This window comes from Nomascus leucogenys, chromosome 7b, assembly GCF_006542625.1.
Source record: "Nomascus leucogenys isolate Asia chromosome 7b, Asia_NLE_v1, whole genome shotgun sequence".
Taxonomy (NCBI): Eukaryota; Metazoa; Chordata; class Mammalia; order Primates; family Hylobatidae; genus Nomascus; species Nomascus leucogenys.
The window spans coordinates 32,085,691-32,662,406 of NC_044387.1; the positions used below are offsets into that span (position 1 = coordinate 32,085,691).

The following is a 576,716-nucleotide window of genomic DNA, read 5'->3' on the forward strand; positions in this document are numbered from 1 at the left end:
TATTTATATGTGCCTATATGCCTTTTCATCTATGTTTCTTGCACTATAATGTTCCTTCAGTTTTCTCAATCTAATGAATTCCTACATTATTCTCAAGACTCAGAATAAAAGATGTCCCAGAACAAATGTTGTCTCCCAGCCTGAGTTAAAATTTCCATCCTCTGAATGCCAGAATCATTTTTATATGACTAGGAGATGTGTATGTCAGACTCAAAGTGAAATCTTTTAAAACTCATATCCATGAGAGTCACACAGTCAATCATGTATGTTTTAAGAAACATTGAAGAAATAAACTTTCATATATTTCTGTTGCACAGCCCTGGGTAGGAATCACTGCTCTAATATAATATCTGTAAATATAAGCTATTTTTTAAGTCTTTCTTTTCCACCATACAGTTAGGTCACAGAAGTGAAAGACCTGCTTCTGCTTTTATTTATTCCTCAAACCCAGCATGATGTTCTATTTTATTTAATAAATGAATAAATAGAAGCTAATTTCAACTCTTAATAAAGCAATAGCTTAGATACAAAGTTATCATTACATAATTAAGAAGAAAATCACCAAGGCCAAGATAAGTGACTAGAAACAGCAGTGGTTGGAGAGTCTCACCAAGAAGAATGAAAATGGCAAGTAAATCCTGCACTGGCAACTGAAGTATCCAGTTTCTCTCAATAGGATTGACTAGGCAGTTGGTGCAACCCACAGAGAATGAGGAAAAGCAGGGTGGAGCAATGGCTCACTTGGGAGCCACACAGGGGAGAGGAGAGCTACCACCCCCAGCCAAGGGAGGCAGTGAGTGATTGTGCTACCCTGCCGGGGAAACCATGCTTTTTCCATGGATCTGTGCAACCCGCAGATCAGGAGATCCCCCTCATGAGCCCATGCCACCAAGGCCTTGGGCCCCAAGCACAGAGCTGTGCAGATTCTCAGTGGCCGCTCAGCTGGAGTCTGCCTAAGACAACCAAATTCCCAGAGGGAAAGGTGGCCATCATCACTGGCTTCCAGCTGCCTAAGACAACTGAGCTTCCTAGGGAAGTGGCAGCCGCCATCACTGTGGCTGCCTACTGCCTAAGACTACTGAGCTCCTGAAGGGAGGGGTGGCAGCCATCACTGCCGCTCCAATCTGCTGTTTTTCCCTTGCCAGTGCTGAAGAGAGTAGGCAGTTTGGACACAGGAGGAATTTCCCACTGTGCAGCACAGTGGCTGTGGCAGATCATGGCCAGACTGCCTCTTTAGGCTGGACCCCAACCCATCCCTCCTCACTGGGTGGGGTCTCCCTGCCTGAATTTCAGAAACTCCAGCCAAGGGTTTAGGGATACAACTCTGATCTCCCCGGGACTGAGCCCCCGGGGGAAAGGGTGGCCACAGTCACCATGAATCAGCAGACTTAGTCTTTCTCCGGGCTGGCTCTGAGGAATCTGAGCAGTCCAGAAGAGTGAGATTCCTGCCAGCGCAGCACGCCCCCTCTGCCAAGGGGCAGCTAGAGTGCTTCATTACACAGGTCTGGGATCCCATGCCTCCTGCCTGGGTGACAGCCCCCAGCAGGGATCACCAGACACTTTATACAGGAGTGTTCCCACTGGCATCAGGTCGGTGCTCCTATGAAACAGAGATCACAGAGGAAGGAGCAGGCAGCCATCTTTGCTATTCTGCAGCCTCCACTGGTGACACCTCCAGGTGCAGGAGGGACCCAGGCAAGTAGGGTCTGTAGTGGACACACAGTAAATCACAGTAGCCCTGTGGAAAAGGCCCCTGACTATTAAAAAGAAAAACAAAGAAACAGAAAGCAACAACAACACCAGCATTAACAAGCAAGACCCCACAAAAACCCCATCCAAAGATCAACAGCCTCAAAGATCAAAGCTAGATAAACTCACAAAGATGAGAAAGAATCAATGAAAAAACCTTGAAAAGTCAACAAGCCAGGGTGCCTCTTTTCCACCAAATGATTGCAAAACCTTTCCAGCAAGGGCACAGAACTGGGTGGAGGCTAAGATGAATGAAGTGACAGAAGTAGGCTTCAGAAGGAGCTGTTAACCAGAGTAACCAGTTTAGAGAGGAACATAAATGACCTGATGGAGCTGAAAAACACAACAGGAGAACTTCACAATGCAACCAAAAGTATCAATAACCAAATAGACCAAGCAGAGGAAAGAATTTCAGAGCTTGAAGACTATCTGGCTAAAATAAAACAGGCAGACAAGATTAGAGGAAAAAAAGAATGAAAAGGAATGAACAAAACCTCCAAGAACTATGTGATTATGTAAAAAGACTAAACCTATGACTGACTGGGGTACCTGAAAAAAAACAGGGAGAAAGGAACCAAGTCAGAAAACATACTTAAGGATATCATCCAGGAGAACTTCCCCAACCTAACAAGATGACCAACATTCAAATTCAGGAAATAAGAGAACCCCAGTAAGATACTCCGTGAGAAGATCAACCTCAATACAAATAATCATCAGATTCTCCAAGGTCAAAATGAATAAAAAAAAATGTTAACAGCAACCAGAAAGAAAGTCCAGGTCACCTACAGAGGAAAGCCTATCAGACTAACAGTGACCTTCTCAGCAGAAACCCTACAAGCCAGAAGAGATTGGGGGACAATAGTCAACATTCTTGAAGAAAAGAATTTCCAACCCAGAAATTCATATCTGGCCAAACTAATAAATGAAAAGGAATGAAGGATAAATAAAGTGAAGGATAAATAAAATCCTTTCCAGACAAGCAAATGCTGAGGCACCAGGCCTGCCTTGCAAGAGCTCCTGAAGGACAAACTAAATATGGAAAGGAAAAACCATTAGCAACCACTGCAAAAACTTACTGAAGCACAAAAACCAATGATGCTATAAACATCAATAAATTTGCAAAATAACCAGCTAGCATTATCATGACAGGATCAAATTCACACATAACAATACTAACCTTAAATATAAATGGACTAAATGCCCTAATTAAAAGATACAGAATGGCAAGCCAGACAAAGAGTCAAGACGAATCATTGTGCTGTATTCAAGAGACCCATCTCACATGCAAAAACACACCTAAGCTCAAAATAAAGGGATGGAGGAAAATCTACCAAGCAAATGGAAAGCAGAAAAAAAGCAGGGGTGACAAACCTAGTTTCTGAAAAAACAGTTTAAACAAAGATCCAAAAAGACAAAAAAAATGCATTCCATAATAGTAAAAGGATCAATTCAACAAAAAGAGCTAAATATCCTAAATAGATATGCACCCAATAAAGGAGCACCCAACTACATACAAGTTCTTAGAGACCTACAAAGAGAATTAGATTCCCACACAATAATAGTGGGAGACTTTAACACCTCATCGTCAATATTAGGTCATCAAGACAGAAGATCAACAAGGATATTCAGGACTTGGACTCAGCTCTGGATCAAGTGGATCTGATAAATATCTACAGAACTCTTCACCCAAAAACAACAGAATATACATTATTCTCAGTGCCACATGGCACTTACTCTAAAATCAATCACACAACTGGAAGTAAAAAACTCCTCAGCAAATGCAAAATAACCGAAATCATAACAAACAATTTCTCAGACCACAAAATAACCAAATTAGAACCCAAGACTAAGAAACTCACTCAAAAACTTCACAACTTCATGGAAATTGAACAACCTGCTCCTGAATGACTCTTGGGTAAATAAACAAATTAAGGTAGAGATCAAGAAGTTCTTTGAAACCAATGAGAACAAAGAGACAACAGACCAGAATCTCTGGGACACAGCTAAGGCAGTGTTAAGAGGAAAATTTACAGCAATAAATGCCCACATCAAAAAGGTAGAAAGATCTTAAATTGATACCCTAACATCAAAAATACAAGAACTAGAGAACTAAGAGCAAAAAAAACCACAAAACTAACAGAAGAGAAGAAATAACCAAGATTAGAGCAGAACTGAAAGAGATAGAGACATGAAAAACCCTTCAAGAAATCAATGAATTCAGGAGCTTGTTTTTGAAAATATTAATAAAATAGATAGACCACTAGCTAGACTAATAAAGGAGAAAAGAGAGAAGAAGGAAATAGACACAATACAAAATGATAAAGGGTTTATCACCACTGACCCCACAGAAACACAAACAACAATCACAGAATACTATAAAAACATCTATGCAAATAAACTAGAAAATCTAGAAGAAATGGATAAATTCCTGGACATATACACCCTCCTAAGACTGAACCAGAAAGAAGTTGAATCCCTGAATAGACCAGTAACAAGTTCTGAAATTGAGGCAGTAATAAATAGCCTACCAACCAAAAACAGGCCAGGACCAGACGGATATACAGCTGAATTCTACCAGAGGTACAAAGAGGAGTTGGTATCATTTCATCTGCAAATATTCTGAACTATTGAAATGGAAGGACTTTTCCATAACTCATTTTATGAGGCCAGCATAATCCTGATACCAAAACCTGGCAGTGATACAAAAAAAAAAGAAAACTTCAGATCAATATTCCTGATGAACATCAATGCCAAAATCTTCAATAAGATACTGGCAAACCAAATCTAGCAGCACATCAAAAAGCTTATCTACCATGATCAAGTTGGTCTCATACCCAGGATGCAATGCTGGTTCAACATACACAAATCAATAAATGTAATTCATCACATAAACAGAACTAAAGACAAAAACCACATGATTACCTCAATAGACACAGAAAAGGCCTTCAATAAAGTTCAACATCATTTCATGTTAAAAAACTCTCAATAAACTAGGTATTGAAGGAACGTGCCTAAAAATCATAAGAACCATTTATGAAAAACCCACAGCCAGTAGCATACTGAATGGGCAAAAGCTCAAAGCATTCCCCTTCAAAACCAGCACAAGGCAAGTATGCGCTCTCTCACCATTCCTACCCAACACAGTATTGGAAGTTCTGGCCAGGGCAATCGGGCAAGAGAAAGAAAGAAAGTGTATCCGGATAAGAAGAGAGAAAGTCAAACTGTCTCTGTTTGCAGATGGCATAATCCTGTATCTAGAAAACTCCATCGTCTCAGCCCAAAAGCTTCTAAAGCTGTTAAGCAACTTCAGTAGTCTCTGGATACAAAATCTTTGTGCAAAAGTCACAAGCATTCCTATACGCCAATAATAGGCAAGCAGAGAGCCAAATCACGAACTCCTATTCACAATTGCTATAAACAGAATAAAATACCTAGGAATACAGGTAACAAGGGAAGTGAAGGACCTCTTCAAGGAGAAATACTGCTGAAGGAAATTATAGAGGACACAAACAAATGGAAACACATTCCACGTTCATGGATAGGAAGATTCAATATCGCGAAAATGGCCATACCGCCCAAAGTAAACTATAAATTTATAAATGCAATGCTATTCCCATTAAACTACCATGGACATGCTTCAAAAGTTAGAAAAAAAACTACTTTAAAATTCATATGGAACCATGAAACAGCCCATATAGCCAAGGCAATCCTAAACAAAAAGAAGGGGGCATCACGCTACCTGACTTCAAGGCTCCAGTAACGAAAACAGCATGGTACTGGTACAAAAACGGACACATAGACCTATGGAACAGAATAGAGATCTCAGAAATGAGATTGTGCATCTACAACCATCTGATCTTTGACAAACCTGACAAAAACAAACAGTTGGGAAAGGATTACCTATTTAATAAATGGCACTGGGAAAACTGGCTAGCCATATGCAGACATTTGAAACTGGAGCTCTTCTGTAGTATAAAAATTAACTCAAGATGCATTAAAGACTTAAATGTAATATCCAAAACTATAAAAACCCTAGAAGAAAATCTAGGCAATACCATTCAGGACATAGGCACGGGAAAAGATTTCAGGATGAAAACATCAAAAGCAAATGCAACAAAAGCAAAAATTGACAAATAGGATCTGATTAAACTGAAGAGCTTCTGCACAGCAAAAGAAACTATCATCAGAGTGAACAGACAACCTAAGAATTGGAGAATACTTTTGCAATCTATCCCATCTGACAAAGATCTAATATCCAGAATCTACAAGGAACTGAAACAAATTTTCGAGAAAAAAACAACCCCATTAAAAAGTGGGCAAAGGACACGAACAGACACTTCTTAAAAGAAGACATTTATGTGGCCAGCAAACATAAGAAAAAATGCTTAACATTACTGATCATTAGAGAAATGCAAATGAAAACCACAGTGAGATACTATATCATGCCAGTCAGAATGGCGATTATTAAAAAGTCAAGAAACAACAGATGCTGGCAAGGCTCTGAAGAAATAGGAACCCTTTACACTGTTGGTGGGAATGTAAATTAGTTCAACCATTTTGGAAGACAGTGTGGCAACTTCTCAAAGACCTAGAACCAGACATACTATTTGACTCAGCAATCTCATTACTGAATATGTACACAAAGGAATATAAATCATTCTTTTATAAAGATACATGCACATGTATGGTCATTGCAGCACTATTCACAATAGCCAAGACATGGAATCAATCCAAATGCCCACTAATGATATAGACTGCATAAAGAAAATGTGGTACATATACACCATGGAATACTAGGCAGCCATGAAAACTAATGAGATCATGTCCTTTGCAGGGACATGGATGGAGCTGGAAGCCATTATCCTCAGCAAACTAACGCAGGAACAGAAAATGAAACACCACATGTTCTCACTTTTAAGTAGGAACTAAACAATAAGAACACGTGGACACATGGAGGGGGACAACACACTGGGGCCTGTCTTGGGTGAGGCAGAGGGAGAGCATCAGGATGTCTTGGGTGAGGCAGAGGGAGAGCATCAGTATTAAGTGCATGCGTGTGGCACTTAATACCTAGGTGATGGGTTGATAGGTGCAGCAAACCACCATGGCGCATGTCTACCTGTGTAACAAGCCTGCATGTCCTGCACATGTATCCTGGAACTTAAAATAAAATTAAATAAAATGTAAAAAAAGAAGAAGAAAATCTGTAGCCTTTCCAATATTACATACTCAGTTCAAAACACATAAATGGAGACTTTTATCCCAATATGACAAATAAAATTTGAAATTTGCAAATTACTTTTCAAAAGTCAATTTGGCTTTAATTAACGTAAGAGATCATTAACTGCCCAGTCCTGTATTCAAGGCTACTATTGACAGGTGTTACTGTTGGCCCTGTTTAATGACTATAGCATGGCAGAGAGTAAGACCACACAGGCTGAGGATAAAAATCGATGTCATTGTCCAAGAAGTCATCACAAAATGAGGTCCTCTGAATAGATTTTTACTTTTTGAAACTTTTTAAATATCACAAGCCAATGAATTTAATGGCTTTCCCTTTTCCTCCTCTTTTTCTTGACTCCTGAGAGGAGTTGCATCAGCTCTTCTGTAGTATTGGCTGTATTCAGTGTGTAAAGAAGAATTAGCAACATAAATGAGTGCATTTTTTGTCATCTCTTTATCTTAAAGACTGAAATTTGAGCAACTGGTAAATTTCTTATTTATCAATTGGTATTCATTTATGAAAGTAACCAGCTCCACATGGATCAGCATGGAATTCCAGAAACCAAAGGAGAATCAGAGATATCAAAGAATAAGGAGAAAAGAGAGTCAAATTACCTAGGCAAAGCCAACGTAAAATCAGTTCTGCTAAGGAGATCTGGTAAAAGATTTTAGCAATACTCTAGTAATAGAATAATTGATAATAAATGCCTGTACTATTTTGTAGCTTTATCTAGTATGTATAAGAAGCATATTATGAGAAGTAGAGTTGTGACAGGGCTTTGATTTTTTTTAAGAACCAAGAAAAATATTACATTTCTCCTTTTAAAAATAAAGACATAAATTTCCTTTTAGGACATTTGTTTCTTTGTTTGTTTTGCTTGAGGAATTAAATGACTTATCTATATTCAGGCTTGTGGTAGAATGATATGGGAATATCAAAGCTTCCTGGAGAAGTTATTCCATGGCCAGAAGAAAGGTCTCCAGTAGAGAAATTACTTGGATTCATAAAACATGTAACCCTTCCAGAAAATAATCTGAAAACACATACACACACACAAACACACACCCCCCAAATGACTTCCCAATATCTATAGAATGATGCCTCAAATCATGATTTGCAAAAGTATGAAGGAGCGACCCATACAAGCTGCACAAATCTGGGTTAAATATTTATTTATGCTTATTAATTATGTGGTAAGCCACAAACATTTTATTCCACAAGGTACATACACAAACACATACACACACACACACACACCCCAAATGACTTCCCAATATCTATAAAATGATGCCTCAAATCATGATTTGGAAAAGTATGAAGGAGCAACCCATACAAGCTGCACAAATCTGGGTTAAATATTTATTTATGCTTATTAATTATGTGGTAAGCCACAAACATTTTATTCCACAAGGTACATACACACGTGGTCAACTAAGTCTTTGGTTGTTTTCATAAAGTCTTGATTTAATAGTTCTTCTTTCATAAGATTAAGGGAACTCAACTGACAATTGCTATCTTTTTTCCTAGTGACTAGAGTAGGTAATCCAGTTAGGCAGAAACACCGGATAAAATCTAAAAATGCTCGTGGCAACTAAGGTGTCACACATAGAGGGCTATCATTCTAGGTTAATATGAACAACCTCAGGAGATGGAAAAAGTGTAAGGCATTTTCTAATCACATAACACGACAGAACCACGTCACCCAGAGATGGCATATTCCAGCTAATCCACAACATCCTTGGATGTATCACTGAAGACAATGAAGCAAAATGAGGAGTTGAATAACCAACCAGTAAAGCCTTAATTTTAAGCAACTTTGTTTTTGCCCAATGATGAGAATGAAATAAACAATATCAAAATAATTTCCTTTGCTTTGTTTTCCTACTCTTTGATTATACAGCCTTGTAATGAATTCTTCTTATATTACTATTAAGTTTTATCATCATAACAAATTATGAGTTCTTCAAAGTTAATAATTGTGTATTTTACGTCTCATGCATCACAGCAACACCATTCCTCTATCAGTCATAATTTAATTATTTGGCAATAATTTCTGATTTTTAGAAGCATATGTATTTTTGTAAGTCACAAAAATCAACAGAAAGAGAAATAAATTAAGAAGGCCACTTTCTGTTTCTGCTGGAGAGAAATAAATTGCCTTGTGAATTGGGTCTCAAAATAAATATGCTTTTAAAGTAACTTGTATCCTTTCCTAAAGGCATAAATTTGTTTGGATGTACTAAAAACTTTTAAGAATGATTTGTTCTGTTATTCCAGTTATGTTGATATGTACAGTGAAAGCTCAAGTCATGTGGCATAACTGAGCTTAGACATGCAAGGGGTGGCCTCAAGCCTTCCCACTTGCCAAATTGCATTTCACTCTAAGATGTTGCTTAATATTTCAAGGTAATTGGCTTCATTTTATTTTTGTTTGATTTGAAAAGCTAAACACTGGTTATTAACAATTTAGTAACTTATTTGTCCAAAGTTTTTAAGGCAAATAAATGAATACATAAACACAAATGTGCAATGCTAAAACTCACTTAAGAAATTTTCTCTGGTGACAACATAGTAAACAGAAAATCAATAGGCATGCATTGCAGATGGTAAGGTTAAGGTAGATGGGCTCCTACAGGATGCGGGACGTGACATTGAATGGCAGTTCAGTATGGAAAGGAGACATCATAGAAAAAGAGAGAAGGAAAATGGTAACCAGAAAGGGAAACATCTTTACCCTGTGATGAGATTGGCAAGGTTTTTGCCGGGCTTTCAGAGTTGCCAATAAAAATGAAGTATTTGACCCCATGGGAAAACAGTAAGTCATTTAGGGAGAGATATGTTACAAAAGCCTGAAGAGAACTACTTCCTTCTACAAGCTGTAACAGAACCACCTACCAACCCTTCCAGCCATCGTAAAGGTAACAATATGATGGTTAATTTCATTTGTCAGCTTGATTGGGGTAAGGGAGCACCAGATAACTGGTGAAACATTATTTCTAAGTGTTTCTGTAAGAATATTTCCAGAAGAGACAGCATTAGGATCAGTAGACTGAGTAAAGACCTACCCTCACCCATGTAGGTGAGCACTATTCAATCCATGGAGGGGCCAAATAGAACAAAAAGACAGAGGAAGGGTAAATTTCCTCTCTCTCTTCTTTAGCTGAGGCATTCATCTTTTCATACCCCCCAGCATTGGATCTCTGATATAGGAACCCCTCAAAGCAAAGAAAGGGCAAATGTGACAATTCCTTAAAATGAACAGCTTGAGGAAAATCAGGCTATTATACATTTTCATGGTTGTAAAATAGTGCAGCCACTATGGAATACAGTATCGGGCTTCCTCAAAAATTAAAAATAGAGCTACCATATTATCCAGCAATCTCACTTCTGTGTGTATATTCAAAGGATTGAAATCAAGATCTGTAAGAGATACTGGCATTTCCATGGTTATTCTATTTTGAAATTGCATTGTTGTAATTTGCTGTACAGGTTAGCCAATTCAGAAATAATGTCAAACAAAAAGAATCCTATAGACTACACATATTTCAAAGAGAGATTTAATAGACATGACAAAGATTGGCTTTTAGTCTGACTCATAAAAGAATTTATTAGAAGTTATCCTTTCCAAGGTTATTCTGAAAGTGACATTTTAAAATTATTAAATTGAATAATTTAATAGAAACTCAAAATTTAAAGTTCAATAAGCTGCTAACCACCCTTTCATCTCAAACATAGTGTTGTAGCAGTATTTTATCTCTATATTTTATTGAGAAAACAATAAATATTAAGATAGTATTCTGTATATACACCAACAATTATTATCGTTCCTTCTTACTTTAAGTCTAGAAAATAATACATCTGTTTAATATCATGGCTCCTCTGGAATTCTCATTGAAAATTTATTTAACAGAGTATTCCAAGAACATCTTTTGTGTTCGCTTACTGTGTAATTTTAAATCCACTGTAAACAATGGAAGGTTAGTGTTTTCCTCCCCTAGTTGTTATTCTTTCTAATAAATCAAGAAGCAGAAACATCTTAAATGATATGTTTGTATATCAGACATTTAGTTTATCAATTATTTCTTCCCCTAGTCATTTCCAGAAATAAACTGGATATTGACACAGACATGATACATTTTTTGTCAGCAATTTTACTGGTAATTTGCACATGTGCTTAATTGTACAGCATGTACTGAATGTTGTTGCTATTTTTGTCATGGTTTCTTTGTTGAAAAGTAGGATCTGTTTTTTGTGAGGTCTAACCATTCATACCAATTAACTAAAGAAACTTCTTTGCTTGAATTTTGCCTAATATTTCAGTACTTTTACATTGCCTTAATTATTCACAGTTTTTCTCAATTGTACTACCAACTGGTTGCTCCTTTTAAAAGATTAGATCAGGCCGGACGCTGTGGCTTATGCCTGTAATCCCAGCACTTTGGGAGGCTGAAGAGGGTGGATCACAAGATCAGGAGTTTGAGACTAGCCTGGCCAATATGGAGAAACCCTGTCAATCAGGCCGGGCGCTGTGGCTCATGCCTGTAATCCCAGCACTTTGGGAGGCTGAAGAGGGTGGATCACAAGGTCAGGAGTTTGAGACTAGCCTGGCCAATGTGGAGAAACCCTGTCTGTACTAAAAATACAAAAATTAGCCGGGCATGGTGGTGAGCGCCTGTACTCCCAGCTACTCGGGAGGCTGAGGCAAGGGAGTCGCGTGAACCTGGGAGGCAGAGGTTGCAGTGAGCCAAGATCGTGCCACTGCACTCCAGCCTGGGTGACAGAGTGAGACTCTGTCTCAAAAAAAAAAAAAAAAAAAAAAAAAAAAAAAAAAAAAAAAAAGATTAGATCAAAATATAGTAGACAACCTTTTAGCATGGTCTTACCAGAATCAAAATGGTCTACAAACTAATATTCACTCATATCATTTATATAGCATCCAAAGTGAGAGAAATAAAATATGATTTTCTTCTAACCTTTCTTGTAAGATTTCACAGTTGTTTACAACTTTCTTTCCCTGAAGGTTTAGTGTATACTTTTATATTATCTAAGAAAATTCTATGTGTTTTGACTATTATATGACTTGTATATATTCATATATAATCACTCTTTAGATTTTAGCACTACCTACTTTAATATAACACAATTCTGTTAAAAGTCCTCTTCAAAATTATTAAACTGTTAAATGATGTATAAAGCTACATTTATAAACTCATGCAAATTAGTAACACTGTAGCTTTATACCAGTGACATTCATATTGTATTTTATGCACAACCTTCCCAGTAATGATGGATATACAATTAATCAAACATATTTTGAATAAATTGTTGTATACCAAAAGTAAGGGTATTGATGTGTGTAAGCTTGGTGATTAACCAAGGGATGACTGAAAGCCTGTGCACTTCATTGTACCTCCTGCTTTCCAGGTTGTTTTATGAGAAGCTACCTGGACACCACACAACATTTACTTGAAAAGCCATTTCCAGCACAGTGACATTAGAGGTGGCCTGTACACTAAAAGATAGAACAGCAATGCAGTGAGTGTTTTGTTGAGTTGTAGGATACACTTTCTCCAGTTGCAAATCAGATTCTGGCACCAGTGGTTTTTCTCAATGCCTGTAAGAGAAGGAATTATATTCTTCTTTGAAAAATAAAGTGTATCTTTCCACTTAAAAAAAATCGCATCATAGAAATTTAAAATGTCTACAAGTAAATGCTACCCTGAAGGAATGAGAAGATTAAAACCAAAATACCAAACATGAGTGTATGTAGAAGGGAAAACTCATAAATGCTTCACAGCAAACCACCATTTAAGGAGACGCTGAGAGTGTTAATTCCTCTTCAAAGGGAAGAGATTTCCAAACAGTTAGAATCATGGAAATAAAGGCTAACCCTAAATATCTCTTCATTTAACTCATTGTGAAAATAAAATTAGGATGTTGAATTTAGCTATTAACCAAAGAAATCCTATTTGAAAATCAGACTTAGAACCAAAGTATCTGTCTTCTGAACAGCAACAACAAAGAGACATAAAATAACTACAACTTTAAATGTTTTAAATATGTTTTCTCCAAATGTTTTATGGAATATCTCCAGGTTTTTGTTGCATTGAAGCAAACAAAATTTACTTGTTGTTAACATAAAAACGTGCCTGTGTTGGAAATTTAAATATGCATTATACATTATTGTTATTACAACATTATTGACAGGTATATCTTTCAATTTAATTATTGTTGCATTAAGATCATAATATAACATTTTAGTTAATTTCCTGTATGATTTTAAATACATAATTTTTAAAAAAACATTTTTATCTTTTTTATTCAGTGATAATGAAAATGTAACATAAAACAACCAAAAAGAAGAAGAATAACATGCAGAATGCACACAGTGTGAACATTGTAAGCAAACTTTGGCTTATTTGAAGTACAATTTTATTGTACAAACACAAAACAATAAAGGCAATTGATTTTATAAGATATTTTAAACAAGCATTTTGAGCTCTTTACTATACGTAGTGGTTATTGCAAAGCAATTTACGGAATTGACTTTTTTTCTTTAAATAACCTTACAATTAGGTACGACTGCTGTGCCTGTTTTGTTTAAAGTCCTATGAGGACAACCAGACTCAGTCTGCATGGAGCTAGATATATAATGTTATTTGTTAAATCAATGCTACGAGTGTAAAATTTGCTTGGCTAATATGATGGTTAACAATTATTAGATAGAAGTGGTGTAATTTAAAGGCTTTCCAGTGAGCAAAACAGTATTTATTATTCACCATAATGTGTTCTGTTTTCTCTTCTAGCTTCTTTGTTCTGATTTTTTATGCTTTCTCCTTTAGACCTTATAATAAATATACTCTGAGATCACAGATAATTATTTAATTGAACATTTCTGCTCTGACTCATACTCTACCAAGAGTGGAAGCAAAGGATGAAGATAGGGTTGATTGACTTGCCTCCAAAAAGAAAAAAGAAGGGAAATGAAATATAAACATAGCCATTCAAAACATTGTGGATTTATGTACTTTTGAAATCCGGGAAAGAGATGAATTCCATACAGCATCCCTGGACAGTGTTTGCCAGTGATTTGTACAAGGCTCAGATATGAAATACTTCTCTTTAGGTGGCAGGACTTGACTAGAAACATTATATCTGCCAACTCTCAATTATCCATAGACTATTATTAAGTTTGAAAATTAAACAGGCCTGTATCTTGCCCTTCTTTTTGTTTTCTTTTGTTTTTCTTAATGCTTTGGCAATTTCACTGCCCCAAGTTTTCCACTAAAAGATCTACCTAGAAAAGTACAAAGAAAAAATTAATCACTTCGAATCCTGTTAATGGACCATGTAAAAATATTTCATTAGAGAAAAAAATTAACTCATATAACACCCGCAGATTTCCTAGGAAAATCTTGTCATATTCTGAGGAGCACAGTTTATTTAAAAAATCTTCCGTTTAGGGGCCCTGAAATTGTTTTTAGACTCAAAATGCCAGCCAATATTAAGTAAGTGAGAGTGCATAATATTTACTGCCTGGTGGAAGTAAATGTAGTCTTGCAAGTGTAGACCATATATGTTATAATCTAGCAGACATTTTACTTGGAATATTTTATTTTTTCCCAGTTCAACAGGAGAATTTGGCAGCAATAAAGAGTTTTATGTGTATGTTACTTTCCAGAAATTTGGCAAAGGTACTATCACAATGAAATTTCCATTGCTTAGAAACTTTACAGCATGTTTTCCAAAAGAACACAATGTTTAGAAATAAAATATATAGTTCAGTATTTTATTAAAGTGACTCAAGTGAAACTGTTTTCTTCTATTGCCTGAAGGGCTATATATGAAGAAACTAGATTATAACTTCATGCTTTATTTTTCTAACTAAAAAAATACTCTTCTTTCCTCTTCTCACAAAGGTTCAAGAGGGACCACTCTAACAGTGTTTTCACAAGAAGCCCCTCCAATTCCTACCATTCCCATGGTATTTTTAGGTTAGCTGTAACCTGAGGCCTATCATATAAAGAAGGAAAAAAGTCTAGTCCATGATAGTTTACCCAAATGAACAATCAAGAGACCTGTGCCATTTCTCATTTCAATCCAAATGTTTGGCACCATAAAAACACAGACATAATCTTAGAATAGGTGACATAACTCTCCCCCAAAAAACCCTTTCCAATCTCTGTTAATGAAGAGCAAATGAAAAAAGATGCTTGGGCGATTTTTACTGTTTATGTCTGACTTTCTCTGACAAATATTTATAATGTGCTCGGATTTAAGACAATAACCAAAATATTGCTAATTTTGACTCAACACTATAGATATGTTTCTATGATGTAGAAATTGTTTCATTTTCTTCTTCTTCTTTAAACTTTTTATATAAACCTATTTTTAATGGATTTTTCTCTAGTTGATATGGTTTTTTTTTTTTTTAAATCTCCTATGTGCCTCAAAATATGTTAAGCATTGTGATGACATTAAAATCTAGTTGCGGGTCAAATAAGCTACATCCTAAATAAAAATCACCTGAAAATAATGTAAAATATACATAATCTAGTCAGAATACACAGGAACTTGAAAAGGGAAAGATCTTGCTAGAAGTTAAAAAGAACACTTTTTAATGAATAATCCTAATAAGGTTCATTATTATGTCCCCACACAGCACGTGACACTTGGTAAGTATTCAAAAAAGATTTATTGAATGAGTAAAGCAGTTTGGGGACTGGATAATATGATCTACATAATGTATCATATATACTAGAACTTGAATATAAGGATTATATGATGAGGCATTTTATCACCCACAGCTATATGGGGATTGCCTTCTGCTGATAAAGACACTAGATTCCAGATCAATATCAGAGACATCTTCTAGGACCATTCTGATGACAAATCCTGGCCAATCAGAAGGACTAATGGGCATGAGCACAGGATTTCAGAAGTTCAAACAATGTCTCAGGTTAATGTCCTGTCTTAGGACCCTTGAAGAATTTTAAGGATGACACAGATGGACTGATTCGAGAGCAGAAAAAAGCAGCATGTCTAGCATTCAGTATATAAAGTTCCGTGACATTACAACAATATATATTTCTCAACTTTTTTTTCTTTTTAACACATTATTTTCTCTTTTTCTTTCCTATCCTGTTTCCATATTTTTCCCACCACCCCCCATCTCACTTAACAAGTAAAACCAGTATTTAAAATTCTAGAATTTGAAAACAACTTCTCTGACAGTAAAGTGAATGATACTTAGAAAAGTATAATCAAGGCTTTTTTGTTCTGGCCTAACTGAAGATAAGAAAAACATTCCATGCAGTAAAAGTAGTTTTGTCGGCTCAAAGTTTGGGGAATGACATTTATCCAAAGGCCAAATGTCCCATCTTCAGAGCAGAGGCATCATACAGCTATGGCCTCATCACAGAACGCAGACCATCTGGAAAAGTGGCCACTCACCACACCCTTTAGGCCTTCCCTGACAGAGAGAGAGCACGCATAATGCTGGATTGCTGTTTCACAGCTGCTGGCTCCAGATATTCTCCAATGGAATTCTTTAATTAGTTGGCTCTCTCTAGCCTATTCCCCATGGAGGATGAAACAAACAAACAAAAAAGATGCAAAAGGCTAGCACCTGCAGGCTTCCTGTGCTAAGACTGAATAGAACATAGGCACTGAAGGAGTCCTCAAAGCAAATGAGGATGAAATAATGCAGCCAGGAAGCTTAACAGAGTCTGCCAATAGGAAGAGTTTCCAGTGGCTTAAGTGTTTGGACAGTTAAATCATGACTGAGGAAATATTAGAATAAAATGTGTATTTAACTCCCACTGCAGGGTTGACCTGACACACCAAAAACTGTCTTGTGTTGAGGAGAGCAGAGTAGAAGTAATTCTATCAGGTCAGTTTGGGTAATTTTAATTTTCTCTTTGAACAATTATCTTCAGACAAGTGACTTGCTCTACCACAATTAAACTGAACTTAAATTCCCTGTAATCCCAGCACTTTGAGAGGCCAAGGTAGGCAGATCACCTGAGGTCAGGAGTTCAGGACCAGCCTGGCCAACATGGTGAAACCCCGTCTCTACTAAATGTACAAAATCAGCCAGGTGTGGTGGCACACACCTGTAATCCCAGCTACTTGGGAGGCTGAGGCAGGAGAATCGCTTGAACGGGGGAGGCAGAGGTTGTGGTGAGCCGAGATCGCACCACTGCACTCTGGCCTGGGTGACAGAGGGAGACTCCATCTCAAAAAAAAAAAAAAAAAAAATTGTGGTTGAATATTAGATTTATCTTTATTTTTGACGAATTATCCACTTGAGGCCAGGAGTTTGAGACCAGCCTGGGCAACATAGCGAGACCCATCGTTGCAAAAAATTTAAAAATTATCCAAGCATCGCGATGTTCACTGTGGTCCCAGCTACTCAGGAGGCTGAGGTGGGAGGATCACTTGAGCCTGAGAGGTTGGGGCTGCAGTGAGCTGAGGTCATGCTACTGCACTCCAGCCTGGGTGACACAGTGAGACCCTGTTTAAAAAAATACACACACACAAACACACATACATATATATACCTAATCTCCATTAGTAGTAGCAGTAGTAGTAGAAAATTTTTAAAATTTCTGTTATAGGATGTCAGAAAATATTCATTATGATGTTAATTTCATTATTTAACAATATAGGTTTATAGCCAACTACATTTAATAAATAACACAATTTTTTAAAAATGAGAAATATTTAAAGAGTATAAAAATAATTTCATAAAATATTAAAATATACATATGCACAGAGATTCTAAGATTGTAATTTTTGAGAAGCCCCCAAAAGTTTGGAGCCTTTTAGATTTTTATAGTATATTCTATTTTTGTCTTACACGTACTTCTTGTTGAAATTATACAAAAATTTGTTCTTTGTTTTTACAAACACTGGCTGGTGAATCATATGGTGATATACTGGGATTTGAATATTACCTTATTTTTTTCTGTTCTTCTGATAAGTACTCTAACAAGTAGTAAAGTGGTCAAATGTAAAACACTTAGACAAAGAAGAAAATTCTGGAAAAGGAACACCCTGGGTCATTTATTTCTGAATAACTGGGGGTTGGTGCATGTTCATTCCATTTTCTGAATGGTCTACAGGGACTCTTTTGTCTTTGGGTACACTAAGCCTACTGTTTGAAATACTCTCTAGTTTTAGGGAAACTCCACTGGTTAAATAAAAATACAAGCTGATTTCTCAGTTCATATAACAAAACTAATGTGTGCTGTCCCAGGTTCAGGTGTTCTGGGTTTTTAAAAAATATGCAGTAAATTTGATAATTAACTTTTGGATAAGAAAGCATGCAGGATATAGAACACACTTCAGGAAGAAAAAAAGGACGTGTTGTGTTAGCTGAATGGGAAGGCTGCCCAGAACACGTCCCCTGCTATAAGATTAGTTTGGGAATTAGGGATTTACAGTGCTCACCCCCATCTAGAGGAGACTTGGCAATATTCCCCAGGACTGCAAAGATAAATTGGTGGGAGTGAAAGAAATAAGTAAAGGCCAGGAGCTGCTGGAAAGCAAGCTTTCCTGTCACTAAGCCGTGATGTTGTAAAGAGTTCTGAAGTCAACTTTGAGATCCTAGCCTGGGCAGAGAAAGACAGTTTGTACATGGTAACAGCAACAACTGGCCAGTTCTGTCTCCACATGGTCAGCCTGAGAAACATACTATAAAGCTCCACTACCGAAGAGGAAGTGGATCGTACCTAAGTGATGGTGGGGTCATCCACTCAGCTTCTTGCCCAAGATCTCCATGGCGTATCGTCTCACATAGTGTCCTGCATCCGGCAGAGTCTTGAGAATAAGTCTAGATGATGGTGATGATGAGAATGAATACAGATGGTGAAATCTGGAATGGTTTAGTTGTCAATATTTTAATGTAGCCAACATAGATAATTTATTGTTGCTCACCTTTCTTTCTTCCTTCTTCCACTATTTTCAGTTCTCTCCATTCATGCCTTCTTTCTTTTCCTCCACTTCTCTTTTTCCTTCCTGCCCTTCCTAATCTATCTCTTTCCCTCTCCCACCTCCTATAGCCTAGAAAAGGTCCAGCCAGCCAAAACAGCCTGGATTTCCTCAAGCCAAAGGCATTCTTTTTGTAGTGCTTCTCTCGGAAATATAAGAAAAGGAAAAGAAAACAAAAATACAGACTCAAACTCCCATAGTTGCCAGTTTGATCCTGGCTCTCCTGACTGCCAGCCTCCTCAGTTTGCTGTTTCTCACCACTCAGAAACATAGATTTCAGGCTTCTGGGATTTCTCTTCTTCTTCTTCTTTATTTCCTAATATCATAGCTGAAATGTAAAGGAAATTTGTGTATTGTCAAGCAATAAATGTAGGGATCATATCTGCTTATACTGAAAAGTACGCCATGCTGATGAAGGAAAAATCTATTAAATACTTTTTAAATGTTCAGTGCAAAGATTTCTATGAAGATTTTTTTTTAATTTTCCAGGTAACATCATTTGTGTGGAAGTAGCTTATGTTGAAGTAATTGTTGATCACAATAGACTTTTTTTTATCGCAATAGACTTTTAAAAGTATTATCTTTGGTACATTTAAGTCAGGTGTTTCTCTGGCTCAAGAATTAAACTACCTTGTAACAAAATGTATATAATGTCAGCCTGGGATTGAGACCTGGACTCTGGTCATCTTCCTTCAATCACCTCAGTATGTAATTTCAGTGAGTTTTGAACCCCATAACCTGTCAGTACTAAATGTCAGAGAAGGCACAGACAGGCCTCATACACTGACACCTGGAATAGACCCAATGGCCCAATGACAAATAGGACTGGATTTGTGTGACTATGGCACAGCATGAATTTCCTTAGATGCAAGCAAGAGGAAATTATGAGAGCTGATGTGCACTCCCCCAACTCCTACCACTAAAAACAGGATAAAAGGCAGATCTGTGTTAAAATATCTCATCTTCAGCTCTTCACCCCATATAGGGTTGCCAGATAAAAGATAGGCTCTCCAGATATATTTGAATTTTATATAAACAATGATGGATTTTTAGTATACTTTGTCCCATGCAATATTTGGGCCATACTTATGCTAAAAATGTTATTTATTGGAAAATCAAATTTAGCTTGACATCTTGTATTTTTTTCTTTACTAAATCTGGCTATCCCACAACTCTCTCAACTATTCCGTTATCCTACTTTGCCTTCTTTGCACTTATCATACTGTCTGGTATAACGGTTTATTCAGTTTTTACTAGGTTATTGTCTGTATTCCAGCACTGAAATATTAGCTCTGTGGAAGTGAAAATGTTTCCATTTTATCTCTTGCTGGAACTCTAGCACCCAGAACAGTGCTCAGCACATAGTAGCTGCTCAATAAATGTTGAATGAATTTATTGAATGAATGAATGAATGAAACATCTATATCAAAACCATGTTGCTTGTCCATCAATTCTGCAAAAAGTTCATATGGATGATTATTTCTACAATATTTATTGTTTACCCTTACTTTTTATTTCTTTTTTTTCTAATCAGATTGCAACATTTTCAAAGATATGAATGATGCTAACATTTACATATTGTGTACTTACTATGTGCCACCATTCTGAGTCATGCACACTTAATACTCACAAAAACCTTATGAAATAAGTACAATTTTTACTCCCACTTTGGCAATTAGAAAAATGAAGCTGAGCATATAATTGTGTTAAAAATAAGCCTATTATGAAGCAAGTCTTGAGACCTCATTTAAAACTGTTTATGTGTTAAAATATTTTCTGAGTGTGTATTTTATGTTGTTATATCTTATAGTAATGGTAACTTAGCAAACACATAAATAATATTCTTGTTTTTTATGAGAATGTGTTTTTTACAAATCCTGGCAAAAAATAAGAAAGAAAAATTACCAGCAAACAAATAAGTTAATCTTTGCTAAAAAATTAAAAACAATTTATTATTACATTTTTCAGAGATGAAATTATATGGATTTTAAAATTAATTTTTATGCACAGGTTTTAATTAATTAACATAGTATTAAAGAATATGCTTTCCCGAGAGTTTTCATTCTGGGTTTCACTAGTGCAATTCTACATACATTCAGAGAGAATGAGAAGAGAGGGCGGCCGTTATGTTTTCTTGTGTTATTCGATCTCTTATAGGCTTCCGTCCAAACCAAGCAACTAAAATGAAACACAGCTTCCTTTCCCAAGAGGGTTTCACTTGTTCCTTTCCTTGCCTCATTCCCTCTACCTCTTGCCTTTCCTCCTGTGCTTTTTGGACTTTCCTCCTCTTTCCTTCCACCCACAGGCACTTTTGAAATGGCCTCCGATGGGAAGGTGAGATCAGAAATACGTCTGTGGAACCCTCTACATGAGGATCTGGCAAGCATTCAACACAAACGCAATTAGAGGGCTTACCCTTGCATGAAATATTTGCTTTCCTGATAGTCACCAACTTTAAACTTTAGGAATGCCAGGGCATAGTGTTTCTGTATCAGAACTGGAATCCTCTACTTCGCTTTCTTCAGCTATTGTTTTTGAAGTTTGCATATCGTATTAAAGTCCCACCAAACAATAAACAGGAAAGCATGATTTTATTAAAATCCTCTTGAGACAACTGCATCTGCCCTGGCTATTCTTTGACCAGGGTCTGAGAGGTTGCAGCATGCACACTCACCCAGAGGTACCTGAGAGCATTGTTCACGTATTCAATGAATATTGAATGCTAGAGTGAATCTACACTGGGCTCAGATCAGCATAAATCTCCACAACTCACCTTCAATGGTGGACACAGGCAACTAATCAGGAAATTACAAAATCATCCATAAAAGAACCTGATCTTCTATATACCTCCTTCTTGCAAAATTGCCACAAACAAAGGAAGACTAAATAGGAATATTTGTTTTACTTTGAGCAAGATGAAAATATTTCAAAGGCACACATTTGCTCAACTCATTGATTTTTACAAAGAAATATCTATATACACCATATATTATATAGTTAAGTATTTAAGTTCTGAAACCTGAAAAAAAAAATGTAACTTTTTTTTTCTTTCACCCTAAATAAGTTAAAAATGACTGTAGTGTTATATAGTCATTGAGGTCAGTCAACATTTTTTATTCTGTTTGGAACCTAATTGTTTTAGTCTATTCCTGCTGCTATAACAAAATACCACAGACCGGGTACTTTCTAAACAGTAGAAATGTATTTCTCACAGATAAGAAGGCTGAGAAGTCCAAGATCAAGGTGCCAACAGATGTGGTGTCTGGTGAGGGCTGCTATCTCTGTGTCAAGGTGGTGCTTTGTTGCTGTGTCTGCACATGGTGGAAGAGCAAAAGTGAATGCACTCATTTTCTGATGCCCTTTAATGAAGGCCCTAATCCCATCTCAGGATCTGCTCTCATGACTTTATCACTTCCTACAGGCTCTACCTCTTAACACTATTACATTAGTAATTAAATTTTAACACATAAATGCTGGAGAATACATTCAGATTATAGCACTAGTCTATAAGTAGATAAGTAGATGGTGCACAATAAATAATAATAATTTTTTTTTCAAGATGGAATCTCTCTCTGTCACCCAGGTTGGAATGCAGTGGTGTGATACTGTAACATCCGCCTCCCAGGTTCAAGCAGTTCTCCTGCCTCAACCTCCTGAATAGCTGAGATTACAGGTACCCGCCACCATGCCCAGCTAACTTTTTTGTATTTTTAGTAGAGATGGGGTTTCACATGTTGGCCAGGCTGGTCTTGAACTCCCAACCTTCAGTGATCTGCCCATCTTGGCCTCCTAAAATGTTGGGATTACAGACATGAACCACTGCACCTGGCCCACAATAAATAATTATTAAAATGACATTCTAATCATAAAGTATGTAATGCAAAGATATGTTATACAGTATTAAAGTATATGTAGAAGTCATTGATCTTCTTCAAAATAAAGAATAAAGCAACTTTTATTGAATGTTCAGGATGTGCCAAACATATTCTAAGGATTCTGCAAACATTAAGTCATCTAGTCTTTAGATAACGCTGTGAGATAAGGAAACACTTTACGGATGAAAATACTGAGGCTTGGAGAGATTAATATAATTGCCCCAGATTACACCTAATAAGGAGTCTATATTAATTACTTGTAGCTGCTGTAACAAATTAACACAAACTTGATGGATTACAGAAACAGAAATTTATTTTCTTCAATTATTGGAGGCCCAGAGTCTGAAAACACTATCGCTGTGCCAAAATCAAGGGGTGACAGGGCCGCCCTATCTCCAGAGGCTCTAGGAGAGATTCCGATGCCTGCCTCTTCCAGTTTTTGATGGTTGCTAGTATTTTTTGGTTTGTGGACACATTACTCTCATCTTCAAGGCCAGCATCTTCAAATTTCTCATTACTTAATTGAAAGGGTTTGGCTGTGTCCCCATCCAAATCTCATTTTGAACTGTAGTTCCAATAATCCCCAGATGTCATGGGAGGGACCTGGTGGGAGGTAATTAGATCATGGAGGCAGTTTCCGCATGCTGTTCTCACGATAGCGAGTGAGTTCTCAGAAGACCTGATGGTTTTATAAGGGGCTTTCCCCTTGGCTTGGCACTCATTCTTCTTCTGCTTTCTGCCACATGTGAAGAAGGACATATTTGCTTTCCTTTCTGCCATGATTGAAAGTTTTCTGAGGCCTCCTCAGCCATGCTGAACTGTGAGTCAATTAAACCTCTTTCCTTTATAAATTGCCCAGTCTCCAGTATCTCTTCATTAGCAGCACCAGAACAGACTAATACATTTATCTTCATAGCACCTTCTCTGCGATGTGTGTGTCTAATCTCTCTCTGTGTGTCTCTTATAAAGACACTCTTGATGGCCTACATTAGTTTGTTAAGGTAGCCATAACAAAATACCAAACTTGGTAGTTTAGACAACTGATATTTATTTTCTCAGTTCTGGAGGCTGGAAGTCCAAGCTCAAGGTGTGGAAATGTTTGGTTTCTTCTGAGGTCTCTCTTCTTGGCTTGCAGAAGGCTGTCTTCTTGCTGTATCCTCACAAGATCTTTCCTCTGCCTAAACCCATCCCTGGTGTCTCTTTATGTGTGCTAATCTTCTCTTCTTATAAGGACACTAGTTATATTAGGTTAGGTGCCAACCCAACAGCCTCATTTAAACTTAGTTATCTTTTTAAAGGCCTTCTGTCCAAATACAGTCATAATCTGAAGGACAAAGATTAGGATTTTACCATATGAATCTGGGGGAACACAATTCAGCCTATAAAAGCACCTGATAGGATAATCCAGAATAATCCCCTCATCTCAACAGCCTTAATTTAATCACCTCTGTGAAAACTTTATAAGGTAACTTCACTGGTTTCCAGGGATTAGGACCTTCTATCTTTTGAGGGCCATCACTCAACTCAACACAGGGTAAACCTAGGATTAAACAGGCAGTCTGTGTCTCGGGCCTCTGACATTTACCACAATAATATACCTCATCTGCAGTATGTAACTTTTGTCTAGCTACAAAGAAAACACTATAGACAAAAATGTTAACGAAATGCTAGACTATGATAAAACACAGGCTAGACTAAAATAAAAATACATATATATGTATATATATACATATATTTTGTGTGTGTGTGTGTGTGTATGTGTGTGTACTGGACATTTTAAGGAAGGGAGAGAGAAAATGAAACTGGTGTTTTTGGAGGGATAATTGTCCTGTGGTTTGGAGTCTGGTGTAAATAGACACCTGAGATTGGAGTCTAGGATGGCGAGTAGGAAACTATTACAGAAGTTTATTCACAAAATGGTAAGGGCCTGAGCCAGGGTAATGGTGAGAGGAGAGGAAAGCTTGGGCAGGAGAAATGAAAGAAATGCCAAAACCTGTGACTGAGTGGGTCAGAAGGACAACAGAGACAGGAAAATGTTCACCACTTCAACAACATTTATAAGCACCATCTGGATGTCCTCCATTGTTTGGATCCAAATATGGAGAGTTAAATCACATTTCTTAACTTCAAAAAGTACATAGTGTAACGAAAAATGAGAGCAAATAAACAAATGCTTAAAATAGGGTGTGATGAGAGCTCCATGCAGGAACACAGTATAAAAGCACTGCATGGAATGGGTGTGTACATCAGGAAAGGGGTTTTATGTTAGGTTCTTCCAGAAGCCAATTCAAAGATTTCATTTCAAGTAAAAGGTGAGATGAATAAATACAACTAGACTAATCGGGAATTGAGTAGGGGGAGAGAGGGAAGCCAATGAAGGATTAATTTTCAAGCAAGTTATCAGTGTGGGTAACTGGAGCTCAGTCAGTCCTGCCAGGGAGCTCTGGGGGAAGCCAGTGCAGGACATATTCAGAATTATCTCACCCAGGGGTGAGAGAGCTAGGAGATTTCTATATGAGAGTCACAATGAAAAACTAGAAAACATAGTGGTAATTGTCATAGAGATGCTATAGGATCTGGCTAAAGAACAAAACTCATCTTTCACATTTAAGTCTTAATTTAGTAGCCCTAATTAAGATTTCAGTAATGGGGAAATGTTTCTATTTTATATCACCAGAGAAGAAAAAGATTTGGTTAATACTTAGAATGCATCAGCAACATTCAATCGAATAATTACATATTGATGTAATACAGAGTATCCACCTCTCAGCATGAAGCATGTATGTGTTTTTTTCTAGTTCCTTAAGATGCTCCATACACGGGATCTGCACTTGCCACCTTCCATAGTTTGGGATTCTAATTCTTACAAATGAATTGACTGTGCAAATAAGGCATCATATCTCTGTGTTAACATTCATTTCTCTTTTACTGCATTTCTTTAAAGGTTTCATAGAAATCTTTTTTTTTTTAACAAAGGACTATTCCACAATATGACAACTACAGATTTAAACTGGATTTCTATAGTCATAGGAATAAAAGAAAATCCACTGAGCTTATAGAGACAGCTCTTGATTTCCACCTGAGCTTGTTTTCCTTGCAGCAGCCTAGATTATAAATCACTCAGAACTTCCCTGCATAGGTGCCTCCCTTCACCGTGACTTCCCACTCCCTTACACTGTGTGCACTCAGTGCCTTATCAAACTCTTAGAGTGCTAACCCATCAGGGATCTTATCACCTGCAGTTTTTATGGACTGTTCAATAATGAAAATAGAGAGGAGTTTGAACTCCTTGACATGGAAACCTTCAAGAAGCTATGGAATGTGGTCACTGGTATTTCTGGTATCTTTAAATGTCAAGAGAGCAGAATTTCTCTTGTCAGTTGTCACAGCAAGGCTAACAATTAAAGCCATCTGCTCTTCATTTCACTCCCCAAGGGCTTCTTTCATTTTTCATCAACTTCCTGTTGTTGACAGCACAGTTCCTCCCAGTTTCTCTCTGAAACTGTGAGGTCACCACCAGGCTCAGGCCATTCTGTGAACTGCTGATTTGGTTCCAAACCCCAGAATGCCCTTTGGCCCAGGAGCTCCAGCCTCCAGTAACTGGGACCCCAGGCATATCCAGATGGGGAAGAATGTCAGCCTTTCCCTAAGCAATGCAATGAGGGCAGTGGGGATGCACATGCCAGAACCTGCATCATGGCAGATCCGGCTTGGCTTGGGACCTTTTTCTTTAAGAAAAAAACAGAAAGAAAGGAAAATAAGAAATAGGGAAAGAATAAAGGAAGAAAGGGAAAGAGGGAGGGAGGGAGGAAGAAAGGAAAGGAGGGAGGGAGGAAGAAGGGAAAAATGCATAGGAAGAAAACAGAGAAAACAAAGGAAGAAAACAGGGAAGGAAATGGAAAGGAAGGGAAGAGGGAAGGGAAAAAAAGGAAAGGGAAGGGAAGAGGTAAAAAAGGAAAGAGGGAAGGAAAGACATAAGGGAAGTAAAGAAGGAAGAGAAGGGAAGGAAAGAAGGGAGGGAAGGGGAGGGGAGGAGAGGGAAAGGAAGGGAAGGGAAGGGAACTGAGAAATCTCAAAGGTGAACTAACTATAATGATTCAGACCAATGATTTTGCTTATTAATGTACTCAAAGGAGATCTTTGTTGTTGTTTCTGTGAAACTGCCACAAAATGATAAGAAAAGTAGAAAAGTAATCCCATTACTGAGAAGAAAAACATGTTACAGTTCTGGGGATAGAGTTGTTTTTCTGCCTGATATCCAAGGTCATTAGATATGATTGATATACTTATAAAACTTGTGAATTCATAATATAACATTTAAATAGACTCATTTTTCAACCCAATCCAGAAAAAAAAAAGTTTCTAGAAATTCTATTGGAATAAAGATCATGTATAGCTAGGGAAATAGTCTTTATTTCAAACAGAAATTCTAAAATACCTTATCACAGTTGTTAATAAAATTTTCAGTTTTATTTTTACATTTATAACCAAAGCTAACAAATACATGCTAATGAATAATTCTGTAGCTCTGTAGATAGCAGAACCAAACAAGTCATTTCAGGGCCCCACACATGTAGTATTTGCCTGGCACGGGTAGAGTTTCATTTATTTTGGAGTAGCAAATTAGTCACTAGAGAGATGCACGAACTTAGGTCCCTAATGTACAGTTTAGTAACTTGCTGCTGTAGTCTTTCATAATGTAATGCCTCATGTGAAGCACTCAGTAGTTAGCCTGCTTGGCTCATTAAGAATAGAGTTGTAGTAAACATCCTTCATGTAATCGTCCCTGGATACCTCTGAGCTTATAAAGCCACAGTGCCAACACCATGTGTGAGTTTTAAGTTCATGTCAAATCACGTCTGCTCTATACATTTTTTTGGAAAGCACAGAGTGTCTAAAATCACAAACGTCAATGAGGCTTCCAAACAGCTTCTGTACTGTGGGGACATGCAGAATGGTGAGAGGCTTGAACAATGCTGTTCCCAAAGAATCATCAAGCTGTAATTCCTTTGAATGTTCTCTTTCAGAAGCTAGATCAAAGTTATTAAAATTTGTTTTCTAGATCCTTCTTCAGCACATATCAAACAAATATCAGTCTAATAAGGAATAAAATTTTCTTCAGCATGTCTGGAGACACACTTTTGAGTAAACTACCTCACTAGGGACACAGCACCATAGCAACCTTGGGCTCAAACTTAAGCTATGTAGCTATTTGTGTTGATAGATCTGTTTTTCTCACCTTCTGTTTCTGACAAAATGACAAAATAGTCTGGCCTCTTCCCTAAGATCTAACCTTAGGAAAGTCAGAAATGCAAGCAAGAGGTTAATGAATTATGAAAATAAATGAAAAAAGAAAAGAAAAAGACAACTCTGGTGGGTGCCAGCAGTGTGGCATAAAATGGGAGCGGGCATTTGCATAAAGGAGAAAACAACACTCACATATCAAGAATACCAAAAAATAAAATCTAAAGGGCCTTGCATAGAAAATGATGATAGCTGGCCTTGAAATGATGAGTGTGATTAACTTACCTCTCTGCACTTAAGGGCCAAAGAAAGTTAAACTAAAAATAAGAAAGAGTCCAAGATGAACGATGGAGCCCATGTTTACCTAAGTTTACTCCTAGTATCAAGTGAAAGTAGAAAAATAAGAGTAAAATAACATTAGTGTTAGAAAACAGGAAGGGATTTATTAGTGAAATTTATGGAAGTTATGAATCAAATGGAATCAAATTAATAATTAAAAAAACAACACCTAGAATAAAGATCTTGTGATCAACAGAAACTTCCAGAGAGAAAGAGCATCATAATTTTTTCTATTTCAGTCCTGTAAGGAAATTCCAAATGCAAACAAGCAGAGACTGGAAATGGGTGAAGGCCATGGGGCTGTTGGTTCCATAATATAATGATTTCTCTACCAACATCAACAAATGTGAAACATCCAGCCACCATGTCAACTTCAAGAAAAGAAAGATTTCAAAGTAGAGTGGGAGAACCACCATGAAGATTCTCAGCATAAGGCCAGTGAGAAAAGTAGCAATATTATCTAGGCTACTGTTATGGATTAAGTGTTTTTTTAAAAAAATAAAAACAGAAAAAAGCTCTGCAGAGCAGTAAAATTATCTGAACTTGTTTTATCTCCAGGATAAACCCTTTTCTATTTCTCAATTGAAAGGGTCATCACATAGTCATCTCGTTTCCTGCTTGTGCAGTGCAAACTCGGGTTCGCCTGTCTGTACATCCCTACCTCCACTCAATGGCTGGGGGAAATCCACATGAGGATTCATGTACCTAGAGCGAGAGGACTGCCATCACACCCTGATATGGTCAAAGTCAAGGCATCAATCAATCTATCAATCTATGTCTTTAGAATGTCACAAGACACAATCTATCTAGCAGGAGAACATTAATGAGTTTTAACACACTAAGCAACAACTGATAATAATATGTAAGAATGGTTAGATTCATGTAAAACAAAACTTATCAATGGATGCTGAAGTGACAGTAAAATGTAGTATTTATTCCTCATCACAGACCCATAGTAAGCTAGCATGAAACAGACTTTTAGCAGGTCAATTTTCTGGTTTTTTTTCAAAGTATTGCTATGTTTATTATGGTATAGAGTAGTATTTTATATATTACTTCATTTTATAGTGAAACATTGATGTACAACTCTAGAGAAACCACTGCACAGATAGCTCCAACATAAATTAGAAAATATTTTCTCTGTAGAAAATAATAAAAATTATAACATTTACCAAGCTAGCCCAACAAGTTCATTTAACTTTCAATGAGTAGTTATCAAAAACTGGCATAAAATATTATACTGAAGAATGAAATGGTAAGGACACTTATTTTACTGTGTTAGTCTGGTTTTACTGACTAAATGAAGGCACATATTATGTCTTCTTATTGATTAATTATTGTATTTCTACTGTATTCCCACTAACAGTACATCTCTAATACATAGTAGGTGTGCTAAATATATTTGTTAAATGAATGAGAAAATAGAAAAATTTGTGAATGAATAAATTTGCTACTTATTGTTGCTTCCAGAAGGAAGTTTAAATATCACATGAATGCTGATCTAAGCTAGTTAATGTAAAAACTGAGCAACAACTGCTGGATATGCATAGCTTTCTTTTTGTATACTTTTTTCCACTTATGGCCAGAAAGGTGAGTTCACCATATTGCCAAAATCATTTTTTCCTTTATGCTCAAAGTTAGTTTGCTGATTAAGAATGCAGAAAACAAAGAGGAGCAGGAAGAAGCTTAATCCTCTCAGCTCTCCCACTGCCTCCTGATGCCTGATGGGCCTGATCCTAGATCCTCAGACTAATTATGATAATCATTACACCACAGTAAAACTCTTAAATTTCCATATTCCCAAGAGTTGCTGGGGCTACAAGCAGTGGAGCCTCCATAAGACTGTGCTTTCCGTGGCCAATCTGGGGACTCAAAACACTTCCTCAAGAATCAAGATGGGCTGCAGCATTTAATAAATTATTATTATCCTTTCACACTGCCTACATTTGAAATACCTACTTCTCCTTGCCTTCATTACAAACATTTTTTATTCTCATGAAATATTTTTCACTCAGCAAAATTTTCTCTAGCTGGTTTTTCTGTGGCAGAGGCCAATCACCAAGACAGATTTTAGAAAGAGGAGGAGACCGTTCCAAGATGGCCAAATAGGAACAGCTCCGGTCTGCAGCTCCCAGCATGATCGACTCAGAAAATGGGTGTATTCTGCATTTCCAACTGAGGTACTGGTTCATCTCATTGAGACTGGTTAGACAGTGGGTGCAGCCCACAGAGGGTGAGCCAAAGCAGGGCAGGGTGTCAACTCACCGGGGAAGCACAAGGGGACAGGGGATTTCCCTCTCCTAGCAAAGGGAAGCTGTGACTGACTAGGCAATACCATTCAGGACATAGGCATGGGCAAGGACTTCATGACTAAAACACCAAAAGCAATAGCAACAAAAGCCAAAATAGACAAATGGGAGCTAATTAAACTAAAGAGCTTCTGCACAGCAAAAGAAACTACCATCAGAGTGAACAGGCAACCTACAGAATGGGAGAAAATTTTTGCAATCTACCCATCTGACAAAGGGCTAATATCCAGAATCTACAAAGAACTTAAACAAATTTACAAGAAAAAAACAAACAACCCCATCAAAAAGTGGGCAAAGGGTATGAACAGACACTTCTCAAAAGAAGACATTTATGCAGCCAACAGACACATGAAAAAATGCTCATCATCACTAGCCATCAGAGAAATGCAAATCAAAACCACAATGAGATACCATCTCACACCAGTTAGAATGGCAATCATTAAAAAGTCAGGAAACAACAGGTGCTGGAGAGGATGTGGAGAAATAGGAACAGTTTTACACTGTTGGTGGGACTGTAAACTAGTTCAACCATTGTGGAAGTCAGTGTGGCGATTCCTTAGGGATCTAGAACTAGAAATACCATTTGACCCAGCCATCCCATTACTGGGTATATACCCAAAGGACTATAAATCATGCTGCTATAAAGACACATGCACACATATGTTTATTGCAGCACTATTCACAATAGCAAAGACTTGGAACCAACCCAAATGTCCAACAACAATAGACTGGATTAAGAAAATATGACACATATACACCATGGAATACTAGACAGCCATAAAAAAGAATGAGTTCATGTCCTTTGCAGGGACATGGATGAAGCTGGAAACCATCATTCTCAGCAAACTATCACAAGGACAGAAAACCAAACACCACATATTCTTACTCATGGGTGGGAATCGAACAATGAGAACACTTGGACACGGGGCATGGAACATCACACATTGGGGCCTGTCTGGGGGTGGGGGCCTGGGAGAGGGATAGCATTAGGAGAAATACCTAATGTAAATGACGAGTTGATGGGTTCAGCAAACCAACATGGCACATGTATACATATGTAACAAACCTGCACGTTGTGCACGTGTACCCTAGAACTTAAAGTATAATAACAAAAAAAAAAAAGAAAAGAAAAAGAAGAAAGAGGAGGGGCCCAGGAGTGAAAAAGAAAAATGGAAAGAAAATAAAGGGTCTTCCCTTTAATATTAAGCTCTAACTCTCATTAGAGTCATCTTGTAAAATTTCTTTTAGTCCCTGGAAACATAGATCAGCAGTTATTTTAATAGATTATCTAAATCGTACCACCGCCTCCAAGAAGAATAAAATCTAAATCACACTGGAATAAAATCTAAATCTAATAGCTCAGCCTATTCTTAAAATTGTCCAAAGAAAGATATTCCACAATTTTCTTCTCCAAATTCATATAAATAAATTTTTTGCTATTATGTTACATTCTATTCTTTCTTTATTTCTTTTTATTTCTTTCTTTCTTTCTTTCTTTGCTATTTTTTTTTTTCTTTTTCTCCACTTGTGCTAGTCTGCTCAGGCTGTCATAACAAAATCCCACAGACGAAGTGGCTTAAAGAACAGAAATTGATCTTCCTATTGGATTAGGACTACACCCTTAATTACCTCTTCAGTCTCTCTGTCTCCAAATATAGTCATATTGTGGGGCAGGAATTCAACTCATGGATTTTGGGGAGCACAATTTAGTTCTTAACACCTCTGTAGTCAGACAAATCTGGATTCAAATTCCTACTAGCTAAGTGACTTCAGGCAAGTTATTAAATTCCATCAGTTGTGGTTTTCTAATCTACAAAATAGAAACAACGAAACTGAACTTTTAGAGGTCCTTGTAACAATTAAATAAGATGAATTGTAGCACCCCAAAATTTAGCTAAAAATATATTGAATATCTCAAAAGTATAATGACTTCCTTCAGTCTTTTTCAGTCAATATAACAAAAATTCATTTCCCATTTCTTGAAAAAGATGCTTTTCTAATAGGTTCATGTTTTCTTTCATTGATTCAACAGTTATTAGTTGCTTCCTTATCATGTGCCAGGCACTATGCTAGGTACAGTCTATACAGTGCTACCTGAAAAATTTCTGCGCTCATGCAGCTTACAGATTAAATGGGGGAATTGACATGCAACTAATGAACAAGCCTATCATATGTAATATGTTGCCGGATAGGAGCAATTTTAGAAAAGGTTGGTTTATTGTGTCTGAAAGGACATGAATATATGAGGAATGGAGGAGAGGGAAAACCTCATTTTTAATTGCCCTTATTTTTCCTCCCTAGACTTTCTTAGATTGTTTGTAATTCATCCAGGTTTTAGAAAATAAAACCCATACCAAAGGTTAAAATACTTCAGGTATCAGTTAAAATAAGTAAAATGAAAAATTCTAAAGTCCCAGGATTTTTATAACTCATACATCTGAACTAAAGAGGGAGAGCTCTTGTTGCCCACTGAGTAATCGACTCACAGACAGACCAGATTTTCAAACAGATTATTATTCAATGACTTAAATCAAAGAACACTAAGCCTAAAATAGGTATGTACTTCAAGAATCTTCTCATGTCAGAGAAAAGACTACAATGACCTAATAATACAAATAATATGGTGGCCAACAATACAAATATTTAAACCATAGTATGTAATTTTAATTTCAAAAATTCTGTGTGCATTGCAGAAGTATCCATCTCTAAATAAGTGATACATGCAGCATTTATTTAAGAAGATCTTTTAAAGTCCATACAAACACAAGCATTCCTTATTTTATTGTGCTTTGATTTATGAAGCTTTTAGATATGTGTTTTACAAAGGTTTGTGAGAACCCTGGATCAAGCAAGTCTGTTGGCAACATTGTCCAACAGCATGTGCTCACTTTCTGTCTCTGTCACATTTTGATAAGTCTCACAATATTTTAGACATTTTCATTATTATTATTGCTATTATGGTAATCTGTGATCAGTAATCTTTGATGTTACTATTGTAATTGTATTGGGGTGCCACAAACAATCATACATATAAGATGGCAAACTTGATTGATCAATGTTATGGGTGCCCTGACTGCTCCTCTAACTGGCCATTACTCCATCTCTTTCCTTCTCTTTGGGCATTCCTATTCCCTGAGACACAACATTATTGAAATTAGGCCAGGGAATGTGCCTACAAAGGCCTCTAAGTATTCAAGTGAAAAGAAGAGCTACTCATCTCCCACTTTAGACTGAAAGCTAGAAATTGTTAAGCTTAGTGAGGAAGGCATGTTGAAAGGTGAGATGGGGTAAAAGCTGGGCCTCTTGCACCAAACAGCCAAGTTATGAATGCGAAGGGAAAGATCTTGAAGGAAATTAAAATTGCTATTGCCATGAGCATACAAATAATAAGAAAGCAAAACAGGCTTATTGCTGACACAAAGTATAAGCGGCTTGAATAGAAGATCGCACCAGCCACAACTTTCCCTTAAACCAAGGCCTAATCCAGAGCAAGGCTGTAACTCTCTTCAATTCTATGAAGGCTGAGAGAGATGAAAAATCTGCAGAAGAAAAGTTGAAAGGTAGCAGAGTTTGGTTCATGAGGTTTAATGAAAGAAGCCATCTCCATAACATAAAGATGCAAGATGAAGCAAGTGCTGATGCAGAAACTGCAGCAAGTTATCCAGAAGATCTAGATAAGATCACTGGTGAAGGTGGCTACAGTAAACAACAGATTTTCAGTGTAGACAAAACAGCTTTCTATTGGAAGAAGATGCCATCTAGGATTTTCATAGCTAGAGAGGAGAAGTCAGTGACGGGCTTCAAAGCTTCTAATGACTCTCTTGTTAGGGGTTAATGCAACTGGCCACTTTATGTTGAAACTAATGCTCATTTACCATTTGGAAAATCCTAGGGCCCTTAAGAGTTATACTTAATCTACTCTGCTTGTACTCTATATATAGAATAACAAAGCCTTGCTGACAGCACATCTGTTTACAGTGTAGTTAGCTGAATATTTTAAGCCCGCTATTGAAAACCACTGTTCAGAAATATTCCTTTTAAAATATCACCACTCACTGATCATGTACCTGGCCACCCAAGATCTCCAGTGAAAATGTACAAGGATAATTAATGTTGTTTTTATGCTTACTAATAACATTTATTTTGCAGCCTATAAATCAAGGAACAATTTCAACTTTCAAGTCTTGTGATTGAAGAAATATATTTTGTAAGGCTATAGCTGCCATAGATAGGTATTCCTCTGATGCATTTGGGCAATGTAAATAGAAAACCTTGTGGAAAAGATTCACGATTCTAGATTCCAATTAAGTACACTCATGATTTACGGGAGGAGGTCAAAATATACACATTCACAGGAGCTTAGAAGAAGTTTTTTCCAACCCTCATGGGTGACTTTGAGGGATTCAAGACTTCAGTGGAGGAAGTAACTGAAGAAGAGATGGAAATGGAAAGAGAACTAGAACTAGAAGTGGAGCCTGAAGATATAACTGAATTGCTATAATGTAATAAACTTGAACAGATGAAGGGTTGCTTCTTATGGATGAGCAAATAACATAGTTTCTTGAGATGGAATCCACTACTGGTGAAGATGCAGTGAACTTTGTTGAAATGACAACAAAGGATTTAGACTATTACATCAACTTAATTGATAAAGCAGTGGTGGGGTTTGAGAGGATTGACTCCAATTTTGAAAGAACTTTTACTGTGGGTAAAATGCTATCAAACAGTGTCACATGCTTCAGAGAAATATTTCATGAAAGGAAGAGTCAATCAATGCAGCAAACTTCATTGTTGTCTTATTTTAAGAAATGGCCACAGCCACCCAAACTTCAGCAACCATCACCTTACCTTAATCAGTCAGCAGCCATAAACATGGAGGCAAAACCCTCCACCAGCAGAAATCTTGCTGAAGGCTAAGATTACTGTTAGCATTTTTAGTAATATTACATTATGTACATTGTTTTTTAGACATAATGCTATTACACACTTAAGAGACTACAGTGTAGTGTAAACATAACTTTTATATGCCCTGTGAAACCAAAAAGTTCATGTGATTCTTTTATTGTGATAATGGTCTGGAGCCATATCCACAGTATGCCTGTATTCTTAGTACAGAACACTTGCTATCTTCTGGATGACCTAACTTAAAAGTAGTCCAAAGTCAAGATAGGACGTTTCAAAAAAAAAAAAAAAAGGAAAAGAGAAAAATCACATTAAAAGATGTAATTGCAACAGCACATTCAATATAATAAGGCTATTTTCAACTGCCTTGTAATATCCATAGTAACCTTGCATATTGATGAAGGGTAAGCTAACATAATTGTTGTAAAGATGATATGTTACTGTTTTTATCCCTTCAATTTTCAATCTATATAGGAAAGTGTTGGAGAGTTTGAGGAGATACGGATGTTACAGTTTATTTAATATGGCTCCTCTCAATTTAGAGTTAAGAATGTTGAGTCCTAGAAATATAAGTGACCCCCATGCCTTGGAACTTAGACCTTCACATGCCAGAAAAAGTTCCTTCCTCCCTCTGTTCAAAAGTCCTCTCATTTCCCACCCAAGGATTAGACATGTGCTGTGATAATTCCCACTGAAATATTTATCATTTTGCCCAGCGGTTCTTACTGAAATTCAAATAATGTATAATTGAATATTAATAAGTACATTTTCCAAGGTGTAGGCATGTATTATCTTTATGTTTATTGTATAGCAATATAGATGAACACAATTTATGCTAATAAAATCTTACACATATGATAATACAAGTACGTTTTGACCAGTTGCTGGAGAGTTTGAAGTAAGTAGAAAGATAACTCTTTCAGAGAAAAACAAGAAAAATATTTGAGGTTAAAACAAAGTTATATTGTGAAAATCTTAAAAATCACTGAAAGTAAAATAATCATACATCTTCTGGATAATGCATGCAATTTAAGATAATAACACAGATTGCTTGAAAATAAAATTAAAATTATGAAATATTTATAATGATGTATTCATCATTTTTCACTCAAGAGTATTATTATCACTTAGTTATTAACATTTTAATGATTGAACAGGTTTAATAAAATTATACCAAAATGTATTAAATCATTTCTCTATTACTGGACTTTAAGATTTTTTCCAGTGTTTTTCTACACTTAGACAAATTTCCATACTTAAGTAAAACTGCAAAAATATTATAGCTTTTTTGATTTTTTTTAAATTACAGAAGAAAAACTTCAACTGAAGGAAAAATTTAAGACATTAATGAAAGTATTTAAATTGTATGTATCCCCAGAATCCAAAGTAATTACTATTACTATCTTGGCATATGACCTTCAAATATTGTATGCATGCACATATGCATATACATACATATATAGTGTACATGTATACATATATGTCTATACACACATATATAACATGATTATAAGAATGTTTTAGATTTTTTGATGGTTTGTACCATAAAACAATGTCTCTAAGTTAAACAGAATTCTAAGAAATAAATTTTGCACTTCTTAATCATTTCCAGTGTGACACTTCTGTCACAAACACAGGATTTTTTAAATTACAAATTAAAATATTTGTATTATTAGATGGTTGTAGCCTATTCTATAATCTTTGAAAAGACTCTTACAAAAGATGCATATTTAGCTGATAGACTTTTTAAGTTTAAACTGACAAATAAAAATGCATTCAAACATCTGTACACAATGTTTTTAATACTCTATTATACACACTGTTTTGTCCTATGCTCTTCTTACTTAGTTCTTTATGCTCAATATTTTGCATATAATTTCTACAAATTATATTACTAGAATTCAATGGCCATGTGATCATCTGTTCAACCAGAGTCCTAAATTAGATCTCTAAGCATTATTTACTATTATGAATCCTTCTGGGTGAGTGTCCTTCAATTTAAATATTGTCCATATTCTTGATGGAATTATCAATATCTCATTAAGTTTTTTGCATGTACATGAATATTCATGACTACTTTCCTTGTTTAATATATTTATCTTTTTAATGAAACATTAACATTTGTTTATGAGTAGCATTCCTCTAAATAGCCACAATACTTATGCAATTACCAAGTAAAAAATTATGGATATAACAAGTTGGATTTTCCTATTGTTTGCAAAACTACTTAATCAAATTCTTCAAAAGTGTAATGGCAGGATCTCAACTCACTGCAACCTCCACCTCCTAGGTTCAAGCAATTCTCCTGCCTCAGCCTCCAAAGTAGTTGGTATTACAGGTGTGTGCCACCACGCTCAGCTAATTTTGTATTTTTTTTTTTTTTTTTTAGTAGAGATGGAGTTTCTCCATGTTCATCAGGCTGGTCTCGAACTCCTGACCTCAAGTGATCCACCCACTTCCCAATGTGCTAGGATTACAGGCATGAGCCACCGCGCCCAGCCAGCATCTTGTTTTATATGTAAGTCTCCAGTGCTACCTCATGGGATTTCTAAGTCCTTGTCTTTCAAATAGATTTTAATTTTATGAAGCTTGAGATTCCCACAGTGTTGCTAGAACTTCTAATTTTTGTATGGCTGGCATCAGCTAACCCATTGTTCTGCCCTTATACTGTTTTGGCCTGATCTGTTAACATTATTGCAAACTTATTCATGCCCTAACAGTACCTCATCATCATTTTCCACAATTAACTGTGATATTAGCTGCAGGATTTTTATAGACACTATTTGTCAAATCAAGAAGGCTGCCTTTTAATGTTGGATTCTGAGAGTTTCTATTATAAATGAATAATGAATTGCATCAAATTATTTAGTCATTTAATAAGATTGCTATGTGGTTTTTCTTTTTAATTCTGTTAATATATTGTTCAATTTTCAATGTTATATAAATCTTTTATTCATAAGATAAAACCAGTGTCATGCTGGAGTCACCTTGTACCAATTCATGAAAGCTGATTATTAAATTTGCGGGAATTCTGCTAGCCAGTTTTTAAATACAGACTATTAAATTTTTAATTATATAAAATTATAATTAAAGAGATCATATTAAAAATGAAATAATTAAATATTCAAAACCCATCATTTCCTAAATATTTTATTACATTTTACTATTACCTCTGCTCTTGAGCATATCACCTGTGCTCTACCTCTATTTTATCTGTCTTGTGGAAATACTGTGCAATAGCATACTATCCATTTTTTCCCTATTCTAGCTCAATGATGTCACATTGATAGCTTAAACTCTTATGCTGCAAGTATTTGCACCATGAAAATAAGCAAATGCTACAAATCAAGGGTAGATTTATTGTTTTGTTGATTGTCTATACTTAAGAAAGTGAGGAAGAAAAACCTGATAATGTAGTGTAAACATAAGTGTGTTTTGCCCATTGTCATTACATTGTAAATACTACAAAAATTGATTAAATCACCTTAAAGTTATATATTAAATTATAGTTACATTATTAAATTATAAATTATATAAATTTATAATTAAAGATATAATATTGAAAATGAACTAAATCTTCAAAATTCACTTTCTAATTATTAGCAAAGTATTACTACACTATACTATCTTCAAAATTGTGTTTTATTTAATAATTACATCAATCCTGTGAATTACATTTACTGTTTTCCTCCATTTTATTTATTAATAAGAAAATTGAGGATTAGGAAGCAAGATAATTGATTTGCCCAAGCAGTAGTAGCCCAAGCAGTACTAGCTACTAATCAAATGACCTAGTAAGTGATAGAAGTCCTTACGGCATCATTTGATTAATAGTCCACTGCTATATACCTACTAACAATATTGGGATAAGGATTACTTAAGATGCGGTATATAAAGCAGAGTGTCTGATACAAAGCTTGCAGCAAAATACATGGCTGCTTTTGTTTTGTTGATAGTAACTCTGCCTTTAGCATGTACAAAAGATAATTTTTTTCTCAGAAAATTATGGAGGTAAAGACTTCCCTTATTTTATCACACAATTATGAACAGAATTTTTATCTACAAGAATGTAAGATGATACATTTTGAAGTGGTGCAGGATATGAAACAATTTTTTATTTTGTATGACTAATATATTCATTTTAAGAAAGCATCCCTAACATCTACCCACGAAATGCCACATTTAGTTTAGCCTTTTACTTAAATCAGTACGTTTCAACCCTGTCATGCCCAATGCTTCTACTTTTTATAAAAAATACTTGATAATACTTTTTTATCCTGAGATTAACTTTCTAGATAACATAATCTATCTTCACAAATACATTTCAATGTAATCTATAATGTAAAGATGAAAGTCTGTGTTATTGATTTCCATATGATCATGACTACACTGTAAGACATAATGAAACAGTCAAATACCTATTTCTATGCTTGGAATATCATGAAAGTGACAGAAGTAGAGACTAAAGAAGTACCAGCAAGTTAAATATACAAGGAGCATTAATATCAGTGATGTGATTTTCTGACATGATAACCTACTCTTGGTAAAGACCCAAACCCAATCATCTCTTAATGTACATGGTAGTTGCACTTTTGGATAACACAATGCATATTAAAACCACTCAAAAATATTTGAAATTATTTTTAACCCAGGGTTAGATATTAGGCTCAGATAATTCTAAACAGGTTTTTCAAACACATGAATATAGGAGGAAACATTTCAAAAGTCATGAGGAATCTGGGACAATCTTTTGTTGTGCAGGATGGCCCTGTGCATTACAAGACATCTAGCAATCCAGATTAATATCTTGTAATGGCTATTCATTGACTTCATGATAAATTCCTATGGGCCAAGCTAAAAATCAGAGGAGAGGATGATGAGAATGGATCATGGATCTGGTGGCATAAAACTAATATTCTTTGACATAGTTGCCTCTTTGGCTACCCAGACAGACATTCATATTTTACCCATTCATGGAACATATCCACTCCATGCCCAAGATGCAACCCTGAAGTCTATCCAATACTGTGTCCAGCTCCAATTCTAGGATCTCTGGAGTTGCTTCTAATGGTTTGATTATTTATAAACTAAAATGCAAGGTGTTTTCCTTCAATGTACCCAATACAAAACAGTACAGAAAAAACAAAATGATGTTAATAAAGCTACTTCCTCAATTTGATAAAGAAATAAATATCAGGATGGTGCAAAAGTAATTACAGTTTTGCCTAATAGAAAGCATACAATAGTCTCTGATCCATAGCAATTATCAAATTTTGCTAAGCAGGAAAAGTAAAGACTGCACACCCTAATGGTGAAAGAAACATCTTAGACCATCTGAGAGCCCTGTTACTTTTTGTGGAAAGGCTGTCTATGGCAGATAGGCTGTAAAGCTGTCCCAGTGATCCCTGCCTCTTAGTGGTCACACCATTTTATGATCCTCTTCCTTTGAATGTGGGAAGGATCTGCAGCTTGCTTCTAGCCAAAAGGATAGGTATAGCAAATGTGATGGAATAATGTCACCTCTATGATTACAGTATATTTTATAAGCTCCACTTTTTTTTAGCAAAGGTGTCCTCTCTCTCTCTTGCAAGCTGTCATGAAATGGCCATGTTGAAGAAACCCATATGTCAAAGAATTGTAAGCAGCCTCTAGGAGATGAAGGCAGACCCTAGCAATAACTAAAAAACTGTCAGTCCTGCAGCCATAGAGAAATAAATTCTGCCAACAACCTGAGGGAGATCAGAAACAGATTCATTCCAAGTCAAATCTACAGATGAGAATGCAGCCCAGCCTACAACTTGATTGTGGCCCAGTTAAGCCATCCATGGTCTCCTGACCCAAAGAAAACGTGTGCTAATGAATGTTTTTTGCTTAAGCCATTAAGTTTGCAGTATTTTGTTAAAAAGCACTGAAAACTAATATACTCTCCTTTTCGATTGTCCCTGAGACTGAGCCTCCTGGCTCTGCCCTAAGGAAGATTCTTGCTTGTCCACATCTGAGGCATGCATTAAGTAACCTGGGCATATGACTGCTGCTCATTTCTTGAAGCCTACCTGCTGCAGCTGTAAATTAAAGCCCAGCTACTCCTCATCAGGCTCCAGGATTGTTTTCATTTTATTATTATTATTATATTTTTTCTGAATGATTTGTTTGGGGGGTTGTTTTTGAGAGGGGCACTAAAATTGTCTCCAAAATGCAGTACATTTCTTGTTCAATTGCTTCAAGTCAGTTTCATGTTTAAATACTCACAGCCAAGGATCTTTCTAGAAACAGATTTAAAGCATAAAGGCACTTGTCTTTTACTTAATGGACTCTGTCCTCTCATTCTGCCAGCTGCTCAGTGTACTGACTGCTGACTTAAGACTTTCTGAAACAATGGTTTTGAGTGAGGAGGCAACACAGTTAATTTCATCTCTCCCCATAAATTGCTTACTGCCTACTTTTATTTCTTCAGTTTTATAGTCATCATTTGTAATTGCTTCAACTTAGGATACAAAAACAGCTGGGTTTTTCAACCTTGTAAGAATTCAAATTATAGGACACTTGGGCAATTTAGATAGCAGGCCAGAGTCAGATAGTGCCCCAGCAAAATCACATTTCCTGCTACTTAAGAGTCAATTAAAAGTTAAATGAGGTCATAAGGGTGGTGTCTTAATCCTGTGACTGTTGTTCTTATAAAAAGAGGAAGAGACACAAGGGATGCACATGCATAGAGGAAAGGCCATGTGAGGACACAGTGAGATGGTGGCCATTTGCAAGTCAAGGAGCAAGACCTCAAAAGAAACCAAACTTGCCGACACCTTGATCTTGGACTTCCACCCTCTAAAACTGTGAAAAAATATATTTCCATTGTCTAAGCCACCCAGTCTGTGGTATTTTGTTGTGGCAACCTCAGCAAACTAAGACATCCACCAAAATAAAAAATAAAAAATAAATTTGGATTTAGTAAGAAAAAATTGGTTGGCAGGGTAAACTTCTTGAAAAATGGGCTCCCAGTTTTAGGGTTTAGATTCTCTGTCTTGTCATCACTCTTCACTTTGAATAAAAGTTTTGACACTTATCATTACACAGATGACCTATGGCATAAAAATGTGGTTATCAGAAAATTATTTGTGTCTAATTAAAATAATTAACTTATATTAAACTAGCCTTCATCACAATTTCTCATAATTTTTAAAGCCTTGGCTATTATTGAAAGCAAAGCTGTGCCACCATTTAAACTGCTGTAACAAAGGGAGAGCAGATGGGTAGAAAATGTTTTTTCTGGTTGCCAGTGGCAATGGGAAACTGTCTGGCTGTGCCCTGTGTGTCCTGCCCAGCAGGTGGCCTGCCTAAGGCCTCTTCTCTTCCAGACATTCTGTTTTCAAAGAGAGCAATCCTGTTTTGCAAAAGGCCCCAAACTAGCAGAATTAGTCTCCTTTGATGCACCTATTTCCTCTGGGTTATATTTACCTAAGAAATTTTATGCACAGAAAGAAAAGAATGAAAAGGATATTCAGCTAGAGACAGGAATGAGATTTGTGTTGTCACTTCCTTTTAAGTACCTTGAAAACAAGGCTGAATGAAGAAGGATTATAGGGCAGTGAAATACTGTTTAAAATATTCCATGTCCGAATAGCATGAGACATTTATCATGAAAGTAACAGTGAGCCAAAGAAACACTCCTTCACTGAATGCAGCTTTACTCACCCTTAATTCCTCATCAGATATATTGCTGTGAACAGTCTTCTAATAAATGATGTTGTCATGGTCATAAACCTTTTTACCATTGCTGACTTGGATGTTCCGTGCATTAGTGTAAAAATTATTTGTCACTAGAATTTTATTGTTAACATTTTTAGTAATTTTTTAGAAATAAGTCATTGTAGTTTAGTCATCTATTTTGAATTTCTATTACGATCAATTTAGTTTTTACAGTCTAAACTCTGAACATGTTGATTTTATTCATTAGGTCCAGAAAAAAATACTATTTTTGTTATAATATTCTAACTTGCAGAGTCATGTCTGCAAGTTAGGATAAGTTATGGGTATTATTTGGATTAATTAGATTATTAGTTAACAGAAAAAAGAGGAAAGAAGCAGTGTGGTTTGTAATTCTTTTTTTTTTTTAAGTGAGAACTAGAGTTAAAAAAGTTAAATTCTAGTCCCAATACAATTAGTACTGATTATATGACATTAGAGACGTCACTTTACCTCCTTGAATGTTCTTCACTGTCCACCGACAAACTTCTAAGATTGTAGTGTGAATCTGTAAAAACTTATTTTTAGTGTTTTCCACGTAGGAGAAAGATCCAATAAAATGCTTGTTGGTGGAATGAGGTCTATGCTGTCAAGGAGCAGGTGGGAGAGGCCTCCACCTTGGTTCAAGAAAATGAGGCTGCCTGAGAATTTGGTGGGGCAGAGTCACTAAAATGCTTCTGCATGCACAACCAAGGAATCTTTCCAGAGGGAATTCTTCCTATGAAAGGAGAGAATGAGGCATCTGAGCTAGGGTGAATCATCTCTCATGTGTCACAGGAGGCAGGTTCTAAGTATATCCTGACTCTCCCATGACCTTACATCTAAATCCTAATAAAACAATGGGCTATGTGTGAAAAACTGATCAACAAACAAGCAAACAAAAAAAAAACCATAAGAAATTCTTGTAAAATATTTGGAGATTAAATGGTGGTTTCAGTGAAATAGGTACAACATATTTTCAATTATGGAGAAGGAGGCATTTTCCCCAACTCTGCATAGAAAGTATCACAGTGTCAATGCATGGATAGCTCTGGCAATAAGTGGGGGCTTAGTGCACCCAAAGTTCTGCTTCCCCAGTAGCAGCAATGGAGGTGAGACTCAGCCCCATGAGAACACAGTTCCCTCAGCACAGACATCAAGTTCTCATGGTGGACCCTGACAGCATTGACACCCTCAGACCAGTTTAGACTCACAAACAAAACACTTCAGGCAAGTGGACATAGAAATAGCACTGGTAGTAGAATATGCTATATAATGTAGTTTCTCAAGTGTTTATTAATTCAGAGTATCAGAGAATCAGGCCAGGCAGGGGGTTTGGTGAGGCGTATTCTACCTCAATAGAGCAAGCATGTTTGATATTTCTGTTTCTCAACTTTATTCTATGGAGCATTTATTTCCCACAAGATATTATTAGGTGCTCTATAAGGAAAATAAAAGTTCTGAATTCACAATACACATTAGCATATGTCAACTCTAAGATGTTTGAGGTAAAGAAACTTGTTCAAGTCAGTTTGTCACAGTGATTACTAAAATTACTTCTCAATGGACTGCTCCCTTCCCCCCCCCTTTTAAAACCGGTTTTATTATCATCTTACGGAAGAAGAATGTTTTGGGGGAAACAAAGCTTGGGAACCATTCCTCAGGAATAATTCCTTCTGGAGGGAGGGCTGAGCTAGCACTGCATCTCTGAAGAAAATAGAACGATTTCCCAAATTGACAGAGAGAAATGGGTGCAATGCATTCATTGCCCACTAGCAAGCATCAAGTGTGGCTTATCTGGCAGGTACGGATTTTGCCATGTTTGAAGTGAGTAAGGAAGAAAGTACTCATCAAGAACTTACAAATAAAACTGAAAGAAAGGAAAAGGAAATCATCCTGAGATAAGTAAGAAGCATAAATAATTATTTACTTCAGGATAAGGAAAGTATTCTAAGAAAATGACATTTTCAAAATAATTTGAGCCAGCAACCTCTGTAAAACAAGAATACTAACTTTTAGAGAATACTAATAGGGTGAGTTTAACAGGAGTATACATTAAATAAGAAAGGACTCAAGAAAATAAAAATAAAATAGGAGAATTACAATACACAATGAAGGTAGTGAAGAGCAAAATGAATACAACTGAAAATAAAATCATTGAATTTGAAGGCAAGTTTGAGAAACTTCCCCAGCATGTTAGGAAAGATGAGGTGAAAAAGGTTGAAATAGATGATAAACCTAAATGGCAAAAGAATGGAGAGAAAATTGAGAATTATAGCTATTCCTGAGTGGAGAAATGAGAATAATTTGAACAGAAGAAATAAAAAAAATGAAGGAAAGCTTATCTGAATGAAAAAACATAGCCTTTTAATATGTGCTCTTACCAGGCATCCTGAATTATCTCATTTAATTTCTTAAATAGTCCTCTGAGCTAGTATGTATTAGTCCATTTAGAGAGGAGAAAACTGAGCCTTAGAATGGTTAAGTACTTGTTAAACCGTTCCTAGGATTATATGACAGAAAACAATATGTCCTTAATGACTATATACTATTTTATGCATGTATATTGAAAGAGCTTTCCATGGACTCTAGAAATAAATATTTACACCTAGAAATAGGCCAAATTTTTGTATTATTACACATAAAAGTATTAAAAGCATCCAGGCAGAGTTAGTTAACTGATTATAAAGTAAAAATATCAAGCTGTCTAAGACATCTTCTATAAAACACAAAATACTGACCAGGCACAGTGGTTCACACCTGTAATCCCAGCATTTTCGGAGGCCAAGGCAGGCGGATCACCTGAGGTCGGGAATTCAAGACCAGCCTGACCAATATGGAGAAACCCAGTCTCTAGTAAAAATACAAAATTTGCTGGGCGTGGTGGCACATGCCTGTAATATCAGCTATTCGGGAGGCTGAGGCGGGAGAATCGCTTGGACCCAGCAGGCAGAGGTTGCGGTGAACCAAGATCGTGCCATTGCATTCCAGCCTGGGCAACGAGAGTGAAACTCCGTCCCCCGCCCCCCCCCCACAAAGAAAACCACACACACAATACTGAAAAACAAATGGATGGAGCAATGACTACCTAGTCATAAAACATATGGCACAGATGGTCTTTCAAAATATGAGGACCTAGAGATGAATAAAAATTAAGAACTGAAGGATGTGGATGATATAATTTAATTGAAAACAGTTAACCATACTGTTAAAACTAAACAACTGTAAATCTAGCTACAAAACTAAAGGCAAAGTTTTTAAAAAGTTAAAGAAAATACATAATTCCAAATTTAATAGTTTAGTGTATTCATCTGAATTTAAAATAGTAATATTTTTCATATTACATGAAAGAAAGTCTAACATTAATTTTTTACAACACAGATTCTTCAAAGGTTATAGAGAGTGGTTAAAAATGCAAGCTAGAGAGAGATTTATTAAGCAAAGGCAAAGGTTATAATAGCAATTCAGACAAAAGTGATTTCAAGGTAAAAAAAGAACTCATTAAAAAGAAAAAAAGCGTTATCTAATATTGATAAGAAATAACAGCTATGAAACTTTATTAGCAAGATAATATTTTATAGGGACATACAAAGTCAAAACTGTTAAAACATGAATATATCTACTAATATTGTGATGGGAACTTTGACATATATTTAAATACTTTTATGACCTACATAGGCCCAAAATAAATGAAAATATAGATCTCTTTATAATCTAATTAAGATAGTTTAATAATAGATATGCATAGGATTTAGTACATTCCAAATTGAGTAAACTATTTACTGAGGTCCTATGGTATATTTACAAATGTTATTTTGTCATAAAAGATCTCAATTAATGCTTAAATGTTGAAAATATATATACTACATTTTCAAGTAATACTGAAAAAAATAAAAAAGTTAAACATAAAATATCCACAACAACAACACAAGAGCCAACATACATAGACTGGAAAATAGTCCCTAACTTACTTTTGTGCCAGTGAGGTACATAAAATTGCAGCTAAAGAACATTTACACACTCGGGTTAGAGTACTACCTATCAAACCTATGGGTTGCCCTGAAGCCATGGGCAGAGAAGAAATCCTAACTGTAAATGTGTTGGCCATTAAAGAAGGCTTTGAACAGGCAACTATAATCCTATTTTTGAACTGCTCTTACTCCCTCCTCCTCCTTGACTAGGTCATTTTTCATCATTATAACTAATTCCTTAGCATAGGTTAGATTTCTGCTCAAATGTCATTTTCTCAAGGAAGCCTGTCCTACTGAAATGTGATAGTTCCCTTGACCCCTGCAAAGGAGTTGGCTCATGTACTCAGCTCAAAGCTCCCAACACCTTTTGGGAGGGGGAGCATGCAGGTGAGCAGGTGCAGAGGCCAGGATGAGCACTTCTGGCAGGAGAACTCTGTGCAGCCCCATGGCAGCACCTTGGGGTTGTCAGGGACCCCTGGAACCCCAGAGAGTATGTGTTATAGTGTGTTCTTTTAGCTTTGCCATCCACGGATGGCTTAAGTGTTAACTCAGTGGAGGGTCACTGTGACAACCTCTTGAACCCACACTCAGGTCTTCGTCTGCCATCCAGGATGAATCAGGTCATGCAAAGAAGTTGAAGGGTGGTAAATGTGGAAGATTTTATTGAGTGGTGGAAGTGGCTCTCAGTGGGATGGGGAGCTGGAAAGAGGATGGATTGAGAAGGTGGTCTTTCATGGACTTTGGCCATCCCTGGCCAATCTCTTCTCCAAGGTCCCACCATCAAGCCATCCCTCTGAATTCAACCTGCTTCTCTCCAATATCCAGCTGCTGCTTCTCTCCTTCTTGATCATTCTGCCGCTCTGCTGGTGGGGACTGGGGTTTTTATGGGTACAGGATCAGGGGTGGGATGGGTCAGGGGTGGTTTTGGAAAAGGCAACTTTTGAGCAGGAAAAAAAGAATGTACATTCTCACTTTGGGCCATGAGTCCAGGCTTGACGGTGTGGCCCTCGCCAGGGACCTCCCTCTTCTGCCCACTATTTCCCTGCCTCCTGTCCATATCATTACCTCCCAAACCATATCAGTTCCTAATTTTATATATTTTCATACTATTATTTGTAATATATTTTATTTATTTTGATTCCTGATATATTAAGTAAAAGTAAGTTGCTATTTAAAAATGAGCAGGGAAAAAGGAATTGATGGAAATTAAAACTACACTTGCCAAGCCTTAAAAGTAAAAACAAGAGCTAGAAGATATTATTTGAGAAACTCCCTTCCAACAAAGGAAAAAAGACAAGACAGAAACACAAACATAAGACAATTCAACTCAGAAGACCCAAAAGCTAACAATTTAGTCTTCCTGAAAGAGGGAAAATAAAAAAATTTGGAAGAAGTGGTTTGACAAAAGAAAAAATATAATGAAATTTTCCAAAACTGAAGAGGATAACCAGTCTTACACTAAAACTTTTAGATGTTTACCTCTGAGGAAGGAAGCTTGAGTGAGGGGAAAATATTAGTTTTTACTTGTACCCTTTTGTACAGTTTGATATTTTTAGTCCACAAACAGGATTAAATTTTAAAGTTGATTTTATATAAATTTGAAAACAATATGAATGGGAACATTAAAGATGAGCTGAAGAATTATGTACACATGTTTTCTTTTCTTTTTTCTTTTTATATTTCCAAAGATAGTACTTGGAAACGTCTGCCCCATTCTCCTGCCTCCAATCCAAACCCTAGTGATTCCCCTGAGTTAGGAGAATCCCCAGAGCGGCCACAGCAGGAAGGATCTGGAGGAAAGGGTTGGGACAAGGATGAGGCAAGTGGGGGAACTCCCTTGGATACAAAAGTTAAGTGGTGCCACAAATCTCAGTAAGCAGGATAAACAATATTTTAATGCAATATTTTAAAAAATCAAAATTAATGAAAAATCCATGATGAAAAAAATAATAAAATTTTGAAATGAAGGAATGATCACTATTATTGAATATTATTTTTTGCCTCAGTTTCCAGAATGGTTCAGTACACTCCAGCTAATGCACATGAGCAAATTTCAGAATCCATTGTATTCTTTCCCCTTCTTGGGAGCAGCCAAAGCAGACTTGAGGTGAGGATCAGAACAGAGTGTATCCTGGAAAAAGATGCTCTGAGGGGAACTATGTTCCCATGAAAAGAAGAGGGCATGCTGTTTCTCATGAGAATTGTTTTTTTTTTTTTTAAAGAATCAGCCCTTATCTCTGCCTCCACAGATTCTTTCACTAGGAGTCTGGGTGGGTTGATTGAGGCCAGGAGAGTGCCAGCACTTGAAGTTGTGGTGAACAAGGAACACAGAGACATCCTCAAGGGACCTCAACAGGATACTGACTACTTCTTGACCAATACATCACCTTCCCCAGTAGAAAAGACTGACACCTTTACCACTATCCACAAGGTGGCTGCCTCTTCTGCTTCCAGGACTAAGCCCAATGAATAGGTACAGAATAACTGTAATGACCCTAAAGGGACAAAGTACTTAGCAAAAGGAAGAACAAGCACCAGACCCAGAATAGGCATCTCACAGTGAAACAGCACTGTTAGAGGAAACAGAAGACAAGGGGCCCATGAAATAATAACAAAAATACAGAAGTTCATGGTAGCACATGCATACACACACACATACACAACTTTTCTAAACTTAAAAAAAAAGATTATTTTTAAATTAAAAAGAAATGGTGTATCGAAGAGGAAGGAATTACAATGAAACTGAATGATCAGGTAGTTCAAAGGTCTGGTAATATAGAATAAGAAATATAAATAAATGGCAAACATACCAAAAACATATTAGAATTGTAGGACAGATTCAAGAGGGCGTGGAGACTATTGATAAATACCCACAACTGGTATGATTGACAGAAAGATAAGGCACAGAAGCCAAAACTGCTTGGGTAAATCAAACAAGTTGTTTCCATCTAAAGTGTTCAGAAAAAAGGCAGAAGAATTCAAATACGCAGCAGCAAGATCAATTACACTCTCCAAAGGAGGTGCAAATCTTCTGGCCTCTAAGGTCTACAGAGTTGCAGTTAATAGCCTCCAAGTAAATCACATTCATTGTCCAAGATCATACCTGTCCCCTTTTAAGTCGGTCTTATGTGTACATAAGCCTAGAACATTCCAGGATGGTATATTGTCTGGAAAACTGCTGGGGAACTCTCACCTAGGCCAAGTGTATGTCATCAGTCTTGAGGTATACAATGCACAATATGATTGCTAGGGCACAATAAAGAGCTCGTCACGCATCAGGTGCAAGCTCCACAGCCTAACACAGCTTGATTCAATTACCTTCTTCCTATAGGGCCTATCTTGCAAGAGACCTAAAATAGGAATATAGGAGTTCCAGAAGAAGCAAAAATGACAGATGTTGGAGAGGAAATCATTGAAAATATAACATTTTAAAGTTCCTTTGAGCAGCCTGTTAAAATAAAAACTTTAGACAAATTGAATTTAAGAATTTACTTGAGCAAAGAACAATTCATGATTCAAGCACTGCTCAGAACCAAGAGAGCTTCAGAGAGCTCCAACAAAGAACATAGGCAGGCAGTATTTATAGACAGACAAAGGAAGTGACGTAAAGAAACAGACAGATTGGTTATAGCTCCATGTTTGTCTTATTTGGGCATGGTGTGATGAGGCATTTGTCTGATATGGACATGATCTAAGCAGCTGGTAGCCTATCATTGGCTGAAGCTCAGCTGCTGTGATTGGCTGGGACTAAACTATTTGTTATAAGAATATACTCAAGTTAGGTTGCAGTTTGTTTGCATGCTAGGTTAGGTTGCAGGTTACATTACAAAAGCAGCTTTAGGCCAAATTTAGTTATTTAACAAGAGGGATGACTTGAATTTTCAAATTAGAAAGGCTCACTAAGTTCCAGGAAGGTCTCTGGAAAAAAAGACACATGTTAATATTGCATATATCCTGATAAAACCCTGAATTCCAAGGAAACATCGTAATACCCCTCCAAACATAAAGAAGTGGTTATTTACAAAGGAATACAGAAAATAACATTTCACATTGACCTTATCTGCAATACAGGAAATAAGAAGAGAATTGAACATTTGGCAGCATGGAAAAAAAAAAGATATATATCTATATCCAAGGATTCAAAAATGTTTTTAAAAGAGTATACCTCACTGGAGATAATTGCTAGATAAAGGATTCTAACCAAAAAAAAATAATAATAAGTAGAACAGAAACCTCAATAAAGGAGAAAATAAGATGAGAAATTATTGAGAGCACAGATTTTGAAATTAGGGACAACCACATTTAACTAATTTGGGGCCACTGGGATATAAACAAATGAAATGTGTTCAACTTTTCTCTTAACTCTTTTTCGAGAAATGAGTTTGCCCTGGGCTTCATCTTTCACTCTGCTAGATGACTATAAAATGGGAAAAATTAGAGAAACTTTGAAAGTCTTATGTTGAGGATAAGAGAGTTGCTTCATAAGCCATAAGCTAATCACATCTGGACTATTACTTGAAAGATAACTAAACTATACTGTTTGATTCTCTGTATTTAAGGTCTCCTTGAAACAGCAGCTTAGCTCAACTAATATACTATGTTGAAGCATATAAAATTGCTGGTGTTCAATGTGTTAACCTTGGCAAAATGGCAATTTAAATTTCTGTATGGTAAACTTGAAAAGCTCCTGTATCTGTTCTGGTCTCACTGTTTTCCTCAAGGAGACTTTGAATGAGGCCCTACAGCATGAGGCCCTACGTTATTCTTTCAATACAGGAGGATTTCTTTGTAAACAAGAAGTGAGTAAACAAAAATCATGGTGGGAAGGAGAAATAACACAGTCGATTATATTCCGTCAGAGGGTATGAGGAGAGTGGGGCTTTGAATATTCAGAGGACTTTGTTTTCTCATATTTGCTTCAAAAATAGGAGAAATTTTTTGCAGATATCTTTGTGTTGTCTGTTCTTTCTTCTTGTACTGCTCTTGTGGTTTTTTTTCCCTTTGTATGCTTTGATTATTTTTTCAAGGTGTTGGGGGTTACTTATTTGTAACAAATTTTGAAGCCTAAGGTTAAGGCAGATTCCTCCAAAAAACATTCACGTTTGTTTCTTCCAGGTACGTGGAAATACTACCAATCATTTAAATAATTAAGGAATTGCTTAAAATTAAATCACAGTTTACACTGCATGATTAATACAGATAGTATTAATTGTTGTTATGAATCCATGAGACAGCTGGCAGTGGTTACAACATCTAAGGAAGTTGTTTTTTTCCTCTCGCTTGGCTCAGGGTTGAGGCCAATTTCTTTGCACTCTTTTGGGGTGAGAGGGATAGAGATAGTTTAATTCCTGTTCACCTTTATCCTGAGGATATAGCTTTTTGCTACTTCAGCTTTCAGGGAAGAGCTGCTACTTGACTCCTCACCCTGGGCAGACCCCGAGCCTTGACTTCAGAACTTTATGGTCTGGTGGAGACCTCAAAACTAAGGTCAAGTTTACCGAGTTCAACAAAGGCTTTCAGGATAAAAGTGGCTTCAGTAATTGCCTTACTGCTCCAGGTTCCCGCTTTTTGTTAGAAGTTGTCCAGTGAAGCCTTTTAATGTTCCCAGTTATTTGGTGCTTTCAATAATTTTTTGAAAACTTTTACCCAGTGTTTTTTATTTGTTTCCAATGGGAATGTTGATTCAGATAACCTAATCAGCTATATTAGCAGAAATAAAAGTCATCAGTAAATGTAAAATAATTATTTTCAACTATTACATTTGCAAAAGTATTGTGGAAGTTAGAGATGGATGTCTCTGGCATATTGATGTTTACACCACTTCACCTGACCATGCCCCTCATTACTTTATTTATATCATCTGATTGACATGGAGACTCATGAGCCAACTTGAACATGTCCACAAGGTTCAAATAGTATTTTTGAAATTAAAATTCCTGGGTAAGCACTCCATGGTTCTTGATTTCCAGACATTTTATTGGATACTCGAACACCTCTACTCTACATCCAGACATTTCTTTGTTTCATATCAAACCAAACCTCCAAAATTTGTCTCAAATACATTCTGATTGATGACTGAAATCTTTCAAAGACAGGAACTTGAAAAAACGTACAAGGTAATTATAACAAGAAGAACAATAAAATGAGTACACATCTCAAACTATAAGTACAAAGGAATGTGGATCCTGGTCTCAAAAATATGTAGTACAAAGTTAAAATATTAGTCAAAGATCAGGAATGCAAAACAATCTCATTGTTTCTGTGAGTACAATGTGAAAGTTATAGTCTTTGCATAGCCTTTTTCTTTCCTTTTTCATTAGTTCTTACTTTGAGAGAATGTACAAAAGAAATTCTTTGTTCATGATGTCTACTTCATGAACTGTTAAGAGCATTGGCATCACAGCAGCAAAATGTACTGTAAAACATTCCTTTGTATTTTACATAGTTCCATGGGAAGGAACTTATGCAAATTATAGTCACAGACAAAACATATCCTGGTGACATCATGATTTCAGTGAAAACTTTCCAACACTTAAAAAAAAATTGTTTTTTTCCATCATTACCATCCCCACCAGTGGCAACAGGCACATCCAGCTGTTGTTTGTGCAGAAAGAAGGCTGCTGAAGCCCCGCCCTATTTTTGCTGGTCTCATCCTTCAGCATATTTTCAGAATGCTAAAATTATTTCCTCATGTTATGACCAAGGCTGGAATTCTTTGTTCTATAACTTCTTTCTGATTAAGATTTTTCAAGAAGTTATTAAGAATAATAGACAAATAATTCAGAGCAAATATTAAGGAATACACATATCCTTGCTTGCCATCCTGACAAAATACTAATCAGTTGCAAGCTGTTATAACAATGAATACATAATTAAAATCATAAGCCAAATAAATTAAAGCCAATAAGCATTTCATCATAATAACCTAGATCAAATTCAAAACAAGATTTTTAACTGATTTTGGGAGGAAAACCAAAAATGTCATACTTCCTAGCTTCATCATTGTGGTTTTAAGCAGAAATTATTTTGGCCAGGCAGGTTAAGTATAGTGAATGCAATTATTCTTTTCTTCTTAGAGGAAAATATTGGCACCAGTGCCATCATTATTATAGTGCCTAGTAACAAAATCTTGACCACTTCTGCCAAAAATACTGAAGAGAGGTAATGGAAATGCAGAAAAGTGTTTTCTGAATATATATAGGGCTGGTATTTGGCACTATACCCTCCAGGCACAGAAAGTTTCTGAGATCCCTAAAGCAAGAGCCACAGGTGCCTAATATAGTGTTGGGTAATATTGTTTTACAATATATCTTGTCACATGGATAAATCATTCACCCTTAATTTGAATATGTAGGATTATTGGAGAAAAGGATCGCTATGTTATCTCATAGTAATCTTTTTGCATAGCCAAAATCTCTATCTGAAAAAAAACATGAGTCTGATGCCAAAATATATTTTTCACTAGACATGTATTATATAGCAATTAATCGGGCTAAAATTCAGAAGGTGAATTTCTTTCCAAGTCTCTTAATTTACTAATTTCTTTAAATAACCATCACAGTGATAACTTAGTAACAATGTGTTGAAGCTGAGTTAGAAGATGACTGGCAGAAATACTAAAATATAAAATAAATAAAAGCAAGGCTTAATCCCTGGTGTTCCTTTGGGCCTTGGGTCAATTTTCTTAACTTTTATTTGGTTTCTTTTTCTGTAAAATTAGAGAATTAGACTTAATAAGGTGGCTTTCCAATTCTTTTGGAACAACCACCCTTCAAAGTGCCCTGACGGAAATGCTCCAACAGCAGAGCTGCTGTGGTTGAAGGGGAATGGCTATCAAAGCCCCACTGTGGGCCCTGCTTCCCTGCGGTAGCTGCTGCTGATGCTCCGGAGCACAGTTTGATAAACAATGTGCTAGGCAACAAAAAGACTCTGGACCCATTTATAATTTTACAAGCAGAAAATAAGTAAGGAAGGGAGGGGGGAAGTAGAGAAATTAAAGAAAAAAGATGTCTAATTAGTGCTTATCTCAAAGTTTAAAATGCTTTCTTAAATTTACTCATTCCAATATTTTGAAACAATGGTTGAAATTTTTTCAGTGCCATTTTTTCCAAGTTATTTTCTCATAAAATAGAGCTGGAAAGCTTTTATTTTCTTTGTGCTGTAAGTATTTTCATTATATCTATCCCAAGGAGGCAGTTGTGGTAACACTACTTGGTGCGAGCCAACATCTTTTTCTCCCTTTTTCTTTCTAGCAAAGCTGATTTTTTTCAACACGGTTATGTGCCCAGTTCAAACTAATCACTTCCCCAGGCACTGCAGCACGTTGAGATAGTCTCGAGACAGATTTCTGGCCAATCAGATGAAAGCAGAAGACTACTAGATGAAGTTTCTGGAGAGCTATTGTTTGCTTAATTTTTAAAAAGACTCTTTTTTGTTGTTGTTGTTAATTTGTTGAGTGAATTGTTGGCATAAATCCTTTGCCCTTCATCCTTCCTACTTATTTCTGCATGGACTATGGGCATGATTCCAGAAGCAGAAGAAAATGTTTATTTGCATATACAACATACATACATAGGGGTGTATATTTGCATATACAACATACATGGGGTGCTCAATGATGAGTAACTTAGAAGGGTGGTTAGAATTAGGGGTTTATGTACCTAACCTAGTAGGAAAAAGGAGGGAAAGGCTTCTATGGTTTCTTTAGTTAAGACAAATGGGTTTTTTATATTTTACTGATTTAGATTTGCTTCCTGGCATCACTATTGCTTTTATATACACCATCATTATAACACATACAATATTGCTTTTGAGCCAAAAAAGGAAGTAGGAATTTATCGCTAGCAGCTTTGAAAAACTGGGTAAGAAAATGGAAGAGTTAGGGAAAGAGACAGGGTGTTCTCTCTCTCTTATCCACTTGACATTGGCTTCCTTGGAAAGAAAGTAAAGATATAGAAAGTCAATAACTGACTCTGAAAAGCAACCATGGGATTTCTGGACAATGCTTTTACAAACTAGGGCAGTGAGTTCCTAGTTAGGAATCATAAGCATCTCATAGGACCTATGAAGATCATGTTGGACTGAGGAATCTTCAACCTACCTGAACTCAAAGCTTTAAATTAAATTTAAAAAGAAAGAAGTTAACTTATAGATGTGAAGTAAAGTAAGTAAAGTGAATAAAGTGAAGGACATATAATAATTCTCAAAAGAAAATAGTATGAAATAATACAAAATAACTTTATGTGTTTTTGTTGATATACCAATGTAAAGTCTATTGATAAGAAGAAAAAAAACCTTGATATTTTAATGTAAAGTATTAAATACAATGAATTTGGTGATAAGAAACAGATCATATTTCTCTAAAATGTTTAGAGACTAGAATATTTTTCTGAAAGACTATACTTTTTTTAAATAAACAAATTGGATTGAAAGAGTAGAAAGAAATACTCTATGTCTAGAAAACATACAACTGAGTGGATATCCGCACCATAGAAAACATTTGGGTGATAATTTTTTAAAGTGAAAGTTTTATTAGCATATATCCTGTCCAATCAGATTGACAACTATGGATAATGCAGAATTTTCACAGAGACAAGATAATTCAGGAACTTAAATACTGAAACCTCTGCCAAAAGTCTCATTCTGCTCTCAGGAATGCATGAGATATACTTAATGTTGTTGATGTTTTCAGTATAAAGATACTCAGAAACTCACCTGATACCAAGTCAACCATAAGAAAATCTGGTGAATTATTTCCAGTTTTTTAATATTACTGATACAGACAGGAGGCAAGGAAACACTAGGTAGAGAGGGTGGTTCCCCAGCAAAGCCCCCACCCTCAAGCCTGGAAACTGTGGCCCTAAATTAGAACAGTTATCCCTGTTTTCGTGCCCAAATGTTGCTTTTTTCATAATCACCCTGGCCCATCATGCCCCTGCGTCCTGTACCCACAGAAACCCCAAAGTCCACTGGCAGAGGAGCAGAGCTCTGCGGTAGAGGAGAGAAGGGAAGAAACACCTGAATGTTGAAGAGGCAGCTGGACTGCTGGAGAGGAGTTTGACTGGGGACAGCTGAACTACACGGGAGGATAATCTTCCCACTCCATCCCTTTTCCAGCTCCCCATCCTGCTGAGAGCCACCTCTACACTCAATAAAACCTCCACATTCACCGTCCTTTAAGTCCATGTCACCTGATTCTTCCCGGATGCCAGACAGGGACCCCGGTACCAAGAGGGATGAGTGTAAAAGACTGTCACCCGGACTCTCTGCTGAGCTGGTTAACACTTAGCCATCTGCAGATGGCAACTGCTAAAAGAGCATTAATTGTAACTCATGTCCTCTGCTGTAATCATGGGATTATATATATTGTAATACATATTCTCTCTCTATATATATATATACTATATATCACAATATATATTCATACTCTGCTCTTTCATGTAATTTGCTACATGTTTTACCTAGTAAATAGAAACAGCGAATAGATGCGTACATAGCAATATGGGTAAATATTTAAACAATGTGTAATAAAAAAACAGATATTTAATATGCTATTTATAAAATGTAGATAAAATATAACAACTCATTTACATAAATTAAAAATACTCAGAAAGGAGCACACATTTTATAAAAATACATAGAATCAAAAATGTACATTACATAAAATTGAATGTTAAGACAAATGGTTTTTATATTTGTAGTGCATGTAGTGGGGACACTATGAAAATGGAAGTGGAATACAGGAATAAAAAGGAATAAACTTTCAGTAAAGTGAGAAAATCAATGATAGTATGGAATAAACAGGGTAATTAACTTAACCCTTTGTATCTAAGATCCGAGAACACTCTGTTAATGATTTTTAATAAATATAGTTTAACAAATCATGATTTTAATAATCATGATTTTTATAATACTGTTTTTAAGGTGGTATAATATTAAACTAAATGGTTGTGACATAAATTCTTTAACCTTGTTCTACTGCTGAATATATACTTGGTTTACTGTTTTTATCTATATAAGTTGTGCTACTATGAACACTTTTTTATGAACATATATTTTTCCCATATTTTGGATGGTTACTTTTTGATATATTATCCACAATAAAACTAACTGGTTGAAAGCATATGACATCATTACCACTCTTTGTATAAATTCAAAAAGATTGCTTGAATTTACAATGCCAAAAGCAACCAACAGAAATGCCAATTTCTACATACCCTAAGGAGCAGTAGGTCATATTACCTCTATCTATCTGGCTATCTTTATATTCTTTATCTATCCATATTTCTGCCCATTTGAAAGGCAAAAATGTTGTCTCACTGTTGTTCTGCTTCTTTGTTAATCTAATCAATGTCTATGGACTATCTACTAGTTTCCAAATTTATTCTTAGTATGAAGTTGCATTTATTTGAGTATAAGATTATACATGGTCCACATTTTTTTTACTAACTTCATTTCCTCCTTTGAATCAAACAACATTTTTACTTTTTTTGTTGACAGTTACTATGAATGTGGGTTTACTCTGACTAATGAAATAAAGTCATGGTCATCTTGAAGGAAAACTCATTATGTGATCTTATGTGATCTTAGCATCAATAAATAAGAAAGGAAATGGAAATTCAGCATGGTTCCATGCATCTTATTGCTATCTGTACCCACAAGGATTACAGCAGTTCTGAATATAAAATACATCCTCAACATATATGTCATTTGCTTTAGTTGTAACCCTCTTTGATCCACTTTTCCCTGTTCTGAGCCTTATTTTCTTATTCATATAATGTGGATAAAAATAATGCCTGTCTCAAGCGGAAGCATCAAGGACAAAATGGGAATATTCATTTTATCACCTAAACTGCATTTCAGGAATGCGAGGGATGAATAGCAGGAAGTTGTGTTCATATTTTTATTCTCAATGCCTGAATACATGATGGTATCTGAAAGCCTTGCCAGTTTTCTCACTGGATTTTTTAATTGAATAAAATAATCTACATGATGGAAGAGTAGGCATTTCCTGGAGTGAATTTTAAAAAAATGAATTTGGTAAACATTTTTATTTTCCCAGAATTTGGTCTCATACAAAAAACAGACGTCCTACACTGTATCAAAAGGGATAAAAAGAACAACAGGTAACACCATGAATTACTGGAAATGACAGATAAGTCTGTAGCAGGCACCTGACAATGGTAATTTGAAACAGTAAAAGACTAAGCATTAATTTAAATTGTTTCCATGAAGTAAGTCTTCCATAAGCCTACATAATTCATATTGATCCTGCTTGATCATTTTGTATTATGCTTTTATTGTGGGATTTCACATGCTAGTATTTTGTTAAGAATTTTGTGAAATAAATCAGTCTACAATTTTCCTTTCTTGCAATGTTTTTGTCAAGTATCGCAGTTACACTGCCTTCACAAGATGAGTTGGAAAGTGTGATTCCCTTTTCCATTTTTTTGAAAAAAAATTTGTGTGATTGGTATAATATCTTCTTAGACTTGAGGTAATTTACTATGAAAATGATGTAGGCCTAGAATTTTCTTGGTGTAAAGTTTTCTGAAAGAAATTCAACATTTCTTTTTTCTTTTCTTTTTTTGAGACAGAGTTTTGCTCCTGTCGCCCAAGCTGGAGTGCAATGGCATGATCTCGGCTCACTGCAACCTCCACCTCCTGGGTTCAGGGAATACTCCTGCCTCACCCTCCTGAGTAGCTGGGATTACAGGTGTGCGCCACCATGCCCAGCTAATTTTTTGTATTTTTAGTAGAGATGAGGTTTTGCCAGTTTGGCCAGGATTGTCTCAAACTCCTGACCTCAGGTGACCTGCCCACCTCAGCCTCCCAGAGCGCTGGGATTACAGGCATGAGCCACCGCGCCTGGCTGAAATTCAACATTTCTGATATATAAGGCATTTGAATTTTGTGTTTCACTGGGTATCAGATTTGGTAAGTTGTGTGTTTCAATGAATTTGATCATTTCATCTATGTTGGCAGAGTCATACACATAAAACTGTTCAAAATATCTCTTCAAAATCCTTTTGATTTTTCTAAGATCTAGAGTAATATCTCATCTTTCATCCCTGATATTAGATTTTTGTGATTTATTTCTTCTTATCTTCATCTGTCTTGCTAAAGTTTATAAATTTTATTAACCTTTTCAAAAGCCGCCTCTTGGTTTTGCAAACATTTTCAATCATGTCTGTTTTCTACTTCTTTTATTTCTGCTGTTATCATTATTACTTCTATCTATTAGGTTTAACTTTCTCACCTTTTGCTAATTTCTTAAAAATTCTTATGATTATCTTAGTATAATTACAATGGCTTATTAGAGTAGAAAATTAGATCATTAATCTTAAGGCTTCCTTTGCTTCTGATAAAATCATTTAAAGCTATAAATATCCTTCTAAGTACCATGTTAACTGCATACCACAAATTTTGATATGCTGTTTTTTTATCAGCCTTCAGTTCAAAATTCTTTCTAATTTCTTAGTGATTTCTTCACTTATTCATTGGTTATTCAGAAGCTGATTTGTTAATTTTCAAATGTTAGAACTTTTCTACATATCTTATTGATGTAAAACTTAATTTTTTATGGTCACAGAGGGTAATTACTCGTACTATCTAGTCCTTTGAAATTCACTGAGACTTGTTTTGTGGTCCAGCATAATCTATCCTGGTTCATAGTTCATGTGCACTTCAAAAGAATGTATATTCTGCACTTGTATGGGGGGCTCAATAAGTGTCTGTGAGGTAAAAAATGGTTGACAGTATTATTTATATTTTCACTTCTCTTGCTTTATTCTTAATTTTACTATCCATTACTTGGAGATATGTGTTAATATCGCAAAATATGATTATGGATTTTTCTATGTCTTCTTTTTTATCTATCAGTTGTTTTATCTATCAGTTGTTGTTTCATGTATCTTAAAACTATTTTATGCACATTCACATTTAAATGAAGTCATTTTAATGCTGTCACTATTGTTACTTATAGCATATATCTATTTAGTTTTATTATAAGTAGTATTTGCAAAGTATAGCATTTTTTATCCTTTTTTCTTTCAAGTTATTTGTGCCTTTTTAGTTAAAAATGTATCTTTTGGAAACAGCATATTTACCGTGGTCTTACTGTTTTATACAGATTAACGCTTTGCCTTTTTATTGAAAAATTTTTGTCCATTTACATTTAATGAACTGATTGCTGTGGTTGAATTTAGGCCTGCTATTTTTTCTTTATGTTTTTTCTTATTTTTTAAATCTGTTATTGTTGTTGCTTATTCATTTCTCTTTTCCTAACTTATTTTGGATTAATCAATTACTTTTTGAATTCTATTTTGATTTCTTTTTTGACTTTTCAATATATCTCTGCATTTTTGGCAGATGCTCTAAAAATTACAATGCCTATTTTGAAGTACTAACAATATATGTAGAGTACTACTTTATATAAAATATATAGGAATCTTTAACAATGTAATTCAGTTTCTACCCCATATTCTCTATGCTTTCTTGATATATACATGCATATGTAGATAATATATATGTGTGTGTGTGTGTGTGCATGTGTATGTGTATAAGCCCCAGTCTACTGGGTTTTAATTTTTTTAATATGATCACATTTGTTATTAAAAGTTGTTCCCTAGCATAAATAGTATATATTTTAATGTTTCTATGTATTTATGTGTTTACTTGATGTGCAGTGGATAACATCCATTATCAATAGCTTTATTTGGGGTTACAATTATGTAAGAAATTGTCACTTTTTACTTTACATGCTTATATTGTTTGCATATTTAATAAAAACCATCACAGGTCCTTAAAAAGTACATAAATAAATAAATAAATAAACAGTTGTTCTCAACCGGCGCCAATTTTGCCCTCTGGGAGAAATTTGGCAATCTCTAGAAACATTTTTGATTGGAGGGGGTGGGGTGCTGCTGACAACTAATGGGTAGAGGCCAAGAGTGCTGCCAAAAATCTTAGGATGTATAGGACAGTCCCCCAAACAAAGAATTATCTTCTGCAAAATGTCTGTATTGACAAAACAATGAAATTTAAACATATAGGTCTTAGTCCAGTTTACTTATTTACAGCTAATTAAGGACATTTGTTAAACATGTTCAAAGTTCCAAAGTCCCTCCAGATACAACATTTGTATTCAAACCTAAAGAGCTAAACTCTCTAAGCTCATTTGAAGTACTTATTAGCTGATGATGAGTCACTGAGTTTGTTAAGTGAATTAATCATGTTGTGTGATTCCACATGAGGGATTTAAAGGCCACTGGAAAAAAGTCAGAGCTCCAAACAAGGGAGTCCCCACCACCAGCTGTTTTCTTTTCCCTTTGTTTCTCCTGGCATGCAAATACCATCAAAGTAATTATTGTTGGGTTATCTTTGTTTAGAAGTATGAGAGAAAGAGGTTAAAAAATAATTCAAGTACAATTATATTTGCCTATTAAATGAATCCTAATAATTCAAATCCCTTCAGACAAAATTACCACACATTTCTTAAAGTACAATGTCTGGTTTCCATTTTCAAAGGATCTTTTCAAGCTTTATAAAACACACTGTTAAAATGATAATAAAGCCAACTTTGGCAAAGAACACAGAATTTCAAGCTACACTTGGGTGTGAATCTCAGTATTCACCACTTCCTAAATTTGTGATTACTGTCCTCCCATACCTCCAAGTCTCATTACTATAGTTTTTTAATCCGTAAAATATAGGTAATACTGATCTCAGGTGGTTGAGAAACACTTTGCACCAAATCGAACACAAATAAGGTGTTTAGCTAATCCAAAGCTTTATTCTATCTTTAGAAACTGATGTGTCAACTCTGTGACGGCCTCTGTGGATGAGGAATATATCCCCAGTAAATTGGCATCTGTGCTGAGCTATCTACTACAGGTGACAACATTTGTGCCCCTGGAGACACAGATGCAGTCTGTCACAGATCACTCATTTTAATTATGCCTACAGTGAGTAAGGGAAATAAATGGTGGCTGCAACACTCTTACTATCTTCCCAGGGAAATGCAGTGATTTCATCTTGGAAAAGACTGGTTTAGTAACCTTCAGTGAGTGAACTCTTTATCCAGAAGTCTTTGAGGCCTGCAGCTCACAAATCTGATTTGCTCAAGAAAGTCCTGGCTTACTGGGTATTCTGAAACCCATGAAAAAAGAAAGGTCCAGACAATACACCAACTATTTTACAGGACAGCCTCAAAATTGCGAGCAATACTAAAGTCACTTTTATACCACCCTTAAAGATTTACTAGAGAGGCCTCCTCCAGTCCTCCGAGAACAATCAAATCAAAACACACTCATGCGTGTGCACACACGCAGACACACACACACACAGAGAGATACTCTTAACAAATGGCATATCTTCCACCTTATGCATTGACTGCCACAGCTGCTCTCCCGACAGGGTATTCAATCATGCAAATGTCTTCTGTTTGAAGGCTGTTTCCACTTCCAGTCAGGCACGTTGTTTTCAGCACATCTGACAAAATAGGCCAGATCTGCACAGCAACTTTTGAGAGGAAGTGCAACAAAAGACATCCAGCTGTGCTGAATTAAAAGGTCTTCATTCATCACCTTCCATCAGTCAAAAAGCAAAAGGAGGCTGACGTTATTTGTAAGAAATTTAAGGGTGTTATTATTCACCTGTAATTAAAAAGAATGGTTTGATTTGGCTTGTAGCCTAGAGAAGTATGAATGCTTTTATTTTGCCAGGTTATGAATTTTTCCAAGTACTGAATAGGTCTGAGAATGAGGCAATAAGATGGAGGGACTTTGTAAAGTAGAATTTTCCTCAACCTGTATTCACTTGCATTTTGTTTGTTTTTTAATTGACTGTTTCTTTATCTTTGCTTTTCTGCTTTAGAGAAGTATTCCCAGAAAATAAAAATCGTATGGAATTTTGAGTCTATCAACACGAAAAAATCGATGCTAAATAAAGGTTTTGGATTTTCCAAAAAGACAAAATCTGAGAAAATGTATTACAGATGAAGTTGCTTTCTCCAGATATGCTACATATTCAGAAACAGTAGGGAGATAATGGTTTTTGTGGTATAAAGTAAAAAAAATATATATGCATGGCAAGCATAGTAGAGAGAGATAATTTTTAAATATTTTTATGTATCTGAAGTTCTGGAAGATGAATATAACAATTTGCCAAGAGATTTTTAAAATGAATTCTCTTTCAGCCCTTCTTTTTATTCCAGGAAGAGTTTAGGACAACTTGAAGACACATTAAAACACAATGTTAATATTAACTGGATGAGAAAAACAGAACAAAAGGAAAAGCAAAGAAGAAAACATAAGATGAAGCTAAGATTGAGGCATACAAACCAAACATATATCAATGTATTACTAGAGCTAAGCTACACATGTGGCCCTGAGTTTTCTAGCAGCCAATTCAAAGAGGGAGCTGAGATTAGTTATGTGATGCGTAATGCCCACAAAGTTAAAACAGAAGAGGCACATGTATTATTTGGGTATGTAAATGAGCATGGTCTCATAGGTCTGGAATTTGTTAGCAAACATGTTTTCTAAAAATATGTGCTGGGAAAGTAATCAATTTTCTGTAACAATTATAAGCATTCATGTGTTTTTCTGACACCAATAAGAATAAAAACAAAAAAATTCCTTCAGTGTTGCCAAAATTGTTATTGCAGGCTAATAGAGAGTATGTGCATTCCATGCAGGTCTTGGTCAATGTCTTCATCTGTTTGGGCCGCTATGCTAATACCATGGACTAACTGGCTCATAAACAACAAAAAATTTATTTCTCACAGTTTTGGAGGCTGCCAAGTCCAAGATCAAGCCACCAGCAGTTTCGGTGTCTGGTGAGAGATCACTTCCTGGTTCATAGATGGATGGCCATCTTTTCACTGTGTCCTCACATGGTGGAAGGAGCCAGGGAGCTGTCTTCACTAATTTTATATAAAGGCACTAGCTCTATTCATAGGGCTTTGCCCTCATGACCTAAGCACATCCAAAGACCTCATTTCCTCATACCATCACATTGGGAATTAGGATTTAACATATGAATTGGGGTAGGGGGCAGGGACACAAACATTCAGTCTATAGCAGCCAGTATGAGCAGCACCAAAGAGCAGTTTCAGGTAAAGGGCTAGGAGCCCTGAGATCTTGGTTTTATTATATCTCATTGCATTCAGTAGTACACTGAAGTGCAGGAAGGGAAGGAATGGAGGGCACTGAAATTTAAGCTGCTTGGATGCCCTATATAATATTTGGTATTCTGAAAACACTTTACACTTGCCAGTAAGTGAATCCAGATGGTATTCAAATAAGTTTAGCCAATATGATTATCTTGACTTGCTGATGTGGAAAGCCAGGACCTGACTGATTTGCCCAAGGCCTTTCAATTCCTAAGGAGCCACCATATAGCTTTCACCATTTCCTGTACATCCAGTAGGCCAAAGAGAGTCCTGGAAGAAAACACAGACTTTCATATTTCTTGTTCTTGACTTGGCTCAGCAGATCATAGACGCTTCTAAACAAAGGGAAAAATGTCTATCATCGTAACTTGGCTGGTCCCTTTTTCAATGATTTCCTGCAAAGCAACCCATAGCAAATTTTTCAGATCTACTGCTTAATTCGTTTAGGTCCATTTTTATTAGTACTCAAGTTATTTTCCTGAATAATTACAAAGAAAACCTTTCCCCCTTACTCATCAGAAAGAGAGCTATATAAGAATAGCTGGAACCCAGAAAAGAAAATATACAATTTCAAGTTTGCATGGGTGTATTCTCATTTCTAAACAATACAAAAAAAAATTGTTAAATTTTGCTATTTTCAGGATGGACATTGTACATTTATTCTCTGGGGCAATTTTTCCAAACTTTCCTGCTGAGGAAAATTACCTCATCTTCCCTATTTGTTTCAAAAAGTAGATTCCCCAGCCCCACTCAGACTTGCTGAATCAGAATCTTTTAAGAAGGTAAAGGCCTGTTCAGGGAAATTATGTCAACAAAGACTCTGGACCCTGGTCGAGATTCAATTCAAATCTCACTTCTGCCACCTATGAGCTGTGTGAATTTGGCCAAGAGATACAGGCTTACCCTCCCTGTATCTCTATTTCTTCATATGTGAAATGAAAATCTAGCCCCTTGAGGAACCCAAATTTAAAGACAGATTAGTAAATCAAAGTTCAGCAAAGGAAATCAAAGAGGAGTCAAAGATGATCTTTGAATCAGTCTATTTCTTTTATATATATATATATACTTTAAGTTATAGGGTACATGTGCACAACATGCAGGTTTGTTACATACGTATACATGTGCCATGTTGGTGTGCTGCACCCGTTAACTCTTCATTTACATTAGGTATATCTCCTAATGCTAACGCTCCCCCTCCCCCCACTCCACGACAGGCCCCGGTGTGTGATGTTCCCCTTCCTGTGTCCAAGTGTGGAAAGACTGCCTCTTCAAGTGGGTCCTTGACCCCTGAGTAGCATAACTGGGAGGCACGCCCCAGTAGGGACGGACTGACAGCCCACATGGCTGGGTACCCCTGTGAGACGAAGCTTCCAGAGGAACAATCAGGCAGCAACATTTGCTGTTCAGCAATATTTGCTGTTCTGAAGCCTCCGCTGCTGATACCCAGGCAAACAGGATCTGGAGTGGACCTCTGGCAAACTTCAACAGACCTGCAGCTGAGGGTCCTAACTGTTAGAAGGAAAACTAACAAACAGAAAGGACATCCACACCAAAACCCCATCTGTACTTCACCATCATCAAAGACCAAAGACAGATAAAACCACAAAGATGGGGAAAAAACAAAGCAGAAAAGCTGAAAATTGTAAAAATCAGAGCACCTCTTCCCCCTCCAAAGTAACGCAGCTCCTCGCCAACAACAGAACAAACCTGGACAAAGAATGACTTTGATGAGTTGACAGAAGAAGGCTTCAGATGATCAAACTTCTCCAAGCTAAAGGAGGAAGTTCGAACCCATCGCAAAGAAGCTAAAAACCTTGAAAAAAGATTAGACAAATGGCTAACTAGAATAATCAGTGTAGAGAAGTCCTTAAATGACCTGATGGAACTGAAAACCATGGCACGAGAATCAATCTATTTCTAAAGAACTGAATGATGTTGAGAAAAGTCACCTGACTTCCCAAGGTTCTACTTTCTGTTAGATTCATTCAAACTCTACAATTGGTGAGAATGAGAATAATTTTCAGAACAAGGATGCATTCTCATACTTTTAGATATTAGATGAAAGTGAACATCAATCCAAATCACCTTAAAATTTGAGTACAATTTAGAAAGAATAAATTACAAATATGTCATTTTATTATTATACGCTATTCATCCTTCCAAATATTTCTGATTTTAAATCCAAACATACACATAACAATGAGACTTTATAAAATGTTTTAAGTAATGCATCTTTAAATAGCTTACCAAATTGCAGAAAAGGCATCCATTCATTTCTTATGAAAAGAATTTTCTACTCAAATTAACTGCAAAATTATCTTAAGAAAAACCTTCTCAGAAATGACGTGCTCAAGAAGACACAGGCAGGATCTTGATCTTGACTAATCAGTGGAAACATTGGGAAATATATATTAGAATGAATAACAGAGCCAAAATGCATAAATAATGACTACATTTGTTAATTACTCCACTGAAACTGGTTGCTGACAAGCCAGATGGCACAGGTCATTAGTGCCTTTTGGCTCTGGCATCCCCGCCAAAGAAACCCAGGACCGGAATAGCACTGCTATTGTTAGAGCCCCTCAAAGCACAATACACTAAAAAGCCCTCCTCATTGCTGGGGAACAATGCCTTAAAATTCTTTTGTTATTCTGCAATGCTTCAAAATTTGTTAAGTCTTGTCCTCTTTTACCCTAAGGGACTTTGGAGACCTAATTAAGTTATTGTTTGCAGACATGGGATAAAGTCAGTCACATCACAAAAGAAACAACACAGTTCCAAATGTTAATACACACTTCCCTGTAAACTGTAAATCAAGACTCAAGCCATAACTGGAAAGAGCAATGTAACTGTAGGTCTCTTTCTAAAAGGGGACACAGTAATAATATTAAAAGAACAAGGATAGGAAGAATCAATATTGTGAAAATGGCCATACTGCCCAAGGTAATTTATAGATTCAATGTCATCCCCCTCAAGCTACCAATGACTTTCTTCACAGAATTGGAAAAAACTACTTTAAAGTTCATATGGAACTAAAAAAGAGCCCACATTGCCAAGTCAATCCTAAGACAAAAGAACAAAGCTGGAGGCATCACGCTACCTGACTTCAAACTATACTAAAAGGCTACAGTAACCAAAATAGCATGGTACTGGTACAAAAACAGACACATGGGCCAATGGAACAGAATAGAGCCCTCAGAAATAATGTCACACATCTACAACTATCTGATCTTTGACAAACCTGACAAAAACAAGAAATGGGGAAAGGATTCCCTATTTAATAAGTGGTGCTGGGAAAACTGGCTAGCCATATGTAGAAAGCTGAAACTGGATCCCTTCCTTACACCTTATACAAAAATTAATTCAAGATGGATTAAAGACTCAAATGTTAGACCTAAAACCATAAAAACCCTAGAAGAAAACCTAGGCAATACCATTCAGGACATAGGCATGGGCAAGGACTTCATGACTAAAACACCAAAAGCAATGGCAACAAAAGCCAAAGTTGACAAATGGGATCTAATTAAACTAAAGAGCTTCTGCACAGCAAAAGAAACTACCGTAAGAGTGAACAGGCAACCTAGAGAATGGCCCCTTTGCAGTCTACTCATCTGACAAAGGGTTAATAGCCAGAATCTACAATGAACTCAAACAAGTTTACAAGAAAAAAACAAACAACCCCATCAAAAAGTGGGTGAAGGATATGAACAGACACTTCTCAAAAGAAGACATTTATGCAGCCAACAGACACATGAAAAAATGGTCATCATCACTAGCCATCAGAGAAATGCAAATCAAAACCACAATGAGATACCATCTCTCACCAGTTAGAATGGCAATCGTTAAAAAGTCAGGAAACAACAGGTGCTGGAGAGGATGTGGAGAAATAGGAACACTTTGACACTGTTGGCGGGACTGTAAACTAGTTCAAGCATTGTGGAAGTCAGTGTGGTGATTTCTCAGGGATCTAGAACTAGAAATACCATTTGACCCAACCATCCCATTACTGGGTATATACCCAAAGGACTATAAATCATGCTGCTACAAAGACACATGCACACGTATGTTTATTGTGGCACTATTCACAATAGTAAAGACTTGGAACCAACCCAAATGTCCATCAATGATAGACTGGATTAAGAAAATGTGGCACATATACACCATGGAATACTATGCAGCCATAAAAAATGATGAGTTCATGTCCTTTGTAGGGACATGGATGAAGCTGGAAACCATTCTCAGCAAACTATCGCAAGGACAAACAACCAAACACTGCATGTTCTCACTCATAGGTGGGAATTGAACAATGAGAACACTTGAACACAGGAAGGGGAACATCACACCCTGGGGCCTGTTGTGGGGTGGGGGGGGGGGAGGGATAGCATTAGGAGATACACCTAATGTAAATGACGAGTTAATGGGTGCAGCACACCAACATGGCACATGTATATGTATGTAACTAACCTGCACGTTGTGCACATGTACCCTAGAACTTAAAGTATAACAAAAAAAACAAAAGAAAAAAATTACAATAAAAAAGATGTAAATGAAAAAAAAAGAAGAACAAGGATTTATAAGCTATTAATTGTATTATGCAATGTGTTCACCAAACTCTGATGCTTTTGTTTAAAGTATAAAAACAGCTGATGCTTTTACATAATTATTAATAAACTATAAGAAAGTTAAATACTAAGGGTAAATCTCGAGAGTAGGGCATTCCATCTTTCTGAAGCCTCTCCCTAATGTCCAGCCCCATTGCTTCGGATGTCCTCCAGAACTTATGGTGGCTGGTAAAGATGTTGCTGCTAAGAAGCTCTAAAATTGATCAAATCACTTCAGTAACAAAATCATAGTCAAGATTTTATTAACAATCAATGAAAGAAACAGGAGCCTTGATTGTATTGGTCAAAAAAGATATTAATAAAGTTTTAATAACTTATTAATCAAGTTTGCCAGTTTTATTTGAAGGAAGTCATCATTTGTGTCATGAAATATCTCATGTCGTGGTTAAAGTTTATATCATGAACCAGTCTGGAGCAACGTGGAATCTTACAGTAGGAAGTGATACATGGATCAGCAAAGGCCTCAAAAATTCCGGGGTATGCTTTTCCCATTTTCTTTCTTGGCTCCAAAGACAGAGAAGGCAATGGTAAACAGTGTTTCCTTCCCAGAGTTGACACTAAGAGTGCCCTGAAGATGTGCCCAAAAACATGGCAAACACAGCCAATGGTGGCTCTGTCGCTTAGTGTCTGTGCATAACAATTCTCTGTATGAAGCCGATGACTGCTCATGGACAGCCACATAGGTAGCATTTGAAAACAAGCTTACATCTTGGCTAAGGTCTATAAGCTCCTTGCCCACTTTCTAAGCCTGTCCTAGCCCTCTCAGTTTTAGGTGCTGAAGCTTTTAAGACCCACCTTTAATAAGTCTTGCTTTTTTGCTTAAGGCTCACTGCCACTACAGAAATTGATACTTGCCTATAATCATTACCATAAACTGCAATGATCTGTCTAGGTGAAAATCCCACAAGGCTTATGCCTAAATCCTAAAGCCGCATGCAAACCCAGAGACATTCTACCACATAGGTCATAACACGCCGGCAAGTTAAAGGTACGAATCCACCTACTAAAATCCATGGTTGAAAGTCCTGACCCCACCCCCGAGTTTCTTCATGCATATTTTTCTCTAAAATTATATGCTCTGTCTTCTAATTAACAAGATTCTCAATAAATGAACCAAATATCTCAAGATGAGCATGAAGGGACCTAATAAATATTACCCTTCTCAACCACATAGGTTCTGTACCAATTGGAAAATTAGACAAAAATCAGCAAACGGACACTCAAACTAATAATTTATAAATGTTAAGTTGGAAAAGATGGCTTTTTGAGATAGAACTAGCTCTGAACTTTTTGCTTTGGTCTTGAAAAAGTTACCCAAAGAAGATTTTGAATTTGCAAACACTTACCCAGGTCATTGCCTCTCTCTGGACCTGGTGGAGAGAGGAGAAACAAGAGACCCAATCCCCATTCATGAGAATCTGATAGATTAGTCCAATCCAACTGAGAAGCAATATTACAATGTCAGATGCACCTAATGGCAGATTATTAAAGACAGGCGGTTCCTTTTACCTCCCTTGCAGTAGTAAGGGATTGAGAGTAGTAGCTAAGGGACTAGGAGTGCTTCACCAATGTGCGTCCCTCCAAACAGATAGAAACATTAGGCATCAGAGTTAAGCATTTCGATCTAAACACTTAAGACCATCAAAAAGTATTTCTTTGCTTCTTATAAGGAATTAGTTGTGTAACTATTATATTTTTGTTTTTTCCAGAGCTTTGGAAAAGCTTCAAGCTAAGTATATTTATTCAACTATAGTAGTTTTCTCTGCTGTAGCTATTTGCACTTAAATACAAAGAACATATCAAATAAAATAGCGATTCCTTTGTTTTATAAAATTTAAGCTTTCCACATTTCAATGAATTCTAAGACTTGCTTTACTCTAAGTCATCAGTTTAATGTGATTTGCAATGATGACACATTTCGGAACAACACTTTAGTGGCATAGGTATCCCAGCAATACAAAAACAGCCCACTGATTTTACAAAACTACTGTTGTCAAATCCTAAAAATAGATAGATGCACATGTTTTTTGAAGTTTAGCCTTCGTATTGTCATAAATCAGGGCTATAGGTAAAGGGAAAGTTGGAAGAAATGATCAGTAGTTTTGAGTTAAAAGCTAAATCAGTTTCACAAGTGTTTTTCTCAGTAAAGTTTCTTTGGAGATTATAAGAAAATCACAGGTGAATTAAAGATATAAAACTCCTTGCTCTTTCATTGCAGGACTAGTTTTTTTTTTCACACCATTAAGTTCATTCCTTTCTGAAAATGGCTCAAAATTATTTTTTTAAAATCAGTGATTTTTCCAAACAGAGGTGATGGACAGGAAATTATCTTTAAATAAGTATACTCTATTTAGTGCTCTGTGTTGGTTAAATGTCAGTGTGGGGAACAATATTTAGTCTTTCCAAAATTCTTCACAGTTTGATCCACTGACACGATAGTTTTCTTAATTTCCTGACCAACGGCATTGTATGCAATTTTTGTACATGGCCAACAGCTGGTGCCTTTAACCCAGCAGATGTTTTTGTGTCTGAATTGTAATCGCTGTATAGGCAGAGTCCAGAATTTTGTTTTCTTTCACACTCTTCTCTCATATGCAGAAACTTCATTTAGAAGACAAAAGGAATGTGCATAAAAACACACCACAGGGTGTGGACGGGTTTAATAGATGCAGTCCCCAGCGTATAAAGAGCCTAAATCTTTCCCAGTACAGTGGGATTACACAACATCCACTGAGGTCATTTGAAATGGTTCCTAAAAGACCAAAGCCCACAGCCAATGGAACCACAAAATCATAGAACACCAAACTTAGATGGGACCAGTACAGTGTGTATCAAAGCTGAGTAATGGGTGTTTTTAAAGAAAAAAAATGACTTAAGCTTAGCCTCCCTCCATGTTGATTTAAACTGCTTTTGTCATAGTGTTACTTAAATATGTACAACCATAAAACAAGATGCAAGCTTCTCATGCCTCTAGTTTTCATTCTTCCTGGTGATGGCAGAGACTCTGGTGTCATGACACCTTTGTGTGGTCCCACCTCCACTGCTCACGAGCCATGTCACCTCAGACACGTTACTAAGTTTTCAAATGCTTCATCAATAATAGCAGAACCCCACCTTACACATCATGCAAGTATATGAAATATATATATAATAATACATACCACATAACACTTAGTAAATGACAGCTATTGTTCTCTTATTATTTGTTTTCAAAACCAAATAACCACCAAAATTCAAAGTTTACTTAATTTAATGTGATGCATGTGATTTAAATGAAAATATAGGTATGGAGCATTTTTGAATGGAATAACCAGCCCTCATATGTAGTTGAAACTCTTCCTGTTAGCAGTTTTAAAACCAATTTTAATAAAAGTGTGTTTTTGTGTTTTTTTTAGAAGTCTCACTCTTGTCCCCCAGGCTGGAGTGCAATGGCACAATCTCGGTTCACTGCATCCTCCGCCTCCCAGGTTCAAGCTATTCTCCTACCTCAGCCTCCTGAGTAGCTGGGATTACAGGTGCCCACCACCACGCCCAGCTAATTTTGTATTTTTAGTAGAAACAGGGTTTCACCATGTTGGCCAGGCTGGTCTTGAACTCCAGACTTCAGGTGATCTGCCCACCTCGGCCTCCCAAAGTGCTGGGATTACAGGTGTAAACCACTGCACCTGGCCAAAAGTGACATTCTTAAGTTGTCTTAATCACTTCAAGGTAAGGTAAATATTGCAACATTACTGAAATCCATAAGTGCATAACTAGCTTAACCACTTCTGCACTGATGAGGAAAATTACACACTGCCGATTTAGTGTTAATATCACAACCAAAGAAAATTGAAGTTGTTATCAACAACAAAAAGGAATCCACTCAAGATTCACCCATGCCAATAGCACAACTGCTATGAAACGGATGTTTCTGAGGTAGTGGACCTGAATTACCTGCTATAGACTTAAGTTTTCCACCTTTTTACTCTATTTGAACTACTTTAAAATATTAATTTCCAATGAAGAATACATCTTTCCACCTTCACTTGGAAGCTAAAATTTTTTTGAGTGTTTGGATGAACAAGAATACATTTATATTCATTTTTAAGTGAATGCTCTTAAATGAAAAAGCAAACAGTAGAAATTCCTAGAGAAAGTCTTCAGAAAATTTCAGCACAGTAAACTTAATATTTGCATGCAGTATTTTTAAAATATTGTATATTTCATCACACAATGTATTTTTATGATCTGCATTTATGTGTTCTCTGCCAGTTTAGTTGGCTGATGATGACAATGGTTATCGTTTTCTAATTTCCTGCTCCATACATTTTACCCAAAATTGGGCATCTCAGTTTTAATGGTGGTGGTTGGAGAAAAGGTGTTGGTGAAAGGTGATGCACAAAAAGCAAACAAAGAGAGAAGTGAATAATGGAAAGGGATGGGAGAAATTATTAGTGAGCCACCATTCCCAGAGGTTATAACTTCTAGTTAGAACAAAGCATTTTTGTGAATGGAACATTCACTTCATTTTGTATGAAAAAGCCCTGAAAAGAAAGTTTAATAAAATATTTTTAAAAGAAACACGATGCAACGATATTTTCCCTAAAAAGTCATCAAATATTCTGAGGTTTTTGAAAGAGTAGTCTAAAGAAAGAAAACTATTTTACAAGGAGAACTCACAGAGAATAGAAATTTTAAAGCTCATCTCCCTTTTTCATTCAAAAGGAAAACTCAGTGCTCTGAAGTTGGGCAAGTTCAACCTGATGACACAACTTTCCTCTCTCAATAATACTGATATTAAGAGCTAACTAAATTTTTAAAATACATCTTTTGTTTTCATTTTGAACAATTTACAGCAATCATAATTCAATCATAATTGTGTGATATTACTCGCCGTAATTCTTATTGATATTTTGTTTAAAAGACTGCCTTTAATAGATTTGTCAATAAGATTTTAATAGTATGAGACTATCTGTCAATGAGTTCAGTATCTGTGACCTTATAAAATCACAAAGAAGTTTCAGAGCATCTGATACTCAGTTCCCTTTCTAAATGTAAAATGCTTGTATTGTGTGAAAGGCTGAAAAATCTGCACATCACAAAAAGAAATAGCGGTTTGATAACTTTGTGATGTGTCCTAAAATAACCAGGTTGGCTTTCTATGGGTGATAAAGAAAACGTTTTTACCTACCACAAAAGTGAGAACTACATATTTTTAAATAAATACCCATATCTGTGTCTAACATTGCTTCAGCTAAATTTTATTAGATAGTAAACTATTCACTTATCCTAATCACAGCAACTGACTGATATGATCCTAGATCTATAAGAAATAGATTTCAGAAGACCAAATTTTCTCTTTTATTTCTATGTGATCTAAAATTAACTTAATATAAACACAAAGCCTGTTCTTGAATTCAGGTAAATAAAGCATCCCTTACATTTTCAGAAGTTTCCATCATGTCAAGTAGTTGTATTACAATGTTCACATTTACAAGCGAATGTTTTTAATAACAACAGTGGATCATATGCATCAAGGATCCTCACATCAAATCTTTTCCACAATGAAATCTTTCCCTAGCTACTTAAACACATATATTGTTCACATTTCAAATGCATTTTCCAAATTCCCAATCACTAATATTTACATCTAGTTTATTTAATGCTCTCTAAGAATACAAAAAAAGAAAAAACCCTGTATTTAGGACAATGAATTGCAACATGTAAAAGGTGAATCTGAAAATAAATCTTTGAAAGAAAAGCTTCTTAGGCTAAAGGAATTGATGTTTATAAAATGGACTGTTAACTAGATAGAGTTAAATGTGAATTATTGAAACAGCAATGAGAGGAGACAGAGCTTATACTTTGCGGCTCTTCATGTAATGTGAGCATGTGTGTGTGTGTGTGTGTATACACATTTAGGTATCAATCATACTTATTTCATAGACTTCTCTCTCTTTTGCTCATGGTATCAGTTAGCATTTGCTGAGTAACAAACCACTCCACAATATAATGTAGTTAGGCAACGACCATTTATTTAGCTCAAAATGCAGGAGGTCAGCAGTTTGGGCTGTTTTCAGCCTGGCAGGCCTTCTGATATGGTCTGTGATGGCTGTTCTCAGCAAAGCTCTTTCAGGGGTCTTGGCTAGCATAGCTGTACCAGTGAAAGCTTTTCTCCACATGGTTTCTCATTCTCCAGCAGGCCAGCCTGGTTGTTCACAGAGTGCTGTTTTAAGCTCAGTGAGGGAGATCCCCAGTGTGCAGATGCTTTTCAGGCCTCAATCTTCTGCTGTCCCGTTGACCAAAGCTGGTCACAAGGCCAGCCCCCACTCAATAGGGCAATGAAAGACTTCACCTCTAACTAAGAGGACCTGCAAATATTGTCACCATTTTGCCATCCACCACATCCACAATATTTTCCCATCTCTGTTCTTCCCATTTTCTGCCTAAATGTCTATCAGATTCATCCACTTCTCCCTCCAGGGTGACTTCCTAGAAGAAGCTTTCATGGTCTCCCATTATGCTACTGCAACAGTCTTCTAACAGGATTTCCCTCAACCATGCTTACTGCCTTACGAGAAGGCACCCAGGCAATTTTTTAAAAGCATAGATAGTACTAAAACCTTTCGATTGGCTTTCGGTTATTTAAAGATAAAAACCCAGTCCTTACTATGACCTATAAGGCTCTCCATGATCTAGAGTATACACTTCAAACATAGCTTGTGGCATCCCATAATGATGAGTGAGAACATGTACAATAACACAAGGGTGCATGGCCAGAGACCTGGCCTAGTCTGAAGGTATTCTAAGAAAGGAGATTTGGTCTGAGGTTTAAAAGATCTAAAGAGGTACCTGCAATGAGTTGGAAAAAGGGAATGAGTATTTACAAATCAACGTTTGTAATTTCATAATTATTTTTACGATTATATCAGTTTTCCTCACCATGAAATCCTTTGTGCCTATCAAAGTGACTGAAAAGTGGCTTCCTCCAATAAGAAATTTTAAGACAAAAGAACCTTGGATACCCAAGCACACTAAAATTTTAGACTTATATGAACCCTCCCACATTTCAGAATCAACTTCATTAATGTTTGAAACCATTATATTTAATACATATGGTATGTTTCTGGACTTCATGTAAATAATAAGGAAATCTGGATTCTAGGACTAATTCAGGCATTACCTGTCTGTTAAACATTCTTGGTCTCAGTTTTCTCATTGGAAAAGTGAGAAAGTCTGTGGACATAGTATTTAAAGTTCCTTCTAATTTTTTAAAATATTATGTGATTCCACAATTCTGAGACTCAAAAGAAGCAGAAAGTTTTAGCACAGCGATAGCCTCCTATTGTAAGTGAACACACTATCCATTTATTTTTCTTAATTTGATTTACATATATAATGTGTCTTCAGTTTAAATAGCCAAAGGATATAATTATATATAAAAATTAAATTGCTCAAAATGTTAAAATGTAGTGACTTTTAATAATTCAGACAAATGAAAAAATAAAGCATAGAATAGGAAATAGATTAAACATGTAATATGTAAACAATGGAATATAATAGAATTAATCTTATCCCAGTAATAGACTAATTGCCTTAAATTTGTGAACTATTTAGATGCCTCAACATTGAGAAACATGCTGAATTTCCACAAGTTTTAACACATGGGACCTACTTATGAAGCATCTGGAAAATCCCAAAATCAAAACATGCATTTCAACAGGACAATTTCAAAAGAGTATAACCTAGAGGCTATGTCCTCCAAGCTGAGTATAGCAGGAAACAGTTGGGCCTCCACATGTCAGGGCAAAATTTTTGCAGCATTTCTCAAAAGGGCATTTAAAAAGAGAAAAGCAAATAGACAACACAGCAGTAGGTATGTTTTAATATGGGACAGGTTTTGCGTGAACAAAAACAACATATGAGATTCTGAAGTAATTCTACAGTGAATCAAATATGGGATTTTGAGCTTCTTAATATACAAAGTAATGCATTTTATTTTCCTAATTTTCTGAGGCTTCTGAGGTAAGTTCCAGTTTATTTAGGAATGTACCTGACGTAGGGTATTAGAAAAGTGGTGTTCAACTTCACTTATATCATGTGACCTTAATTTCTCAATCTGCAGTGAAAATGGAAACAAGTGTTAAAAGAATAAACTCTGGAGGTTTACCATCTAGGCTTTAATTCTAAATCCCCTTCAGAAAAATGTCTTAAATAACTTTGGGTTTGATAAATTAAGTGTCATGTATTTCGTAGCATACCTACTAAAGAATAAAAAGTTATGAATTTCAACTAGAGGATAGAAGAATATGCAATGACAAGAATTAACACAAACACAAAAAAGGGCAGACAAAAATAAGAAAAAAGCAATAGAGAACAGGTCTTACAAATAGAGCAAAAATGTTAGTAGAATATATCAAAAATTACATTAAATATAAATGGGCCATATGTTGTAATTAAAAGGCACAGGTAGATGAAAATGCAAACACCCAACAAACACTTTTTATTAATAATGCATATAAAAATAAGAATACAGAGATTATAAATTTTAAAATTGGAAATAGATTTACTTCATAAATATTAACACTTTCTCCTTAAAAATAGAATTTAGTTATAGCAATATCAAAGAAAGAGAGATGTTACAGCAAAAAGTATTATTGTATTTCAACAGAGTCTTTTCAAAATGAATAAAGATGAAATAGACAACAGACCACCAATTACTTTTATTTTTAAATTTTTAATGTATTTCGTAAAGTAGCAAATATTGATAAAACCAGAAGGATAAAAATATACATAAAACATCAGAGTCAGAGATTTTCCTCTACAAGGATATAATAGAAGGAAAAAACTATAAAGATGTAAAAAACTTGAATAGCATAAAGATGTAAAAAACTTGAATAGCACAATTTAAAAATTGACCTAGCAGACTTCTATAAACTACTCCATTCAACAACTACAGAATTCATGTTCTTTTACAATGTGCATATTTATAAAAACTTACTATATCCTGGACTAAAAAGTAAGTTAACAATTTTTAAAGAAGTTAAATCACATAGACCATTTTCTATGACTAGAAATTAGAAATCAATTTAAGAAACTGGAAATATTCTGTAAGTTTGGAAATTAAGAAATTTCTCTAATGATCAGTAATGTTAACCATTTTTTCACATGTTTGTTGGCCACATAAATTTCTTCTTTAAAGAAGGGTCTGTTCATGTCCTTTGCCTACTTTTTAATGGGGTTGTTTGTTTTTTCTTGAAAATTTGTTTAAGTTTCTTGTAGATCCCAGATATTAGATCTTTGTCAGATGGATAGATTGCAAAATTCTTTTCCTATTCTTAGGTTGTCTGTTCACTCTGATGATAGTTTCTTTTGCTGTGCAGAAGCTCTTCAGTTTAACTAGATCCCATTTGTCAATTTTTGCTTTTGTTGCATTTGCTTTTGACGTTTTTGTCATGAAATCCATTCCCGTGCCTAGGTCCTGAATGGTATTGCCTAGATTTTCTTCTGGGGTTTTTATAGTTTTGGGTTTTACATTTAAGTTTTTAATCCATCTTGAGTTAATTTTTGTGTAAAGTTTAAGGGAGGGGCCCAGTTTCAATTTTCTGCATATGGCTAGCCAGTTTTCCCAGCACCATTTATTAAATAGGGAATCCTTTCTCCATTGCTTGTTTTTGTCAGGTTTGTCAAAGATCAGATGGTTGTAGATGTGTAGCCTTATTTCTGAGATCTCTATTCTGTTCCATTGGCCCATGTGTCTGTTTTTGTACCAGTACCATGGTGTTTTGGTTACTGAAGACTTGTGGTACAGTTTGAAGTCAGGTAGCATGATGCCTTCAGCTTTGTTCTTTTTGCTTAGGATTGCCTTGGCTATATGACCTCTATTTTGGTTCCATATAAATTTTTTTTTTTTTGAGACAAAGTCTCACTCTGTCACCCAGGATGGGGTGCAATGGTGCAATCTCGGCTCACTGCAAACTCCACCTCCCAGGTTCAAGCTATTCTCCTGCCTTAGCCTCCTGAGTAGCTGGGATTACAGGCACCCACCACCATGCCCAGCTAATTTTTGTATTTTTAGTAGAGACAGAGTTTCACCGTGTTGGCCAGGCTGGTCTTGAACTCCTGACCTCAGGTGATCATCCTGCCTCGGCCTTCCAAAGTGCTGGGATTACAGGTGTGAGCCACTGTGCCTGGCCCCATATTAATTTTAAAGTAATTTTTTTCTAATTTGTGAAGAATGTCAATGGTAGTTTAATGGGAATAGCATTGAATCTATAAAGCACTTTGGGCAGTATGGCCATTTTCACGATATTGATTCTTCCTGTCCATGGTCATGGAATGTGTTTCCATTTGTTTGTGTCCTCCCTGATTTCCTTCAGCAGTGGTTTGTAGTTCTCCTCAAAGCTGTCCTTCACTTCCCTTGTTAGCTGTAGGTATGTTATTCTCTTTGTAGCAACTGTGAATAGAAGTCGATTCATGATTTCGCTCTCTGCTTGTCTATTGTTGGTGTATATGAATGGTTATGATTTTTGCACACTGATTTTATATCCTGACTTTGCTGCAGATGCTTATCAGCTTAAGAAGCTCTCGGCTGAGACGATGAGGTTTTCTAGATATAGGGTCATGTCACCTACAAACAGAAACAGTTTGACTTTCTCTCTTCCTATTTGAATACGATTTCTTTCTTTCTCCTGACTGATTGCCCTGGCCAGAACTTCCAATACTATGTTGAACAGGAGCGGTGCCAGATTTCAAGAGGAATGCTTCCAGCTTTTGTTCATTTAGCATGATATTGGCTGTGGGTTTGTCATAAATGGCTCTTACTGTTTTGAGGTATGTTCCATCAATACTGAGTTTATTGAGAGTTTTTAACATGAAGGGATGTTGAATTTTATTGAAGGCCTTTTCTCCGCCTATTGAGATAATCATGTAGCTTCTGTCTTTAGTTCTGTTTATGTAACGAATTATTTTCATTGATTTGCATATGTTGAACCAGCCTTGCACCCCAGGATTGATGGGTGGTGGTGATCACGGTGGATAAGCTTTTTGATGTGCTGCTGGATTTGGTTTCCCAGTTTTTTATTGGGGAATTTTGCATTGATGTTCATCAGGGATGTTGGTCTGAAGTTTTCTTTTTTTGATGTATCTCTGCCAGGTTTTGGTATCAGATGATGCTAGCTTCATAAAATGAGTTAGGGAGAAGTCCCTTCTTTTCAATTGTTTGGAATAGTCACAGAAGAAATGGTACCAACTCCTCTTTGCACCTTTGATAGAATTCAACTGTAAATCCGTCTCATCCTGGGCTTTTTTTGGTTCGTAGGCTATTTATTACTGCCTCAATTTCAGAACTTGTTATTGATCTATTCAGGGATTCAACTTCTTTCTGTTTCAGTCTTGGGAGGGTGTATGTGTACAGGAATTTATCCATTTCTTGTAGATTTTCTACTTCATTTGCAAAGAGTTTTTTATAGTATTCTCTGATGGTTGTTTGTATTTCTGTGGGGTCAGTGGTGATATTTCCTTTAACATACTGTATTATGTCTATTTGATTCTTCTCTCTTTTCTTCTTTATTAGTCTAGCTAATGGTCATTTTATTTTATTTTATTTTTTCAAAAAAAACCCCGGATTCATTGATTTTTTTTTGAAAGGAGTTTTTGTGTCTCTATCTCCTTCAATTTCATTCTGTTCTTTGTTATTTCTTGTCTTCTACTAGCTTTATTGTTTGCTTGCTTTTGGCTCTCTAGTTCTTTTAGTTGTGATGTTAGGGTGCTGATTTGAGATATTTCTAGCTCTTCGATGTAGGCATTTAGTACTCTTAATTTCCCTCTTAACACTGCTTCAGCTGTGTCTCAGAGATTCTGGTACTGTCTCTTTGTTCTCATTGGTTTCCAAGAACTTCTTGATTTCAATTAGTGAAATTCACTATATTAATATATTTAAGAGAAAATATTATATTATCATCTCATGAATGCAGAACATACATTTGATAATATTTAACATTCACTTTTAGAAACTTAACATAATATGTAGTATTTGTGATAAACATAAAGATAATTTACTTTAATGAGGAAAAATTGAAGTGTTGCTTTTGTGATCAGAAAGATGACTGAAACAAAAATGTATGTTTTATCCAAGATTTTACATATGCATTACATAATAAATGATGAAAAAATATACCAGCCATAGACTAGATGAAAGTATTTGTGGCCAGCGCAGTGACTCACGCCTGTAATCCCAGCACTTCGGGAGGCTGGGGCAGGCGGCTTACGAGGTCAGGAGATCAAGACCATCCTGGATAATATGGTGAAACCCCGTCTCTACTAAAAATACAAAAAAATTAGCCAAACATGGTGGCAGGCCCCTGTAGTCCCAGCTACTTGGGAGGCTGAGGCAGGAGAATCACTTGAACCTGGGAGGCAGAGGTTGCAGTGAGCCAAGATTGTGCCACTGCACTCCAGACTGGGCGACAGAGTGAGACTCCATCTCAAAAAAAAAGTATTTGCAATGACTGTAACAAACAAATGAATATTAACTAGAATATAGAGAGCTCTTCTACCTGAGTAAGGAAATGACAATCAATAGAAAAATAGGCTGAGAACATAAACAGACAAGTCACAAAATAGGTAAACTAAATGGTTAAAAACATGTAAAGGTTTTCAACCTCAGCAATAATCAAAGAAATTCCAATTAACATAATGACAGCATAGTATTCCCATTTCCATTAAATGAGAAAAAATATATCTTACTTTCTAAAGGCAAAAAAAAAAACCAGTGACCTATAGCAAACATGGTAAAAAGTTAGTATCTTTTAAACTTGGAGGTATATATTGAATGCTTATGTATTTCGAGGTATATATGTTGGATGCTATTATATTTTGTCTTATTTCCTGGGTTTGAAATGATTCCTAGTCTGAAATTTAAAACTATCTCAATATAACCTTACAAAATGTTTTGTTATTTGAGGTGAGAGAGACTTAATTGTGACTCTATATTCACTATATGTGTAAACTTTTACAAATTTTATACCTTCTCTAAACCTTCATTTTCTCATTTATTGAATTGGATACATATCTGTCTTATACGATTATTTGTAAGCATTAAAAAGAAATTAAAATGCTAACAGTGGCAGGCCCCAAGAGGAATTATCTGTCAAAAAGCGACATTCTACAAATATTTTTCCTTTATTTTTCATAAAAAATTATTGAAAGCAGATTATTTTGCATGCCCCCTCAATTTTTAGCATCTCTTCATTTCATCATCCACAAAATGGAGTGATAATATTTTATTCATCCACACTAAGTAGCTGTGTGAACCTGCTATGAGAACTGCCTTTGGCTGCTCATTTCATTCAGAGTAGAAGTGATGCAGGGTTTTTCTCAGCCCCTTTTCTGGACTCCCAGCAAGGGTGCCCTGCCTACTTGGCCCATCATAATCAGCCTCTTCAGGAGGAAGCACATGAGAGAGTGAGTGTGAGATTCGGCTGGCCACTCAGCTGACACAGGAGCAAACTCCAAGGAGGGCCTGTAGCCAGACCAGGCATTTTGTCTTGAGGGGAACACAGTGGCACTCAGGCAAGGGTGCCTGTGACCCCAAAGCCCCAAAGGGGGTGTTAGTCTGCTGATTAGCTCTTTTAGTTCCACTGTCTACAGCCCAATGAACATGTTAGCAGCTCAGTCAGCCCCGACCCTGTTGTGTGAGGTGGCTGCCCTCCACCAGCAAAGGCAAAGGGCCAGTGTGACAGCCTTTCTGAGTACTCATACTTGGTAGGTCCCAAGCTCTTGTCCAGCATCCAAGAAGAATGAGGTCACACTTGATTACTGAAGAATGGTGAGGGCAGATAATTTTGTTGAGTGATGAGAACAGCTCTCAGCAGAGAGGGGAGCTGGAAAGGGGATGGGAGAGGCAGGTCATCTTCCCCTGAAGTCAGGAGGTCTCTTCCCTGAAGTCAGGCCATCTCCTTCCCATCAGACCATCACCACTCTACCAACTGAGTCTGGGTCTTTACAGGCACAAGGTGGGGGCAGGGGTGGGCCATAGGTAATATTGGAAAAGGCAACATTCAACTGGTTAAAAGGTGTTATTCAGAAAGAACCAATCGGGAGAGAGCGAGTAAACAGGAATAGAAGTTCTCACTCTGGTCTGCGGGTTTCAGGATGTTTTGGGCTTGAAAGTGGGGTTTCACCAGGGACCTGCCCCTGTCTGCCTGGGATTTCTCTGCCTTCTGCCTGTGTTAGAAGCAGGTCCTCAGAATGGCTGACAAGTCCCTCCCTCTCCCTGAGCTGCCCTCTCCTCCACACTGTTAATCTGCCAACCTCTTCTCCTCCTCCTCCTCTCTGCCCTTGGTCCCAGCCACACTGGCCTTCTTGCTGCCCTTTGTACATTTCAGGCAAGTTGTTACTTAAAACTATTTCACTGCTGTTATCTCTGCCTACAACACTTCTCAAACTATCCACATGGCCAACCCTCTCACCTCTTTCAAGTCTTTGCTCAAATGCCAACTTTTCAAGTACACTTATCCAAATCAGCCTATTCAAATTACAACACTGCCCACCCAGCTATTCACTGTTTTGATTCCGCTTACATGCTCTGCTTAATGTTTTCTCCACAGCACCTATCACCCTCTAACAGACTGTATGACTTGCTTATTTATTATGTTTATTGTTTATAGTCATCCTTTCCATGCTACTACATAACCTCAATAAAAGCTGAGGCTTTTGTTTTCCCAATAATGTACTTCATGTAACCTGAACACTTCCTGACACATGAGAGGCACTTGATAAATATTTGTTGAATGAATAAATATATGTGAAAAGCATATTCTTTGGGGGAAAAAAAAACCTGACCTTAGAGCTTTAAGCAATTTGAACTTTTATTGGACAAATAAATATCTCTTGTCTGTCTTTATGATTTATGGAATTGCAGATAATTTTGTAAATAGAAATACAAAAAAATTCACAGAAAGTTCCTACAAATACACACCATCAACATATATAATTCTTTAATTTGAATCTAACTACAAAAATAACACTTGTGGAAGAAGATGAAGTATTCTTAAGGCACTGTGATATTTGCCAGTAAGTAGTCCTGTCAGAATCCTACGCTATCAAGAACAGAGAAAAGTGGTTTGGGTGTGTATAAGAAAAGATGTAAATAACATGTCAAGTGACAAATCCTCAAAATACTGTCCCAAGTTTCCAAAAATAATTGTTACCTGATAAGTCCCAGATTTGTAGTTGATGAGTAATTGACTCCATCTGTCAAAGGTGTTTGAACCAGAGCAACTCCATCTTGAATAGGTGCTGAGTAAAATAAGACTGAGACTTACTGGACTGCATTTCCAGGAGGTTAGACATTCTAAGTCGCAGGATGAGATAGGAAGTCAGCACAAAATACAGATTGTAAAAACCTTGCCTATAAGACAGATTGCAGTAAAGAAGCCGGCCAAAACACACCAAAACCAAGATGGCGGCAAAAGTAACCTCTGGTCGTTCTCACTGCTCATTATATGCTAATTACAATGCGTTAGCATGCTAAAAGACACTCCCAGCAGTGCCATGACAGTTTACAAATGCCATGGCAATGTCAGGAAGTTACCTTGTATGGTCTAAAAAGGGGAGAAACCCTCAGTTCTGGGAATTGCCCACCCCTGTCCCCGAACACCCATGAATAATCCACCCTTTGTTTAGCATATAATCAAGAAATAACTATAAGTATCCTTTGTCCAGGAGCCCAAGCTGCTGCTCTGCCTATGGAGTAGCCATTCTTTTATTCCTTCACTTTGTTAATAAACTTTCTTTCACTTTACTCTATGGACTCTCTTCGATTCTTTCTTGCAGGAGATTCAAGAACCCTCTCTTGGGGTCTGAAATGGGACCCCTTTCTGGTAACATCTTAAAATTATATTTCCAAAAGATTTTCTGGATAATTGCTGCAACAAGTAATTGGAATTGTATTCTATAACCATCCAGTGGGAAAAATGCACTCACAGATGTTTATTTGTTTGCCAGAGTGTTGTACCCTTTTTTGTTTGTTCAATTGACTTAAAATATATATAGCTACTTTGCATGTCAAATTACATTATAAAATGTCAGTATAAAAATAAATTTAAATAGGACAGTCTACTATAATTTCAAACAAGTGTTTGAATCCCATGCCAAGCTTGAAGTGAGGACAAAGCTGTAAACGATTACTTGGTCTCATCACTTGCAGTGTGGCAGGGAGTGCCCAAGCCATCCCCAGCACACATGTGGTCACTCAGGCACCACTCTGCTGTTTCCTGCTTTTTCTGTGATCCAGCAAAAGTCCAAGCATCTTGATCTTATTCATTTATCCTGCTTCTACCCGCTATGACAATTAAAGATGGCCTCGTGGTTGAATCAGAAGATTTTCCAGCCAACAAAGTACACATCGTTGAGGCAATTTGTCCAGAAAACTTTTTGTCTGAGGTATGTGTTTTCTAGGTTCAGGCATCCGAGAAGGACACTGATAATGTGGAATCAAAGCAAACTGTAACACAGTGGGCATAAATTTAGAAAGAATTGACTGACTATAAGGCTCTAATTTGGCTATGGTTTTCCATTCCACATGGTTCTCTGTAAATAGACTTAATGAAAATTAAGTATCCCACTAACTGATATAGAGAGAGAAAAAGGAAGCAAAAAAGATGTTTCTTTCGACGTTCAGTACGTTTACAATCTTGTTTGAGAGAAATTACATGAGCACTTATATTTTTAAGAAGACAACATCTGATTATCCCTAATTTCTAAATAAATCACAGAGGTAGTCCACAGGAAGATACACCAAAATGGACTAGCATGTTTTGTGAAGGAGCTAGATTGGAAAGGAGGTAGCAGAAAACAAGCTATTCCACTGCCGGTGTTGGAGGGAAGACAAGCATGCATTAGCCGTACCTCAACATAAAGGAATGTAGCATCCTGCCAGCAGTTCTTTGTTTTATATTGTGTATGCACTTATATGCAAATTTCAGGTGGCTCTTCTCCATAGTAAACTGACCTCATCTCGCCTATCTCTCATCAAATGTCTTTAATGTCTGCTACTCAACTATCTCATGATTAGCACCTTCCAGTCCTGCATCCTCCCCACACCTTTTTTAAGCCCTATCTAGGCCCCACAATTAGAAATATTAGTGCACTTTACTACTCATGAAAACCAGTTTAGCACACTGGTTTTTCTCATAAAATAGAAAACATAAAGTCACTATAACAATGGGTTTCATCTTACCAGCTTATCAAGGAGCCAAGGAAGAGACAGCCGGTGTGGTGGTGAACTCCCTGGTTGCTTAACCCAGTAAGTCATACTCTCTGGGTTCAGAATGCTGGGTGTACCATTTCCTGGAGCTCTGACACTGAGCAAATTTCCGAACCTCAATGTGCTCATTTATAAAGTGGAGGTAATAATGGTACCTCACAAGGTAATCGTGAAGATTTAATTGGTTAACACCTCTAAAATGCTTTGAGCAGGGCCCTATCTAAGCAGTTGCAGTACTTCTATTAATAATTTTATTACTGAGTGAACTGAGAAAAGAGTCATATGGCTTACTTAAAACATCAACCTCCTTCCATAGAAACATTTTCAGTTTTTAAAATTTATAATGTCAGTTTAATTTGTCAAAACTAAGTACTTTAACATAAATCTTCAGCCCATGCCAGCCAAGGGAGAATTCGGGGATACCTTAAGGCCACTGAAAAACCAAACAGCACCCTCAAACTATAGGTCTGCCATACTTGAAGGCTGGAACTCTGGTCACTGCCTCCAGGCCTGGCCACTGCTGAAGGCAGAATGTGCTCAGAGGTTATAGGGATCTCCAAAGCCATTAGACTATTGAGAATTTGAAGATTTTCTTTTCACTGTCTCTAAAACACTGGGAGTTAACAGAATGTTTTTGGACCTCTCCTTGCTGCCTAAAATGGAAAGCCCACTGAAGACTGGAGACTTATTTCCATGGCAGTTTATCATTCAGACACGCATGTCATAAGCAACTGTAGCTCCAGCAAAGCATTATGCAGAGGCTGTGACAGAGACTGCTAGCTGGCCACCAAATATATCTACTTTTCTTTCCCAGCATGCATTAGTTGCTGAGAAGCAGCCTCTTCCCCTCCCCCAGGAAGGAGCATTTTCCAAGACCACTTACATCTGGGTAGAGACATGAGACTAAATCCTGGAGAATGGAAAGTGGGCAGAAGTGATATTTTAAAAATATTTTCCCATGAGATTTCCACTCTTCCTCTATTCCCATCAGCAGACTGGATTTCGAGGCTGAGTGATCTTGGACGCTGAGTGTTTCATAAAACTGGGCCCCTATGAGCTGCAGAAAGTAGAGCCCCAGCTGCCACTTCAGCTCGATATGAGTGAGAAATAAATTTACATTATGTTAAGCCACAAGGAATTTGGGGTTTATTTGTTTTAGCATCTAGCATTACATTGTTGTTAAAGGAGGGGTATAACTTAGAGAACAGACTTTGCCCAGTAGCAATGATGCCCAAAGCACAGGCATAACTTGACATTCACCACAGCCATAAAAAACAATAGACATGTAGATATCTCATTAGACAGTACAATGAGAAAATCTCAGACTACTATAAAATGTTACCAAGAAGTCTAGTTTCATTGTCTTCCGAAGCTACAAATTTTGCAACTGTACATGAATTTAAGCATTTTCCAGACCATTGAGGTTCAGATATGTTTTGAATAAACATTCAATTGCCTGGGTACTTATTTAAAAACAAAATAAATCTCCATCCTTTTAAAGGCCTTTATATGACTAATAACTATTATCATAGTGGTTATTGGATGAAATAATCTGTAACTAGAGGAGTATGAAGCAGTAGCTATACAATTTCTTAGCACAGGGTGAAGTTTTTTGGGTCTTCCCTAGGCCAATTTCTCATTGTAATTATTTCTAAATCATTACCTTATGGCAGCTTTCACCACAACAGAAACCCAATTCTGTATGACATTTAAAAGAGATATAGAAGAGTACCTGCCAAAAATAATTATCATGGCCAAGAAAGAGTGAATGTCTGACTTTAGTCAAAGAAAATGTTTATGTAAAGGAAAAATGTCTGTAAGAACTTAATAGATTTAGTGCCATTATAAAGAATTATTACACAAGATTGATGTCTGTAAATTCTAGTAAAAACCATGGAGTCCACCTTCCTTAGTAGATCCTGTCTCCAAATAAATGCTTAGTAAAAAGGCAAATCCCTTGAAAGGAAGAATTTTACTGTCCTCCTGCTAAATCAGTTTTATGGGCCATTTGCTTAACTTGTCCTGTGTCTTGTCAGGTGTGTCTTATGTTTACCATACTTGTCAGCATTTGTTCTCACCTTTCACTCAGTTGTACCTTTTAATGCATTGACAGATTCCTTCATCAAATTTAATGGGCTCTTTCAGACAAAGGAATAATTAACTAATCAGATCTTATTTGCAATAATCCTAAGAAACCAGTTTCCCTGGGGGTTCCCCAGACTGTTAAAAGCATGCTCCAGGCCTATAAATGAGGGTGGTGCCTACATCAAGGGGTATTTGTCATGCCCGTGAAGTGGAGGCTTTCACACAGGGGTGAACTTTCATCGAAAATTTTCACTTCAAGTTTTTCGTCTCCTTATCTTTTCCTTGTTATTTTTAACTAATACAAATTGCTTGGTGTAAATACTCAAAAATTTAATTTTAATGTAAAGTTAGAAAAAGGGTAGCATTCTTACAAATATTTTGTCAATGTGTACATTGAGAAACATTTCAAACATAAAGCTCTGTGATATATTATTTCTAGAGCATGAGAAGAGCTCCAATTTTCTGACAATAAAATACAGAATCAGACCTTCACCACTGTGTTGAGTGACCATTTGTTTTAAACTCCTTCACTCTGCTAACAACCTACCAAATGCATTTTAGAGGAATTACACCCTTTCACTGACTCTCCATTCATAGAATTCACATATAATTGATATCAGCCAATTTCAAAGATGACCAATCAAAGTACTATATCTCTCTAGTGATAAAAATTGGTTAAGACAGCACTTCCCAATCTTATCCTTAGCATGGTCCACATAAAAATTGATATTAATTAGAATGTCACATGAAGCTGCTGATGGCCAGAGGTGGCTAGTCAGGGGACTCTGGCTACCTCAGGCTCTACTTGTCCGCTCTGAAGGCTGAAGATATTCTATACTCAGCACAGATACAACTGATTCAAGCCATTTCAGTATTATTGCAATACTCCAGTGTGCTTGGTCACAGCAATAAAAGTAGTAGGTTAAGGCAGATGTTGACAAGACAAATAAGACTGATTCAAGATCATGAGATTCAATTCCAGTTTGGATTAGAGAGAAAGCTAGAATCCATTTTCTTAAACATTTGCTGGACTAACAATGTGAGCCTGGCAAAGCCTGGGCTCCTCTGTGGGGCCTAAAGATAGTGACTTTATGTGAATGCATTAGTGCCTCACAGAAAAGGAGGCATACCCCTGAATGTTTCATTTATATGAGCCAATAAATGCCATTTTGTACTTAAGCCGCTTTCTGTGATACACAATTGTAGTTGTAACTGATAAATGTCTACATGGATCACATTATTCTGAAATATCTGTTCAGCTGTTTTCTCCTCATCTGCACTATAAATTTGCTAAGGATAGGAGCTACGTAATTAGCCAAATTTATATGCCCAGCGAAGTACATAGGCCATATGATGAGGTGGTACTCCATGAAGATATACGATTGTAAAACTGAATTTACAAATGTGTATTTTAATTAAGAACTATGAATGTAATAGAATCAAATTTTGGCCTGTTTATCCCATAGATTTCTGAGCAACTTTATAAACAAAGCCTTAAGTATTTCAATGTCTTAGAATATAGCATATGAGAGGAAAAGATAAAGAGTTAAATGACTTCACTTAAAAATTAGATTATGGAATTTATTATTTGGTCATTCAAAGCTGCAAACTTCCTCACCCAAATCAAATGGCCTCAAGGTTGAAGTAAACAAACAATATCAACAAAAATGCTAAAACTCCTGCTTTTCAATTCTGTTCTCTGGTATTTTTTTTTATTCTATCCTCTCTCCATAAATCATGCAATCTAATTGCTCTTCCTCTTCTTTTTTCTTCCCTGTCCCATAAGAGAAGTCAATTATTAATTCTAAAACTTGAAAATGGTGGGCCTTAGGTCATGATGACCAAAACCAACCAACACACAAACAAGCTGGGTGTATTGATTTTCAGATCTTCCTTTTAGCAAATTTCTATTACTGATTAATAGTAAAATTATAGTTAAGTTTGCTCTGGCAACTTTAAAGTTTATTCAAAGGGAAATTTGGATAAATTAGTGTTGACTTTCTTCCACAAATGATATATTAAAGCTCAAGTAAGAATTTGGGAACTGGAGTTACACTGGAAGATTCATAGTGTTTTGAGCAAAACAGGATTTTACTTAAAGTGATTTCACTATACTGGTTGAACAGCAGACTAAAGGTGAAAAGGAGAAAGAGAAATGATAATTTTTCAATGTTTCTCTCTACATGGCCCATAAACCAAGCCCCATGACTTTCCCCTTAGAACTATATGAGACATTCCCTGAATTATCTTGGGGTGGTATCCACTGGAAAACTGTTTAAAACCCTTAAGCTTCAGCTCTTTAGTAAAGGGATCTAAGATTGTAGTGGGCACAGAGGGGAGGCAACCCAGTTTAAACAGGACAATCTTTAAAATGCTCAGGATGCAGTTGCATTGGGAAATTTAGAATTGGAGTGAAGGATGTTATGCTACAATAAAGTGAAAGATGAAGAGAAGATGTTTAAGGAGTCATTAGATCCTTAAGGCCCTAGATGCCTTTTCCTGCTTCATGACTTTAGGTGGCTACTTTTTTCTGCATCCTTGAAGAAATCCTAATGTCTGAAGAAGGTAAAAGGGATATTGTCTGGACAAAAGGATTCCAGGCACAGTTAAACAACTGAGTACCTAATGAAAATAGGAAATTATGTGACATGTATGCCATCATTAGCCCTTCCTGATCACCCTGAAATGAAGTCAAGGTTGTCAATCTCATCCACATGTCAACGCTTCCAATCACTTGTTACTCCCTCATCCTTAATCATTAGCAGAGATCCCAGAATTGTCATCTGAGAAAATCTTCTTCCATATAAAATAGAGACTAAACAAACCAAAAAGAATAAAAGAAATGTGGAAGAAATAGAAACTATGCAGAGACATTTTTAAAGGTAGTTATTAAAAGAAAGCTATCAACAGAAGATAAGAAAACAAATTGCAGCCCTGAAGCCAGATGGGCATCCTCCAAGAAAAGAAATATGTCAAGAACAAAAAGTAGCTCTTAAAATGTAAAAAAAAAAAGAAAGAAAAAAATTAAATATTTAAAAATAAGATATTTAAAGGAAACAAAATAAATACAATAAAATAAAAGATGTTTTAAAATGTAAAAGTAAATTTAAAAGCATATAAAACATAAAGTTATGGAAATTATCCTAGAATATAGAACAAAAGAACACATAGATTAAGAGAGAAAGGTAAGAAACTTGGAAGTCCATTCTAGGAGATTCACCATCAGAATAATAGGAATTTCAAAGAGGAAAAAGAAATATAGAAAATGAGGTGATAGGAGGGAGAAAATTATTAATAAAATAATTCAAGATAGTATTACAAGATTGAAGGACATGAGTTTCTAAAATGGAAGGGTATACTTAGTTCCCAACACAATGTCAAGAGTAGATCCACAGCAAAGCACATTAATGTAAAATTTCATAAACATGCATAGAGGGGATTTTAATAGCTTCTACAGAAAAATGAAAAAACAAACTAACCAACAAAGAGAAAAGCTGGTTACATGTAAATTGCTGGGAATCAGAGTTGCTTTCATTCACTAACATCACCACAAGAAATTAACAAAACGATATAAAAATGCCTTCAAAACACAGAAGGAAACTTATTTCCAACCTAGATTCCTATACTCACACAAAATGCCAGTCAAATAGAAGATTAGAATAAACACATTTTAGATATAAATTACCTTTGAAGAGTTGTCTCTCACCTCTCTCTCCCCAGAAGCACCTGTGGGGTGCTCTAACAAAACAAGGAGCTTGACCACAAAATAGAATAGATGAGAGATAGAAAATATGGGTCTAACACAAGAAGAGAGAGAAAGGAAGGGAATTCCCTTGACTGTGAAGGGAGCAACAAGTCTGGATTGCACGGCAAGACCTCTTTGCTTTTCATACGTGCCAACATTCAGGAACAGTGAGAGCAGATGGAGACCTCATTGTTATTGATGCAATTAATATTGGTGATAGCTTATGACTGAGACTACAAAGTAGGAGAATAAAAAAGAATGTTCCTAACATGAATGATTGCAGCGATGTTTGATATCTTTCTGACAACTTGACAAAACCTTTTGATCTCCATAGACTGCAACAGAGAATACACAAATCTTCCCATTGAAGGAAATTCTCTTATATAGCATATGTCATCAAAGGTAAGAGCTTTTCATTTTAATTTGCAATTTATATTTGCAATTTATTCCAAGGATAAATTTGGGAATCTAACTAATTACCTATACATACAGCTGAGTCACCAAATGGCTACATTCTCAAAACAGAGCAAATGAAAACCAAACCCACCATGCAGAGAGATAGCAGGAAAACTGGCTGGTCTCAAACTTGACATTGACACTACTTGGAGAGAAAAAGAATCTCCCTCAAGAATTTGAAGTACAAACCATTACTCACATGGGTTTGTGGCATGAATTTACCTTATCAATGAGGCTCAAAAAAACAACAGATTTTTAACCTAGATAATTTAATTTAGAGAGTGCCCAAGCAGATAATTTAATCAAGAATAATCTCAGGTTGGTAGTATTTCTAGTGACTGACAAAAGCAAATGCAAATCCCCTCAAGGAGAACTCAAGTCTAAGAACTCTTGATTGTAAGGTGCATCCAAATTTCACAGCTGTTGAAAAAGGAAAAAATAAGCTCCCTAGAATCCATGATACATGATATGTAAGTGTTTGTAAAGGCATAGAATATATCTGAAAGCAGGCATAGAAAACTGGTGAACGGCTACATCTGGTAAGAGACATCAGTTTACTTTGGCAAGGGGTATATGGAGATTTACTCTTCCCTATTCCCCCCTTTATTCATTGTGTATGCTGCTGTAACAAATTACCACAAACTTTGGGGTTCAAAGCAACACAGGCTTATTACCTTAAATTTCTGGAGGTCAGAAGTCTGACAAGGGTCTCCCTGAACTAAGATCAAGGTGTCACGAGGGCTCCATATCTTCCTGAAGGCTTTAAGGGAAAATCCGTCTCCTTGCCTTTTTCAGCTTCTAAAGACCACCCATATATCTTGTGGCCCCTTTCCTTCATCTTTAAAACCGGAAGATCATGTCTCTCTGACTTTGCATCTATTCTCACATCTCTCTGTAACTGCAGCCAGGAAGTGTTCTCCAATTTAAGGATTTGTGTGATTAGATCAGTCCACCAAATAATCCAGGATAATCTCTCCATTCCAGGGATCTTAACTTTAATAAGCATCTGCCAAGTACTTGCAAGGTCCTTTTTCCATGTGATGTGACATACTCACAAGTTCTAGGAATTAGAATATTGACAGCTTTGGCTGAGATGGGGGAAAGGGACATTAGTCTGCCCCTATTCTATTGTCTTCTTTGATTTTATAATATGCGGTGCATTATCTATTCAAGAACTGAAAAAATTAAAATACATTCTCTAAAAGGGAAATTACAAATGCCCCGATCTTGCATCTCCAGTTCTAAGATTTTATATATATATTAAAAATGTGAAAAATGAATGGGGTATGCATAAAATTATTCACTGAAAAATTTTAATATCAGAAGATTGAAAAGATCCTAACCATACATCAAGAGAATGATGAAATAAATTGAGTCCACATACAAAATGGAATCCTATGCAGCCATTTAAAAAGAAGAAACACATTATGTGCTCATATGGAACAATCTTTACGGTTAATTGTTAAGAAAAAAAGGCAAGATGCAGGAACTCTTTGGGGGTGTGTGTGTGCATGCATGAACAGGTGCACACACATAAAATGTGTGTATTTATTCGCTCAATTATGTAGCCATAAATTACTGCTGAAAGGATACACAGGAAATTGATAACAGTAGTTTCTTCTGGAAGGGAAAAAACAGATCCAGAAGAACGTTATATGAAAAGGGTTCTTTACTATACGTCATTTTGTAATTTTGTATCTTTCAGATTTTAAGCCATTTATTCAAATTTCTTATTTAAAATATTAAGTCAAATTTTTTAAAAACACATAACACTCAGGTTAGTGTTTAAAACAAAATCCAACTACTAATTACTTAAAATACTCAGACCTTAAAAATATACACAAATAGTTACCAATAAAAGTATAGTATTGTATTTATGAGGTAAAAAGTAAGGAAACCAAGGAGTAGTAAATTAAACAAGGTAAAAATTCAAGACCAAGTTTAATAATCAAGAATAAAAGACCGTTATTTCACATTGTTAAATGGTATAATCCTCAAGGAAACTGTGGATGGAGAAACAATGTATTGAGTAACAAAACATTGTATGTGTGAACTTTTGGAATGCATAGGTCTTTATCCATGAAACAAAAAGTGTTTGAAAATAAGAAAAAATTGACATTAAGACCATGGCTGAGACAGGTTTAAAGACCTAAAGCACTGTCTAGCAAGTAAATAAGTTGAATATAAACTTGTTTTTGTAATAAATTGATAAGATTTGTTACACATACAAACACAATTCCAAGAATATTTTCATTCTCTAAACTTGGAAAAAATCTGTCTAATATAATTTACTTGACCAACTATAATATTGCATAACTGAGAATATTTTGTAACTCTTAACAATTAAGGAGAATTGTGGTGGACCTGACATCCCTGAGACAGCCACCAACTATATTGAAGTAGGAATATTCAATGGACAACTAGATCTATTGACTTGCTAATTACCCCTTTCTTGTTCTCTAGTTTTATAACACAGTAAATTCCAGTTTGAACCTCAGAAAAATGGAAAAATATTATATGTAGGTAACTTCAGGGCAACCCATAAATGTTAATACCATAAATATGAGTATGCCAAGAATCTGATGAATAATAAAAATGTTATGCAACAGAGAGCAAATAAATGTAGAGGACAGAAAAGAACCCTCAAATAAATGACCTAAAATGAAATATGTCCAGGCTTCCTCCTCTTGACACAATGGCTTAAAGATAAAACCAAACTAAAACATAAGAAAGTAAAAACACTTTTATAAAATTTAAGTAGACAGGGCTTAGCTAATCTTAGATACAAAGTCACAGTTTTAAAATGTTTCATGATTAAATGAGAAAGAATGGCCATAAGTAAATTAGCATTAACTTTAGAATTTTTTTTTTTTTTTTACTTTGAGACAGAGTCTTCGCTCTGTGGCCAAGGCAGGAGTGCAGTGGCACAATCTCGGCTCACTGCAACCTGCGCCTCCCGGGTTCACACCATTCTCCTGCCTCAGCCTCCCGAGTAGCTGGGACTACAGGTGCCTGCCACCATGCCCGGCTAATTTTTTTGTATTTTTAGTAGAGACGGGGTTTCACCGTGTTAGCCAGGATGGTCTCGATCTCCTGACTTCGTGATCCGCCCACCTCAGCCTCCCAAAGTGCCGGGATTATAGGCGTGAGCCACCGCGCCTTGCCCAACTTTAGGAATTTTATAAGCAACAATGAGCAATCTTCAGAGAAGAACAGAAATAGTAAAATTAAAGGAAATACTGACAAATTAGAAAGCAGAAATACATAAAAATCCAAAATGTTAATTCTTAAAACTAAGCTAATAAAATGCATATGCTGACAAATCGAGTGAAAAAAGGAAAAACCAAATAAATCTGAAAATAAAAAATATGTGCATATATTTATATTATCAAATTAGAATGAATAGACTATGCATATAATATTTATATTTTCACACTCTAATATACAGAATACTGACACAAGATTCTTCCCATGCCGCTTCACTAGCCAGAAATCTCCACAGCCAGCAGTGCCCTGCCTGAACCTCGCTGGGCCCCAGGCTCACCACTGGGCTCACTCCACCCACTCAGGCCAGTAGGCTGCACTCCACTGGCACTACCACCTTGGATTCCACACCTGCCACGGCTCTGTGCTGATCTGGGCATGCTGGAACTGTCCTCTGCCTTGGGCACCAGCATCTGGACAAAGAGAATGTGGTGGCACCCCACCCAGAGATGCCAGCAACCATGGAGCCCCAAGGGGTGTTACGGCTCCCGCCCAGGGAGTCCCGAGACCTGTGCCCCCAAGGACTGTTGTAGCTCTCTCTCCTTTGTGCCGCCTTCAGTGCAGCAAACAGGGCAGGGACAGAGTGTTACAGCTCATTTGCGTTACAGCTCACATTTGCTTCCACCACCTACAGAGCAGCCAATGGGTGTGGGGGCGGGGGCATGTTACAGCTTCTTCATTCCTGCAGGCTTTGGCAAATGGGGGACGTGTCACAGCTTATTTGTTCCTGCCACCCTCTCTGGCCAGCGGCTCCAGGACTGACCTGGCTCTGCCCTCTGCTGCTTCCCATCATGTGAGGCAGCAGCCCAGTGCTGGCAGAAGGTGGGAGGGCTATAGTGTTACAGCTCCTTTCACGCCTGCCATTTGGCAGGTCCCGGGTTCTTGTCCCATGTCAAAGAAGAATGAGGTTATGCGGACACCAGAGAGTGAGCAAGGTGAAGAACGGCTTTATTGAGCAATAGAACAACTCTCGACGTGAGAGGGGACCCAAAGTGGGCAGTCCTCTATGTGAGAGGGGACCCAAAGTGGGCAGTCCTCTATGTGAGAGGGGGCCCAAAGGCAGGTAGTCTCCACTTGTGGTTGAGTCCAGTGTTTTTATGGGTTCAGAATGGGGGAATGCATGCTGATTGGCCCATGGGTGGGCCTGGAAAAAGCACCATTCAATTGGCTAACCAGCATTAAGTTCTCACTGTAGTCATGAACTCTACCTGGAACTGGCAGCCCGGTTTTCAGGCTTCAGGTTGTCTTTGGCTTGAAGGTGGGGTTTCACTGAGGACTCGCCCTTGTCTGCCTAGGAATTTGTCTGTCTCCTGCCGCTATCAATACTGTGATAGTCACCATGAAGATACAGGCTGGGAAGATATCTTTCTGCTTATTTAGGAAAATAATGTGCATACATATGAAACATAATACTTCAAGTTATTATTAAAGCAATATGTATGTATTGCAGTAGTCAATAGTATGTAAGTTAGGAAAAGACAGAGAAATGTCCCTTGGTGTGATCAGGGAAAGTATCACAGTTTACAGCCACAAATGAACTGGAACTTGAAGTAAAGGGAAAGTGAGGAGGTACCAAAATACCAAGGATTCTAAAGCTTTTATTCTTCCCCCTCTGAGCCGGCTCAAGGGCCAAGAGTTAAAGGAAAGACATAAAAGTTTTACCCCTTCCTTAGCCAGCCTCTGTTTGAGGTTTCAGACAAGGATTCTTTTGAATTTCTCCTCCGGCCTCTCTTTTCCACTCTGAATCATATATGGAATACAGATCATTGTCAAGAAGAGAAAATAGCTGGTATTCCCACCCACTCCCTCATGTCACATGACATAAACATTCAAACACTGGATTAGAAAAACTTATTGGGGAAAGAAGTTGAGAAAGAAAGTTATTGGTGTATCTGAATTTAGAAGTATGAACTTAATCCAAACCTAATAATTCAGGAATTCTATTAAGTGTTCTTAAAAGTCTATTGTGTGTCCAATCATGTGGACAAAAGCTTACTAGACTAAGTCCTGAGATTCATGCCAAAAGTAATGCATGCAAGACATCCATCAAATCTTGAGTACCTCTTATAGTGCAGACAAAATCCTAATAGCTTTTCATATATTATCTCATTTAATTTTCAAGAAAATGTTTGAGTTCATTTGATAATTGAGAAAATGTATATTGGGATACATTGAAATAATTTACCTGAATTTACAAAAGAAAACAGAGCTAGAGATTTTAACCCAGTCCTGTTTAAGTCCAAATACCACATTTTTCCTTCTTGAATCAATCTCATATTTATTGTCATTTTTAATGTGTGTTGCTTTTTCCATCTGTCTTCTCTTTCTCCTTTTTTATCTAGAGGAGCTTGTAATTTTCTTATTTATTTTTTAATTCTATAGACCTTAATTTGGGTGCCTGGTCTCAAGATCACAATTTTATCTCTCAGCTGTCACCAAGGTTTATCTCAAATCAGAAAAGCAGAGACAGATGTTGGAAGGCTTCTGTGCATTGCATACCAGCTATTTCCTCAGGGAAATAATTATTGAGTACCTTTGTAATGCATTTCACATCTGTTTATAAATGTAAAATTGCAATTATTTTTGTTTTTAAATGACTTTTGTCCAACAAAGGATGTGTTTTATTCTGTTTTTCCTTTCTTGAGTTTGAATGACCACATCCTTCAAGAAACCAATGTAGAATTATGCCTCAACCTTCATTTCCAAGTTTAAGGCCAACCTCTATGCCTTTTCTTCAACACTACAGAAAAGGTAATGTGTTCCCCACAAATCCTCAAACCATCTCTACATAGAGAGTATCCAGAATAAAGGATGAATGATAGATGAATAGGACAGATGGATGGATGGATGGATGGATGGATGGATGGATGGATGGACTGAAAAACAGATGGATGGATGGATGGATGGATTCAGTATGCATTCACAAACTAATTTTGACTATTATCAAAAATGAGGTTATTAATAATAATTTGGCAGCTTCGCATATTGAGTTTCAATACAGAAAATATTATAAATTTTCTTCTCATTTAAGTCTGGAAAATATATGGATTTATTAATATAGTGTAATAAATAACACAGAAGCAAGATACATGATATATTGAACCATAGGTTCAATTTTCAGTGTGGCATGCCCATGAAAAATTTTTACTATAGTAAGTAACCTTAGTAACAAAGTAAAATTAAATATTTAGATGCGACTACAAGTAATTTTGGCTTTATAACAATCTCTCTCCTATTTGGAATAAATGTTTCCTCCTTTAAGGTAGAGACAAGAATCTCATTTTCAAGGATTGCTTTGAAACTGTTTCCTCAACAGCTTGGTACAGGTGTTAACAGGAAAGGTGGGAGCAATTCTGTACTGAACAAGGGAGGATGTAACAGGACTCCTGGTAAAATATGGTCTTGATCCAGAGGCAGGAAAGAACAGATGAATCATCAAAACCATGGGAGAGAAAATTGGGTATTGCTCATTAAGTTGCTGAAAGTGACATCATGATATAGCCCAGTCTGTAATGCTAAAGTATTCGCAGCTATCTCTTTGTAAAATATTTAGTTTTTTAAAGAGTATTGGTAGTTTAATTCCAGCTAAAGTCAGCAAGTGATGTTATGAATTTCCATTCATTTGGGGCAACAACTGAAAGTAATTGAAGTTTTAGAAAAAACATATGCAATTGTGAAATGGTACATCAGGGAATTAGACATGTAAAACAATGTTAACTATATTTAGAGTGGTGTTCTGAGGAAGCTGGGATGAAGAAGATTCTATTTGTTTCAAAATAGATGTTTATATTTTTGTAGTGTATTGAAGTAAAAACAATGGAAATCAATATAACATGTCTAACAAATGCAGGAGTGACATTATAATTAATGAACCTCCTGAAACTGGCAGTATTTGACTATTTTTACCTACAAAAATGACAATTTCGATAGTATCCTAATATATCCTGCAGTAGATTTTACAAATTTAGAAAATGACAGGCATACCCACTTCTAAAATTATACATCTTGTTATTTCAATTTTTTGTGGAAATTGTGTATCATCACTCCCATACCCAGCATCCAGGGTGGCACTAGATAGGGATAAATCTGTCATTCTAAGGTAAGATATGATAAAAGTTACAGTCATTTTACTAACTTAGAAATAAAAACTTGTTAAAGGGGAGAAAGAAGCAAGAAAATCAGAGGAAATGATGCTCTGAAAAATAACTGCATCTTAAATATATACATATTTTAATAAATATAGGCAAGCAAGCACTCATGAGTGATACCGATTTTAAGGGAAACCCAAAAGGAAGCCAAAGACTTTGAAACAGTTGAGGACACAGGATGAAACCTAAATGTCATGTGCCGTGATTCCTTTCAAACTGTTCTCTGCTTATTCTTAGGGGAGATTGGGGCTTGTTATTGAAAGCTATTATTTTTTTATAAGCCCCATGAAGTTCAAATAAAGTAGAGTTCAAGAAATAGCCTGAAAGACAGACGTAGGTACTTATTTCCCAGTTTTGTTCAGGTAGAAGAGCACCTGCATGCTGTGAGCCATTTTACAGAACACCATGAAATGTGGAATTATTAAACCAAATAATTATTAAACTCAAATAAACTAAATGTATGCCTGTGCCAAATCAAATACTGCAGTATATTTGGGTGTAAGAAAATGTTTTTAAGTTATTAAAAAAAAGAAAAATTAAAAAAAATAGGTCCATTTTATATATTTTCTCTTCAAAAATTGCCATCATTTGACTTTCATGGTAAAATAACTTGACCTGGTTTATGTAACACTTGAGTTTTATGGCAACTGAATTTCAAAATCACTATTCCAAACTATTCCACCTCTTTCAAAGGATTGTGTGAAAATATAAAATAATAATTTGCTTAAAGAAAACAAAAAAAATTGATGTCCTATCTTTAATTTCCTGTCGAAATTTTATTTAGGGTTTTGCAATTTTTGTTTTAATTGGAAAGAAAGATCCTCCCCCTTTCAACAAGAATTGAGTTCTAAACAAATATTAGTCATCACAGAGGTAGTTTGATAGCTAACTCTAAGACATAAAAAAGGGGTCCTTCGGATATATCTCTCCCCTTTATAAACTTTAAATTGGATAGGAAGGTTTATTTTAACTTAGAAGTTCCATATCATTTTCTCCTTTCTTCCTTTCCTAATTTATAACCCTACTCTGTAAAGCTGGCTGCTCAACTGGCTATTTTTAATTTGAAAGAAACTAAACAAAAGCCCTTACAGTGCTGCTCAAATATCTAATATATTAAACAAAAGTCTACTGACACAGAAAAATGACCAAACAACTACTAATGATTTTCCTATAATTTCCGTATTTTTATCCAATTTTTCCTAAAGTATCGCCAAATTCCAGGGGATGTTTTGGTTTTCTCACTCTGGACATTAGAGCCGTTCCTAGTGTGCAGCTGCCGCTCATTTGCAGCAGGGGTGTCCGTAAAGCCTAGCAGACCCTGCGCATGGGCACTCCTCCTCTCTGAATTTTCTTAAACAGGTTTAATCTGTATATGAAAAAGAAGCCCACCTAAGGTGGTTTTTATTGAACAGAATGGTAGCAGCTTAAAATGGAAATGAAATAGTGTTCAAGTGGGAAATTATATGAGACATGTATAGATAACACTTAATTAAAATTATCTCCTTACTTCTGTCCAACAGAGGCTTGCTGTTAGCTGACAAAGAGAACAGCCTGCCCCGTAAGTCTAATCTAATATACAGCAAACGAAAATAATATTCTCATATTTTAAGGTCAGAAAACAATCACACTGCAAAGTCTTGAAATGAACAACGAGGTATCTTGATTTGGAAGACACAAATATCACTCATCTTTCTAATTAAGAACTTTCAGGATTAACAAGGCTCTTGCCTTGAAGCTAACCCTGATCTTTCCTTACTTCAAATCTCTTTCTTACGTGCCATGCCTAAATGTTTGCTATTCTGCTATTCTAATTTAGAACATTAAATGCTTCTCTGTATAGATAAGGGTCTGGATTTAAATGTGCCATACAGAAAAAACAATCCTCTTATTGTTACCTGAGTATGGACTGACACTCTCTGTACATTGTTTTGACTATATTGCTGTTAGGCTACATCACTATTTTCAATACATTGGACTGTAATGGAGAAGAGAGAGTGCAGACAAATCAAGACTGTAGGCATAATACTGCTTCCCAGCTCAGCCTGCCCTCCCTCCAGCCCCCAGCCTCTGCCCCAGCCCTTGTAATTCAGCAGTTAACACAGAATCACATTAATAGTGTCTTGGGCTATGGCAGCTAAGGCTTTTATGACCTATGTTTGCAAGTCTGTGGATTGTAGTCATGTTAATGGTAAACACTTGGTGCCCTCAGAGAAATTTCTCATTAATAAAACCTACAAAGCACAGTACTGTTTCTTTGAAGTTGCTGCTAAACATGTAATATTAGCTTGTGAAGCATTAGATGAGGAAATGAGCTTGATAAGGGCTCCTGCGGTAATAGCTCTAAATTTATTATTTCCTTCCCAAAATAAACTTGCCAGGCAGCCCTGTGGGCTTACTTCCGAAGACTTGCTCTACCCAGGAATTTTATCACAAGGAAATGAATAGCAAAAACCCAGACAAATATGATAAGGCACATTCACAAGATATTAATACAGTTATGAGATTCAACCTTTTCTTAATGAAACTAAGATATCTTGAGAATGGCCATGAGTTAGATATTCATTAATTGCATCCCAAACAAGAGGGAAGAAAGAACAGTGTCTTTTAATGTTATTATATTACATAGTCAAGCATAGAAAATTCCAAGTTAAGCAGAAAAGAAAGCAAATGCAAACCTGTGTGCATTGTGATGTGAACATTTTCACATTTATAAGTCCGATATAAAAACTTATGTAAAGAACAATTTTTCAAAAGATATCCAAAGAACACACCCTTGAATTCAATAATACTTTATTTGTGTGTCATTCATCTGCATCTTCTGTTTGAAACTAGAGGCAAAAAGTTGCATTTTCTGTGGATAATCAGTTATTAAAACTATTAAGATCTTTTGGCAAAGTGTCTACATCAAAAAATATTTATTTAAAATAAAAAAGAAGCTGATTCAGGAAAAGCATTTTCAGCATTCCTTGGACTTCTTCAATTGGTATTAGCCACACACAAAAAAGAAAGAATTTGGAACTGGGAATTCTTGTGGTTTGGATTTCAATGAAGAAGAGACCCCTTTTTACTTAGAATGACTATGTGACAAGGATAGCTCTGTTTAAACACATTGTTGCTGCAATTGTTTTCAGATTAATTTATAAATATTGACTTTTATAATTTGGAATGGTCAATTTTCCACCTAAATTTGTAGTTCTTCCCGCATTCATTCTGGTCCAAAATTGAATCCAATTTTTTCTTAGGACATTTAAAGAAAATTTTTAATCTAATGAAAGAACAGAGTTAAGACCACGGGAATTATTGTCATTCTCTTTTCTTTTCAGAAAATACAATTAGGAGTCTGGAAACATAATTTTTATTGTAGAAAGCATGTTTAAATAAAGTAAACCTGGATCTCAAATGCCACAATTCCCATTTACAAGACTGACAATTGCCATGGCTTTCCCTTTGCATACTACCTTTGAAGAAGAAATAAGAAGTCAAAGCCATGGTTTTGTTGCACTGTATATTTTTTTAATTCCTTCTGTAGACCTTAAAACATATAGGTGGCCAAGGTGGTAGATATAAAATACTTTTATTCAATTAGTATGTACTTCTATAAATGTATATGCAAAGAATCTTTTTGCCTTTTTACTTTCTAGTGACATAGTTATACCTAAACGACAACTAAAAAGAAAAAAACACTGCTCTTCAAAGAGTTTCCTGTCTCTGAAGCAAGTTAGATAAACTAGACAGGTAGATACCTATATACTTACATACATACACACACATTCATAGTACATACATACGTACATACATAGGTGATAAATAGATAGATACATAGATGGGTTACAATACTAAGGAGATAAATTTAAGCACAGAAGAGATTAGGTAGAAAATTTAAACAAATCACCTGGGAATGCTATGGACTAAATTTTTTGTCCCCCACCCCCAAAATCAAATGTTGAAGCCAAATCCCTAATGTGATGATATTTTGAGGCAAGGCCTTTGGTCATGAGGATGGAGCCATCATGAATGGGATTAGTGTCCTTATAAGAAGAGACGTGCGAGAGCTTGCTTCTTCCCTCTCTGCTCTCCACCAGGTGAAACACAATGAGAAGATAGCTGTCTCTAAACTGAGAATCCAACCAGGCTGGTACCCTGATCTCAGAATTCCCAGCCTCTAGAACTGTGGGAAATAAATTTCTGGTGTTTAAGTCACTCAGTCTGTAGTATTTTTATTAGAGAAGCCCAAACTGAATAAGACAAGGAAGGTCTCACTGAGAAAATGACATTTTTTAAACAAGATGAAAGAGCTGAGGGAGGTAGGATGAAGACACCCAGGGGAAGAGCATTTCAGGAGGGAAAGCAGAAGTGCAAAGACTCCACAGAGAGCATGTGCCTGTGTGTGTCAGGAGTGAGGAGGCTGGAAATGCTTGAGCAGCCCATGGGTGAAATGAGGCACCTGATCCCTTAAGAGCTTCTTCTCTGGCTGAGGTCGAATGCCACTGGACGTCTTTGAATAAAGAAGTGACATGGTCAAAATTATATTGTTAGAGGCCATCCCCTAATGGTACTTGGTACCACATGCAGACAATCTTAAACAAGGCCAAAAATCACCACTATCATTGTTTCAAGACAGAAAGAAAAATCGTCATTATCATATGTTGCTCCTGCAACATATGTGTCTCTTCTTTACCTTCCAAATTATCCTCAATAGGAAGATAAGGGGCAGAGAAAAAGAAAAACACCCAGTGGCTGTTAGAAAAAGTTGGGGGTTAGAATGGCATTCATGCACAGCTGCAATGCATTTTTCAAGTGTGAAAATTGCACAAAGGCAAAAATGACTATGTCAAATGTAATTGCTTTGCATTCTGTTTCCTAGGTTTAAAGAATCTATAAATTCGTATTCAGATCTTAAGCTTACATTTGGAAAGTGACTAGAATGCTTGGCTTTACAGAAATTTGGTAGCCTCTTAAACTGATACAGAATGCAATTAACAAGGCTATTTCAGATCAAAATCTTTTACCCAATAGGCCATGTGTCATGGACATATTCAGCTACTCTGTTCACTACAATATTAATTATTAAGTGATGAGCTACCCAAATCTCAAGAAATGAGATTTGAATGTCTATTATTAAAGCTTACAATGATCTTATCACCCTTGCTAAGGTTTATTCAAGTTAAATATGGGAATATGTGACTGAAAATTCCACAAAACTGTCTCTTATTGTGAAGCCTTTCCCAACCATTGCCTTGGTCCTGCAGTGTATGAAATTATTTCTTCAAGTGCTGAACCTCATTCTCCACATACGAATTCCCAGTGTTTGGCCCTACAAATATCCAGCATCTTCAAAGAGTAAGGTTGACAATACCACTGTGTAGGAACAGGGATCTCTCAAGGGAGTGAAAAGGGGCCACTTGCACAAGTGCCCTGGAACTTTGGGCAGATGGCAATGGGCACTAAAACATTGCATTAATGAGCAATTGCTTCTTTCAGAAAGATATCCCTAGTTACTGTGTCTGCCCAATGGGCAAACCTTTGACAGCCTTGTTACGCAATCAGCGTATTGTACCTAATGTGGCCTGAGTGTCAACTTGTTAGCAATATTCTGCTGACCCTTCCAAAGATAGATGAGGGGATAGAAAGAGAGAAAGAAAGAGAAGGAGAGAAAAACCGAGAGGGAATGAAAGAGGGAGAGGGACATACTAAAAAGTTTTTTTTTTTTAATTTGGGGAAAAATAGCCTTTTAATAATCCCAGTCAATTAGCATCAGTATACAAATTATTGGTTTAGTTTCAGAATAAGTTGGTTATCTTAAGAAAGTCAATAAATAAAACATTTCTTGCTGCAGAATTAGTCTTTTTATAATTAGGGTCACCGTAAGCCAAGAGTGAAGTCCATGACTGTGTCTTTTACGAGTCTTCCATATCTTCTGGCAACTCCTACATTGGGTATCCACTTCCCAGGTTCCTTGATCTTGTTTGAATGAGAAGCCCGTAGCTGACAGATAACTCATAAGTTCTCTTGCTTTGCTAACCTAGTTGTGTATAACTTCTTCTCTAGCCTGTTTCACAATTTAGCTATTTTATTTAATTTATTCAGTTCAGGCCTCCCATGCTTTCAAATTAATCTCATAAATTAGTCTGTGCTAATGGATTGGGATTATGGCTAAAAGATTCTCAGTATCTTTATGTAAAAAAGAAAAGCAGAATTTTTGAATTATTATTTTTCTTTTTCCATAAGTTATTGGGGTACAGGTGGTATTTGTAAGTTCTTTAGTGGTGATTTGTGAGATTTTGATGCACCCATCACCTGAGCAGTATAGACTGCACCATATTTGTAGTCTTTCATCCCTCGCCCCCCTCCCCCCAACCTTCCCCCAGAGTCTCCAAAGTCCATTGTATCATTCTTATGCCTGTGTGTCCTCATAGCTTAGCTCCCACTTATTAGTGAGAACATACAATGTTTGGTTTTCCATTCCTGAGTTACTTAGAATAATAATCTCCAATCTCATTTAAGTCACTGCAAATGCTGTTAATTCATTCCTTTTTATGGCTGAGTAGTAGTCCATCGTATATATATACCAGTTTCTTTATCCACTCGTTGATTGATGGGCATTTAGGTTGGTTCCACAATTTTGCAATTGTGAATTGTGCTTCTATAAACATGTGTGTGCAAGTATCTTTTTTGTATAATGACTTCTTTTCCTCTGGGTACATACCCAGTAGTGGGATTGCTGGATCGAATGGTAGTTCTACTTTAAGTTCTGTAAAGAATCTCCATATTGTTTTCTATAGTGGCTGTACTAGTTTACATTCCTAACAGCAGTGTAGAAGTGTTCGCTGATCACCGCATCCACACCAACATCTACTGTTTTTTGATTTTTTGATTATGGCCATTCTTACAGTAGTAAGATGGTATCACATTATGGTTTTGATTTGCATTTCCCTGATCATTAATGACGTTGAGCATTTTTTCATATGTTGGTTGGCCAGTTGTATATTTTATTTTGAGAATTGTCTATTCATGTCCTTAGCCCACTCTATCTACCTATCATAATGGTTTCAACCCAACTAGGCCAACAGATATTTTATAATTCTGCATTTACTGTTTGGAAATTAAATCTGTAGGTAACATAAACTACCTATGCATGTGATTTCAAAAAGGCAATGCAATGTATTAACTATAATATAAAGAAAATAAGAAGAGTCATTTATATAAAACTAAACATTTCTCTATGTAAAGCTCTGTACTCTAGAAGACATAGTGAAGTAGTCAGATGTTTGCCCTTCTGTGTGGAATCATGGTGACTAGAGCATCTGTAAGTGTAGACTATTATGAGAAGTGCTGCTGGTAAACTCATTCTTCAAAATGGTGAGCAACTTAAGTAGAGTTCATACAAAGCAGAATTCAATGTTTCCTTGATTTATGCAATGGTTGTTACCTCAGGCACACTCAAGTGTGACTCCCAATTACTTTTAGCTCTTTACAATCCCCTCCCCTTGAGGGTAGATGAAACCTGTGACTTGCTTCTAACCAATAGACTATGACAAACTTGATGAGATATCAATCCAGTGATTATTGCACAACAGGTGGCAAAAATGAAGGGATTTAATACATGCCATTAGGGTTTCTCAAAGTTGATTTTGAGTTCATTAAGAAAGATATGATCTTGACTTGACCTGGCTTCATCAGGCCAGCCCTTTAAACAAGAGTCTAGAGAACAGAGAGACTGGAAACAGAGTTATCTCTACTGCTGGCCTTGAAGAAGCAAGTTGCTATGAGTTCTACAGCTGCAAGGATATGAATTCCACCACCAACCACGTGAACTAAGAAGAGAACCTAATCTTTAGATGAGGCCATATCTCTGGTCAACATCTTAATAACAGGTACGTGAGACCTTGAGCAGAGGACTCAGCTAAGTGTGTCCAAACTGGTGGCCTATGACCCATAGAAACTGTGAGATAATAAATACATGTTTTATTAAGCTGCTAAGTGCATAGTGATTTGTTACACAACAATAGAAAATAAGCAGTTACATTTTTCAAATAGTGAAAAAATAAAGCATACAAAACTCACTTCATGTATACATATGCAAAACACAGGTCGAGGTTCACATGATTCCAATGCTTTCACCTGTAATAATATCCAATGTTAGTCAGAACACGTGAGAATTCTTCCTTGTACAGACTATCCCTCTCACTGCAAGATGTCTGGCATCTCTGGACCCTAACCACTAACTGCCTGTAGCATCCCACCAATCACTATGTCAAAAGAAAAAAAGATTCTAAAACATTTCAAATTCCCACTGTGGAGGCTCTATTTCGTTAGGTAAGACTCAATGGGAGACAAAGATATTGAAAAGTCTTTATTACTGGAGCCAAAGTTCTGATTCTAAGATTTAAGCAAAGTTCTTCAATTTGGGGATGAGGGGAGATTAATAACAACTTTCAGAAACTGATAAACAGCATGAGATCCATTTCCCTAGAGGGTAAAATGGACAGAAAAAAACAACATCAAAATTTAGGTAAAATTGTAGGGTGTAGTGGATTTCCTGAAGGACGTTATGGTTCCTTATGAATGCGTACTTCTTACTCTGAGGGTGACAACATCAGAGATGACTGAAGAAGGTAAGGCAATTTTTCCCAAATGGTAAGCAATTCGGGAAAGTTTTTTTTTTTTTTTTTTAAAGTGAAGGACTTTAGAGTTTGTGTTCTTCAAACACTGTCTTCTAGGTTATTAAATCAGCTAGCCAGACACCAGATAATAAGACATCCTCTTTCTTGTTCGTTTGTTGCCCAAGAATGATCTGAGAAACTGAGGAAGCTTGAGTAGATTCTTGAAGATAACAAAAGAGTAATTACAATCATCTCAGTTTTACCAAACATTTAATTAAAAACAGTTATAGAAAAACATGTGTTTCTTATCCTTCAGTTGTTTTATAATCAGCAAGGAAAATGAGAAAGTAGCAACTCAGAAAATTAAGAGAGCAAGGACATTTTAAAGAAAGTATTCTAAGGTGCAAAGGAAAATCTTGGGTGCATAAAATGGAAAACAAAGATAAAACAATAAAAATCAACATTATTAACATTTTTAGGGACTTTCTGTTTCCATGGTCTATGACTGTTTTGTTGAATGTATATCCCTAATTTTTTCCTCATTTAAATGATCTGATTTTGACTGCCATTATATTGTTTGACCTTTTTATAAATCAATGACATTTTCTGCCAGAAGTATTGCAATTTTTCCCCAAAAAACTACCAGTTGTGTTTACTTGGTTGATGATTCTTTTCACCAGACAGAAGTTTATTTTGTTTGGATGGATGGTTTGCTTTGGTTCTCATAGACACTTTCTCAATTCTGAGTTTAGGTCACTTGAGAAGTCCTTTCTTGGTCTAAAATAATAAATAAAGTTACTATTATTTTTTCCTAGAATTTATGTGGGGTTTTTTTTAATGTTTAAATATTTGGTGTAAGGAGCGAGATAAAGACCCAAGTTTACTTAATTTTGTTCTAAATATTTAGTCACTTTGTTATAAATTAAATCTTCGTGTGTTTGGGACTGTACCTAGATTGTGTTCTGTTGCTGTCTATTTATTCATAAGGACTAAAGAATTTTAATTTTTGTTGCTTTATTACATATATTTCCAGAAACACTAAGGCTAGTTCCTCATTATTAATTTTCTTTTTCAGGATTCCTCAGAATATTATTTTATGTTAATTCCTCCAGAGAGTTTTATATTATATTGTTAGTAGAAATAAAACAGATTCATTATTTTAGTGAATCTGTTATTTTAATAATTGATATCATATTGGATTTCCAGATCAATTTAGGTACGTTGATATCTTCACAATACTGATTCTTCCTTTCCAAGAATGTAGAGTATCTTTGTATTTTCTTCAGTCATCCTTTATGTTCCTCAGAAATGTTTTTACTCTTTCTTTATGTAGGTATTACACACCTTTTATGAAGTATATTTCTAGATATTTTGTGTGTGGAATTGGAATTGTGAAGAAAAAATTCTTTTCATTTATGTTTTCTAATAAGCTATTGTTTATATATGGAAAAAAATTTCCTTATTAAAATTTTTAAAAAGAGCTGTGACTCTGAATTTTCCCAGCATCTAATTTTTTTCTAACTTTTTTTTTTAAGTTTCAGGAGTACATATGCAGGTTGACTCTATAGATAAATTACATGTTGTGTAGGTTTGGTGTACATATTATTTTGTAAACCAGGTGATACTCATGGTATCCAACAGGTAGTGTTTTGATCCTAAACCTCCTCTCACCCTCCACACTCAAGTCTCTTTGTAGTCTCTAAGAACTTGTTTTATAAATCTAGGTGCTCCTGTATTGGGTGCATATATATTTAAGATAGTTAAATGTTGTTGAATTGGAATATTTACCATGATGTAATGCCCTTCTTTGTCTTTTTTTTATTGTTGTTGGTTTAAAGCCTGTTTTGTCTAAAATTAAAATAGCAACTCCTTGATTTTTGTTTTGTTTTGTTTTCCGTTTGCTTGTTAGATTTTTCTTCATTTCTTTACTTTGAACCTATGGGTGTCACTACATGTGAGATACGTGTCTTGAAGACTGCATGGCATGGGGTCATGTTTCTTTATCCAACTTGCCACTCTGTGCCATTTATTTGCAGCATTTAGCCCATTTACCTTCAAGGTTAATATTGATACTGCAGATTTGATTCTGTCATCATGATGTTACCTGGTTATTATGCAGACTTGATTGTGCAGTTGCTTTATAATGTCAACGGTATAGGTGCCTAATTGTGTTTTTGTGGAGACCAATAATGGTCTTTCATTTCCATGTTTAGCACTCCATTAAGGATCTCTTGTAAAATAGGTCTGGTGGTAACGAATTCCTTAGCATTTACTTGTCTGAAAAGAATTTTACTTCTCTTTCTCTTATAAAGCTTAGTTTGACTGGATATTAATTATTAGTTGGAGTTTCTTTTGTTTAAGCGTGCTAAATATAGGCTTTAATCTCTTTTGGCTTGTATGATTTATGCTAAAAGGTCCATTGTTAGTCTGATGGGCTTCCCTTTGTAGGTGACCTGCCCCTTCTCTCTAGCTGCCTTTAACACTTTCTTCTTTCATTTTGACCTTGGAGAATCTGATGACTGTGTGTCTTGAGGTTGGTCATCTTATATAGTATCTCACACGGGTGGGTTCTCTGCACTTCCTGTATTTGAATGTTGGCCTCGCTAGTGAGGTGGGGGAAATTTTCATTGATATCCTCAAATATGTTTTTCAAGTTGCTTGCTTTCTCTCCCTCTTTCAGGGATACCAGTGAGTCTTAGATTTGCTTTTCTACATAGTCTCATATTTCTCAGAGAGGTTGTTCATTCTTTTTTATTTTTTCTTTATTTTTGTCTGACTGATTTAGTTCAGAGAAGCAGGCTTTGAGCTCTGAGAATCGTTCCACAGCTTGGTGTGTTCTGCTGTTAATATTTGCAAATTGTATTATGAAATTCTTGTAGTGTGTTTCCAGCTCTATCACATCAGTTTGATTCTTTCTTAAAATTGCTATTTTGTCTTTCAGCTCCTATATCATTTTATTGTAGTCTTTAGATTCTTTGGATTGGGTTTCAACTTTCTCCTAAGTCTTAATGATCTCCATTCATATCCATATTCTGAATTCTGTCATTCCAGCCATTTTAGCTGGGTTAAGAACCACTGCTAGGAAACTAGTGTGGTAATTTGCACGAAAGAAGACACTCTAGCTTTTTGAGTTTCCAGAGTTCTTGCACTCATTCATTCTCGTCTGTGTAGGCTAATGGTCCTTCAACTGTGGAGTAATTTTTGTATGGTCTTTGTTGACTTTGCTTCTGGATGTTTTTAGAAGGACAAGGTTTTGTGCTGGAACTTTATTTGTAGCTGAATTCTTGTCCTTGGCTTCATGGGATAAGGGAATAATATTAGCAAAGTAATTTGGGGGCTGAGTTTTTGGCTGTGATCCAGTAAATGGTGCTTAGATGCACCAGCCAATAGGTAAGCTGCTGCTCAGCCACTCGGCTCCTCTGTATTTCCTCATGTTTGTAAGCCATGCTCCCTCTCAGTGCTCTGAGAGTGTGGCCTCCTCTCCCACTCTGCCGGCTGCAGATTTTGGCTTGGCATTCCTGGGCTACACATCACAGTCCTAAGGTAAGCTCAGGTTTTATGTTCCCTTCCTAGCTTACAGGCAGAGAAGAAGGAAACTTGGCAGTGTCAATGGCAGAGGGCCTTTCACTTATCTCCTGGTGTTCCACCCCAGAGAAATGCAGTGCCACCACCAATCAGATCAATCAGCCTTGGGTGGAGTGACTACACTGTGGCCCAAGCTATAGTACCCTGCCTGGTGACAAGCAGGGGAGGTGGGGGCTTACAGGGAAGACAGATTGGTCTCTTCTCCTTAGGATGGCTGTGGTGAGATGGAGGTGTGAGTAAAGCAATCAGAGTATTTGCTCCTTCCCCAGCCCAAGGGCAGCAAGGGCAGTACCAGCACAGTGGCAGTGGCAGTGGCAGTGGCAGACAGGCCTTCACTTGCCTCCGTGAGATCCACCCAAGAAACACAGAGCTGCTGTCAATGGGAATGTTCAGCTAGAGGCTGTGGAGTGGCTGCACTCCTGACCCAAGCTGGGGGCCCTGCCTGATGAAGAGTAGGGACTCAGAGACTCACAGGGAAGAGAGACTGAACCCCTCTGTGTATGGCGGCTGTGGCATGCTGGAGGCACAAGTAAAGATCTCAGGCTCTTTATTCTTTCCCCAGTTTAGGTCAGCAAGGGTAGAACTGCGGCAGTAGTAGTGACAGAGGGGCTATCAGTTGTCTCTGGAAGCTCTACTCCAAGGAAATACAGAGCCACTACCAGTGAGAATGCTCAGTCGGGGGTGAAGTGGCTGCTCTGCAGTTCTGATCTGGGGGCCCTATCTGGTGAAGAGTAGTGGGTGGGGGTTCACAGAGAAGAGGGCCTGGACTTCTCTCTGTATGGTGGCTGGGGTGTGCTGGAGGTAGCAGTGACAAGACCAAGCCCTTTGTTCTTTCCCCAGCCTGTGAGTGGTGAGGATGGTACCACTGCAGCTGCAATGGCTGAGGGGCTGTGGTTTGTCTCTGGGATTTCCTCCCCAAAGAAACACAGAACTGCCACCAACTCAAGTGTTCAGGATGGGATAGGGTGGTTGTGCTGAGGGCCTGCTCACTGAGGGGCAGGGACCTATGTGGAAAACAGTTTGACCACTTTTCTGTAAGGCAGCTGCTCTGTGCTGGGGGCCTGAATTAGTCCTTAATCACTTCAGTCCCTCCAGAGCCTGAGGGCAGTAGGGGCAGGAGATGCAGAGCAGCATAACTGACAGGTCTGCCCGCTCCCTCTGGGAGCTTCACCCCCGGAAAGTGCCAGGTTGCTACCAGCCAGTGAGCTCAGGCAGGGCTGACCTGGCCACGCTAGAGTCCTAGGCCCTTGTCCAGTGAGGTGCAGTGCAGGTGAGGCCTGCAGTCAATTCACTCCTCAGTCCTGTGGATTCAGCCCCTATCCTGGAAGTATGCAAGGGACTTTGGCCTCCCCCATTGCCGAAGCTGCAGGTGCTGGTGCCGAGTACCTAGGGATCCAAGGCCCCTGAGATTCCTCATGTGCCTGAGCAGCAGCTCTGCCCAGACTCTAAGTAGCTCTCTGTCAGTGTGGAGGCCCCAGTGGGTGACATCATGGGGGAATCTCCTGAGACTATGGTTACAAAGGTCTGTGGTGGAAGTTGTGTCCGGGGCAGGGAGGGGGGTCTCACTCACTCAGAGTTTCCCCACAGTGGGGAGTCTTCCCCTGACGCCATGCCAGTCCCAGTTGGGTGGCTGTCGTGACTCACTCTTCTTTGTTCTCCGTAGATTGCCTTACTTCCTTTAAGAATCCCAATGTGTCCACCTGGAACATCCAGTTGGGGAGCTAGCGTTTATGCACTACTCTCTCCTCTCCATGAGAGCAGTGCACACTAGCCACTTCTAGTCAGCTACCTTGGCCCCCTCTCCCCTAATTTTTTAAATTCATTCTTTTAGATTTTCTGGGTTAACAATCTAATCTTAGAATCTGGACTTCATGCATGTATATCTTACATCTTATACTCTTTTTTTCTTCTGCTTTTTTCTAATTGTATTGCCAAGTATCATTACACAAGTTAAAATATGCTCTTTAGTGAATGAACACTAAGCAAAATGTTAGCTTTCCTTTGAGGCAAAACTGTTCTTAGTATGTTAAAACCATGTCCATCCACTCTTATTATATTACATTTAAATTGGGTTGTCAATAAGCTAATATTTACTAATAAATGTTAAAAATGATACTTTTTACATCTACTGAAATGTTTCCTTTCGCTTCTGTTCTATTGATATGATATACTATAAGTTGTAAACACTTGCTGTGGAAACAGTTGTGTTTTAATAATATACATGTGAAGTTTAAATGAGAATATTTTAATTACTTGTCATTTAATAATCATTATGTTCTACCATAAAGCTAATTCATGAAAATGTCAGTTATAAAGTCGGCCAACACAGGCAGCTTCAGCATTGTGTACTCATCTGAGTGTAAGTTCAAACAGCCCAGAACCTTCCATGTCACTTTCAGCTACTTGTTTGTGTCTCCAATTCCTTGGCTGCATATTTCCTTGTCTCAATAGCGGATTGAAAAGAAATAATAATTAGTGAAGTGAAAATGAAAAAAAAAACTTTGAATTACTTCAATTATGTCATTCCATGTGAACACTTAGTATTTTTGTGTTTAAAAATTAAAACGCCAAAACTGATATTTGTTAGTACAAATGAAAAAAATTTTTACTGAATTTTAATGTCTTTCCACTTTATTCATTTTAATTGTTATGTGTTTGCTTTTTTAACAACTTTATTGAGGTACAATTTGCACAGCAAAAGAATCATCCATTTTAAGAATACAGTGATTTTTCACAAATTTAGAGTTGTGAAACCATCACCACAACCTAGTTTTAGAGCATTTCCACCAGCCCTAAAAGGTCTCTTGTGCCTTTCTTCAATCAATCTTCATTCCTACCCCCAACCAGGGGTAATCACTGATCTGCATTCCAACTCTACAGATTTGCCTTTTTTGGACTTTTCAAGTAAGGGGAATTATATACTATGTAATATTTTGCATCTGACTTCTTTCACTTAGCATGATGTTTTTGAGGTTTATCCATCATATGGATAAACTATGTCTTATTGCCAAATAATATTGCACATATAGATATACCACATTTGTTAATTCCTTTACCAATTGATGGGCATTAAACTGTTTTCACTTTTTGGCTATTAGTAAAAATGCTGCCATGAAGATTGGTGCACAAGTCTTTGAATGGACATATGTTTTCATCTATTCTTGCACAAATACCTCGTAGTGAAATTGCTGTGTCAGATGGTAAATTTATGGTTAACTTTTTAAGAAACTATCTTGTTTTTAAAATAATAAACAAATCATAATAATAAAATGTTACATCAGGGCTATGACCTAGTTGCCTAAATTTTAGCCTTTATAGATATTTTGCTTCTCTTATAATTCACTTATTAATTACCAATTATACAGATGACTTATTATATCAGACTGTAACCAAAAGTTCAGAGTTTCAACTGCTGTGTAGCTATCAAAATTATTGAATTAATTGTACTTTGTTCTTTTTATACCATTCTAATTACTTTGTTTATTTATTTTTCCTTCTATTTTTTCTTTTTTCATTCTTGTTTTATTTATTTTTGTTTTAATTGGTTTGTTTTAAATTTGTTTTATATTTCTGAGCTATATGATTATACATATAAAGCATAATTTAAAAATCTATCCATTACTATTATTTATTTCATTTTATGAAATTTACTAAAATAATTTTCTAGAATAGAGGGAAGATATTTAAAAATTATTTACTTCAGGTGTCAAATACATTAGGTATACCAATAAAATTTGATAACTAAAAGAGACCAACAGCCCTTTAAGTAATTATTTGGTGATCAAAAGTAATTTGTCTCAAGGTGCCTCTTCTACTCTGCACAGACATTGAGCACTGCCAATTTCTTTTAATAAAAAAAAAATAGAGAACTGTTAGGAGTCACACCAAACATTTTCATGGAGGAAAAAACAGCATATTATTTAAAAATGGGAGAAAAAAAATAGTGTGTGAGAAGAAATGTAAGATTAACTAGGATTTGGTAGAAGTCGCTGCCCAGTCACTAGGAGTGTGGTCAGGCAGCATATAGCTCCCCAAGTTGGTCCCAAATGACCATCTTCAACTGTAGAGATCTAGTTAAGATCACAGCCATGTGGGAGTGGTCACTGTGGTGACTGAGCAAGGCAGGAATATCAAGACCTGATTTTCAGCCCTGCAGAGGACAAAAACTCAACAATTTGAGCCCAAAATGGGACCCTGGCTCTGTATGTCAGTACTCATTCCAGAGCACCCTGCCATTTTGGTGCATCACAGCTGTACTTCCTTTGCCCCATCCCACCTCTGCCACCTTCCTTTCACAGTAATTGATCCAGAGACACCGGAATCTGAACTAAACAGGGTGTGTGAGTGTAAGTGGGAGCAGCACTACACAAAAATGACTGGACACTGCCTTGCTGTAGCAGTTAGCAGAAAATGGAGACATTTAGGTTAAATTCAAGGATGGTCATGTTGAAAGACCTAACATACAGTCTGATTTAATAGTAGAGATGAGTGATACTTTTTGCCGTAGTCTAGATCTCTCTGAATTTGATCTTTACAACAAGTATAGTTACTTTGTTTAACTGAAGAATCTTACAAAATCTCTGCTTTTTCAATAATTGTTAAAGTTTATTGCCTACTGCAGTGGGTCAGATGCAATCCTTGGTTACTGGACTTTCTCCGTTTTCTTTAGCCTCTGTTGGAAAGTTGGGAATTGTTCATAGGAAGTTTTTATGAGCCAGACCTGTAAATAACAATATCACTTCTATTCACATTATATTCCTAAGAAATCAATCACATGACCACAGGCAGAGGAAACAAAAATATAGGTTAGCTGAATATCTAAGAGGGAGATGAAGTGAGATTTGTGAGCAGCTGGCTAGTCTCTTTCAAGGATATCAAGCAAATAAAATCCTTGGACCATGCTGACAATTTTCCCCCAAAGCAGCAGATATCTTCTTTAGAAGAGCAGGAAGCAGGACAAGTAGTAAGCCAGCGAGATTTGGGACATTTGCTTTTGAAGGGTTCAAGGCACAAAACAAAACCCCAAAGAATCTCTTCTTTGAAAACATGAACAGCTGGCACAGGAAGATACTGTCACACTGGATCTGCTTACCTGCAGGGCAAGTTTGCCAAATAAGCCATGCAGGGATGAAGCTCTGATTTGGGTCTGGCTCACTCCACACTCCCATCAGGTTGTTGGGCTTCTGCGAAAGCACCTAATCTTCTCACCTGTGATCTTCAAAGAGGAAGCCTCATCGCTATTTAGACAGATGAATTAGGAAAAAAAAAAATCTATGAATCTTTTTTAAATGAAGAATTCAAGGCAAAAAAGAATAAAGTTTTAAAAGTAAGATTTACAAAAAAATTTTATTAAGCAAGAAGCACAGAAAGAATTACTTTTGAAAATGACTTACCAGAGAAAATATTTTAAAACATATTGTATTGGTTACTTATTGCTACTTAACAAATCACTCCAATAAGTGTAAACTTTTCTTACTGCTCATGCATCTTTGAATCTACTAGAATCTTATTGACATAGGCTGGGCTCAACTGGGAAGCTCTTTCTGTCACTGCATGTCTATTAATTACCTAGGGTGGCTCTGCTGACCAGCAGGCTACCCACGGTTTTATTATTTCCATGATCTGCCAGAAAGAAAAGAAAACAAGCAAGAACATGTGAGGTCTTCAAGGCTTGCACTTAGAATACAAACTGTGACTTTTGCTCATGTGTCATCAGCCAAAGCAAGTCACATAGCCAAGCCCAGAGACAAGATGAAATGAGTACATGCCATCTGTGATGACGAGGCCATAGCAAGGGAACAGATGCAAGAAGAGGTGAAGAAATGAGGAAAATAAAACAATAAACCACAATTTATTTTAACAAAATTTAAGTAACAACTTCAAAACAAAAGACAGACATGATAAAGAGATTGTCTTCTTTCTTTTTTCATCAGGGTACAACCAGATGTAGGTGTTTTACAATTTATATGTAACCTCTTTAAATCTTTGGACTCAGTTCAAAAATTCATTTCTATCAGTGTGTCTTTTCAGTGTGAGATCAGTAAGTTCAAAGTGATAAGAAAAAAGAAGAATGGGCAAACAGGAAAAAATTTAAAAGGAGCTGAACATGAAAAAATCCTATAATTATAAATTTTACAAAATCACTTTAAAATTAATTTTAACAATACAGAGAAAATCTATTAATATAGAAGATTGAGTCAGACATCTGGTGACCCACCTTGACACACTTTGCCAGGTTCTGGAAGAAAGAAAATAGAACAGCAACGCAGAAAGTATTAAATTGGAAGACAGCACACAGAGATCCAAATTTGATGAATAATTCTGAAAAACAGGACAGAAAATATACTGAAATAAAGTATTAATAGAAAAAAATTTGAATTGAATCTAAAGATTTAAAGAAGTTACATCTGAAGAGTAAAAATCAACCCAGATATACCCTGTTGAGAAGTGAAAGACAACCAGCCTAAAGGTGGGAAAAAATGAATGCAACCTAGCACGAGAGAACAATTACACTGAGGCAGGACCTCTTCTGCACCACACCAAATGCCAGAACATGGGGAAAACGGCTACAAATGCAACAGGGGAACAATTTTAAGCCAGATGCTCTATGTTCACCGAAGTTTTGTTTCATGTGTAACAGTAACTGAAAGAATATTATCTATTTATTTATCCTGGAAAAAAAATCAAGAAAGTATTCTATTAAGGTTTATTTGTACATATAAAAGGGGAAATTATGGCATAAGAACAGTAGAAGTGAATCTCAGAAAATATGTAAATATAGCATTGAGTATAAGAAATTGTTTAACAATATTGTATCGGAAAGTACATTTTAACACTATTTGAAAGAAAAGTAAATTAATCCTCACATAGTAATAAAATAATACTTTAAGAAGCTGGGTAAAAAATTGTAGATTGTATATTTTAAAAGAATATGACGGGAAAGAACAAAATAAGTTTATGACACAAAATTGTAACTCATGAATCTTCAAGCTGAATGATAATAAAATACAGGATCATGTAATCAAAAACTAATTTTTTCAAAAAAACAAAAACAACAGTAGAAGGATACTTTCATAGCTCTCTGTCCCTGTTATATCAAGCAAAAAAAAAAAAATGAAGAAAGATATGGGTAGTGAATCAGTTAGAATGCCTTGGCCAATAATAGAAAACAGAATTCAAAAGTTTAAAAATTGGGGAAAATATTTATTTCCTTTTTCCTTTTTTTATTTTTAATGTTTTTGGTCTTTAATAAGAGGAAGTTGGAAGAAAGGCTGTGCCTTTGTGATATCAGAAAAGACCTACATATCTTTAATCATCTGCTCTGTTATTTTCCCTATGACTAACTCCCTTCCTGGTTTTAAGATTGAAATCATACTCTTCATCCACACATGCAGACATGGCAATGTCCTGGGGAAGGAAATGGGTAATTAACTCCTTATTTCTCTCCCTGTGTGTCTCTGTCTCTCTCTCTCTCTCTCTCTGAAAGAAAAAATATTTTATACTCAATATCTCTCCAGCAGATTTCCCCTGGATTTATGTTGGTCACTCCATCAGCAGAAACAATTTACTATTAAACAATAATCAATTAGGTAAGCATTCTGCTAATGAAGATTGAAAAATAAGCTTAAGGAAAGCTAAAAACGAGTAAGTATGAAGTAAGAAAATATTAATTTTTGAAACAATAGAATTAATAAATAATTTTCATAGATATTTTGCTAGAAATTAAACCAATAACAGGCAAACTTTTAGTGTAATAAATAATGTATAAATATACAAAATTAGAAATAAAGGTGGAGATATTACCACGGTTTTAGAGCATTTTTTTAAAAAAAAAAAGACACTTAGCAAAATACATAAAATGAACATACAGGAAAAAAATACAGCTTTCTATTTTATTAACAACTGCCAGTCAAAAAGCACAAGGGCAAAATGTTCCAGAGCAACGAGAACTCTCAGAAACTTCAGTGAAAAGTGAAAAAGGATGCAGTCACTTTGGAAATCTGGGAATCTATACTGAAACTAAGCATATGCGTCCCTAGCAATTCCACTCCTATGTACATACCTGACAGAAATTTACACACCAACAAACATGAAAAAGTATGTTTATAGTAACATTATTTAAATAATCCCAAACTGAAAACAACTCAAATGCCACCTACTATAGAATACATAAATAAATTGTGTTTTATATATAAAATGGAATTCTACACAACAATGAATAAACTATAGCTAAACCCAACAATGAATCAAAAATACAATGTTGAACAAAATAATCTAGACACAGAAAAGTGAAGTTCCAAATAAGGCATAGCTAGTTTACAGTGGCAAACATCAGACTACTGGTTATCCCCAAGGGGATTAATGACAGCTGGAGGGCCTAGGAGAGGTATCTGGGGATACCAGTAATATTCTGTGTATTCATTACATGAGTATGTTTATTTCATAGAAATCAATTGAGCTGTACATTTATTATTTGGCACATTTCCCTACATATGTTATACTTCAATAAAAAGTTTACTTAAAATTTTTTTCCAACAGCTTGGTCTCAAAATCTTCCGCAACTTGCTAGGTATATTGCTCTGGGCAGGATATATAACATATCCAAGCCTCAATTTCCCCATCTATGTATCAGAAATAATAATTTTTCCCTCTTCATGCAGTTGTTGTGAGGGTTAGATAAAATTATTCATGCTTTGGGAGGCCCAGGCGGGTGGATTGCCTGAGGTCAGGAGTTCGAGACCAGCCTGGCCAACACGGTGAAACCCCATCTCTACTAAAAATACAAAAAAAGTAGCTGGGTGTGGTGGTGGGCGCCTGTAATCCCAGCTACTCAGGAGGCTGAGGCAGGAGAATCGCTTGAACCCAGGAGGTGGAGGTTGCAGTGAGCCAAATTGCACTGCAGCACACCAGCCTGGGCAACAGAATGAGACTCTGTCTCAAAAAAAAAAAAAAAAAAAAGACCTACATGACCTGAATAGATTCAAAAATGATATGTTTATAGGTAATATAAAATCATGCTTATAAATAGATTCAGGAACAGATAGGAAGGCTTAGGATTTTACAAATGTAAATACTTTCTGTTATTAAATAACACACTGAATATAATTTTAATAAAAATTCCAAGTGGTCTTTTCCTTGGACAGAAAACAAAACTATTCTCAAGTTCATTGAAATGACTGGTGATGACCAACCAATGGTTGAGAGTAAATGGTACTCAGGGCAAGAGTTGTATTTGTAATAATTTCCCTTTTGTGCAGTGCCTAGCCCAATTTCTCATAAGTAATTGTCCAAGAGAAAAAGAAAAAAGGACGTGAAGATATAGTTGTAACTTGTAAGATCACATGATTATTCCTCATGCCGGAGTTCAGATAAGCCAGAAACGATTTTGAGATAAGCATTTGAAAATCTGGCCTTCCAAAAATAAAGAACAGATTTTTACAAAATACAAGGGCTAAAAGGCCACTTGTGTATACTCCTAATATGTATAACTAACCATCATTAACAAGATTTTTATAATAATTTCTTATGTCGAGAAAATTTGTTTCCAAATGTAATAATAATTAATAATAATGAAAACTTAGAGCATCTTAAATGTTCAATTATAGGGGATTGACTGAAATGAATTTTGTAATCATTATAATTTACTATTATTAAATACATTGTTTAAGACTCAGCATTACTCACAAGTTTTAAATATTTAATGATATGAAAACTTTGCTGACACATTGCTAAATAAATAAAAGTAGGAAGCCCTATGTAAAAAAATATACATTGTGTAAATCTATGAAAAGATAGATAGAAGCCAAGAAAAGCTATAGCAAAATCCTTAAAAGTAATTATTTGTGTGTGGTGGAAGTCTAAGTACATTTTTATTTGTTCTTTTCTGTTTTCTGCATTGAGTATGTATTGCTTTATTAATTAGAAAATTGTGAAAATGCTCTTTTTCTAAAGAAAGAACAAAAATCTAGGAAAATCACAGAACAACATTAGATGCTAGTCAGATTTATGTTCACTGTGAAGTCTAGTCTTGCTCCTTTTTAGCATGCTTTATCTCGTCAAGTCCATTTAACTTGTAAGTTTTTGTAAATGGAAAGTGGCAATATTATTAAATTATTTCCTACCTAAGGATAGAATAAACAAGCAGAGTCATACATATTAAACTATCCAAAAGGAGGCCAAGTGAGTCAAAAGGGGTGTAAGATATTAGAACTGCAAGGAAAAATAGTTATAAAAACCTACCAAGGCTGGTTCTTGCCTGAATTAGGTGTTTTGCATGAGATAATACCTAAAACCAGTAGCAGAACTGCAATAAACCTCTCACAGCACTAGCAACAATGAACATTTAAATGTGTGATGTTTAAAAATAGTAATGCAATTACAACTTCTTTTTGAAAGTCATTTCCTTTTATTATTATTTACTTATTAATATGCACTCTGTCAACCATTCACTCAACAAGTCTTTACTAAGTGTTTAATATGTGTCCTGCTTTAGGTTGCATGTTGGGGCTGCAATAATGAGTGAGTCAGCATTCAAAAAACTCCCCAGTGGTTGTTCAGTGCAGTGATGGAGAACCACACGTTCCTGAATGTTCTCCTACATCCTAGTGTAAATCACAATTGCTTATGCCACAGCCCCATGGAACAACACAAAGAAAACAAGCAGACAGGTGGTAGGAGCCAGGTGGGGAGGGTAATTTTGTCCATCATCTGGCTTCCATTTAGGAAAAAATTTAAACATGGCATATTAACTTTAATCTTGACCTTCAAGATCTCCAAAATCTGGTTGTCTCATTTATTTGATATCTGCTATCCAATTCTTGTTTTCTGGGATAAGTGAGGTCCACACTAAGCCCTAAGACATGTCTTCAGTATGAAATTGGTGTTTACTAGTATTAACATTTTTATTCTAAAATCAAATATCAAAAATTCTTAACATCATTTCCTGCATTCTTTTTTCCATAATGCTTTACTAAGTCTTCAAAAGAATATTCTTTTTTGGCTTTTTTTTAAATTTAGGGAAGTTATGAGAGGACATTGTGTTTTCATTGTTAATTCTTATTTTGTAACTAGTAGGAAAATATATATTGTATTCAGCTGTAATCATTGTGAATTTACCCATTTCAAAAAGTCTTCACAGAATGAACTACTTAAAATTATGAAATTGTATTAATTAGCATAATAATATTCTACTAAATATATTTCTCTACCATCTCCTATGTGTCTCTCTCAACACACATGATTGCTACCACCAAAGTAATGTAAGGACAACAAAAAAAGTATTACTTGGCTTTCTAAAATGACTATAAATCTCACATTTCCTCAATATCTGCCATTCACTGGAGAATTTTAAGAATAAATACAATAGTGAATAGAAGTGGTGAGAAGAGACATCCTGATCTCTTTCTAATCCATGGGAAAAGAATTTTACTATTTCAATATTAAGCATGAAGTTAGCTTTATTTTTTTCACAGATGCCCTTTATTCAAGTGTAGGAAACTCTTTTAGCTCCTTTCCTTGTTTGCTGAGCATTTTCATAGTAAAATTTTCAAAGGTTTTTTCTGCTCATAGCGCATGGAACAGTGACAAGCCTTCCCTGCTAAAATCTGCTCATATTGCACATTCTTGAGCTAAATAAATGATTGTGTTTTAAGCTACTAGGATTAGAGTGGTTGATTATGCAGCAGAAGATAATTGGAAGGCTTGGGTACCTAAAAGTGGGTGCTATCATAATAAAAACCTAAAATAGGTATCCTTAGCTTTGGGATAAGCTGTGTGAAGATAGGAGCTTAGTGCAGTAGAAGCAAGTTTGGTATGTTGCAGCTACCAAATAAAGCTCAGTGTGGCTGTCGCAGAGTGAATGAGGGGAATGAAGTAGGAGACGGTGCTGGAGGGATAACCCAGTGCTAGATCAGGCACGGTATTTGAGGCAAAGTAGAGTTAGATTCTATTCTTCTCACAATAGAAAGCCATAGAAGGATTTCCCATTAAGATGAGAACTGATGTGATCTAACTGAAGTTTTGAAAAGACACTATTTAAAAAGCTGCTATGTAAATAACAAGCTATAAGAGTAGAAGAGGGGAGACTAATTAGAAGGCAGTTTTATGTAGTCCAGGTACGAGATGATCAAGTTTTGGACTAAAGTGTTTATGGCGGAGAATATGTGAACTGGTAAATTTCTTTCAGGGATGTTAATAAGCTTTCCTATGTTCCCTGGGTTACTCTTCTATTACTCAGGATTTTCTTTAGAAATGTTCAAATAAGTAACGCCTTTAAGACCTCAGTAATTGACAGTCATGCCTCCATTTTCTTTTCCTGACAGAAAGTTCATGACCAAATTTGTGGCTTAACCTGAGGAAGTTCCAGCATGTATATCTGTAATTACTTTTCCTATTTCTCTAATTTATTTCTTATTTCTGTAATTGTTTTTCAGGCCTGATTTCTTATTTTACTTTATACTGCCCGTATTTTTAAAGCTGCCTCAAGCTCTGTTTGGAGTAAGATAATATAAAAAATGTAGTGGCTCACGCCTGTAATCCCAGCACTTTGGGGGGCAGAGGCGGGTGGATCACGAGGTCAGGAGATCGAGACCATCCTGGCTAACACGATGAAACCCCGTCTCTACTAAAAATACAAAAAAATTAGCCGGGCGCGGTGGCGGGCACCTGTAGTCCCAGCTACTCGAGAGGCTGAGGCAGGAGAATGGCATGAACCCGGGAGGTGGAGCTTGCAGTGAGCCGAGATCGCGCCACTGCACTCCAGCCTGGGCGACACAACGAGACTCCGTCTCAAAAAAAAAAAAAAAAAAAAATGTATAAATACGGTGGCGGGCACCTGTAGTCCCAGCTACTCGGGAAGCTGAGACAGGAGAATGGCGTGAACCCGGGAGACGGAGCTTGCAGTGAGCCGAGATAGCGCCACTGCAGTCCGGCCTGGGCGAAAGAGCGAGACTCAGTCTCAAAAAAAAAAAAAAAAAACCTGTAAATATATCATGATAAAATCTCTCCATAAATTAAATATAGAAGGAATGTGCCTCAACACAATAAAGGCCATATGTAACAAACCCACAGTTAATATCATACTCAACAGTTAAAAGTTGAAAACTTTTCGTCTGAGATCAGGAACAAGACAATGCCACTTTTATTCAATATAATATTCTAAGTCCTAGCCAGAGCAATTAGGCAACAGAAGGAAATAAAAAACATCCAAACTGGTAAGAAATAAGTTAAATTGTTCCTGTTTGCACATGGCATGATCTTATACACAGAAAACCTATATATAGGTTTTCTATATATAAGAAAACCCTAAAGACTCCACCAAAAAACTGCTAGAATTAAAAAATGAATTCAGTAAACCTTTACTACTTATCAGAGAAATACAAATTAAAACCATAATGAGATATTACCTTACACTTGTTAGAATGGCTATTATCAAAAGGAGGAAAGATAACAAGAGTTGGTGAGGATGTGGGGAAAAGGAAATACTTTCACACTGTTGATAGGTATATGAATTAAGAAAGTCATTACATAAAACAGTATGGAGGTTCCTCAAAAAATTACTTGATCCAGCAATCTTATATACATATATATCCAAAGGAAATGAAATTAGTATTTCAAAGATATATCTACACTCCCATATTCACTGCAGCATTATCACAATAGCCAAGATATGGAATCAACCGAAGTGTCCATCAACAGATAATTAGATAAGGGAAATATAGTATATATACACAGTGGAATACCATTTAATCTAAAAAAAAAAAAAAAGAAGAAGAAGAAAATCCTGTCATTTCAACAACATGGGTGAACCTGGAAGACATTATGCCAAGTGAAATAAGCCAGGCACAGAAAGACAAATACACATGATCTCACTTATCTGTATGCTACGGTTTGAATATGTCCTTCAAAAGGCATGTGCTGGAAGCTTAATCCCCCAGTGCAACAATGTTTGGCAGTGGGGCCTAATAAGAAGTCTTTAGATAATGAAGGCTACATTCTCATGAATGGATTAAAACCAATTATAAAAGGGCTTGGGGCTGTAAATTTAATCTCTGGCTGTCTCTCTCTCACTCTCTTTGTCTTTCTTCCATGGATGATGCAGCAAGAAGTCCTTCACCAGATTCAGCCCCTCGATTCTGAACTTTCTAGCCTGCAGGATCATGAGCCAAATAAACTTCTCTTGTTTATAAATTTCCCAGTGTGCAGTATTCTATCATAGTAAGAAAATGTGGAATCAAACCAGGCCAAGTGCAGTGGCTCACACCTGTAATCTCAGCACTTTGGGAGGCCAAGACAGGAGGATGACTTGAACCTAGGAGATTGAGACCAGCCTGGGCAACATGGCAAAACCCCATCTGTATGAAAAAAAAAAAAATTTAAAGCCAAATGTGGTGGCATGCACCTGTAATCTCAGCTACTCGAAGGCTGAAAGGGAAGGATCACCTGAGGACAGGAGGTCAAGGCTGCAGTGAGCTTAGATCGCACCACTTGCTTCAGTCTCAGTGACAGAGTGAGACCCTGTCTCAAAATAGAATAAAATTAAATTAAAATTAAAAAGTGTATTTTGTAGGAAGAGAGTAGAATGGTGGTTACCAGAGTTTGGGGGAGGGGGGAGATGGGCAGATGCTAGTCAAAGAATACAAAGTTTGTTAGATAGGAGGAATAAGTTTAAGAGATACATCGTACAACATGATAACTGCAGTTAGTAACAATGCATTGTATTCTAAAGAATTGCTGAAAGATTTGGTGTTCTTATCACAAAAAATGACAATTATGTGCGGTAATGCACATGTTAATTAGCTCTAGCAGTCATTTCACAATGAATACATATTTCAAAACGTGGTACGCAATAAATATATACAATCTTTACTTTTCAATTAAAACTAGATTAATTAATTATTTAAAATATACAAATATAGGCCTGGTACAGAGGCTCATGCTCATAATCCCAGCACTTTGGGAGGCTGAGGCAGGCAGATCTCAGGAGTTTGAGACCAGCCTGGGCAACACGATAAAACCCTGTTTCTATTAAAAATAATAACAATAAAAGAAATATAAAAAAATGAAATATATGAATATATGTATCAAGTAACCTGAGTCTAGACACCAAGATTGTTTTAATCTTTGGAAAGGGCTGATGGAAGAGAGACTGGACTCAGCTTGGTGTGGGCTAACCTGGACACAATTATTTGCCACCTGTGGTTTTTATTAGACCAGCTAACTCAAAAACATCGTAGTCCTACTGCAAGGTTGCCTTATAAGAAGCAGAAAGGCACAGCATGTTTCCTTCAGTGGGATGAGGTTCCTACAACTATCCCAGATACATACCCTCAACCCAAAGGAAGGCCTATCGATATAAGAGAATGAAATTCCTGTTGTCAAAAATCCTGGAAAGATATCAATCTTATGACAGAAAATGAAGATCTAAGCAGCAAATCTTACACTGAAAAAGAACTTAAAATAGTTTGGCCTATAGACAGTTGAAATAGTCTCAGATATGGGAGGTGAGCAGCCCTTCTCACCTACCGTACAGGAGACAGTGTGGTAGCACTCCTGTATGGGAGACAGTGTCACAGGGAGACAGTGTGGTTAGCAAGACATGGTTCTGAGCCTGGCCAATAGCTGTGAGTAACGCTCTTGATGTAGCTTCTTTCCATTATTCCTTAACCTTCCATAAACCCTGTTAAAAATTACAACTGGTCTCAATGTGTGGGAAATTACAGAAAACGGTACTATCCCAAGGGATAGCAATGTTTCTTTCTCCAAGATCAAGGTGGTGATCACTCTGGTGACTAGTGATGCAAGACAGCTTTCCAAGAAAAATGCCAGATTCACAAGTGGGAATAGTCTTCTCCCTAAAACACAGCAAGGCAAGATGCAGAAGCAGAGCAGGCTGGGAGTTTGTTTTTGAGCACAGATTAAGGCACAACCTGAGGAATTCTCATATCTACCCAGGGAATGTTTTGTGGGTATTAACATCTGACAACAAAGCTGGTATGTATGTGAGTAATACTAACTCATATGAGACACAAAGAAGAAAGATAAGAGGGAAGGAGAGGAGGTGGCAAGGAGGAAGAAGAGGAGGGGAGAGAGAAAGAAAAGTGTCTATCTTTACCAACCTTCTCCACGCTTTGTAATCTTTCCTCTCGTTTGTGAATGTTTCTCTGTGTTTTCTTTCCTGTCTTCAAATGAATGCCAGCCTGGATATTTCAGAATGAAATATGACTTACTCTGCAGTCAGGTTTACCACCCTGCTCTTTCAATTTATAAGTGAGAAACACAGAACTATTTAGAATGGGATGACATGATCACTACACCCTAAGGTCATTATCCTTTTTTGAAGAGGCAGTTTTTGATATGAACAAGTTTGTAAAGCAAAACACAGATACTTTCATCTGCCAGATCCAATGTAGTAATTTAATAGCCATGATATTATTTAAATAAATAAAGTCTGTAGAAATACCATTATAAAGCCATTAGTTTCAGCATTTACGTAGAAAGTAACATTGACTTTGACAGAAACAATGATCTGGGATTTGTTTGAAAATTATTTTGTTCTCATTCCTGGGAAAAAGTTTTGCTCAGTGCCTATGATAAGCGATAAGAAAGGCATACAGAGCACTGATAATTTACTAGTTATTCCACAAGTGTACCGTGCTTATTTCTGTGTAGAGACGTATGGTTATATTTTTCCTTCTCTTCTGGACAGACCCTTTTCTTTAAAGGAAACCTCATGTCCCAGCACTTCCATGACTAGATTCTTTCTAAATACTTCAACCTTAGTTGAGCTTTTTCTGTTCTGAACACCATACAATACTTAGATCATACCATAGAGAATTTAATTATATACGCTTTCATGCTGTGTTTATTGTTCATATGAGTTTGTTATCACTTCCCTCACTGTTATTAAATGGCCTGTAATGGCAATGCTCAGTTCTTAACAAGTCTTCATTAACCTATGTGGAGCATAAGCTTATATGCTATTATGAAAATTAAGTGCTATTTTTAAATATGCATATATGTATGTATGTATATTTAATCTAGAATTCCAAGGCATCTATTTCATTGTTAAAATTTTTGAAAGGCTGCCATAGGCAACAACATAATCGGTCACTGGATCAGCACCACTTCCCAAAACAACAGTAGTGATAATAATGACAGCCACCATTTATTGAGAGCCCATTATGTTGCATACTGCTCTGGTGCCTCATACAGATTAGCTCATTCTGTTCTCACAACAACCCATGAGTTGGTTACTATTATTATTTTTGTTATTAGTCACATCTACTTGGAAATTCATATCATAACCGGGTAGGTTTTTAATTAATTTATAATGATAAGTAACTGCAACATGAACTGGAATACCTCAATGTCTATACAGCATCCTCTTTCTCTAGGCAGAGAGCAACATAACCTGACCTGACCTTCCTAAATGGAAAGCCAGAAAATGACAAGTGACTATCATCAAATCAAAACAAAGACAGTTCGAAAATCTAACACTAAATAGCAACAGGGAAGATGCTGTGAGATATCTAACTCACAGTAGAGAAAGTTTTGCCAATGAGAGTAGAATATTCAAAGTCCTTTTCTATATTCCCGTTTTATCTCCACATTAGGGGTATCTTTCCCATTCAATATTTATTATCAATCAATAATTTATGAGGAGTGGGTAATGAATAGAAAAAGAAAGATAAATGGCCCTATGTAATATTTAAAATAAAAAGTAACGCAAAGCAACATTTTTAAAATTGAAATAGCATTATAGAAAAAGATAGTATCAAGATGCTGATGCTAAACTGAATATGTTCAGAAAAAAAGTATAAAGAAGTATTACTAACCCTTTCTCACACGGCAGAGCACGGCATAGCATAGAGAAAAGCAAGCAAACAAGCACACAAACCACAAGGCGTGGCATATTAATTAAAAGCATGGAGCCTTAAAGCTAGGCTGCTTCGGTTCAAACTGCAGCTCCGTCACTGGCTAGCTACATGACCTGGTACAAGTTACTTAACTTCTCTGGGCCTCTGTTTCCTCATTTATAAAATGGCAATGATTATAGTGCCTCCTTTTTGCATTGCTATGGGAATTCAATGTATATGTTTTTAGAACAATACCTGGAACAGAGTAAGCTACCTATTATTTAAATTGTCTCACCTTTTTAAAATTTAGCCAGATTTTTATTTTTAAAAAATTTTATCATACCTATCAACCTCCTATTATGAAAATCACAAGGATTCTAGGCTTTTTAAGAATAATGTGTATTATGAGTTAGAGCCAAATTATTTCCCACAGAAGTACATTTCTCAACTTATGATAGAAACAAATAAGAGAGTGTAGTCTAACATAGGCACAGTCAGTTTACACATATCTTTTTTTCAGTAACTCCTCTAATAACAAACATGGATTTAACCTAGAGCAAGAAGCAACTAAGTCACTGTGGTGTCATGTGATGGTTCCCAAATGTGAAATCGTTAGGCTGATGCCAATCCAGAAGTTTTCCCCTGTGCATATACAAATAAGAATTATTTCTTATTTGGAATCTTAAGGACGATGTAATGAGTTTTCATAAGGCTAAACACATTCAATTATATTAGTATATAAACAAATTAAAAAATAAGTATATTCAGGGCCAGGCACAGTGGCTCCCGCCTGTAATCCCAGCACTTTGGAAGGCCGAGGCGGGTGGATCACCTGAGGTCAGAAGTTCGAGACCAGCCTGGCCAACTTGGTGAAACCCAGTCTCTACAAAAATCAGCCCTGTGTGGTGGCAGACACCTGTAGTCCCAGCTACTCAGGAGGCTGAGGCACAAGAATCACTTGAATCTGGGAGGTGGAGGTTGCAGTGAGCTGAGATCATACCACCGCACTCCAGCCAGGGCAACAAAGTGAGAGTCTCAAAACAAACAAACAAACAAAACTAATTATATTCATTTTATTCTGAGGTTATATGTGTTGCTTTTTAGAAATATCCCGACTCAGGCCTATAAATGATTCCAACATTGGAAATTATAAAGACCTTTGGAATAGAAAATTATGGGAACAAAACAAGGGGCAAGTACAATAGAAAGGGCATATGGTTTGGTCATCATACAAGGCTGGGTTCAAATCCCAACTCTATTTCTTACTTTTGGGATAATCTTGGATTAATAATTTAATAGCTTTGATCATTAATTTTATAAATCTAGCTTGTTAGTGACTACCTCAGAGTTTTTGTGAGGATTATGTGAAATTGCATTTTAAATGCACTTAACGTAAGTCTGTCATAGTATCCACTTCACCAACCAAGGCTATTATGTTCTAGTCTTGGTTGGGTGAAAGCAGTAGTAGCAAAGACAGTAGTGTAAACAGTCATGCTGTTTTTACTATTGTTGTGGGAAAAAGGCAAAACCTTTTTATTGCCAGTCACATGTAGAATTCCAGAAACAAAAACTGCATATAGCAAACTTTCTCAGTAATGCACTTCTCTTTGTCTGTTGGTGCTATGGCCAATCACTGCTGCACACAAGAATGCATCGTGACTTCTGATTAACTCTTTCCCAATCAATTGAACTCCTATCAGGAGATTAAGCTAACTCATATGTGATTAAGCTAAAACATATGTGAGGTTGATTTCTGCTCTCAGTGCAGTTTTAAACTGTTAAACCCATACCAGCTGTTTCTATAAACCAGCAATTCTAATCATCCAGTATTGCTCCTCAAGGAACGTTAGATTATAGAAGAAACGTGATCAACCAACACAAATTTTACATTTTCAGCAGATTTATTTCGATTTCTAATCCAAACTCAATCCCAGCTTCTTCCCTGACAAGGAAGGGAAGGAGATTTAAAGTAAAGAAAATTGAGCTTGGAGAGTTTAACAGATGAAGATTGTACGCTGACAACCCCAAACCATCTCCTTTGTTCTAGTTATATCCAATAAAACTCCGCAAAATGATTGCCCCATCATCTCTATCATTTAAACAATTTTTGAAACCATCTGCCCCTCAGTTCAAAACATAAACATGATGGAAAATCAAGAAAATACCTTACAACTTATAAATTCCTTGAGATGTGTTACAAAGAAAAAGTAATTTATTCGATTCTAGAGAGGAAAACGATAATGTATACTGTATTGTAAGACTTCCTCCAAACATAATAATCCTAAGACTTAGATAACACTTACTATATCAGAGCACTTGTTTTCAAGACCATCACATGTGTTAATGTATTTAAAATACACGATAGGGGCCAGGTGCGGTGGCTTACACCTGTAATCCCAGCACTTTGGGAGGCTGAGGCGGGTGGATCACCTGAGAACAAGAGTTTGAGACCAGCCTGGCCAACATGGTGAAACCCCATCTCTACTAAAAATACAAAAAAAAAATTAGCCAGGCATGGTGGCAGGCGCCTGTAATCCCAGCTACTGGGGAGGCTGAGGCAGGAGAATCACTTGAACCCAGGAGGCGAAGGTTGCAGTGAGCCGAGATCTTGACACTGTACTCCAGCCTGGGTGACAGGAGTGAAACTCTGTCTCAAAAAAAATAAAAATAAAAATAAAGTACACAATAAATCTAAGAAACAGGGGATATTACTATACCTACTTTTCAGGTGAGAAAACTGACTCACAGGAAGATAAGTATCTTGAGATGCTAAGTGTCAAAGCCAAGATTTAAATCCCAGTTTGTCTCCTTGACTGCTCACTGTTTACTTTATAATGATTTGAAAATAACAAAGTCAGGAATGCCATTCAGAGACGATTTTAATATAAAAGATATCCAAGTGTTTATAAATCTGATTTTTTTATATCAACAAGGTGGCTAAGACTATCACAGGATGATCAGTCACACCAACACATGTTGCAAATAAAACCACTCTTTAATAAAGTAATTTGAACCCATCTTCTTAAAATTTCAACTTTTCCTCTTATTCTTTCTTTTCCTTTCACTCTATTCTTTCTAGACTTTTACAAAGGGGTCTTCAAGGATTTGTTTCAAATCTCTTCTATGTTCCTACTCTTAATTATCTTCTTGGATTTGGTGATTTTCAATTTCTGTTGATGTAACTGTTGTGTTCTTTTCTTCTGAATATTTTATTAGTTGACTCATTTCAGTTTATTTCTTAGTTTTTTCTATGTTTTTTTTTTCAATTTTCTCCCTCTCACAAACTGCTTGGTTAACTTCCTTTTACTGATGAATATTAGAATATTTAAATGAGTAATCTGGGTCATCATTCCTGAAAATGCAGACATTAAAAGAGGAAAAGATACTCTATTTGCCACTTTCCTTCTTCACTCCAACCCCAGTTGCAGCCCTTACCCCAATTAAGAAATGCTTGGATTAGAGATTCATCTAGCTTTTGAAGTGCAAATAATGGAAAAAATAAATATTTTCTGTATTTGCATCATTAACTACCATGTTAGCCTGAATATTTGATGATATCTGGCTAATACATGCACTTGACTCAGTTTTAAAATACCCAAGTTAAATATATGCAATATTCAAGGAAAAATTAATCAAGAGAAGTTTTCAATTCCAAAGTAGGGGCCACATCTCTAATATGATCACATGAAGATGGACATGACTCAGTGATGAAATGCCAGATCTTTCCTTATAATATAAAGTGACATTGTGCAAAAGCATTCACTGATTTTCATCTGTTGAATTCATTACCTTACATAATGGCCTTTCCAGGTAAATCTGCAGAGGGACCTAAAATTGCATAAATTTGCTCACCAAGTTGTAAATGTGCCAGAATAGCTGTTTTTTAGGTATCTGAGTTGATCCAAAAGCTGAATGCTCACTTTTGATAGTAAGTAATAAAATATCACCTGATATCATCCAGGAGTTCTCTTTACATACTTCCAATGCAAGCAGGTAAAATATTTAATCCTTTCTCCAAATATGCTCATCTGCAATCAGCCTAGATAAAAATAAAGCTTAGTGATAACCATATTTTAAAGCAAAACTAAGTTCACTGACAGGTTTTAAGCCATTGCTAGCTACCAAGTGGAATGCTGATCCTGTGATTTCTTTTTTAATACTTAGAAGCAATTTGGGGAAAGGGAGAACAAAACAAAACAATATGGTTAATTGATCCATCAGTATGATTACTGGCAAAAGAAGAAAACAAGTCTTCCTAAGTCATGTTATTAGGGGAAAAAATGGTTCACGATTACATAACTGCGAGTGAGGGAACCAAGAAGAGATTTGAATCATGTGACTTAGTACATTGCTTTTTTCAACCCTCATTCCACTAAATAACTGGTTTTTATACCTAAGTACTGCTATGTTTTAGGCATTATAAAATCACAAAGTTGAATGGTAAAAACTGTTATAACTAGAAATTATGAAATGGACAACTATTTGTTACAAATACTACTTACGCAAAAGAAATTCTAAAGAGATCTAAATTAGCCTGTTATTTGTTTGCTTATTTATTACTGAATAAATAAGAGCACTATCTCTTTTCTTTTTTAAGTTTAACAAATTTTAAGGAAAATGTGAGAACTGGAAATATACTGTAAGTTTCATTGATAATCTTATCAAAGTGGATTTCGGGGCAGTTTCTTGTGGGAAGTTTTGTGGTGCTTAGATTAGACTGAACAAACCATCAAAAAGGTTTTTTTATTGATGTGTCACTTAGCTGTAGCTCCTTATGAACTAATATGAAACGCTTGTAGCAAGTATTTGATCACAACTTCCTGAATTAAAAAAATTATTTTACTTTAAATACAACTTTTTTTATCGTTTCTGTTGTACAATTGGTTGTTCATTCTTTTTTAATTTCTTAAACGTGTATTGATTTCATCCTAAACATCAAGTAACATTACACAACACTACATAACTACATTTGCATGTAATCCCTCCTAATGACTCGGTTGAACTGCTTACTTTAATAAAAACAGGTTTAAAAGCATTAAGAGTGATAAAATTGTGCCCAGAATTGGTGGGTTCTTGGTCTCACTGACTTCAAGAATGAAGCCATGGACCCTCGCGGTGAGTGCTACAGTTCTTAAAGGTGGCGTGTCCAGAGTTTGTTCCTTCTGATGTTCGGAAGTGTTCGGAGTTTCTTCCTTCTGGTGGGGTTCATGGTCTCGCCGGCTCAGGAGTGAAGCTGCGGACCTTTGTGGTGGGTGTTACAGCTCTTAAGGTGGCGCGTTTGGAGTTGTTCGTTCCTCCCAGTGAGTTCGTGGTCTCGCTGGCTTCAAGAGTGAAGCTGCAGACCTTCGCGGTGAGTGTTACAGCTCATAAAGGCAGTGTGGACCCAAAGAGGAAGCAGCAGCAAGATTTACTGCAAAGAGTGAAAGAACAAACCTTCCACAGTGTGGAAAGGGACTCCAGCAGGTTGCCACTGCTGGCTCGGACAGTCTGCTTTATTCTCTTATCTGGCCCCACCCACATCCTGCTGATTGGTAGAGCCCAGTGGTCTGTTTTGACTGGGCACTGATTGGTGCATTTACAATCCCTGAGCTAGACACAAAGGTTCTCCACGTCCCCACCAGATTAGCTACATACAGAGTGTCCACACAAAGGTTCTCCAAGTCCCCACCAGAGTAGCTAGATACAGAGTGTCGATTGGTGCATTCACAAACCCTGAGCTAGACACAGGGTTCTAATTGGTGTGTTTACAAACCTTGAGCTAGACACAGAGTGCCGATTGGTGTATTTACAATCCCTGAGCTAGACATAAAGGTTCTCCACATCCCCACCAGACTCAGGAGCTTAGCTGGCTTCACCCAGTGGATCCCGCACCGGGGCTCCAGGTGGAGCTGCCTGCGCGCCCTCACTCCTCAGCCCTTGGGTGGTTGATGGGACTGGGTGCCATGGAGCAGGGGGCGGCGCTCGTCGGGGAGGCTCAGGCCACACAGGAGCCCACGGAGTGGGGGGAGGCTCAGGCATGGTGGGCTGCAGGTCCAGAGCCCTGCCGCGCGGGGAGGCAGCTAAGGCCGGGCGAGAAATCCAGCGCAGGGCCAGCGGGCCGGCACTGCTGGGGGACCCAGTACACCCTCTGCAACTGCTGGCCCAGGTGCTAAGCCCCTCATTGCCCGGGGCTAGCAGGGCCGGCAGGCCGCTCCGAGTGCGGGGCCGCAGAGCCCACACCCACCCAGAGTTCGTGCTGGCCCGCAAGCACCGCAGGCTGCCCGGGTTCCCGCCCACGCCTCTCCCTCCACACCTCCCAGCAAGCTGAGGGAGCGGGCTCCGGCCTCGGCCAGCCCAGGAAGGGGCTCCCACAGTGCAGCGGCGGGCTAAAGGGCTCCTCAAGTGCCGCCAAAGTGGGAGCCCAGGCAGAGGAGGCACCGAGAGTGAGCAAGGGCTGTGAGGACTGCCAGCATGCTGTCACCTCTCAAAATGATAAATTCACAAAAGGGCACCAACTTAATTGATACTTAACTAGATTATATCTAAGAATGGAAAATAATATTTAAATATTTTTGTTTCGTGGGTTTGTGCTATGTTTAACACAGTATTATCTACGCAAATTTTCTTTCAGAATGGCAGTAAGAAAAGAGTGCACATTATCCAAGTAAATGAGTAAATCCTAGTTAACCACCTTCAAAATAAATTTAAAATGTCATTTAAATTGAAAGTCAAATGTAATTTAATAAAGACTTATCAAGACATCATTGAAGATACACACTAGGGAGTTTATAGAAAAATGGCTTATGAAAAAAGGAGTTATAATAAGCCACCCATGTACTTTGATGATTATGTTTCAGGACTGGAATTGCAGTTGGAAATTAATTCATTTCACCAATGTTTGTTGTGCACCATCTCTCCTTCAGACACTGCCAGGCCCTTGGTCTACAATGGTGAATGGAATCTGGAATGGTGCATTACACAAGTAAATTCAGGCCTGCACTCAATAGAAAAATGGCATAAGAAACATTTAAAATTAAGTGCAGTAGAGCTAAAGTCAAGAAAGAGAAAATATTTGGTTAGCAAGAATCAACCTTTTGTGGAGGAGGGAGCACTAAAATTGGGATTTGAAAGATGGTTACAATTTCAACAGACAAAGAGACGAGGGCTTTCTCCAAAAAAAGTTAGCTGCAGAGGCAAAAGGGAAGAACTCAAGAGGCATGCAAGACGTTGCATGGGAACGTTTCTAGTTGTGATATTGTATGAGTATAGACTCTTACTATCTTTTGTACCCCTCAGGTGAGATTATGGGTTGAACATACTAATTATGGGTTGAGTGTAGTAATGAGTAGTACTACATTACAAATTCTATGTAGTAATTATGAAATTTTGGAAGGTCTTTTATTTCTTCTTCCTAAAAAATTATTATTTTCCATCTAGTTATTTTCCATCTCCACAAACATTAGCAAGAACCAGCTCCATTCTTACCCTGCTCCAATTCATTTTCCATACAGCAACAGCGAATGATCCTTTTTAAATGCAAAGATGACCATCTCACTCTTCTACTTAATATTCATCACTCTTTTCTCATTTTATAGTTCCTGAAATAAAATAAAATAATACAAAGTTTTACCTGACTTTGGGCCTCTGAGAAAGTTCTTCCCTCTACCTAAATTTTCACAATAAATTCATCTAACTCGTTATGATTTATCATCAAGTATCAGCTAAGTATCAGTTTCTCAAATATTTTTTCCCTGACTCACCTAATCCAAATGAGCTTTTCTTTTTTTTTTTTTTTTTGGTGAGATGGAGTCTCGCTCTGTCCCCCAGGCTGGAGTGCAGTGGCGCGATCTCGGCTCACTGCAAGCTCTGCCTCCCGAGTTCACGCCATTCTCCTGCCCCAGCCTCCTGAGTAGCTGGGACTACAGACACCCTCCACCTTGCCCGGCTAATTTTTTTTGTATTTTTAGTAGAGACAGGGTTTCACCGTGTTAGCCAGGATGGTCTCGATCTCCTGACCTCGTGATCCGCCCGCCTCAGCCTCCCAAAGTGCTGGGACAAATGAGCTTTTCTTTTTCTTCTCTCTGGTTGGACTCTGTCCTTTCCTTTCACTTTAGTGACCACAGTTTGGAACAGTATATTAACTTACATGTTTACTCATGTAATGATTCTCATTACCCATCCCCACCCGTCCTGTCAGCTAGACTAGAAGCTCCATTAGAGAATGCTGGGTTCCATTCACCATTGCAGACCCCTATCTAGCATAGTGTCTGAAGGGAAAGTGGTACACAACCAACATTAGCAGAATGAATTAATTTACAACTGAAATTCACATCCTCAAATAAAATCTTAACAATACATGATTTATTTTTAAAGAGTGGCTTATTATGGCTCCTGTTTTCGTTGAAATCTAATTCAGGATTATAAATTTACAATAAAAGGAAGAAAATATTTCTTGAGCATCAAATTCCTCATCAAAGTAAACCTTACTTGTAGATTTGATTAGTGATGCTTTTTCTGTATTGAGTTTTACTTTCCCAAGCATCAGGACATTCAGCAGGATGTCTTTATAGTCATAACAGTACATTTCCTTCTTCAGACCTGGAAAGTCATAAAAAATAAACACATCCACAAAAAACAAAATGCTATACCATTATAAAAGTTGACCTTCTGCTTAGTGCTTAGCCTTACAACCACAGAATACTAAAGCAATAGAGGCCAGGGTGAAATGAAGATGAAAGTAGAAGGAGAAGGTTGAATGCTCAAATTCTATTTCAGGTAGTTTTTACTCATACTGAATTATGGAAACTGAATAACTGAACAGGAAGATAGCTAGAAATCATATAGTATGGCAGACTAAATTTTCCAAAACGGCAGCAAAAATATGTCCTATCTCACATTCTCATTTATGACATGCTCTCCACCCTTATCAAAAAGTGTTGTTCTGTGAATCCCCTCCTTGAATACGGGTGGGCTTATGACTCATTTGCAACCAACAGAAGCTGCATGACTTCCAAGGCTAGGTCAGAAAGAGCAGTGAAGCTTCTAACTTGTCAGTTGGAGCACTTGCACTAGGAGTGCTGAGCTACCATGTACTCTGAGGCTGCCACACTGTCAGTAGGCCAAGCCACATGGCAAGACCAAATGTAGGCACTGCTTTTGACAACCTTGGTTTTTGAGTTCTCCTTGCCCAGGAACCAGATATTTGAATGAAGGAGCCTTCAGATGATTCTAGCCTCTAGTCCTCAAGGTAGCCCTCGTGATCTGCCCACCTCAGCCTCCAAAGTGCTGGGATTACAGGTATGAGCCACCATGCCCGGCCTTAACTTGTTTTATTAACACCATAAAGCAGAAAATAATTACTCTTGTCCCCTCAAAGCAACTCAGTCACTTCCAGTTTGACACCAGATACATGTTGAGTCTGTGCTCAGTTAATTTAGGATTTATATTCAGTCAGTTCAATGATCCATGTTCAAATCCATTGCTGTTAAGATTGCCTGTCCCTCCCTCCTCATCCTCAGGCTGATGTCTGGATTCATGGGGCATTTATATAACAGCCTGGGGAGGATGAAGCTGGGAGCTTCTCCTAGTCAGTTTCCAGCCTGGTTTTGACCTGGTCCATTCACTGCCAGGATTCCTGGGCTGGTCTCAGCTTCCGCCCTGCCTGACCCCAGAAGATCAACCTGATAGATCAGATTGAAGGGCTGGCTTGGGCAAGGATTTGGCCCTTTAGCCTCTGAGTTTCTAAGGCCATCCCTGGAGAATGGGCTGTGGAGCCATTGGTGGGATTCATGACCAGGCTGTGGGCTTGTTTCAGGTATTATTTTTAAGTATTGAGATACATGGTAAGTGAGTTTTCACTTGTACTTCATAAATGGTGAGAGCAGGCATGAGAAGAAAAAAATAAAATGTGTTCTTTTTTATGAGTATCTTGGCTATTTTCAGCCCTTGCTCTCATCTCATCTGTTCTAGCCTCACTGCTCTAGTGCCTCCTGGTTGTTTTTTGTTTTTTCACTTCATTCTTGCTTTCTCGATATTTTTCTTTTTGTGCCAATACAGACACGTTTCTTTTATAAAATTGTATTTTAAAATATTTTATCTAGGCTTATTTATACATTATGCGTTGGAAGAGTCATTCAGTATCTAGCCATCACTCCAGAAACAGTAGGTCACTGTCCTAAGTATTATAATAAACATTATAATAACTTCATCATTTCAAAGGCGCTCAAAAATACTCATTCTAATCAGAATTATATCAGATATCTATTGCTGCCTAGCAATACATAATACAAACCCAAAATACAATGGGTTAAAACTATAGCTGTGCACTCTTTCACAGGATTCTGTGGTTTGGCTGAGTGGCCCATCTGCAGGCTCATCCAGGCTCACCTGAGAAACTTCATTCATTTGGGGGGTCTACTAGTGCAACTTAATCCTGGGTACCCCAATTTGCAGTGTTTCTTGGGCCACATATCATTGGCCAAAGAAAGTCTAAGGCCAGCCCCTATTCAGCAGAGTAGAGAAATACTCTCCACCTTTTGAGAGAAGAGCCTTACAAAGTGCCATGGATAGAGTAAAACATAAATCACATTTAGCAAATAAAAATACAGGAAACATGGTTACATCTGAATTTTAGAAAAAAATAGAAACTTTTTGAGTGTAAATATATCTCAAATATTGCATAGGGCATATATATAATTTTTAAAAATTCACTCTTTATCTAACTCCAAATTTAACTGGCTGTCCTGTATTTTACCTTGAATCTCTAGTGGCTTGTTTATTATTATTATCAAGCTGGTTTACCACACATTGGCTTTTAACCTGTCCATAAAACAGTCATAGCTTGATTTAGGAAACCTCAATCAATAAGTATGCACCAATTCATTTATATTTATTCTCATCCTCACATCTCTTCCTAGTACTTTGAGAGAATAAAGAACTATTCAATCATAGAGTGTTGGTTTCATTATTGCTGTGGAAAATGGATATTTTCAGGGATTCTCCCGGTTTATATCTGAGGATATTGTCTCTTGGATCTCACCTTCCAGGCTACAAGACACAACTGTTCAGACGTCACTCATGAATGGAAAACCATAGTGCCACTGACACAGCAGAGCTCAGAAGTCCATCAAACAAAAAACTTAAAATGGAGCAGAGCAGCCTCCTAGGAACACATAATAGATTTTATGATTTTTTTTTTCCTTTTTTTTTTTGTTTTTTTTTTTTTTGTTTTTTTAGATGTAGTCTCACTCTGTCACACAGGCTGGAGAGCAGTGGCATGATCTCAGCTCACTGCAATCTCCACCTCCTGGGTTAAAGCAATCCTCCTGCCTCAGCCTCCCAAGTAGCCGGGATTACAGGTGCCCACCATGATGCCTGGCTAATTTTTTGTATTTTTAGTAGAGACGGGGCTTCACCATATTGGCCAGGCTGGTCTTGAACTCCTGACCTCAGGTGATCCACCTGCCTCGGCCTCCCAAAGTGCTGGGATTACAGGTGTGAGCCACCACACCCAGACCAATTTTATGATATTTCTAAAGAAACCTTGTTCTGGCAAGAAGAGTACTAATATTTATTTGTATCTCTAATTTATGTACCTCTGATTTTTAGTCATGGTATTACTGAATTTCCTCCGGGTGCACATCTGTGCAACTAGGCTTGGAATACCTAAGACTTTTTTCCTTAAGGAATACTATTTAATAGATGAGAAAAACATGATGAACAGAAATACAAATACAGTATATAAAGACAAGAGCAGATAAATCATTTTTCCAAAAGCCAAAGAAAAAGAGCGGCTAATATCCAAAAAAGCTTTAGTTGAGTAGGAAGACCATAAACTGAGATTTAATGGCAGGGATGATGTGACAGGCTGAGCAGGGAGAAGAAAACTGTGGCAGAGATAACTGTTTTTTCTCCAGGATCCAGTCTCCCCTCTTCCCTTAGTTATAAAACTCTCAGGCTTAGCTGGGTATGTGGCCACCTGGAGTCAAGACTACACTTCCTAGACTCCATTTCTGCCAGGGATGGGCCTGTGCTTAAGTTTTAGCTGATAGAATGTAAATGAAAACATTGTGTGCCATTTTCTAGAAATGTCCTTAGTGAGAGAGGCCTGCCTTTTCTCCACCCTTCCTACCCCTTGCTGGCTGGAATGCTGACAAAGGGGCAAGAGCAAGAAGAGCTTTCTTGAAATTTGGGATAGAAATTATGTGCTGAGGGTGGTGGAGCAGCCAGACCAAAGGAGCCTTAGTCTCTGACACCACGCAGTGCCATCCGCACCTGAAATAAGTACCCTCAGATTTCATTTCCATAACAGAGAAAGGAATGCCTATCCTGTTGAAGCCCTGCTTTGGGGACTTTCTACCAAGTGAAATAGCATCTACTCATAACAGACATGTAACTTAATGGCAAAATCAACTGCTTAATAGAAAATCAAAACTATGGATACCAAAATATATTTCCAAAGACGTGATCATGTAATGCAGTTAGAAGCTTGTTATTCCCTAGGGCCATTCAGGCAGGTTTCCAATTGAAGACCTGGGAGATGGGGAAAATATTTGAGACCAACTCTGAATGAACCTGTCAATGAAGAGATTTCTTTTCAAGAAGAGGTCATAGGGTTAAAAAAGAAAAATAAGGATCATTTCCATGAAATAGCTCCAGCCAACTCCTACCAAATCAGACTGAAAATAACTACAAGTCAAAGTTGCAATGAAATTAATGTAACTTCTAGCCATTTTCTCTTTGCCCTTAAATACTGCTGTAATTGAGTTGTAGAGTAAGTCAGCAAAACATCTACCATGGCACAGCATTTTCTTGAATATCAGTCTGCACAATGATAAGATAATTAAATTGCTGTGTTATTATCAAACATAATTTCCAGGAAATTTAACTTCTTTCTTTTCCAACTGACAAAGCCCCAAATAAAAAATTGAGCATTACTTAGTAATTTGAAAAAAAATCCATTTTCTCCAAACACAATTAATTTTCAGAAATTTCTATTACCATTATTAAGCCATTAATAGGCACTTCCTAATGATTCTATAAAGTACAGAATAGTCATTTCTCACTTAATCTTTTTATTCTTTTCATTAATTGCCTTTAAAGTTGCGTCAGTCTATTAGACTGGTATTTTAAACTTTTTATTTTTATTTTTATTTATTTATTTTTTATTTAAGCTTCATGCTTTTTTTTGAGATTTTCTTTTTTTATTATTATTATACTTTAGGTTTTAGGGTACATGTGCACAATGTGCGGGTTTGTTACATATGTATCCATGTGCCATGTGGTTTGCTGCACCCATTAACTCGTCATTTAGCATTAGGTATATCTCCTCATGCTGTCCCTCCCCCCTCCCCCCAACTTTTAGATAGCATCTTTTTTCTTCTTCTTCTTTAAATTTTACCCATACATTTCCACAAGGCATTTGGGAACTTTCAGTTCAACAACACGCTTTATGTTATGGATTTTATATTCAAGAAAGGTATATAAATATGTAGCCAATCTTGGAAACCTTTTAGGTGTGAGTGACGGCTGCTCAGGCAAACCATGGAGCAAGATTGGAAGTAACAATGGTCTTCACACATCCTCCCATAGGCAGTGAACACGGTTGGCCACATTGACTCTATTATGACTGAGACGGTGGCAAATTTTACTTGGTTCCCCAGAATCAGTGAAAAGAGATTTTTAAAACACTTACATAAGAGAAATCTACTGTGGGTGTTTGATTCAAATATTCCTATCTTAATATGTAGTATGGTATTAAAATCTGTTTGGCGCAATTTTTTTCAAAAAGAGAAAAGGCAAAATATTAAATAAAATAGACAAGGGACCCTAAAGCTCAATTCTTTTATAGTCTTTATATATTCATTGATATAATATCTTCTAGCTCAGCCACAATCTGTAATACAGCATCTCTGCTCTTTATTTCACCATTTCAACTCACTCAAATCACTCTTGTGTAAGGACGTTGATAATGACTTCATCAAGAAATCCACCAGAAATGTATCAGTCCTTGTTTAACATGACCTTTTTATCTTTTTATTCTTTTCATTAATTGCTTTTAAAGTTGTATCAATCTATTAGACTGGTATTTTAAACTGTTTAGATGGTGTCTCTTTTTTTCTTTAAATTTTACCTGTATCTTTCCACAAGGAATTTCACAGGCATGAAATGACGTCCTCTGACAATGATGACTTCTCCCTACTTCCAGAAAAATCTCTTAATTCTTGGCCTCCATAGCCCTAATTTCTCTTGGTTTTCCTCTTACCTCTCTGAGCAATTCTTCTAAGTCTGCTTTGCTGGCCTTCTCTTGTAATAGGCTCTGAAGTGCCAATGTTCCCCAGGGTCTTAATCATGGCATTTCTTGCATTGCACAGTTCTATGGTTCGAGTACTACTCATATATTAGAGGTTCCCAATTCTATAATATTATCAGTCTCAGAACTCTCTTCCAAGATTCATGCCTTTACTGCTTGTATTATTCTGAACTTTTTTTCACCTGAACACCCCCTGAAGAAACAAACCTTTACAAACTTCTTTTATTTTGTAAATCTCTTATGTCCCTCATCCCACCTTTATCCAACCACAAATCCTATATAGTCTACATGCTAAATATCCTTCGTGTCCATCTATCATTTGTAATCTCCATTCCCACTGTCCCTTATTCAGCAGTCATCTGTACGATTGCAAAAATCCAAAGAGAAACAAGCAAACAAGAACTTTCTAAATGATCTTCCTGCTTTTAATTTCATCACATTTCCATTGTACTACTGCTTATGTGATTTTTCTAATATATGTAACATAGCCACTTTCCTGTTCTACATCTTAAAGTGGCTTTTCTTTCCTTAAGTCAATACCCACATCCTTAGCAGGTTATAGGAAGCCATTCATGCTCTGAGCACCTTCATTTCTGGGCTCTTCTGCCACCCTCCACACACTCACTTCAGCAACCTTGAACACTGATGTTTACTATGTGTGCTGCAAACTTTCTTTCCTCTGTGCCTTTGGACATGCTGATCTCACCGACTCCAAAATTCTTCCCCTCTTTTTCTGCCAGGAAAATTTCTCTTTTAAGACTCACCCAAAAAATTTCTCCATGGCTAGGTCAGCCTCTTTTCCTAAGCCATAATAGATGCTCTCTTTCTCAGCTTCCTTTTGCATTTTGTACATGCTTCCATTACAGCAATTTATATCACAGCTTGTATGCATTTCTTTGTATATACTTTGTATAGCCTTTTTTTGTATATCCTTCCTGAAGAAAGGAATCATATCTTATTCATTTTTATGACAAATACCAGGCACAGTGCCTAGTGCTCAAAAGATGTTTTTTATATTAATATTAAGCAGAGAAAGAGGATATGCATGTGAAAGATATATGGTCCCTGATTTCAAAGAAATAACATTACAATCTAAAGATTTATAGTGGAAAAAATATAAAATAGATTTGCTTATATTCCACCAGAGAGTAAAATTAGAAAAATCTACAAAGAAAAAAATTACTCAATAAAATAACATACTCTCTAATCTTTGGAGTTACCTAAATAGCAAGCAGGAAGGATCAAGAGTTAGTGAGCTTCTGATTACTAGATTCAGGCTAAAATAAGATGGCTTAATGTCTTCAACCAGAATGTGGTCTCTATTCAACACTGGTATTGGATGAGGATTTAGACCTCTACAAGTCCTACGTGCCTGATGTCATTCTATGAAAAGGCAGACAATTAAGTGATTCTCAAATAATTTTTTTAGTAAATGAGATTATTTGGTATCTCTGCCTCAACTCTGTAATTTAAAATATTAAATTTGAATTAATTACAGTGTATTAATAGTAAGAGTTCACTAAAATTTTATAATTCCACAATATTCTGGGAATGTACAACTAGAGACATTATTTTGGATTTATTTGGTAGTAGCAGGGAACAATAATTAATACCTCCTTTCCCCTACCTGAGATTGGATACGTAGTAAAGATGAACATAGGAGTCTGATAAATTAAGGTCAAGTATTACCTTTGTTATCAATAAAAATGAACAGCTTTAGGTTACTGATAAAGCCACATTCTTCTGCAGGCCTAATAATATACCCTACATTGAAAATACCAATTGCCTTAGTTGCTTTTGTGCTGCTCGAGCAGAATACCATGCACTGGGTAATTTATAAAGAACAGAACTGTATTTTATTTTATTTATTTATTTATTTATTTTGAGACAGAGTCTCGCTCTGTCGCCCAGGCTGGAGTGCAATGGCCTCTTCTTGGCTCACTGCAACCTCTGCTTCCTGGGTTCAAGCAATTCTCCTGCTTTGGCCTCCCAAATAGCTGGGATACAGGCACCTGCCACCACACCCGGCTAATTTTTTGTATTTTTAGTAGAGATGGGGTTTCACCATGTTGGCCAGGATGGTCTTGAACTCCTGACCTCATGATCTGCCCACCTCGGCCTCCCAAAGTGCTGGTATTACAGGTGTCAGCCACCACACCAGGCCCCTAGAACTGTATTTTCACAGTTCTAGAGGCTGCAAAGTCCAAGATCTAGATGCCAGTATCTGATTAGGGTTTCCTTGCTGCATCCTAACACAGCAGAAGAAGGAAGAGCAAGAGAGAGACAAACTCTATGTCGTCACATGGCAGAAAAGCTGGAGAGATATAACTCATTCCCTCAAGACCTTTTTATAGCAGCATTAGTCCCTTCCACCTATAAACCTCCCATCAGACCCTACCCTGTTGCATTGGCAATTAAGTTTCCAACACAATAATTTGAGAGGACACATTCAATCCATAGCACCTACTCATCTAAAGATGCTGGTTTCCTCTGTTGAGAATGCCAGAAGGTAAAGGTCAGAGCCAAAGAAATTTGGGGAGGATCCAGAAAACCTTGAGCCAACCATACCTTTTTTCTTCCCCCATTTTCAATGGTCAGTGGAAGGAGAGTGAGTGAGTGGGTGGAAAGAAGTTAGAAATGCTCCTCTTATTAATTCTTCTGGAGAGTTAAGAAGACTTTTCCTTTTCTATAGGGACGCATGAAGAATAAGGAAGTGTTCTAACATACTTTTAAGAGCAATGTCAAATTAGCCGGGCATGGTGGCGGGCGCCTGTAGTCCCAGCTACTCGGGAGGCTGAGGCAGGAGAATGGCATGAACCCAGGAGGCAGAGCTTGCAGTGAGCCGAGACTGCACCACTGCACTCCAGCCTGGGCGACAGAGCAAGACTCCATCTCAAAAAAAAAAAAAAAAAAAAAAAAAAAAGAGCAATGTCATCTTTCAGTAGCTTCCAAGTCTACAATTGACCTTACATATTAAAAACATAATCTTCTTTGAATAATCTTCTTTGATATTTTGAAAGATCAAAAATTTAGCAGCTATACTAAAAACTAACCTGTTTCTTTAGAATAACCTGTTTCACTATTTACTTATGCACTCATGCATTCAAAAAACATTTATTAAATGCCTATCATTTTCCTGGTTCTTTTATGCTAGTGATCAAAGAAAAATAAGCCACCAGCAATGTCCTTAAAGAGCTCTAGCTGGAGAAATGGCCAATTAACTAATAATAATAATAATAGTAATAAAATGTAATACACAGTATAATGGAGAAAGGAATATTATACCATGAACCCAAAGGGGAAGGGGCAATTAATTACTAGAAGAAAGAAAAAGAAACATTGTAATAAAAATAACAAAAACATATTGTCCTGATGTAGGCTTTGAAAAATGAATAGGAGTTCACTAGGAGAAAATGAGTGGGAACGAAGCTATCCCTTAAAAAAGAAGCCCATGGGCAAAGGCGCAAAGGTCTGAATATGCAGCATTTCAGAAATCATTAAACTAAAAGGAAAGCACATTTGATATATGTAAAATATTTTCACATTTAACTTAAAGTTTATTAAAGCAGGGAAACTTTTGCGTAGTTTAATAAAATTACAAAGATCTAGAGGTGAGGCATTTTGAACTAGTTAATAACCAAATGATTTAGGGAATTATTCATTAATCATTAACAAATACCTCCTGCATCCCTCATCTTTGGTTGAGTTCCAACAGTAATATCTCAGAGGTCTTGGCACTTGAAATCTGAACTTAAGCATTTATGTCTACACTATAAGGACCAAAAATATTTTGCTTCTGGGTCATTAAAATTTTTAGAATAATAAGCCCTTCCTTAGCAGCCTTTCTATTTGGTAGAACGCCATGCAGGAATGTGTTCCGTATCTGAATTCATAGGGGAAATAAAGTGGTGCTCTTGTTAGGGAAATCCATTTCCTCCAAAAGGACAAGGTATGACAAAGACTGTTTTTCCAACTTGATGTAAATTTCATAACATCAGCAGCATGCCGTGCAAACTGCCAAATGGAAAGGCTCCCACACGCCCCATCCACATAATACATGGACTCAGGGGGGGCAGAAATTACATTTACTTTAGGAACTATACATCCTCCACACAGCCTCAAAGATCTGCACTGCTGAACCCACTCCTGTCTGTTGAAGTCTTTGTCTTTATTAAATGCTTTCTTTCAGGATGGCTAAAATGATGAGAGGTTTTTTGCTTGCTTTTCTTCCTCTTTTCCTGTCTCTTTCCCTTTACAGATACAGCCCCAGTGACTGAAAAACCTGACCTGCAAATCTGACCGTTCAACTTATCTAGGACAATCTCTAAGTACAAGGTCAACATTATCTCAGCCTGCATCCTGTGTAATTATAGTATTTGGCTGGCATTGCTGAATAGGGGCTGATATCCATCAGGTTTTAGTTAATCTTCCTTGAGTAATCACAGCTGGTTGGCCGGAAGAAAATGATTATGAAATAAAGTTGTTGTGTCTCAATAATAAAGATTACTGATATGCAGGGCAAGCTCTATCTAAGGTTAACCTTTCTCTACATATGAAGGCTCCGTATAACTGAGGAACGAGAAATTGTTTCTGAAAGTCTGCTTTGCTTCAGATTTTAACTTCTCCTTTCTTTTCACTTTTACTAAATCCCTCACCAGTCCTGAATTTTCATTACACTCCACTGAAACAAATATACTAATCCTTTGGAAGTTTTTCAAACAGATCCAACTAGCAGTTTAATGGACATGAGATCAGCTTCCTTCAAGTCTTTGAGTAGAATCTCATGTTGTTTTATTAAGAACCCTTTTATTGTGCTAATCTTGAGGCTATGAGTTATTCACACTATAGACAGAATGATGATGAATCTGCATGGTGATATTAGAGAGTATGTCAAGCGATATTGTAATGGTGCAAGCTGTATATTCAGATCATAAAACAGACTTACACAATTGGAGAAAACACTCCATCACTGTCTATGCAATATGAACAATCCAGCATACATCCAATCCAATAATTTTTACCCCTTCGTATAATAAGAGATGATCACAAAAGATTTATCTAGCAACTGTAAAAAGGCACAGATGGTGGTATGGTGGTTAATAACACAGATTCTGTAGTCATAGCTAGCTTTGCCTCTCACCAGCTGTTTGACTTTGGGTGAATTACTTAACCTCTCTATTGACTTAGTTTCCTCAACCTTAAAATAGAGATTATAATAATAGTAGCTGTCTCATGTGTGCATCATGAGGATTAAATGAGTTAACATATCCAGGATGCTCAGAACAGTTATTGGCATTTAAAAAGCATAGCAAGTGTTCACTCTTGATAACATTAAAACATATAAAGAAACAGGATTGGCTGGATCCTAACGTTGTTGGATAGGCAGTAAGTACAACTTGCAAGATCTTTAGCTCTAAATTATTGTTTGATACTTGACTTCAAGCTATTAACATTTAACCAGAGACTCATAAATAAAATGAACTATGGTTAAACTCATCACGTTAATGCGTCTACTCATGAGAAAATAAGAACGCACATAAAAATAGTATACCACGGATTTTGTCTGGAAGGGTAAGATGAGAGCAAGAGGACAAGGGAAGATGATTTGCTTGAGGCTGATGGTTCTGGGCACGGTGGCTCCCAGACTCCTCCTTATTTCACTGCTGTCATTGCCCTTACAGCACATGACTGGGATGACCACGGAAGTTCCTCCTACAAAGAAATACATTTCAGTGTCTGAGTTTCCAAGCACATATTGGCATCCATGCCTTGGCTATTGCACTGACTCTTCTTTCTTCCTAATTACATCCCTAATGTAAATACATCCAGCAATAATCCTTAATTACATCCTCTTAATTACACACCGACTGCAAATGCATGCCAACTCTCCTTTGTCATCATTGAAGTCAATTGGTTAATACTAAACCAAACAAATACGTAGACACACAAGAAAGCCATCAGTGGGCGGTTTTGAATAGAAAGATAAACTGAGAAATATGTATTTTTCATTTTTATTTTTAAAGCCGAAGCAAGTTTATTAGGAAAGTAAAGGAATAAAAGAATGGCTACTCCATAGGCAGAGCAGCCCCAAGGGCTGCTGGTTGCCCATTTTTATGGTGATCTCTTGATTATATGCTAAACAGGGGTGGATTATTTGTGCCTCCCATTTTTGAACCATATAGGTAACTTCCTGACATTGCCATGGCATTTGCAAATTGTCATGGTACTGGTGGGAGTGTAGCAGTAAGGGCGACCAGAGGACACTCTCATTGCCATCTTGGTTTGGGTAGGTTTTAGCTGGCCTCTTTACTGCAACTTGTTTTATCAGCAAGGTCTTTATGACCTGTATCTTGTGCTGACCTCCTATTTCATCCTGTGACTTAGGGTGTCTTAGCCTCCTGGAAATGCAGCCCAGCAGGTCTCAGCCCTATTTTACTCAGCCCCTATTCAAAATGGAGTTGCTCTGTTTCACATGCCTCTGACATTTCCCCCTCCCTTGTATAAGAGAACCCTTAATCCTAGGGGTTGCAGAGGGACGACGATCAGTCTTCTGTAACTTCTTCAGGCTGAATAGGGGTGAAGTTATACCTGCCTAACTATTGGGTCGCTTGTATTTAGCATAGAGAGGAGTTCCGTCAGAAAGCATTGGTATGGTGAGGGCCACTCATAACTCTTGAATTCCAACAAATGGTGATATCTGGAAGATTAATAACTATTTAAGAAAACATTGAGTAAGCTTATTCTGTATTCCTACACAAAGATTACAACAGCAATAGGAGTATGTATTTTTAATAATTCCTCTTAATTTCAGTTTTAATAAAATTTTAGAAATTGCTTCTTAATCATATTACATTTCTTTCATTTTTATGAATCTTATCTGGATTTTTAAAACACAACACAGAGAAGAGCTTCAAGATAGAGTCTAGAGGTCCATTGTGTGTTTGTTTATAAAGTTTCAGATCATCATCCATACATTTCATTGATCTTGCAATATCTTCTTTTATTTGGCTGAGGATCATACATAAAAAGTCAAAACATGTCAAACACATAGATCTTCTTTAAGCACAGAAGAATTGACAATCCATTTGAGAGTCATTAGGGTGTATTTTATAATCTAACATGAATTATACCTGTCTATTTTCACCACAATAAATCTGCATGGCTCTTACTAATGTCAAGGAAATGTATTAATGTGTCTTAACGGAATGAAAATTTAAGAATAATAAGCATTTTTAAAAGTAACACCACTGTCAATTGAAAGACAAACTTTTTTAAGTTAAAGTTTGATTATTTGAGGGATAAAGTGACTGTATTTTGGTTCTGGAGAACAGGCTATTCTCCAGACATCATCTTTTTAGGATGATGGTTGTATTTTGGTTGTTGAGAAGAGGCTATTCTCCAGGCATCATCTTTTTAGGAATTTATAATGGGAAGATTCTAAAATCTTTTTTTGCTCCCAAATTCTGTCTCTAGATGTAAGGAAAAGATTATATAAAGTTAAAGTTTATATATATGAAGATTATATAAAATTAAACTTCAGAAAAATAGTAAAAAGTCGAACTATGTTAAACAAATCATTATGAAAATAGAACCTTCATAAGCTAATCACTTTCTAGATTTTTTTAAGCAAAGATTTGTTTTGCTTTGCTTTTAAATAATTTTCAGTGCTGCTTGTGTTTCCATTCCTATAGTGAGCTTCCTAACATCTGTTTTCCATTTTTTTTTAATTTCCACACATGACCTTTGGCCTATTCTCTGTGTTTGGGAAAAAACAGGAATTAAAGTTGACATTATCTCTATGCCTTCTCCAAACTGCATAAATTCACATTTGTAGCCTGTCTTATATCTAAGCACAGGCTTTCTGACCACAAAATCAATTTATCTATTGTTTAGGAGGAAGTTTCATAATGTTCAGAATAAAGACCTGTAACCCCACAGTCTGGGGTTCTGGGGTGCTGCCAGGGCTTCAGGGCACGAGAATATTTGTTCTAGATCTGTGGCCACTGTGGAAAATGTATCTGGCCTAACCCAGTGTTCTAGAAAATCCCCGAATCACGGCACAACATGAAGTTCTTCTCATAATTATAGCATTTAGTCTCTCACATGAGACTGAAGAATGTGATACTAATATAGTATGAAAATTATATTGTATGTATATTTTAAGCATTAGACAAATAAGCAGGTACTTAAAAATCCTGTATAAGAAGTAAAATTATTCACCAAAAGTAATGATGAGATAAAGAATTTAATATTATACTATTGCACACTACACATTAGAACACAGAAATCCTGAGCTGTACAGAACAAATATTCCAAATAAGTGAGTGAAATAGGTAAGAGATTGGCCAAAGGAGCCTCTCTTTTTTTAGTGATGCTGGATATAATCTATACTTTCATATGTTCTTTCTTTTAATTGTTATAATTTACATACCAAAAGTACACAGATCTTACATATATAGCTTGATGAATGTTTCCATAGGTATATACCTGTGTTCCATGCCTTCTTAAACAGAATGTGCATTTAAACATTATAGTTTTCCTGATGGCCTCAGAAACTATTGTGCTAAAAATATAATATTGACTTCAAGGTCTAATGATATGACTGGAATCCCTTACCCCTATATTTAAAGTCAATTGGGCTTTATTTTACTTTGGTTCTTTTGTTTTCCTACAGATGTCTGCCTTCTTTATTGTTTTAGTTTTCTTTACATCCCTGGGCCTAACATGGGGTCAAATAAAATGTTCAACAAATGTTTACAATAACAAATTGGATATCAGATGTCCATCCTTGTGGATATGGTTTGTAGAGTGAGAGTGAGTAATATTGAGTATTTTGTTATAAATAGATAAGTATTAGTAAGGTTAATGAGCTTTATAATGTAAAATATCTTGTAAACCTAAACTGAGGTAAGGCTTGGTGCATTAATGTTTTCTAAGGCCTGCTAATTTAGAAATTACTTACACTACTGATTAAGACTTTGGATACACAACAGTGCCAGAAGGGTCCAGTCATTCAGAACCTAATGGAGACATCAAGATGATTGGTCAAGAATGACTAACATCACATTACAGAATAAGACAAGTCTCATAAAAGACTGTTCAACAAACAGCCTGTTTCCACAGTGTGGAGGACATATATGAGCTCTGTTTTCTCTATTTGAAAGCTTCGGAGACATTAAGACTTCCTAAAGCTTCTCCACTATGTTCAGAAATGGCAAATAATTATATTGCAAAACTGAAGAGTTTCTTTGATTTTTACAACAAATATGCTCAACTGAGATGGGTTGGAAGGAAGACACCCTAAGGATCCCCCTATTTCACCCTCACCTTCACTCCAGTATGTACTGGCTGCTCATGTGAATGTGATGGAGGCAGTCACTAAGGAAAGAGAATTATCCTGTTACCTAAGACAGGCGATTGCAGTTGAAGAACATGCTCCACGCTCACTCCAGCCCTGTCTCAACCTGCAAACAGAGTTAACACAAATCACAACTTTTCTACTCCTTTTGGCATTAGCAACTCGTTTTACAAGTTTTCTTTAAAGAGTGAATTGCTTCCCATTTATCTATATAAAATGCTTTTATACATATTTTGCTACATTTTTTAATCACAATGTATTACCCTGGAAAGAACACTACCTGATAGGACAGAATACAAAATGTTCTGGGACAAAGGTGGGACAAAAACAAAAGGATGGACCTTATAGTTTCTTTTATTTCCATTATTCTAGGATAATTATTATTAGTTATCTATTTGTTAAGTTGCCTGGGTTTCTAAACCTTTTTCCCAAATGTTCTTATACAGTTCTTTAAAGTACCAACTTTTTAGACATCTATTAACTCTTTTTAATTCCATAAAGAACAATGATAACCAAAATATTTTCTATGATATATAGAAGTATATAATTAAATCAGAAACCTTATCAAAGGCTGGCTATTTCTGTTCACCATCAGACTTGATAACTAGGAATTTATCTTTCGTTGACCTTGTATTTTTTTTCTTATGTGTCATAAGTGTGATTATCAAGGTAGTAAAAGAACATCTTTTCATCACACCAGAACTGTAAAATATGAGATCTATTTATCTGGCTAGCCATTTGGACAATTCTTTATATAAATGTGATCAAATCCACTTTCATATTCCATACATATGACCATTCCCTCTTCCTTTCTGAGTTTGTTTCTTTTTGAACATGGTTTATCCTCCACTGCAAAGTTTATGTATCTAGTGTTTCTTAAAAAAAAAAAAATAGTCCTGTCATAGTGCAGGCATATTTGTTTTCTCCTCTTTCTGAAAATAAGAAAGCAGGTAAGCTGTCAATTCTCTGAACACCTAAGGCACTATTCTTAATGATTTCCCAATAGTAAGCACTACTAACTATTGCTAAGCCCAGTTTATGCTCCTCCCAAATCTTCCCATTCTCATACACAAGATGATTTGTGGTGCTATTGAATCAGTCCACACAACTTGGACAAGAAGCACAGGACAAGTGCAAGAGACAGCGGGGTTTAGAAGTTCTATGACTTGATTTGTCTGTCTTTCCACTCTCCAGCTAAGACTCCAGAGCCTCCCCTGATTCCTACCTCCCCCAATGCTCTCAAAGTAAGGTGAGAGGAAAAAGCCATGGGGACTGCTGGCAGTCATCCTCACTATTTCCAAGGTAAGAGCCATATTTGCAGCCCCTTATTTTGAATTCTACAGAAATCAGCTTGAGCTACAGTGACCCTAAATAAGGTTAAGCTTTCTATTTTTCAAATGAAAGAGCTAGCTGTAAATTCTAGATTTTAGAATTATAAATGTGAGGCCTATTATTAAGGTTCTTATACTCCAAAAAAAAAAGCTGTGTCTAATCTATAACTTAATAATGATGTCTCTACATATGTGCACTGTATTTGGTGATGAGTGTCATTTATCAGAAGTGGGGATATGTCTGTGTGCATGCCGCATCATTAATTTTCCATGGGTCAATGTATTCCTTCCTATTTCCCATATCATCTCTTAATGAAAAGTGCTTAAATGACATTTAAATAGCAGAATTTACATTATTACCATTATTAAATAAGCCTAAACTTTTCTTCATCTTTTGTAATTATCAGTTGGAATAAAGTCTCCATTAAAACATTCTTCCTTCCCTACTGCCTAAACCTTGATTTATTTAATAGAAGCTGGCAACATCAAAGTGTAACTAATGAACTATAAGACAATTTTAACACCTTCATGGGCTAATTGCTAAATGGCTTTTATTTAATTCTCCAAGGACTGATCTCTGAGGAAATTATAACCTGGTGACAACATGAACAGAAAACTTAATGTTAAGCCTTTATTGTAACAGACTAGCAAATACTGGTCGCTTGGCTGGTCCTAGCAAATCTGAATCAAATTAATACTTATCCAGTTCAATTATAACGTTTGTCTAAAAACTGCTTTATTGGTATGAAATTGAATGGTTTAACAGTATTTTTCCAGCCAAAAGAAAAATGGTTTATTATATCAGCCATTAATCAATTCTTTAAGAAAACTACTAAGTGGAGATTGACTTTCAGAAAATTTTGGCTTATTTAATAGTTTTTTTGTAATTGAAGAGAGGCTAACATAATATTGACTTCTGCATTAGGATAGAAAACCTTGCTAAGATAAGTAAATATTAATAATGTTTCCACATTCCTTTTTTTAAAGGCAAGGTCTTACTCTGTTGCCCAGGCTTAAATGCAGTGGTGATATCATGGTTTACTGCAGCCTTGAATTCCTGGGATTAAGCAATCCTCCCTCCTCAGCCTCAAGAGTAGCTGAGACTGCAGGCATGCACCACCATGCCTGGCTAATACTTTTTTTTTTTTTTTTTTGGTAGATACAGGGTCTCTCTCTGTTATCCAGGATGGTCTTCTCATTCCTAAAATACAAATTGAGAAGAAAAGGAACTTCTAAATGAATGTATGGGATCAATGAACTAAGCTCAGCTAACAAAAGCTGACTCCTAACCTTTCAGAAATGGGCTGCACCTCACACTAACCAAAGATTCTTTAAACAAGAAATCTGGCTTCACCTATATAGATATGATTCAAGAGAATATTAGCTGATTGTCTATGATAGGAAAAATCCATCTCTCAGACCATCTCCAACCACCCAATCATGTATTAGTGGTGTTTTTGAAAAATAATTGAAGTAGCCCAATCTCTAATTTTTAGTTCAAAATTTTATCAAAAGCTACATTTTTCTGAAGGAGTTAAGTAGACAACAGCCTCTGTATTAGTCCATTTTTACAGTGCTGATAAAGACATATATGAGACTCAAAGACAATTAGATTTAATGGACATACAGTTTCACATGGCTGGGGAGGCCTCACAATCATGGTGGAAGGCAAGGTGGAGCAAGTCACATCTTACGTGGATGGCAGCTGGCAAAGTGAGAGCTTGTGCAGGGAAACTCTCATTTTTTAAAACCATCTGATCTTGTGAGATTCATTCACTATCACGAGAACAGCACAGGAAAGACCTGCCCTCATAATTCATCACCTCCCACTGGGTTTCTCCCATGACAGGTGGGAACTTTGGAAATTACAATTCAACATGAAATTTGGGTGGGGACACAGCCACGCCATTATCAGCCTCCTTGATCTAATATTACACTGAAAATATAATGGTCTAGTGGTTGGTTTTTTAATATTTAAAACTTGAACAAAAGCCAAATATAGGTTTTAAATTACTTTTACTTCTCTTACAATTATCATAATATGTGATTATTCAAGTTTGCAAGTTGATTTCACCTCTCTGTATGTTACATGTGTAACAAATGTTTACAGCTATAATTTGTCCTTGCACATAGATGATTGTATTCACCAAGGTATTGACATAACCAAATAATGTACTTCAATTTCAGACTATAAACAGAATGCACAGTTCACAGCGCCTGGAAAAGTTTGCATATCTACTGAGAGTCTATCAGACAGCCTGAAGTACTGGAAAATTCTCAAAATATCCTCCTCAGTTCTATGGGAGCTGTATGGCAAAAGTGAGGTTCATCAAGGAAGCAAGAATCCCTAAACATACTCAACAGAAGGGGCACACTGAACACACTCAACTTATTTACACCTGTGGAGGATTGCCTTTTGTGGGATTCTTATTCTAACCACTTTACTGAGGTATTATTACCATACACAAAGCTGTACATATTTAATGTACACAATGAGTTTGGAGATAAGTACAGACCCATGAAACCATTACCACAATCTGCCATAAACCTATCCATCACCTCCAAAAATTTATTCTTGCCTTCGTATTTATTATAATTTTGTGTGTGCATGGTAAGAATGCTTAATATAGGATCTATCTTCTTAGCATATTTTCAAGTATACAATACATTATTGTTACAGTAGATCTCTAGTATCTTGTATAACTAAAACTTTGTACCTCCTGTTTCTGCCTTATCCCACCCCTTGGAAACCATTATTCCACTCTCTGCTTCTTTTAGTTTGACTCTTTTAGATTCATCACATAAGTAGTTTAGTATTTGTTTATCTGTGCGTGGCTTCCCTCACTTAGTATTATGTCCTCCAGGTTCGTCCACGTTGTCACAAATGGCAGGATTTTCTTCTTTTTTAAGGTCGAATTAATATTCCTGTGTGTGTTTGTATGACCTTTTCTGTATCCATTCATCTCTGGATGAACATTTAATTGCTTCTATATCTTGGCTATTGTGAATAATGCTGCCATGAATATGCGAGTGTAGATATCTTTTTGACATATTGATTTTATTTCCTTTGAATATAGACTCAGAAGTGGGATTGCCAGATCATACGATAGTTCTGCTTTTAATGTTAAGGCACCTTCATACTGTTTCCTATAGTGGCTACACCAATCTATATTCCCACTAACAGTGTGCAAGGGGGGAAAAAGAAATGTACAAATATCATAAATATCTTAACCCATTTGGGGTGCTATAACAAAATACCATAAACTGAGTGGCTTACAAACAGTAGAAAGTATTAGGTCTCACAGATCTTGGAGCTAGGCAGTCCAAGATGAAGGTGTTGGTGGATTCAGTGTCTAGCGAGGGCCCACTTTCTGGTTCATAAAGGGTGCCTTCTTACTGGGTTCTTAAATGGTGGAAGGGGCAAAGGGTCTCTCTTGGGCCTCTTATACAAGAGCACTAATTCCATTCATAAGGATTCTTCCCCTATGATCTAATCACCTCCCAAAGGCCCTACCTCATAACACCATCATCTTGGGGATCAAGATTTCAACATATGAATTTTGGGGATAGGGGAACATAAAACATTCAGACCCTAACAATAATGTCAAAGAGTAAGTCAGTAAAGCATGTTAAAAACAGGTTGAGGCCGGGCAGTGGCTCACGCCTGTAATTCCAGCACTTTGGGAGGCCGAGGTGGGAAGATAACCTGAGGTCAGAGTTCGAGACCAGGCTGGCCAAAATGGTGAAACTCCATCTCTACTAAAAATACAAAAATTAGTCAGGCATGGTGGTGGGCACCTGTAGTCCCACCTACTCGGGAGGCTGAAGCAGGAGAAGTGCTTGAACCTGGGACGCAGAGGTTGCAGTGAGCTGAGATCATGCCACTGCACTCCAACCTGGGTGACAGAGTGAGGAAAAAACAAAAAAACAGGTTGAATAGATGGAATTTATGGTATTTTTAATATTTTTTTTAATGAAACAAATGAGAGTTTTAATTTAGGTAGAAAATGATGGAAAGACCAAACAAATGTTAAATATTTATAAGACACAGCTTATGCTACCTCAAATTTACAGCTAAGGTGTCTTGGATGCAGCCACCAACTCATTCCCCAGATGTGCTCTGCTTGCAAAATTCAGGCAAAGGCTATAGCTGCAGAGAGAACTACAGCTGTGGCCAGGCCATGGCTGGCATCTTGCCCCTGCATCTCTCATAGAGCAAATGTTGGCTTAAGGCCCCTCTCACCTGCCCAGCCTCGCTGCTTCACTTTCTGAATTACTTTCCTATTGCTGCCATAACAAATTGCCACAAACATAGTGGCTTAAAACACAGACTTATCTTTTATAGGTTAGAAGTCTGGCATAAATTTCACTGGACAAAGATCAAGATGTCAGCTGAGCTGCACTTTTTTCTGGCGGCTTGATGGGGACAATCCACTTCCTTGCTTTTTCCAGCCTCTAGAGGCCACCCACATTCCTTAGCTGGTGGACATCTTCCTTCATCTTCAACAGCAGCAGCATCACATTCTTTTGACTCTCCATCCATCCTCATATTTCTATCTGACTGGAGCCCAGGAAATATTGTCCAATTTTTAAGAACTTGTGTGATCAGATTAGGTCCATCTGGATAATCTAGGAAAACCCCCCTCCTAAGGTCCTTAACATAATCACATCTGCAAAATCCCTTTAGCCATGTAAGAAAGCTGAGATAGGGTGGCCAGAGAAGATCTCTTTAAAGTGACATTTGCATAGACACTGACTCAGGGAATCACCAATATTCCCAGATTCTGAGGATTAAAGTGTGAGCCATTTCTAGGGCCATTATTCTGGCTACCACACCTTCACTCTGATTCTTGTAGCCACATTGTCAGCAGGAAAATCCCGAGCATGTACAAATGGCATAATTTAGGACTTGACTTCTGTGCCACTTGCTCCATCTTCCAAGTATGTCTGTCTACTCAGTCTCTTTACCCTTGCTATTGCTGTATGTTTATGATTTATTTAATAAATTCACTATCCAAGCATCTTTATTTGGTCTGACAGTCATTCTGTTTCATGAGCTCTGGATTACCTGCCTGGTAGCACACCTGGAAGCTACCATTGAATTAAGGTAATTCCCCAAAGATTTCAGTCTTGGTTGGTCCCTATACAGAACCTCTGTATTAGTCAGGGTTCACTAGAAGGACAGAGCTAATAGGATAGATGTATATATAAAGGGGGGTTTACTAAGGAGTATTGATTCACACAATCACAAGGTGAAGTCCCACAACAGGCCATCTGCAAGCTGAGGAGCAAGGAAGCCAGTCCGAGTCCCAAACCTCAAAAGGGAAGCCAACAGTGTGCCACCTTCAGTCTTGGTCAAAGGTCCAAGAGTCCAAAAGCTGAAGAACTTGGAGTGTGATGTTCGAGGGCCAGAAGCATCCAGCATGGGAGAAAGATATAGGCTGGAAGACTAAGCCAGTCTAGTCCTTCCACGTTCCCCTGCTTGCTTTCATCCTAGCCACGCTGGCAGCTGATTAGATGGTGCCCATACAGATTGAGGGTGGGTCTCCCTCTTGCAGCCCACTGACTCAAATGTTAATCTCCTTTGGCAACATGCTCACAGACACACCCAAGAATACGTTGCATCCCTCAATCCAATCAAGTTGACATTCAGTATTAACCATCACAGCTTCCTACTCCTGACAAACTCATATATAAAAAACGTGGTTAATTGCAAATGAAAACATTAATAATTAGTTATTTATTTTTCCTGCAATAAAACACGTCTATTTCTGACGTGTTTTAAAATAGAATAAAAGATTAAATTGATCAGAAAAAAAACTTAAGACTTATTTTAAAAAGCTGGATGCTGTATTCATTTTAGGCACCCATTATTTGGCTATCTACATTAATTCAACAAACATTTACTTGATGCCTATTATAGGAAAAGCATTGCACTAGATAGCTTAAGCCTTGCTTTTGGAAAATAAAAACTGAAACTGCGATTGTAGCATACAATGTCTTGCACGGAGGCTCCTGCCAAGCTCTACAGCTTGTCACATCAGGCTTCCCCTTCCTCAACCATAGCAGTCTTCTTTCTGTTGTGCAAACACCCCAAGTTATTTCCATTCTTAAGGTCTTTGCTGTTGCTAATCTTTCAGAATGCTCTTTTCAGATGCTTTTCTAGGTTGACTATTCCCTTTGTTGGTGTCCATTCAAATGTCATTTCAGAGGCCTTCTCTGTCCCCCCCATCCAAGGGGCCACCCCACCCCACCCCTGCAGTGCTCCATGGCGTCTCTCTTCCATAGCACCTATCACGACTTGCAATTACCTTGTTTTCCCATTCACTTCAGGTTTCGCTCTCTCTTTTTTTGTTTCCATATACTAGAATGCAAACTCCACAAGATAGGGATTTTTGTCAGCGTTTCTCACCACTGTATCACCAGCACACAGCACTCATGTTTTGCACATTTTAGAACTAAATATGAATAGCTAAATGAATGACTGAATGAACAGATGAATGAGTATAAAGGTGAATGAGATATGTATTCTGATAACATCACAGAATTCATCATTCCACTGAGAGATGGCATATGTAACAAAACTAAAAATTGTCGAGTATTTAATAGTATATATCTGTGGTTCCCAAACTGTGTTCCAAGTTATGCTACATTTTTTTATGATGCCACACCTTTGTGGAGCTGGATTTTCTATGGTTGCTGCAATAAAAGCAAGTAAAATGCAATAATAAGTGTGGAATAGGAAATTAAGCTGTCAGTGTCCAATCTGGTTCCAAGGTTTGAGAAATTGCTGCTCAACAAATAATTCTAGTTATGAAAACTTAAACTTTTGAGTAGTCACATTTTAAAAAGTAAAAAGAAGCAGGTAAAAAAATTAATAATTTCAACTTTTTAGATTCAGAGGGTAAATATGCAGGTTTGTTACCCAGGTGTATTTCATGATGTGAGGTTTGGGTACCATTGATCCCATCAACCAAGTACTGATCATAGTACCCTACGGCTTTTCAACCCTTGTCCCTCTCCCTCCCTACCCCTTCCAGTAGTCCCCAGTGTCTACTATTGCCATTTTTATGTCCATGAGTATCCATTGTTTAAGTTCCACTTATAAGTGAGAATATGCTGTGTTTGGTTTTCTGTTTCTGCATTAATTCACTTAGAATAAGGCTTCCAACTGCATTCATGTTGCTTCAAAGGACATGATTTCATTCTTTTTTATGGTTGTGTAGTATTCCACAGCATACATGTATATATATGTGTATATATATATACGCACACATATGTGTGTGTGTGTCACATTTCTTTTCTTTATCCAATATATATATCCATATATATATGGATATATTCCTTTTCTTTATCCAATATATATATCCATATATATGTGTGTATATATATATATATACACACACACACATACGTGTGTGTGTGTGTGTCACATTTCTTTTCTTTATCCAATCCACCATTGATGGGCATTATTATTACTCAAATTAGTTTCCTGGAGAATTTGGGGTTAGGAGTTTTTAAGGATAATTTGATGGGTCGGGGGCTCATGAGTCAGGAATGCTGATGGTTGGGTCAGAGATGAAATCATAGGGCATCGAAGCTGTCTTCTGCTGAGTCAGTTCCTGGGTGAAGGCCACAAGATCAGATGAGCCAGTTTATTCATCTGCGTGATGCCAGCTGATCCGTCCAGTGCAGGGTCTGCAAAATATTTTAAGCAGCGATCTTAGGTTTTACAATAGTGATGTTATCCCCAGGAGCTATTTGAGGAGGTTTAGAATTTTGCAGCCTCCAGCTGCGTGACTCCTAAACCATAATTTCTAATCTTGTGGCTAATTTTTTAGTCCTGCAAAGGCAGGCTAGTCCCCAGGCAGGAAAGGGGTTTGTTTTGGGAAAGGCTGTTTTCATCTTTGTTTCAAAGCTAAACTATATAAACTAAGTTCCTCCCAAAGTTAGTTTGGCCTATGCCAAGGACAGCTTGGAGCTTAGAAGCAAGTCGGGGTTGGTTAGGCAAGATCTCTTTCATTGTAATAATTTTTTGTTATGATTTTTGCAAAGGTGGTTTCAATCCCATGTCTTTGCTTTTGATAATAGGGCTTCAATGAACATTCGAGTGCATGTGCCCTTTTCATAGAACGATTTATTTTCTTTTGCATATAAACTCCATAATGGGATTGCTGGGTTGAATGATCATTCTGGTTTATGTTCTTTCAGAAATCTACAAACTGCTTTCCACAGTGGCTGAACTAATTTACATTCCCATCAACAGTGTGTAAGCATTCCCCTTCTCTGCAGGCTCAGAAGCATCTGTTGCTTTTTGACGTTTTAATAATCACCATTTTGACTGGTGTGACATGGTATCTCATTGTGGTTTTCATTAGTATTTCTCTGATGATTAGTGAGATTGAGCATTTTTTAATATTCTTCTTTAGAGAAGTGTCTGTTCATGTCTTTTGCTCATTTTTAAATGGAGTTATTTGTTTTTTGCCTGTTCAGTTGTAAAAATTCCTTATAGGGACCTTTGCCAGATGCATAATTTGCAAATATTTTCTCCCATTCTGTAGGTTGTCTGTTTACTCTGTTGATCATTTCTTTTGCTAAGCAGAAGATCTTTAGTTTAATTAGGTCCTACTTGTCAATTTTTTTGTTGTTGCTGCAATTGCTTTTGAGGACTTAGTCATAAATTCTTTCTTAAGGCCAATGTGCAGAATGGTATTTTCTAGGTTTTCTTCTAGGATTCTTATAGTTTGAGGTCTTACATCTAAATCTTTAATCCATCTTCAGTTAACTTTTCTATATGGTGAAATGTAGGGGTCCAGTTTCATTCTTCTACATATGGCTAGCCAGCTGTCCCTGTACCACACATTGAATAGGGGCTACTTTCCCCCAATAAAAGCAGGTAAAATTAATATTAATAATCTATTTAATTGAATCCAGTATATCCAAATACTACCACTTCCACATCTAATCAATACAAAAATATTAAATGCTGTTTTAAATATTGTCTAAGTGAAAATATTTAAATCTTTAATTCAGACCAACTATGCTTCAGGCATTCAACAGCTGCACCTAGCCAGCAGCTACTGTATTTGACAGTGCTGGCCTAGAGCCATAAAATAGACAAGCAGGAGGCCTGGCCAACCACAAAATTCTTATCTACTATTTATTTTTAATCTTAAGAAGAAAAAAGTTAGCCAAATCTTATTGCAAATAACCAATAATCGAGCACAATTTGAAAGAGTAGCTAAGATAAAATACTGTCTATGTTTATTACAAAATAGTCTGTAAATGATTTCATACCTGTTTATCTTATGTAAGGATATTATTTTATTGAGATGATTTGTTTAAAGCACTTACACAGTACCTGGTATGAAGTACATTTTTGATAAGGATTGAGTATCCTTATTAATACCAATGAGAACATATCAGTTTATCAATATCCATGAGTGTGACTAAGAAGAAAAAAGCATAAGAGTACAAAGTACCCATCCATTATTTTTTAGGTGCTTTCTGGAAAAAAATAAAAAGCCAAATAATTACAAGAGAATGAACTTGGAAAACCAATACAGAATGTGAGTGATAAATTAAGCATTTCTTAGGCATTTAAAAAACTTCCAAGTTTCCAAGCATTATTATTTTTATTTGGTTCTGAGTATTTCAAATATGAGCCAAAAAATATCTTTACTGTTTGGATCAAGACTACTCAGTGTTTCAACTAGGAATGTTTAGGAATTTGCTCTTATACCTCCCTCATTTTTTGTTCACTTCAAGGCAAAAAAGAAAAGAAAAGAAAATTCTGTGCCAATGTTTTATTTCTACATTTTCTATTAGAAAGTCCTTTCCATTACCCCATCCATCTTCTCTCCCACTTAGGCAAGAATGTGGCAAATGTGGCCATAGCTACCCTGGTTAAAGTAGAGTAAGCATTCCCTTCAAGCGTGAATAATGCTAACCTTTGTAAGGATGTATTTAACCTCTTAAAAATCCTGCGAGTTTCTGAAATATTCATTGTACTGAAATCAATAAATCACTGAAATCCCCACTGGGAGAGAAACTTCCTGAGGTCTCAAAGGCCAAGCCAGAGTGGAACTAGTAAACATCAGTTTCTCACAGACATGCAATTAGAACATCTGTTTGTGTCTTCTATGCCTATTAAGATGTTTACTCTGTTAATTGTAGGCATAACATGGGTATCCATCAGTATTTTTGTTTTCACTCCCACCATAGGAATTCAATAACAGAGTTCTAACCCTGGCCAGCTACCTTGCTGGTCAATTTGCCACTTGTCTATTTAAAGAGAAAATAAGAAATGGCACTTTGTCATGAGCAAATGATGGGTGGTGAAAGGCAATCGTGAGAAAAATTGTGAAGGTTGTGGTACGAACAAATCTATTTCACCACTGTGATATTTAAATGGTTCTGAAGTTTCATGATTGGGTTGATTATGTCAAAAACAGCTACCTCTGGGATTGAGGGGTAGATCTGGCGGCTCTACAAGCATTTTTAAATGCTAAGTTCATTAGCCTTTCCAGCTGTGCTGTTAATTTTCCAGCTTGAGTTTTTCTACTTGAATGGGTAGCAATCTTCTGCAGTTTTCTTCTGTCTTAGACTGTTTAGGGAAACAGAAAGTAGAGACTGAATTGCTTGAAATAGAGTTACTTTACATTTTCAAATATGCTTTAGTAAATTATCTATATTTTAAAATCATACTAGATAAATATAACAACCACGAATCCATAAATTAAACTGCCTAAAAATTTTGAAGTATTGTCAAAATTTAGCTATGCTGTATAGGTCAAAGATTGTATTCTAATGATATTGTGACCCTTAAAGACTATCTAAGCACACAATATTTGGATTTCAGCTATCGGTTTATAATATTGTTAAATGCATAAAAAATAAGTATTTAACATAATCATTACTTGGTATTTATACAACAACCTTACCTTGTTCCTATTCACAAAATTGATTATGTAATAGTAAGCATGTACATAAAATCATAAAAAGAATACTTGACATTTAAGTTATACAAATTTATCTTCATCAAATAATCTTTTAAACATTTTAATAAAGAATAAAAACATAGTATTAATTTCATCTTCATCTCTATTTAATATTTTTGACAATTAGGAATAATGACAATGGCCATGAAAATCACAGTCAAGTGGAAGTAAAATGATGGAAATTTTTTTTTTTTTTGAGACAAGGTCTCGCTCTGTCACCCAGGCTGGAGTGCAGTGGCATGATCTCAGCTCACTGCAACCTCCACCTCCCAGGTCAAGGGATTCTCATACCTCAGCCTCTGGAGTAGCTGGGATTACAGGTGCACGCCACCATGCCTGGCTAATTTTTTTGTATTTTTAGTAGAGACGTGGTTTTACCAAGTTGGCCAGGCTGGTCATGAACTCCTGACCTCAAGTGATCCATTTGCCTTCGCCTCCCAAAGTGATGGGATTACAGGCATATCAACTAGCTTGCCCACTGTGTTCAACACAGTCTTCGAAATGAACCTCTGATTAAGAAGGGTATGTCTATGCCACCAATCCTTTAAAAGAAGAAGTTTAAAAAAAATGCTCACTTGAAATTGAATTTCTTCCACTGCTTAAGTCCTTTAAAAGAATAAATTAAAAAAAAAAAAGGCTCACCTGAAATTGAATTTCTTCCACTGCTTAAGTTGAAATTTCTGAACTTCCTCAAAGGTAAGCACAACCAAAGTAAAAATTCATTTCCTAAACATTCTGCCTAAAAATATTATTTTTCAAACATTCAGAAAAACTCTCTTGCCTCCCTCCTAAAACCTTCAAAACTACACATTGCTAAAGTTTGATGGAGATATTTTATGTCAATGACTGTGAATGAGATATTCTCTACATTGAAACGATATTACTGCAGGATTTTAACAGTTTATACAATGCCTGGGGCTGTTCACGGCTAAGAGGTGTCATTTTAATAAGGTCCATGGAATCCTACCTTTTCTAAGTATAACCAGGACTATAACTTCATTGGGGATTGAATCCATGCTAGGCGGATTTCTACATTTCCCTGTTGTCCTTATCTCAATCACAGACGGGGATGAAAGAAAGCATACATTCGCATATATTGGTTAACGGCAATATAATTGTTAATGGCATTCAACAATTTTGAAAACAGAAAAGGAATACTTCCAGTCTATGATTTTAATATTCATACTCTTAGCCACTATGCCCAACAGCCTCTTCATAATAAAAAAATTCAACACCTATTTTAAATTACTACTAAAAAACATTTTTATTGGAACTATAACCAGAAAAAAACAAGATGTTTCTAAATGAGGGATCCATTTCTAGAATGAAGTGAAAAAACTTTCACAAAATTTTTTGCTTTTCTTTAAAACTTGGCGTGTGAGTTTTAAGAAAAAATACATTCAGTGTTTATTAAAAAGCATATAATTTGGATTTATGTTAAATCAGTATGCATATTTTTATATGTTTCTGGGGGTATAAATCAAACTTATTGGAGTAGATTTTCTTGATGTAAACCTACAAGTAAAACTACATCCCTCAGAGAACACACCAGATTACACAGCTGTGCGACTGAATTATGCATTACAAGGCTGAGTCAATTTATCATGAAAACTGGCCAGATTTCCTGAGGGCTAATCCAGTATGGTTTTGATAACTAAAATATAAGATAAAACATGTCATAATTCAAGCTGTTATAATCTAGAATTAACCAAAACTCAGCAGTTTTGAAAGCATTAATTAATATAATGATCACTAAATCAAAGTTGAGCACCAAGGTAATAATTTATTAAAAGGGTCACAAAATTTCTGAAACTGTCTTTAACATATATGGGGCTAAGTTCTATGAAATTCACCAGTCATCAAAAAACAGAATAGGAACAGGAGTAAAGAGGGTGTTACTTATTCTTTAGGCATTGTGCTCCTTACACAGCAAGCAGCTAGATCCAGTGTCTTTAATCACAAAATAATAAAATATCAGAATTGGGAGGGAGAAACGAAGTCTAGTCACAGACATAATTAAGAAAAACCACGTAGTATTTTAAAGTTTTTGGGTAAATTCGATGATCACCCACAAGGAGAAGTTCAAATCAAAATGCACATTTCTAGGTGAAATTTTCTCTGTATTTTTTAATGTCCTAGAACAGTATGTACACCTGTAGTGCAAGGCAACTTGGACACACGATTGTCATAGCACTTCTGCTGTTTCCCTTCTGTCGAACAACAAAATGCTCCGTTTACTTTCCAGGCTCCTGAATTTTACCAAAGTACCCTAAGGACAAATATCTATGAAGTCTGCGCAAAAGTAATTGTGGCTTTTGCCATTAATGGGAGTAGAAAGGCAGGTAGGCTCCAATTAAAAATAAAAATGGATGTGTAATAAAATTATCTAGAGTTTGAACAAAATGATGAGATGAAATGGTGGTGGCCAGCTCTAGTATTTGTCCAACCCCCGTGCTGAAGTATGTGGAGTAGAATGATTTAAGATTACAAATCAACTAAAAGAAATCACTGCTACTTATTCTAACTGGATTGTATTTTCTAGAATTCTGGAAAGTAACCTGTATTCTCCCAGTGTGTTGATGCTAGGTCAGACACTGTTTGACAAAACTGGTAATGGGTGTCTGTACTGAGTCTTCCAAACTCATTTGCCTCCTCTTGTAGCCTAAACATAACTCAGTCACAAGTATTTAACTAGAAAGAATTAAGTATCCAGGTGATTGTGTGTCCCTTCTCCATGGCTTCTGTATCCTGATCCCCTTTCTTTTGTTTATATGCTGTAATGCCATATTACCACGATGAAGTATACTGCTGTACAACTAAAAGGGCTTCCCCTTAGGGGGTCAAAGTACACACCCTGACCTTACAATTAGCTCCCTGAATTCACTGAACCTAAAGGACGACCAGGGCCATTTTCCTTTGGTCAAAAGTAGCAGTTATACATATATATATAATATCTAATAGTGTCCTGCAGAATTACAGAAAAGGAGAAAAGGCAAAAGACTGGCCCTTTCCATGAATATGATATGGCAGAAAGAATATAAGAGATACTCTTTATTTATTATGACAATTTACACTTTGGAATAAGATTTAGTCTGCCTTTTTTATTACTTTTCATCTTCCCTGTGAAGCATAAATCCTTATTTAGTATAAACTATGGTCACTTATTACCATCTCACATTTTTTATGGATTCAGGTCTTTTTAAGGAATACTTCATAACAAGGCCATAGCCGGAAAAAAACAGTCATTATTTATTGTACACTAAAACTTGCATGTTTAAAAACAGTTATCAAATACTGAATTTTATTCAGACAAAAATTGTCACTGAGAGGTTTCGTTTACAGTTGAAGAGGTATGCCTATTTAAAAGATAAAGACAATACAAAAAATTTCTAAGTCTTTAATTACAGGTTGTTCATACCTTGCTAATCATTCTCAAGCTTCGTTTCTGCACCAGAAAGCCATACTGGGTTACTAACTTTCTGCCAGCATGAAGAAAGTGGCAGGTTAAGGCAACCAATTTTATCACAAGTGCTTTCTCTATCTAGATTCCTCTCTGACTCTTGAGAGAATTCCTTAGATAATTCAAATAGAAATGCTTTTACTGGTTAATTTTTATCATGCTTTGTTAGGGAAAAGTTTTATAAAGGTAAAATATGACTGAAGGATGCCAAAATATTAATTATTTAAGCTATTACTGTGGCAATCATTAGTTCCAATTTTCTGAAAAAGTCTCAATTTTAAGCAGACCGTTCTGTGTTTCCCATAAAGACGGTCATAATGTTTTACAACATATATCCCAATTTTGGATTCAGAACAGTCAGACAATCTCCCACTTGCCAATAGTGTTGAAAGCTTCTGTATTACAGTGCCAGAAACAAAGGTAACTTTCTAAATGACTATACTTTATGGACACATGCTCGCATGCCCTTTAAAAAGATACTTTAAGTAACTGTTAAAGTTCATTGTAAGAGGAAAAGATTCCCTATAGTAGTTTTACAATCCATCAGCTCTTCAAACTGAACGAGGTTTGTGTTGTCAAATGGTATTTTCATGGAATCCCATCAAAGAAAATTCAGTTGTTGCGGAAAGCAATACGGGTAATTCATTTGGCCACCCTCGACTTTGCAAGGCAGTCTGAATCAAAGCTACCAGCACCAAAGCCTCAACAACAGTGCTTGAGCACAAGGGTGAAGAAAAGCCTGTGAATGTCTGTGAGGCTTTCTCAGTCATTCCACAGTCATCAAACGGAGACTGAATGGCTGAAGGAGCCACATGCTTCATTTCCCTAGGGGCATACGGGTGCCCTGCTTCAGAGGAACTCAGTGCATTGCTGAGGTGACCTCTGGTTAGGAACAGTCAACCATGCAAACCCTGAGAAGTGCGGGGAAAACAAGGACTGTCATCTAAATGATGATGATGATGTAAAGATCACCACAAACACCCTCTCAACACCCACTCAAGGACCCCTCCCAGAAACCTCCAGCAGCCCAAAGTGGACCCATGTCGAAAGTCACTGGGTGACTCCAACCCTGAACCATAAGTTTAATTTATGCTAGAGTAATAAAGTTTTTTCCTTAAAGAAATTACATATATAGGTTTATGTGTGTGTATATCCATATAAGTATGTCTGTCTCACTCAATGTTCCTCAGATTCTATTTCATTATAAAATAATTCACTCTCAAGGTACTACTTTAAAATCTTTTTCTATTACTATGTAATCATCATGACTACTCAATAGAATCAGATTCTATGCATAACTGAGAACTGATCCACAGGAAATAACAGAAAATTCTCATATCTGGTTACACACTTCAAATTGCCTTATTTTATTTTGTGTTTTATTTTTATTTGTGTAGCATAAATCAATAGAATTTTCATTTTCTACTTGTCCACACAAAAACAGGAAAACTAAAAGGATAGTCTCTCTGTTTGCCTTTGCATAGATTCGTACATGAAAACCGGATAGAACAAAACAAGGGTATGGTAGTCAGTGAGTTCAGAGGTTCATATCTGATCAAACCTTTCACCTCACTGTTTCCTTTCCTTCTCTGAGTATTTATTTTAACTCAGAGTTTTAGTCTTTGGCCTTCAGTGCCAGAAATATTCTTACATGTTCAGATAAGGCACTTTCATCCAGTTCCAAAAATGTTGAGGGTGGGGGTCAGATTTGAATCCCCACTTACCCTGAGGCAAATATCTCTCATTGGACAAATACTTGGAATGTCTTGACTGACGTCCCTGCAGCTGACAAGAGGCTATTTGCGGTCTTGCTTTTACCTCCACCGTTTCCCTTTTCTGAATTTACACAGCAGCAAAGACAATAAATTGTGTCTAGGTTCTTCCCATTCCCTCTAAAGCCAGGCTGAGGACAGCAGGGCTTGCCCATGTTTTCAGCTTGACCCTACCTGTGTTAGGCTCTGGCTGCCCGACCATGTCAGCATTCCAGGATCATGAGAGAAGGCCGCGTTTACAACCCAACAGGAAGAGGAGTAAGCCAGGCATTGACATCACCTGACAGATGCGTTTCTCAAGTGGGAAATGTTATTCAAGGTTTTTTCATGGAAATCACTGACAGAGAAAAGGAATAAAGAAAAAACGAGAGGGAGAGAGAAAGTCAGTGCCACGATGGGCATGTTTTGCACCCTATAAAAAAGGAATTAAAATGACTCAACCTCACCTCCCTTTCTCTACACTCCCCCGCCCCTCCTCATTCATCCTTTATGTCTGGAAGTAAATGTTTCTGAAATACTATAGCTACCGGCAGAGCAGCAACACATAATAACATGGTAGCAACACATAAAACTGTCAGTCTTCAAGGAAAATAGATGGTTAGGTTGAGGGGGTAAATGGACTAAATCAATTTGAACATGCATGTTAAGGACTGTGAAAGGGCAGAGTTTAGAGCTGCTAGGCTGGAAAACATTTGTCTCTGTCTTCTTGTATTTCCACAGCACGGGGCAGAATCCACCCACAGGCTTCTCCCTTGGCTCCAGTCTGACTCTGTGGCTGATTAATGGCAGCTGGAGGTGTCCAGTAATTTCCTCACCTAATAATAAACTACAACCCAAAATGGAGGTTCCCCTCAGGCCCACATTTAACATACCTATACTTACAACCAGGAGGCAGCCAATTACACTGTCTCTGTGCCCACTACTTAGAAAGTACATGCTCCAGCAAGGCTGAGGCAATTTTGTTTACCATGGGGATCCAATTCCTGTCTATACCAGACAGATTGCTTCTTTTACACAATGAACACACGTTAAGTAAGCTCATTTCAGAGACCAAAACCACTTAGAAAAATTTTCTAGCAGTTCCACAAGATCCATTTCTAAGTAATTCATTCTTTTCCCAAAAATCCAGAGGGAAAAAAGTGTCAAATGACAGACTTGGTCTTAAGCCTTTTTGGAACTTAAATTTTAAATTGTTGTTACCAAAATGTCAGGTTGTAATTGCAAAGCCTGAAGCCTAAGCAATCACTCTAATTCCCTGCTTCCTGAGGCATCCAATAAAGCTGTTTGTATTTGGGCAGTTCTTCCTCACAGATTCGTTTGGCAATGAGAATTGGTATATGCCACATACTATAAGGCGATTATGTGGATTAACTTTGTGATATTAATTAAGTGGTTATCCTTAACATTTGTATTTATAGTAACTAACAAAATTAATTATAAGCTAGGGAATAAAACATATACAGAAAAATACAGAAACGTACATGCATGCCTGCACACATACGTGAGTTCCCCATGAGTAGTAGCAGAGCAGAGATGTGGGTTAGTGGAGAGACTACACAGACCTGGATTCAGATCACATTTCTGCTGCTGAATTGCTTAACTTCATGAAAGCAACTTAGCCTCTATTTACTTCCTTTTTTTTTTTTTTTTTTTTTTTTTTGAGATGGAGTCCTGCTCTGTCACCCAGGCTGGAGTGCAGTGGCATCATCTCGGCTCACTGCAACCTCCTCCTCCCGGGTTCAAGTGATTCTCCTGTCTTAGCCTCCCAAGTAGCTGGGATCACAGGTGTGTGGCACCACATCCAGCTAATTTTTGTATTTTTAGTAGAGATGGGGTTTCATCATGTTGGCCAGGCTGGTCTCAAGCTCCTAACCTCATGTGATCCACCCACTTCGGCCTCCCAAAGTACTGGGATTAGACATGAGCCACCATGCCTGGCTGCCTCTATGTACTTCTGTTTCCTCACTGATAAAATGAGAATCATATTTATCAGGAATAATGTATTTAAAGTACCCAGTGCACCATCTGGCACAAAGTAGGCAACTTACAATTAGTTTCACATGTTAGAGGTGCAATCTAAAATTATTATTGTTTAATCATGATAAAATATGCATAACATAACATTTACTTTTTGAACCATTTTTAAGTGTACCATTCAGTGGCATTAAGTACATTCACATTGTTGTGCAATCATCACCACCACTGAACTATTTTCATCTTGCACAACAGAAACTCTGTACCCACTAAACAATAGTTTCCTATTCACCCCTTCCCCCAGGCCCTGGCAACCACCATCTACTTTCTGTTGCTATGAATTTGATTACTCTAGGTACCTCATATAAGTGGAATCATAGAGTATTTTTCTCCTTTCATGATGGGCTTATTTCACTTTGCATAATGTCAAGTTTCATCCATGTTGTGGCATGTGTCAGAATTTTCTCTCTTTTCAAGGCTGAGTAATATTCCATTGTGTGTACAAACCACATTTGGTATATTCATTCAACCTTCAATGGACACTTGGGTTGCTTCCACCTTTTTGCTGTTGTGAAAAATGCTGCTATGAATATTGATGTAGAGTATCTCTTTAAATTCCTGCTTTTATTTCATTTAGGTATATGCCCGGAAATGAAATTGCTAGATCATATAAAATCATTTTATTTGGTTATATAATTCCATATTATAATTAATGAAGTAATCATCCCATTCCTTTGGTATCAAAGAGAAAAGGGGACAGTAGGAAATATTCCTAAAGAATCTTTCTTCTTCATTGCCAGAAACAGAGAAAAATTGTTTTTTCTGATTTTTCAGAGGACATCAGAATAATTCAATGGAAGCTACATAGAAAGGAGAGAAATGAAACCATTTGGCACTGGCACTGCAGATACACCCAGAACCTATAATGATGAAAATCCTATTTAAATTATCATCTTTCTATATTTATAAGAAAATTATATAAGGATTCTAGCCTGGGACATCTTTGGTCCCTACTCAGAAATGAAGCTGTTACACAGAAGGTGTTTCTTATTATTCCCACATGTAAAGGCCTAGAGTCTGTGGTCTTTAGGCATAGGAAAAAGCTCTATGATAAACTCCTAAGCGAGATGAGAAGACAGCACAGAGGACAGACCTACCCATAGAAAAAAATAAGTGTAATGTCATAAATATTTTTAAGTAAAGAAAAATATATGAATTTTGTTGAATTGCTGTAACATTTTACGTTACAATGAAGAATATGTTGTAAGGAAGTACCCTCACATCCTGGCTGAGGATGACCAGAAAACTGATGGCAAAGATGGGTAAATTATATGAAGAACGGTAAAGAAAAGGAGAACAGAATAAAGGGATAAAGGAATTGTGAAAAAATCAAAGAGGAAAAGTGATAGGGCAAATTGAAGATAGAAGATAAAAAATTAAAATTTTGGAATATACGTATTAGACTTCTGCCAGAAGATCCGAAAATAGGCATGGCCAAGCAAAGGGAAGACAGATCTGGGACGTTGCCACTTGGTGACAGAAAGAGTCATGGAATCACCTTTTGTTACTGTGTTGATTCAGAGACCAAACAGAAGAACTTACTTGAACTAATGGCAACTGATGGCAAACATTAGCAAATCTTATTATTTTACATTACTAAGCCTGTGCCATCACCTATTTTGGCAGCTGTAGGATTGTTTCTAGACTATATTCAGCTAACTAGATGCAACCTTTTGTAGATATCATGGAAGGAAAGAAGGTATGAGTATTAGGTCATTCTTGCATTGCTATAAAGAAATGCCTGTGGCTGGGTAATTTATAAAGAAAAGAGATTTAACTGGCTCATCGTTCTGCAGGCCTTACAGGAAGTATGGTGCTGGCATCTGCTTGGCTTCTAGCGAGGTCTAAGGAAGCTTACAGTCATGGCAGAAGGCACAGCAGGGGGCCAGCACGTCACATGGTGAAAGCAAGAGCAAGTGAGAGAAAGAGTGAAGGGGGAGGTGCCACACACTTCTTACAACTAGATCTCCCGAGAACTCACGCACTATCACGAAAATAGGACCAAGCCATGAGGGATCCTCTCCCATGACCCAAACACCTCCCACCCGGCCCCACTTCCAGCACTGGGGATTACAATTCAACATGGGATTTGGGAGGGACAAATATCCAAACTACATCAGTTTGTGTGTCATTTTTAATAGAAAAGGTTTAAGTCTTCTTAAGGAGACCATAAACTCCCCAAAGACTGGGAACCTTTAGACAATTAAAGAAATTATGGGGCTCTGGGCCATGCAGCAGGACCTACATCAGAGATGACTTGAGTGTACTCTAGACTGAAATGGAGAATCCAGGTTGGGAAATTTACGTGTATATTGGAATTTGAGCACATCCTGATGCAGTCACCCCAGCATTGCGATGAGGTCTTATCTTTCCCTATAGCTCACATTGAGATATTTTCCAGGCTAGCCCATTGCTTGGGCGATCCTGTTCGTGGTCTGTTGCTCCCTGACCACATCATTACTGTCATGTGTTGCTTAAGCCACAGGAATATGTTCTAAGAAATACGTCACTCAGTGATTTTGTTCTTGTGTGAACATCGTAGAGTGTACTTACAAAAATCTGATGGTACAGCCTACTACCCACCTAGGCTATACCATACAGCCTATTGCTCCTAGGCTACAAACCTGTATGGCACGTTGCTGTACTGAACACTGTAGGCAATTGTAACATAATGGTAAGCATCTGTGTGTCTAAACATGTCTAAGCATAGAAAAGGTTATGTGCAACACTATGATGTTATGATGCCTACACCATCAATAGGTGATAGGAATTTTTCAGCTCCATTATAATCTTAAGAAACCACCATCATATATGTGGTCCATCATTAACTTAAACACTGGATTGCAGCACATACTATATTCATGCACTCTCATCTTCTCAAATTGGATCCTTGCAGGCAAACAATTGCTACTTTTTTCTATTCCTGTACCACTTCTCTCTTTTTGTCATCATAAACTAACCTACTATTCTTAAAAGCCTAAGTCCAATACCCCACACATGCCTAAATTTGTCAGAAAACTTGCAGAGTTTTTAGTTTGTTTTTATTTCTTTAGTAGAAATCTAATATTGCTACCTGTGAAATAAGATTGAAAAGCAGCCCAGTGAAAGAGAGTGAAAATCCTTAACAGATCTCTACTAAAAATAAAAGGATAGAAAATGAAAAGACATTTGAAAATATAGACATGAACAACCTAGGTTGCCCTCATAACTAAACAATAATACCAGAAAGCAGTTAGTGCTCCATAACAGTGCTTGCCATTGTGCCATCCTTAGACTTACAGGATATACTTCATCCTCTTTTCTACTTGGCCTGAAAGATGCTATTTATTAAAACAAATGAGAAAAAAGAATAAAATCTGCAGAGAAAAATAATCTTCCAGAAATCAATGCCTATTAAAATGATAGGGCTGGTAAAACACATGCAAACGTCTTAGCTTTACTGCTGGTCAAGTCTGTAAGCAAAACTTTTATGAAAACTGGAAAGAAAGTTCAAAGACTTAAGCCACTAACGGGATGTGAGTTCTTGGCATGTGCTTCTTCAAAGTGGTGAGTCTTGTGTAGACACAGCCACTGAGGGATGCTCTCTACTGCCTCTCTGATCATTACCTGGTGATGTTACAATGACCACAAATGACCTCTTGGCTTCTTCACACCAAATTTCCATCTCATCACTATTTCCAGTTCATGTAACAAGCAGATCCCTCTCCTTACCAAAACTCAAGACACTTCTACCCCATTCCTGACAGCTCAGCTACAGCACTGCAGCTGAATATTTAGCGTTCAGCATTATATCTGAGTATTCAGAGATTTAAGAAATGTTTGTGGAATACTTCCTATGTAGCAGGCAGTGTGCTAGGTACTAGGGCGAGCAAAATGAATACACAAGCAATGATAAATAGAATAATAAAGGAAAAAGAGACATTACACAAAGAGAACCACATCAACCACCACCGAGGCAGAGGTAAATGCCCTTTAAGTATGGGGATTGACCTGATCAGAAAGTCGGGGGAGGTCTCCCAGCCATTGACTATTGAGTAGAGATCCAGAATAGATGGTGAGGAGAACAAGGATGGTACATGGTAAGAATTTAGGGTACAGAGGTGACATTTTGGCAGAAAAAAATTATTATACGCACAAAGTCCTGTGGCTGAAAAAGGCATGACTTCCCCATGGGCTTCCAAAAAACATTAGTATAGCTGGAGGCCAGAGAGCAATCCAGGAGGCAACTAAGGAGGAATTTGAGGCTTGGGAGATGTGCAGAACTTAGACAAGTCAGAATTGTGTCAAACATGTTAAGGATTTTCATCTTTCCCTTGAGCCTACTAGAAGGCCTTGGAAATGCCAGTGAGGGAATTGTATAACAAAGTACCTATAGAGACAGGGTCTCTGTAGGTGAAGTGATGGACAATTGAGATAGCATGCTACACTTAAGATGCCTTGAGAAATCTGTGAAGTGTATTGGAGACTAGTAAACTAAGGTCCAGAAAAACGACAACTTGAAATAAGAAAATCTGAGTTCAAATCCTTTCCTTCTAGTTTCTAGCACTTTGACCTTGGGATAATTCATTAACTTCTCTTACTCATTACTTCAGCTTCCTCACCTGCCCTTGTAGCTGTGAGTTTCCAACAAGATCATCTATTTGATAGCAGCTTGCAAGCAATAATACTGTTGGAATGTAAAGTAGCAATGATTGCTGTAAACATTATAGCAATAGTTGTTGTAGTAGTAGTCATATTAAAAACTTCTATGAGACAGTATCTTCTGTGATAACAAGCAACCCCCAAATCTCAGAGCTAAGGATGACGAGCAGTTTTTTCCCCCTCCTGTTGAATGAGGACTACTGCTGGCTGCAGCTCTGCTGCAGACTGTGGGTTGGCAGAGCCTGCTCCCTGAGTCTTCTCATCCCAGGCTCCACGCTAAAGGAGCAGCATCCACTTTGTAGACGCTGCTCTCGTGGCAGGGGCCACAAGGAAAAGTACTGCTCGGAGGTGGCATATCTCTTGGTTTAAGCAGGTCACAAGGCCAAGCCTGAAATCAACAGCATAAGAATGCATTGTCTTCTCAGGGGTAAGGAGTGAACAAATAATTTAGAACAATAATACAATCTACCATAAATATTTGTGTGTAAGTATGTCTGAAACTCCCTTAAACTAAGAAAAAAAGAGTAGACATTCCATATTGTAATCATTCTGATTAGGGGAGATAATTATGTGGCAGAGACTCGCCATCCGTATAATTTTTGCTTGACCTACAACAAAAAATTTTAAGAGTGAAATTTATTTTAACTATTAGATGCATTCTTAATCTTTCATAAATTAAATCATAGAAGAAATGATTTTTTAAATAAATCATCCTATACTCTTTTGTAAAGCAAATAAACTTGCAAAGTGAAAATAATCACCCCAATCTATCACTTTAGTATATTGCACATGAATCCAAAAGATACATGCAGTATGCTTTCAAAAAATACTAACAAAACCAGGTAGAATATCATCAGGCCTGCTAACTGCCAGGAAACTCAGTACAATGAGGGCGACTGATAGGCTAGCACTAGCAATTCACTGAACAAGGGGAAAATATGAAGTGATCTTCTGCTCACCAAGCCAGAAGCCCTGGTGCAAGGCTATGTCTGCTCAGAGGAAGGGGCAACGTGCTCCAAAGTGCACAAATGTGTCATTTAGTCCTAGATGAAGTTTCATCACATTTATAAGGTTTCTCTCCTACATGAACTCTCCAATATTTGTGAATGCCTAATGTTTAGGAATTTTGTACATTGAATATTTGTAGCAGTTTTCCTCGTGAGCTATCTCTGACTGTTATCTTATGATTTTTAATTATAAAGTCTCCTAAATTCGCAAAGACCAAAATATTTCTCTTTCTCAGTACCTCTCACATATGGATTTCAAAAACAAAAATAAAAACTGCTCTGGACTCAAAATCTTCTATGTACTGTTTCTCCCCACACTGGGAAAATCTGCCTACACAATCCTCTTCCCTTAAGACTGAGATTCATTTGAGATTTTTGGGTTTTGATATGTTTCTATTTTTAGTGGGATTTGACTCCTTGGGAATGAATGCCACAATGGACTTTTCCCTCAGAGAACTATCTTGAGTACCTACAATTCCCAGGACCTGTGTACTCATAAAATCTTGGTATTTTAAATTCTGGGCCTTCTCCTCAAAGTTATACAAAGTTTCACATCTAGAAGTCTGTGTGAAGTGTTCCTATCCTCAATAGTGTGACTACCCTGATGGTCTAGGGCTCAGGACCATCATAAATGTTTCATGTAGCTCTCTATCAAATATCCAAAAGGCCAATCCTTTCCAGTATGAAAGTTCATCTCCTAAATGGGAGATCACCTTCCAATGGTGATCCAATGGTCTCTCCCCAAACTACTGTGTAAACGCTTCTTATTAGAAGTATTTGAGCGGTTCAGGGAGGTGAACAAGAACACATCCACATATTGGGAGACTGGCGCACACCAGCTCCACAGGGACAGACGCCCCCCATGCTCAGGACTTTTCCAGACCTCACCCTATGTATCGCTTTATCTGGCTGTTCATCCTTTACAATAAACTCTTCAATGCAAAAGTCAACAATTCTATATTGACTGGAGCAGGCTACCCTCAGATTCTGAGGCCTGGTGTAAAGCTTACATTGTCTGCTGTGGTAGAAAGGAAGAGCATTGATACTGGAGGTCACAAACTGGTGCTTGCCCTAGAGGCAGAGACTTAATCCAGCTGAAAGTAGCCTCTGAGAATGGATATCAGAAGATTTGGCCTTAATATATTTCCATTGTGACCAGCAGGCTTTTGCCCCCATAAGAAGGTGTTCAAAACAAAAGATGACCCAAACAAGAGCTGTTTTTTAAATATTTAGACAGTTACTCATTAGCTGGTTTTTAGTTGAATTGGTTATCTATCTAGTTACCAGTGCTGCAATTGTGTAGTCACCTATACATTATTTAAATGTATTTAACTGTTAAATGTGCTATCCACCAGTTATAAAATAAACCCTTATGAAAACTGCACGATTGTGTCCATGTTTGTTTTTATGTTCCTTTAAGCATTGAATATTGCCATTGAATGAGATTAATCAGTCCATGTTTTAAGTTGAAGTTAAAAATTTTTTGTTAAATTCAACCATCATTATAATTACTTTTTGTATTCCAGAACATGAAAAATTATGAATAAAACAAATATACATCTTGTAAAAAGAAGTATTTGAGTTTCTCTAGAGCTCTCCACTCCCCCAGAAGTACAGTATGCTAAACTCTGAGAATTCAACTACCATTAAGAAAGGGAGCACCCAAAAAAGAAGAGAAAAACCTAAGACATATAGTGATTAAAGCAAAAGAAATTGTGACAGATTAATCTTCTGGTACTGTGGAATTGAATATCGTAGCCACTTTTAGAATCCTTTTATATCTTTTCTTCTGCCAAAGATATGATCCCTTAAGAGAACATGCTTTAACGTATAGATATGCTGCAATAATAAGAAATATCTTTATGTCTCTTCCTTGTGAAGATACCACCTAAGATAACAATAATTCCTGATATATCTGTATAACAGTCCTCTTTGAAATAAATTTTTCTTGATTGATAAGCCATTAGAGAAGATAATATGCTACTCCATTAAGTAAAATTATATATGATGTTTATTGAGTTTTAAAATAAATATTAAATATGTTTACTTTTGGATAAGATATTACATATTAATTACACTATAACAAATATGGAGTTGATAGTTCTAGTGTATTTAGATAAGATATTCTATAAAATTAGTCAAAGTAAATACATAAAGATACATGGAGCATTTATTTTAAGGTTCTGGGGTACATGTGCTGAACGTGCAGGTTTGTTACATAGGTATACATGCGCCATGGTGGTTTGCTGCACCTATCAACCTGCCATCTAGGTAAGCTCACCACCCTTTCTTTTTCTTTTTTTTTTTTTTTGTTTTGAGACAAAGTTTTGCTCTTGTTGCCCAGGCTGGAGTGCAATGGCACACTCTCGGCTGACTGCAACCTCTGCCTCCTGGGTTCAAGTGATTCTCCTGCCTCAGCCTCCCAAGTAGCTGGGATTATAGGCATCCGCCACCACGCCTGGCTAATTTTGTATTTTTAGTAGAGACGGGGTTTCTCCATGTTGGTCAGGCTGGTCTTGAACTCCCGACCACAGGTGATCTGCCCGCCTCGGCCTCCTAAAGTGCTGGGATTATAGGTGTGAGCCACCACATCCAACCCCCACCCTTTCTTTTAAGAGCACAGGCAGGTCTCTCATTCTAGTGTAGTGAACTTAATGAGAGCCTAGAGTGAATGAAACGGTGATGCCCCTCTTGATGTGGAGTTACATGGTAGATATCATGCAGCCAGTTTTCTCACTCCTGGATGAATTTTCATGACATTCTCTATTGAGTTGTATGGATCTAATAGAAAAATCTGTGGGTCTTATGGCTAAATATTTTTTCATTGCCCCTCTCATGTTTTCTGCTTGTTTTACAAAAATACCCTGACAATTTTCAGATAAAAGCTTTTTAACAAATTCAAAATGTCATCATCTCTGATACTTGTACAATCAACTTAAACCCAGAATAGAGCCTACAACTTAACATCTCAGCAAAAGAGAACAGGTGAAAAAAGAAAGCAAAACTGTAGAACAAAAAGATGTAAAAAAAAAAAAAAAAAAAAAAAAAAAAAAAAAGACAAATAAGGCACAGAACTATATTAGAAAAACACTTTCTACTTTAATCACACAATGGTGTCCAGCCTCACCTTGTCGATCCCCTGCTTTTCCTATTTCTTCCTTGTTAGTAAGAGTCACTCTATTGACCAACAAAATTAGCACACAGTGACCACCTCTGGTGCATGTTGAATACTTGATTTAGGGCTATTACACTTGTACCAAAGAGCTCAAAGCAGATTTAAATTTCCATAAATCTATTTGCTAGACATGTAGGTAAAAAACTTATTTGAGCAACACAGGTAGTTTTTATTTAAGTTGGCCTTTAGTGTTCTTTTTTAATAATTTTCATTACAAGAGGCATAAAACCAGCAAATTTAGAACAATTCCACTCAATAAAAAGAAAGTCAAATTTGACATTCCAGTGTTAATGCCTAAACAACAACAATTTTAAAATTTCCCAAATCATGAGTGATTGGGTGCATTCACTTATTATGAGATCCAATTAACCTTCTGAGGCTTAGGGGCAAATGATCTTGCTAGAATGTATCAGGAAAGGGAATTGCAAAAATTGCACTGCTTGCACCTGTGGTCTTTAATAACTTAGGGAGCAAGTTGATTTCTCAGACATTAGTGCAAAATGTCTATTCCATCTTTTCAATGAAATCCTGATCTTTTCCCTGATATATATTTCAACTCCATTACCACCTTGAGACACAGGTACAAGATGCCCATTTTATGATATTGCAGTGTGGCAAGGGTAACTATACAGCAGGTTAAGGTACTCAAAGAAGTGATAAACAGGACACGAAGCTCAAAAAAACCTCTGAGCTAGTTTTCAGGATGAAGGAGCCCCTTTTAGAGAGGACTGTCTCCATTCTGGAGATACAGACTGGAACATTCATTTTACGTAAAACTATTTGTAATATAAAACATGGTCTGACTAAGCCACAGTATTGTGTCTGCTGGAATGTGAGCTATTATATACTTGGTAATATTTAAACACAGACACAAGAATAACTTACCAAGTTTCCTGTTCTATATGCTTAATAAGCGTTAGATGCTTTATTTTGAAAGTTAGGCAAATTCGAGTTTTTAAAAATATGAATTCAGTAAACTCAGCAGCATAAGTTAGTACACTATTGATTAAAAATATATATATAACAATTAATACAACTCAGTGTACACAGCACATGTTCTTCCATAATCTGACCCTGCCTAGCACTGTAAACTTCATCCCAGACTTCACTTCCAGCCAGCTTAGTTCAGTCCGCTCTGCCTCCCCACCACACTTCCTATCCCAAGTTGTTCCAGCCCGGCCTAACTGCATCAATTGCAGCTTCAGGAACTCTCTTTCTAAACTCTCTTTCATGCTGAAATCCATATAAACTGATTCCTTCATCTCTAATCCCTCACTTACCCTCCATTCTACAAATTTATTCCCACAATCTTTCCTTTGACTAATTGTTCTTTACCCCTCCAAAATATACACAGGACCCCAAACTGCCAAGAATGCATGTGGCAATACAGTAAACATGTTTTTAGCCTCAGATGGCACTCTTTTATTCTGCTTTACTTTACAGGTTTTGGCTTGGCACAGATCTTTATTTGAGTAAATTAACAAATAAATGATCTTGCCCACTGGTAGAAAAATTCATTAAACTCCCAAGATCCCTTCTAGTACATTTTATTTCACAGTAAATATTCTACATTGAGTATCATGTTGATATTCTAGTATCCAATTTTACCATCTAGGTTATGTTTCATTTCCAATTAATTCTCTAATTTCCTGGCTTATGGTATATTTGACTTGTTGCTTAAGCAAAGAATAATGAAAGTCACCATCCTCCTACATCATAAGATTGATACAATCATGTTAATCAAAATTCTGAGAGAAACTATAATTTAAAAATCATGTATATCTTCATGCTTTTGTTTTCAATAAGTTGACAAATTTAAGAAAGCACTAGAAAATGATAAGCAATAAAAAATATAAAAAATATGAGTCTTTTATTCTGACTTTATCCTTACAATGCTTGTTATCTAGTAGCAATATTAAATATATTATTGTTCTTTTATATTAGGTTTGCTAACAACAATAATATATTTTTCCTCACTAAAAAAAAAAAAAATATGCTTCTGGTTTAAACGCCATCCTTAGGAGTACAAGCTTGAAAGCTGTGCAACCAGTAGTGTATTTTAAATGTAAGGGAGCAAATATTGTTTGTGTCAACCTCAAAGAAAAGAATGTACTCATTACGTTCAAAACTTTAACTTACTACAATAATGAAACTGGTTTCAAAAAAATTGAACTTTTTAATAACCAATAACCTTTTTTCACACAAACTTTTTACACCTCTAAGCATGCTATAATTTCTAAGCACTATTCCTCTTCGCTTCGATTATGTGTTCCCATGCTAAAAAGCAAAATAACAAAGTTTAAAAAAAATAAAAAAAAAAAAAGGAAAGGGCCTTTTCCTCACTGCCAGGACCCAAGCTTATCTCAGCAGACTCCTATTTTTAACCAGATTGCAAATGGTATCCGTGATCAAAGGCCCGGAGCCCGGGAGGAACTTAGGCAAACAGCACGCAGCAGAATGCTTCCTGATGATCTGTAAGCAGGAAAGGACTTTTGACATGAAAGACAGCTTAAACAGCACAAGAATAGCAATAAACCAGCTGTAAAATGGTTGCCCTTGAACGAAAGCAAATTGTTCCAAATAATTTTTCCCTTTTTTGCAGCCTCTGGATGTCCCGCTGGGGCATTTAAACAGCCACATGCTCAGTGTACAAAAGCTTCTCTAAGTGGGAAAATACAGTGTACTAATGTGTTTAGAATAAGGAACCGAACACATCCAAAGTTCAGATTTGATGGTTCCTTTTCCTTTTGTTGGAGAATGAGTTCATTAATGCCAGGCTTGTTTTGGATACTAACTAAGCTTCCAGTCAGTAATGTTGAAGGGTAATTTATTGGCTTAGAAATACTCAATTAACCATTGAAGTGTCTGTTAATTTAAAAAGTAAACGGATTGTTGAGCCTTTACATAGGACTATTCATGCAACTGGAATGTATATTTACCTAAAGATTAAGAAGTACAATGCCTACTTTTCTTTGTTATTTTCTATTAAACAACTTATACTATAGAAATGCCATAAATACTATGAAGTTTATATATATCTTTCCCACTATAAGTCATGAGAATAATATAATACTTAATGTTGACATAATTACAAGACACTTCTATATGTGCAGTTTTATTTAATTCACACAAAAGCTCTTAAATCTAGTGTTACCCAACACCATCCTTTGAATAAATACATAAGATACAATGTTCTCTCTCAATGATATTTATTCTAATCAATTATATTAATTCTATATTTAAAATAGTAGCTTAAAAGGAAACCTTTTACTACTTCATTATTTACAAAATCATGGTAAATATATTGAGTAATTTAGAAACCAATATGCTTATATTAAGAAGTATATTTTATTCCACAAAAGAAAAATACCTTTAAATAATTTGGCAATTCACTAATAAATGTTAGGCAGAGAGATTTATTTAAAAGTCAGACAACTGAAAAACCTTTAGAGTTACTTAGATACATATATGCATTGCTTAATAGAAATATGTTGCTTTAATATTAAATTTAAATAAACTATTTATTAATCAAAGCATACAAAATACATTTAGGGTTATTTAAACTACATAATCAATAGACTATGATACCAAGATCTTATTTTCCTATAATAAATTATCATTCTAATTTTATTGACTAAGTCTATATTTCCTAATTTGCCTAAAATGTATAAATTCACTCACAACTTTATGGTCTCAATTAGAATAAACATCCCAACAAAACCACGTGTAACCACTGTATAACCAGGGAAGCAAACTCTGCCTAAATCCCAAAAATCACTTTGAAAAATTATTGTTTTAAATGCAAACAAGAATAGAAAAGGGAAATTTTCTAAAGTAATCCTCAGCTTAACAATAGTTGTGTTTGGAAGCACCTAACTAGAGACTTCTGATGAGGTCAATTATTATATATTAAATTTCTAAGTGCTTTTCTGTGAAAGTAATCAAGTTATCAAAATGAATTCCTCTTTCAATCATAGAAAAGTGGTACTCTCCTGATCAATATTTATTTATATAATGTCATGCAAACCTATAACATTTACTAGTAAGAATACAGTACATATTAAAATCAAATCCCTTTTTCCCCCAGAGATTTATTTCATGTTATACTTTGTTTTACTTTTATCATAACGAATATGGGCACAATGAGTATACAAAGCCTTTCTGTGCTTGGTCAGGGAACCAGCTAAAGTACTGGCTCAATGGCTCTGATTTTAAACCATGTTTTACTTAAGACTAATTTTTCATCAGTGTTAGAGGTTAATAACACTGTTATTTCCTCTATTACCTGGATTTAATAAAAGCAGTGGGGCATAACATTCTGTAAAGCCAGGCAATAAGAGGAAATAACACAAAAGTTAACCTCTAACATAAATGTAATGGTAATTGCTCCAGTCTAGTTTTAAAATTGATGCCTTTGGTAGTCTCCCACATGGCCAAAAAAAAGCTCTCTCCTCAGTGTCCTAGCAACTACCAAGATCCAAGGTCAAGGGCAAATTATGCCATCAATTTGTATGCTTAACAACATTTGTGCACCATATCATCCTTAAATATAGAAGCACATTGTATTAGGAATAAAACATGGCAATAAAGCAGTGAAGCTGCAATTATAAATCAGCTAAAGTGAAAGTACATGTTGAAAATGTTAACAAAGATTGTTGCAATACGGAAAAGTTGATTCACCTTCTTACACGTAAAATATAAAATCAAGTTACACAATAAGGTAGATAAATCTCCTAATTAAATACTGAAGAAAGAGAAGCATGCAAAACAGCTTCATCTATATCTAAGCAGGACGTATGAAATTTTCACTTTTTCATTTATATCCAATACTTGTAAAAATTCATTGTGGTTATTTTATATACGTATGTAGTGATTATTTATTTCTATTTAATAAGCATATTTTTAATGTTTTGGCAGATAGAATTAACGTCTCTTGCATTACATGTCAACTTTGTCTTGCATAGCACCAAGTCATGTCAGCAGCCTCTTTGGAAACTAAAGCCAGCAAGTTAAGATTAATTTCTGCTAATTATCTCAGACCCTCAGACCATACTGTTCACACACTAGGAACCAAATTTCCAGACTCAATTTTTGCAAATCTGCTAGGCCCCTCAACATTTGTCGGTGTACCAAACCAAAAATGTTCCAAGCTTTCCTCTTTTCAAATACCACCACTCTTATTACACATTTCAACCATTTACTTCCTGTCATCTTTTCATATTCAGTTTACAAAAGCAAAACCGTACCTTCACACTGTTAATGATTCAGAGTTTGTTAGAATCTTTTCTTAATAATTAAGTTCCTCATGTGCATGGATCTTGTCACTCATTTCTTATATTCTTTAAAGGTCTTCTAAAATGGGTACTTGGTGGGCACCCAAAACATATTAACTTATTAGTATTCATGCCGCAATAGAAACAGGAAGGAAAGATCTTTGTTTAATCTGATTTAGCACAGCCCTACCATATGGCTTTCATCGGGTATCAGAAATCCAACTTTTGATCAGCCTCCTGTCACATAGATTGTGAATGTCAAAACCTAAGCACTTATCTTGTCTTCTGACAACTATCAAGTAGAAGAGGAACTTCAGTGGTAACTTACTCTTTAAAAAATAAAAATTAATTTACACGGCAAATGTACATTACCACGACATGATGACAATGTCGTCTAAAAAATACATACCAGCTTTGTCTTTGAAAAGCTCAAAATCTTTATCACCTCATAAAACATGGGGACCAAAAATCTTCAGACAGGCCGAGGGGAAGTTTCGGAAAGAGAAGTTTAATATTTGACTGATGAGAAGGATCGCCAGTGGCCCACAGCCATGAACAAGGTCACTAAAATAGACAGAAAAATCTCCTCAGGTGTGGTCTCTTTGTTGTGTATTTACACTGGCTCCCGTGTTGAAAGGAGGCCTCTATGGTCCTGAAAACCACCAAAAACCCCTGGCTGAGTGAAGCTATAAACACAGTGTGTGATGATAACCTCTGCTGCACTCCATGTGTCCCAAAATCTGCTAAGACCTTCACTTCAGTCTGCAACAAGGTAGAATAATATTTGAGGTCAATAAATTGGGGACAGGGTGCAGGGACTGATGAGAGAAGCTCAGGGGTAGAAAAGGAGGCAAGGGAGCACAGTTCCTTGTTTAAGGAAAGTGGTAGGACCACTTACCACCTATATTATCTAAAGCTCATTACATAATCCCTCAAAGCTCCCTCACTCATAGAACTAATATTAAAACTATCTAATGCACAAAGTACATAAAATAATCTAAGCAAAGCAGTGACTGGTACCCAGTAATTATTCTCATGCATTAAATGCATTCTAAAAGCCAAGATTATGATGCAAAATGTAAATCTGAGGTGGACTTCAGTTCCAGAGACTCAAGCTCTTCTGAATCTTTCTAAATCAAGTAATTTATTCTTGAATTCTTCATTTGGACAATTATGGATTCATGTACTCACATTATAAGATATTAATATTTATAGACAGCCTCAAAAGACAAAAGTCATACCTGTCACTGCTAAGAAAATGCTACTTTACTTAATAAGCTGTCAATAATTACATCTGGAGAAGGAATAAAAAATGACAGTTTCCTCTTAGAAATTATTACTAGAGAGAAATTCAAACTTTTTTGTTACAAATATTCAATTCTGTGTTTGTATTTGACAACAAAATAAAACTAGCTCAAAATTTTAAAAGACAAATAATAGATAGTCTGTATCCCTGAGGAGTTCAGAGTCTAATGGAAAAAATGTATGCATAAATCATAACCGATGAGTGCTACAATAAAGGCGTTTGAAAGCTTCTGAAGTACAGAATCTGAGGGATGAGGAGGAATTCATAGTAAAAGTGAAGTATACCCTGGGCCTAGAAGAATGACTTGGGCCAGAGTTTAAAAATATTTTTCTTCGTTACTTGAATGGACATCTTTTTTGCATGCAGATTCTAAGAATATAACCATATATATAGCTGACTGCCCCCCAGAAACAAGCATCACTTGAATGATAGAGGAAAATTTCCCCATACATTACACCACTGTCATGGCTATCTGGGTGTCCAAAAGAAATTTCCAAGGATAAGATTACTGCCTTGTGGCCTCCACAAAATTTAAAAACTATTTAGAGCAAGAATCATTTCTTATTCAGCTTTCTATTCTTTAGCACATAAAACAAAAATTGTTGTAAACCACATGAAGAATTGGCCTCTTGGTCAGAGACTAGAATTCCCTTAGTTTTGTGGCATGTCCTCTGGGGCCAGAAGTGAATCCTCTCCAATCAGAACTATGTCTGGCTTTTGGAGAACCAATTCTTATTTTAGGAAGACTTCTCCTATGGGATCAAGGTATCCCACCAACAAATTAGGAGCTTTTTAGAGTAGTCCTCACACTTTGCTGGTCCTTCATTTCTGTAAAGTTTATTAATTTTAAGAAACTCAGGACCTTTCCCAAAATTAACATTCATTTTACTAATGCCCTAAGAAGAGAAGTTGATGGCTGCTGTCATTATATTATTTAAATTCGGTTAAGTGCTAAATCCAATGTTACATGAACATATTAATCTTTACTTCTCAAGCTACAGAAATCAAGAAGCATTGATATATCTCAAGGTGTTATTGAGAAGATCACAGCCAAGAGACAAGACCAACCTAGGTGGCCCATAATCAGGGTGTAATTGGGAAATTATCTAACTAAAACAGCATAAGAGGTAATTTTAGAGAAAGTACTTGTATTAGTCCATTCTCGCACTGCTATAAAGAAATACCTGAGACTGAGTAATTTATAAAGAATAAAGGTTTAATTGACTCATGGTTCCATAGGATGTACAGGACGCATGGCTGGAAAGGCCTCAGGAAACTTACAATCACGGCGGAAGGCAAAGAGGAAGCCAACATGTCTCACGTGGCAGCAGCAGGACGAAAAGGGATGAAGGGGAAGGCGCTACACACTTTTAAGCAACCAGATTTCATGATAACTCACTCACTATCATGAGAATAGCACCAAAGGGGAAATCCACCCCCATGATCCAGTCACCTCCCACCAGGCCCCACGTCCAACACTGGAATTAAAATTTGACAGGAGATTTGGGTGGGGACACAGACTCAAACCATATCAGTAGTCATCAACGGACTTCGTGCTATGTTTTCAGCATAAGAGCTTGTCTAAGCCTGGGAAACCTCTAGTTCAGAAAGATTAAAATCATTCCATGGCTCACTCAGTGTTTTAAGCATTTGGCTACAGGCTTAGAAATCTGCTCGAGGACCTCAAGCCTAAAGCAGTTCTTATCTTTAAACAAGGTGAGAAGGATTTTTGCAGCCTAGGACAGTCTGCATCAGAGCCCAGTCTTTCTAAACCTCTGTCTTCCAGGCTGGTTGGCAATCAACTAGAGCTCAAAGGAAATAGAATAAAGGTACTTAGGGTTCCCTAATTAAGGCTCCTAATAACAGAAATCATTTATAATCATTGTTTTAAAAAGAAAGGGGCAATGGGAGACTAAAGATAAAGCAGGACATTTCCACAAGTCTTCCATAACCAAAACTTGGATCAGCTCTAGACAGAAGCCTTGGCATGTACTAATATTCTGATTTACAAATAGAATTTTACTGCAAGGGCCTAAGATCAATTACTCTTACTGTAATGTGTGAAAAATTTAGTCATATATAAATATTACTCACAAGCAACATTTGGGAATCAATGATTTACTAGGAAAAATTAGAAAGGATATTTTCCAATGAATTTAGAACTTAAAAGTAAAATTAAGGCCTGATATGGTGGCTTATGCCTGTAATCCCAGCACTCTGGGAGGCCAAGGCAGTAGATCACGAGGTCAAGAGTTCGAGACCAACCTGATCAACATGGGGAAACCCCATCTCTACTAAAAATACAAAAATTAGCTGGGTGTGGTGGCACACGCCTGTAATCCCAGCTAGTCAGGAGGCTGAGGCAGAAGAATCACTTGAACCCAGGAGGCAGAGGTTGCAGTGAGCTGAGATCGCACCACTGCACCCAGCCCATGTGACAGAGAGAGACTCCATCTCAAAAAATTTAAAAAAAAGCAAAATTAATTTTTCTAAGTCCAGAGAGGTTAAACTCTTTATATTTATTATGGGTAGGGAACAGAGATGGTCTTTTATTTTCTACCTTTGATTCATTTGAAAAGCTAAATGTTTAGCAGTAGTTCAGCTGTCATTATAAATACATCTACCCAATAAGACCACGGAAAACTGCTGCTGCCACTGGGTAGGGTCTTCTAAACTGAAATGTAAAGAAAACGGAAAATTAATTCTGATAAATATTGCTAATAAAACAATAGTAGCTCATCTTGATGCCGCTGTGCTAGGATTTCATTGCTCCCCAGCCAAAGCAGGTAAACGATCCCAGAGCAAGGACCTCTGTGAGTCAATTCTAGGAACAGAAGAATGCACAGCCACAAAATATTATTGTGATATCTTAAATTTGTATGATTCTTTAAGAAACAAAAATAACCAAAATAAAGTTTTCTTATCAATGATTTCTAATAATCCTCTCAATAACACCATGTAGCAGAGAGATCAATTATTTTACAGATGAGAAATAAAAAGCAGACTTGAATAACTTGTCCAAAGTTCCAAGACCTAATAAGTAAAAGTTTTAGAACTAAAACTCAATGCCTTCCAACATGAGGATGAAGAAATCTTTCTGTTACAGCAAACTGCATTCATTTTGTCCATATTCTTAAGTCCATTCGCAAGTGAACTGTTTTGTCTTCTCCATGCAGTGTTTCATGGAATTCCTCTATTGTTCAAAACAAATGTATTAAAAAAATTGGTTAAAACAAAATAGAATAAACCTGAAAGATTCTTCACCTGCCTTTGTTACAGGTGGAAACCAAGAAGACAAAAACAGCCACAGGCCTTATTTCTGCTACTAGTAGTTGATTATTGGTGTTTTACATCCTTGATGGCCATATTTGATTTTTTTAAGAGACAGAAAATAAACAAAAGCTGTATGTGCTGTTTCCTCTGTTTGCAAGAACTGTGACTTTTGACTCTTATAAATCTACTCAAAGCTGAAGTCTGCAGATTGGGTGTTTCAGGAATGTTCAAAATATAGCTTGAGATTTATAGAGCTGCAAACTTTTCTTCGCTTTTCTTGGTCCATCTTATTTGATAAAACTTAACTGGTAAACAAAGTGGCTGCACATCCTCTACAAAACATCCATTAGGTTATCTTGCTTTATACCAAACTAGAGTTTGTTTGCACAAAGAATTAATGAGAGGGGTTACTGAAGGACTTCAGTCTTTTCTTTCATTTCACTCAGAAAAATTCTTTGCAATACCAGTTCCGATGAATGCAAATAAAAGTAATTGATATTCTAACGTATAACATGCTCTTAGAGAGTCTAGCTCCACTGTTAGAAAAGGATATTTCTTTCAAAAAGTCTTTTAAGGGCTTGATATTATAGCAGCTGAAATTTCTATTAGTGTTTATTGAAATCATGGTGCTTCAACTAGAACTGAGCTAGAACTAGAAATTTAAAAAGGTAATCTCCTTAAGTAGTATTTCAGCCTTGCTATTTAAAATGTGGCCCTACAATGATCACTGCATATCTTTCATCATGAATGCCGTCATTGAAATTCAAATTGGTTAGAATTAATATAATACATTTCTGTGTCTATAAACATTTCAAGTTAAAGAAAAGCCTCTGTAAATATAACACTTCAGTATATATTTTAAGAATTATCCTTGGACCAGAATATTGACTGGTATTGTATTAAAATGGGGAATTGACATGAAAATCCTATGTCATAAAACGATGTGCTGGTTATCTCATGGTAAAGTCCTTAAAAGAGTTGGGGAATTTGAAGAAGAGTTACATGTTTTTCTTCCACACACACAAAAAAAACAGCTGTTCCAAATTTCTGACCTTTTCTGTAATGAAAAATGCCTGCTTAGCAGTATTTAAACACACACCCATCCTTAATATGTCCCAATGTAAAAGAGGCATTTTTAATAAGAAGTGAGAAAATGATTGTTTTGGAAAATAATTCCTGCTATCAAGACAGGATTTTGAAAACAGATGTTTGGCAATGTTTTCATCATTATGCAACTTTGTTACTGAAAACAATTTTGCTATGTCAATTATAAAACACTCATTTACATACTTTGAAAATTAAACGTTATATATCTCATAGAAACATATAATATGTTGAATTTGTTAATATCTTAGAAGTTTTGCATCTATGCTTATAATGAAATTAGCCCATAATTTTTGTTCTTGTACTCTCTCTCTGATTTTGGTGAGTTAGCAAACTTCTCTATTCTTCAATTTTTGAAAGAGTACCCAAAATAGATGTTATCTATTTTTTGAGGGTTCAGTAAAACTGGTAAACAAACATATCTCATTTTGTGTCCATTTTGTGGGTAGGCTCTATACTACCAACTAAGTGATTATGATGGTTTTAGATTAATTCATGGTTTGTTTTTAATTTCTTCTTCTATCAATTTTGGTAGTGTACACTTTTTTAGAAAGTTGGTCAATTCACCCTGGTATTTGTATAAAAGTCCCTTATGGAACTTGACATTGAGTTTTAATATCTCTGTTCTACATACAGTCACGTTGCGGTTTTAAAAATTTACATTTTTTATTGCCTTCTTTTTTCTTGACCAGTTTTGTCAGATAAATGTCTTTATTAAAACAAAAATAGGTTTTAACTGCACACAGTGGCTCATGCCTGTAATTCCAACACTTTGGGAGGCCAGGATGGGAAGATTACTTGAGGCTAGGAGTTGGAGACCAGCCTGGGCAACATAGCAAGACCCTGTCTCTACAAAAAAAAAAAAAAAAATTAGCCAGGCATGTTGGGATGCCTGTAGTCCCAGCTACTCAGAAGGTTGAGGCAGGAGGATTGCTTGAGCCCGAGAGTCCGAGGCTGTAGTGAGCTATGACAGTGCCCCTGCACTCCAGCCTGGGTGACAGAGGAAGGTCCTGTCTAAAAAAGAAAAACAAAGAAAGAAATAATGAAATTGAAATAAAATAAAATGAAATGAAATAAACGAAATGAAGTGAAATGAAAAAGGGATTTTACATCTACAAAATTTATGTTTCCTTGTTTTAGACTTAATTAATTTTTGTTCCATCTTCACGATTTTCCTCTGCCTACTATCTTGGAGTTTACTTTGCTTTCCTCCTTTTAAGTTTTGGCGCTGACCTTTAGAACATTAATTTTCAGTGTATCTTCTACACTATTATAATGAACTTAGGAAAAAACTCGTGTTTTAAAACATTTTAATTGCCTTTCACAAGTTTTGATATGTAGTATTTCATTGCTATTTCATTCTTTCATTTTGATTTCGTCACAATGTAGTGATTTAAAGCACAGTATCTGGAATCAAATTATCTGGACTGTGAATCTTAGCTCCATCATTCATTAGATCTGTGATTTAGTTTCCCCATCAGCAAAATAATAACAAAAGAAGTAGAACTTACCTCTAGGGTTTTATGAGGTATATGTGATGCACATATCACAGTACATGACCCATAGTAAGCAACTATTGAAATTGGCTGCCATTATCCTCAATGTCATTCTTATAAACATCATCATTATTAAATCCATGGAATATTTTGGAAAGTGTTGCTTTAAAATTCAAAACATATGAGTTTGGTGGTCTATTTTAAAATATGGTTATGTATCTTATTTCCTGTGATCAGACAACATCATATGGCTTCACTGACATTTGTTAAGATGTGTTTTGTGACCTGGTATGCGGTCAAATTTTCTAAAAGTTTCAAGAGTGTGTGAAAAACAATCTCTAACTTGTCTAATTGTTGGATAAAGTATTATAAATATATATACATTAGACCAGTATTAATTGTGTTATTCCATTTGTCTGTATATGAAACGAAAGTTGAATGCTTGATCTACCAATACGTCCCAGAGTTGTGTTGCAATCTTCTATGTAGATTTGTTTATTTTTTGTTGAACTTATTTCAATTTTGACTCATGTGTTTGAGGGTATGCTTTTAGTTACATACAGATTCAAGACTGCTACATCTTCTTGGAAAATAGCAGATTTATCATCATAAAATAACTTCAGTAAAATTTTTTTGGTTTCAAATCAATTTCGCTTATATTAACATAGTATTTTTCTGATACATTTTCCATTTACTTACTTTTAACCTTTCTATGTCATTGTTCTGCTCTGTTTCCTACAAAAAAGTACATACATTTTTTTAAAACAATAAAAATCTCTGTATTTTGATCTATGTTTAATCAGTTTGCATTTGTTGAGATAGTTTTATATATTTGTATTCCTCTCTTCCATTTTGTGTTGCATTGTGCTTTTTATTTTCTTCTTATTTCCTAGCTTCTCATGAATTAATTGAATTATCTTTATTCTGTATTTTCAATAATGAATGTTCTTTTAGTGAAGATCCTTATTTTTTCGTTTTTGTTTTTTTAATTTTGGACATATGTATTTAATTATCTACTAAATCATCCAAATGGAAATCTGTTGTAAATGAATGGAAACAAGGGTCATAAATTTAGGAGAGAGGCAAGTTTTTTAGGCCAGCATTTTTTGTTTAAACCAGTTTAACTTTAGACATTTACCAAATTGGACCATTTATTGTAATATTCAAAATATAACTTTTTGCCAAAATAAACAAAACAATTTTATCAAAATTGGTTTCCAGAAATTTTCCAAATAATTTTTTAACCTGGTTAAAATTTTCTTACGTTTCTTTAAATTTCAAAGTATTTTGGCAAACTTAGTCAAAATACTACATCTTTGTTTTAGAGATAATAGTTTATAAAAATTCATGGACCAGAGAGAGTAACCTAAATTGATGTTCATAAGAATTCCCTGCTCTCAGCCCTAATGGTTTACACCTTCCCTTTAGAATGTGTAAGTATCATAAAATTAAGTTGTGATTATCAAAGATATTTTGTATAAAAATTTACGAATTAAACATGTGTGACTTTTTCCCCTTTATTCTCTCTCACTTTTGCAGCACCTAGATGCAGAATTCATGAAGCCCTAGAGATGGTGAGGCCATGAGATAGAAAGACCTTGGTCCCTGACACTGTGTAGCAGGAGCTGCCCACTGCCTAGGATATCTGACCATCTTTAATATGAGCAAGAAATTAACTTGTATTGTGTTAAGCTATTGAAATTGTGAAGACTAGTTGTTTTAGTAGCTAGCATTAACTTAATACAACTCTGTATTTACTTTTAATTCACTCTGATGATCTATGTTCCTTTAATTAATCTATATAAACCACATAGTGACTAATGATATAGTTGAATTAATATCTACCATGTTTTAATTATTCTAATTATTGCATTTGTTCTTTGTTTCTTTATATTATATGGTTCTATTTATCTTCCTCTCTTAGCTTATCAATTATATTTCTTTAAAAATATTTCTAGTAGTTGGCTTAGATTTTCAAGTACACATTTTAAATTAATTTAATTTCACCTTCAAATAACTCTATACTGCTTCACGGGTAATACAAGTACCTTATAATACACTAGTCCCTATTCCCATCCCATTTGCATTGCTATTATTCACTTCACTTACCTATATACTATAACTCCATACTTTGTTACAATTATTGCTCTTAAGAGTTATCTTTTAATGCAATTGAAAATGAGAAAAGTAAAAGATTTAATTTTACTTTGATTCATTACTTCTTCAACACACTTCCTTTCTTCATGTAAACCCTAGTGATACAGACAGGAGGCAGGGAAATACTGGGTAGAAGAAAGTGGTCCCTGGTGAGGGCCACACCCTCAAGCCTCCACCTGCAGCTTAAAGTGCGAGCATGCATTCCTGTTTTCCAGCCTAAAGGTTGCCTTTTCCAAATCCACCCTGACCTGCCCCAGCCCCCATCCTGTACCCACAAAAACCCCAGGCCCTACCAGCAGAGTGGCGTAGCAGAGAAGGAGAGAAGAGAACCAGCAGCTGGACATCAGAGAGAAGCAGCTTGGCTTCAGAGGGACAGCTTGATAGCAGGACACCCAAATTCCAGGGGAGGACCACCTTCCCACTCCATCCCCTTTCCAGTCCCCCTTCCCACTGAGAGCCACTTTCATTGGCAATAAAATCCTCTGCATTCACTACCCTCCAATTTGTTCACATGACTTGTGACCTCATTCCTCCTGGACACCAGACAGGACTTGGATACAATGCAAGAGGCTGTCACATTTACCCTCCACTGAGCTGTTTAACACTTAAGCATCCATGGTTGGCAAAGCAAAAAGAGCACACTGTAATACACACCCTGTGGGGCTCTGGGAGTCACAGGCAACCCCTAGACGCCGCTGTGGGCCACAGGGAGTTCTGCTCCTGCCAGTTCCCCACAAGTGCTCATCCTGGCCACTGCATCCACTCACCTGCATGTTCCCCCTTCCATTAGGGGTTGAGAGCTACAAGCTGAGTAAATGAGCCACCCCCTTCACAAGTCCCGTGAAGGGGTCGAGGGAACAATCTCATTTCACTAGTTTCTGAACTGTATCATTTTTCTTCTTCCTAAATAACTTCTTTTAACATTTATTTCAGGGCAGATTTGTTGGTGATCAGGTCCCTCAGTTTTTGTCTGGGAAACTCTTTATTTCTCTTTTACTTCTGAAGAATAATTTCACTGGATATAGAATTCTAGGTGGGGGTTGTTTTTCTTTCAAACTTTAAATATTTTCCTCCACTCTCTTCTTACGTGGTTTCTGATAAGAAAACCACTATAATTCTTATCCCTTCTTTATCTACAAATAAGATGTATTATTTTTCCTCTGGCTTCTTTCAAGATTTCTTTGTCTTTGCTTTTCTGTTGCTTGAATATAATATGCTTAGGTATACTTTCATGGTGTTTTTTGTTGTTGTTTTGTTCATTTGTTTATTGTTTGTTTTTTCTCTTTTTTGGTGTTTTCTGGGCTTTCTGGAACTGTGCTGCATGTCTGTGATTAATTTTGGAAAGTTCTCAGCCATCGTTATGTCAAATATTTATTTTGCTGTGTTCCCTTTTCTCCTTCCGGTATTCCAATTATGCATAATTTATACTTATTACAGTTGCCCCACAGTCCTTGGGTATTCTGATTTTTTCTCTTCCTTCCTCCCTCCCTCCCTCCTTTCTTTCTTTCTTTCTTTTTTCTTTCTTTCTTTCTTTTTTCTTTCTTTCTTTCTTTCCTTTTTTTCTTTCCCTTTCAGTTTGGAAAGTTCTTGTTAGCCTATTTTCAATCTCACTAGTTTTTTCCTCTGGCATGCCCACTGTACTGATAAATAGAGTCTTCATTTCTGTCTTTGATTTCTAGCACTTATTTTATTTTTTTTTCATTTTTTATTTTTGTTGTTTTTATCTCTCAGATTACATTGCCCATCTGTTCTTGCATGTTGCCTATTCTTTCCATTAGGACCTTTAACATGTTAATCATAGTCATCTTAAGTTTCCTGTCTGATAATTCCAACATCTGTGATATATCAAGGTCTGAGTCTGATTCTTACTTTCTCCTTTCAGATTGTGTTTTTTCTTGACCTCTTGCATGCTTTATAATTATTTAAAACCCAGACATGCTGTATTAATATTTGCTGTAACTGTAGGTGCCACAGGACTCAAATTTCTCTAGTGTCCTTGTTTTTATCTTCATTGTTGACTTTGGGCTTCCTTAAGACTCTTCTTCAGAGACTCTGCATTTTACAGTTCTTTCCATTGTAATACACTGTTGTTATACGGAACCCCTGTTGGTGTGATGCTAAGATATGGGGAAAGTCAGGCATTCTATAATTTTACACATAACTCTGTGTGCTTAGTGGTCCTGTGCCTCTGGGCTGTGACCTTCACAAGTACTTCTTCAGTGGTATAATATTTCCCCCTCGGGTGAGACCTGAAGGCTAGAGGTAACTGGATTGAGAATACCCTTCCCCCAGCTCGGATATACTCTAGTCAACTTTTTTCTCCTCCAGCATAGGTCTTTGTTATGGAGAACTGTCTTGGAGTATCTAGCAAGAATTACTCTTTTGCCCCACATGACAGAGCCACAAGAGAATCTTGGATCTTCACTGTGAGAATCCACTGAAGTTCCTGCAGTAAAAGCTCATAAAAGCAAGAGGGCCCCATAAAATTGCAACCCCCACAAGTTTTTCACTCTCCTCCAGTTCACACTTAGCCTCCAGCATTTCCTCAAGATTACCATTTAGGTGTTCTTACTGGATTATAATGCCAGCAGCTTCTGCTACAGGTAAGCAGACCTCAGCTATGACTCTGGATTCACCTGTCTTTCTGAAATTTAGGGTGGAAATTTGCCTTGCAATGTCTATTCTCTGATGGATTCAAGAAAAATCATTGGTTCACAACTTGATTAGCTTTTTCTTGTGAAGACAGACATAACAACTTCCAAGCTCTTTATATGCTAAAGCTGAAACTGGAAGTCCTATTTTTAGTTTTTTATTCAATTGATAATTCTTCCTACGGCAAGGACTGACTCCTCTTATTCATTACCTATGTGTCAGTCTCACATGTTTTTAATATGTCATGAAGTAAGAATATATACGAGTCCTTCTCTCTTGATGTGGGATAAAATTGCCTACAGAAGTTAAACATTTGGGAATTTTCTTAAAAACAAAAGAATCTGGCACAGTGGCTCATACCTGTAATCTGAGCACTTTGGGAGGCCAAGGCAGGAAGATCACTTGAGGACAGGAGTTCAAGACCAGCCTGGGCAACATGGCAAAACCTTGTTTCTAGAAAAAAATGGAAAAAAAAAAATTAGCTGGGAATGGTGGCATGTGCCTGTAATCCCAGCTACTCAGAAGGCTAACGTGGGAGGATCACTGAGATCACATCACTGCACTCCAGCCTGGGCAACAGAGCAAGACACTCCCTGTTTCAAATCGAAAACAATAACAAAGGCTGTATCTAGAAAGCAAGAGTGACCAGAAACAAAGCACTTGGCCCTGAAAGCCACAAAAGAGGAACATTGTCCTTTTTAAAAATTATTTCTAAGCTTAAGATCTTAATAGGCTGATTTATGAGAGCACAAGTGGAAGCAAGGACAGGGATTGGGTTTCTTCAAGCATATTCCTTGTGCCCTTATATGCTCCCCATGCTGCATTGCCTGAGAGCTAAGAGTGTGTCTTCCAAATGTTAACGGCATGTCTCTGTAATACTTCATTATGTGCCAAGGCAGCCATCCTCTCCCGCAAAGTAGCAGTGTCTGGGAGCAAGTAATCATTTTGAAATAATAAAGGCTATTTCTTTTATTGACATTTAAAGTGCATGAGAACATTTATGACCAAACTCATATATAATTCTAACCAACAGTATGTGGCATTAATTATCAATACTGCTCCAGGGAAGGATATGTTTATAACATCATAAAGCAGATCTTTCTTTTAAGTCAAAGATATTCATATTTGGAGGGGAATTATTGTGTCATTTAATTTGATCTGCTTTCTAGGGACATCTTTCTGCAATTGTCAATTTCTTTCTCTACAGTTGGCATTTTATTAATATTTTATTAATAAAATTATATTCTATACTATGCTGGTAGAAAGTTGTGTTTAACACTGTAAAGTATCACAATTTAGGCACTACTTGACAAGAATTGGCAGTCTGAATTACATTTCATTTGAAAACAAATATGACATAGTAACCAAAAAAGAATATAACTTAGAATAGTCACTATTCCCTCAAGTAAGATATGATGACCAAGTAACTAACTATGTGAGCTGGCATGCCTACAAAGCCAATATAATACTACACTACTACTAATAATAAAATGATATTTTCAGCCCTACACTGCAATGAAAAATCATTGTCTTCTTATTTTCACAACAGGTTTTAATTGGATATTTTTGTTAAGAACCAGAGAATCCCTATAATGGTTGTACAGAATGAAGTCATCCATAGAGTCCTTTCCAGATTAAAAATTCAATGGTCCTATATTTATAGATAAGGTGAATAAGGAATCTACTGTGGAATGATCCACCCTAGAATTCTCAGTCCTTAAAGTAGAATCAATTACTGAACTAGAAACCTTAAGCACCAAAGCTTTGCAAGTTTAAAATGTAAAAAGGGATTTTTTATGTCTTATTATTATTATTATTATTATTATTATTATACTTTAAGTTTTAGGGTACATGTGCACAATGTGCAGGTTTGTTACATATGTATCCATGTGCCATGTTGGTGTGCTGCACCCATTAACTCGTCATTTAGCGTTAGGTATATCTCCTAATGCTGTCCCTCTGCCCTCCCCCCACCCCACAATAGTCCCCGGAGTGTGATGTTCCCCTTCCTGTGTCCATGAGTTCTCATTGTTCAATTCCCACCTATGAGTGAGAACATGCAGTGTTTGGTTTTTTGTCCTTGCGATAGTTTACTGAGAATGATGGTTTCCAGTTTCATCCATGTCCCTACAAAGGACATGAACTCATCATTTTTTATGGCTGCATAGTATTCCATGGTGTATATGTGCCACATTTTCTTAATCCAGTCTATCGTTGTTGGACATTTGGGTTGGTTCCAAGTCTTTGCTATTGTGAACAGTGCCTCAATAAACATACGTGTTCATGTGTCTTTATAGCAGCATGATTTATAGTCTTTTGGGTATATACCCAGTCACGGGATGGCTGGGTCAAATGGTATTTCTAGTTCTAGATCCCTGAGGAATCGCCACACTGACTTCCACAATGGTTGAACTAGTTTACAGTCCCACCAACAGTGTCAAAGTGTTCCTATTTCTCCACATCCTCTCCAGCACCTGTTGTTTCCTGACTTTTTAATGATGGCCATTCTAACTGGTGTGAGATGGTATCTCACTGTGGTTTTGATTTGCATTTCTCCGATGGCCAGTGATGATGAGCATTTTTTCATGTGTTTTTTGGCTGCATAAATGTCTTCTTTTGAGAAGTGTCTGTTCATGTCCTTCGCCCACTTTTTGATGGGGTTGTTTGTTTTTTTCTTATAAATTTGTTTGAGTTCATTGTAGATTCTGGATATTAGCCCTTTGTCAGATGAGTAGGTTGTGAAAATTTTCTCCCATTCTGTAGGTTGCCTGTTCACTCTGATGGTAGTTTCTTTTGCTGTGCAGAAGCTCTTTAGTTTAATTAGATCCCATTTGTCAATTTTGGCTTTTGTTGCCATTGCTTTTGGTGTTTTAGACATGAAGTCCTTGCCCATGCCTATGTCCTGAATGGTATTGCCTAGGTTTTCTTCTAGGGTTTTTATGGTTTTAGGTCTAACATGTAAGTCTTTAATCCATCTTGAATTAATTTTTGTATAAGGTGTAAGGAAGGGATCCAGTTTCAGCTTTCTACACATGGCTAGCCAGTTTTCCCAGCACCATTTATTAAATAGGGAATCCTTATCCCATTGCTTGTTTTTGTCAGGTTTGTCAAAGATGAGATAGTTGTAGATATGTGGCATTATTTCTGAGGGCTCTGTTCTGTTGCATTGATCTATGTCTCTGTTTTGGTACCAGTACCATGCTGTTTTGGTTACTGTAGCCTTGTAGTATAGTTTGAAGTCAGGTAGCGTGATGCCTCCAGCTTTGTTCTTGTGGCTTAGAATTGACTTGGCGATGCGGGCTCTTTTTTGGTTCCATATGAACTTTAAAGTAGTTTTTTCCAATTCTGTGAAGGAAGTCATTGGTAGCTTGATGGGGATGGCATTGAATCTGTAAATTACCTTGGGCAGTATGGCCATTTTCACGATATTGATTCTTCCTACCCATGAGCATGGAATGTTCTTCCATTTGTTTGTATCCTCTTTTATTTCATTGAGCAGTGGTTTGTAGCTCCCCTTGAAGAGGTCCTTCACGTCCCTTGTAAGTTGGATTCCTAGGTATTTTATTCTCTTTGAAGCAATTGTGAATGGGAGTTCACTCATGATTTGGCTCTCTGTTTGTCTGTGATTGGTGTACAAGAATGCTTGTGATTTTTGTACGTCGATTTTGTATCCTGAGACTTTGCTGAAGTTGCTTATCAGCTTAAGGAGATTTTGGGCTGAGACAATGGGGTTTTCTAGATATACAATCATGTCATCTGCAAACAGGGACAATTTGACTTCCTCTTTTCCAAATTGAATACCCTTTATTTCCTTCTCCTGCCCGATTGCCCTGGCCAGAACTTCCAACACTATGTTGAATAGGAGTGGTGAATTCTCAGTCCTTAAAGTAGAATCAATTACTGAACTATAAACCTTAAGCACCAAAGCTTTGCAAGTTTAAAATGTAAAAAGGGGTTTTAAAGCATTACTTCACTTCATTAAGATAAGCCCAGTAGAAAATGAATAGGAAGATGTTAGAATTGGCAGAGAAGGAGTTTTTCCTGTCACATATTTTTTGAGTTCTTGTCCCAATGCTTCCATTTACTAATGATGTTTCCTAGACCAAGTCTCTGAACTTCCTGAAACTTAGAAAAAAACCTCCCCATTTCCTCATCTGTAAGTGGATTTAACAGTACCTCCACGTGAGCAGTGGCAAGGATTATGTGAGGTAACATGTCACAAAGTTTCAGTACACTGTACAGCATGAAGCAAACCTTTGATAAATATTTCAGTGCTCAGACCCATCTCTTTTTTCTTCCTCTCCTTTTAATCCAATGAATAAACATATTTTCCACAAATGTTTAAGAAATTGGTATAAAATTCCCCTTAGGGACTGCATTTATTTAGAAATGCTCAGATTTATAACTATTTTGTTTATTGTTCCAGGGAACACAGTCGAGATTAGCCATGATCCCAGATTCATGATTATAATTTAATAAAGGAAGCAATGCAGACGCACATCCCATTTACAAAAATGAGAGCTATAATGATTACAAAAGTGATGAGTAAATGAAAGGATCCGGAATTATTAATATGTCAATGGTTTGGAGGTCATTGGATGTTAATTAGAGAAACTGTCCTGAAAGAAGTGGGTCTTATACTATAATTTGAGAAGAAAAGGGATCTGATGAAACAGAGGGAAGCTGTTCTCTAGAGCAAACATTTGGGTTGACAGGGAGTTATCAAGGGCAAGTGGAACACAACTCTTAATTTGGGCATACCCCACCCAGACAGGTGGCTAAGACCCTCATACTACCTAGTGATCACCCAGAATAGTCACGTAGTTACTGCCTGAGTCTTCCCTGAGCCAGAAGTTATCCATGCTATGTGGGCTTTTTTATTTTCCTCACATCTCTCCATTCCATGCAAATGTACCTTTCCTGTATTTAAGTACAGCAATATCCTCTTCTTCATTTTTGAAGTAGAGTGGGCTCATCTAAAATGATAATATTTACTAATATGAATGTCTTTACCAAGTACAAATCTATATTATCCAAAAACAAGCTGTAAAAAAATTTTAATAAGCTTTCCTGGAGCTATCCTAGAATCCAATAATCAGAAAAAAATCAATTTGTAAACAAAAATGAAAATTTAAAATTGACAGTTTTCCTTTATAAATATGAACTAGCTTATACTTGAGAGATAAAATAAAGATGGTAAGATAATTGCACATATATTTATTTTCAATATTAATTTAATCTGAAATTCTATTAGCATTTACTTAGATAATGAAATACTTAACTGGAAAAAAATCTTACCTTTACAGATAGCATATAACAACTTACTACATGAAAAATTCAAATCACAGATGGTATAAAACAATCAAATGCAAAACAATTTTCCTTGAATTTCCAGACTGCTTCAGAAACACAAATAGAGGTTAATTTCTGTGCTCAAACATCATGCTTGAAACTGTCTACAACTATTATCATGAAGCAGCATTATCTCAAAGCATTACCTAAAAACAATATGCTTGAAAAACCATCTACAGCTATTTCCTATCCGAGAAAAACAAAGAGCACGTACTACATAAGGCAGCAAAATGTCAGAAGTTAAAATTGAAAAAAGAGTACATGTGCATTTTTCTCTTTGACATTTTTTTAAATATTAGGATGTTTATTCTTACTTTTAAAAGATAGATGCAAACCTCACTGAATTTAGTATTTTCATTACAAACATCTAGCAGCTTTCAGTAAACCGTTAAATTATAACTCTTATTCACGCTTACATTGATAAGCAATCACACACAGCAAGCAAACTCAAACAAGAGGTAGGAGACTCACAATGACCCCTAGGCAGTAAATATATTTGCTCTCTAATTAACATCTGAAGACTTCTAATTTGTTATAAATTCATATCTGCATTTTACATCCCAGCTTTAGCAAATGTAAGTCAGAGATGTATGAGGATGTGACAAAAGCCACCTCCTGAGGCCACTGCTAAATCTAAGATCATCATCCTCTCGCCTTTGAAGGTTGGAAATGGGGAGACTCCATCACAAACACTTTTCTTCTGTGAGCTTAATCGATGCCACCTGTCCATCTAATACATTTCAGGAAATGACAGCCCTGCTGGGTGGATACTGAGCCATTGTGACTTTATATTTCTGGCTGGAGAAGTTTTGTTTGGATTTTTTTATAAACCTGTTAACCCTTGCCAGATTTTACAGTCCTGCAGCACTGAATATAAACTATGGATTTTGAAATTGGTAGTGGAAAGTGTTGTTGGTGGGCCCACTGTGGATCAAAAGTCTTGCATGTATGTGTTTCCTTTGACCTAGAAACTCTAGGTCTGGAAATACAAAGGAAAGAATGGAGAATAAATATATAATATGTGGATCTTCATTGCAGAATGATTTACAAAGGGAAATATTGATCTCAAATAACGTGTTTAAAAGTTACATCAAAGTAAAATGTTCTAAAATACAAGATGAATAGACTATTTTGCAGTCCCAATAAAAGTAATATTCTTAACATATTCATTCACATTGAAAATATTCATGCAATAGTTAGATGAAAAAGTGAGGTACAAAATGGTAGGTTAAATGTGATCTCATTTTTATTGCAAAGAATATGTGTGTGTGTGTGTGTGTGTATATATATATATACATGTATATGTACAATGCCAATCCCCAGAGAGAACTACTGTTTTATACATACATATACATATACATACATACACTAAACTAATAAAAGTAAAATTAAATTACATTTGACCCATTTAAATTAATATAAATATATATGTCATATCATGAAAAAAACATCAGATTTAGAGGAAAGAAAAATATGTTCATATATGACATTCTTGCTAAATTTCTGGGTGATCTTTAACAAGTAACAATTATAGTTACCATATTCATAAAATAAAATTAGAGGAGTAGATGATATCTGAAAGACCTTTCAGTTCTAATATTCTATCAGCAACCAGGAAATCCTTAATTTGGCTTAGAGCTTTGACTTCCTTCAACCATGGAAGACCCCACACCAGTTTCAGCAATGGTGTACCAGTTCCCCTGGACAGAGACTATGTCTTGCAAAAATATTTACTCTTTAAATAAGTCTTCATCACATAATAGCAGCTCAATAAATACTTGGAAATAAATCATTCTCCTAGCTATATTCATATTTTCCTGAGCTTAGAAAAACTGTCCCAAGAGATTTTTTAAGTTTTATTGACTCATTGCAAATAGTAATGACTAATCCAGTGTAAGATCTAGTACTAAGGTAAAAGCAAACTATAGCAAGACAGTAAGCCATTCCATGTTCTCGCCACATGAAAGAATGTGGCCTCCAAAAGCCACTGAACACCATAGTTCTTATGTTCTGTTAAAGCTGTACGTCTTCCATATTGGCTCTATTTGATTCATGTTTTTGGTTTTGCCCTTTCTTTGTTCTTCAGAGGAACACAGAATTGTTTTGGTAGCTTAATCAGCAGAGGAACATAGAATTGTTTTGGTAGCTTAATCAGCTTCAGAAGAAGCCAGAATAAGTGTACTGGTTAAAATGTTCAGTCAGCACATCTGTCAGCATGTTTCAAGTGAAACGCGAAAGACTATATGGCTGCAGTCATAGCTTTAGGAGCCAGCAAGCCAAATGGGTAGCTAGAGAACCCCAAGGTAGAAAAGCAATAGGCAAACAGGAAACCCCACAGCAGATAACTTCCCAGCTGACCAGGAACAGGGCAAAGTCGAAATGGTAAGGGAAGATTACCGGCACTAAACTGATGTTAATCTCATTCTTTATAATTCCTCTATTATTGTTTTTATTTAATTTGGGGTTGCTGAATGTAAAATATGGCTTACATTAATCAAATTAATGAAAACTTTCAATTTTCTAGTTACCATGTAGTGCTTAATACATTGAAAATGTGAAGTAAAACTTAAAATATTTATTTAACTAACATTATATTTACTTTTGAAAATAATTTCCAGGAAAGAGATCAACTACTAAAATAAATGCAGCTATTTTAAGTAGAAAGATACATCCATAAGGAGAAAAAAATGTGAGTGAAGGCATTGTAAACACTGCAAATGTTTTCCAAGACTTTTAGTATAAGAATGTGAGTTCAGCTCATGGATGCCTTTGATACATCACACTATTATCATAATGGACTTTAGTTTGAAAACCTTTTGTGGCTTAAGCATAAACAGTTATGTAAGTCAAATCAGAAATGTCCAAAAATAATCTTAGCTATGTGTAGAGCCTCCAAATATTGTATGTGTGTAAGTACAAGATACAATTTCTTTTTCTTTTGGTACGCTATTATTTATAAACTCATGTAAATATTTATAATTGTGACTACACAAAAAATACATAATAATGTCTCTAATAAATGCCTCCTTTTGAGAAACAGGCTATGGTGGTTACATTACATTATATACATTTGAATCTGTTATATGGCATACATAAGAATATAAAATGTCAGGAAGTAAATGAACTTCCTAAGAAATCACCTTTAAAATATATTTGATCTAAGATGCACGCAATTTGAAGAATACTACTGATCCATCAATCTAGTTATAATGCTTCCTCTTCCACGAACATCTCAATTCACCATCTGGAAGTAATCTCTTCCTCCTCCAAGCTCCCTCAAAATTTTATTTTCATTTCCTCTCTCCATGTTCTCACTATCATGTTATGTACCGCTATGATTAATTTGGAAAAATCTACTTTTTGCTAGACTGTAAACTCCTTGAGGGAAAATGATGCAACTTGAAAATATTTGTAAATTCCATCCACGCACATCCATTTCTTACTATCTCTTAATAAGTGTTGATTGAATGAATTCATACATTTTTCTTCCTAGACAGCTCTAAGCCAGAGGAGTAATAAACTTTATAGCTTTTATTTGTTTTGATTTTGTCTCAGGATGAAATGCTTTGGAGATCCCAAATCCAGTAAAAGACTCCAAATAGAGCTGACAAAAGGTATCCAATTTTCACTGAGTTATCTGGAGAGGGGCATTTCTACCTGGCCCCAAGAGGTGTCTTGCAGTTCTCAGCCATTTCCATGTATGACTTGTCACTAGTGCACATTTTATCATCAAAAAGAAATTCCATTCCTGTGAAAAACCTGGAAGATACAGCCATGACCAATCAACAAAAGGGGACAAGAAGTTTGGAGTAAAATGCAATGATAAAGTAGGGCCATGGTTTCATTGAGGCCTGGTCTGCTGAAGAGTGGACAGCCATATTGGTACCCAAGTTAGATGTCAGTAGAGCACAGTAGAAAGAGTACTTACTGGACTGGGGGTGGAGCCTGGATCCCAGCTCTTATTTGCCATTTGGTTTTTTTTTTTTTGAGACAGAGTCTCGCTCTTTTGCCCAGGCCAGAGTGCAGTAGTGCTATCTAGGCTCACTGCAAGCTCTGCCTCCTGGGTTCACGCCATTCTCCTGCCTCAGCCTCCCGAGTAGCTGGGACTACAGGCGCCTGCCACCGCTCCTGGCTAATTTTTTGTATTTTTAGTAGAGACAGGGTTTCACCGTGTTAGCCAGGATGGTCTCGTTAGCCAGGATGGTCTCAATCTCCTGACCTTGTGATCCACATGCCTTGGCCTCCCAAAGTGCTGGGATTACAGGCGTGAGCCACCACGCCTGGCCGCCACTTGGTAATTCTTGACTAAGGTAAGACCAATTAACATCACTTGGCCTTGGAGTATTCTAAGTCTTTTATTTTATAAATTGAAGAGGTTAAACTCAATGTGCTCTGATGTTCCTATAAACTTCTATGATCAGAAATCAAATATTTCGTAAGCCTCTTCGTAACTATTCAAATCTAAACAGTATTTTTAGGATTTTCTTAAGCATGGTATCTGAGTCTGAAACACATGGTAATAAGAGCCATAGTAATAGTGATAATAATGATGATAATAAAATAGCTGTCATTTATTTATCTGCGAATATTCATAAGGGCCTAGCTTGCATCAGGTGCTGTTCTGGGCAATGAGGGCACAGGAGAGAAGGACACATACCTGAGTTTGGGGAGTTTATATTCTAGTTTAGGGAGACGACATTTAACAAGTGTAATACAGCATGTCTAATTGTGATAAGGACTCAAAGATAAACAGTACAAGGATTGGCAATGAAGAGCGCTGAAAGGCATTTCAGAGCATTCTTTAAAATACTTATTAGGAGCCATGAATTTTACAGGGATTCTCTCATTTCATCCTAACAATAATCTTATAAAAAAATTATTATCTTATACCTACTGTACAGATGAAAGAAATGGGCTCAGAGACATCAATGAAATGGCTCAGGGTCACACAGATCGTTAAGTAGTGAAACTCCAGAGCCCAAATCCTAACCATTATGTACATTAGGTACTGCTTTCCACCAAATGATACAGTACAAGTCTCTAACGATCTCATAAACCAATATAAACACACAGATTCTGTACACTCAGAACTCCTTTTCTTTCCTGCTGTGTTTATCACATAAAACCTATTGAAAGTGTTAACATTATTAGGAGGAAGCATCCTGACACATATGATTTTTTCCTAAATCAGTGCATCTTGGGCAAAGTTTGAAAAGCAGCACATAATAACCACAATTAAAAGACCAAAACTTAACGACAGAGAAAAATAATTACAAAGACTTCATGGCATGTTCCTCAACTGTACTAGGTTGGTGAAATATTCTATACAGATGGACCCTAGGATACTAAAATTTTATTTGTGCATTAGTCCTGTTCAAGGAAATACAAATCACATTTCAATGCAATAAAGTAATTAACACCAGAGACTGTAATAGAATCAAATTTCACATAGAGCAGGGACACACAAGGGTAACATAGTGAAATGGTTAAATGCATGGATTCAGTACTCAAATACCTGTTCCAGCTTGCTCTGTCACTAACTCTACCTTCTTAAAAGCCTACTACCTTCTCTGAATGCTGGTTTTCTTATCATTATGATAGTAATAGTAATAGTATCAATCTTATATATTTTGTGAGAATTAAAAGAGTTAATGCATGTTAAAGGCTTAGCTCAGTACCATCAAACAGGAAATGTACAATAAATGTTATTTATTACTGTTATTATCATGAATGGATGTGCCACCTTGAGCAAAGGGGATTTGAATACGCAGAGAAGTAAAAGGTCTGACACTTAACAGTATACCTGATGTTATTTTTCCAAGAACCTATCTACACATGAGTGTTGAAGGAACCACTACTCCCCCTTCCCAAATTGCTGCCTCGGGAATATATTTAGAAACTAATTGTTAACAGTAGCAGCATATCCAAACAAAAAGGGCAATGACATAACTTTGACTCCTTTCTGTACATTTATATAAATAATTCAACTAATGAGTGTCTTACAAGAAGAAAGAATGAAAATGACGCCACTGGTATGTAAAAATATTCACATCAACTCAGCCCCTTTTGTTAACTCACAATAGCTACTGATTATCTGATTATTCCATCTCATCTGTGTTTGGATGACTTCAAGGCACTTCCCAGCAAGTAAACTCATAATATTAAAGCAATGTTCTTTCCCAATTTATACCAGATTTCATCCCGTCATATCAACAGCCCATATAGCCAAAGAAAGGGCTTTCTTACACATGGTTTCCATGGTGTTTATGCCTTTCTATCCTAAACAGACAGAGGCATTAAGCAATGCATGTCAATCCCATTATGAGACTGTGAAATGGGCAGAAGTTTTGTTACACACTCATGCAATCACACACATTGCGAACATCCTGTTTATTTGGCTCATCCTCTGATGATTGGCTGTGGTATATCAGCACATTACTGACAGCTGGGAATTTCTCCAGTGGAACATGCCTTTCCTATGACAAACATCCAAAGAGCAATGGGAACATGTGTCTGCCCACTGTGTCCATACAAAGCAGCCCGGTTTCTCCAAATGCAGAGCATATTGGGTGCTTGGATTTTCTCAGAACACCACCGACAGGCCCCTGGTGACCTTTAGGGGCCATATGAGATAATACATTCTTAGACCCCTATTTCCGGACTGCTCTGGGCAAGGTCAGGATGGCAAATGTCCCACTTCCACAATATCAGATGTTACGGTAATTCCTTTTAGCTAATGCGTAAGAGCAAAGGAATGCCTTCAAACCTCATCTAGGCCCTGTGGAATCTGTTGAAAATGCATGACAGCTGTGGGCTTTGGCGAGGTTGTCTGTGAATGTATGAGATTTGGAAACCATTCAAAGCTAGAAATAACTGTACAACTCATAACGCTTCCCCACTGCTCGCTCTCTCTCTCTCTCTTCCTCCACCCCCCCATCCCCCCCGTCATTCTCTCTCTTCCCATCACTCATTTCTCATGCACTGTATCTGGGTCACAATCTCATCCTCCTGACTCAAATGCATCATCACTGCTGGGAACTGTGGATAACATCCTCCACACAAAAAGATGGGAAAAGAAGAAAGAGGCAGGGGTGGCGGTGGGGGCAACAGAAGGATTTTAATAAGGCACAAGAACAGGAAATTGAGAAAGATCTTTTTTTTCAGTATCCAACTGGGAGTTGAGAAGCAGCAGCAAACTCACACTTATTTAAAGGCCCATCTGCAGATAGAATCATCCTCGGGTGCTCGAATGATGTGTAAAGGCACTTGGTTTTCTAAACCTGAATAATACTTTGAAAGGCTATGGCTATTTATACTTCACTTTTGAAACTTTTATGTGTATTTTATGCACCTCACAATTAACTCTCACAGCAAAAGGGTTTGTGAGTGACATTTTTGAGAAAAGTAGGATAATTAGGAAAAGGAACTGAGAGAAAAGCGGTCAAGCTCAAAAGCCGGCTTTTTATTGATATGACTAATACCCAACTACACTATTGATTCTGACCTCAGAATTGCTACTCTTGAAATTTCGACTTAAATATAATCTCAAGATTCAAAGACTCAGCAACCTGATTCATAAACGATGTGACATCCTGGTAATCACTGGCTTTTTTTCCTGTAACTTCTGCTACTTCTACATAGATTTAACATACTACCTCTTGGCACAATCAGGTTGTTCAGCAGTTTTTACTTTCTAGTTAACCCCAGGTTTTTTACATGGTGGCTGTGGGTCAGTCATTGACCGTAATGACTTTTCAGCAGTCTAAACTAAGAGGCACATTATCCACAGTTTATCCAAGATAACTCCCCAGGATGGAGCTTTACAGCTAATGAATTATTTTGGCAGTTAATATTATCCCACTGATACCCTAAAATGAAACAAAAACACATAGATAACATTAAAACAACTAATTTAGAACATGGGAAACTATGTAAAGAAGGAAAAAAAACCTTCCTATACAGAATTTTGCTGCATGCTGTCATGAATTTCATTAGCTACTTGGATCTAATTGAGTGTTGAGAAGCAAAGGAAAAACAGGTCTGCCATCCATACACTAACAGTTACAGCATCTAATGCAAAGGAGAGATCCCCATAGAAACTCACAGAGAAGGCCACAGATGCTCCCTCAGGGGCATTCACTCTTACATTTAGATCATTTCTAATTAGCTGTGTTATCTGGATTCCCAGGCCACGATGAATTAAAAACTGCACTAGAGGAAGACAGGGATCTAGAAGAGGGGAGCATGCTGGCAACAGGCAGGGGCACAGCTGGTCACCTCACAGCAAGAGAAAAGAGCAGCACGATTGTCAGGGTATTTAGGAAAGAGGCCCCAGAACATTAAAATATCACACAGAACAATAATGGATGTGTCTAATGTTGACGTTGGGTCAGCAGGGAGAAGATGCATTCTGTATAAGAATCCAGGGGAACTATACAATATGTTTTAGGTATATTTATATCAAAACAATTTAAGTTATAAATTTTGGTACTTCAAAGGAGTTGATTTCCTTTATGTCTAAAACGAAAATACATGAAATACTTCTTTGTCTCCAAATAACAGATTTTATTAAATCACTGTATTTAAATACAGAAGACTTATACATAAAATTTAATATCAGTGTCTCTTTTTTTTTTTTGCTCAGACTCCACAAGATACACATTGCATGCCATTGTCTTTAATTAAACACGTCCTAAATAACTTCAAGAGTATCCTACCACAGCCAGGCATGGTGGCTCACATCTGTAATCCCAGCACTTTGGGAAGCCGAGGTGTGCGGATCACTTGAGGTCAGGAGTTTGAGACCAGCCTGTCCAACATGGCGAAATCCCGTCTCTACTAAAAATACAAAAAATCAGCTGGGTGTGGTGGCGTGCACCTGTAATCCCAGCTACTCAGAAGGCTGAGGCAGGAGAATTGTTTGAACCTGGGAGGTGGAGGTTGCAATGCGCTGAGATCAAGCCATTGCACTCCAGCCTGGGTGACAGAGCGAGACCCTGTCTCAAAAAAAAAAAAAAAAAAAAAGAATATCCTATCACAAACAGAAATCTAAAAAATTGTGAAAGTATCACTCTATACACATACACACACACACACACACACACATGTACACCACACCAACGACATGAACACTGCAGGAGTGTACCTTCAATGTCAGTTTCACAAAGGGAAGGGGAATGAATTAGTCAAGCAGAGTGAGGTGATGAGCATTTCACATGAAGGACATTCACAGGCAGATTCAGGAAGGAGGTAGAAATGCTTAGGAACTGGCTTGTCTAGATGAAAGGCTAGGTGCTTGTCCTCCTGTCTCATCATGCCTTCCCTCTTCTCAGCTTCTCAGTGCTCACTCTTCCTGGCACTGACATTCTCATGCCTTGTCATAACATCAAGGCAATATACTAACCTGGCTCTCATTCTGTAGCTATGACTCCACCTACTGCTAAGCTCCTTTTATAAATTCTACAATGGACACCTTTGGTCCATTGTAGAATTGACACCATTGTAGAATGGACACCAGTTGTCTACCAGCACCACATCCCCTTATTCTGATAACTGCCCTTTACCCTATCGCTTTAGTTTCCTAAGACTGCCACAGTAAATGACCACAAACTGGGTGATTTATTACAGCAAAAATTAATTCTCTCTCAGTTCTAGAGGCTGGAAGCCAGAAATCAAGGTGTCAGCAGAGCCATGCATCCTCTGAACCTGTAGAGGAAAATCCTTCCCTGCTTCTTTCAGCTTCTAATGTCCCCCCCCAGCATTCCTTGGCTCCTGTCAGCATAACCCCAGGCTCTGCCTCCATCTTTGAATGGCCTTCTCTTCTGTGTGTCTGTGTGTCCTCTCTTCTTATAAGGATGCCAGCCACTGGATTTAGCACCCACCGAAAACCCAGTATGACTCATCTCAAAGTTCTTAACTAATTGCATCAGCAAGACTCTATTTCTAATTAAAGTCACATTCTGAGATCCAAGGTAGACATAAATTTGCAGGGGACACTTCAGCCTACCACACCTATCCACATAGTTACCACAAAATCAACCACATTTTACAGCACAATTCTATACCTCGGCTATGCATAAATATTTCATCCATAGACTTCAGTGGAAACAAATTGATCTGCACTCAACAGCCATTCTTCTCCTCTTCTTCCCTAGTTGGGTAGATACCTACCTCCAAATTTAGCTGGTAAAAGATCCAGATACTTGCTTTCCCAAGCTCCTTGCAGTCAGAAGTGATCTGGCTTCATGGGACTCAGTCCAACCACTAAAACAAAAAAGGAAATTCAACAGAGACTTTATTTACCAGGAAGTTTAGAGGCCAACACTCGTAATGACTCCAGTCAAAGCCCTGTGCCCCATTTTTAATTTTAATATTTTTCTGGTTTTCTTAAAGAAGATCCCAAAATTGTATTAGGTTCAGATCCCATTAACCCTGAAATGCAGTTATTTCTCTCCAAATAAAAAGAGAATGTCACACAAGGAGAGTTATTTTTCCTGCCTCTTTTCTGCTTCATATGCTACCAGAAGGATATGGTTATGACAACAATAGCATTAATGCTTCCACCCACAGAATGCTAAAATAATCCTAGATAATCTGCCCCTTGACATCATTTAGCTCTGACCAACTCTAGAACCCCCCCGCTAGACTTCTTGTTATGTAAGAAAAATACACAATAAGAGATTATTCATGTTTTTTGTTGTGCAGCAAAAAGCATCCTAATACTATTGGTATGTCTTGAACTAAGCAGGGACAATTAGTACCTCATCCTGATTTTTGGACTCAAGAGCCAAAGAGTCATGCCAATGCGTCTCTGTTGACTGAAATCATAAGCTATAAAATTTTGGAAATTTTGGTTACCTGAGTTCTTGCCACATGGAAAAAAACTCTTTAGAAAGAGATAAGAATGAACTTGACATACGGAGAAAAGAAGCATGGCTAAGAGACAGGGAAAGAAGCTTGATGCTGGGGTTTGGTTCCTGATACTATAAAAGATATTGACCTTTCTCCAATCATGGTTGTCCCATTCTTTCATAGCTTAGTGTTCCATTAAAATCGCCTCTTTTGCTTAAATCAATTCAAGTGGGATTTTGTTCACTCGTAAGTTAGACAATAATAAAACTTCTTTTTCTTCTCCCAGATGTTACCATTCTCTAACTGTCCTTTTCTTCTTTTATTTTTCTTTGCCTTATTCCAAGGAGCCTGAATCCTATCCAATGACTTCAAATGTCCTTGCGATTAAAAAGAAGCTTTGCAGTCAGATACACCTGGGTTCACTTCCTGGCTCTGTTAGCAAGTAACTATCTCAAAGCCTTGTTTATATCATCTCAAAGAGAAGGATTGTGGTAACAGCAACCTCATGTGGTTCTAAGGACTAAATGAGCTGGTACGTGTAAAATATTCAATAGAATCATTGACACATAGGAAACACTTATGAAATGTATTGATTATCACCACAGAGGCAAATATCATTATTATAATTTCTGAACCACAATGCAAAAATCATTCACTAATCCTAATCTCTGCCTTGCCCTCTAATCCTGTATCTCTTATTTCCTTCTGAACTTTCCCATTAGTATTTCCTAATTTCCTCTTAAACTAAACTGATTCTTCTTACTCTTCTTCCTTCCCTCACTCCTCTCCCGCCCACACTGCAATTCACATTTGCCATTTGGTGGTGGTGGTTGTTAATTACCCTGTCACAGAGATGTATAAAACTTATTCTTAAGTTTAAGAAAACAAGGATTATGAATTACAGTTATTTGCATTTTTGTACTTAGTTTAGTTCAATATTTTTTTTTAAATAACGCTGTATAATCATGAATCTATTGTGCACAGATGGTGGTTGAAAAAACAAATATCTTTTGTACTCATAAAATATTACTTTTTTTCTATGAGGAGATATGAACATATGGGCAAAGTATTATAGTATTTCTCACATTTTTCCAGGCATTACAAAAAAAATGCAGTGTTTAGAGATTTCAGAACTATAGATCACTCCTAGTCCAAGTAAAGTTTCCTTCAGAAAGTATTACCTTTGGGCCTGTGTAAGAATATCCTCCTTTGGGCCTCACGCTTTAGAGAGTGCCACACATTATGAACATACTAACCCAAATTTAAAACAGAATACGTGGATATATCATCACCTGGGGTCCAGCAAGCAGAGCCCAATCTGTGGTTTTAAATGCAGGTTCTCGTCAAACCTCCTTCAAGTCCCAAATAATCAACTCTTCAAACCTCTTGTCATTTGTCCCCAGAACAAAAGATGACTGCATGAGAATGGTATAAAATGGCATGAGGCCAGCTGCTGCTGACTTCAGAGATGATACTACTTTGTTATATGGGAAAGATGTGAGCAGCAGAAGAGTTAGGTAAGAGAAAACACAAATTAATTAACTTGTACAGTTCTTCTTTTTAGTGTGGGTGCAAAGGATTCTTCATAATGAAGCATCTTTCCCAGCTGTTGCTGAGCTGTTCTTCTCCATAGGTTCCAGGTGTGGCATGTGGACACATTCATACTTTATTAAATTACTACGTTTGCAATAGGTGCACAAGGAAGCTGAGCAACAGTCCGCAATATTAAACATTTAAAATTTTTAAGAGCTAAACAACACAGAATAGCAAAATATGCTCAAAAATACACATAGTAATCTTGGATACTTTGCCAACTTCTAGACAAATAAACACCATAGCCTCACACATTTTTAAAATTTTGAAATTATATAGCTATCAGAGTTTTTAGCTAAACTTGTATCTTTTAAATATTTATACTAATAATATGTAGACTTCATTCATACTTCAATCCTAGGCCTCGCAACCTTGCAAGTGTTAAGAGTAAGTCTATCTATTAAGGCACTTTGTGGATTCAAGACAACTTTGAAATACAGGGACCAGTTGGAAGTTAGGACTGGCAATACTTAAGGAGGGACCACCAAGGAAGAGAAAGGTACAAAGCTGGCATGCCCAGGCTATACTAGAATATGGGGTCCATGAGACCATGAAATGTGTCTGGTTTTTGTTTTGCTTGTTTTGATGGCTCTTTGGAGGCTAGAATAGTGTCTGGCACATAGTAGACACTCAAAAACACTCACTGATTGAAGGATTAATGAATGACAGCAAGAGTCAAATTTTTGACTAGAGCATACACTACATAGAAGAACAGTGGGAAATAAGGCTTACAGGAGCAGATGATGGGCATCAGAAGAGAGTACAGATGACTTTTTTAAATTTATCAGTAAGTGGAGCAAGATTTTGTGATAGATGTTGACAGGCATTATCTCCCCTCTATCCTCTCTTCAAGATGAGGTCAACTTTGTTCTGAGGCATGGAAATCTTCGTGGAAAGGAGTAAAGAGGTTACTGGGAAAAAAAGAAAGGAGAGAAAAGTTGTTTGAAGGATCTTCAGGAGACTTTTCAGACAAGTTTAGGTGTGCCTCTTGAGGTTTTATTTGCATAAGGGCTCAACACACTCCTCGTGAGAATAGCTAGAAACTCTTTAGAAATAATTGTGAGCTCTAGGACTGAGATGTCTAGACAAAGGGGAGGGATAGAAGTCACCTCCTCACCTCTTGGGGAGTTTCCATAAAACAGAAGAAACTCATCTTGTATGTTACAGAGCTGTGTCCTTGTCCAGAGAAAGTGGTCAACACAAGGATCACAAGGGAGCATAACATGGAGTGCAGTATTGCCTGGATTAATTCACTGTTCCCTCTGAGTCAGTCCTTGAGGGAAATTTGCTAAGTTCCTCATAATAGAAAAGCATTAAAAAGAAATAAAAGAGTGATTCAAATTAAAGAGTCAAAACATTAAAGACAAAGGGAAAAAATAAGAGAAGTTTCTCTACAGAACCTATCAAAAGATTGCAATGCAGCATAGAAGCCTGTTAGTGCAAAACTCTTTAAAATTCTGAGAACAGAAAAAGAGAGCAAATTACATGAAAGATTCACTTCTCCCAAATAGTCTAAGTTAATTGTTCCAGTTTTAAAGTTCTCTCCTCAGCCAAGTTTCTGTAGAATTTCCACTTTTAGTTCATAAATATTTTTCTTGCTAAAATTGAGGCTTCAGTATATGCCTCTTGACCTGGGTTCACATTTTATAGCCGAAAAAATATATGAAACCTCTAAGGATATCATAGCCAAATTGTTGAATTTTAGTTGGTTTAGGTCAGAGGGAAGAATCCATAGAGCTTTATGTACTTTCTACCTGAAATAAAGAAAGACCCAAGTTTGCCTAAAACTCGGCCAAAACCCACCAATTTATCTGGGGCCAAAGTTCTCAGTTAATCTGGCACAAATATGGAGTTTTTAATGATACCTGACACCAGGTGAATTTTTTTAAATGATTTTAAGACTAACATTCATAAGGCTATAGAAAACAAAAATTTTCCATTGACCAAATATTCATTTAAAAGTTAAGAATAGAAAATAAAGTTTCTTAGAGTAAGCTATCACACAATACAATTATTTTTTATTTTAAACTGGTGGTTTTCCCAAAGTAGGCAGATAATAATTTCATGCTTTCATGTGGCTGAAGTCTCTCAGTTAAGACTTTGTCTGAAACATAAAATCAAAGTTCAAATACTCCTCTCCTAGTTAGTGATTCTTTCCACCCAAATTGCATAAGCCAAGGTCAACAAGAATAAAATGTATGAGTGAATGGAGATTTTGAAACAACAAATTATTTGTACTGTGGTTATGATTAAGATATAAAATAGGGAAGGAAAATTAAATTCTACAAACTTGCTTTATGAAAGCTGACAGTTTGTTAAAACCCAGAAAATAGAAATTCCAATTGGAACACAACTTTTCTTAGTTCTAAAGCATTAGTCAACTGTTAAGAAGTAAAGTCTGACTTTCTCTAATGAGGAGAAAAGTGAAAGATAAATTTAAGCCAGGTTATCTTCCTCCCAAGGTATATTTTTGATATTTCCACTGGGGATTAAATGAACAAATCTAGCGAGCTATTTCTATGTTCCCAATACATCTACCAGAGAAGACATGAATTTTATCCTTTAAAGTTAATAACTTAGGTGAACCAACCAAGCATAAGAAAGATAGCTGAGGAATACCAGAACACAAAATAAATTATAATTCACATGCTAGATTTGTTTAAACGTAAAGAAAGTTGTAGGCTAAATTTTAAGAACAAGTAGGTTTTGAGTGAGAGACCGATCTAATAACCTTTAGTAAATGCCTGTTATTGACAGACACTGAGTGAGGTTGTGCATAGTTTGTGCTCTTTGAGAAAAAGATTGATGGAGGATACAGATATATACAGAAGGAGACAGCCAGTGAAATTCAGGAGGCAACAGAATAAGAGTATGTTCACTGTGCAGTGAGAGCAGCCGAGAAAGCACCAGACTCAGCCTGGAATTGGGGAAACCGGGGATGGGGGCAGGGGAAGCCTGCTTGAAGGAAGATTGGACACTAGACACACAAAAGGAGGGGGAAGCTGTACTAGGCAGAGAAACTGTATGGTCAACAAAATCAACAAGCTGTAAAGTCTGTGGGTTAGGGATTGGAGACGGATCAAGAAATAAACAGAAATACTTATCAAGAAACACTGGGAGGTAAGCATAGAGAGCTGAACTGGGGCTGGATATGGCAGTATAGTGGGTTGAATGGTAGTCCCCAAAAAGATATAAATATATCCTAATTCCCAGAACTTCTGAATGTTAGCTATTTGGGGAAAGAATTTTTGCAGATGTAACTAAATTAAAGATCTTGAGATTTACCGATCATCCTTGATTGTCTGGGTGGACCTACATGCCATGACAGATGTCATAAGAGTAAGGCAGAAGGATGCTTGTCAGACAGGGAGGAGAAAACACAGAAGAGAAGGAGACACAGTGCAGATGGATGCAGAAACTAGAATTTTGCCTCCACAAGTTAAGTAATACTAATAGCTCTCGGAAGCTAAAAGAGGAAAAAAAAAAAAAATTTCTTCCTTAGAGCCCACGGAGGGAGTATGGTATTACCAAGAACTTGATTTCTTGATTTTGGACTTCTGTCCTCCAGAACTGTGAAAGAATAAGTTTCCATTTTTCCACTGTATTAAGAAACCAAGTTTGTGACAGTTCGTTATGGCAGTCCTGAAAATCTAGCACAGATTGTCTGGAGTTTCACATTGAATCCTGGCTTGCCCTGGTGGGCAATGGCTTTATTTTGTTTTGGAGCTGGGTTAAAAGTGAAATATAAGGCCAAGCACAGTGGCTCATGCCTGTAATCCCAGCATTTTGGAAGGCCAAGGTGGGCGGATCACCAGAGGTCAGGAGTTCGAGACCAGCCTGGCCAACATAATGAAACCTCTTCTCCACTAAAAATACAAAAATTAGCTGGGTATGGTGGCAGGTGCCTATAACCCCAGCTAATCAGGAGGCTGAGGCAGCAGAATCACTTGAGCCTGGGAGGCGGAGGTTGCACTGAGCAGAGATCGTGCCACTGCACTCCATCAAACCTGGGCAACAGAGTGAGACTCCATCTCAAAAAAAAAAAAAAGTGAAATACAAGATTGATAGCAAGTTGGGTCAGAGATTATAGGAGAGTTAACCTGTTAACAGGTGCTGTGATCTGAACATTTGTCTCCTCAAAATTTATTTATTGAAATCCTAACCCCAAAGGCAGTGGAATCAGGATGTGGGACCTTTTGGTAGGTGATAAAGTCACAAGAGTGGAGCTCTCATGATTGGATTAGTGCTCTTATAAAAGAGACCTCCAAAAGCTAGCTAGCCCCATCCACCATGTGAGGGCACAGCTAGGCACTGTCTATGAGGAATGGGTTTTTACCAGACACTAATCTGTCAGCACCTTAGTCTTGGACTTCCCAGCCTCCAGAACTGTAAAAATGAATGTTTGTTGTTTACAAGCCACCTAGTTTACTAGTATTTGTTACAGCAGCCTAAATGGATTAATGCAGTAAGAATTCAAGAAAGTGGTCACTTGTTGTCAAACATAATTTTCAAAATCTTAAGACAATGTAATTCTCATGTAGATGCATAGTCAAAGTTTTATTGAATTTGTTAAGGGAATCAGCAAGAAGTAAAGGGCATTATTTTGCTGGTCATTATACTAAAACATACTGACCCATGTATATAGAGTCAGTGAAAGAAAAGAAGAAATCTGGAATGGGCTTGCTAAATTAGAATAACAACAACAACAAAAAACCGAGTATTGTCTGATAGGGCCAGAGACATGAACTTTGAGGTGATCTTTTTTACTGGGCTGAAACCATTTGCATTACTACCACAACAATAAACACATGCACCCTCTTGGCTTTCTGCAAGTTAAGATCTGTGCTTACAAAGCTATAAAATGTTGCCATGGATAACAATAAATAGCAAGTCAAGGAAAGTTACATTCTTAAGACAGAAGACCTTTAGGTGAGCTTGTTAGACAATGCCATCACTTAACAATGTAAGTCACACAGTTATCTTTTCCCATACTTCCCAAGTTTTGGATAATAACATTTTCTTATTATTTGGCACTGAAGTTGAGTCAAAAGTAGAGGAAAAAGCATATATTTTAGAGACCCTGCTAAGAAAGCATTTATAAGACTAATATCTATCTCATTGTTAAGAGAATTAAATAAGTTATTACATGCAAAGCCCTTGGAAGAGCACCTTCTCCAATATTCCCTGTCATTCTCTTACATTATCCTGATATAATTTGCTTGGAAAGTCTTCTAGGAAAATATATTTTTAGCAAAGTACATTCATATTCCTATATTCAATAATATCTGAGTAACTACTATGTCTATAATGTTACATGATAATTTTCTTCAAGGATTTTTATATTATTGCTAAGACTTGAAACTGTTAAAGGTTTAACACATGAAATAATAAAAGAATACAATATTGTATAATCAATGTTAACCACATTTAGTTAAAGATCAAAATATATGATTCTCTTCTTACATAGCTCTGAAATGTACAGTTTCTCAGAGTATTTTGCACGTACTTGGGGAAGTTAATGAAACATGATTACAAAGCTAACAGGATACTAGATTTCATAGATAACCAGAAAGGAGAATTGTGATTTTTCTCCTCTTGAGAATATAGTAAGGACAAAATTAGCCCTCAAAACAGACTTAGTAAGAAGATGAAATTCCTTGGAAATATGATACAAACAGAAGACTTTGTTGGCAGTTGATGAAAAAATGTGTTCATTGATATTTTTTGTTAAATAAAACAGTTTGGTGCTTTTAAAAGGAGCTATTAAATATAATAGCAACTTCTATTTTAGTGGCTACACAGATGAAAACTTTATGCCAACTTATCTAATTAAACTTTAATTTTAACATTGGAATTTATCCAGTACTATACATACAATGTGACAGACATAAGAAACTTGTTTCCAGGATGATACTTCTTACCCACAAATTCAATGAAAGTACTTACATTTAGTTCCCACAGTACCTGGTTCATGACTAGTATAGCATTTATGGTATTGTATTACAATTTTTCTCACTGCCTCCTGCAATAGAATGGTAGCTCTTCAAAGATGGGAACTATGTCGTTCTCATCACAAAATTTATAACATAGTGCCTGACCCACCCTAGATTCTCAATTAATACATTTTAAATTGTAAAGGAATGAAATACTTCCAATTAATAAATAAATGAAAGATTTGGAGGCATCTTCCCACAAAATGAGGTTAAGGTAGGTGTGCTAATACTGTATATATAATGATACCTCTAATGGTGACTTATTTTACTTTGTCCCATGGCTGTATAAAAGATCCTTCAAAAGAAAATATCATTCGGAGTTTATAATCCAAGCAACTGGTCATTTTCACAGATATCTCTATCTCATATCATGCATATTTATTTACTATAAATAGAATATGTTATAATATGCTTAGATATATAATACATATTAATATATTATAAAAATATGTTAGTTAAAAGAGTGACAGATTTTATTAACTTAATTAACTACTGTGTAAGAATGAATTCTGGCCCTTGCTCCTGGCTTTCAGGAGGTGATCTCTACACCCTTGGAACTTCTGCGCGGTAAGAGTGTATTTGTTATTCATAACGAACCCTCAAGCACACCCGAACAGTTTATGCTAATGAGATGATTTATGGTGAACCCCTTGGTGTCGACCCAACTTCCAGGGAGGGAGGAGAGCTGAAAACATAGCAATGGTTCAATCAATTATCCCACATAATGAAGCTCCCATGAAAACTTCAGATACTGAAGATCAAGTGAGGCTCCCTCCTGGGCAGTACTCGTTGAGTATTGTCTCACATAGTAGCCTAGAGGAGGTAATGCCATCCAGGATTCCAGGGGGAGACAACCAGAAACTTTGCCTCCCAGAATTTGCCCAGTGTGTTTCTTTCTTTGGCCAGTTCTAATTTGCTTCCTTTCAACAGAAAACTAATCACAAATATAGCACTTTCCTGAGTTCTGTGAGTCATAATAGCAGGTTATCAAAACTGAGTGTGGTTTTGGGAAGTCTCTGAACTTGCAATTGCTGTCCAAAGGTGAGGGAAGTCTTGTGGGGACTGTTCCCTCTGATGTTACAATTTGGCAAACTCCTTACAACTGCTTAGAGGAGATAGTATTTATGTTTCATTTCTCTTTTGCACTTTTATAGAGAAGAAAACTATCATAATGGGAGATCTAAGGAAGCTCAAAAGCAAATAAGAGAAACAGGTGGATGAAGAAGGGGAGCCCAGAAGAAAACAGACCATCAAGAAGTTTTAGAGTTAAGAAAAAGAAAAAGTGCTGCTCAATCTTTGCCATATTGTTTGAATATTTGTCAAATTGTGTGAGTAATAGAATATGGAGAGAAATTAGTCATGTCCATAATTTGGTAAGCCTGAGAGCAGGAGGGCAAACAGAGGTACACTAGGGAATTAGGAGTTATCTAGATCTAGTTAGTATCCTCATATCATCTAAGAGTCCACAGAACTCAATGTGGAAGAATGAATGTGCCCACTTGAAATGAATAAAATATTCTTTTCGCAACAAAATGAATGATTTTGGATAAGTCATTCTTCCTGCCTCACAAAAGGAAGTGATGAACATCCTTAATAATCAAAGGTATTGCCACTGAAAATGGAAATCCTTTTACTGTAAGTCCTTTTGAAAGAAAGGATCATATTCTTTTTTTTTTTTTTTTTGAGACGGAGTCTTCCTCTGCTGCCAGGGCTGCAGCGCAGTGGGGTGATCTCAGCTCACGGCAACCTCCGCCTCCCGGGTTCAAGCGATTCTCCTGCCTCAGCCCCCTGAGTAGCTGGGACTACAGGTGCGCCACCACGCCCAGCTAATTTTTGTAGTTTTAGTAGAGATGGGGTTTCACCATGTTGACCAAGATGGTCTCAATCTTTTGACCTCGTGATCTGCCTTCCTCAGCCTCCCAAAGTGCTGGGATTACAGGTGTGAGCCACCACGCCCAGCCAAGGAGGACCATATTCTACACATTGTTTTATATCATATTGTCTATCTTGTTTGAGTCTCCTACATTTTTTCTTTATGAATGATTTAAAAGACACCAATCAAACCCATAGTTCTAGGGCACATGAGAATGTAATGTTCAATATGTGCTTGAAGAACAACCATTCAGGGACTGTCAATCAGGACTCCAAACTAAGATATTTAAAGAGTAGCCAACAGTCAGGATGGGTAAGTCAAATTTGAGGGACTACAGAATTCAAGGAAAAGTCAGGAATGTGGGGAATCTTAACTAATCAAGAATTTAGGGAGGGACTTAGGGAGTCAATTAATCAGGCAGCTCAAAGCAGAACTATACAGCTACTGGGATATGTCGGAGGGTCATATATGCTTATCGCCATTCTATAAGGAGGCTGTCCTATTCAATGAAATTTTCTTAGAATTTGGGAAAATTTAGCACCTATTTTCCAAAAGCAGAAAAAAGGACAGAGTGCCTCTGTAACAATGTATGTCTACACAGACATGACCAGGGATTTATGGAGGGTTCAGTAAGTGTTGCAGTAAACAAAGTCTAGCATGAAAAGTGAAAGCCACTGGCTGTTTTTTGTTCAAAGTGGAGCCCTAAGGAATGGTATAGCACAATAAAAAATTTTGTTGTTTAATCAGGAAAAATTCAAATCCCTTAACACAGGATCAGCATACAATAGAAACTCAAATGAGGGACTCCTTATGACAAAATGAAGGGAAAACAGGTAATTCAAACTAAAATAATTAAAGGAGACAATACAAATTTAAGGAAATTTAAGTCTGCTAACTATATAAAAAATATATAATACTTTTTGAATATGCTGTTCCCTCTACAAAGAATGCAGTTCTCCAACACATTTGCCTCTTCGTCCAATTAACTCATCCACCAAATGTCAGCTCCAGTGCCTTTGTTTTCCCAAGAGAAGGTTTATCTTGTCCCCAGTGAGTTTCCTTTATTTTATATTCTCATACAACTTTGCTTTTTCTTTTATCTCTTATATTTCAATTTTCAGCTACATAAGCATTTATATAATACCTTTCTCCACCACAAGACTGTAGGTAATATATCTATCTTTATTCACTATTTTAACCCTATCACTAGAATATAGCTTTTCTCTTGCTAGCAGTTCAAACATATGGCTTGAGTGCATAAATGGATGAATAAATGAATATCATCACCAACAGAAGCCATTAGTATACTTTTAACTCCAATTAAAATAAGCAGAATACAATGTGTTTGATCAGATTAACACGTAGAAAAAAATCTGAGGGAAATGAAGGACAAATACAGAATACTACTGAAATTTCCCCTTTCAGAAATTAAAAAAAAATAATAATTGGACTGGTGACTGCCCTTTCTTTGGACAATGTCTCCTCTAAACCCAGTTACTGACATCAGACCACATAATGAAGTAAAACTGTACAGTAATTTATCTGTGCCAATGGAGGATGCTTTTGAAAACAGTCTTAGTCATGTTCCCAGTACATTCAGCAGTGTTATTCGCTTCTGAAGCTCCCAGTTGTAACTATGGTGAGGAGAGCTGGAGAAGAACTTGGTGAAAATGATTATAAAGCAGAGAAACAGATACCATGATGAAAGCTTAAAGGAATCAGGATTATTTCATTCCCAGAAAAAAGCCAGCAGATTAAATAATGGAATCATATGGGGGGTGAGCAGCTGTTCTACATTCCCAACAAACATAGGTAAGGGAAGAAGGACTCAAGCTCAGCATCAAGAAATCCTCCTCCAGGCCAACATACCCTCCATCGTACTGACACGTGGAGCAGTTAATCCTCCCATTAACTCGTTATTTAGCATTAGGTGTATCTCCTAATGCTGTCCCTCCCCCCTCCCCCCACCCCACAACAGTCCCCGGAGTGTGATGTTCCCCTTCCTGTGTCCATGAGTTCTCATTGTTCAATTCCCACCTATGAGAGAGAACATGCGGTGTTTGGTTTTTTGTCCTTGCGATAGTTTAGTGAGAATGATGTTTTCCAGTTTCATCCATGTCCCTACAAAGGACACGAACTCATCATTTTTTATGGCTGCATAGTATTCCATGGTGTATATGTGCCACATTTTCTTAATCCAGTCTATCGTTGTTGGACATTTGGGTTGGTTCCAACTCTTTGCTATTGTAAATAGTGCCGCAATAAACATATGTGTGCATGTGTCTTTATAGCAGCATGATTTATAGTCCTTTGGGTATATACCCAGTAATGGGATGGCTGGGTCAAATGGTATTTCTAGTTCGAGATCCCTGAGGAATCGCCACACTGACTTCCACAATGGTTGTTAACTGCTCCCCACTTTTCCAATGCTCCAGCCCTCTTCTATCTCTTTCCTCATGGCTTTCCTTACAAGTTCTTCTTGTAAAAAAAATCTCTATGAATACAAAAGTTTGTGAAAACTCTCCGAAGCCACCACTCATCCTCTACAGCAATTATTTTAATCCATTGTCTCTGAAATATTTTTAAAGCATTTGATTAAGAAGCCTCAAAATGGTGTCAGATTTCCTTAATGTCTTAAGTCAAAAACAAAAATATATCAGTGTAGATGAAACACATATATAATTTTCCATAATATTGGGATACACACTCAGGAAGACAAGATTTTTAAGGGAACACATGCCTGGTTGTGTTGTTGTGTATTGGCTCAAATCTAAATTCCTCTTCCTGCCTTTTTAAGCTCGTCGTCAGTAGCAGTCCTGATTGGAAGCAGGTGAGTGAAGATGGTAAAGATTAGGTTGCAACATTCCTTTCAGATTTAGAATAACATCTCCTTGAAATAACATTGGGTCATCAGTTTTTATTGAGCTGCATAAGCTCACCAACTTATTGCATAAACTTTATTCCCAGCCCTGGGCTTCTTTTCCCTTTGCTGATACTGGCAAGTATCTATATGAGTACAGAAAAGTTGAAAGTGAAGGGGGATAGATGATATTCAGATCATCCTATCTGACTTCAGTATTTGTAGCCACTGATAATCCCAGTTAGGAAGCAAACCAAATGATTGTTTTCCTTTACTGACTCACCACCCCAAACTGCACCTAAAAACTAGCGATTTCGGGCCTTATTCACAAAAGAGTGCTTAATATGTTGTGTTCAATTTCAGGTCCTGGGATCCATCGTTAAGTTTTTCCTCTACATCTTTGTCAAGTTGTATAGACAGGGATAACATATCTTGACATAACTGCCCACTTCAAGCATAACAAATGGTGATGTCTTTTCCCAGGAAACCATACCCATTTACTCAACAAATCCAGTGACACAATGATGAACAAGACCAAAGTTCAATGTATTTTTTACAGGTTCCTCTTTTTTATTCTCATTGGCTCAATGAAAACAGTGACAAATATTATAAAAAGTCACATATATTTTCAACAAAATAATTGAAAAGATTCCCAGTTCTAACTTTAGTTACAAATTCTCTTTAGGTACCCTGACCATTTCTTCCCCCATGTTACCTGACCAAATTAAGGTAGGAAACAAATCTAGCAGAAATGTGTCTGGTGGAAGCCAATTACTAAAAAGTGTTCCCTAAATGAAAAAAAAAAAAGTCTTTAACAAGTTTCTTGTATAGAAAGAGAAAAGACTAATAAAAAGATGCTATTTTGCTAGTGAGGGTCAATTATAACTGCTACCACTAAATGCAGATTATCAGGAGCTCTCTGGCTCTTACAATTTACTTACACCTACATGAGTTTTTTTCTTATTAAATATTACTAATCTGATACTCAATCAGAAATAGAATTACTGTTAATTTAAAACTCATAAATCTTAAAGCCTAGTATAAAAATTTATACAAAGTCCAATAGCTTATATTACAGGAACTCAAGTAAATTTATTTTCACATCAATAAATAAACAACAAATAAAACAATAAAGCTAGCAGATGGTCAAAACCTTAACCACTTTTATCTAGAAAATTTAGAAATGAAACTTTTTTAGCAGGCTCACAATTCTTCATTAGGACAACTAGCTAGCGGCATGCTCTCAAAAGCCTAAGAATGATCTATGTTTTGAATTGCAGTTGTGTGTGCGCTTCTGTTTGATATGCGTGCGTGTTTTCTATGAAGAGCATAGGTTTTATTCATTTCCACGAGTACAATTAATTTTTGGAAACGTGTAATAATATCTATCTAGGCACTGAAAAGTTAGCATCCAAAGGCAAAAATATGAAAAAACAATTAAGAAGGGATTATAATAAGACCTGATTTACAACCTTAAGTGCACTATTCAAATATTCTAATAAGCCACATACTTCCTTTTTGTGATTCATTCTCATCATGTAGAACTGAAGAAAAGTTATGAATAACAAAAGCACCTACCATCACTCACATGAAAATAGACAATGGAAAAAAATAATCTAAGTGACCTTGGGGCTCAGTACTAACAAAAAATGTTATTTCGTGTGACCACTTTTTTTTTTAGCATTTTCCTCTAGAATCAATGAATGTCAGGCTACCACGGTGTTTCATCTTTGGGGCTGCATTTTTAGGCCAGATTTGGGGCGAAGGGGGAAGTGACTAGGTCAGAGTCCAACTAGAAAGAATTTGTGCTATGCCTCCAAGTTTCTAATTGTATAAATATTCACATTTCCAAACTGGATGTAATAATTAGTGTGTTCTACTTCAAGAAAACCCATATTTCATATTGGACATTACCCATGGTAATACGGAATAGAAGTGCATTTCTGTGTTTTGCTACACATGCTTTTCATTTAGTGTCTAAAAATGATAGCCAACTGATAGGCAACCAACAAAAGCAAGTTGGCAGGAAAAGACCTTGGAAGTCTAATATCATTTTTAATAAGTATTTTTACCAAAATGGATTAAATTTAAACAGATCAGGGAATCTCTCCTCAAAGCCACATAGGAAAGTTTCACTTGAGCTTGTGATCATCAAAGTGACCCCTTATCCACGAACCAGGGTATTAAATGTAGAAAAATGCAACTGCCTCTTGGGCTAAATTAAATCCACTTTCCTATTGTGACGGGTCTAAAAGGAATCCTACAAATAAACGGCTATGATTCCATAATATCTCGTTGGTTCTCTATATTTTTCCTCATTCTTATTATTGTCTCCCCAGTCTGTCCCCCTCTACATCCACAGTAAAATTATACAAGTGGGAGACATCATGTCACCTCATACTTCTGAATAAAATGAAGCTAAACTGCAGAATTAGGGAGCTGAAATGGAAGAAATGGGACTTTTTTCCAAGTAAGATAGCTTTCTCTTATTCTATTTTAATCTGTCAAATGCCCAAAAAAGGTGCTGGACACGTCCTACATTGTCACTAATCCTGCTTGTCACTAATAAGCTTGTGATATAAATAGCAGAGACAGCATCAAAAACCAGGTCTCTCAGACTTCAAAGCCCATGTTTTTTCCACCATATTAAAGTTCCTTTCTTCAGGGCCCATATTGGAACTCCAAAAGGGTACAGGGTTGCAATGTTCAGCTAAACTGAGTAAGCAAAACAGTTTTGCTCAGTCCACAGAGCCAAAAGCAGAAGACAATTTCTTGCATATTTGAAGCATATATCTCTTAAAGTTCTGTTGTCCTCAACACAAATACAATTCAATGATTTTATGGCATAGGATTGTCCCACCACACAGATAATAGAAGACAATAGGCCTTAAAGATCATATTGAAAGATTGCCTGTGGTTGCAGTTATATACATAAAAGAAAAGCAGAAATTTTAATGTGGAGAGGACAGAGCAGGTACACAAGTAGCCCCAGGTGAGGCCTTTGCTTCAGGCATCCATCTCAAATGGCAGCCTAAGATTGAAGAAGGATACAGTGTCACCTTTACCCATGCAAGGACCTAAAGGATGTCAGCCGAAAGTGCAAAATGCCAGTTTTATGCTACGCCATCTCAAAATCAGGTGTGTCCATAAGGTCAGATCTACCTTTATTTTAACATGAACCATAGGTAGCTCTGTTTATGTTTCTGTCCCCCCAGAGCACAAAGATTTCTCCCTGTGCTCAAGGTGGGCCACTTAACACTCAATTTACCTACCTTAATAGACCAAATGAATGATTCTTGCATTTTAACAAGTCCTCTTAATAGACAAAGAGTTTTTATATCTCTTATTGAGCAGAACTCAGTTACTATTATTTCCTTAACACAAGAACATTATTGCAATTTTTGCTAAAAACATTATTTGCAAAAGAAATTAATACTAAAGGCAACCCTTCAGTTTGGTTTATGACAAGCTAGGAAAATGAGTATATTTTAATACCATTTAATAAAGTGGACTTGTAAATACAGCAAATTAGCCTGATGTGATTATTGAAACTTATTAATGAAATTCTCCAGGAACTAGGCCTTGATGATAATAATATACAAAATAATCCAAAAAATGAAGTCATTCTTGGGTTGTTTTATAGTGCCTTTACAAACTAGACACAGTCTTTAATAACAACATTAATATGTTCTGAGGATTTGCCACACAAATACAGACATTATTATCAGATAAACACATAATGAGAGATATTTGGAGCTGTAGTACTCTCAACTGGACAAGAATCTGTTGTCAATGTTTTATAACTGATAATACAGACCAGTAAAGGTTTGGCCATGAATTTGTTCCAGCTACTCACATTATTGGCCTCATAGATAGAAAATATCCCTATGAGAATAAGCCAAACACCAAAAGATGGCATATGTTTAAAACTCCATAATATAATATGGCTTTGGGAATATTTTTGTTGGACATTATTACATAAATATTTTCAATATTTATGAATTCAAATTTCTCTCAAGAAATTTTTTTAAAGATTAAAAAGTTCTCAAATGACTATGAAAACTAACATAATTTCTGCTGCTTCCAATTTCAACAGCCAGGTTCACAAACTTCATCTGATTTTCAACCACTAATTTCCTAGGTTTAAAGAAAAAGTCCTTATAATAGCTAAGGTGTCCAATAAAGCCACTGTTTAGAGGACTGGTTAGATAATTACTCCAAGCTCCATTAAGAAATGCCCCATTCCCAACACATATCTAGCAGCACACCTGTATTGTCTGCACAGCCTGGCCTCCTGTCATCTCCATGTGAGTGTTTCCAACCCCATGTGTCTTTTGGGTCTCCTCCATTCATAGAGGGACACAAGTGGAAACATTTTGATGTATGTTAATTGATGTTTGTCCAAACATTATGAAGTAATAATCCACGAAAGCCACAGAAGCTTTTACAAAGCAAAGTAAAGGGAACAATCAAAGTTTTGGGTGGATTACAAGTCCACACCCGGGCAAAGCAGACTTATAGCATTTCATCCTTCCACAATGATACTATAAATGAAGCAAAGAAATGTTTGTTCTCTTATAATCCCTCTATTATGTGGTCTTGTATGTCGTCTCACGCAATTGGTGCTGTTTTACACTGCAAGCTTGCCATGGGGCGGGGCATGGTACAGGGCTGTCGGCTAGATCCACACTATAAACGGAGGGGACTTGAGGGTCTGGGACGTCTCTGTTAAGTGAATCTCTGAAGTAGAAGGAAGAGACTCATAAATCCAAAGGAACAAAAAGGTTTAAAAAGCTGAAGTGAAAGTGAGCCAAATGCACTCTCAAGCAAAACCAGGAACAACTCTAAGTTGTCGCTCAGTGGAATACTCTAATGTTTGCTTCTGTTTGGCAAAAATAAAAATAAAGAGCCCCCATATATATAAAATGGTATCCTAAGCCTCTCCTTCAGATTATACAAAGAATAAGTTTTAGCTGTCTATAAATGAGGAACGAGCAGACTATAATCATGAGCAAAATTGGTAAAATTTGCTGTGTAATCATTTCAGCTGCAGTTTATTTGAACACTAAGAAAGGACACAAATTGACTCACTCCTATTGTGGTTCCTTGTTTACATAAAACAAGACCTTAAAGCATTAGCAACTTTCTATGTTCACTTAATTTCTTGGAATTATGTAAATATAAAAAAAAAGAGTGTCGTGTGTGTGTGTGTGTGTGTGTGTGTGTGTGTGTGTTGCATATGCCCCTTCTGCCTGGCAGAAAGCCAACTTTACTATTCATTGTCATTATACAAAGCTAACAGTCATGTCTGATTTGAGACAGACAATAGGGAGTCAACATATTAATAGCGTAAATATCATTGATATAGGAAGTATTTAATCTGCCCTTTTGCCACAACATTGAAAAAATGTGTAGAGACATTTTTCAAAGGTTGTTTAGAAGTCACCTATGTTATGTTATAGAGGATTAGGGTTTATGACAATAAATTGAGCACTATGTACACTGAAAATAGAAAATAACTATCTGTTAAATTATTGAGTAGACATCAGGAAGACATAATAGTGTGTTTGTGTGTGTGTGTGTGTGTGTGTGTGTGTGTTTTCTATTCAGTTAAGTCCAAAATAGCTAAAGCAGAGGAAATTTTAGGAAAATTTTTCCAGTGTAAGAATGAATGAGAAGCATCAACATGTATGTTATCTACAGTCTTTATCTCTGTTAATTTAAAAAAAAACTCAAAAAGGAGATTTTAATTTGTCACTGATTGGCAAAGGGATTAGCTGTTCTTGGGTCCAGTGACTGGGGAAGAAGTCATGGGGTCGTGTTGCTTTGCCAGAGACTATGGTGTGATAATTTTTCCTTTAAAAGGATGTGAGTAGGGCAGGCAATGAAACGAATCTATAAAGACATTATCAAGAAAAAGTTTGAAGAAAAAATGACAGAAATGTTTACTCATAAATTTGGGGCTGAAATGACCAACTTTCCAGGAAATGCACACTGTTTCTGGGAAGGAGCAGTTTTCTACCCAGATATACACTTGATAATTTGGAGGAGGAGAAGGATGGTCCCAACAATTGAAACACACATGAAGTGAACTGCATTCAAATGTCACCTAGAAAGACTCTTACATATAAAAGGGCAGTAGTCAATAAGCCTTCCTCTTCACCAAACCAGCAGTCCACGTATGGAAGGCAGCCTGACCCCGAAAGCCATGCGGTATAATTGATACGGAAACTGGCCCGGCCTGGCAAATGTTACCATAACCACTACTGGTTTGTTTGGTAAAGGCTGAGCATTTTTTCTAATATTTTTTTGAAGTCAGAAACTTCTTTGGCTGTGGAGCCTACCCAGCTTTACCATCAATTTTATACCTGAGCAAGAGTTAAGGGAGGACGTGGGGGAGATTAAAGCATTATTACAAAGGAAAAGGGAGTTCTCATTGCCTTAAGCTCAAATTCTAGCACAGCATATAAAGCTAGTCTACCATCACTTCTCTCCATTCTTGTACACGCATTCTGTGCTTTACACACATCAGAAGTCAATTTATTCCTCCAGCGTGCCATGTGCATTTCATAAGTCCATGCATTTGCGCATACGGTTCACTCTGCCTCATTTGCCCTTTGCTCCCTTTCCAGCTAGTGAATTCCTGTTCACCTCTCAAAGCACCAAATCAAATGTTATTTCCTTTATCTATTGTTTCACCGTTTTCCAGGTACTTTTTTTTTTTTCGGGAGATGCAGTCTTGCTCTTGTTGCCCAGGCTGGAGTGCAATGGTGCCATCTCAGCTCACTGCAACCTGTGCCTCCTGGGTTCTAGCGATTCTCCTACCTCAGCCTCCTGAGTAGATGGAACTACAGGCACATGCCAGCGTGCTAGGCTAATTTTTGCATTTTTAGTAGAGATGGGGTTTCACCATGTTGGCCAGGCTGGTCTGGAACTCCTGATCTCAGGTGATCCGCTGCCTCGGCTGAGGCTTACAGGTGCTGAGATTACAGGTGTGAGCCACCACGCCCTATCTCCAGGTACTTTTAACATTCTTTTAGCATTGCACTTTTTACCTTACACCACACAGTTATTTATTTGGGTACATTCATCTCTGAGACACAGAGCACCTGAAGACCAGGACTTTTTCTTATTTACCTTTATGTTGCTAGCATATAACAAGAGATCAGTAAGTGTTGGTTTTATAAAAGAAAAAGAAGGTGCAATTTAGAGAGTTCAGAAAAATATTTATAATAAAAATTATTAATAGAGAAAGGATTTCATACAAACTTGAACATCTACCAAATACCCCCATCTCTTAATAGAACATGTCTAAGTTTCTCAACAGAAGGAAGGAGAATATTTGTTTTAAAAAGTTGGAATGGCAAAGGCACAGTTTTTAAAAAGAGAGAGACAGAAAAAAGGCAAGAGCATCATAACACTATACAGGAGGATACTCCTTCATTCACATAAGAGTGTTGACCAAAGGATCCCTAAGGACAGACTTTGTCATCAAAAGAAGGGCATAAAGGTTAAATGTGAGGGGAAAAAGTGGGGAAGCCTCATGATGAGGTTGGGAGTGACTGCAGAAACAGCACCATAAGACTTCTAAGAGAAAACAGCAGGTGCATCAACAGAAAAGGGCAAGGATGAGACTGAATCAAAACAAACACCTGTATGGTAGCATGATTTTCACGGCCACAATACAGAGTAGGAGTTAACAATATTGAGACTGAAGTCTGACCCTCTAGGTTTAAGATGGTCACCTCCCTCATTCAGTGACTATGTGAACTTAGGAAAATTACTTATCCTCTATACTACTTACATTTAAAAACTGGGGACAATTATAGCATTTACCACATTGATTGCTAAGAGGATAATGAGGAAGAGTTTGGAAGGATTTAGAAAACTGCCTGTCAAAAGGCATCTTGAGAATCTTCCTCCTGGTGGACTTGTCCTGGCAAAGTGTATGCTGTGCATGTTACAGCATCATAGTCTTAGGAGCTCAAGACAAAGATTCACAACTACAGAGTAGCCCCTCCTTTAAACAAACCAACCAGGATGTGATACCCAGTGAATCCATCTGAACATACACTGATTTTCTTTTGCGTGGAAAACATAGAAAAAGTAAGTGAAGCCACAGGGACAGTTTGATTCCTACACTATGGAACAAAGGAAATCAAACTCTTCAGTAGACCTGGATAGGGAATATCACAGGTGATGGCACTCCCATGGCTCTACCATTCTTAAATTGATACCACAAAATCAGCAGTCAAGTATACAGGACAGACATAGGCTTTGAAACAAAATAGACCTTGACTTAAATCCAGCCTCTAACAGTTACTATAAGAATGAACCTCAGAGGGGCCTGAGCCTTGTAAAAGATACCATTCCTAGGAAACTGACCTTTGATTCACCCAGTCCCACAACAAGCACTCAAAAATACGCTGAGGTTATTTTGTACCAGTGACTTGCAGATGGTCACATAGATTAAAAAAAAAAAAAAAGAGCTCCTGGCACAATGTGTAGCATGCATTGAGTGCACCTGTACCTCCATCTGGGAGTCAGCTAAACTGCCTTCTACTTTGTGTAATTGGTACCATAAGCTTCCACATCCTTTGTGATTAAAGAAACTTCACATCCTTTCACTTATGTCTTTGGTGCCTCTCCATCAATCATTTCACTATTCTGTGATTGCACTACTATGACAAGCCCACATTATCTATATGACGTAGACAAATTGCTTAAACTTCTGAGTCCCAGTCCCTCATCTGCAGTACCTGGTATGTAATAGCAGTTTAACAAATGATAGCAATGATTAAAACATGATTTTTCAATAATCTCTCAACTGCAACATCTTTTATCTTTGTTTATACTCTTTCTTACTTCATATGCTTAATCATTCACCAAATCACATCAATTCAAGATATTTATTCTATGAGCCTTCTTCTTCATTTCCATAAGTTTAGAAAACACTATATACTATACCCCTCACCTTCTTGGAAATTTACAAACCACGCTGCTATTTAAAGACTAATAATTCCTGAAGAAAATAAACGTGACTTTATTTAACTCAATGTCTGCCAAATGATTGCCTCTAGAACTGTTTTTTGGCTCCCTCATAGTGCATATCTTCATATCTTTCAAAATTGATGTTCCATGGGACACGATTTGAAAAAACCGGGCGCACATACTGAAGCCAAAACTGCCTAGTCTGAAACCCAATAGTCTTTGCCTCAACCCTCTAATCTGAGCAAAACCTCCATTATTGCATCATCTTATCTGTTTTCCTTCATAAAATCTCTGCCAAGCTTATTTATTGTTTTCTGAATAGATTCTGTAATTCCTACATTCAACTTTTTCTACCCAGCCCCTCACCCTTTGCCCGCCCCCCATAGCCAATCTGGAATGCTAATACCCCTCTTCTCACCCACTCAAATCCTATCTGTCCCCTGAGACTCAGCTAAACGTAACCTTCATTGGGGTCTGAAGGGCCTTCTTTAACTGTACCTGTAGAACAATTAATTTGACTTTTAAATATTTATTTTGTTATTTAAAACATGAGCATTTTGATATATTTTATCTCTTTAACTAGATTAACTCCTCCATCACATCTCCATATCTTCATTTACCTTACAGCATCTGACACAGTACCAAACACATAACATTAACTCCAAAACTATCTGTGGATTTGCTTTAAGGAAATTGTCTTCTCTCTAATAATGTAAATAGGTATGAAGGAGCTTTTGCTACTGCATGGAACCACATACTTTTAGCATCTGTGGTGGCTGCAGTAAGTTAGACAACACAAATATTCAAAAGCCGGATTGAAAAGCTTTGAAAAGAAATTAAGTTATTCTGAAACTTTAAGCTCTTCCATTAAAAACTAAGAGCAAAACATAAGCCACGAAAAATTTGACCTAAAAAAAGATTCAGGATAATTAAGGCAGTTTTTAACTTAGCTCTACAATGATAAATAATGATCCCAAATATTGATGTTTAGTGAGGACAGTAACAATATATTTCTAAATAATTTTATTTATTTAAATTTAATTCATTCTTATCTTGATTTAGGTATAAAACAAAGTAGTCAAAAGTTACAGTCTTTATATTTATACTGTAATTCTCATTTTAAAAATCTGCCTGTATTTTTTTTACAAAAGAAATCTGCAGTATTTCTTTCCCATAAGAAATACTGCCTACTACCAGTGTCACTCATGTTTTTCTCACCAAACATGCAAAATTCTAGGATTTTAGATCTATGTAGGAATTCTAACCAATGATCTTAGCCCAAGCTATTTAGTCACCCAGATGAAAACAGTTCTGTGTTTCTGTGTCTGTTTTCTCACTCCACTGCATGTGGGAAATTCATACAAACCTAGGGCAAGTCCAGTTAGCATACTGTTTTTATGTCGTTGTGTGTTTATAAACGAGTAATTCTAAAAGTAGATATTACATGTGTGGGAAAGTATGATGAGCTCAAAATGAAAATGAAATTTATTACTATTCAGAGATTTGGGAGAAAAGTCAAAGATAAAAGAGACAGGATAAAGTGGCAAGTCACTGCAGATTAAAGGTCAGTATTCTCATAGAAAACATTAAACAGTGCAGTTTTGTATGAAATTAAGAGGGTTTCTGTTCTGATTTTGATTAATTTTAGCTTAGAAATAGGAAGTTTCTGCTGTTATTTTAGCTAACTTTTTTCAAATGTGTTTCTTCATCATGTAACTATTTAAAATGTTTCACTGAAAATTAATACAATAAAAGAAAGAAAAATTCATTCAGAACTTCATTAACAAAGAAAGCTTGTAAATGGTCTTTCTTCCAGAAGAAAAAAGGTTGAATACTGTCCCTAACAGAACAAAATATTGTACAGAAATCTACAAGTGGTGCTTGCATATAATGTATATGACATATTACACAAAACAATTTTCATATCATACATTTGGGATGATTCATTCATAGAATAAACTTGTATTGGATATATTATTTATGAAATATACTGTTTGTAGAACACATGGTCTTAAACATGGTAGAGGACCTCGGTTTAACAGCAGTTGTGGCCAACAGAGAAAGCAGGGAATCCTACAAAATAATGCAGACATACATTAAATATTTTGTTCTAACTCAAAACATACAAATGTACACTCAGTTGCATATCTTTTAATGTTGGGCCAAAGTATTTTTTTTAGTTTAAAATAAGATAAAGGAATCCATCCTTTATCTTTCTAGCATGAACTATACTCAGAATGCAATGTTTAAGATTTCCATTTGCACTGTTTAAAGACAAGACTTAAATATATTTGAGAGGCAATCCAAGTATATACCTTTCCTAGATGCTTATAATTTTTTACAATATTTTACAGTTTGTCTTGGTCTCAACTAATTCAGCAGCAATTTTGTTAGTGTCTGTCTTTAGTGAGCCTTCAAAGCAACACTTTTTTTGTTTTGCACTTATATCCCATTAATTTCTCTAATTAGATTATATAATTTCAAAAGAAAAATATATCTGGACTAGGTCTTTCTCTAAAGATACTGTCAAAATTGACCTTAGTCTTATAGAATGGCATTATCAGGCAAAAATACGATTTTTTTCCATGTCTACTCAGCCTTCATATAGATAGAAAATCTCTCTCACATCTCACATTTCTTCCTTCTATAACTATAACATTTCTGGTACACTGGTGAATGTTTAGTAAATAGCTGTTGACTGAAGGAGGGAATACAAGTGATTATCTAATCATTACTATACATGCATGAAACTGTGTATTGCTAACCCTTTTAGTAGGCAGCGTGGTATAATAAAAAGATCATGGATATTGTGGTCAAACAGACCATAGTGAAGATGCCGGTGTTTGTGACTTCTGGCAAATTATGTAACCTCTCAACGTCTTGATCTTTCACCTATGTAATGGAATGGAGCCAATAATATCAATCTCAAGGAGTTACTATGAAGATTAAATAACATAATATATTGAAATAGTGCCCCAGATGTGTTCTCTAGGAAGCAAACTCTGAAATGGAGTTAGAATGTGGAGTGTTTATTAGAGAGTGCTCTTAGGGTCAGCACCAGTGAAAGGTTAAGGAAGGAAACAGGATTAGTCAGACGGAAAATTGAGCTTTGATGCAAGCCTGATGACAGCCATAACTGACCCCACAGGGATCTTCAGAACTAAAATGGGCCATCAAAATTTTCTCCTTAGGCCAAAATAGCTAACCTTTCATATTTACTCCTTGATCAGTCACTGGATCTGGGCCACACTCCAAAGCGTTTGACCTTCAGGCAAGGTGGCTCACGTAGCTGAGAAAATTCCTATGAACAGCTCTTCCAGTGGCTGGGCAACAAACCTTAGTGGATGGGGGTCTGGGCATCCAATTTTCTTATGCATCACACAGGGTGTGGCAAATGATATCAGAAAAGCAAAGTTCCCTTACCTCTTGCCTTCCCAGCATCAATCCCCTCTCACACTAGCCAGAGTACCCACTTGTTTTGGGTCTTTTCCCAAGACACTAACTATGTCCCCATACCCTCCTTCTCTTCTGGGAGAAGTTTCTACCTCTTGGCCTTTTAGCATTGGAAGCACCACACCCTGGCAATTTACTATTTTCCCTATCTCAGCTAAACATGAACTTTCTCCCTTTGCATTCACCAGTTATTGAAAGCACTTATAACTTTTCTTGGATGCAAGGTTAGTTACAAGTGTATTTCTTTTACATATTTGTTCATCCAAATGATCTTAATTTCTCTATTTGCATACTTTCAAGGGTCCTGGAGAGCAGTACTGCATCTAACACTTTATAGCATTTTAAAATTTTGATGTATGCACCAAGAGGCAGGCACCACCACTTCAGCCCTCATCAAACATCCAATACATGCTTTTTGAAGTCCTAGGAAACTTCTACAACTCCTATAGCAGCAGCTTCTAACCAGAGTTCATATTGCTGCAGTTTAGAAGACTGGAGAATAACTTGAGCCCTTCTGAACTAAAAATTTTTCTGATAAGTAAATTGTGGAGTTCTGTGAGCTCAGAATATATCAGTGATTCTAAAAGTCAAGCAGAGATTCTGGCTAAGGGTGCCTAGGGCCTGTTGCCACCTCAGATATGGGTGAGCTGCTCACCTCATAAATGAAGCCTCTTGCCCTGGACCTCCTCCCCTTATATGCATGGTACTTTCTCTAATGTCCTCACCCTAACCTGTAATCTCCTTTATTGACTTAATTTTGGAGGTTCCGAGGGGTACTTGTTTTGTAATCAAAAATTAACTAAAGGAATGAAACAAGGATCAGGAAACCCTTCAGAATAATCAGATGATAGAAATATTTCTGAAAATTTGCCTTATTCTCCTAAAATTGAGATTATGCTATCCTTAGCTTTGTGGCAAAATAAAAATAATAACCCGATCAAAGTAATCAATGACTATACTATTTCTGAAAGCAGTCCAGCATGCAGCCATATAAGGGATAGTTTGAGTCTTTCCACTGATAGTAATAACATGACATCATCCTCCTGTAGAATGGACACTTTGGTGGGGGAAAGAGAGCTCTGTTTTGTGTTACTTATAGCCAATGTGCTGTTAGGACCAAGTTAGGTGTTTTCGACAATGTAATTAAGCACTGAATTTAATCCTAGTTGTCACTGTGTGTGTGTGCATTTCCCACAGTAGCTGCTGTTAAAACATCTGAAAATCCCTGGAGGAGGAATGGGAGAAAAAAAGAGGAAGAGGGAAAGGAAGGTGTTGGGAAGAGAAAGGGAAAGGGGGAAGAAGAGGAAGGAAGACAGAGGAGAGAAGAATGATGTGGAGAGGGGAGGAAGAGAAGGAAAACAGTCTCAGAGGAAACCAGAAACGGAATGGAAACTCTAAAGGTGGCCAAACCCTGGAGAAGTTGTCTGCATGTGCACATACCTGTTCGTGTGTGCATGCTGCTGTTCATGTTCCTCAGCTGTCCCATACGGAGCAAGGAGAAGTGTGTAAGGAGAATGAATATGTAATGAATTCTCATGGGTTCTCTTTGTGTGCCATGCATTTTATGTACCACGAGCTCTTGGCACTTACCCTCTGCACACACAACAACCCAGTGAAATAAACATTATTGTTATCTCCAATTTACAAGTGAGGAAACTGGGACTCAGATGGGTAAGTAACTCGCCCAAGGTCATAGAAATAGCAGATGGTGAGTTAGGATACAAATCCAGTTCTTTTTGGCTCAAAAATCTTTGCTTCCAATAGAAGAATGTTTAATTTTCATAATTAAATTTCATAATCTGTCTTGTCAGTCATTGTGTTTTATATTCTTGGCCATGAAATGGAGTATGTGGCAGCAAAAGTTAGTCATGTGGAGCTGTTATTGGATTAAGTTCTTGACACAATGACAGCTGCACCCAGGACAGTACTGTTGTAGAATACTGTTCCTCTTCTTAGATATTGAATGTGTTGTGGTTGGTTATGTCTGAGGATGTTAGGAGTGTAATAGAAAGGGACAATCAAGCCTCTCATTAAAAAAAAATATTAAGAGCTCTTAACATGAGATCTATGCTCATAACAGATTTTTTTTTTTTTTGAGATGGAGTCTTGCTCTGTCGCCCAGGTTGGAGTGCAGTGGCACAATCTCAGCTCACTACAAACTTCGCCTCCTGGGTTCAAGCGATTCTCCTGCCTCAGTCTCCCAAGTAGCTAGGATTACAGGCGCCTGCCACCACGACCAGCTGATTTTTGTATTTTTAGTAGAGATGGGGTTTCTCCCTGTTGTCAGGCTGGTCTCGAACTCCTGATCTGAAATAATCCATCCACCTCGGCCTCCCAAAGTGTTGGGATTACAGGAGTGAGCCACCATGCCCAGCCTATAACAGATTTTTAAGTATACAAAATTTTGTCTATAGGCACAATGTTGTAAAGTAGATTGCTAGAACTTATTCATCTTGCGTAAGTGAAATTGCATACCAACCGATTAGTAACCCCCCATTCTTCCCTACCCCCCATTCTCTGGCAACCATGATTCTATTATTTGCTTCCATGAGTTTGACTGTTTTAAATACCCCATATATGTTGAATCATGCAATATTTGTCCTTCTGTGACTGGTTTATTTCACTAAAAATAATTTCCTCAAGTTTCATCTATGTTGGTGCATAGTGAAGGATTTCTTTCTTTTTAAGGCGGAATAATATTCCTTTGTATGTGTATACTACAACTTTTTAATTCATTTATCTGTTCATGGAACTTTAGATTGTTTCTACATCTTGACTATTGCAAAAAGTACTGAAATTAACGTGAAAGTACTGATGTTTCTTCAAGATCCTGAATTCAATTCCTTTGGATAAATACCCAGAAGTGAGATTGTTGGATCACAGGGTCGTTCTATTAATAATTTTTAAGGAACCCCCAAATTGTTTTCCACAGGGACCCTACCATTTTGTATTCCCACTAATAATGTGCAGTTTCTCCAAATTATCACCAACATTTGTTGTCTTTTGGGTTTTTTTCAATAAACAAACAAGAGAATCTAACAAATATAAGGTGATATCACACCGTGGTTTTGATTTGAATTTTCCTGTACATGAAACATTCTCCAGGACAGCTCACATGTTAGCTTATAAAATAAGTCTTAACAAATTTAAGAAGACTGAAATCATACTGATTGTCTTCTCTGACTACAATAGAATAAAACTAGAAATCAAGAAAAGAATGAAAACTAAAAAATTAAAAAATATGAGGAAATTAAACACACACCTCTGAGCAACCAATGGTTAAAAGAAATCAAAAGAGAAATTAGAAAACATCTAGAGACAAAAAAGATAACACAACATACCAAACTTATGGGATTCAGCAAAAGCAATACTAAGAGGAAAGTGTATGGCAATAAACACCTACATTAAAAAATAAGGTCTCAAATAAAGAACCTAACATTATACCTCTGGGAACTAGGAAAAGAGGGTCAAAGTCAACCCAAAGTTAGAAGAAGGAAGAAAAGAAAGATGATTGTAGCAAAAAATTTTGAAAATAGAGAATAAATAAGCAAGTTTTAAAATCAACAAAAGTTGAATTTTTTGAGGAAAGAATGAAAAACTTTTAGCTTATAAAATAAGTCTTAACAAATTTAAGAAGACTCAAATCACACTGATTATCTTCTCTAATATAAATCTTTATATTAGACTTATAAAATTAATATTAGAAATAAAAAAGGAATCATTGCAACTGATTTCATAGAAATAAGATTATAAAGGACTACTGTGAACAATTATATGCCAACAAACTGGATAACAAGAAATGGATAAATTCCTAGAAACATACAACTTACCAAGACTAAATCATGCAGAAATAGAAATCTGAAAAGATCTGTGACTAGTAAGCAGATTGAATTAGTCATTAAAAACCTCCCATCCAAAAAAAAAAAAAAAAGCCCAAGACCAGATGACATTCTTGGTAAATTCTATCAAATACATAAAGAATTAATTACAATCCTTAAAACTCTTCGAAAAAAATTAAAGAGGAAGGAATACCTCCAAATTCATTTTACAAGGCCAGCATTACCTTGATACTAAAGCCAGACAAAGACACCACAAAAAAAGAATACAGGCCAATCTCTCTAATAAAAATAGATGAAAAAATCTTCAATAAAACACTAGCAAACCAAATTCAATGGCACATTAAAAGGATTATACACTCTAACCCATGAGAATTGCTCCTGAGATGCAAAGATTGTTTCATATGCGAAAACCAATTAATATTATATACCACATTAAGAGAATGAAGGATAAAATCCACATTATCATCTCAATAAATGCAGAAGAAACATTAGACAAAATTGCACACCTTTTTGTTATAAAAACCTTCAACTGGGTAGGAATAAAGGGAAATTACTTCAACATAATAAAGACCACATACAAAAAAAGTCACAGCTAATATTTTACTCAATGGTAAAAACTGAAAGCATTTCCTCTAAGATTAGGAACAAGGCAAGGATATCCACGGTTGCCACTTCTCTTCAACATAGTACTAGAACTCCTAGCCAGAGCAATTACACAAGAGACTTAAATAGACATTTCTCCGAAGAAGAAACACAAATAGCCAACAGATACATGAAAAAATGTTCAACATCACTAGTCATCAGAGAAATGCAAACCTAAACCACGCTGAGATATTGCCTTCCATTTTATAATTACATGATAATCAAAGGGCCCCACAATGTGAACCAAAGGCAGTATCAAGGGTAAGTCAACGACCAGAAGACCTAAGCCAACACAACTTGAACAAACTTTGTTAAAAAACAAAATTAAGAAGGAAAGTATAACATTGAGAGGGAAAAGCTTATGCCTACAGGAAAAATAGAAACAGGAAATATGCAAAAGAAAACTGTTGACAAAAAGAATAAAATACCTAAAAATACAGCTAACTAGGGAGGTGACAATCTCTACTCCTTGTAGAGATCTTCAAACCACTACAAACCACTGCTTAAATAAATCAGAGATAACAAGAACAAATGGAAAAACATTCCATGCTTTTTAATAAGAAGAATCAATATCATTAAAATGGCCATACTGCCCAAAGCAATTCATAGATTCAGTGCTGTCCCCCATTAAACTACCATGGACATTTTTCACAGAACTAGAGAAAACTATTTAAAATTCGTATGGAACCAAAAAAGAGCCTGAATAGCCAAGGCATTCCTAAGCAAAAAGAACAAAGCTGGAGGCATCATGCTACCTGACTTCAAGCCATACTACAGAATTACAGTAATCAAAACAGCAAGGTACTGGTACAAAAATAGAAACACAGACCAATGGAACAGAATAGAGAACCCAAAAATAAGACTGCACACCTACAATTATCTGATCTTTGACAAACCTGACAAAAACAAGCAATGGGGAAAGGATTACATATTCAATAAATGGTGTTGTGATAACTGGCTAGCCATATCCAGAAGACTGAAACTGGACCCCTTCCTTACACCATATGTAAAAATTCACTCAAGATGTATTAAAGACTTAAATGTAAAAACAAAAACTATAAAAACCCTGGAAGACAACCTAGGCAATACCACTCAGGACATAGGCACAGGCAAAAATTTCATGACGAAGACATCAAAAGCAATCGCAACAAAAGCAAAAATTGACAAGTGGGATCTAATTAAACTAAAGGGCTTCTGCACAGCAAAAGAAACTATCAAACTATCAAAAGAGTAAACAGATAGCCTACAAAATGGGAGAAAAATTTTGCAATCTATGCATCCAACAAAGGTCTAATATCTAGCATCTATAAAGGACTTAAACAAATTTACAAGAAAAAAAAATGAAACACATGAAAAAGTGGGCAAAGGACACAAACATATACTTTTCAAAAGAAGGCATGCATGTGGCCAACAATCACGTGAAAAAATGCTCAATATCGCTGATCATTAGAGAAATGCAAATCAAAATCACAATGAGATACCATCACAACCAGTTACAATGATTATCATTAAAAAGGCAAAAAATAACAGATACTGGCAAGGTTGTGGAGAAAAAGGAACACTTATACACTGTTGGTGTATTAGTTTAACCATTGAGGAAGACAGTGTGATGATTCCTCAAAGACCTAAAGACAGAAATACCATTCGACCCAGCAATCCCATTACTGGGGTCCACAGCTGGGAGACCTGAAGACAGACCACATCAGAGGACTCTTTGTAGATATTCTCCAGCACTGGCCCAGAACCGGGTAGCCCCACTGAGTGGCTAGACCCAAAAGATTAATAATAATCACTGCAGTCTGGCTTGCAGGAAGCTGCATCCCTAGGGGAAGGGGAAGTGCACCATATCAAGGGATCACCCCATGAGACAAAAAAATCTGAAAAGCAGCCCTTGAGTTCCAGACTTTTCCACTGAAATAGTCTACCCAAATGAGAAGGAATCAAAAAGTAATTCTGGTAATATGACAAAACAAGGTTCTATAACACCCCCAAAAGACCACACTAGCTTCCCAAAAGTGGCTTCAAAATAAGAAGAAATCTCTGAATTGCCAGATAAGGAATTCAGAGGTTGATTATTAAGTTACTCAAGGAGATGCCAGAGAAAGGTGAAAACCAACTTAAAGAAATTTAAAAACAATATACGACATGGATGAAAAATGCTCCAGAGGAACAGATATCATAAAGAGAAAACAATCACAACCTCTGGAAATGAAAAACACACCTAGAGAAATACAAAATGCACTGGAAAGTTCCAACAATAGAATCAAACAAAGGAAGAAAGAACTTCAGAGCTCAAAGACAAGGCTTTCAAATTAATCTAATCAGACAAAGACCAAGAAAGAAAAATTTAAAAAATGAAAAAAGCCTCCAAGAAATGTGGGATTGGGTTAATCCTCCAAACATAAGAATAATTGTGTTCCTGAGCAAGAAGAGATATCTAAAAGTTTGGAAGACATATTTGAGGGAATACTTGAGGAAAACTTCCCTGGCCTCACTAGAAATCTAGACATCCAAATACAAGAAGCTCAAAGAACACCTGGGAAATTTATCACAAAAAGATCATCACCCAGGCACATAGTCATCAGGTTATCTACAGTCAAGATGAAGGAAAGGCTCTTAAGAGCTGTGAGGCAAAAGAATCAGGTAACCTCTAAAGGAAAACCTATCACATTAACATCAGATTTCTCAGCAGAAACCCTACAGTCCAGAAGGGATTAGGGTCCTATCTTCAGCCTTCTCAAGTGAAATAATTGCCAGCCAAGAATTGTGTCTTCAGCAAAACTAAACTTCACAAATGAAGGAGAGATAATGTCTATTTCAGACAAACAGATGCTGAGAGAATTCACCACTACCAAGCCAGCACTACAAGAAATGCTAAATGGAGTTCTAAATCTTGAAACAAAACCTAAAACACACCAAAATAGAACCTCCTTAAAGCATAAATCTCACAGGGCCTATAAAACAAAAGAATGAAAAAAAAAAGGTATTCTATTCAGGCAACAACTAGCACAATGAATAAAACAGTATCTCACATCTGAATACTAACATTGAATGTAAATGGCCTAAATACTCCACTTAAAAGATACAGAATGGCAGAATAAATAACAAGCCACCAACCGAGTATCTGCCGTCTTCAAGAGACTCACCTAATGCATAAGGACTCACATAAACTTAAGGTAAAAGGGTAGAAAAAGATACTCCATGCAATGGAAATCAAAAGCAAGTAGGAGTATATATCAGGCAAAACAGACTTTAAAGCAACAACAGTTTAAAAAAACAAAGAGGGACATTGTATAATGATAAAAGGATCAGCCTAGCAGGAAAATGTCACAATCTTAAATATATATACACCTAACACAAGAGCTCCAAAATTTATAAAACAATTATTACAAGAACTAAGAAATGAGATAGACAGCAACACAGTAATAGTGGAGGACTTCAGTACTCCACTGACAGCACTAGACAGGTCATCAAGAGAGAAAGTCAACAAAGAAACTGTGGACTTAAACTATACCATAGAACAAATGGACTTAACAGATATTTGGAGAACATTCTACCCAATAACTGCAGAATATATATTCTTTTCATCAGCACATGGAATATTCTCTATGATATATGATAGGCCACAAAATAAGTCTCAATAAATTTAAGAAAATTGAAATTATATCAAGTACCCTCTTAGACCACAGTGGAATAAAATTGGAAATTAATTCCAGAAGGAACCCTCAGAACTATTCAAGTAGATGGAAATTAAATAATATGCTCCTGAATGATCTTTGGGTCAACCGTGAAATCAAGATAGAAATTAAATAATTCATTGAGTTTAACAATCATAGTGACATGACTTATCAAAACCTCTGTGACACAGCAAAAGTGTTACTAAGAGGAAAGTTCATAGCATTAAATGCCTACATCAAAAAGTCTGAAAGAGTGCAAATAGACAATCTAAGGTCACAACTTAAGGAACTAGGGAAAGAAGAACAAACCAAAACTAAAATTAACAGAAAAAAAAAATAACAAAGATCAGAGCAGAATTAAATAAAATTTAAAAAATATATAAAATATAAATAAAACAAAAGGCTCATTTTTTGAAAAGATAAATAAAATTGATAGTACACTAGCAAGATTAACCAAGAAAAGATACAAATAAGTTGAATTAGAAATGAAACAGGAGATACTACAACTGATACCACAGAAATATAAAAGATCATTCGAGCCTACTATGAACACCTTAACACACACAAACTAGAAAATTTACAGGGGATGGATACATTCCTGGAAATATACACCCTTTTAGATTAAATCAGGAAGAAACAGAAACTCTGATAGACCAATAACAAGTAGTGACATTGAAACAGAAATTTTTTAAATGCCAACAAAAAAAAAAGTCCAGGACCGATGGATTCACAGCTGAATTCTATAAGGCATTCAGAGAAGAATTGGTACCAATCTAACTGAAACTATCCCAAAAGATAGGGAAAGAAAGAATCCTCCCTATATCATTATATGAAGCCAGTATCATCATAATACCAACAGCAGGAAAGAACATCACCAAAAACGAAAACTACAGACCAATATCTCTGATGAATATAGATGCAAACATTCTCAACAAAATACTAGCCAACCAAATCCAACAGCATATCAAAAAGATATGCTGATCAAGTGGGCTTCATGCCAGGGATGCAGGGATGGTTTAACATACACAAGCCAATAAATGTAATACATCACAAAAACAAAATTAAAAACAAAAATCATATGATCATCTCAATAGATCAGAAAAAGCATTTGACAAAATCCAACATCCCTTTATGATTAAAACCCTCAGAAGAATTAGCATAGAAGGGACATACCTCAATGTATTAAAAACCAACTGGCCGGGTGCGGTGGCTCATGTCTGTAATCCCAGCACTTTGGGAGGCCAAGGCAGGTGAATCACCAGGTCAGGAGATCAAGACCATCCTGGCTAACACGGTGAAACCCCGTCTCTACTAAAAATATAAAAACAAAATTAGCCAGGCATGGTGGTGGGCGCCTGTAGTCCCAGCTACTAGGGAGACTGAGGTGGAAGAATGGCGTGAATCCGGGAGGCGGAGCTTGCAGTAAGCCGAGATCGTGCCGCTGCCCTCCAGCCTGGGTGACAGAGCAAGACTCCATCTCAAAAAAAAAAAAAAAAAAAAAATCTATGACAAACACACAGCCAACATAATACTGAACAGGGAAAAGTTGAAAGCATTCCCCATGAGAACTGGAACAAGACAAGGATGCCTGCTTTTGCCTCCTCTATTCAACATAGCACTGGACGGTCTAGCCAGAGCAATCAGACAGAAATGAACTAAAGAGCATCCAAATCAATAAAGAGGAAGTTAAACTGTCACTGTTTGCTGATGATATGATTGTATAACTAGAAAACCCTAAAGACTCATCCAAAAAGCTCCTCGATGTGAGAAATGAATTCAGTAAAGTTTCAGGATACAAAATCAATGTACACAAATCAGTAGTACTGCTCTACACCAAAAACGACCAAGCTGAGAAGCAAATAAAGAACTCAAAACCTTTTACAACAGCTGCAAAAATACAATAAAACACTTAGGAATATACCTAACCAAGAAGGTGAAAGATCTCTACAAGGAAGACTAAAAAACACTGCTGAAAGAAATCATAGATGACACAAACAAATGGAAACACATCCCATGCTCATGGGTGGGTAGAATCAATATTGTCATAGATGTCATTAAAAATGACCATGCTGTCAAAAGCAAGCTACAAATTCAATACAATTCCCAACAAAATACCACCATCATTCTTCATAGAACTAGAAAAAGTTATCCTAAAATTCATATGGAACCAAAAAAAGAGCCTGCATAGCCAAAGCAAGACTAAGCAAAAAGAACAAATCTGGAGGCATCACAGTATCCAACATCAAACTATACTACAAGGCTATAGTTACCAAAACAGCATGATACTGGTATAAAAATAGGCATGTAGACCAATGTAACAGAATAGAGAACCCAGAAATAATGCCAAATACTTACAGCCAACTGATCTTTGACAAAGCAAACAAAAACATAAAGCGGAGAAAGGACGCCCTATTCAACAAATGGTGCTGAGATAATTGGCAAGCCACATGGAGAGGAATGAAGCTGGATCTTCATCTCTTACCTTATGTAAAAATCAGCCCAAGATGGATCAAAAACTTAAATCAAAGACCTGAAATTATAAAAATTCTAGAAGATGACATCAGAAAAACTCTTCTACACATTGGCTTAGGCAGAGTTCATGACGAAGAACCTGAAAGCAATTGTAACAAAAACAAATAGATGGGACCTAATTAAATGAAAAAGCTTCTGCACAGCAAAAGAAATAATCAGCAGAGTAAACAGACAAGCCACAGAGTGGTAGAAAATGTTGGTAAACTATGCATCTAAGTACTAATATCCAGAATCTACAAGGAATGCAAACAGATCAGCAAGAAAAAAATAATAATCCTATCAAAAGTGGGCAACGAATATTAACAGACAATTCTTAAAAGAAGATATCCCAACAGCCAACAAACATACGAAAAAATGCTCATTATGACTAATTATCAGGGAAATGCAAATCAAAAACACAATGAGATACCACCTTACTCCTGCAAGAATGACCATAAGTTAAAAATCAAAAAATAACAGATGTTGGTGTGAATGTGGTGTAAAGGGGACACTTTTACACTGGTGGTTGGAATGTAAACTAGTATAGCCATTATGGAGAACAGTGTGGATATTCCTTAAACAAGTAAAAGTGGAACTACTATTTGATCCACAAATCCCATTACTGGGTATCTCCCAGGGGAAAAGAAGTCATTATATGAAAAAGCCAATTGCACACGTATGTTTATAGCAGCACAATTCGCAATTGCAAAAATATGGAACCATCCTAATGCCCATCAACCAACCAGTGGATAAAGAAAATGTGGTATATACGTACCATGTAATACTACTCAGCCATAAAAAGGAATGAAATAATGGCATTTGCAGCAACCTGGATGTAGACCATTATTCTAAGTGAAGTAACTCGGGAATGGAAAACCAAACATCGTATGTTCTCAATTATAAGCGGGAGCTAAGCTATGAGAATGCAAAGACATAAGAATGATACAGTGGACTTTGGGAACTCAGGGGGAAGGGTGGAAGGGGGGTGAGAGATAAAAGACTATACATTAGGTACAGTGGACACCGCTCAGGTGACGGGTGCACCAAAATCTCAGAAATCACCACTAAAGAACTTTACCATGCATCCAAAAACCACCTGTTCCCCCAAAACCATTGAAATAAAAATAAAACTTTAAAAAATTCATTCTAGGATTATGTAATTATAGATTTATAGAGAAGGCTAGACATTTAATGAACTTAAAATAATTAGGAAATAAAAAAAGTTTTTTTAAAAATCTATTTGAAGTGGAAAACAATGATTTATAATAATTCCATGCCCATTAACTGCACCAGATCTACTAAGGTCAAGAATTCCAGCTACACAATGGTCAAAATATTTTTTTAATGTTTTTTGTCTTCCAAAAGTTTCTAGGAACAATATTCCTTTTCAATTATTCAAGTCACACTGGTGCCATTGAACTCAAACCAGTGTAAACACATAAATTTGAAAATTAATCTCTCTGTCTTTTCAAAATAGGGTACTGCACTGGTCTAGAAAGTAAGAAATTTCTGGAATTCCCAACTTGCAAGCAGGTATAAACCCTGAGAAATATTTTCTTCCTTGCTAAACCAGAAGAGATCCACCTGAAAAGAAATAATGTTTCCTTAGTTGTTTGTTTGTTTGTTTTGTTTTGTTTTAATTATGCTGTTGCAGTTGGGTCACCACCAATGGAATGTGCATTCTGAGCTTGTCATCAGTGATGTTATTCATCTGTACCAGGACTAACTACTCCAACCTGGCTGCCTATATACCCTAATCCCCACTGGGCCAGCCAAACCTCACTCTCATTCTCCACTGAACTGTCCTTTGTCCCTTGCACGTTGTTTATTCTCTGAAATGTCATATACTCCAAAATATCTTTCCTCATTTTCTCCAGTTCTTAAACTCTTAGTCTCATCCTATGCTTCTCTCAACCCCTCTCTCCTATCAGCAATTTCCTGTTTTGAACAAACCAACTAGCTAAACTAATTTAATCTAAGAGCTAATATTTTAAATTGACTATTAATACAAATTACTTCATGAACTGATACAGCTTAAGGAATTATGGGAGTATAAGGGCTATCCCAATACCATTCTACATACCCTCTAGACCAAGTCCAGTCATTCCCCTGTCACCATCAGTTCCTCCCCCTGGCCAACAGCAAATATTTAGGAGGTTAGCTAAGACACAGAATGTAGTCAACTCTATGGGTCAGAGATTAATTGTTGGTATTGTTATTAGACCTGGCATCGGGTCTTATGCTTCAGTTCCTTGCTACACAAGTTTGGTGCACAGACCAGCAGCATCAGCATCTCCTGGGAGCTTGTTAGATGTGCAGAATATCTGAGTGCCACCTCAGATCCATTAAATCTCCAAGGATTTGCAGATGCAGTAAAGTTTGAGAAGCTGCTGTAATTTACAAAGCTAAACATCCCTAGCAAGTTTTTAGCACATACTATGTGGTTTCACTAAATGTGTAAGCTGATATCCTGCTCTTTTTATTAGTAAGAAACATGGGGATATCTTCAGAGCACCTCTGGTCCTATCTGGTCCATATGAAGTAATGGAAGAAGAATGTTCTGGCAGCAGAAACAATGGAGGCTGGAGGCAAGCTTTGCTCTGTTACCCTCATCTGTTGGCAGCTGCTTTCAGACTGCAAAAGTGAACTTCCTGGTTTCAACCTTCACATCGTGTTATAGCCATTAACAGCAGAACGATATCTGGACTCCACATAGGCACAGTATCAACACCTTGGCTATGCATTATGATACAAACACAAAACCAAACCTAAGGGATGTTCCATATAATTGCTCCAAATGAAAAAAATGCCCAGGCACAATTCTTTACTGGGCATTTCTATTACAAAGCTGTATAGAAAGATCTTTTTCTCCATAGCAACTGTCCGATTATTTTTTCATGTTTATTTTATACTTTGGGATGTAAAAAAGAGGATAGAGGTGGAGAATGAATGTATTGGTGATACCTATAAGCCAGCCATATCACCTAGAATGAAAGAATTGTGACAATTGATAAGTAATCAAATTAAGTATCCTGTTTGGTTCATGTCCACAGGAATGCAATTCATTAAATTCTAGTGGTTATGTAGCTCCATGAAAGCTGGTGCCATGCCATTAGCCAGGGTTCTAGCCTTCTGGCTCATATTTAGTAACAAAGAAAGAGAATTTCTGTGATTCCAACAGCAAAACCTAGTGGAAAAATTGCAAGTTTTCTGCCTAAAACTCTCCAGGCAACCTAAATACAGAATAGCATGCAGTATGTATTTCTGCATGATTTTTAAAGACCAGAAAAGGTGTCATGATGGAGTTATAAGGGAGAGCAAGAGAGATTTAAAATTATAACAACACTCAACCATTGTGTTAGACGATGTGGCAATTCCTCAAGGGTCTAGAACCAGAAATACTATTTGACCTAGCAATCCCATTACTGGGTATATATCCAAATGATTATAAATCATTCTACTATAAAGACACATGCACACATATGTTTACTGCAGTACTATTTACAATAGCAAAGACTTGGAACCAACCCAAATGCCCATGAATAATAGACTGGATAGAGAAAATGTGGCACATATACACCATGGAATACTATGCAGCCATAAAAAAGAATGAGTTCATGTCCTTTGCAGGGACATGGATGAAGCTGGAAGCCATCATTCTCAGCAAACTAACACAGGAACAGAAAACCAAACACAGCATGTTCTCACTCATAAGTAGGAGTTGAACAATGAGAACACATGGACACAGGGAGGGGAACATCACACACCGGGGCTCGTCAGGGGGTGGGGGGCAAGGGGAGGGGGAGCATTAGGACAAATATCTAATGCATGCGGGGCTTAAAACCTACATGGCGGGTTTATAGGTGCAGCAAACCACCATGGCACACGTATACCTATGTAACAAACCTGCATGTTCAGCACATGTATCCCAGAACTTAAAGTAAAATAAAATAAAATAAAATGAAAAATTATAACAAAACACATTGTAGTCCAGCAAAAATAGTAGCCTGGTCAAGGCCACATCATAATAAAATATCTTTCCATCATCCCCCATGTATTGAGCACCTTTTTTTCCTCTGGGTTTTCTCATTCAAAATGTGAATATTATATGTGGGATTTTTTCATAAATTTCCATGTTGGCTTTTCCCCACTGGTTTTGGTGGCCTCATTAAATTAAGAGAAAACAACTGTGGGAAAGAAATAAGAATGTGTATCAACTTTCAACCTGTACATGTATCTATCAACCCATGCCTAAGTATCTACAGCTAACAATATCAAGAAAGGTGCACAGAAAAAAAATCAGACACCAGAGCCCATCAAAACTTGGTATATATAATGTTTGGTTTTCATAAAAATTTGTCTTTCTAATTGCCCTAACTCTAGCCCATAGTTACTTTTTCTATAGCTCTTATACTGGAATACATACCTTAGGTTACTATATGTGTTAAGACATTCGCTGGGCAAGAATTACGTCTTTTAAATTTTTCCTACTGTGTAAGTTAAGAGTTTGGTAAAGTGTACACAAAAGCAGTCAATGAGCACTCATTTTTGAAAGATGCATGAAATTCTCATAATTTTTTGAGGCATGAATTTAAAAGGAAGTTCTTTATATGAAGACAGAGGGTTAAGAGTATGTAAAGGAGTAGAAATGCTATTGCTCAATGAACAGTATGACCAGCCCATCTAATTTAACTGTATTTATTTGTATAAAGGATACTGAAAGCAAATTCTTGGCCTGAGTTGCTTGAGGTCCTGGACCTTCAGGGCACTCATCAAGAGAGAAGAACTTGTCCTGCCCCTTATCCTTGTTGGCTTCGACCTAATCAGGGAAGGTGCTGACCCTCTCACTAGGCTTGCAGGCAAATTTCCACCTGTACTCATCATACACACTTGTCCACTACTCTGAAAATATGGAAAGAGATAGAGACAGAGAGAAAAAGAGAGCAGTAGACAGAGGGAATAGCCACTACCTCCCACACTACTTACCAGTTTAGTTTAAGAGACTTAGCTCAAGCTGTACTACCTTTATTAATGCCATCAAGAAATTTCTATCTCAAGCCGCCTTTATCTTCATAGCTTTTTCCTTAACTACACTATCATTTTTTTGTTTTATTACGCATGCCAGTTGGGCTTAGTTTATTTAGGCTTCTCAGGAAAATGTACACTACAATACCACAGAAGACACTGAACTTCCTAGTAAGTGCTGTTCAATTCTGATGCTTCATTTTTCCTAATAAGCTGTCTTATTCAGTTGCAAGAAAGGCAGTGGGTAGGGTAAACAATCTTTAACCACTTCTCTGAATTTTGAAAATGATTTTAAATTATTCCCTGCTAATTTGGGGAAAAAAATTTAAGTAAAGTACTAAAGAACTTCTAAAACTCACCCAGCAGTGAATTTTCAAAATAAGAGAATCACAGAGCCATTACCAACTTCACAGTAGATGTGTATAAGTTCTTCCCAGAAGGTTGACTACCTCTGGCATTGCTAAATCAGGAGGGGACAGCCCACCATTCTCCCTTTGGCAGCAAGCACCTACACACAGTCATCAGTACAAAAAAAGAAAAAATGAAAACATCCTCTGTTTTGCCAAAAGATTGTCTCAGTGTCTCCTCCATCCAGGGACCCCTACATCTTCTTGAGTCCAGGCCCCGCCTGTTTTAATTCCTTAGTACTGGAGAATTCTTGCTAGTGTATAGCTTTTTCTAGGGACTTGACCTTTTCCTTTCTAACTAATGACACCCAACACCACCTTACTCTATGAATTCAGTGTCCTTCCTTTAGTCTGTCTAAAGCCAAACATACCCTCCAAGCCCTTTCTGCCAATTCATCCTCTTTGTTCTTTTTGTCTTAATCATTCCTGCTCTCCTGCTGCCCCAGAGCGTTGGCATGCCATGAATTTGCACTCTATGAGAACTAGCTCTTCCCACACAAAAGACATTGTATGCTTTTCAGAATCAATCAGACACAAATTATTTAAAGAATCCATGTAAATACACACTCCAATATTAATGGAAAATTGGTGTCACTGCTAAGACTTCTCCAAAGACAAATTTGTAGTGAAAAGCTGTAAAAGGTGAGAATGAATGAAAAAGTTTTTACTATATTAGGCTCATCTGGCCACAGAGAGTTTGAAACTCAGCTGTGAAACAGGCCATCAGGTAGTGAACACTCCACTTTCTTTTCAAGTCCATTTCTGTGGCCACCAATGACCACATAATGCCTACAGAAGGTTAACCCGCGTCACTGACTGAGATTGGCACCGAGCCCATTGTCTGCTCCACTTGCAAATACCTTCTTAAACCACCTTATATGAGCAGTTCTGTTCTCAGGCTACTCTAGCACAGCTGTGGCCAGCTGCACTCAGCCTTCAGCCCAGCCATGGATTATATACCAGATGATTCCTGTCCATTGAAAATACTGGAAACAACAAGGAATACATCACACTGCCGAGAAATTGGATCCACCCAGAGAGACCAAAGGAAAGCTATGACATTTGAGGAACAGGCAAACATTTCTCCTGCAAGCATTTACTAAAGCAGGTATGTTAGGAGGAAAGTAATCCATCAGATTCCCGGACACACATTTATTTTCTGGTTCCTTTGTTTTTAATTTTGTTTCTTTCTGGTTGAGTTCAGGAGGTGGGGGGAGTTTAGCAGAAGGAAAAACTCCTCATACTTTACCCAGTATGTTTTCTTTTCTTCTCTGTCGAAGACTATAAAAACAAGTTTGGATACTCCACTGGAATGCTGTCATAGTTCTGAATTTGGAAACTGATATTACCACGTCCGTAAAGGACAAAGAATGGAGGCTCCAAATGGTGTAATGAGTAACGCTTTTTAAAACTCAGAAAACTGATCAACATCTGAGAACTAACTTGATCCAGCCAACTATTTCTGGGTATAAGAAGAGACAATGATAATTAGAATTGCTGCTTGTAGATAGGTAGTTTAAACTACACACAGTAGCTGGATGTCTTCAAGGTAAAAGCAACTGAAGAGCATTAGTGTTCAAGTATCATTAACCTCTCCAAAACGTTTCTTGGCAAAGGGTTCTGATGGCCTTCACTGAGTTTCTGTCATTCTTCCCCTCCTTCTGTTCTATGTCTTCCCACACTCAGTGAGTGGAACATTTGGATCATTTTTAAATTGTGTGAGGGAAGAGACCAAGAAAAAAAAAATTGAAGAACAGGGCAAATCTCTAGTAGTAATAAATATTTAACTAGAAAAATGCCTAAGAATAAATATCATCTATATAGGCATATACAAGACTGTGGCACTCCTCTTTTGTTCACATGTAGGATCTTAGAAAAAATAACCCCAATATTTTACTATGAAAGATTATGGGTACCTCTGTTTTGATTCACTTTTTTCCAACATACCTGACTTTAAAGTTTTCCTTTTCAAAGAGCTAAGTGAACTCCTGCATCTTGTCTCCCTTCTTGCTAATTATTTAAAGAGATGATTCCAACGCCATGTTTGAAAATGTAAGAACCTTTTATTACTGAGGGTCAATATTCAGAGCATGGCAACACAGTTTATTTCATGATACTTCTTAAAATTCTTTTCCCAGTGACAAATCTGGCCCTTTCACAGAGGCAGGATCAGTGAGTTTCTGGAAGGAAAACGCCTTGGGTTTGCCAAGAGTTTTCCCTACTAGGCTGATGACAACTCCTAAAACTACGGAGAGGAAAATGCTCTGCAGGTCAGGCAGCAGGAGTTGAGGTCCCAACTGTGTCTCAAGTTGAAAGACTGAGTCAGGCACACAGCTTCCAGGTGCCTGAGGAATCTGAATTGTTTTGCAACATTAAAGTCATTGTGACTGAGGAGAACTGGTCATGCTGAAATGATGATACTGTTTCTGTGGAATTTTTGTGATGCCCAAAGCAAGTTGAAAATCCATTTGCCATTCCTTTTTTTCCTAATTCCATTCTTCACCTGCAATGTGTCTCACGGCATTAGAAAGTGTTTTTGCAACTCAGAAACAAATCGGAAAGAATAGGTTTCATTGAAAACATGCTCAGACTGGATTTAAAATTATAGACTTGTAAGACTTGGGACAGAGAGAAGAGTGAAATTTATCTGTGGCAGAAACTGTAATAGTTGTCACTAATTATTTTTTCATTTTCTATAGTAATAGAATCCCTGAACTTTAGTTGGGTATTTGAAATACTCTTATTTCCTAGCCATTTTGCACCTAGTTGTGACTATTTGTCTAAATTCTGGATGCAAATTGAAGTAATACATGCAACCTATGCCAAATAACCTTAAAGGGAGAGAGTAGGCTCATCATCTTTCTTCTTCCTGCCACCTGGAAAGTGATGTGATGGCTAGAGCTGAAGCAGCCTTCTTGGACCTTGATGTTATCTTAAAAATAGAGGCCTTATGTAGTAAAACCCCAAGCCAGGAAGCACCTAGATCCTTGAGGCTTTGCTCCACAAAGCCTTGATCACTTGCATTGTATTTCTTTCCTCCAGGAATACAATAAGAGAGAAATAAGTGATCCCATTTTAAATTTTAGTGTTACTTGCAACCAGCTCTTCTCCTAATATATCATCCAACACATTTTTTACATTGCCTTTGTTTGAAATGTTTCCAGATGTGGTTTGTTTTTGTTTTTGTTTTTCCAACTATCTCCAAAGCTTTTAACTTAAAAAAAATCTACAGCTGCTACTGATATTAAAGCTTCCTGCATGTTTATTTCCAGGCAGAAGAAAACTAGGAAGTTTTTTCCTCTCCCTTATTTTGCCATTTACTCTCCTACCACATCTTATTTCACTTCTCTCACCCAGTGCATAGCCCCCTGGAGGTTTCAGCAACTTACAGAATGAATTTTTCAACAAACAGTTACAACATGTACAAAAATGAAGTGTTTATAAAGCTTGAGAGATCTTCGGAAACACTTTTTTAAGGAAGGTCATTTTAGTATAGCAAAGTCTCTGATCAGTTAAGAGATAGGCACTAATAATACCTTCTACAATCAAATTCCCAGCCTCCAAACTTACTAAGAACTTTGTAAGGAAAAAAAATCAACCTAAATGCCTTTACCAAAACTACCCCCAAAATGTTCACTACTGTGAGAAGATACTACTGTGAAAAGTTATTGATGATCAAATAGTTTGTTATTTATGTGCATCACACACACATACACATACACACACACACACACACACACACACACACACACAAGAATGCAAGTTTTAAAAGATCAGGAATAGTGTCTGGCACATGTATTTATTTAATAACTATTTGTAGAATGAATCAATGCAAAGCTTCCTGGGCTGCTATTTTTACTCATCTGCTTATGTTTTTTTATCCTCCTTTTAAATCAGGATTAAGACAAGGGAGGAGAATAAGAAAGACTCAGAGGACAGGCATCAGGATAATTAAAGTAGAGAGGGCCACCTAATAAAGTGAGGATCTTCCATATTCTCCATTCAAAGGAACTCTATCAGACAGGAAAATAGGCTGTCTCTCTCTAGAATCTCACACCCAGTTAGCAGCATTTGATTATTCTAGAAAAACTGTGCTTTAGTATTGTCAGGCACTTGCTCTAAACCCTCCATACTCGGCAATCAGCCCACCACAGTACCATTATTTAATGGCAGAATAGTTGAAAGGAGTTTGGGTTTTAAAGTCAGGAAAAACTGGGTTCAAAGTTCCTTTAAGACTAGTTGAATAAGTGACTTTACCCCTCTTTTTTTTTTCCTGTTAAACAGGGATGTTAACATTAAGTACCTCACTGAATTATTGAAGGAATTAAATAAAACACTAGTATACTATCTGGCTAGTATGCAAGTGTACAAATGGTGATGTTTATGGTAATGGTTACAAGTTCTCATGGTAGGTGGTCACAGGGCCCATCTGGGACCTCATTGGCTGAGGTCCTTGCATAGATAAATAAGCATGCATCAGGCCAACTCTCCAGGCCTGTGTTTCTCATCTGACAACTAAGTGCTTAGACCAGGTCATTTCTAGGAACTTTCTGTTCAACTTTAAAGTTCGATTGGTGTGTTATGGATTCTTAAAATAATTGAGAAAAAAAAACATTAAACACATTTTTTTTATTAATCAGAATTTAGGGGAAATAACACATTTGTGTTGCGTATTTCTCACTTGTGACTCACTTGTTGGATAGCTTTTTCCAGTTTAAGTATGTTAAACTTCATACTCACATTTATCAAATCATTGGGAATCCTGTGATTCATATAACAGGAGGATTGAGAAAATCATTAAACAAATGCCAAAAGAATTCACGCAAAAGAATTGAGTTTGCTGTCTCACTTTTATGATTCCATGATTCTTGGAAATAGTTTTATAAATTTAACATATAATGCAATTCTATTTTGTGAAAATCATTTTTACCTAAAATTTCTCACTATCTTTGTCAAACATATGAATCTATGAGCTGCATTAAATAAGTATATACACTGAGATGTTAATACATTTTTCTCTTAGGCAAAGTATAGGATTTGCTAAAGACTTGTACATTAAGTTGGGATATTAATGGAAGGACAGACAGTGAACTGGATACATTTTGATTAAACTATGGCATATAGGAGGCTAAGTGACTTTTCTATCATCTATGCCAGGAAACATATCTACTAGGTTATTTTATTTTCTCCTTTGAAATATGCAGCATCCAACTTGCCCCCCATTAAAAATGACTGAAATAGCATGGCCCACTTCTTGAAGAAGTCATAAATAAAACCCAAATCTCTGGAGTCTGTTGTCCTTGAAATACATAAAGCCTGAATGCTCAGAAGAAGTGGAAAAAAATAGTTCTGAAACTCTTGGACAAATAAGAAGAGCCACTCTAAGCAGGGACTAAATTGGATTGGAACGTATGTTTGGATTATTCAGCCAAAGTACATAATCAAGTATAACAAAACAAAAGCTTGATACCAAACTTGCGGGGAAATTTGTTTTGTCATCCTGTAATCTTCTCCACTTTAAGCAAATCTTCCCCACCCAAAAGCAAATATCTTATCATACACCATGTTACTGGTCTTGGTCCACTGCACTGACTATAAAGGTAAGGAATCAGCCCACTATTCAGAGAAAATCCTGATTACATAAATTTAGTTTTCCAGTGGAGAAATTAGTCAATTTAAATGTATTTTACCTAAGTACATATCTACTAAATACTATATAATGTACTTGTCAAATTATTAGAAATCAGTAAGTCATGTTTCTATATGTTCAACACTGAGCCAGACACATGGAAAGACATAAAAGACAGCCCCCGTCATCATGATTACTGCCTAACTAATTAAGCAGTTGCTAATATTTGGAAACCTCAAGTCAAAAAGCTTAATAAAAATGCAATGATTTAATATGTCTACCAATTCCAATTCTCAAGTTCAGTTGATTCAAATATATAATTCTGAAACTAATTCATACGTTTGGAAGGAATCCAAGCCTTATTGTCACCACTCAAAATTTCTACCCACATATAGAAGAAGTTTTTCTTCTCCTAGAATCACTTCTTCCTGGAAGTAGTTTCCCCTTTAAGTTAAAACTGGATCTTTATCTTCAGCCCTACTTTTCAAATCCCCCTCTTGATCTAGCTCTTGCCTCTCCCAACCTTCTGGTACATCCCTTAAGACCTTCCTCCTCCCAAAGATCAGACTCTAGTGTCAAGGCAAAATTCTAACATCTTTAATAGTATAGGCCAACATTACAAAGTACATAGGCAAATGTAATTTATAACTTAGAAATTCATACACATTTCTTTTACATACACATGCATACGCCTGTTTTCAAAATGCCAGACTTCAACATAGTATTGGGAGTTCTGGCCAGGACAATGAGGCAAGAGAAAGAAATAAAGCGTATTCAAATAGGAAGGCAGGAAGTCAAATTGTCTCTGTTTGCAGACGACATGATTGTATATTTAGAAAACCCCATTGTCTCAGCCCAAAATCTTCTTAAGCTGATAAGCAACTTCAGCAAAGTCTCAGGATACAAAATCAATGTGCAAAAATCACAAGCATTCCTATACACCAATAATAGAGAGCCAAATCATAAGTGAACTCCCATTCACAATTGCTACTAAGAGAATAAAATGCCTAGGAATACAACTTACAAGGGATGTGAAGGACCTCTTCAAGGAGAACTACAAACCACTGCTCAAGGAAATAAAAGAGGATACAAACAAATGGAAAACATTCCAAGCTCATGGATAGGAAGAATCAATATTGTAAAAATGCCCGTACTGCCCAAGGTAATTTATAGATTCAATGCTATTCCCATTAAGCTACTATTGACTTTCTTCACAGAACTAGAAAAAACTACTTTAAATTTCATATAGAAGCAAAAAGAGCCCATATAGCCAAGACAATCCTAAGCCAAAAGAACAAAGCTGGAGGCATCACACTACCTGACTTCAAACTATACAAGGCTATACTCTCTCAGAAGAGAGTGACTATAATATGCTTGATCTCCCCAAAGGAGACAACATGGAAAAGGACTTCAGTTGTACCAGGAGGAATTTAATTTAGAAAGCAAGATTTCCTGACATTGTGATTGAAGGTTCAAATAGGTTACAAAAATTGTTATGAAATCTCTTCTTAGAGGTCTCAAAAATATAACATTAACAGTTTTGAAATAAGATCTTGAATAGCAAATGTTGATTGTTTTGATTAATCCTTTTTGAGAGAGAATAGTTGATCAATGGCTCTGGTAGCTAAGGGACTGGCAATGCAAAAACCAAAACAGCATGATACTGGTACCAAAACAGATATATAGACCAATGGAACAGAACCGAGGCCTCAGAAATAATACCGCACATCTACAACCATCTGATCTTCAACAAACCTGACAAAAACAAGCAATGGGGAAAGGATTCCCTATTTAATAAATGGTGCTGGGAAAACTTGCTAGCCATATGCAGAAAACTGAAACTGGGCCCTTTCTTAAACCTTATACAAAAATTAACTCAAAGTGGATTAAATACTTAAGTGTAAAACCTAAAACCATAAAAACCCTAAAAGAAAACCTAGGCAATACCATTCAGGACATAAGCATGGGCAAAGACTTCATGACTAAAAAACCAAAAGCAATTGCAACAAAAGCCAAAATTGACAAATGGGATCTAATCAAACTAAAGAGCTCCTGCACAGCAAAAGAAACTATCATCAGAGTGAACAGGCAACCTACAGAATGGTAGAAAATTTTTGCAATCCATCCATCTGACAAAGGGCTAATATCCAGAATCTACAAAGAACTCAAACAAATTTATAAGAAAAAAACAAATAACCCCATCAAAAAGTGAGTGAAGGATATGAATAGACACTTCTCAAAAGAAGACATTTATGTGGCCAACAACATATGAGAAAAAGCTCATCATCATTGGTCATTAGGGAAATGCAAATCAAAACTAAATTGCGATACCATCTCACACTAGTTAGAATGGCGATCATTAAAAAGTCAGGAAACAACAGATGCTGGTGATGCTGTGAAGAAATAGGAATGCTTTTACACTGTTGGTGGGAGTGTAAATTAGTTCAACCATTGTGGAAGACAGTGTGGCGATTCCTCAAGGATCTAGAACCAGATATACCATTTGACCCAGCAATCCCATTACTGGGTATATACGCAAAGGATTATATACCATTTTACTATAAAGACACATGCATACGTATGTTTATTGCAGCACTATTCACAATAGCAAAGACTTGGAACCAACCCAAATGCACATCAATAATAGACTGAATAAAGAAAATGTGGCATATATATACCACGAAATACTATGCAGCCATAAAAAAGAATGAGTTCATGTCCTTTGCAGGGACATGGATGAAGCTGAAAACCATCATTCTCAGCAAACTGACACAGGAACAGAAAACCAAACATCACATATTCTCACTCGTAAGTGGGAGTTGAACAACGAGAACACATGGACACAGGGAGGGGAACATCACACATCAGGGCCTGTCACAGGGTGGGGGGCAAGGAGAGGGAGAGCATTAGGACAAATACCTAATGTATGCAGGACTTAAAACCTAGATGACGGATTGATGGGTGCAGCAAACCACCATGGCACATGTATACCTGTGCAACAAACCTACACGTTCTGCACATGTATCCTAGCACTTAAAATATAATTTTAAAGAAAAGAATTTTTTAAACTAAAGCTTCTAACATGAGTTGGTTCCTCTCCCTTGTGGAAAGCATAGGCTTGGTAGTCAATGCTTTGCAGTAGTGAGTTCACCACCACAGACAATAAATCCCATCTGTAGTGAGGGACAAAAAAAGGTGTCATTCTAGGAGAAATACAGAGGTAAAAGAGAGAAAGTTGGGCCTAAGGCAAATTACTGTTGCTGGTTGTCCATAAAGCTTGGCTGCATCCCTCTCTCTTAATGCTTGCTTTGTTCAGAACATCACTGGATTCTATGAGCCAATAAATTCCCTATTTTTCTTAAACTAGTTGAAGTGGGGTCTCAGTCACATGCAATTCAAAGAATTCTAACTCATATAATTGCCCTCATTTTTTTCATACACCTAGTCCCCTTTCACCAATTGCAAGCTTCTTGGATACAGGTGTATTAGGCTGTTCTTGCATTGCTATAAAAAATTCCTGAGACTGGGTAATTTATAAAGAAAACAGGTTTAGTTGGCTCATGGTTCTGCAGGCTTTAGAGGAAGCATGGTGGTAGCATCTCCTCAGCTTCTAGGGAGGCCACAGGAAGCTTACAATTATGGTGGAAGGCAAAGGGGAAGCAGGCACATAGTGAGAACAGGAACAAGCAAGAGAGAGATTGGGGTGGGGGTGCCACACACTTTTAAATGAGCAGATCTTACAAGAACTCACTATTCCAAAGACAGCAGCAAGCCATGAGGGATCTGCCCCCATGATCCAAACACCTCCCACGAGGCCCCAACTCCAGCATTGGGGATTACAATTCAACATGAGATTTGGGTGGGGGCAAATATCCAAACTATATCAACAGGGGACATTTTTTACTTATGAACAGTCCTTAACATGATTTGTGGCAGAGAGTGGCCATGTAAATAAATAAGTGATAGAACGAATGAGTTGAGTGAATATGCCATGAATTAATGAATCTAGAATAATAACTCATTATTAAATTCAGCAGCAACAAATATCTCTACCCTACGACTGGTGTATTGTCACCAACAAGTCCTAAGGTAACGAATTTAAACACGTAGTCAATCTAAAATGGGAGATGTAATAGAAAACATATACAAAGATAAACATATAAACAAAATTAGCCATGGAAATAGCTACTTATCCTGTTTATTACTGATTAAATAACAGTTTATATTAGGTAAAGGAAAAATCAATACCCTTCTAAACTTACCACAATTTTAAACCTAGGGACCATCATGAAACCAAAGCTTATATTAACAAAAATTCCCTCTCTCTTTTTCTGTTTTTATAGGTATTTAAGTTTAATAATATCTACATTTTCACACAGATCTTTATAGATGCAAGAGTTATAATACCAATGAAAGCTTTAAATATGATACAAATGACCCTGTAAAGACATTTCATAAACTCATTCATTTAAAAAAGTAACAAAATGTTTCTAACACAAGGATACATTTTAAAGAGAATAAATGGGTGTTTGAATGAAAATAGCATGGTTGATTTATGTTCTTTTTCCACCAAAAAAATACAACTGGAGGTAAGAGTAAGCAGAGGTTCTCAATGCTGCAAGATGGCTAGCAGTATATAAACCATCCACACCGAGCTATTCATCCCTTCAGTTCAATTTAAGAGAAAAATAAATAGGATTTTAGGCCTCCAACCTTTACAAGGACATACAGTGCTCTGAGAGTTCCACTTGGCTTCTGTCTTTGTCCAAATTATCTTACATTCCAGAATTCTAGAATCAGCCCACACCAGATGGATTTTTCAAGTTTATTTAGGTCTAAACTTGAAGCCCACAGGAAGTATTTTGAGCAGCTCCAGGGTTTAAGATGTGGAAAGGCTCTCTAGGGCTTACAAACAACCACTTTGTGTCAAATTAGCTCAATGTAGTTGGCAAGAGACTGACCGTGCAGCTGCATGGAGTTGCATTGCCAGTCCCTTAGCTACCAGAGCCATTGACCAACTATTCTCTCTCAAAAAGGATTAATCAAAAGCATCAACATTTGTTCTTTAAGGTCATATTTCAAAACTGTTAATGTTATATTTTTGAGACCTCTGAGATTTCATAACAATTTTTGTAACCTGTTTAAACATTCAATCACAATGTCAGGAATTCTTGCTTTCTAAATTCCTCCTGGTACAACTGAGGTCCTTTTCCATGTTGTCCCCTTTGGCCTTTGGGGAGATCAAGCATATTATAGTCAGTGTCTTCTGAGAAGATGTATCCCTCATAGCTGAAGGTAGTCATCCTACTTAATATCTCCAAGGTCTTATTTTATGATCATGTCACCATCTGTGTGATTCTCCTCAGAATCATTTCCAAATTCTTCTTTGTAAACCACGAAGTCTTACACTGGAAGTAGTACTCAACATCACTTCATAATCTCCCTTTAGCAGGGGTAGTTGATGCATAATTTAGCTGTAAAATCTTCAACAACTACTCTGCCTTCAACATATATATCCTCATAGTACCACATTCACAGTCCCTGTAATTTCACAGAGGAGTGTCCAGAAAAATGCCATCTACACTCACCATTTCCTCTCCCTACCTTTCTCCTCAACTCAGGAAAATCTGGTTTTTGCTCAAATAATTAAAATTGTTTTTGCCAAGATGTGAGTTGACAAATCTAATGAACATTTTTTCTTCACATCTCAATAGACTTCTTGGCAGTTTTTGACTCCCTTGCTGTCTTCTGTCTTGGTAGGATCACTTTTCCTCTACCTCTCAGGAAGCACCTTCAAAGTTTTCTTCAAGGCTCCTTCTTTCTCTGCCTTTTAAATGTTGATTATCCCCAAGGTTCCTGTCCAGGAACTAACACTCTCTCCTCTCTCTCTCTCTCTCTCCTGTCTCATCACATCTGCTGTTCCTTACTCTCAAAACTTTAGCTACACCTACATAGCAGTATGTGTTAGAGCAATGTCTTCTGCTTAGATCTTTCTCATAAGTTTCAGTTCCCTTTGTGCAATGCCTGCCAGAAATTGCACCCGCATGAACACAAACTCTTCAAACTTAAGATATTCAAATCGCCATCCCTCATAAGGCTACAATCATTCTACATTTTCTATGTAGTGAATGCCACAGCATTTACCCAGAGTCTCCACCTAGAAACCTAAGAGTCATTCTTGCCTATTCATTCATTCATTCATTTACTAAACAACTCTATCTTTGCATCTCCCCAATCCCTGAACTGTACAATGTACTTGGAATAGAATAGAAAGGAAAGCAACAAAGTCCCTACCCTTATAGAGTTTACAGATTAGTGACAGAACAGAGATTAAATAAATTACAAGCTCACACTCACCAGCCCCCTTCTAAACTAGGCCACAGTTCAGTTCCCTGGGATTCCCAACCAATGGACCCAAGGCTTGGCCCTCCTGAGAAATAATCAAGACGGATATATTTGCAGAGCGAGAATGGAGTTTTAAGCACAGGTTAGTAAGTTCACCGACATGGTGTGATGCCTATCATGGTGTGGAAAAGAGTTGGGATTGGAAGAGAAGAAGGAGAACAAGAATAGGCTATGGGCCAGCGGCCAGATGTCCCTGTGCTTCCACTTTCCTGAAAGGAACTTCAAGGATTCCAAGGATTTAAAATTCAAATATGCTTTCCCAGTCATTATAAAGGTATATTTGCCAAAGTAGAAGGAAACAATAGATTTTACTTAAGCTTTTATGAGTTTGGCTTATAATTTTTAAGTATTTAGAAATACACTATATGAACTTCCATTCATACTTTTGCCCCACAAATATTAGGGGCAGCCCTGAAATGTATTTGGTAATACTGAAAAAGATAAAAGAGAGATAAAGAGAGAGAACCACAAATATACAACATTAAGAATGAGAAGTGGATGACATTACTACATATACAATAGAAATTAAAGAAGGAATACCAAGAAAAGCCTATCATTTGGAAAAAATGGACAATTTTATTTTAAAAAACACAAAAAATACAAAAATTGCCTTATGTAAAAAGAGAAAATTTAAATAGTCCTATAACATTAAAGAAATTGAGCAAAACAGTAAGTAAAAAATTATCATGAGGGAAAAATAACATCACTGAGATCAGATAATTTTACAGGTAAATTCTACCAAAACATTCAAGAAACAGATAATTCAAATTTTATACACACTGTTTGAGAAAATATAAAAGGACAAAAACTTTCATCTCATTTTGATGCCAAAACTGAAGAAGGACAGTGTAAGTAAGGAACATTGAAAGCTAATCTCAGACATGAATACTGATGCAAAATGCTGAATCAAATATTAAACAAGCCAAATCCAGAAATTAATAAAAATAATATGCTATACCAAATTTAGTGTACCCCAGAACTGCTAGAATGATTTTCACTAGAAATTCTATCAATAAAATGAATTACTTTAACAAATTTAAGGAGGAAAAAGGTGTGACCATCTCAATAGAAAGAGAAAAAGCATCAATAAAATTCAAATCTGATTCATAATAAAAACTAATAAAGGAAAGATATTTCCTTAAAGAGATGATGAATACCTTAAAGAAAAAAAGAAGAAAAGGAAACTTCAACAAAAGTTATTTAATGGTGAAACATTAAAAGTATTCCGTTAAAATCAGGAACAAGTAAAGGAAGAAATAAAAGGTTAATTTCTAGAAGTGGAATAACTGAGATACAGGAAATTAGTATTTTAATTTAATAGATAATACAAAAGCACTCTTCCAAAAGGTGTTGATTTTACAACTCTAGTAACCATTTCCCCATACCTTTACTGGCATTGAATATTATTCATCTTTTTAATTACTGCCAATCTGTTAAGAAAACAAATTTTATTTTTGCTTTGTGAAGATTCTGTTTATGTCATTTGTAGAGTCTCACTTAATATTTTAGGTTGTTGCAGCTTACCATTGTTACTGAATATTGAGGGAGAGGAGGATGAGAAAGGATGCCAATAGTCTTAACTGAGCTTAATGGCATCAGTAAAAAATGAAAATGATCTCTGTGAAAACTTGGCCAAAAGGGCATTATAAATCTGTGTACTATAACAATGTTATCTGCACCAGAAGTTGAGTCAGGAAATCAATATGTGTGCCTCATGCCTTATTTCAGCCACCATATCCTTTCAGAGGCTTCATGGCAGGCAAGCAACATAATGAGAGAATTCTGGTGTTCTCAACCATGGCAACTTTCACAGCCACGGGTGAAGGCCTCTCCCCTAAGATCTCAGACTTGGAGATGCCTCTGTCAAGCAACGGCTCTCGGGTGAACATGTATGATACAACTTCTATTATCGCAAGTCTGGAACTGCATTCACCAACATATGCACATCCAATGCTACCAGAATCTATGAAAACTCAGTGACAAAAATATCAGAGAGTCAAATTCCCCCAGGTTTTTGTTTTAACTTCTTTCTTGCAGAAAAGACCACTTTTCTGGACGAATGCTGTTTCACAGAAACCCATTTTTCAGTCTACAAACATAGTTTCTGGATAATAATTTGCAATAAACCTTTCACTCAAATCACCAAGAACAGGAGGTCTGAAATATACTTTGGAGTTGCGTGACTTTTGAAACCCACCTCAGCAGCCCTGAAGCTGTTATTTGTTGCTCTTTTTCAGAGATAACCTCAGTCCTTCCTCACTGAGAATATTAGGGTTAAGATTTAAGAATACAGATAAAGTCTTTGAATTAGATAGCTCTGGATTAAACATCAGTTCCTCCACTTAAAGGCTGTGTGACCTTAGGTGAGTTCCTCTAAGCCTCCATTTCCTCCTCAGTTTTCTGTTTTTGTTTTGTTTTGTTTTGTTTTGTTTTGTTTTGTTGTTTTGAGACGGAGTCTCACTCTATCACCCAGGCTGGAGTGCAGTGGCGCTATCTTGGCTCACTGCAACCTCCACCTCCCGGGTTCAAGCAATTCTCCTGCATCAGCCTCCCAAATAGCTGAGACTACAGGCGCCTGCCACCACGCCCGGCTAATTTTTATTGTATTTTTAGTAAAGACTGGGTTTCCCTATGTTGGCCAGGCTGGTCTTGAACTCCTGACCTCATGATCCGACCCCCTCGGCCTCCCAAAATGCTGGGATTACAGGTGTGAGCCATCGCGCCAGGCCTCCTCCTCTGTTTTATGAAGACAGTATAGCCCTGCATTGAATAATTGTGAAGATCAAATGCGACAATGTAGTTAAATCATACCTTTAATAAGTGCTCAATAAATGATAGCTATCATCACCATTATTTCTCTCAAAGAACGCCCTTTCTAGATTCCCCAGTCCCTCTCGCTTGTCTTCAGTTCTCTCACCTCCTCAAAGAGCTATCCAGCCCAGCCTTGGATTGGCTAAGTCACTCACAAGTCCAGAGCGCAATTCACAGCTGTGTCCATACTGCGCCCTCTAGTGTCACTTTAGGGACTATGTGACTCTGGAAGCGCAGTTACCTCCAGGATTACGCCAGGGGTGTAAGTTTCTCTCACTATGTCAGGTGCGTGCCCTCCACTCCCAACGTCACTCCACAGCTTGATAATGGTGGTGCTCACAGAGCACTGACATTCATTTAGGTCTGGGTGAGGCTCACATTCCATAAGGTGGGATAGAAGGAACCATCAGTCCCTTCTAACAGGGAGCTTTCAAGCTCCCGAAACCAGGAGACTCATTCAACACATTCATCTTCATATGTCCACCTGGGACCATTGGGCACATAGATGTAAATTTTATCTGGAAATAGCCCTGAGTGCCCCCATGCGTGTGTAGAGCCAGGGAAACACACCTACTGGGAGGTCATACTCACCACCCCCCTTCTAAACCAGGCCACAGTTTAGAACCCCTTGGTTATATAATATGGATAACGGATGTCTAATAAATGCTTTTAATGGCTTGAGATTGTATCTGCTCTTGAGCCTGTGTGTTCAAAGGTAGTAAAACCAAAACACTGGTGAAATGGTAGAAGAATAATAATAAATTTGTTGACACAAAATTCCAGCACAGATTTTCAATTGCTCATCTCTGTTCAATATGAAGAGAAATGAGAGCTAACACCTATTCAGCACTTGCTGCATGTTAGGTACTGTTCTAAAAGTTTTACCTATATTAGCTCATTTAATACCCAGAACAACATTACAAGGCATTTATTTTTCCCATGTTTTAGATGAGAAAACTGAGGCACAAAATGGTTAGTAAGTGGCCCAATATTGAACGTTTACCAAATGGCAGATCTGGGTGAGTAACAAATGGCATTAAGAAAAACCACAAAATTACAACTTTAGAAAGTTTATCAGAGGGAAAGAAGGAAGGAACAAAGGAATGAAGAAAGGAATGAAGGAAGAAAAGAAGTAAGGAAGGAAAGAAGGAAGAGAGAAGAAAGAAAGAAATTAAGAAAAATGACATGTGATATATTTTAACACAAAGCAGACTCCCATCAATGTAACCAGATGATGTCAGCAGGATGGTGAAAGGACTCAACATAAAGAAAGGACCGTTGAAGCTGTTGAAACAATCCAATCAGCTACTTCTTGACATTCAGACAGTGGTCCAATCTGAGTGGAAGAACCACTATGAACTCTTGCTTTGGGTAACACTTGCTAAGACCAAGCCATGCCTCCTGACATAAGACTCTAAACCATACTTTCTACTAGAAAATATAAGAAATATAGTAGCTCTCCCTAAGGGGCTATTTCACCATTCATAAAGATGATAACTCGGATAGATATCTATGTTAATCATGCTTTGAGAAGTTAATAAGATGTTACATTTGTTGAAAGGTAATTTAAACAGACTAAGACACCAACCTGAAATGTGCTCAAAAAGGTGATCATGTGCCCTTAAACAGACCTTCATCTACACTGTAAGCCATGTAGGTATCCATTTTATGTGTCTCCTAATCTTCCATTATCAAATTATTTATTCTTAGCATATTATAAGCAATAGTAGCAGAGGATCGTTGGCTTGGTACTAACTGTGGTTTTCAACTCTTGTCCTGAACTGAATCTGCAGCAGCAGAATTTTCCTTGGCTCTTACAGGTTATAGGAAATGGTGCATTCCTGGTTCTCTTTGAAGTAAAGTTCCTACTAATCCTCTTCTCAGATGCAGAGATCCCCAAACAACCTCAAAACCTACTCTAATAGGGCCCTGTGTAATCCAAGGCCACTAGCATTTGCCAGCCCACTCACACCACCTCACCATCTCTTCCCAGCAGGAGGTTTCATAGCACAGATAACCCTGACCTACTTAAAGAACTCTAAGCTCCTATAGTACAAATACATGCATAAACATATACCAGATGCATAGATCAAATTTAAGAATAATAGATTATGGAAATGGAACTGTCAACATGACCTTCACAATCACATTTTTTCATCCTCCCATGTGGTGTCCACCTGTGGTGCATTGTCAGTGGGTTTGGTTGAAGCTCAGTAGGTTCTCACTGTCAAAGTTGGCTTTGTGCCTATGGGACTTTTTTTTTTTTTCGCTTTGTTTTCAGCGATGAGGGTGCCCATAGAACTAAAAATTATCTAAGATAAATGGTTCACCTTTACAATTTGTCTGTGGCCAGGCGCCGTGGCTCACGCCTGTAATCCCAGCACTTTGGGAGGCTGAGGCGAGCAGATCACGAGATCAGGAGATTGAGACCATCCTGGCTAACACAGTGAAACCCCGTCTCTACTAAAAATACAAAAAACTAGCTGGGCGCGGTGGCGGGCACCTGTAGTCCCAGCTACTCGGGAGGCTGAGGAGGGAGAACGGCGTGAACCCGGGAGGCGGAGCTTGCAGTGAGCCGAGATTGCACCACTGCACTCCAGTCTGGGCAACAGAGGGAGACTCTGTCTCAAAAAAAAAAAAAAAAAATTGTCTGTAAAGGAAAACTGTTTTAATATTCTCATTAGAAAGACTTCAGTTGTCCTTGTTCTTTTACCATTAACAACATAATAAAAATTACATCAGGAAACTACAGAAGCCCGTTATTTTATTCTTAAAACTACTCTTCCAAATGAAAATGATTCCTATAAAACATGCACTAAACTTTTCTAAATAAAGACTCAAAAATTTAAAAGCATATAGATAGAACAAAGAAGTAGAGATATTAAACCAAGCAATAAGAACCTCAGTCAAGGCTGGGCACAGTGGCTCACGCCTGTAATCCCAATACTTTGAGAGGCTGAGGCGGACAGATCACCTGAGGTCCAGAGTTCGAGACCAGCCTGGCCAACATGGTGAAACACTGTCTCTACTAAAACTACAAAAATTAGCCAGATGTGGTGGTGCACCCCCATAATCCCAGCTACTCGGGAGGCTGAGGCAGGAGAATCACTTGAACCCAGTAGGCAGAGGTTGCAGTGAGCCGAGATCGCACCACTGCATTCCAGCCTCGGTGACAGAGCAAGATTCTGTCTAAAAAAAAAAAAAAACCTGAGTTAATACCCAAGTTCATCTTGGACAAAAAAATAAATTACCCTGGTAGCAATCAATCATCCTGTGTCTTTACTTACAAGTTTGGGAAGCAATTCTAAGAACTTACATACATGAAGAAGATTCCAAACAGCTTTGTACGTTTGGTGCCTCTCAGAGACAAATTCTTAGCTTGCATTTACTCATTAAAAAAGAAAAACTTCAGGCCAGGTGTGGTGGCTCACGCCTGTAATCCCAGCACTTTGGGAGGCCAAGGTTGGCAGATCACTTGAGCCCAATGCTGGGATGGGCAGCAGGTGCTTGGAGCCAGAAAGCAAGTAATAAAACACATCCAAGTGGAAAAAAAGTGTTCAGTATCACTCAGTGATGCCCAAAAGCACTTCAAAGCAAAGCATCTATGAGGTGATTATGAGTGTCTATGCATGGAACCAAGAAGAATAATGAAACGAGGTTAATGTTGGAAAGCAAAATGACAGTAAATCTGAGAGAGAGTGGAGTTTTGCCCACCCATGGCCATGCTGTTTCCTTTTTCTAAAATGCTCTCCTTTCTCTTTCTCATCTCTCACCTGTTTAACATGAAGACTCATCACGTATGTCAATACTTCTGAGAAATTTCCCAAACTCTCTTGGCTGAGTTGAATATGCACTGCCTTAATATTCTGCTTATTTTTATACCCATTTACCTGCTGTTGTAATTGTCAATATGACTTCTCTAAGTACCTGTAGAAAGCAGGATATCCCTAGTGCATGACACAGTACCTAGCACAAAAACAATGCCTGATGATGGCTGTGGAATGTGCACCAAGAGTGATATTATCAAGAGGAAATCTGGATACAAGTCAAAAGACCTGGCTTTTCATCTATGTTCTGCCACTATATGACTTTGGGCAAGTCATTTCTTTTCTCTGTGCCTGAGTTTTCTCATCTTTAGAATGAGGAATTAATATTATTATTTTTTTGAGACACGGTCTCTCCCTGTCACCCAGGCCGGAGTGCAGTGGCATGATCTCAGCACACTGCAACCTCTGCCTCAGGGTTCAAGTGATTCTCCTGCCTCAGCCTCCCTAGTAGCTGGGATTATAGGCACCTGCCACCACGCCTGGCTAACTTTTGTATTTTTAGTAGAGACAGGGTTTCACCGTGTTGGCCAGGCTGGTCTCGAACTCCTGACCTCAAGTGATCTGCCTGCCTCGGCCTCCCAAAGTGCTGGGATTACAGGTGTGAGCCACCTCACCCTGCCAAAATTATCTTTAAAGTTATTTAAAACTGTAACATTCTATGATTCTATAGTGAAGTTTTCTTCTCTACTTTTCATCTTGAATTCAAAAGTATTTCTTATCCCGAGTTGATCCATTGTAACACCCTTTCTTAACATCCATTACACCCGGATTCATGACCAGTAAAGGAGCCAATGTTTGCTGTTCTATTTTTAGACACTTTTTATCATAACTATACAAAACTGTGAAGGTAGTATTAATTTCATGATCTCCACAGACACCTGTAAGCAAGAAAATATAGGTGAGTTTCATATTCTCATTTACCATTCTTGGTTAAAAAATTATGTCATATCACAAACTTCTCATATGCAAATATGCAAGCACAAAGAGACCATTGTCACTGTATTCAGAAGAAATCTACCATGGAGTTTAGTTATGAAAACCCACATGCTTAAAACGATTCTTATCTCTAGTGAGCAATGCTTTGCAATCCTCATTCTAATTCTTTTTCTTGTTCTTTGTCTTTCCTCAGGCCATCTTCCAAGACTCTCAGTGCAGAAGTACCCTTTCTTCAACTCACTGCTGATATGTCCTTTCCAAAATACAGATAGAAACACAAATATCGTATTCAAATACTTTTCCCTTTATAGCTTTCAAATTTATAACCTTAGAACAAGAAAGGACAATATAGTTTTTGGAGTCACAATTGTTCTGGTGAGTCAGTGAAGTCACCATCACTTTTCAGTTGCATACATTTAAAAAAAAAAAATATGGCTTGCTGAGAATGGTTTGGGCGGGGGGAGGGATAGCATTAGGAGATATACATAATGCTAAATGACGAGGTAATGGGTGCAGCACACCAACATGGCACATGTATACACATGTAACAAACCTGCACGTTGTGCACATGTACCCTAAAACTTAAAGTATGAGAATAATAAAATAAAATAAAATAATAAAATAAAAAATATGGCTAAGTAATTGTTTACATTTTTCTGTAACCCCTAAACCGTGTAATCCTGAGCAAGAAACTTCACCTCCCTGAGTCAAATGTGAAATTGGAGAATTTGAATCAATAATACTTGAGGAATCTTTCCTTTTTAAAAATTCTATACTTTTTTTTAACTTTTATTTTAGCTTCAGGGCTACATGTGCAGGTTTGTTATATAGGTAAATTGTGCGTCATGGGGGTTTGGTGTACAGATTATTTCATCACCCAGGTAATAAGCCCAGTACCCAATAGGTCGTTTTCCAGTCCTCACCCTCCTCACACCCTCTGCCCTCAAGTAGGCCCAGGTATCTGTTGTTCTCTTCTTTATGTCCATGTGTACTCAATGTTTAGCTTCCACTTATAAGTGAGAACATGTGGTGTCTGGTTTTCTGTTCCTGTGTTAGTTCGCTTAGGATGATGACTTCCAGTTCCATCCATGTTGCTGTGAAGGATATGTCTTTTCATGGCTGTGTAGTATTCCATGGTGTATATGTACCACATAAAAGTCTATAAATATATTACCATCTCTTTGCGTGCAAAGAGATAATTTGGAAAAAAAACTGATAATAAAAATGATCATTATAAAATTAGGACTGCTTGCCATAAAAAGGAACAAGATCATGTCCTTTGCAGGAAAATGGATGGAGCTGGAAGCCATTATCTTCAGCAAACTGAAACATGAACAGAAAACCAAACACCGCATGTTCTCACTTCTAAGTAGGAGCTGAACAATGAGAACACATGGACACAGGGAGGGGAACAACACACACTGGGGCCTGTCAGGTGGCAGAGGAGAGAGAGTATCAGGATAAATAGCTAATATTATATGTGGGGCTTAATACATAGGTGATGGGGTTGACAGGTGCAGCAGACCACCATGGCACACATTTACTTTTGTAACAAACCAGCACCTCCTGCACGTTTCCCAGAACTTAAAGTAAAACAAAATTAAATTTAAAAAAATAAAAATAAAATAAAATAAAATTAGGACTGCTCAAATCAATCCATTCATGTAATATTTATCATAACAATCATGTCTATTCTCCACATAAGGCCACATGAACACAGACCTTTACAAAGATTCTCAGAGTATCCCAAAGTTTATGGAGAATAAGACACCATTATTTTTTTTAGAAGTTCTAAGTCCTGAAGTTACCAAGACAGTCTGTCAAATCAGTCTTTTTCCTGACAAATATAAAAATCTCACCTGGGCTAATTACTCAAATTCCTCCTTAAATAAAAGTAAAGAATCACTTACTATTATCCCAGTTTACAATCTTTTAAAATTAACCCCATGATTTCATAAAAGTTTTGGTTTTATTTTATTCTCATCATCACATTGTACTTTTGAAATAAGTAGTGCTTTGGCACTGATTTTTGAGATGAGACTGTAACAGCTGAAAAAAATTTAAAACTTGTGAAAAATGATCCAGCAATATAGAGGCAGACCCAGACTACCCTAGAAAGTTAGTAAAGCAAAAGGAGAAAAGGTTATTTTTTTATCTCAATACCATTTAGAAAAAAAATCCTTCTCATAATTGAATTTGATTGCTTTTATTCTTGCCTTCTCCTAAACGTTATATCCCACATCTTTTTACACTAAACTTGGACTCTACTCAATGAACTAGCATTCTACAATTAGCCTGGGAACCTGAGATGTTTATGATTAAAACTCAGAAAAATCAGCACAAAAGGCACATACCTCAATGTAATAAAAGCCATCTATGACAAACCTACTGCCAATATAATACTGAATGGAGAAAAGTTGAAAGCATTCCCTCTGAGAACTGGAACAAGACAAGGACGCCCACTCTCACCACTCCTCTTCAACATAGTACTGGAAGTCCTGCCAGAGCAATCAGACAAGAGAAAGAAATACAGGGCATCCAAATTGGTAAAGAGGAACTCAAACTGTCGCTGTTTGCTGATGGTATGATTGTTTACCTAGAAAACCCTAAAGACTCTTCCAGAAATCTCCTAAAACTGATAAAAGAATTCAGCAAAGTTTCCAGATACAAAATCAATGTACACAAAACAGTAGCTCTTCTATACATCAACAGCAACTAAGCTGATAATAAAATCAAGAACTCAAGCCCTTTTACAATAGTTGCAAAAAAAAAATACTTAGAAATATACCTAACCAAGGAGGTGAAAGACCTCTACAAGGAAAACTACAAGACACTGCTGAAAGAAATTATAGACCACACAAAAGATGGAAACACATCCCATGCTCATGGATGGGTAGAATCATTATTGTGAAAATGACCATACTGACAAAAGCAATCTACAAATCTACAAATTAAATGCAATTCCCATCAAAATACCACCATCGTTCTTCAAAGAACTAGAAAAAACAATTCTAAAATTCATATAGAACCAAAAAGAGCCCACACAGCCAAAGCAAGACTAAGCAAAAACAATAAATCTGGAGGTGTAACATTACCTGATTTCAAACTATAGTATAAGGCCATAGCCACCAAAATAGCATGGTACTGGTATAAAAATAGGCACACAGACCAATGGAACAGAATAGAGAACCCAGAAATAAAGCCAAATACTTAGAGCCAACTGATCTTTGACAAAGCAAACAAAAACATAAGGTGGGGAAAGCACACCCTTTTCAACAAATGGTGCTAGGATAATTGGCTAGCCATATGTAGAAGGATGAAATTGGATCCTCATCTCTCACCTTATACAAAAATCAACTCAAGATGGATTAAGGACTTAAATCTAAGATCTGAAACTATAAAAATTCTAGAAGATAATATTGGAAAAACTCTTCTAGACATTGGCTTAGGCAAGGATTTCATGACCAAGAACCCAAAAGCAAATGCAATAAAAACAAAGATAAATAGCTGGGACTTAATTAAACTAAAGAGTTTTTGCATGGCAAAAGAAACTATCAGCAGAGTAAACAGACAACCCACAGAGCAGGAGAAAATCTTCACAATCTGTACATCTGACAAAGAACTAATATCCAGAATCTATAAATAACTCAAACAAATCAGCAAGAAAAAAAACAAAACAAAAGAACAACAATCCCATTAAAAAAAAGGTATAAAAAACAAACACACAAGCAAACAAAAAAAGCTTAGGAATATACCTAACAAAGGAGGTGAAAGACCTCAAGGAAAACTACAAAACACTGCTGAAAGAAATCACAGACATGGGCTGGGCGCGGTGGCTCACGCTTGTAGTCCCAGCACTTTGGGAGGCCGAGGCGGGCAGATCACAAGGTCAGGAGATGGAGACCACGGTGAAACCCCGTCTCTACTAAAAATACAAAAAAAAAAAAATTAGCCGGGCGTGGTGGCAGGCGCCTGTAGTCCCAGCTACTCAGAGAGGTTGAGGCAGGAGAATGGCGTGAACCCGGGAGGCGGAGCTTGCAGTGAGCCGAGATTGCGCCACTGCACTCCAGCCTGGGCGACAGAGCAAGACTCCATCTCAAAAAAAAAAAAAAAAAAAAAAAAACAAATCATAGACATGAACAGACAATTCTCAAAAGAAGATATACAAATGGCCAACAAGCATATGAAAAAATGTTCATCACTAGTAATCAGGGAAATGCAAACCAAAACCACAATGTGATACCACCTTACTCCTGCAAGAATGGCCAAAATCAATAAATAGTAGATGTTGGCATGGATGCAGTGATCAGGAAACACTTCTACACTGCTGGTGGGAATGTAAACTAGTATAACCATTATGGAAAACAGTGTGGCGATTCCTTAAAAAACTAAAAGTAGAACTACCATTTGATCCAGCAATCCCACTACTGGGTATCTATCCAGAAGAAAAGAAGTCATTATACAAAAAAAAAAAAAAAAACAATTTTACATGCATATTTACAGCAGCACAATTCACAATTGCAAAAACATGGAACCAACCCAAACGCCCATCAATCAACGAGTGGATAAAGAAACTGTGGTGTGTGTGTGTCTGTGTGTGTATATATGGAATACTACTTAGCCATAAGAAGGAATGAATTAATGGCACTTGCAGCAACCTAGATGAGACTGAACACTATTATTCTAAGTGAAGTAACTCAGGAATGGAAAAACAAACATTGTCTGTTCTCACTCATAAGTGGAAGCTAAGCTATGAAGATGCAAAGACATAAGAATAACACAGTGGACTTTGGGGACTCAGGGGGAAAGGGTGGGAAGAGGGTGAGGGATAAAAGACTACAGATAGAGTGCAGTGTATACTGTTCGGGTGATGGGTGCACCAAAAATCTCACAAATCACCACTAAGGAATTTACTCATGTAACCAAACACCACCTGTCCACCAATAACCTATGGAAATTAAAACAATGTTTTAAAGCATACTTTCTCAGTTTGACAGTGTGGCATAAAGATAAAATGTTCATTTAGGACTTGATGTATTTTTGACTAAAAGTAATAACATAATTTAAATTTTTAAAGAAAATATATTTTTAAGTGCTCAATTTTTCCCATTTTTTTAAAATTGAGATAAAATTTACATACAGTGAAATGCACATATCTTGAATATGCAATTCAATGAGTCTAGAGAAATATATATACCCAAATAAGACCACCCAAATCAGGATATTAATTATTCCCCTCTTTCCCAAAAGTGTTCTTGTGCCCCCCATCCAGTCAATCTGTATTCCACATAGGTAAAAACTGTCCTGATTCTGATCACCATAGAATAGATTTACCAGGCTGGGCTGGGAATTTCCTATAAATGGAATCTAAATATATACATAAATCTATGATGTTGTATGCACTAGTAGTTTTTTATATTGCTGAGTAACATACTATTGTATGACTATGCCATAACTTGTATATTATGAATAAAGCTGCTATAGCATCTTTATTGACAAATTTTGGGGACAAATATTCATTTCTCTTGCATAAATATTTATTAGTGGAATTGCTGTGTCTTAGGCAGATATATGTTTACCTTTACAAGAAGTTGCCAAATAATTGTACAAAGTGATTGTACCCTCTTATATATCCTCCAGGGTTAGAGTTCCAATTACTTCACATCCTTGCAAACATTTGGTGTTGTTTTAAATTGTGTCTATTCTACAGGAAATAAAATGTCATATCATTTTGATATCTCACTGTGGTTTTATTTACATTTTCCTATTGACTTGATCTTGAGCAATATTTGAACATTCATACATCTGTTAAAAAGTTACTGTTCGAGTCTTTTGGACATTTTTAATTGAATTTTCTCTTTATTATTATTTTATAAACATCAATTCCAAATCCATTGTAAAATATATTTATTGACAATCAGTCTGTCACTTTACCTCATTTTCTTATGATGTTTTTTGATGAACAGAAATTTTTAATATTGTTATACTTATTATATTTTCTCTTTCGGTTACTGCTTTGTAGAACTCTAAAAATCTTGTGTGGGCACTAATACTGAAGATATTCTCCAGTGTGTTTCTCTATGAAGTTTATAATTTTAACTTTTATAGTTCTGTCTATGATCCATATTGAATAAATGCTTATGCCTGATATAAGGTAAAGTTCTGTTTTATTTTTCCCCGTATGTTTTTAGTGCTGCTTTAATTTTTAAAAACATATTCTCCAATTGTTTACAACAATTATAAACAATTGTTATTGATATTTTTAATATCTGGCAATCCTGATAAGTTTACTTTTCAGTTCTAGTAGTGATTTTGTAGGTGTCTTAGAATTTCTGTGTAAAAACTTGCTGCCTGTAAGTAGACAGTTTTATTTCTTCCTTTCTTATTTGTTTGTCATCTTCTTGCATTTTTGCAAGCTAGGACTTCTAAAACAATGTTAAATAGAAGTGCACACAGCAAACTTCTTAGTCTTTTCTAAATCTTTGGGGAGAAGCTTTCAAAATGTAAGTATGATGTTAAGTAAGATATTTCCTAAAGGCTTGTCACAAATTGAGCAAGTTCCCTCCTATTCTAAGTTCATGAGAAATTTTATCATAATAGGGTGTTGAATTTCAATTTTTTCAATATCTCAATTCCTAAAATAGGTATAGGGCTACTTAGCTTTTCTATTTCTCTTTCTCAACTCAGTTTGGTATTTATTATTTTTCAAGGAATTTGTCCATTTCACCTTAGTTCTTGAATTGGCAAGCATAAATTATTTCAAATATCCTTTTACTGTTCTTTCACTATCTACAAAATCTGCATTTATATATGCTTTAATTCTGATACTGTATTCGTTCTTTCTTAATCAGTCTTGCTGGGGGTTTGTATTAGTTTCTCATTGCTGTTATAACCAAATGCCACAATCATGGTGTTTAAAACAACAGAAATTTATTCTCTAAGTTCTAGAAGCCATAAGTCCAAAAAGAGTCTTAAGGTCTAAAATCCAAAGTCAGTATGGCTGGCTTCTTCTGGAGGCTTCAACGGAGAATCTATTCCTTGCCTCTTCCAGTTTCTGGCGGGTGCTGACATTCCTTGCTTCTGGCCACATATAGCAATCTCTGCTTTCCTTATCACACTTCCTTCTCCTCTTCTGTCATCAAATATCCCTCCGCCTCTCACTTTTAAGAACAACTGTGGTTACATTCGGGACCCACTCAGATTATCTAGGATAATCTCCATATCGAAAGACCCTTAATTTAATCATACCTGTCAAGTCCCTTTTGCTATTCTGTTATATATATATATATATATATATATTTTTTTTTTTTTTTTTTTTTTTTTTTGAGAAGGAGTCTTGCTCTGTCACCCAGGCTGGAGTGCAGTGGAGTGATCTTAACTCACTGCAAGCTCTGCCTCCCAGGTTCATGCCATTCTCCTGCCTCAGCCTCCCAAGTAGCTGGGACTACAGGCGCCCACCACCACGCCTGGCTAATTTTTTGTATGTTCAGTAGAGACGGGGTTTCACCATGTTAGCCAGGATGGTCTCGATCTCCTCATCTCGTGATCCACCCGCCTCGGCCTCCCAAAGTGCTGGGATTACAGGTGTGAGCCACTGCGCCTGGCCTCTGTTCTATATTTTATTGATTGCTAATGTTATCTTTTTATTTCCTTCCTTTTAATTACTTTGGCTTTGATTTGCTCTTCTTCTTTCAGCTTAAAGTAAAGCAGGGCTCATTGATTGTAAACATTTTTTTCTTTGCTAATATTAAAGTTATCAATTTGCCTCCATACAATATTTATCTCTATCCCCAAACATTTTGATGTGCATTCATTAGTTAACCACATTCTCTAATTTAGCTTGTGACTTCTTCAACCCATGAGTTATATAGAAGTGTTTTTCTTTAATTTTCAACTATTCATGGATTTTTCTGATTATATTGTTGTTATTGATTCCAGTTTAATTCCATTGTGATCAGAGAACTATCAAAGATTGAGAGGGGCTTGAGAATTTACTTCACTAAGCTAATAAGTTAACCTGACACAAATTTACTGATGCTGGCAGAAGACACAAGACTCCTAGATCAGAAATGAAGGACAATTACTCACAACAATAATAGTAGCAAGAGTATTAGCATTTGTGCTTGTTCCCTAAAACCTAATTCCCCAATAGTGATGTAAAGAAGACCAGGTGATATGCTTGCACATGCAGTCGGTTGTGATACAGAAGAAAAACTTCAAATTTAGGGATTTTGAATCTTACATAATCAACTGGAAGTCTATCTGGCCTTTGCACCAGAAGTCACTAGGACTCCATTCACTTATTTTTCAGTAATTTTTCCCTGTGTTCTTCATAATGGATAAGTTCTATTAATCTGTATGCAAGTTCAGTGACTCTTCTGCTGTCTTCAATCTACTGTTAAGCCTAGCCATTGAATATTTCTTTTCAGTTATTGCACTTCTTTATTTTAGAATTTATATTTGCTTCTTTTTTGTAGGTTTCATTCCTCTCCTGAGAATCCCCATTTGCTTTCTCATTGTGAACATGCTTTTCTTTAAGTCTTTGAACATATAAAGCTATTTTAAAGTCCTCATCTACTTATTTCAACATTTATGTCAAGTCCATCTATTTCTGTAATCTGCCTTTTCCCATGACTACAGGTTGTATATTCCTGTTTGTTCACATGTATAAACATTTTTATTGCATATGATAGTGAGAATAATACATTTAAGAGACACTTGATTCTGTTATATATTCTGAAGAGTGTTGATTTTTGTTCTAGCATGCAGTTTAATTACTGGTTGATCAACTTGATTTTGAAGAGGCTTTTTAAAATAGAACTTCCATAGATGTGGGGAGTTTGTTAGTGCATGTCTTTTTAAATTTAGCCTTCTTACTAGGGAAAATTCTCTAGTCTTAGAACTTTGTCTTTACTTCTAAAGTGTGGCCCTTTTGGGGTTTCAGTAGAAAGCCCAAGGTACTAAGGCACATATCAAGCCCTTCCAAATAAGCAGGACTCTAAACTACCTTCTCTTTGGTGCGAGTCTGTTCAAATGTCTCTTCAGCTCCTTCAGCCTTTCCACTGTTGTTTTCTACTGGAATCCTTGAAGCCTCTCTGTGCATATCAAGATCAAGTATCAGCCAAGGATTTGAGAGACTTTATTCATAGAATTTAGTGCTCCCTCCTTCATAAGATTTCCCCTTTAAATTTCTAATCACTCTTGCAGTCCCAAACCCTATACCCTTATACATCAAGTCTATAAGATGGAGCTTTCTCCTCGAGTACTAGTTGTCCCAGACAATACTCCATAGATTGGGTTATCCACTCAGCAAAAAAAAACATTATAAAAATGTAAATCTCACCCAGCAAACTGCCTGTCTTTCAAGGGATAAATTCCTTTCAGTTTCTGCTTGCTTTGGGTAACTCTCCAGTGTCTTCAAATAATAATGGTTTGTTTCCTTTCGTATATTTTGCAGAGTCTATGATTGTTATCTCTAGAAGAGTTAGTCTGACACGAACTACTCTGCCATCACAGGGACAGGAACTTAACTCCACTGTTACTTAGAACACCAAAAAAGTAATTATAAATGAATTTGCATTACAAAAAGTGGAAATAAAGGATGATCCAAGGAAAAGGAAATTTCCTATCTGCCATCTACAAAATGGGTGAAACAACCCAATATAACCTACTTTGCAGGAGACAGGATTAACAGTATAACTAAAACTATATTATTTATTTCATTATAAATCAATGTGGAAACAAAAACAGTGGGAAGGTAAAATTGTTAACACTGGGACTAGCTAAATCTCACTTGGAATTCTGCATCCTTATTTAAGTCAGGTTTTCTACCTTGACTCTGTGAATCTTTCCTTAATAGTTATAAACAAAACTGGAATTATACTGTGTGTGTGCACAGGCATGTGTGTGTGTGTGTATTCTCATGCAAAATTGTGAAAAGAACACAGCATCCATCTTTGTGGTGGAAGGGAATCTAACCACCTTCATTTTAGCTTACAATTACATGTAAAAATAAGCATGATTTTTAATCTATTTCCAAACATGTGGGGGCAGAAAACTAAAATATATTTTGAGAAATAACAATGCAGCTATTGAAGCTAACAGTACAGTCAGAAAAAAAAAATACCTTAGGTAAATTGAGACATTTCCAAAGCTAAGAGTACTTCATGTTGAAGAGGAGCCTACAATCTAAAGTTTTTGTTTCCATGAAGAACATACATGAGCCTGTAGTAAAATGTGCAAATATTCTAAACTCTTTGGAACCTGCCCTCATCACAATGACTACCTCCCAAAAAAACCCATGATGCCCTAATACCCAAGACCTGAGGCAGCAATCTCTGTCACAGTGACAATTCCCTAGAGCAATGCTTTTCAAAATATAACATGTATAAGAATCATTACCAAAAGATCTTCTTAAAATGCAGTTTTATTTGTGAATGAGGCTATAGATTTTGTATTTCTAACAAGCTCCCAGGTAGTACTGCTAATCCACACTCTACACTTAGAGGAGCAAAAGTGTAGAATTCGGATGGATAATTACTTATGATAAGTTCAAACTAACATCATGCCTTATTTTCCAGGAATGTCACCTATCTGAATAGAGTAGATATTGGCTAGGACTAGGTTGAGGAAAGTCAGATAACTTGTAAGCAAAATTTGAGGAGGCACTCACTCTGAGGTATTGACCCTGCACTTGTGTGACCCTGAGAGTGAGTACTTCCTTATATTTTGCACCCTGGGCACCTCTCTGGCCTGACCTTAATCTTGACCCTGGTGACAGTTAAGACAAGAATAATAATGAATCTGGGAATTAATACTTCAAGAATAAAGAAACACACGGAATAGGAGAAAGAAATGTGACATAACTTTCATCCACTCTAAATTATATTGGTTATAACTCTTCCTTGACCCCTGCAGTGCCTGAGACCATGTGAAAGGAAGGAGTCAACCTACTCACCCAGAATGCTAAGAAGAACATCACAGTAGTGGAATATTGCAGAAGATACCAAAAATTTCCAATTTTTATTAGTGGCACAGAATTTACACTTCAGCCATTAAATATTTCATACAAACTGAAGGAATTTTTCACTGTGCTTTTGAATGACAATATGCTAGTTTTATAAGTGACTAAAATCAAACAAATTCAAGAAAAAGCAATAATTAAGAACTTTGTTTAATTTACTTGAGGGTTATGAATTTTGCTATTTAAAAAATGTATCTATAAGAGTATAATAATACGGAAAAGGGACATAATGCAAAATTAAGTTTTAAAATGTATGATACAGGCTGTGGCTCACTCCTATAATCCCAGCACTTTGGGAGTCCAAGACGGTGGATCACTGCAGGTTAGGAGTTCAAGACCAGCCTAGCCAACATGGTGAAATTCCGGCTCCACTAAAAAAAAATACACAAAATTAGCCAGGTGTGGTGGAGTATGCTTGTAATCCCAGCCACTCGGGAGGCTGAGGCAGGAGAATCACTTGAACCTGAGAGGCAAAGGTTGCAGTGAGCCAAGATCGTGCCACTCCACTCCAGCTTGAGTGACAGAATGAGACTCCATCTCAGAAAAAATAAGTAAATAATAAAATGAAATATTTCGAAATATTACAACTATTTGAAATATTACAACTACTTTTTGAAAAATTATACATAGAAAAAATTTGAAATATTACAACTACTTTTTGAAAAATTATACATAGAAAAAAATCACCAAAATAACATTTAAATTTTGGCCAATGGTTTCCTTTAGGTTTAAAAAAAAAAAAAAAAAAACTATGGTTGATTCTTTTTTTCCCCTCCATCCCCTTTTCTAATAAGCATGTGTGATTTTTTTTAGCTGAAATATTTATGTGTTATCAAGATGAATCACATCCAAGTTTTACTCATAAAGAAACTTAATCAGCAGAGAGTTTAACAATGCACTTGTCAATTATCATAAATTTTTTGAAAGCCAGTTCTTACGTTAAATTTATAGAGTTGAGCATCAACTAAAACAATCATTACCCTTGACAAAATTCTAATCGATGATGAAAATTGTTATGCAAAGTTAAAGAGAAACCTTGTCACCTTTAGTGTTCATAAAATCCAGGGAAAAAAAACATAAGGCATATTCAGGTTACTGTCCTAGACTTCAAAAAAGTGGATATTTTCTTTTTTTTTTTTAATTTTAAAACATACATGATTCTACAACCTGGTACCCTGAGAAACAAAGGTGGCTCAAGAGGGTTAGGAGTGGTCAAAATGGCCCTGGTGCCTGAAGGCAGTAAGTTCAAGCTATAATGGGGCTGAACAGTCTGTGGGAAACAAGACCTAACTCAATCTTAGAGGATGACAAAGTAAAATTTTCAAAAAGCTAAACCAGGATTCTCATATAATTATGTGAGTTGGTGTCAAAGTCTTATTTAGCTCATTAATGAGGGAACCAGTAAGAGATAAAGCTGGCTCAAAGGTCATTTGAAGAATTGGGAATTCCTGGACACCTCTAAAAGATGAATTTAGAATATGACTGTTAGTTAGATACAAAACTGATTAATGTCCCAGAAAGCAATAAAATTATAATCTTTGGGTTATCATTTATACTACAGTTACCATGTAACTTCTTGATGTCTAAACTTTAATCAACTAGTAAAGAACAAAATTAACACAAGTGCAATCTTCTAAAGAAGTAAATAATCCATGAATGATACAGACAAATAATGCCATTGATATCACCTCTGTTTTGCCTTATTTCTATGTGTTGAAAAATTTTTCTTAGAAGGGGTAAGAAAGGTTTTCCCAATAAGATGATGTTTAAACTAAGATTAGAAGACAAGCAAGCAGTCTAAAAGGGCAGGCAAGAGCATTCCTGGGTGAGGGACGTGCATGTTCACCAAAGGAAAGGAAATGGATGTATAACTAGGAACAATTATAAGGACCCAGAAACTTGTAAAATAGCATTAAGGGCCAGATGCAGTGGCTCACACCTGTAATCCCAACACTGTGGGAAGCCAAGGTGGGAGAATCACTTGAAGCCAGGAGTTTGAGACCAGCCTGGGCAACAAAGCGATACCCCATCTCTATTTTAACAAACAAACAAAAAATTTAACTAGCCAAGCACCATGCTGGGTGCCTGCAGTCCCAGCTACTACAGAGGCTGAGCTGAGAGGGTCCTTGGAGCCCAAGAGTTCGAGAGTGCAGTGAGCTAGGATTGCGCCACTACACTCCAGCCTGGGTGGCAGAGCAAGCCCCTGTCGGTTAAAAAAAAAAAAAAGAAAAAAAAAAGTGTAAAGAAGGCTAATTAAAGTCTGATTTTCTTGCCAGCAGTCTTGCTCCTTCCAGTTCATTCTTCAGACTCCAGCCAGTGTGATCTTTCTAAAGAGCTCATTGAAAATCTGATCCTTTCAGCCATCAGCCTACAATACTCCACTGTCTCCCCTTTGCCTACTGAAGAGCCATACTCCTTAGATTGGCTCTCCATTCAGACGCTTCCTAACCTACCTTGCTAACTTCCTGTGATGCAGCCTTGCTAAGTCATTTACAGTTTCCTGCCACTGTCCTGCACTCCTTTCTACTCCTTGACTGACTTTCTCACTGTCTGCCTAAATCAGTAATTCACAGCCCTGGCTGCACATCAAAATGACTTGAAAACTATGAAAAATTACGGCTGCCCAGCTCCCAGCTGCAGATCAATTAAATCAGAATTTCTGAAGATGGATTTCTAGCTTCAATTTAATAAAGCTGCACAGGTTATTTTAACGTGCAGCCAAAGTTAAAACGTAATGATATCAAAGGAAAAGTAGAAAAGACACTGGCTTATTCCAATTCCTTCTTCTCAAAGCTCTCCTTAAACATCATACTCTCCATGAAGCTCTCCCCGAATTCCTACTCCCACTTCTGCATATTAGTCATCTCATTCTCAGTCCTCCTGAAGCACTTGGAACATATCTCCTCTGTATTACATCAGATTTTCACCGTGGAACTAATAGTTTAATGATAAGTGATAAAATTCCTCAAACACAATCCTTAAACAAACAGTTTAATCAAATGAGTACATCAGAATTCTGAAACCAAAACAGAGCACTTTAAAACCACCAATACTGTCTTTTTAGCTTTTTGACAAAAAAAAACCACATTGAAAGAAAAGTTTCTATGTCATATGTGCACAGCTTGCTGAATTTTTAGAAACTAAACACAACCCTGTAAAGTAGCCCTCAAACCTCACCAGTATCACAAAAATCTCTACCACTCCTGCACTTTCTTCCCCATGACTGTTCATCCTAACATACTGTGAGCCTGACTTCTAACATGGTAGATTGATTTTACCTTTTTCCTACTACTTTATAAAAGGAACCATCCAGTATGTAGTCTTCTGTAGGTTTCTTCATTCAGCATTATGAGACTCACTTACATTGTTGCATGTATTGTAGACCATTCACGGTTATCGTTATATAGTAACCCATTATTTGAAGACAATACAATTTACTTATCCATTCTACTGTTGATGAACACTGCTTATTTTCCAATTTTTTGGCTATTATCAAAGGACTGCAGTGATATTCTAGCACATATCTTTTGATCATATGAATGAATTTTTGCTGGGTATATACCTAACAGGAGAATTACCTAGTTATAGGATATGCATATGCTCCCCTTTAGTAGATACTGCTAAACCAGTTTGTAACAAATTTTTCCTTTGATCTGTCCTGTATAAGAGGGCCAGTTCCCTCACCAATACTTGATAGTTTCCATCATTTTTATGTAGCCATTTTGGTGGTATCCCACTGTGGTTTTAGTTTACAGAATTGTTTAAGTTTAATACGATTGAGCACCTTTTCATATGTTTATTATACACTTGATTGTCTCTTTTGTGAAGTTTTTGCCCACTCTCCTATTGGGTTGTTGTTGATTTTTCTTACTAATTGTGAAATTTGCTAACATATTATGGAGATAAGTCCTTTGTTAGATATGTGTACTGCAAGTACATTTTCTACTCTATAATTCAGTCTTTTGAGAAACAGAAGGTCCTGCTTTTATTTACTCTATTGTATCACTATTTTCTTGCATGTGAGGGTATCTGATTCCTATTTTAACAAGTTTGCCTACTCCAAAGTCAGAAAGATGTTCATCTATGTTTATTCTAAATGTTTTGTAATTTTGTCTTTCACATTTAGATCTACGGTCCATCTGGAATTGACTTTTGTGTACATGATATGTTTTTTGCCATGTGGCTATCTGATAAATGCAGCACTATTTACTAAACAGTTAATCCTTTCCCCTCTATACTTCTATCATAAGCCATTTGACCATATATGTGTAGGTCTGTCTCTGGACTTCCCATCTTGTTCTAATGGTCAGTTTGTCTACTCTTATGCCAATGTCATATTCTCTCAATTACTTACTATATCTTTAAAATAAATCTTGACATTAGGTAGCTTTATTCTGCTTTAAGTTTGTCCTGGTTATTCTTAGCCCTTTGTCTTTTCATGTAAATTTTAGAATCAGCTTATCAAATTTAATTTCCTTTAAAAATCTGCTGGAATTATTATTTTTATTACATTGACTTTATCAGTTAATCTGGAAAGAATTGAAATATTAGCAGTATTGAATCTTCCAATCCATGAACATGGTATTTACTTAGGTCTTCTTTAATTGTTCCCAACAATATTTTAAAGTTTTAGATGTAATGATATTGTATATCTTTTATCATACTTGTTTCCAGTCTTTTGTGTTTCTTACTATCACAGTAGATGATATTTCTATCTAAGGTCCCCAAGAGCATCTTTAGGTTTGATGATTTGCTAGGTGGACCCAAAGGACCCAGCATATGGTCATATTCATGAATATGATTTAGAGCTACAAACAGATACAAAGCAATATCAACAAAAGGAAAGGGAGCATTGGGTGAAGTCTAGATTACACCAAGTACACGCTTCAAAAAGTTCTCTCCTAGGAGAATCTCACAGGATAAGCTTAATTCCCCAGCAATAAGTTGTGATATATAGAATGTTGTCTACCAGGAAAACTCACTGGAGATTCAGTGCCCACTGTACCAAAATTCCAGACTCCCGGAAGGAAACAGATGTTCAAAATATACCACATTGTTTGCACACAGTATAGATACAGTGAAAAACTCTTATCAGCTGGGGTCATGAGAACCCTCTAGAAATCCAAGTTCCCATATGCTAGCTAAGGGCCAACCTTGCAAGTAGGCCATTCTAGAGATAAGCATTCACAGGTGCTCTATATTAACTATATTCTGAACAGTATCTTTTAAAATTTTTATTAACTATTCATTTTTTACCAGCATATATGAATACAATGGATTTTTATACATTGATACTATATCCAGTGAATTTGTTAAATTCAGTTATAATAGTGTACATGTAGATTCTTTTAGATTTTCTAAGTATACATCATGTAGCCATTGACTTTCTTTCAATATAAATTTGTGAACTCTTTCCCCACATTGAAACAGAAGAATGTAACGATTTCATTAAGCTACAATTTTCTATCCCTTATCATGTAAACATGGTGTGAAATATAGTTTAAAAAAAAGAGTTAAATACTTCCTTCCTCTTCCAAACTTACAAAACCAAAAAAGATAGAGAGCTTTAGACATTCACAAATTTTAAAAAAGCAAGAAGGTCTACTTATAGTCTTTGGAATACACACCATTTAGCCTTATGAATCAGAGACACTATGGAGAACAATTCGTTAGGTATCAATATATGGTATTTTTAATTTGGTTTGCAATTGGAGATAAAATTATCTCCTCCTAACACAGGTTATGGAGCTCTGCTCTAGGCAAGAATGGAATGGTAAGCCATTATTTTCCTATATCTTTTATTAACCTTTACAATCATTTTATTCTTTCTTTGTAAATTTTTCTTTACAAGAAGGGTAGGCTTTATTAACATTTACTAGTTCAGACTACCTTATGCAAGTGACATAAACCTACATAGTTTCAGCAAAAGAAAATTTTGTTATAAAAAAAATTTTTGTAGAACCTGTGAATACAATGGAGTCTGTGGCTTAAGAACAACCAAAACCCTCATAACTCTCTAGCCACCCCCATTGCCTATCTATATAATTTTGCTTTCTTCTCTCTCACACTCTACAAAGTGCTTTCTCTAGCTCTCTGCTACACATCACTAAAAATCTGACCTCAAAAAACTGTTGAGCTCTAGTATTTTAGAGCATCAGACATTATAAGGACACTCATTTCCTCGGTCTCCCAAATCAGAAAAGATTACAAACAGTATATGCCATGTCTAACGGAGTTTATCCTTTGATAGGTAGCTATAATGATGATGATGATGGTGATGATGATGATGATGATGATGACAGTTGTTAGATTGGAAACTTGCAGCTTTATGTAATAATTTACAAATCTCAAGGGCCAAATTTAATTGCCAGCACTCTGATCACAAGTATCAGAACCAGGTCCCATCTCCTCACTACTCCAAGCACTGATGGGAGAAGAGGGTCCTTTACATGATCAGACTGGACCCCACTGGTTTAAGAACCAAGCATGGCCAATCCTAGATGTGATAGACCTCAGGATCCACACCTTGCTGGGCATGGACAAAGACCAACAAAACTTCCTTGCAATTCTGTCTCAGCAGAACCTTCACTATCTAACCTTTTTCTGACATCTAGTCATTGCCATTTCCTAGCCTGCATCTGTTGATTTCGTTAGTGATGCTATAAGAGGACCTTTCTATGATTTTTCCTACTTCAGCTAAGCCCACTTCAGGAGCCCATAGACATAGGAGCCACACTGAGAAAACTATTCTCTTTTTACATACTTTGCGGTAGTCATCAGCAGATTACTTTTTCTCCCAAGTCCTCCCATTTCTGATATTAAATTTCTGAGGCCTGTACCCTTTCTCCGGTTTTTTTTTTTTTTTTTTTTTTTTTTTTTTTTAGGCAGAGTCTCACTCTGTTGCCAGGCTGGAGTCTAGTGGCAGAATCTCAGCTCACTGCAACCTCCACCTCTCGGGTTCAAGCGATTCTCCTGCCTCAGCTTCCCAAATACTTGGGACTACAGGCACGCACCACCACACCCAGCTAATTTTTGTATTTTTAGTAGAGACGGGGTTTCACCATGTTGGCCAGCATAGTCTCGATCTCTTGACCTCGTGATCTGCCCACCTCGGCCTCCCAAAGTGCTGGGATTACAGGCGTGAGCCACCGTGCCCAGCCTCCAATTACCTAAGTCTCAAGCCTGCAGCCATCTATCCATGTCTGCTGGACTACAGGCTGCTGCCTACATAAGGCCAACCCAGTCTCTACAGTGCTTTTTACAATAACCCACCATGAATTGCAGATGGAGCCCCAGCTCCTTCCGTTGAGAGCAATGAGATGAGGAGAGAAAGAGGGCAATCTCTCAACAAGTCAAACATTACAGAGCTTTGAGAATGTTAAGAGGTCCAGCCTGCACTAACACATTGTAGTTTATTTTTTGCCTCATTCTGTCTACCTCAGACCTTCAACTCCTCACTTTTCACATATCTGGAGGCTAATCCCATGTGAGAAACACTTAGGAAAACAAGTGTGACAACTCTGCCTGACTCCCAGAAAGAAAGCTCTCTCTGAAGGGGCCCTTCGGTTGTTTTCCCAGGTGAGATGTTTAAGACTTGATCCCTGTTGTCTGAATTCCTTTCTCACCACACCCAAGGTCATTTTAATGAAAATTCCAAAGTCCAAGCCAAGAGGATAGAGTTGCTCTTAATCCTTCAGCAGTGCGTCATTTGATCCCTAGACCCGCTGGGGTGATTATTGTGTGTCTGCAGAGCAGGGCTAAGCAGGCAGGAGGAGGAAGTTGCTGCCCCTGCAGGAGGCCTGTTTCCTGGCCCTTGTTTCTGTGCTGGTGCTGCTGCTACCTCCCAAGCCCTCCCACCACCCTTTCTCCCTATCATCTCAAGATAATGCTGATGCTTATGGCTGTTCTTCACCTTTTGGGGAAGTTCACTAATTCATTAACATTTTGTTAATATGATTCATTGTATTGGCAAAGTTGAATCAGCAAGTTATTTAATTCCTGGTTTTTTTTGCATGCTCAGAAGAGCTAAGGTTGTGTGTGGAACGTGCAATTACACTTCTTGACACCTTTACATCTATGACTTAGCATTTCATCACAAGGTTTAAACATTGTGTTGTAAAAGGAAATGGAAAATGTAAGAAACAACTTGAGTGCTTTAAAAAATATTCTTTAATTTGTTTTTATTTTCTCTCTAACTTCCTGAGTGATGAGAGAATGAAAGGGCTGACGACCAAATGTCTGGGATGTTTTGGGACCTCTCTGTCCCCTGGGCCAGATATGGGAACATTCTCCAGTGCTGCAAAGACTAATCATCAGGCTCTCTTGCTCCTCACTAATGACCAGGCAGAGCAGCAGCTCCTGCTTCCTGTCACGCTGAACTCTGGAGGCCACTGATTGCGGCCCGGCCAACCTGCCGCCAACCTTCAGCAAACCTGCCAAAGACATCTGTTTCGATATTTCCTTGCCTCTTGAGATTAAAGGGGTACATCCTTCCCCACACTGTCTGAAGAGAACAGAGGGGTACTCTCTGCTTCAGGGTGTGAAATGGACTCCTTTCTTTTCAGACCCTGGAGGCAAACATGTCTAGGGAATAGCACACTGACAGAAGAGACTTTACTTCTATTAAAATACTCAGGCTTAAAAAGACCGGAAGCTTTAAGAGAGTTTTGGAAACGGAAACTGTAAGTAAAGACAAGATTTGAGGCATGACCATCATAAATAATGTCTCTAACATGCTCATTTCTTTTTCACCAAATATAAGAGTGCTTAGGAAATATAAAAATGAATCTGATTATTTTTTTCATAGGAATGATACCACATCAACTTTTAGTCCCTACACCTATACCTCTTTCTCCTCCCCTTAACATCCAGAATTTTCTCTCACAGGCTCTGTTCAGCTCTACCAGGGAGACAGGAAGAGATTAGGTGATGATCTGCTGCTGAAACAGCTCCCATAGCCTGGTGGCATGTAGTTCCCCTTCTGTTCCTCATGACTGGCTCTAGGGTGCGTCCCTGGATTTTGACTCTCAAAAGGCATGGTTATACAGAATAGGAGTCTACGTCAAGCTGCTATGGATGATGTGTTTCAACTTCTTGATTTATTAAGATGTATTCCTAACTTCCTTAAGAAAAAAGTGAGAAATTTTAGCTATTATTCTAATTCCTTGAAAAGAAAAGAAAGAAGAAAAACAATGTATTATTTAGAAGGCCTACCAAGAGCCCAAAAGCTCATTATCCCAAAAGACACTCTATAAACTTCACTGCCTATCCCTGGCCTGGATCTGCACATGTGCACAAACAGACATGCAGAACAGTGAAGTCACTTCAACTATAGCACTGCTACTTTTTCAGGAAAGCCAAAATAATCCTCTTCATATAATTGTGGCACCACACATAACCTCATAAATAATACCAATAAAATGTTTTAACATTCCTACAGTTTTCAAATCCCACATTAACTCATAGGGTCCTCCAAAAACCCTGTGAGATATGATTTTACTTTCCTCTTTTTACAGAGAGGGACCTGAGGTTCAAGAAGGTACAGAAAATAAGAAAATGCAGCAGGGACAAGAACCCAGGGCTTCTGACTCTGAATCCACAGTCAGATTCTAGTCTTGCATCTGTGATTACTCAATGGCCTTGTATACACTGGATATTGAATCTAAGTCTTCGATTCCTTTATTGCAAAAAGGATGAGAAGGAGAAGGAAGTAGAGAAAGGTTGAACCAGTTGATATTTAAAGTCTCTTAGTTTCCACAGTTCCATAAATCCAAAAGCCTTTTTAGGATACTTGAGTGGCCATGGCCTCTTCTCCGATTTCTTGAGAGTAATCAATAAGGGCTTTTAGCCTCTTCTTTGTGTAAGGGAGAAGTCAACTGAAGTTACAATGACCTTGAGATTTCCATCAAATCAGCAAATGCACATCTAATGAGAAGGCTGTTGCTCTTCTCAAAATCTCTGCAGATCTGTGTGGCATACGCCCTACAGTCTACATCAAGTTTTCTGTACCCATTGAAATCTAGACTTTCACCTTAAGCAGCTGTTATTTTCACTCTTCCAATGATGACTCTGATGTACCTGTGTCCCCTCTTTCAATTCCTCTACCCTCTACGAATGACACTCAATGAAGGCATTGGAGTATCTATTTAGCAGATTATACTGCGTTTTTTCAACAAGGGAGGTGGCATCAGAGCCCTTTACATTAATATTCATTTTGACACTTCTTCTTCTTCTTAAAAGTACTCTGCCACCCCAGCCCACATGGCTTTCTCATTGGCTGGCACGTCTCTAGAAACGCTTTGCCTGCTGTCCTGCTGCTCATACCTTCCAGCACCACCATATGCAGGGGAGGAGGGAATGGAAGCCTAACCTTTTTCGTTCAAAGGCAATAACAAGGAAGCTTTCTAAATAAAAAGCCATCATCTCCAGCCATAGGAGCTTTCCTCCTCTAGGGGCAGAAATAGCTGTAATCAGTTGTGTTTTAAAATAGATTCTTTTTGTTCCTTATAGCGACACTGATGTCAGCTAATGTGATACAGCAGAAAGAGCACCGAGTCTGTAGCTCAGGCCTCCTTTTGCATCTAGAGCTCAGTTTATTTAACTGAAGTAGAAGGGGCTTGGAAAAGAAATGGATTTCTAACTTTTTTATGGAGGGGAGCTTCTTACTAATTCCTACTAAACGTGGGACTGTTCGAGAGGGAAGAAAAGAATGCACTGCTGCTCCTAGCTACTGATGACAGCACAGCGATTGAGAGCAAGGAAAGGAGGAAGCAGAGGAGCCCCACCAGCTCAGCCGAAAGAAGCCTGGCAGTGTGATGTGCTGATCAAAGTCTGAGAGCCTGGTCCTAATCCTAGCTCTGGGTTACACATACCAATACTGATTGTAATCAAATTGCCTAACCTATTGTGTAAAAATATGTAATTTCTGCCCCATCTGTCTCACAAGGTTCATATGTGACTAAAAAGGAGTAACGTATATAAAACCATATAAAATGTTACTTAAAAATATATAACATTTAAGGCTGGGCACGGTAGCCAACGCCTGTAATCCCAGCACTTTGGGAGGCCAAGGCAGGAGGATGGCTTAAATGCAGGAGTTCAAAACCAGCTTGGGCAACATATTGAGACCCTGTCTCTATTATTAAAAAAAAGAAGAAGAAATATATATATGTGTAACATTTACTCTTAGCTGGCAATCTCTCCCACTTAAACGGCCAGCAACATCAAGAAGCCATCCAGTGTAAATCATTCCCCCACTGTAGATTTCTATTAAATGGATCACCAATCCTACTTACCAGGATTGTCTTATGTCAGTTTTATGTCAATTTTCTAAAACACAGCATCTTGGAAGATGCAGGTAATCCTATGTAATGCCTGTGGTGGATATCTGATTGCAATTGTCATTTCGTATTGACATGCTGGCACAGGTTGGCTGTGTCTGGATCACATTTGAGAGATATGTTTTCATGAAAATCATATGAGGGGGAAGAGGAGGAAACATATTCTTCCTCCCCTATATTTTCTTTTCAAAAGCCACAAAATGTGGAGTACTTTAATATTATTGTTACTATTTTTATTATTATGTTTATCATTATTATTGTGATGTACAGATTATTTTCCACTCGGGCCATTTGCCTAGATATTATGAAGCCTCATCCTTTAAAATCAAGAGACAGTCTTCCTTTAGCTAGAACTGCCATCTTCCAGTGATCCATCAAAATGGGAAACATAAAGGGGAAGAGGAGACACACCCCATATATGTTCTTTTGACCTTTTAGGAAACATGGAGTTGTTCCTTTGGCCACATGCATGTGAAACAGTTAAAAAAAAAAAAGGTGATATTGTAGACATCCGGGGAATGGCTACTGTTCAAAGAGGAATGCCCCACAAATGTTGCCATAGCAAACCTGGAAGAGTCTAGAATGTTACCCAGAATGCTGCTGGCATTGTTGTGAACAGGCAACGAAGGGCAAGATTCTTGCCAAGAGAATTAATGTGTGTACTGAGCCCATTAGGCACTCTAGGATCCAAGATAGTTTCCTGAAACACGTGAAGGAAAATGATCAGAAAGAGAAGGAAGCCAAAGAGAAAAGTCCCTGGGTTCAACTGAAGTGCCAGCGTGCTCCACCCAGAGAAGCACACTGCGTGAGAACCAATGGGAAGGAGCCTGGGGTGCTGGAACCTCTTCCTTATGTCATAATAGGTATATAAAAAAAGAGACCTCTGGACTGAAAAAAAATCAAGAGAAGATTTACAATGTATGGAAATAACTGTAATTTATCATATTAATTTGGGCTACCAGTAGCATCGTTTAGAGATTGTGCAGATTGAGTTCACAAATATCACAGCTTTGGAAGATCAAGAAGTGGTTTTGAACATATAGATTCCAGGGAAAAAAAGTAATAATAAGATTAAGGTTCAAATCTGCAGTTAAATTAGGAAAATAAATAATTTTTACACAGTAATTTATTTTGTCCAAGTTCAAGGAAAGATAAATATTTTTAATTACATTGCACTTTAGCATTATTTGTTTCTCTTTTTAAACATAGATTCCGTGGGCTTTTTGCCAGAATTATAACATTTCTACAAAGGATAAAAGAATAAAGTCACCCAGCAAGAGGTAACCACTGCGTGACATCATAAACTGAAAGAAGGGCACTTGAACCCATAGGGCTTATGTTACCGCAAACAACTTTTGATGGTTTCACCTGGTATCACCTTTTTCTTGTTCCTTTTCAGGAACCCTGGTTTCTAGAGCTTGCCTTATGGAGTGGGGGGTTAGAATCAGGAACTGCACTGACCACAGAGGATCGGGCAACATCGACTGTGTGCCAACTGTTTGCTAACTGAAAGTTCAGAGGGAGGCAGTTTGGCCCCTCCTTGGACCTCTGGCTGAGAGAAGGGATGTACACGGAGCGGCACCAACACACCCAGGCAGACGCTCACATTATGAAACATAAATGCACAGTGAACAAAGAGTGTTGCAAATCACTCAGCTTGGCTAGCTGCTGCCAAAGCAACTCAGTACTCCTCATGAAGCCTGCTCTGCATTCCAGAAAACAAAAAAAATTAGAGACCTGATAAGATAACCAGGTAATTAATGAAGCAATTTCCCCTTCCTGCTCACATGCCTGTATTTATTTTTTAATATAAATTATCATCATCTTAAGCAATAAGTACACTATCTTCCTGTAACCTTTAAGAACTCAGCCAAATGGAGCAGAACAAACAGTTCACGTCTTGGTGTCTATTTTGTTTCAGTTTTTAAGCTTACACCCACACACACAAAATCTTGTAAATATATTCAGCCTTTTTGGTTTTTTGGGTTGGTCTTTGTTTTGCTTTGGCTTTTTTTTTACTTTATTTTTACAGGACTGGTTTTGTTCTTTTAGTTTTATAGTCTGCTTTTTCCTAGGTTATATAAAATGGACACTTTTCAATGGTAGCAAATATTCATTTCCTCCAGTGAATTTTTAAATAATTTCAGCAGCAAGATTATTTTTTCAACAACATTGTATGTGGATTCCAGTATATACAAACTAGACCTGTGCAGGCCCATCTCTTCCCTTGATACATAAACTTCCCAGGAAAGACAGCAGAACACAGGTCAAAAAATACTTCCCCTGCATCATTTCTCATGAACACATGGTATTACAGGTTCCCTGCTGTTCAATTAAAGATATTCTTGTACATTTTTTTAACCTTGCTAGGTAAATCATTCAAACAGCCAGAAGGGAAATAGTCTTAGAATTCTGTATTGGGCAAAACCATTAATGACTAGCTGGTAAGGGTCATGAATGATGCAAAAACATTTGCTCTGCCAATCTGTTCCATTCTGGACTCTGTGTTAAACTAATTTTCACAATTTGAGATTCTGGACCTTGTCAGAGAATTCACATATGCCAAATTGTTATGTAATCATTGAAATTACAAGGCTTTTGAAGCACTAAAGAGATAAATAGAACAGTTTGAGGGGTTTTTGGCCTGATTAAGGCAATCCATCTTTTGAATTACTTCTACAGCCATGCAAAGCATGATTTCTCATTGAAATTGTTACTCAGAATATTATCTCCAATGGCAGCCTGGCCTTCATCCTGACCATGGTTTCATTTGAAAATAATGTGCATTATAAAGGACAGTGGGTCTCCTACAGAGCATTTTAGTTTAAGGGTCTAACTGATTATGACCAAGTTCCACTGGCGCTCCAAATCGTAAAGATAGTGCTATGTTCTATAGAGAGTTTCTTGATAGAATTTGTGTATATCTCAATAGGCTAAAACTTCAGAAGATTTCTGCCACACTAGATTGAGAGAAGCTGATGGACAGGAACATGGAATCCTTGTGTTCTAATAGACAGTTAACTTGTGGTAGGTAGAATTTGCTGGACAGCTTTAAAATATGAACAAACATGCTGCCCGTCCTTTATGGGCAGAACCTCTACCATTTTTTCCCCAGAAAAAACAGATGTGTGTGTGTGTGTGTGTGTGTGTGCAGACAAATGCTTTTAGCAATAAATGTCTTATTCCTTCATATCCTCTTTGCCCCTTTTATGAAAAAGAATTATGTTAGACTTTAGCTGATATTTACTTCCATTTCTAATCAAAGTGCATGTATTCAGCATATTTATATCTACATTAGACTGTAAAAGTAAAAAAAAAATGCAATCATCCATGTATATAGTTTTGAATACAACAGTGACAGAAGTATTCAGTGAACTATCAGTCAAACAAGAAAATTTTGACAGACCAGCAACTATTATGAGAAAATGTAAGAAGGGTTAAGAAATCAAGCGAGAAAATTAGATGATAGAGATGAGAAAAGGAAAAAATAAATGAAAGCAGGTGAAAATGTGAAAAGCAAGGAAGAAATAAAAATGTTCTTTAGAAGCAAAGCCTTGAGCAGAATTTTAAAGCATGGACACTAGTGTCAATTATTTAAAAATTGTTTCACCTTTGTCCCAATTTCTTCTAGGAAATGCATCCCACCTATATCATAAGGCTATTCCCAGGGGTACATGAGGAAATGCCAGTACAGCATTTAGCTCAGTAGTCAATGTGAAGTACATGCTTAGTATATGTTAGCTATATATATTAACATATATAACATTAAGTATAATTAACATTAAGGTTACCTTAATTACCTCTGTGCAAACATGGTTTAGATGTCCCAGCATTCTAGGAAAAGCATCTAAGTCTTTTTCCAAAGTTTTCACTCTTCCCTGATTCCTTTGCCTCTCTTTCCTACTGTTTAATATCTAAAAAGTCTTTCACAAAACAAAACATCTCACTTTGCACAAGCACTCATGTTAGGGAAATAATCCAGTCCTTCCTTAAAAGTGGTTGCCATCTTAAAATTGAAATTTTGCTCTGTATTTCAATCTGATTTTTTTTTTTTAGTAAGAGAAAGTTCTGAGGACAAAAGCCATATACTCTTCTTTTCTGTCCATCACAGTAACCAATTCAAAACTGTTCATAAAGCAGATAATCAATACATATGATTTAATGAATAATGTGCCTACTAAAGACAGAACAAGAAGCAGAGGTTAATTTTAAAAGTCTATCAGATTTCAGACTCCTAATGAGAATTCCTTGAGTCTTCTGGGTTTCACCTTTTTCACTGTAATTGAAATGCCAAGCACAAACTGAGCAGTCTGCTAACAATCTGAAAAGAAAATATATTATAATGATTGTACAGGGAAACTTGGAAGCGATTTTCTCCAGGGTTGGGGGTTTAAACAAACAGGAAGCCCTGTTTAGGATTTGTCTTCATCATCTTTCATCACAAGTCAGCCTGACTTCCTGATGAAGAAATGTGGAACTGCTTTCAGATTCTCAACCAGATTGGACAGAAATGCCAACTTTAAATGCAACTTTAAATTCAGAAGCTACTTCTGAACACCCGCATTTCCGTCAGACCACAGGTCTCTAAGTAAAATTTTGTCTCTTAATTTCTATAAGCAGTGGGCAGAAAATGGGCCTTTATTCTAACCCCACAGTTAAAGGATCACATTTTTTTCTACGACTGAGCATCCAGAGGGTGTGAGGAACAAACCATATAATCAAGAAGAATAAATTAATAATCATGGACTCCTTAAAGTGTTTTCTTCTCAGCATTAGCAGATAGATTCTGTAGATACTTGAAAAAATATTACTTATGAAATGAAACTTTAAAGACTCTCTATTAAAATCTTATAGTGATTTCAGAATAGAAAGTACAAAATACCTCACAATTTGTCTCTAGTCCATGTATCTAAAATATACTTTTCAAAATTAGCAATTTCTTGTTAAACTTCAAATTTCATAAAGCTGTTTTGTTTAAACTATCATTATTAAAAGAACAAATATAGCAATTTTCAGGTTTAAGTAAAACTTGAGGATTTTTTAATTCAAATAGATAATTTTCTACAAAAAGCTCTAGATAAATTGATGATGATTCTACATACCTAAAGAAGATGATGCCAAAATTTGAAGATACAAATTGAAATGACTAATATTTTATCTAATATTAAGTAGAAAAATACAAAATCAGGACTCTTACTACTCTCAAAATTATGCTGAACTATACAATATTTTTAACAATATATGCCACACTGTGCAATAGAACTAAATACATATGTGTGTGTGTGTATATATCTATATATACACACACACACACACATATGTGTATATATATACACACACATATATATATATATTCCTCATGCCTCAGTGAGATTTTGAACCCTTTGGTCATCATCTTCCCATCCTCTGTAATGTCACTTTGTACCCCATAAATTTATACAATTACAAATTAACAATTTATAATGAAAAATAAAAAAATTAAAATTATGTTGACTTATCAATTCTCACCATAGACATTTATCTACTGGGGCTAGATGTATTTTTCACCTTTTGAATTTTCAAAACCTTTTCTCACTGGTGTTTCCCAATATGATTTATTTCAAGTCTCCATTCTTATAATATTCTTGAAAATGTTGGATTAACATAAGAAAGGAAGAGCTTTTATAATACAGAGAAGGAAATTAAGAGCAGATTCATCAAATATGATTTTTATCAGACTAACAACAATACACGTCTGCAATTTAAATATATCTTGACTCAGTTGAATTCTAGAAGGCATTGTTTAATGTCAAAGGCCAGAGGAAGACACTCTAGGCAACTACCACATCACAAATATTCCAGATGTTTCTTGAACACACAGTTCCCTCCCCACTATCATCCTGTGACGACCACCATTCAGTCTTTTGTACTATTATTCTAAATTGCATGTTGAATGTTTATGTTAAAAAAAAGAAAGAGGAAAATAAACTTGAACGAAAACATACTTTGTTTTCTGTCCAAGAAAATAAAATGTGCATTTGTTGACAAACACATGAATGAATTTCCTTAGAATGATGTAACCCCTTCAAAAAAAATCACAGAAGTCATCGCCATGGGTGGTAGGATGCTGAGTTTCCCACAGGAAGCAGCATAGGTAATTCCTTGTTTGTTTTTGTACTGAGAGGCATTCTATTATGTGCCTACAGGTTTCTTCTATGAGAAAATCTGCTGATGGGCCATTACGTTTCAGGCATTTTGTAGGTATTTGTCTCATGTGTTTAGAAAGTCCATTATCTTAATATGTGTTCTGTAGAAGAAATGAGTAAATGGGAAATACATGTGGTTGGCAAACGAGCTATACTATGACATAAGAAAAAAAATCTACAAAAAATGTAAACATATGAATTCCACCTTTTAAAATATAGTCCCTTCTGGAATAAGACTGCAAATTGGAGAAGAGCTAAATTATCTGTCCAGTTAAGTTGTCTGAAAGAAATTTAAAGTCAGGCCACTATCAGGCAAGCCCCATGAAAGGAAGTAAGAATTCCTTCGTAACTGCCTTCATCCCCATGGATCCCAGTGAGGTCAATTTAAGAGTTCTACAGATAACCCTGGCTGGTGTACACTGAACCACATAGCATGATGGTGGGGATACAGAAATGAATAATATGTGGTCCCTGCTGTCACAGAATTTATTCCATCAGAAAAAAACAGACCCATAAACAGGCCATTCCAAAGTAACAGGGTCTATAATGACAGAGCTATTCCCAGCTAGCAGTTGAGTCCAAAGGAAAGGAGGGTACTTAGCTCAGTAGGAAGAAGGCAAAAGCCTCATGGAAGGCTTCCCAGAGGAGACAAGCTCTGTGCTGAGCTTAGAAGAATAGATTGGAGACTTCGAGTCGGCAAGGTAAAGATGGGCAGACAAACATTACACAAGAAGCACCGACACATACATTCAAAGCAGGATGTGATATGCCGGGCACTGAAAGACAGTATCACCAGGGTACAAATTTTAAAGTAGGAAGACAATGCTGCAAGAGCGCAGATCTTAGGGAATATGTGTACCACGTTCAGGAGCTTGGATATTATCCAGTGGGTATTGGGAAGCACCTGGAAAACAGAACTCCTCCAATTCCTTCATGTCTCTCCCTTGTCATCAGCACATAGGACAGCAGGGAAGTTACCCCCATTGGAAACAGGGGAGTGGAGGAGCAGGACCAGCCCGTTCTTTCTCCCCACCCCGCTGCCATCCTGAATTACTGTGAATTCTCCCTGTGCGGCCCCATTGGATTGAACACAGAGTATCTGGGACACAGAACAGAAGGGTAATAAGCTTCACAAAGAAGCAATATTAGAAAAAGATGTTAATTCTAATGCATGGCATGGGAAAAAAAAATCAATAGCTAGAAATCAGAGAAGGAAGGTGAAGCATGAGCAAAGGAGATGGCACATGTAGAGGTGTGGGAAAATACATGCAAGGATGAGAGCCGAATATCCAGGAACACACTGGAAAGCGTGTAAATCATTGCTAGAGAGTATGCCTAGGTTTGTTTCACATGTGAAACAGTGTTTTGATGCTCAAATAAGTTATTCCTATACATATTCTAGAAGGTATATGATGGTATCTATTCTAAAATCTTCACATGGAAATCAGTCCCTACTTCATGTCATGGTCTATATTCACATAACAAATGAAATTAACCAGAAAAAAATATATATTGGAAATACTGAGTGAGAAAGTTGATCTGAGAGAGAAAAAAAAACATAGGAAGAAGGAAGGCTGGACAAAGGAGAAGAGACATAAACAACTACAGCGATAACAGTAATTATAGAATGCTTACTATGTGCTACTATGGGCAGCTAAGGGCCTTCAGTGCATCTCATTTAATTCTCAACAGACTGACTATTATTTTCCCCATGTTACAAGTGAGGAAACTGAAACTTAGAGGGTTTGAGCAGTAGAGATGCTAAACTGAGGCCATGCAGGTAGTAAATGGCAGGACTGGAACTGGAATCCAGGCAGTCAGAATCCAAACCCCCTAAGTGGGAAGAGATTGCCCTAGTAAAGACAATAACTCCAGGTTTTAACAATGCATTTAGTGAGGCAATACACGTAAAAAATAAACAAAACCCCAACAACAAAAACAGACTTCCTTGTGCAGAAATGTCGTGAAAAAAGAAGAAACTAGGCTGGAGGTGGTGGCTCACGCCTGTAATCCCAACACTTTCGGAGGCCGAGGCAGGCGGATCACTTGAGGTCAGGAGTTCAAGACCAGCCTGGCCAACATGGTGAAACCCCATCTCTACTAAAAATACAAAAAGTAGCTGGGCATGGTGGCGGGCACCTGTAATCCCAGCTACTCGGGACGCTGAGGCAGGAGAATTGCTTGAACCTGGGAGGCGGAGGTTGCTGTGAGCTGAGATTGCACCACTGCACTCCAGCCTGGGTGACAGAACGAGACTCTGTCTCAAAACAAACAAACAAACAAACAAACAAACAAAACTAGTTTGTCTCCAGAATGTCTGTGATAAAAAATTAACATCTGTACTCTTTTTCCAGCATGCTCCAAGTATAGACCATTATGAGGCAAAGTAATTTGTTACTACTAACGAAGAATCTTGGATTATAAATGAAAATTCTGTAGGCAAAAAACAATGTCACACATCTAGAAAGAAACTATGAACAATATGCCTTACTTGATATGCATACACATATTCTCCTAAGGGGAAAAAAAAATTGCCATGCATGTAAGTCCTGGCTACAAAAGAAAGAGATTTGCCTAAAGTTTTGACAGTGGAAGCGAAAAAAATCACTTTAGAAAAGGTCTCTTGTCAGCAAAATAAATTTCTAATTAGCTGTATCTTTCAATTAGCTAAATAAAGAGAGCAACTAATTACTCTGACCAGGAGTTTCTTTATTCAATATTTCTTAGTTATTACTAATAACCTTGAGAGCTTCATGATTCTGAATGTTTCTTCATATTCGGGTAGAGTTAATCTGACTATTGGGTCTGATTGCTCTGTAAAAGGACACTGTCCTGAAAATTGTTATATTCCATAAACTACAGGTTAGTTCAAACATATAGTAATGCCAGCTTCAAGAAGACAGTCCATAAAGTCATCATTTTATACCTCTAATTTCTATATTAATCTTTTTAAAAATAGTGCCTTTATCATGATTATTAATACTTACTGGTGGCTGATGACATCTTTAAATGATCAACGCAGACTTACATTCCAAACATCCTAAAATTCATTGATTCAGCAAATTTGTATCAAATGTCTAACAGGTCAATGAACTATAGAGGAAGTTTTAGTGATAAGTAAGACAGAGAGTTGGAAACCAAGGGCCTTACAATTTAGTCAGCATCTCTTTTTATCTAATAACTCCCATAATCAAAACATAAATACTTAACTCACAGGCTAATCTTCCCCAATACCTCTAAGCAAAGTTTATCTCTCCTAAGGGGCGATCTTTGTTCTATTTTCTGCATATCTTAACCATATTAAGAAACCCAGCCCATTTAGTAAGACTTCTATTTCTATGTCAATGGTGAATATGATGCCTGAAATTTTTACTTATTCTTTCTAAATGCAGCAAAGTTCTAAAAGTTCTTGTGGAGGAAGAAAACCAACTACAGAAATTATTTACTTTTTTAAAATTTTAAATATGACATCTTCAAGTCATACTTTCCACGATAAAACATTTCCACTTGCTGACGTGATCCCTTCTAGCTGAAATGACACAATCATTTCAACCCACTGAATTTAAAATTGAAATGCCTCTTTCTTCTTTCAGAAAGAGCCACCCTATGATTAAAACTTCCCACAGTTGCTTTTAAAGTGCTTAACGTTTAAAAAAAAAAAAGTTTTTCTCTATTTTTATTGGAAATTACCCTCCCTAGACAAACACTGTGGCTGGCTCTATGAGTGGCTTTGCAACAGTAGCCTTGCCCTCCCTCCATTCCCTGACTCTTTCTAGGAGTGCAAATGGACAGCTAGTGGCCTTTGAGGATTTTCTATCTTGTACCACCGCCTCCCTCCAAACACTGGTTCCTTTCCCCTTTCCAGAGGCAGCTTCCCTCACATTGCTGAACAGCACAAAATGTCCTCTCAATCTGGTACTAGTTGCTATAGGAAATTGAGTTTTCAGATGATGCAACGTTTAAACCAAATAACCTACTTAAACCTTTTCAAGCAAGAATATCTCTGAATTACTCCTGAGGTCATTATGTTTCCCTCTGCACTGCCTTTATTGGGCCATTGTCATTATTAAGTTATTTATTCACCCAACACTTTCTAAACATCTCTATTATGCAAATCACTTTACTAGGCCCTGCAGGAGAGAACTTTATGAAATTGGTACCTGCCTGCCCTCTAGTAACTCAGTCTAGAGGAGGCCCATGCCAGCCTACATAGCTCTATCACAGGCAAATGCTACTGAAGTGCTAGAATAGAGGAGGGGAAAGGCAGAGGGAATGGGAATGTCAGGAAGAGAGTAGGGCTCACAAGATTCTTGGGGGAGTTGTTGACCTTGGCAAGTAAAGATTTTATTGATGTTTGGACATTCAGCGAAATGAAAACATCAAAAAGCACAAAAACTACTGAAATAAAGTAAAGAGGGACCACAATTCCAAATCATTAAAACACAAATTGGTATTCTTTTTTGGAATAAGGATCTGCCTAACAAAATCTCAATGTTTATAGCTTGGGGGAAATCCCTGAGAAATAAAATAAAGATTCATAAGAATCAAGTTTTAAACCTTACTAATCTTAAGGCATCAACTATGTGTCTCCAGGGACCTGGGTGAGACCGGAACTCCTCTTCAGCTTATTTCCATTCCATTCTCAAGAATCTCCACTAATCCTTGTCACTCTCCCTCAGACAAAATTCCTTTGGTCTGCATGGTTCAGGTTTAAAGAAGCCACCAATGATGCCTTCGCCACATTAGTATATGGCTTTTCCACATTCAATGTTCATTCAACAAACATTTGCTCATCACCTATCACCTGCAAGACTCTTAGCTAAGGGAAACAAAGATGAATAAAACATAGTTCTTACCTTTAAGGAGCTCACAGCAGGAGATCGTGCATATAAACAGCTACCTGAAACAAAATATGAGAAACACTGAAAGATTTGTAAGTAAGGAGCTGGGGACAAACAAGAGAGGGGGAAGTAAATTGACAAAGAGAAGGAAAGGAACATTCTAGGAAGACTTCACAGCAAGGAGACCTTGAGGAACATGCAGAAGTATGCTCACTATTTGCCTACAGGATGGTAACCAAATTTCTGGGAATGAAAGCAAGAGGCAGAGTTTAAAGGAGAAGATTTAAAAAGTGTGACGTATGCTCTGTTAAGGGGTCTGCACCCATCCTCTAGGCATTAGGAAGAACTTTAAGCTACTTAGACCTTTTTGTTAATCCATCACCTCAAGCATTTATTTTTTCTTTTTGTTACAAACAATCCAATTATACTCTTTTGGTTACTTTTAATGTATAATAAATTACTGTTGACAATAGTCAGCCAGTTGTGTTATCAGATACTAGATCTTACTCATTCTAACTATATTTTTGTATGCATTAACCATCACCAATTCCCCCTTATCCATGACCCGTCCCAACCACTGATAACTATCATTCTACTCTCTATCTCCATGAATTCAATTGTTTAATGTTTTATCTCCCACAGATAAATGAAAACATGTGAAGTTTGTCTTTCTGTGCCTAGTGTATTTCACATACCATAATGACCTCTAGTTCCATCCACGTTGCTGCACATGACAGGATCTCATTCTTTTTTATGGCTGAATAGTACTCCATTGTGTATATATATACCACATTTTCTTTATCTATTCAGCTGTTGATAGACAATGACATTGAATCCAAATCTTGCTTATTGTGAATAGTGCTGCAATAAACATGGCAATGCAAATATCTTTTTGATAAACTGATTTCCTTTCTTTGGGGTATATACCTAGCAGTGGGATTGCTGGATCATATGGTAGTTCTATTTTTAGTTTTTCGAGGAAACTCCAAACTGTTCTCCATAGTGGTTGTACTAATTTACATTCCCATCAAGAGAGAAAGAGGGTTCTCTTTTCTCCACATCCTTGCCAACGTTTGTGTTTGCCTGTCTTTTGCATTACTAAAGACCGTTAAACAGAATGAATATATATATGTTATGTTTGATATATACGATAGATATGTTATATATGTAAAGAGCTACTGCTATACTAATGTTAAAGTTCTGATAATATAATTGACACTATATTATGGGCCAAGCATGGTGGCTCATGCCTGTAATCCCAGTACTTTAGGAGGCCAAGGCAGATAGATTGCTTGAGGCCAGGAGTTCAAGACCAACCTGGGCAACATGGCAAAACACCATCTCTACAAAAAATACAAAAAAAAAGAATTAGCCGGGTGTGGTGGCATGCACCTGTAGTCCCAGCTACTTGGGAGGCTGAGGTGGGAGGATCACCTGAGCCCAGGAGAAGGAGGCTACAGTGAGCCATGGTCATACCATTGCACTCCAGGCTGGGTGACAGAATGAGACCCTGTCTCAATAAATTAAATAAATAAATAAATACATACATACATACCTATGTACATAATGAGAGAAATAAAGCCAAAAGAAGGAAAATGAAGTTAAGGTGAGAGATGAAGAAGATTTGAACTTAGTGAAAATTGGGATTGAGAGAAAGACACAGAGAACTACTTCAAATGTATAATTGATAAGTTTTTGCTTTTGGTTTTGGTTTGGGTCAGGGTCTTGCTGTATTACTCAGCCTGGAGTTCAGTGGCACAATCATGGCTCACTGCAACCTCAACCTCCTAGATTCAAGGGGTCCTGCCACCTCAGCCTCCTAAGTATCTGGGACAATAGACACATGCCACCACACCCAACTAATTTTTTAAATTTTTTTGGTAGAGACAGGATCTCATATGTTGCCCAGGCTGGTCTTGAACACCTAGCTTCAAGCAATCCTCCTGACTCGGCCCCCCAAAGCTGAGATTACAGGCTTGAGCCAAATGCTCAGCCTTAATTGATAAGTTTGGTTACCAGTTAGATATGTGCAGCTGAGGGACTGAGAAAAATTTGGGAGGGCCTCTAGGTTTCTGACTTGGAGAAGGGGCTGCAGAATTTCCATTAAGGTATATTGAGACTTGATTTATGTCCAAGCATGTCATTAATCTTAGAGAATATTCTGCATGCAGATGAGAAGAATGCATATTCTGTGGTTGTTGGTTGGAGTACACTGTAGATGTCTATTTGGCCCAATCAGCAAAGTATCAAATTTAAGTTCATAATTTCTTCATTGGTTTTCTGCCTTGATAATCTGTCTAATGCTGTCAGTGGGGTGTTGACGTCTCCTCTATTATTCTGTGGATGTCAAAGTCTTTTCTTAGGTCTAGGAGTAATTGCTTTACCAATTTACTTCTGCTAGGTAAAACGTTAGGTTGTTTTATGTCTTCTTTACAAAGGCATTTAGCAGTATAAACTTTCCTCTTAACGCTACTTTTGCTGCATCCCAGAGGTTTTGGTATATTGTGTATCTATTTTCATTTGTTTCAATAATTGTTCTGCACACAGAACCTCCTCTAAGATTGACCACATGCTTGGACATAAATCAAATCTCAATATACCTTAATAACAATTCTGCACCCCCTTCAACAATAATTTGCTTTACCAATTGCTTTACCAATATTGGACATGTATATATTTAGAATAGTTAACTCTTCTTGTTTAATTGAGCCCCTTATCATTATATAATGCCCTTCTATGTCCTTTTTTTACTGTTGTAGGTTTAAAAAGTCTATTTTAAAGTTTACCATTTGCATGATAGATCTTTCTCCATCCCTTTACTTTGAGCCTTTGGGCATCATTAAATGTAAGATGAATCTCTTGAGGACAGCAGAAGGATGGGTCTTTTTTTGTTGCTCAATTTACCACTCTATGTCTTTTAAGTGGAGCATTTACACTGCTTAATAAATTCAAAAATATCGAATTTATACCAAGTAGCTTTTCAGACCACAGTGGAATAAAAATAGAAATCAATACTAAGAGGTGCTCTCAAAACCACATAAATACATGGAAATTAAACAACTAGCCCCTAAATGACTTTTGGGTAAAAAACAAAATTAAGGCAGAAATCAAAAAACTTTTTGAAACAAATGAAAATAGACACAGCACACCAAAACCTCTGGGATGTGGGAAAAGCAGTATTAAGAGGAAAGTTTATACTGCTAAATGCCTTCATAAAGAAGACATAAAACAACCTAATCTTGCACCTAACAGAAGTAGAACAAGAACAAACTAAACCCAAAGCTAGAAGAAGAAAAATATATAAAATCACAGCAGAATTAAAAGAAATTGAGATCCCCCAAAAAACATACAAAGGATCAATGAAAAACTGGTTCTTTGAAAGGATTATCAAGGTTGATAGACTGATAGCTAGAATAACAAAGAAAAAAAGAGAGATCCAAATAACAAAATCAGAAATAACAAGGGTGATGTTACAACTGATACCACAGAAATACAAAAGATCCTTATAAACTACTATGAACACCTCTATGCACACAAACTAGAAAATCTAGAGGAAACGGATAAATTCTTGGAAACACACAACCACTCAAGATTGAACCAGGATGACACAGAAATATTGAACACACCAATAGCAAGTAATGAAAATGAATCAGTAATAAAAAGAAAAAAAAAACAACCACAAAAAAGCTCTGGACCAAATTCACAGCCAAATTCTCCCAGATGTACAAAGAGCTGGTACCAATACTACTGAAACTATTCCAAAAAATTGAGGAGAAAGGACCCTTCCCTAACTCATTCTATAAAACAGTATCATCCTGATACCAAAATCTGGCAAGGGCATACAACAAAAAAAGAAAACTACAGGCCAGTATCCCTGATGAACATAGATGCAAAAATGCTCAACAAAATACTAGCAAACTGAATCCAGCAACACATTAAAAAATTAGTTCACCATGATCAAGTGGGCTTTATTCCTGGGATGCAAGGATGGTTGAACAGACACAGATTAAGAAATGTGATTCATCACACAAACAGAATTAAAAACAAAAACTAAATGATCATCTCGATAGATGAAGAAAAAGCTTAGCATAAAATCCAACAACGATTCATGATAAAAACCCTTAACAAACTAGTGACTGATAAGAGCCATCTATGACAAATTCACAACTAACATCACAATGAATGGGAATGGAAGCATTCCCCTTGAGAAGTGAAACAAGACAAGGATGTCCACTGTCACCACTGCTATTCAATATAGTACTAGAAGTCCTAGCCAGAGCAATCAGATGACAGAAAGAAATAAAAGGCAGCCAAATAAGAAAAGAGGAAGTCATCTGTAATCATTGACAACATGATTCTAGACCTAGAAAACCCTAAAGATTCTGCCAAAAGACTTGTAGACCTGATAAACAACTTCAACAAAGTCTCAGAATACAAAATCAACATACAAAAATCAGCAGCATTTTTTTTTCTTTTTTTGAGATGGAGTCTTGCTCTGTCTCCAAGGCTGGAGTGCAGTGGTGCAATCTTGGCTTACTGCAGCCTCCTCTTCCCAAACTCAAGCAATTCCCCTGTCTCAGCCTCCCAAGTAGCTGGGACTATAGGCACACACCGCCATGCCCGGCTAATTTTTGTATTTTTAGTAAAGACAGGCTTTCACCATGTTGGCCAGGATGGTCTTGATATCCTGACCTCGTGATCTGCCTGCCTTGGCCTCCCAAAGTGCTGGAATTTCAGGCGTGAGCCACTACACCTGGCCAATCACCAGCATTTCTATACACCAAACCTGAGAACCAAATCAAGAATGCAATTTCATTTACAATAGCCACAAAAAATAAAATACTTAAGAAAAAATGAGATAGGTAGATGACATAAACAAATGGAAAACTATTCTATGCTCATGGGTTGGAAGAATCAATACCATTAAAATGTCCATACTGCCCAAACCAATCTACAGATTAAATACTATTCCTATCAAATTACCAATGTCACTTTTCACAGATTTAGAAAAAACTTTTCTAAAATTCATATGGAACCAAAAAAGAGCCCAAATAACTAAGGCAATCCTAAGTAAAAACAAAAAAGCCAGTAGTATCACATTACCCAATTTCAAACTGTGCTATAAGGCTACAGTAAACAAAACAGCATGGTAATGGTACAAAAATAGACAGACTAATAAAACAGAATGCAGAACCAAAAAATAAAGCCACACACCTACAATCCACTCCTCTTTAGCAAAATCAACAAAAATAACAATGGGGAAAGGATATTCTATTCAATAAATTGTGCTGTAAAAACTGGCTAACCATATGCAGAAGAATGAAACTGGACTCTGATCTCTTACCATATACAAAAATTAAGTCAAGATGGATAAAAGACTTAAATCAAAGACCTCAAACTGTAATAATCCTAGAAGAAAAGCTAGGAAATACTCTTAGACATTGTCCTAGGCAAAGAATTTATGATGAAGACTCCAAAAGCAAATGCAACAAAAGAAAAAAATAGACAAATGGGACTTAATTAAACTAAAGAGCTTCTGCACAGCAAAAGAAACCACCAACAGAGTAAAGAGACAACCTACAGAATGGGAGAAAATATTTGCAAATTATGCATCTGACAAAGGTTTTATATCCAGAATCTATAAGAAACTTAAATCAACAAGAAAAACCAAATAACACCATTAAAAAGTAGACACTTCTCAAAAGAAGACATACAAGAGGCTAACAAACATTTGAAAAAATGCTCATCATGATTACTTATCAGATAAATAAATGCAAATCAAAACCACCATCAACACTATCTCACACCAGTCAGAATGGCTATTATAAAAAAGTCAAAAAATAACAGATGTTGGTGAGAGGGAATGTAGAGAGGGAATGCTTATACACTGTTGGTGGGAATGCAAATTAGTTCAGTCCTGGTGGCAAGCAGTTTGGAGTTTTCTCAAAGAACTAAAAATAGAACTACCATTTGATCCAGCAATCCAATTTCTGGGTATACATTCAAAGGAAAATAAATTGTTCTATCAAAAAGACACATGCACTTGTATGTTCCCTACAGGACTATTCAAAATAGCAAAGACAAGGAATCAACCTAGGTTCCCATCAATAGTGAATTGGATAAAGAAAACATGGTACCTATACACCATGGAATACTACAAACCATAAAGAAGAACAGAATCATGTTTTTTGCAGGAACTTGGATGCAGCTGGAGGCCATTATCATAAATGAATTAATGCAGAAACAGAAAATGAAATACCCCATGTTCTCACTTATAAGTGGGAGCTAACTTTGGGTACATCCAGACACAAAGATGGGAACAATAGACGCTGAGGACTCCATAATGGAAAAGCGGGGGATAGAAGGGTTGAAAAACTACTTATCAGGTATTATGTTCACTATTTGGGTGACAGGATCATTAGACGCCCAAACCTAAGCTTCACGCAATATACCCATGTAATAAATCTGCACATGTACCCCCTGAACCTAAAATAAAAAAATAAAATATTTTAAAAAGGAAATCTCCCTCTTTAAAAAACAGTTATGCTGAGCAGAATAAAGGTAGAGCTGTTTAAGGCAGAGGAAAATAAGGTGATTGAAGCTTATTAACTATGAGTTACACATTAGCAAATCAAATTGATTGATTAGTTGAGAAAATTTATGACAACAGCCTGCTCCCCACACAAAGATATATGGGAAAAGTAGAGAAAAGAATTCAGGTTGATTTTATCTTAGACTAAAATAAACATTCAACAGAAAGATAGCTGGAAAATCTCAAAATACTTGGAGATTAAACAACACATTTCTAAATAACACACAGAGCAAAAAGAAATCTCAGGAAAATTTTTAAAATATTTTGAACTCAATAAAGATGAAAACACAACAAAATTTGTGGGATACAGTAAAAGCAGTGCTTAGAGAAAATTTACAGCACTGAATGCATATACTAGAAAAAAGAAAGATCTAAAATTGATCATCTAAACTTCTACCTTAGGAAACAGGTGGGTTGGGAGCAGGGAAGAGCATATTAAATCACAACTAAGCACAAAAAAAATGAAACAAAAAAATTAAAGCAGAAATCAATGAAACTTACAAAAGGAAATAAAGAAATAAATGAAACCAAAAGCTAGTTATTTGAAAAGAGCAATAAATTAATGAGCCTCTAGACAGGCTAAGAAAAACAGAGAGAAGACACTATTACTAACATGAGAAATAAGAGGGGACATCGCTACAGATCACGTGAACATTAAAAAGAAAATAAAGGAACATTTTAAACAACTCTTTGCTCACAAATTTGGTAACCTAGATGAAATGAACCAATTCCTTAAAAAACACAATCTACCACAGGTCACACAAGAAGAAATACATAATTTGAACAGCACTATATTAGAGAAATTGAATCAGTAATTAATAGCCTTCAAAACAGAAATCACTTGGGCCAGATAGATTTACTGGTGAATTCTACCAAACATTTAAGGAAGAAATTACACAAATTTTCTACAACCTCTTTCAGAAACTAGAAGCAGAGCAAGTACTTCCTAATTCATTCTATGGAGACACAATTACCCTAATACAATAATGTGTACAGTGTGTCAACATAAATTCATTAATTAACAAATGTACCACTCTGGTGCAGGATTTTGATAGTGGGGAAGGCTGTATGAATGTGAGAGGAGGGAGATATGGGAAATCTCTATACCTCTGTCCAATTTTGCTGTGAATCTAAAACTGCTCTAAAAAATGAAGTCTATTTTTATAAACAAGATACTTAAAAAGTAAACATTCAAGCATTACCTTTTTAAATGTAATTTTATTTATTTATTTATTTATTTATTTATTTATTTATTTTTCCATAAGTTATTCGGGTACAGGTGATATTTGGTTACATAAGTTCTTTAGTGGAGATTTGTGAGATTTTGGTGCACCCATCACCCGAGCTGTATACACTGCACCATATTTGTAGTCTTTTATCCCTCGTCCCCATCCTACTCTTCCACCCAAGAACCGTAAGTCCGTTGGATCATTCTTAGGCTTTGCATTCTTATTGCTTAGCTCCCATATGTCAGTGAGAATATATGATGTTTGGTTTTCCATTCCTGAGTTACTTCACTTAGAATAATAGTGTCCAGTCTCATCCAGGTCATGGCAAATGCTGTTAATTCATTCCTTTTTATGGCTGAGTAGTATTCCATCGTATATATATACCACAGTTTCTTTATCCACTCATTGATTGATGGGCATTCAGGTTGGTTCCACGTTTTTGCGATTGTGAATTGTGCATGCATGTGCAACTATCTTTTTCAAATAATGACTTCTTTTCTTCTGGGTAGATACCCAGTAGTGGGATTGCTGGATCAAATGCTGATTTAATGCAACTATCAAATGGTAGTCCTACTTTTAGTTCTTTAAGGAATCTCCACACTCGTTTCCATAGTGGCTGTACTAGTGTACAGTACACTGCTGGCTGTACCAGCAATGTAGAAGTGTTCCCTGATTACCACATCCACGCCAACATCTACTGTTTTGTGATTTTTTGATAATGGCCATTCTTGCAGGAGTAATATGGTATCTCATTGTGGTTTTCATTTGCATTTCCCCGACCATTAGTGATGTTGAGTATTTTTTCATATGTTTGTTGCCCATTTGTATATCTTCTTTTAAGAACTGTCTATTTCTGTCCTTAGTCCACTTTTTGATGAGGTTGTTTGTTTTTTCTTACTGATTTGTTTGAGTTCTTTGTAGATTCTGAATATATTCCCTTGTCAGATGTATAGATTGTGAAGATTTTCTCCCACTCTGCGGGTGGTCTGTTTACTCTGCTGACTGTTCCTTCAGCCGTGCAAAAGCTCTTTAGTTTAATTAGGACCCAGCTATTTATCTTTGTTTCTATTGCATTTGCTTTTGGGTTCCTGGTCACAAAATCCTTGTCTAAGCCAATGTCTAGGAGGGTTTTTCCAATGTTATTTTCTAGAATTTTTATAGTTTCAGGTCTTAGGTTTAAGTCTTTAATCCATCTTGAGTTGATTTTCGTATAAGGTAAGAGATGAAGATCCAGTTTCATTCTCCTACATGTGGTTTGCCAATTATCCATGCACCATTTGTTGAAAAGGCTGTCATTTCCCCACTTTATGTTTTTGTTTGCTTTGTCGAAAATCAGTTGGCTGTAGGTATTTAGGATTATTTCTGTGTTCTCTCTTCTGTTCCATTGGTCTATGTGTTGTTGTTATACCAGTACCGTATGGTTTGGTGATGATGGCCTTATAGCACAGTTTGAAATGAGGTAGTGTGATACCGCCAGATTTGTTCTTTTTGCTTAGTCTTGCTTTGGCTATGCGGGCTCTTTTTTGGTTCCATATGAATTTCAGAATTGTTTTTTCTAATTTTGTGAAGACTGATGGTGGTATTTTGATGGAGATCGCATTGAATTTGTAGATTGTTTTTGTCAGTATGGTCATTTTCACAATATTGATTCTACCCATTCTTTTTTTTTTTTTTTTTTTTTTGAGACGGAGTCTTGCTCTGTCCCCCAGGCTGGAGTGCAGTGGCGCTATCTCGGCTCACTGCAAGCTCCACCTCCCGGGTTCATGCCATTCTCCTGCCTCAGCCTCTCCTAGTAGCTGGGACTACAGGCGCCCGCCACCATGCCCAGCTAATTTTTTTTTTGTATTTTTAGTAGAGACGGGGTTTCACCATGGTCTTGATCTCCTGACCTTGTGATCCGCCCGCCTCGGCCTCCCAAAGTGCTGGGATTACAAGCGTGAGCCACCACGCCCGGCCTGATTCTACCCATTCTTGAGCATGGAACGTGTTTCCATTTGTTTGTGTCACCTTTCTTTCAGCAGTGTTTTGTAGTTTTCCCTGTAGAAGTCTTTCGATTCCTTGGTTAGGTATATTCCTAAGTTTGTTTGTTTGTTTGTTTGTTTTGTTTTGTTTTGTTTTGTTTTCAGCTATTGTAAAAGGGGTTGAGTTCTTGATTTCATTCTCAGCTTGGTTGCTGTTGGTGCATAGAAGACCTACTGATTTGCGTACATTAATCTTGTATCAGGAAACATTGCTGAATTCTTTTATCAGTTCTAGGAACTTTCTGGAGGAGTCTTTAAGGTTTTCAAGATAAACAGTCATATCATCAGCAGTGAGAGTTTGACTTCCTCTTTACTAATTTGTATGCCTTTTATTTGTTTCTCTTGTCTGATTGTTCTGGCTAGGACTTCCAGTGCTATGCTGAAGAGGAGTAGTGAGAGTGGGCATCTTTGTCTTGCTCCAGTTCTCAGAGGGAATGTTTTCAATTTTTCCGCATTCTGTATTATGTTGGCTGTGAGTTTGTCATAGATGGCTTTTATTACATGAAGGAATGTCACCTGTATGCCAATTTTGCTGAGAGTTTTAATCATAAAGAGAAGCTGAATTTTGTCTAATGCTTTTTCTATTGAGATGATCATGTGATTTTTGTTGTTCTTATTGTTTTTTTGTTTTGTTTTATTTTGTTTCCTTTAGTTTATTTTTAATTATACTTTAAGTTCTGGGATACATGTGCTGAACATGCAGGTTTGTTACATAGGTATACATGTGCCATGGTTGTTTGCTGCACCCATCAAGCCATCACCTACATTAGCTATTTCTCCTAATGCTATCCCTTCCCTTGCCCCCAACCCCTAACAGGCCCCGGTGTATGATGTTCCCCTCCCTGTGTCCATGTGTACTCATTATTCAGCTCCCACTTATAAGTGAGAACATGCAGTGTTTGGTTTTCTGTTCCTGTGTTAGTTTGCTGAGAATGATGATTTCCAGCTTCATCAATGTCCCTGCAAAGGACATGAACTCATCCTTTTTTATGGCTGCATAGTATTCCACAGTGTATATGTGCCATATTTTCTTTATCCAGTCTAACATCAGCGGGCTTTTGGGTTGGTTCCAAGTCTTGCTATTGTGAATAATGCTGCAATAAACATATGTATGCATGTGTCTTTATAGTAAAATTATTTATAATCCTTTGGGTATATACCCAGTAATGGGATTGCTGGGTCAAATGGTATTTCTGGTTCTAGATCCTTGAGGAATTGCCACACTGCCTTCCACAATTGTTGAACTAATTTATACTCCCACCAACAGTGTAAAAGTGTTCCTATTTAGTTGTTGTTATTAATCTCCTACTGTGCTTAATTTATACACATTATCTTAAGTCTGTATGTACAGGAAAAAAATCATAGTATATAGAAGGTTCAGTACTATCCATGGCTTCAGGCCTCCACTGCAGGTCATGGAACATTTACCCCATGAATAAGGGGGAGAATACTATATTCAAGACATATTTGCTGATTGAATGGATGCAAATACATTTGTTGTCACTTAACTGAATTAGAATGTAATCTGAGTCCATACCTAGAAACTAGAAAATCTTCTGTCCCCTTCCCATCTGACCCTGACCCTCTAAAATTTGGTCTGGGGAATCTCCACGGAATGTAATTTGAGGTAAATGAGTTGTAAATACTTTAAACACTAAAAGGCTTAGAAAGTATTATATTGTCCTATATCTGGCTTTCTGCTAAGTTGAGAACGTTTGGGTTTTAAGAATCATGTGGTAGAGCATCAGAGTTTTAATCCACATCACATCATACATGTGCACTACTTAAAAGATTCTGTACTCACTGTACAAACCACTGTACTGGGAACTTGGAATTAAGGGACCAATAAGAGACAGTTTTTGACCTTACTTAATTAGAGTGTTGGAGAAAACAGAGCGTCAAAGAGGACAATGTCCCTCCAAATAAACTTTTCTCAGAGAAGTCAAAGAAGAGAAAAGTTTATTTAGAGAGACATTTGGGCTTGTATTCCCCTAGTTTGACCTATATTTCTATTTGTCTCTTAGGGGGAAGAATATAAGAAAATCACTAAGCAGGTTTCATATATGAGGCACCATTAGCCAAATCCAACATGAGAAGATCAAGCCCTGGAACCACCCCTCTAATGCAATTTCTTGACTAAGTACTACCTGAAAAAGAACAAATGTGTCCTAGAATTGACAACATAGGGTTAGGACACAAAACTTTGGATCTCTAAGACAGGAAATGTGCTTATCTTCCCATTAGAAACACACTTCAAAGAATTAGGCACATACTTCAAAGGGTGTTTACCAGCCTGTCTCTCTGATGCCTTGGTCTAGTAGCCAGTAATAACACCCCATTAGCACCTCATTAGCCAGAACTCAAGAATGCTGGAAAGCATTCCTGGATGAAGGACGCATCCCCAGACTGAAACTACAAAGATTCCTCCACTTTTCTTACCGTTTTTGTAGATACCACAATGGTCAGTCACTCTCAAAAGTGATATATGTCTGAGTTCTGGAGTTGGTGTCAGCTAAACAAATATAGCAAGGTAGAACACATTTTAACACCCAGATATCATATATCCAAATCTTCCTTTTAAAATACACTAAAGTAGGCATCAAGCTTTGGAGCACGTTGATGACATATGTCTCCAAAATTCTTGACTGATAATGAAATTTTGCCCCCAACCTCAGACTTAACTTCTTGGTGTCTTTCACTTTCTACATTATTAGAATTCCTGTTGCTTGTATACCATTTAATCTGGTAACTCATAGTACAGCACCTGGCACATGGCAGGCACTGATATTCTCATACAAGAGTTCAAAACACTCCTTCCTCACAAAAAAGCAAAATCAACTCCCTAAAGAGATTCCATTATTTGTACATGTATCTACTCACATGGCATAGTGCAAGAGAGTTGGACCCATTCTATAAATTTTTAAAAATATATCTCATATAGTACCCATCAGACTGAATATGCCCACCTAGAAAGTTAACATAAACTGTTCAGTTGCCAGACAACTAAGATTTTCAGAAACTTTGTAAGTGTTGTTTGAATGTTAAAGGAAGGCCAAAAATTCTAACATATTGTGGGGGGAAAAGTGACGCTTTTTGATGCTGTTTTGTTCTAGAGTAGAGTATGCTCTTTTTATGGAGCTAAAAAGAAAAGTGAAAATAAGACTACATTGGGTACAGTATACACTGCTCTGGTGATGGGTGCACCAAAATCTCAAAAGTCACTACTAAAGAATTTATTCATGTAACCAAACACCACCTGCTCCCTAAAAACCTATTGAAATAAAAAATAAATTAAAAAAAAGAAAAGTGGAAATACACGATGAAAATGAAATGACTAATATTCTTTTAAAGGACAGACCGGCCGCAGTGGCTCACGCCTGTAATCCCAGCACTTTGGGAGGCCAAGTGGGGCGAATCATGAGGTCAGGAATTTGAGACCAGCCTGGCCAACACGGTGAAACCCCGTCTCTACTAAAAATACAAAACATTTGCTGGGTGTAGTGGCGGGCGCCTGTAATCCCAGCTACTCAAGAGGCTGAGGAAGGAGAATCACTTGAACCCAGGAGGCAGAGGTTGCCGTAAGCTGAGATCGCGCCACAGCACTCCAGCCCAGGCGACAGAGTGAGACTCCATCTCAAAAAAAAAAAAAAAAAAAGTAAAGGACATTCTGATGAAACCGTATTAGTATTCTTTCATATTCTATGAGCTGGAAAAAAGTCCAAGTTTTCCACAGAATATCAAGCAGCGATTCCACTTGGAAATTCCATAGGATAAAAGAACGAAAGGGAAAACTGCTTTATTTGATATGCCACTTTGTGAAAACACATTGATAAATGTCATGTCATGCACACAATTCTAGATCAGTTACATAGCTGCGGGGAAATTCACTGGCTATGCAAATTCTATTTTATTGCTAAGGATCTGATGAATGATTTAATGAAAATAATACAGATACATGTCTACAAACCAAGTAAGAAAGAGAGATGCAATAAAACCTGATTCTTCCTCCCAGTCCTAGCGTCAGTTACCACCATCAACAGTTTCTTCATCAAATTCCCAATTCATAAATCTATACATGTTTTTATTCAAATTGATATATATATACATTGTTCTGAATCTTTATTTGTATTTCATAATATATTTTAAAGTTCTTTCCGCATGAACATAAACATAGCTCTTTTCTTTTTTTTATTTTAGTAGCTGCATGACATTCCATTGTACAAACTTATATAGCCAGTCACTTAACACTGGGGTGTTTCCAGTTTAGTAAGCTAGGTGTGAAGTTTTCTTTTTTCAGAATTTGGTTTCAATGTTGTAGTAGTGTTGTAAAAATCAATTGGAAGAGCTTTGATACCTCCACAGCCTGATCTTTTTTTTTTTTTTAAGGGTGGTACTTTCACAACGTATTTTTCTTTTCTTGTCTTCCTTGTAGTTATTCTGTTTGGAGATTTCCTTTACATCTGAGATCAATTTTGGTTATATGTACTTTCCTGGAAAATCATCTATGTATCCAGGTTTTCAAATATATTTATGAAAAAATTCCTAAACATTTCTTGTAATCCCCTCTGTAGCTGATTGTTTTTTCTTTTGGTTTCCAGTTTCATGTATTTATGCTATCTCCTTTTTCTCCTTTTTCCTGTTAAATTAGGTTAACTAGTGATTATCTGTGTTACTAGGGGGTTCTTTCATTTACCTATTAGTTCTGTTGTTTTCTTATATTCTAATGCATTAATTTTGCTCTTATCTTTATGAAACCTTATTTCTGCTTTCTTTTTCTTTTTTTTTTTTTTTTTTAAAGAGACAAGGTCTTGCTATGTTGCCCAGGCTGCACCTGAACTCGTGGGCTCAAAGAATTGTCCTGCCTCATCCTGCTAAGTAGCTAGGACAACAGGTGTGCACCACCATGCCCAACTTTCTACTTTGTTAAAAATAATTTTTCTGGTTTTTTCCTAACTTCTTATATTAAAAGATCATTTCATTTGGTGTCAAGGACATAAATTTTCTCCTGAGCATGGTTTCAGCTGTGTAAGTTCTAATATGTAATATTTTTATAATAGTGTTATTTTCTATTGCTCCAGAATTTCAGTTCTGACTTTTCTCTTTGAGCTAAACATTGAGTTGTTTTTTGCTATTATTGTTGATAATTCTAGGTGGTTGGGATTTTGTTGTTATTTCATTTTATACTAAGTTTCTAGTTTCAGTGTGTTGTCATCAATTACCATATTACATAATCTTTCTTGTTTATAGAATTTATTGCAGTTTTCTTTGTATCCAAAAATATATTGTTGGGTTTTAATATTCCAAACATGTTAAAAAATGAGACTGTATTTTCTGATTTCAAGTCAAGGAATTTTTTCAATATTGTTTAGATTTCATTATGTATATTTTTCAAGAAAGATGCTTGGTTCTTCTATTCACTGAATTCTTTTGTGTCTGAGATTATCTGTCTGTGTCCTTTACACTTAAATAGCTTGACTTGGTCCAAAATTGTCAAATTCTCTGGTAAGTTTCCTTCCTTCACAAACTTTCTCTTCTTCATTTTCTTTCCTCTATGACCTCTCATTTAAAAAATAACATTGTCTTTCATTTTTCTAGTAACATGGAAGATTTTACATTTAAAATGTTTCTTCTACTTCCTGGCATAACCATTAGTCTGATACGACTTATTCATCTATCTTATATAATAATAATTATTATCAAGCACTTTCTATATGCCACTTTACATGGATGAGTTCCTATTTCTTTCGTCTTACTATCCATTTGTATATCCCATGCTCATTCTTTTCAAATCATGACTGTATTAGTCAACTGGAGCTGCCATAGTAAATACCATCAAAATAAATACCATAATAATTTAATATAATACTTTAATACTATAATAAATACCATAAAAATACCACAGACTGGGTGGCTTAAACAACTGAAATGTAGTTTAAGCCACAACAGAAATATAGTTTAAGCCATCCATTTCTCCAATTATGGAGGTTGGAAGTCCAAGATCAAGGTGCCAGTAGGGCTGGTTTCTGGTGAGGTCTCTCCTAGCTTATATACAGTCACCTTCTCACAATGACCTCGAGTGGCTTTTCCACTGTGCACGTACACAGAGAGAGAAAGCTCTGGCATCTCTTCTTCTTCATACAAGAACACCAGTCCTATTGGATTAGGGCCCTACATTTATGACCTCATTTAACCTTAATTACCTCTTGAACAGCCCTGCCTCCAAATACAGGCATATTGGGGGTTAGGGTTTCAACATACAGTTTGAGGTGGTGACACAATTTAGTGCATAACAATGACAGAAAACTGGTACTGCAAGAATCTTGAATTCAAATAGACTGTTTCAAAATATTTTCTTACTAATTCTGAGGCTTGGATATATCTCCAGCTACATGATCCATGCATTTGAGTTACTAAACCTCCATTTTTTCCATCTACATCCCTCAACACAGAGTGCAGAGGATATCTCCCCAGTGCACTGCAAGGCATCTGTAGGGTGCTGGTAATTGCTTAACTGACTGTCCTAAAAATAATATATGCATTTTTATGTACACATGCACATATGTTTTTATATACTTGTGATTTTTTACATAGACATAATAAATTTTGCTAATATAAAGCATATATAGCACACAATTTACAACATATAAAATATTGATTATAAAGTCTATACAGCCAATTGATTATCACAGAATGCTTTTCTTGAATTTTACCAAACTCATACCCAAACTATGGTTGCAATGAACAAGTGTTCTGACATGAATGTTTGGTGATACTTTCATTTATGTTACTAAGTAAAATGAAAGTGATACAAAAAAGACGCACATCTCAGAACTTTATTCTTTCATCAATGACTTGAGCAACTTTCAGACAATAGTTTCAAATACTAGAAGAATACTTCCACAGTTTTTGTGCCATGGCACAACACTCTTAATCTGCATCATTAACATTTTCTTCATCACTCTAATTCTAATTAATAAACAAAACAATAAGTCAAGTATTTATATGCAGCATTTGCAGATTTTCATGGTATAAGTACTCCCACCATGGCTGTTTTCAAGCTACCAATGTGATATATTACCAAATACAGGGTTGGAAAGAGATGCGCAGTCATTCACTTTCAGATCGTATTTTCACCAGACAGATACAATCGATGGGAATAACCTCAAGAGCATAGATAATAATAATGTATCGTTATTAAGGTGTGATGAGTTTTGAGTACTTATTGCCTTTGTTTCTCATGTAATTTATTGTAAGTTTGTAATGTAATTTTTAATAATGGCTGTGTTTAACAATTGATTTGCAAACTTTGGAAATGTATCCATTGGCTCTATAGAGCAGATATGAGCCATCTCCAGCATATGAGTCTTCAACTCTCTTCAATTCCCTAACAAATCTTCACCTTCTATGTTCTCCCTTCCTAGTGATCAGCCTGCTTGTGATAAAATGGTATATCTGAGCACTTCTGAATTTCCACCCTGACCCTGCTCCTCCTCGGTGGAGTAAACCTGACAGTGATCTTCCTCTAACCTATCCAAACCCCCAGACTCTGGCATTCCAGAGAGAGAGCCTTGATTGAGCCTTTCAGGATTGACTCTCAAACTGTGAAGCACCGTACTTATTGCAGAGATCATGGATGTATGTGCCAGTACACTAAGCCTTTTCTGAGTTTGGTCTTAATTTCATTGTTTTGAGCACCTATACTTTGTTGTTATGATTTGTATGTGTAATTATTGCCCAGTATTATTGCAGATGGCCTTTGTTATCTGTTTTTCATCATTGTTATTGTTGTTTATTAGTTCAGGAAATAAACTAGGATATAAACACAATTCTTCTGCCATCTCTAGTCAAAAATTTGCATTTGGTCCTAAATTTAAACATTTTTCATTTGAAAGCCAAGTTCCTCATTACATATAATGCCCTTGAGAAATGCAATTTAAAAGAGGTGCAATGAGAAAATAAAGTATGGCAGTACCAAAATAAATGTTCTTCACAAACAAAAGTGCTGAGTATATAGGAAATGATTACAACAGTGAAAAAGTCTGTATGTTAGTACATTTGCTAATCTCATACAAATGTTTAGAGGACCAGCTCTTTTTAATCCTCAGCTGAAACGTATTACAATTTTGTTTAAAGATAAGAAAAGAGGAAATATCTACATGTGTTTCCCATATAAATGGAAGATATAATTTTTAAGGAGGGGAAACAAGGGCAACTGACTCACAAACAGTCATTCCAAAATGGTGGATCCTGTGGTATTTATTTTCTGTTTGTGGAACATTTGCAATACAAAAAAAAAACCTACGGTCTACCTCATTCCCACAAGGTCTTCCATTTGCTGAAAGACAATATGCAATTGTGTAGAAGAAAGCCAGAGGAAAAACAGAGGTATGTGATTAACGTGCTCGGTTTCTTTTTTATATACACAGATTTATTTCAGAACACTTTGAGACATAGCCTAATATTCAACATTGAAAAACTTGAACAAATACCCATTTTAGCATATATTTCTTCTTCAAAATTTACTTCCGTATGAGAGGGGGGAAAAAAGACAATATGACTGAAAGCAAGATAGTAAGAGAGAAAATTGCATATCTGGGAAGGATGAAAAAGAATGCATGAGATGGCAACAACCCATCCAATGTGAAACTATTTATCAGGCCAAAAGTCAGCTATCTTCCCATAGGAAGTTGTAGCGGGGAAGCATTGGCAAATCTTATCTTCCGAGGGAGATAGACGGTCCCTAGAGTAACAACAACTCCATCAAGTTTTCACTGAAGAGTTTCCAGATAAATAATGTCTTTCCACAAATAATCTGCTCTTGAAAGGCAGCCCCCAGACATGAGAAGCAGGAGGAATGGCTAAGGGCTGTGGAATTTTCTGAACATGAACAGTGAAGAATGTAAGTCTTTGTAACTGAGGAATGAGATCACTTTGAAAAATAAATGTCTAGAACCAGGGCTATTGCACAAGTAAGCACGTTTTCAGGGCCTCAGAAAAATGCATTCTCAAGATTAATCTTTACATCTGTTTCCAGAGTCCTCATTCAAAAGTTGACACTTTTGTACAAAGAACACCCTAGTGCTGACTGTGACAAGCAGGCAGCATTGCCAGCGATTTACTAGCAACTCATAAATCTGTGGGAAATACTCCACATATAGTCCTGCCACCCTCACTAAACCCTTGCAACTTCTCCTTGCCCCTGAAATTTGGAGGCTTAGAGCACAGAGAGAAAATAATAGCAATATAAAGTGTGAGAAGAAAGTAGCCTAATATATAAAATAAAAGACAAAAGCAGACTGGATTATGCCAGCAAGCCATCTGCACAGCTGAAGGCTTCTTCAGGCAAAAAAAGGCTCCACTGTTCCTGAATCAATTGCTTCCTATTCACAGGCTCACTGTATAGGGCTAAATTCAAAATGGCTCTCGGGAAATTCTTGCCAATCCTGTGGTCTGATTTTAGGCTCTATTTTTCCCTTTCTTTTAAAGACCCGAGGATGTAAGTATGTATCAGTGCTGTAAACTTGCCAGTGTTCACTGGAATGAGTCAAAGGACCTGGCATTAAATCACAGGGATTTGAGTTGCTAATAAATACAGCAGGCCCCATCCATTGTTGATTAATTCTGACTGAAACCTAAACACCAAACAACAAACACTCTTCTGAACTGCTCTGGTACCCATTAGTTTGATGTGTTTATTAGACAGAGCTGTGTTCTTTCAAGTTTATTAACAACAGATTAAAAAACTGCAAACAAATCTAGGTTTCTTTTTATGATTTAAAAGTATGGGTACCATTTACTAATGTTTTTAGAGTTAACTGTAAATCGAAACAAGGCTGAAAAAATTATATCAAACTAAGATCTTGGTACAAAGTGTGAATAGTTACTGTCAATGTGCACCTTCCATTATTCAAACAGTCAAATTTTCTATTTTATTTTATTTTTTAGAATTGTCATGCTTTTTAAATGCATCTTTGAACAGGGCCTTAAGCAGTATCATAGGTTGAAAAATAAAGTTTTTTCAAGTAATATGATTTACTGCATATTTTTAAAGATTATAGAAGTTAATAAGACATTTTCATGGTATTTAATTATATTTATCATGTAGCAGAGTTCCTGTACATTTATTCTGATTGGGTCAACTAGCACATATCCATAGAATGTGTGGTATATTATCTATTAGCAGTGCATCAAAGTAAAAAAAATTACAAGCAAATGCACACTGTGCAAAGATAATCAAAAGTGCCCCAGTATCAAGAATTCAAATCATCATATTACAAGCACAAATTTTCAAACCATTTGAATATATTAACCCTGACTATTAAAGTCTAGGTGAATCCTTGAAAATTTCCAAGGTGCACACTTTTAACAAATTGGTAGAAGTCCTGAAAGTCTCAAAAAGGCCCAATTATTGCTATTTCAAAGTCTTCAGTGGAAACAAAGATATAGAGACACATAAGTCATATTTACAGTTCCAGGAAAATTACCATAAAAGATATTTACCTTAATCTAAGCTACCTAAAGCCTGCAAATTAATTTTACTAATTTAAAAACCATATATTCATATTCTGTTAATAGGTTTTACAACTAAGTAAATTTTAAATACCATGCAATTTTAAGCACTTTTCTTTAAATAATGTGTGAAGGAGAATAATTTTCATGTTTTGGCTAAACAGAAAACTTATTGTCAAATCTGGAGCCTTGGGAAATCCATCATGTCCCAAGGTCATATGAAGCAACATTTGGATTTGTAAAGCCTTCTATAAGTGCATCTGCTATTGCAGTCACAAAATATTACAACCCAAATCTGTTACTGCAATATCTAAATTTTCCCCCGAGCTTCCCAGACCACTGGAGCTCAACTCAGCAACTCCAAAATTAAATCATTACCTCTTTTAAAACTAAATCATGTTTTCTTAATTTTAACAGCACGTAAGCTACCAAGTTTTATTCCCTGTTTTTTCCATGAGCACATAAAAGTCACGCTAGTGAAGATCAGAAGACAAGTATAGTGGATTATAAATTTGATTGGCCCATTCAACCCAAAGATTACTACTATTAAGGTGGTATTGGTGGTGATTACTATCATGAGACATGAGTAGTGTTTGACTTTATGACATCCATAAAAAAATCCTCTCCACCAAAAGACAGCATTATAAGCATTTCAAAAAACATATGGTACGAAAAACATAGCATTGTGTCGAAAATGGTGAAGACCTAGATACTTCATTAAAAAAAAAAAAAGTAATGTTGCCCCTAGTACATGCTCCCACGAATAATTAGTTGATTGAGAATAGAAAAGAGGAGACAAGGGAGGTAGAGAGGAGGGCAAGGGAAGAGGGTATGGGGAAGGAACAGAAGTATGTTAAAGCTTATTACAGCAACATGAATCAAATAATGTTTTCAATCAATGATAGTTGGTTGAAACTAAAAGAATAAGAGAATAAACAACATGTATTACCAATAATTAATGGCTAATTATTCCACTTCTATTTATTAGAGAATAAGCACTTTATAAAACTAAACTTTGCGTTGTTAATTTTTTGAAGAATAGATTGAGATAATTAGCATCTTGTTATCTTTCAAGATAGAAAAAGAAAATAGAGAATTTGATGGGAAATTCATCTAGTTTTCTTTGATACTATTTGAAACACAATTTCTTAGTCAGAAAACTAAATGATGTTTTGGATGAACATCTCAGGCCTTTAATAATGTAGCCCTGTACAAAATTTTGTTTTCCTATAATGCCCAGAGATGCTCTGATTTCCCATGCATGTGGTTTTGGCCTCATCCTTTGTCTTTCATAGAATCTATCCCCTCTCTATCTGTCTGTCAACATTAGACCCACTCTCCAAAGTCTACCTCAAAGGCACCAAGGTTAAGAAATAGAATATAAGCTAAGAGGCAGGTGACCTTGTTCTGGAAATAGATCTAACTGAAGAAAGAAAGCAATCATTACATACACCAGAATATCTCAAAATTGTGGGTAGAATTTCCTCCTAAAATTACACTTAGAGCAAGAATATTATGAATCTCGTTTCTCTCAATTGAAAACAAATCTTCTTCTAGATCCCCTAAACACTGATTGAGTGCCTCCCATCTGAAGAGTATTGTGCTAATCTCTAGGTGCCATTAACTGCCACCCTTTCCTAACCACTCAGGTTTGTTCTCAACCACCAATTTAAACCTCTGTTTTGACATTTAGCATATTCTGCCCCTTTTGGTATTTGGGGTTTTTTTGGCTTGGTGGGGGAGGGGAATGTTGGTCATCATTGCTTATTTTTCATGCTCCACTATATTAAGAAGTCCTCAAAAACAAGAAATTTGTCTCTAGAGCCCCTAATGTGTGGTAGCTGGAAATAGCCAATGCTTAATGATTGCTAGTTGAATTAAGCTAGGACATAAAACTAAGTTTCAGAGAACAAAACCCAAATTACAAATTCCATTTTCAGTATCACTAGGAGATAGTTAAAGTCCATCACAAAATATGTAAAAGGATCCCCAAAAGCACGGCAGTGCAGCAAGGGAAGGTGAGGGACAAAGGGATGAAAGGACTTTAAGGCTACAGAAAGAGCTGCCAAAGTGACTTCTGCTTTTCAGAGGTAAGGAACACACCCTGTGCAAAACCTCAATTAAATCCCTTTATTTGCAAGAGTTGGGAGAGTATGTTCTGTCTAGTCTCAGGAACTTTCCTGTGCATGGTTTGATTCCAAGAAAAAAAGGAGAAAAGCATCAGTTAGAAGCCACACAAGCCATATTTTCAGGGAGCATGAAGAGAGGAAAAAAATTAAACTTTGCACTGTAAAGTAGCATAACAAGCAAGAACATCCCAAAATGGCTGTCAATATCCATAGGAAAAGTAAAGGCTAGCCAAGTTATACATAAAAGTCTGAGTTACATAAAAGTTTTAATTTTTCGGTTGTGTCTCTGCCAGGCTTTGGTATCAGGATGATGCTGGCCTCATAAAATGAGTTAGGGAGGATTCCCTCTTTTTCTATTGATTGGAATAGTTTCAGAAGGAATGGTACCAGTTTCTCCTTGTACCTCTGGTAGAATTTGGCTGTGAATCCATCAGGTCCTGGACTCTTTTTGGTTGGTAAGCTATTGATTATTGCCACAATTTCAGAGCCTGTTATTGGTCTATTCAGAGATTCAACTTCTTCCTGGTTTAGTCTTGGGAGGGTGTATTTGTCGAGAAATTTATCCATTTCTTCTAGATTTTCTAGTTTATTTGTGTAGAGGTGTTTGTAGTATTCTCTGATGGTAGATTGTATTTCTGTGGGATCGGTGGTGATACCCCCTTTATCATTTTTTATTGCGTCCATTTGATTCTTCTCTCTTTTCTTCTTTATTAGTCTTGCTAGAGGTCTATCAATTTTGTTGATCTTTTCAAAAAACAAGCTCCTGGATTCATTAATTTTTTGAAGGGTTTTTTGTGTCTCTATTTCCTTCAGTTCTGCTCTGACTTTAGTTATTTCCTGCCTTCTGCTAGCTTTTGAATGTGTTTGCTCTTGCTTTTCTAGTTCTTTTAATTGTGATGTTAGGGTGTCAATTTTGGATCTTTCCTGCTCTCTCTTGTGGGCATTTAGTGCTACAAATTTCCCTCTACACACTGCTTTGAATGTGTCCCAGAGATTCTGGTATGTTGTGTCTTTGTTCTCATTGGTTTCAAAGAACATCTTTATTTCTGCCTTCATGTCGTTATGTACCCAGTAGTCATTCAGGAGCAGGTTGTTCCGTTTCCATGTAGTTGAGCAGTTTTGAGTGAGTTTCTTAATCCTGAGTTCTAGCTTGATGGCACTGTGGTCTGAGACAGTTTATTATAATTTCTGTTCTTTTACATTTGCTGAGGAGAGCTTTACTTCCAACTATGTGGTCAATTTTGGAATAGGTGTGGAGTGGTGCTGAAAAAAATGTATATTCTGTTGATTTGGGGTGGAGAGTTCTTTAGATGTCTATTAGGTCCGCTTGGTGCAGAGCTGAGTTCAATTCCTGGGTATCCTCGTTAACTTTCTGTCTCGTTGATCTGTCTAATGTTGACAGTGGGGTGTTAAAATCTCCCATTATTATTGTGTGGGAGTCTAAGTCTCTTTGTAGGTCACTCAGGACTTGCTTTATGAATCTGCATGCTCCTGTATTGGGTGCATATATATTTAGGATAGTTAGCTCTTCTTGTTGAATTGATCCCTTTACCATTATGTAATGGCCTTCTTTACAATAGCAAAGACTTGGAACCAACCCAAATGTCCAACAACGATAGACTGGTTTAAGAAAATGTGGCACATATACACCATGGAATACTATGCAGCCACAAAAAATGATGAGTTCATGTCCTTTGTAGGGACATGGATGAAACTGGAAACCATCATTCTCAGTAAACTATTGCAAGGACAAAAAACCAAACACCACATGTTCTCACTCATAGGTGGGAATTGAACAATGAGAACACATGGACACAGGAAGGGGAACATCACACTCCGGGGACTGTTGTGGGGTGGGGGGAGGGGGGAGGGACAGCATTAGGAGATATACCTAATGCTAAATGACGAGTTAATGGGTGCAGCACACCAACATGACACATGTATACATATGTAACAAACCTGCACATTGTGCACATGTACCCTAAAACTTAAAGCATAATAATAATTTTTAAAAATTTTAATTTTTCTGAAACCAGCACTGACCCCTCCCTCAAGTGAGCCTCCTACAAATTGCAGAAAAACTCACCTTATCCAAAAATAGTTTATCAAGGAAGAACATACACAATATCAAATCAAAGGTATTACACATAAAAGTAGTCAAGGAACAGGGAATACAAATGACAGACCCAGATTAGTCTCCAGAAAAATGTTGCCACTGAGAAGACGAATAGAGTGACTACACGCTTTTGCCATTAATTTAAAAATCTCCATGAGGTAATTGTTTCTGTGACACTAAAACAGAAAGCTGTACATATGAGATGCAAGAACTCAAGAAAAAATTAGGACTCTTGGAGGAGATGAAATATGAACTTATAGGTCAGGGAAGGGATAGAAGAAAAAATAAGATTATCATAGAAATGAAGCTGAAATAAGAAGGTGTATGAGAGAAAATAGCCACTGCCAAAGTACAATAAATGATAAAAAGAAAAAGAGCAGGCAAAAATGGAAATAAAAAGACAAAAAGGATTAGAAAAGGAAATGATGAGCTGCGCATGGTGGCTCATGCCTGTAATCCTAGCACTTTGGGAGGCCAAGCCAGGAGGATCACTTGAGCCCAGCAGTTCAAGACTAGCTTAGGCAACTTAGGGAGACACTGTCTCTACAAAAATTTTTTTAAAATTATGCAGGCATGGTGGTATATGCCCATGATCCCAGTTACTTGGGAGGCTGAGATGGGAGGATCACTTGGGCCAGGGAGGTTGAGGCTGCAGTGAGTCATGATCATGCCACTGCACTCCAGCCTGGGAGACAAAGCAAGACCTTGTCTCAAAAAAAAAAAAAACATAGAAATGGATGTGGTGGCTCACGCTTGTAATCCTAGCACTTTGGGAGGTTGAGGTGGGCAGATTGCCGAAACTCAGGAGTTCATGACCAGCCTGGGCAACAGGGCAAAACTCTGTCTCTACTAAAAATACAAAAAAATCAGCTGAGCATGGTGGCAGACACCTGTAATCCCAGCTAATCAGGAGGCTGTGGCAGGAGAATCGCTTGAACCCAAGAGGTGGAGGTTGCAGTGAACTGAGATCATGCCACTGCACTCCAGCCTGGGTGACACAGCAAGACTCTGTCTCCAAAAAAAAAAACAACAAAGGAAATGATGGTTAGAGAAAAAACAAAATTTTCATAACCCAGGAAACAAAACAAAAATAATAGAACAAAACATACAGTTAAATACAATTCAAGAAACCTTTCTGAAATAAAAGATTTGGATCTATATACTAAAGTATATTATGTACCCCAAGAAAAATGGACCCATAACTGTCAACAAGTAAACAGCTCCTAGTAAAAATTAAACTAGAAAGAAAGTAGGCATTGGAAAGCCAGGCAAATATATTAAGGAACTTATAAGGAGAAAATGTCAATCTGGAGCATTTCTCAAAAGCAAGATAAGGCTAAAAGATAATGAAGCTTGTCTGCAGTGGAAGATAGTGTAGCTGTAACTATATTACATCTGGAAAATAGGGTAGCTACTTCCAGAAAATTTTCAAGGAAAGAAAATAACCCCATGATTTTTTTACCCCAAAGTCATTCAAGGATTAAGACAATAAACAAACAATTTTGTATATGCAAAACAATCAATCAAGGAATTTTCCTCAAGAATATCTCACCCACTTTTCATTCAAGGAGTGATATGGTTTGGCTGTGTCCCCACTGAAAATCTCATCTTGAATTGTAATCCCCATAATCCCTATAATACCGATGTGTCAAGGGCGGGACCAGGTGGAGGTAATTGGATAATAGGGGTGGTTCCCCCATGCTGTTCTCAATGATAGTGAGTGAGTCTTCAGGAGACGTAATGGTTTTATAAGCGTCTAGCATTCCCTTTGCTTGCACTCACTCCATCCTGCTGCCCTGTGCCTGCTTCTCCTTTGCCTTCTGCCATGATTCTAAGTTTCCTGAGGCCCCCCAAGCCATGCAGAATATAAGTCAATTAAACCTTTTTTCTTTATAAATTACCCAGTCTCAAGTATTTCTTCATAGCAGCGTGAGAACAGACTAATACAAGGAGGTTCTGGATAAATTGGCTCAGTGCAGATTGTTTCAGGCAAGGAAGTAAGTGAACAGCCATGACTTTCAATTATGGTATATTATGGTGAACATGGTCCTACAAATTAAGTTGGACTTTAGTATGGGGTTTACCTATCCCAATACTGGAGGTATTAGGATCAATTAACTAATGTCAAAGATGCCTGCCGATGAAACCATCCCATTAACTACTCCAAGCCTGCTGCTTATTGTGGTAGCCACACTGTCTCATGGCCTTTACCACCCTGCTTTCATCATGCATTCCCACTGAAATCACATGGACTATTTCCATGACAGCATCTCACTTCCTGGCCTATACAGGACAACAATCACTACAACGATGAACCGCAACCGTAACTTTCCAATTTCTTGGTAAACTTAGTATAGTCTGGGCCCTATTAGGACACACAATTGTCCCTCATCCCTCAGTATCCAAGGGAGATTGGTTCCAGGAGCTCCCCAGGATACTAAAATCTGAGGATGCTCAAGTCTCTTATATAAGACAGTGTAGTATTTGCATATAACCCATGCACATTTTCTCATATACTTTAAATCATCTCCAGATTACTTATAATACCTAATGCAATGTAAATGCTTATAAAAATAGTTGTTACACTGTATTTTCATTTGTATTAATTTTTATTGTTGTATTGTCATTCTTTTCAAAATATTTTTGATCTGTGGTTGGTTGAATTCACAAATGTGGAATTCAAGGATATGGACAGCCAACTGTATAGTTATGAAGTGGGCAAGTGGGTCAGACATTATAAATCTACTTCTAAATCTTTGGATTCCTTCATTAATATTTTACCAGGGAATTTCTGGCATCTTGATTTCATTTAGTTTAGGGGGTCATTCGGGATTTTAAACCAACTAACTGGCACATGGTTAGAACCAGCTTCAACTTCCTAAACTTGTATTGAATTCAGAATTTCTAGTGTGCCCATGGCAATGAAATGAGCCTGAAAATTATGTTCTTTCCTTTCTGGTGTAGCATCATTATATTCCACATTCATGCATAGTCTTCAGATTTCTACTGATATAAACTAGCTAAATCTGGGAATGATCGTGTTATATAAATATCTCATTCCTGGTCATATCTGTACTAATCTCTCTAGGGCATGTTGCTATTTGTAGGTATAAAGAGGTCCCGAGGGTGACTGAGGTAGTATGTGGGAGAATGGCCAACCCTTTATGAGCTAACTCCCTTGGATGAGGCACCACTAACCTCACGAGACAGGTAAGGATTGACTGGCACTGATAGAGTGATTTGGTGGGTCAGGGTATTCAGATTCATTCCAAATCCACCCGAATGGCCACATTTCCATTCTCAGGTCCTACTTTTCCCTAACAATATTATATATTCTTATAAGAGACCTGGAAAGATTGTGAATTCATCTTATTTTGGAACCTACAGGCTCAGACTCCTTTTTTCAGCTACATTATACTTTTGACTACAAAAGAAGGGATTCGTTTAGAGCAAGAAGCTCCCTGGACCCAGTATCTTGAATGTGTCATTGTTGTCCTTAACTTACCCAGCACACCCTGAAGCAGTTACCATACATCACCTTGAATTTTTCATTTACTACCATAATGGTCTAACAGAAAAATAGCCACTTGATCTGACAAAACATACATTTAATAGAGCACCTGGCTCAAGATATCACAAGTGATACTTTAAGTAACTGGCCACTACATGCTGTGAAGTATCAGTGTCTCCTTTTCTAATGGTAGCCAAATTGTAACTGCATTCAAATCCAACGAGGTCAGATAACTGATCCCAATTTCCTATTTTAAATTTATTGCCATTACCCTACTCCTATTATTAAATATTTTATCTGTGAAGTTTCAACCCAAGAAACTAAAAGTGTTCTAGCTATTATAAACTGTAAAATATTTAATTTAGGGAATAAGATGCTTTCAAAATCATTGAGAAGTCTGGAACATCAGGAGTTAGAAGTCTGCTCTTGGAAATACTGAATTTTAAAGCTTACCATGGTGCTGACTTGGGAAATCAGGATGCTTCAGCAACTGCCTATCAACACTAATGAAACGGTGATCAGATGCTACAACACCAAGTGCAACTCCACAGCCACTACAATTGCAATCTTTAAGTTAAATAGGCCAATAAGAGTCTCAGGCTTCCCATCTATTTCAATCCTATCAAGCAAAATTCCAGTAGCAGAGCTGACTCCGTAGAGACCAGATGTCAAAGGTGTGTCCTTAAAGAGAGACCTGGTTCATGGTAAGCCAGAGGCAGTCTGAGGGTTTCTCACCGTGTATGGTGGACAGGCCAAATAGGAACCCCACTGCTTTCTACAATCTGTGCAACCTCACCACCACTACCACCACAATTCACCTACGTGCATGCCCACATTTGACCACTGCTCAGCCCTTACATTCTTTTATCAGCCTAGTACAGAAAGAGGCCAATTCTGAGCAATTCTGTTATACTGCCTATTTAACCACTCATTCCATTAGTTTATCCCAGATTATGTAATTAAATTGCATCTGATATATAATCAAAGCCAGCCGGAATTGACAAATTTTGACATAAACCTAACTAAAGCCCAGCTTAGGATCTTGGAAATATGAAGCCATTACTGAAACCTGGAAGAAGATATAATAGGAGCCCATGCCAATGAACTAACAGCACATTCACCTCAGATATAAAAATAAAATGTCATTACTAATGCTAACACAGTATGGATTCCTATACTTGAGTAGCAATGAGTAAGCAAGTTTGAGGCTCCAAGATGCGTATCTAAAGATCATCACATTTCCATGGGACTTTAGAAGAAGAAACAATTTTAGCAATCACCTTGTCCAAGCTTACACATGTGTTACCCAAATAAACCTAGGGCATCATATGGTGTCTCAATACATATCATCTTGCTGAAAACACAGTCCAGCAACCAAAATTTTAAAATGCTTTATTTCTTTAATATTGTATTCTTTTTACACAGAAATCCTTCAAAAATATCTGCCCCATTTTTGCTTTTCTTAATATTTTATACATACTTTGCAATTGTTCTCCTAATCTTTTACTATCAACAACCAACTGTCAAAAACAGATCTCAAGACCTCCTCAACCTTTCCTGTTTATTAAATAGATCAACTTAGGCTTTTTAAAAAAAAAAATTTCCGACCAGGCATGGTGGATCACGCCTGTAATCCCAGCACTTTGGGAGGCCAAGATGGGTGGATCACGAGGTCAGGAGATCGAGACCATCCTGGCTAACACGGTGAAACCTGGTCTCTACTAAAAATACAAAAAATTAGCCAGGTGTGGTGGCAGGAACCTGTAGTCCCAGCTACTTGGGAGGCTGAGGCAGGAGAATGGCGTGAACCCGGGAGGCGGAGCTTGCAGTGAGCCAAGATCGTGCCACTGCACTCCAACCTGGGCAACAGAGCGAGACTCCATCTCAAAAAAAAAAAAAATGTTTTCCTTCTACTTTTCCCAAAACTCAGAAATCCTAGAAGCTGATCCAGCCAATGAAATTTAGTCTGTTGGGAAATGTTTTGAATAACTATACATAAAAATATTAGAGACCTTGCTGTATATGTATGTATTCATAAGATAGGTCTATGTAAGTCTAGTGATTGAACAGATAACTGAAATTTGATTGTTTTTGAGCCTCTTATAAACTAACAAACGATTGTAAGTTCTTGCTTCTTAAAAAAAACTGTATTACCAAAAAGGAAAAACCAATTAGAAATAATATTTGCATTTGAACTAAACAAGTAAGCTGCTGTATTGCTATGTGATATGGTTTGGATCTGTGTTTCCAACCAAATCTCATGTTCAACTGTGATTCCTAGTGTTAGAGGTGGGGCCTGGTGGGAGGTGGTTGAATCATGGTGGCGGTTTCTTATGAATGGTATAGCACCAGCTCCTTGATACTGTTCTTGTGATAGTGGGTGAGTTCTTATGAGATCTAGCTGTTTAAAAGTGTGTGGCACTTCCCTGCTCACCCTCTCTTGCTCCTGCTCCCACCATGTGACACACCTTGCTCCCCCTCTGCCTTCTGCCATGATTGGAAACTTCCTGAGGCCTTCCCAGAAGCAGAAGCCACTATGCTTCTAGTACAGCCTGCAGAACCATGAGCCAATTATACCTCTTTTCTCTATAAATTACCCAGTCTCAGGTAGTTCTTTATAGCAATGTGAGAATGGACTAATATAGAAAATTGGTACCAAGAGTGGGGTATTGCTATAAAGATACCTGAAAATCTGGAAGCAACTTTGGAACTGGGTAAGAGGCAAAAGCTGGAAGAGTGTGGAGAGCTCAGAAGGCAGGAAGATAAGGGAAAGTTTGGAACTTTCCAGAGACTGGTTGAATGGTTTTTACCAAAATGCTGATAGTGATATGAACTGTGAAGGCCCAGCAGAGGTCTCATGGAGATGAGAAACTTATTGGGAACTAGAGCAAAGGTCACTTTTGTTATGCCTTAGCAAAGAACTTGGCTGCATTGTGGCCCTTCCCAGAGACCTGTGGAACTTTGAACTTGACAGTAATGATTTAGCTATCTGGCAGAAGAAATGTCTACGAAACAAAGCATTCAAGATGTATCCTGGCTGCTTCTAACAACCTATGCTCATATGTGTGAGAAAAGAATGACCTAAAGTTGAAACTTGTATTTAAAAGGGAAGCACAGTGTAAAAGTTTGGGAAACTTGCAGCCTGGCCATGTAGTAGAAAAAAAAAGCCCATTTTCAGGGGAGAAATTCAAGCAGTCTGCAGAAATTTACATAAGTAAAAGGGAGCCAAGTGCTAATAGCCAAGACAATAGGAAAAAGGCCTTGAAGGCATTTTAGAGACGTTTACAGCAGCCCCTCCCATCATAGGTGCAGAGGCCTAGGATGACTGAATGGTTTCATGGGCCAGGCCTGGGGCCCCACTGCTCTGCACAGCCTCAGGACATTGGTCCCTACATTCCAGCCACTCAACTCTAGCCAGGCTCAAAGGGGCCCAGGTACAGCTCAGGCAGCTAGCTGCTTTAGAGGGTGCAAGACATAAGCCTTGGCAGCTTCCAGATGGTGTTAAGTCTGTAGGTGCACAGAGTACAGGTGGTACAGGAGGTGCACAGAGGCTTGGGAGCCTCTGCCTAGATTTCAGAAGATGTATGGAAAAGCCTGGGTGACCAGGCAGATGTCTGCTTCAGGGGTGAAGCCCTTATGGAGAAACTCTACTAGGGCAGTGCAGATGGAAAATATGTGTTGGAGCTTCCACACAGATTCCCCACTGGGGCATTGAAGCTGTTAGATAGAAGAGGGGCATCATCCTCCAGACCCCAGAATTGTAGATCCACCAACGGTTTATACCCTGTGCCTGGAAAAGCCACAGGTACTTAATGCCAGTCCATGAGAGTAGCCATGGGGGCTAAACCCTGCAAAGCCACAGAAGCAGTGCTGCACAAGGCCTTGGGAGCCCACCCCTTGCATCAGTGTGCCTGGATGTGAAACATGGAGTCAAAGGAGTTTATTTTGGAGCTTTAAGATTTAATGACTGCCCTGTTGGGTTGCGGATTTTCATGAGGCCTGTAGCCCCTTTCTTTTGGCTTATTTCTCTTTTGTAATGGGAGTATTTATCCGGTGCCAATACCCCCATCATATCTTGGAAGTAACTAAATGGTTTTTTATTTTACAGGCTCATAGGTGGAAGCGATTTCCTTGTCTCAGATAACTTCAGATTTGGGGCTTTTGAGTTAATAGTGGAACGAGTTAACATGTTGTGGATTATTGGGAAGGTATGATTGCATTTTGCAGTGTGAGAAGAACTTGAGATTTGGGGAGAACCAGAGAGAGAATGATATGATTTATATCTGTGTCCCCACCCAAATCACATGTTCAATTGTGATTCCCAGTGTTGAAGGTGGGGCCTGGTGGGATGTGATTGGATCATGGGGGAAATTTCTCATGAATGGTTTAGCACCAGCTCTTTGGTGCTGTTCTTGTGATAGTGGGTGAGTTCTCATGACATCTCATTGTTTAAAAGTGTATGGCACTTCCCCCATTGCTTTCTCTTGCTTCTGCTCCCACAATGTGAGATGTCTCACTCCCCCTTTGCCTTCTACCATGATTAGAAGCTTCCTGAGGCCTCCCCAGAGGCAGGAGCCACTATGCTTCCTGTACAGCCTGAAGAACCATGAGCCAATTAAACCTCTTATCTTTATAAATTACTGAGTCTCAGGTATTTCCTTATAGCCATGTAAGAACAGACTAATACACTACCTATAGCCAAATTACCACAATATACGAAAAGTTATTTCTGCTTTATTTAGTCCAAGAAAAATGGGAAAATATCCAAGGACACAATTCCTAATGAGGAGTTTTCATCCAAAAATGATGTGTAAATCTCCACATAGGTTATGTCTTTGCTGGAAAGAACAATAATAATAATAATAATTTGTAAGTGATAGCCCTCAAAAAAAATCTCTTTCTTAAAGGGTAAATTCAGTTTTTCTTCTATTTCAGAAGACCCTGTAGATTTGCATATCAATCTTAATGAACTCATTAAAAGTTATTTAGTCAAACAATAAATACCAAAATGTAATTCAATACATTCCAGAAATAGCAGAAAAGGCAGAAAAATGAATGGATTTTGATTAATATAGGAAATGTATTAAAGTAGAAGAAAGCAACCAGAATCTACTCCTGAAGAGAAAATTATATAAATGAAAATTTATATCTCCAATGCATGTTACTAGGAGGAGTGCAAGTTAAAAAGAGTTTAAAATATTTCTCAATATTTTTATTTGTGCATAAATAAAAACTAATTTGTTAGCAGTAAGAACAATGATATTGGAGATAATAGGAGCTGTGACTGGCTTCCAGGTTCACCAGTGAATAGTTGTATACTGAAGGTTACATCATTTAACAGCTAGTCAGTAATCCAATTATGCATTTATTTATTAGATGTCTAAAATGTGACAGATGACAGATTCTGCTCAAAATAGCCGAAATTATGTAGAGAAGAAAACAAAAGCCACCCATCTCTAATGGAGTCTACATGCCATTTGAGGGAGAGGAATGCACATTAAACAAATAATATCACTAATAAATATGTAATTATTACAAGATAACCAAGAAGGGGAATCAAGGAAGCAGGAAAGAAAGTGACATGTAGAGACCTGATTTGAGGAGTTAGCCAAGCAAAGGGTAAATTAAAAGTAATTTGAGGCAGCAGGAATTGCATATACAAACGTTTTGTGCCTAAAAAGAGATATGTTTTAAGAACAAAAAGGCGGCTTGTACTTTTGGAGTGTAATGAGCAAGAAAGGGTGTGATGCCAGATATAATTGGAGAGGATGGGCTGTGGTCAAACCATGAAGGTTCCTGCTAAGTAGTTTGGAGACTATTCAAAAAACATGAATAACAATTGAAGATTTTTTTTTTTTTTTGAGACGGAGTCTCGCTCTATCGCCCAGGCTGGAGTGCAATGGCGCAATCTCAGCTGAATGCAACCTCTGCCTCCTGGGTTGAAGCAATTCTCCTGCCTCAGCCTCCTGAGTGGCTGGGATTACAGGCTGCACCACCATGGCTGGCTAATTTTTATATTTTTATTAAAGACAGGGTTTCACCATGTTGGTCAGGCTGGTCTCGAATTCCTGACCTTGTGATCCACCCTCCTTGGCCTCCCAAAGTGCTGGGATTACAAGCGTGAGCCCCCGTGAAGATTTTTAATTATGGAAGGACATAATATGATTAATGGGCACTTTCTGTAGCTTTCCTCAAATATAAAATCCAAACTCCTTACTGTGACCTGTAAGACCCCTACCTACCTCTCCATCTTCATCTCCAACTCTCTTTCCTCTTGCTCATTTTCCTCATGACACAGAGACCTCCTTGCTTTGCATCAAACCCACCAAGACTATCCTCACTTCAGGGTCCTTGTACCTCTCTTCCCTCATCTGGAACATGTCTCCACAGATCTCTACATGGCCTTATGACACACTTCCCTCAGGTCTCTACACACATATCATTTCTTATAGGGGCTTTTCCTGACCAGAGAACATTATTTACTGACACTACTGATTCAGCCATAGACCAATAGTGTGTGACATTAATTTTTAAAATACCCATGTATCTTGGCTTGGACTGTAGGTTAAGTGCCTTAAATACATTATTTCATTTAATTTTCATTATGAGATATATATGAGATAGATACAGCATTTTTCTCTTTTATAGACAAAGACATTGAAATATGGAAAGATTAAGGAATGGCCATATATTGTACCTTAAGTAAATACATACAGTAGATAGAATAATTGGCCTTGAATTATTGGCAATTTTGTATTAAAACACGTCTTACCACAGTTTCTGAAGGAGAAGAGAGAGAAAATGGAGCACAAGAAATATTTGAAGATATAATGCTCAAGAACTTCCCAAAATTCATGAAACACCACAAACCACAGATTCAAGAATCTCAGATACCCTCAAGCAGAAAAATACCAAGAAATACAGACCTAGGGAATTACTACTAAACTGCTAAAAATTGAGGACAAAGAGAAAATCTTCCATCAGCCTGAAAAAAAGGAAGTATTTATACAGGTGCCAAAAATAAGAATTAGACCTTCCTCTTGTCAGAAACAATAAAAGCCACAACGATAGAGTAATGTCATTAAAGGTATATTAGTCTGTTCTCACACTGCTGTAAAGAACTGCCTGAGACTCGGTGATTTATGCAGAAAACAGGTTTAACTGGCTTCTGGTTCCACATGGCTGACAAACCCTCAGGAAACTTACAATCATGGCGGAAGGTGAAGAGGAAGCAAGGCGTGTCACATATGGTGGCAGGAGGAAAGGGGAAGTGCCATACTTTTAAACTGTCAGATCTCATGAGAACTCACTCACTATCACGAGAACAGCATGGGGAAAACTGCCGCATGATCCAATCACCTCCCACCAAGTCTCTCCTTGATATACGAGGATCACAATTCAAGATGAGATTTGGGTTGGGACACAGAGCCAAACAATATCAAAAGATAATGAAGGAAGTAAAATTATCAAACCAGAATTTTATATTCAGTGAAAATATCCATCAAAAATGAGGTTGAAATAAAGACAAAGGTTTAAAAAATGCATCTCCATTAGACTTCACTAGAATGCAAAAAAGTAGAAATATTTAGTGTCTTGAGAAGTATTTGTTAAAACAGATTAAATGGTATACTGAAGGCATGAAGAGGTCACTGTAAGTAAATTGCAACTCAAGTAAATTTTTGAAAACTGGAAACTTACAAAATAAGTATTCACTGCACATATAGGCATTTTTTTCAATTCATAACAGCAAAACATATTGCAAATATCATTTCCTTAGATCCCATTTCAGCTAGGACACTATCCAAATGATAATGTGGCTAAAGAATATAATAGCCTATACTTAGCTTTACAGTAAGTAGTACAGCATAACTAGAAAGTATTGTAATGCAAAAAAAAATTCCTAGGACCAACGGCAGTGGAAGTAAAAATAATAACTAGTTTTCCCTAAACCTGGTATCCTGCCATTAATGAAATATGTTTATCCATTAGAGTAGGGAAAATGTGCCAGTAAGAACTCATCTGGTAGCTATATTCCCCATTAGAAAATCAGAACATAAAAAACACGAACATTATAATGGAAACAAAACAAAAAGAGCAAAGGACAAAAAGAGAATGCACATGAGGGAAAATTCAAATAATAAAGTTATGAAAAAAATTCAACCTCATTAATCATCAAAGAAAGTCAAATTATTATGAAAACAAGAGGCCTTTGGGAGCCATTCAGATTTGCCAAACTTTTTCAAAGGCTGGTACATGTGCTGGAATACTGAAACTCCCATGCTTTGCTGGGCCAGATTGCAAATTGGCAAAAGCTTCCTAGAAAGCAAACTGGCCGGCTGGGTGTGGTGGCTTACACCTGTAATCACAGCATTTTGGGAGGCCGAGGAGGGTGGCTCACCTGAGGTCAGGAGTTCAAGACCAGTCTGGCCAACATGGTGAAACCCCATCTCTACTAAAAATACAAAAATTAGCCAGGCTGGTGGCACATGCCTGTAATCCCAGCTACTCGAGAAGCTGAGGCAGGAAAATCGCTAGAACCCGGGAGGGGGAGGTTGAAGTGAGACAACATCACGCCATTGCACTCCATCCTGAGTGACAAGACCGAAACTCCATCTCCAAAAAAAAAAAGCAAACTGACAATGTGAATTATGATTTTTAAAAATATTCACAGACCAGCCCGGGTAACAACAAATACAAAAATCAGCCTGGTGTGGTGGTGCATGCCTGTAGTCCCAACTCCTCAGGAGGCCAAGGCAGAAGGACTGCTTGAACCTGGAAGGTCAAGGCTGCCATGAGCTACGATTGCACCACTACACTCCAGCCTGGGTGACAGAGACTATGCCTCAAAAATATTTTTTTCCCACAGACTTTAACCCAGTATTTATACTTCTGAGTCTATTAGAAAAGATAATAGAGATACACAATATTTTTATTTAAAATTTTCAGAGTAATATAGTAATACTACAGTAGTACTTATTTTATTTATTTTATGAAAAATGAGGAACATATCATTGCAAATGTCTGATTATCAGAGAATAGTTAAATCAAGTGTGTTCAACCTGCAGCCCATGGACCTCATGCGGCCCAACACAAATTTGTAAACTTTCTTAAAACATTATGAGACTTTTTTCCAATTTTTTTTCTTAGCTCATCAGCTGTCATTAGTGTTAGTATATTTTATGTGGAGCCCAAGACAATTCTTCCAATGTGGCCCAGGGAAACCAAAAGATTGCACACTCCTGAGTTAGATAATAAGATAGCTAAATAATGGAACTGCATGTAACCATTAAAGCAATTATGTTTCAAATAAGTTTAATGATATGTATAATGCTCATGAAACTTTGTTATGTAAAAAAGGCCCCCAAAACACTGAACATAGGTTTAACAAAATATATACACATATGTTATATATGTGTATACATTATACATTATGAATTATTCTGATTACATAATATATATACATATAGGTATATAATATATAAGTTTAATGATATCTATAATGGTCATTAAACTGTATATTTGTATTATATATGATATTGTATACATATGTATACATATATGTATTATATATAATACATATTATAATAATATATAATATATACATATTATATGTGTATATATTATACATACATATATGAGTGTGTGTATGTGTAGAACTGGAGGAAAATACAGAAAAATATTAACAATGATAGGATAATTGGTGATTTTTATTTTCTTCTTAATCTTCTCTATTTTCTAAATTTCTGTATCTTGTACTAAATAATAAATTTAAGAGTTTTGAAAAAATATACCTTAAGTGTAAATCAAATGGATATCCCTATTCCTAATAGCAACAAAACTACAAAATATCTTTTAAAAATGTAAACAGAAATGTGAAGATCTACATACATAATTAACATATGTGAAAAATAAAAACTTTATTCATTTGACAAATATTTACCTTCTATATGCTTGAAAATATTCTAGGCATAAGTGGTACAGCATTGAACAAGGTCATGTCCTTCAAGACAATATTCTCGTGAAAGATTTAATGTTGCAAAAGAAGTTGATTAGAGATTAATTCTGAATATGATAATGTTTCAATTTCATGGGATTCCAAACAAATTCTCAAGGTTGTTGGGGAATGTAGAGAGACTTGAAAAAATGTTTTTCAGGTTAATATGAAAAAATATTACAGAAATAACCAAGATATGACCTTCATATATTGCTGAGAGGAGTATGAATTACTACATACTTTTTCTAAAGTAATGTTGCCTCCATAAATATATACAACTATTATTTGTCAATTAAAAATAAAATAAAATAATTTTTTTGAGAGGGCGTCTTGCTCTTTTGCCCAGGCTGGAGGGCTGTGGCGCAATCTCAGCTCACTGCCACCTCTGCCTCCTGGGTTCAAGCGATTATCCTGCCTCAGCCTCCTGAGAAGAGTAGCTGGGATTACAGATGTGTGCCACCATGCTTGGCTAATTTTTGTATTTTTAGTAGAGACACAGTTTCACCATATTAGCTAGGCTGGTCTTGAACCCCTGACCTTAGGTGATCCACCCCCCTCGGCATCCCAAAGTGCTGGGATTGCAGGCATAAGCCACCACGCCTGGCCAAATAAAATAAATTTTAAGTAATGTGGCAATATTTATCAATCAAAACATAAAATATAATTTTTTACCCCCAAAATCCCACTTTAGGTTATGTATTATACAATAATTAATTAGTACTTTATCATTTTATTTTCTATTAATTATTTTCTTATTTATTATGTAATCAGGATGTCTAAGAACTAGGAAAAGCGTTGAATATATTGTGAAAAATCTACGTAGCTACTAAAAATGAATATATTAGTGACTACTGTAGAGGTACATCCATAACATATTTTTAAAAAGGAAAACAAGTTACAGATTAATGTACACAGTATAAACCAATTTTTATTGTAAAAAAACAACAACAAAACCTTTCTTTTTCCAAAACATAGAAAAAAAAGCTCTAATAATTCAATAAGAAAAATAGAAGTGGCAAAACTGACAAATTTGGAAAGGAAGAGCTCTAATTAGTTTTAAAATTTTAATGCCCAAATTTACAAAAGTAGTAACAGGAAACACAAAAGAATGTGTCTGAGTGTCATAATTGGAAGAAAAAATGTGTTTAAGACAAATATGTGAGGTATACAATAATAAGTAGCAAAACCATACTCAGTTATATTTAAAATAAGTAATCAGAATACTGAGCCTGGGACTAGTTCTGACAGTATGAAAGGCTAAGAAGACAGAGATCATAATTCTTAGTGATCAAAGGGGGAAGGATTCCAACGAATCCCTCTTCTTGACTGGGATGCTGAAGGGCTGCATTCTCAGAATTAGGATGGATAAGTAGGAAACAGCGCCTTGTGGAAACTAAAGTTAACCGTCAAATCATTTCAGTTTCCGAAATTGAATTGAGAAGATCCTAGAATAACAGTGGCCCCAGATGCCTAGGAGAAGAAAACTTTATAGAGAAAAATAACATTCTCCTTGGCCTAGAATTGTTTCTAGAAAAAATACTTTATAATTACAATGTCTAGTAAATAATTTTTTCAAAACATACAGGATACAAGACATATGAATGAAAACCGGCAGAAACAACGGAGTAGAGAAACATTCCCACAGGAACTTCTTATATCAGAAATATCAAACACAGACTTGAAAATAACTATACTTCTTTTTCCCAAGCAGATCAAGAACAGAATTGAACATTTCAGGAGAAAACTGAAATCTATGGAAAGAACCAAATGGAAACATAAACATGAAAAACAGAATAACCCAAATTTAAAATTTAATGGAGAGGTTTTAATAGCAGATTAGACAAAGCTCAAAAGAGAATTTGGAAGATATATCAGAAAGAAATATCAAAACACACACACACGGAGGGACAAATAATGGAAATTTCAGAAGAAGGCAGGAGACATAGGATATTATGAGAAAGCCTGAAATAGGAATAATCAAATTCCCAGAAGGAGATGAGAGAAAGAATGAGGCAGAAGAAATATTTGAAGAAGCAATAGCTGGAAACTTTCAAAATTCATTTTTTAAAATTAATATGCTGATTTAGAAGGCAGCATAAACCCCAAGTAGGATAAGTACAAAGAAATATATGCACACTGGAGCACAATTTATTAAACTCCTGAAAGCCAAAAAGGGCAGGAACATTTTTAAAGCAAAGAAAAAAGAGAGAACCTTCAAAAAACAGTAAGAATGAAAACTGAAATCTCAACAGAAACAATGGAATAAATTCAAAATTCTGAAAGAAAAACCACCAACACAGAATTCTCTACCAATAGGAAATCTCTTTTCAGAAAGATTAGAAAAAGAAAAATAAGAGAGAGACAGAGAATTCCCCGATATTTTCTTCTAAATACTTTAAAGATTCAGGTCTTTAATCTACCTGGAAATGTTTTTTGTGCATGGCATGAAGTAATATTCCAATTTCATTTTTCATACCCATCATCCCGGCACAACTCTGAAAAATATATCCTTTCCCTACTAAGTGGCCATTAACTCTCTCTTTTAATCAAGTACCCATGAAAGTATGGGTTTATTCCTGCGTTCTTTTTTTTCATTCTACTGATCGATGTGTTTATTTCCATCACCATACCACACTGACTTAACTACTGCGATCACACATTATTCATCAAAAAATCTTAGCTAATCTGCATCTTGGCACTTCCACATAAATATTAGAATCAGCTTGTGAAATTTCAACAACAACAACAAAACCTATTGAAAGTTTGATTCTTCCAGTCCTTGAACATGACAGATGCCTCATTTTATTAAGATCTTTTATGTCTTTCAATGTAATTTCATATTTTTTTTCCATAAAGATCTTGCCTGAAGTTTGTAAGGCTTATTTCTAGGTGCTTGATATTTTTTCCATGATTGTAAATGGCATTTTAAATTTCACTTATTAACTGTTTGTTGTTGATTTATAGAAAAACAATTTGTTTAATTGATTTTATACCCAGCAATCTTTAAATGCTATCTTATAAACTCTAACAATTGAGCTTCGAATTAGGGGGAATTTTTCTAGATACACAATTAAATCATCTTCAAATAATAGCAGTTGTCTTTCTTCTTTCCTATCCTTATAAAATGTATTTATTTTTCTTGCCTCACTAACCTCAGATTCCAGTACAATGTCAAAATACCCTTGTTTTATTCCCAATCATATTCAGAATGTTTTCAATATTTCACCATCTAGAATTATATTTAGAACAGTTTTTTTCCAGATACCCTTTATCAGGAATATGCCTTCAATTCCCAATTTGCTAAGAGTTTTTGCCACAATTGGATGTTGAATTTTGTCAAATGCCTTTTCTTTCTCATCGAAATGGTTATCTGACTTTTTAATCTGTTAGTATGGGGAATTGCACTAATTGATTTCCTAATGCTAAACCCAACTTACATTCACAAAAAAAAAAAAAAAATCTCAACTTGGTCATGAAGTTTTTTCAAATACAATGTTACTTTTGGTTTACTAATATTTTGTTTAAGAATCTGGCATCTATATTTATGAATGAGACTAATCAGTCATTCTCATTCCTTATATTCTCTTTGTCAGGTTTTTGTATGAGGGTTATGCTAGAATCAAAAAATGAGTAACTGATTTCCCCTTTTTATATGCCTTGGAATAATTTGCAGAGTATTTTAATTACTACTGTTTTAGGAGTTTAGGAAAACTCTTCAGTTAAAAAGCAAATGCGGTCCTTGAGGTTTCTTTGTAGGAAGAATTTTTTATTTTATTTTTTTTTTTTTTGTGGTACTGGCTCAATATCTTTAATGGTTATATTACTATTCAAACATTTGATTAAAAATAAATAATACTTAAGAAGATTCAGCCACTACTCTATTTGGGTCCATAATTTGGGACATCTGAACACTATAAGATTTAAATGCTTTTATTTTTCTCCCGTTTTACAGACTAAAACTAATCTAAGGCAATCCTTTTGCCAAGACACCTGTATCACAAGGGGCTCAGGTTACGCTTGCAAAAGAGAAGCAAGTGAGAAGTGTTGCCACGTTTCTCTTGGCTCGAGTAGCCACTCCTGATAAGCTGCCATGTGGCATATGATGATGCATTACTGGGTCCTTATGCCTGCCACCGCAGTGGTTACAAGAAATATATACGGTTTTCTTTTCATAGTGATATACCCGAATCTTGCCAATGAAAAGGCATTTTTTGCCCACATTGGGCATCATCATCTCTTTCTCACAGTTTATACCTTTAGAAGAAGATTCCCCTCCACCACGTAAGATGCTTTTCAAATGCTATTTCTATTGTTCTGAAAATATTTTTCTCACCCTCTCCCTCATTCTGATATGACTACTCCACTACATTAATGCAGCTTTATGCATAGCTCAGGGTAGGGAGGGTGACAATGCTCTCTGGTTTTTACTTTACGCAAATAATTTCATATGTTTCACATTTATGGAGGTTGGACTCAATCACTCATTCAATGTTTCTAAAGCTCTGCTATGTTCTGGTGCCAGAGCCCATAATTACCATAAAACAGGTTGATTTCAGACCGAATTGCACTGGAAAATGACATTTTGAATTTTTATTGGCACTTTGAAGAGAACATATTCTTCTCTAGTTATTGTACTTTTAACAGAAATGCTCTTTCCATATGGACTATAAGAAAAAATATCTAAAATTTAAGATTCGTTCCCTTCTCTTATAATTTTTATTAGCATTTTAAACAAGCTCAGTGCCCATCAGACCTAGTTCTAGTTATTTTTATTGATGCCATATAGACAATTCATAATCAAAACCATCAGCAAAACTGCTATATCTCCTCTGCTTCTGCCAGAAAATTGGCAGAAAATCCTAATTTAAAGCTCACAGGAAAAACCCAGAGGAAGCATGCAGAAATCCTTTATGCTATATTTCCCAGCAACAGAATATTTTCCTACCTTTGAAAACTCAATTAAATTTTACTTCACCAAAAGTGTGAAAACCAGGTGGAACCTAAGAATATCATCCTCACTCTGGTTATCCTTATAAAAATAACACTGTTGATATTTTACAACAAATAGTATCAATCCCTTCTGACTATCCTAGCAAAATGTTACATCAGAAACCATGAATATGAAATACTGATTTTCCCTTTAAGCATGAAAAAAGAAAGTTGACTAGTGCACAAATCTTTCTGCTCTGTGTACTTCATCAAGAAAATAGTTATTTTGTCTCCCAATATGGTATGGTTGCCCTTATGTTACAAACTCTCCTGGGTGGCTGTTCCTATAAGAGAGGCTTCAGTAAGTTCAGCCACACAATTTTCAAAAGAATACCCCTCAAGTGACCACTTAAGCCCCTAACTTCCCCTACGCTTCATCCAGCCTGTGAGCACATCTGAGGTTGACTTTACGTTTCTCCAGAGAAGCCCAGTTACTGTTTCTTTGTGGGCTTAGAAAGAAAAGCAGTTGGTTTCATTTTTCTTTTACTTGTGTTAGATTAATATTGTTCTAACTAGGCCATTCTCTCAAGAAGCTTGAGTTGAAGAAAAGTAAAATATGAAGGCTCCCGGCAGCAGCACCGACTTTTGTAAACTTGAGACATATCTCGGTTTTGCTTGGTTCTGTCAGGGCCAAAGCTTCTTCTACACCTTGTTTTACTACCATGTCAGATTGGTACAAATAGAAACACAAAGCAATTCAAAACACTAAGCAGAGTTCAGAATTATTTCAGCAGGCTGGTTAGAAAACTGGGTTGCGAGGAGTCTTCAGGGTTTCTCTGAATGCCTGGTGAAGTCAATTATCCAAATTCACTTAGAGGGTTAATGGCCCCAACAGGTCCAGAAGCCAGTTCTCCCATCTCCCTATACCATGTCCACATTATGCTACAATCCTTAGGTGTTAAGTTTGACAAACCAAAGCCAATATCCTGCTGCCATCAGATGTGGGGCTGGATTCACATGAAAGAATAGGCTTAGCGAAGTTTAGAGATACATAGGTGAAAATTGCAGCCACTGACTTTCCCAGGAGAAAAAAAAATCTGAAGAGAGTGCATTTAATATGAAAAGTATAAGATTAAAGATTGTAGTACCAATAATTTGTGAGTAAATTTGAAGGCCCAAGATGCATGGTGATTTGAAATTTTGCTAAGACCGAAAGATTAACTGTCCTGTGAGCCTAGCCTCAAGCCTTACATGCATAGCTCAGCACAGATTTTTTTGTTGTCTGTTCCTTCGCTGCACATAGCGATGCTCATAGACTGATATTTTTAAAAAATGTTTATAAAGAAAAATGACCTAGAAGAGAAAGTGAATTAGATGTATGAATGAGGAAATAAAGCAAAAGCAAGAATATCTAAAAAGGATGCTCCGTAGATTAAATATTAGGTAAATCTCTTGAACTTGAACAGGTCCACAGCATTTGAGCAATTAACCAAAAAAAAAAAGCATTCTTTGAGTTCTTAACACATACCTGGGCTAACTCTTGGAGAGACCGTTGTCAATACCTAAGACACAGTTTATTTCCTCAATGAGGTACAAACAAATATCAAATGAGATAACTATTATAAAAGAAGTAAAAGGTGCCTTACTAAAAGACATCTTAATGTCACTAAGTGGCCTGACATTGTCCTAAAGGTCAGAGAGCACCTACCCGAATGGGTGACACTGAAACTAAGACTTATAATCTACATGGAAATAATTCATTAATTATTTTGGCAAACGCTTCAGTCAGTCCAAAAACTGTATTCTATGGATAAAATAGTATGCTTTTGAGGTTTAGCAAAGTTAAGTGATCTCAATCTCCTGGAACTATTTAACTCTCAAGAATGTTAATGATATAAGAATCACACTGAAGGTTGATTACTGAGAATCACCTTCTGCTAAGATATGATGATTAAGAGAAATCTGGCTGGAGAGGTGAGAGGAGGTGAACAATTGCATAAAAAGCCACAAGATGTTAAGAAGGATAAGGAAAAAGAAAGGAGGGTTTTATGAGGGAGCTTCAGAAGAGTGGTGTGAGTGGAGGGGAGGAGGCAGACATGCCTGCAGTGATTGAAAAGCATTTATGGGGACCAGAAATGGAGGGTGCAAATATCTTCACGCTTTCCAAGTTGTCACAGGTGTCTGCCCTTCCTCACTTCAGGAACCTCCTGCTTCCTACTTCTCTCAAGAAATTGTTTTTAATAGGAGGAAGAGAAGAGGAACACTGTTGTGTACCTTTCCTTGAACATCACCACCAACTGACTGTAAACAGCCTATCCTAAACATTTAACATTTTATTTATTTGACATTTACTTCTCACAATCAGATGCTTTTAGATAGACAGCAAGCCAGAGAAAATATTTGTGGCTCTGAATTATTGATAATTAAATGAATAAAATCACTACTAGTCAGGGCTATTCAAAGAAAACTTACTTCTATAGAGCTGTGTAAGAATGCTGTCTTCAAAGTCAAGCCCACTATCCTCTCCCCCTATCTCCACATGGCCCCATGGCTTGCCAGGCTCTATCGTGTCTTCCATTTACATTCTCTCTGCTCAAAAACACTTCAGGTTCCCTTACCTACATAAAGATGAGCGTGCCTGAGCTTGTGCTAAAGAGCCCTCCACAATACAGTCCCAGGTAGCCAACTTTCCAAAATTACCTTTTAAAAACCTTCCACTTCTGCCCAGTCACCTACTCCCTATTTTTCATGCGTTTTCCTCCTGAATGAAAGCTAATGTTCTTCCTCATATGTTCAGATTTCTCTCGGATGCCTCGGCCTTATGCCCTCCATTTCACCATAATTGAGAGAATATAAAGTATTTATTACAGTGCCTGGTAATAGTTGGTACTCAAAACATTTTCTTTCCTTTCCTCCCTCCAGGAGATATTTATTAATGAACTGTGAAATGAGTGATTATCTAGTTTCTATTGCATCCGGTATGTGTCTTGCATGAGTACTTTTTGATTGCTTAACCTTCTTCTGATGTCATCTTCCTTTTTTTTCTCTTTTTGATTTTAGATCTAAGTTCCTAGAAGTATAACGTCTGTTTACTGATGTTGTAAAGCCAGCACCTTGAACTTTTAGTCACCCCATAAATACTTCTGGATGATGATAGCTCATTTTCCTTAAATGAGTCACTATATACAATATATCCAATTAATTGAACTATGAATTTATTATGTATCACAGGATTGGCAGACAAATAAGTCAAAGGATTAAATTCATGCCATCCATATAAAATTGATTCCGCAAAAAAAATACTTCTTACCTCTTTTTTAAATCAATGCTATCTTTCAATAACTTTCCAGTTTCATCCTATTTTGTCACAATGAAAATTATATCTGGGCTTCAAAAGAGATCTCAAACTGTTGAAAGTTATTATTTTTTAAATGTAATATTAAATTCAATTTGTGGAATGCAAAATAGCTACCTCTTCTCCAGTTTAAGCAAATGCTGTTTTCAACACAGTGAAATTATGCCTCCATGTAATATATTCCTCATATATAAAAATATATTTCTCACATATTATATATATTATAATCTCCACCTTTTAACTTTCCAATAAGTTCCATTTCCAACAAACATATGTAACACTGTGGTCTTATTTCTCTAAGTAGCTACATAATAATGACATAAACATTCCTAACCCATGTTTATCATAGAATAGAACCATTTTTCACACTAAAAATAACTGCTAGTAAAGTTGTGCAAAACTCACTGATTGCTTCCAAAACTTTCTGTCAACATTTTAAACTGCTCTGTTTCATGGCCATAAAGTTTTGAACCAAAGACGTTTCAAAAGAAACTGAAACCATGTGAATCAGAGAAGATGGGAACAAGAATAATGAAAGCTGACTGATGTGAAACCCACAAATATCTCATAGTTTTAACCAAAAAACCATATAAGATGACTGTGCTTTCCTCTTTTCCAACTCCTCTGTCCCCACTGCTTTCCCGCCATCACACATACCCCTGCCCATAACTTGTGCTATTTTATATAATTGTTATTAGACTGAAAATTCTTATATGTTTCCCACCTCTTGAGAAAATGAAGAAACACTAGCCACCTGGTCTAATAATTACCAACTCAAACATTGTCCTTTGTGGACAGCATTCAATTATTATTTATTAATTCTACAAACTTCTACTAAGGAGAAGTTTTAAGTATTAGGGAATTCTGCTTGTATCTGTACATCACTACAAACCAGTTGATTAAAAAAATTTTCAAATACTGAGTCAGCTACTTTGTCTATGTAAGTGAGATGAAAGTGGATTTTAGTTTCAGGAAAAGGTTTTGTTTTGCTTTCTACTCTTTTCTTTTCTATTTCATTGAATTTACCCAGAATTGGGATGCCATGTAGACAGTAAGAACTACGTAGCTCCTTTAAGGTCACACAAATCACTGATGGTAGGCAGATAGCAGGACGATCGCAAGTACAAGGGTCGGGGAGACTGCTTTACACATGGCACTGTATAACAGAAAGAAATAAGAACTGAAAATCTTATCCTCAAGGAATTTAATTGGGAAGATAGAGGACACAAAACCATGGTAAGTTTCAACCCTATTATTTCTTGTCTGCTCAACCTGGGCTAGTCCTGTCACCTCTGTAAGCTTTCACATGAACTTTACCTATAGAAGTAATACAGTGGGATTTAATCAACTCTAAGGGTAGCTGAGAGGCAGGACCAGGACTAGGATGCAAAATATTAAGGGGTGCCAGAAAATGCAGTAATCAAGATCAATAAGAGTTTAATGTGATTTTGTTTCTAACCAATAAATTATGCCCTGGGGGCTAGACGCTTGTTTTTAAACTAAGTTTCATTGGAACCAGGGCCAGGATTAGGGTGAGGTGAATGAGACAGAATTGTTCAAGTGCAGAGCAGGTCTTGTCTTTATTTAAACTTTTGATAAGATGCTCATCATGGATTTTTTGCATTAATTTTGATTTTTTTAATATTTCATTAAAATTTCATTATTGAGGTATTTGAAACCCCCTTAAATTGTGTCTCCCAGCTGAGTGCCTCACTCAGCTCACTCTAATCTAAGCTCTACGAGACTCTAAGAAAAACAAAAAATAAGAAACTAGGACATTGTGCAAGATAAACATAATAAATTATTGAAACTACTAGCCAGCAAGTAGCTTTAATATTTAATAGATATTAAATTTTATTTTAAACATACGAATCTCACAAAAAGCCTAATACTATAAAAACCCAAAGCAGGAAAGCCATCACTGTAGGCAAGTAGAAATGTATAAAAAAAAAGTTTTTTAATAAAAGAATGACAAATCCACCAGCTAGTTCTTGGGTTTTTGTGTTGGTTTTTGTTTTATGTTTTTCATTTGTTGGTTTTTTGGCTTTTTGGTGTTTTTTTTGGGGGGGGGGTATTTTTTAATTCTTTCTTTATTTTGCCTTCTCGTTGGTATGACTGCAGTATGTTTAGTGTGACTGTTCCATTTCATAGACAAATCTTTGAAATGCAGACTGGGCCAGGCATGGTGGCTCACGCCTGTAATCCTAACACTTTGGGAGGCCGAGCCGGGTGGATTACCTGAGGTCAGGAGTTTGAGACCAGACTGGACAACATGATGAAAACCCATTTCTACTAAAAATACAAAAATTAGCCAGGCATGGTGGTGCACACCCGTAGTCCAAGCAAAGTTTGCAGTGAGCCGAGATTGTGCCACTGCACTCCAGCCAGGGCAACAGAGTGACACTCTATCTCAAAAAATAAAAATAAATAAATAAATAAAATAAAATAAAAGGGGAAAAAAAAAGAAAATGCAGATTGGAACCCCTCAGTTTCCACCAAATGTTTATATACTGAGAAGTATAACCTGCTTAGAAAGGTAAATATAGACTCAATATATTCAAGTATATTTTCCCCACAATTTCTTGCCTTTCTTAAAAGGTAAATACTTTCTTGACTCCTTGTAAACACCTGATTTCTCTGGTTTCGCCTCTATCTTGAGTTAGCTTTCCCTACTCTGTATAGGTGCTGTTTCACAGACCATTCCCATAAAACTGGTCCAAAGAAAAGACAATAAAGTTGTAAAATCTAGGGCCTAACATACAGATGTGTCCAGTTCAAACTGGAAAAGTGGGGAATTTGTGAGATTTGAGATTTAAAGTTCTTGAGAACACTTTCTTCATTTCCCCTCTACATATGCAAGGCCCCAACTGAAATAACTTTTTACTTATTTAAATCACCTTGGTTATCTTTTCAATGATGCCCATAGACGAATGGGCTTTAAAGAAGGATTTGTCTTCAACATCTTTTAAAAGACATATTTTGTAGCAAAGGGATGCAAAATCCCCACAACTATCCAAAGGCATTTGAAAGTTTGCCTTCAAAACACAGCATTATTATATTATACATAAGAAATGAGAAAAAGAAGAAAAGGAAGGGAAGATAACACTTTTTTTTTTTTTTTTTTTTTTGAGATGGAGTCTTGCTCTGTTGCCAGGTTGGAGTGCAGTGGCACAATCTCGGCTCACTGCAATCTCCGCCTCCTGGGTTCAAGTGCTTCCCCTGCCTCAGCCTCCTGAGTAGCTGGGACTAGAGGCACACGCCACCATGCCCAGCTAATTTTTTGCATTGTAATAGAGACGGGGTTTCACCATGTTGGCCAGGATTGTCTCGATCTCTTAACCTCGTGATCCGCCCGCCTCAGCCTCCCAAAGTGCTGAGATTACAGGCGTGAGTCACCGTGCCTGGCCAAGATAACACTTTTTTTGCAGAGACTTGGCCTTATCCACACATATACTCACACACACATGCACACCTGGCTTAGATCCTGAGTTCACTTTATTGACAACAAATTAGCACATTGTTTCTCACCATATCCTATCATGCTGTGAGTATTTATTTATAAAATCTTAAGGAAAGAAAGCTCCTTTGAGACCAGGGCCTTCACCTTTCATCTTTGTATCTCCAGGACTTGTCACACAGTAGGCTTCATATAACGGAATTAATGAATGAATAACAGCATCCTTGGTATCTTAGTAAACAAAGATAGTTGTCTTTCCCCCAAAATCCAAATTTAGCTGCACAAAACTGCTTGCTTGTATAGATCCTCCCAATGGCTGTTTGCTTCTGGTCCTCCCAGTACCTAGGGCACATCAGAAAGCTAAAAGCAAGCATAAGGCCAAAGTGATCTAAGGTAGGGAAATAAGATCCTTGGACCAAATTCAGCCCAATGTTTGTATTTTGTAAATCATGTTTTACTGGAACACATTTAGCCAAGTTGTTTTTATATTGTCTATATCTGCTTTCATGTTGAGTAATTGCTACAAACACCATATGGCCTGCTAAGTCTAAAATATCTCCTACCTGGCCCTTTACAGAAAAAGTTTACAAATCTTTGGTCTAAGGTCATTCACCTTAATGACAATAAGACCAACTCATCTGGGGTTCATCACTTCCCCCTTACAAACTCCACTTAGTAATAGGTCAGTGCATTCATCTAGGACTATCATCCAATTCTGGACTCCATATATTATTGCAAGCAGCTATGGCCAAATACTCCACAGCATTCACAAAATAAACTCAGTGTTATCATCAACCACACAAGCAAACTTTCTTCAACATCCTCCTGTGGTCTGAAATCTAGAGACCTGGTTTTTTGGAAGTGAGATCAGAGAAAGACAGTCCTGGACGAGATCCCATCAGGTTCTGTTAAGAACTAACATAACAGCAAAACTCTGGGTTTCATAATAATGGACTCAAAAGGAATATGTAATCTTCAGATCACTAGAAGACAGGTTTTACTGGAAAAATGTGAGTATTTTTGGGAACCATACAGGAACAAATGGTCATCAAAGGAGACCCAAGACCCAAAAATTTCAGACCAAGATGACTGCACAAGATGTGGCCACTTCCATCCTGTATTTATGAAATAATTCCACAGATTGTTATGCTATAATCTGCATTATTTTATTTTCTTTGTTTCCTAGCCACTTTCTTTCCTCTTTTGCTCATGTAAAGTTATCTTTTACCATGTTCTTTTTTTTTTTTTTTTGTGACGGAGTCCCGCTCTGTCGCCCAGGCTGGAGTGCAGTGGCGCAATCTCAGCTCACTGCAAGCTCCGCCTCCCAGGTTCACACCACTCTCTTGCCTCAGCCTCCCGAGTAGCTAGGACTACAGGCGCCCACCACTACACCCGGCTAATTTTTTGCATTTTTAGTAGAGACGGGGTTTCACTGTGTTAGCCAGGATGGTCTCGATCTCCTGACCTTGTGATCCGCCCGCCTCAGCCTCCCAAAGTGCTGGGATTACAGGCGTGAGCCACCGCGCCCAGCCTACTATGTTACTTCTATATTATCTTTAGGGCTGCTATTGTTAATGTTGCTTTTCACATGCTTAGTCATTTTATGGTATAAGTCCAATATGTGACTACAATTTACTCATTAGCTGGAAAATCAATGTGGAGTTTGCACATTTTCACTTGAGAGTCATCTATCTTCCCTTGGTACCAGTTCCCTGTAATGAATCAGTTAGTTTCTTGGGTAACTGGATTCAACTCTTAGGTTATTTTTTTTAAGCTAGAAAATGCACAACAGGTCAGCCAGACGGTAATCTTACCACAGCATCACATCATACCTAGAAAAGAAGATTCCTGTCTCCACCAAAAGAATATTCTAGAACCTTTTGAGGGTAAAAGCTTTTATATCCAAATGTTCACGGAAATAGAAATTAAAAGAGAACTAGAAAACAGATGGTATGTATTTGGAGGCTGTATCATTTTCACATATCATATAAATAAACATACTTCACTTTTGCTTTATATCTACCAAATAATTTCAACAATACAAATGTCATTGCCTGGTGACACATCATTCTTGATGAGGAGCACCAAATGTTAAAACACTATTTGATAACCACATGGGAGTATTTGATAACCACATAGGGACCAAAATCAAATCACTGGGTAGTCCCCAGTCACTGGTATTGGATTTATTGAACAAAAATCAATAGGCTTCTACTAAAAATTAAACAAGGATTGTTATCTTGGTAAATGGATTCCTACATTTAGCATGATCTCTGACATCACCTAGAGTCCCTTTTGCCCCATGAGTCTCTCCTCAAGAAAAAAGAGATCATTAGAAAACTTAATTTAAGAAGAAGAAAAACTGAACCTAACTATTCAGGGAGATTTGTGAATTAATTCCTTGTCTCCTCAAACCTCTTCTCTTGATGCTTTACAAAAGGACTAGAAAGCAGGCAGAATCCTACAGGCCATAGCTCAAGGAAGAGAGTTAAACAATGCCACCAAGTCTATAGAATTCCTTACATGAGAGATTCATGAAATCAGACAGGCAGTTGTTCAGAACAGAGACACTGTAGACCAGGATCCCCAGTCCCCGGGCCGTGGACCAACACTGGTCCGTGGACTGTTAGGAACCAGACCACACAGCAGGAGGTGAACAGCAGGCAAGGGGGGCACTACCGCCTGAGCTCCACCTCCTCCTCCAGCAGCATTAGATTCTCATAGGAGCGCAAACCCTATTCTGAAACTGTGCATGTCAGGGATCTAGGTTGCACACGCCTTATGAGAATCTAAAGCCTGATGATCTGAGGTGGAACAAATTTATCCCAAAATCATCCCTCACCATCGTTGTCCATGAAAAAACTGTCTTCCACGAAACCAGTGCCTGGTGCCAAAAAGGTTGGGGATCATTGCTCTGGACAGAATGTCAAGCTACAAAGGGTGAACATATGCTGTTTTAGGTTAAGAATGTTGTACTCACATCCCAGTAGATTTCTCTGGAATCTTTGAAAAAAATCTGAGAAGCAACCAAAGAAATCATAAACTTGGTTAATTTGGCTAATAACCACATATAGTATTTGTTTTATCATTACCTTACTATTCCAAGAAACTATAGCCCAGTAAGATAAAAGTTGCAAATTACTAATCTTCCCAGGAACTTTCCAAGAACCCCATTAAGTTAATATCACATTGTTCAACTCTTCCATACATAGTATGAAATTATAGTTTACCTCCCAAGGCTCTGAATTTCCTCACCTCAATGCCCTAGCCTTGCTGTTTACACCCACCTTACTCAACCTTGATCAAGCCTCCACAATGAAAACTCACCTCATACTAGACCCCAAACCTCCTAAGAATCCCAACTTTGCCATCCTCATTCCAAGACTAGTAAGACTATGTCAAGGCAGTTCTTTTCCTTACAACGGTAAGAATAAACTCGGCTTTTATAAACAACAGATTGTTTTGGTGATATTTCTGAAGAGCTAGAATTCAATACTATTGATATTCCAGTTCTTCTAATTTAGTAGATTGCCAAAGGAAGAATATCCACAAAGCCACAGCCTTCTTGAAGTTCGGAGTAGAAGTTACGGGAAGCTTACTTCTGGTACCACCACCATTTGTAACTGTTTCTTCTACCTTCATTTCTGTCACTTTGTGCAAAGCACTTGGCTTACTTCATTCTCTCTGCTAACTAATCAAGGGCTTTAAATACCATTTCCCTCTGATCTTCTTTTCCGTGGATAATCATACATTCACACAACTGCTCAACAGGTGTCAGAGGCCTCTTTGATTAGGTCCTTATGCACACCCATTCTTTCCTTCCTATAAATAAAATTTCATTAAATATGGAATACAGAATCTAAAATATGGAATACAGAATCTAAAAATACATTCACTGATAACACTGCTAGCATAAATGAACCAGAAATATATAGCTATAAGAGAAGATATTAAAAATTCAAATAGTTGGGAAAACACCAGGAGGCTATTCCCATCCATATTGGCTTAGTGCATTTTACTATTTGAGAGTCTTGATTCGAAGGCTACTATGTGGAATTAGATGTATCAGTTTATCCTGGACTCTCTTTTCAGTCATCCACCATAGGTATAACTTCCCTAATGTACAGTTCAAGGTTATAGAGTAGTTTTAATTAGCATTTATTTGTTGTATAAATAGAATCAGCTCATGATGGAATAACTAGAACTAGAGTATTATTATAAAAATTATGACAGCTTCTAACTAATAAGTGAGAATGTGTGAAAACCTACTGAAACCCTCTAAATAGAGAGAAAATGAGGAAAAACAATGTTAGAACAGATCAGTTTAAAACCCCACTTCTTATTCCAGCAAAAGAGAAAATATAAGAATGCACTCAATAAAACAAAGCATCTCTTTACTTGTTGACGTATTTGTGATTATTCAGTTGCCACTTACCTTTTACCATATAGATATCTTTAAAGTATATGGTAAAAAGAGGTAGAATGAATAAAGTGGCTAGAACATACATAATTATTGCCAATTGCTATCTTCAAAATTCTAGTTTAAATATGTGTCCAAATAACAGAACAATAATTACCTAGTACTTTACTAAATACTCTAATCACGGATTCTCTGCAAAACTTATAGGCCAAAAATGAAAGATAAAATAAAATCTTCTTTGAAAACAGCTACTACTCTCCATCCCAAAAGATAATTCTTCTTTCATTCACACCTTTCAAGTTCAATCATCCTTACTTTTCCAACCTTTCCAAGCTGTATCCTAGGAAGTCTGAAAATCAGAAAAATAGTAATCAGTCCCCTAATGGGATAATTAATGAAAATTAAAATATTTTATTTGAGTTTGAGGATACCAAGACCTATAACTTTCCATTAATGTACCTTAATTTCTTACCAACACTTGTCTTGGGTCATTAATATAACATATATATGTTTTAAATTTTTTATGAATACCTACATAAACCCAGTGAATAAGCAAAGATTATGGAGAAAGGTAACATATTTGATGCTGCTGCTGCCGCTACTGCAGCTATCATTTGGAAAAAAAAAAAAACTTTCCACAACGTAACTGCTCATTAATAAGGGAATTATTAGCCACGAGTGGTAGCTCACACCTATAATCCCAGCACTTTGGGAGGCCAAGGTGGGAGGATCACTCAAGGCCAAGAGTGCAAGACCAGCCTAGGCAACATAGCAGGACCCTGTCTCTACAAACAATGCAAAAATGCCAGGCACAGTGGTGAGCACCTGTAGTCAAGCAACTTGGAAACAGGTAGATCACCTGAGCCCAGGAGTTCACGGCTGCAGTGAGCTATGATCACACCACTCCACTCCAGCCTGGGTGACAGAGCAAAACTCTATCTCTTAAAAAAATGGTTGCTGGGGGGAGGCAATTATTGAATGAAATATAGAACACATGCAGCTGTAAAAAGAAACGAGACCAATCTCTATATATTATTGTTCAGTGATCTCCAGGATACATTTAGTTTTTACAAAGAGTAGGGGAGAAATTTTGTATAGTATATTATGGTTAATATAAGAAGGATAAAAATATATACACATCTTTGTATATGTATATATATACACATATATATATATGTGTATATATATTTACACATATATATACATATATATTGTATATATACATATACAATATATATGTATATGTATATATATATACAAATATATATATGTGTATGTATATATTTGTATATATATAAAAATATATACACACCTCAGATCACTTATATTATGGTTAATATAAGAAGGATAAAAATACATACACATCAATAAATGAAGGATTAAATCATAAATGTTTTAAATGAATCCTTGGAGTGAGGAAATTGGGTTAAGGAGATAGAGAATCTAAACATCTTTGAATACTTTGTTTTATAGATTTTACTCTCAAAGCACATTTATAAATATCTTACATAATTATAAAATTAAACTACATTTCTTAAAAAGATATCATTTATCTAAAAATAAAGTGAAAGAAATATAAAAGTGTATCCAGTTTGTGGCAAAACCACACAAGGATGAACTACTTCAAATAAACCTAAAATACAATAAAATGTCATCCATGAGAAGGACCCTAAGGACAAAAATTATGCAAAATCAAAAAAAAAAAACTTATACTTTCTCAATAATAATTTTGTTGCTGGCATTGTTGGTATTGTTTATTCTTAAATTACTGTGTATATATTGTGGCATAAAGGAAATGGGTAACTATATTAATGTTATTAAAACTCCAGGTTTTCATCATAAAAACAACAAAAAAAGTTAAAATCAAAGACAATCCCATTGCCTGACTTTAAGTTGAATGTATCAAGATAAATTTATGATATAGTTCATCTTTTAAAAAAATCTATTTCTAGCTGTGTTTTTATCAAGCTAGAACAATTACCAACCCAATAGCAACGATCACCCCAAGTGTCCAGATATGTTCTTGAAATAGACTACTAACTGGAACCAGGGCTTCTTAGACAAATGGCTAATTTTAGACACGAGACAGGCCATGTATAAGATGACCCTGGAACAACATAGATGAAGGCAGGACACTGATCATATGAAGATCACTCAAAAGAAACAGGTTCTCTCTGGCCAAGGTTAGATCAATTTGAGCATCAATAAGAATAATTACAATGAATTGAAATACAAATTATGACTTCATAACAAAAAAAATCTCCTTGGGTCACCTTTGGAGAATACTAGGGAACCAACTCATTATTTGATAACTGATAAATATGGGGAAAAATTAAACTACTTTTCTGCCTGTATTGTATGAACTGAATCTCATGGCAACAATTCAGTTGATAAGAGGAAGTTTCTCTTTATAAAAATATTTTAATTAATAAAGAAAAAATTATCAATAAGATTATTATTTTTTAGCCATTAATGAATTAATGAGTCAAGAGCTATATTATCCACTATGGTAATCATTAGCCACATGTGACTATTTAAATTAAAAGTAATTAAAAGTTTTTAAATTAAAAGCCAATTTCTCAGCCACACTAGCCACAATTCAAGTGCTTAGTAGCCATGTGTGGCTAGTGGCTACCATATTAGATAGAACAGATATAGAATACTTCCATCACCATAGAAATTTCTATTAGCGAGTGCTGCTCTAGAGAGTCTGGAGTAGATGATGAACTTCAATTGCTGCCAAATTTTGAGTGATGAAAGTGCATAACAGCTTCTTGCAAAAAAAAAAAAAAATCAAACCTGAATAAACTTAAGCCTCTGGATCTACCAATTTACAAGAAATACAAGGGACAGAGGAATGTCTTATACGATGCCATGGGGATCCAGGCAGCAAATTCAAGATTGTGGCACATTATATAAGATACAATACAGAACACAAATGATGCAGTTTTAGCAATAAAAAAAGCAAGGAAAAAGTTATATTCCCTAAATCTATTTTTAAAATAAAAATAATTATATTTTTTAAAAGAAAAAATTGTTAGAGGAAGAATTTACAATCCCATGAGATTTAAGAAACATATCAAACAATTATAACCTATAGCTCTTATTAAAAGCCTGTTTCTATCAAACTATAAAATAAATAATGATAAATTTTAAAACAATTGTGGAAACGTAAACACTGACTAGATAATTGATGATAAAAAACTATTAGGCATAATAATGATATTATGAGGATATTTTAAGCATCCTTACCTTTTGGGTACTTATTGAAATATTTGCAGATGAAGTGATACAATGCTTGGACTTTGCTTCAAAACGACCTGGATGTGAGACCTTGGGGAAGTAATAAATGAAACAAGATTAGTTATGACTTGTTTGTTGGAGCTAGATAATGGGACATGGAAGTTCCCATTATATGTATGTATATGTAAAGAATTATATTATTCTTTACATTTTGTATATGTTTGAAATTTTCTGTAGTAAGTAAAACTTTCATTGTATCAATCAATTACAATCCATTGTCATATAAATCTGTTAATGGCAGATGAACTAGCAAGAATATTTAACCATTCTTTATGTGTGATGAAACAATGTATATCTCAAATATTGCTAAAGCTCATTACAACACAAATGTCCATTACAGAATGCTTACGTTTTATATAAGATTTTTTTGTCCAAATAACAAATTAAAATGTTCATCTTAATTAGAACATTCCTCATTTCAAGGAAAAACAGACATCACTCTTTATATGACACCAGTAGGGGGAGATAGATGCTGGATTTCCTCTGGGAATATTTTTTTAAGAAATAATATATGTTTAATCTGACAGTCTGAATGATTTTAGGGGGAAGGACACTCCCCTGCTGTGTTTTCAATAAGAAGTATGTCTCCATGCTGCATTTTCCAGCCTTTCATTTCCAAGAAAGGAATTCTTTGCTCTGAATCATTACAATCCATTTTCCATTCCAAATATATTGTCAAATTAAAATAATAACACTGTCCAAATTGTTCTTCTGCTTCTCTCTTATCATAGCTCCTTAATGGACTTTCTAAAAAACATTCAAGTATTAATCCCTAAAAAATTAACCCCTCTTAATCTCCCAGGTATAATGCTAATTTAGCATTTGGCTTAAGCTTAAATGCCACTCATTTATACAACTATTTCTTGAATATCTACCATGTGCAGAGCACTATGGTCAGGGCTACAGTTATCATGAAGAATAAGAACTAGTTCCTAACCTCAAGTAGCTTACAGTTTATTAGAGAACATAGCATAAAGTGGGATGGGATGGGATGGGATGGGATGGGATGGGATGGGATATACCCATGGTAGAATGGGAGCCCCTGGAAGGGCAGCTAACCCATCCCTGGAGAAAGACTTGAATATACAACTATGTCTTCAATTTATTCCTTAATTTGTTTACTCAACATATACTCATTTTATCCACTCAAACACATATTGAGCACCTTTTTTGAACAAGATATGGTGTTTTGTTGATTCAAATCACCATAAAGTCTTCTTGGTCAAGGTATGCTATATGATAGAGCATGCCTAACTGTAGTGATGAACAGTTCTAAATAGTTCTTTATTTTGTAAAGTTGGCATTTTCAGTATAAATTTCTCTTCCCACTGGAAAACACCAATGATATTCAAATACTACTTTAATGTATTTTGTACTAGTTTTTGAAAAATATTTTATGTTATATCCTTATATGAAGCTAAATAGAAGCTAGTTATACTTTTTCCTTAATGCTTACACAATTTCTTATGCTCTTTAACCAATTTATTTAAAATATTTTTGTTGTCAAGACCAGAACACCACAGAAGAGACTTATCTTATGGTGCTCCCACTTCACTAAGCCTGGGTTCATTTACATGGTCCTCTCATGACCAGTAAGGGGAAAATTCCTCTTCCCGGACTTATACCTTTTGAGTTATGGCCTTTCATCTCTTCCTGGTCTTCCCAAGTGTCATCCCCTCCTTCACCCCAGCCACAGTCCAACACATCAAGTTAGCTAAATGTAAACATAAGCTTTCTATCTTACGAGATCTGTCACAGAATTGTCCCAACTTGTCAACAGTCTTGGGTATTTAAAAAGTTCCACAAGGGGCTCTCTTGTACTACTTTTATTTTGTATCCCAAAGAGGCTTCACTTCTTAGATTTCTGACCTAGTCTCACCTCCCTCCTTCCCCAGGTCTAGGCTGATACTCACTCTGAGATTCCAGGATGTGGAAGGGATCTTTACCTGCATAACCCCAGACCTTCTATTTCACTTCAGGTCAAAAGAGTGGCAGAACAACTAGATGCACCTCCTCAGCCACCACCTCAGCTGGCATCTTCCTGAGGTGTCCTTTCAAGAAGTCTCTGATGAGTCTTTAGTTCGCTTCCAGGCATTAAGCCTTATATTGAGTTTTCTTTTCTCCACATGCTTTCTGGATTCTGTTTTCCCCAGGCTCCTCTTCCTGTCTTCCGTTTATAGTCCACCCTTGCTCTGGAGGTACTGCAGCCCTTCCACTGTGGATTATCTCTATCAAGTTCTTTCATGCCTATCCTCTCCAAATGTCATGTACACGACCTCTTAACTTCCCACAATTCTGTCCTCTGAACTCTGGACCTGGAGGTTTCCATCTCTGATACATGACCTCTGACTTACATCCCAGATAATCCTTCCCCTGCAAAGTCCCACTAGCTATCTGATGACAAAAGGGGGTGGTTTTCTCTCCCAAAGACCATGCCCCTGACCTTTCCCCTTTCTTCCTTCTGGCCATTCACCATACCTAGAGCATCTACTGGGAGCTGAATGCAGTTTTTTCAAGTGGACCACTATTTTTATTACAATAAAAAAGGACTTTTAGGATAAAAACCATATCCTAAAATGATGAGTGGAGTTACAAGGATATAATGTCTTGTTACTCGGCTTTTTGAGGGTTGAGCATCAGCCTCCTCCAAGCCCTCTCTGGGTTAATATCATTTCTTATCACAGGCAACTCTCCTAGCCCTGACCCTTGGGGGCATCTATCTTCACTGGTTTCTTCTATTTTCACTTACTGCTGCAGATTGAGTTCTCAGTCCACTCCCTGGAACTGTTGGGTCCTTCTCTGCCTCGGCCTTAAGGTCACTTGCTCAGCTTCTAACATAACTGCCCTTCGATCAAATGCCCCCAGCATCCCAGGAGCATCTGGCATTTATTGGTTCATTCTTAGTTACTCTGATGTTCTTTGCTCTTCTTTTCAATAGAGGTTGTCCTTTCATTTCCCCAGGATATTCTTCACTTTACATCAGTTCATGCTGGTGCCTCTTCTCTGTCCCTCTCTCTCTTCCCCTCCTCAACCTTTCCCCTCTGAAATTTTATTTTTTCTAAAGCTTCAAGCTTATTTGCAACTCTGCTGCCAGCATCCCTAACCTCTTAGGTGAAAAATCTTGAGGGTCATATCAGGCACATTAGTTTGGTGAACTTCCAAACATCCCTCCCTCTGGAATTTTGATCAGGGATCTGACTGTACTAACGTTGTTGTTTTGACCTTAATTATATGTGCACTTTCAAGATTCTGTTTCCATTTTATCACATCTAGTTCAAAAATCACAATGTTTTGGAGGGAAGCATATTTTGATGAATTTTATATTATTTTATTTAGAATCCCTTTGCTGTATTCTCATTGTTGTGATCTGAGTACCTGATATAAAAATAGTGCAGTAGTATATGTTCATTTGGAATGGATGAGGAAAAAACTTGGAGTGAATTACCTAAAGGGTCTAAGTCAGCTATATGACCGAGATTGCACATCAGAACCACCTGTGGAAACTTCTTAAAGTGAAAAAGATATGCCTGTCCCTCCCGTGAGCAATTCTGATTCAGGAACTTGATGGGAAACTCAGAACTACTCATCCACATGATTCTTGAGATAGTGACATCTATAGCCACAAGGAAGGTACAGTGCCTGGAACTTCATCTCTGTGAACTAATATAAGTGATAAACTTGGCCTTCTGTGATTTCACCTTGACTCTTTGCTTCTCTTCACAGAACCAAACTTTACATGGTTTCCTTACTCTTCAGAGCCCCATCTGGATGTTCCAAAGTAAAAACAAAAATAATTGCTTAGATGGACTGATATAGTTTAGCTGTGCCCCCACCCAAATCTCATCTTGAATTATAGTTCCCATAATCCCCATGTGTCATGGAAGGGATCTAGAGGGGAAGTAACTTAATCATGGCGGTGGTTGCCCTCATGCTTGTCATGCTGTTCTCCTGATAGTGAGTGAGTTCTCATGAGATGTGATGGTTTTATAAGGGACTTCCCACTTCACTCAGCACTCATTCTCTCTCCTGCCACCCTGTGAAGAGGTGCCTTCTGCCATAATTCTAAGTTTCCTGAGGCCTCCCCAGCCATGCAGAACTGTGAGTCAATTAAACCTCTTTCCTTTATTAGCTACCTAGTCTTGAGCAGTTCTTTATAGCAGTTTGAGAACAGACTAATACAGTAAATTGGTACCACAGATAGTGAAGTACTGTTATAAAGATACCCAAAAATATGGAAGCAACTTTAGAACTGGGTAATAGGCAGAGGATGGAACAGTTTGGAGGGCTCAGAAGAAGACAGAAAAATGTGGGAAAATTGGGAACTTCCTAGAGACTTGGAGGGCTCAGAAGACTGGAAGATGTGGGAAAGTTTGGAACTTCCTAGAGACTTGTTGAATGGCTTTAACCAAAATGCTGGCAGTAATATGGATAATAAAGTCCAGGCTGAGGTGGTCTCAAATGGAGATGAGGAACTTGTTGGAAACTGGAGCTAAGGTAACTCTTGTTATGCTTTAGCAAAGAGACTGGCAGCATTTTGCCTCTGCACTAAAGATTTGTGGAACTTCGAGATTGAAAGAGATGATTTAGAGCATCTGGCAGAAGAAACTTCTAAGTGGCAAAGCATTCAAGAGGAAGCAGAGCATAAAAGTTTGGAAAATTTGCAGTCTGATGATGCAATAAAAAAAAAAATTTCCAGGGAGAAATTCAAGCCTGTTGCAGAAATTTGCATAAATAACAAGGAGCTGAATGTTAAGACAATGGGGAAAATGTCTCCAGGGCATGTCAGAGACCTTCATGGCAGCCCCTCACATCACAGGCCCAGAGGCCTAGGAGAAAAAAATGGTTTCATGGGCCAGGCCCAGGGCCCCCCTGCTATGTGCAGCCTAGGGACTTGATGCCTTGCATCCTGGCTGCTTCAGTACCAGCTGTGGCTAAAAGGGGCCAAGGTATAGCTCAGGCTGTGGCTTCAGAAGGTGCAAGCCCCAAGCCTTGGCAGCTTCCACATGGTGTTGAGCCTGCAGGTGCACAGAAGTCAATTGAGGTTTGGGAATCTCCACCTAGATTCCAGAAGATGTATGGAAACACCTGGATGTCCAGAGAGAAGTTTGCTGCAGGGATGGAGCCCTCATGGAGAACCTCTGCTAGAGCAGTGTGGAAAGAAAATGTGAGGTTGGAGCCCCCATACACAGTCCCCACTGGGCCATTGCCTAGTGGAGCTGTGACAAGACAGACACCGTCCTCTAGACCCCAGACTGGTAGATCCACCAACAGCTTACGGCATGTACCTGGAAAAGCCACAGGCAATCATTGCTAGCCTGCAAAAGCAGCTGGAAGGAGGGCTGTACCCTGTAAAGCCACAGGAGCAGAGCTGCTCAAGGCCATGGGAGCCCACCTCTTGCATCAGCATGCCCTAGATATGAGACATGGAGTCAAAGGAAGTCATTTTGGAATTTTAAGGCTTAATGACTGCCTTGTTGGATTTTGGAATTGCATGGGACCTGTAGCCTCTTTGTTCTGGACAATTTCTCCCATTTGGAATGGGTGTATTTACCCAGTGCCTGTACCCCATTGTATCTAGGAGTAACTAACTTGCCCCTAATTTTACAGGCTCATAGGTGGAAGGGACTTGCCTTGTCTCAGATGAGACTTTGGACTTGGACTTTTGAGTTAATGCTAGAATACTTTGGGGGACGTTGGAAAGGCATGATTGTGTTTTGAAATGTGAGGACATGAGATTTGAGAGGAGCCAAGGGCAGAATGACATGGTTTGGCTGTGTTCCCACCCAAATCTCATCCTGAATTGTAGTCCCTATACTCCCCACGTGTCATGGGAGGGACCCAGTGGGAGGTAATTTAACCATCGTGCTGCTCATGCTGTTCTCATGATAGTGAGAGAGTTCTCATAAGATCTGATGGTTTTATAAGGAGCTTCCCCCTTCGCTCAGCACTCATTCTCTTTCCTGCCACCCTGTCAAGAGGTACCTTCTGCCATAATTGTAAGTTTCCTGAGGCCTCCCCAGCCATGTGGAACTGTGAGTCAATTAAACCTCTTTCCTTTATAAATTACCCAGTCTTGGGTATTTCTTCATAGCAACATGAGAACAGACTAATACATGGACATATGAGTAAACAACCCAAAATCTTTTTCCAAAGGAAAAGAAAGAGTGGAGGCATTTTGTTATGCTAATTTATCTGCAATGAAGTATGAAGTATGAGAATTTCTTTCTGCACTCAGGATGGCCCTTTGATTTATCTATCATCTAGTACTCTTCATAACACAGGGACATCTGAACCAGGATTGAAAATAGTACTTGGAGTAAAGAGTCTTTAGAAAGAATGGAAACAAAGTTACCAAAGATCTTACTTGCTCACACATTTATTGAATGACCATGTCTTGTCTAGTGAATGCCAGGTGCTGTTAGGTGACATTTTCTACAATCAAATTTAGTAGCCCTTAATTCTTTTTTTTTTTTTTTTTGGAGATGGAGTCTCCCTCTGTCACCCAGGCTGGAGTGCAGTAGCCTGATCTCTGCTCACTGCAACCTCCGCCTCCCAGGTTCAAGCAATTCTCCTGCCTCAGCTTCCTGAGTAGCTGGGATTACAGACATGTGCTGCCACGCCCAGCTAATTTTTTTTTTTTTTTTTTTTTGTATTTTTAGTAGAGACGGGGTTTCAGCATGTTGGTCAGGCTGGTCTCGAACTCCTGACCTCATGATCCGCCCACCTTGGCTTCCCAAAGTGCTGGGATTACAGGCGTGAGCCACCACACCCAGCCCCCTTAATTCCTTTTTAAGAGCCTGAGTTCATGAAAGAAAAGGAGAGGGGGAAGCTAGTTTCTTTATGCTTTTGTCAATCCCATTCTCTCTTTATTCTATACCTTATCATTGCCATTTTATTTTCAATTCTTTTCCATTTCCTTTCATGTCATGTATGCAGTCAGCAAGAGGAGAAGAATACCTTTCCTTCTCTGCTAAGAAATAGCAAGGGATCTTGAATAATTTTCCCTCTGATATGTGTTAACTGATCTTGTTCTACCTCTATTTTGCTGTTGGATTGCTGTCAGACAATGCTGATGATTTCTAAGTAATTCATTTGTCCCACAAGTGGGACAAATTATTCCCTAAAATATTTGAGAAAGTATACAGTAGAGGAGTCTAGAACAACAAATCTGGCTCAATTCTAGCCTCCTGTAATTATCTACATGCCCTGAAGGAAGCCATTTATACCTGAGACTCTATTTACCCCCTCTGTATAACGGCCATGAAGACCTACATGTATTAGTCCGTTATCACGCTGCTGATAAAGACATATCCGAGACTGGGCAATTTACAAAAGAAAGAGCTTTAATTGGACTTACAGTTCCACATGGATGGGGAAGAATCACCATCATGGTGGAAGGCAAGAAGGAGCAAGTCCTATCTTGCATGGATGGCAGCAGTCAAGGAGAAAATGAGGAAGAGGCAAAAGTGGAAACTCCTAAAACCAACAGATCTCGTGAGACTTATTCACTATCACGAGAACAGTATGGGGAAAACTGCCCCCACGATTCAATTATCTCCCACCAGGTCCCTCCTAAAACATGTGGGAATTATGGCAGTACAATTCAAGATGAGATATGGGTGGGGACACAGAGCCAAACCATATCACCACATAAAGGGTGATGAGTATTACAAGCAAAGTCCTTTAAGTGCCTAGCATAGTTCCTATCTCACAGTAGATGGAGATATTATTTATTCATTACTGCAATGCTTAATACTGAGTGTCAACTTGATTGGATTGAAGGATACAAAGTATTGATCCTGGGCATGTCTGTGAGAGTGTTGCCAAAGGAGATTAACATTTGAGTCAGTGGGCTGGGAAAGGCAGACCCACCCTTAATCTGGTGAGCACAATCAAATGAGCTGCCAGTGTGGCTAGAATATAAAGCAGGCAGAAAAATGTGAAAACAGAGCCTGGCCTAGCCTCCCAGCCTACATCTTTCTCCCATGCTGGATACTTCCTGCCCTTGAACATCAGACTCCATGTTCTTCAGTTTTGGAACTTGGACTGGCTCTCCTTGCTCCTCAGCTGGCAGAAGGCCTATGGTGGGACCTTGTGATTGTGTGAGTTAATACTAAATAAACTCCCATATATAGATATGGAGTTTATGGCAGACTCCTATATAACCAGCACTAACTGCCCTTAAGCTTTAAAAATAAAAGTTTTGTCAGTAAATATATGAATGGCTTATAGATGAATACTTCAAATAATCCATTACACAATCTCACCACTCAATATCATACTGTCAAAGAACTCTTATTAAGCAAGAGGACATGTCATGTGAAAGACCCAAGATACACTGAACCATATTACATCAGTACGCTGTTTTGTTTTTACCACTGGACAATTCGTTAGACTGATTTATTTTCTGTTATTACTTTCCATTGTTCCAGGAAAAGGAAAGAAGGAAGAAAGTCTCTTCCTTTGAATGTTAAAGATTTAATTGCGGCTGGGAGCAGTGGCTCATGTTTGCAATCCCAGCACTTTGGGAGAATGAGGCGGGTGGATCATGAGGTCAGAAGTTCAAGACCAGCCTGGCCAACATGGTGAAAACCCTTCTCTGCTAAAAATACAAAAATTAGCTGGGTGTGGTGGCAGTTGCCTGTAATCCCAGCTACTCGGGAGGCTGAGGCAGGAGAATCATTTGAACCTGGGAGGCGGAGGTGGCAGTGAGCCAAGATTGCACCATTGCACATTGCACTCCAGCCTGCGCAACAGGGTGAAACTCCATCTCAAAAAAAAAAAAAAAAAAAAAAAGATTTAATTGCACCTAATTTTGAACAGAAAGCATGGAGAAAACATCACTTACCTTCTCAAACTCCATTTTGTACACCCCGATTGATTGACTGGTCCTTTCCCATCCTCATCCACAGATCACAGAGACACAGCTAGGACAGAAGAATTCTCCTCTAACAGCAGATCTGCCTGGGTACAAAAAAAAAAAAAAAAAAACAGGAAATGTTCTAAGTGACTTTCATCCATTTATTTTCAAAGTAAATAATCCCACAGAAATGAATAGGAAAAAAATTTAGCCTACATTCTTTTACTTTACAACATAGTTCCAGATATAGTCTTTGGTTTTATTTTCATAACAAGTTACGTTCTTAATATGTCACAGTGCATTTCAAGGAAAGCATTCATTTGTCATGGTTCCAAATATTAATGTCTCTGATGAAATTGATGTTTCTGTCATTTCTAGTTGTCAGAGTTTCTGTTTCCTCAAGGTCTTCTCTAGCAACAAAATCCCAAAATTCTTTAAGAACACGAAGATGGCTCTTGATACAATTTTTTTTGTATTATATTGCATGTTAGATCTACAAAGAGGCTCTTCTCTCTATACTGAGAGAAACTCTTTCTGATGGAGTCCTTGTGTCTTCTAAAGTGGATCACTTTATGGTATTGTTTATTCTTAATAGTAATGATCAGAATGGTAACACTATGCAAAGAGCACCTGTAGGGCTGGGCTAAGTATTTTACATATTAGTTTATTTAATCCTCCAAACTTCCTGTAAAATAGGTTTTCATTTCTGCATGGCATAAGAGAGGCTTTCAAGGGATTAAGAGGCTACAAGTCACAATTTGGTAAAATCTGGAACTAGTAAAATCTACATCTCTCCCCGACTCCAAAACTTGTGTTCTTTATGCAGTACTAACCAGAGTAAGAAGGAAAATGTGTAAATAAATTATGCCACTTGACAGTTTTAGAAGCTAAGCAACTGATAAATGCAAAGTCTACCGGTAGTGAATCAAGAGCAAAGTCTAGGGGTTGAACCCAAGCAGCCCCAGACATCCAATCCACAGCCATGTTTGGGTTAACATTCATAATGTTTTGATTTTTATTCAAAATAATTGCCAACATTTAAAACTATGCAGAATTCCCATAAAAAGCAGGACTGAGAACTTCTATTGACAAATCAGAATATCTAGCAACTTGGGCCTCCACATTCCCACATGGTAGCAATAAGTGAAGCAGAGTAGCAGATGCCCCTTCGGACAGGACACTCCACCCATGCACTGCAGCTTACTCTCTGCTGACTTAGCTTGTGTGCCTGAACCCTCAGGGCTTTTGAGTTTGTGACCCTCCTTTTCTCCATGGCATCCAATGTTGTCAAATTAGAAGGGTAAAATGTTCTCAACTTCATAAATATACAGTGTGTCAAAAACTATAAGAAAGAATGTAACTTGTACCTTTTCCTCAATGGTTTCTTCCTGGGGATGACCCAGAGATTGTGAGGGTTTGGAGAACAGCCTAGGGCCTTCAATTAAAATAGTTTTGTCTTTGGTTACTACCGGAATAAACCTGTAAGCAGACAGCTGTTTCAAGCCAGCTGAAATTCTAGTCTTGGGTGGGATGGCAAAGGTTTATGACTTCAGATGAGAAACAGGCAGGAACAGATTATATTCTTATGCCAAGTTTCTCTCTTTATTGCCATGGAAGCAAGAAGAGCAATGCAGAACGTGGAAAGCTTTGCTAGAGCAGTGTTTCACTCAGACTTTCTGCAAGACATCAGGAGCTGCTCAAGATTTTGCAAACACATTTATGGGAAAATCATGGTTATAGAAAAGCTCCTAAAATTAAAACAGAGCTGGAAAAGAATAAAGATCATTGCATTTGTCTTTAAACTTAGAAGCAGAACCCCTGGGATTTAGCATTCTATAACAACACTGGAAACATTATTAACATTAATAAATAAACATCTGGATTGACTTGCAGTCTAAATTTAAGTGTCCTAAATATTTTGGCTCAGTTATAACTATACTGCTTTTTTCTAAATTCTCAAATGTTTCTTCTGTCCTTAGCTTATACTTCATTTTCTTCTAACTCTTTTAACTCAAATCTTTAAATGGACCTTGTTGTATAAATGTTTAAGCACCAAATGTCTATAAAAGGATATGGAATTGATAATTGATTTCAGATTTCATATCTGTACAATGTGGGTTCTTTACATACTTATATGCTTTTAATTGGAATTATATAATCACACCATTTGTTTATCTTTATTTCATATAATGTTTTCTGTTCTATACAATTTCAAGAGTGCCAAAATTTACCAACAAAGTTTTAGTTGAGCTAAAATTAAACCTTCATGCTATTATGAAGCTATCTGTTATTTCCATTTTTAAATATAAAATTAGCCAGAGTTAGCCCAGTTTGGGATAGTATTAGGGAGAACCCATAAAATATGGTGACATAAACCACATTATGCCATAATCATGGCCAAGTTTCACTTGAATTCTCAAATGTATTCAGAAAGCAAGAGTAAAGGTCAGCAAAACACATCTTCACCAAAAAAAGTGCAGTAAAACCAATGTCAAATTAAATGGGCCAGCTACAGAGAATTCTACCCATAAACACAATGCTTATACTGAATCTGTTTCTCAACACCTTCATTTGAGAACGTTGGTCTCAGGTCCCTGGGCTGCGGTTCCTGCCTTGAGCTTTTTTGTCGTTGCAAGCCAAGGGGTTGCTATGCAAAGTCCCAATGCATGGAACCAGAGTTAATCATTCACAGGCCTTTTTGCTTGAAATAAGATGCTTTTCATTTCCCTTGGCTTATGTGAATAATGAAAAGAGAAAACAAACAAAGGAGATAACTGCACAATGCTAAAAGATAATCCCTTAGCATAACTATTGTCTAGAAGGCTGAGCACCGTAGTCAGGCAAAAATCCAGTCTGCATTCAGTGACTACACTGACATTTATTTATAAGAGATTATGCCGTGACAGAGCTTCAAGTCATTTAGAAATGCTCCCATTCCCCAAGGCCTTCGTTATATTTATATGCAGGAGCCCATATTATTTTTCCTGGTGTTATGGCAACAAGGATTTCAGTGTTTACAGAGCTATCAAGTTCTGACAGGCCAAGCCGAGGACTTTGCATCACTGGCTTGCATTAAAATGGAGCGCGGGACCTGGAGAGCTGAGCTGGAGCTCAGCTGTCTGAACAACTAATACCTGAGCAGAAGAGGGTTAGGAAGCAGGCAAACGGTGCTAATCAACTCACAGAGCCACTTTCCCTCAAGGGAATTTGCCCTCATGATCCTGCGGTTTAAGAAATATATTACAAAGTACGCTGAACCTAGGAAGTCATATTAAACTCAAAAGAAAAACAAAACCCAAAATCCTACTACAATTTTGTACTCTGTGTGGATGTTTTAAAGCTGTGTTGAGTATCGTACATTCGAGTCCTTTATTAGGCCTCTGGAGTAGAGAAAGGGGAAATGAAAATGCAGTGGGTGAAGAAAGGGCAGAACAAATACTCTCTCTGTGCCCACCTTTGGTTTTTAACTACACAATGGAGATCAGCCCAGCTTACATTCACACCTAATTTAACCACTGCCCAGGGCCCAGTAGTTTCTAGCATACTCCAGCTCTGAAGCTAATGACTGCAGGAAGCTGGTTATGAAAATGTCCCAGAAATATCTGTATCTCACAGACAAAATTATTTTGAGAACTTGCCACCTACTCCACGAAAATAAGTATGTGGAAGCAGGACCTTGTGCTCCATGGTTTTCTATATTGAAGTTGTTTTCTGGAGTTGGCCCAAACTCCTCCATATCCTCTGACTAGACACAGAGCTAGAAATCATTTAAAAAAAAAAAAAAAGTCCTTCCAAACATGCTCTTTGGACATCTTGGTTCTAGATGGAGCAGGAAATAAAAGCCACAAGCTTAACCTCTGATACAACAAGCCACCACCTTCCAGTTCTAGATTTGGGCCTGGGAAAAAATAAGTCAGAGTAAGATGAAACAAGGAGTTCTAACCACATTTCTTTTTCTTCTTTTTCTTTCTCTCTTTCTTTTCTTTTCTTTATATATGTGTGTTCATAAGGGTATTGGTACTTATTTGTTTATAAAAGTGTCACACTGAATTGTAGAATGAACATACACGTCTAAATCCTTTTTAGTATTTTTGAGATAGGGTCTCACTTTGGCAGTGCGATCTTGGCTCACTGCTGCCTCAACCTCCCAGGCTCAAGTGATCCTTCCATCCCAATCTCCCAGGTAACTAGGATAACAGGAAAATGCCACCATGCCTAGGTAATTTTTTGTATTCTTTTGTAAAGACAGGGTCTCACTATGTTGCCCAGGCTGGTCTAGAACTCCTGGGTTCAAGTGATATGCCTGCCTCAGCCTGGGATTACAGGCAGGACATACCACACCCAGCTAATTTTTTTTTAAATTGAGGTTTTGTTCTATTTTAAGGATAAACAGCAAGAAATATGCAGATTTCCTAATGCTTAAGGTGAACATTTCAACAAATAATGAACTGAGACTTGCCAGGTACCGTAGACATGTGGAAAAAAGTTTTATTTACACAGTATACACTTTTAAGTCATATAAAATAATTTTTAATGGCAGAAAAGGTAGTAACAATAATTACACTAAATGTCTCTGTATGTCTTTCTTAGTAAACTAGAGCTATATAAGAAAATAGCTAGAAATGGGTGAGTGTGACCTCCTGGATTTTCCCCTTGGAAAAGACCAGTATTGACAGGGCCGCTTCACAAGACTCACTGGGAAGCCTGGGAGAGGCGCAGGTCTTTGTGGCCCAGATACACACCAAGCCCATTCTCTCATTAGCAACAGTGACCACTGTTTACAATACCTGTTGCTATCAGAGACTTTACCTTTTTTTTCTTAAGAGTTCATCTTGCTCATAGTTTGTCAGCTCTTTTGGGATCCTGGCACACAAACTAGATTATCTGCGGCTGCTCTTCCCAGCAGCCAGAGATTAAAGGATATCATTTCAAGTTGTGCTCTCGGTGTCTTTTTATTTCTTTTGGTCTGCTCACTTCAGTTTACCACACGGCAGCTGCAAAGGCAGCTGATGTTATCATCTTCATCACAATGGTCTTGATGATTATCATCAAGAGAAGAACTTATTACAAACGTAATTTCCCAGATATCTTTCCTAAGTGCTCTCAAGAAAATTACATAAGCTTGGGTCTTACCACAAACTCTGTAAATTCATCATTCATTCATTCATCATGTATTTCTTAGCCTTTAACTGTGTATGGCACTGTACACTACACTAAGGATACAGTAATATACAAGGTAAACAAGGTCTTCATCCTGATTGAGGTTAAATTCTATGGGGAGACAGTCAAATACAAATAAATCAACAAGTAATACAAATGCTGGTGTCAAATTTGCTAAAAAGGAAATTAAGACATTATGATGAGAATGATATAGACTATCTTTAGATATTGAGTGCTTAAAAACTTCTTCCCTGAATGACATTTAAGAAGGGACTTGTTGGGTAAGAAAACATTCTGAATTAATAAACTAAAAGCATTCTGTTTGTGGTAAAGCTAATGCTGCACAGGGCTCTTAATGGCTACTTAAATTAGATAAAATATTTCTGCCATATTTTACATCTCTCAGTTTTCCAGAGGATTAAACTGGATGATTTGGGGGAAGACTTATGTCTTAGTCCAAAGCTTGATACTACATCGTTAACTAATTCTATCTTTTGACCTCATTCATATTTTGGGTCCCACAACAGACCAGGACCTTCCTTTACTGAAGGAAGGTACAGAAACGTGTTTTTTAACCTGGAAGATTCCTGAAAAATTTCTCTTAGTATCTATCCTGAATTTACATACAACAGAAACTATATGGTTTATATACAAATCACTAATGAGAACATCTAGCACTTTCATCAGATTTTTAAAGGGCTCTGTGACCCAAAAAAAGGATACAGGCACTCAAACAGATGATTCTAAAGTAGTCCATTGCTCTGGAATCTTTCAAAAAGTTGACTTGGACTTTCTTTTTTTCCATAATAGGCCAAGCTTCAGTTTCTTCATTCCACATACTTTTTAAAAATTGGTTTATAATCCAACATTTGTGTTTAGTTACCTATTTCAAGATCATACTAACATGTGCTCTTGAAACATCAATAAGGCAAATACGGGCAAATGACTTTTGTTCGGTTGCCAGCTCCAACCCAACAACCTCTCCATGACTATTCCAGAGACATATCTAACAGGCTAAAGGGAAGTCACTAGAGGTTGCTGGTCCTCAGGCTCATCTAGAAAGATAATCCCAAGACGCACTTACGACTGCGGAGACGTGGGTCGATGTAAGGCCATTCTCTATCCCTGATCCAGCCCAAGAGGAAGTTGATTGGATGCAGGTTTCAAGACCTAGAGTAATTAATCATCATCAGAATCACCTGAGGGTTTCTTAATCTCAGTTATGTAGGTTATGTGGGTGTAGATATATGGGTGTTAGTGCACTACCTTTTTAAACTTCTTTTGTATGTTTAAATTTTTTCACAATAGAAAGATGGGAAAAAGTAACTTTGCACAAGCTAATATTACTTTTATCTACACCTCTCCACTGGCCCACATAGTTATGATTCAAAAGATTTGCAACAGAGGCGCACACATTTGTGTATTTTGAAAATAAAGAGAAATATTCTCCTATGATTAAGACAGGCACACCTTGAAAACCACTGCCCTAAGAGGAAGTGGGAGACAAGGGCAATCGCTTCCCACGTATGAAGCCCTTTCAGCATCCCCCTCAGTATCAACTCCCTTTTCCCCTCCCAGGAGAACAAAGAGTCATTTGGGGGGCAGAATGACTGGACTGAACCCTCTGTTGTTTCCAGTGAAAATGCCAGCTTCTGATTTAAGCTTCTAATATTTAGGCATACATATATATTATATATTATAAACATACACACACACATATAAAAGCCTAAATATTATATATGTGTGTGTATACATATATATGTACACATATATATAAGCCTGGTGACAGAGCAACACCCTGTCTTACAAAAAAAAAAAAAAAAGCACTTTTGCATGGCTTATTCTCTTTTTTTCCCTGGCTTCTCTCATTAAATTATTGGGTTCTCCTGGAGACATGTCCTTAATTAGTTACCTGCATAAGAATTATCATCTAAAAGGATTCACTTTTGGGAAGCCAGCCTGACACCCAACTTTTCCATTTCTAGCTCAGGGATATCTTGATAAATGTATCTCACTCCTGAGTAAATCAGACATATTGCAAAGAGGAATGATAGTAATTTTTAAATGATGCAAAAGAAATCAGTATTAGTATGTCTCAGAAAGTTCGAAGTTCAAGTTCCTATGTTTCAGATAAGCTATATATTATATATAGCCAGGAGTTTGAGAGTAGGATGGGCAACATAGTAAAACCCTATCCCTACAAAAAAAAATTTTTTTAATTAGCCAGGTGTAGCTAGGACTGTCCTAGCTACTTAGGAGGATTGCTTAAGCCCAGAAGTCCAAGGCTGCAGTGAGCTATGATTGTGCCACTGCACTCCAGCCTGGGTGACGGAGTGAGACACTGTCTCTAATATCTCTACAGTCACCAGCGAGACCCTCAATGGTGTAACTTAGTAGAATTAAATATACTGAGGGCAAAAAGAATGGCTTCTAGGAGCTGAGTAACTTTGTGCAAGTTATTTAATCTCTCCAAGGCTTAGTTTCATATTTGTTAATGTGGGTAATAATACTCACTATACAAGGATTTTTGAAGATTAAGTTTTAAAATCTATCAAGAAATGCTTAGCACAACGTCAGGCATATAATAGGCACTAAATAAATAATAGTTTCTTGTTCCTTGAGACATGTTTCCGAACTGGATTGTAATTTTTTTTCCTGAAATTCTTGAGAATAACTGGATTCCAATTGTTACATGGTACTAGGGGCAGTCTATTAAAAAGTACAGATTTTTATTTATTTATTTTTTTTGAGACGGAGTCTTCGCTCTTTCACCCAGGCTGGAGTGCAGTGGTGTGATCTCGGCTCACTGCAAGCTACGCCCCCCCGGTTCACGCCATCCTCCTGCCTCAGTCTCCCGAGTAGCTGGGACTACAGGCGCCCGCCACCACGCCCGGCTAATTTTTGTATTTTTTTTAGTAGAGACGGAGTTTCACCTTGTTAGCCAGGATGGTCTCGATCTCCTGACCTCGTGATCCGCCCGCCTCGGCCTCCCAAAGTGCTGGGATTACAGGCGTGAGCCACCACGCCCGGCTAAAAAAAGTACAGATCTTTATTAACACAATCTGACATGATGCTGACAGAGCTCTCAAAAAGAAGGAACTCATAGTTTTCTTTAGTTTTAGCTTCTATATGAGAAAAAGTTTATTTTTATAGTGTATTTGAACAAATAGAACTGACCTATGTTTTAAAATATATAAAGCTGATTACACGTATAACTGTGTGTCCAAACTTCGACATGTTAGACTATCATCATTGTTTTCTACTTGGACTCAAGGATGTTAGGTTTCAGCATATGGCTGTCAAGGAATGAAGTCTCATATAGAGTGGGGGCATAAGGCCTGGCCTGACAATCTTCTGTAGGAATCTATGTTCCCACCTAGATTGAGGGCCTAAGCACCAAGTAACACTGAAGCAATAAAATCACTCCTTTTTTATTTTGTTTTTAGATGGAATATAGGATTTTATTTTATTTTTATAATTTCAACTTTTATTTTAGATTCAGGGCACACATGTGTAGATTCATTACATGGGTATACTGCATGATGCTGAGGTTTAGGGTACAATTGATCGTGAGCATAGTACCCAACAGGTAGTTTTTTAAACTTTGCCCTCCTCCCTCCCATCTAGTGGCCTCACTGTCTAAAATCACTTCTGAGAGAAAAAGAAAGCATGTACCAGAAGCAGGTTAAAAGTAAAAATATATAGAAGACATAGAGGTGTAAGAGGAATAGATGAAATTATGAGAAAGGGTAAAAAATTAATGAACAATAATTATTGGCAAAGTAGTTAATATAAGAGACATACAGTTCTAGCTTACTATTTGTAATTTCTAAACTCAAAATAAGTCTGTCCAGATGGATGGATGAGTGGATGAATGGGTGGGTGATGGATGGATAGCCACAGATACTAAAGATGTTATCATAGATTGATAGCTGTTGAAATGAATTGAATAAGGAAGAGCATATTCCAAATTTCTGAACAGTCATACACTACAATTCCCAGATGAAGGCTTTTATTTTTCCATGTGTCTTTGTCACTTTCCTTTTATGTATTACCACCTGGCGCCCTTTTGTTCCCCAGCCTAGCCCCATAAGAATGCAAGTTGCTTGGCAACTGATCCATTCACTCAAGTGTCTCAAGGAAATAACCCTAGTTCCTAGGATGGTGCATGATCCAAGTTATTATAGTAAGTTCTAGTGTTTACACCTAAGTCTGAAGAGATAATCCTTGTCCACAGTATTTCCATTGCAGTCTATGAAAATCCACGTACAAGCCAAAAAAGGTAAATGAGAGTAATATGACCTGTTCTTTCTTTCAAGAACTATTAATTTGAAAACATATGAACAGATACTGGTGCAAGTTAGTCTGATGCTGAAGTATTCTTTGGTCAAAGAAAACCAAGAAAATGTGTGAATGCTTGTAGGCAAAAAAGAAGATATTTAATAGATATTTCCAGTATTCTAAGTAATAGAGGTCATATAAGCCATGCAATGTGATTGAAATGCTATATTTTTTTTAATTTGAAACTTCAGCCTTTCCAAACTAAAGCTTAGAAACACATAAATATGTATACACATACCCTTCTAGCTATTTTTCACATTTTAGAGAAAGCAGTAAAACACAAAGAGTTAAATAATATATTACTGTTTGCTTCAAAGGTTTTAAGGCTCATAGAGCTAAAGACAGGGGTCGTCTCTTCAGAGCTACGAGGCATAGAGAATGGAAAGAGTCCATTGGTTTATATGGACAGACTTATTAGCCAAGAGTACATAAATCTGCTAAGCAAGAGACACAGAAGGGTGGCTTGGAATGCTTCTGTTCCATTCCAACAGATTCCAAAACACATTGTCTTTCAGTATGCTAGAAGGAAAGCTACCACACATAGCAAAAGGCCAGGTTCACCTCCTTATATTCATTACAACTAAAAAAAAAAAAATTGTAACATTATTTTTTCCCTCAAGAGGCATGTTACTATGTGCAGGAACTCTTTATAAAATAATTATTCCCTTTCCTCCAAATTGAACCATTAGACTCTCATGTGTAGAGCATCTTATAGAAAAATACATATATCTTTATTATTTATTGATATGAAACATAAGCGTGAAGGATTGAGTGAGTAAAGCTCAGACACCTCTAAAAAAACTTCTCCAAATCTAATGAAATCAATACACAGAAGTATGGGATCATTTGGGGGCAGTGTCCATGTCTAAAGCGATGAAGTTTTAGTTTGAAAGGCAAAACTTTTATTATTTCATTTTGTAATTTAAGTAGTATGTAATAATGAAGTCTTCTGCTATTCTGTACTAAGTGGTATTATCCCAATCCACCCAGAATCTGGCAACAGAATCAGAACATTTTACTCTGAATTATGAATACCAAAAATATGTATACCTAAATTAAGGCAATCAGATTGTGATTCTTTCAACTAACAAATTGGTAAAGATTTTGAAGGATCATGCCCAGTACTGCTGAGGAGCCAGAAAGAACAGCATTTCCACATACTATTAGTAGAAGTATAATTTGATGTAAATTTTTGGGAGGCAATTTGTCAATATACATCAATATTTTTTAATGTGCACATTATTTAATCTAGAAATTTAATTGCTAGGAATTAACTCTTAGCAAATTTGGATACTGAGGGATAATTCAAAAGATGTCCATAAAAGGTAGTTTGTAATAGCCAGGTGCAGTGGCTCACGCCTACAATCCCAGCACTCTGGGAGGCCAAGGCAGGCAGATTGCTTGAATCCAGGAGTTCAAGACCAGCCTGAGCAACATAGCAAAACCCTGTCTCTACTGAAAATACAAAAATTAGCCAGGTGTAGCGGCACGTGCCAGTAGTCCCAGCTACTCAGAAAGCTGAGGTGGGAGAATCACTTGAACCTGGGGGTCAGAGGTTGCAGTGAGCAGAGCTCATGCCACTGCACTCCAGCCTGGGCAACAGAGAGAGACTCCATCTCAAAAAAAAAAAAAAAAGTAGTTTATAAAAACAATTCTAACAGAAAACAACTTATATTAATATTTAACAATAGGAAATTTGTTCAGGCATTCATTAAACAAATTTTTTGCACATATACCACATCAGTCTTCTGAAAATACAATAATAAATTTTAAAAGTTCTTTACTTTTAAAAGAGTAAAAGGAAAACTCAAGTGAGGAAAACAGAATTTAAAATACGTAATTTATGAAGAGAACAGAAGCAGTTGATTCTATTGATATGGGATTTAAGAGAGGATTCAAGTGTGAGTGTGAAGCTTTTGTCCTGAGCAACTGAGTGAACAGCACTGGTGAATCTCTAAGAAAAAAACATAATCACTTTATCTGACCCTGTGCTGTACCCCTGGGAGACGGGAGGTAATGAAAAGCCTAAAGGCGTTTAAGGGACTCTAAAGAAAGAGGAAATGTGTGCCTAACTACCCAAGGAAGCTGGAGGAAACACTAAGGAATCCAGCACACAGAAAACAATAACCAAGGAGCTAGGGTGGCTGGGCCAGTCTAAGCCCATCTGGAAGTGGGGAGCAGAGGTAGCCTCTGGGCCGCCAGAGATGAGTTTCTGAGAAAGAGTAGGGAGGCCCAACAGAGTCTTGTGATCCAGAAAAGGGGGCTACAGAGTAACTTAAGAAGGCCTGGTGACTGGGCGTCACAGCAGGAGGGCTGTGAACAAATCAAAAGAAACCCGTTAGAGGTCTGAGAACAGAGTGGGCTGGAAGTCTGTTGCCTGCTAGTGTCATGGCACAGCTTCCAGTGTTCAACACAAGAATAAAAGATAGGGAGGTGGGGAGCCTCAACCATGCTTACTCCCTGGAATGCTTGGATGTTACAGAATTGACAGTGTACCAGAAAAAGATCAAATCTACCATTCAAAATAAAGGCCCAGATAAGTCCAGGTTGAGTTACAGAAAAATTAATATTACTCCTTTTCCTTCCTTCCTTCCTTCCTTCCCTCCCTCTTTCCTTCCTTCCTTCCTTCTCTCCCTCCCTCTCTCCCTCCTTCCTTCCTGCCTACCTTCCCTCCTTCCCTCCCTCCCTCCTTCCTGCCTTCCTTCCCTCCTTCCCTCTCTCCCTCCCTCCTTCCTTCCTTCCTGCCTTCCTTCCCTCCTTCCCTCCCTCCGTCCCTCCTTCCTTCCTGCCTTCCTTCCCTCCTTCCCTCCCTCCGTCCCTCCTTCCTTCCTTCCTGCCTTCCTTCTCTCCTTCCCTCCCTCCTTCCTTCCCTCCCTTCTTCCCTCCTTCCTTCCTTCCCTCCCTCCCTCCTTCCTTCCTTCCCTACCTTCCTCCTTCTTTCCTTCCCTCTCTCCCTCCATTCTTCCCTCCCTCCCTCCCTCCTTCCTTCCTTTGTTCCCTCCCTCCCTCCCTGCCTCCCTTCCTTCCCTCCCTCCCTCTTTCTTTCCTTCCTTCCTTCTTTTCTTCCTCCCCCTTTTCATTCTTTTTTACTTTTTGCACACTGGAATTTGAGACTGATAAATCCATACCCAAGATACGAAACCCAAATATCATCTAGGTGCTCTAGCTTGTGGGCCCTGGGAAAGTCCTGCTTGATAATTGTCCCCTAACACTTCTGGATTAATTGCTGTACTTTCAAGTGACAAAATTTGAGCCCATCTCTAACTGAGACTTGGGGACTTCCCAAGGAGGTGAACACAGGTGGCTCTGCAGCCAGGTGCCCTCACCACACCTACCCCACTGACCTGTCTAATCCACTTTCAATGGGCCAGTGTATGTGCTCAATTGTACATATGCTACTGATGAGGCAATGTTTTAATAGAGGGAAATTTTCATGACTCAATATTCGAAAAAAATAGACTGATTCATAAGAAGAAAGTGTCAACATCCTTAGCACTAACTAAAAGGTAATTCTGCACCTAGAGGATTTTTCCTACCTCTGTACAGGAAATGTCCATGGTGAGAAGGATAATCATGAGGCTATTATGGGTTAACAGAAATTTCCTCTGAAAAACACCCAAATGCTTTGGTTCTAGCTCAGTCCTAACCTTGTCAGAGGCAAGATGTGTCCCAGGGTCAGATGTGTCTCCACTTATACATTAAAAAATGAGATTTTGATTTTTCACTAAATCCCTAGTAAAGTCAGTGACTATGAACAAATCCCCCAGAGTGAGAAACATTTGTGAGGATGAATACCAGAATGACCCACATCTGTCTCAGCAGTCAGGCTCACTGGTACTTCACAACAGATCCTTTTTCCTAAGATGTTTTTGGAAAGGAAAGGTAAGTGGAGCCTGCTGGAACACTGCCTTGAAAGTACAGTTTTACCTATAAGCCCCTGACTGGGGCTGCTGCCTTTATTTCAGAGATGCCCTGCCCGGAGAGGAGGTAGTTTTCCCTCACAGTGTAAACAAAACCCCCCGGAAAGTTCGGACTGGGCAGAGCTCACTGGAGCACCACAAAGCCACTGTAGCCAGACTGCCTCTCTAGATTCCTCCTCTCTGGGCAGGGCATCTCTGAAACAAAGGCAGCAGCCCCAATCAGCCACTTATAGATAAAACTGCCATCTCCCTGAAACAGAGCACCTGGGGGAAGGGGCAGCTGTGGGTGCAGCTTCAGCAGACTTAAACGTTCCTACCTGCCATCTCTGAAGAAAGCAGTGGATCCCCCAGCACAGTGCTCAAAGTCTGCTAAGGGACAGACTGCCTCCTCAAGTGGGTCCCTGACCCCAGTGACTCCTGACAGGGAGACACCTCCCAGCAGGGGTCAACAGACACCTCATACAGGAGAGCTCTGGCTAGCATCTGGCAGGTGCCCCTCTGGGATGAAGCTTCCAGAGGAATGAACAAGTAGCAATCTTTGCTGTTTCTGCAGCATCCGATGGTGACACCAGGCAATCAGGGTCTGGAGTAAACCTCCAGCAAACTCCAACAGACCTGCAGAAGAGGGCCCTGACTGTTAGAAGGAAAACTAACAAACAGAAAGCAATAGCATCAACATCAACAAAGAGGACGACCATGCAAAAACTCCATGAGAAGGTCACCAACAGCAAAGACCAAATGTAGATAACTCCACTGAGATGAGGAAAAACCAACGCAAAAAGGCTGAAAATTCAAAAAGCCAGAAAGCCTCTTCTTCTCCAAAAGATCACAACTCCTCACCAGCAAGGGAACAAAAATGGACGGAGAATGAGTTTCACAAATTGACAGAAGTAGGCTTCAGAAAGTGGGTAATAATAAACTCCTCCAAGCTAAAGGAACATGTTCTAACCCAATGCAAGGAAGCTAAGAACCGTGATAAAAGGTTAGAGGAATTGCTAACTAGAATAACTAGTTTAGAGAAGAATATAAATGACCTGATGGAGCTGAAAAATACAGCACGAGAACTTTGTGAAGCATACACAAGTTTCAATAGGCGAATTAATCAAGTGGAAGTGATTGAAGATCAATTTAATGAAATAAAGCATGAAGACAAGATTAGAGAAAAAAGAATGAAAAGGAATTAATAAAGCCTCCAAAAAATATGAGACTATGTTAAAAGACCAAACCTACGTTTGATTGGTGTACTTGAAAGTGACGGGGAGAATGGAACCAAGTTGGAAAACACACTTCAGGATATTATCCAGGAGAACTTCCCCAACCAAGCAAGACAGGCCAACATTCAAATTCAGGAAATAGAGAGAACACCCAAAGATACTCCTTGAGAAGAGAAACCCCAAGACACATAAATGTCAGATTAACCAATGTTGAAATGAAGGAAAAAATGTTAAGGGCAGCCAGAGAGAAAGGTTAGGTTACCCACAAATGGAAGCCTATCAGACTAACAGCGGATATCTCTGCAAAAACCCTACAAGCCAGATGAAAGTGGAGGCCAATATTCAACATTCTTAAAGAAAAGAATTTTCAACCCAGAATTTCATATCTACCCTAACTAAGCTTCATAAGTGAAGAAGAAATGAAATCCTTTACAGATAAATGCTGAGAGATTTTCTCACCACCAGGCCTGCCTTATAAGAGCTCCTGAAGGAAGCACTAAATCTGGAAAGGAAAAATTGGTACCAGCCACTGCAAAAACAAACCAAAATGTAAAGACCATCAACACTATGAAGAAACTACATCAACTAATGGGCAAGATAACCAGCTAGCATCATAATGACAGGATCAAATTCACGCATAACAATATTAACCTTAAACGTAAAGGGGCTAAATGCCCCAATTAAAAGGCACAGACTGGCAAATTGGATAAAGAGTCAAGACTCATCGGTGTGCTGTGTTCAGGAGACCCATCTCATGTGCAAAGACACACATAGGCACAAAATAAAGAGATGGAGGAAGATTTACCAAGCAAATGGAAAGCAAAAAAAGCAGGGGTTGCAATCCTAGTCTCTGATAAAACAGGCTTTAAACCAACAAAGATCAAAAAAGACAAAGAAGGGCATTACATAATGGTAAAGGGATTAATGCAACAAGAAAGGCTAACTATCCTAAATATATATGCACCCAATACAGGAGCACCTAGATTCATAAAGCAAGTTCTTAGAGACATACAAAGAGACTTAGACTTCCACACAATAATAGCGGGAGACTTTCACACCCCACTGTCAATATTGGACAGATCAATGAGACAGAAAATTAACAAGGATATTCAAGAGTTGAACTCAGCTCTGAACCAAGCGGACCTAATAGACATCTACAGAACTCTCCACCCCAAATCAACAGAATATACATTCTTCTTAGCACCACATAGCACTCGTTCTAAAATCGACTACATAATTGGAACTAAAACACTCCTCAGCAAATGCAAAAGAACAGAAATCATAACTGTCTCTCAGACCACGGTGCAATCAAATTAGCACTCCTGATTAAGAAACTCACTCAAAACCACACAACTACATGGAAACTGAACAATCTGCTCCTGAATGACTACTGAGTAAATAACAAAATTAAGGCAGAAATAAATAAGTTATTTGAAACCAAAGAGAACAAGGACACAAAGTACCAGAACCTCTGGGACACAGCTAAAGCAGTGTTTAGAGGGAAATTTATAGTACTAAATGCCCACATGAGAAAGCGAGAAACATCTGAAATTGATACCCTAACATCACAACTAAAAGAACTAGAGAAGCAAGAGCAAACAAAGTCAAAAGCTAGCAGAAGACAAGAAATAACTAAGATCAGAGCAGAACTGAAGGAGATAGAGATATGAAAAACCCTTCAAAAAAAATCAAGGAATCCAAGAGCTGGTTTTTTGAAGAGATTAACAAAATAGACCACTAGCCAGACTAATAAAGAAGAGAAGAGAGAAGAATCAAATAGACACAACAAAAAAATGATAAAGGGGATATCACCATCAATCCTACAGAAATACAAACTACCATCAGAAAATACTATAAACATCTCTACACAAATACACTACAAAATCTTGGAGAAATGCATAAATTCCTGGACATATACACCCTCCCAAGACTAAACCAGGAAGAAGTCAAATCCTGAATAGACCAATAACAAGTTCTGAAATTGAGGCAGTAGTTAATAGCCTACCAACCAAAAAAAGCCCAGGACCAGATGGATTCACAGCCAAATTCTACCAGAGATACAAAGAGGGGCTGGTACCATTACTTCTGAAACTATTCCAAACAATAGAAAAAGAGGGACTCATCCCTAACTCATTTTATGAGGCCAGCAGCATCCTGATACCAAATCTTTGCTGGCAGAGACACAACAAAACAAGAAAATTTCAGACCAATATCTCTGATGAACATCAATGCAAAAATCCTCAATAAAATACTGGCAAACCAAATCCAGCAGCATATCAAAAAGCTTATCCACCATGATCAAGTCCACTTCATCCCTGGGATGCAAGGCTGGTTCAATATATGCAAATCGATAAACATAATCCATCACATAAACAGAACAAATGACAAAAACCACATGATTATCCCAATAGATGCAGAAAAGGCCTTTGATAAAATTCAACACCCCTTCATGCTAAAAACACTCAAGAAACTAGGTACTGGTGGAACATATCTCAAAATGATAAGAGCTATTTATGAAAAACCCACAGCCAATATCATATTGAATGGGCAAAATCTGGAAGCATTCACTTTGAAAACAGGCACAAGACAAGGATACCCTCTCTCACTACTCTGATTCAACATAGTATTGGAAGTTCTGGCCAGGGCAATCAGGCAAGAGAAACAAATAAAGGTATTCAAATAGGAAGAGAGGAAGTCGAATTGTCTCTGTTTGCAGATGACATGATTGTATATTTAGAAAACCGCATCCTCTCAGCTCAAAAACTCCTTAACCTGATAAGCAACTTCAGCAAAGTCTCAGGATACAAAATCAATGTGCAAAAATCACAAGCATTCCTATACACCAATAATAGACAAACAGAGAGCCAAATCATGAGTGAACTCCCATTCACAACTGCTACAAAGAAAATAAAATACCTAGGAATACAACTTACAAGGAATATGAAGGACCTCTTCAAGGAGAACTACAAACCACTGCTCAAGGAAAAAAGAGAGGACACAAACAAATGGAAAAACATTCCATCCTCATGAATAGGAAGAATCAACATCATGGAAATGCCCATACTGCCCAAAGTAATTTATAGAGTCAATGCTATTGCCATCAAACTACCACTGACTTTCTTCACAGAATTAGAAAAAACTACTTTAAATTTCATATGGAACCAAAAAAGAGCCCATATAGCCAAGACAATCCTAAGCAAAAAGAACAAAGCTGGAAGCATCACACTACCTGACTTCAAACTATACTACAAGTCTACAGGAACCAAAACAGCATGGTACTGGTACCAAAACAGATATATAGACCAATGGAACAGAACAGAGGCCTCAGAAATAACACCACACATCTACAACCATCTGATATTTGACACACCTGACAAAAACAAGCAATGGGGAAATGATTCCCTATTTAATAAATGGTGTTGGGAAAACTGGCTAGCCATATGCAGAAAACTGAAACTGGACCCCTTTCTTACACCTTATACAAAAATTAACTCAAGATGGATTAAAGACTTAAGTGTAAAACCCAAAACCATAAAAACCCTAGAAGAAAACCTAGGCAATACCATTCAGGACATAAGCACAGGCAAAGACTTCATGACTAAAAAACCAAAAGCAATGGCAACAAAAGCCAAAATTGACAAATGGGGTCTAATCAAGCTAAAGAGCTTCTGCACAGCAAAAGAAACTATCATCAGAGTGAACAGGCAAACTACAAAACGGGAGAAAATTTTTACAGTCCACCCATCTGACAAAGGTCTAATATCCAGAATCTACAAGGAACTTAAACAAATTTACAAGAAAAAAACAACCCCATCAAAAAGTGGGTGAAGGATATGAACAGACACCTCTCAAAAGAAGACATTTATGCAGCCAACAAACATGAAAAAAAGCTCATCATCACTGGTCATTAGAGAAATGCAAATCAAAACCACAATGAGATACCATCCCACACCAGTTAGAATGGCAATCATTAAAAATTCAGGAAACAACAGATGCTGGCAAGGCTGTGAAGAAATAAGAACGCTTTTACACTGTTGGTGAGAGTGTAAATTAGTTCAACCATTGTGGAAGACAGTGTGGCGGTTCCTCAAGGATCTAGAACCAGAAATACCATTTGACCCAGCCATCCCATTACTGAGTATATACCTAAAGGATTGTAAATCATTTTACTGTAAAGATACATGCACACATGTGTTTATTGCAGCACTATTCACAATAGTAAAGACTTGGAACTAACCCAAATGCCCATGAATGATAGACTGGATAAAGAAAATGTGGCACATATGCACCATGGAATACCAAGCAGCCATAATTAAGAATGAGTTCATGTCATTTGCAGGGACATGGATGAAGCTGGAAACCATCATTCTCAGCAAACTAACACAGGAACAGAAAACCAAACACCACATGTGTTGAACTCATAAGTGGGAGTTGAACAATGAGAATACATGGGCACAGGGAGGGGAACATCACACACCGGGGCCTGTCGTGGGGTGGGATGCAAGGGGAGGGAAAGCATTAGGAGAAATATCTAATGTAGATTATGGGTTGATAGGTGTAGCAAACCACCATGGCACATGTATACCTGTGTAACGAACCTGCACATTCTGCACATGTGTCCCAGAACTTAAAGTATAATAAAAAAAAACATGAAATATAGAAAAGAATGAATGCTAGAATAGTATAGATAAGATGTCCATCCTCCAGTAACCCTCACTACATTCTCACTAATCACATACTTACAATTAATACCTTTGTGCCAGGTGATGCCTTTAGAAGGAAACAGTTCATTATAAAATCACTAAACTCTTTTTCCAACCCAATATGAGATGTTCAACCACTTTAAGTTTATTTGGAGTGGGGTAGGGATATTTTCTAGGATTGAAAATTTAGTTAAGATAGTTCCTTGTATAGAGTACCAGTTCAGCTGAACATTTTTTTTTTTAAGTAGAACTTTGCACATGCCTGTTTTTGAGCTCCTGAAAAAATCGAAAATAAGATTTGAAGCTATGATACAACTATCAGGAATCCAAAAATCACTTTGTATCTATGCAGCGCAATCCTTGGAAGTATTCAGTCAGATAGTCTAGTCGAGGTTATAAGATTCTACAAACACTCAGCACAACCATCTAAGAGTTATGTGCTGTTGTGTGGTCTTAATTACATCACAACCATAATAAGTTGCATGTAGGTCTTTTGTGTTTGTTTGTTTATTTGTTCTTTTCTACCTCTGCTCCAACTTTTCATTTAGAGCCAAATAAGAACATCAAATTAAAACATTAACTCAAGAGGCAGAGCAGCAGGAAATTCCAAGGTTAAGTTTCTCATTGCAATTTTAACTTTCCCATAATAGACATTTTCTGTGCTGGTTAGCATCTTACATGTGTAGCTTTGTATAAAGAGTCAGATTCTAACTTCAGTTACACCCATTTTATTTTTACTGAAAATGTAAGGGGGAGTAATGAAGAATCAAAGTAGTGCCAGAGGTGAGCAGGTTGGAAAGCAAATGCTGAGGGAGACAGTTATGGAAGGCCCACAAATAGGGGAGCTGGAAAAGGAAATATGAGGCACAGATGGAGTTGTGTTAGTGAATACGCAATTGCATTTCAAGATTTCTTCATATGCATGTTTTCATGTACTTCTTTTCAAATAACTGTTAAACAACAATTTGAACCACATTAATTTTATTTATTTTTTATTTATATAGAACTTGAGCATTTGGTTCACTCTGATTTCACCTCTCGCTTATAAATCTTCTGACCAGTCATTAACTGCTTGTAAAGTCCTGGCACCTCATATATTGTCACTTAATTATGTTATGCTACAGTGGGCTTCCTAGGAGGCAAAAATTCTACACAAAAACACTTATAAAGAAAGCCAGGGCAGACAGCCTGACTAAGCCAGTAAGAATAAAAATTGTTGCTGACAAGGGAATAGAATTGACAACTAAAGCTTTCTGAACCAAAGGGGAAAATGAATAGCCAAGACATTTGAATTGTTGAAGGAAAGGATGTTTCAGATCTAGGCGAGGGGGAGGAACAGAGCATAAAACTGGAAATAGAAGATTAACCACTAAGCCTTCTCAGAATGAATCATAAAGAGAGAAAAAGGATTATTAGCCCAAAGGATCTAGGCAGGAAGGGCTCAGGGCAAAGCTTCCTGGTGCATCCTGTCTTCAAGTCTAAGATGTTGGAAACCGTTCCTTGTTGGAAGAAGCACCTCATTGGTAAAGCCTGCCCAAGACATTAGGGAATAAAAAAGAACTGGAAAAAAACTCATTTGAATTTCAGGACACTATTAAATTTTTTAAAACTCTTTTATTTCCATGATAATACTTGATACTAGTGAAGATGTGGTAAAACTGGCACCCACGTATTACTGGAAGCAGCATCAGTTGGTATAATACTTTTGAAAAATAATTAAACAATACAATACAAATCCAAAGCCATAAAACTGTGAATAGCTTTAATGTAGAATTTTCTTTTCTGGTCATCTATCCTATAGAATTACTCTAAATATTAAAAAATCTCTATTCACAGAAATATTCGTGACAACACTTGATATGAAGTGAAAAAACAGTAACAAGCTAAATACCCAATAATAAAAGAAAACTTTAGTAAAATATGCTTGTACATTCACTCAATGAAATAAAAATCTATCACAAAAATCCTGATTATTGAAATACACAGCACCACCTATGAAGTATTCCTGCCTCCCCACAACTCCCACAAAACAGTAAAACTTTAATCAAGCTTTTCAATGAAACTTCTAATTTATAGGAAAAACCAGATTGAAAGGAACAAGCCAAACTGTCCATAAGTAAGCAACTCAAGAACTATGGACAATTGATTTAGCTTCTTTAATAATTTGGTGATCTAGGGGAAGGGAAGAAGGAGTTCATCTCTCGAAGAGTTCCCTGTTTCATTGAACGTTCGGCGATGACGGAAATGTCCCGCATCTGTGCTGTCCAAATAAGGCGGTCACTACGGAGCACTTGAAATGTGGCTAGTGTGACTTATGGGGTCTGACTTTCTTAATTTCATTTCATTTTAATAATTTAAATTTAAAAATCCACTTTTGGCCAGTGGCTACCATATTGGATTACACAGTTCTAGATTTAAAAGATTTAAGAGACACACAACTATATGCAATGTGTAGATTTTGTTGGATTCTGAAGCAAACAGACTTGGAAAGACCTGTCTGAGTCTTTCAGGGAAATTTGAATACAGCCTGAGTTAGATGTGCCTGAGTTAGATGTTAATTCTCTTTATTGTAATAAAGGTATTGTGGTGGTTATGCCATAAACTTAACTGATTTTTTAGAGACTCATGCTGAAATGTTTAGAGATAGAATGTCAAAATGTCACAATGCCTGGGATTTGCTTTAAGATGGTTCTACCGCCAGGCATGGTAGCTCACACCTGTAATCCCAGCACTCTAGGAGGCTGAGGCAGGTAGATCACTTGAGGTCAGGAGTTCAAGACCAACCTGGCCAACATGGTGAAACCCCATGTTTACTAATAATACCAAAATTAGCTGGGTATGGTGGCGGGCACCTGTAATCCCAGCTACTTGGGAGGCTGAGGTGAGAGGATCGCTTGAACCTAGGAGGCAGAGGTTGCAGTGAGCCGAGATCACACCACTGCATTCCAGCCTAGGCGACAGAGGAACACTCTGTCTCAAAAAAAAAAAAAATGCTTTTACCAAAGAGAAAGAAAAGAGAGGGATGAAGTAAATGTTGTAAAATGTGGATAATTGTTTAATCTGGGTGAGGTGTATATAGGGTCATTATAGTTTCCCTTTTTGTGTGTATATTTGAAAGATTTTTATAATAATAATTTCTAAAACTCATAATTACATAAAAATGCTTAAGAAAAATATTAAGTGAAAAGGCAGAATATAAGCTTGTCCATTCAACATTACTATGACCATTAACTAGTAATGCATTAACATGTTGATGCCGAGTTGCAACTCATCTGTTAAGATGTTCAAATTTGCAATGATTTTACTTATATTTTAGTGAAGAGCTAAAATACAGTTTGATGCTAGAAAATGTTTATGGGAATGTTTTAAGCATGTTTAAGTGTGGCAGGAAAAAGAAAGTGTTGAGAATCACTGTAACAAACACATACACCTATCCATACACACTCACGTACCATTAAAAAAAACCCCACTACATACAAACACATAGTATCATTTAATCCATAATGGTGGTTTGGTTTTGTTCATGGGATTGAACTAGATAAAGAACAGACAAATTTTTGTAATGTGGTTAGGTTACTTTTATAATAAGATTAAAACCACATTTAAATTAAATTTAGCTTTTTAAAAAGTGAGATCTGTGGTTTGATATATGGAATTATTCTTAATAGACCCCCAAACTTTTATTGCCAAGACCCAAATCTATTTCACCAGAACCCTGCCCCTTTTTCAGAGGCATATGAATAGAATAGGATAAGGATATTCACATATTTGCAAATTTAACGTCATATAAAGATAAATATAATGCAATGTGAAAAGAAAGGGGATGTTTATATTATCTTAGAACTCAAAACGAATTCTTCCTTCTTCTGACCTTAGTGGTAATATTTAATGATAAAAATAACATCATTTAAATAATGTTTAATATAGCCAGGCATTGTTTTAAGCACTTTATTTATGGTAACTCATCTAACTCTCACAGCCCTTTGTGGTATGAAATATTGCTGTCTCCATTTTAAAGCTGGCAAAACTAAGACACAGAGAAGTTAAGTAACTTGTCTAAGATCACACAGCCAGCAAGTAGTGAAGCCAAGATTTAAACCCAGAATTTCTGCTCCAGAGTCCATGCTTTTAGGCACTATGCCACACTCAGGTAATAGTTCTATTGACTTCATTCACTCCTAAGTTGAGAATCAAATATCTGTTTCTCACTGCCACATGCACCCCTCCTCATGCAGGCCAGGGAGCCATGGACTTTCTATCACCTTATTAAAACAAAAGTAGCTGGGTGCAGTGTCTCATATCTGTAATCCCAGTACAATGGGAGGCTGAGGCAGGATAACAGCTTGAGCCCAGGAGTTCAAGACCAGCCTGGGCAACATGGTAAAACTCTGTCTTTATAAAAAATACAAAAAAATTAGCCGGGCATGGTGGTGTGTGCCTGTAGTTCCAGCTACTCAAGAGGCTGAGGCAGGAGGGTCGCTTGAGCCCAGGAGGTCAAGACTGCAGTGAACTGAAACCATGCCACTGCACTCCAGCCCACGCAACAGAATGAGACAAAAAAAAAAGTAGTTGAGCCAAAGAGAGGCACGTTAGCTGCCATTATTGCTATTACTATATTATTATATTATATTATCACTTACATCTGAGCCAAATTCCCACTCAGTCTTTGGTAACTAAACCTCCCCTCCATGAATAATGAATCATTCTCATAGTCTCACCCTCAATGGGCTTCAGTTAACTTTGAAGACAGATCAGTTCAGGTGATGCAATATTGGTTTGTAGGGAAGCAAAGTAATGATTTCTAACCTAGTCATGCAACAGATGCTTTACATGTGGTGCTTTTAAAAGAACAAGTAAGGGTTTTCTTTCTGCTAAGTTAGTTTTTTGAATACCTGAAGTTCAGTCTTTTAAAGAGAACCATTTTGGGGATAGGGAAGGGGACATATTTCTAACTGATAATAAACAGAACACTGTCCTGTTAGAGTATGTGGAGTATAGTATAATCTTATTTTACTGTTGAGGTCATTTTAAGCCAGCAATCACAGCACCTTGCTACTTCTTGGATCAGAGAGACATGCAGAGTTTTTTGGCCCTGTATATATGGTCTTACGTAGCTGTGCTTTTTGAGTTCCCACACTTGTCTTTTTAATGATAGTCTTCTGGTGTCCTCAATGGAGTTTATCAGTTGTCACATCTGTTGACGTTCTTAATGCCCTTTCTCTAGCAATCATCCCTCTCCTAATTTGTGGCTTCTAATTTGCTATAGTTTGGAAAACCACTCATGCCATAAGTATGAATCTATAAATGTACTTATGCATAAATTTATAAATGTATATACACTTATCCCTTTCCACAAAGGATGTATGGCAGCTTTTTAAAATTTTGCAATTACAAAAATAATTTTTGAAGGAATTTGAACAAAAGGAAAGTAAGAATAAATTAAAGAATAAGATAAATAATAAAGTCAAGGTAGGTAACACACGCAGACTGCATGCCCTGTACCTCTCTGTAATTGCTAGTGCTAGGTAGCAAATAGAGCTCTGGATTTCCTGGAAGCCAAAGCAAAGATAAAAAGGCAATCCATTAGTTACAGGTTCACAATGCTCAGAAAATAAAAACAAACCAGCTATTCAGAAAAAGTACTACCACTCTTAACATTAAGACCCAAGAGAATTTTTTCATTGTATTCATAAAGAAGGGTAATATAGGATAGAATAATGTCTTCAATGGCATTCTGACAATAGCTAATGTAATACATTCCAAATAGTGCTTGTTATGAAATCGCTTTAATATAAGCCAAAAGCAAAAACCCAAGCAAATAACATCTTTAAAAAGCAAGCATAATAAGGAACTAAGAGACTTTTAGTAAGTAACATGCACAAACTTCACTATATGGGCTGTGTAGTCACTATTTTCCTTGATGGAAGGCTGTTGGCATATACTTCCTAATTGGTGGCCATATTCCGAACATGTAGGTTTATAAACATGTATACATATTTTATGGATAAGTCTATTTCTTTTAGTTACTATCCATTTAGAAAACATTAAATACTCCTAGCCAGTAGATTTAGTTAGTCCTCAATTCCAGTCTTGTTGCTATCTTCATTTTATGAGAACGGACAAAGAAGTTATCATCTGAACTCTTGTTATAATCGTCAGATTCCAAACCTTCAATAAAAAGATGACTGCCAGTTTATAAAGGGAATTTCTAAATTCGTAAATTAGCGAAGTGAATTGAAGAGAAGACATACTCTCTTTCACATGGTAACTAGGAGATATTCTTTCATTGTGAGCCCTTCTCTGAAGTGAATTTAATCAAAGTTTATTCAATGAATTTCAAAGCAAATCCACCAGCCCACTTTACCTTCCATTTAGGTCCCTAACAACAGGATTTGAAGACTGCTCTTTACTTTAATTCTTTACTTGTGCGGTACCTACTGTATGTAGAGAATGTTTGCATGTTTGGATTCTCTGAACAACACAATGAATTCCCTACACGATACCGCAACACAATTTCTCGGCTATCAAGTAAAGCTTTTTTATCCTGCTGAGTTCAAAGTTCAAAATTTATTTCTTAGCTTAATGCAATGCTAGTGCAAGTGTGTTTAATATATTCATTCTAAATGCCATCAGAGGATGGTGGTGTCAACATTTTGGCTTTGTTTGGACAGCTTTTGTGCAAGTGCAAACACAGAGTGTATGAAATCTAATGAGATTAGGCGCTTACTGCAAAATTAAAGGCAGGCGACTAGACTTCAAAGACATTACCGCAGTTCAAATCCCTGACTATATTTCTTGGGCCACTTCAGCAAACTAAAGTTTGAGAATCACCTTTACCAAAAGATTTTCTTCATAGCAACCCTTTATTAGAATACTTAATATTCAACACCTTCTAAAAAAATACATGGTTTCTTATGTTTCTTTTTTAAAATCATCATTCAAGAGCACTACAATTAAGGAGGATGAAATTAAATCAAGACGAGTAAGAATTAACCAAAAGTTTTTCACAGACCTAGAATTAAACATAAATCTTTTAAAAGCTGTGGGTTTTGAGGTGTTTTTATTTTTTCGCAAAAATATAGAAAACAATAAAAGAAATTTGACCTCATCACAAGATGATAATGAATCTTCTCATTTTTTCCAACATTATTAACAATTAATAAGGGCTTACTATGTCCCAGACACTATTCTAAGTGATTTGTAGGTATTAAATTAATCCTAACCACAATCTTATAAGTTGGTTAATATTATTAGCACCAATTTACAGATTTAAAAACCAGAGCTTACCAAAATTAAACTGTGGCTTACTGAACTAGAATAATAAACTGAGGGTACAATAGGAGATATAGGCCAAAAAATCAAGTAAGAAAATAATCTAATCACAAGCATTTTAACTTCAAAGAAGAGATGACAAAAGATTCTTCAAGGAAAGGACAATGAACAAACCAGTACTATCTAAGAATCACTGCTTCAGAGCATACATCAGAATATAAAAACGGGCATGCAAGCTTCATTATGGCAATCCAGGGATAGCATGGTTAGGAAGAAGAAAAAAATCAGAGATCAGTTAATAGCCTTCTCACTTACAGGAGAAATGGAGGTATGAATGAAGGAGGAAGATGTTACAGATGACTCCAATATCATAAGCCTGGTAAACAAGTGTCCAGAGTTGTTAGTGATAATAATAGGCTAGTTGGGGAAAATGCAGGTTTGGAGAAAAACAACTGACTTCAGTTTGGGAACATAAATATGTATCATATACAATTGCCATTTAACCATTTTTACCTATTAAATTAATAATTTCATATGACACAACCTAAGGTTTTGGGATATTCAAGTGGAGAGGCTTCCGATAAGTGTTATGTCAGACATGGGTCTGTTACACTAAGAGCTGTATATATGGATTTAAGAGTCATCTGGACAGGGCTGATAACATGGAACCATGTCAGAGGTTACATTTCCAAGGGTAGCAAAGAGGAGGACTGTCAGGGATATTCGCTGCCAGAAAACAGAAAGAAGCCAGTGACATGAGGATAAACAAGAAGCTCTGCCATCACTGACACTGAGGCCATAAATGACTAATATTTCGGAGGGCAAAATTAGAAGCAAAAACATTGGATACGGACCATGGTATAAGTGGTTACTGTCAAATGGCAATTGCAAGGCTGAGGCTGACAGGGGTTGGGGGAGCCGGGGGTAAGGAAATATGGGTATAAAAATGTATATACATGTTCCATGAGTTTATCCTTGAAAAGAAGATAAAGATGCTTCTTTTTATTTTTTAATGAGATGACATTATAAATAGATGGGAGTGAAGACCACTTGGTACTTTCTTAAAGAAAGAAAGAGACACAGGTATTTTTACAGCAAGAAAAAAAAATCAGTAATAGAGCAGCAAATAGTACCAAAGACAAAAGGGTAAGAACACAGTATCTGTTTACAGGAGACAGGATAACCCCCACCTAACGAGAACTCACAGCCCTACAATCAGTGGAAATACTGCTGGATGACTGAAGATTCCCCAGGAGTGGGGGTATTTCTGGTACTTACATTCTCAGAAATTATTATAATTGATAATGTCCACTAGGTAGTCTTGCTCCTGTGTGCAGGTAGAAAGCAGAAGACAGCTCAGATGGAGGAGGGAGGAGTAATTGATGGTCTTAACAGGCTCCCTGAAAATAGGTGGGGGATGAACCTCTGTTACAGGACGACCAAGAGTTGTAAGAGGTCATTGGAAATTTTCAAAATTCAGTGAAGTTGCTGGGAGAGAAACTCTTAAAGGACAAATGGTAAATTACATGCAACTAGCAGGAAGCACAGAGACAGAGCAAGGTAATAATCATTAGTAAAAATCATCAAACTCTACTTCTACCACTTCTTTTATCCCCATCGCATGTTACTTACACACACACACACACACACACAGTCTGAGGGCCAGAATTACTTCTTATTCATATTTCTATTTTGCCAAGGACTCAGCACAGTGTCTTACACACAGTAGATGTTTAACAAAAATATTGGATGAATGGAGCAAAATCCTAAGAGGTTACTAGGTTGATAGTTAGAATTTATAACATAATGGTTTTAAAACAGATTAAATGATTAATGAAATTGAGCCCAATAATAACTAACATTTTGAGAGTACTTACTATGGGCTAAATTTTTTACATCAATTGCCTGATCTAATCTCCACAATGATCCTAAGAGGTAGAGATTATTATTATCATACTTTTACAACTGAGAAAATAATGAGGCTTAAAGAGGCTCAATATACTTGCAAAGTCACATTGCTATTAAGAGGTAGCACAAGGATTCAAACTGGGACTCTGTCAACATCATCTTATCTATAAAGCATCTGGCCAAGTACCAGGCTTCTGTGAGGTGGAAGCTTCTTTACATAGACACTGTCACATAGTACAATGCAGGTCCCAATATGACAGCTAGCCTGCACCTGGCATTCACACTGACTATGTGGCTTTATCTGAGACCCTTCACCTTTCTCTTTTCTTATCTGTATAATAAGAAATTAGACAACATCTTTAAGGTACCTTTCAGGTCTGAACTTCTGAGACTTTAGATTTATTCCTAATAATGGAATTAAAGATAGTTAAAATTCTTGCCCCATCTTGGTTGGCTAACACCCAAAAGCACTGATAATCATATTCCACAAAACAGGTCTGAAAAAGCATGAGCCTTAGGAAAGTTAGTTGCTGGTCTTAGAAATTTTTGTCAATCTCAGACAACTATTAATGTCACCAGTGGACAATAAAGCAAAGATTCTATAAAATTGTGTGGTTTTCATTTGTCCAAACAAGCAGACTACAAAGAAGTAGCCATAGAGAAAGTGTATGTCACTCTCACCATATCCTCTGGAGGGACAGAATCACACATGAAGTAAAACTGGGGGGTCTAGGCCAGGCGCAGTGGCTCACGCCTGTAATCCTGGCATTTTGGGAGGCCAAGGTAGGTGGATCACTTGAGGTCAGGAGTTTGAGACCAGCCTGGCCAACATGGTGAAACCCCGTCTCTACCAAAAATATCAAAAATTGGCCAGGCGTGGTGGTGCGCGCCTGTAATCCCAGGTACTCAGATGGCCGAGGCAGGAGAATCTCTTGAACCCAAGAGGTGGAGGTTGCAGTGAGTCAAAATCATGCCACTGCACTCCAGCCTGGGTGACAGAGTGAGACTCTGTCTCAAAACAAAAAAACAAAACAAAACAAAAAAAAAACCTCAGGGGTCTAATATGTATGAGCACCTGTCCCCAAACAGTCATGAATTCAATGATGCAACTTAGACAGTTTCTCTTATGAGAAGGCATACATTTTTAAAACCAAGGGACTCATATGACAACAGTATTTTAAAACATAATACCAGACACCAATTAAACTACATCCTTCCAGCCACCAGGAGGTAGAGGCACAATATCCTGTCACCTAAATACAAAATTATCATATTTATACTTGGACAGAAAAACACTTTCTTCACCCTTGGGCTAGTGAGAACATCAATTATTTAATTTTTCACGGCTCTCTACCACAGTCTTTCAAATGATGTTAAAATACTTCACAAGACTGGAACAATAGATAGGAGACGCAGCTCTTTAGAGGAAGCAATGCACCTCCAGCCAAGAAAGTGGGAAAATCAAACTCAAGTATCCAGACCCTGCAGGTTCACACTTAGTTACAGAATCCACAGTCATTGAAAAGGGGTCATTGCATTTTAATATAAAATAAAATGGGTGAGTGGATTCTGTTTAGTTTGCCCTGAGGAAATTGGTGCCCCCCAATAAAGAGTATCCCCCAAAGATAAAGTTACTTCTTATTTTGGGTATTTTTTCTTTTCTTTTTTTTTTTTTGAGACAGACTCTCTCCCTGTCACCCAGGCTGGAGTACAGTGGTGTGATCTTGGCTCACTGCAGCCTCTACCTCCTGGACTCAAGCAATCCTCCCATCTCAGCCTCCCAAGTAGCTGTGACAACCAATGCACACCACCACACCTGGCTAATTTTTGTATTTTTTGTAGAGACGCGGCTTTGCCATGTTAGCCAGGCTGCTCTTGAGCTCTTGAGCTCAGGTGATCTACCTGCCTCGGCCTCCCGAAGTGCTGGGATTACAGGCATGAGCCACCATGCCCGGCCAGGGAGGGTAGATGCTGCAGGAATTCTTATAGCAACTGATTATATATTGATTGCATTTAATATGTATTGAAGTGGATTGTCATCAACTAGAAAATTATTATTATCCTTGTTGTTTCTCCCTCTTTTAGCCTCTCCAAATAAACTCAGTCTGACCCAAACCTATAAGTTGCAACAAATTTCTCTTTCAGGAATTCTAAAGCCGTTTTAAATGATAGATTACTTCTTCTGTTCATTAGTAGAAGGGGGAAAATCCTGCTCTTAGCCAAATCCACCAAAAAGTATTTGGTAAATCACTATAAAACACCAGAGAAAATGTAATGACCTCTCATCTTCGGAAACTAATTAGCACTTTGCTTTGCAGTTAAACCATAGGGCATTATTTGCAGGAGGGAATAAGGATGAATAGTCTATTTTTTCATTAACTGATAGAGGGAGAAATGTAACAGCTCCTTTGACCATCTGAGTGTTAATTGAAAGGAAGTCTCACTTTCACAGGAAAACCGCCCTCAGTAATAAAGATGATGACTCTGACCCACTAGGTTGGCAGCTGGGTACGGATTCTTGGGAAACCAACCCCTGTGGTTCACCTCACTCCCTGATAATGACAGGCCCTTGCTTTCCCCACAAGCCTGAAAAGGAAATAAAGGAAAAAAAGAGAACACTCTAAAAATAAGAAGAAAGAAAAGGAGAGTAGTGTCCTTGCCAATGCTAGTAACCAGGAGGCCTAGAAAGAGATCACTGGATACCCTGCCATTTATTGCCCATTTCCAACCATAGGAAGCTGGGAGGAGAGCTTGCCAAACGGGAAAAAAAAGAAAAAGAAAAAATGTTCTCCATCCTTCCTGTTGACAGGAATAGAACAGAGTCACGTACCTCATTCCAGCTCCATTATTTTTCCTCTGCTGCGTAGGGTAGCTTTTTTAGGTCAAAGTTTTTAAGAAAAAGAATTTTAATTATATCTTCAAGTTTTAAATCCCCACCTTTTATATATCTTCTACTTTCTTCCATTACCTCAAATGAATTTATAGAAATAAAAGACTGTTTTAATCACCTAATCTAAGAAGTCATGTTGTCTTCTTTAAATGGATCAAAGTTAAATAATTAGAAGTTCCCTTCATCCACTATTCCAGGGTGAGCCAGCTATTTCTTGAGATTGAGCTTGCACTTAAAAAAACTAAAACACACACAAAAGAACCCACTTCTTCCCATAGGGAAAATAAAGTCAAATTCCTAGAATAAGAAACCATAATAAATTTAGCTTTACTAAAAAAGCCAGTGGTTTGAGGAATGCTCAAACCCAATCCCCAATCCACTAATTCATTACATCTCTAAAACAAAGAAAGTAAACACTCTTATTAATACACAATTATTTGTATATTCTTCTCTAAGTAGAAATTTTACAAAATAGAAGGGTTTCCCTAAAAACAAAAGCTTTGACTTATTACAGACTGGAAATTCTGCAGAGAGATGAGGTGCTGTCAGGGTGTACTTTCTCAAAGCTGTTTATATACAATACTCTACAATTTCCCCCACTGTCTCCAGGCTCAGCATTCCACCCTCTTCTCAGTCGCTGCAAAACTTCTAGATCCTTTCTTCCTTTCACCACACTAATCCCTCTGCCTGAATCAACCCTTCTTCTTCCCTCATCCACTCTCTTTGCTTCTCCAACTTGATCTCATTCTTCATGTTTTGGTGGAAATGGAAATTCTTGCTTGAGAAATTCTTCCCTGAATTCCCAGTCTACATTTTAAAGCCCACTCTTACCCCACTCCTCACCATTATTTGCTCTCATGCACTCTAACTGGTGTTTCATAGCCCTTAAAACTCTCATTTTGTGGTAAATTCACTCTTTGTATAATCATATATTTAATGGCTATGTAATTTTTATGTAATGCCTCCCTTCTATGTTTATACATTCAAGATAGTAGGAGCCATATCCTTCTTGGTCACCACTTGAGCATAATGTAAATACTCAATGAAATGTTTTGAATGAGTGACTAAAGATTTGTTGAAAGGTTACTTATTGGGTACAATGTTCACTATTCGGGTGGCGGGTACACTAAAAGCCCAGACTTCACCACTACACAATATACCCATGTACCAAAACTGCACTGGTACTGCTAGAATCTGTAAAAACAAAAATTAAAATTAAAAAAAAATTTTAACGATGTGCACCAAATGTTCATTACCATTCTATCAATTCCATATTATTTTTTATTTTCTGGAAGCCCTACAGAATGAAGATTGGAGATATTTCATCAGAAATCATACCGTCTGAAGCAATAAAATTTAAAAAGGAAAGCAGTCAATAAATCTCTGACCTGTAAAAAAGAGAACAGTAAATAAAATAAACTTTACCAAATAAAGAGCCACTGATTTTGCTGGACACTAAATCTAGGAAGGCAAGTTGAAAGGGTGAGAGGGAATCAGATTATGGAGAGTTAAATTTGGACTTTAATATAGTATAAACAATCAAAAGTATTTGCATAACAAAGTGACATGATAAAGTTGGAGATTATTCCAGAAGTAAAATTCAATACTGATTCAAGGGGTAGAGCAACCGATTTGGAAACTAAATAGTCTAGGCTTTATGTAAGTAAGGCTCAGTTATTGAGATGAGTGGAAATGGGAAAGAAAGACTCAATTATGAGAGATCATGAAAGAAGGATTGATAAGACTAGGTGCAGAAGTGCTCACAATTCCTAGGGATATCAAGCCCAGGTGAAATGGGCAGAGAAGAATGGAGAGGGGCCCCACCATAAAGCGGGGTCCTTCAGCTCCCAACTCTTTGAGTGACCTTAAATAAATCCCTTTACCTCTTTAGCCTCACTTTCTTCATCTATAAAATGAAAAGGGTAGACCAGATGATCACCAAAATTGAGCATTCTCTGAATATGGGTATTCATGGAAACCAGGGAGTCAGCAAGAGCCTCTGATTGGGGAAAAAAAAATGTGTTTCATGCTGGATATTGTGAAATTGTGACATAATTAGAAACAAGACATATACATATATATATATATATGTCTGTCTTGTTTCTAGCTCCTGAAACAGCTCTGGAGCTCATTAAGGTGAAAGTAGCATCTTTTGTTTTTCAGAACAAGCCCCTTTTAATCACACCTGAGTTTATGTTAATAAAGTAACTTTTGGGAAGTCCATAAGGGGTGTGGGGGAAGCTGTTTGCCAGAAGAACTAACCCAGTGATTAGAGAGTTGCAACTTTCAGCCCTACCACCTGACCTCTGGAGAAGGGAGAGGAGCTGAAGGTTGTGCTGTTCACCAATGGCCAATGATTTCATCAGTCATGCTTATGTAAGGAAGCCTCCATAAAACCCCTAACTGAAGAGATTCAGAGAATTTCCAGGTTGGTGAATAAAAACAAATCCATTTGTTGAGAGGCTGGTGCATCATGAGGACAGAAGCTCCTGTTCTTGGGACCCTGGCAAACCTCACCTTACATATCTCTTCATCTCACTATTCATTTATATCCTTTAAAATATTAATTGTAATACAACTGTAAGCGTAAGTAAACTTGTCCCTGGGATCTGTGAGCTGTTGTAGTAGATTATTAAACCTAAGGAGAGGAGTATAGGAACCTCTGATTTGCAGCCAAGTCAGACAGAAGTCGTGAGTAACCTGGGGACCCACCACTTGTGATTGGTGCCTGAAGTGGGAGGCAGTTTTGTGGGACTGAGCTCTTAATCTGTGGCTTCTGTGCTAACTTGGGGCAATTAGGATCAGAGTCAAGTTAAATTTTAGGATACCTAGTTGGTGTCCACTGAGAATTGGAGAATTGGTTAGTGTTGGGGGAAAAAACCCCACACATTTGGTGTCAGAAGTGTTGAAAGAGTATAAAAGCAGAAACAGGAGTTTTTCATGTGAATCTATTGAGTTTGAAGCAAAATGAGACATCCAGAAAGAGCTCTCCAGCAGGCAGTTGGAAATACAGGACAGTTGAGCCCAGAAGAAAAGCAGGCTGGAGACATAGATTTGAGAATCAGAGTCCTCAGGATTTAGCTGAGATGATGGGGGTGCATAGCAGAGTGAAAATGTGAAAACAGAAGCGCATGTGGTCAGCTCACACCCCTCTAGTCTAGGAAATTCTTGTGGCCTTACATCTCCCTGGGGGTACAGGGATTCATTTATGGTCCAGGACAGGGCTTCTGATCCAACTGCACACTTGCACCTTCTTTATTTCAGACTGGTGGCAAACTGTAACTGGTAAGGTGGGAATAAAGGGAGCTAAGAGCTTTTATTCCCCATTGGTTCCTTTGGCAAGTGGAGAATCCCTGAAGTTGTGTTACAGAGGTCTTAGGTCTCCACTTAAAAGCCATTTACCTATTACACCCCGCCTCTCCCAATGCCTCCCTGCCCTGGACCACTTGAGAGTTACCCAGAAGCAAAACTGACCAAAATATTCATGCAATGCTGCAGTGGCTGACTTGAGAGAGACCCTGGTCCTCTGTCTTTCAATCCAATTCTCTTTGCCAGTAATCACCCCACCTATTAAAAGCGTATGTGCTACACCTTTAAAATTCTCTTTGCCTTTAACTGTGAATAGTGTTTCATTGTTTGCTGCCATCCTACCAGAGAGGGAGCATTGTGTAGTTGGACAAAACTTACACCCCTGAGCAGCTGAGAGCTCAGTTTCCTCTAATGATCCCCAGGCAGGCGAACATTGCCAAGGGCATGATTGTATATGGGTTCTTCTGGAATTGCATATGGGAATATTGTTGCTATGTGGCCTGAGCCAAACAAGCCTAGAGTCACCTGACATCCTCCATCCAACATTTAGGAGTCATCAAACTTAATTTCCCCTTTGTGCAATAAAACACCAAGAGGAAGCTTTAATAGATTGTATTATGTAACGGTTCTATAAAAATAGCAGGCCAGCGCTGGAGCACTTCCTTCCTGGGGCCCAGTAACCTATGCTGAAAGGATACACACTGGTTGCCCGGGCAACCATGAGAGATGACACTAGGGGAAAAAAACAGCAACAAAAGGACCATTTTTTGGCTCCGTCAAATGAGGTCTGGTTTCAAGCTTGTGATACAGTGAATACAGACGGCCTAGCACAGAGCGAGGGAACCAGTTAGTGATTCTACTCAGGCACCAGTAGCCTTGCAAAGCTCCCCCTGCTTTCATGGTTTTTTTTTTTCTCTCCCTTCTTAAAGAGAGGGAAAAAAAGCTTTCCCCTTGTAATTTCATTTTTTATTTAAGCAAGCAAAATCTTTTAGTGAATTTGAACTGTAGCAATCAGGAAACAATGTTTATTCTAGTCTTTCTTTCTCTTCCCAGGAGTTTGAAAAATAATTTCAGTTACTTGCAATTGTCTTTTATTTTCTCCTAGTTTGTTTGGGGTTTGGTTGTGCAAGAAGAACTGGTTTAAAGGCAATAACCTTTATAAACAACAAAAATAAAAAAGTAAATCACAGATGCTCAAGCAATAACGCATTTTAAAAGTAAATAATAACCATTTATAAGATCCCTCTTCACAGCAGACATCAAAGGACTTTGTTTTAATAGATTGAAATCTCCTCTCTCCTGCTGTACTGAATTAGAGCCCCTAAGTTTTATTATCAACATCATCATCATCATTATTATTGCCTTGCAAAATAAATGGACTGCCATTTTAATTTCAGAAAATTGGTTTTCCCAATATACTGAGAATAGTGGCAGAAGGTTCTTAAATTCCTGACATGTGCCTAAACATTTTTCCTCTCACAGGGAGGAAAAAGACCCTCAGGGATTTACAAACATGATTTGGAACCTCAGAAAAATAAAATCAAGGATGAATCAAATGGGATTAAGTTCAGATCTCTAATATAAAGCAACATCAATAGTTCTTTCAAAGCGATTCTTGAAATCAGTGCTCATAAATATGTAATACACTTTTTATCTAAAAGACCTGTTTAAATCCTCATATAGTAAATTATTTATTTCAAGATTAGGTACTCAGCACAATGCAGACACCCTCTGATCAAGTGGGAATAAAATCTGTGAAAGCAAATGGTAAGGCATTATGCAAATGTAAACTGCTGTGATTATGATTATCCTGTGAATAGGTAGGTTTGAAGGAAGAAAGCCAAAAAAAAAAGAATCAATTATGTATTCTTCAGGAAAAAAAAAAAATCTATCCTGTCGCTTCAGGCCCTGAGCCTGCGTCTTGTGACTCTCACAAGTGAATTTAAACCCTCACAGCATCTTTTAATCATTTGCTTACTGGCAATTAACTAATATTAAGACATAGACCAAAGGGAAATGGAGATTAAGAAATTATTCATTTATTTTTATCAATGTATGTTGCCAAATTGGAGGTTCTGGTCTATGAAAGATCCCATTTAAGGCAAAACTCCAGTCCTTCCCCATAAAATTGGTCTAATCATCTATTTACCAAATCTGGGCTCTCCTCAAGACAGATTTAGAGATAAATTAATCCATAAATATCAAATGCTATGTGAAACAACAAACACCCTTTATTATCAAAGTTGCAAACACAGGCTTGGGACCCTGTGTCTTTGGAGAGAATATATGCAGAACATACGTGCCCTAAAGTTACAGGGCCTTATTTTCCTTTTGTGCGAAAGGTTTTGAAATAAACAGGACTAAGTTACAGATAGTTGGGTTTTATCCAGATCTTTATTTTGACTCTAAAAAACGAATGGAGAAGTCTTTGATAAAACCAACTAGAGATAGCATCAAATAGTAGCTCAACTCCAAGGGAGAAGCCTGACTTCGAAGAAATAGAATGTTATCTTGCGTGGTCGGCAATGTATCTTTCTGATCTGTGATTTTAACTTACTGATGCTTAAGTACATGGCACAAAATAAAGTATACGAGAGTTACAAAGCATGATATGTGCCATTTAATGGAAAAAATACTAAATAAAATTAAGCTTGGGTAAATATTTCCCAGGCTGAAAGTTCTGATTTAGCTTCTTGCATGAACTATATCAATATGAACAATGAGATAATCATGTGGTCATTCCTTTTAGAGGTTGAAGAGTATACAGTACTTTTTATATATTTATATATGAGGAAAGGTACATAATGAAGTATAAGTACCAGTGTTCCTTAAAGCTTGCTATACGCAAGGCTGTTCTGCCTTGTAGGAACTTACACTCTAGATCGGGGTTTAACACATAAACTTTTACAAAAATAATTACCACTACTAAGCACTGGGTAAGCACCACAGCTAACAAATGCAAGAAGAGTTATTCCTGTGACAGAGATCTCTGTGAGCTAGACAGACCAGGAAAGGATCCACAGAGGAGTGGGAACTGAGGTCTGCCTGAGAAAACAAGTAGGATTTAAGCATATAGAAAAGAGTAAAACAGAAGGGCGAAGGTGTAGCCAAAGAGGCCCAGATAATAACATCCACAGCATGTTCAGAGGATCTTGAAGAGATAGAGGGATTGGAGGTGAAAATAGGGTCCGAAGGAGAGAAACGGTGGACGGCAAGGCAAGAAATACCATTATTTGGATATATAGGAAAGAAAATATAGATCACTAAACATGTAATGTTGAGTTACAAGGAAATTTAAACATCATTTTCATGTGATTTGGGGCAAGACACTTCTTGCCTCAATTTCCTTGTAAAATGGATATAATAATGGTAATAATGACACTAATGTATGATGCTTTACACAAATTATTAGTTGTCATCTTGCTCAGCTCCCTCGGTTTACATTTTAATTTCACTTCATATACCATTTCTATGTTGATTTATTTGGTCTCAAGTTGTGATGCCTATTTGGGGAGATTAGATACCGCCAATCCAGGTCACAGCCATGTCTTTTTTTAAAGATCAACAGAGGAGTTGAAGACATAAATTCTCTCCCACTGCCCAGAAGCAGGAGAGATGCCGAGTCATAAGCAGGGTTATCTCCAGATTGATTCAGTCCCCAAAAGAGATCCCATCATTTACCCCTTTACATTCTCATCCATGGGTGGCCAAGAGGAGGACTGCGTCGTGGAGTCAGATCAAAGGGAATGCCCACTGGCGCCCTCTCCCCATGGCTGCCAGCTCTCCAACCTACTTCTTGAGAAGTCTGATTAAATGTGTGAAAGGTAAAGGGTACCTGCTATCAGACACCAGTTTCTCAGGCTCCTGGAATGGCTCTGACAGCAACAAAAATGACTCATTTTCCAAACTTGATACTATGTCTAGCTCCTAAACAATAGGGGAGATTCTCCCCCTTTGCCTATTTCTTTCAAAGTATCTTGATTTTCCGTAACACCTCTCTCATCCTTGTTGTACGTCAAGCCATAAACTCATGGAACCACTTACTTGTGGCCACTTCATTTTGTTTACTTAAAGATTGTTTTCGTGACTTTTAAAAAGCCATGCCTGCATCTGGAATTTGTAATTCTAAGTCAGAGAAAGACAGTTGTTATGTATTGTTTAAAATTTGTTTAATAAAAAGGAATTTCTTTGAAAACATCAGGCCAAGCTTATGATGTAAATTTACTGTCTTGTAAATTTACAATGTAGTGACAGAAACTATAACACAGTATGTTAATTGATCAGTGCTGTAAGAAACATTCACTACAACAGCGAAAGAGTAGATGACATTTCGTTTAAAAGACATTAACCCAAGACAGGAATTAAGATGTTTTTCTTATAGGTAATTTCTCCTTTTACGGTGCTTTTTTTTTTTCTTTTCGTTCATCTGTATTTGCTAACTTTTCTATAAAAACAGTATAAATGTCTTACATAATTAGAAAAGAAAAAGCAAGTAAGATGTTGATATATGACTTCAGACTATTCAGGAGGTGATTTTCAACTGAAAATCACTTAACACCAAAAACTTTCTTTTTTTCCAGCCCTTCCTGCAGATCCAGATACATTGATTTCAAGCGTATTTCTGAGGCTGATCAAGCCCAAGTTCTGATAGAATGTGCTCACCTCTTCCTGAGCCATATCGTTGCTTAAAACAAATCAGAAATCGATCCTGGCCTTTGACTATGGTTCTTTAGAAGAGGAAAAACGAAGCATTTAAAGAGTAGGCTCTCTTAATACCTCCAGGTTCACAGTTGATATTTCCATATGGGCTGAAGCAAAAAGACAGCAGGAGATGGTAAGGTCCTTTGCAAGACCTCACCTTGATTTTGAGTTACATTATATATATTCTACTAAAGACTTTCCTGGATACAAAAATTATATATATCCTGCGACTAGAAACCTAAGTTCCTCTCTAACACTTGGGGAAAAGCCACTTGGGGTAGTACTCTGTTAACCTTATGCAGCAAAACATTTACTGAGGACCTGTCCTGATCACTATGTGGCAGACAGGGTAGTGAATACAGCTCTCACTCTGACTCCAAGGTGGCTATGCTGTAGAAGGACAGATAAAAACTGGAAATGTACCATAAGAAAGTTGCCAAAGAACACAGGTTGTGATATGGTCACCATTAGCACCATTTCCTGATGTTTCTGGGCCTTGTTCTTTGGACTATGTGGTAGGATTGTTCTTCCCTGCCCCTTTGAAGTTAGCTGTAGCCATGCGATTTGCTTGGCTAATGAAATGTGAGAAGTGATGTGCATTACTTTTAAGCAGAAGCTTTAAGAACCAACATGATTCACTACAACCCCTTTCTCCTGCCACAGTGACCTGCATTATTCCAGACAGTGAAAGCTCTGGCAGACGAGGACCCTGAATATGGACAATATGGAGCAGAGTTCCTGCCAGCCTGAGATGGACGTGCAAGAAATAAAGTTTTGTAGTTTTAAGGTACTAAGATTTGGGGTTAATTTTTACTGGATCATAACCCAACCCATCTTGATTAATACATACTTAACTCTCACACCAATTCTATATTAGTTACTTTTATTTTCTCCATTTTACAACTTCAGAAATTGAGCCGCCGGGCACGGTGGCTCATGCCTGTAATCCCAGCACTTTGGGAGGCCGAGGCGGGCAGATCACGAGATCAGGAGATCGAGACCATCCTGGCTAACATGGTGAAATCCTGTCTCTACTAAAAATAAAAATAAAAAAATCAGCCGGGTGTGGTGGCAAGCACCTGTAGTCCCAGCTACTCGGGAGGGTGAGACAGGAGAATTGCTCGAACCCGGGAGGTGGAGTTTGCAGTGAGCCAAGATCGTGCCACTGCACTCCAGCTTGGGCGACAGAGCGAGAATCGGTCTCAAAAAAAAAAGAAATTGAGCCATAAAGAAGAAAAGAAGCTTGTCTGTGGTAAGTCAAAGGGGATAGTTATATATCTTACCCATTTTCTACTTCAGGAAACTGAGTTTTATATGTAAAGTAACCTGCTTAAAGTCACACAGATCATAGGTAAGGAGGTCAGACCTGTTCTCTTTTCATGATTCTTTGCAGTAAATGGTTATGGCAAGCAATTGGATTAGACAATAAGAAGTGGCCTAAATGGGAGAGATCTCTTCACCTCAGAGCTAACATCAGCATTGAGCTCATGATGGTCAGATTTGTTAAGTTCCAAACAGGCAGAAGAAATAGCATCATGCACAGGTGGAGACAGAGAACACTGCACCCAGGGTCAGACAGGGGAGTAGCGGCAGGTGATTCTAAAAAAGAAGGTTGGGTACAGATTGTATACATTCTTGAGTGCCATCCTTAGATATTTTGACATTTTGACTTATCTGTAGACAACTGAAAGACTGGATGACAATGAAAATGGTGATTAGATATATTCAGCCACCTCTCTCCACACGGTCCAGACTCGACAAGGACCAGTTAACAGTTCAAGTGACAATCTTTTTTTTTTTTTTGAGACAGAGTCTCGAAAAAAAAAGAGTGCAGTGGCACAATCTCGGCTCACCGCAACCTCCAACTCCCTGGTTCAAGAGATTCTCCTACCTCAGCCTCCCGAGTATCTGGGATTACAGGCACATGCCACCATGCCCAGCTAATTTTTGTATTTTTAGTAGAGATGGGGTTTCACCATGTTGGCTAGGTTGGTCTCGATCTCCTGACCTTGTGATCCACCCGCCTCAGCCTCCCAAAGTGCTGGGATTACAGGCATAAGCCACTGCTCCCGGCCTCAGGTGAAAAATTTTAAGGGCATGAATTGCAATTTAGCCCATACAGTAGACAGAAGATGAATCTATCATATCTCATAAAGGAAGAATTCCAGGACCAGGTTAGCTGATTGATAGGGGACAGGCTAATGGTGGTGGACATGTAAATATCTACGTTAAGAATAATAGAATGCTGCTTTACAACTGTGTGTGAGGAGTTTGCTTAAATATCTGATACTATAAATTTGGCAAATGTCATACATTTCACTATCAGCAAAGACCTAGCGATGCTAGAAAAAATAGACAGTAGTGGTATGGTCAGAAGAGCACGGACTTTCAAATAAGATTGGCTTACCACTTACTACCTGTGTGACCTTGGGAAAGTTGGTTAAGTCTTTCAAAATCTCAGTTCCTTCATCAACCTCAAACGATTAAATGCTCCAGTGTATATTAAGAAATTTGCAAAGTGCCTAGTTCATAGTGCGCACCCAAGAAACATCAGTTTCTTCCATTAGCATTCCAAACTAGATGGAGATACCTATTATACAATATTGTTTAATAATCCCTGAGAACACCCAGTGTGCATTTATAAATCTTAAATTAGCTAAAATACATTGCAAATACATTTTCTTATTTTTCTCAACATATCTTTTTCCAAAATAACTTACCATTAAATTATGTTACTATCTGTACTTTAAAAATTTTTAAACCTGCTCCCTGGGTGACATTGAAAGAGCTGAATTAAGAACCATAAAGTGACTTTAAGCCTTTCCCCCAGTTTAGCAGACACTCCATACTGAACAAATATTAATCATCAAGAGCAGAATGAAGATTTAGGAGAAGATGATGGAATTTCCATAGCTTCCTTCAGCTACTCATTCAAGACTAGCAGCATTCATTTGTTGAAGATAGCTATCTCTCTTATATTTACGATAACCTCTGTTACTGTTTGCTCCTTCCCCAACCCTGACAAAAATAAAGTTGGACAGAGAAACATTTAAAAGAATGGTGGCTACAGCATATCAATCCTGGCTCGCCCTCTAATCCAACAGCAATATAATCACAAACAAAGCCTCTTTCCAAGGATGTGGTTCCTGGGGAAGATAGTCTTTCAACAGTAGAAATATACCTATCCAGGAAGACACCAAAGCTCATTTACTAAAGACAGAATCCAAGTTTATATGTACTAAGTACTAAGTAAATATACATTATAAATATTTTGTGTTCCTGTGCATTTTGTATTACACATAATAACATCAATAAATAGTTGTTATACGTGTTTTAGAAACTACTTTTAGGCCAGGCATGGTGGCTCACGCCTGTAATCCCAACACTTTGGGAGGCCGAGGCGGGCAGATCATATGAGGTCAGGAGTTCTAGACCAGCCTGGCTAACATGGTGAAACCACATTTCTATCAAAAATGCAAAAAATTAGTGGGCTGTGGTGGCGCACCCCTGTAATCCCAGCTACTCAGGAGGCTGAGGCAGGAGAATCACTTGAACCCAGGAGGCGGAGGTTGCAGTGACCTGAGATCGTGCCATTGCACTCCAGCTTGGGCAACAAGAGCAAAACTCCATCTCAAAATAAAAAAAAGAAACTACTTTTAGTTCTTACAAAATAGATGTATTTTAAAATTCTCTGGCAATGTAGGAGGGAATTCTAGAAATTATGATGAAGCCAGCGGTGTATATTGCTTTGTTGTATCAAGGATAACTTTCTTAAAGCCATGAGAAGTTCTCAGCTTTTAGTTTAGGGCTATAGTGTAAAATAGCTCCCAAGAAATACTACAAACTTAATTCATATTTGAGCCATCAATTGGCATCAAGAGGTGAATAATTTGGTAAATACAGGTTTTATCTACACAATTCTTTTTCCTCCAAATAATTCTCATGCCAGAAGTGAAAATGATCAATGAACAGTTATGGCACATGCATTCAGAAATGCATCATGTGCACCTTACATATTAGAACTGACCTGCAATCTGATCTTTCCTAAACATAACAACCTTTGCTTCACTAGACCTTGACATGCTCAAGAATAAGAATCAGGATATTGTGTCTTTTGAATATGAAAATTTCACAGCCTAATCACTCTTGTTCACTGTGGTCCAAAGCATAGTTAGAAACATAGTAAATTCTATCAGTGTGGCCGGGCATGGTGGCTCACGCCTATAATCCCAGCACTTTGGGAGGCCGAGGTAGGCGGATCACTTGAGGTCAGGAGTTCGAGACCAGCCAGGCCAACATGGTGAAACCCAATCTCTACTAAAAATGCAAAAAAATAGCCAGGCACGGTGGCAGGCACCTGTAGTCTCAGCTACTTGGGAGGCTGAGGCAGGAGAATCGCTTGAACCCGGGAGGCGGAGGTTGCAGTGAGCTGAGATCATGCCATTGCAGTCCAGCCTGTGCGACAGTGAGACTCTGTCTCAAAAAAAAAAAAAAGAAAAAAATCTATCAGTGTTTCTCTCAGACATTAGTCTCTTCACTCCTTAAAAGAAATAAACTGTCTCAACCTAGAATTTAAATGACAGGAAAAACAATATAGTTCTGAATAGCCAAGCAAGTTATTCAATATCCTTATTTAAAAAAAAAATAGAGAATCTAGTTAACTGGGGGAAGAGTATGTTTTTTAAAAAGTAAGATTCTTTTGAATAAACCAATTGTAATTTAATGAGGTTTCCTTGTAATTCACTTTCACTGAGTTTATTACAAAAGAACATCTGGCTGGGCACAGTGGCTCACCCCTGTAATCCCAGCACTTTGGGAGACCAAGGCGGGCAGATCACTTAAGGTCAGGAGTTTGAGACCAGCCTGGCCAACATGGTGAAACCCCACCTCTACTAAAATACAAAAATTAGCCAGGTGTGGGGGCACACGCTTGTAGTCCCAGCTACTTCGGGAGGCTGAGGTGGGAGAATCACTTGAACCCAGGAAGCGGAGGTTTCAGTTAGCTGAGATCACACCACGGCACTCCAGCCTGGGCAACAGAGTGAGACTCTGTCTAAAAAAAATAAAATAAAAGAACATCTGCAAAATTCTGACTTTTAAGAATTTGACTATTCTTATCACTATCATACTGGTTGTTTGTTATAACAAGTTTGCCATATTTTTTATGAAAAGTAACTACAATAGAATTGGTTACTAGGAAAGGGAATTGGGAAAAAGTCAACTGTAGGACTAAAGCTAGCTAACTAACAGCATTATTATTAATAAAGCATACAAGAAGGAAACCAGGAAATATCTTGTTAATTAGAATTGCTTCCAAGTAAGAATGTTCCAAAGGATATCATAGGTCTCAATCATGACTGGTTCTTAAATTATATATGTTTACACTCACTGTGGTATTTTTTAAAGTTTACCAATAAACCAAAAATCTCTGGGCACATATACAGAAAAATAAAATAACCACAATTAAATTAGATTTCATGGTAAAAAGAACATCTAAACCTTAAAATACCTCATAAAAGAAGAGGAAGAAAACAAACTCAGCTGGATTGTCACAGAATGCCAAACCAAAACTATATACTTTTGTCTCATGCCCTAAATGTCAAAGAACTTGAGATAAAAACAACCATAACTGAACATCATGCCTCCTTCCACCTTACAGAGCCACATGATTGCCATACACACCCTCCACATGGTGTTGCAGAAATAATCTCATGTATAAGCCTGGTCAATCATTTTTTCAAACATAGGAATGACCTTTAAATTTTATCCCATTTTCTCTCATGAGGGAGACAAGCCCCAGATCTGAAACCACACTCTAGCCACTTCCTATCTTCAAACACCCTGGCCAGCAAAACCTCTGGGAAATGAGCCAAATGGCTATGAAAAACCTACAACTTCAACTTCCTTCTGTGGTCCAGTCATTTACCAGACCTAGAACCACGTAGCAAAATTGCTAAACCTCAAACTGGTTTGAGTTGCAGCGTTTTTTGATTTCCCTCTTGCACCATCTGGTAGAAATGATATTGAGCAGTCAAATATCCAAGAGGCAGCCATGTTGATCTCCCTTCAATCCTGAAGAGATAACTGGGGCTCCTGGAGGAAGCAGAGAACATAAGACACACAGGTTCCCACAAGAAGAGCTAAGCTACAGCTATAGCAGGAATCGAAACACTTCGTGGAAAACATTATGTTGTAGTACTGGATATCTAAAGACAATAAAATATATGCATTCTAAATGCCTACAGTCCTTTTCAATATCAGATCATAAAGCAGCCATGGCAAGACACATTTCGTCAAAGTACCCTGGAGCAGAGGATATGGAAACGTGGAAAGCTGGAGACACAGAGTGAAAAAATCTGATAATGAACAGACTTTTTACATCTATTTTTCATTTTTGTCTTTTTTCAACTTTTAAGTTCAGGGGTACATGTGCAGAATGTGCAGGTTTACACAGGTAAACGTGTGCCATGGTGGTTTGCTGCACACATCATCCCATCCCTGGTATTAAGCCCAGCATCCATTAACCATTCTTCCTGAGGCTCTGCCTCCTCCTACTCCCCACGCTCCAACGACGTTCAGCTTTTCTTCGTGTTTTTTGGCCACCTGTGTGTTTCCTTTTGAGAAGTGTCTGTTCATGTCCTTTGCCCACTTTTTAATGGGGTTTATAGTTTTTTCTTATAAATTCAAGTTCCTTGAAGATGCTGAATGTTAGACCTCTGTCAGATGGATGAATGGCAAAAATTTTCTCCTGCTCTGTAGGTTGTCTGTTCACTCAGATGAGTTTCTTTGCTGTGCAGAAGCTCTTTGATTTAATTAGATCCCACTTGTCAATTTTTGCTTTTGTTGCAATTCCTTTCATACATCTATTTTTCTAAAGTATACGAAGAACATTTTTACTTGATGTATATCATAATAAATAAAATAATGTAAATATGAGTATACCTATGAAATAGTGGGGGTTTAGTTTCAGACCACTGCAATAGAGTAAATATTGCAATACAGCGAGTAACAGGAATTTTCCCAGTGAATATAAAAGTTACATTTACACTACACTATAGTCTAAGTGTGCAATTGCATTATATCTAAAAAATGTACATATCTTAATTTTAAAAATATTTTATTGCTAAAAAATTCTAGCAGTCATCTGAGCCTTCAGCGAATCATGATCTTTTTGCTGGTAGAAGGTCTTACCTTGATGTTGTTGGCTGTTCATTGTATAAGGTGGTGGCTACTGAAGGTTGGGGTGGTTTTGGCAATTTCTTTTTTTTTTTTTTTTTTTTTTTTTGAGACAGAGTCTCGCTCTGTCACCCAGGCTGGAGTGCAGTGGCACAGTCTCAGCTCAATGCAAGCTCCGCCTCCCGGGTTCATGCCATTCTCCTGCCTCAGCCTCCCGAGTAGTTGGGACTACAGGCACCCGACACCACACCCAGCTAAGTTTTTTGTATTTTTAGTAGACGGGGATTCACCGTGTTAGCTAGGCTGGTCTCGATTGCCTGACCTCATAATCCGCCCGCCTCGGCCCCCCAAAGTGCTGGGAGTGAGCCGCCGTTCACTCACAGCCAGTTTTGGCAATTTCTTTAAGACAATAATAAAGGTTGCCAAGTCAATTAACTCATCCTTTCTTGAAAGATTCCCTCATAACATGAAATGCTGTTTGATAGCATTTTACCGCAGTTGAACTTCTTTAAAAATTGAAGTCACTCTTCTCAAACTCTGCTACTGCTTTATCAACTAAGTTTATATAACATTCTAAATCTTTTGTTGTCATTTCAACAATGTTCACAGATTTTTCACCAGGAGTAGATTCCATCTCAAGAAACCACTTTCTTTGCTCATCCATCCACAAGAAAGAACTCCTCATCCATTAAAGTTTAATATGAGATTGTAGTGATTCAATCGTATCATCAGGCACCATGTCTAATTCTAGTGCTCTTGCTATTTTCATCCCACCTGTGGTTACTTGCTCCCCACCCAAGTCTTTAACCCCTCAAAGTCATCCATGATGTTGGAATCAACTTCTTCCCAATTCCTGTTCATGATATTTTGATGTCCTCCTCTGAATCACGAGTGCTTTAAATGGCATCTAAAGTCACGAATCTTTTCCAGAAGGTTTTCAACTGACTTTGCCCAGATCCATCCAGATTCCATCAGAGGATTCACTGTCTATGGCAACTATTGCCTTACAAAATGTATTTCTTAAATCATAAAACATGAAAGTCTAAATTACTTCTTGATACCTGGGCTGCAGAATGGGTGTTCTATCAGCAGGCGTGAAAACAACACTAATGTCCTTGTACATCTCTATCAGTGCTTTTGGGTGATCAGGTCCATTGTTAATGAACAGTAATATTTTGAAAGGAATCTTTTTTCTGAGCAGTAGATCATCAGTATACATGAAATATTTAGTAAACCATGCTGCAAATAGATGTGCTGTCATCCAGGCTTTGTTGCCCCACTTATAGAGCACAGGCAGAGTAGATTTAACATAATTCTTAGGGGCCCTAGGATTTTCAGATGGTAAATGAGCATTGGCTTCAACTTAAAGTCACCAGCTGCATTAGCCCCTAACAAGAGAGTCAGCCTGTCCTTTGAAGCTTTGAAGCCAGACATTGACTTTTCCTCTGTAGCTGTGTTAGCAGCTGCAAATCCATTTGGGTCTGCAGCAACCTCAACTCTCACATCCTCAGAAGAAAGAATTCGACCAAAAGTCAAAATACAGAGTGAGAGACTAAGTCGAGTTTTAGAGCAGGAGTGAAAGTTTGTTTAAAAGTTTTAGGGACCAGGCGCGGTGGCTCACACCTGTAATCCCAGCACTTTGGGAAGGCAAGGCAGGCAGATCACTTGAGCTCAGGAGTTCGAGACCAGCATGGCCAACATGGTGAAACCCTGTCTCTAGTAAAAATACAAAAATTAGCTGGGCATGTGGTATACGCTTGTACTCCCAGCACTCAGGAGACTGAGGCAGGAGAATCACTTGAACCCAGGAGCCTGAGGTTGCAGTGAGCCAAGATTGTGCCACTGCACTCCAGCCTGGGTGACAGAGTGCAACTCCATCTCAAAAAAAAAAAAAAAAATAGAAGGAAAGAAAATAAAAGTTTTAGGGCAGGAATGAAAGGAAGTATGCTTGGAAGAGGGCCAAGTGGGCAACTTAAGAAAATCAAGTACGTGGTTTGACCTTTGATTTGGGGTCTCATATGTTGGCATGCTTCCAAGGTTGCATTACATCTCCCATTTCTTCCCTTGGGCAGGCTGTCCATATGCACAGTGGCTGCCAGCACTTGTGAGGGACTGCATGCACAGTGTGTTTACTGGAGTTGTATGTATGCGTGCTCACTTGAGGCATTCTTCCCTTACCAGTCAAATGTTCCTAGAAGGTCGAATACCAGTTAAACTCCAATATTTTGCCTCTTAGTGCACATGCTTGAGCCCACTCACCCAGCCCCTAGATTTTATCAGGAAGCTGCTGATCACCAGTTTCAGATATTTCTATCTATTGGGAGACTGCCTTTCCCTGGCGCTGGCTGCAATCAATTATTATTTTAGAGAGACTGTTAACAACCACCTGACCATCACCTGATGGTAGCCTGACATTCCTGTTGGGAAGGGGGCCCTCTCCTGCCCTGCTCATGTCTGCCTGACTACCTACTGTAACACTGCGAAAGTCCTAGGTGGCATCTTCTTCCAACTGAAGGCTGTTTTGTCTACAGTGAAAGCCTATTGTTTAGTGTGGTCACTTTTATCAATTAGCTAATCCTTCTAGATGACTTCTACATCAGCACTTACTGCTTCACTTTGCACTTTTATGTTAGGGAGAGGGCTTCTTTCCTTAAACCTCAGTAACCAACCTCTGCTAGCTTCCAATTTTTCTTCTACAGCTTCCTCACCTCTCTCAGACCTTCATAAAATGGAAGAGAATTAGTCTTGCTCTGGGGCTTTGGCTTATGGGAATGCTGTGGCTGGTTTGATCTTTTATCCAGACCACTTAAACTTTCTCCATATCAACATAAGGCTGTTGCACTTTCTTTTCCTTTCTTTTCTTTTTAAATAGAGACAGGGTCTCACTATGTTGCCCAGGCTGGTCTCGAACTCCCAGGCTCAAGTGATCCTCCTGCCTCGGCCTCCCAAAGTGCTGGGATTAGAAGAGTGAGCCACCATGCCCGGCCTCTGTTGTGCTTTCTTATCATTAATGTGTTCATTAGAATAGCACTTTTAATGTCTTCAAGAACTTTTCCTTTGCACTCACAACTTGGCTGTTTGGCACAAGAGGCCTACCTTTTGGCCTATCTTGACTTTAACATGCCTTCCTCACTAAGCTTATTCATTTCTAAATTTGATTCAAAGTGAGAGACTTGCAACTCTTCCTTTCACTTGAACACTTAGAAGCCACTGAAGGGTTATTCATTGGCCCGATTTCAATATCGTGTGTCTGAGGGAATAGGGAGGCCCCATAGAGACCAGAAAACCATCGGTATGTGGAGCAGTCAGAACACACCATCTTGTATGGGAGCGGTTCGTGGTGCCCCCACCAAAATTACAATAGTGACATCAAAGATCATGACTACAGATCACTATAACAGATATAATAATAATTGCAGCAAACTACCATGGCACATGTATACCTATGTAACAAATCTGCACGTTCAGCACATGTATCCCAGAACTTAAAGTAAAATTTAAAAATATATATAATAATAATGAAAAAGTTTGAAATATTGTGAAAATTACCACAATGTGACACAGAGACACTAAGTGGGCACATGCTGTTGGGAAGAATAGGGCTGATAGACTTGCTCAATGCAAGGTTGCCACAAACCTTCAATGTGCAGAAAACGCAGCACCTGTGAAGCACAATAAAACAAGGTGTGCCTCTAAAGCTCTAACACAGACCCTGGCTTGGGTAGATGGCTAGTGAATTATATCAGCTTGATTCATTCATTCTACAATTCTGACAGAGCATTACTATCTACCAGTCAGTATCAGCTTTTCTGAAAGATTAGGGAAAGATCATTAACCTTTAGTGAGTGCTTTTTTCTTTTTTCACATCATAATGGTCCTCAAGATTCAGAATCGGCCGCAGTTGAAATTTAACAAGGGCAGTGAACCGACTTCTTCTCCAAAGAGGCAGTTGTATAAAGAGCAGCGCTGATAAAAGTCCTGACCGTCTCATTCTCCACAAGGATTTCTACATAGGTCTAATTTTCATTTTCACAATAAGCCTCAGTATTCACCACATGCAAGTATTTAACTTCGAAACCTCAAAATAATCAATCTCTATCATATTATTGTTCTTAAGCAGCCAGAAATCTCTTCAGAGACTTTATTAGAAATGTTGGTAATCCTTCAAAATGCCAGTTGGCGTCTTTTTCAAACTGTTCGGTAACATCATCTCTATCATCATCCTCCACAGATACCTCCAGAAGGATTCTAGTCAATACTTCACTGAAAGTATTCACCACACATGTGGGATTAGATACAGATGAGTGCTTGTAATATATTTCAGAGGTCACTGTAAATGCAGAAAGGAAATAGCTGCATATTCTATTTCCTCAAGACAAAATTTGTTTATAGGAATTATTGATTAAAAACATTAAAACAATTTCTGTGTTCACAGATTACCTTCCTTTCAGTGATTGCAGTCACCAATAAAATTTGTGGTTAAAATATGTCTTAAAATATGTACCACATTTAGATTTGAAAATAAGCAGAGAAGGAAATGTTTAATTGTTTTGAAAGGAGAGAAAAAGAAAAAAAAAAAAAAACAGTAAAAGGGAAGCATAGATGGATTTCTTACCTTAACTGCCAAAAATGAGACTGAGTCTCAAAATCTTTTTCTTTCTATAATTTACCAAAGTGAAGGGAGTCAGAGAAATTAGGACTCAATTATCCAGATTCCTAAACAATGGGTCCTGCAGTCACCAGTTAATTGTTTAAGCCTCCACTTCCTTTTGTCTGTGTGTGCTGGGGTGGGAGGAAGGAAAAGAGAGAGGGAACACATAGAAAACAGATGTGGAAAGAAATATTTATCAACAAAAAGTCTTGGCAAACCATGATTTTTATATCGCCCTTGCACTATATTTTCCAAGTTTCCTAGTTTTCTCAAACCCCAGAGAATTTGTAGCTAGAGAGGAAAACCAAAGCTTTTATATGTTTTCCACAGGATTAGGAAGGCATCTCTGGAGACTTCTGATGCTTTTCCCTTAACCTAATATTAATACATGTTTTCGACTCAAGGAATTTCTGTCAGAGAATGGGAGAAATAAAGGTTCATTTAGCTGGTTTGTTCTGTCCTTGGACTTCCAGGCAGAATAAACAGCACCTTGTGACAAAGGCGGGCCACATGCTGGCTGAGCTCCAGGCAGACACTGGGGGATGCAGTCTGTTTATCAGACAGCACATTGTCTTAACCAGGATGTGGTTGGCCTTTGTAACAAGAAGTATGCAAATAAGTTTCCCAGAGACCCAACACCCTGTTCCCCACCACACTTGTTCCTTCAGTAGACACATGCTAATGGTGGCTGCCCTGAGAACAGAAGAGAGAGCCACAGAAAGAGGAGAGGAAGAGGAAGTGTCCTGAATTAGCCAGATTAGCCCAAGGGATCTTTTCAAGAAATACACCACAAAGAATACAACTCCAAGCCACCCTGATTCCCAAAAGAAAAGCATTCTAAAGTAATATTGCATATTTTTTAATGTTCAAAAATGTTAAAACTTCTGAATCTGGGTTCATTTATTCTCAGTACAGAGGAAGGCAATGAGGCTTTGAAATGCTGCATTTTCTCTCCAGAAAAATTGCATCACCAGACTCTTCATCAAACCTCTGCCAAGAACGTCTTTCTCAACTTCAGTTGCCTCATATATAAAAAGGTGCTAATAATAGTACCTATGATGTATGGTTGCTGGAAGGATTAAATGAGGTAATTAATGGAAAACAATTTAGCACGATGCCCAGCACACAATCTGGGCTCTGAAAATGCTAGCAGGTTGTATATTATGCTTTATTGAGCTGTGTATCATAAAAGCACAAAGAATGAAAGAAAAGTACCAGAGGGAAGGAACTTGAGGCGGTAAAGGTAATTACTGAGAAGGAAGAACAGTATCCCACTTGCTACTAGAAAGAGTTTAATGAATTACTAGTTTCTACAGACTTTGGAGTCAGACAGGCCTGGTTTTACATAACATTGGGAAAATTTCCTAATCCTATCTGCGTCTAGGTTTCTTTATCTGTAACATGAGTTTAACACCCACCAAGCAGGGTTTTAGGAGTAAATGAGACAATACATGAAAAGGTTCACCTTCTTTCAGTCTCCTCACATCGCCTTTACATGAAAGTGACTAACACAGCACCAGGCAAACATAGTCACTGAATAGTGGTTATTATTTGCTTGCTTTATTTACACAATCCTATGGTTGGGTTTAAATTCCAGCTCTGCCACTTTATTGCTGTGTAATTTTAGGCGAGTTGCTTAACCTTTCTGGGCTTCAATTTCCTCCACAGTAAAATGGGGATCCATAATAATACCTATCTCAACAGGTTTGCTGTGAGGATCAACTGAGCTAATTCCTACAAGGCCCTCAGAACTAGCTCATGGCACTAAATAAAGACTGGCCACTACTGGTTGTAATCATAGTCTTATTACTTGATGCCAACAGTTAATTTCATTTTACTGCTACATTCTGTAAGGCATGGAATAGCTATTTGGCATAACTGTAATCAGACTGCCCTTTCTGGCCATTAGAATTGCACTGGATATCTTTGCAAACGTTCATATAGTCCAAAGCACTGACATTAATTATGTCTCATTATTTCAAAATGATTTATTCAAAGTAGGCAAAGAATGGTTTTCTCCTGATGGTTGGGTTCACCTTCTTTCAGTCTCCTTACATCACCTTCATTCATGAAATAATCTCTTTCTTTGCCAGGGCAAATGAATAGGAAATCAATATCAAAATCATTTCAGAAAAAGAATTCAGTCTTACAGACCTCAGTTACTCAATATACTTTAAACTGGAAAAAGTTTCATTTGCTACTTCCACATTTCTACAATTTCTACTCCTATATAAGCAAATGCAGATGATCCAACAGTGGCCCTCCTCCAATGCCTGTAATATGTAACTTAGGTTTTGTTGTGATTTTCCTTTCACTTGCCTGTCTTCCCAACTGTTGAGTATTTGAAAGGAGTATTACTCCTCTCTTTCAGATCTGTAACTTCTGTAACTAACACAGCACTGTGGTGTCCGAAGCCACTTTGCCTGTGTTCAAATCCCAACTTTACCATTTAATAGCTTTGTGATTATGGCTAAGTCACTGAAATTCTCTATGCCTCAGTTCTTTATCTATAAAAATAAGGATGATAATAATAACAACCTCATGAGATTTCAGTGAAGATTAGAGATCCCAATACATGGAAAGGGCTTAGAACAGAGTCAGACTGAGGAATCATAGTTAATATTGTATTATTTTGCTATTATTATTATTGGTGATAACTGGCTGGCATGTTCCTACCCTCATACAGCTTATGTATCACTGCTTGAGGCAAATCAATAAAATTAATCAGGTAATAATATGTGCTGTGATTGATATAGGAAAGGGTACTGTGATAAAGTGTGACTGAAAGACTACTTTAGATTGGATGGTCAGAGAAGGCCTCTCAAAGGATATGACGATTGAAGGTAAAACCAGGAAAAAGCCAGCCTTAAGAAGTCATGGAGAAAGAGCATTCCATAGACAGAGAAAACTACCCAAAAGCCTCAAGGCAGGAAGGAGCTTGTCTTGTTCCACAGCAGAAAGAATGTCAGTGTGGTTTGGCTGGAGTGTAGTCAACAAGGAAGAGAGGGATAGGAAATGATGCCAGAGAGGTAGGCATTGGCTGGAAAATATAGACACCCAGAACCTGAGAGAGAATTTAAATGTATTTCAAGTATAAGGAGTTACCTTTGTTGGGTCTTGCAAATTTACATGATCTCATTTATATTTTTAAATAATCACTCTGGCTGCTATGTAGATTGGAATCAAGGAGATAAACTTGGAAGCTCTTGCAGTAATCCAACCGAAACAAAACAAACAAAAAGAGGAGGTAGCTTATATTAGGATGGGAGTGGTGGAGACAAAAAGTAGATGGAGTTGGGATAGGTTTTGAAGATAAAATCAACAGGATGTGCTGATGGATCAACAATATAGGTAATTGAGGTAAATATGCTTTCTAAAGGAAAAAGATGTTCAGATGATGCTGCACCTTTTTAATGCAGTCATGCGTCACGTAATGACAAGGACGCATTCTGAGAAATGCAGTGTTGGGCAGTTTTGTTGTTATATAAACATCATGAAGTTTGCTCACCCAAACCTAGATGGTATAACCTACTACACACCTAAGCTGGTATCGCTTGTGTGTGCTGGGCTGCAAACCTGTAAGGAATGTCACTGTTCTGAAGACACCAGGCAATTGTAACACAAGATGATTATTTGTATACCCAAACATATCCAAACACAGAAAAGATACAGTCAAAATATGGTATTTTAATCCAATAGGACCACTGTCACATATGCAGTTCAATGTTGACTCTTATGTCATTATGCGGCATATGACTGCACTGTGCTTTAGATTTAGCTCTAATTTAAGGCATAAAATGACTTATAAAAGTTAAAAGTTCTAAAATGGACATAAAAAGGGATAGGACTATAAAAACTTTCCAATAAGTATGGAGGAAACCTGAAAACATCAGGGCTAGTAGCCCTCTTCCTCCACATAGTCTGCAGAAGGCTGCAAGCTGCTAGGGAAAATCCTTCTCATTGCTTAGTGCCATATCAGTATGATATGAAAAAAAAAATAGGCAATATGAACTGACAGAGGGGAGAAGCTGGGCTCACGAACCTGGGCTAGTAAGTGGTTCCCCATAGCCCATGTGCAGTTTGCAAGGGACCCATAAGGTCATATGTGCCATAGCAGTGGACCCCAATGAGCAAGACAACCTGGTGGAATAACACAGACCTGACATCAGAAAAAATAATGACCACAGAATATGAGTATTTCTCAACCGCATGCCAGAACACTTGAAAGCCCAGATAGGATCCGTTCTACCTCAACAGACACGGTACAACAGAGACCAATAAGGAACAGCAGAATGGTGTCAGAGCCTGCCGTGTTACTTTAACCAACCTCATACACTACAATGTCATCTTGAGGAGATGCAGGGAGAGGAGAAGGAATTCAAAAAACCTCTCTCGAAAAGAGAATAAGTAATCCAAAGGATACGGATACCATTACTTGGCAAGCTTCAGTTTGTCTTTCTTTCTTTCTTTTTCTTTCTTCCTTCCTTTCTTTCTCTGTCTCTCTCTTTTTTTTTTTTTTTTCTTTTTTTTTTGACAGAGTCTCACTCTGTCGCTCATGCTGGAGTGCAGTGGTGCAATCTCGGCTCACTGCCACCTCCACCTCCTGGCTTCAAGTTATTCTCCTGCCTCAGCCTCCCAAGTAACTGGGGCTACAGGCGCGTACCACCACACCCAGCTAATTTTTGTATTTTTAGTAGAGATGGGGTTTCACCATGTTGGCCAGGATGGCCTCGATCTCTTGACCTCATGATCTGCCTGCCTCAGTCTCTCAAAGTGCTGGGATTACAGGAGTGAGCCACTGCACCTTGCCAGTTTTCTTTCTTTCTAACAAGGTAAAGACTTCGGAAGAAAATTAGCTCTGATGTAAAAAATATAGAAGCTACATTTTCTTTACTGATCTAATTTATAATTATTACATTTGTAATACTATCATAAATTCAAGTCACAGTACTAATATTGAACAAGGCTAAATTCAAGCAAAAGCATTAAACAAAACAAATAATAAACTTTATGATATAGCATATAATCCACAATGAGATTATAACTTTCTTGGTGCACAAAAGTTATATTAATTTCATAATGCATAGACTGTAGGGAATGCAAGGGAAAATAGACTACAACATAAGATTAGGAGACTCTAAATCATAATTTTAGTCCATGGAAAAATCAATTAGAGAAAAAATAAGAATGTTTGGTATCAATTCTATAATTGATTAATATTAACATAATAGATACGTAGAAATTGCTATCCTAATAAAAATAATTCACCTACTTTACAAGAATTTGTGGTACCTTTATAAAATTTTGACTATAAATCAAACCAAAACAAAACAACAACAAACTAGAAATGCATAGAACATTTTATGCATTTATCAATGGGGCTTTATTGACTATAGCCCCATTGATAAACTATAGATGAAGAAGAGGAGGAGAAGGAAGAGAAGTCAAGAAGGAAGAGAAGGACATGAAGAAGAAAATCAACCACATAAATATTAAGAAACTTGCTTTTAATCAACACTTGGATCAAAGAAAATATCAAAACTAAAGTTTCAAAATATCTACAAAATAATAATGAAATGCATTACATATTTTAAATATGGGCCAGGCTGAAAAACTACTTTGAATTAAACTCATAATCATGAACACATTATTAAGATAAGAAAGAAAAAAATAAATTAACATTCAAGTCAATACATGAGGAAAAAAACAAAATAAAATTAGAGAAAGTGGAAGGAAGGAAAAGGAAGAACAAATACTATGAATTAGAAAAATAAAATCAGTTAATTATACTAAAATACAAAAAAGTATTAGTGATTAATACAAAAACTGATTTACTGAAATAATTAATAAAATAAACCAGTAGTAGGCTTAGTCCAGACAAAGAAGAACATTAACACAATTATAAAAAAGAAATAGCCACAAACATGGAGGAATTTAAAACAATCATTGGAGGCACTCAGATAAATATGTTTTTATCCATAATTTTTGGAGTTGATCTAAAATACTCCATTTCTTTTTGCTGTTCATAATATCAATATGAAAAAATGTTATAGCAAAGCAAGTGAATTTTAACGTTGTTAAATCATGAAAATCCTCAAGACTGTTTAACTAAAACATCTATAGATTTTGGGTTTCCGCTGTTGTCGGTGGCAATTTTTTTTTTTCCTCAGGGCATCTCTCAGTGACTGGGCTCATTATTTCATGGCCAAAACAGTCACTGGGGCTTCATTTCTTAAGTGATTTTATTCTCAATATAGAACCTTCCAATATGGACTAAATCTTAGCATCAGCAGGAAATTATAATGTTAAGTATACTCTCATGCCTCCAACCATCCCCAAAACTACCAGTCAAGTAAATTTCACCAATTTACTCTAATTAAATCTAAAAAGTGTCATATGTGCTTTAAATGTCAGTCAATTTTGAGGTAATTATACCTGAAGGCAGGAATCCATCAGGGTCTCTTTTTTAATAATTAATCTCAGATGGGAAGTGAGGGAGTCAAGGAATATTTGCAGATAATTAGTGCCATTCCTATCTTTCTTGGCTGACAGTGAAAGGATAGGTGCATTTTGGGAAGGATACATAAGGATGTTTTTGTTTCTGTCATCTCCATTGCATTTTTTTCAATGGGGTCAATTTCATCGTGAATTTTTAAGAAACTGAGATTTTAATTTGAGGAAAGAATATGCAACCTACAATACAAGAATAAACCTCCACATGTGTAGAATGCTTTTGAAGGGGATCAAGATATGCCATCCCAAAATATGCCACTTTAACATAAGAATTATTTTTATCTGAAGGCAATTGGGAATCAATAGACATAAGAAGAGTTCTCTGCTCTCCTCTTATCTGCCTAAAATCAGGGCCAAGATTTCCCTTTATGAGGGTGCACCATTACCACCACCACCACCACCCTTACCAAGAAAGGAAGCACAGCTCTTATCATTGAGATGGAAAGTCAACATCAAAATGAGTCTGCATAAACAGATGTTACTAAAATATCCCTTATCTTCCATTCATTCTCCCATCTATTTCCTAGTCACTTCCCACAACTTATCACCCTTTGAATCCCAAATGCTCTTTCCTTTGTTAAAAAGGTATATAAACCCCTAACTCTAACTACTTCTTTGAGTTTCACCTCTTTTTTATGAATTCCTAGTCATGTGAATATTAATAAAAATTGTATGTCTTTTTCCTGTTAATCTGTCTTTTGTTAGTTTAATTCACAGGTCCCCATGTCTTGAACCTAAGATGACAGGGGGAAAGTTTTTTTTTTTTCCTCTCTAACAGTTTATAGTTCTCAAAATGCTTTCACAGTTACTCTCTCATTCCATTCTCACAACAGGTCTCCAGGTAAGTAGGCCAGGTATCATTGTCTTCATTACAGATAAAGAAATTAAGGATTAGATATCAAAAAACTTGCTATAAGATTGTACCTCAACCAGAACTAAGCAAATTTACTGGGCATGCACAATGACTTCCCCCTTGCACACCTATAGCAGACATCACTAATTCATCAAAGTACTCTTTTCCCTGAGGACAAACATCTCCAGAATCCTTCCCAACACAGTTTCCATGAAACCACTTTGCTATCCCTGAACTGTGACTTCGCAGTGATATCCAAGAATATTGGTAGTTTTCTACCTTTGCTCCACGGACAGGCTTCTCTGGCAACAGAGTATCTCTGAATCCCTTTCTTCGAGAATCTTTACCCATATTACCTTTTTCTAAATAATTTTCTAAAATTAAAAACAAAATGTTCCATACATATAAACTTGGTGATATTTCATAGTCTTCTCTCTCAGAGTCTGAAGTGGACCCTTTTCTTAGAATCAGCATGAGACAAATTCATAGACTTTGTCTCTTTGAATCACCCTATTGCCTGGCTGACCATTCTTAGTATTAGCCAGAGTACACTCTTAACTTCTGGGGAAAACTAAAGTGGTCTGGCAAACACTCTTTGCAGTGGGAATTCTCCCTTGAGTACATGTCAATTTGCACATATCCCAGGGCTTGCCAGCAAAACAATCTCAATATCTACATCTCAGTTGCCACAGCAATTTCCTCAATACAGGAGAGCTTAGGGAATGAGAAAAAAAAAATGAGTCAGACCTGAGAACTACTGACATGGTTTCTTACTGAAAAACTGTTTTATCTTTAAATACACTACATAAAAAGGTCAAATAAAGTTCATGTAACCTTTCCAATCATTCCTATTTTCTTGATATGTTTTGATTGGCCATCAGAAAAGAACTTTTCTCCAGTAAGTGTAAAGTCTGCCATTCACATTGCTGAAGTTTCTCTGCATCAAGATTACACATGCTAAACACAAAATTTGATAAAATAAGGCAATTGATTATTTTTAACTTAATATTTTTTATTTGAGCAGCACGTTCCAGAGAACACATACTGAGTTTGCTGCAGAAGCTTTGTATATTTGGTGTTATCATGATAGAGGGAGAAAATGAGATCATAAGAGGGAAAACAAACCACCCCTTTTTCCTTCTCTTTAAAAGTATCTTTCTGGGGCCTCATTCCCTTAAGACCCTGTCTCTACTAGTCATGATATCAACAAATGTGTGCTGAGAAGTTAATGGCTGATAATACCCCTCTATCATATAAAATACATTTATTTTAATAGGCCCAAAGGCAAAGAAGCAGGTTTTCCAAACACTAAAGAAAAAGGATAATATTGCACAATAGATGCTTTTAGCACCCCTACATATCTGCCTATGTGTGAGTCTATCTCTCACTCCTAAAATTAGAGCCTTGCTAGAAGCTAAAATGTCAATAACCAAATTCATGAACCACACTTTTACTTAGCTTTCTACTAGGAAAGACAATTGAGAAGTCAAAAACAAAGCTAAAAATGAGCAGTTATAGTAAGACGACAAGACCACCCATCTCCTAAATTTTCTTTTTTTTTTTTTTTTTTTTTGAGACAGAGTCTCGCTCTGTTGCCCAGGCTGGAGTGCAGTGGCGCAATCTCGGCACACTGCAAGCTCCGCCTCCCGGGTTCACGCCATTCTCCTGCCTCAGCCTCCCGAGTAGCTGGGACTACAGGCGCCCACCACCACGCCCGGCTAATGTTTTGTATTTTTAGTAGAGACGGGGTTTCACCGTGGTTTCACCGTGGTCTCGATCTCCTGACCTCGTGATCCACCCACCTCAGCCTCCCAAAGTGCTGGGATTACAGGCATGAGCCACCGTGCCCGGCCCTAAATTTTCTAAAACAATGTGAGTTGGATTTTGTCAGTGATTACCAGGGAAAACTAGATGTTAGTCTTGAAAGCAGAAATAGGACAAATGGATCTGATAAAATTAGTCTTACCTCATCTTAGGTGGGGTCAATCCTATGATACTACAGAAAGAAGTTATATTTATGCCCTCATTTTCACCAATATTTGCTTGTTCGAACACACATAAACCATAAGAAAAGCCATGGCTTAGCTTAGAATGTCACTTAGAATGTTGATGTCACTCAACATCGTGGGATTTCTAAAGCATTCTATAGGACCAACAAGATATTCCCAAAAGAGAGTTTAAATAGAGAAGTTTGATTTTAATTTCAGAAATTTGTCTGTCATAGAGTGGTACAATAAGAAAAGGCATGTGATAATTAAAAAGAAACATATACCTGTGAACACTTAAAAATTTGGGTTACAACTGAGGAGTACACCTGAAGAATAAAAAGAGAATCTGTCTTGAGCGTCATACTATATAGTACTGGTTTTCACTTTTAAAAACTGCTTTTTATTTGATAGGTAAAGTTGACGCTGATTTGTGGCCCACAGGTGCTCAAGTTCACATCCTTGTCTTCTTAACATTAACACTGATCCCAACTCCACCAAAAATCACAGGAGTCCAATAAATATTTCTTATTGATGTTAATAATGATGTAGATGGGCCGGGCACAGTGGCTCACACCTGTAATCCCAACACTTTGGGAGGGCGAGGTGGGCAGATCATGAGGTCAGGAGTTCGAGACCAGCCTGGCCAATATGGTAAAACCCCGTCTCTACTAAAAATACAAAACTTAGCTGGGCATGGTGGCATGCACCTGTAGTCCCAGCTACTTGGGAGGCTGAGGCAAGAGAATTGCTTAAACCCAGGAGGCAGAGGTTGCAGTGAGCTGAGATTGCACCACTGCACTCCAGCCTGGGTGACAGGGCAAGACTCCGTCTCAAAAAATAATAATAATAATAATAATGATGATGATGATGATAATGTGGATGACCAAAATAGACCAGGGTTCAACAAACTAAGGCCTAACAGGCCAAATCCGACCCACTGCCTGTTCTAGTAAATAAAGTTTCATTGAACACAGCATATCCATTCATTTGCATGTCGCTTATGACTGCTTTCATGCTATAAAAGCAGAGTTGAGGCCAGGCACAGTGGCTCACACCTGTAATCCCGACACTTTGGGAGGCTGAGGTGGGTGGATCATGAGGTCAGGAGTTTGAGACCAGCCTGGCCAACATAGTGAAACTCCATCTCTACTAAAAACACTAAGAATTAGCTGGGTGTGGTGGCAGGTGCCTGTAATCCCAGCTACTCGGGAGGCTGAGGCAGGAGAATAGCTTGAACCCAGGAGGCAGAGGTTGCAGTGAGCCGAGATCGCACCACTGCTCTTCAGCCTGGGCGACAGTGTGAGACTCCGTCTCAAAAAAAAAAAAAAAGCAGAGCTGGGTAGTTGGGATAAAACCACATGACTCACAAAACATAACATATTTATTATCTGTTCCATTACAGGAAAAGTTTGACAACTCCTCATTTAGAAGATCCCTAAGGAGTCATTAAGTAAGTGGTAATTGTCACAAAGTTTTCATGTGTAACAAATATTCTTCAGAATTTGCTGTCATCTTATAAATCCACCAATCTTATCATCAATGCTCCCCTGTGACTGAGGCCCTGATTTCTTGCTTATTTGCCATTTCTCCATATCTGCAATTATTCACAAGATAACTGGGGCATATACTACTTGATTCTTCTTCTTTAGTAAACACAAAAAAATGAATAATCAGAGAAAGACGTGGTAAAGACTCTAACAATGCATTCAGAAGTCAACAGCAGGGATTGTAAGCAATCTCTCATTGTCATTTTAGTTGGGGTATTTGACATAACCCATAAAGCATCCCTCAGTGACATACCCGAAGGCTGTTACTTGGAAAGTTGAGCTAGTAAACTCAAAGAAGAAATATGATATATAGCACAGCTTATTATCAAAAAGGTTTGCACCTCTGCCTTAACTAACATATCCCAGTCAAATGAATGATAGTGAAACTGAAATAACATGAAACAGCCAAAAATATATTGCTTATCATTTCAAAGTAAAATGCTAGACAAGGTCAAGGATAATGTATAGTATCTCACTAGAAATATTATCCCTAAAGCATGACGATTTTCCACATGATATTCTGGAATTTTTAAAAAAATTAAAATATTGATTATCTGGGTCTTCTTTCCTCTGTAGTTGTTGTTTCATTTGACATATGATTAGAATGATGCAATTTATCTTCCTTCCTTCCGAGGAGTTGAGAAATATCAGAATTTTGAACTGGAAGGATCTTAGTTCAACACTTTGAATTTCATTGGATGAAATTGAGGCCCAAACCACACACCTAACCTGAAGAAAAACTGAACTAAAACTAAGATCTTCTGACTCTTAGTCAAAAATTATTTTTTACACCATGATGAGCCCATTTATCTCCACCTGTTGGATATGTCAGTAGATAATTACGTGGTGAATAAATACTAAGAGGAAGCTTTGTTGTATATACTTCCTTCGTGGTGATTTAAGTTAAATTCTGAGGCCTTAAGCAAAACTTTTAGAAAAGGTCCCATCACTGTTGATTAACTGCAGAACTGAAGAGTAAACAGCTGTTCAAAGGAAAGTCCTCATCTTAGTGAGGTCAGTCCCACGCGGGCTGACCTCACTAAGACGCAGGCACTGCTCTGCTCAGGCTGTAGTTACGACCATCTGCCTTTGGAAAAACTTGTAGTTCTTTTTTTGGTCACTCCCACTGCCCCTCCTGTTCCCTAGAGTGCACAGTAAAGACTAGATGCCTTCTGTATAATGACTGTGGTCAGCTATAAATATAAGGAAAATGAACATGCAACGTCTTGATGTCAATCTAATTTTAGCTAAACAGTTTCATTTTAAGTATGCCCAACCAAGACTGGACACACCACGGTTCAAGTTTTAAAAATAGAAATTACAAAACCACAGCGTGGAACCCAAATTGTTCAGATCGTAGTAACAGTGATTGAAATGCTCTTGGTGATGTTGCCAAGAGGAGGCCCTTCAATGCACAGTGGTGAGCTCCCAAACCACATGGATAAATAGATTCGGTCACCGCTATGAGGTGAACAATAGACCCTATGTTGTGGCTTTGGTTCTGTTGTCATGAATGTAAATAGTTTCTCGTCATTCATATGTGGACAATGCTCTGTGTGTTACAGAACACATTCTGTGGGCAGGTGTGGAAAAGGTTTCTTACCAAGTTTTATATACTGCCATCTCAATCTTTTACCTTAGCTTTTGGAGTCAGCAGAGTGTCTGACTACTGTTTCAATCCACAGAACAGCTACAGAATCTGTCTGAAGATTCCAGCCTGGTATTTTTCTTCAAATCTGGGTTTCAATCTTGGTTAATGTTTGCCCAGAAATATGTAATTGCGGACTTCCTCCTCATAAACCCTTCCAGAGTGTAGGCTGCCAGTTTAGCATGCTATTATTATCTCTTTGCCTCAGGGCTAACGCAGGGTGTGCCCTCGTAGTCATAGGATAGATAACCTGCTCCCTGCCAGGAAGCCAGGATGGTCAGCAGCTGCCACTAAGAAAAAACACATCTTGCATGTGTCCGGTATTGTTTGTATTTCTTCTCCTTTGGATAAACAAATTTTAACTGGTTTATTAAAAACTCACAGGCTGGGTACGGTGACTCACGCCTGTAATCCTAGCACTTTGAGAGGCCCAGGCAGGCGGGTGGATTGCCTGAGCTCAGGAGTTTGAGATCAGCCTGAGCAACACAGTGAAACCCCCCATCTCTACTAAAATACAAAAAAATTAGCTGGATGTGGCAGCATGTGCTTGTAATCCCAGTTACTTGGGAGGCTGAGGCAAGAGAATTGCTTGAACCCCAGAGACAGAGGTTGCAGTGAGCTGAGATCACGCCATTGCACTCCAGCCTGGGTGACAGAGTGAGACTCGGTCTCAAAAAAAATAATAAAAAATAAATAAATAAATAAATAATAAAGACTCATGCTCGCCTTTTTCTTTCTTTCTTTCTTTCTTTCTTTCTTTTTTTTTTTTGAGAACTCTTCATTTACTCTATTCACATTAGTCACTGTGATTTGGATGTGCCTGCTCTCTGTTCCTCACTCAACCTAACTTACAGAGGAATTGTTTTCCATTCATTGAATGTCACTTCCTTGTGAGGCTCTGTTACACACCTGCCCCCCACCCACCCACCCCCAGAACATGAGCACACACATACAGACAATATTAGAGTTTACTGCAATACTTTTTGTTTTTGAGACAGGCTCTTGCTTTGTCACCCAGGCTGGAGTGCAGTGGCACGATCATAGCTCACTGCAGCCTTGACCTCCTGGGTTCAAGTGATCCTTTCACCTTGGCCTCCTGGGTAGCTGGGATTACAGGTGTGTGCCACCATTGCCAGCTAATTTTTGTAGTTTTAGTAAAGACAGTGTTTCACCATGTTGTCCTGGCTGGTCTTGAACTCCTGGGCTCAAGCAATCTGCCTGCCTTGGCCTCCCAAAGTGCTGGGATTACAGGTGCAAGCCACTATGCTCCGCTTATTGCAACCTTCTTTAGGCTACCCTAGTACTGTATTACATCTCTATTATAAAATACCATGGGCTGACTTGTATTATATTTACCTATGTCCCTTCACATTTACTTCTTCAGCTAGATTGACCTTCTTATTGATCTCTGTATTCTCAGGGCTTACAAGTTAGTTCAGTCCTAAAATAAACTTAATTAGTAATGTTTTTTGTATTAAAGTATGATTTACGTATGTCAAATTCTCCCTTTTTCACATACAGTTCAGTGAAATTTGATAAAGACATGCAGTCATGTAACCACCACCACCACAATCAAGATATAGACCAGTTCCATTGCCCCAAAACATATCCCATCCTATTGTAGCTAACCCCTTCCCCTCAGCCCCAGTCCCTGGCATCCCTGTTTTCTGTTCCTATGGTCCTGCATGTTATATATATATGAAAGCATTCAGTCTGCAGTCTTCGTCACTTATATTAAGTGACGGCTCCTGTCACTTAATATAATGAATTTGAGATCCATCCAAATTATTACTGTTATTACTGTAGCAGTAGTTCATTCCTCTTTATTGCTAAGAAGTATTCCATTTATAAATCTGCCACAGTGATTATACCCATTCCCAGTTGAGAGACATTTGAGTTGTTTCCAGTTTGAGGAGACAGTGAATAAAGTAGCTATAAATAATCACATTCAGCTTTTTATGTGAATACACGTTTTTATTTCATTTGGATAAATAACTAGGAATAGGATTACTGGGTTATAGTAAGTACAAGTTTAACCTCATAAGAACCTGCTTAACTGTTTGCCAGAGGCTATATTTCCTTTCACATTCCCAGCAGCTATCTATGAATTCTAGTTTCTCTACATCCTCACCAACACGTGACGTAATCAGTTTCTTTGTATTTTAGCCATTCTAACAGATATAATTTTAATTTGCATCTCCCTAGAAATTAATGATGTTGAGCACATTTTAGTGTGTCTATTTGCCATCCATACTTCTTCAGCAAAATGTCTACTCAAATATTTTATTCATTTTGGGGGGGGTTATTTGTTTTCTTGGAGTTTTAGAAGTTTTTTTGTATAGTCTGGACATGCATCCTCCACCAGATATGTGAATTACAAATATTTCTCCCAATCTGCTTAATAAATATTTTTAAATAAAAAAAGCAGGAAAAAATAGTTCTTTTGAAAAGGGTTTATGAGATTTAAATGTACAAATGATACAGATTTATACCTTCACATCTACAAATGAGTATGCAAGATGCTTAGAATAAGGTAATAAAAAAATGGTAATAGCAAATCTAAACCTACTACTTGGAAATTATTTAAGTGTAGCACACGGGGAGATTTGTTTTAGAGGGTATGCACATTTCTCAGATTGCTTTAAAAAATTATCATTTAAAAACTTTTTTTAAAGAAAACCATAATAGAAAATATGTGTTACATGCATTTTAATGGGAAAATCAGATACTAGTCTTTCAAATCATTGGGTTTTGTTGTTGTTGTTCTTTGTTTTTGAGACAGTTTTGCTCTTATTTCCCAAGCTGGAGTACAATGGTGCGATCTCAGCTCACTGCAACCTCCGCCTCCCATGTTCAAGCGATTCTCCTGCCTCAGCCTCCCGAGTAGCTGGGATTACAGGCTGGGATTACATGTGCGTGCCACCACACCTGGCTAATTTTTTGCATTTTTAGTAGAAACAGGGTTTCACCATGTTAGCCAGGCTGGTCTCGAACTCCTGACCTCAGGTGATCTGCCTGCCTTGGCCTCCCAAAGTGCTGGGATTACAGGCGTGAGCCACCACACCTGGCCCAAATCATTCTTATGATAGATAGCAGTTATTAGAATAGGTATGTTTATTTACGAAGACAAATCTGACAGGTAAACTGTTCAGTACCGAAAGCCTCCTCCTGACTCCCATTGAATTAAGTTGTGAAAAGCATATTAAAGGATTATGCAGTCAGCCTTTGTATGTGGACATTCGAAGAAGGTTCTTTACTATGTAGACTGTGAACCTAACATTCCTAAGAGGATCTTCAGTTCCATAATAAGGTGTTTCATTGTCAATCCTATTGAAAGCAAGATTTTACAAGAAGGGAGAAAGTTTTGTTACTGTTTCTACAAATGAGGTATTCTGACTTCAAGTGAACACCAACTTGGATGAAGGGATCCAAATATACCAAATGTTGCACTTTTTAGGCACACTTATTCTCAACCAATGAATATGTACTGTTTGCACCATTTTATGGACATCACAGAAGAAGTACTAGATATGGTTGCTACCTTCCTCAAGAATTCCTTCTGTTAAAGAGACAAGAAAATACAAAATAATAGCCACAACACAGTATTGACTATCACATAAAAACCAAAGACATAACAAGAAGGACAGGTTGGATGGAAAAAGAGGAAGCTATAAATACTCACTGATTTCTGTCTTGTAGGCTATTTCTGTATTAACTATTCAAAAATGCCACCAAATATAATGTTAGCTACAACAGTTTATGTGCACAATAAGGGTCAGGGCTAATGATATGAAGTCAACTTCTGAATATTTTGTTTTCACAACTCATTCTGGCTGTAAGTAATGCTCAGAGGAGGGATAAAATGAAAGACTATCAAAGTCAGAGAAAATTCCACAGATGAAATGGGATATAAACTGAACCTTAAAGAGTGGGTAGATTTTGCTTAACAGAAGAGAGTGAGAAGAAAAATATGAAAGAACCAAAAGAACAGTTGTGGAATTTGTCACTCTTTGGCCTCCTGGGTAATCTAATGCCCTTGTCCATTGTGGGAACTAAGATACCAGATATTTGCATTCTAAGTCTCCCTGACAATTAGTCTAACACATGACCTAGGTTCTGCCAATTGAAATCACCTGCCCTAGACTTGAAATCAATGTCCAGTGCCATGTCAGGAAGAAGCAAGGAGCATGCAGCATGCATGTGAACCGTGGATAGCTGGATCTTCATCCCAGAGGCAGCCAAGGCAGGGGCTCAAGAAGCAGGACCCATGTCATAGGGGCCCGTGGTATAGTCAATAGCACAGAAATATCTTCACTGGGTCTGTTTTGCCATGTAATATGGGGCATTATTCCTGGATACATGACCTCCAAGTCCCAAATCTTTCTGGAAATTCTATGAGCCATCTAGTATATTTTTAATGTTTCTTTTCTGCTTAAATCAGCTAAAATTCATTTTAGACTAGTAATAGGTATTGCTGTTTATAGTAAGAACCTCTTTATCAAGCCTCATATCCTGGTATAATACATCAATTAGCATCCTATCCTCACTTTTCTTAGCAGGTAATGTAGCATAGGAGTCAGGGCATGGTTCTGAAGTCTGATGAACCTGGGCTCAAACCCCAGCTCCACGTGAAAACAAATCTACAGGAAAATCTGAGGCCCTCAACAACTATATGATCACACCATACACTTCCATACCTCCCTCACCCATTGCCAATAAATATGTGCTTGTTGAGCGTGCATTCTAGGGTCCAAGGTCCTTTCCTAAGTCTCATTAGAATCAGTATGGAAGCAATTCGAGAGGCCAAGGTGGGCAGATAGCTGGAGCCCAGGAGTTCGAGACCAGCCTAAGCAACATGGCAAAACTCTGTCTCTACAAAAAAATACAAAAGTTAGCCGGACGTCACTCATCTGTAGTCCCAGCTACCTAAGTGGCTGAGGTGGGAGGATCACTGGAGCCCAGGAGGCAGAGGGTACAGTGAGCTGTGATCACACCACTGCTCTCCAGTCTGGGCAACAGAATAACACTCTGTCTTTAAAAAAAAAAATATATATATGTATATATATTTATTTATATATATATATATACATATATATATATACATATATATATATGGATTTTCTGCCTCTGAGTTACAGAATTATAAGATAACAAGGTAAAAATCAATTACTTTTTATATAACCCACATTTCCAAGCTCATAAAAATATAGACCAGGTTTAGCACCCATTAGCACATCACACTTCTTCTTATGGTACTTAATGTTTTGTTTGCTATTTAACTTTTCACCAATTGCCTCACAATAAACTTGTCTCCTGGAGGACAAAGACTGTCTTTATCTGTATCGTACCACTATACCCAACACAGAGCTGGGCATGTAGCAGCTCCTCAACACATATTTCTTGAATGAAACAAAGCCTGTGGAAGTGCCTTAGTCACTGTGAAATAAACTAAATTGCACTCACATGCTGAAAAAAAGTATCTATTCCTGTATTTGTGCCACTTATGTTTCTCAGCCTAAATATGCAGCAATAAAGGACTTGTCCAATGCATTGTGACAGCCACATAATGGGATGTTTCTCAGCCATGCATAATTACCTGCTTAGGTAGCCACATAGAAAGTGGCAATGATACATGAAGTTTAAACAAAAGAATATAATAATGCGTGTATATAGATGAGCACTGTTAGAGAACACAGTGAAATGAAAGCTTCTTACTTGTTAAGGTAAAATGATTTGATATGATCTTTTTCATTATTTAAATTTTCTTTTAATGTCTAAAAAACATGCCAGTATCCCTAAGAAGAAAGACTTTGTGTATACAGATCCTTTAATTCCGCAACAATATTTGGTCCAATAAACAAAAATAAAGAGAAAAATGTCCTTCTAAATAATATTTCTATAAGGTAAGGCAAGCATAGTGCAGTAGATACTGTTGATGTCCAGTCATATTCTCTCACCCTAATCCTGGCCAGATTTCTAATGGCCAGCACCTGCATTTCTTTGCCTACAGGCTTTCTCTGACTGCCTAAGCCCACTTTTTCCACATGTGCAGCTGCCCAGAAATGCCAGGAAATTAGTACCCCCAGAAGCAGCCCTTTACCTATGACAGTATCGATACCCAAGTTCCCTCATTGCTTAGGGGAATAACCCTGAAATGTATTTTAAATCATGTCCCAGAGTCTTCTGGGATTAGGCTACATATGCCCAGAATGGAAACTGGCTCAACAATGTACCCGTTATTGCTCCCGTTCTTCTCTATTTCATATCTGCATTCTCCTACCAGTATCTTCTGAGGTCACCCTCAAATAAACCATACTTGAATCCTTGAGGTTGATTGTGTACAGGCCTTGGAAACAGACAGGCTTAGGTTCTACTCCTGTCATTGCTGCTTACTAGCTGTGCAGCCTTGGATACATTTCTTAAAGTCTAAGCCTCAGTTCCCTCATGTATATAATGGGGGTGATATTATCTATATTGCAATGTTATCATGAAAATGGAGTTACATGTAGCAATGTATTTAAGTCGCTAGCACATGGTACAACAAGTGGGAGCTCTCCTCTGGTTTTGAGTGGTAGTGACAGTAATAGAAGCAGTAATAACAGTGATCAGCAATGCTGAGATCAGCATTCCTACAACATTAATGTTCATTAGTATCTCTTGGGATCTTGCTAAAATGCAGGTTCTGATTCAACATCTGGGGTGGGACCTAAGATATTATTTTGCTAACAAACTCCCAAGTAATACCAATGCTGCTGGTATTCAGACCACACGTACTCTGAATAGCAGGGATTTAGAGTATTATCTTCTGGAGACTAAGAAGTAAAGAAGACAGGCCGGGCGCGGTGGCTCACGCTTGTAATCCCAGCACTTTGGGGGGCCGAGGCAGGCGGATCATGAGGTCAGGAGATCGAGACCATGGTGAAACCCCGTCTCTACTAAAAATACAAAAAAAAAAAAATTAGCTGGGCGTGGTGGTGGGCGCCTGTAGTCCCAGCTACTCGGAGAGGCTGAGGCAGGAGAATGGCGTGAACCCGGGAGGCGGAGCTTGCAGTGAGCCGAGATCGCGCCACTGCACTCCAGCCTGGGTGACAGAGTGAGACTCCTTCTCAAAAAAAAAAAAAAAGTAAAGAAGACAAATCATCTGTATAATAATTCACTCTAGAGCTCATCTTTAAGAACTATATAACTACTACTACTACTACTACTACTGCTATACACACACACACACACATACATGCACTTCTTCAAGTTTTTTCAGATCAGTGGAGACATTTCTCTGTGCATCTAGACATCACTCAGGTACTACTTAACCATTAATGCATAAAGACTTCTGGCAGGGAGGCACGGCTGAGCAGGCAGCTAGGCCTCCCATGGGGATGAGCCGGACCCCAAGCGGATACTTCTCAATCAGGCCTCTGGGGTTGACCAGCTGCCGGCTGTGAGCTCCAGACTTAGCTGGCTGCTTGCCATGGCCCAGGTAAACCAGCAGGCAGCCAGTGGCAGTCCCAATTTAGGGTGTGGCACAGGGATGTGAAGGCGGTTATCCCTGTTCTCGCATGGGTGGCCTTCCCCCACCTCAGCATTTGGTGTGAAATTTTTTCTACTTCTAGTACCAAATTCTGTTCAACTTACCCATTTCTGGTTTGTATAACAAACTACCTCCAAACTTTGTGCCATTTTATTATCTCACAATTTTGTGGATCTATAATTTGGGCAGGGCTCAGCTGGGTGATTCTTCTGTTTCATGTGGCATCAATGCAGGTTATTTATCGATATTCAACTAGTAACTGGACATGTCTGAAGAGTCCACAACAGCTTCACTTCCATGCCTTCACCTCGGCAGGGATGGCTGGAAGACTAAACTCAGCAGGAACTATTGACCAGAACACTTACTGGAGTCCTCTCCAGGATGATGGCCTCATGGTGGTCACCTCTTCTATGACAGTGCAAGGTTCCAGAGCAAGTATTGAAATGAACAAAGCACAAAACACTCAGTCTTCAATGACCTTATCTTGGAAGTCACACAGCATCATTTCTGTCATACTTTACTTTTTAAAGTAGTCATAAGCCTTCCCAGATTCAAGGACAGAGGACAAGACCCACCCACCTCTTAATGAATCTGTAGCCATGTTTTAAAATTGCCACAGTCCTCCCTCTGGCCACAGATTACTAACATTCCTCCCACCTGAAACATAGACTCACTCTCTCCCAAGACCTGTCATTATGGCATCTAGCTCTGGCTTAGACTCTGGATAGAAGTCCAGGATCTCATCATCCAAATTAGATCCTTATCAGATGTTTCCTACAAGCAACTGACTGACAAACCTTAAATCCTGTTTCTGTGAGTTCAGTTGAAAGTCAGGAATTAAGCTGTAAGTTAAACTTGGAACTACATATTAAGAAAAAAGATGGGAGACACTAAAAAGAAGCAATTCAAGGAATGCTTTCAATTTACTTCAAATAACATATCAAATATTACAAATGACAAAACTCAAGGAGCTAAGGTCTCCCCCAGGCTTTGCCATAAATGAGGCCCTTAGAAAAGCACAGTGATTCTCAAGTCACTAGGGGATCATTTAATGTTCCATTTTAGGCACATTCCTAAGCATCCTTCTTATTCCCAGGAACACTGTTCAACTAACATTTATTCAGCATTTAAAGGTTCTGACCTGTCATTGGAAATGCTACAGGGGTTCATTCAAATATGTTTAATCTAAACATGCCTACATTCTCTTCTTAACTCAATGCCAACAACAATAAGCAAGTAATTTATGATGCAATTCTCACTGTCATTAGAAGAAATAGAAAACAAAAAGGTTTGGTGAATGATTAACATAGCCTTGATGAAAATGGTGAACAGGCCACGTTAGTAAACAAATTCATTTTGTTGCTAATTAATGGGTCATCAAATATAGCTGAGGAAGCAAGCTGTGGACAGGGCCCCTGTAAGCAGAGATTCAGGGTCTGGTTTCTGTCACCAGTATGCTCTGGGAAAATTACTTAACCTCTTTTTGCCTCAGTTTCTACAAAATGAGGATTCTAAGAGCTACCTTATAGAACTACTGTAAAGATTAAATTCCATTTTTAAAAAGTGGGGGATAAATGTTAAAAACTGTGATGTGCTGAATAGAGTGTTATTAGGCTTTGTTGGCTTCAATAATCATCTTTCAATTAAATCTCTAACCCAGATCTGTGAATTTGTGGTAGCAACTTCTCCTCACACCCACCTAACAAACATGAATATTTCTTGAGCACATTTCTCTCTTAGCTGTGGACTTAATGTAAGGCCTCTGTTATTTCTATTAATAGGTTCTTTTATTAATAGGATGTTTCAGTGGCATATGTCACCTTGTATCACAAGCATATAAAGTATAAGGTGGCAAAATTAAGATAATCTGTCATTATGTGCTTCCTGTTGTCACTGCTGCCCTATTCAAACCTTATCACCTCTCCTCTAGATCACTCCAGGGGCCTTCTTAGAAATTTCTTGAACATGTGTTTTATCAGATGAAAATGGATCCACATTGCCTAAAAATTAAAAACCAGGAACTCAAAGCCTTCCAAATAGGTCCCCAAAACACCTGTCCAATATTATTTCTCAGAGAACCCCTAGATATAACCTAGACTCCAACCAAACTCATCATCTTGCTTTTCCTAGGACACGCTCTGCCTCATTTTCTCCTTGCCTAAGCTGTCTGCTCCACTTGAAAACCTCTGCACCTATCTCCATTAAAGTATGACCAGTACTTTAAGGCAAATTTCAAACATTTTTGCATGTAAAAATGAAGTCACATCAGGAACAATAATGTATTACACAGAAAGTCACAGGAACTAATTTGATGTGCCAGGAAAGACCACAACTTACAAATATCTATAAAGTGGGAAGAGAATGTCAGTCTCTGTTACAGCAAAAGTTTGTGTTGTTCCCGGCATAAGAATTTTGGAAAAGCTTCTGACCCCTGGGACTTTACTATACTGAACAACTAGACAGTACCCAAAAATCTGTCAACTATGACAATAACTGGCTGTCTTTTATGTACAGTTCTCATCACATAAGCTCAATCTAAATGGTGCCAAAACAATCCATCATTTTGTTTTATTTGGTATTTTAATGCAAAACAGGTCTCCTGAAAAATCTATCCAAAAGTCGTATTTTCCAGACCTTTGACAGAGACTTCTTAATTGTTTCGTTTTGTTTTTATTTCTTTTGAAACTTTGGTAAAGCAATTACAAGAACGTATTATCTTGTATCTTTTATCTTCACAAGGGCTTTAAAAAAATTAAAATTTCTTGGCTTTATAAAATGTGGGCAAAGAATCCATAAGCAAGAAAAAGTAAAGTTAGATTTTAAAGCATCTATTACTCAAAGAGAAGTTGCCATATATTGCCCAAGACAGATTTATTTTCCAAAGCTTTCATTGGCTCCAACCATTTAAAAGTATGCTAGCACTGAGTGGTTGACTCAATACATGAAGTACTACAAGCTCACAAAAGAAACCCTCAAACAGAGGCTACATGCAAAGGGCCATCCTCTGAGGTTAACTAACCAAAATCCACAGAAGATGGTTGGAATTAACTATCAACTGCTGAGCCACTCAACTGCTGAGGAGGCAAAAGGAGTCCGAGTGAGAACTACTGTGATTTTTGTGTCCATAAAACTTCCCAATAATGATAATATAACAACCACTGCCCTCCTCAGAAAAATAAATCAGTTTTTCTTTTTTTCTCTCTCTCTGTTTCTCTGTCTCTCTCTCTCACTCTCATTGTAGCTGCTACAGGCAAAAGATTTAAAGGTGCTAGTTTACAAGACAATTTTCCAATAGCAATCTATTCTGCAATGTGATTTGGAAATAATTTGCCACCAACGTGAAGAGTTTTGTCTATATTATCAAGAAATAGGCCACCTAAAACGAGACAATCTACCCAGTGCTTACTGTGTGTAGTGCCTTACAAAGAAGATCAGACAAGACAAGGCAAAGAAGTCAACCTGTGTTGAGCACCTGGTACCAGGTATTCAGCCAAAAATGCTTTCACTTCTACTGTAATTACTCAATCCCCAGGAAACCTTGAGTTAGTTATTCATCTGTTTACAGATTAAGAAACTGAGGGTCAGAGTAATTAAGCAATTCTCCCAGATCACACACATGCACACAGATTATGGTCAAATTAAGCCACAGTTTGAACCCAGGACTCTCTACCCCAAAGCCCATACCTCTTCCAGTACACCCTGACTGCCTGAGACACCGCTGTTGCCTTCAGGGAATTTACTGCTTGCTACATCTGCATTTTTAGAGAAGCGTAACATATAAAGTATGTTGAAATGAAATCGTTTGGTGCTATAATGATGTAAGCAGATGAACCTTAAGTATAAAAGAGAGAGGATGAACCTTAAATATAAGAGAGAGAGAGAAAAGAGAAAAGAAAGAAATGTAGTTGTGTTTTGCTGACACTGTCAATGAAAGAACCCTCTTAAACCTCCCCTGGGGCTAATTAAAACAGATTGCCTGTTTGGAAAGTATTTCTTTTTAGTGGAGAAAAATGATTCCAGAGAATAGCACAAATAAAAGAAAATATACTTTTAAGACCATCTATCGAAACTTACTCAAATCACATTTACTATAGTTCTATTCTAAGTCAGTTCCTCAAATAGAAATGCCCTAGCCAGCTAATCCAAACATTTGATTCATAAAGAGGTAGATTTTGCATAGTAAATTCATACATTGGGTTTTTTTAAAGTAACACCTAGTCTCTTAAAAAATATTTAAGATTCATATGCCCCTGTCCCATTTTCTCTGGAGGAAATAATAAAACCAAATATCCGTATCTGCCCAATGATGACCTTCACCAAAGCATAGCACAGACTCAAAACTGCAGCTTTGCTGCTGCAAAGCACAGAAGTCTAAGCACCACCACCAGACAGAGGGCCAGCCTCAACTTCCTTGCTTCCCTTGGCATTGTCAATGTACCCTGTGGAATTTAATGCTCTTTCTGTTTGCAGGGCCACATTCATGCACAAAGGGACAAAAATCACCTTCTAACAAACATTCTAAGAAACTTGAGGAGTATGTATGACTTAAAACACTCTCAGTGAGGGAGTAAATGCTAGGAGACTTTGGATTGTGATCTAAATCAGGATACTCTAATTTTCTTGTCCAATAGAGTGCATTTTCTCATCCCCTTATAACAATGTTACTTAACTGTATTCACTCTTAATTTCACACTGAAGGAAGCTTGGATCCATTAATGACAAGGACAGCTGCTAAATGTATTTTAAATTGTAACGTTATCTTCAAATGGTTAACTATGGGCTATTTCATATGATTCAACCTCCAAATTTCATATGCCTAACTAATAGCCAATAGTTAACCATTTTTTTAACATATGAAAATAACAATTTCATATGTATCAAGCTAGTAAACAAACAATCCCAAGGTTTTCTGGTCTATTCAGATGTCTTTAAGCAGGACTCTTTCTCTCTTTAGGGGTTTCAATGTTTTCCTGAAAGATGTCCAGAGGTTCCTTCCCAACCCTACGGCTATATGTCCCATGTCAATCCTGTAACTGCCTTGGGAAGTTTTGTGTCGGAGAAACTATAAAGCAGAAAAATGCAGCCTTCTTTCAGTGGATAATTCCAAATCCATAGGAAACAAAGAGGGGGGGAAAACAGGACCTTTTAACTTGTGAAGGCAATAAAAATGTGTTCCAAGTATAAACAATTTAAGACCGTATAATACCTGACTCTTCTACCTCAGCAAAGGAGTCAGTTCCATCTCTGCTGAAGAAAATCTCCATCAAGACATTACAGGTGATTTAGCTTCCAAACTAGTTTGGTCCTGTATGATCTCCACCAAATTGTATTTATGGACTTCCATAAAGTGAAAGCATCAAAGACGCTTCACCTAGGTCCCCAGGCTGGGCTGGCACGAGGGCCAATGAAAGCAAATGCCTGATCCCTTAATTCACAGGGCCTCGCTGTTCTCCAATGGGTGCGTCCTCACCTAGCTGGGAAGTGTAAATGAAGGGATTTGGTTTGATTCCCCAGGAGGCACAGTACAAAGACACAGTATAAAAATAAAGTATGCAGGATAATATGCTTACTCTTGGGCATAAAAATGTTTACAATACACTGCTCACGGCAGGTCCTGCTCTTCCTCTTACCTGGTCTCTCTGAGCCGGCGTCCAATGGTGCTGATTAAGAAGTTAACCCAGGCTGTCTCTTGCAATAGCACAAAAATAAAGTTCGTCTTCACAAGAACATGTAGTGGGAATGCACATATGTGGATACATACATGCTCATAAGAATATGTGTGCACAAGCCTTTTTCTCTAGGGGACACCCATTCTGGCCAGCATTATGAAGTTTTACTTACTCTTCAAAGAAAAGGCAATGGCAAAGAGGGTAAGAGATCTGGCTTTCCCCAGATGAAGAAATGAGCATTAAGTAGCCATTAACGTCACAAACAGAAAGACCACGGACACTAAGCACCACTTTTGGATTTTTCTTGCCAAAATAAATAATCTATCCTGAAGGGGATCAAGTCTCTAAATCTAACTACCAGTTCGCAGAAAACAGAGGGGGACAGAGAAACAGAAAGTTGAGTGCACAGTCACAGATATAGGTAAATGGGTACATTTGATGGTAGCAGCATGTAGAAGTTCTTTTTTAACTTTAGGCAAAGTAAATTCCCAGCGCTTGAGTCCATCTACACCTGCCCTGCCATGTGGTCACTCCCTCATTATCTCTAGAGGTACCTCACACTCAGACAGATTCAAAACCATCTTTTTCTTTCTCTTTCATTGTGTAAAAGTCTCCCTCTGTTTTGTGCTGGGTATGCTGTAGTCAAATTGGTTAGTCTGGTAAGGACATCTCTCATAATTCCTTTCCCTCTAGGACTGTGTCAAGAGTAGCCAGGCCAGGCACAGTAGTTCATGCCTGTAATCCTGGCAATTTATGAGGCCAAGGTGGGAGGATCTCTGAAGTACAGAAGTTCAAAACCATCCTGGACAACACAGTGAAACCTCATCTCTACAAAAAATGTTTTAAATTAGTCAGGCACAGCGTCATTTGCCTGTAGTCCCAAGCTACTTGGGAGTCTGAGGTGGGAGGATTGCTTGAGCCCATTGCTTGAGCTCGATGCTGCAGTGAGCCATGCTTGTACCACTGTACTCCAGCCTGGGTGACAGAGTATGACTCTGTCTCAAAAAACAAGAGTTGCAGAAAAGGAACTCAGGCAAGATTTGAGACAGAAGTGAAGACTTCATTCTCAGACATAATGACAGAAAGATGCAGAGGAGTGTGGCAGGATCCACGTGGTCCTCTCTCTCCTCAGACCCATATTTAGTGCTTTCCAATTATTAGCCCTGCTGACTAGCAACTGTCCACTACCAGTCACTTGGGTACAGATTCTCAGTAGCTCCCCTAAGGCTACAGATTCTCAGTAGCTCCCTTGAGGCAACAGCTTCCCAAAGACACTGCACCGATTCCCTCTTTATAATCCCACGTCAGCAGCTGGATGGGTTCTTCTTCTCAGATTTTCCTGCAAGCTCCAACTTGCCCACCCAGGCCAATGCTTCAGTCATGTCTGAAATGAATGACTCCCACTCTGATCCTCCAGCTCCCCTTTCTGGGCCTTCCTTTCCCCTGATCCTCCCACAATTGAGTAAGGTTTAATTCCTATAATAAATATGTCAGCCCACACTCAGATTGGCACTGCTTTCCTGCCGAACCTGGATGACACATCTCTATCACCTACTAGTGCTGGTTCTGCTTCCTACAACCTCCCAAGATTGATGGTTCTAGTCCTTCTAATGACAGCCTTTCGAGGACTGGAGGTTGATTTCTCATAGCAGAACTCATTCCTGCTGGCCGTCACACCTGGCCCTTCAGTGCTTCTGCTGGGTGTGGCTTCAAGCCCTCTCATATCTGGGCACTCTCTCTCATAAAAGCACATGGGATATTTAATCAGTTTCATTTGTTTAAGTGGGCCTTATTAATACCAGCTTTTGAAATCCTTTTTCTTATTCCTTTATTCCACATATTCAGTATTTCTTCCAAATAGTCACATTCGACCCTATGCCTTTAATATCTTCATCTGACACAGTGATCCATGGGAAAAGGGCGAAGACAAATTGCTGCTATTACAGTCTTTTTTCCAAAAGGTGTCTTTGGGGTATGATTGTCATGACCAAGTTTTCATGTGGCCCAGGTAAATCAATATCTAACCTAGGAGACTTGGTCAAATTAGATAGTACAAAGGCTAAATAAATAAATAAGGATATATCACCAGTGGCTTTAAACCCGGGAGAATGGTTTCATTATTGAAAATAGGAATAGACAATAGGGCAGTTGTTTTCATATTGTATGCAAAATATACAAGATGATGCATTTAATTTTAGATGCCTTGAGCTGGAGGTACCTGGAGATATCCCTGAGCTGAAGACGATTATTTTGAAGTCATTTGCATATAAGTGATATTTCAATGCACAAAGGTAGATTCATTCTTTAAAAGATAATAAAGAGAAGATGGCCGAATAGGAACAGCTCCAGTCTAGAGCTCCCAGCATGAGCGACGCAGAAGATGGGTGATTTCTGCATTTCCATCTGAGGTACTGGGTTCATCTCACTAGGGAGTGCCAGAGAGTGGGTGCAGCGCACCGTGCACGAGCCAAAGCAGGGCGAGGCATTGCCTCACTCGGGAAGCGCAAGGGGTCAGGGAGTTCCCATTCCTAGTCAAAGAAAGGGGTGACAGACGGCACCTGGAAAATCGGGTCACTCCCACCCTAATACTGCGCTTTTCCTACTGGTTTAAAAAACAGCACACCAGGAGATTATATCCCGCACCTGGCTCAGAGGGTTCTATGCCCACAGAGTCTCGCTCATTGCTAGCACAGCAGTCTGAGATCAAACGGCAAGGCGGCAGCCAGGCTGTGGGAGGGGTGCCTGCCATTGCCCAGGCTTGATTAGGTAAACAAAGCAGCCCAAAAGCTCGAACTGGGTGGAGCCCACCACAGCTCAAGGAGGCCTGCCTGCCTGCCTCTGTAGGCTCCACCTCTGGGGGCAGGGCACAGACAAACAAAAAGACAGCAGTAACCTCTGCAGACTTGAATGTCCCTGTCTGACAGCTTTGAAGAGGGTACTAGTTCTCCCAGCATGCAGCTGGAGATCTGAGAATGGGCAGACTGCCTCCTCAAGTGGGTCCCTGACCCCCGAGCAGCCTAACTGGGAGGCATCCACCAGTAGGGGCAGACTGACACCTCACACGGCCGGGTACTCCTCTGAGACAAAACTTCCAGAGGAATGATCAGGCAGCAGCATTTGCGTGTCACCAATATCCGCTGTTATACAGCCACCGCTGTTCTGCAGCCACTGCTGCTGATACCCAGGCAAACAGCGTCTGGAGTGGACCTCTAGCAAACTCCAACAGACCTGCAGCTGAGGGTCCTCTCTGTTAGAAGGAAAACTAACAAACAGAAAGGAAATCCACACCAAAAACCCATCTGTACGTCACCATCATCAAAGACCAAAAGTAGATAAAACCACAAAGATGGGGAAAAAAACAGAGCAGAAAAACTGGAAACTCTGAAAAGCAGAGCACCTCTCCTCCTCCAAAGGAACGCTGCAGCTCCTCACCAACATCGGAACAAAGCTGGACAGAGAATGACTTTGACGAGTTGAGAGCAGAAGGCTTCAGACAATCAAACTACTCCAAGCTACAGGAGGAAATTCAAACCAATGGCAAAGAAGTTAAAAGCTTTGAAAAAAAATTAGACAAATGGATAACTAGAATAACCAATGCAGAGAAGTCCTTAAAGGAGCTGATGGAGCTGAAAGCCAAGGCTCAAGAAGCTCAAGAACGACGTGAAGAATGCAGAAGCCTCAGGAGCCAATGCGATCAACTGGAAGAAAGGGTATCAGTGATGGATGACGAAATGAATGAAATGAAGTGAGAAGGGAAGTTTAGAGAAAAAAGAATAAAAAGAAATGAACAAAGCCTCCAAGAAATTTGGGACTATGTGAAAAGACCAAATCTACGTCTGATTGGTGTACCTGAAAGTGATGGGGAGAATGCAACCAAGTTGGAAAACACTCTGCAGGATATTATCCAGGAGATCTTCCCCAATCTAGCAAGGCAGGCCAACATTCAGATTCATGAAATACAGAGAACACCACAAAGATACTCCTCGAGAAGAGCAACTCCAAGACACATAATTGTCAGATTCACCAAAGTTGAAATGAGGGAAAAAATGTTAAGGGCAGCCAGAGAGAAAGGTCGGGTTACCCATAAAGGGAAGCCCATCAGACTAACAGCAGATCTCTCAGGAGAAACTCTACAAACCAGAAGAGAGTGGGGGCCAATATTCAACATTCTTAAAGAAAGGAATTTTCAACCCAGAATTTCCTATCCCGCCAAACTAAGCTTCATAAGTGAAGGAGAAATAAAATACTTTACAGACAAGCAAATGCTGAGAGATTTTGCACCACCAGGCCTGCCCTTAAAGAGCTCCTGAAGGAAGCACTAAACATGGAAAGGAAAAACTGGTACCAGCCACTGCAAAAACATGCCAAAATGTAAACACCATCAAGGCTAGGAAGAAACTGCATCAACTAACGAGCAAAATAACCAGCTAACATCATAATGACAGGACCAAATTCACACATAACAATATTAACTTTAAATGTAAATGGGCTAAATGCTCCCATTAAAAGACACAGACTGGAAATTGGATAAAGAGGCAAGACCCATCAGTGTGCTGTATTCAGGAAACCCATCTCACGTGCAGAGACACACATAGGCTCAAAATAAAGGGATGGAGGAAGATCTACCAAGCAAATGGAAAACAAAAAAAGGCACGGGTTGCAATCCTAGTCTCTGATAAAACAGACTTTAAACCAACAAAGATCAAAAGAGACAAAGAAGGCCATTATATAATGATAAAGGGATCAATTCAACAAGAAGAGCTAACTATTCTAAATATATATGCACCCAATACAGCAGCACCCACATTCATAAAGCAAGTCCTGAGTGACCTACAAAGAGACTTAGACTCCCACACAATAATAATGGGAGATTTTAACACCCCACTGTCAACATTAGACAGATCAATGAGACAGAAAGTTAACAAGGATACCCAGGAATTGAACTCAGCTCTGCACCAAGCGGACCTAATAGACATCTAAAGAACTCTCCACCCCAAATCAACAGAATATACATTTTTTTCAGCACCACACCACACCTATTCCAAAATTGACCACATAGTTGGAAGTAAAGCACTCCTCAGCAAATGTAAAAGAACAGAAATTATAACAAACTGTCTCTCAGACCACAGTGCAATCAAACTAGAACTCAGGATTAAGAAACTCACTCAAAACCGCTCAACTACATGGAAACTGAACAACCTGCTCCTGAGTGACTATTGGGTACATAAAGAAATGAAGGCAGAAATAAAGATGTTCTTTGAAACCAATGAGAACAAAGACACAACACACCAGAATCTCGGGGACACATTCAAAGCAGTGTGTAGAGGGAAATTTGTAGCACTAAATGCCCACAAGAGAAAGCAGGAAAGATCCAAAATTGACACCCTAACATCACAATTAAAAGAACTAGAAAAGCAAGAGCAAACACATTCAAAAGCTAGCAGAAGGCAAGAAATCACTAAAATCAGAGCAGAACTGAAGGAAATAGAGACATAAAAAACCCTTCAAAAAATTAATGAATCCAGGAGCTGGTTTTTTGAAAAGATCAACAAAATCGATACACCACTAGCAAGACTAATAAAGAAGAAAAGAGAGAAGAATCAAATAGACACAATACAAAATGATAAAAGGGATATCACCACCGATCCCACAGAAATACAAACTACCATCAGAGAATACTACAAACACTCTACGCAAATAAACTAGAAAATCTACAAGAAATGGATAAATTCCTCGACAAATACACCCTCCCAAGACTAAACCAAGAAGAAGTTGAATCTCTGACTAGACCAACAACAGGCTCTGAAATTATGGCAATAATCAATAGCTTACCAACCAAAAAAAGTCCAGGACCAGATGGATTCACAGCCGAATTCTACCAGAGGTACAAGGAGGAGCTGGTACCATTCCTTCTGAAACTATTCGAATCAATAGAAAAAGAGGGAATCCTCCCTAACTCATTTTATGAGGCCAGCATCATCCTGATACCAAAGCCTGGCAGAGACACAACCAAAAAAGAGAATTTTAGACCAATATCCTTGATGAACATTGATGCAAAAATCCTCAATAAAATACTGGCAAACCGAATCCACCAGCACATCAAAAAGCTTATCCACTATGATCAAGTGGGCTTCATCCCTGGGAGGCAAGGCTGGTTCAACATACACAAATCAATCAATGTAATCCAGCATATAAACAGAACCAAAGACAAAAACCACATGATTATCTCAATAGATGCAGAAAAGGCCTTTGACAAAATTCAACAACCCTTCATGCTAAAAACTCTCCATAAATTAGGTATTGATGGGACGTACCTCAAAATAATAAGAGCTATCTATGACAAACCCACAGCCAATATCATATTGAATGGGCAAAAACTGGAAGCATTCCCCTTGAAAACTGGCACAAGACAGGGATGCCCTCTCTCACCACTCCTATTCAACATAGTGTTGGAAGTTCTGGCCAGGGCAATTAGGCAGGAAAAGGAAATAAAGGGTATTCAATTAGGAAAAGAGGAAGTCAAATTGTCCCTGTTTGCAGATGACATGATTGTACATCTAGAAAACTCCATTGTCTCAGCCCAAAATCTCCTTAAGCTGATAAGCAACTTCAGCAAAGTCTCAGGATACAAAAATCAATGTACAAAAATCACAAGCATTCATATACACCAATAACAGACAAACAGAGAGCCAAATCATGAGTGAACTCCCATTCACAATTGCTTCAAAGAGAATAAAATACCTAGGAATCCAACTTACAAGGGATGTGAAGGACCTCTTCAACGAGAACTACAAACCACTGCTCAATGAAATCAAAGAGGATACAAACAAATGGAAGAACATTCCATGCTCATGGGTTGGAAGAATCAATATCGTGAAAATGGCCATACTGCCCAAGGTAATTTATAGATTCAATGCCATCCCCATCAAGCTACAATGACTTTCTTCACAGAATTGGAAAAAACTACTTTAAAGTTCATATGGAACCAAAAAAGAGCCCATATCGCCAAGTCAATCCTAAGCCAAAAGAACAAAGCCGGAAGCATCACACTACCTGACTTCAAACTATACTACAAGGCTACAGTAACCAAAACAGCATGGTACTGGTACCAAAACAGAGATATAGATCAATGGAACAGAACAGAGCCCTCAGAAATAATGCCACATATCTACAACCATCTGATCTTTGACAAACCTGACAAAAACAATAAATGGGGAAAGGATTCCCTATTTAATAAATGGTGCTGGGAAAACTGGCTAGCCATATGTAGAAAGCTGAAATTGGATCCCTTCCTTACACCTTATACAAAAATTAATTCAAGATGGATTAAAGACTTACATGTTAGACCTAAAACCATAAAAACCCCAGAAGAAAACCTAGGCAATACCATTCAGGATATAGGCGTGGGCAAGGACTTCATGTCTAAAACACCAAAAGCAATGGCAACAAAAGCCAAAATTGACAAATGGGATCTAATTAAACTAAAGAGCTTCTGCACAGCAAAAGAAACTACCATCAGAGTGAACAGACAACCTACAAAATCGGAGAAAATTTTCACAATCTACTCATCTGACAAAGGGCTAATATCTAGAATCTACAATGAACTCAAACAAATTTACAAGAAAAAAACAAACAACCCCATCTAAAAGTGGGCAAAGGACATGAACAGACACTTCTCAAAAGACAACATTTATGCAGCCAAAACACACATGAAAAAATGCTCATCATCACTGGCCATCAGAGAAATGCAAATCAAAACCACAATGAGATACCATCTCACACCAGTTAGAATGGCCATCATTAAAAAGTCAGGAAACAACAGGTGCTGAAGAGGATGTGGAGAAATAGGAACACTTTGACACTGTTGCTGGGACTGTAAACTAGTTCAACCATTCTGGAAGTCAGTGTGGCGATTCCTCAGGGATCTAGAACTAGAAATACCATTTGATCCAGCCATCCCATTGCTGGGTATATACCCAAAGGATTATAAATCATGCTGCTACAAAGACACATGCACATGTATGTTTATTGTGGCACTATTCACAACAGCAAAGACTTGGAACCAACCCAAATGTCCAACAATGATAGACTGGATTAAGAAAATGTGGCACATATACACCATGGAATACAATGCAGCCATAAAAAATGATGAGTTCATGTCCTTTGTAGGGACATGGATGAAACTGGAAACCATCATTCTCAGCAAACTATTGCAAGGACAAAAAACCAAACACTGCATGTTCTCACTCATAGATGGGAACTGAACAATCAGAACACATGGACACAGGAAGAAGACCATCACACTGCAGGGACTGTTGTGGGGTTGGGGGAGGGGGGAGGGATAGCATTAGGAGATATACCTAATGCTAAATGATGAGTTAATGGGTGCAGCACACCAACATGGCACATGTATACATATGTAACAAACCTGCACATTGTGCACATGTACCCTAAAACTTAAAGTATAATAATAATAAAAATTAAAAAAAGATAATAAAGACATTTTTATTAAAAAGATAATAAACATTTAAAAATATAAATACTTAAAAGATAATAGATAAATAAACAGAGGGGCCAAGAATAATACAGTCCTCCCTACGTATCTGTGGGGAATTGGTTCCAGGACCCCAACAGATAACCAAAATCTGCCCAAGTCTCTTATGTAAAATGAGGCAGTATTTTTACATTACATATGCACATCCTTACATGTACTTTTTTTTTATAATTGCAACTATTATTTTAGATTCAGGGGGCACCTGGGCAGGTTTGTTACATGGGTATATTGGTGAGGTTTGGGGTACAAATGATCCCAAATGGTAATGCTGAGGTTTGGGGTACAAATGATGCCATCACCCGGGTAGTGAACATAGTAGTCAATGGTTTTTCAACCCTTGCCTCTCTCCCTGCCTCCTCCCTCTAGGAGTCCCCAGTATATATTATTGCCATCTTTATGTTCATGTTTACCCAATGTTTAGCCTTCTACTTAAATAAGCATATGTGGTATTTGGTTTTCTCTTCCTGCATTCAATTGCTTGAGGTAATGGGCTCCAGCTGCATGTTGCTGCAAAGAACATGATTTTGTTCTTTTTTATGGTTGCATAGTAATCCACAGTGTATATGTACTGTATTTTCTTTATCCAGTCCACTGCTGATGGGCACCTAGGTTGATTCCATGTTTTTGCTATTGTGAATGGTGCTGCAATGAATATATGAGTGCATGTGTCTTTTTGGTAAAACAATTTTTTTAAATATATATACCCAGTAACGGGATTGCTGGGTCAAATGGTTGTTCTATTTTAAGTTCTCTGAGAAATCTCCTAACTTCTTTTCACAGTGGCTGAACTAATTTACATTCCCATTCAACAGGGTATAAATGCTCCCTTTTCTCCACAGCCTCGCCAGCATCTGTTATTTTTTGACTTTTTAATAATTGCTGTTTTGACATATGAGATGGTATCTCATTGTGGTTTTGATTTGCATTTCTTTGATAATTCAGGATGTGGAACATTTTTTCATGTTTGTTGGCCATTTGTGTGTCCTCTGTTCATGTCTTTTGCATACTTTTTCATGGGATTCTTTGGTTTTTGCTTGTCCCATTATTTAAGTTCCTTACAGACTCTGGATAGCAGACTTTTGTCAGATGCATTGTTTGCAAATATTTTCTCCCATTCTGTAGGTTGTCTATTTATTCTATTGATAGTTTATTTTGCTGTGCAGAAGCTGTCAATTTTCGGTTTTGTTGCGATTGCATTTGAGGACTTAGTCATAAATTCTTTCCCAAGGCCAGTGTCCAGAATGGTGTTTCCTAGGTTTGCTTCTAAGATTCTTATAGTTTGAGGGCTTACATTTAAATATTTAATCCATCTTGAGTTAACTTTTGTATATGGTGAAAATTAGCGGTCCAGTTTCACTCTTCTGCATATGGCTAGCCAGCTATCCCAGCACCATTTATTGAACACGGAGTCCTTTCCCCATTGCTTATATTTGTCAACTTTGTCAAAGAACAGATGGCTGTAGGGGTATGGCTTTTCTTCTGGGTTCTGTTCTGTTCCATTGTTCCATATAATTTAAATCATCTCTAGATTACTTACAATACTTAATACAATGTAAATGCTATGTAAATTGTTGTTAAGCATATTTTTTAAAATTTGTATTATGTTTTGTATTTTTTATTGGGTCTTTTTTTGGAAATACATTAATCCGCATTTGGTTGAATTTGTGGATTTCAAAAGCATACAAGCTTTTGAAAATTTAGCTACTCCTAGCACATTACCATCTACACATGAAAAGTTAAGGTCAGAGAAACACACCAATCTGAGTATTCAGGACTAAGAACCAACTGGATAGTTAAAAAACCACATAGCCTTGATTCTCCTACTATTGTTTCCCTAAGCCTGGTATTATTGAACAAAGAAGATTCTCTTATTTTATACATGCTATGATGAATAAGAGAATACAACCCAAACTGTAGAAGTCATTTTATCTAATTTTGCCCCTTTGCTGGAATTAGACTTTTACCCAATGTAAATGTCTTTAGGCTTTGATCAGTATATACAGAAATCTTTAAGTGAGACTTGAAACAGCTCAAATGTCCATCACTTGGGGACTGGCTGAATAAACTATGCAACTTAAAAGGGATAAGAGATAGCTGCACCTGCTGCTAAGCAGTGAATGCTGAGATAAATTGTATAGTTAAAAAAAATAAGGTGGAGGAAAATGTATATAGTAAACTTACATTTATCTAAGAAAGTAGATGTGAATGAGATGCAAGTATCTATACATATTTGCTCCTGTAAAATAAAATTGAAAGATAAACCATGAAGTTTTTAAAAATTACCTATGGGAGAGGGGAGATTGGAGGCCAACTTCTCTGAATATACTTTGTTTTATATAACTTTAAAACAAAAGTAAGGCTATTATCAAAATGATGAAAGATTAAGTGTTGGTGATGATGTGGAGAAAAGGGAACCATTTTGTACTGCTGTTGGGAATATAAATAAACATAGCCATTATACATACACAGTATGGAGGTCCCTCAAAAAATTAAAAATAGAGCTACCATATGATCCAACAAGCCACCACTGGTGTATATATCTAAACAACATGAAATCAGTATATCAAAGAGATGTCTTCACCCCTGTTCATTACGGTATTATTCACAATAGCCAAGACATGGAATCATGCTAAGTGTCCATCAAGAGTGAATGGCTAAAGAAAATATGGTATGTGTGGCTGGACACGGTGGCTCACATCTGTAATCCCAGCACTTTGGGAGGCCGAGGCAGGTGGATCATGAGGTCAGGAGATCGAGACCAGCCTGGCCAACACGGTTAAACCCCATCTCTACTAAAAATACAAAAAATCAGCCAGGCATGGTGGTGGGCGCCTGTAGTCCCAGCTACTTGGGAGGCTGAGGCAGGAGAATGGTGTGAACCTGGGAGGCGGAGCTTGCAGTGAGCTGAGATGGTGCCACTGCACTCCAGCCTGGGTGACAGAGCAAGACTCCGTCTCAAAAAAAAAAAAAAAGAAAAGAAAATACGGTATGTGTACACAATGGAATACAATTCAGCCTTATAAAAAAAGAAAATTTTCTCATTTGCAACAACATAGATGAACCTGGAGGACATTATGATAAATGAAATAAACCAGGCACAGAAAGACAAATACTACATGACCCCACTTACATGTAGAGTGTAAAAAATCAGTCATATAAACAGGAGAGGCTGAGGGGTGGAGAAATTGGGGAGATGCTGGTCAAAGGAAACAAAATTTCACTTAGACAGAAGGAATAAGTTCAAGAGATCTATTGTATGTCATGGTGACTACAGCTAATAACAACATATTGTATATTTTAAAATTACTAAAATTAGATTTTAAGTGTTCTCACCACAAAAACTAAGTATGTGAAGTAATGCTTATTTAAAATCGCTTAGTCATTCCACAATGCATATACATATATATATGTGTGTGTATATATATATACATCATATTGTACACCATAAGTATATACAATTTTTACTTGTCAATTCTAAAAAATAAATTTTTAAAAACAAAATTAAATAAATCTAAAATAACTACACTACAACTCTAAAGCAAAATGAAGCAAATAAATTTAACTATCTATTTTTTTCAAGTGACTTTAAAAGACAATGATTTCTACATCCCTATTGGTATATACTCTAAAGATGAAAAGAACTGCAAAATAAATTCAAACTGTTGTTTTACAATTGCATTTTAATAATATTTTATATTATTCTAAAACTATTATTAATTAGACACAAATTTATACAGAAAGATAAAACAAGTAAGTTATTCTCCGTAAGAACTCATCATTTATTTTCTCTTTAAAATGAAAGAAAAAGAAGGAAGAGAGGAAGGAACAGAGGAAGTGAGAAAAGAAAGGAGGCAGGCTCAAACATAAACCAATTCAGTATCAACGAGCAGTCATCATATCTAGGTTGTGGTTTCTAAAAAATACCATTTCCCCTAAGGAAACTCAAGCTCCTTTGAAAAATAGCTAATTTCTGGTTTAGGGCCAGAAATGAACAAGATGAGCCTAGAACATCCTGTCATACCAGAAAATTAGAGAGCTATTGAAGATGACTGAAAGATTTATAAGCCTAACTTGAAGAGGCTCCCACTGGCTTCTTGGAGACAATTTGAGCATGGATTTTTTAAAAGATGCATCAAATGAATTCAAATAGGTTTAAACATTCATAACTTCATTATGACATTTAAAAATTAAGTGATTGACTTGGCTGATGTTAAGAAACCAACTCACTGACACTAGTTTTAAAAAAGGGAGTTGGGGGTCAATACAGATCTAGCATCCATCTGGCCTTCTGTATGCAAACTGTCCCTCAGGATAATCAAACAGCTAATATAATAGAAAGTATTCCAGCAAATAAATGAAGAAGAAATGATAAAATGGAATACCACTAATCTAGATAATAATCATCAAAGCTACTAATGTCACAAAATGGAGAAAAACAGATATTATGTGCGTTCTATGAAGAAGAGTGTGATTCTTTTTAAGTCTTTTTAGCAATATTTACAGAAATATTTATGAATAATATGACAGAATATCTGTGTGTTGTGAGGAAACGACACAACAAAAAGAAAACTACAGACTAATATTCCTGATGAACATAAATATAAAAATCCTCAACAAAATACCTGCTAACTGAATCCAACAGCATATCAAAAAGATAATACACCATGATCAAGTGGGTTTCATACCAGGAATGCAGGGATGGTTTAACACATGCAAGTCAATAAATGTGATACATCACATAAACAGAATTTAAAACAAAAATAATATGATCATGTCAATAGATGCAGAAAAAGCATTTGACAAAATCGAGCACCCCATTATGATTAAAACCCTCAGCAAAATTGGCATAGAAGGGAGATACCTCAAGGTAATAAAAGTCATCTATGACAAACCCACAGCCAACATTATACTGAATGGGGAAATGTTGAAAGCACTCCCCCTGTGGAACAAGACAACAATGCCCACTTTCACCACTTCTATTCAACATAGTACTGGAAGTCCTACCCAGATCAATCAGACAAGAGAAAGAAATAAAGGGCACCTAAACCACTAAAGAGGAAGTCAAACTGTCACTGTTCGCCAATGATATGATTGCATACCTAGAATACTCTAAAGACTCACCCAAAAAGGTCCTAGATCTGATTAATGAATTTAGTAAGTTTCAGGATACAAAATCAATGTACACAAATAAGTAGCACTGCTATACACCAATAACAAGCAAGCTGAGAAACAAATCAAGAACTCAATTCATTTTACAACAGCTGCAAAATAAAATAAAATAAAATACTTAGGAATATATCTAACCAAAGAGGTAAAAGATCTCTATGAGGAAGTCTTCAAAACACTGGTGAAAGAAATTACCGATGACACAAACAAATGGAAACACATCCCATGCTCATTAATGAGTAGAATCAATATTGTGAAAATGGCCATACTGACAAAAGCAATCTACAGATTCAATACAATTCCCATCAAAATACCATCATCATCATTCACAGAACTAGAAAAAACAATTCTAAAATTCATATAGAACAACAACAACAAAAAAGCCCACATAGCCAAAGCAATACTAAGCAAAAAGAACAAATCTGGAGGCATCACTTTACCCAACTTCAAACTATACTACAAGGCTATAGTTACCAAAACAGCATGGTACTGGTATAAAAATAGACCCATCGACCAATGGAATAGAATAGAGAACCCAGAAATAAAGCCAAATACTTACAGTCAACTGATCTTTGACAAAGCAAACAAAAACATAAAGTGGGGAAAGGACACCCTATTGAACAAATGGTGTTGACATAATTGGCAAGCCACAAGCAGAAGAAGGAAACTGAATCCTCACCTCTTGCCTTATACAAAAATCAACTCAAGATGGACCAAAGACTTGAATCTAAGACCTGAAACTGTAAAAATTCTAGAAGACAACATTGGAAAAGCTATTCTACACACTAGCTTAGGCAAAGAGTTCATGACCCAGAACCCAAAAGCCAAATGCAACAAAAACAAAAATAAATAATTGGGACCTAATTAAACTGAAAAGCTTCTGCATAGCAAGATAAATAATGAGCAGAGTAAACACACAACCCACAGAATGGGAGAAAATATTTGTAAACTATGAAGCTGATGAAGGACTAATATCCAGAATCTGCAGCAAGAAAAAAAAACAAATAATCCCATCAAAAAGTGGGCAAAGGTTAAGACTAGACATTTCTCAAAAGAAGATATATAAATGGCCAACAAACATATGAAAAAATGTTTAACATCACCAATTATCAGGGAAATCCAAATTAAAACCACAATGAGATACCATCCTACTCCTGCAAGAATGGCCATAATTTAAAAATCAAAAAATAATAGATGTTGGTGTGAATGTGATGAAATGGGAACACTTTTACACTGCTGGTGGGAATGTAAACTAGTATAACCACTATGGAAAACAGTACGGAGATTCCTTAAAGACCTAAAAGTAGGACTATCATTTGATCCCTCAATCCCACTTCTGGGTATCTGCCTAGAAGGAAAGAAGTCATTATACGGAAAAGACACTCGCACACTCATGTTTATAGCAGCACAATTTGCAATTACAAAAATATGGAACTAGTCTAAATGCCCATCAACCACCCAGTGGATAAATAGAATGTGAGATGATAGATAGATAGATAGATAGATAGATAGATAGATAGATAGATAGATAATGGAATACTACTCAGCCATAAAAAATGAATGAAATAATGGCATTCACAGCAACCTGGATGGAGTTGGAGACCATTATTCTAAGTGAAGTAACTCAGGAATGGAAAACCAAATATCGTATGTTCTCACTTATAAATGGGAGCTAAGCTATGAGGATGCAAAGGCATAAGAATGATATAATGGATTCTGGAGACTTGAGGGCAAGAGTGGGACGGAGATGAGTGATAAAAGACTACAAATTGGGTACAGTGTTCACAGCCTGGGTGACAGGTGCACCAAAATCTCAGAAATTGCCACTAAAGAACTTACTCATGTAACCAAAAACTACCTGTAGCCCAAAAACTATTGAAATAACGACAAAAAAAAGGAGTGTGTGAGTGTGTGTGTGTGTGTGTAATAATCCAGGAAAGGGGCTGGGCAACCAGGGAAGTAGGTAGAAATATAGATAAAATAAGATTGGCCATGAGTTAATGACTGCTGTCAGTGTGGGAGATGGGTAAATGGGGAGATCCATTACACTATTCTCCTACCTTTATGTATGTTTGAAATTTTTATTACTAATAATAAATTTTTAATTGATTAGGCTTTGAAGCCAAACTGCCTGGGTTTGAATCCCAATTCAACCATTTAATAGCCATATAACCTTGAGCAAATTAAAGCAAGTCATGTAACCTCTCTGTAACTCAGCTTCCCTATCTATAAAATAGGAGTGATACAAAGTCATTACTTCAATGGGTTGTTATGAAGGTTAAGTGAAGTAATATAAGTAAGGTACTTAAAACAATTCCTGACATATAGTAGACACTTAAATGCTAGCTATTATAGTGTTCAGCGTCCACAAAATTGGTTGAAACCCTGACTTAGAATTTCTGGGCATTCAAACCCATAAGACCGGCTCATGAGAAATCATTATTACTTCTCAATGAGGAGCACAATATAAATCCAACAACTTCCTTCTCTCACACACAACAGCTAAATAAGACTACAAAGACTGGTCAGTCTTTCAATGCTCAACATTTTGACACTCTCTGCTGCTCCCAGCAGAGGCTTCAGGTCAATGTCACATTCTTATCTGCACTCCCCATGAGACGGCTGGATTTCTTCTCTTACCACCACCTTTAGGGGGCAGCCCATAAGTATCTCGCTGAGACCTCTAGTGGTTGTGTAGGTTAGCAGAAAACAGAGTGGACAGGAGTCAAAAGCCCTAGCTAGATTCTTGTACTGTCTTTGTTCCTGAATCGCTGTATGACCTTGAAGAATCGCTTGGTCTTCCCAGAATTTAGATAACATAATGTTGACAACATTTTTGGAACTCTTGTCTTAAAATTCTCTCTAGAGACTATTAGAAAATTCTTTAGAGCACCTTTTGCTAACGGCTAAGTCTTCAGCCTTTGAGGGTAAAATCAAACCCACAGAGAAGATCATTTAAATGAAATGCACAATAAAGCTGTCTCTGGTTTAAAACCAGACGTAACTATTAATAAGGGAGACTGAATTTATTTTAAGAAGCACAGATTGACTTTTTAAAACATTCTAAAAGAAAGGCAGTAACAGAATTCTCAGATCAAATATAAATAGTTTCTTTAGAAGATGTCTGCAGAAAACTTTTGGGGGGTGATGTTTATTAATTTTTCTTTAAACCAAGTTCATTAGTTTTAAATCTCGCCTTGAGCAGAATCCTAGTCTTTCATTTACAAAACACTTGGATGTATGGGTTTTGTCCTTTGTGCAGATGTAGTTATATAGGTTAAATTACAAATCAGAAATCATCAAATTATTTGTATTTCAATTAAACAGCTTAAAGAAACTCATAGGTACAAGTAGGAGCTAGGTCAGTTGTGCTTCACCCTGTGTGAAATGGAATTAATAATACTGTCTCTATGGCCAGGCACAGTGGCTCACACCTGTAATCCCTATGCTTTGGAAGGCTGAGGTGGGAGGATAAGTTGAGCTCAGGATTTGGAGACCAGCCTGGGCAACATAGGGAAACCAAGTCTCTACACAAGAGAAAATGTAATAAGCTAGGCATGGTGGCATACACCTGTGGTACCAGCTACTTGGGAAGCTGAGGTAGGAAGATCGGTTGGGCCCAGAAGGTCAAGGCTGCAGTGAGTCATGACTGTGCCACTGCACACCAACCTGGGTGACAGAGTGAGACCCTATCTCAAAAACATTTTAAAAATAGATAGGTCATTGAATGTGGGCTAATTTTTTTTTTTTTTTTTTTTTTTTTTGAGACGGAGTCTCGCTGTCACCCAGGTTGGAGTGCAGTGGCGCGATCTCGGCTCACCACAGGCTCCGCCTCCCAGGTTCACGCCATTCTCCTGCTTCAGCCTCCCGAGTAGCTGGGACTACAGGCGCCCGCCACCTCACCCGGCTAATTTTTTGTATTTTTAATAGAGACGGGGTTTCACCGTGTTAGCCAGGATGGTCTCGATCTCCTGACCTCGTGATCCGCCTGCCTTGGCCTCCCAAAGTGCTGGGATTACAGGCGTGAGCCACCGCACCCGGCCTAATTTTTTAAATTTTTTAAAAATTAAAGGTTTTTTAAGGATTAAATGAGTTAATATATATAAAGTATTTAGATAGCTTATAATAAAAGTCAAGTAAGTGTTAACTACTATGAACTTTATTAATATTTCACTGTCTCCAGTTCTCAAAAATGTAAATATCTCATTTAGTTTCATTTTTCATTCATCCTGCTTATGGCAAATGTGGATTCATATCACTGAGTGCACACACATTTTTGAGGATTTGAAATGCTCTTGAAGTTTTTTCCATATTTAGGCAGAGCATTCTTATCTAGATAGATAAGCTTGTATGCAAATAAATTGGTTTCTACTAAAGGGCTCTAACCCATCCATTAATCATGGGATAACTATATACTTCCAGTTTTCAAGAAAACAGCTATACATATCTATCCATCAACAAATATTCACTGCATGCCAGCTATATCTAAGGAACATGTCGGGAGCTGTGGAAATTCAAGGAAGGAAAAGTCATGAGCCTCATCCTCAAGAAGTCTGCCAGTTAAAGAAAGGAGGAAAATTTGCATACGGAGATGAATGGCTGTTTAAGAGAGCACATGATAAGTGCTAAGTGACCAAGCACAGCGTCCATCCATAATGATATATTTAGTAGAACACACGCATGTAGGTAAAGAAATCCCTGAGGACTAGGGTGATTCAAACATCCTTTCAGAGGAGACAGACTTAAGCCAAGGATTAAGAGATGAGTAAGATTCCAAAAAAGGAGGGAGAAAGGCATGAACAAAGGTGAAGATAGATTTTTAGTTGACAATGGGAGGTCTACACTGCCAAGGCAGAGCTAGTTTAAAGAAATTGTGGGAGAGTCAGCACAGGTATTGAGACTCTTGAAGACCAACCTAAAGAATTTCGACTTTATAAGTGATATGGCATAGGGGTTTTTGAACAATGCTTTGACATGAGTAAAGTGGTATTTTATTTTTTATTTTATTTTATTTTATTTTTTTTGAGATGGAGTTTCACTCTTGTTGCCCAGGCTGGAATGCAATGGCACAATCTCGGCTCACTGCAACTTCTGCCTCCCAGGTTCAAGCGATTCTCCTGCCTCAGCCTCCTGAGTAGCTGGGATTACAGGTGGCTGCCACCACCCCCAGCTAATTTTTTTGTATTTTTAGTAGAGATGGGGTTTCACCATGTTAGCCAGGCTGGCCTCGAACTCATGAACTCAGGTGATCCACCGGCCTCGGCCTGCCAAAGTGCTGGGATTACAGGTGTGAGCCACCTCTCCCAGCCGTAAAGTGGTATTTTAAAACTTTTTCTAGATTTGGGGTCCATATTGTCTCCTATGGCTGAATCATCTGTGGATATAGGTATTTATATTCCCTTCTCTCCAATTTTCAAGAATTTTGTGGTCCATTTGCCTATGTTTACAGTACCTTTGGTTCATATAATTGCTCAGATTTGAGTTCATCTTTCTAAAACAGGAGAAGATTGAGGTAACAGACATGAGATTTGCTGCAAACTCTCCTCCCACGCCCAGACTGATATGCCTAATATATATCTTCCATAATTTTATGCTCTTATAAACACAGTAATCATATACATATATATAAGATTATTTTATTATCATTGTCAGATTTACAAAAGCAACATGCATTACATGTGCTTTGCATTGTGTGTTGGCCGCTAAGTTAGGCACCATGAAAATGCCTCCAAGTGATTTTTAAGTCATTCTCTTTACTATTTCATGAAGTAAGAATAACTATTATTTATTGAGTTACAATGTGCCAGACACTGTTCCCACATATGTTACCTATATCATTTCATTTGATTCTCACAAAACCTTATGAGATTGGTGTCATTATTGTCCTTGTTTTATAGATGAGAAAACTAAGACACAGGGGCTAAACACCTTTCCCAGGACCATTCATTGTATGTTTAAGATGAACAGCGAAATGGATTAAAGCCCAGACATCCGATGCTAAAGCCGTCCCATTAACCATTGTGACACACTGCTTAGCCCAGTAGTGGTGGAGGTCCTAATCAGCCCCTCACTAATGGACATTCTCTTTGATTCTGGATTTTTGCCACCATAATACTGCTGCAATAAATATCCTGGGTCACACATCCTGATCTATGGGTGTTTTTATTTCTTTCATTCAACTAATATTTACTGAATGCCTCATCAGTGCCAGGGACTATTCTGGATGCTGGAGTTCCAGTGATGAATGAGACAGATGAGGTCCTTGTTTTCGCAGAGCTGACATTCAGGTGGGAAGACAATAAATGAATGAATCAATCAACAAATGAGGGAATAAATGAAGAATATGAAAAATAGGAGATAATGGTAAATCATATACAGAGAGTTAAAATAGGGTAATGCAATATAGGCAGCCACTTGGTAATAACTATAGATATTTTTAATATGATACAGACCTCCAAATATGAGATTGCTAGGTTGAAAGGATATATGTATTTTTAGTTTTTAATAATTATTGTTACTTTGCTTTCCAAAAGGCTTAATAATTCTCATTTCTACCAACAATAAAAATACAGATTTTATTATTATTTCTTTTTCTTTTTGGACACAGAATCTTGTTCTGTTGCCCAGGCTGGAATGCAGTGGCACAATCTCAGCTCACTGCAACATCCACCTCCTAGGCTCAAGTGGTTCTCTTGCCTCAGTCTCCCAAGTAGCTGGGACTACAGGCACGTGCCACCACCCTCCATTAATTTTTTGTATTTTAGAAGAGACGGGGTTTCACCACGTTCACCAGGCTGGTCTCAAACTCCTGAGCTCAGGCAATCCACCCGCTTCAGCCTCCCAAAGTGCTAGGATTACAAGTATGAGCCATGGCGCCTGGCCAGAAATACAGATATTTTTAAATAAACTTTTTTTGTCTTCCTTCTATGACACTAAGAGAACTTGAAAAGATTCTTCCTTCTCAATAACCATACTGACTTATTTCAAATTCAACATAAATGTATATCAGCTACAAGGTAAATCTCATTTTCTATACTTTTATATATATATATATATGCCTATGAAATCAAGAATGTGCATCTCACTGAACACTCTCAAAGAAATGTATGTGCTTGCTGCTTGTTGATAAGTCGGGGGGGTAGAGAATGGTCTTGTCTCATGTTCTTAGTACAGATAGTGGAAGAGTTAACATTTCTTAAAGATAGTTGATCACATTTAATTTTTAGAAAACAGCAAGGAAGTAAGTCTAAGAAGTTGAAAGGGACTCCTATAAAGAAAAATCTTGATAAACATTAAAAACAACCCTTGAGGGGCTGAAGTATTTTCAGGAGTAGCCATCAAAAGAATTCCACAGAATCTATCATCCATAGCCTATGGAGTTAGACTTTCCCATCACATCCCCTTTCCTTGTTTATAGACCTGCCTGGTTATCACCAGTTCTAGGGGACTGTCATTATTTCAAAGACTCGTAAATACGCAACAGGTATTTCATGGGAGAAAATGCGACTGAATAACTTCTAACCACCCTAAGAAAGAGACAGGAGAAGCGTCTGTCTGGCTCTCACCAGTCTCCCGACCCCTCCACTCATTCTAAGGAAAAGCAAGGAGGCAGCCCTCAGACCTGGCTTCTCTGCAGAACACCCTGCAAATCCAGAGAGAGGGGATGACAGCATCCATATCTAAATCTAACCTCTCACTTTAAAGGTCTGCACGCGTTTTGTGTGCAGGAAGGCAGGGTTTTATTTTAACCATGTTTCACAAGCAAAAGCAATAGAAAGAATTCCACACCTAATCTTTGTTTTTTCTCCCTTGAAATTTGATCATATTCCTAACTTTAGTCATACTGCCTGGTTTCCTTTCCTTAATGGAGTGAAATTTATATCTGTGATTAGACAATTGGCTTGGGAAAACCATTTGCATTTTAAAAGTTATATGTTTTAAGAATAATAGATATGGAAATCCTGGAAGAAACCCAGTGTGTTTTGGATGTTAACACAGACATCATAATGACTTGCTATTTCTATCCCCAGTTAGTAAGTAATGGGCGTATTAAATTTATTGAGGATGGGGAGGAGGATGAAACTTTGAATTGAAAAATTTTCACAAAGAGCATAGTGATAAATTTAGTTATAGCCTACATTTATAGCTTTTTGACTAAAATATCTGAGGACTATTTTGAAAATAAAGAATAAGGTGACAGTCATTAAAAAGTTTTGCTGGAAGTGCATTTACTGCGTGATCCTGGACCTCTAGCATTCATAGTCACAGGAGAAAAAGTAATCAGATGTTCCTTGCTTTATGCCATAGATATAGTCCTTAATTCAAACATATTTTTCAATGTATCAGGGAAAGTCACTAAAAATGAAGCAATGTTGTCAATCCTTAAGAGGATAAGGGACAAGGCAACAAAATGACTTTCACCAAATCACAAACAAGCTAAATTCCCCCTAGTTGGAGGCTGCAGGGAAGGAGCAAGAGCTCCGTCCTCATAGCTGCACAAACCTGCGTGTAAATCCCTCTACATTGTTGCTGTGTGGCTTAGAGCAAGTTACCTAATATTCCTGAGCTTCATCTGCAAAATGGGGTGTTATCAGTACCTCACTTCAGATGGGTTTATGAAGGTGAAATGAGATCATGTATGTAAAACAGGGAAGGCATTTATTTCATTTTGGTTCCCTCCTTCTTCCCACCCAGTTGTTAGCCTGGCTTTAAGATCACTGAATTGGAAGAAAGGAGCCCAACAGAAAAAGAAGAGTTGGATATGGGGTAAAAATGAAGGGCTGCTTGGGAGTGGTCAGTACTGATTTGGCAGAACAAAGAACTAAAGAAATGCCACCCACACCTGAAGCATAACCTGCAGCCAGCCCTCTGCTGCAGAGAGAAAATGCTTTAGTAATATGAATAATTGGCTCCTAATGCTTTTCATTTCTGAGTTTTTCTAATCAAGACACACCCATTCATTTACATACCCACTGCATGTAGCTTTGCACTACTGTAAATATACTGTTTATGTCACTCACTTCAATACTGATCATTTACATGTTAAAGGTCTGTGATAGTCCTTATCCAAAAAAAGATCAAAATATTTATTAATTTTTTTACAACATGATAGTTTCAAAAATATGGTCCATGATATCCTAAGCGTAACAAAAAAGAAAAACTGAATGTATGACCCCAAGCAGTTCATGTAACATAAAAATTTTCAAATTCTCAAATATCACTATCATATAACATCCTCTTCCTTATAGGAAAGTATATTTGAAAAGTCTAGGTGTAGGTGACCCTGTAGGCTTTTTTTTTTTTTTTTTTTTAGTGACAGAGTCTCACTCTGTTACCCAGGCTGGAGTGCAGCAGCCGCGCAATCATAGCTCACTGCAACCTTGAACTCTAGGCTCAAGCAATCCTCCCACCTCAGCTTCTCAAGTAGCCGAAACTACGGGCACTCGCCACCATGCCTGGCTACATCTTATTTTTTGCAGAGATGGGGTCTCACTATATTGCCCAAGCTGGTCTCAACCTCCTGGGCTCAAGCAATCCTCCCGCTTTGACCTCCCAAAGCACTGGGATTACAGGTATGAGCCACGTGCCCAGCCTTAGGCCTGTTAATAAGTTAATGAAATTTAAAACACAGAATTTAAAAGTGTGTAAAAATATTTTCTCACTAAGAACTTTCATATCTTAGGCCTTCATTTGTCATTTCCATCAAAGAAAGTGTCGAGTGACTTTGTTTAGAGGTCACTTTTCACAAAGGAACCAAATGTTGATCACTCCAGCAGAGTACTGGCTGCATCTATCAGGATGTCTGAAGAACAACAGTCATGCTGAGGTGTGACCACTAAAGTGGCTGGGTAGTTTATTCACTGCACAAGGGCTTGCTCCCACACACAAGATGAAATTTCAGAGTTTTGGGCGCCATGGATATTGCAAATTATAATATGATGGACCTTTAGGATGCCTTATGAACAGATGAAGCTGCCAATGTTATCTCCATAAATGTCAAATGCCTAACATTATAGATATAGGAGGCAGGATGCAGTTAATCTTATCCCCCAATCACAAGCACATGCAGGAACTGGCAGGAAGTAATACATGCTTTAAACCAATTTTAAGGCCACGATCTTTTGCAGATAGATGTCTGTATTCTTTTGAACAGAGATGTGTAGTAGTCAGATATATGTTGGGAAATCCATGTCCTTCCTCAAGAGACCTGTCTGATGATGAGAAAATTGTCTTTACTCAAGAATCTAAATTACCCAATTTCATTACACCATGGTGTGGACCATCAGCGGCCAAGGAAAATTTTTAAATTCATCTTTCTTTGCTCTCCTTTTCCCTGAAACCTACCTACAGAGTCAGCTAGGTGCTTCGTTTTATAGACAATTTGTCACAGTTTTTTTTTCATAGCTAAAGATTACTGAAATATTTGAGACTTTTTTTAGACAGGTTCTTGCTATGTTGCCCAAGCTGGCATGCAGTAGCTATTCATAGGAACAATCATAGCAGCCTCAAACTCCTAGCCTCCAGTAATCCTCCTGTCTCAGCCTCCCAAGTAGCTGGGACTACAGGCTCACTCTGCACCTAGCTGAGACTCGTTTTTTAACTTCACATTGTAAAAAGCAAATAGTCAATTCATTCACATAGATTTTTTAAAAGCCAATTAAGTACATAAATCATTATTTGTGTAATACAAGTTCATATAACGAAAGAGTCTCCTTTTTTAAAACTTTTAACTGGTTGTTTTGGCATCACATAGATACATATATAGATGGTTTCACATGGTTCCAATCCTCAAATAAAAATATTTAAATAAGATTTCATACTAACATGGCTTTATCCTAGCATTTCTTAAACAGATGCAGAAAAATTCCCTTCTAATAAATTATCTGCTCCCACTGCCGCCAACATCCACTCCATCACTACCACCAGCCCTAAATTGCTTTATTGCAGTAGAATTATGTTATAATGTTAAATTGCTATAATTCAGTTTCCAGGCTAGAGGAAAAGCAGCACATATAGTCAGTCTTTCAGAGGCACATTAGCAAATGAAAAGTATATTGCAGGAGAACTAAGGAAGTAGGTCAAGGAACTTTGTCGGGGAAGAAGGAAGTAACTCCTACAGGCTATTTACCCCTTTTACCCCACCCTCTTTGTGTATTCCTGGGGTTTGCTTTGGTTTGGGTATATGGATGTTTGAGGTAGTCAGTGATCATAATAAAAGGTGATTGCAACTTGATGACAGGGCTAAAGAATCTTGGAGAGTTCGGCTGTGCTCCACTATCTCTCTGTTCTCTCCCCAATTCCTAATGTCTTTCATGCTCAGCTGAGTCCTTTCCATGTAAAGAGTGACTGATATGGGGACCACAGCAAACATTTTTGCAACACAATTTCTTGCTGTAGAAAAGGAGTTGTAATCAAAATCAATAAAGCACCATTCTGTGAGCCTCTACCAGACATAGAAATGATATCATTCTACCCAACCCTTCTTTGAAGTGAGATTCCACCACTACCTACCCCTTCATTTAATAAAGATTCATTTTGAATTACTATGCATTGAGTCCTCTGATAGACACAGGGCAGGGAGAAGGGGAGAGACAAAGAGGAAATGACAAGAATATGGGCCTTGCCATCAGTGTTCTGGGAAGGGGATGGTTGAGGGAATGAGGCATTGTAAGAGAGGAATGTAAAAATCTAACTTTTTGTAGTTCTTTTTCTCCTTTAATCAAGCCCACATGTTTAACACCAGGAACTAAATGTGGTGAGGAGGGAAGGATTATAAAAACGTTCACTTTCATCCTACAGATATGAGAAAACAAGAACATATTGCCATTACTCGACAACTTTATAGCTCCAAATAATGCTAGCATGCAGTAAATCAATGCAGGCTTTCGCTGGCTCGTGGAATGCATACCTCACGTTTGCTCTGAGAGGGAGCCCGTGTGATTCCATCTAGTGCCAGGCTGCCAATGGCCCTGGACGGGATTGAGGAGAAGGGGCTGGGGTCAACAGGGGGAAGGGGGGCGTCCAATCTGCTCTAAGAGCCAACAAAAGTCTCCAACCCCTAGTCCCTCAACAACCTTCCTTCTCTTCTTAAGGAATGACAGAAATCAGGAAATATTACTTCGGCTTGCAGGCTTCTGTCCTGGCCTATCAAACCCACAGAGAAGTCTCAGCAAATTACTGGAAACTGCACTTTGAACTTAGTCCCTGGCAAGCAGCCCAGTCAAACAGAAATGTAAAAGTTCCTTTCCTCCGCGGGGCCCCTGCACCAGGGTGTCCCTATAGACACTCTAGAGCTGATTGCAACAGGTTGGAATGAGGCCCCGCGCCAGGAAAACAAGCCCTGACCAGTATGATTTCCTACTGCCTGTGTTGTTTCTTAAAAAGGTTTTTTTTGGCTTGTTCTCCCTCGTTTTGTTGGACTAGGTTACAGGCTCAGGTCCCATCGAGGAAAAGACTGGCACCATTTTCACAAAATGCTTAATCCTTGTTTAGTTCGAAAACTGCTCCATCAGCCCCACCAGTAAGTGTAGTCATGTTGGGGGGCAGCTAGGGGGAGGGACTGGTCAGGCCAGTTGCTAAGCAAATTGTTAGAACTCCCAGGGAATCGAGAAGTAATTAGCTTGTAAACCCTGCAGATATTTCTACCTCCGACAAAGGAGACAATATTTCTCTGCCCACGAGGCTTCACTACGTGGTACTAAAATAAACCAACAACAGGGACTGTCATGGAATGAACAGCCCCAGCCGTGCCCTGTCCCATAGCTACTTCTCCCTCATAAGGGGAAACAAAACACTGGCCTCTTTCTAACTCTGTTATATTTCTCTCTAAGAAAACTCAATTTGTACAAGCAAATAAACTGACTCATTATAAAACTAAGAGGTCAACAAGAGGCAGATAAAACTAAAGGTTAGACAGCTGGAGAAACAAGCCTCTCTTCCAGCTGCAATGGGGAGCTCCTTTGGAGGAAGCAACAAGTGCCCGGGCGGATCCATCTTCAACCTGGGAAGAGGAGGGGGCAAGAGGAGAAAGAGGAGCTCCAGCACACTCAAAGCCCATTTTCTGTTGGATCAAACATTCCTTTCACAAAAACTAAAACTGATGCAAATCATAGCCAGATCTGGCCAGCAGTGACCTAACTCTCTTAATGTGCAATTATTGTCACTGCGTTCTCATAATAGGTTATTTTTCTACATTTGTATTGTTGCATACGCAAAGTGTAAACAGGGCAGTGATCTACTCTTCTGCTAATTTTATAAAGAAAATTTCCCAAGTGTGTTTTTTAAAGCCCTACATTCTCCCTAAAGGTTTCACATGGATTGGTAGAACTGCTTGTTTCATCTCTCAGCCCACAGCTTCCCCCTTCCCTGCCTCCCTGACCTCCAACTGACCCAGTTCTGTAATAATCAACAGTCAATGAACACCACACAATTTAAAAAAAAAAAAAAATGCTATGGGGCAAAGTCGCAGTTAGGGCACTCGTGGTTAGCCCTGTCATTTTTGAGGGAGGTTCCCACAGGTTTTCTATTCTCATTGTTAATGCAGAACTCTTGCACAGCATTTACCATCTTTCCCCCTCTCCTGCCTCCCAGTGGTTCTAGTAGAAGTAATGTAAGAAAGAACAACAAACCCAAGTTTCATTATCAATTCTACAAAGATAGTACATTCAAGAGAATCATTCTCTCGTCCAAGTATTTGATGTACGTTCATTATTATTCCCTCTAACAAAGCAAATACCACCATACATATATCCCTCTTAGTCTCTATGTCCTCATTTACAAAATAACCTGGTAGAGGAATACCTACCTCCCGGGGATGTTGTTCCAAGAGATGACAAGTGTGGGTGGTCACACCCAGCATGCAGGAGATTCCCTGGGAATAACTGCAAATAGAAGGCTGGATGCTAGATAAGAGGTGGGAGCTGGAGGGGGGCCTCTGGGTAGCAGAAGAACAAAGCCTGCTGGAGAGTATGAACTCCCTAAAACAAAGGGCGAAGGGTGTAAAGCAGAATCAGGAACTTAGCTGGGTGGGTATCAGGAATTAGAGCAGTGTGAGCCAGGCACAGTGGTTCTGCCTGTAATCCCAACCACTCAGAGACTGAGGCCGGACAATAGCTTGAGGCCAGGAGTTCAAGACCAGCCTAAGCAACATGGTGAGACACAGCCTCTAAAAGAAGAAAAGAAAAAAAAAAAATTAGAGCACTGCCTCTTGAACTCTGGTGAGTGAGAGAATCCCCAGGAGGGCTTGAACAACAAGCAGACCCCTCTGCAGCTCCCACCCCTTCCCCAGAGGTTCAGATCCAGTCGGCCTGGCCAGACCCCAGGTGGTTCTGATGCGGGACATCCACAAACCCCACTGAGAAACACCAAATGAGAGAGTGCGAGAAAGAGGAAGAGGGTTAGGGTGAAGTGGAGGGGGATGGAAGGCAGCAAGAGACACCCTAGGAAATGGGCGAGCCTGGTGTGTAATAGCAGCACAGGCTCAAGGGAGGAGAGCACTTGCTAAGGGGCTGGAGTTGGGTTAGAACCAGCAGCCACAGGGAGGGCAAGAACACAGGACTCAGACAAGGCCTTGACTCTCTACAAGTTCAGTGGAGAGGTGGAAGGAGAAGATTATTTTGGTTTATGTTGTTAAATGCTAAAATTCTATTTAAAAAATACAATACCCAAGCAAGCATTTTAAAATTTGAATTATGCTGACAGGATGTTCAAGTGAAAGTACTCTGAAATTCAGATGAATCCAAGCTGCTTTCAGGAAAGAAGCTTCATTCAAGTAATTTAGGTGGTTGGCTGCCGAAGCCACACAACCAAATCATCATGATCTACATAGATCTAAAACTACCCTATGTACACTACTAACAACAGGTTATTCATTTGTAATCATCTACTTCTTCAATTTCTTACTTACATTACTGACCCAAAACATGAACTTCTGTTCTAAGACACAGAGAAACAGAAAGCTAGAAGAGCTCAGGTTGCAAAGAAGGCCTCCATTTCATTTCAGCAATCCAAGGAGCCACTGAACTTCAGCTGTGTCAAATCACATGGAAAACTAGAACCATGTGGGTGATGACTAGCTACAAGTGAGGAGAAAATTCAGAATGCTTCCAAATCAAACTTTCCAATTCCCATCTCCTCTCGTGGGGGACCATGGCCATCCTTCTGATAACAATAGGGAGATAAATTGCATTTATAAGGCAACTTAAAAAAATTAATTGCCTTATAGAGAAGGCAATACTAAGGTCCTCAGAATAAAAGGAAAAGGGATGAAAATTTGGAGAAAAAAAATGTCTAGGAGATGCAGCATGTGACTAACAGGATTTCCAGAAAGAGAGAAAAGACAATATCATGGAAGAAATTATCAAAGAAATAATGTGAGAAAATTCCCCATCAGGCTGGGCACAGTGGCTCATGCCTGTAATCCCAGCACTTTGGGAGGTCGAGGCGGGCGGATCACCTGAGGTCAGAAGTTTGAGACCAGCCTGGCCAACGTGGTGAAACCCTGTATCTACGAAAAATACAAAAATTTGCTGGAGGTGGTGGCACACGCCTATAATCCCAGCTACTTGGGAGGCTGAGGCAGAAGAATTGCTTGAACCCAGGAGGTAGAGGTTGCAGTGAGCCGAGATCGCACCATTGCACTCCAGCCTGGGTGACAGAGCAAGACTCTGTCTCAAAAAAAAAAAGAAAAGAAAATTCCCCATGCCTAAGAGATATGAGTGAGGGTCCATTAGGTGGAATGTATACTGAATAATAAAAGATTTACAGCAAAGCACTTCCATGTCAAATTGAGATTGTCCTGAAGCTTCTGAAAGAGAAAAAAGGCCACACAAGTAGTCAGATTGCTATCCCACCCCTCAGCAGCAATACCTGGAGCCATCAGGCAAGTGAAAAACATCAGGCAAGCAAAATTTGAATGCCTTCAAAAACCTGAAGGAAAAGGCTATCCAACCTAGATTGGATCTATAGTGTTAGTATCTAGGATCTATAGTGTTATTATCTAGGCATGCTAGTAACTAACACTATACATTACACACAGACTGGGCAGAGACTACTCTCTCTTCTCTTGCTGAACGTGTCTTTTTTGAGGCCTTTCCTTGGGATTATCTGACCCAGATTTTCTCACTTAAGGAGCTGCTTTTACCTAGGCAAGATACACTAGAAGGTTTCTCCATAATGCCCCATGCTCATGGACTTAAAGTCTGCTGCCAGAGCTCAAGAGCCCTTGCCTTAATTCTTAGTCTCTTGACCACCATTACTATTAACCTTGCTGTGTGTCCCCAAGCCCCATCCAATTTGGCCCTCACTTCCATATTTCTATTATACGCTTTTCTCCTGGACCCAGGGATGCTGACTATGACTCTCTACTTACATCCCTCTTTAACACATGGGGCAGCCCTCACTTAATCTGTTGCACTCAAACAATGGGCCTGAGACAGGAAAGAGCAAGTGGAGCCAGGTTGAGGCTCAGAGCAAAAAGGAAATAAGGGAATCTGCTAATAAGAAATGCCTCTGGACTACAATTAAGAGCTTTCTGCTTTGTTCACATTTGAGCTCATTGGGGTGGAAGAACACATAGGTATTCTAGGCAGAAGTCCTTTTAAGAAATAGGCATTTTCCTGGAACATCATCTTTGTCATGACTCTCAGGATCCTTAAGCCCAAAGGTGGGAAAGAATTTCTCTGGAGTTTGGGTCCAGCTGAGAAGAGAAAAGGTAAACCTATTGCCTTACTCCATTATGATTAACAGAGTCTCCTAAGTAACAACTTATGAAGCCCAAGAAAGCATCTGAGACATTAAGATAAAAAAAGGTCAACTTAATATTTACTTAGAAATGTACAATACAAACTTCCCCAAGCTCCAGTCCTGGTGCAAATAAACTGCAGTTTGTTGGACAAACTCAACATGTCCAAAACCTAATTCATTACCTTCTTTCCTAAAACTCCAACGTCCTTACTTTAGTCAATGGCATCACCAGCATCCCCTTCACATGGTTCCCAAGCTAGGTGTGATTTTTGTATCCTCCCACTCCCTCACGCCAGCTGACAAAATCCCATCACACCTGGAGAATCCTGTCAGCCCTCCTCTGCATTGGCTTTCCCTTCTATAACCTACCCACGTTCCCATGGTCACTCCAGTTCAGGCCCTCATTCCCTCCAGGTAGACCATAGTTTTCCATCTACTGCCACTGAATAAATGAATCCAGAGCTGAGTTCCAATCATTTCACACCTGTATGGGAGAGCCCAGAACAGAACTCTTACTTTCAACTGAGTCACACTGCTGCTCATAATAAAGTCTATATTGGCCAGGCGCGGTGGGTCATGTCTGTAATCCCGGTGCTTTGGGAGGCCGAGGCGGGTGGATCACCTGAGGTCAGGAGTTCTAGACCAGCCAGGCCGACATGGTGACCTTGTCTCTACTAAAAATACAAAAATTAGCTGGGCATGGTGGCACGTGCCTGTAATCCCAGCTACTCAGGAGGCTGAGGCAGGAGAATCACTTGAACCCGGGAGGCGGAGGTTGCAATGAGCCAAGATTGTGCCATTGCACTCCAGCCTGGGCGACAGAGTGAGACTCTGTCTCAAAAAATAAATAAAATAAAATAAATAATAACATCTATATTGTGACTCACGTTCTGGCCAATGAAATGTAAAAATAATAATAATGATTTTTTTTTATTTTGAGATGAAGTTTCACTCTTGTTGCCCAGGCTGGAGTGCAATGGCGCAGTCTTGGCTCACCGCAACGTCCACCTCCCAGGTTCAAGCGATTCTCCTGCCTCAGCCTCCTGAGTAACTGGGACTACAGGCTTGCACCACCACGCCCGGCCTTCTTACTCCTTCTTCTATCCTGCAATGCAAGCATGGTGGGTTGGTCCAGCAGTCATTTCAGACCATGAGGTAACTGAAGATTAAAGCCTGTTCCACTAGAACGGAAAAGCAGAAAAATAGGAGAAGCCTGGATCCCTGCACGACTGCATGGAGCTGACACACCTGCTCTGAACTGCCCAACTCCAGAGTCTTTTACATGAGAAAAACTCATCTGTACTTCAGCCACTATTTCTCAGGTCCCTGTACTCACAGCTGCATGTAAAACATAACTGACAAAATTTTGCTCTCAAAAATCACTGGTAGCTCCCAAATTCCAATGAAACAATGCCCAGATTCCTGGTCTCAGCACCATAGCAATCCCAAATCTGGACTTAAAATTCATTTCCAATCTTGTCTTCCACTCCTTTTCTTCTTGCAATTAATAATCTAGCCAAATGAAACAACTGTGATTCCCAAGGCACATGGCTATCACCAACTGTGTTAATAGAATTGCAGATCTTTTGGCCGGGTGCGGTGGCTCAAGCCTGTAATCCCAACACTTTGGGAGGCTAAGGCGGGTGGATCACAAGGTCAGGAGATCGAGACCATCCTGGCTAACACGGTGAAACCCCGTCTCTACTAAAAATACAAAAAATTAGCCGGGCATGGTGGCAGGCGCCTGTAGTCCCAGCTGCTCGAGGGGGCCGAGGCAGGAGAATGGCGTGAACCTGGGAGGCGGAGCTTGCAGTGAGCTGAGATAACGCCACTGCACTCCAGCCTGGGTGACAGAGCAAGACTCCGTCTCAAAAAAAAAAAAAAAAAAGAATTGCAGATCTTTCAAGCTGAAGAGGAACAGGACCTCGGCAAGCCTCTAGAGCAGGGGCTTTATGACAGTTTTTATCAGTGAACTGTAAACTAAAACCTTACACAAAACTCCAGATGTAAAAGATTTTTAAACAGCAGGCTGCTCTGATTTTAAAACCACGGATCTGGTCCAAATCTTATTTTATTTCCTTATAGGTGAGGAAACTGAGGCTCAGATAGGTGGAAGTGGGTCCAAAGGCCTAGAACTAGAAAACAGGCTTCCCAATACCTACTCTGTCTTTTCCATTATTTTTAGTAATAAATGATGCCAAGAGAGGTGCTCAATCAAAGTAAAACTTAGTAGCAAGTCTTCCAATGCCCATCTTTCCAGTTAAGAGAAGAGGGACTTATAGTAAATAGGGATTTCCAGGCCTTTTCAATTTCTGCCAACTAGGGTAACTAGGGATACATCATAAAGCATCCTGGGGTTAAGTCCTATCAATCTGGAATTTTCCAAACACCAGAACATTTCCAATTTAGACCCATGCCCAGCGGAGCTGATGTAATTAGCCCAGCATCCAGAGAAGTGAGATTATATGCCAGGTCAGAGGATGCATCTCCCCATGATACTCATAAAATCCTATTGGCAGGTGTTCACACTATTAAAAAATATCAAAATGTTGGCTTGCCTGGAAAAACTAGGCAAGTTTGGTTCTTTAGTCATCATGAAGGAGTTCAACAACCATATGTGGCAAGTTGAGCTGAAGATGCCTGTGCTGTCAGACCTGCCAAAGGGTACTGGGAAAACCTTGATTCTACCTGAGTGCATGTAAGGAAAGTCACTACTCTATGTAAATCAGAGGATGAATGTAACATTGAAGACACATTCTTCAGTGAATCAATCAAGAAAGGATTTCAGAGAAGATCAAGACCCATTTCAACAAGGTGAAGTTCTGCTTTGATATTTATCTGTTTCAAATTAGGTCTCTTCTCTCCACTTGGACTATAAAACCACAAAGGAGAGGACAAAGTGTATGCCACAAGATAAACATTGTCTAAGGAGAAAGTAAATGGGACGCGTTGTTGAGGACAGAACAGAGGAAGGGGAAGAAACAGAACTTCTGTAGGGTCCCTGGGGGCAATGGTGGCTGATGAAAGTTCTCACATGTGACCCTCGGCAGTATCCCTGCTTCTCAGAGAAAGGGCAAGGAGAACAGGCAGAATGCAACGGGCCGCTCACCTTCACTGAATAGTACCTGATTGGGGCATGCACAGGCAGCTAGTTCCTCTGGATTCTGACAGATCTGCATCATAGCCTGACTGCTGCACACTATGTGACCTGGGGAGAGTGACCTCTCTAAAACGTCTGTGAAATGGAGATGATAATATGTACCTACCCGATGGGGTTGTTAGGAAGAATAGCGCCTGGCACATGGGAAGTACTCAATACATCCCCAATACATGCTAACTACTGTCATGATTTACACTCATATATCCATCTCCCCAGATAACCCATAAATACCTTAAAAGCAGACACCATGCCCTTACTTCCCCACAGTTCACAGAATCCATACTAGATGCTTTAAAAGTGTTGCTTGATTGATTAATGGGCACTGGAAGAGGAGACTGAGCTCCTTAGATTACATGTGACAGCATGTTCCAGTTCTCAAAGAAACTCCCTACAAGCCCTTTATTTGGGCAGAAAGCAGCAAATTCTTGCACCCTTAAAGTATATCAAAGTGTCCCCCACTTTCCCCATTTCATAGATCAAAGAAGAAATCTGTCAGGAACAAACGAGGGACGGCGAGAGCCAGGGAAATGGACCGGAGGGACAGCCGAGGCCTGTAGCTCGGGCTCCTGCCAGGGCGGCTTTGCCCTCCCCGTGTGCAGCCTCCGCGTTCAGACTTGTGCCGCAGCTCCCATAAAACCCGCTCTGCCTTTTCCTCCTGGAGATCGTCCTTCCTTTGTCTTGCAGCTCAGTTCACTCCATAAAACCCCATGGCCAATCGTGCCTTTTCATTTGGAATGATCAAAGTGGTAGCTGTCTGATGCAAAAGCAGGCACCTTTTAAATAAATACATGTTTTTAATTCGGATTCAAAACACTACCTTGGGCTCACCTGTCCCCTAGTTTTCTGAACAAGGTATGCATTTCCCCGGTGCAGGCAGAAAAGGTCACGTGGTCGCGCCTTCGCAGCAGCAGGCCGCCGCCTATCCCGTCTGGGGAATCAGGTTACCTGGAATGTCGGGCCACTTCTCAGAGTCTGGGTAGAGGCCGGAAGGACTGGGTGCGGGGAGTGGAGGACTGTGGGGAGACTGGGTGGAGAAACCAGAAACCTGGGAGGAGGAAAACAGGTTTCCCTTTCTAGGGCGCCTGTGCTGCAGGCACATGTAGTTGGGGGCTGGAGGGGGGAGGGCGGGGTGAAATGCCAGTTACTTTTGTTTGTCTTGAAACAGAGAAGAAGAGGGAGGTGCAAATATATGTGAAAATATATTTTTTGCCTGCAAATATATGTGAAATGCATACCTGAAGTTGTACTGGGTGAGGACCTAAGTCACTGGCACCCACACCGTAGTGGGACAAATCAGAAGGGTCATTGTATAAGCAATGGCTACTGAGAATGGCTGTATAATAGGAGTATTATAAAATGCACACCTGGCTCCTGCAACGCTAGGGAGTGAAAAACTACTCTCAGAGAGCCATCGAGTGAGCAATAGGATGAAGGTCTTCCGTGGTGTCAGAACAAGGTTGTGCACAATATACAATTCCAGGCATTGTGCAAGTTCTTCACAGAGCCCCACGTACGCACAAGTGCGCCTGCCAACCATTTACCAACCACCGAGTCTTCTCAGTATCCCCACGATTTTTTCCTAAGACGAAGGGGGAACAATTTGCACTCTGCCCTACAGAATTTGTGAAAAATCACACGCTAACAGGCAAGTTCCTCCATGGTTTGCTTCTGAGTTTACTGTGGACAGTCTGGACTAAGGCAAGGGAAGAGTTTACCCTTTTGGGAAGGCAGATAACTCTGCAGGGGAAATAGGGGAACTTCAAGATTAATCCTTAACTGGAAATGGAAGAAAAATCAGATAATATCCTTTCTGCCGTCCCCTAATATCTTCAGGAGTTCAAACGTTTTCCAAGCCCGCGGCACTTGGCAATGATAATTACACAGTAAAATACCTAAGGTTAATGAATAACCTCTAAAGGAAGTTACTTCACATAATGACAGCAATTTCTCTGAACTAAATGTTAATAATAAGGCCTGTAATACTATGAGAAGGAAATGGTGGCAATTGGCAAATGGAACTCTGTTGCTTGGTAACAAAACCTGAGGTATGAACATTTTCTTTACCTGACGGGAAAGGGGTGGGTGGAAAGATTACAGTTCTAGCCTGAACAGTTTGAAATGCAGGCAGCTTTATGAAGCCCATGGCTGTCCTGCAGCACATAAAGTGGAAGCATATGTGGCAGATCATTTTGTTAGCAGAGAGAAGTTGGAGGGGGAATAATTCCCTAAGAATTACTTAGCAGCACAGTAAAGGAAATGGGGTGTAATCTGTAAAGAGACTGAGGGCAACTTAGTTCACATTACCTGGTACAAATCACTGCTCAACAAATAGAACATTTCAGCAAAATCCACCTAAGAGCTAAATCTTCTCCCCTGCCTCTCTGCTTCTGTTTGTTCCAACGAAGACAGACACTTTGATCCTCCTGTTTGCTTTTTTCTGTTTTAGAGCAACTGTGGCATTTGAGAGATGAATTAGAAAAGGAATGCAATTAAGACAACCTAACAGTGCAATGTTCCTTGTAGAGGAAAACTTTACGCATTTGAACTGCAGGCGCATATTTAGTTGAGTAATTATTGGCAGGCTGAATTGAAAGAGCCTGGAGACAACTTCTTCCAGCTGGTCATTAATCAACAGGAAATAGCCTACAACAAGGTCATTATTACCTTAAACCATTACAAGAGCATATTCAGTGAGAGGCTAAAATAAAATTGAGGGCTTTAAATCCCTGTTTGTTTTATGGCAGTGGTTTTCAAGTCTGCCAGAATATCTACATCACCTCAACAGCTCTTTTTAAAATGCAGATTCTGGGGCCCCACTTCTGGAAATTGATACAGTAGATCCAGGATAGGTGCCTGGGAATGTGTGCTTTAAATTCTCCATGGTGTTCTCATCATCAGCCAGGTGTGGAAACTGTTGCTCTAAATTATGTTAGCAGTAGAGTTTTTTGGTTTGACCAAAGATAGAAAGTGAGAGTGAATAATTTTTTGCACTTGAAATTGAAGATATCTTCATTTCTGCTCTAACAGAAATTTATCCATACAATTAAGAAAGATAAATATTCTAAGTGCATTTTCTCATGTTTCATTTTTAATATTAAAAAAGTGTTAAAACTGAATATAATACCAAAAACAGTTGACTTTCTGACTATACCATCATTTAATTAAAAGCTATTTTCTGTAACTTGAGCATCTTCCTAAGTAGCCAAATAAAATCATCTGCCATAGGAGTCTTAAAAGGCTCACCCTTTGCCCACAAAATGGGCCAAGTTTGTCCCCTAATCTTGGTTATTTTTTCATGGTGTTCCTTATGAAGCATTGGCCAATGCTTTTAGAAGCCCTTGGTAGACTTCTTTCTTCCAATTTTCACTTCACCACATGCTCCCCCTGAGTTCTCTCTCCAATTCTTTGATTTCTTTAAAAATAATAATCGGCTATTATTTAGCTGTGAGTCTTAATGGACTAGTATTATTTTGGCCAAATAACACAAGTAATAGACAAATAACTAGGTGGGTGGGCGACTTGATTCAAAGGAATGACTCTTGAATAGCAAGAAGATGTTTGGGACAGATTAAAATTCTGGTCCTGAAAATGATAATATCTTACACACAGATGGCATTCTGAATCTTTAGGATCTCTGCATTCACTATGCACAATGCAGGGAATTACATATTAATAAGGCTTTCTAACTATATTCAAAGAAATTAAAAGCCATCATCACGAGGTCAAGAGATTGAGACCATCCTGGCCAACATGGTGAAAACCTGTCTCTTCTAAAAAACTATAAAAATTAGCTGGGTGTGGTGGCATGCACCTGTAGTCCCAGCTAGTTGGGAGGCTGAGGCAGGAGAATCACTTGAACACGGGAAGTGGAGTTTGCAGTGAGCCGAGATTGCGCCACTGCACTCCAGCCTGGTAACAGAGCAAGACTCCGTCTCAAAAAAAAAAGAAAAGAAAAGAGAAAAAGAAATTAAAAGCCATCGACTAAATAAACAAAAGAAACACCATCAAAATAATTAAAAATAAACACTACCAGAATGTGTAGATTGCCTGAGCCACAAGAAATGGGTGCCTCACAAAGGGTAGAACTGATGACAAAAGCTATTCCCATTTTCCCCAAATCCCATACAAGTCCTTAACATGGCCATTTAGAAGCCAGAATTAGGTTCACCTTAACCCCAAATCCTAATTTATGAGAAAGTTCTTTAAAAGAGATCAAGTCTCTGCCCTTACCGCCATACTCTGGGACTAGTAGGAACTTCTGAGTACCTCCACTATGGTACTGATAATTCTCTCTACATTTAGAACAACTCTCTTCATCCCCAGTCCTGCCTCAAAAGACATACAACACCTTAAAGATTACTTAGAAATTCTGATCCACCAACTGCTTGAACTGAGGCTGCCCAACATCGTTGAAAGCTGGGAGAGCTGTTTACCCTCACATCCCGCAGTTCGAATGTGAGCCTTACAGAATGCGATTGGCCAGAGAAAAGCTACTCTTCCCTGAATACTCCTGGCCACTCCCAACAGCCTCCCTTTGCTCACAGGACTTTTGTGGGTAATCCCAGTGACACCTTTCATGAGGCATTGTGATAGTGTTGACTTATCTGTCTCCTGCATTGGAATATAAACTCTCTGAGGGCAGAAAGTGCATTTTACTCAACTACTTTCCAGGGTTGAGCTCAATACCAAGTATATTAAAGGGTTAGATACTGATAATTAATAAATGCATAAAGATTGTCAAAGAAAACCAGAGCTAAAAAGTAAAATGGTAAAAAGAGATTTTATTCAGGACTATTGCAATCTGAAAAAAGTACAGAACTCAGTATAGAACGATGCTCAATTCTTTTTTTTTTTTTTTTTTTTTTTTTGAGACGGAGTCTTGCTCTGTCGCCCAGGCTGGAGTGCAGTGGCACAATCTCGGCTCACTGCAAGCTCCGCCTCTCGGGTTCACGCCATTCTCCTGCCTCAGCCTCTCGGAGTAGCTGGGACTACAGGCGCCCGCCACCACGCCCAGCTAATTTTTTTTGTATTTTTAGTAGAGACAGGGTTTCACCGTGTTAGCCAGGATGGTCTCGATCTCCTGACCTCGTGATCCGCCCGCCTCGGCCTCCCAAAGTGCTGGGATTACAAGCATGAGCCACCGCGCCCAGCCAATGCTCAATTCTTAATACAGCATGAGGAAGTAGGAATTTATAGCCAAGAAGACTGGAGGTTGGAGGATAAAAAAATTACTAAGAGGAATATCAGGGCTAAGGGGAGATTCTGACCAAACTAACCTGACGGGATTTTGCTGAGGCAGGCCGGGGTGATCAGACATCACCTGAAAGACAGTGGAGGATGAAGAACCCATCTAGGCATGGAGGGTGGTCAGACATGGAGGATGGGAGATTCATGCTAAAGTTAGCAGGCTTCGTGCTAAAACTGGATTTTATAAGGAAGTGCACAGATGGGCCTAGGAGAAGTTTCAGGAGCCTGACTAAAATTTGATCAAGCAAATAATCTTTGTCAAGATCTATGCTGCTAAGGATTGCTTTCTTTATGTTAACCATTATCTTCTCATTTCTCTCTCTTTTTTTTTTCTTTTTTTGAGTGACAGGCTTGAGTGCAGTGACTTGATCACATGTCACTGCAGCCTTAACCTCCAAGGTTCAAAAGATCCTCCCACCTCAGCCTCCCGAGTAGCTGGGACTACAGGTGCGCACCACTATATCCAGCTAATTTTTTAATTTTTTGTAGAGACAAGGTCTCACTATGTTGCTCAGGGTGGTCTTGAACTCCTTAACTCAAGTGATCCTCCCACGGTGGCCTCCCAAAGTGCTAAGATTACAGGCATGAGCCACCATGCCCGCCATCATTTTTTTTTCTTTTGAAAAGAAGACAAAACAGTAGTGATGCACTTAGTCACTGATACATTAATAAGAATTGTTATAGCTGGTGATTCTTTTGCAGATCAGAAACTCTGGTGGACTTGAGAATATAGTCAGAAAGGGACACAAAAGTCACAGTAAATAATATTGGGAAGAGACCTTTTTGCCAATATTTCACCCTGTCCACAGGTTGATCCCAAACAATTCCAGTTTTTCCCACTCCAGGGGACAGGTGGCTGTATAATGCTTGGTGATTTGGTTGATATGGGTTTGTCCCATAACCCACTACTAGGATACTGAAGACAAAATATGCACCCTACTTGAGGCCTAAAATGGATAGTAATAATTTCTTGGTAAATTACTTACCTGGTACAAAAATGCACTACTCAAAATAAACTTATGGCAATTCTGACACTAACCTATAATAGATCCGCAAGGAATGTAAGATAGGTATGAAGAAGGTGTGGAGGTTTAATCATGGAATCTGGAGTCAGAGAGACCTTTGTTAAATTTCTGGTTCAGTCATTTTACAACTTGCATTTCCTTGAGCTGGTAACCTAACCATCAGATTTCTCATATGTAAAATAGTAATAGTAACACCCCTACTTTCCCACAGGATTGTTTTGGATCAGCAATAAAACAACTGGCCACTGGCATATAACAACAGTAGGTATGATGCTTTTATCATGTGCTTAATAAATGTTCATGAAACAAAATGGAATGGAATGGAATGTACCAAGACAGCATAGCCCATGGTTTTTCCTCCTAGGATACACAGCCTACTTTAGACTCTTCGTTCTTTCTTTTTTTTATTTTTTATTTTTTTGAGATGGAGTCTCGCTCTGTCACCCAGGCTGGAGTGCAGTGGCATGATCTCCACTCACTGCAACCTCCACCTCCCGGGTTCAAGTAATTCTCCTGTCTCAGCCTCCTGAGTAGCTGGAATTACAGGCATGCACCACCACGCCTGGCTAATTTTTGTATTTTTAGTAAAAACGGGCTTTCACCATGTTGGTCAGGCTGGTCTCAAACTCCTGACCTCATGATCCTCCCACCTTGGCCTCCTAAAGTGCTGGGATTACAGGCGTGAGCCACCGTGCCTGGTCAACAATCTCTATTCTTAATGCACAAGACAGTATTAGGATTTGCTAAAAGTTGAGTCCCCGTAACACAAAATGAATGAGAGATTCAATTGTTTTCCAGTTAATTGGATCACTAAACATGGTTAAACTCCGTAATTTTTTAATTTTTTATATTTATTTATTTATTTATTTATTTATTTATTTTAGACGGAGTCTTGCTCTGTCCCCCAGGCTGGAGTGCAGTGGCACGATCTCGGCTCACTGCAACCTCCACCTCCCAGGTTCACACCATTCTCCTGCCTCAGCCTCCCAAGTAGCTGGGAATACAGGTGCCTGCCACCATGCCCGGCTAATTTTTTGTATATTTAGTAGAGATGGGGTTTCACCGTGTTAGCCAGGATGGTCTCCTGACCTCGTGATCCACCTGCCTCGGATCACGTGCTGGGATTACAGGCGTGAGCCACTGCGCCCAGCCAAACCCCATAATTTCAATTATTATACTTCTTGGTTTGACTAAATGTGTATGCTCAAAACTATAAAACTGCTTCTACTGGTGAGCATCAAGGACATAGTATTAAGAAACCTTATTCTTTAAAATCATGGACCTTGAGAAACCTGCCCTTTTTAAATCTTATCAGGGATTACAAGTCAAAATGAAACAGCTTTAAGCTAAGTAGATTAAAGCAGCATAGCTTTGGTCCAAGAGCCAATCAACATTATTCCCTACTTCTGCTAAGAGATAATAAAAAGTTTTCTCTTTTCTTTTAGAACTAATCAAAACCCTCTGCACTCACTCAGAAACGTCCATAAGTCCTGTTCAAGTAACCTTAAAAGAGACTGTGTTCCAATATTCAATCTGCCTTGTTCAACAAGGTAAATTTAGCCTTTTTCCCCTAGAATTGACAGTCTGTTTATCTGAACAACAAAACCCATAGTATGTGTAGTCCTTAAAGCCTCTATGAGGAAGAAGCCCTGATCTGAATGTCCACTTTTAGGTAACTTTATGCCATTACCATTGGAGAATTGAGGCTTCTCTTTTTTTTTTTCTTTGAGACGGAGTCTCACTCTATCGCCCAGGCTGGAGTGCAGTGGTGCAATCTCGGCTCACTGCAACCTCCACCTCCCAGGTTCACACCATTCTCCTGCCTCAGCCTCCCGAGTAGCTGGGACTACAGGCGCCCGCCACCACGCCCAGCTAATTTTTTTGTATTTTTAGTAGAGACGGGGTTTCACCGTGTTAGCAAGAATGGTCCGGGTCTCCTGACCTCGTGATCTGCCCGCCTCAGCCTCCCAAAGTGCTGGGATTACAGGCGTGAGCCACCGCGCCTAGCCGAGTTTTCTCTTTTAAATCATGCTCCTTAAACATTTTTATTCCTGTAGGATATTTACCCCTGTCTTATGTCCTCTAAAACGTAGCATATGTGGTTTCTGCTTAGAGTAAATTCTCAACACTGGTGATATCAAAGGATACAAATTGGGTAATCTCCAGGTGCCTGGGCTTTTTGAGCTTGACCTAGATGAACACGGATCAGAATGTTAATGATCTGTCCAATGCCTATTTCTGGTTCACCTTCAAATTGACTTCTCAAGAACTAATAGTTCTCTTACTTCTCATGGCCCCAAAGGGTGAGGGTAGGGGAGATAGGGAAGGAAAATTCTTTGTGCCTGAATTCCAGGCCTACCCCTTGATTCTGATTAAAACCAAATTCCTTCCAGCCACCCAAATCCAAACCCTGGGGCTTTCCGGATTCCACTCCCTTTTTCACCTTCCTGGGCACAGAGCCCCAGGTCTGTCACCATGAGCTGCCTCTGCTCCATAGCTTCCATGTGCAATCTCCGAACCCACCATCGTCTGTCAAGCTTCAAGTCCCCTACCAGCTCTGCTCCCCATACAACTTCCTACTGTAACCTACTCTAAAACCGTATCTAAAGTTTTAGTCTTACTTTTTTTCTGACTTTTGGCTATCACCTCTTGTAAACCCAACATCTCTCCCAAGTACCATTTTTAGCATAAATTTCCAAAACCAATCACATTTCATTACTCTCTGAGGGTGGGGTAACGCTCTATCTCCTCATGATTTTGAAGCAAAGCCAATATCCTGCCTTGTCAAATTATCAATGGGATTTTCACTTCTTTTCTGGGAGCCCCCCACTTATCACCCCTGTGTGTATGTGAAATAAACTATTTCTCCTGTTAACCTGTCCTTTGTAAGTATAATTCACAGGCTCCAGTCACTGAACCTAAGAAGGTAGAGGAAAAGTTTTTTTCTTCCTCTATGCATAGCTTATAGTGTGCTGCATACAGTACATGCTAAATAATTTTTGAGGAGATAAAATTATTTCATTTAGTCAATCTTGATCTCAGTTATGTCCAGACTAAGTGGAAATCCAAAAACATTTACTTAATTTTAGCAGGTGAATGGTCAAATTAGATAATACAGACACTGCAAATGAATTCAGTTTCGGTATTTTGCTGCTATATCTGGGATATTACCTGAAACTTCCAACCCCGAAGAAGTGGTTAGATGCAGGAGCTTACGTATTATCTTAACAAAGAGTGGTGAAGTGTGGAGAAGAGACTAGACAAATGAATGGTGTTGGGCCTCTGAGGTGGGGATAAGTTGTGGAAGGTAATTATAAAATATATGGTAAATAAGGTTTATTTTGCACTTTGAAGTCCTCTTAGGTAATAAAAGTCATCTCCAGATGAGGGGAGATTTACAAATTGTCTATGTAAATAGAAATTCCATTTACAAATGTAAATTTCCTTTACGAAAGGAAAATTTCTGCCCTGATTTTAGGCATAAAGGAGGGAGAAGCAGAGAATTATTTTTGAATGGCTACTGCTTAAAGAGTTGCCTACATGAGGTTTGGTGGAAAGAAGCAGAAGTCAGAGCCTGTGGTTCCTGTTGCTCTTCAGCGGTGTCAAAGAGAGAAGAAGGCATGCTTCATTACATGAAGCTTTGCTCCTAAGGTACAACTCTTCTAGACCTCCCGGACTCACCCAATTTCCTCACAGGCTTTTGCATTATCTTAAAAGATGTTTCCCTTAGTAATATGGAGGAGACAAAATCAATAATGTGCAATACATTTAATCAACACGAAAACCTGCTTCTATCAGGAAAACAGATTAAAGGAGTCTTGCGTAGACTCCAGGGTAATTTACAGTTTTTCTGCCTTATATGTGGAATGATTATAACAAGTTATCATTCAGATAATGAACTTCTTCATTCAGGAAATAGAAGTTGGTGAAATTGAAACAAATTTATTAAGTAAATAAAGGGAAAAGCGCAAAGTACTTAGTGGCTAGAGTATTATCAATTTTAAAGAAGATTTGGAATAGAATAGTTAGGGAGCTACAATTCTTCAGTTTTTATACTGTTCTACCACTCTAGTATATTGCTATAATTCTCTGAATTAATTGTTTTAAAAATACAACAGCTGTCTGGAGAAACCAATTTGATCTCACTTTTATTTTTTAAATGCATTTGATTATGTATATTTAAGGTTTACAACATAATGTTATGGGATACATATAGTAGTAAAATGGTTACTATAGTGAAGCAGACTAACATATCTATCATCTCACATAGGTACTTTTTTGTGACAAGAACAGCTAAAATCTACTTATTTAACAAAAATCTCCAACACAGTATAATTTTACTAACTTTATTACTCATGTTGTACATTGGCTCTCTAAACTGCTTTATGCTGCTGTTTTGATCCTTTGACCTACATCGCCCCCATTTCCTTTCCCTCCCACCCGGCCCCACATCCCCACCCCCATCCCACCCATGGTAACCACTGTTTTCTTCTCTGTATCTGTGTATTTGAGCTCTTTTTAAATATATATATTCCACATAAAGGTGAGATTATACAATATTTTTCTTTCTGTGTCTGGTTTCTTTCACTTAGCAAAATGTCCTCCTGGTCTATTCTTATTGTGGTAAATGGCAGAATCTCCTTTTTAAGGTTGAATAATATTCATATATATATATATATATATATATGAATGTTTTCATTATCCATTTATCCACTGATGAACATTTAGGTTGTTTCCATATCTTAGCTATTGTGAATAATGCTGCAATGAATGTGGGAGAGCAGATATCTTTACAAGATAGTGACTTCATCTTCTTTGGGTATATACCCAGAAGAGGGATTGCTGGGCCATATAATAATTCTATTTTTAATATATTTAGGAACTTCCACACTGTTTTGCATAAGGGCTATACCAGTCTACATTCCACCGATAGTGTACTAGGGTTCCCATTTCTCTACCTCCTTGCCAACATTTGTTATGTCTTGTCTTTTTTATAATAACTATCCTTACAGGTGTGAGGTTGATATCGCATAGCAGTTTTAGTTTGCATTTCCCTGATGATTAGTAATGTTGAACATCTTTTCATATTCCTCTTGGCCATTTTTATGTCTCTTTAGAGAAATGTCTGTTCAGGTCCTTTGCTTATTTTTTAATTGTTTTTAATCTGCTATTGAGTTATAAGGGTGCTTTACAAATTTCTGATATTAACTCCTTATCAGATATGTGTTTTGCAATATTTTTCCTAGTCCATAGATTGCCTTTTCATTTTATTGATTGTTTCCTTTGCTGTGCAAAAGATTTTTGGTTTGATGTAGTACCATTTATTTATTTTTGTTATTGTTGCCTGAGCTTTTGGTGTGATATCCAAAAAATCATTGCCAATACCAATGTTCAGGAGTTTTTCCCCTATGTTTTCTTTCAGGAGTTTAATGGTTTCAGGTCTTACGTTTAGGTCTTTTATTCAGTTTGAATTTATTTTCATGTATGGTGTAAGATAAGGGTCCAATTTCATACTTTTGATGTAAAAAATCCAGTTTTTACCAGCACTGTTTATTGAAGAAATTATTCTTTCCCCATTATGTCCTTTCTGTGCTCTTGTCAAAAGTCAGTTGACCACATGTGCTTGGGTTTATTTCTGTGCTCTCTATTCTGTTCCATTGGTCTAGATTTCTGTTTTTATGCCAGTACCATACTGGTTTGATTACTATAGCTTTCTAATATAATTTTGATTCAGAAACTGTGATGCCTTCAACTTTATTTTTCTTTCTCAGCATTTGACTAGTCCGAGTTTTTTGTGATTCCATGTGAATTTTAGTATTGTTTTTTCTATTTCTGTGAAAAATTCCATTAGACTTTTGATGGAGATTGTGTTAAATCTGTATATTGCTATAGGTAATAAGGACATTTTAACAAATTAATTTTTCCCACCCATGAACACAGGATAATTTTCCATTTATTTGTGTCTTCTTCCATCTCTTTCATCATGGTTTTATTGTTTTCATATACAAGTCTTTCACTCCCTTGGTTAAATATATTCTTAGATATTTAATTTTTTGCTGCTATTATAAATATGATTATTTTCTTAATTACTTTTTCGGTTAGGTCATTATTTGTGTATAAAAATGCTACTGATTTTTTTTTTCAGGCGGAGTCTTGCTGCATCGCCAAGGCTGGAGTGCACTGGCACAATCTCGGCTCACTGCAACCTCCCCCTCCCGCGTTCAAACAATTCTGTCTCAGCCTCCCAAGTAGCTGGGACTACAGGTGCCTGCCACCATGCCTGGCTAATTTTTGTATTTTTAGTAGAGACAGGGTTTCACCTTGTTAGTCAGGCTGGTCTCGAACTCTTGACCTCAAGTGATCCACCCGCGTCAGCCTCCCAAAGTGCTGAGATTACAGGCGTGAGCCACCGTGCCCCACCAATGCTACTGATTTTTGTATCCTGCAACTTTACCAAATTCATTTTTTTGGTTCTAAACGTTTTTTGTGGATCTTTGAGGCCTTCTACATATAGGATAATATCATCGCAAATAGGGATAATTTTGCTTCATCTTTCTGAATTTAGATGCCTTTTTTTCTTCTCTGATTGCCCTTGCTAGTACTTCTAATACTACATTGAATAGAAGTGGTGAGAGGGGGCATTCCTGTATTGTACTGATCTTATTAGAAAAGCTTTCATTTGTACCTGTTGATTATGATCTTAGCTGTGAGCTTTTCATAAATGGTCCCTATTATTTTGAGGACCTTTCCTTCTATATCTAAACTGTTAAGAGTTTGTATCAAGAAAGGATACTGAATTTTGTCAAATAGTTTTTCTGCATCAATTGAGAGGTTCATGTGGTTTTTGTCTTTTAGTCTTTTAATAGATGTATTACATTGATTCATTTGCATGCCATGCATAAATCCCACTTGTACACCAGAGGTAAATCCCACTTGGCCCTGATGTGTTGTTGAATCTGGTTTGCTAACATTTTATTGAAGATTTTAGTATCAAAGTTTAAGACTTATTGGCCTGTAGTCTTTTTTTACTCGAAGTATCTTTGTCTGGTTTAGATATCAAGGTGATGCTGGCCTCATGAAATATATTTGGAAGTATTCCCTCTAGCTCTATTTTTCTTTTTGAAGAGTTTAAGAAGTATTGGTAATAATTCTTTTTTAAATGTTTTGTGAAATTCTTCTCTGAAGTCATCTGGTTCACTGCTTTTCATTGCTGGAAGGTGTTTAATTACTTTAATATCTTTGTTATTTGTTCGTTCGAGCTATTTCTTTTTGAGTCAATTTTAGTAGGTTATATTTTTCTAGGAATGTATTCATCTCTTCTAGATTATCCAAATTGTTGACATATAATTTTTCATAATAGTCCTTTATGATCTTTTTTTATTTCTGAGGCATCTGTTGTAATGTCTCCATTTTTTTTCTAATTTTATTTATTTGAGTCTTCTCTCTTTTTTTTCTTAGTCTAATTAAGGGTTTGTCAATTTTGTTTTTTTCCTCAAAGAATCAACTCTTGGTTTTATTGATTTTTTTCTATGGTTTTTCTGGTCTTTATTTGATTTATTTCTGTTCTGATCTTTATTATTTTCTTCTGCTAAATTTGGGTTTTGTTTTTTTTTTCTAGCTTCTTCAAATATAATGTCAGGCTATTTATTTGGGATCTTTCTTCTTTTCTAATGTAGGCATTTTGAGTTTAGTTCGTTCTTTTTCTAGCTTCTCAAGGTATAATGTTAGGCTGTTTATTTGGTATCTTTCTTCTTTTTAATTTTTAATTAATTTATTATCTTATAAAGACAGTGTCTCACGTGTAATCCATGTCAGTGATGACCATGAGTGCCTCAGAGGCCTAGGCTGCAGGAGTTTGTGGCAGCAGTGATGGCAAGGTAGATTTTGTGAATTCCTGGTGGTAAGGGATCCTCCTGTTCTTATTTTCCCCAATAGTGGAGAGACTTGGCTGAGAGGTTCCCTCTTGGCCTTGGGTCTGACATGAGCCACAGGCAGCCACAGCAGTGCTGTGTTCCAGGGCACAAGTGCTCAGGGTGGCTATGGAGCTGAAGTCCTGAGCTGATCCCAACCACAGAGACGGTGTGGCAGAGGCAAGGTGTTCTGCTCCCTTCTCGATGCAGCCATCTTGAGTTTCTGCACTCTGCAGGGTTTCTGCCACACCCTTGCTGTGCTCCAGCACTCTCTTTTAGTCATTCTGGTTGAAATGTAGTTGTTTGTTCATTGTTTTAATCCATCTTTTGAAGGGGAGTGATAGTTGACCATCTCGCTGACATCAATTTGACCTCTGTTTTTAAACTTTTCTCCAAAATTTAGTTACAAGCTAAATTTAATTGCATAAACTGGTCACAGCCTACATAACGGACAAGGCTTGTATTTACCTTCACAGCACCATATTTTCCAGTCTTCTGGGACTGGCCTCCCTCACTTTGTATAAGGAAAAATAAAACTGGGCTTCCCTGCATTTTGATGGGTCTATGTATTCTACCACTCTGGCTCTCCCCTTGACCATAGGGAGGCCCATGACCAAGGCCCAGGTAATTGGAGTAACTCCCAATGGCTCTATCAATTGGTCCAGGAGTGAGCACCTGCCTAAAGGTAAGCCTTTCTGAGCCTTTCTTTTCTGGAGATTTCCCAAATGAAGCTGGAAAAAGGAGGTTTCATTCCTTTGGCATTGCTAAGCCTTCCCCCAGGAATTGCCTTGTAACTTTGGAGCTGCCTATGGCCATCTCCATTCATGAAGTCATTTGAAGTGATGGAGAATGAGTGATCACAACAACAGAAGAAAGATTTAAGGCAGAGAAATGGAAAGACAGTCGTGATGCTTCCAGCTCTGCATCCAAATGACTCAGAAGCCCACCCCATCTCTTCCTCTCCTATTACAACAGCCACCCAATTCCCCTTTGAGAGTAAACTTATTTGAGATCAGAATGCATTCTGACCAATACACCTATATATCCAACAGGATTGGTAAGCAAGCTATGGTACAGTCATAGAGTCAAAATTGTATGGCCATTAAAATGATCTTACCAAAGTATAGTTTTCAATAAAAGTTACATGAACAGATAGTATGCAAAGATGATCTGATATATTAAGTGAGAAAAGCTAGTTACAAGACAATATTCATTGTATTATCTAATTTTGTTAAAAATAGTTTAATAATGAGAGACAATAAAATTTTAATGGCTTTTTTCTGGATGTTGGAATTACACATAATTTTTTATATTTTATAATTTTTACTTTTATGATAAGAAAAACAATGCTAAAAACCAAGCCTTTGGCCTAATCTTTTTATAGGCCTATGTACCAATTAAAACTTAATCACCCACTCATTCATTTGAATTTTACCATGCCCCTTTCTTTCTAAATAAGTTTCCTTTAACATGGTGACACATCATCCCTTTCCTTTTTCAAGCATCGGCACTTTAAAAGATGACGTTTATAAGGATAGTAAATTATCAACACCTTCCGTCAGCATGGTTTATGGCTTTTTAGCTAGTGTAGGAGTTCACAAAAGAAACATTTTCATCTAAATGAAGTCACTCATTTAGAAGTAACTTTCTAATTATTTCTCCATGGCAATACATATAACACATATAAAATATGAAAAAATATGTTTATTCAAGTTTTTTTCTCTTTCGTAACTATTTTAAAAAGCCTTAAGGAGGTTTTATACCTCCTTAAAAATTTCACCCTGTAGATGGGGTTCATTTTAACACTAAAGTCTGGGGCTTTGCACCAATAACCTGACTCTATTACTGCATTGCATTCCTGATGAAATGCACTAATAGTTTAAAGTTTCTTTATTAAAATTTTTTCTCATGAAAATGACTCTGAGCTTTGGAAAGCACTTCTAAAATAATGTCATATGAAAAGTGTACCTTTTATTAGACCTCAGACCACAGAAGAATCCCATGGAATTTTTTCTAATATAATTAACCCCTTCATTTGAGAACTTAAGAGCTGGAGTATGGTTTAATAGGTAGATTTAGAGGCTTCTGTGCTTCCAGTAATCCTCCTTTCATCAAAACAATGGCTATAATTAATATTTATGATTTTGCCTTTCTCCTCAAAGGACTTTACAAATTGTTACCACAGGACTCATGACACTTACTAATGAAGTACTTACTGCTCAGTCCAGAAGAGAAATTTACAGTCTTCTCAAGTTTATTCCACAATGATGTGGCTACAAAGGAGGGTTGGTTGTGACTTGATGGATTCAGCTCCCCATTACCAAAAGAATGAGTCAGGAATGGGAAACCAATCAGTCAGTTCCAAAGTGATTCCCCAAAGTTTGTGTGGCAGGATCACTGAGGATCACTGTTTTGATTTGTATTGTTTTTTTCAGGATCTCCCACTATGATGTCCTATAGGGATAGGTAAATTACAGCTGAGGGCCTCTGGCCTTAACCTAATTTTATAGCTACCTTCTCCCTCCACCTCTCCTATCCCACCCACAGTGAATTACTTTTACATTTTCAAATGATTGTTTAGAGGACAGAAGAAGAACATGTGACAGAGACTGTATGTGACCTGCAAAGCCCAAAGTATTTATTATCTGGTTCTTTAGCAAATAAGTTTACTCCTCCCTGAAAATCTAAGGCACAATAAGAAAAGTCGAACTGTAAAGCTGTTGCAATTCCAGCTATAAACATTGTCTAACATTCATGAAAGTGTCATTTAGAAACTTGGACTTAGTGTATAGAGATAAATATACTTTGTGGAAGCACATTTCAGGTGTCAGCTTTTTTTGGAGTCAGCACATTACTCTGGACTGACAGGATATAGACCTAAAAGGACCAAGTTCATGTACCAACATGCATATAGGAAACACTATACACACACAGGATATTCATCTACAACTTGGAGCTAACATCAAATAGGCTTGTTGGACTTTAGCACCACTCGGCAATAGTACTGAAAGAAAAGAATAAAAAGGAAGAGAAACCCAGCTCTTGGTGCACAACAATTTGGGAAGACCTACAGGCAAGACTGAGCCCATTCAGGCCAAACAGAGTCAGCAGAATAGCAGCATGACTGTCCCACTCTATACCATTTGTGTAGACTTCTAGTCAGTTTTAGTTTTATCCGCGATTTGTCTGATAGTTATTTATAAGCCATACCTCTTCTTAGCAACAACAAAAAAGGTAACATTATTAGATTCCCAATATATTAGCAACAAAAGCTGCTTTTTGTGTGAGACACTGTCCTAAACCTGCTACATATATCATGCCCTTCGAGCCTCCAGTAAGACAGACATTACTCTCCTCTTTTTACAAGGACTCACAGTGGCACGCCCCACATAATGGAAGCCATCTGAAGTAGGGTTAGTGAGGCTCATGGGAACAGCCTCTGGTTCATGTCAGCCTTTCTGCCAAGTTCATTACTGAACATAGACCCCATGTGACAGACTTTTCCATCAAAAATCCAGAATCCTATTGGAAAATGAATCAGATACAATTCAAAAATTGGTCTTTATTGTCCCTATCTTTGGAAGGGGTAGTTAAAAACTACTTAACCACAAAAATGTACCCCATGTGGTGACGACACTATTTACAATATGATGCAAAAGGCTACCTCCTCTAACCCCACAGTGGGTACCTGAGCAGATGGCTAATGGTGAGTGGAAGCCAGAAGAAACCAAATTAAATGCAGGGACCAGACTTACAGAATTCCAGAACCAAACGACTGGAGCTGCTCACATGCCTTGAAAAGGGACCTAACACCATGAGATTGTGGGTCTGAGTGAATGCCACTGGCCCTCCCAGTTGCTGTTGTTTCTTCTACACAGAGATACGACAACATTCACGTACATGTTTGCCACTCATCTGGCTAGCACTTAGCATTTTGAAAGTGTGATCAATTTCTTTCTTTTTTTTTTTTTTAATGAGATGGAGTCTTGCTCTGTCACCCAGGCTGGAGTGCAGTGGCGCGATCTCGGCTCACTGCAACCTCCGCCTCCCGGGTTCAAGCCACTCCCCTGCCTCAGCCTCCCAAGTGGCTGGGACTACAGGCACATGCCACCACGCCCAGCTAATTTTTTGTATTTTTAGTAGAGAAGGGGTTTCACCATGTTAGCCAGGACGGTCTCGATCTCCTGACCTCATGATCCGCCCACCTCAGCCTCCCAAAGTGCTGGGATTACAGGTGTGAGCCACCACACCCAGCCAGTGTGATCCATTTCTTACATTGGCACTTCTAAGCCAGTCTTTGTGCTTTCCCATGTGTGTGTGCTACCCAAACGTGACATCTAATATGGTGTTTGACCTGTTTTCAGCACCTACTGGGTAGCTTTTCAGTTTTATAAGGAATTCATGCAGAGATAACAGCCCCTTCAGTAGCATTTAGATTTTGGGGTTAGCACCCAAATTCCTATTTAATCCACAGTTTAGCTATCCAAGGAAACTACGACTAGAAGCATGAATTTTTTATTCTTAGAATTAAAGCTGCATGGCTCAAAAAAGAACAAATTTGAAAAGGGGAAAGATTTTTCCCACTCTTTTCTGGACATTGAGGCCGCTTCCAAGGAAAATTCTAAAATGGGTGGAGTTTACTTAACAGCCACACAGCATCCTTTCTACAACCCTGTTCCAATTTCTGAACACAGAGCAAGCCTCCTCAGCCCACTGCCTCTTTAAGGCTGCCATGCTCTTCGAGTGTTCCCTTCTCCTTCCCACTCATCAGAGCTTCTCAGGAACAGACAGGAAGTCTCACCCACCCTTGCATCCCTGAGACCCACCACACCCACTGGCACGCCATAAAATGTATTTCCATGTCTACACTGTCCTTCAGTGCTGGAAATGTCATTCACCCAGATGGAAGGGAAGGTGAGCAGATAACACTTATTAAGTCCATTTTGTACTAGAAATGGGGTTAACATTTTTAATTTACTATCTTAGTTAACCCCCTTTTTACTTCTTATTGTAGAAATTTTTAAACATACACAAAATTAAAGATAATGAAGTAATGTACCTGCCCTACCCAGTACCCAACCTCTCACAAACCATCAACCCATGTCCAATATTGTTTTATCTGTACCCTTCACAGTGGTTATAATCTCAATCCATCTCTAATTTGGTTAGAGATGATATTTTAAAACATGGTATTTCTTCTTTTCCTTCCCAGGCCAAGTCCTTTAACCTCATGACCATCCCATTTCTGAACCCATATATTTTCCAGGAACTCTCAGTTTTTCACTGAGAACAGCAAGTGTGGCAAGAATAAAGAGCACGACAGTTGCCATGAAGGCCATCCCCACCACGTGGGTGTTTCCTGAGTGAGATGACTTGCACACACAGTGCCAGGTAGGAGGAGAGAAAAAACCCTCATTAAACAGCTATCACTGACAAGGATTCAAGATAATAGTATTCTCACAATGAAACTACCATTCAGTCATCAAAGCTGAAAGCACTGGAGGGGAAATATCTGTCACAAAGGAACTAATATCTTTAAAAGATTAGATTTATTTATGCATCTAATTTGAAGTTTATTACCTCAAAGCATCTGCTCCATGGTTACATCATGAATCCTAGACTGGCTCAAAAGCCAAAAGTTGGTAACAACCCAAATCCATCAACAATAGAAGGATTAAAATTTGTGGTACATTCATATTGTGAAATGTTATACAGCTACCTGCAACCAAATAGATGAATCTTACATAACATTGAGCAAAAACAGCAAATCAGAAGAATAATTCATTGTGATTTCATTGATATAAAATTTAAAAGCAGGCAAAACTAAACAATGGTAGAACAAGAGGGAACAGGAAGGAAATGATCATCCTCGAGTTATAATGATGGTTACCATTATGTAGCAGGAACAAGATTGAAATTCCATAGGATAGGTGGGAAAGGGTGGAGATTTTCAGGTGTTGGCAATGTTCTAGTTCTTAAGTTGGATGGTGGTCCCATAGAAGTCCAATTTTTTTTAAGCCTTTTTTCTTTTTTTTTTTTTTGAGATGGTGTCTTGCTCTGTCACCCAGGCTGGAGTGCAATGGCACGATCTTAGCTCACTGCAACCTCCGCATCCTGGGTTCAAGTGATTATTCTCCCTCAGCCTCCTGAGTGGCAGGGATTATAGGCACCCACCACCACGCCCAGCTAATTTTTGTATTTTTAGTAGAGACAGGGTTTCACCATGTTGGCCAGGCTGGTCTCAAACTCCTGACCTCAAGTGATCCACCCGCCTCAGCTTCCCAAAGTGCTGGGATTACAGGCGTGAGCCACCACGCCTGATCATTAATGTTTTCTTCTTTAATGTAAATATATATGTATTATGTTCTTTTATGAAGGTATTTTATATTCTACAATGTAAAATATTTAATTTTTTAAATTGCATGATAATTTTCCCATAATTTGGTTTTATAAAGCTCTAGAGAGAAAAGGAAAAGAAGCAACTTACTAAAAATATTCCCAAGGCAAAGACAAGGAACTGTGCCTCCACTCCTTCCTTTAGCTTCTAAGTTGCTTTGGGGCCCTGGGTTGCGATTCTTAACCCACAGTGGATGTTAAATAAATATTTGATGGTGTTGAGGGCTTAAGTAATGGTTTATGTAAACATCAAGAGCTGCTGCTCAGAACATATTCTCATGGCACAATAGTAAATTGACGAGAGAGATTTCAACATGGTGTGCCTCAGATTGTAGAATATAAGGAAGTCTCATTAACTTGTCAAGTTGACAGAGTTTGGGAATTTGTTTTGTTGTTGCAAACCCACTGTTTGCAAAATGAGTATTCTCATATATGGTCAGTAGGTCTGTAAAATAGCACATGTAAGAAGGGCAATTTGGCAATACTCATTAAAAGCCTTCAAAATAATAGTCTTTGACTCAGCAATTTCACTTCTAAGAATTAATCATAAAGAAGCCATCATGGAGTTTGTATGTAAAGATTTAGCTATAAGAACATTGTTTGTAAGAGTAAAAAATGGGAAGCAACATAGTTATCTGACAACATGGGACTTGTTAAACAGATTGTGGTACACTCCAATAGAATTCCAGGCCGGGCACTGTGGCTCACGCTTGTAATCCCAGCACTTTGGGAGGCCTAGGCGGGTGGATCACCTGAGGTCCAGAGTTCAAGAAGAGCCTAGCCAATATGGCAAAACCTTGTCTCTGCTAAAAATACAAAAATAAGAAAAATTGGTTGGGTGTGGTGGTGCGTGCCTGTAGTCCCAGCTACTCAGGAGTCTGAGGCCTGCGATGGCTTGAACCAGGGAGCCGGAGGTTGCAAATGAGCTGACATCACACCACTGAACTCCAGCCTGGGCAACAGAACAAGACTCTGTCTCAAAAAAAAAAAAAAAAAAAAGAGAATTCCATGTAACCATTAAAATTGATGTTGTAGAGAAATATTTTAAAACATGCAAACATGTTTGTAATATACAGTTATTTTTTAAATCAGGTTACAAAGCTATATGTATAATTTAATAGTGAGAGAGAAAGGAAAGGAGGGAGGAAGGGAGGAAAGGAAGAAAGAGGGAGGGAGAAAGGGAGGCAGGGAGGGAACCAAACCACCCCAAAACTTAGTAGCTGAAAACAACCACTTTATCTCATGTTTCTGTGAGTTGCCTGGGGTTACTGGGTTCAGATGAGCAGTTCTCGTGTTAGTCTTCTTTTGAAGACTACCATAGGGGGATCAACTCTTCCCACTTTTCCGAGAATTTCCTGGTTTTAGCACTGAAAGTTCCATGTCCAGGAAACCCCACTCTGTCCTGGGCAAATGGGACCATTAGTCTCAGACTAGCCGCCACTTATGTATACCCAAAATGACACTGACAATAAGTCATGGGATTATGGATAAAATATATTTTCTTTTACTTCATTCATCTGCATTTTCTACATTATATCTATGTATGCTTCGGAAACAAAATTAATTTTTTAACTAAAACCTCATTATTTGCCTATAATCTCAGCACTTCGGGAGGCTGAGGCGGGTGGATCACCTGAGGTCAGGAGTTTGACCTGGTGAAACCCCGTCTCTACTAAAAGTACAAAAATTAGCTGGGCATGGTGGTGTACGCTTGTAATCCCAGCTACTTGGGAGACTGAGGCAGGAGAATCACTTCAACCTGAGAGACAGAGGTTGCAGTGAGCCAAGATGGCGCATCTGCACTCCAACCTGGGTGATAGAGTGAGACTCCATCTCAAATAAATAAATAAATAAATAAATAAATCCTCATTACTTATAAATTCAATTATGTATAACCATTTTAGTTCAGCAGCTGACTGAAGCTTACTTTTATACCACATATAAGTAGTTGAATAATAAAAATAAAATTGTCTGGAAGATGTTTTAAAATCTCAGTTTAGGCCAGTAGTTTCCCATCTTGTTTCCTGCCCCACCCAAATGCAGATTTGACACACTCCCATCACCAGCAACTCACCTGGCAATGATTTTAAACCAGGTGTGGAGGGTGGAGCACTGTAGACTCAAAAAAGACCCCAAAGTCAGTCTGATGTGTTCCCTCTCATGTCTGGTTAAGAATAATTAAAACTTTTTTTCTTTTTTTACAGTCAGGTTTAAAAAAAAAAAAAGTTAGGTTTTACTATTCCATGCCAAAGTTGTTCTTTCTTAATTTAAATCTATGAAATTTTGCTTGGTTTAATATGCTCACACATTCATTTCAAACTTTCATGTCCTACAATTCAAGTCCATTAAAGAATAGTGTAATGTTTCAGTCACATGGGCTGACTGTGGTAAGGGCTTCCAGTCTTTTCTATAGTCTAGCATACTTGTTACATACATTCTTCTTTCACCAGTTTGAAATTATCCTGTTTTCACTGTTCATTAGTTGAGCAGCCACAGGCTAGACTTATTTCCTTTCCATAATGAATGTTCTTATAACTTTAATCAGTCCAAGTTGTTGATTACATAGTCAGCTGCAGTAATTAAGATGATAAACTTAGCTAACATAATCCTCTTTTAGCAAACTTCAGTCATGTTTTTCTCCCTTTCAGAATTGCATGTACTCAACTATATACACACAGGATTTTGCTTTCTGGGAACTTGGCTTTCTGCATAAAATGTTTCTGCCATAAAAGATTCCCTAATGCCTTAAGAGAAATGCAGTAAGAGGTGAACGATAAACTGTGATGGAGATGGGGAGAAAGGAAGGCATAATATTCTGGTTCTACTAGTGAAATAATTGTTTTACAGTATGTGAGCAATTTGATGCTAAAGCCATAGCCTGTTCAGAATCAACTGTTTCTCTTCCTGTGCCAGCAAGTTCTCATAAGTTACTGTAGGCCAGTAATTAAAACACTAGCAACAGAGCTCTTCCTTACTAATGAGGCTGTGTAATTCTTATTCGTGGGGCAAAGACACGAGTCTTTACATTCAACATCATAAAATAGAATATTCTCTTCTTCAGGGTTCACAAAAGAATGTCATTCCAGAGGCTTTATTAGCTTCACTGGGGTTATATTCTTATTGCTGGGGAAGTAGAAGTTTAAATTAGAAAAAAAAAGTATTTTCTTAAGTAGCATTTGACCCTCCCTTGTTGAGTTTTATTTTACATTGCCATGTCTTATGGATTTAATTTCCACTAATACAGAAAAGAGGTCCTAGCCTTCTGGGAAGGAGCAAATAGAGGAACTATATCTCTTTCCACATGGGCTTTGGCAAGACAGTCTGGAATTGCTCAGGCTTAGCCCAGCAACCTCCTAGGGTCTCTGAATCAAATCCTCTGCCATTGCTATTGGGTGTAACTAGAACTAAGCAAGAGAAAACCAGTACTTTCTAAAGCAAGGAGCACTTTCTCTTTATTTCACAAAAACCTTCTGATTAGTTGTCAGTGGATCTGCCTCATCCCTTTTCAGGTGGTGATTTGACACAATGGAAAGGTGGCACGTTTAGCCATAACACACTGAGCTGTTTTATAAAGCTTACCTCATATGCCTTTAGACTCTGTAAAACATGTGGGAATCACATGAAAGGCGGAGAAATATAGACTGTGAAGAGTGACACAAACTCACTGGAGGGACAACTAGGAACAAAGAAGAATGGCTAAAACATTGGTTTCCTTTATAAGAGACTTTCAAAAGAAGTTTTCTTTTAATTGATTAAGTTTGATATCATGAGGTCTTTGAAGACACATATATATCTGTTTTGTAGGCTCATACAATCTTAGAGTTTAAAAAGATTGCATAGGTCACCAAACTCAATATTTTACAAATATTGGTACACAATAGCCACCTCGGTGAGCTTGGTCAAAATACAGATACTCTTGAGCCAAGATATCTGTATTTTTAACAAGCTCCCCAGGTGATTCTGTGGTATCCCAACATTTGAGACTCACTCATCTAGTCTCAGTTTCTATCTTACATAGGCACCTCATACAGTTACTGATATACCATTCTCCGTTGGCTCAGGCAGACAGCTTCAAATGTGAAATAATATTGGGCTGCTGGTAAATAATAAAAGTTCACAAAGTAATGTGCATGGTAATGTATGTATATGCCTAATGGCTGCATATGCCTTTTTCCTATGACTAAACAAATAGAAAAGTATTAAATAAGTAGGAAATACATAAGTTGCTTTCAGTTTTATCTTGATTTTCTTTTTTTCTTTTTTTTTTTGAGTCAGTCTCGCTGTCACCCAGGCTGGAGCGCAATGGCACAATATTTAGCTCACTGCAACCCCCACCTCCTGGGTTCAAGCAATTCTCCTGCCTCAGCCTCCCAAGTAGCTGGGATTACAGGTGCTCGCCACCATACCTGGCTAATTTTTGTATTTTTAGTAGAGACGGGGTTTCACCATATTGACCAAGCTAGTCTCTTGGCCAGGCTGGTCTCGAACTCCTGACCTCAGGTGATCCACCCACCTCAGCCTCCCAAAGTGCTGGGATTACAGGCATGAGCCACCAAGCCTAGCCTTTATCTTGATTTTCAAAGCAAATCTGTTATTAGGATTTGCTAAGCATGCCATACTTGGATAAACAGCAAGATCCATGAAAATCATCCAAGCTTTCATTTACCACACACTTCTAATCAATTTAGATATTCCAACTTATGTAAATTAACCTAATAGAAACCTAAAAAATTGGGGACATTTTCAGTTATTCATCTCACCTGTGAATAACCGTTAGTATTTGGTCTTTAATTCTAACACAGATTTACATTAAGTAACTGAATATAGTTCTTGACCATGTTAAACCTTGTATGAATTCTGAAAACCATTTTGACAATTACATTTTTGTTACATAAATGAACCATTGTTTATTTTAATAAATGGGGTTTTTTTCTTTTTTTTGAGAAAGGTCTCACTTTGTCAGCTAGGCTGGAGTGCAGTGGCACAATCTCGGCTCACTGCATCTTCGACCTCCTTGGCTCAAGCGATCCTCCCACCTCAGCCCGCCAAGTAGCTGGGACTACAGGCAGGCACCTCTGCACCCAGCCCATTTTAATAAATGTGAATTTAAACACATGAAATGAGAGCAGGTGTTTTGTGGTCACTACTTGCAGATCTGACAATAGTTGTTAATCATTTCAGCAGAAATCCCATCTGTGAGTCTACAAGCTGAAAGTTTTCCTTGCTCTTTATGCTCTCTGGCTGCTCTTCACTTGTTCCAAAACACCAGCAAACTCTTCAATGGCAATGCTGCTTTGCAGATGTTCAGAGGCTACATGTATATGTTGGGAAGAACGTGCTTATACAGGGCTGACACTTTGACTCTTTTTTTGATGATACACAAAAGATTCTTATGAATTTTTGTTGCTTTGACATGGAAGAAATACAGTAAAAATTCATGAGTCCCACACTTGGCTTTCTCATGGATTCAGTTATGTTGCAAATCAAATCATATCCCCAAGTACATGGTGGTGTAAAGTGAGCCCTCTCATTGTGACACAGGAAGCCAATAATATGGGTGTTTTCTCATCTCTGGACAACAGGTTACAATGGGATTCCACTATCTCAGTACTAGTTTTTTTACACTAGAAGTCCTGGTTAAGCACAGGCTTAGAGCTGGGCCTGATTTTCCTGACCACTAGCTCTTTAGGTTTGCCTTCATAGCTAAGCACCAGAAGACCCTATATGCCCGCAAAAGAGCAATGTATTTTTCCATGACATTCAAATAGGGCACAACATCTGTTAGCAGTACCTCTGATTCTGTCACCACAAGCTCTTGCCTCTGTCAACCCATCTCCTGTCCTCCACTATAACCTACTTCATGATAGCCATGTCAAGTCAACTAGGCTTTACTACTAGCCACAGAAGAGCCTGAACAGAAAGTGCTTTCCCAGAGTGGGTGGCATGGCTTGGCTTTCGAAATGTGACCGTCTAGAAATGGTGTCCAGCTTCTGGAGTATAATGTGGAATACTGACACTAAGCATGTACTTAGGGGCTATAGAGTGGGAGAGGGAAGCACTGTGACAAATCATTAAATGAATGTGAGGGGTGTCGGTTAAGCAGAGGTTTGTACCATCCCCCAGATCATAATCCCAATCCTGGTGTTATACTTCATATTACACTGGTGAAAGATAGCTAACTTTGAAAGGAAATGTTAGGACTAAGTAATGAGGGTCTTGTCGTTTGGAACCATCTTCAGAGTTTGCCTTTGGTCTGAAATGGTAATACCCACCACCATTCATTGTAGTATTTTCCTTATTCACCTAAGATTATCGGTTGTTTTAAAAAACAGAACCTACTACCATAGTATAGAAATGTATTCTTATTTAGGACATTCATTTATTTGTTCATTTATACATTTCTTCATTCACCTAATCAGCAACTATTTATTGAATACTCACCAGTTGCCACCGGCACACATACATGAGTAAGCCCTTCCAAAAGGAACACACAGTGCAGTAGAAGAGACAGATGTGCACACAGCTAATTAGAGTACAAGAAGACACATGCCATAATCAAGATATAAAATAAAAACTATTTATGGGAACACAAAGGAGGGAGCAATAATTTAGCTTAGGTGGTTAGAGAAGTTTTATTGAGATGGTAAATCTAAATATAACTTTGATATAGTTAGATGAAGGTTATACTTAAATGTCAATAGGAAGAGAAGAATGATAGAAAATAATTCTAAGTCAAAGTAATAACATAAATAAGGACATTAAACTATAAAAATACATAGGGGTAGAGGGACAAGACAATTTAATGGGGGAAGAATAGTCTTTTCAGCAAATGGTGCTAAGACAACTGGAAATCCACAAGACAAACATGAATTTGGACCCCTAACTTCACACCACACACAAAATTAACTCAAAGTGGATCATAGACCTAAATAAAAAATCTAAAACTATAAAACTCTTAGAAGAAAATTCAGGAATAAATCCTTGTGACCTTGGGTTAGGCAATGATTTTTTATATATGACACCAAAAGTCCAAGCTACCAAGAGACTGGTAAGTCAGGCTAAATCAAAATTTAAAATATTTGTGCTTCAAATGACACTATTGAGAAAATGAAAAGAACCCACAGAGTGCGATAAAACGTTTGCAAATCATATATCCAATAAGGACTTGTACTCACAATATGTAAAGAAGTTTTAAAACTCAATAATGAGGCCGGGCGCGGTGGCTCACGCTTTTAATCCCAGCACTTTGGGAGGCCGAGGCAGGCGGATCACGAGGTCAGGAGATCGAGACCACGGTGAAATCCCGTCTCTACTAAAAATACAAAAAATTAGCCGGGCGTGGTGGCGGGCGCCTGTAGTCCCAGCTACTCGGAGAGGCTGAGGCAGGAGAATGGCGTGAACCTGGGAGGCAGAGCTTGCAGTGAGCCAAGATCGCGCCACTGCAGTCCGGCGTGGGTGAAAGAGCAAGACTCCATCTCAAAAAAAAAAAAAAAAACCTCAATAATGAAAAGATAAATGGCCTAATTTAAAAATAGGCAAACGATTTAAATAAACATCTCTCTTTAAAACTATGTAAATGGTAATGAATATATGAAAAGATGCTCAACATCACTAGTTATCAGGAAAATGCAAATCAAAACCACAGTAAGATGCTAATTCACACACTGAGATGGCTATAATCAAAAAGACCAACAATAACAAGTGTTAATAAGGATGTGGAGAAATTGGAACCCACATGCATTACTGGTGGGAATGTAAAATGATGCAGCTGCTCTGCAAAACAGTTTGGCAGTTCCTCAAAATGTTACACACAGTTACCATATGACCAAGCAATTCCACTCCTAGGTATATACCCAAGAGAAACAAAAACATACAGCCCCACAAAGACTTGCACACTAATGTTCATAGCAGTATTATTCATATGGAGGGGATAGAGAGAAGAAAAGCCTGGAAAATAGAACAAGACCAGACGGTAGAAAGTGCTCACCGTCATGTTAAGGGATATGGTCACAGGAAAAATATCCCTCTAGCAACAACAAGAAAAATTAACTGAAGGGGTGTAAATTGACCATACAACCAGTGAGAAGGCCAGGCACGCCTGTAATCCCAACACCGAGGCAGGCAGATCACAAGGTCAAGAGATCGAGACCATCCTGACCAACATGGTGAAACCCCATCTCTACGAAAAATACAAAAATTAGCTGGGCGTGGTGGCATGAACCTGTAATCCCAGCTACTCAGGAGGCTGAGCCAGGAGAAACACTTGAACCCAGGAGGCGGAGGTTGCAGTGAGATGAGATTGCACCACTGCACTCCAGCCTGGTGACAGAGCGAGACTCCCTCTCAAAAAAAAAAAAAAAAAAAGTGAGAAAATGTTTCCATATTCAGGATTAAGAGATGCTAAGTATCTTAATTAGGGCATTGGCCATGGGGTGACCAAAAAAAACTGATAGACTTAGGAAATATTTTGGGATAGAAAGTCTGAAGGTGTTTCTTAAAGAGGAGTTCCAAAAAGAATCTTCAGTATTGGCAGCATCACTGAAATAAGTATAGAGCTTCCCAAAGTCACTCCTGTGGAAGAACACATTCCATTCCCTTATGTCTTCTACAAACTCTGCACCACATGTGCTGGGCTGAACGTCTGCAGCCCAGGGACGTACTCCCTGAATGTGCTCACTTCTTATGAAGTTGTTTGTTTTTAAAGGCTGATCTGTATTGTTCACGTTTCTGCATAAGCTCTTGTCAGAGAAATGGAGGAAAAGCAGGTAAACAGTGGTCCAAGTGGATAAGTTTGTGCTTTTTTGTTTTGTTTTGTTTGATTGACAGTGTGGCCTAAAACTCAGCTGTCTGAACTCGTTTACAAAAATCTTCCCTAAAAGTAGGAGTGGGAGTGAACTTCCATTGCTATGGTTCTCAGCAATTAAGAAAACAACAACAAAAACCTCTATTTGTGTAAAATTAATCAGATTTTAAAATTTCATAATAATGTAAACCAAGTTGTATCATCCTTACATACTAGCAATAACTTTACCTGAAATAAATTGTAACTATGAGCTCATGTAAGTGGCTTGTACAAACTTAAGGCATACCTTAAATCAGATCACCTGAGCACTTACTGAGAGCCAGAGGATATGAGAAAAATGATTAACTACTCCCCTGGCAGATAGGGATCAGGGGCTAGAACTGGAAATAAATGGACTCAGAAGAGAAATCAATGAACCAAATCATCTCCCTCCTTCCAACTGCCAGGCTATGGGATGAAATCTTTGCCCCAGTGGCTCATAAACTCCTTTGCTTAAATTAGAAAGTTTAGACTCTATTCCCAGCCAAAAGACACTGAGAGTTTAAAATAAACAAGGTAAAAAACAAAATAACTGTGTTTTTGATCCCATTATACAAACAAAGGATGGGAAAGGCTGATAATGCAGTGAACACGATGCAGACGCCCCAAGGTTACAGGCCTCTCTTCATAATCTGAGCTTCAGGCAGTGTGCAACATCTTGTATTAGATAATCATAGGGGATTAATCATGTAAAATGCTTGAAAGGTTTGTGCAAAATTTATGGATGTTTAGAAGGCCCCACCAAATACATTTTTAGTCAAACTGAGCTGAAGATGTATTTCACTATTACCAGTTGAAAGTATAAGAAAAATTTGTGGAAAAGGGATGGTGGCCAGCTGTTTTCCATCTCCACCAAGAGAATAGGTTGAATTTGTGTTTAAATAGTAGGGTTGGACAAAAGAAAGAACTTTCCACCCATAATATTCCATCTACTGCTAAAATGGCACATGAAAAATGTTGTCTATCTCCATTAGAGAGTTTTAAAAGACAAATATGTTAGCTTGTTAGATGGATTATCTTTGCATAGGAAGGGAAGAACTTATCAGGCATGAGAAACATGAGTCTATGAATTCTGTCCTGAAACTAGAGTGACTAGCTTAAAAACGTGACTGTCACTTGCCATCAGCTTTTGATGTGGTTTCTCCATTATCTGGTTACTCTTAAACTAGCAACTAACCAACTTCAAGATGTGAAAATTATAATTTAAAAACATTCTGCTTTTTCAAAGATAATGTTCAGTATTGCATAATTTCTCCAATTAAAACTCTTAAAGAGATTTTTCTATTAATATTAAAAATCAACATAACATTCAATACCAAAATATATTTAGGAAAATAATCATGGACAAAGCTCAGAGAACATTCTGGGCAGTGGGGGTTGAGGGGGAGAGTAACTGAGGGAGTTACTGGTACAGGAATGGATATGTAAATCAAGAGAACAAAACAGAAAACAGGAACTATATCCAACTATTTGTTAAAATTTAATATATGACAAAGTAAATTTTTCACATAAGGGGGTAGAAAGGACTTCTTTTTTTTTTTTTTTTTTTTTTTTTTTGAGAGATACAGTCTCACTCTGTCGCCCAGGCTGGAGTGCAATGGCACAGTCAGGGCTTACTGCAGCCTCAACCTCCTGCACTCAAGCAATTCTCCCACCTCAGCCTGCCAAAATGCTGGGATTACAGATATGAGCCACCTTGCCCAGTCAGAAGGATTTTTTAAAATGATATTGGAATAAATAGTTGGCAAGTAAAGAAAAAGTCATTTAAGATCTATATTCTATCCTATATAACATAATAATATTTAGATGAGTTTATACACATTCAACAAACAACATGGAGCGCCAACTGTATACTGGGTATGCAAAATGAAAGACCCAGTTTTTGTCCTCAGAGGTGCTCACAGTGGCATGGGGGAGAAAGGTAAACAGAAAATTACAAAACAGTTTGATAGGCAAGGAAGTTCAAATTGCTCCTTCCACTGAGGTTGAACACATAAGGAGAATTCGGCAGGCAATGGTAAGGTACAGCTGCATTTAAGAAGATGGATGCTTCCCACTTGATCATGGTGGATAAGCTTTTTGATGTGCTGCTGGATTCAGTTTGCCAGCATTTTATTGAGAATTTTTGCAACGAAGTTCATCAGGGATCTTGGTCTAATATTCTCTTTTTTGGTTGTGTCTCTGCCCGGCTTTGGTATCAGGATGATGCTGGCCTCATAAAATGAGTTAGGGAGGATTCCCTCTTTTTCTATTGATTCGAATAGTTTCAGAAGGAATGGTAACAGCTCCTCGTACCTTTGGTAGAATTCAGCTGTGAATCCATCTGGTCCTGGACTTTTTTTGGTTGGTAGGCTATTAATTATTGCCTCAATTTCAGAGCCTCTTATTGGTCTATTCAGGGATTCAACTTCTTCCTGGTTTAGTCTTGGGAGGGTGTATGTGTCCAGGAATGTATCCATTTCTTCTATATTTTCTAGTTTATTTGCATAGAAGTGTTTATAGTATTCTCTGATGGTAGTTTGTGTTTCTGTGGGATTGGTGGTGATATCTCCTTTATGATTTTTTTATTATATTTATTTGATTCTTCTCTCTTTTCTTCTTTATTAGTCTTGCTAGCAGTCTATCAATTTTGTTGATCTTTTCAAAAAACCAGCTCCTGGATTCATTGATTTTTTTGAAGGGTTTTTTGTGTCTCTATCTCTTTCATTTCGGCTCTGACCTTAGTTATTTCTTGCCTTCTGCTAGCTTTTGAATGTGTTTACTCTTCCTTCTCTAGTTCTTTGAATTGTGAAGTTAAGGTGTCAATTTTAGATCTTTCCTGCTTTCTCTTTTGGGCATTTAGTGCTACAAATTTCCCTCTCCACACTGCCATAAATGTGTCCCAGAGATTCTGGTATGTTGTGTCTTTGTTCTCATTGGTTTCAAAGAACATCTTTATTTCTGCCTTCATTTCGTTATGTACCCAGTAGTCATTTAGGAGCAGGTTGTTCAGTTTCCATGTAGTTGAGCAGTTTTGAGTGAGTTTCTTAATCCTGAGTTCTAGTTTGATTGCACTGTGGTCTGAGAGACAGTTTGTTACAATTTCTGTTTTTTACATTTGCTGAGGTGTGCTTTACTTCCAACTATGTGGTCAATTTTGGAGTAAGTGTGATGTGGTGCTAAGAAGAATGTATATTCTGTTGATTTGTGGTGGAGAGTTCTGTAGATGTCTATTAAGTCCCCTTGGTGCAGAGCTGAGTTCAATTCCTGGATATCCTTTTTAACTTTGTCTCGTTGATCTGTCTAATGTTGACAGTGGGGTGTTAAAGTCTCCCATTATTATTCTGTGGGAGTCCATGTCTCTTTGTAAGTCTCTAAGGACTTGCTTTATAAATCTGGGTGCCCCTGTATTGGGTGCATATATATTTAGGAGAGTTAGCTCCTCTTGTTGAATTGATCCCTTTACCATTATGTAATGGCCTTCTTTGTCTCTTTTGATCTTTGTTGGTTTAAAGTCTGTTTTATCAGAGACTAGGATTACAACCCCTGCCTTTTTTTGTTTTCCATTTGCTTGGTAGACTGGTTCAACATACGCAAATCAATAAACGTAATCCGGCATATAAACAGAGCCAAAGACAAAAACCACATGATTATCTCAATAGATGCAGAAAAGACCTTTGAAAAAATTCAACTGCCCTTCATGCTAAAAACTCTCAATGAATTCGGTGTTGATAGGACGTATCTCAAAATAAGAGCTATCTATAACAAACCCACAGCCAATATCATACTGAATGGGCAAAAACTGGAAGCATTCCCTTTGAAAACTGGTACAAGACAGGGATGCCCTTTCTCACCACTCCTATTCAACACAGTGTTGGAAGTTCTGGCCAGGGCAATGAGGCAAGAGAAAGAAATAAAGAGTATTCAATTAGGAAAAGAGGAAGTCAAATTGTCCCTGTTTGCTGATGACATGATTGTATATCTAGAAAACCCCGTTGTCTCAGCCCAAAATCTCCTTAAGCTGATAAGCAACTTCAGCAAAGTATCAGGATACAAAATCAATGTGCAAAAACCACAAGCATTCTTGTACAATAATAACAGACAAACAGAGAGCCAAATCATAAGTGAACTCCCATTCACAATTGCTTCAAAGAGAATAAAATACCTAGGAATCCAACTTGCAAGGGATGTGAAGGACCTCTTCAAGGAGAACTACAAACCACTGCTCAATGAAATAAAAGAGGATACAAGCAAATGGAAGAACATTCCACGCTCATGGATAGGAAGAATCAATATCATGAAAATGGCCATACTGCCCAAGGTAATTTACAGATTCAATGCCACCCCTATCAAGCTACCAATGTCTTTTGTCACAGAATTGGAAAAAACTACTTTAAAGTTCATATGGAACCAAAAAAGAGCCTGCATTGCCAAGACAATCCTAAGCAAAAAGAACAAAGCCGGAGGCATCACGCTACCTGACTTCAAACTATACTACAAGGCTACAGTAACCAAAACAGCATGGTACCGGTACCAAAACAGAGATATAGATCAATGGAACAGAACAGAGCCCTCAGAAATAATGCCGCATATCTACAAACATCTGATCTTTGACAAACCTGACAAAAACAAGAAATGGGGAAAGGATTCCCTATTTAATAAATGGTGCTGGGAAAACTGGCTAGCCATATGTAGAAAGCTGAAACTGGATCCCTTCCTTACACCTTATACAAATATTAATTCAAGATGGATTAAAGACTTACATGTTAGACCTAAAACCATAAAAACCCTACAAGAAAACCTAGGCAATACCATTCGGGACATAGGCGTGGGCGAGGACTTCATGTCTAAAACACCAAAAGCAATGGCAACTAAAGCCAAAATTGACAAATGGGATCTAATTAAACTAAAGAGCTTCTGCACAGCAAAAGAAACTACCATCAGAGTGAACAGGCAACCTACAAAATGCGAGAAAATTTTTGCAACCTACTCATCTGACAAAGGGCTAATGTCCAGAATCTACAATGAACTCAAACAAATTTACAAGAAAAAAACAACCCCATCAAAAAGTTGGCGAAGGATATGAACAGACACTTCTCAAAAGAAGACATTTATGCAGCCAAAAAACACATGAAAAAATGCTCATCATCACTGGCCATCAGAGAAATGCAAATCAAAACCACAATAAGATACCATCTCACACCAGTTAGAATGGCCATCATTAAAAAGTCAGGAAACAACAGGTGCTGGAGAGGATGTGGAGAAATAGGAACACTTTTACACTGTTGGTGGGACTGTAAACTAGTTCAACCATTGTGGAAGTCAGTGTGGCGATTCCTCAGGGATCTAGAACTAGAAATACCATTTGATCCAGCCATCCCACTGCTGGGTATATACCCAAAGGATTATAAATCATGCTGCTACAAAGACACATGCACACGTATGTTTATTGCGGCACTATTCACAATAGCAAAGACTTGGAACCAACCCAAATGTCCAACAATGATAGACTGGATTAAGAAAATGTAGCACATATACACCATGGAATACTATGCATCCATAAAAAATGATGAGTTCATGTCCTTTGTAGGGACATGGATGAAACTGGAAACCATCATTCTCAGCAAACTATCGCTAGGACAAAAAACCAAACACCGCATGTTCTCACTCATAGGTGGGAATTGAACAATCAGAACACATGGACACAGGACTGGGAATATCACACTCCTGGGACTGTTGTGGGGTGGAGGGAGGGGGAGGGATAGCATTAGGAGATATACCTAATGCTAAATGACGAGTTAATGGCTTAGCACACCAACATGGCACATGTATAAATATGTAACAAACCTGCACGTTGTGCGCATGTACCCTAAAACTTAAAGTATAATAATAATAAAATAAAAAAAAGACACATGCACATGTATGTTTATTGTGGTACTATTCACAATAGCAAAGACTTGGAACCAACCCAAATGTCCTTGAGTGATAGACTGGATTAAGAAAATGTGGCACATATAAACCATGGAATACTATGCAGCCATAAAAAAGGATGCGTTCATGTCCTTTGTAGGGACTTGGATGAAGCTGGAAACCATCATTCTCAGCAAACTATCAGAAGGACAAAAAACCAAACACCGCATGTTCTCACTCAAAGGTGGGAATTGAACAATGAGAACACTTGGATACAGGAAGGGGAACATCACACACTGGGGCCTGTCGTGGGGTGGGGGTAAGAGGGAGGGATAGAATTAGGAGATACACCTAATGTAAATGACAAGTTAATGGGTGCAGCAATGCAAGGTGGCACATGTATACATATGTAACAAACCTGTTGTGCACATTTACCCTGGAACTTAAAGTATAATAAAAAAATAAAAAAAGAAGAAGAAGAAGATAGATGTTTCTAGCAATTCCAAGTATTCTGTAAGAGAGCACAAAGACTGTGTTGGGTGGGGAGGCAGGGTAGAACACAGGGGCAGGAAAAGAGAGGAAGTAGGCACAGGAGGCTCAGCAGCAGATCACAAGGGCCTTCTCATCTACAAAATTTGAATTGGATCTTCAAACCTATGGGGCTATGTGGAAGGAGAATAAGGTAAAGAAGTGGCATGATCAGATGTGTGGTTTAGAGAGCTCCCTTCACAGCAACATGGTGGAAGTTTCCAACAGAAAAAGGCAAAGTATTTGCAAGATCAGTTGAAAGGTGAAGGCAGTTTTCCCTGGAGGCAGGGAGGTCAGCCTGAATGAGAGGGCAGGGCCCTAGGGATGGAGATGACCAGGGCAGGAGTTATTTCCGGAGCGACTTGACAAGCCTGAATTATCACATCTCCAGCACTTTGATCTGAGCTGCATGTAGGTGCTATTCACCTGAAAAGAGAATTCAAATGGGAGGTAGGTTTGGCAGCAGAAGGTATTAAATGCAATTTTGGATATGCTGAGTTTAAAAAGCTTGTGGGGCATCAAGGGGAGAGGTCCATTTACAAACCTTGTTTTTGCAAATTTGAGAGCCATCAATAATATGAATGGTAGCCATTTATACATTATATTTAATTAAATATAAACATATACTGAATACTGACTATGTCCTGAGCTGTTCTAGGCTGCAGGGATACAGCAAAAACTAAAACAGACACGGGCCTGCTCCCATAGGGCTCACACTGTCATGGCGTGGGTGGGGCAAGGGTGGGGAAACAGACAGTAATCAATTATGTACATATGTTAGTGGGTGATAACATCTGTGAAGAAAAATAAGGAGACTAGAGAGTGACTGGGTACAGGGCCGGATGGCTTAGGCAAGCGAGGTACTCAGGACACTAAATGTAGAGAGGCACTCATTCTCAGGTGCTCACCCTGCGCTTGCATGAGAGTGGGTGCCTCCTTAAGTTCTGCACCCTGGGTATCTTGCTTGCCTCCACCTAGTCCCAGCCCTGACTAGATACCTGCTATTTTCTATGGATAACTAGGAAAGCCTTCATCTAAAGGTGACACCGGAGAACTAAACAATGAAGCAAGCCACATATCCCCATATGTGAGGAAAGAACATTCTAAGCAGACAAAATCATATGTGCAAACGCCCTGAGGCAGGAGAGTAGACAGTGTGTTCAAGAAATATTTCCCAGAAAGCTCACCAAGGGAGAATGTAGGAAAGAGTTCTCTCCCAATGAGAGAACTTCTCAGAGAGCACGAGTAAAGGATGGGCAAAGGGGAAAAGCCAAAAAAGACTAAGAAGGACAGGCCATGGAGGTAGGAGAAAAACAGGAGTGTGTCCTGTCACCACAGATAAGGGAGTAACTTTCCAAAGAGGGAGCAGTCGATACTGGCAACCACCACAGATACCAGATAAGATGCGACACAAATCTTTCAGAGGCAGCAACTGGGGCTCTGTGCTGACTTTGGGGAAAACAGATTCTGACTTGGAGAGCTTTCCTAAACTAATTCCACACCTGAATGCAAATTTTGGTGTGCACTTGTAAATAATCTTCTTTGTGGTATGGAGGATCACCATAATTATTTCCATTTCAAACCCTAGCAAGCAATGCAGAAACTAAAAATTACAGTTCAATTTGAACACCTTCAATCCAGACATAATAGTCTTATAGGAACTGATTCATAATTAAAGCCTTTGAATTCATGTCCCAGCTGGCCGAACCCTCTGTCATAAATAGAGTCAGTTGCTGAAGTATCCCTTCCCTATGGGAATACATAGTCTCATTCTCTGACCTTTAATCAAGGTCCCACGTAACACACTGGTCTTAGGCACTCTAGGAATTCTTCACCCAATAGAATGTGAGCATCCCCAATCTCGTCCCCTTGGGCTAGATGAATGGGCATTATTTATTAACTATGAATGAACACGAAGCTCCGGGTTCAACTAAAACCAAAACTCTTTGCTGGATGGAGTAGTTTCCTTTTAACTGAATTTCAGTGCTTTAGGGAATTTGTGGCTTCATAGTCTCATCACCAAAACTTACTTACTAACCAAAATAAAGTTAAAAATATCAGTGAGTGTGTGAGGTTTCATGGTTTAATCAGAAACAGAGGGGGAGCCCATCACTGTAATGAAGTACAACAAAAGACACATTATGTAAAACCAAAAGAAAGCCAAAGAACATAATATGCTCAAGCTCACACCTGTCCATGGAATAATAACATTGTATTCCATTTTTCACTATGCAAAAGGAAAAATCTGTAACATTTTAAAGCTACAAGCAGTGGCGGGGGTATAGCTCAGTGGTAGAGCATTTAACTGCAGATTAAGAGGTCCCTGGTTCAAATCCGGGTGCCCCATCTGTGCTCTGGAGTTTTGCCGGGCCCAGCTACTGGGGAGGCTGAGGCAAGAGAATGGCCTGAACCCAACCCGGGAGGTGGAGCTTGCAGTGAGCCAAGATCGCACCACTGCACTCCAGCCTGGGAAACAGAGTGAGACTCCGTCTCAAAAAAAAAAAAAAAAAAAAACTGCAAGCAAAGCTATCTCAGTTTAACATTTGGATTTCTAAGCAAACTGTTTACCAACCAAAACTTAAGCAAGTTTTTTTTTTTTTTTTTTGAGATGGAGTCTTGCTCTGTTGCCCAGGCTGGAATGTAGTGGCATGATCTCAGCTCACTGCAAGCTCCGCCTCCTGGGCTCACCCCATTCTCCTGCCTCAGCCTCCCGAGTAGCTGGGACTACTGGCGCCAGCCATCACGCCCGGCTAATTTTTTTTTTTTTTTTTTCTGTATTTTTAGTAGAGACAGGGTTTCACCGTGTTAGCCAGGATGGTCTCGATCTCCTGACCTTGTGATCCGCCCACTTTAGCCTCCCAAAGTGCTGGGATTACAGGCGTGAGCCACCGTGCCCGGCTGAGCATGTATTATAAGAAAAAACACTGACTCTCCCCACTCCCAAATTTTTTATTTTATTTTTATTTTTTTCTTTAGAGATAGGGACTTACTCTGTTGCCCAGGCTGGAGTGCAGTGGCCTGATCACAGCTCACCGTAGCCTCAACCTCCTGGGCTCTAGTGATCCTCCCACTTCAGCCTCCTGAGTAGTTGGGCCAACCGATGTGCAACACCACACCCAGCTTTTTTTTTTTTTTTCCTCTAGAGACAGGGGTCTCACTTTGTTTCCCAGGCTGGCCTACCTTTTTTTTAAAATTTATACTAATAAGTTAACTTTGAAATCAGCTTAGACAGATTTTTTTCCCCTCTAAATGATGCTTCTGTGAAAAATATGAATTATGAGCCACACCTGCTGGCTGACACCTGCTTCTGGCTTTTTCCTGCTCTAAAATGGCTGACTGAAATGGAAATGAAGCAGGAATTCATAGTTAAGGGTCAATTCTCGGACCGAGGCCGTGATGAAAGAATGTACTTGGATAAGAAACAGAAGGTCCTTGCACTTGGCCACTTGGATAGATTCTTGGTGGTAGCCCAGGCAGTAATTAATTCACAGATTCCAGGTGTTGTATGTATGTTGTGTGTGCTCTCAGAGCATGTCAGGACAACTTGAGAGCAAGAAGTCTGCAGCCACGTGGTTGGGAAGAGAAAGTGCCTTTTAAGAAAAATAAAAAATGGATGTGAGCATTTCACATAGTCAAGTGTTTGCATTAGAGACCAAACAGACATCTACCTCTTTATAGAAATGTATTAACACGCCCGACACTGAAACACCTAGATTAAAATACTTCAACAATCTATTTTATAATGTGTCCTCTTTATTTTACCTTCAAAACCACAAGACAATTACCTGCTTCCTGTTTAATATGTACTGAAAATGGAAAGGAATTTGATTTTTACCTGACAGCTGTCCCTTCAGATTTTTCCTTTGTTTTGTATTACTATGGCTAGAACAGCCCAGCAGGACTGTGACCATATTTTTTTTATTGTTTTTTTGAGACATCTCACTCTGTCGCCCAAGCCAGAGTGCAGTGGCACGATCTGGGCTCACTGCAACCTCTGCCTTCTGGGTTCAAACGATTCTCCCATCTCAGCCTCCTGAGTAACTGGGATCCAGGCCCGGCTAAGTTTTGTATTTTTTAGTAGAGACAGCGTTTCACCATCTTGGCGAGGCTGGTCTCGAACTCCTGACCTCAAGTGATCCGCCCGCCTGGGCCTCCCGAAGTGCTGGGATTACAGGCGTGAGCCACTGAGCCTCGCCTGACTGCATGTTTTAAGCAAAAACTGAGACTTGTATGTGTGGACGGTTGGTTGAATTCATTTCAAACTGACTGGGGGTGGGATCTGATGGTCCTAGTGTATCCCCAGCCCCGCTGCAAGTGGAGTCCTCCATGTTGTCAGGAAGATCGGAAAACATATCTTGTGAAATGTCACCATGCTCCAGGGCTCTATGGGCAGAGTCTTCCACTTTTCTACAATACCCCAAACCTCTGTGTACCTTTCCCCAGCCTGATGTTGAACACACTCTAAATTACAGCTGTGGAGGCAGAAGCACAGGTGCGGCCCAGCTGCAGCGGCCATCCTGCCCATCAACCTCTCTGCTTCAGAGCCCAAGAGGTCACTGCGAAGCAGCAGGGCCCCCTGAGGACAAGACGTCTCCCTTTTCCCGTAGTTGCAGGGGAAGCAACCCGAGACCTCTGAACTTGATGTTTAATGTGAAAAAAGGAAAGAGAGGGCGCCCATGTGAACAACAATCTTGCAAGAATTCTGAACACACTTCTTTCGGCTACTCTTTGCCTAAGTGCAAAGGGCACCAAAACGGTACGTGGGGTCTCCACGGTACTCATGGCTCACCAAAAGAGGCGACTCCCTTCCAGCAATTACTTTTTCTTAATACGGAGGCGCTTCGGCAGCACTGGCCAGACCCATGAGTCTCTCATGCCCTCTCCTTTACAATGCAGCAAGGGGGAATAGCAACAGTTAAAAGAGCGGACCACCTTAAGTAAAGGAAAAAGCGCATTTCCATATTCTTAAACAAAGGGGTTCTGCACCATCTGTCCCTGTCTGGGTGCCTCCGCTCCACACTGAGAGGATTTGCGAGGGATTCAAGTGCACCTTATAGATTAAATAGTCACTCGGCTGCTTAAGCCCGGTTGCCCAGACAATGGCCGCGCAGAGCGCCCCTTCCTCCTTCCTTCCTGTCGAGCGTTCTGCCTGACTACACAAACTCAATGCGCGCGGCTCCCCCGATGCAAGAAGTGGACTTGACCGGAGCTAAAACCAACAAAGGCAGATTCTGGTGGGAGCTGCGGAAGCGCCGGGCACTGAGTCAACAAGCGGGTCGCATTGAAATGCAAATGGCGCGGCCGCGGCCCCGGCGCGCCACCTCCCGCTCCTTAACTTCTCAACCCCCGCGCCTCGCCGGGCCCTGAATGGCTCCTTTGACGCGCGGTGGCCGGCTCGGGCCGTGGTCGCGGCCTCGGCGGCGGCGGCAGCGCTCTGTCCCTGCGAATTCTTTTTTTTTTTTTTTTTTTGCCGTGGTTCTAATTGCCCTAACTCATCATCACTTCATCATCATCACCCTTCCAGACTTGCGGGTGTACACAGCCTGAAGCGCAGAATTCCTGATCAGTGGCCGAGGAACTGAAAATTTCAGCCTGCTGTTAAGGGGGGAAAAAAGCTCCAAGTCCAATTGTGGCGGTTAGGTTTTGTTTTTTTGTTTTTTCTAAGAATTTACTCACTTAACCTTAAGTATTTACTCACTTAAATCCTGTGCGCTTTCTTTTATCCAGAAAGAATCAGACTTAAATTTTTTCAGGTGCTAGATGACATATTTAGCTTAGAAGGAAGTTCTCGCGGATGCTCTGTAAACGTTTAAGTAAAAACAAATCCCATTTGGCACTTAGTTACTGCCCGCCCTCTTTCCCCACGCCTCCATCCCTTGTTTTACTTTGGCGAGATAATATTATCAGCTTGCTGTTTATTTTGTGCTTTCCCTAAGGTCTAAAGTTAATGCGTGTCCTGTTAAAATTCCTACAGTACTTTAAAGGGAGAGTAAAGGTGAGTTTTCTTTACAGAAATAAAAGGCTAATTCAATTTTTTTAAACGATAAGTTACTAGTAGTAGTTTAAAACTAAAGCTAAGTGGTAGTTAAAAGTCATCTGAAAACCTAAGATGACTTTCTACAGGAGCTATATTTGGCTGCTATTTCAGACTCTTAGGAAATAAGGACTGATATAACCATAACAAATACAATGAAGTAAATAATTTTTCAACTCCTAATTTTGTAAGTTTACCAGAATATAGTCATATTTGAACATCTAATAGTTGTGTAATTCACTTAAATACACAGATTATTTTGCTAAAAAGCAACTAAAGAAACATGCTACCATCTTTAATTTTGCATAATTTTTAATTTATTTGGTATAACAGAGTCGAATTTAAGAAAAACTTTCATAGTTGGCATGGCTTAAAATCAGAATACTTTATGCTTTTTGAAGGTAGGTCTTTTTCTTTTCTTTTCTTTTCTTTTGGTAGCACCTCCCTACCCAGCACACAGGTGTGTGTGCAAACACACACACACACACACACATTTTGGCCTATAAAAAATAATTGTTGGATTGGGTTGAGCTGAGTTGAGTAGACTTAAAGAGTCGAATTACTCTACAAGGCAAGATTCAGAATTACAGTAATGGCCTCACTTTCTGTAATGTATATCCAACAGTTCTGCTTTTCCATCCATTCTCCCTTATAGAAAGTGAAGCTAATTTTCATTCAGAGGACTATCCCTCTCCCACTCACAGTCTCAGTGGTTCAGTGGGGCCCGACCCCAACCACATACATGGCTCCAGGGCCACAGCTAGTCCATACAATGTCTTCACACAAGTTAGAAAAATGCACCCTTTCCTTCAGGCAAATGAAGCCCAGCACCAGAGCACAGGGCTTGCCCAGAAAATAGCCAGGGTTGCACTGCCTTGTCAGCTGGGGCTTTGTACGCTTCACATTACATGCAGTCCTTCCTATTTCCAGCAGTAAACATGTGACTGCCGTCAGCCTATTCAGTCTATAGTGGTAAGTTTCAGGAACAGGCATATGAACCAAGTTGATCTCATGATAGTTAACCAGGGAACTTTCGCTGAAATTATTAGAATAAAGCCATTCTTGCTTTCTAGTGGAACTGAGTAACTCAGGGGTTCCCAACCCCCAGGCCACATACTGGTACTGGTCCGTGGCCTGCTAGGAACTGGGCCACACAGAAGGACACTGCTCCCCATTGCTCACATTACCACCTGAGCTCCATCTCCTGTCAGATCAGCTGTGACATTAGATTCTCATAGGAGAATGAATCCTATTGTGAACTGCGCATGCAAGGGATCTAGGTTGCCAGCTCCTGAGAATCTAAAGCCTGATGATCTGTCACTGTCTCCCATCATTCCCAGATGGTCCCATCTGGTTGCAGGAAAACAAGCTCAGGGGTCCCACTGATTTTACATTATGGTGAATTGTATTGTTATTTCATTATATTATAATGTAATAATAGAAATAAAGTCCACAATAAATGTAATGCACTTGAATCATCCAGAAACCATCCCCCATTCCCAGGTCCATGGAAAAATTGTCTTCCACAAAACCAGTCACTGGTGCCAAAAAGATTAGGGACTGCTGGAATAAGTGGTAGCATACAGACTTAGGGCTGCACTCTACCATCCTGTCATCAGTGAGGAACAGTCATCCATAGGAAAGAAAGAGAAGGAGAGTGAGAGATTATTAACCGTATCATATGAGCACCCAGATACAGCCATATCTAAATCAATCACCTTTTCAGTGATGTAAGCCAATAAATTCCTTCTTTAAATAAGCCATTTTAAGGCTGGGTGCAGTGGCTCACACCTGTAATCCCAGCACTTTGGGAGGCTGAGGTGGGTGGATCACCTGAGGTCAGGAGTTTGAAACCAGCCTGACCAATATGGTGAAACCCCATCTCTACTAAAAATACAAAAACTAGCCGGGTGTGGTGGCACACACCTGTAGTCCCAGCTACTCAGGAGGCTGAAGCAGAAGAATCGCTTGAACCTGGGAGGCAGAGGTTGCAGTCAGTCAAGATCGTGCCACTGCACTCCAGCCTGAGTGACAGAGTGAGATTCCTTCTCAAAAATAAATAAATAAATAAAGTAAAATAAATAAGCCATTTTAATGATTTTTCTGTCATTTGCAATGCAAAAGAGTTTTGACCAATACAGTTGCCGCAGTAGGAAAATGTAAATCTCACAGTAAATGATAAGTATGTAACCGAATTAATGTTGGGGTTTGATATCACTGCACTTGATAATTATTTCGGTAACAGGTAAATCAGTGTAAGTCAACTTTTATAAACAACCATTCTATTTCCCCTGCCTTTTTGTCTTCAAGATATAATATATTAAATTAAAATATATAAATGAATTTTATTTTCTTTGGTGGTTTGAACGGTTTTCTCTTGGCAGTGCCCATTGTTGAAAACAGTTTGAGTACTGAATGGGATGTTTAGACAGAAAGGTTGAAAACTAACCAAGGCACTAATCTCCTTGATATGTTTAATTCTGATTATAAGTGGAATTTAAAAAAAAAATCTTTTCACATCTATTGAGCAGTCTAATAAATCTGAAACTATATTAGTAAATAAAAGAACAAATCACATAGGTTATAAGAACTTAAAAAAAAAGCAGTAATCATTGGATATCAGCAAAATTTTACTGAGAAAGAGTTATACCAAACTACATTTATTTATCATTTGATGACCAAGATGGCAGCTTGTTCTTTGTTCCCAGAAATAGTCAAGTGGAAGATAGAAGATGAATCGTTTGTCAGGGATACAGAAGAAATTCTGCCTTGCAGGGAGTTCACCTGGTTTCTAGGTTTCTTTTAATTTTCACATCTTGAGTTTATAATTCTAACATTTTGTACACAGCAGATATGAACTTTCCCCCAAATTAATTACTATCTTCTCATCTCTTTACCATGTTGTCCTCCCCCCCACTTATCATTCATGATTATCATTTCATTACTTTGAATTGCATTTATTTGAACCTGAAAAAATTAAATTTTGTTTTCAAAAAAGTATAACAACCTGAATTGTTTCTAGTTTTAACCCAAAGCTAAGTTCCTGTTGCTGTTTTTATTTAAAAATACAAGAACAGAGGATTTAGATATGAATGAAAATTAAGAGAAACTGCAATTCATTTTTTCTAGTTCCTGTTCTTTATTATTCTTGGCTGCACCATTGTCATACCTTAGGAGATTGAAAAGAAATGCCATTAGTTCTTTGTTTTGTAAATACGGACTTCTTTTCCTTTTTTGCTATAATATATGACACATCTGCTTTCTATTTTTATATCATAATTACAAGTACCTCTTCCATAGCTCCACTCTTCCTTTGAAATTCCTCATCTTTAAGAAGAAATCACTCACAGCTAAAATGGCCTCTCTGACTCTCACCTGTGACCTGCCTATACTATCTGCTAAGTTTCATTAAATGGAGAATAGGGCCAGAGGGTTGACAGCTCCTGTAAAAGTGAACAATGAGTTGAGTTCCTCAGCATTTCTTTTTTTTTTTTTTTGAGACGGAGTCTCACTCTGTTACCCAGGCTGGAGTGCAGCAGCACGATCTCTGCTCGCTGCAACCTCCACTTCCCGAGTTCAAGCAATTCTCCTGCCTCAGCCTCCCAAGTAGCTGGGACTACAGGCGCATGCCACCATGCCCAGCTAATTTTTGTATTTTTAGTAGAGATGGGGTTTTACCAGGTTGGCCATGCTGGTCTCGAATGCCTGACCTCAGGTGATCCACCCACCCTAGCCTCCCAAAGTGCTGGGATTACAGGCGTGAGCCACCATGCCCAGCAAGTTCCTCAGCATTTCTATACCCTCTTGTAGCTTGACTTCCTGTGCTTCACAGGCCAAAAGATGAACTCCACACTTTCCAGACTCCCTTGCATTGAAGGTCCATATGAAATCTAGCTTTGCCAAGCCAACATGACCACTCGAAGGTGGAAGTGAACAGGGTGAGGAGATCAAGTCTCCCGGAAAGCAGAAACCTCCAGTTCTTGTTGGGCAGCTGTGGCAGAGTTTCTGAAGCTCAGTTCCTAGAGTTGTAGGTTCCAAGTGACCAGGAGGCAATGCCAGGAGTGTTTTGCTCAAAACAGTCCTTTGTTGGACTTAGCAAATTTCTCAGGGCTGCTCCATTCCTAGCTGTTGTAGCTACTACTTGGGCATAGTTCTCTGGCCTCCTTCTTTAACTACCAAGTATCTGGTATCTGCTTGAACCAATTAGAGTGAATTCTGCTGCATAAAGTAATTGGTAACAAGTACTTCAGGTGAGGGAAATAGAAATCTGAGATTGGTTGGCTGACTTGGTTGGATTTGAAAGCACTGAGGATCTGGTTACTATTGAGAGGGGGCACAGTGATGGAGGTTACCTAAACCTTTACTGGCAGTCACCAGAATACAGTCACTGGGACCACCAGGATGCTTAGTGAAGACAAGGTTTTACAGACCAAGTGGCCACCATTATAGAACAGAATGGAGAGACATAAGCCAGACTACTTCTATTGTACTGGAGCACTTAAATAAATAAAAGGATAACATCAAGGTTCTAAGTTCTTGTTTAAGGCCTGATCAGAGACCAAGGAATTACTATAATTACCCTAAAGACATTTTATCTTTTGTCAGCCACATTTTTTGTCTGACATAGCCGAAACTGAAATATAGAGTCTGATTCCATGAGTCCCTGAATTATGACATAGATGAATTTACATTCATATTAGGTCTCTTATGTGAAACTTTGAATTGCTTGTTACACTGCCAACCCCACCCTTAACTGGAATGGAGATATCTGGGAGGATTTAGCTGCAATGAGTATCTAAACTGCCAAGCTCTAATACACTAGTTCAGCTTAATTGGCTCCTCCTCTTCTATATGTTGAAGTTGTAACTATCTTTCTTTAAGAGTCTATAACAATCTCACTTCCCATAAATAACTTGCAATAAGTACCAATTCTCCTTATCCTTCTCTTCTACCACCATTCATTGCTTCAAGACTTATAACTACAGTCATATTCCAGCATTCACTAGATTATAAAATTAAACCAAAGAGAGAAAGACTCAAACACAATTGTACCATTTTTCTAATTTAGAACATCAAGAACATAGATTATATGTGTTGGAACAGACTCTAAGGTTTCTAAACAAAAGAAAGGGTAAGTAATTTTAGATCAGGTCAAATTAATCAACATGGCTGCAGTTATCAGTGATTTCATCTTAAACAATTGGCACTTGTTCCATTTGTTCCCTTGCTTTTCTGAAACCTAGACTCAGAGGTGGTTCAGATGCCAGAAATTTCTTGATACCATGTATAGGAAAGAACCTAAAGACTTAAAGAAATAGCTAGGTTGAGACATATTTTCATGTGCAGTCTGCTTACCGAGTTCCTAACTACCTCTACCAAGAGGGCCTAGAGGACACTCATTGAACTTTTACATTACATAATACATTGGCAAGGGATAAGTACCAACATTTTTTTTAATGGAGTGGTGGCTCTCCTTTGTAGGTTAGTAATGGTCAGTAGTGAAGATTCCTCTGCAAAGGAAGCTTTAAATAGTCAAGTAATTAAGATTGCCTGTTTTCTAGATATTGGTTTGTTCTCTTTACTTAGCTATGTTTAGTTGGCTTATGAAATAAGAGACTGTAGGTATGGGGTAATATATGGGCTCAACATGGATTTTTCTCAACCACAGCTAAACTATCTTCTGCAGTTTCTAATCTGTGAGAAACAGAAAATCAATGCTGAGCCTTTAATAGAGCAACCTGACCATGAAGGAACTAGGCAGTCATCAGGTAAGGTAACTTACATTGGATCCTTTCATCCTTTCATCATAGAGGGAATAGTTATTGTCCCCACAGATGTTTGTTTTGGATATGGATTTGACCACCCTACTGCAATTGCTTCTTTATGCAGTAATTTACTTGTGCTAAATGAATGCCTTATTCACCAACATGGTCATCTACATACATCATTGCTTCTAATCAAGAGGATAAATGTACTGAAAAATAAGCGTAAGGCAATGGTCACATGCCCATAGACTTCACTGGTTTCATTATCTACTCCACCCCTAAATAGTTGACCTGACAAAAATAATTGTGGAATGGCTTATTAAAGACTTCATTACAGTCTGGCTGAAAGATACTTTGGAGATATATATATATATATATCTCCAAAAGATAGATATATCCAAGTATCTATATCTAAAAGATATATAGATATATATACAAAAGATATATATATTCAAAATATATATCATATATATATATTTATATCCAAAGGTGTGTGTGTATATATATCCAAAAGGTGTATATATCTCCAAAAGGTATATATGTGTACATATATGTATATATATCCAAAAAGGGTGTGTGTTGTATGTGTGTGTGTGTGTATATATCCAAAAGACCTGAAAGCAAGAAGTCAAAGGTCAAAGAGATACTTGTATGCCAGCTTCATAGCAGAATTCACAATAACCCAAAGATGGAAACAGCTTAAGCATCCATCAACAGATGAATGGATAAACAAAATGTGGTATATGCCTGGAATGGAATATTATTCAGTTTTAAAAAGGAATGAAATTCTGATACATGCTACAACATAAACGAACCTTGAAAACCTTATGCTAAGTAAAATAAACCAGACACAAAAGGGCAAATATTGTACAATTTCACCTATATAAGTAATCCAAAATATGCAAATTCATAGAGATAGAAAGTAGAATAGTGGTTACCAGGGACCAACGTGGGGAGAGGTGGAATGGGGGAGATATTGCTTAGTACGTACAGAATTTCTGTTTAATATGATGAAAAAGTTCTGGAAATAGATAATGGTAATGGTTACACAACATTGTGAATATGCTTAAAGTTACGGAATCATACACTTACAAATGGCAAATATGGTATATTTTATGTTGTGTATGTTTTACCACAATTAAAAAATAAACAAATCCCCCCGGAAACCGTAGAAACCTTATACTAGTAGGGTCGCCAAGAGTTCAGACCTCTCAGGCACAAAAATGATGATTGTTTCACCAGGAAAAGAACTTAGGCCAGCTGGGATGTTGAATGAAGGCATAGTAAACATTGAATGGGTAGTAGAGGAAACTATAAATGTCCACAATAAACTTGTGATTAGTTCAAAAAGAAGAGGATGGTTGGTTACAGCTGCTTATCATTTCCTTCCTCATTTTTAAAATCCATTTTCATTATCTTAAATAGGGTGAATTGCTGGTGTTACTTTTATCATTTAATCCCTAGGATACAAGCTAAGAAGATGGGATTTTGACTAAATTGGAGTAGAAATGAACATCACTCAGAGATAGATTCAGTGACTGACTTTTTTACTCCCTTTTTAGGGAGAGGGTGAGAATGTATTTGTAGGAGGATTCATTGCATTATATTTGTCAGGTCCATGTTGCTCTTTCTGTTATTATTTGTATGGAAAGAATAAATGATATAGGGTATGACTGTGGTAGATATTGTAAGTTGTCTTACCCAACTTGCACCCATCCAAACCCTCTTCTAGCACAACATCCTCTATTATAAAGGTTGGAAAACTAAAAGCTAAATTTTGAAGACTCCCTTTACCTACAGTTCTTCCAAACAGACACACCTACCTGAGGTTTAGATGTAGAAGTGAGCAGTGTTAGGTGGTGGCCATACACAGGAGATCAGATCTTCTGGCAAGGACAGTGGCCCATCTGGTTCTTCTGGGCAGCTGCTAGCATCGAGTCCTGTTTCAGGTTTCCCCAGGAAGCGGGCTCGAAAATGGAGGTCAGCATGGAGAATGTTTTTTAACAAAGCACTCTCAGGATCAACACCTGTGGAGGAAGGGAAGGCAGTAAGATTGTGCAGAGGGCAAAGTAGGACTGCAGCTTAGTCTCATTAAAGGCCTCAGCTGACCCCATGGGAAGCTCTGAAACTGGGATGACCCTGGAGAATTGTCCTGAGTTGAATCAAGAGGGCCGGGTACCTTCAGTTGGAGCAAAGGTAATTTCCAGACAGGGCTGACAGCTGAGCAACACACCCGGCAGCACTTCCAGCAGATGGTGGAATAAGTCCTTCCGTACTCACCAGGGGATCTGGGTGGCATATCACAACATCCACTAGAGTATACCCTTTGCATTGCTTGGATCCACAGCCTTCACATACCTTCTGGAAGTAACTCCTCCAGGACTATGGTGGCCTCTTTTCCTGGGACGAAATTGTAAGAAGAAGGTTAGCAGTGCAAGCTAAAGTCCCCACCACTGCAGTTGGTCGCGTCATATCTCTCCTGTACTTCATATTCTATATCTCTCGAACTTTAGGTAGCTCTTCTGGTTTGAGTAAAGTGTCTGGTTGGATGGGGCTGTCATCAGTAGATTGCTGAAAAATATTCCACAACCAGTTCTCCAGGGGAAAAAAGAGTCCTGATTTACAACATTTGCTGCTTTCTGTAGTGACAATACTCCTGCTGTGGCCATTACAAGCTCCCAGTGGGATATCTCTGTTGCAGGGTTGGGTAGAGATGCATACATTCAGCACTCAGAAGCCTGTGTGAGCTACCTTCAGCACACCTCTGGCTGTAATGCAACCACTGTACATTTTCAGTTTGCATCACGTTCCAGGGTGACTCAGGTAAACCAAGCTTGAGTTCTATCCTCCTTCAGCTGGCCGTATAGATCCCCAATACGGCAATAGGTTCACAGTTGTGAGCCAAGAGGACACTAGTGTAACATGGTAGATACCTGGGGTTCTCTTCTAGCTGCTCATGCAGCTGCCTTGTGCCCATCAGCCCTCATGTGCCTGATCCTGAATGTACTACTTCTGTCTTAAATGGATTGCTTAAATGGATTGCTTGTCTTGCCTGACTCATAACTCTTGCAGAACTCAGTTGATGACAGACAATTCTGGCTTCATGGTCACTTGATGACCCATGGTCAGCTGTTCTATCTCTACCATGACTTAGTTGCCAGTCAGCAGCTGATTTTCTAATGCTATAAAATCCTTGCTTCAGAATCCTAGAGGTTTATATTGTGATTCCCCTATTGGGACTTACTATCATCTCCTCATAACATATTTTCCCACCACAGATTCCTCCAATATTATAGGTTCTGCTGGGCTATATTGCCCAGATGAGAATGCCACTTGCTCTGCAGCCTGGACACACTGCAAAGCCCTTTTCTGCTCTAGATCCCACTTACAGCTGGAAGCATTTGGAATCACCCTAAACAGGAACAATATTGTCAGATGTGGACTATGATGCTTCCAAACCCAATTAGTTCTACCTAGTTTTGTGCTTCCTTCTTTGTGATAGGAGGTGTGAGGTGCAGTCATTTGTCCTTTGCTTTGTAGTTGGTACAACCGAAAGTTGTTTCAGCATGTCCCAGACCATTTCTTCTGAGAAACCTTTATTGAAAGATCACACAGAATTTCCTCTATCTCAATGCCAATGAGTCCAAATAAGGTACTCCCTAGCTCCCAGTCTATTTATGTCTGAAATATACCACTTATCAAAAGAACTTAACTGGTGGGAATCAAATTTTCACCTTCCAGAAAATAGTGCGCTGATGTATATTATGAGCAGCGGATCATTTCCTATAGCTTTTTGACCAAACAATTATCTCTCTGTAATCTTATCTCAGGCAAAGAGTCAGAAACGTGGGCAAAGATTTTGTACAACAGTGTTTAGTTAGGCTCTGTTTTACATTGATGGGCTAGAACTACAACAAATCCCTAGAAAACATATAAAATGTATTTTAACATAATCATGCATAGTCAAGAGACAAAACATAAAGAGGAACTCAGCGAATCAGAAACTGAAGGCCACAAAATCGAATAGAAGAAGGAAGACACAGGCCAGAACGCGGTCAGGGAGCTACTACTTTGGAATGGAACAGCAGCCTCCTGTTTGGAGGTATAGAAAGAAGGGTCAGCCTGCACAATGATGGACAAATTAGGGCACTGCAGTGGGCCATCCAGACAATATAGACAAGGATGGGTGGGCAACAGAGACAAGGATTTCTGCCTCCAGGTAGAAGCAGTGAGTGTGGGGTTTGTGTTTTAGGATAAAAAAAAAGGAAAAAAAAAGATGATAATAGTAGATGAAAAAGTCTGGGCGGGCTGGGCCAGGCGCGGTGGCTAATGCCTGGATTCCTAGCACTTTGGGAGGCTGAGGCAGACGGATCACTTGAAGTCAGGAGTTCTAGACCAGTCTGGCCAACATGGTGAAACCCCATCTCTACTGAAAATACAAAAATTAGCTGGGTATGGTGGTGCATGTTTGTAATCCCAGCTACTCAGGAGGCTGAGGCAGGAGAATCTATTGAACCCAGGAGGTGGAGGTTGCAGTGAGCCAAGATTATGCTATTGCACTCCAACCTGGGCAACAGAGCAAGACTCTGTCTCAAAAAAAAAAAAAAAAAATGTCTGGGTGGACTGAAAAATTCTCCAACTGGCAGATACTTGTCTAGTTAAGCCTGGAATCAAGGTCTATTCTACATATTAATACCATTGGTGTATACCACACATACCCAGAAACTGGGATTTATATGCTACTGACATAGTCTTAGTACTCAAACCATGAAATTAACATACAAATTGGACCCTTGACTTTAAATCCCTTCAACTTCTGGCAGGATAAATATAAAATCTGTGGAGTAATACACCTTCAACTCAAGAAGCACAAATTTCACATAGATACAGCCCTTCTGAAAATGCTCTCACACAATTCACAATTATATAAGGAATCTACCACATTTAAGAGTTAGCAAACACAACCAACAGAATTAAGCAGAAAATTAAAACAATTATAAACTAATATCAAATAAGTATATTTAAATTGATTAAATACATTTAAAAGCACCTTATGGAAGACTACTCAGAATTCCACACAGAGAGAAAGAGATTTTAAAAAAATCAAAAAGCATCTAAGAGACATAGAATGTGGAATGAGAAAGCCCATCATAAGAATTCCAGAAATAAACAGAATGTGAGAGAAGTAACATTTGATGATCTAGTGGCTTAGGCTTTTCCAGATGAATGAATGACATGAATTTCAGGTTCAGGAATGTGGTGTCCTGAACAGTGTAAATAAATATAAATTTACATCTAGATGAAGTGGAACTCATAAAAGCAAGTAAAGATAAAACCAGTTACCTAAGAACAATGATAAACAGACTTATCTCAGCCTTATTGATGAAATGACTTGACAATTTAATATAATTTCAATATGTGACAGAAAAATACCAGATAACTCAGAATTCTATTCCCAAATACATTTTTATTCAACAGTAAAGATAAGACATTTTCAGACACACAGAAAATCAGAGCCTTAATATTAACACACTCTCAATGGAAAACTTCTAAAATATGTATTTCAGAAAGAAAATATTTAACCCAGAAGGAAGAAATAAGATGCAAGAGATAATTTCACGCCAAGAAATGATAAATATGTGTGTAAATCTTAAAAACATTTGTTAGTATAAGAGTAAAACTTATAGAACTAAAATGCTAATGTAAATGTACATTTACACACATAAAATGCTAGTGTGTGTGTGTGTGTGTGTGTGTGTGTGTGTGTGAATGTAGAAGGCAGAAGGCATTATTTCCAAACCAGAATTGGTGGAGAATTGGGGGGGAAATTCAATCAAGTACAAAAGGCAGGAAAAGTGATGGGAGAAGGAAAGAAAAGGAAAGAAAAAAAAGTATAGTAAATAAAAAAAAACAAATAATAGGTAGAAATAAAGGCAGATATGTCAACAATCATATTGAATATAAATAGATTAAATTCATCTATTAAAAGACAGATTTTCAGATTAAACAAAAGACTAAATCCAATTATACACTGATTTCAACAGAAATACATATAATTTAAAGACATGGAAACTTAAAGTAATGTGATAGAAAAATATATCAAGTAAATATTAACCTAAAGGAGGCTACTGTAACTAGATTAATACCAAATGAAATAAAGTAATAAATGAAATTAATATCAAATGAAATAAAGACCAAGGGCATTTTTAGATATAGATTGCACATATTGAGAAAAATAATTTTTAGCCTTCTCATTTTAATGAGGCAATGAACAATTTGCCTCTAAAATATAATAATTTCAAACTTGCATGTACTTAATAAAATAGCCACAAAATATGTAAAGCAAAAAATTACAGTATTACAAAGAGAAATCAACAAAACCACAATCATAGTTGTTAGGTAACATGGGGTACCTTAAAATGGCGCCGTACCTTAAGATGGGGCCGGTTCCAGGTTCTTCTCCCCTCCTTGACCGGGCACTGTCTGAACCCGCCAAAGGAGGGCCAATCAGAAAGAAGCATCTCCCGCCTTCCCTTGGGCCCGCCCCTAGCCCAATCCACGTAGGCCCAAGGGATATAAAACCCAGCACACCAGCAGCCCTCTCTCTCTTCTCTTCCTTCTCCTTGCGTGGTGCTGCTCGATACCTCCAATAAAGATCTCTTGACCGCGACCGGTGTAGTTTGGTCTCCGCCCGGCCCCTTTCATTGGTGCCATGACTCGGATCGGGACTCCCCACCCCCCTCGGTGGGACCCCGATCCCTTTTGGGATCAGTCCAGACCCCGGCCGGTCTTCGCTCATTCTCCTGTTCGCCAAGCTGTTCGCGCAACACCGGCCTCGTCTCAGTAAGTCTTCCCCTCCAGGGTCTACCTCTCTAGGCAGGCAAGAGACCCCACGAAGCGCCTCGCCTCAAGCCCCTAAGGCCACGGTAGACCCCAAATAGCAAAACTGGCCCACATATCCCCTAGACAACCAAAGCAAATGGCCCACTTATGGGTCTCTCGATCCTAACATTCTCCAGGATCTCTACAATTATTGCGAGTGAACAGGAAAATGGGTAGAGATCCCATATATCCACGGCTTCTTTCTCCTACGGGATAGACCTAACCTTTGTCTCCCTTGCAAACCGCAGCAGCTCCTTGCCGCTTTTAAACCGCCAACCTCTCCCTCTGCCCCTGACTTCGACCCAGCCGACGAACCCCCCCCATACCACCACCCTCCGGCCACCACCCAACCGGAAGTCGCCCAGCCTCCTGCTGCCCCCCCGCCATGCCCTCAACTGCCTATCCCGTCAGCCCCGGCCTTCAGCGCCCCCACCACTCGCACACACCCTCCCCCTTGCCCCCCTTAGAAAGGTGGCAGGAGCTGAAGGTATTGTCCAAGTCCACGTCCCCTTTTCTATGGCTGACTTATCACAAATAGAAAAACGCCTAGGCTCCTACACTTCCAATTCTGCTTTATTCTCTCTAACACCCTCCTCCCCGAGGAGCGTAGGCAAGTCTAGGAACAAGCTCGAACTTATGCAGATGAGGTTCATCAAACAACCCCAGCCCTACCGCTAGGAGTGCAGGCAGTACCTGAGCATGAGCCCAACTGGGATTATAACACCCAAAATGGAGTATCAGCCCGAGACCATTTCGCTACTTGCATCATAGCCGGTCTACGGAGGGCAGCTCAAAAGGCAGTTAACTTTGAAAAACTTCATGAAGTCATACAGGATAAAAATGAAAACCCGTCCGCTTTTCTAGACCGCCTTACACAGGCACTCCAACAATACACCAACATAGATCCCAAAACCCCAGATGGTAGGCAACTCCTCATGTCCCATTTTTTTGCTCAGAATTTTCCTGATATCAAAGGTAAACTAAAAAAACTGGACAAAGGCTCCCTCACCCCTCAAACCGAGATCTTAGCGATGGCATTTAAAGTGTATCACAATCGAGATGAGAAGGCAAAGAGGCAAAAGTACCAGTTACTGGCACAAGCCCTTCAAGCCTCCCCTCGATCACACGGCCATAAGTTGTCATCTGCCCATCCATCCCAATGTCAGCCCCCAGGGCCCTGTTTCAAATGCGGAAAGGAAGGGCACTGGGTCCGAGAGTGCCCAAATCCCAGGCCCCCCAACCTTTGGCCATGTCCTAAATGCCACCAATCTGGCCATTGGGGCGTAGACTGCCCCAGCTCCCGAAGGAGGGCTGGGCCAGCCACCATCCCAACTCCCGATCATCTAGGATTGGCCATTCAAGACTGACGGGGCCTTGGGACTTCCTTCCCGACACAAATCATCACCACACAGGAGCCCAGGGTCTCTTTAACAGTGGATGGACGTCCCATCACCTTTCTCCTAGACACCAGAGCTACTTTCTCAGTTTTAAGGGAATTTTGGGGTGCCACTTCCCTCTTTGGAACTCCCATAGTCGGGGTCGGAGGCCAAACCATACGTCCAAGAGCCAATCCTCCCCTCTCCTGCACTTTCTCCGGCCACATCTTTTCCCATCGACTCCTAGTCATGCCACAATGCCCACTCCCTTTGTTAAGAAGAGACATTCTCTCTAAATTTAAAACCTCCATCACCTTCAACCCAATCACTCTCCCGCAATCCACCTGACTCATTGCCTTGGTGGCGAGTTCCATAGATCAAACTCCTGCTCCTACTCTGCTTTCGCTCCCAGCCAGCATCAACCCCATAGTGTGGGACACCACCACCCCCTCATTAGCACTCTGTCCTCCCGTACAAATATTCCTTAAAAACCCACACCACTTCCCCAGCCAACCCCAATATCCTCTCCCCGTCTCCAGCCTGAAAGGATTACAACCAAGAGATACTCTCCTTCTTAGGACTAGCAGGCTACTTTAGAACTTGGATCCCCAACTACTCTTTATTAGCAAAGCCCCTATATGATCTCTCCCGAGGTACCCCATCCGAGCCTGTAGAGGCCACAGTCAAGCAGCCCTTCCTGTCACTCCAACAGGCACTACTCAAAGCCCCAGCCCTACATCTTCCACACTTACAACAACCTTTCATTCTATATGTACATGAGCACATTGGCTTGGCTCTTGGAGTCCTAGGTCAGATGCACGGACCCACCTTTGCGGCAGTTGGCATACCTAGCCAAACAATTCTGAGAGCAAACTCGGCCCGCAGGGAACTGAGTTTTCTCCTTTCCCTCCTCACTCGTCCAGCCTGGGTTTCCTTCCTTGTCTCGCTCAAAAAATCCTGGTACCAGGTAACCCACGGCCCTCGGCCTTACAGAGGCCCATCAGTTCTTTCGTTTCGGTGATGACTGGCTCGAAGGTTCTGACTCGCAACACGGCCATCGGCTAATAGGGGACGCCCTGTTCAGCCAGCCGCCGTATACATATACCCCTTCCTCTCTCACCATGGGAGGCTCTGCATCCCTGCCGGCCAACTAGACCCCGCCCTGCGAGGGTGGGCCCCCTGCCTTCGGGCCCTGGCTGCAGCCTACCTACTACTTCAAGAGTCAAAGAAATTAATGTTTAGGGCAGCTATTGTCATTACCTCCTCCCATCAACTCAAGGAACTCCTGACCTACAAAAGTCTACAAACCCTTCCCCCTTGCCACGTACTGTCTCTCCTAGTTTCCTTGCTGCACGATTCCGCTGTAACTTTCCAAACATGTGCACCCCTCAATCCCGCCACCCTCCTGCCTATCTCTCCTTAAACACAAACCCACAAACCCCTCTAAAGCCAGGCACGCCTGTACCCCACAACCCTCTCAAAGTTCGCATTTCTAAAACGCCCTCCCTTCCTACTATTCCTAAGGCGTAAACTGCCGCCCTCGTGCCTGCTCCGAGCCCGCTCTTCTGGCTCTCCGCCTCTTAAATCTTCTTCTACGGACCCTCCTCCGCCAACAGGCCCCGTTCACAACCCTACTACCTGTTCACCCTCAAAGAAACCTACAACGTTAACCGGAGGTCACACACCAATGTCATCAGTTACACCCGATGCTCCATCGACGCATCCTCAGTAAACCTTCCCCTCCCTAAACTCACCATAATAAATAGCGGTTAGGACCCTTATTTCCACATGTTCCACTTTGCCATTTGCTTTCCACACCAACAATCCCGCAGCGCCTGTAAAACTGAATGGCCCCAAAACTATGGGTGTCCCTGGACCAGCTGTGTTATGAATTAAATCACCAAAAAAAACCAGACAGATAGACCCCATTCATATATTATGTCACCAGAACAATGCCTCATCTCGAGCAATTCACATCACCGACTCAGCCAACGCAATCTGGGGCCAGGCAGCCACAGGGGGAATATACCCAAGCAACGCCTGGTCTTATCCAGCACAAACTATAACCATCACCTGTACCCTAAAAACTGACTCCCAACAGGTTCTAGCCGAAATTCACACAACACATCTCAGGTCCCTACTTCCGATTGTTTCAAACATCAACAAACCCCCTCTTGCTGCGGTTCCAGTATCTAGCTCCATAAACACAAGCAACTCCTCCCCGCCGACCACCGGCTTTGTAATCTCCCATGTCCCCCTCCTTGCCAACCTCAGTGTCCCTATTCCTACCTGTTACAACACCAGCTACCACCCCCCATCACCCCCACAATGTAACATGCAAACAAACTGTCACCCCCCCCCCCCCAGCTTTCCAGCTCCAGACGGCCTTTTTTTTTTTGGTGTAACGGCCATTAATTCCTCTATCCCTGGCCCCTGCATACCCACCACACTAGTCCCTTAACTCACATTGCTCTCCTTCTCTGAAGGCCTTCAAGCCTATCAGTTTAATCACCCTAAACCCAACTCTCCTGAGGACCGTCGGAAAAAAAAAAGCAATCTTCCTACCTATCATGCTTGGAATCTCTCTAACAACCTCTCTCATAAGTATACAGCGTATCCCAATTTTCAGATGGCCATTGAGGAAACGGCTCAGTCTCTAGCCACCCTCCAATGACAAATCACATCTCTAGCTGGTGTCACCCTTCAAAACCGCCATGCCATCGACCTACTCACAGCCAAAAAAGGTGGTACTTGCATCTTCTTACAGGAAAACTGTTGTTATTACATTAATGAGTCCCAAGTAATCGAAACTAGCATTAAAACCTACATCAGATAAAACGTAAACTAATGAATGCTAGCACTACTCCCTCCCTTTGGGAAACCCTCAAAACCCCCCTCTTAGCTTGGCTCCTTCCCTTTTTAGGCCCCCTAATGGGTATCCTCACTTTCTGTGCACTACTCCCCTGCCCCATTAAGTTTCTCTTCCATATCTAACCAAACATTTAACCAGCTTCTCCTCAGAAACTGCCAACTTTTAGCCACCAGCGAGGACGGGACAGATTCCACAGACGGGCTCACAACCTGCTAACCCAAGCCAGTCATGACAACTGCCAACCGATTCCACAAATTTCTCAACGATCTCCGCGCCAACAGCTGGCTCATCGCCAACCCATCCCTGCCCCTCAACTGGCTCATGGCACTGGAGGATCTATACCTACAAGGAACATTACCCCATGCATAACCCTGACAGTTCTCCCTGTGCCCCCTCCCCACAGTGCCCCCACTCAGCAGGAAGCAGCCCGATGAACCACGACGCCCATTTTCCCCCATTTAAGAAAACAAAAAGGGAGGAATGTTAGGTAACATGGGGTACCTTAAAATGGCGCCGTACCTTAAGATGGGGCCGGTTCCAGGTTCTTCTCCCCTCCTTGACCGGGCACTGTCTGAACCCGCCAAAGGAGGGCCAATCAGAAAGAAGCATCTCCCGCCTTCCCTTGGGCCCGCCCCTAGCCCAATCCACGTAGGCCCAAGGGATATAAAACCCAGCACACCAGCAGCCCTCTCTCTCTTCTCTTCCTTCTCCTTGTGTGGTGCCGCTCGATACCTCCAATAAAGATCTCTTGACCGCAACCGGTGTAGTTTGGTCTCCACCCGGCCCCTTTCAATAGTGGGTGCATATTTATATTTATGTCTCTCTGAAACTGGTGAGTCAAGCATACAAAAATCAATTAAAAAGATGGAAACAAGGATTACCATAAACAGAAAGGTTTCCTTTCCTTCTCCCATAACTTTTCCTGCCTTTTGTACTTGCCTTTTTGAGGTAAAATATTCTAAAGCTATACTGTAGTGATGATTGCACAACTTTGTAAATTTACTAAAAACCTTAAATTGTACAATTTAAAATGGATGAGTTGTATAATATATAAATTACACTTCAATAAAGGTGTTAAAAGGATACAGAAAACCTTGTGAGCCTATATAGTATCCTGAATCCACTAATTAGGAAAAAAATTCAACTCAAACACAAATGAAATGTTTAGAAAATTTGACTTCACATGAAACCACAAAGTAAATCTCAACTAATAAGAAAGAATTAGCCTGGGCAACATGGCGAAACCCCATTTCTATAAAAAATTCAAAAATTAGCCAGGCATGATGGTGCGTGCCTGTAGTCCCAGCTACTCAGGAGGCTGAGGTGAGAGGATCAATTGAGCCCAGGAGATCACGACTGCAGTGAGCCGAGATCAGGCCACAAGAAAGAATTGATATCGGTAGACTATATTTCCTGAACATAATTTAATTAAAGGTTAAAAATGATTTTTAAAATTCATGTCTGAAAATGTCAAAATGTTTCTAAATCATGGGTTTAAGAAGAAATAACAATGTAAATTTGGAAATACTTAGAAGTGACAGAAAAATAAAAGTGCTGTCATTTATATCAAAATACATGGGATAAGCTGAGGTAGGTACTTAAAAGGACAAATTAGTTTTAAATGTTGATATTAGGAATACATGAAAAGGGGACGTAACTACAGATACAATGGGAATTTTTTAATCCTAAGGAAAAAATATGAATAACTCAATTTGAAAACTTAGGCAAAATAGATAATTATCATAACAGACCCCACAAGAAAGAGAAAATCTTGTAAGACCTATGAAAGAAACTTAATCAAGTTAAGTATCCATACACAAAATGAATACCACCACATTCAGATGTATTTATAGGGCAGTTTTACCAAAAGAATAAAAAAAATACATTATTCAAAAATTATACCAGCTTTTCCAACTTTGACCAACTTTATACCAATTTTGACAGAAGTAAGAAAAATGAGAATCACTTCCCATAATATTTTATGAGGGTAATATAACCCCAATATAAAAACCAGACAAAGATAATACAAGAAAAGAAAATTATAGGCCAGTCTCACTTGTGAACTTAGATTCCAAAATCCCAAATAAAATACTAGTCTATTGAATTTAGCAGGAAATTAAAAAGAAATGCTAACAAATACAGTTCATTGCAAGATTGGTTTAACATTTAAAAACTCCTGACCACATACCAGATTAAAGAAGAAAAATTGACCTGGCGCAGTGGCTCACGCCTGTAATCCCAACACTTTGGGAGGCCAAGGCAGGCGGATCACGAGGTCAGGAGATCAAGACCATCCTAGCTAACACAGTGAAACCCCATCTCTACGAAAATACAAGAAAACTGGCCAGGAATGGTAGCGGGCACCTGTAGTCCCAGTTACTCCGGAGGCTGAGGCAGGAAAACGGCATGAACCTGGGAGGCAGAGCTTGCAGTGAGCTGAGATTGCGCCACTGCACTCCAGCCTGGGCGACAGAGCGAGACTCTGTCTCAAAAAAAAAAAAAAAAAAAAAAAAAAAAAAAAGGGCCGGGCGTGGTGGCTCACGCCTGTAATCCCAGCACTTTGGGAGGCCGAGGTGGGCAGATCACTTCAGATCAGGAGTTTGAGGCCATCCTGGCTAACACGGTGAAACCCCATCTCTACTAAAAATAGAAAAAATTAGCCGGGCATGGTGGTGGGCGCCTGTAGTTCCAGCTACTCGGGAGGCTGAGGCAGGATAATGGCGTGAACCTGGGAGATGGAGCTTGCAGTGAGCAGAGATCACGCCACCGCACTCCAGCCTGGGTGACAGAGTGAGACTCCCTCTCAAAAAAAAAAAAGAAAAAGAAGAAAAATCACCACCTCAATAGATTCAGGGAAAACATTTGGTAAAATTCAACACTTGCCAGGCACAGTGGCTCATGATTGTAATCCCAACACTTTGGGAGGCTGAGACAGGAGGATCACTTGAACCCAGGAGTTCAAGACCAGCCTAAACAACATAGGGAGACCATGTCTCTACAAACAAACAAACAAAAAATTAGCCAGGCATGGTAACACAAGCCTGTGGTTCCAGCTATTCAGGAGGCTGAGGTTCGGGGATCACTTAAATCTGGGAAGTCAAGTCTGCAGTGAGCCATAATGAAGCCACTGTACTCCAGCCTGAGTGACAGAGTAAGATCCTGTTTCAAAAAAAAAAAAAATCTACCCTCGTTAATGACAGAAGCTCATACAAAACTAGGAGGACAAGGAAATATCCCTCACCTAATGATGGCTATCTAACAAAACCCAACAGCAAACATGGTTCTTAATGCCAAAGCAGTTGAAGCAGTCCCTTTAAAGTTAAGAACAAGATAAAAAATAATTCTCCCTATCACTGTTTTTACTCAGAATTATGAAGGATTTCTAGATTGTGCATAAAGTGTGAAAAATTGGTTGTAGCAGTCAGGCTAAGTAGTGGTAACATACAAACCCCAACATTTCAGTGGCTTAAGACATAAGTTTGCTTTTGCTCAAAGTTCACTGTAGATCTTGCTGGTGATGACTCAGTTCTAAGAAGTGTCCTTTGTGGCTGTGCTTCTCAAAATGGGAATTCCCAGTTATTGTACAGAGGCAAGGGAGAAATGAAGGATGACACATCAGCTCTTTATTCCTTCGGTCTTGCAGTGACATACTTCTCTTCCACTTCTGCTCTATTGGCTCAAACAAGTCAAATGGCTTTAACTGCAAAGGGACTGGAAATGTGGGGGGAGCACAGGAATATTCAGGGAGCTGTGAATGTTCCTGCCACAACTGGAAAGGAAAAAAAATAAATTGCCATGGCTTGCAAATGATATGACTATATAAAAAATTTAGGAGAATTTATACCCTATTAAACTGATACAGAATTTACTATGCTAGCAAAGTTACTTGTAACAATATCCCAGAATCAATTTCATTCCTATTCACCAGCAATAACTAGTAAAAAAAAAAGTAATTTCTTAAAACACAATTTAAGAGGCTTTGGAATAAACGTCATAAAAGATGAGTAAGACCTTTGTGAGAAAAATTTAAAACTTCATTAAAAGGCATAAACTAAGACCTAATTTTGTGTGTGTGTGTGTGTGTGTGTGTCTAGTATAGACAGAACTATCCAACATCAGAAAAATATTAATTTTCCCCAGAATAATCTGTAAATTTCATGCAATTAAAAAAATAAATTTTGGGGCCAGGCACGGGAGCTCGTGCCTGTAATCCCAGTACTTTGGGAGGCCTAGGCAGGCGGATCACGAGGTCAGGAGATCCAGATCATCCTGGCCAACATGGTGAAACCCCAACTCTACTAAAAATACAAAAATTAGCTGGGTGTGGTGGCGTGCGCCTGTAGTCCCAGCTACTCAGGAGGCTGAGGCGGGGGAATCGCTTGAACCCAGGAGGCGGAGGTTGCAGTGAGCTGAGATCGTGCCACTGCACTGCAGCCTGGCAACAGAGTGAGACTCCATCTCAAAAAAAAAAAAAAAGATTTCTTTCTTTTTTTTCCTTGATGTACATGTGTATAACTTCTTAAGCTGTTACTAAAATTCATATGGAAGAGCAAAGATCCAAGAAAAAATTTTTAAGTGAAAAGATAACAGAGAAATATCAGGATTATGTTCAGCTACAGAGTAACAAAGAAAAGAAATCATCTACAATGGCTTAAACAATAGGGTATTATTTGCATCACATAACAAAAGAACATTCACCTATAATGAGAAAAGATAAAAATATGCTAGTTGGATATTTCCAGGTAGCATTTGTTGTTCTGCCTGCCTTCTGAATTTGTTCTACCTGCCAATTATTGGATTTGTTCTACCTGCCTATTATTTCTTTTATTTTTATTGGATTTTATTTTTTAGAGACAGGGTCTCATTCCGTCACCCATGCTGGAGCACAATGGTGTGATCACGGCTCCCTGTAGCCTCAAACTACTGGGCCCAAGCAATCCTCCTGCCTCAGCCTCCTGAGTAGCTAGGACTACAGGCATACGCCACCATGCCCAGCTAATTATTTCTTTTTTTCTTACTTTTTTTTTTTTCTTTAGAAACGGTCTCAGCCAGGCGCGGTGGCTGACACCTGTAATCCCAGCACTTTGGGAGGCTGAGGCAGGCAGATCACAAGGTCAGGAGATTGAGACCATCCTGGCTAACATGGTGAAACCCCGTCTCTACTAAAAATACAAAAAAATTAGCCAGGTGTGGGGGCAGGCGCCTGTAGTCCCAGCTATTCGGGAGGGTGAGGCAGGAGAACGGCGTGAACCCAGGAGGCAGAGCTTGCAGTGAGCTGAGATCGCGCCACTGCACTCCAGCCTGGGTGACAGAGCAAGACTCTGTCTCACAAAAAAAAAGGGTCTCACTCTGTCACCCAGGCTGGAGTACAGTGGTGCAATCATGGCTCACTGCAGCCTCAACCTCCCAGCTCAAGGGATCCTCCTGCCTCAGCCTCCCAAATAGCTGGAACTACAAGTGTGTATCACCATGCCCAGCTAATTTTTTAAAAAATTTTTTGTAGAGATGGGGGTTTGCCATGTTGCCCAGTCTGGTCTTCAACTCCTGAGCTCAAGTGATTCTCCTATCTCAAGCCTCCAAAAATGCTGGGATTACAGGCATGAGCCACTGTGCCCAGCAGCAATTATTTCTTAATGTTAATTAATAAACCGATATTGTGGTTATACATCAATCTGTATGATCTTGACTAATGAGTCAACTCCTATAGAAGGAACCATTTTACCCAGTGATAAATTTTAAGTTTCTGATCCTACAAGATCAGATTATTATGAATTCATGAAAGTAAAGACCATCCTGTGAGGCCACTTGATAGACAACCATTTGATCTTCTTCAGGAAGCTACTCTTCTACTTTGCCACATTTGAGCCCTTCCACTTTAAAACTAACTCCCCTTATACCAATTCCATGATTATTCACTGTCCTTCTGATCTGAAACTCAGCTTCCCATATTAATCTACATAAAGGAAGATTATTTGTTCATCCTGTATGGTACTTTCCAATCAAAATTCCTAACTATGTGCTAGACACTGTTCCAAAGTTGGGTGGCCAGGGAGTGTGAGTTTTTACATGTCATAAAGAAAAAAGAAAGAATATACTAGGTAACTAAATGATCACTGAGATTCCAGGGTGCTGGGGGTTGGTGCTGTTTTCACAATAGCATGTGGCAGTATGCTTTGCCTAGAGTAGATGCCTGATAAATATTTTGATTAATTGGTTATCACGGCAAAAAGTAAAACAAGTACTCCATAATTTTTTGATATTAAAATTCCCCAGAATTGTGTCCTTACCGTATTACCCCCATCATATGCCTGGTAGAGACAAATTAAGTCAAGCCAAATGAATAGGTTAAATAGTTCAGCATGGCTCAAGGAGACATGCAGCACAGGGATGCAAGGGCCTACTCGAGTGACATGCTGCTTTTGTGTCTAAGGTGATCTTTTTCAGCATAATTATCAGCACATCTTAACATGACACTGAGAGGTAATTAAATGCACTTTGGACTGAAGTAGGGAGAAAGATGTGGGAGAGGGAATAAACTTTTTTTCTTTCACAGTCAAAAAATCAAAGAAAACCATGGTTTAATGCTTCAAGACCCTTTCCTGGTGGCATGGAGGGAGCTCTTGTGGCTCTCCCAGACTGTCTCTTCAGTCTGAGACAGATTTTTCTTCTTTAAAGATACTACATAAATCACTGATGGAAAAATAATTTACAGCCACAGTGGAAGAAAGGAGCAAAAAAACCAAGAACATGTCTTCTAGATTACAACGAGGAGAACTGAATTTTCAGCAGGCTTTATAAAGATAGAATCAGGAGCTGGGGAAGAATCTGAGCCCTTTTGTGCCCAAACAGATTTCCCATCTTCAGGCTGTTGCTGGGATCCATCTGTTCAACACTGGCTGCAACACAGGCTGGGGCAAAATGTGCCATTAACAGCTTTGGGGAGGTGGGAAGTAGGAAGGGGAAATGGTGAAACACAGAAGGTCCCTTAGAATTAGCTGGCTTCTAACTACCCACATTTAACTATATGTTGGCAGGCAGCAGTAAAATTTGCTACCTAGTCTCCCTGTCAATCTGGGCACCAAGACTGTTTCTTATCAAAGGGACTCAAACACAGGGAGAAGACATAATTTGGGATAGGTTTCTTGTTTTGTTTTGGTTTTTGAGGTGGAGTCTCACTCTGCTGTCCAGGCTGGAGGGCAGCCACACGATCTCGGTTCACTGCAACCTCTGCCTCCCGGGTTCAAGCAATTCTCTTGCCTCAGCCTCCCGAGTAGCTGGGATTACAGGCGTGTGCCACCACGCCTGGCTAACTTTTGTATTTTTTAGTAGAAATGGGGTTTCACCGTGTTGGCCAGGCCAGTCTCTAACTCCTGACCTCAAGTGACTCGCCCGCCTCGGCCTTCCAAAGTGCTGGGATTACAGGCATGAGCCACTGCGCCTGGCCAATTTGGGAAAGGTTTCTATGGAGAGATACCCAAAAGACTAGAAACTTAACACTTGGCATAGTTTCCCTTCCGATTGTTTCAATTTTGATAAAATACAAAAGAAGAGTAAAAAACTGTAAATCTTATTTACATCTGTACAGATTCTTAAGCCAGTAAGAGGACATGATTGGCAGGATTCATTATATGATCTGCGTTTTGGGAAGATGGGGACTTTCAACATCATCCCCAAAAGGTAACCTTGAACAAACCTGTATTTGTCCTATTCATCACTTTTGTCCTATGGGTCATTTTCTGAAAGTTAAACAATTACTCCACTAATAGATTACTGCAGTCAATGTAGACCTTTAATTTGAATAACTCAAAAACTAAAATATTTACCTCTGGAATTTGTGATGAGGTTTAATTTTCCACATGTATCTTTTTTTGAGGAGCATGCTGCTCAGGGAAAACCTCTCTGAGAAGATAATCTTTCTGTAGAGATTGGATGGATGCCAAGTGTAATGTAATCCTAGTTGCATATATTAATTGACATGTTTTCCCTTCTGATAGTCCTGTTACCCCTGACCCTGCCCTTTTCAGGCAGTTAAACTGGAGAAATCCATCCCCTCAAAGGAGGGCGGCTTTATCAGAACTCTTAGAACCAGAGTGTCAAGGCCTAGATCCCAGCTATCAGACAAAAAATCGGAGGAATCTGTGCCCAGTCCCTGCAATGCAGCCTTGTCTACATGAGCAGTGAATCACATGCAAAACTAAAACAGTCTGCCATCTGACTCATGTGAAACCACTTGCCTATGTTTGGAATTCTGAACCGTGGGCCACATCTGTACAACTAATAGTTACTTGGTGCCTACTGTCCTACTCTGTTCAAGACTTATAAAAAATATAGTTATAAGTGATCTATCTTTCCTGTTCTCCAAGAGCTTAAAACCTCACAGAGGAGATAAGAAATATATCCAGATGGGGCCAGGCACCATGGCGGTGGTTCACGCCTGTAATCCCAGCACTTTGGGAGGCTGAGGCAGGCAGATAACGAAGTCAGGAGATCGAGACTATCCTGGCTAGCATGGTGAAACCTTCGTCTCTACTAAAAATACAAAAAAAGAAAATAGCCGGGCGTGGTGGCAGGTGCCTGTAGTCGCAGCTACTCGGGAGGCTGAGGCAGGAGAATGGCGTGGACCCAGGAGGCGGAGCTTGCAGTGAGCAGAGATCGCACCACTGCACTCCAGCCTGGGCGACAGAGTGAGACTCCATCTCAAAAAGAAAAGAAAAGAAAAGAAATATATCCAGATGGCCGGGCGCGGCAGCTCATGCCTGTAATCCCAGCACTTGGGGAGGCCGAGGCAGGCGGACCACGAGGTCAGGAGTTTGAGAACAGCCTGACCAACGTGGTGAAACCCCGTCTCTACTAAAAATACAAAAATTAGCTGGGCGTGGTGGTGGGCGCCTGTAATCCCAGCAACTCAGGAGGCTGAGGCAGGAGAATTGCTTGAACCTGGGAGGCGGAGGTTGCAGTGAGCCGAGATCATGCCATTGCACTCCAGCCTGGATGACAGAGTGAGACTCCGTCTCAAAAAAAAGAAAAAGGAATATATCCAGATAAGTTTAATACAAGGCACTATGAGAAATAGTTACCAGAGAGCTGCAACTCCATCCAAAATGGCCCCCATAGCCCCTGTATCCTTCATATCATCAAAAGCTATAATTATTTTTGTGGGCGTTACTTCTACATTCACTGTCTCCCCAGGTAGAATAAGCAGGGACGAATCTATCTCTACACAATAGTTCTCCCAGTACATACCACATACCCCAGCTATTCAAAGGATACTTTGTTAAATGAATGAATGAGTGAAGGAATGAAGTCATGTTGGGGTCTATTTTTGTTCAGTGATTATATCACATTTCATTTTTCTGTGAGAGTTTAGAGAAGCAGGCCTTGTTGCTGGGTAGTCTGCTGCTAACTTGGCACCACCACCACCCCCTCCTAAGTGTGGAAACTTCCATACAATCATCTTGCAGAGTCACTTCACGGGAGAGGACTTGGGGTAGATGTGGAGTGTGAAGCCTGTTCTCTGGAGGAATTTGTACACAAATGCACAGGCAAGTTTGCACAGCAGACTGAGACAGCAAGAACTTCTCAGAGGTTCTCAAAAGGTGCAGAAGCTTGCAGACAAGCTTTTGAAAATTACTCCAAGTGTTTGGAGCTGTGGGCTTCAGTGTCAACCACTCTGACCTTTGGGGCTGTTCCCCTGAACTTCAGGGGTAGTTTTATGACCTGTGCACCAGTGCAGCCCTCGCTCCCAGCTATTCAAAGGCTGCATAAATTCCTAATTCTCAATTAAACTCTTTATATCTGGAATACGTAGAGTGGCTTCTGTATTCCTGAGCAAGCCCTGATTTGTCCACTCGTTTAGGAAGTGTGAGTTTACCCTGTCCCTACATCTGACCACACTCACCTGAATAGTCTCTATCTCTGGGACAATTCATTTGATTGATTTCAGATTACCTTTCCTTTTGTACAAAAAGAAACCAGTGGACATAGAGAAATAATTTTTGGTTTTTTTTGAAATGGAGTCTCGCTCTGTCACCCAGGCTGAAGTGCAGTGGCTTAACCTTGGCTCACTGCAACCTCCACCTTCTAGGTTCAAGCAATTCTCCTGCCTCAGCCTCCCAAGTAGCTGAGACTATAGGCCACCACACCTGGCTAATTTTTGTATTTTTAGTAGACAGGGGGTTTCATCAAGTTGGTCAGGCTGATCTCGAATTCCTGACCTCAGGTGATTCGCCTGCCTCGGCCTCCCAAAGTAGCTGGGATTACTGGCATGAGCCACCGCACCTGGCCGTGACTTTTTATTTTCACATAAGCCAAGTGATTTTCAGTCAACTATTCTTCAAGATATAAGTTTGTAAACATTCTATACTTTTGAAAATCATGCATTTTAATTTTAAGATGATAGTTTTTTGGAGCATCTCCAATAACTTAAAACGATACCTCTTAGCAGGTATGTTTTTACTCCCATTTATAGGTGGAAAAGCTTAGACTTGTAAGAGCCAGTAGTAGCTCTGTCTGATATATCACATTCCTTACTTTGGAATAACATTTAAAAACCAACATCATTTGAAATAGAAAGTTTCAAAAATAATGGCAATTTTTTATAGCCAGTCTCATGAATGTTACAAGGGGCCACACCTTGAAACTTAACTTTAAACTTAAAAATATAAGCCACACATATTCAAGTGATTAATTTTAACTTTCAGGAACATTTTATTGTATTTTCCTGAAGATTTTTACTCAAATTTTCCACTTCTGGTTTTTCCCAATGCACGCTGGTCCTAATCTCTGCCAAGTTCACTAAGATTGCTCACAGATAATGCCAAAGGTGCAGCAGTAGCAACAATTTTTTTTTAAGACGGAGTCTTGCTCTGTCTCCCAGGCTGGAGTGCAGTGGCATGATCTCGGCTCACTACAACCTCCATCTCCCAAGTTCAAGCAAATTCTTCTGCCTCAGTCTCCCAAGTAGCTGGGACTACAGGCATGCACAACCGCGCCCGGCTAATTTTTGTATTTTTAGTAGAGACGGAGTTTCACCATGTTGGCCAAGCTGGTCTTGAACTCCTGACCCCAGGTAATCTGCCTGTCTCGGCCTCCCAAAGTGCTGGGATTACAGGCGTGAGCCACCGCGCCTGGCCACAACAATTTTTTAAAAAGAAAGATTACCCCAAGTTAAGAGCTGAGTGGCCTTCCCATCATGGATATCAGAAGTAGGCTTCTCCAGGCAGCATGTCAAGAACACCAGGGTGTTAGAAACACACAACAGTGCAGCGATGAGAACCTGGCTTTTCTGGAGTCCACCCTGGCCTCTTCTCTGAGGGAGCTGCTGTATGACAACAGACGGCTGCTGTGTTCCTCACCTTCTTGTCGCAGGCTCTGCTGTGGTTTCTTCCCCGTGTATATGATTCAGAGCTCCTTACCAAGCACCTCTGTGACAGCCAAGGCTCCACCACTGATGAGTTATGCCCAAGTTATTCACTTTCTTCCATCTCCATTATGCTCAAGCAGAGCCCACTTCAGCCCCAACAGGCAATATGAGAACAAGGAAAGGAATCTAACATTTAGTGAGAGAGGCAGGTTGGTGTTCCTAAATGTGGTATAGTATATGGAGCATCAGCGTTACATTAAATGACCCAATTCCAAATGAGAAGACTCTGTCTGGGTGACATAAGTCTCAGTTTCCTCTTCTGTTGTAATTAATGCCAACTCTTACAGTAGTGGTGGATATTAATTGAGGTAATGTACATAAAGCACCAAGCACAGTGGCTGGCACATGGGGATAACAACTATAATAGCTGGGTGCGGTGGCTCACGCCTGTAATCCCAGTACTTTGGGAGGCCAAAGTGTGAGGATCACTTGAGTCCAGGTGTTCAAGACCAGCCTGGGCAACAAAGTGAGACGCTGTCTCTATAAAAAATAAAAAATGGGCCGGGCATAGTGGCTCACACCTGTAATCCCAGCACTTTGGGAGGCTGAGGCAGGTGGATCACCTGAGGTCAGGAGTTTGAGACCAGCCTGGCCAACATGGCAAAACCCCGTCTCTACTAAAAATACAAAAAATTAGCCAGGCGTGGTGGCGGGCGCCTGTAATCCCAGCTACTTGGAAGGCTGAGGCAAAAGAATCACTTAAACCTGGGAGGCAGAGGTTGCATTGAGCAGAGATTGTGCCATTGTACTCCAGCCTGGGCAACAACAGCAAGACACTATCTCAAAAATAAATAAATAAATAAATAAACAAATAAATAAATAAAATAATTAAAAAATGAAAAAAAAATAGCTGGGCGTGGTGGCACACGCCTTTAGCCCCAGGTATTTCGGAGGCTGAGGCAGGTGGATTGCTTAAGCTGGGGAGATCGAGGCTGCAATGAGCCATATTTGTATCACCGCACTCCAGCCTGGGCAACAGAGCAAGACCCTGTCCCCGAAAGTAAAACAAACACACACAAAAACCAACCACAATAATAGACACTAGCATGATTAAGCAATAAATGCTTTTTGCAGGAAAGTAGACTTGCTATGCCACTTACTAGCTGTGACTTAGACCAAAGCCCTTCACCTCACTGAGCCCTTGTGGTGGCCACATCTGTCAGCTGAATCTAATAACACTTGTGCTGTTTACTCATGGGCTATTGCACAAGTCAAATGAGAAGACCTATGTGAAGGTGCACTGTAAGTTGCAAACCCCTAAAGGAAAAAGATCCTGTGTAAGTCACTCCCTTACCAACCAAGCTTGCTTTGGTGAATTGGAAATTTTACAGGGCCACAGGATAAAAAGTATTAGGAAGAACTGGTGTAGAATAGTGATTATCGATTAACTTGTATTCAATCATAATGCCTTAAACCAACTCATTTTGAAAACCTCTAAATACAAATAAATCAAGGCAAAACCAATCAGCATTTTTGTCAAAAAAAAAAAAAAAAGATTGGCAGGAAACAAAAGCTAAACCAAATATAAGAAGTTGCACATGCCTTCTTAATCTCCTACTGGGAGCAGGAAGTGAGTGAATGAAGGTTCATACTCCGGAGCACCCAGTTTCCCCAGCTATATGCACATCATAATATCCCTCAAAACTCCATTAGCTACTCCTCTGTTACAATTCCAGAATCACACAGCAGTTCCTATGCTCCTATATAGTAATTCAAAAATACACACCTTTGGTCACTTTTCAGCCTTTTGGCTAAGATCAAATGCAAAAATATATACATTTTACACACACACACACAATTTAAGAACACGTTATAGAAATCGATCACAGCTATTACTCTTTTTTTTTTTTTTAACAATTCAATAGAATTACAAGAGGAATAAGAAATGTCATTATGAACCTGGGTGTCTGCGAGGGCCAGAGAAGGACTGAGGGCAAACAGAAAGCTATGCTATCAGGAGGAATTTACACAGGTAGTCAGGTTTCTGAGTATGCGGAGGCAAGAAGTTTCAATTGGATCACATTCAACAGGACATGAGCCCGGAAGGACTGCTTTAGTCTTATGATGTAAAAAGAAGTTATATAAGTTGAACAAATGCTCCTCTCTTTCAGGAATGTCTTACACAAGTTGCACAAACTGTCAGAAGCCTCAGGGAAATAGCCAATGGTAAAAATGTTTGTCCAGCACTCAGCTGACAGGCATGCATTGCAAAACTGTCCCTGGTATTTATTACCCTTGCCCTGCCCCCAACATATGCACACCACAGTACAGCAAAGGGGCTGCAAGCGAACCACATCAAAGTGGAGCCTCACTCCCCTTTTGCCCTTCTGAGTTCCAGCCAGCTGATCAGGCCTGCTGTGCGGAGGTGTGCCTTTGAGAGGTCTTCCTCGTTCCTCCCTAGGCCAGACCTGTTCTAAACACAAACAGAGGCCTCCATCTCCACCACAGTTCATCTGATAAAAGTCACATTGTTCAAAGCCACACTCAGAAAAGCATTATAAATTGTACTACAGAAATAGCTCCTCATCAGCAGAAAGATAGCTTAAATAACCGAATAATTCCTATCTCTAATGCTGTGATTCTTTAGAACTGTTCAAGGGAAGAAATTCCCATTGGGCTGAAAAGATGGAAGGCATGGAGAAAAAAATAATAAAACATCTTTTCAAGTCATTGGACCTTGTATATTTGCCCCCACCCTAAAAACTGGATCTTCCTTTACAGAAAATTATTATGGAGCATGCCACAAGTGAAATCCAAATTACCCTTTCCAGCTTGCTTTGGCGTGATAAAACGCATTCCAATTTTTTGTGTTATAAAAGTCCAGAAAGAACACCACATTTTCCTCACAAGTGTCATCCAGGATATATTTGCACAAGTGTTATTTAAAGGTTGAGTTGATTGGATTAATGGAGCAGGCACCTCTACCATAAATGGAGGGCTCGTTAATCTAATCCTTACCTCCTCCTTCAAAAAGGCTACTATTTCTGTCTTGTGTGTCTGGGAGAAATGGTCCACATGAAGAGAATACCAACAGTAATAACAACCTGTACCGAGCGCTCCCTATGTGCAGGCACCACTTTATGCATCCTGCATTGATCAAATCCTTTACTCCTCACAGTAGCCTCAGAGGCCGGGCTGTTGTTGGCCCCGTGCTTCCTTCCTGTGCACGTCCCACAGCTGGTGACACACGGTTCTTCCCTCATGCAGTGTTCTCTCTGTGGCCTGGCATCTGTGGCCATTGTTCACAGGGACGTCAGCCACCACTTCTTCACGTCACAGGATGTCATGTCTCTGCTTCTAAACCACAAGGTTTCCCCACTTTTCTATTTTTATAAGTCAACACAGATGCTGCCTTTCTGGGAGTTGTTTTTCTGGGAATTTGGACCTTCTTTTTTCCTAGGCTGTACTCACATACTGTTGTCATTCATCTTCCAGCCACATCTAGTATCTAGTGCAGCTGGATGAATGAGTTTTCCAACTAGTGGCTAATTGTGCCCTAGGGCAGCACTTTATAAAAATAGGGAGTGTGTGTATGTGTGTGTGCATGCACACACGCATGCATGCATTCTCCAGATAAAGCTACTATAGAAGCTGCTATAGTGTATAAAAACATGAGCTTTGGAATCCAACAGTTCTAGACTATAATCTCAGCTTCACCACTGGTTTCTTGGGGCCCTGGGAAAGATGACTTAACTTCCTTAAGCCTCAGTTTTCTTATCGGTAAAATGGAAATAATGGCAACACCTACCTCAAAAAAAGTTATAGACTTTAAATGTAATTTTATATAATATACAGTTATTGTATTAGGCCATTCTTGCATTGCTATAAAGAAATACCTGAGACTGGGTAATATATAAGAAAACAGGTTTAATTGACTCATGGTTCTGCAGGCTGTACAGGAAGCAGAGTGGCATGTTTCTTTTAGGGGCCTCAGGAAGTTTCCAATCATGGCAGAAGGCAAAGGGGGAGCAGGCACATCACATGGCAAAAGCAGGAGCAAGAGAGAGTGGGAGCGGGTGCAACATACTTTTAAATGACCAGCTGTGAGAGCTAGAGCTCACTTATCACCAAGGAGATGTCCAGACCATTCATGAGGGATCTGCTCCCATGATCAAAACACCTCACACCAGGCCCCACCTTCAACACTGAGGATTACATCTCAACATGAGATTTGGAAGAGATATCCAAACTCTATCAATTATCATCACTTTAAAAGTGCTAGCTACTACTATTGCTATTTCTTCAAACTTTCACTGTGTAATTATCAACATCGTCATTCACTTAATAGTATTTTGTTATATGACCTGACAATTCCATACTTAGCTGGATTCTCCAGGGAACTTTCCCTTATTTGCACAAGGAGACCTTTACAGGGATGTCACTGAAGCATTGTCTATAATAGTTGTGTGCTGAAATGGGTCCCCAAAAATGTGTATGTTGAAGTCCCAGCTCCCAGTACATCAGAATGTGACTCTACTTGGAGATAGGGCCTTTGAAAGGTAATTAAGTTAAAATGAGGTGATTGGGGTGGGCCCTAATCCAGTATCAGTGGTGTCCTTATAAGAAGAAGAGATTAGGACACAGGCATAGAGGAAAGACCATGGGAAGATGCATGGAAGAGACATAGCCATCTACAAGCCAACGAGAGGCCTCAGAAGAAACCAAACCTGCCAGTATCTTGATCTCAGACATCTAGCCTCCAGAATCATAAGAAAATAAATGTCTGTTGTTTAAGCCACCTAATCTATGGTACTTTGTTACAGCAGTCCTAGCAAACTAATACAATTGCCATTTTTAGTATCAATCTGTTGTGCATTAATTTGATTAATCATGATCATTGGTTTATGGCATATATTATCATTGGGCTGTGAATGTTCAACTTATATTTAATTATTAATTTACTTTTAAAAATGTAATAAGCATCTGTGTACCTCTTTCCCAAAGCAAAAACAGGACCTGAAAATAACTCACATGTAATCACACATTCCACCACCAACCTCACCCATCTCGTAAGTGCACATCAATTTGAAAGTAGGTAAATAAATTACAGTATATTCATATAGTGGAATGCTACACAGAAGTGAAAATAAATGAATTGAAGCCATGATTGTTACCATGCATAAACCTCAAATACATATCACCCCTGGGGAAGAGGGAAGATAAGAATAGGATTGGGGTGGATATAGAGTTTCCATTGTATTTCTAATGTTTTATTTCCTAAGCAAAATTCTGGAATGCCAATATTTATTGCAAGCTTGTCCAACCCATAGCCCATGGATCACATGCAGCCCAGGATGGCTTTGAATGCAGCCAAACACAAATTCATAAGCTTCCTTAAAACATTATGAGATTTTTTTTTGTGAAGTTTTGATTTTTAGCTCATCAGCTATTGTTAGTGTTAGTGTATTTTATGTGTGGCCCAGAATAATTCTTCTTCCAATGTGCCCCAGGGGAGTCAAAAGACTGTATACCCCTGATTTATTATATTATCTATGCTTTTCTATATGCCTAATCATTTCACAGTAAGTTTTAAAAACATAATTTTTAAGGTACTTTTTCTGCAGCTTTAGTGTCATCCTCAATTATTAAAAAGAGAAAAGGAACAGGTATTGTGGCCTGGGAGGGACCCCACTCTTCACTGCTATCCCCACCACCATGACCCCTTCTGAAAAATTAGGGGGATTCTATAGCTTTAGTATCTGTGACACCCCTACCTTGAAACTGGTCATGGCTTTCCTGGTAGATCAGCAGTCAAGCTGTTTAGAAGTCATATTTCAGATCCTACTGGTTGATCAGTCATATTTCAGATCATTTGCCATGAAAGGTGAACATAGGTAGGTTACTCTGTGTGAACTTCAGAATTCTATGTAACCACCATGACTTACAAACAGAAAACTGTCATTGCTCTGAGAGTTAATGAAAAGTAAATACTGCTGAAGTGAAAGCATTAATGACATACTAAAAATGCTAATTCTAATATGCCTGATCAAGCTAAGAAAGAATCAATTGAGCTTTTATTCTTTTAGAAGAGTAAAACAAAACTACATTGTGTAGCAGAAAGAGCTCAGGGAGATCTGGAGTTGAATCCAGTTAATGTATACACACTATTTGACTTTGACAAATTCTTTAACTTCTATAAGTCTCAATGTCCTTTTCTTAATACGGGAACAATGATCACCGCTTGGCAGGGTTTTTGTAGAATTCTATGAAGTAATACACGTCAAGCACCTTGGACAGTGCTACCACATGTCATGCTCCTGGCATATATAAATATGTCCCATCTCTCTCTGACAGTTAAATCATCCAACATAAACAAAAAAACTGCAGCTATTACAGGGATCCCCTTAGAGTCTTTAATACTACATCAAAGGTGAGAAATAAATGTGAGGGAATAAGAAGGGAAAGGGGTTCATGACAAACAGCAGAAATTTCTGCTGCAGGTTCCTCCTGATGCTTCTTAAGGTACAGTTACCAGTACAGTTTCAAGGGAGAAAATAACATTTAAAAATTGGTAAAATGTTAAATCATAAGAAAAGAGTAAAATAAAGTTATTAATCTTATAAAAGAGATGGCTAATGTAATTTTAATAGTTTCTCCATATTTTTCTCTAAGGAAAAGAGTGTTGAAAAATATTCTTATTCATAACTTTAAAGACCAGACAAGAAGACATGGATTTAAATTTGGAAGATTTCAACTAAACTTAAGGAAAAAAATATTCTCAGCCACCAGAGTGATAAAACACTGTTCTTAACAGTTTTGGAATTTCCATCCCTGGAGATCTTCAAATGGATAATTATTTGTCCTATGTATTTTGGAGTATTTCTTGCTAAACAAACAAATACTTTCAAAATTCTAAGACTGAAAAAAATATGTAACTACAAATCCACTTTTACGTATTTATGCTTATCTATATATGACATAATAGTCTAAAATGTTACTTTGAATTTTTATTAAAATTCTAATCCTAAATATACAGTTTTGGGTTTTTACCAGTATTTTATCAAAAGCATTTTCCCATGTTATTTAAAATTCTCTGAAAATATAATGTTCCGCGTTATTTGGTTGTTTCTGATTTTTCTTTACTGTAAATAACTGTGTGGTGAACATCCTGAGACAGAAACACTTCTGAAACTCTATTGCTTGCCAGAAAACGTATACCAAGTTGCACTCCAACCAGAGCTACCCAATTCACTTTACCCTCAGCTGGTTTGAGTATTAGCATTTAAAAGCTTTTTGCCCTTGTGTTTTACAGGGAATTGGCATTCCATTGTTGTTTTAATGTCCATATCTTTGACTAGTGAAGCTAAACATCTTTTCAATAGATTCATCTCCCACACCTGGTTTGCCCTGGAAAAGCTAATGGAAGAGCCTGCCTTTCCCTAGAGGCCTCTACTTCATCTGTCTCTGAAGAGACTCTTGGGCAATAGTCCTAATTCAAACCCAATTGTTACAAATCGAGGTTAGGCCATACTTTATTAAGATTTAAAAGCTCCTGATACTAGGTCCATAACACAAGATTTTTCAGGTCTTTTTAGAAAAATAAAAAGGCTCCCCCTCTTCTGGGGAAAGTTGAGGGGCAAGGGAAAAAATGGCCAACTAATGAGATCCATTTTTTACAGTGAGGCTGCAAATTTTCCCAGAAACAAAAGAAAAATAATTTGATGAGAAGTTCTTAGGATACTTTAGCATCAGAAATCCTGTGTCTTACCCAACTGCAAACATTATGCAATATATATGTATTCAACTGTAGCCCGTCTTTATTCAGAATGAGTTGTAACATAGTCCTTAGACTTCACAGAGCCAATGGCAGCATCCCAAGAAAATACAAATGCAGGCCGGGCATGGTGGCTCACACCTGTAATCCCAGCACTTTGGGAGGCCGAGGCGGGTGGATCACAAGGTCAGGAGATCGAGACCATCCTGGCTAACACGGTGAAACCCCGTCTCTGCTAAAAAAAAAAAAAAGAAAAAGCTGGGTGTGGTGGTGGGCGCCTGTAGTCCCAGCTACTCGGGAGGCTGAGGCAGGAGAATAGCGTGAACCCAGGAGACGGAACTTGCAGTGAGCCAAGATCATGCCACTGCATTCCAGCCTGGGTGACAGAGTGAAACTCTGTCTGAAAGAAAGAAGGAAGGAAGGAAAGAAAAGAAAGAAAGAAAGAAAGAAAGAAAGAAAGAAAGAAAGAAAGAAAGAAGGAAAGAAAGAAAGAAAAATGCAAATTGCAAGCATTCTTTTTATCCTCTAACATTATTCTATGACAGTTCATTAAAGTGTGGTATTTTTCTTTGGTATCAATAAATGAAAACAAATATTGTTTAATCAAAAATATTTAACTATTTTTTCTTAAATAATATTTCTAAGGCAATTAATGAGGACAACAGCAAAAATAACCTAGATAGAACATTATTTATATGAGAACAATATGTTAATAAAATAATTATTTTGAGGCCGGGCATGGTGGCTCACACCTGTAATCCCAGCACTTTGGGAGACCGAGGAGGGCGGATCACAAAGTCAGGAGTTCGAGACCAGCCTGACCAACATGGTGAAACCCCATCTCTACTGAAAACACAAAAATTAGCCAGGCATGGTGGTGGGCGCCTGTAATCCTAGCTACTCAGGAGGCTGAGGCAGGAGAATCGCTTGAACCTGGGAGGCAGAGGTTGCAGTGAGCCAAGATCGTGCCATTGCACACCAGCCTGGGTGACAGAGCGAGACTCCATCTCAAAAAAAAAAAAAAATTATTTTGAAAAGCTCATATCCTGAGTACAAATATGTAATAATAGAAAATTATTAATCTTAAACTCTAGGCATCAAACAAGAGTTTTAATGAACAAACTTCTTCAGCCGATTTTTGGTCACTCATCCTTAAATAAGCATAAAAATAGGAGTGTCTCTTTCTCTCTACTCCTCAATACAAAAACTACAGGACTTTTCAGCCATGATGGAGTAACTGGAACCAAAGTAGCCTTCCTTCCTATCAACACGATTTGAAAATTAAACAAAATTTGTTTTCAGGAAATGGTCAAAAAGCAGTCCAAGACAGTGATCTCTGAGGGGACAGAAACTTACAGCATGAGTCCTATGATCACTCGGCTCTCTGACTAAGGAAAATTTCCTAATGTGGGTGAAGAGAAAGGGAGTCCAAGCAAACCTTGGTATTTTTGGCTAACCAAATAGAAGTAGGAAAGACTAACAGAATAACAATGAAGGGACAAATTGAAAGATGATAGACTTAACTCTAATCATGTCAATAATCATATTACATGTAAATGGACTGGGCACTTTAAAAGCAGATGTCAAACCAAATAGAAATACAAGATCCAACTCTACGCTAGCTACAAAAGACACATATTAAATATAAAGAAACAGATGTCTTAGAAGAAACAGGAGGTAAAAACATACCATGCAAAAGTGAGTGTAAAACAGCTAGAGTGGCTATGTTAATTTCAGACCAAGTAGATTTCTACTGTAAGAGTATTATAAGAAATAAAGACATTATATGTAATAATAAAAGAAGAAATCTGTCAGAAAGACAACAGTCCTAAATATGTTTGTACCTAATAACAAAACATCAAAATTCATGAAGCAAAGACTTAAAGGGGGACAAATTCATACCCCTCTCTCAGAGTACTTATAGAACAAGTATAAAAAATCATGATAGATAAAAACGATCTAAATATACAACTGATCAAATTAACTTAATTGATGTTTACTAAACGTCACACCCAACAACTGTTAAACATATTTGTTTTCCAGTGCACATAGAATGGTCACCCAGATAGGCCATATGCTGAGCCATAAATATGACTCGATAAATTTCAAAGGATTTAAATCTTAAAGCATATGTTCCATGACTACAGTGGGGAAAAAATTGGGTAATTATGTGGGCAGATAATAAGAAAATCCAAGACGATTGTTTCTAGGAAAAACACAACACCAAGATTAGGATAAACAATAAAAACAGTCAATGAAGGGAAAAAACAAGAACTAAAAAGACTGGAGAGTCTTCAAATGGAAAAGAATTGTAGCAAATAATCAGAAAGTAAGGTATTACAAGGCACAACAGCCATTATTTTTATTTTTCTCAAAGTTGATCCTAGTAGTGAGACAGCTGATGGCAATTTAGGTCACCGGATCCTCTAGATTCCTCAGGAACACCTGTTTTAGAATAGCTTTGATGTTTAATCCGTGTTCCTCAACTTTTATGTGCATACAGAAGACCTGGGGCTCTTGGTAAACTGTGGCCTACTATTCACTACATCTGGGTTGTGACCTAAGATTCTGCACTTCAAAAAGGTCCCAGATGATGCTGACACTGCTAGTCTATAGAACATATTTTGCGTAGCAAGTTTTAGAAGAGACCATATCATCATGATCTGCCCGTCCAGTCAAGAAAAATAAAATAAAATTTCATGGTCAAGACCAACAGCTTTTTCCCATTTCATAGCCCTTTAATCACTCATTTTAAGCTGATTTTATAAAAAGCATAAAATATTGTTTAATGCACTTGAATCTTTATAAGCGATTTTATCACAAATAAAACAATAGGAAAGAAATGGGGAGGAGATAGCTGAGCATGAAGCAATTGGTAAAACAAAGATAAGGAAGGAAGCTACGTGAAGAGCTTCGCTTCTTGCATCTTGTAATAGGAACAACACCGTCTGTATATTTTTTAGGGGAAGAGAGAGTTAAGTAAAAGACTTAGGGTTCCTCAATTGGTAATTCCAAAGTAATTTAAAATACTTAAAATGTGCTCTCATGAAATACGTTATAGGTGAAAACTTTAATAAAATTGTAAAGAAGATGTGACCATAAGAAAAAAATTACCCATTTCCCCTGGAGAGAAATCCGTGAGCTACTAGGCTTTTTCAAGATTGATGACCAACTGAGTGAGACTTCAAAAGAAAAATCCAGCCGGGCACAGTGGCTCACGCCTGTAATCCCAGCACTTTGGAAGGCCAAGGCGGGAAGATCACCTGAGGTCAGGAGTTCAAGACCAGCCTGGCCAACATGGTGAACCCTGTCTCTACTAAAAATACAAAAATTAGATGGGCATGGTGGCGGGCATCTGTAATCCCAGCTACTCGGGAGGCTGAGGCAGGAGAATCACTTGAACCCAGGAAGCAGAGGTTGCAGCGAGTGGAGATCTGCGCCACTGCACTCCAGCCTGGGCGACAAGAGCCAAACACCGTCTCAAAAAAACAAACAACAACAACAAAAAAAAATCACACAAAAGAAATCCTTTGAAACTCATAGGACAACAAAATGAGGTGTACAGTACAATAAACTTGGTCACTAAAAGACTTAGTCAGTGACCCTGCTTATTTTTTCATATCCATTACCATGGAATTTGAAACCAAAATCTAAAGTAATTCAACACACCAGTTGTATTCTTTCATTCAGTCAGAGATCATTCAACCGATATTTAATAACACCCAGTGGTTTTAGCATATTTTTTCTATAACAGCATTTATCTAAGAAGAGTTTATGGTCCCCAGAAATCAATCTTTCTCAAGTAAGCTAATTTTTATATTTGAAAATAAATTTGGAAACAAATTCAGACTTAATGGAAAATAAATTCAGACTTACTATTGTTTGGAAATAAGTTCAGACTTACAGAAAAGTTGCAACAGTACAAAGAACACCCATATGCCTTTTACCCACATTATCTTGTTAACATTTTGCCTCATTTTATTATTCTGTAGGATTTGAGACTAAGTTGCATTCATCATGGTCCTTTACCCCAGCTTCAGTGCATATTTCCTAAGAATAAGGATATTCCCTTACATAACCACAGGGCAGTTACCAACTTCAGTAAATTTAACATTGATGCAATACTTCTATCTAATCTATCATGTGTATTCCAGATTTGTCTCTTTACCCCAATATCTTTTATAACATTTTTTCCTTTAGAATTATATCTAGCCTAAGATAAGCTCTTGCATTTTGTTGTCATGTCTCTTTAATGTCCTTTAATTTTGAAAATTCCCTTAACTTTTCTTTGTCTTTTATGACATTAGCTTATTTTTTTCTTTTTAAAATAGAGTCTCACTCTGTTGCACAGGCTGGAGTACAATGGTGCAATCACAGTTCACTGCAGTTCAAACTCCTGGGCTCAAGCAATCCTCCTGCCTCAGCCTCCTGAGTATTTGGAACTACATGTGTGCACCACCACACCTGGCTAATTTTTTGTATTTTTTATAGAAATGAGGTCTCCCTATGTTGCCCAGGCTCATCTCAAACTCCTGAGTTCAAGCAATCTTCTGACCTTAGCCTCTCAAAGCTCTGGGATTATAGATGTGAGCCATCACACCTGACCAACATTAACATTTTTGAAGAATTCATTCTCTCTTTCTTTCTTTTTTAAGTGGACCGTTCCTCATTTAGAGTTGTCTGATATTTTCTTATGAACTCAGATTATGCGTTTCTGGCAAGAATTTTACATAAGTGATGTTACATCCTTCTTAAGGTATCACATTTAAAAATAATGATTTTATTTTAGATTAGAGAAAGTTCATAGTGTCTTCAGAGGCTAAATGTTCCATTTTAAAATAAGTTCTTGTTAATTTAATATACCTTTACTAAATTAAGAGAAATGTTGTTATTAAATAAAATAAATGTTTGTTTACAACAGATAGATAAGCCACGCTACATTTTATGCATATATTTTCTGAGGCATATATTTTCTGAGCTTTTCTGCTCATTGCCTTTTTTATGATCTTGTATAGTGGTCAGGCATTCACTCCAGGCTTCAGTAGCTATGGAGACAAATGTCCAGAATCATCTCTATAATATTCATTAAAACACTTCAAATGAATTTTCAAAAAGTCTCTCCTTTGTAAAATATATTTGCAACTAAGACACTCCAAAATGTAATATTTGCATTTGGCCCCATGTCACTTGCTTTAATCATAATCTTCACTGAGTTAAATGAGCCATTTAGGTCTTGTTGCAGCAAGCATCAATACTTATGTCTCTGAATTAATGCTAAAACAACCATTAAATATGGCACGATTTCAGGAGACTTAAGTGCGCGTTTACTACACTTCTGTATTACAGATGAATTCTAGAGAAAAAGTACATCCTGACAGCTGTTTTCAGTTCATTGTATTTTTTTGAAAAAAACATTTGTTTTCAATTTGTCTATAACTAATGGAAGAAAACACAGCTGAGGGGCCCAGTGTGATTTTTATAGAAGGTTCATTTTTGGAAATCTGATAAGCTTATAACCACATATGTTTAAAATAATTCTAGTATAAAATTCAGAAACTTGAGGTGGGGAATTCCTACTTGTCAGGCAACTCAATGTTTATTTTATCCATCTTTTACCTAGCTCCATTTGTGAAACATTTTGTGTTTTTAGAAATTTTAAAGCAAAAATTTTAAATACATGTTAAACTTCACAATACTCATTACAAAACTTTAGCATGTAGATGTAGTATATTGATTCTACTTTGAGATTGTAAGTACATGGGCAAATAAAAATGATAAATGTATGCATTAACAATGTAGAATGAGAGAATTATGCATGTGCACATCTACCTACTGGAAGCATAGCAACATATGTGCACATGTGGGCTTACTGACTGGTATGTTTCTATCATTAAAAGGATCTGTCCTATACTATTCATCTAGAAGGGTACAAACTTAGCAATACAAAACAAGAGATTTTTTTTTTTTATACTTTAGGTTTTAGGGTACATGTGCACAACGTGCAGGTTTGTTACATATGTATCCATGTGCCATGTTGTTTTGCTGCACCCATTAACTCGTCATTTAGCATTAGTTATATCTCCTAATGCTGTCCCTCCCCCTCCCCCCACCCCACAACAGTCCCCAGAGTGTGATGTTCCCCTTCCTGTGTCCGTGAGTTCTCATTGTTCAATTCCCACCTATGAGTGAGAAAATGCGGTCAAAACAAGAGATGTTAAAGGGTCTTTAAAAGATACTTTATGTTGGGCAATAATCTGGCCAACAGGATTTAATTTTATGGGCATTATAAATTCTCTCTTTTTTTTTTGGAGACAGGGTCTTACTGCTATCACCCAGGCTGGAGTGCAGTGGCATAATCATAGCTCACTGCAGCCTTGACCTCCCATGCTCAAGCTATCCTCCCACCTCAGCCTCCTAAGTATCTGGGACTGCAGGCGCACTCACACCACTATGCCCAACAATTTTTTAAAAATTTTTTTGTAGAGATGGGGTCTTGCCACGTTGGCCAGGCTGGTCTAGAACTCCTGGCCTCAAGTGATCTGCCCACCTTGGCCTCCTGAAGTGTTGGAATTATAGGCATGAGCCACCAGGCCCAGCATAAATTCTTAACTAGATAACAGCTGACCAAATCCTTATATATGCCAGACATAATGCTCTGGTTTGGAAACTCAACAAGCAACTTCCAACTGAAATAAGTTTTCATATGTATCAGTCATTCTGTAAGGTACTGTGAGCAATTAAAATCAGTGTCCTTAAATGAGAATGAACTGAATTTTGAACACTGGCTTAGGTATTTAAGAACATTTGATAAAATTTATACTATAGCTTTTAAAAGTCTTAGAGAATTATTCTTTAACAAAAAGTTTTATTAATATTATGCCTCCTACAGTCCAGTCTATAAAGGCAAACTTTCACAGATTATCATGACAAAATACAAACTTTACATTAATATTCCACACTGAATCTAAGTCTCTCTTAGTCATCTCTGAATAATACACTTAAGACAGGAAGAAGCCATCAAGAGTTATTTCTTAGTCTGTACTTATTGATGTGAGAAACTAAACATGAGACAGTATCGCTCCTTCAGAACTGCTGCAGTGTGTCTTCTGTTCTTTGAGTATACAAATGTGAAGATAATACAACTGTAATATCTCTTCCAATTTAAGTCCTAGGTAAACATGACATGCTTCATTATTCTTTTGATAAGGAATTATTTTACAATGGTCAGCAGATTAAATTCCTTTTTAAAAGATTTCACCAATGCCATTTCTAAAGCCAAATGAGGGGAAACTGGTCAAAGCTGAAAGAGGGGAAATCTGACAATGCGCAGACTTAGCCTCGCTGTTGTTTATGGAAAGACATATGAAGGCAGCCTTTGTCATCGTAGTTTTCTTTAGGTTTTGAACATTTTTGCCAAAGAATCACTGAGGTACAAATGTCACACAAATGAGTAAGAAAGAGGATTTCCTTCTGAACACAATTGACAGGACAGGTGTCGAATAAAAGGAAATTTATCTGACCACCAAGAATGGATGCGCTTCAGATTTGTTACTCATATTTCTCATCAAACACTAAGAAGCTACCTATACCATAACATCAAAAATGTCAGAATTTGGAGAATGGCAAAGTAGTTAGGAATGTGGACTTACGAGCTGACCATCAAGTGTAAATTCTAAATTTGCCACTAATTTGCTGTTGCTCTTGGGCATGCTACGACACTTAACTTCTTTTGTCCTCAGTTCCTTATCTGTACAATGGGAATCATGATAATACAGCACTTACTTCTAGGGTCCTTACAAGGATTAAATGAACTAGAGCATGTGAAGTACTTAGAACCCTGCCTGGCACAAATAAGTACTGTTCTCCAAAATACTCATAATTATTATCTTCCTTCCCAGAGCAACACAATATAAGGGAGCAAATTAGCCAAAAGTCTTGTTTCACCAAAGACTGGCTACTTGATTTCCTGCAGTTGGTTGGATCCAAGCATGTCTATTAAGCCAGATTTTCCTTCACAAAGAGCCTTATCATTATTATTATTATTATTATTAATTAAATCTTCCTTTGGCTTAACAGCATCTTAATAGGTAAAGTGCATCAACACCAAAACAATGTTGGATTTAGTTAGCACAAATCTCCATTTTAATATCAGTTCCCACATTGTTTTGTGTTGACCATTTTACAAGCAGTCATTAAGTGTTGAATCAGTCCTTAATACTTTGTAAGGCACAAGGAGAGGCTTCCAATCTTGTTAAAGAGACTAGATTTAGCAACCTGAAATAATTAATGAATATCCCCATCAATGCGACTGTCCTTGGTTATACCCTCCTCACTTAATCTTCCTCTATCATATCAGGCACAAAGCCTGGATTTCCACTGTTTTTGCTTGCTCTATTCTTCTCAGAGTTGTAGAACATACTATCTCAGGTTTAAGCAAGATGAAGCTCATTCACACTCACTTGACCCTTGCTGCTGCTAAATATTTGTCCTCATCTCTCAAATCCTCTACACACTTCCTACAACTGCTCCAATAATGGGGCATATGGAAGGAAGTAGGTTTTGTAGTCAAGAGACTTGAATTTTTTTTTTTTTTTTTTGAGACGGAGTCTCGCTCTGTCGCCCAGGCTGGAGTGCAGTGGCACAATCTCGGCTCACTGCAAGCTTCGCCTCCCGGGTTCACGCCATTCTCCTGCCTCAGCCTCTCCGAATAGCTGGGACTACAGGCGCCCGCTACCACGCCCGGCTAATTTTTTGTATTTTTAGTAGAGACAGGGTTTCACCGTGGTCTTGATCTCCTGACCTCGTGATCTGCCTGCCTCGGCCTCCCAAAGTGCTGGGATTACAAGCGTGAGCCACGTGCCCGGCCAAGAGACTTGAATTTTAACATGGGCTTATAAATAAGTGTGTAGCTATTTCAGCCTCAGTTTTCTTATCAGCAAAATGGGAATAATCATAACAACTTCCTAGTGCTTCATTGTGGGTTTCAAGGAAGTGTATGCAAAGTGCCTATTCAGTACCCTGCTCATGGAAGACATTCAACAGCTTTCTTCAGACCCTTCTCTCTCTCCTACTCAGAAAATCTGCTTGGATACTACTTTATTAAAGAAATAGAAATCATCTTGCCTGAATAGCCTCTTCCTTTGATTCGAGTTTTTAAAATTATATCTCTACAACCCTCTCTTCCTCTGCCTTGCAAGAAGGCGGGGCTCACCTCCTCTCTAGAGCTAACCCCCCAACACACACTCCCTCCCTAATTTATTTAGCAGGCAATATTGATTGCTTATTATGTGCCAGGAACATATAAGGTATTCTGATTCAGAGATGAGTGACTTAGGTTTTGAGGAGCTCACAGTTATTTGGGGGAGATCAGATTGGCAAGGAAATGGACCATCACCACACAGTGAGGTACACATAAGAAAGTATGGGAGCATAAGAGAACCAAAAAAGCAAACTGAGATTCAACATGATGTTCTGTCCTTCCATCTTATCACACCCAAAAGACAAAATCACTTACAAATGAAATTTTTGCCTTTGAGGGTCCTCCACTCACTCAGATTCTGTTTGCAGCCTAAGGACACATCAGACTTGCCATTGTCACAAGGCACGAAGAACTGGCATCTGTAGGCACAAATGATGTCTTAACTCTCTTCAAAGCTTAGGAAACCTGCTCCACCTATCACTAAACATTCCACAGTGATCTGCGCTACCATCTCAGTTGAATTTTAAAATAAGTTCCTGGGCCAGGCCTGGTGGCTCATGCTTATAATCCCAGCACTTTGGGAGGCTGAGGCAGGAGGATCACTTGAGGCCAGGAGTTTGAGACCAGCCCTGGCAACATAGGGAGACCCCTGTCTCTACCAAAAAAGAAGAAGAAATTTAAATTAGCTGCGCATGGTAGCACATGCCTGTAGTCCCAGCTACTTGGGGGGCTGAGGTGGGAGGATCATTTGAGTCTGGAAGGTCAACGCTACAGTGAAGATGTGGTCACGCCACTGTACTGCAGCTTGGGCAACAGAGGGAGATCCTGTCTCAAAAAACAAGCAAATAAAATAATTTGCTTGAATTTAATATGAATTTAATATGCTTTTACTAAAATATACACACATACACCCCTGCAAGGACATGTCCTGCCAAATTTCAATAGTCACCTCAAACATCACATTCATTCAGTTACTCATATGCAGGAAACAGTCATTTATTCATTCCTGCTTTCTCAACCCCATGCCTCTTTCTCTAACGCTTTCAGTCCTTCACTTCTCCTGGCTTTCGATTCTCTGCCTTTTAACAGTAACATGCCTGCCCCATCTGATGTCCTTCACACAAGCTGGGTATCCTGCCCACCCCCATTTTTCTCCTTCCATTTAGCACAAAAATTCACAAGTTTTTACTATATCCCCCTCTGCTTTCACATGACACATTCTCTCCTCAACAACTTGTGATGTGGCATCAGGCCCCAAGCTTTCAAAAGCCAACTATGGTCTTTCAGTTTACAAACCCAGCAGGCTGTTCCCAGGCTTCATTTGCTTTACTGTGAACTTCTCTGTAGATTTGCATTCTTTGCTGGTGTCATCCTCCTTTCTGCCACTGTCTCCCCTTTGCTTTTATAAAACAATCCTCACCTGGGTTGTACCTTAGTCATCTTTCCTTGCTTTCTCCTTTTTCTCCCTCATCTCATACATAAGAGTACTAGCCAAAATCTAGTCATTGTTGAGTAATTTTATTCATTTCCAAGGCTTCAACTAGCACTCAATTAACATGGCTCTCAAATGTACATTTCTAGCCAGGACTGTCTCTGGAACTCCAATCCTGCATCCCAAACTACATACGTGACGTTTGCAAGGAAATGAACTGCAGCTATTTCAAATACCACATGTAAAAACCCATCACATACTCACAAAACCTCAGATTCTTCTCCTGGCTGCTCTTTTTCTCCTAGTCTCCAAACTTGAAATTCTAGAGTAAGTTTTTAATGCTTCCCTCATACCTGTTTAATTCCTAATTCTCTAAGTACTTTCTTCCTGGTATCTCCACTTTTCTTGTTGCCTTCATCCTAATCAGGATCTTAATACACACACCTAGATGACAGCAACTGTCTTCTAACCAGTTTCTCTGCCTCGGGCATTCTATCCCCAGCCAGTCTGTCCTGTACATTTCCAGTGAGTGGGTCTTCCTAGATGATAATATCACTACCCTGCCCAAACATCTTTCATGGCTTCCCAAAATCCAGAAGACAAAGATGAGTAAACTGATAATCACGGCCAGCCATAAGCA

The 576,716-nt window shown here is 37.9% G+C and overlaps 1 long non-coding RNA gene across 1 annotated transcript; it reads right to left on the minus strand.

Annotated features, from left to right (window-relative positions):
- Positions 1–109,356: 109,356 nt before the first annotated feature.
- Positions 109,357–379,833, minus strand: LOC105740004. The gene is made up of 6 exons (XR_001116006.2): positions 379,495–379,833; positions 376,918–377,033; positions 368,019–368,099; positions 215,964–216,056; positions 118,350–118,494; positions 109,357–109,892 (listed from the first exon to the last, which is right to left on the minus strand). It is a non-coding gene; the product is annotated as an uncharacterized LOC105740004 (long non-coding RNA).
- Between the last annotated feature and the right edge of the window lie 196,883 nt (positions 379,834–576,716).